The following is a 576,716-nucleotide window of genomic DNA, read 5'->3' on the forward strand; positions in this document are numbered from 1 at the left end:
AGTGAGATCCTAAGTGGACACGTTTCAAGCTCTAAAGAAGAAAGCCCAAGGAATGTCACCTGCAATCAATCAATCTCTTTTTCTTTCTTTTTTTTAAAAATTTTCCTCCAAGGGCAGTGGACGACCCCACAGAGACCACCAGCAGACTGAGGCACCCCGTCTCCGGTCTGCGTTCCTGACTTGCTTCCCTCCCTCTGCTGAATCCAGGGGTTTGCACCTGCAGCACCTTCGGAGCCTTCTTCCTTCCTCTCCTTTACATCTCATTTCATTCCGGCTGCTTTCTCTGGGGCCACGTTCTTACTCGCTGATCCCAGAGCCCGGAGCCACTCTGCGGCTCTGGCCGCTGTCATCGGAGGGCCTGGCATTTGTTTTCTCGCTGCACGGGGCTGCACACTGATACATTTGTACCACAGGAAGCAGAAAACTAGTTTAACATCTCATTTATTTCATAGATGAGAAAGTAATTCCCTGCTGAATGATTGTCCCAAACCAACAATTCAGAGAGGAGGAATTTACAGTGCTGCCAAGGACCGGGCTGCGTTACTGTAGCGCCGTTATATAACGGAGCTGGAACCTTTTTTTTTTCTCTCTCTCTCTCCTGTTAGCCTGAAGAGAAAAGCCATTAAATATGATTAAGGTTAAGAGATTGCTAAAATTACAAACAGCCGCCATTCAATTATTTTGCTCTATAAAATGCAACACAGATTGGAGTTATTTCTCTGAAATGTGTTTTTAGAAAATAACATAACAAAACTAATGTGGTTTGATCTAGCAAATCAGGTTCCAGAAACCACTTCTAATGCAAAGCTAAAAGGTTCATAATTTAACTTAAAGTTTGTAACTTAAAGTCATCAGGTGCTTGCTTTATAGAAAAGCTTTATAACGAGAAAAAAATCAATACCACCCCAACTAATATTCTGAAGTCATCTGCAGCCAGAGAGTCAATCAATTTTATCAACCATTAAAGGGATAGACAGAAAAATTTTTTTAAATTAAAAAAAAAAAGAAGCAGCAAAAACTTGGCCTTAAAGGTGTGTGTATATACACACATACACACGTATATATTACACGCATATACATATATATTTTTTTGGAAGTGAATCTCTCAGATATTTTTTGTCAGTTTTCATAGGACCAACGTTAGGTACTGAAGATGTAAATTTCACAGGAAAAGTGGCAGAAAATAGGAAAGTAACTCCTCTAAGTCTATTCAACCCACATGGCTCCAGAGACTACTTCTGGTGCCAGGGAGAAGCCCACGTACTTACGCTTACTGCCCCCAGACTTACGGTTCACATAGCAGATGACTTAATCTAAGCTTAGAAAGATTAAAAAGCTCAACTGCATTGAAATGAATTTTCTGTCCACTTTGTGTTAAAATAATTGGAAATTCAGAAAAACCTCTATGCAGATATATTAGTGGCTGGAGACTTCTGGTTATTATGGTTAATAAAACACCAGAATTATATTACACTCTGCTCACAGATTCTAGCCCAGAACTCACAGTCCCTCTAGACAGAATATAAGCCATTTATGGGAGTAAACTTTGTACACAAGCTAAACACATAAAGCCATGTATTGGAATTGGACAAAACATTGCAAGCCAAATAAAAGCTAGCTAAATGCCAAATTCCCAAGGGCAGCCAAGGTGAGCTCCTGCTTTTACTAACCACATGTGGATTTTTCTCCTGGCTGTTCCAGCAACTAAGAAACAGCAGCCTACCACATTAGTAGCAGATAAGGAACCCAACAGGTTCTGCATTCTCTGACCATATTTTCAAGCCTAGATTGACTCATTCCCCAAGTCGCAACACACTGGACACACATAGACCTCTGCAAAATAGAACAGAGGCTAGGAGTGTCAGAAAGTTTGTGAGAGAGAAGACATCAGGGAGAAGGAACAAGACCATTTTGTACAGCCTCAAACCACCTATTGGTTACTGTGATGATGTTATCTAAAGCAGAAATAGAAACACATGGTCAGACAAAGGATTTTATTTGGCTTGCGAATGTATGTACATGAAAAGAAAACAGGACTAAATATTTCACATTAAGAGCATTCCTGAGAAATCAGTGACAGGTAACAACTGGGGACATTGTGGGGACACAAAAACTGTTCTCTTTGTCTCCTCTCAGCTCCTCATGCCACCCTTTACCAGAAACCCTCCCTTCTCATCTTGCAAATTTCTTTCATTCAATAACATTTATGGAGCATCTGCAGAATATGCCAATCATTGTGCTAGAAGTTTCATTCCTGCATTCAAAGAGATCTTTATTTAGTGAGGGAGAACTACATATGGACAAATAATTATAAACCAATATAGTGAATGATTGAGAGGCAAAAATGTGCTAGAGGAGCCCAACGAGAGATACACTAATTCCCTGGAGCAGGAGGGACTTTCCTGGAGGAGGGGGCAATTCAAACTGGTCTTGAGAGTGGGATAAGTATTAGTCGAGTAGGGAGATGGAGGGAGGCAAAGAGGGAGGTCCAGGTAGAGGACAGAATGTATACAAAAGGCACAAAGATGTGAATTCAAATGGCATGTCAGTAGCTGGTACATTATTCAGCACAACTACAGTATAGAATTGGAAAGGAAGAAGGTCAGAAGATGAGCCAACAAAGACAGACTGAAGCCAGATTATGAGAGTCCTTGTATGCCACACTAAAGATGATGGAGAGCCATTGAAAGCTTTTCCACGGGGCGGTGGCACAATCAGGTGTATGTCTGAGAAAGACAGCTCTGGGGGTGAGGTGGAGGATCGAAGGCAGTGGGGATGAAGGCAGGGAGAGCGGGTAGGAGGAGAAGAGGCAATAATCCCGGGAAGAAACGGCGAGAGTCTGAGCTAAAGCTGTGGTTGTAGAGGCGATCAGGTGGTGATTGATTTAAGAGAGATTTAGACAGTAGAACCTACAGCACTTGGTGTTGATTGAATGTGAGCAATAATGAAGGGGAGAATTCAAGAATGAACCTGCAGCACAGATAACCAGCAGGTATTTTGGAAATAAGGATCTGAGACTCAGGAGGGAATTTAGGGCCTCCCAGATACTGCCACCTCTGTTCAAGGTCACAGAGAGACAGGACTGTCATATATCCAGAGAAGGACAGCCATGGTTCCTAGATTTGTGGGCTCAAATGACCCTTTGTTCTGGGTCAAAAGTCCCTAACTCCAAGTCAAAGCAGAGATTGCAATGAAATGAAAGAGAAAAAGAAGATGGGAAGCACATCGAGACAGCTATGGGATAGCTGCCCTCTCTGGGCCTCAGTTTCATTTATAAAATGAGGCAGTTATAGGACCCAGAGGAGGTAACACTGAATCAAGGTGCTATTTTAATGAGCTTAGGAGTAAGGCCACTTAAAAGTTGAGACACAGACCAGGGCATCCAGGGCTGGGAGGAAAATCAGAATCAAGGTGATGGGATTAGAAGTGCCCAGATTCCCCAATACATCAAAGCAGGGACACTGCTTTGCCAGGTGAGTTCAAGGCAATCAGACAGAGAAGGCACCAGATCAGAAGTAGGTAGGGGGATGGGTCAGGAGGTATTCAGCACGCTTCACCAAGGAGATATCCTGAGCCCTCCTCCTATGTCTGTCTGTAGATTTGTCCAGAAGTTCTACCCACCTGATACCATGCTCAGTTGCCTAACCAGGGCCATGCACTGACCCCTCATCAATTTCTGCCACATTCTGCCAGCTCAGGGACAGCTGGACCAGGGAAAGAGGTCCCAATTCCTGGGCCCTGCCACACAGGAGCTGCTTGGACTTTCCAGCAACACACCCTCTGCCTGGGCCCTGATAAGGGCTCAGCCATATCTCTACTTGTATTCCGACTCTTGAGCTCCTTCCTTTTCAGCAGGGACCAGCTGACGGGACAAGGTAGGCATGCCACGATCAGTCCCGAAAACCTTGCAGGAGCAGGCTTTCAGGAGGAACATGAAAGAAAGTAGCATGTTCTAGAGGGGTCTGCAGATGAGGCGAATGGAAGAGGTAGCCTGGCCAGAGGGTGCTATGACAACTGCACCTGACCCCAGGGCTCCCTTGGGAGCACAGTAGGCAAATTCCTTAGCCTCTTCTAGGCTTGATGAATATTTGGCAGCAGGGAGACAAACACAGACATGCTGCAACCATAGGTCCATCTGAACTATAGCTGGCCTAAGAGAGAGTTTTTTGTTTGTTTGTTTTTGACTGGTAAGGAGATCATAACCCCTGGCTTGGTGCTATCTGTACCACACTCAGCCAGTGAGCGCACCAGCCATCCCTACATAGGATCCGAACCCGCGGCGCTACCAGCACCACACTCTCCCAAGTGAGCCACGGGGCCGGCCCCTAAGAGAGAGAGTTCTATAAGAAAGTTGTGATTACACCAGTATGGCCAAACAGCCATGCCTAATCCTAAGCCAACCTGAGGCAAGAAGCCAGGAGCAGGACCCACACAGTAAGAAGCAGGTCTCACCGCTCGCCAGGAAGGAAAGAGAGAAAGAAAAGATGCTTTCACATTACCAAGGCTTCTGTTGTGTAATGTTGTGGCAGGCGAGGCTGGGGCTCCTGTATATACTTAATCATGTTCCATTTCCAGCTGACACAACTCAACAGTTTATGACACAGCAGCACTTAATAAGACTCACTATCGACTTAGGAAGGGGGATGATGAAGCTGGGGGAGGGAGAGGTGAGGGAAGACGCTGAACGGAGAGGATGAAAATGATAGGCCTTCTTTTTTTTAAATAGAAAGACTGTTGTCAGTTTAGATTATAGTCTAAACAACCAGGGCAGGCCCTTCGAGGTTAGAAACACCTCCCAAACAGAGCAGAACCTTCTGTACAGAGGTGCTGAGCTGGAAGAAGCCAAATCCTTTCTCAAGAAAATGGCGTCATTGAGGGTATAGGGTCAAGGTGGCATTTATCTTGGCTTCTAAGAGCAAAAGAACCCCATGAAAGCAGAAGTTCCTTTTCACCATTCCTGACTTGGATGGTTGCCCACACTTTTCTCTCCAACCCAACAGTAACTTCACCGAAGGCAAGGAGAGCACCCTCTTCTTATCTTTATAAAACTCTACACCACCAGACGGTTGATGGCCTCACATGGGGCAACCAGTGAATTCTTGTTGATCTGACCGAAAACATCCTTTCTACCCAAGAGGTGGTCTTATCTCCCTTGATGAGACAGAAAATAAAAGTAATTTACACTGCAGTGGAGCCCTAGAGATAAAATCATCAAATTTTCTCATTTCACCCATTGGAAAACTGAACACAAAGGGGTCAAGAAAATTGCAAACAGGGACACAACCCTCAGTGACTCATCTAGACCCAAACTCAGGTCTTCTGATTCTTTGTCCCACCTCTCCTTCAATGACACTTCACTGCCTCTGTGGATTAAGGGCGTGTCTACACCTGATCTTGGAGACCTCTGCTCAACCGTCAGTCCCTCCCTCCCTCCCTTCTACACACTCAAGGCCAGGTGTGTGCGTGTGGTAGCAGGGGGTCAAGAGCATAAAAAGGTGAATCAAATCATATTCCTTCCAGTTTCCCTTTTCCCTCTCTCCTGAGAGGAGAGGGCACACACACATGAAAAATAAACCCCAGCCCAGTATGCTGGGAGTTAGAATATATGTGCATGGTGCTATTTAGCGTAGAGTAGAGGGTAGATCAGGTAAGATAGGGGTGGAGGGATTTGAAAAGGCTTTACCAAAAAAAGGTCCCATGTAAGTTTTCTAATAAAGACTAGATGGCAATCAGGAGAGAAGGAAGGCATTCTAGGCAAAGAGAGCTCAAAGATGCCCTTCCTGAAACTCTCCCACCCTTTGACTTCAGGAGCACATTCTCTCTGAGCTCTTCTCCTGTCTCTCAGACCATTCCTTGAAGTCTCTTTCAAGAGAGATCTCATAGTCATCTCATCGCTGTAAAGCGTCCATAGGATTTGACAGTGAGTTGGCCACTGGACACCATCCCTGGCTCTATAACTAGGTAGTATCTACCTGTTATGCACTCCTGTGGAATCTCATCTCCTATCCTAACACTCACGGCCATTGTAATCTGGCATTTGTTTCCATCATCTACATTAATGCTGCCTGCCCTACTCGATGGGAGTAAGCTCCTGAGGATGGGGACTGCTTGACTGCATCCCCAGCATATGGTGTGTGTGTGTGTGTGTGTGTGCGTGTGTGTGTGGCGGGCACATAGTAGATGCTCAATAAATATTGGCCAACTGAGGCGTGAATGAACAGTGGGAGGGAAACTCATTTTCATGGACTGGAGAGCAAATATAATAAGGAAAAACAGGGGTAACAAATGTTGATCACTTTTTAAAGGCAATGTATGGTGAAAGGAATGAGAGAGAGCACAGTGAGAAAAGAAAATGCAGGATTTAGGGAGGGTTTAGGAGGAGAAAGATTTGTCTATAGATTACGGGGTAGGAACAGTGTCAGGTCAAGACTGAAGCTACAAGGTGGCACACGGTGGGGGTGATACTATTGGACCAGCTTTCAAGAAGGAGGAAATTATGAACACAGGTGAAGCGCTTAGCCTAGAACAGAAGAACAAGTCTGTTCCAAGACAGGGAGAAGCAGGTGCTCCACATAGAAATTAGATACCCCAACCTCCCAAACTGTCCTAACTATTGTGAAGTATATTTTTCAACTTGAATTTACAAATGAGGGGTTATTTATGAAATTTTTTCACCTTTGCTCCCAGAGGAGAAGTGTAAAGAGTGTCCCCCTAGGTGGCTTTGATCCTCCACCCACTGTCTCATGAAACCTGAGGCATATCCACCCCTGCTCTCCAGAAAACACCTGTCTGAAGGTCTCTCTTCTTGCAGGACCCCCCTCTCAACTCTGCAAAGAACCATTTAAGTCCAAACCTCTCCTGTGTCAGCACATCTCTGAAGCTTTTTCCACGCTCTGCCATAGATTACTCTCCCTGGACAAGGTGCTTCAGTGCTGGATGTTTCAATTCTCCTTGGTGTGAATCTGATAAGTTACTTGAAAGAAAAGCTCAGGGCTCTCGGAAGCCAGAGGCTTCTGGGCACTAGAAGCACCTGTCTTGACATCTCAGAATTGGGTGTTGTCTTCTACTTTCCCTCCTCCACTTTTATTATCACAAATACCTGCCTGATTCCAGGAGCTGAATCTGCAGTCAGCAGCCACTGCTCTGCTCAGCGCCTCTATCAGAAAGCCACCCCTCTGCTTGACTAGGGCACCCTCTAAGCCCATACAGCCAGCACCTTTTGCGTGCTCTTGACAAGAAGAGATGAATTCTCTGCTCAAGAGGCTGGGAACCATAGTGATGGCCATAGCTAAGGTACGGGAAAAGAGGGGAGCTGGAAAAGACTCAGGGGAAAGAGACCTTGCAGGAGGGAGCATCGGTCCCTTCTGTGTGGCAGCTCCACCAACAGAAAGTATAACAATCTCATCTCTATCCTTCTCTGAAGACAGAACCACCACGGTGGAAAACCCCTGTGACTGCATGTATATTGTAAGGGGAGTTCACTGATTCTTTTTCTTTGCTAAATGACTGGTTTGAAAACTTGGTTTGTAAATGTTCGTGGAGGGCTGCTATTGCCTTGGAGGACAGCCCCGTGGAATGGATGCCACACAGCCTTTGCAGTCAGACAGTTCAGATCTAAATTCATACTCTGTTCGTAGCTGTGTGACTTTGGGCAAGCTGCTTGGTCTCTCGGCCCCCAGGACTCCTCAGACATGTGATAAGGGTGATGACACCAATCTTGTGGAGCTGTTGAGAGGATTGGAGACAGGGTAGGGGAAGCACCCCACACAGTGCCTGGCACGTGCGTGGTATTCAGTTCACGAGAACTTATTGCTTTGTCTGGGGCCTATGGGAGAGCCCAGAGGAGCAGGCTTCAAGGCCAACACACTTTGTCATTGCCCCCTCTCCGCCTGCCACTCCCTCCCCCAATATGGCTGTGTGTTTAAGAGGGATGATACTCACAGACAGCTGGGGGGTCAGGACGAGGAGCAGCGGCCGAGAACGGTAGAGAAGGGAGAGCACATCCTGGCAGGCAGCTCACCCTTGCTCGCTAACAGGAGAGCGGCAATCAGCTTCTCCTCTCCCCTAACCTGTTTCCATGGTTCCTGCCCAGACTGCCTCTAAAATCTGTCACACTTTTAGCATAATGTGCAGTGAGCACCACAGCAAATAGCTCTGTGTCACTGGCAGGGTCCAGGCTGAGCCCTTCCTCCTGTTCCCGAGGGAGGCTTCTGGCCTGCGGGTCAGGCCAGGCACCTGCAGCACGGATCTCCTTTGAGTGCTCCACTCTGTCCAAATTACCTGTGCCCGCCAGGTCCCTCTCACAGGTGGGCCCATTAACGGCATGGCATGTACAGCCCATCAGCTCTCTAATTACACCCTTCCGTGGAAAGCTGCCTGGTAGATTTCCATGCTTTCTGTTGGGCACCTTGATTCATGCTGTTGTCAAAAAAGTTACCTTGCGGCCTGCCTGTCTGAGGGTAGCTGCCTCCCCCTGTTTTAGCTGGTATTTTATTTGTTTTTTGTTTTTTCCAGATAAACTAGCTTTTGAAGAGAGGACTGAAAAGTGGCAAATAGAAAGGCCATAGAACTTGGATTTAAAGCTCATTTCACCTTTTTTTTTTTTTTTTTTTTTTTTTTGCTGAGCAATCATGAGCATGTCATTTAACCTTTCTGGGTCTGTAGAATGAGGATGCTAGTACCCCTACAGAGACGTTGGGACAATCAGGTGAGACAGTGTATGAGAAAGTCTTTCTTAACTATAAAGTAATAAATAAGTGTTCATTATTCTTGCTGAATTCTGAATAGGAAGACATGAGTTTTGGACCTCAGTATGCAGTTAACTTGCTAAATGACTTTGGGTAAAGCACTTAATGCTATGGTTTGGATATGGCTTGTCTCCTCCAAAACTCATGTTGAAATTAGATTCCCAGTGTGGCAGTGTTGGGAGATGAGCCTAGATGGAAGTGTTTGGGTCATGGGGCAGATCCCTAATGAATAAATTAATGCCCTCTCTCTGGGGTGAGTGAGTTCTCACTCCATACTTCCCTGCTCTGTGAGTTCCTGAGAACAGGTTGTTATAAAGATCCTGGCACCTGCCCCCACCCCCACCATGTGATCTCTTGCACACACCCGCTCCCCTTCTACTTTCTGCCATGAGTGGAGCCACCTGTGGCCCTCGCCAGATGCAGCTGCTCAATCATGGACTTTCCAGCCACCAGAATCATGAACCAGATAAACCTCTTTTCTTTTTAAATCACCCGGTCTCAGGTATTCTGTAACAACAACACAAAACAGACTAAGACACTACACCTCTCTGAGCCTGTTTTCTCATTCATCTATGAAACAAGATTAATAACACACACCTTATTATCTCATAGGATTGCAGAGAAGACCAACTAAGATAAAAGATATGAAATCACTTTGAAAAATATGAAGAATTCCTTCCTGCGCAGTGGTATCACTTAAAACGGCTTGCAAATAAGAATGGGAGAGCCCCGAGCTCTGGCTATTCCACCGGACCCATTCTCTTAGGCACATAGCATTATGTTCAGGACAGGGTGACAGGAGGCAATGCAGGTGAGAGGCCTGGAGAGGACCTCAGTGGGCAGTGCAGGACCCACATGATATAACAAATAAAATGTGCTGAGCACTTGCCGTGTTCCAGACATTGTACTGTGAACTCCATGTACATTCTCATTTAATCCTCACAGTCACACAGGGCAGTACTCATTTAACAGGTGAGAAACTGAGGCTTGAGAGATTAAGAAACACCCCAGAGTACCACACCTAATTAGTGGCAGAGCTGGGACTTCGAACTTAGTTCTATCTGATGCCAAAATCAAATAATAATAACTGCTACAATTTCTTGAGAGCCTACCGTGAGCAATGAGCGCCCCCGTGCTTTGCATGGAACTAACTCGTTTAGTTCTCACCTACGATGCAGGTATTTTATGGTCCCTATTTTACAGATGAGAAAACTGAGGCACAGAGAGTTTAGGTAACTTTCCTAAGGCTTCACATCTGGTAAATCCACCACACCCTTGTGTCAACCTTGAATTATGGGCATCCCTAATGTCCAGAAAGCCTGCCTGGTCAGGGAGGGCAGAAGACAAAAATTCCGGCAGCTCAGATCCTTCACCCCCAAATGGAAACAGGTTCTCACTCAGGACCTCACACTAAAGCTGTGCTGTGCCCCACTCTGCACGGATAAGGATTTGTGCTTAACCAAGATCCATCGTCTACAGAAATAGTTCTTTTATGTATAACTACTATCACCAACTTGTGAGAGATGATTTAGAGTTAACAAAATATTGGGCTGGCCCGTGGCTCACTTGGGAGAGTGTGGTGCTGATAAAACCAAGGCCACGGGTTTGGATCCTACATAGGGATGGTTGGTTAGCTCACTTGGGAGAGCGTGGTGCTGACAGCACCAAGTTAAGGGTTAGGATCTCCTTACCGGTCATCCTTTTTTTTTTTTTTTTTAAAAAAAAAGCATTTTCTTATCCATTACCTCATTTTATTTGAAAATGGCCATATGAACCCTTTGTTGAGAGGGCTACAGGCTAACATAGAATTAGCTCAGGTATGGGATGACTAACATTGATTGAATACCTTGTTATATTCTGTGTCATGTCATCATCCTGCAACAATCATATTATACAGATGAAAAATCTGGGCTCAGAGAGATTGAGCAGCTGACCCAAGGTCACGTGACTAGTAAGACGCAAAGCTAGGACTTGAACTCATCCACTCACTTCCCACTAAACCCTCAGATGTACAACTGAAAGTCTCTCTAGGAGCTCTTAGTACATTCACCCTGAGGAGTGGAGGGATGACAGCCTGGGGACAAAGCACCAGGGACAGGAGCTGGTACCATATGCTAGGGGAGGCTGAGAAATCCTTCCCAGAACATGTGATAGCATTTCTTACAGAGAAGCAAAAAATCATTGCCATGGTCAGGAGGGCAGTGTTCGCCTCCTCTAATGAGCGTGTACCTGTACATGTACACGCACACCACACACACGTGCACATGCAACTGCTCCTCTAAAGCCTGGACAGAGAGAAACTACCCACATGACTCCAAGGGCCCAGCACCCATCAGCTGCCTCACCTGGATATCACCACTGGAGCCATCGATCACCAGCTCAGCCCTCATCCTCCCTGACAGCAGGGCAACACTCTTCACTCACCTTCCAGGGGCCTGTCTCTCTCAATGGACTCTGCTGGACGGATACAGAAAGTGAAATCCACAGCAAGCCCTTATGCTGCTCAAGGATTCCCACCTTCAAAAGAAAACATGTCTTAATGCGAAAAAGAGGGCCTTACAGTTCACCGCCCTAAAGAAAATGTATCAGCCCCCAGCCAGTCGCTATACAATTCGTCTTCTGTCCTCAAGGATGAGCTCAGGCCCGATATCTCAGGAGATCTAGAGAGCTGGGTTCAAGTCGCAACTTTGCTCTTTGCCCTCAAGCAGTTCACTTCTCCTCTCTGGTTTTTTTTTCCCTCCTCTGCAAAATTAAAAGTTTGGACTAAACGCTGTAAGAGTTCCTGCCCATGGTCTCCACCAGAGCGATCCATTTCTCTCTGCCCTACATGAGGTAGAGCAGTCAGTGCTGACTAGGAAAGTCTAGCTCTTCCCTAGAAGCTGGGAACCTGAGACCTTCAGATATTGCAACTGTTATGTGCCAGCTCAGGTAGGAACGTCAGGCACCTGCCACCCTGACTCATGATAAATCCAGCTCCTAGCAAAGTGGCTGGTTCGGGAAAGGTGTTCCATAAAGGTTTGCTGGCTGACTGGACAGAATAGTAAGTGAAAGACCGTCTTTGACTTTCTGCTTTTCTCTTTCCAATATCTTCTGGCCTTTTCCAAGGTGACCATCTTCCAGAATCCATTCAAGACCCCACCTGGCCCCATGGCCCATACCTGGATAATGATTTGCCTGCAGTGCTGTGGCCCTGGCCTTGCCCGTGGCCTGGTCGGTAAACATCCTCTGTGCAATGAGTAACCTTTTATCTGACAGGTAATTAGCTATAGAGAAAGCCAATTAAAACAGAGATCATCTTAATAGAAGGGTGTGAGTGTGTATTTGACTGCAGATGCACAATGAATTACTTTAATTTGCAAAGAAAACTCTTCTAGTCTGAAGAGCTTATTTGGCTGCCAGAAAGAAGGATACTTCCAGAAGATCAGCCCCTCCTCTTCAGGGCAGCTCAGTAGGGGAGAAAGGCTCAGGATGCAAATACTTGATTTGCTTCTTTAAATGACATACTGGTCGAACATCTGTACAGCTGCCTGAGTGTCAGCAGCATCCCTCCTCCTGAGCTGCCCGTAGCAGTGATGGGGCAGCTACCCAAGCAGCCTCTACAGCACCCAGCATACCCTGACTACTGTCACTAGGCGTTTATTTCTGCAAGCAGTGAGCTAAGGAGAGAAAGTGAGCCTAGACAATCTCACCTGGGGATTAGAGGATGCCTGGGGTTTAAATTCTGTGCATTGTGCTGTAAGTGTACCATCTATGCTTTCAGGCTAGACAAGTCCAGTGTCTCTGAGGACTTAGCTAAGAGTCACTTCCTTTGGAAAATCTTCCCTGGCTGCCTAAGCCTGAGGAAGGAATTCAAAGCATTGATCCTACTTTTAGTTATCAGAGGTAGCTAGTGGTGAAACACAAGTCTGGAGTAAAAGTATAGTCATCTTTTGGTATCCATGAGGGATTGATTCCAGAACCCTGTGGACAGCCAAATATATGGATGCTCAAGTCCCTGATATAAAACGCCATAGTATTTGCAAGTAACCTGTGCATATCATCTTGTATAGTTTAAACCATCTCTAGATTACTTATAATACCTAACACAATGTAAATGCTAAATAAGTAGTTATTATACTGTATTGGTTTTTATATGCATTATTTTTTATTGTATTGTTATTTTTGTTATTTTTTCTAATATTTTTGATCTGCATCTGGTTGAATCCATGGATGTGGAACCTACAGATAAGGAGGTATCTGACTTCCAGTCCCTGCTCTATATAACTTCGGGCAAGTTACTTAACCTCTCAGTGCCTGATCATTCTCATCTGTCAAATGGGCTAATGGTACCCTCCTCACAGTCATTAAGAAAATTAAATGAGATACTGCATGTAAAGCAAAGCGTCTGATAATAGTGACTGACACATCGTAGGTGCCTCTCATCCCCATCATCCTCACTTCCTGTTTACTTATCAATACCCCTCTGAGAACTTGCAAGTTCTGAGAAGGCAGGAACCACATGCACGTCTCTATCCTAGCTCCGTAAACATTTGCTTAGTGACAAAAGGAAGCATTGGGCAGCTGTGCCTCTGCATCGGACTCAGAGACAGGCTTCTGGAAGCCCATACGTTGCTTCCTTAGTGCAAATCTCCCTCCCCCCCTCCCTCCAGGGAGAGCTGGCTCCCCCTTCCCATGCAGATTATATTTGATGCAATAAAGCAAAGTGAGGATGAGAAAGAGAAGAGGATAAACAGCTGAGCCTAAGTGGCGGGGAGATCCCAGCCTCCCCTGGTGGGCAAGGGCTCTGGGGAGGGCGACCTCGGCATCAACACCCCTGTGTGGAACCCAGGAGGTGCTGGCGATGTTAAATGCCGATTACCCCTGGGGCATGTGGTTACTGCGCTACGCTACGGTAACTCACCCCCCTGAAGCGCCTGATTGCTTAAGCATCACTTTGCAAAATGTTTATTTTATTTATTTTTTCCCCATGAATGTTTAATCAGGTGCCTTGACGAGGCGCACAGCAGCCCTCCCCAGACAGCAGCCGGAGATGGCGTGATCAGCACTATTTGTCACAGCGGGTGGCTCAGAGGGTGGCCACCATCTCTGTGCTCTCTGTCTCACTGGCCCGAGCCCACACCCCTAGGGCCTCCCACTCCACTGCACCAAGCCCAGGATGTCCAGCTCCCCTGGCTGGCAGAAGGCCTTGAGGATCAGACACATTGACCCCACATACCCCAGTGGGGGGTCCTTGTTTTCCCCCAGTCATTGCCTGGCCTTGCTTGCGCAAAGAGCGGGCAGAGGGTACCAGAGCCAGCCCCCAGCCCAACCCTCTGCTTGGACAATTCTTCCTCTCAGAACCCAGACCAAAGCAGAGGGAAACCAGGGCTTGCCCACTTGAGACTCCTGAAGTGGCTTTTTAATTCCCTTTCTTTCCTGGCCTCCCTTCAATTTTCTTTCTTTATCCAAAGCCATCTGCATGAACAGACACCAAAGGACTCTGTCCTCTCCTCAACTCACCCAGTTATGACAGAATGTGTTCCCCAGGTGACACGTCATTTGACAGCCTTTACATCAGAGGGGTGGGACGTGGGGGTCATCCGCAACTCCTAGCTGAAGGGGAACAGCCAAACCCTCCTCCTGTCCCCTCTCCCATTCCCCGTGCAGTCAGAGCTCTGCCTCAGGCAGCCTCCTGAATCCACCTCCCCCTCGCTTATCCCCAGCCTCCTGGGATTATGGGGAAAGCCATTACTTCAGGATTAAGCTTCAGTTTGATTCTCATCAAAGACTCTGGTCACTGAGTATTTGCTTAACACCAGACCTTTCAGGCCCCATCAAATTTAACAAGGCCTGACAGATTTGGGATTAAACAGAGAAACCCAGACAAATCCATACTTTCATAAGCGCCCCCAGTGACTACAGTGGGACAAGCAGGACAGTAGGGAAACAGAGACCCTGAAGTTAGTTTCTGCATCATGTGGACACAGCAGGGGCTTTGCCTCCCTGGCTGACAGTGCTCACCTCTGTCCAGCTGCCCCTAGATTGGATCTGACCCCTTCCCTCTCTTGAGTGAAGAGGCTCAGCTCAGGCATGTTTAATGCAGCATTGATTCAGGACAGGGAGGGTGTTGGGAGCTCAAGGGGTGGGCAAGGGGGACAGCTGGGAGGACCCACCCCTCTGTGTTCCAGCTGAGTCTGTCCCCACCCTGGCCCTGCACTTCACTCAGAGCTACTCCCATCTCCCCAAGGCCTCCCTCTGTTGGGGGTGGGGGTCTGGAGCTGGTTTGCCCAGATCTTATCCCTACAACTGTAGGTGCCCCCACTCCCCACCCCAATTCCCAACTCTCAGACAGGCCAGACACAGAACAGCAGCAAGCTTTGTGCAGTGGCGCAGCGCAGCCTCCCAAATCAATTTCAGAAATCATTTTGTTACCCGTGTAATTGAAGAGGCAGCATGATGTAGTGGAGAGACTGGAGGCTGCAAAGCAGGTGTCAAATCTGACTTCCTGGCCAGCGATCCTGGGCCAGCTCTAACACCCTCAGTTTCCTCATCTGTAATATGGGAGCTCATAGTAATTACCTTCCCCAGAGAACTGTGAGACAGATGAGAGAAGCCTTGTAAAGTCTCCCAGCACTGTGCTTGGGCAAGTCGGGCAAAGTAGATGCTTTCTTCTTTTCTTCCTTTTGTACTTTTTATGCAATTCGATGAATTTTTAAATAATAATAAAATGCCTCCACCTCTTGCTCCCCATTTAGTATTTCTACCAGAAGCAAGTATGGCTCATCTTTCCCCTTCTGAGCTCTAAAAGGTGCAGAGTTGGACGAAAATCAGACACAATGAACACCAATGAAGCAGCAATTGTTGCATTTCTCTGAGGCCTGGTGCCTGATTTCTCTCAGGCTGTCTGCCCAGTTCCTTTTGGCCCTGCCTGGCTGCTAATTTGCACGACTGCCTTTATGCTCCAAGAGCCTGGCTTAGGCTCAAACTTCATCTTTCGAATGGGGGAGTTGGGGGAGCGGGAGTTAGGTAGGCTTCACTTTGACTGTTAATATTGATACAAAGAAAAACAATAGCTTGTGCTTACTGAAAATTAATTTTGGGGAAATTACTTTGTCATTTGTTTTACTCTTCTTAATTGAAATTTACTTGGTGAAGAGAACACCCCATAAATTAACTCAAATGCAACAGCAAATTAATTAGTATTTAGTTACTAAACATTACTCACAAACCAGACAAATTGTTTTCAGGCTGTCCTCTGCATTTAGAGTCAGTGGGCATGGGTGTGGCTGGCAGGGTGCTAGGGGTTATTTTGGCTAGCGCTCCCCAAACTGTCCCCGCCCAGATCCATTTGTCACCTGCATTTCCAGGTGCTCAGGCCACCCTGACCATGGGTCAAAGCCAGCCCTCTGTATCTTCACAGGAAGGATATTCACTTCCTCCCTGGAAACAATTGGGAAGAAAAGATGTCATCAGGACGCCCAGACTGTACTGGAGGCAGTCTTGCCTGGAGGCTGAAAGATGGACGTGGTGACCTCAGGAGGCCTCTTCTGCCAAAGGGATCTTCGATTCTATGAAACACATGCTTACAGAAACCAGTGCCTAGCACTTTTCATTCTTAAGTTACATGATGGATTCCTGGACCCAAGAAAGAATTTCCCAAAGGAACAAACTGGAATGGTCGAGTTAGTACAAGAAACCAGCTGGGTTGAACTGTTTCCGCAGACAAATCACCTTTTCCTTGCAAAAGGAGACAGGAGGTTCAGAGCATGGTGCTTCAGGACCAAGTCAGGCTGCCTGGATTTGAATCCAAGCTCATCTTGCTGCTCTGTGACCCTGAGCAAGTCACTTAACCTCTCTCAACCTTGGTTTCTTTGGGTACTGATTGTTCCTTACTTCCGGCACTGCTGTGAGGAATAAACAAGACAGAGCCTGTGAAGCCCTGAGAACAGGGCCTGGCACTTGGCAAGGGCTCGGGGGCACCAGCCATCACTGGGCATGTGGCCTCCAGAGCCAGATGCTTGGGCCTGAAGCCCAGCCTGACCATTTACCAGTAACCAGACTTCCCAATGCCTTGGTTTCCTCATCTGCATAGTGGAGCCAAAAAGAGGTTCTTGCTTTGAGAAATAAATGATTTAATACATGGAAAGTATGTAAAATAATAGAATAGTGTCTAGCACACAATACATGCTCGATAAGTGGTTTATTATTATTGTTGTTATTGTTATTATTTTGTCAACATCCTTTTTGACATTGTGACCAAGTCAGGGACATGGAACCAAAAGCTCCAAAGGAGGCCAGTTCTCTGCAGCCATCAGAGGGCGAGCCTAGCTGCTAGTGCCGAGGCCGGCTCTTCCTGAGAAGCACTTATCTCCATGACACACCAGGCCCTGCAAACGAACAAACAAGTCAGCCCAGCCTGGACAGCACGACAGCAGCCACACCACCACTAATGCAGCCTGATTCCCTGCTAGCTATGCAAAGTAGCAGCCCCATAAATTGTCCTCCTTCTTGACAAACAGGAGGAATGGCCTGAAATGGATGCTCATGATAAACGATGATCTATGGCAGGCTTCTCCAGTAAAGCCACTGCACTCCTGCAGACCGGGGCTCCTCGGAGAGTAAGGTGGACGTGGATACAACCCGAGTCCGTGATCAGTAGAAGGGATGTTACAAGAAGGCTGGGCCCAGGCTGACCTGTCCTGTCCTCTCCCTCCAGCCACCATGGTATTCTCCATCCACCAAGTGAGAGCTCCTCCAGAGGTGGTCACTGGCTCTTCCTACAGCCAGGAACCAGGGGCCAGGAGCAGGTGGAGGGAGAGGCGGCAGAGCCCTCTCACCAGACAGGATGTCCCTTCTTCGGTGGCCAGAAGACTGTTAAGGGCAAAGCCAAAAGGCCAGATTGAAGAAGCAGCTTTGCTGGGCACTGTGTTAAAAGCAGGTACTCTGAGCCAGATGGGCTGGTTCAAATCCCCTCTTATCATCTGTGTAGCCCAAAGCAAGTTAGTTAACACCTCTGTGCCTCAGTTTTCCCAGCTGCAAAACAGGGATGATTATAGTGCCTGACTCACAGTGTTGTGAGAATTATAAGAGTTAACACCTATAAGGCACTTGCATAACCCAACACCTGTAATAGAAGCACTATGTAAATATCTTCTATCATTATTAAAAGTCAAATTTCTTGCATAAAATATGTGCCATCTATTCACTTAATATATTTTTATGGCAGACTTATTATGTGGAAGATTTTATATTCAGTGCTGGAAGCATGTGGACAAGCAAGAAACAGCCCTGGCACACAGTGGGAGTACTTACTACATAGTGAGATGCATCTGAGCATATTAACGTAAAGGGTGTTGTCCCCATCAAATCTCACATTGCCCATCATTTATTCCATTCAACAAATATGTGTGTAGTATCTGCAATGTGCCAGGTACTGTGGGAGACGCTGGGGGTGTAACTTAGATAGCTGTGGCCACACAGAATTGGTCCCTACCTTTACAGCGTACAGTCTGATGATAACAATGATAATAACACAGTCTGTAAGAGATACTATGTCTGCCTACTTGGCATCCATTCACCCTGTCTTTGTGATACAGCCCCCATGTGATCCAGTACCATCCATATGGTCTGGTACCTTCCCTCTCCCACACTCATGGGCCTGATTGGTCCAAGGTCCCCTTGTCACTGATTGTTCTAGAAATAGGCATATGAACCAATTCCTACAGAATAAGACAATTGGGAAAAGCTGCCAGAGAGCCTGGGAAAAGCATACTCTCTTCCAAGAGAGGCCCACAGGGAGAGAGTCTCTCTCCTTTCTCAAAACAGCACTAAGCCTAGCTGATGACTGAATCTGCTAAGCCATTTTAAAGCTGAAGATAAAGCTGATGGCCAGGATGGCAGGACAGAGAGACAAAAACCTACACCCCTGGAGTCACCCCTGAGACCCTGAGCCCACCAACCCTGAAGCCTGACCTGCTTTTGAATCTCCTGTTCTATAAGAGAATAAATTTCCCTGTTGTTAAGTCAGTTGGACTCTGGGTTGCTGTTTTTTGTTGCTAAAGTAGCCTGTGGAATCATAGGCTAATAATAATATATATTACTATTCATAGTTAACACTAAAACATGCCTGGCATTTCACATTACTATTCCGCATTCATTATTTCATTTGATCTTCAAACCAACACCATCAGAAAGGTCTTCTTTTCACCCTTATTTTACAGATGAAGAAGTGAAGGCTTGGAGAACTTTGGTGACTTGCACTAGGTTGTTCATTTGGTAAGTGGGCTGTTCAGTCCATCCCAGCGTGGTTGGTTGATTTCACTTTCTGTTTCCTTGCTCCTATTCCAACAAGACTGCCATTGCTCCAGCATTTCTGGAACTTCTTTTCTGGAATGGACTGTAACCCATTTTAATAATAACAATCCCAGAAAGAGCCTTCCTGTTGGTCTCTAAAGGAATCCAGACATGCTGGCTTGAATCTTAAGGTTTTTCTTTCCATAAAGCTCTACTAGATCTCATCAGCAATAAGAGACTTTGGTGTATCAAGAAGGCAGACAAAGACTAAACCAAACATCTCTTGGGCAGTGATCCCCATTGGCTTGGGAGTTCTCTCAGTGGAGAGACAGAGTCCAGTCCACAAGCATTAGTAGGTTAAAGAAGAACAGCAATTGGTTATGCCCTTAGCCATGACATTTGTATTATCTCTCAAAACAGTTCCAGAGTGAGTCAGTGCCAAGTTTAGGAAAGGAGCAACATAAAATAAGAAAAAAGGAGTCACATGAAAGACCTATTAACAAGCGCCAGCTCAAAGAGAAACTGGGGACAAAGTGGGGCAGGAGCTGGGGAGAGTCCTGGGGAAATAGTTGTTCAGATCAGGACTGGATGAAAGATGGACAGGGCAGAAGCCTGCATACACTTGTGGTCAGGGAAGGGCATGTTAAAAGAACAAAGACCAAGGAGGAGCTCAGAGAACAGACCAGAACTTAAGATGGGTTTGATGTCAGGGAATGCTCAAAGAGTGAGAGCCAGGTTCTGCATGCAGAGTGGAGCTCAGACCAGATTCTGGAAAATGAGATGGTCCAGCACAGTGTGCCTTTGTCCACATTTGCTCCTTGCTTTCTTCTGTTTTTTAAAAGAGCTGTGCACATATTCTGAAAGTTTTAAAACAGGGGATATTATAGCTTGCTCCTGAACCTGGGGTGGAAGGAGCTGGGGAAAGGGTGATACTCCAGTGCTGGAATGGAGGACTATCCAGGGAACAAATGACATTCTCCTGGAAAGAGGCACCAGACCCCTACAATAAGATGAAGTAGGGCCACCTGATCAAGAGCTCTGTGGCTGGCAACTGCAGACACCTAGAGACTGGGGAGCAAGGAGATTGGCCCCATCACCTTTAAAAGAAGACTTAAATGGTCCTTAAATGGTCAGCATGACTCAGTAATGGTAGGGAAGAATGCAGAATACAAGGGAAAGAGGGTTGAGAGGGAAGATCCTTTTGTTTTAAGTCTACCTCCCTATATCTTCCCCTCCATGCTGAGGTAGCTTGGGAACTTACACGCATGCCTGTCCCAGAGTCTAATCACCATTCTTTGAGCATGGATTTGGGATTTGCAGAATCCAAAGACTTTTGGAGACAATTACCATGAATAAAGTGAGTGACCAAGATGGGTAATGTCACATATTGGCTGGTAACCACTTTTTTTTGGTAACTGTTGCCATTTTCTATCCAAAAAGACTCTGAGACTCAGAAAGAGTATGTGGTTGCCCCACATCACAGGCCAAGTCTGCTGTTTACATAAGCTCTCTCAGTAGATCTCCACAGCAGCTTAGAGTTGGCATGATAGAGCGGCAAGCACAGGCTTTGAGGCTGAATGGTGGTTCTGTCACTTTCTACATCTGTGAAATAAAGATACCAATACCGCATCTCAAGCATTGGTCTGAGGATATGATAAGATGATGTATGCAAAGGGTCTGGTCCAAAATAGACCATATCAATAGCACTAAAAAAATTAGTTCTGTTAACAATAACATATTACACACATAATGTACAGTCATCCCTCAGTGTCCGTGGGGGATTGGTTCCAGGATTCCCGTGGATACCAAAATCCATGGATGCTCAAGTCCTTTATATAAAGTGGTATAGTGTTTGCATATAATCTGGGCACATCCTCCCTTATACTTTAACTCATCTCTAGATTACTTATAATACCTTATACAATATAAATACTATATGAATAGTTGTTATACTGTATTGTTTAGGAAATAATGACAAGGAAAAAAATCTGTACATCCTGTACATATGCAATCATCCATTTTTGTGTGTGTGTGAATATTTTCCATCTGTGGTTGGGTGAATCCACAGATGCAGAACCCACAGATACCAAGGGTTGACTATACTTGTTAAGAGGGTAGATCTCATGTTAAGTGTTCTTACCACAATAAAATTTTTAAAAATTCGAAAGACAAAAAGAAAAAAAAACACAAAAACACCCCTCCCCCATAAAAGAAACATTAGTTCTTCCCCTTCCTCTACCCCAGAGACTTTCCAGAGCACGGGGTCACATTTTACTCCTCTGTGTAAACAAACTCTCTCAAATGTTTCGGAATTTCTATATTGCAAGCCTCATTGAGTGTTTGACCCTCCGGAATGAATTCTGTGTGAATAACGTTACTGATGTCAATGAAATAAGTCAACATTGTCTTTACTTCTAGTCTTGGCTCATGCTTTTGACGGTCTAAGAGGTGGTGAAATTCTCCATGGCATGCTTGGGCTTTTAGCTTCCAGCTCACAGCAGAAATGGCAACAACAGCAAACATTAACTAGGCCTATTCCATGACAGATGAAATATTATTTGCATCTGCTCTTTTGTAACCTTCACAGCAGGCCTATGCAGTAAACATCATAATTCCCATTTTGTGGAGGAGGAAACTGAGGCTTGCGATGTTGACTTATGCGAGGTTACCTGGCTAGTGGTGGAAGAGACCAGAGTTAATCCAGCTCCCTCTGGTGCTAATGCCTGTGCTCTTCTTCAATACCATCCCAAGTTACCATTTTATTCCAAAATTCTTTGTTGTATCTTTCATCCTTTAAAAAAAAATCAGAAGAAATGCCAAGACTACATTGTTTCTCATCACTCAAAATGCACAGTGCAGGTTTAATAAAAACTTTCCTCCTGTTCCGATTTCACTCCAGAATCAATCTGTCCCTTTATCTAATTTTAACTCTTCAACCATCCTTCTATATGAAGTGCGAAATCTCTGACCTTTTCAATATTTCCACTGGGCCATTGGACAGCTGCTCCATGTATCACTGTGGACAGCTTGACTTTGGTCTCGAAAATGTGGGTGCCTTCGCACAGCCTTGCTTCTGGCATTACTCCATCTGCAAATGCCACTTTTAACTTGCTGGGGTCTCACCTGCAGACCTACACAACCCCATCTAAAATGTGACGGTACGTTTTTGCTCTAAACATCAGCCACTCGCTTTCATGTCAACACAGGATGACACATAGATCTGGTCACTACAGTTATTCTCTGAGATAGAATAATCTACCCTATACCATATTTCAGTTACAATGGAGGATCCTTGTCTTCCACAAACCACTCAAAAATTTCATCTCAGCACTCTAGATTCACATCACATAGTGATACCCAGATCTCTTGATAGAATATTTAGACTCTACTAAAATACAATCTAACAGTTACCCTTTGACCCAGTAATACCACTTCTAATAATCCACCCTAAGAAAATAATTGAAATACAGACAAAGATTTATGTGATGTTCACTGCATATTATATATAATAACCAAAAATTGGAAACCATCTCCATATCAACATAAGGGAATGGTTAAATAGATTATAATGTATAACTACAGTGGATATTATAAAGGCTTTAAAGATCATGTTTACAGAGACGATTCAAAGTTATGGGAAAATGTTCATAATACGGAATTAGATTTTTTATAAAAATAAAACCACTTTTAAATACATGAAGGGTTGCTAAGTGGAGGAGGGTGTTAACTTATTCTGTGCTGCTCTGGGGGAGAGAGAGAAGTAACACTAATAAGAGAAAAATACCTAGTCATATATCTGGGGAGAATATAAAAAGATTTTCTAATGGTTATAGATATCCAAAGTTGTAATAGATCTCCTGGGTAGGTAATGATCTCCCTGATATAGGAGGAATTCAAACTGAGGCCAGGCAACCACTAGATGGGAATATTATAAAAGAGACTCAGGCATCAAATGTGAGATTGTCCTGGAAAACCCTCAAGGACCTTCCTAACCCTGATGTAAGATTGTGCTAGTAGCTTTTGCATTCTAACCATCTGAGCATGGCCAGTGTTGGAGAAGATTGAAAGGAGGTAGTTCATGAAGGATAAAGGCATGGCCAGGGCAGGTAGAAAGTCTGACTAGTTATAAAATTAGCTAAGTGACAGCAGATGGATCCAGTTTAGGTACTGTCCTAGGCCACATTTTATTAAAGCTTGGCTGCCCCTCACTCAGACCATGTGGGTCAGGCTTTGTCCTAATCTTCAAAGCTTCCAAATGAAATTCTTTTCTCTTCCTAAGTGGCCTGTTTTGCATGGGGCAATCCTTATGTCCAGACATCGCTTTTTGTCCACTTGGGCCTGTATTCATCTTTTCAGTATTTGGTGCTATGGTCTTCTTTGAAGAGACTTGCAATACAGAGCTGGGGGGACAGAGTGGGGTGTGACAATCACTGCCCTCCTAGAAGTGCACAGTGGTGTCCCTCATTATTTGCTGTAGATCAGGGTTATTTTATGCATGTTTAGTTTATATAGGGACTTTGGAACATATTAGGCTGTTAGGCAACTTCGGTTTAATGACAGGCCTCTGGGAAAAGATGTAGAAGTTACCTTGGAAATGGCTAAGAAGAAGAGATTTGTGTAGGACAAAGAGGAACCTGAAGAGTTGAGTTTTTAAAAGGTCTAAAGAATATCTAGTACTCAGATGTTGGGCACTAATCTTTCCAATGCCATTGTCTAGCAAAAGGAACCAGAGCTCTTTGAAGAAATGGAGGATTCTAGGGCTGGGTAGGGAACATACAAAATAAGCTTGGAGCATCTTGTAGTGCCAGAAAGTACAGAAGTGCTCAAAAAATAAAAGGATGGATCAGGTCAAAGGGACACAGGAGCCAACCTGTCAGAGCTCCCAGTGGCCAAAGCTGAAAAAAAATTGAACGAAATAAATACTGTAATATTTTATTTTAACACCAAATGTAAAATAAAAATTAATGAGTCCACACTAATATGAATAAATGATTGAATAAATAAATAAAGAGGGGAAAAGAGACAAATCTCCTACGTGAAAGAATTACAATACTTTATGTAGATACTCTGCCCTCAATGAGGGGGTGAGTGTAAGTCCTCACTACTTAAGTGTGGGCTGCAAATAGTGACTTCCTTACAAAGAGTGCACTACGGAAAGGGAGAAGAGTAACTTTACACAGCAGAAACCTGACAAACACGACCTCAGCCAGGTGATCAAGGTTAACATCAACTTGACAAGGCAATAGTGTGTGCTCTTGATAAGATGTACTGAAAGTGGCACTTCAGCTCTGGGGTCTTCCTCCCCAAAGCCCATCACCCCAGTCTCACCATGAGAAAAACATCATACAAATCCTAACTGAGGCACATTCTACAAAATACCAGACCAGTACTCCTCAAAACTGTCAGGGTCATCAAAAACAAGAAAAAATCACAGCCAAGAGGAGCCTAAGGAGACATGATGACAAAATACGATATGGGATCCTGGATGGGATTCTGGAACAACAACAACAAAAACAAGAATATAAACTAAGGAAATCTGAATAAAATGTAAACTTTAGTTAATAATAATGTATCAATATTATTTTGTTAATTATGACAAATGGGCCATACTAACAAAAAATATTAATAATACAAGAAATTGGGATAGGGTATGAGGGACCTCTTCGTACTATCCTCAGATTTTTCTGTGAATCTTAAACTATTTTACAACAAAAAACTTAATTTTTAAAAAAAAGTCTAGGGAAGAAACTAGAGTGGATTTGACCTGGCATTTCTCTGGCCAAATGCTCAGAGAAAGAATCAAATTGGATGAATTTCCAACACTGAAAACCAAGAAGAACAAACCACAGGCCAGGAGAATCAGGGTGCTTCAGGCAGTGCCAGTTTCATCCTGAACCTGGGGTTTTTGCCTGGTTCCTGCCAGAAATACACCTGCTTACTCAGGCCTCAAAGCTAAAAGAGATTGTCTGCCTGGTTGAGAGCAAAGCAAACTGAAGCAAAGATCAGAAGGCTTTGTGTTCAGCAAGACGAAGCTAACCTCTGAAACTCTGCTGCACACTCGCCATTTGAAAACCTGTGTTATTTTCTAAAGTCCCCAACTCCAGGACTCACTCACCCAGAATAAAGTAGTTCTTTCATTTTTAACAAATAGCTGAACAAGTCATGGCTCCTACACCTTCCAGCAGAGAAAATGGGGGTACAGACCAGGAGTCGGGAGCAAGGTTGCAAGCCCACGAGGCATCCTCTGGAGTGACAAATAGCACAACTTCATTTTACAGTCTCGAATGTGTTTTTACTGGAAGTAGAGAAACTGGAAGCCAAAGAGGCTGGTTTGATGGTGTCCCTGGCTTCTGCTATCTGAGAAAGACCAGGCCCAGGAATGAATAAAAGGCTGGGAAGCCAAACACATCCCTTACCCAGCAATCAGAAAATAGAATTTTAAAAGGGCAGAACATTGTTCCCTGTGACTTGGAACACTGCCTGCTTGGCTGCTGGATACTGGGTTCCTGTTGTCCGTGGGTCCAGCCTTGCATCCTCACTCTGTAATCTGCCAGGCTTTGGACTAACTTCTACCCCAGAATCCAGTCCTCCCATATGCTTCTCTGGGGATGGCTGGCTCTTTGAGCCCAGAGGGTGCACTCGAGCAGTGCCTACTGATTTCCCCCACTTGCTCACTTCCCAAGGAAAAGTAGTAGAGAAAAAGTTTGGGGGGTCTTATGATTAAAAAATTGGCTGGGCGATGTTTTATGCATGCATCTGTTATGCTAAAATAACCATCCTTTCTAACCAGGCCCACCTGCTGTCTTTTTCAATTTTAAGTATTTCTAAGTAGCAATCAAATCAGTATAATTTGTTCTTTATCTCGGCAAAACCATTGTGAAAGAAAAATGTGACCATTATGTTACATCAGGGAAAAATACAAGCCCTTTATTTGCAGCCTTCTCTATATTCTATCAGATCTCACAGTTGTCATTATGCCAGTTGTATTTAATGTTGTTCAAATGAACAGAGCTTTCTTTAATCACTACAGCCTTCTTTCCCCTAAATGCTTTTTCCAAGGTTATGGTTTTCAGAGATAAATACATAAATACCAATGTTATGAATACGTTAAGGGTATCCAAGAGACAGCTTTCAGGATTTGTAGCAAGAACCTGCTGTCATTGGAGTTACACAATAGCTGGCTGATGTTTTGAGTACGAAGTGACTGGGTATTAGGAGAAGGCCTGATACCCCACATAGAGGCGTAAGGCTATTTTGAGCTGATCACAATAGACCACTCAGCAAATGCTGACTTTATAAATCTGGTATCAGGATCCTCAGTGCTAATAACCAAAGCCAGCAACTCCACATTCAGAGTCAGGTCTTGGTGATCTGTCCTGCAGGCTTTCAGACCACACCTGCAGGTAGGGTCCTTCATGACCACCTGACACCAAAGACAGACAGTCATGAGGACTGAGGTCAGGCTTTTAGATCTAAAGGGAACCATCTGCTGCAATATACTTTATTAGCAAATTAAGGACAGAGGAGTAAAGAGGTTAAATGACTTGCCCAATCTCCTATGTCCAGTTAGCAGCAGAGCTGGCACTAGAACCCAAGTCTGCTAAAAATATATTTTTGCCTCATTGCCAACTTGAGTACTCTGGCTCTCCAGTAAACATTATATTCTGAGATTATAAGAATCTTACATTTATTCATTCATTCGTTTAGGCAATATTTACTCTTTGCTGAGATGCTGAGCATAATAACTATTATCAATAGGTAATTTTTTGAGTGCCTGCCACCATCCTAAACACTTCATGTAAATTAATTCATTTCTCCCTCACAGTAACCCTAAGGGGTAGGCACTATTATGATCCCCATTTTATAGATGAGGGCAGTAAGTCACAGAGAGGTTAAGTAACTTGCCCAGGGGCACCCATTTGAGGAAACCAAGATTCACACCCAGCCATGTGAGTCCAGAGTCAGCACTCTAAATCACTACAGGGAAAATTTGCCCACATCATTGTGAGTGCTGAATAAATGTTTGTTAAATAAAGCATTGTATCTTGCCCCTGAGACGCTCACAATACAGAGAAGAAACATTTACGTAAACAAATAACAGACATGCAAGATATGATATAATGTGTCAAAAAACCCACACAAAAAAAGTGCTAATGGGAATGCAGAGGAGGTAGGGATGGGTATCATTCAGGGGTTCCAGGGTCAGTACCACAATGCTAGAAAAAGAGCCCTGGGCTGGGGCAGGACATCCAGAGCCCCTCTTGCACAGTCTGGAATCTGGGTGTGTCGCAAGGTGTATTTGCACCTTCTCATGTCTAGTAGGGGAAATGGCTGTAATTTCCAACTCAAAGGGTTATATAAGGATTTAAAGGAGAGCATAGAGGCAAAATAATCATTCGGTGATCATAGTCCCTTATTGATTTTGTTGATTTTACTTATAAATAATGGACTGTGAGCTCCTTGAGGGCAGAGAAAACATCTTATTTGTTGACTGTATAAATCTTTGCTCAGTACTGTGTCTGACATGCAGCAGGCATTGTTGGACCATGGTGGGTGGGAGGCAGAAAGGGAAAGAAAGAAAGGAAGAAGAAAAGGGAGGAGAACGATTAGTCAAGAGGTAAGAAAGGACGCTGTATCAGTCAGGGATCTCCAGAGGAACAAAACCAATAGGATACATACATATAAACAAACATATATACGTGTATTAAGAGATTTACTTTAAGGAATTGGTTCATGCAATAGTGGAGTTGGCAAGTCCCGAATCTGTAGGGCAGGACAGCAGACTGGAAACTCAGACAGGAGTTAATGCTGCATTAAGATTTTAAGAAAATCTTAAGGCAGAATTTTTTTTATTTCTGGGAAATCTCAGTTTTTCCTCTTAGTACCTACAACTGATTGGATGAGGTCTACCCACATTATCAAGGGTAATCTCCTTGACTTAGAGCCAACTGATTGCACGGGGATACTTTAAAAAGTTCATGGAAAAAAATAGAATTAAAAGATAATACAAACCTTTACATAAACTTTTTGAAGTACCCTCATAGACATTAACCACATCTGCAAAATACCTTCACAGCAATGTCTAGATTAGTGTTTGATTAAATAATGGAGTTCTGTAGCCAAGCCACATTTACACATAAAACTAACCATCACAGTGTCATTTAAAGAGAAGAAACTGGTAGAGTGAGACACAGAGGCACAGAAGAGATCCCTAAGTTAGAAATTAGCCTTTACCCTGGGATCTGGCCAGGGGTCTGGGTGACAGGGTGGCTGCCAGCTAGAAGGCATCATAGTCAGCTGGAGACAGTTGTAGGAACACTGACATCTGTGGGGTTCTCTGCTCTTCCATGTGGGGTGTAGCCAAGCAGCTTGTTAAAACTGCAGATTCTGGGTCCCTACTCCAAACCTTCTTAAGCAGAATCTTCAAGGTAGCCCAGCAATAGGAACTGTAAGCTCCCAGGTGACTCTGATGTAACTAAACAACACTGTTGTATAAATCAGAAATTGGGGAACCACAGTGCTTTTTGAGAAGAGAAAGAACTGAGGGTTCTTAAAGACATTGGGCTCAAATTCTGCACCCACCACTCATTAGCTATGTGACCTTGAGGAAATTCCCTTCCCTAAGCCTCAGTTTCCCCATCTAGAAAATGGGCCATTTTGTACTATATCTAGTGTTGCTGTGTAAGTGAAATAATATATGTAAGGGCTCAAGTATTTAAGACAGAGACCAGCACCTTGAAGATATTCCACAAATATGTGTGAGACTGAAATGAGTCATCTTGAGACAGTCAGTACCTGAGGCTCGCATGGAGAGTGTCAGGAGACTGCCCCACCCTGACCCAGACCTCAGCCTGCCCACCATTAGTACAGAGAACATTGGTAATGGCAGTGGATGCAGAGCCCACCTGCACGTTCCTTTGTGTTGCTGCTGGTTCAGTGGTATGACCTGCACCTGGAAGTTCCAGCTCTGCTACAGAATTCAAACATGGCCTTGAAGCTTCCGGAAGATCAATACTTGTAAGGTTGAAGTTTGGATGTGGTTATTGTACTTTGCTGCTGCTGTTTTTGTTGTTTTTATTATACAAAAAATGTCAACAATAAACTTCCTCATACACACCCCCAGAATGTTTTGGTAACATCTGTGGGAACTGTGAGTTTTTCCATGGCCACCAAGGCCTTGGACAACTAAAACAGTTCTAAACAATCCCTTTTTTATATCCCCCAGGTCTCCAATGCCCTCATGGAAAGCAGCAGAGTGGAGGAGAAAAGCATAGGCTTGAGGAACAAAAATCTTAGCCTACCTGGCCTTGCTGTGTCCCAGCTTTGTGACCTCAGGAAAATTGCTTAATCTCTCAGAGCCTCAGTTTTATCATCTGTAAAATGGGAATGATAATATGTGAGTTATCAGTTTGCAGGGATCAAATAGGATAACTTGGCACTTGGTGGTACTGGGGCTCCTCCCTTCTGCTCTGCTTTTCTCAGGCTAGTCAGAGCCCCTCTTTGGGAACTACTCTATACCCACCCACTTCATTTGTCTGGTTGATATCACTTAGGTAGGACAAAACTCTTTGCACTTAAAAGATTTTTCTCACTGAGACTATAAATGATCCAAACGTATTTAAACACGGTATATGTACAAGGTAAAAGAGATACAGCCTTGAAGACCCAAGTTCTTTGGAGTTTACATACCCCAAAAGCAGCCCAACTCCAGCTGAGTCACCTTGGAGAATTCATTCAACTTCTCTGAACCTCATATTCTTCACCTACAAAATGGGGATTGTCCTGGGGGAATGGGACAATAACACATGCACAACAGCAGCACAGCTATACATGTGACTCAGTCATGCCCAGTGACTCTGGCTGTTGAATGTGTGCACCACAGGGACCTTCTCAAAGCCCCCAGCTTTTCCTGCTCTTCTGTCCCCAGCAAACTGGGTTGTGAGTTGGCACCACACTTCTCAGAGGCTGGCTTGGCTATAGGAACCCAGCATCTAGTCAGACAAGGGCTGTCACAGACAGACATCCTGAGGACCCCCAAACTAATGAAAATCCTCAAATAATTAAATCAAAACCAACTGCCGTGAACCAGAAATCCTTGATCGGTTTAAGAATTCAGCCTGCACTCCTTTCTTCTCACCCACTCCCACCACACACTCATATGCCTTTTGATTCTCCATTTTCTCAAGAAAGAGGAAACTCATGAGCTAACAAGTGGGTGTAGGTTTTATTCTGGAATTCATCTTCAAGGCCGGGATACGCTCGACTCAGAATTTTTACCCCTTTTATTCACAGCACTGTGTGGTATTTGGAGAGGGGCACTGAGTCATCAAAGAGACAGATAGCCTACTTTGTTTCTAGCTCGACTTGCTAAGGCAGGAAAATAGATTATACTCTATTTTACAAAGATGTGTGACCGCCCAGGTGAAGACAAAAGGGGTTTTCTCAGCAACACTCAGTTAATCAGAGAATTCAATTCACCACCACAGCCGTTGCTACAAACATTGTGTAATTGAGATGTTATACCGAGTGATTAAACATTGTCTGGGGGTGAAGAGGAGGAGAGAAGTGGGATTCATCTAATTAGATGATTCTCAGGGCTAGGGTGGAATAGTGAAGTCTAATAATAGTCAAGAATGAGAGCCAATGTTCACCGAGCGCCTACCACGGCCCAGGTACAGGGCAGACACTTTGCAGGTTATCACACTGGCTTCTGGCAACAGGTCAATTAGATTTAACACCCATTTTAAAGATAAGCAAACTGAGTCTTGAAAAGGTGACATGATTTGCTAGGGTCACAAAAATGACAGAGTTGTCTGATACCAAATTCCCATATTTTATCCATAGCGATGGCAATATCAAAGCAACATAGTCAATTTAATGCACCTAACATTGAACACGGATATTTTATAACAATGAGAGGTTGTACTGCAGTTCTTCCACAGTTCCTCCTCAGATGTTGTTCCAACTCAAAGAAGGTCAGTTCCAGGGCTGGAGTCCTTTGTCCTAGGCCCTAAGAGAATAAATCTGGACCTGGTGGATTAAAGGAGAGGGAAGCTGAGGAAATCCAGCTCAGGATTATGGAGCACAGGGAGGGGCCCGGGTTCTGGAAAACTGGAGGGAACCCTCCTTCCCTCTAGTTCCCCAGTCTCCTACCACGCCTCCTCCTCCTGCTCTTAGTTTTCTAATATTCATCATTCATCACTCCCCAATTCTAAGAAAACTCCATCAGCAACCTCTGGCAGTAGATGGACATCCAAACTGGCCCTGGAGAAAATATAAGAATATAAATATCTAATAAACATAACAATGTCCAACATGAAAATAATGCCCAACTTTACTAGTAATACTAGGAAATGGGAATAAAAATAAAAATGAGATGCTTTAAAAGGTTTCAAATGGAGAAAGGTTAGGGTTAAAATGCTTTCTAAATAATACGTCTTTCTTTGATTAGAAATGTTAACACAGCATACCCCTCCCAGCATGTGTCAGGATGTGAATAATTCAGATTTCACATTTTAAAATTTTAGGAATAATAGTATTCAGTATTTGTTAGAATATAATAACAACCTACTTTAAATTTGATTTATACTCACATTATATAAACATTATACTAGTATGTAACAGTATAGGATTACATAAATTATAACAGCTCAATCCTATTATTTTACTATCATAAAAATAACAGTGTTTTGCACCAACAAAAACACCAGTACTTTTGTATTTAAAAATAGTACCCGTATTAAAATAGTACCGTGTATTAAAAATGTACGCGTAATGCTGCAGTACCCCAAACCAGTATTGCAATCATAAACTATGTTCTCGTTATTTCCCAGGGGCTGACAAATATTTCTACAGCTTTTTGAGAAGCACTTTTCTTTGCACATCAGCTCATCTGTTCTTCACCTCAGTGGTATGAAACAGGAATAATTTTTTAAATTTAATTTTCGAATTGAAATATAATTGATTATACATATTTATGGGGTACAGAGTTGACTACCAGTATTTGTATATAGTATGTGATGATAGGAATGATTTTATTTTTATACCCATTTTGCAGATAGGAAGACAGAGCCTCAGTGTGACGGGGTTTGGAAGTGTGTGGCCAGGACTCGAACCCAGGTTTGGGGGCTCCGAATCTCACACTTTGACAGTATTTCCTCTGGTGTCTTCCATTGGTGCTTTCTTCCCACATGCGGGTTGAGCCTCTGCTTGTCCTGGCTCTCGTTATCCAACCTGCTCCTTTCCCTCAAACAAAGAACTCTTCCTTTCCTGGTGGAAAGGGAAAACAAGAAAAACAGCCGGCGGCCAGGCGGGCCGTTCACACACATTGCCGCAGCCCTGGCTGGTATTCTCAGCAGCGAGGTCGCTTCCAGCCAAGGCAGAGGGAGGTTTCTGCTGCTGCCACGGCGGAAAGGTTACAGTCATTTTCCTGCGGAAGGGTAGGGTGATCGATAACGTGCACAAATAGTCGTTTTTCACTCGGGGAAACCTCTTGACAAGAACTGGGGAGCAGGAGGAGCAGACACAGCCGGAGGAAGAACATTCTCCCTTTGGGGGCTCGCTTCCCAGCTGCACCCACTTCGAGGGCTGCGCAAGTCCAGAAACACAATGGTCCCATGAGCGACCCCTTAAGGAGCATCGGGCAGAGGCAGGAAGCAGCAGTCGCATTAGCCCCTAGGGATTCTGGCAGGGATCTCAGGGACGAAGACGGAAGGTTTGGAGGAGGTCAGAGGAAGACCAAGGCCAGGTGACAGCGGGCTCATGCAAGCAGCGCTCAGCAGAGCTGCAGAGCAGGGCCTGCCTCACGGACGTGTGACCACTGCGGTCACACAGGACCCCGCCCTCAGAAGGAAGTCCCATGCTTGAGGTTTAAGGGTCTGCAGCCGCCTTCTTGAAATCCTTCATACTTTAATCTTTGAATTTGTGTTTTCTAAGTGAGGTCCAATGGGATAGTGGAGCATGTGCGGGGACCTGGGGGATTGGCTCACCTGTGGTCCTGACAGCCCCACCTCCTGCCCCCCAGGAGGGGTTCTCGGCAGCTGGCTCCCCTGTCCCTGCTCGGTGACTGCCGCCACCCTCCACCCTGATGGGGCATGGCTGCAGGTGCAGAGCGGGGAGCCAGTGTGCCCGCACAACACGCCACAGGTGCCTGTGAAGGTCTGTGCTTGCCCGCAAGCATGTTCCCGAGAGCACACGGAGAATAGCACATAAAAACCACCTTGACACACCCGGAGAGAGAGAAAGGAAAAAGCTTCTTTCCTCCTTTTAGAACAAGAAGCCCCCATTTTCATTTTGCACACATCTCTGGACATTATGTAGCTGACTCTGCTAAAAGGGATGTATGTGAGATGGGGAAATTGAGACCAGATATGTAACATCACCCCCACTGGCCTCTGGCGGCAGAAGTGGAACGTTGCGAAGGATAAAACATTGTATTCTAGAGAACCCCCAACTCTTCTGGCCACACGCGTCCTCCTTCATTCCAGACTTCTGTTTATTTCTGTCTCTCCTTTCCTCCTATCAAAGCCAGATCTCAGCTGATCCCACATGGAAAAAGATGTAATAAGTTATTCATGCAAAGATGTTTCTAATGACTTCAGATATTTACCCCTCTCAGGGAAACTAGAGCATTATAATAAAGGGATTTCAAATACTTTTAAAAGTCAGGATAATAATAACAATAATAAATAGCCATGATTTATTGAATGCTTATATTGCCAGACATAGGTGCATAGGTAATAAACATTCTCTCTAATCCTTGTATCTCTGAAAGGAAGTTAATAGGTAATATTATCTCTATCTTACAGAAGAAGAAACAGGCTCAGAGGCCTCTTGACTACAGTCAAACTATCAGTAAATAATAAAATGGGCCTTGAACTCGTGTTTTTCAGACCCTGGCAGTAGTGTTGGTGCAGCAGAATCAGTATCCTACTGCCCCTGTGCACAGGATGGTACTGGATGTAAGGGGACCAAGTGGGCCTTGATTAAGAGAAATGGCTCTCCCAGGCTTCCAAACCCAGAGGGCTGCGGAGGTCGGCAGGCTGCTGTCCGCATCCTTTCAACCCACTCAGGAAGTGATGGCAGTCTTGGCATTGAACTCTAATGTGGCATCTATTCATCAAAGAAAATGGGACTGCAAAATAAGCAGACCAAGCCATTTACCCTGCTTCTAACTTAAGTCTCTGGTAGCTCAGGTGACTGAGAATTCATACATAAGTTAATTTTAAAATTTTTTTCAAGGACCAACTTTATGCAAGGCACTGTGCTAGGCACTAGTGGTTCAGCATAAATGAGACAGATGTGGTCCCAGGCCCCATCAGATTTACTGTCCTAGTAGGGCTGTGGCTTAAAACGCTTTTAACCAAAAGCCAGATTAAGAAATACATTTTACAAGTCAACCCAGTATACAGGACCAATCCACACACACATAATGGAAATGTGTTTCCACACAAATCATGTAGTAAGGATTTGCAATGTTTTGTGAAAATGTAGTAAGGATTAGCAATGTTTTATGATATAATATATGTATTATGTGTAGTATGTGTTCAATTACGTTCTGTCTCATTATTAAAAATACTGGTCATGAACAACTGAATTGATTTTAAAAGTAACTGATGGATCACCAGAAACTTTGTAGCAGGAAATAAAGTCAAGTAAGTACTAATGTGCTAGGAAGTACTGGGTTTATGGAAGCACATGGGATGAAGAATCTTAACCCACCCAGTGCAATCAGGGAGGGCTTCCTGGAAGAAATGACCTCTAAGCTGAGATCTGAGTCTAAGAAAGGTAAGCAGGAGCCAGATCATGCAGAAATTTTTCAATCCCGTAAAGGGATTTGGACTTTATCCCATGAGCCGTGAGAAGCCACTGAAGTCTGTCAAACAGGTATGGATGGTAGTCTTTGGAACTGTTGACACATATTCCAGTTCTCCTTTTATGAACAAGATAGCAATGCATTTCCCTCTCCCTTTTGAAGTTAGATGTAGCTGTGTGACTTGTTGGGTCCAATGACATGTGAGCTAAAGTGATGTGTATTATTTGCTGTGGAAGCTTTCAGAGCCAATGAACAATTTGCCATATTTATTTCTCCCTGCCACAATGACTGTGAAGATGAAACTCAGCAATCCTAACTAATAGAGCAGAAAGTGACATAATTCATTAAAGTTAGTGGTGAGTGCTAAAAATAATAATAATAAAGCAGAGAAAGGAGATATAAAATTGTCTAATGAAGCCCTTCACTTTGGAGTAAAGAATCAGAGATGAAGGAAGAAGTTAGCCATGCAGGCATCTAGAACGTACCGCCAGTGGGCACAGCAAGTGCAAAGGCCCTGAGGCAGAAGTGTGCCTACCATATTTGAGGAAGAACAAAGCAGCTAGTTTGGTTGGAGTGAGTGGACAATGTTTCCCAGACCCACTATCCACATAGTATTTTCTCAAGGAGCCACAACTTCTGGAACCACTGATCCACAGAACACTCTGTGGGAAACAAGGCCCTGGATTATCTCAGTTTAGAAAAGGGGCGATGAGTGGTGGAGAGACTCTTAGGAGTAGAACATTACTCATCTTTCAGAGAGGTCTAGAGGACCTGCTGGGATCAAGACTCTTGGCGACTTCTGCAAAAGTGGCATTACCTCCTATGGCCAGAGAGGACAGTTTTCAAACCTCCTTCCTCAACTCTCCTGAGAAACAACTTGCTTTAAGCAAACAAATTGTACTGAGTTATGGGATTTTAAATCTTTTCTTGCTAAAAATAAATCTATTGTGGAAAATCCCAAAAGACGAAGCATCCCCAGCCTCAGCGGGTAGAGCTCCCCTCCCTCACATGTGTGGAGCTGGGCTTCCAGCTCTTATCATTAGCGGTAATCTAAGGTCAAGACGGGTTGCTTGTCTGTTCTCAGCTACGTGGGCTGCTTGCTGATTTCTCGGGGCCCTTGAGAGAAAAACACAAATTCTGCTTTGGAACAATGTCTGTGTTTATTTATCAGTAATGATCATCTCCTTAAGATTCTCGAATGTCTGGTTCTCCCTGTAGTCTTAACACCACCACCTCGTCCCTGATCACTCACTATGTCAGCCATCTGGAGGGTCTGGCAAATCAAGGTGATGCTCCCCTCTCTACCAGCCAGGATCAAAGGAAAACAAAACAAACAAACAAAAAAAACTGTCTCCCCATATCTTCTCCAGGGTTTCCAGAAAAAAAAAGAGCTGGAAGCTTTATCTCCCAGAGGCAGTCTGCAGTGACAGTTGGGCACAGACCATCGGTGACCACAACAGTCGTTCAGTCTCTGCTCCTGTGGTCCTCCAACTGAGTGGGTACTCATCATAGTGAGAGCTACCATGTATCTGCTCTATGCCAGGCTCTGAATGAAGGGCCGAGGTTGTTTTGATCTCTCTGCTCCAAAGGCACACACTGATTCCCAGGTGGTCTACTGGTCGCAGCAGGGATCCAGAGCTAAAGTACAGGTGGATCGGAGCAAACCCAATCCCAGCATTGGAAAATGAGCTCCAGCCCCATGCACCACGAAGCATTTTAGCCATTTTATTTTTGTGTGTAACATTAACTGAGCAGCAGCTATGTGCTAAAGACCAAATCATGAAAAAGACGTAGTTTCTGCCCATTAGTACAGGCATGTATAGGTGTGTGTGTGTGTGTGTGTGTGTGTGTGTGTGTGTGTGTGTGTGTGTGTGTATACACACACATATATATATATGCATGTGTGTATATATATATATGCATGTGTGTATATATATATATGAGTAAATAAATGAATGGATGACAAAGTATGATTCATGTCATGTGATATATGCATAAAAAGCTACAGGAAAGAAGAGTGACAGGTAAAGGACTGTGCAATGGAGGGAGAAAGTCAGAAAGAACTAAGAATATTACGTTTGATTGGGCCTTAAAGGATGAGTAGCAGAGGGCATCTCATACAGAGGGAGCAGCCTTGCAAAGGCACGGGGATGTACAAAACTTAGCCCGTGTCACCAGACAGCATGCACCACTTCCCACAGAGCCAATTGCAAAGTTCATAGGAATCAGTTCATTAGCCCATGTGCACTAGCTCTAACCACCTCAGGAAGGGTAGCTACATATTCTATCACTGTTCAATAGGGCCTCTGTCATCACCACACAGTCATGTATATATATCCGATGCCAACTATGTTCAAAGCCTGAGTCAAGCAGAGGGCCTACAAAAGGGTATAATAATAATAAATAACAATAACATCAAAAAGGATTTCTTGAAACCTACTATGTATAGGTACCTACTGAGCTCTTTATGCATATTTTCTAACATTCTCCTAATAACCCTATGGCATGGATATTATTCATTCTATAGATGGAGGAACTGAAGCTTCGACACAGTAATATCTACTGTAAGGAAATCACAAATGAGTTGTAAAGATAGGACATGTGCTTAGAAAAATAAGCAGCAGTTAACAGCAATGACTATCCTGTGTTGAGAGCTTACTATGTAACAGGCATGGTGCCAAGGGCTTTATATGCATTAGGTCATAAAGCTTTACAACATCCCTATGAGGTCAACACTATTATTATTACAATTTTACAGAGAAGGAAACTGAAGCACAGAGAGGTTTAAGGAACTTGCCCCAGATTACACAGTTAGTCCAACTCCAGAGCCCGTATCCCATAAGCTTATATGCTTACCTCCTGCAGTTCACTTCCTCCCACCTGTGCTGCGCTCCGTGGGGTACAGAGAGCAGGCACTAAGGAACTCTATGAGGGAGGACACACTCTATGAGGGAGGACTTCACCGCTGAGAGTGGCTAAGCTGAGCCCCCTAGGAAGGGTAGGCATTAGGTAGGAGAAAGGAGCTGGGGCGGGCCAGGGTAGGGGGCAGACTGGTTCCACTCCAGGCCGGAAGCCTCCAACAGTCTCCACGAGGCTGCCAGAGTATCATCCATTCCCTTTGAGAATTCACGCCATCCAGGGTTTGATTGTCAGTCCTTACTGGAGCACCTGATTTTCTCAGCTCACCAAGAAAAAAGATGTATCTCAGAGGCTATCTAATATTAGTATTTAGCATATATAAACTTGGAATACCAGTTTATTTATTTTTATCAAAAAACCAGATTGTCCCCAGACAGAGTAGTTCTGTTTATTTGACTAGTACATCCTCTCCCCTTGCAGAAAGCCAATTCGTAATCAGAATAACAATAGCTAATATTTCTTAAGTTATTCTGTAGTACACACATGAAGCATTATCTAAATAAAGAAAACAAAGAAGAGTAGATAAATTTAATATGTGAGGACATCACACTAAGATGAACTGAGGGGTCCATCTCCCATGCAAGGATCATCCAGCCAGTGAGATTTAACTACTTAAAATTTAGTGGCTGTGATTCCCGCTTCTATCACACTGGTAGGGCTGGTCATAATATTCCAAGTCTGCCCAAACTCCCTCTCCTTTGTATGGTCACTGCCTTTGTTAAAGGACGCCCCAACCCCCTACTGACCTTAACATATGCATTCTGCTTCTGTACAAATCGCTTGCTAAAATAAATGGGTGAATAAACAAAGTAGCATAACCAAAGCCATTTTAGGCTGCTCCGCCACTTTAGGACATAAGTTTCACTTTCTCAGAAATGGCTTACCTTACAAGAAGTGCTGGAAAGTCCCTATAGGGAATCCAGGGTGGGGAGGGGCTATAGGGCTAACCAGAAAATTCGCTTATGTACCCCTGGCTTGCTTGCATTGGCTAGATTGTGTCAGTCGTAAAAATTCCCACCTAGCTAAAAATAAAAGCTGCGAGAGGTTTCAACTCGGGGCTGCGCACTTCGATTGGCCTGCATAGCCCTGGCTGCCAGAAATAAACTCTTTTCCTATTACCCTGTTCTCGTGGGCAAATTCCTTTTACCCATCAGACGTTGGCCATAGCACCTTGGTGACTCTCTTTTCTTTATGCATTATGGCTGAGCAGCACATGCTTCCTGTAGGTGTGTTAATACATTCAATCAGGTTACTGTCAAGTCATGCCACCCAGGGAACCATGCCACCCAGGGAACCATTCTGTCTCCTGAAGGTGACTTTGCATATCTCTGCTCGGTACAGATCTTAAAGTTTAATTCTCAACAGACAATCCCAGTTTCCTTATCTACAAATTCCTGAGACATGCCTCACTTTAGCCCCCCATAAGGCAACATCAAAAAAAACTGGAGTAGAAGAATTGTGCAGGGGAGTTAACATTGGAGAGGTGGGTTGCCCCATGCAGCACTGAATGTCAGAATCATCCATATCAAAATCATCTCTTAAGTCTATTATTTTGCTGGATATTGAATGAGGGAAATTACAAAGAAAAGTATATGTGTTCATCTGTCTAGTTGTCTTTCTGTCCATCTGCCTATCCTCTATCTGCTCAGTCACCACTTATCTATTTATTTGTCTATCCATTTGCCTATTTATCTAGACACACACACACACACACACACACACACACACACACACACACACACACACACACACGAGTCCCCGCCCTTTATGAACTTCCATCCTAGAGCAGACATTAACTCATTAGCAATGGGATCATAAATTCATTTATTCATTTTTATTCATTCTACACATATTTATCGAGTGCTTTCTATGGGTAAGATACCATTCTCACGAAGGCACCTTCTACTTTAGCAGTGGCTCTTTCTCCTCTCCCAGACTGAGCATCAGATGGAAGAGGCTCAGGAGAGGGAGGCAGAGGAAGCCACCACCCTGGTCAGCGCAGCTCACCACCTCCACTCCAGATATGCTGCTGAAGGGGGAAGAGCACGAAAGACAAAACCATACATTATTTCTACCTCACATCCAAAGCCTGGTTAGGGCTGAGAAAAATGGAATAGATGAGGTTTGAATCTGATTTGGGATTGGAATTTTAAACTTGACTGAACTGTGTTTTCAAATAAATTAAAAACTTTGCCCAAGGTGCCAAGGGGCAGAAAAGGAACGTAGTTGAAAGCAGACATTGGAAAATAAGAAATTGAAACCAAGCCTATTAGACATTTACACGATTTTTTTATTGGTCCAAATCTTCCCAGCCCCACTCACCCCGCTGTAGTTTGATTCTCCATCATCTCTTACCTGGTCCCCTGAGAAGACCTTACAGGTCCATCTTCATCCACTCTTGCCTGATCCAATTCACTTTCCAGACAGCAGTCAGTCTGATTTTTGAAAAACCTCCTGCTTAAAATCCTCCATTTTACTTCCATTGCTATGGATGAAGACAAATCTCAAAAACAGAATTTCTGGTTAAAAGGACCTATTTGGGAACCAGACTCATTGGGCTTAATCCTAGCTCTGCCATTTACCAGTTGTTGACTAGTAAGTTGCTGGCCCTACCTCTGTGCCTTAGTGTCCCCAGTGGAATGGGGATATTAATCACCTGATGGGGTAGTTGTGAGGATCAAATGAGTAGATGTGTGTTAAGCTCTTAGAACAGTGCCTGGCACACAGCAATCACTGTCTGGTGCCCCCTGTTGTTATTGTCTTAGGGAGCTGGAGAGCTGGAGCTGAATTAACAAGACTAGAGAGGGTTGCCAGAGAAGACTGGAGAGATGGGTTCACTCCTATATTCTCACCACCTGGATGGAGCCTGACCCGTAGGAAGTGTTCAGTAAATATTCATTGGATGGACGGATGGATGGATGGATGAAAGAATGAGATAAAATCCCCCTCCTAAACAAAGGTTCTTGGCCCGAGGCCTTGAGTACTGCTTGTACAGGACCCTAATGCCATCTGTGCATCTCCCCTTCCTCAGCTCTAAAGGCTGCATGGTAGGGGCTGCGGTAACTTAGCAACAAGGGCTTCCATAGAGACAAAGCTGCAGACAATAAAATCAGGCACCAGCCCCACCCAGTGCTTGAGTGCAGAGCAAGTGCAAACAGGAGCCTGGACCTCTGCCCTGGGACCCCTGCAGGCCTTAACACTGCCATTGGGAACAGATTATGGCCCACATTCACCTTGGGCTGAGTGTGAGGGGTGTCTTTAGTAGGCAAGGTTGGTTTTCTGGAAGTGTGGAAGCACAGTGTGCTCAGGAAGATCAATGGGCAGGACACCCTTTGGGATGTCTTTCCAGACTAGGGAAACCATGTGGGTAGGGAAGGTCTTTGGTACCCCAGGTTCAACAGTGAGAAAAAAGCTGAAGATGGGGGTATCACAGGGGCATCCCAAAAAACTGTATTCCAGATACTGTGTGGGATTCCAGCCTGGTGCTCAGAGCAGAGCCCAGGATCCTTCACGGAACACAGTTAAACACGCAAGATGACCTCAGAGTGAGGGTGGGAGAGACTTGTTGTGGTGGGTAAGGCAGGACCAGCAAACAAAGACATTGGACTGGAATATGCATAACAAGATGCTCACCCACGGAGGGCGCAGCTCTGGACTGCAAGGGAAGGAGTGTGGATGCCGGCACTGACTCGGCTGCTAATTTGTTGCCGCATCACTGCAGGACTCATTCTTTCCTTTGTAAGAGGAGAGCATGGACTAGATGATCCCCAAGGTCCCCCCCAGAACTACTGGCAATGAATGGATGCCAATTCCCACCCCACCCCCAAAAAGGGATTTACTTCTTGTGTTCTGTAAAATCCCAAGTTCTTTTTGCCAGCTCCATTCTTCCTCTGACCAACCCAATTTTCCCTGTAACTTGTTTGGAAAACACAGGCATTGGCATCTCCAGATCCCCCGCGTCTAAGACCGTTCACCCTGCAACCTGCAAGCTCATAAATGCTGCTCACCAGAGTGAGACATGTTCCAAGTTGCTCCTCCAGAGTCCAGGGTGAGAGTGTGAGGCATCAAGGTGTCCGGGATCTAAAGGACAGTAGACAAGCCCTTTGAACAAAGCACCTGAAGCTACAGTGCATGTCAGAGGTGGGGGAACAGGGAAGCGGGGGTGGGGGGGTGAGGAGGTCAAATGCTAAGGATAGGGCCGGTGGGGCCTTGGCCATTGTGATGGAGACAGGAGATGTCGGGTCTGAAATGTTAGGGCACAGTTCTAGTCAGACCCACCAGCCCAGCTAGTCATGAGTGAAAGCAGAGGGGGAGGGTTTGATGCTGGGTCAAGAGCAAGGGCAGGCTGGGGCAGGGTGAGGGTGTGCTCAAACGTGGAGAGCATGGTTCAACACGGCGGCAGCAGCAGGGCCCAGCAGGCCTGCCTGCTCCCTTGCTGGTGTTAAGGAGCCTGGGCTGGAGAAGAGACCTTCCCAGGGAAATGCCTGCCAAAACGTGGCCACCCATAATGAGGCAATAAACAGGGTAATCACTGGGTAATTACTGACCATCCAAGTGTCTGGGAAGCTGCGGGTGAGAGAATTTGGCCAACACAAGGCCTCACGTCTCGTCTCCTGTGAGCTGGAAGGTCTGCTGGAAATTAGACGGTGTGGATGGGCCAGGGTGAGGCTGCTTTGTGAACATGCACTTCATCTTCTCTTTCCTCCTTCTTCCTTTCCCTCTCCTGGCACAGGTTCAAGGCTGTTGGAAAGGGTCCGAGGCCTGGGTATTGGCTGGGAAACAGAGGCTGCTGCACAATCTCCTGGTGTCTTTGAAGACCAAACCCAACTCCATCCCACCCGCTCCTTCTCACTCCACCCTGCTGCATCCTGCAGAGCCCAGCACCTGAGCTCTCTGATGGAGGCCACTGCTTTTAAACATCCCAAATCCAGGACCAAAGCAGAGCCCAGCCTGAAGAGGCTGATTCAATTGTGTTGCTGCAGGCTACTGACTTGGAGTCAAAATGCAGCTTCTTTGCAAATGCCTTCTTCATCCTTCTGCTTTGAACTCCAAGGGCCTTAACCCCACGTAGCTCTTTCCTTCAGTTAGAGAAGTTTGACTACTTAACCTAGAAAACTATGCAAGTGCTTAAACATGCAGAGTAGAGCTGTTGAAGCCATCAAATAAAATGGGTTTGTTTGCTTTGGCTGAAGGCAGGGTGGAGATTTGGGGGGAATATGAAAATGAACACAATTTTTTTTAGTGTCTTTTATACATCGCATGTCACTTTGTTAGTTTAGGAGCATTAAAAATGTATAACGTAAAGCTTGTTCTGCTCATAAAATGATCCACTTTGGCATATTAAAATTTAAAGTATAGTTTATTCAGGCAGTAATTACACTTCTACTAATTGAATTTACCCTTAAATATTTCAATGTTTTGTAATAAATTGAGCTACAAGATACTGAGCCTCAAGGTATTTGCATTGCATTCAATGGTGTTTGAGAAATAGGCAAAACCTTGAGAACATAAGAAATCACCAGCATTACAGTAATATGGAAAATGTTTTGTTTTCTGGCATTTTCTTGTGCCAATATGGACAAGCATAATACAAGGCACAGTCCTTTACTATTTACTTTTATAAGGCTTCTTTCTGTACATCACCTTATTTGACCTTCACAACAAAAGTCTAAAAGTAAGGATGCGTGCATTTAAAGACAAGGAAAATGGAAGTTAGAGAAGTTGAGTGACTTGTTCAAGGTCACGCAGTAATGACAGAACTCAGGCTTGTCTTCTGACCCCAAACTCACTGTCAGAAAAGATTCCCTAGCCAAATGTCCATCAGCAGATGAATGGATAAACAGAATGTGGTATATACATACAATCAAATATTATTCAGCCTCAAAAAGGAATATAATTCTGACAAATGCTACAACATGGATGAACCTTGAAAATATTGTGCCAGGTGAAATAAGTCAGACACAAAAGGACAAATATTGTATGATTTCCATGAGTTAGAATTCCATGAGCTAGAATAGGCAAATTCACAGAGACAGAAAGTAGAATTGGTTGCCAGGGGTTGAGGGGAGGGAGGGATGGGGCATTATTGTTAATAGGCACAGAGTTTCAGTTTGGGATGATGAAAAAGTGCTAGAAATAGATAATCGTGAATGTCCACAACGTGATAAACATACGTAATGCCATTGAATTACACTTAACAATGGTTACAATGGTAATTTTTTTTAAAAAAAAGATTCCATGAATATAATTTTTGCCCCTAAGGAGTCTGTTTTATCTGCTCAGCTACTCCTTTCAATATTTTCTGCTTTTTCCAAATCCTCCATTTCTTTTTATTCACGCACTTCAGAAACTCTGCATTGCTTACTACAAGATTTTTTTCCGTTACGTACCAGCTTAAACCAATTTTGTGCATTCCGTAGATAGTTGAGGGCAGTGCTCTCATCCCCAGATGGCATGCTACAGTAGAAACAAGTGTCAGGCTATTTTCACCCATGTATACAAATATTTATTAATAAATTGGCCCCAAACAAATAGCCTATGGAGTAAATTCAGTGAAAGTCTGGCTTTCTAAACTTTTAGGCAGTGAGACACCACGTTGCATGGAGATGTAGCAATGTTCTCGTGGTGAGTTAGGAGTCGGTCATAAAATTCTCTGATTAGGGGCTATGAATAGGACTGTTTCAAAATTCAGGGCGCCATTCCAGAAAGCAAATGTCGCCACTGGACTTGCTAAATTTGTATACCTCTCCCATGCAAGGGCAAGAAAGTGTATATGACCCTTCTGGCCAGTATAGAGATCTCAAACTTTGCTTGTTTCACCCAAGATAATCATTCCTAACATCTATTACACTAATTAGCAAAGCCTCTGGTGTTGATAGGAGATAAAAATAGCTGGAGGTCTTGCAGTAGCTGTTTAGGGAATGGATCTTCTACTTGGAGTCTTTCAAATGTTAACTAACCACCCCGAAGTATGTGTTCCTGATTAGCATTCTTCACATGTTAACTAATCGCCCCTTAGAATTTGGATCAAAAGGATATCTCACACTTAGCGTTGCCAGATAAAATATACATAACATTTGGGACATACTTATACAAAGAAATTATTTGTCATTTACATTTAAATAATGTTAAATTTAATAGATAATAATGTTTAAATTTAAAGAGCTAAATTCACATTTAACTCTGTGTACTGTATTTTTATTTGCTAAATTTGGCAACTCTGCTTACAGTCTATACTGTGTTGAAGTATTTTAAAATAAACTACAGACAATATACACATTCTAGAGTAAAAAACAACGTTTTAAGTTAATGTTTCTCTGATTTGATTGTGATCTTTTCCAAGCATGACTCTTGTACTGCAGATTGACAGTTCCGAGCAGATGTAACAATAAGCTACTGTTTTAAAATCCACAGACATGAACGGATGTTCCTGCCACAATCTATGTCCTTCGCTTCCAATGCTTGGACGCCTATCCACTGACATCAAGATCAGAATTTAGCAAGAGCAGACCCACATATGGAGAAAGAAGTTCCTGAATCTCTTTTCTGTCTGTGCGTGTGTGCGTGTGCGTGTGCGTGCGTGTGTGTGTGTGTGTGTGTGTGTGTGTGAAAGAGAGAGAGAGAGAGAGAGAATGGTATTTGCTCTTGGATGCAGAAACGTACCATACTGTTGTATGTGAGAATAATACTGTACTGCTTGTTTCTGGTGGACAGGAATTATAATGATCTGATATTCTAGGTAGTTTCACATTAAAATCTTTTCCTTGCATGGAAGAATTTAGAATTCATTGGTGGAGGGTGGCGGGGGGGAGGGGGAGAGGAATAATAAAGACAGAATAACAGCACCTTATCTGGAATATTTTCTTCATCACTCTAAAATAAAATGAATTCTATTTTCCAGAATTTTTCTAATTTTAATGTTGACTATTGCTCAGGGGGGAAATTCTCAGAGCAAAAATAAAACAACATTGCCCCCCCATTCTCATTCCTTTAGTATTTGAGGAAGGGAAAAGAATGAAAACCTTTTCGTTTCTAGTTGGGTATTAAGCGGGTGCTCCCAAATGCCCCAGAGAAGGTAAATGGTTACAAATAATAATAGAAAATAAAAAGGCTGCATCCCGGACCTGACCCCTGTCTCCCAGAGCCCCCCGGGGAAAGGTCACGGAGCAGGTCAGATCCCCCGCAGCAAGCCCAGGGAGGCCGAGCTCCCGCCGCCGAGCTCCCCGAGCTGCAGCTTAATAAAGCTTAATAAAAGGTGCGATTACCATGGCAACCTCAGAAACACTTTCAAATAGATGGCCAATTATTATTCACTCATTTACTGTTTATTGTAGCGATGCCAATCACAATGAACTCCAGGGGTGCATTAATGGAGATGTGATCTGGGCTTGAGGCCCTCGGGGAATGGCATTGTATTGCCTCATTCATTAGCATAGTGCATCCGAGGTGGGTGGGCACACAGCCACGCCCTCTGGTGCCCTAGGTCCCAGCACACCCGAGAGGAGGGCGCGAGCACGCACGCGCGCACACACAGGGCCCCAGTGCACACCCAGATCCCCAGATGGGCAGATGGACAGAAGCCAGTGCTGAGCCCCAGCAGGAGTTTTAATATTCTTCACCCTTCTCTCTGGACCCTTTCCCCCTGTCAAATCTGATAGACAATTGCACTGCCTCGTTAGACCTCGGCCAAGCTCTGCGGGGAAGGTGTACCAAACTCGTTTCCTCTTCCAGGAGGCCCTCGAATTTGGTTTTGGAGCCTGGGAAGGAAAAATACACCGAGTGCTTCTCCTTTTTAAAAAAAACTCTCAGCCCTACTCCAAGCCCTGCCCCTCGGAATCCCCCTCCAGCTCCTCCCAACCTGGCAACCTAACACCTATTCACTTCATCCCAGAGGAGAGCCACAGGCGGGTGATTTGCTGAGATGCTAATTTGTGTTTTATTCTTAAAGTAATTTTCTCTCCCTCTTCAAGAAGGTGCCAGCCATTTCCTAAAACAGAAGTGACAGAAAGACAGCTTCTGTCCTTGGTTTCTTGGATGGATTATGCCAGGCGTTCCCCAGAGGAGAGGAGGAGGTGGGAGTGCTTACAGGGAAGTTGAGGAATGGAAACTTCTCAAAGCTGGACGGGGGTGGGGATTCGGGAAGCTGGATCTTGAGAGGAAATGGCTCATTGGTATATCTGAGGAGCCTCTGAAGGATTCCCTTCCCATTCCCAAGGCTGCTACAAAAGCAACAGAACCATCCACTCTCTTCAGGTTCATGAAGTCAGTCCAGGAAATGATTATGTCAGTAGGGATCTGTGGGGACCAGTGGGGACCCAAGACCAGAGGACTCTTCAATGCTTGCTCTGTTCACAACCCTGGCCCAAGGGAAAGGGGGTGGATTAGGGAGAGTTCTGCTAACCTGATGGAATGGGACCTCAACGCCCGATTCCATTTAATCTAACAAATAAATAGAGCAATATGATGTTTCTTGTACAGTAGAGTGCATGGTAAAATCCAGATTCACTACACAGACTGGCAGCTTCAGCTGTCAGGGAGACCCCATGCTAAGGTGGCCTGTCCTTCAGGCACCTCATTCATGCCCTGCCCAGCTCATTTCTGGGGTCCTGAGGCTCCAGCCACACCCTGACGCTTGCAGCAGCTCCCACTCAGTGGTGCTAGTCAGACCCAGAGACAGCTGGGGGTGGGAAGGTGTGAGAGTGACTCACTTGTTTTTGCTCATCTCTGCCTCTGCCCATACTCAGGATGTGGGGGCAGTGTTCAAGAAAAAATTATTCTGACATTTGTTAAAACAGTAAAGAAGACTTTATTCAGGACTATTGCAATATGTAGCAAGACTATCACAGTAGGCGAGAGAGATCGGGCTCAACTCAATACAGCAGGCACAGGTGGGGATTTATAGCCAAGCAGCAGAATGAGGGGGATCAGTGGATCAAGGTGTGATATACATACAGACACACATATACACAAGGTATAAGATACATATATATATACACATATATATATATATACATACATATGATATACACACACACACACACACACATTTTCATCCACAGTTCCTGGCAGGACTCTAACCTCCCCCCCCCCCCTTCTGTCTTGGAGCTGGCCATAAAGAAATCCTCTGACCTTCCTTAGCTGAGTTTAGGTCTTAAGACCCCCATTTCAGGAGGGGCCCAGCCCCATCCATGGGAGAAAGGAATGATGCACAGAGAGGCCAAGCAGAATCTGAACAAACAGGTCTTCCTGGGTCCAATCACATTTCTACACGGTTGTCCATGCTTTCTGTAATGAAGCTTCCATAAAAACCCAAGAACACAGGATTCAGGGAGCTACCACGTAGCTGAACACATGGAAATTCCTCGAGGGCAGTGCATTTGGGGAGGGCAGGGAAGCTCCACATCCCTTCCCCATACCTCGCCCTATGTGTCTCTTCCTTTTTATAATGTCCTTTATAATAAACTGGTGAATGTAACTATGTGTTTCTCTGAGTTCTGTGAGCCCCTCAAGCAAATTAATAGAGACTAAAGAGAGAAGTGGGGTTGTGGGAACCTAGATTTATAGCTGGTCAGTCAGAAGTTCCAGAGGCCTACACTTGCATCAAAAGGTGTGAGGCAGTCTAGAGGAATCTGACGCTATCTCCAGGTAGATCGTGTCAGAATTGGATTAGAGGACACCCAGCTGGTGTCCACTACAGAACTGGTTGTTTTTTTGCTTGTTAGTGGGGAGAAATCCTCACACATTTGGTCACAGAAGTCTTCTGTGTTGATGATTGGGCTGTAAGAGAAGAAGAAAAACAGTTTGTGTTTTTTCTCTCACTCTTAAGGATAGGAGAATTCCTGCTAAGCTGACTTAGGATTCTTGCTGAAGGCAGGCCAGGGTGATCAGAGATCAAGGCTGGGGGATTCCCTCCAAACTGGCTTCTGAGAATTCTTGCTAAAAGTAGACTCTGCGAGATGAATAAGGAAGTCCAAGGTCAAGCACAAGAGGGTGCAGAGGAGCCTGACTAAAGTTTGGTCAAGGAGAAGGTCCTTGTCAGCTGCCACCAGAAAGGGGCTCTGGGGGTGGGAGAGCAGAAAGAGAGATTAGTCAGGGAGGGGGAAGTGTTTGTTTTCTTGCAAAATCCTACAGCACTCAATACGCAGCCGGCTGAGAAGATGTGACTCTAAAACTAAGCTCAGAGAAGGATAGAGTCACTATCAGGAGGCTGTTTTCATGCACTGGGTTTAGACTAGACTCAGGACTCCTAGCAGCCATCACTCTAAAGAGTTGAGCCATTTGGGATATCCAAGAGATTTTGCTGCCCTAAGCCTTTCCTCAGTGGTTATGTGCTGGCCAGAGAGAAATTTAAATCCTTTCTTCACTGGTTTTGCTTTCCAGTAACCATAGACAAGGTGCACACCCCCTCTAGAGCTCAATTTCTTTTTCAGGAAGATGAGAGTGATAATGCTCCCACCCTCAGGGGTTTTGTGAGACTCCATCGTAATGGTGTTTATAAGGCCCAGGAGAAGTGCTCAATCAATGTGAGCTCCTCATTCTCAAACCCTTCTGGGAGGACCAGATGAGACAAAGACTCTTTTCCCCATCTCAGAGTCCCAAAGAAGGCCTGCAGTCTCCTGGCAGCACAAAGCCCTGCTCTCTGAATGATCTTGTCCCGCCTGACTTACATCCCATCTGCAGGACTGCACTTATTCCTGCATCAGCACAGGGCTAGCATTAATCCATCTGGACAATTTCTACCTCATAGGAATTCCTAGAAGCTCAATCTACATTCTCCAGTTGCTTCTTTTAATAGTGGTGAGATGCTGGAAGGAGTGGTGCTATGATCCGAATGTTTGTGTCCTCCCAAAATTCATATGTTGAAATCCTAACCCCATGGTATTAAGAAGTTGGGCCCTTGGGAGGTGATTAGGTCATGAGGGTGGAGTTTCCTTGCCCCTTCCACCAGGCAAGGACACAGTGAGAAGTCAGCTCTCTATACCAGGAAGCCCTCAGCAGAGACCAAATTTGCCAGTGCCTTGATCTTGGACTTTCCAGCCTCCAGAACTGTGAGAATACCTAGTTTATGGCACTCTGTCATAGCAGCCCAGATGGACCAAGACAGGCAGGGAGTGACAGGGCAACAGGGACCCCAAGAGGCTGAAAACCTGGCTGTGATCACAGAGTGCTGGTGGTACCAAGACTTTGGGTATGACTCTTGACTCTCAGGCAAAAACTCCTGAAGGCATGTAGTATGGATTGAGTCCCCCCAAACTTAGTCCCCACTGTGACAATGTAAAGAGGGTGGGAAATCCTATTATGGTAATTGAAAGGTGGAGCCTTGAAGAGGTGATTAGATTGTGAGGACTACCTTTGTGAATGGACTAATCCATTCTTGGAATAATGGGCATGGTTTGGGGACTTTAAAAGGAGAGTGCACAAGGAGCTATCTCTCTCTCTGCTCCACAATTTTCTGCCATGTGAGACCCTTGCATTGCTGTAAAGCCACCGCCAAAGAAGACCCTCACCAGATGTGTTCCCTGGACCTGGACTTTGGACTTCCTGGCCTTTGAAACTGTAAGCAGTAAATTATGTTTTCTTATTAATCGTCCAGTTCCAGGCATTTTATTATAAGCAACAAAAATGGACTAATACAGCATGAGATCCAGAAGAGGTTTGAGGGGGCTTGGGTACCCAGTAGTCCCACAAAGAACAGTTCCCAGAAAGCACATGTAGGTGGGGAGTATGTAGGGAGATGTCTCTGGTAGTTTGGCTTGACTTTCACCAACAGCCATAACTTTAACTCAGCTCAACAAACGCTTCTAGAACATTTTTTATGTGTCATGCACTGACTGTACAAGACGCTGGGAATACAAAGATAAATAAGACTCATTCACTGCCTCAAGGAATTTATAGTCCAGGGAGGAATAAGGAATGCAAACAAATAAATTCTAATACTCTATAGGATGGGTGCCATGGTAGCGATCTGAGGCCAGTGCACTGGGAACACAGCATAGAACTATTGATTGTGCCAGGAGGGTCAGGGGTGGTGTCACAGAGGAGGGGAGAGTTCATTGTGCTTTTCAGAGAAGGGAGCAAAAACTGCATGTGCAAGGTACAGTGGTGTGAAAACATACAGCCTACTTTCAGAGTTGTGGCTATAGCTGGGGCCTGGGAACAAACATCGGAAGAAGAGCTGGAGAGGGAAGAAAATATGAGAAGGCCTTTGAAAGGCCACATGGGCTGTTGGAACTTTAGAACAGCTGTCTTGATGGTGACCTGGAGGACGGCTTGGGTTGTGGAAGCATGGGGATGCTCCTGCAGTGGTCCTCGCAAGAGACAAAGCCAGTGTGAAGTAAAACTGAACCTCTGGAGCCAGACAACCTGGGTTTCAATTCTGGTTCCAGTCAAACTAGCTAAATAACTGTGTGATGCTAGGCAGTTTCTTCAGCCTCACTGCTCCCCAGAACCCCTGTCTGTAACATGGGGATACTAGATAATACCCTTCTGTAGTGGTGGTGAATGTTACTGAGATAATGTTATCAGCCACCTAACCCAGTGGTCCTGGCTCACACTGTAGGCATTCAATAAACAAATGTTGCCTTGAGGCAAAGTTATAGGACAGACAATGGGGTGGAGGAAAAGTGAAGCACATAGAATAGTGTCTAGCACGTAGTAAGTACTCAAAACATGTTTGTAGAAAGAATAACAAATGGAATCTGGGAGAAGAGGAAAAAAGAAGTCAATGATGATTCTGAAAGTTCTAGAATGATCTCTGGATGGGCATTGAAGACAGGAGGAGATGCACACTCGGGGAGGGGGTTGATATGGCTGCCTCGGGATCCAACTCCAGCTCTCTGTCTTCCATCACCAATTCTCCCCAGGTCCCGAAGGTGACCTCATCCCTGTCACCACAGCTAGATATTTTCCCTGGGGATGGTGCTACTTCCATTTATGTTTAGTTCTCTATCAAATTTTCTAGAGGAAGGAAAAATGCATATTTACACAGGTGCAATCCTGCAGCTTTGCATAGGTGGGCAGCCATTCTGGTATGTGGTGAGAGGGGGAAATAGGAGTCACTTCCAATAGGGGAAGGGAACAAACACTCATCGCATCACGTACCCTCCATGTGCCAGGCTCTGGGCGCTACTCCATTCAATCCTCATAATAAGTTTGTGGATTTGGTATCATTACTATCGTCCACATTTCACTGAAGAGGAAAATGAGGCCCAGAGAAGCTAAAGGACTAGTACAAGTTCACACAGCTAGTAAGCAGGGAAGTCAGGGTCCAACCAGATCTACCTGGCTTCAAAATCATTGCTTTTTCTACTCCTCCTTCTAAAGAGCCAAAGGGAGAAAAAGGGAAATGATAGTCACACATCTCGATGGGCTTCCTCAAAATCACCTGAAATGTGTCATCCAAAGCAAATCACTTAAACTCTCTGTTTTGCTTATCACAAAAATGAAAATGATAATACTCACTCTGCATAAGTCACAGGGTTTCATGGGGATTTAATGGGATGTGGACGTGAAATGCTTTATAAACTGTTAAGTTCCACCCAAATGTGAGGCTTTGTGGTTAATTATAGATGTGCATGCACACGGCCACACACCCACATTCCCACATCCATAGGCACCCCTTCATTTATACACACGTGCTCTTGCTCCAAAGAGAAATTAGCATAACGATGCAGCCCCCTTGAAATCCCATGCTGGGACCTCCCTGCGCCCTCCATCCTCCCTTTGCCATTACCCACTTAGACTGAGTGGGTTCAGGAAGGTGGAGGAGTGGCTGAAGAGCTTTGAGGAGAAGCAGGTGGGTCTGGAGCACAGACTGCTCGACCCACACCTGCAGTCTCCCTGCTGTTTGGGTTTGTTTGCATTTCCTCGACACACAGGCACCTGGGAGCCATAGAGACAGCTCACCCCGTTAGAGAAAATAGTTGGCAGAGCAGGGCTAACTTTGGATAGGAGGTTCAAATTCTGCAGCTTCCTTTGGGTGCCTGCTACTCATTCATTCATTCTCCCAGTCAGCAAAACTTATTGCGCACCTACTATAAACGCATGGAACTGCACCTTGTGCTGGGAATCCGAAGACCAGTCAACCAGCTCCAGACTCTGAAGTTCACAAAATGAGCAGTCATTTGGGAAAGATAGGCAGCTATGTATGGCTGCAGGGTAGACTGGCTAAGCACCACTAGATGACATGGGACCAAAGAGGTCAAAGGCAGGGCCACAATCAGGAGAGGCCTTGATGCCATGCTGTTGGGCTGGATCACAGACCCTTCAAAACTGTTCTGCAGACTGGGTCACAGACTCCTCATAAGCAAGCTAGGTAATTGGAGAAAGATCCTGGGAGTCGTTGACAAGGTCAACATGCTTTATTTGGATGCGAGCTTGGCCCCCAGCCTCCTCAGCAGCAGCAGCAGCTTATAGCAGATCCAGCAGTTGCAGCAGTGGTGGCCTGGTGGCCTCCCAGGGCGTTCCAGGGGCCCTATGGATCAGAGACATTTGTCCTTTATACTTAAGTCAGATAACCCAGGGACACCTGAGTGTGAGTCAGATAACCAAGGAACACCTGGGCACACATGCACAATTACATCAGAAAATAGCCAAGGAATGCCTGGGTGCACGTGTGCTGTTAACATATTTACATCAAACAGGCTAGGTCATGCTCGGCAAGATTCCAAACATCTGAGGGAGCCTGACCATTTGGCCATTTTCCTTACACATGCCCATGAGTTTGAACTTTATCCCATAGGCAAAGGGAAGCCAACAAATGATATTAAGAAAGGGCATAACATGAGCTAAGTTGACTTATTTTCTTTCTTCCCTTTTTAGTATTTTCCCCTCTGTTTTACTATATTCCTCTTCAAAATTGGTAGCGGTTATATAAGTGTACTAAAACCAGTGAAAGAATATAAAGTTATATTAAAAATTTTTCATAATTCCTCCCACCCCATTTCTATTGCCCCAGTACATGCTATAGCAGTGGTTCTCAAAGTGTGTTCCCTGAAAGCACAGCATCAGCATCCTTTGGGAGCTTGTTAGAAATACAAGTTCTGGTGCCCCACCCTACCCATATAAGTAAGAAACCTTGGGTGGGCCCAGCAATCCGTGACAGCTCTTCAGGTGATTCCAATGCCTGCAAAAGCTAGAAACCGCTGCTTCATACCAGTCAAGATACTGGTCATTTTTCACACCTGGATCCACATTCATCAAGCAAATATGAACGCACTCGTAAACAAGGGTACTTCAGAAAGTTCATGGAAAAACAGAATTGAAAGATAATTCAAAAATGCATCATACCTTTGTTAAGCAACCCGCTAATCTCATGTTGTGATACTCATTCTAGTCAACAAATATAGAACTCATTTTTTAAAATATAGTATAATTTTTCAGTGTATTGGTGTAGTAAAATTTATTCAAACATTTACTGTCAAATATTCAGGTTATTTACAATTATGTCAGCCCCTAAAATAATGTTACAGTAAACAGCTTGTAAGGAAAGTGAAAGTAAATGGTCAGGCTCCCTCAGCTGTTCAGAGTCTCGCTGAATCTGACCTAGCCTGTTAATGTAAATACGTTAACAGCTCACGTGGGCCCAGGTGTTCCTTGGTTACTGTCTGGTGTAATTGCTCATGTGCATCCAGGGGTTCCTCAGTTGTCTGACTTGCACCCAGGTGTTCCTGGGTTTTTGGACTTGAGTATGAAGGACAAATAGTTCTGATCCACAGGGCTCCCCACCCCTGGGATGCCCTGGGGTGAGGGTGGTCACGAGGGGCCGCTACTGCTGCTGGAGACTGTTGCTAAAAGCTGTTGCTGCCAAGGCCCCTGGGATGCCCCAGGAGGCCACCACCACTGCTGCTGGATCTGCTGAAGGCTGCCATAAGCTGCTGTTGCTGCTGAGGAGGCTGGGGACTGAGCTCACATCCAAATGAAGCATGTCAACTCTGACAAAGGCTCCCAGGATCTTTTCCAGTTAACTAGCTCACAACCTGTATGTGAGGGGTCTGTGACCCAGTCTGTACAATGGGGTTGAAGGGCCTGAGCCCTAGCCTGACGTAGCCTAACCCGTGTAATCTTGCATATTGGTGTTTTATTTCCATAGGATAGATTGCCAAAGTGGAAATGCTGAATCAATGTTATGGTATTTCTAATTTTAATAGATGTTGCTATCTTACTTTCCCTTAACATCGTAGCAATATACAGTCCCATCAGCAAAACACAAGATATCTTTTCTGTCACATCCTCCCAGCACTTGATCAGCTCTTCAATTTTACATTTTAGGAAGATCTCGGTGGCAATTCAGTGGAAAACAGATTTGATCCAATGGGGGAGGGGCAAAATCAGGGGCCAAAAACCAGTTGAGGGGCTATTAGCCCAGGTGTGATGATAAAGGCCTGAATTTAAAAAGTGGGATGGAGGTGGGAGGTCAGACCCCATGGTTGGCACTTTCACTAACTGACTGGAGTTGGGTTGTGTTGTCCCCTCCAAAACTCATGTGGAAATTTGATCCCCAACATGGCCGTGTTGGAAACTGATTGAGTCATGGGGATGGATCCTTCATGAATGGATTAATGCTCTCCCTGGGGTGGGGGGAGTAATGAGTGAGTTCTCATGGGAACTGGTTGCTTAAAAGACCCTGGCACCTTATCTCTCCCTCTCTTGCTTCCTCTCACCATGTGATCTGCTCGTACCTGCCAGCTGCCTGCCGCTTTCTGCCATGAGTAGAAGCAGCCTGAAGCCCATGCCAGATGCAGCTGTCCCAGAATCGTAAGCCAGATAAACCTCCCTTCTTTATAAATTACCCAGTCTCAGGTATTTCTGTTATAGCAACACAAACAGACAAATACACTGACTCATTTAATCTACTTGATAATCTGCTTTTCAGATGAGAAACCGGGAGAGTTTGTTGTTGAGATGTTGTGACTTGCCGCATATCCTAGGATTGCTGATTGTTTATCTACAGCTCATTCTAAGGGAATCTGCCTCACCCCCATCCCCATCACCTAAGCAGCACATGGCCCTGCTCTTCCAGCCACAGATGACTGATAAGAGGTAGATATGGGACCTAAGAGGAACTGACCCCTTGAGTGGTAGTGACCTATGGTCTGGGGGGATTTTATTTTTTGGTGGGGTGGTCAGGATCAAGTTCTTTCTAGGGTTTGAGCAAAGACATTCAGAGGAAAACTGCTATTGGTGGCAGTGGGGGTGTACAGTAGAAAGTTTGTGCAAAGACAGGGCTAGGGAAGCTGTGGGCACAAATAAGTTGAAATTACGAGGTGAGTAGAAAGAAATAAGCAGTATGAGGGGACTGGATAGAGACAGATCAGAGCAGGTACACAGAGAAAAGTAAAAATGCTGAGAGAGGAAAACCAGGCTGCCCAAGTGAGACAAGCACACAGGTCCCAAGAGCTCCCATGCAACCAGACTCCCCTTCCCTTCACTTCCCACCAGCCCTGCAACACTGCAGCCGCACACCCATACAGTCCTATGTCCTTGAGAGCCTCTCCCTCCACTGCCTGCATGCTGGAATATCTTTCTAGGGATCTCTGCTCCTCACAACCAAGAGCTCCAGCAAGAACAATGAGGCCATAGAGTTCATGAGTGTTAGAGTTGAGATTTACTCAGTCTAAAGTTCTTTTGACTTCAAACTCAAGTGATCCAAAGAAGAAATAGTATCTTAGTATATCATTGACATTGCTTTTATCTACATTGTGTATTCCTATCTTTTCCCAAGAAGGAAATAGACTGTCAGGGAAATTAATAACTTCTGCAAGCACACACAATTAATACCTGGAGGGAGAAGGCTTGAATCCTAGTCATCTGATTCCATCCCCACCTTTGTCCTACTCCACCCTGCCAAGATGGTCCCCAGACTACAGACCACAGGGACCCATTGCTCTTTCCCACTTCACCCCCCAACCTGAGTCCCTTTTATCACGTGGCTATGATTCCAAAACCTCTTGCTCCATGCTGCAGCTGAGGGATGTGAGTTCTAGCTGAAATGAGGATTTTGACAGACAATCCAAGTGTCCAACTCACACTCCACATCTGGAGCCTGGGATGTGCTTTCGAGAGGGTTAGTTGGAAGACTCCAGCACTCAAGGGGGTCTCCCCCAAAGGAACAATTTGGGGACTAAAATCCCCATACCTTTCTGTTAGGGCTTTTCCTTCAATTAGATATCTGTAAAAACACATCCATTTTAATTTTGGAGTGAGTCATTAGTCTCCACCAAGCAGGAGAATGAATAGGTTTAAAAATTAAAAACAACTAACATTTATTGAATGTTTGTTATGCTTCAGGCATTGTGCTGAATTCTTTACATTAATTCATTTAAAGCTCCCAATAACCCTATGAGGAATATATTATTATCCTCATAGGGTTATTATTATTCCAAAGCCTTGTAGTTTCAGGTATAACCTAACTTTTTAAAATTACATACATAAATGTTAAGCTTGCAAAAGACAGGAAACTTTCCCCAAGCTAAAGTCTCTGTTGTAGATAAAGAATTGTAACACAGCAAAATTGCTGGCTCAAGAACAGACATCCTTGGTGCAGGTTAACCTAAAGTTACTTAATTGTTATGTAAACATACTGAGGAAATTGCTGTAGGAAAAGACAGTATTTGCTAAGAACAAGCTTTTGGATTGACTTAACCTTCTGCAAATTGCATTATGGAATGTCACTTTGTTATTTCACTGATTTTACCAGCTTCTATTGTTAAACTATACTTAGCCATAACTCCATCTATGTTCTTTTTCTGTAACTTTCTGGCCTGGAGAATAAATACTGGGAGAAGACCCCAGTCTGGTGTGATTTTTCCAAGGAGGAATGCCTCTCTCTTGAGGGTTCCTGAAAAATTAACCCCTTCGGGGCTTCTCACAGCTCAGAAGAAGGGCTTTGAGTAATCCTTTTTGTGTCTATGTCACCCAGGGGGAGAGAGGTGACAAAAAGAGTGTAACACTGTATCCCCAGATAAAGCCCAGGAGCAAAATACCCACCTTCTCCCTGGCTTCTCTGCTGGGTTTGTCTGGCTTGAAGACAATAGGATCTCAAAGATCAGGGTTTAGGACTTTCAGAGGTATGAGCTTGAAAGGACATTAGAAATCACTCTGCCTATCACTTTCATGTCCCAGATAATTAAATTGAGGCCTGGAGAGAAGTGACGTGCCAGAGGTTGGGGGATGGGGGGGTGCTGTTTCCCCTGATCACCATCCCAGCCCCTTTGCAAGGTAACCTTGCTGTAGAATTCCTGGTCTTCCCTGGAACTTTGCCTTCTGGCATGGTACTTCCACATGGCTTGGGGACCAGGAGACCTGGGCTCTTGACTTGGATCCACCACCAATTGGCTGTTTAACCTTGGATAAGTCAGCTCTCCTCTCTGGTCTTGAGATTCTTTTCTGAAAAATGTAGGCATTTAGTGATACTGTGATATCTCAAACTTCTTCCAGTTCAATGTGTCCTGAAGAGGAAGAAGATCCTTGGCTCGGGAGCCAGAAAGACCTGGGTTCAAGTTCAAGCCTGTCGCTTACAAGCTGCGTGACTTTGGTTGAGTCATAGGAATCTTAGCACCTCACTTTCCCCAGCTGTGCAGTACAAAGGCTGCTCTGCTTATACCCCAGGCTTGCTCCAAGTGAGATCATACCGGTAAAAACACTTTGAACTTGGTAAAGCCCTATAGACACATAAGGTGAGCTATCAACATCTGTGATTTCTTCTTTCCTCAGCCTCCGCTGAAGCCAGATCTGCCAGGACCTCATACTCCAGCTCTACAGGGAACAGCCTCCAGAAGGATGGCATGCAGCCAGTGTCACCCTGTTGCAGGCCAGGGCCCACTCAAAACTTCTGCTCAAGGCAGGCGTACTCCCAACACAAGAGGTGGCTCTCCTCTTCCCCTCCTCTTCCCAATGTCACCTCTGAAAGTCAGATCTGGTCCCTGAGCTGTACTCACCTCCAAGTTGTACTAGGGACCATAAGGGTTTGCAACAGGAGGTGCCCAGCCTCGTCTACTCTGGAAAACAGTAAAAGTTCACCGCACAACCATCTCACAGTCCATTTTTCAAAGTTTGACGTCAATTTGCGGCCTTAGATTGGTTTTTGTTTCTTCGTACTTTGTTTTCTTTTTAGTGATGAATGGTTATTGTCAAGCTGGCTTAGAAGAAGCGATAGGCAGGAAGTGGGGGCTGGGGCAGAGATAGCACCGTGGTGGGTTTCATGGTTGGGTTATTGTTTATATTTCTTTTCTAAGGAAGAAAATGGAGTGGGAGGTACCTGAGGTCATAACTGGGTCACATGAGATGAATACCAGGGTCACATTGTAGCTGTCTGTCCCCTTCATCCAGGCTGGGAGATGCTAAGCCCTCTGCCCCTTTCTTGTCCCCACAAGTGCCTGCCTGGTCTGGGGGACAGGCAGCATGTCGTGGCTGCAGCGGCTGATGCTGTCAACTGCAGATAAATACAACCAAAACAGACCCAGAAAATTATTTCCTCTTAATGGAAAAATTATCAGGCCCTGAGCAGCCTGATCTAAGGGCTTTTAGAAGTGCACAGAGAAATATACTTGAGCCTTCTCTCCAGCTCCTCTTCTCCCCGCTGGCCCTCTGGGGAGGGCTCTGCAGAAACCACCTCCTCCCAGACTTCTCTGCTGGGGCAGAGGACGCACCACCGGTTTGCCTGGCTTGACGACAATAGGATCTCAAAGATCAGGGTTTAGGACCATAGTAGTTTTCTTAGAGTCATCAGTAGTATGAAATTTAAAGAACATTAGAAATCACCCTGCCTATCACTCGTGTCCCAAATAATTAAATTGAGGCCTGGAGAGAAGTGACTTGCCAGTGGTCCAGGGCCACTCAGCAGCCACACAAGAAACAAGAGCTTTTTACTCCAGATTCCCTTTCCATTATCCAAAACAACCTGACCAGTCCTTGCAGCTCTATGAAGCCTCTGACATCACCCACTCAAGCAAACATAGGCCTGCAGGCTCAGGGGCATTGGATTTCAGGCAGGTAGTTGCCTTATTAAAGATGGCACTTGTGGTACATTATACAATTTGCCCACGATTCATTCTTTCTTCATGCTCTGCCATGGCTCACAGTAGGCAGAGTAAACATCTCCATCCTGTTGACTCTGGGCTTGTCACTTGCTTTGATTAATGCAGTGTTAGTGGATATGCCATGAGCAGAATCTGAAATATGCTTGTGTGACTTGCGTGGTTTGTGTTTCTGTAATCTGCCATGAGGCTCCTGATCCCAGAATTAGTGACACGTGGAGCAAATTTGAACACAATCCCCAGCCTGAAGCAGAGCCACCACCCACATCAACATGCAGACCTGTGAGAAATATAAATGCTTAATGTTGTAAACCTGTAGTTTTGCAGCAGTAGTGTCACAGCAGAAATCTAATACAGGACTCCAACTCTCCCCTCAAGGCAGGGCTTGCCCCAGATTTCTCCTTCTCCTGGTCACTGGGGCCTCCTCAGGGTTACAGAAGAACAAGAAAGAAGGGCCAAAAGACTTTGGAAAGGCTGGAAGTGGCCCTACCCTGTGCAGGAATCTTCATAAGCCCTCACTGTAGCGGCTGAATGTGGTACAGGTCTACCTGCTTCTTTTTCTCCTAGGTGTCTCTATGACAGGATTCCTATTATATGAGGATATTCTAATTGCTCTCTCATACAATCCCAAAATCTTAGTGGCTGAACACAGTGCATGTTCATTTCTCAATCATGTTACAATCCAATATGATGGTGGGGTTGGGAGAAGAGGCTCTGCTCCACACAGTCATTCAGAGACTCAAGATCCATCTATCCAATGTCTTTGTCATCCTCTAGGTTCTCCCCTGGATCCGCTCCATCCAGCCAGCTGCTGAGCAAAAAGAGATAATGTAGAAGACCTCTTAGGGGATTTTGGCACACATCTCTCCCACCCATGTTTCACAGACCCAAACTCAATTAAATGGCCCCATCTAGCTATAAGAAATGGGGGTAATAAATGTAGTCAGTGTGCCAGGACTAAGAGAAGAAACATAGGTATTGGTGAGCAACCAATCTTTGCCACACTGATAATGTATGCTATCTATGTCTACACCAAACTGACTGGTTTCTTTAACAGCTCCCTCCTCTCTACCCAGGGCAGCAGATAACCCTATAAAAATTCCCTGTGGCTAACCTCTCATGGGCTCACGGAATTCCTCCAGGTTTCTCCTTCAGTTGGAACTCTGCCTCTTTTCTAACCTCCAAATTCCTCCTCTGTGCCTAGACTCTTCGAAGGGGCTTGTTGTACAGCTTGCCTGATTCTGGTCTAGTTTCTCCCCAGGAGACTTCTCATTGGACCCACCCTATCTTTCTCCCTTCTCCAGGCACTATAGCCAATCCTAAACTTGGCCAGCCTTCTGAGATACCATACTCTGGCCATTCCAGGAGGAAAAGTTTTCATTTAATCAGAAAATTGGAAGCTATTTTGAATTAGTGATCAGGGGAATGACATTACAATAAAAGTAGAGTTTAACAAGTCATTTAGCTGGATGAATTAGGATGGAACGAAAGGGATTGAGATTGGAGAGATGGAGAACAATTAGGAGACTATTGCCATAAGACAGGAGAGAGATGTTAGGAACCTGAATTAGAACTGAGGTTGTGGATAGGGAGAGAAGGAGACATTCAAGAGGTGATGGTGAAGGCAGAATCTATGCTTGGGGGATGGAGGGAGGGGGGAGGCAGGGCCGCATCCCAGGTTTCCAGCCCTGGGCCATCAGTGCACTTCCAGCATCTCTGATTGCCTTAGCCCACCTGCTGGCCCCCCTCAATTCAGCTCCACCAAGTAGCGAGACTGCCCAGCCCTTCCAATCTACTCGGAAGGAATGTGGAGTTACATTTAATTAAAAGTATCTACACAGAAACGAGATTAATTAAGTCTCTTTTACCCAGGAGCCCTCTCTTTGTGTTCACTTAAATGAGGTTTTAAATGTTGTCTCAATGTTATATCTGGGCAAGATTTCTCCAGACAACACTTCATGTGGTTCCGAGGCTCCCCTGTAGCTGGCTGGAAATTATTTAGTGATGAGAACAATCCAAGGACAGTCTTCTCCCCACTCAGTCAGCTGAGCTCCAGGCAGGTGGGGACCTTGGGCCACAGGAAGTGTGGTTTTATAATGAAGTGGAGCAAAGTTCTCTCAGACAGGAGCTGCCTCCCAAGGCAACCTCCTCATGCAGAACAGGTGGTCTGGGGATGGTCTTTTGAGTCATGGTTATGGAGCACTCACTTGATCAAAGCTGTTCTGAATACAGACATGGCCTGCAGGAGTCAAGTGGCTGAGGCAGCACCACCCACAGGCAAGATTCCTCTTGTAGTCGGCGTTGGTTTGTACAGCCCAACATGGAAGCTGGGAGCCAGGCTGAGAGAGCAGGAAGTACCCAGACCATCTTCTCCATCCTTCTGGCTGCTTACCTTTACCCTAGTATCTTAAAATTAATTTCCCAGAAAAGCTCATGGAGGTAGGCCATTCTCAGAAGGTTCCAGCAGGAACCTAGAGATGAGGAGAGCACTATTGGGACTCACCATCATGCAAGCCAAGCATGAGAACCCACTACAAGGCTGATGACTGGGATGTGTGGAGACAGGACAGGCACAGCCACCATCACTGCCTTTACCTCACCCTTCAACAAGTTATAGCAAATGATTGGCCCTAAGAACAAAGGAGACACATCACATCCCAAGCCTTGAATCTTTGTAACCTAATTATGACAGAGGTGTGTGTGTGTAGTGTCCTACCATTTCTGCCTGTGATGGTTAATTTTAATGTGTCAGTTTGACTGGGCTAAGGGATGCCCAGATAGCTAGTAAAACATTATTTCCAAGTGTGTCTGTCAGGATATTTCTGAAAGAGATTAGCATTTAAATCAGTAGATTGAGTAAAGAAGATCACCTTCACCAATGTGGGTGGGCATAATCCAATCTGTGGAGGGCCTGAAGAGAGCAGAAAGGCCGAGGAAGGGCAAATTTGCTCTCCCTGCTACAGCTGGGACATCCATCTTCTCCAGCCCTTGGACATTGGTGCTCCTGGTTCTCAGGCCTTTGGACACAGACTGAATTATACCACTGGCTTTTCTGGTTCTCCAGCTTGCAGACAGCAAATCAGGGGAATTTTGCCTTTCATAATTGCACGAGCCAGTTCCCATAATAAATGGGAATATATACAGTCATGTGTCACTTAATGACAGGGACACATTCTGAGAAATGCATTGATAGGCAGTTTCATCATTGTGTGAACATCACAGAGTGCACTTACACAAACCTAAATGGCATAACCCTCTGCACCCCTAAGATATATAATGTAGCTGTTATAAATCTTACAGGACCACCATCATACATCCAGTGTGTCATTGACTAAAATGTCATTATGTGGCACATGACTATATTCATATATCTTATTGGCTCTGTTTCTCTGGAGAATCCTGACTAATACACTGCCTCTGGGTTTTAGTATTAAAACACAAAAGTGATCTCCCCTTTGGGGGCCAGAAGTCCCCTTTTGTAGTGAAAAATTTAAGTATTCCATTTTCTGTGCATTTCCTAGACTTGGATCATTATTAATTTAATTTGATAAGCATTTATTGAGCCCCAAGAAGTATGAGGCATTGTGCTAGATGCTAAGGTTATAAGGCCCAATGAGACACAGGCCTCATTCTTGGTCTCAAGAAACTTACAGTCTCTGGAAAAGAAGATGAGCAGCCAGGATGATGGAAGAACAGGAACAGCACTAGGAAAGACTTCTGCCTGGCACGCCATGAGAGCAGAGGAGAGGGGCATAAACTCTGCCTGGGGGTACAGGATCGGGAGGACTTCCCAGAAGAAGTTTACTTTAAGTCTTAAAAGAAGAGTGGGGATGATGCAGAGAAGGAGGTGTCCCAGGGCAAAAGCTACTCCCTGTAGCCAGAGTCACTGAACAGTGTGGTACGCGTGCAAGAACAGGAGGCAGCATGCAGCCACCTGGACTCACACCCAGCTCTGCTGCTTACCAACGAGCCAGCCCTCTGAGCCCGCAGCTTCCTCAACTGGACAGTTATGGAAATCATTCAAGAGGTACTTCAAGGGGTCTGGTGAACAAGTCCTCAGCCTAGCTCACACCAGGCGCTCCAGAAATATGAATCTCCCTCCTTTGCCACCTGTTCTGTCTGATAAAACACATTGTTTGAGTCAGGTGTGTTAGTTCTAAGCAATAGAATCCAACTCTGGTGGATTTAAGCAGAAAATGAATTTATTTAAAAGGTGTTCATTGGTCCCCAGTTATCTGGAAGGTCATTGGCAAAACCGGACTTGGAAAATAGGTGAAAGCAAAGAGAAATTATGCAGCTGGGAGGACAGGCAAAAACTTTATCACACCTGCCCCTCCTCGGATGGCACCGCTGGCTGTGCCGGCCCCATCATGGGAAATCAGTCTCCCTTTTCCCTGCTTCTTTGTCTCCTAGGTGAGTCAGCTTAGGGTGGAAGGGTCAGATTGGCCCAGCCTGGGGCATGTGCCAGCCTTGCTTAGAAAGCAAGTAGCTAGAATTTTCCATTCCTTTAGAGGAAAAGCATGCACTGCCTCCCTCCTATCAAAACTTAAATGGTGGGGGAACTTCCATACATACCAGCAGTCTGGATGCTATAGAGTCTCCCCACCAAGAGAAAGGACAAATGTCCACCAGAATCCTCTAGCACCCTGTGTCCTCTCTTCCACAGCAGGCTCCCCGTGTGCTGCCCACAGGATGACCCAACAGCATCCTGTGGGTCTTTTTCCTCTCCCTGAGCCCCCTCCTCTGCCCTCAACACGGGGGGACTCGCAGGATGGTGGACAAAGCATAGACCCCATGAGGATGGGGATTCTCCAGCCCAGAAGTCCAGCATCCACATCTCTGCTGTCACCGGTCCCTGTTCCCCAGCACACTCCAGAGCCCAGGCCCCCAGGCTCCCATTGATATGGTAAGCACAGAGTGGCCTGTAGCCAAAGATTAATTGGTGGTGGATTGAGAGATTTCTTTTCCATAACAATGGTCTTTTCTGCTTGTACTAATAAGATGCCAATTAGGATATTTACGTTTTGGGTTCCATCTAAAATTTTGCCCACTTTCCCGGAGTTGGGCCAGAGTTAGCCCTCCTAACTGGGCTGTCTATGGAACATCAGAGTGGCCCTGGGCTGGGTGAGACCAAGCCTCTCCCTGGGACACTGGGAAGGCTGCTAGCTCTGGGGGAAAATTCAAATGAAGCCAAGACCCCACCCCATTCCTTCAGTTAGGTTCCAACTCCTTGGTTTGGCTTCAGACAGTGTTTACTACATATGCCAAATGTTGCTTCAGGAGAACAAAAAAGACACAGAGAAAGCAAAACTCTATTAGACACAAGAAATCAATTTTGTTTTAATTTATTTTCACTCACCTCTTTGTTTGTGATCCCCATCCCGTCCTCCTTGAGATCACATCTAACATTATGCTCCCTTTACCCTCCACTGCAAATCACTGCCTAGGGGTCCTGGACATCCTGGCACTTGGTCACTGGTCCTGCCTGGACATGGCCACTTTCATTCTCAAGAGAAGAGGTAAGTGCCTGCCTTGAAGAGTACTTTCACTCCAACCATATGCTTAAAACAAGGTGTCTCGGGGAGTCCCTTAAGGAATACACTCTCTCTGCAGTTAAATCCTCTTCCTGGGCCATCTGCAGAGGAGCCAGAGTTTCTTCCAGCCTATGCTAGATGATGGGCAAACTCAGGAATGAAGGTGCACAACTCATAGGCAAGTACTTCGTCCAACACTGACCTGTTCTACTTGCTAATTGCATCATGCAGGTGCATCCTGCTTCCCCAGCCAGCATGTGAGCACCTTGAGGGCATGGACCCAGCTTCTAATTCTCTCCTAAGCCTCCAGTTCCAAGCACCACAGGGAGGGATTAAGTAATACAAACTTGTTGGCTGAGCTCAGCAACATCCCCACCAACCTGACCATCCTTTGAGGCAGGGGCTCTTCCCCAGGCTAACAGCATGGCGGGGTTTGGAGATGGGAGGCCCCAGTGTGACTTCCCACACACATGGGCTCACTTCTTAGCTCCTGTGTCACCACTTGTATTAGTTTCCTGTGGCTGCTGTGACGAAGGACCACTGACTGGGTGGCTTAAAACAATAGAAATTTATTCTCACAATTCTGGAGGCCTAAAGTTTGAGACCAACATCATGTAGGCTGAAATCAAGGTGTCATCCAGGCTACACTCCTTCTGAGGCTCTAGTGGGGAATCTGTGCCTTGCCTCTTGCAGCTTCTGGTGGCTGCCAGCCTTCCTTGACTTGTGGCTGTAAGATTCCAGTCTTCAAGGCTAGCATGTTCACATCTTCTCTGCTCTGCCTTCAGATTGGCTTCTCTTGAGTGTGTGTGAGTGTGTGTATAATCTTCCTTTGCCTCGCTTCACTAAGAACCCTTGTGATGGCGTTTGGGGCCCACCTGGATAATTCTCCCCATCTCAAGATCCTTAACTCAATCACATCTGCAAAGACCCTTTTTCCAAATAAAGTCACATTCCCAGGCTTCAAAGATTAGGACCTGGTACTTTTGGGGGGCACAGTTCAGCCTACTATACTACCCCTCCCTCCCTCTGCCGATTTTGAGCAAGTGTCCTAGAGAAGCCCCTCTGAGTCTCACTAATCCCTTCTTTGGTACAGGAATGATCTTCCCAATCTGCCAACTTCACAGAGTGGTGGTGAAGACTGAGCAGTAGTATGTATACAGCGAAAGCATTTTCTAAGCCGTAAAGCCACACACAAATGCAAGACGTTATTATTGCACTGGGAGAGTGGCAAGTTCAGCACTTGAGAAAACTATCAGATTTTAAAACATGTGAGGGAAGAGGAAACCAATGTTATTCAAAACCTCATTTACACCCCACTCCAAAGCCTCCCACCCGCCCGGCCTCCACTCTCCCCTGTGGCTGTGGGGTGTGACAGAGGCCTGTCTTGGGGGTGGCTTTGTGGCCTGGAAACAAATCATTCTTCACAGCTTGCTCCCAAGTCCAATAAGCCAGAAGGAATTGGTAGAGAGATTTAACGATATGTATTTCAAGAAAAAGATGAAAATGTGTCTACTTTTAGGAGATGCAGTAAAAACGCATCAGCCCCACAATAAACTTTGCAATGAAGTTGCATAGAGGGGAAACATTATACAGTCAAGGCGATAATGTCTCATTTATAGGGAAATCTTCTCAGAGATCAATCAGAATTGCCCCCCCCATCCCCCATGCCCTTTAGCACAGGCCTTGCAAACTGTGGGGTCTTATCCCTCCAGGTGCCTCCAGCCTGTGAAGGAAGTCTTTTGGTTCAAAGGCCACCTGCCCTTTGCCTCTCTTTGAAGTTCTTATAAAATACTCTGGCTGAAACAGTTTGCAGACCTCACTACACTAGGGAGTGGCCACTATAGCCCCAAAGGCCAAATCCAGACCACCCCTGTTCTTATAAGTAAAGTTTTATTGGAACACAGCCACACTCATTTGATCTATGGCTGCTTTGGTGCTACAACAGGAAAGTTCAGTAGTTACAAGTGAGTCCATATGGCCTGCAAAGTCTAAAACATTTGCTCTCTGGCCTTTTACAGAAAAAGTTTGCAACGCTCAAGTTAAATCATTTGTCTTTAGGCAAAACTGCCCTAAAACTATTAGCAGAATAATAGCTAACTTTTTAGAGCTTTATTGTGCTCCAGGTACTGTACTATACCACCTCCCACCCCCCCATATAGATGTTACTCTACTTAATCCTCAGGAGCAGTCCTATGAAGCAGCATAGATGAGAAAACACTGAGGCTCAGGGAAGTCAAGTAACTTTCTCTAGGTCTCAACAGCCAGGAACCCTTACAATTGAGATTAAACCCATGTCTGTCTAGCTTCACAGCCTCCTTCTCACCACGGCTCTATAGCATTGGTCTTTCATGTGTCTGGGTGGGCAATTCCCCAACTCTCTTCCAGTGTTCAACAGCTTCCAGTTGCTTGGGGTATTATGTCCTATACCCGGTTTCAGCACCTCCTGCATCAGCAGCCTGTATACCGTGTCTACTCTGCTAGAGAATAGAGAAAGGCGAGTCTTCCCTAGCCTGCTTTCTCATCCTTTCCCATCCTCTGTTCACCACCAGGCCCCTTTTTCTCCATCCATCGCTGCTCACTGGCCCACTGGTTTGGCTCCACATTCCTGCACCTCCCTGCGTCCCCACTCCTGGGTGCATTCCTGACTCTGTTCCGAAGCCTCCAGTCTGCTCAGAGAGGGCACCAGTAGAGCTGATGGGGAGTGAGGCATTTGCATTCCACTTTCCTGGGGCTGTTCAGATCTTACCTGCAATTCTTCTGACAAATCCTTATCAGCGATGCCCATGGTGGAGTCTGTGGTGACTTTGTTCATTCTTATTAGCTCCGCACAGATTAGCTCTTCACAGCGCTTGGCTGGTTCATACTGATTCCTGATAAATGTTTTGACTGATTTTCCTGACTTGGGAGTGATTGGGGACTGGGCTGGGGTGCAGGTGGAGGACCGTGAGGAGAGGGGTGCGTGCCAGGGGAAAGAGAGGAAAGCGTAGACAGGATTACATCTGGGCCATGAAATATTCATCACATGCCTGCAAGAGCAGGGTCAACACTGCTTCCCAGGAACAGCTTCTCCACCCAGGCAGCGCTTTGAAATGCACCAGCCCAGGCAGGCTGGGAGCTGCAGCGGTCCCCCCTCGGCCTGAGAGTCTTCTGAGAGAAGGGGGCAGAGAAAGTTAAAAGGAAGGAAGAACAAACCAGCTCACTTGGGCTTTGCTGTCCTCCTTGGTCCCTGCTCTCTCACCTGCTCTCCATGAACAGCTTTTGATGGTGGAATACTGATGTTCCAGGAAGACTGGGCTGTTCCTCTGCCAGGATCCTCCTCTCCCACTTTGCTCCAGGAAGCCTTCCTGAGAACTCCAGCCCACCCTTCCTCTCCTTCCATTTAGACAAGTGCTGATAATCATATTTCGTCACTATTTCCTATATTTCTCTAACTAGATTGGATTCTGTTTAAAGACTTACATTCACCACCATGCCCCCACCTAAGTTCCTAGTACAGGGCTGGGCACATGGTAGAGATGTTCAAAACATCCTTGCTGAATTAAATATGCTCCATTCCCTTGGCAGGGTTTCTGTACCAACGCAGACATCACTAAATAATTTCTATGGTTTCTAAGTTTCCAGTTTTTCCTAACATGAGGCTCCAAGCAGCCACTTCCAATCAAAAGGAATTAACTAGGAGGTAAAAACCTACTTGTCATTCTGGTTCTTTGGTGTCCTGTAAGTTCCTAGAGAGCAAGGGCCATCTTCATATTCTAAGAGCCAGATAAAATGCATGGTATAAAACAGGTGTTCAATATGTATTTGGAGATGACTATTGCCCTGATCAGACACATGAGTACATTCTAAGCCACAAAGGGAACCTACAAAGGGAAGCTATTCCACAGCTTTCTGTAGGCATCTGGTCAAGGCTTACTCTCTAAAAATTCTTTCAGCTGTCTACCTCAAATCCTTTATGCTGCAGAGTGAGTACACTCCTGGGCCTTCCACCCATGGACATAAAAGCCATGTGCTTTGAGAAATGGAGTTCTCCTTTCTCACACCCTTTGCCACTGCCTAGAAATTTGAAGTCCTGTGCTCAGCTGTCTCAATCTTAGAAAAACCCAACTCATGCCAACCATGTGCCCTCTCATCCTAGTCCCCAGCAGATGACCCCCTCCCTGCAACTAGGAGGCCTGGAAACTCTTGGAGGCCAGCTCTTGCTGCAGCCATAGTTTACTCATTAGCCTTTGGCCAGATTTATCTTCTCCCTGGTAGCCTGCAGTGCTTTGATTTGTCCTCCTGTCACCAGGACTAATGTTGATGGTGGCACCCCCCAGGGGCATCGGGCTTTCCAGCCTCCTGCCAGAGGCCTCAAAGAAAATGGATGAGCAACTGACCTGCAAAATAAATGCCAGGCTTCCAGGTTCTGATAAAGATTAAATATTGGAGGAGTCATTTCAAATGAATATATAAACGCAAACAGAAGAAGCTTTTCAGACACCGACAGGGTGAAATACAGGCAAACAAAGAGAGATGTCTTTGGGGAAGTTCAATGGCGGGGAAGTTGGAGGCTCAGAATACAATCTCCCCACAAACACCCCAGTTTCAGGAAAGATTCCAAAACCATCGTCCCTGCCTCCCTGCCCCTTCCCCACTCAGATCGTGAAGAAAAGAGCGTGCTAAGCTCCGAGCCACGAGCCAGCGTGATGCTGAAGTCAGCTCTGCAGCTCTGGCCCGTCCAGCCAAGCGAGAAGCCCCATTACTCAACACCATCTGCCTCTGGCGTTGGGCAGCCAAGAGCCAGGATTACTGGCGGGGATGGGGCTCCGAGGCCCCAGTGGAGACAGAGACTGGGGAAGAGCAAGGTCAAGCACTGCAGAGACAGGACGGGGAGCAGGGAGAGAAGCCAGCGTCAGCAGATGGTGCCAGTGTTCCTTGGGCCTGGGGCAGAACTTGGTTCCTTTTCAGAAACTTTTGTGGACGGAAACCCCATATAACCAGAATTTCATCTCTAGAATCAAAGGATGCTGGAGCTGGAAGGGGAAAAGTGGGGAGCAGAACGCAAGGGAAGAGGAAACCTTGGATTGCCTCTTGCTTCATGGTGGTGTGCAAAGCCCTCTCCATCCAATGTCTCCTGCACCTCTCCTGACAGCCCTGTGAGACGGGACACACTGTCACCCATGCTGCACATGAGGGAGGCTGGGGCTGGGAGACGAGTGAGCACAGGTGGGCTGGAGAGAGAAGGGGAGCTGCATGGACTGAGCCCTTACTCTGCACTGGGCATTGTGCAGACTCTATCACATTTACTCGGCATGACCCGGGGGTACTGTTGACCCCATTTTACAGATTAGGTAACTGGGACTCAGTGAGGTTGAGATATGCTGTATTAAAGCAGGGATCCCCATCGTGTCGGGCTCCAAATTCCATTCTCTTTGTAACAGGGATGATTTGTGGACAGCCTTAAGGAAATGGGGAGATATATTAGGTGTCACTGAGTTTTGGGTGGAGCTTCCCACTTGGTTTGAGCCATAGCAACTGAGCCTTAAATGGGTTTGTAGGGAGGAGGGGGTGAGTAGGTGATCAAATCCCTTCATCCTCTTTCTCCAGCGATGGCAACAGTCCAGCCAGACTCCAGGGCCCTAACGCCTCTGGCCTGAGTTGTCACCAGGTGGTGGGACTATAAGCCCAAAGTTTTTTGTGGGAGAGCTTCTGTCACCATGGTTTCCATGCCTCCTTCACTTTATTGGACACTGGGCTGCAGGCCATCCTGGTTGCACAACTCAGGTGGATGCTGTTCACATGGAGCACAGTCTGCACCAATCCCATGGCTGCCCAGACACAGCCCAGCCCCCAGCCCCATCTCCCTCAAGGGCACTGCTCTTTTACCAGATGCAGTATAAGGGGGAAAGGGTACCTGGTAACAAGGGGTAATGGGGTTACTTCAAGGGCATTCCTGTCTTTGGGGCTCAGGGGAGCCTAAGGTAGGCTAGCAGGGGGTGGGCCCGAGGGCGTTCAGATCAGCAAGTATTGACTGAGTACCCACACAGCACCTCACTCTGTGCTGGCCCCCGAGCACACAGGGATGAGCTGGACAGACCCTGCCTTCAAGAAGCCACCTCCCTGTCTGGCAAGGGAGACAGACGCAGACAGATAATGGCAGCATGGTCTGTGGTGAAAGTAACCTTGTCATCTCTGTAAATCAAACTGCCCTACTCAGCATACTCAGCCATCCATTTTTCTGCCCATTTTCCCAGAGAATCAGTGCTGCTTCTCCTACTTGGAGTCAAAAAAACCAGAGGCTAGTGAGGTTGTAGGACCTGCCCAAGGCTACTCGATTGCTGGTGGCAGAGCTGGGCTTGCTCTGGGAACAGTTGCCCCAAACCCTCTATGGCTCTATCCACTTCACAGGCCATGCCCTCCCTCAGGCACACAGCCAGCCTGCCTGGAGCCTCCTGAGACTCAAGAGCCCTTTTCATGCCCTTGGTGGCCCTAAGGGCTGCAACAGGCCAGGTCACTGCTTTGGCAATCACAGCAGAGAAGTTCTATTGCATTCAGGAAGAATGAAGTGTCCAGACCAATTCCCATCTCCTGGACTGCACTTCCCTTCGTATTACTGTGCAACTCTTTCCTTGAGCACCAGGGCAATTTAGGAAGTGTATTTTGCATCAGTCCAGCAATTTCTGATATGAACTCTCCCCAGACTTTCTCTGGGCCACCTCTCCTGCTCTTACAAGCCCTCTCCTGACTGCACGAGGCACCTGGGGCCAGCCACACTCGACGGTCCCGCTGCAAGACGAAGTCTCTTAGGGTGAAGCCGTTTTGCTCTAATGGCTAGCTGGGGCCATACAATTGTGTTGCTTCAAGTCACTTTTATAGTAGATGCCATCAGGCCCATTTGACATGGGCAGAAACTGAGTCGCATGGTCAGTGCTTGACCTGCCACCCTGGGATGTTGCTGACTGATTTCCACATACAGTTATTCTCTTCCCCACTGTCTTTTCATCTCTGCCCAAAGAAGAAGCAAACTCCCCCTCCATTTTTCTCCATACATCAGCCCAAGGTGATATTCAAAATACTGGACATCTTCTAAGGCGAGGGCACCAACCAAGCAGAACAAATGCCTTAAGGCCCAGCCTGGTCCTGATAAAATCCCTGTTGTGCCAGACGTCCAGGGGTCTCAGAGGAGGGGGAGGGGGGCCAGGGTAGACAGTGGGGAGTACTAAAGGACCTCGGTGCATGAAGTCCATATGTATTGCAATATTTGATAGTGTGCACAGTCCTGCTGCAGCAGTATCAGCCCTACCTGTGAATGCTAATACTCCAGCATTCATTTTCCCTCCCATACATGCTCCTGTTCTCTCCCTCCCTCCCTCCCTCCCTCTCTTTCTCTGTCTCTTCCCCCTTTTCTTTTTCACCCCTTCTCTTTCTTTTCTTTTAATATAAAGATGAAAGAAAGGGGTCATTCCAATAATTCGAGATCCCTTGCACAGGATGAGGACATGCCAGGATTTGCGGACAAACAAAAGGGGAAGTTAGAAGAGGCTGAAAATTACCGTATGCCCAGTAAAAATCAGCCAAGCTGAAGTAGTCCTGACTAGCAAACAGGAACCGCAGCTCCAGGGAAGTGGTACTTAAGGGAATTTGCAATTAAGGGAAACTTGGAGGCTTGCCACAGATTGCTTCCCTTGCCTTTTTTGTTTAAAAAAGAATTACAAAGCAGGGACCTAAATGGAAGATGAAAATAATGTAAGGTGACAGATGCCAGTTTGGCAGGAAACACCAGGAAGACCAAGTTACTTACCTGTAGCATTCGCGCTGCTGCTGTCACATGCTCAGCATTCCATCTCAGTCTGGAAGGCAGAGTCTTGGTGGCTGTCCAGGGACAGCTGTCCAAATTCCTGAGAACCCGGCTCAGCATCCAGGTCCCTTCAGCCCACCCTGGGTAAACATGGGCATCTGCGGCAGGAGCCCCAGCCCCAGCAGTCATGCCCGCTCCAGGAATCCTGCCTGCTATAGCTGCCTGGCAGGGGCTGCGAGGCTGCTACCACCCATGCCAGCCTTTCCAGGGTTTTGGCAGCCCAGTCTGCCAGGAGCCACATAAATCTTTGAAGAAGCATCATTCAGGAGCATTTGACACCAGGTCCTTGGAGGGACAGCTTTGTAGCCAAGGGCGGAGACACTCAAGGGATATAGGGGCCACTTCTGAGGGGCAGCTTTCTGAGTTAGCAATCACTCCACTAGGGATTCCAAGCCTGAGTGGGCATCGGAATCATCTGGGGAGCTTCATACAAATATGGATTCCTACGACCCACCTTTAGATATTCAGAAAAGCCTGGGTGTGATCTGTGGATCTGTGTGTTCTTTTTTCTAAACTCCCCACGTGAGCATGATGTGCAGGCAGGTTTGAGAGTCAGTGGCCCATATGACAGGATTTAGAGGGGTTTTCTCCCCTTTACTGCCTCTGGGCCTCCTTTTCTGGGGTGCCACACTTGGTTAAAAGTGGGATACTGTGATACCTTAATCAGCCTTCTAGCTCCTTTCCACCACAGCGTTTAGTTAAAACTGTATTGCTGGGGAAGGGCTGGGTGTGTATGTGTGTGGTGTGTATACAGTATGTATGTATGTGTGGTGTGTGCACATATGTATATCTGTGATGTGAGTATGTGGTGTGTGCATATACGTGTATATGTGTGTAGTGTGTATGTGTGCTGTGTACATGCACGTGTATGTATGTGGTGTGCATGCATGTGTGTGGTGTGTGTGTGCATGTGGTATGTACATGTGTGTGGCTGTGTGTGATGTATTCATGTGTGTTCGTGGTTCTGTGTATGTTGTATGTGTGTATGTGGTGTGTGCATGCATGTGTGTGGTATGTGCATGCATATGTGTGGCTATATGGATGTGTGTGGTATGTGCATGTGTGATGTGTGGTGTGTGCATGCATGTGTATGTATGTGTGGTGTGTGTGTGGTAGGGCAAGGGAATCACAGGGATGGTTGATTCAGGACCCTGACACAGCTTTTCTCCCATTCCTACAGGGCATCCTGGCCTCTGTGACATGCTTCACTGTCAGTTTGTCAGCCCCGGTTGGTCTCTTGTCTATAACTGCCTCCCTCTGGAACAGACCTAGTATGGATTTCCTCCCCGTATCGATTATCGATACCTCCTTGGTACTGATTTTTGATATCTAATCATAGACAGAGCAACATACAGCACTTTATGATTATGTTTATATATATGTTGTATGTGTTTATGTTTACATACATCATTTCACGTCATCTTTATGGGCAACTCTGTGAGGCAGCTTGCATATCTCAATTTCACAGATGAGGAACAGGTTCAGAAAGGACGAAGGACTTGTCCTAGAGCACATGACTGGTAAGAACAGGGGCTTGATCCCTGACTCTAACTGCTACGTTCTTTCCAAAGACATGCGCAGGCCTTCAGTGGGCAGGGCTCTCCGCAGGCTGGGGGCCCTGGGTTTATCAGGGTAAGGGTTGGCATCTACCCCGAGTAACCGGAGTTAAGATTGTGTGTCCTTTTTCAAGAGGAGTGAGAATCTTAGGACTATTCGGCTCTTGACTTGCTCAGAGGAGAATGTCCTCTCCTCAGGATCTGTAACCCTTAACAATGTTCTCAACTTGATCTATTTGAGACCTGAAACCATGGGTGCACACACACACACAGAGGCCAGACCTCTGGCTCACAGACTTCAGTGCTCTCCCCTCACCATACAAGTCTCCGCAAAGGCAAAGGCAAAGTCTCGGCTCCCCTCCTAGGCAGATGCTCAAAGAGATTCAGGTTGCTGGACTCCCCTTGTCCTGGGAATAGGGTCACTGTCCTGGGCTGATATGGGAGATTGGCTAAAATATGGTACAGCTGGCACCACTGGGTGTTAGGGGTCCTAGATTCTACCCCACCTCTATGACCAGTGAGCTGTGTGACTTTAGAGTAGCTGCTTAAACGCTTTTTGCTTCCATTCTCTCAATTGCAAAACGGTGTGGTCATACTAAGCATCCACTTAGGGGCAACAAAACGAGTCTAATTTCTTGATAGCTCTCTCGAAAATAACAGTGAGTATTTCTTGAGCCAGCTCTCTGTGCTAAGTGCTTTGTGCACAGCATCTCATTTAATGGATATAAGAAGAAACTTTTATTAACCCTAGTTATTACCTGGAACTCAAGTTCAGAAAGGCTAAGTAACTTGCTCAACATCAAACGGCTGTTAAGAGTGAGGGCTCCAGGGGGCCAGGTCTCCCTTAACCTCCTCACCATACTTTTTTTTCTTAGACTGCTTAAGAAAGTCTTTCTTTCTCTTAGAAACAATATTCTACTTCATAGCAATAAAATCATTTTAGGTAAGAAGCAGGAAGCTTGTAACATAATTGAATTCAATACTACTATTCATCCTGGATTACTTCTGAAATACACAACCAGGATGGTACCATACATGACGTTTTGCTATGCTTTTGTCCCACAATCCTTTTCTCCCAGAGCCTGTAGGGGATACATTTTGAGTTTAGTAACATTAGCAGCCATTCAGCCAAAAGAACTCCAGTTTCTCTCCAGGGCATCTTTTCTTCATCTGCTTTGGACGTAGTCTGCTGGGGGGTGGGGGAAGTCACGTGACCCAGGACTGGCCAGTCATTTCCCTGGTTACCGTAGTGGTTTCAGGGATGCTCTTGTAACCTACATGGATCTATCAAGACGCAAAGACATTTTAAAAATTTTTGATGGGCCTGTTGAGAACTGTGTTCTCTCTCTGTGACATTGGACTTGGCCTGGGCACGACATGGGACTAGAGCTGAGGTCAGCCCTCCTGCCACCACCTAAGCCCTGCCCAAGAAAGAAGCTGACTTAGAAGACAGTGTAGCTGACAGGTGGCAATGTCACACATGCCCCTGCATCCAGCCATTCCTGAACATTGAGATCTACCCTCTGGAATTTTTAGTTACATATTACAATAAAATCCACTATTGATGTAAGCCTATTTGAATCTTGTGGTCTGTCACTTGCAATCAGAAGAGTCCCAATTGATCGAAGAAAAAGTAGAGCCGAAGGAGTCAAGAAGACCAGTTATCTGGCTTCAGACACTTCCAAGGTGAAATCTCTATTCTTGGAAAGACAAGAATCTGCTTGGCATTTCTGGGAATTCCTGCTCTTCTGAGCTGAACAAGTGCCTGGACTTCACCTAAGAATAGAGGCTGCTTCTGAGGCCCCCACAACAACTGGGCTGCATAGTATAGAGCATAAGAGTTGGTTGTAGAGAAGAAGCCTTTCTTCCTCCCTCAGATGCGAGACACACCATCGCTGCCCTGGGGAGGGCCACTGCATCTGCAGCAGGGCTATTCCGTCTCCCCAAGCCACTGCTCTGAAAGGCCAAGCACTATGGAACACTCTGGAAAAAAACTTTAAATAAATAAATGTAAATTTATATATTCTATGGGCTGAATTTTACTACCCCCCTAAATTTATATGTCGAACTTCTAATCCCTAGTACCTCAGAATGTGACCTCATTTGGAGATAGGGATCTTAAAGAGGTAAAATGAGGTCATGAGGATAGCTCTAATGCAATATGACTGGTGTTCTTATAAGAAGAGGAAACTTGGACAAGATATATGTACAGAGGGAAGGCAAAGTGAGGACACAGGGAGAAGATGGCCATCTACAAGTTAAGGAGAATGGTGTCAGAAGAAATCAATCCCGCTGACACCTTGATCTCGGATTTCCAGCCTCCAGAAGTGTGAGAAAAATTTATTTTGTTTAACCCACCAGTCTGTGGTACTTTGTTATGACAGCCCTAACAAACAAATACAATATATAAAAATAAATTATATAAAAAGCTACATAAACACAAAATAAACATATACTCTTAAATATGATACATATGTGTGTATGAGGGTGCTTCAAAAAGTTCGTGGAAGGATCTGTATTATCCTTTAATTCTATTTTCCACAACTTTTTGAAGTACCGTCAGATGCATGTATATATGTGTGTGCATAAACACGTATGTATATCCACATCTATCATATTTATCTATACAACTGCATCTCTATCTCTATCTTCGTATATTCTTGCATAGAAACCTCCACTATTCCGTTGTCGCCTAACAGATCTAAATCCTGGCATTTGGGGCCCTACTTTCCTCTTCAGTTCCCACCACTCTAGCACTCTCTGCCCCCAGAGGCTGGGCTTCACCAACACCCGTCTCCTCTCCATTTCCCAAACAGCCACCCTCCTGGCACACGTCCTTCCCGGCTGGAGTGCCCGGTCGTGGCCACACCGCCGAGTGAACGTCCGGTTACCCTGCAAGGCTGTAGAAATTGCACCTTGTCTGTAAAGCTCTCATCGCCGTTCCAAGAGAGGCTGAGTCACCTCCTTCTCTGATCTCTCCCAGCATTTTGTACACACATGTATTAAGACATTTATTCCACTGTGTAGTGATGTTTCGTGTGTGCATTTGTCTCCCTGCAACTGGTTCCTTCTCATGTCTGCGGCGCGGGCACGGGGGCCTGGCACGCTCAGGCAGGATTTCGGTTTGGGTGGGGAGTGCTCAGGCTCCTGGGGCAGCCTCCTCGGAGATGGGGGATGCACTTGCAGGGTCAGCCCACGCGCCGCCCCTCCTGGCTTGTTTTTCCCGGTGCCTCCCGAGGGAGATCCAAGGCACGAGTCGGTGCGCTCCGCCCGCACGGGGGCGCCCAGCCGAGTGGACAAACAACAGCCTCGAGTTCTACGTCGGCGGGGAGAGGATTGCAGGAGCTCTCGACAGCAAATTAGGCATTTAAAGCCAAGCGCAGTGGCTTTCGGAGATTAAGTGCATTATAGATTTGCTAAATCAGAGGCGAGCCAGAGAAAAGGTAGACAGATCACTGCTCCCCTTCAGGCAGCCGGGCGGGCGGGCACCGGGCGCGAATGCGAGGCGCGCGGGCTTAATTCATTTGCAATCAAGGCCACGTTCTTCTCGTCGTAGTCCCAGAAACACCAGTCCTTCCTCGGGTTCCTTTCACAGGCCGCGTTGCCGAGAGAAGGGAGAATTATCCAGAGATAATGGTGCTGATTATGGGACAGCAAGTGGCTGGCAAGCGCCTACGGATGAGGAGCAGGAGAGGGTCCGAGATGCGCGGAGCAGGCGGATGCGCAAGGCCTGGGCCCCGGTCCCCTCGAGCCCTCGCAGGTCCCCGCACACACGATCCCCCCGAATTGCAGCCAGGGGGTCTCGTGTCTCTGCCCTGAACAGGAAGATGGCCCTGGTCCAGGTCAGGAGACACGTTTGGACTGCCTGGAGAGTTATTTTTCTTCATTTCAACTCCGCCCATCTTTTAATCCAAGAAAAAGAACAAAGGATTCCAGAATGCAGAGAATTCAGAGAAGGCTGTGGCCCGGAGCCCACGAGATTACAGGACGTGGAAATATGGGAACCAGATCCAGGGAATCTGAGGACCCTGCACCTGCCACAGACTCACCTTTCCTGAGTTTGGGTAAATCAGTGCCCCTCTGGACTCCATGGTCTGCTCCTCAGAAGCAGGAACCAGACCAAGTGAGCCCGACTAGTCTAAGCTTCACAGCCTGGAGGGGAGAAGGTTAAAGTCCTTATGCTCCTGGAGAAATATTAGAAGGGGACCGGGTGATTCTCAATCTCTTCTGAAAAGGAGACAAAAGAAAATTAACTCAAGGTGTAGCTTGAGGGACTCAGATTAGACTAAAAAAAGAATTATCTCAGAGGGGAGTGGAGGGGAGTTGTTAAAACATGAAATTGGATACAACAGGAGGTTTCAAAACCTCCTTTTCTCTAGAACTTTAAAGAATCACAGTAACTCATTAGTCTGAAATAGATTGTGTGTGTGCCCCCTCCGAGGGTGGATGGACCCCACTGCGCTCTGAGTTTCCTGACCTGACTTAATTATATTTACTATTTATCAAGTCCCTTCTACAGATGGGCCTCACACACATCCGGGCACTCTGGATATGATGTTTAATACGAGACTCAGACCTAGCAGGTGGGTGTTGTAGCCCCATCTTGGGAAGGAAACACCCAGCCCCAGGACTTCAGAGACTGCAACACTGACAGCAGCCACCTGTGATCAAATATTCCTTTTGCTCCTTTTTCAGGCCTGAAGAGTCACTGCCACAAGGCCATGTGCTTCCTGACAGTGTTGTGGTGCAGGCCATTAAGTCCTGAGAGAGAGAAGAGGAGCCATCAGCCTCAGAAAGACAGGGAAGGGGTGGCTCCAGAACCCCCTCATGATCCTGAGAGCTCGAGTACTTCAGTGGTTGCAAGCACCCAGGCCCATGCCCCAGCCACTTGCCTCTTACACAGAGAAGCCCTCCTAACCATGTGGCTTCCAGAGAAAGAAGCCTCACTGCCCCTGCTTCCTCCAACCCACTCATTCCCACAGGAACAGCAGGCTTCTGGATGCCCCCGAGTGCTGAATGGGAACCCCAGGCCAAGGGTTCAGAGGCACAGCTGCAGATGAGCCAGAACTAGGGACTGCACGGGGTGAGTGCCCACCCACCAGCTTTGTGTCCTTGGGCACAGGCAACCTCTTTTATCCTCAGTTTCCCATCTGAAATTGGAAGCAACAACAATACATAGCTCAAAATTAGAAAGGTTAAGTGAGTTAGTGCCTCTAAAGTGGTTGGAACTGTTCCTGCCACAAAGAAAGCACTCTGAAAGTGTTACTGTCATTATTACTATTACTACCTCCACTACCACTACTAAAATGACGACTATGAAAAGGTAGTGGAGGAAGCAGTATAAACGCAGGTGCAGGAGAAACAAGAGGTCTTTTTTCTTTCTTTCTTTCTTTCTTTCTTTTTTTTTCTTTTTTAATGGAATTCCTTAACAGAAGCCTGGCCTGGGCTCTTCTGAGCTGTTAGAACCCAGCCTTGCTTAGGCAAGGGCCTTACTCTCCCTCACAGGCTGTGGAGAGATGGGACTGGGTGGACAAGAGTCACCAACTGGTCCCAGTTTTAGCACTGATATTCCCCTGTTCCAGGAACCCTTTATTCCTGGGCAAACAGGAATGGTCGATCATCTGTATCAGCTCTCACCTCTGCAAAGACAGCAGGAAGCCCCATGTTCAATCACAAATGCAGTTGCTTAGCATCCACTGCATTGGGGTTTGAACACCCTCCTTCCCTCCTTCTCTCCTTTTTTTACACCTTCTCTCCTTCCTACACTCCCCCTCTCTCTCTTCCTTACTTCTCATTTTGTTTATTTAGCTTAGATTCTCCTCTTCCCCTCTCTGCCTTCATGTGCTGATGCAGCAGCACACACACCAGGGCCAGCTATTAAGGGATGGGGTTGGGGGTGGCGGGTCCTGCCAAATTACCAGGCAGGGTCTGGGATCTGGAAGGAGGTCCAGCTCAACTTTGTTGCTTAGTGTATTAGTTTGGCTGCACTAACACATACCATACACTGGGGGGCTTAACCAGCAGACTCCCCTCCCCCCACATAGTTCTGGAGGCTGGGAAGTTCAAGGTCAAGGTGTAGGCAGATTCAGTTCTTGGTGAGGGCCTCTTCCTGGTTGCAAACTGCTGCTTTCTTGCTGTATCTTTACAACACAGAGGGAGCAAGCAGCAAGCTCTTGTCTCTTCATCCCTTTAATGAGGGAACCATCTCATCATGGAACTTGCCCTCATGACTTCATCCAAGCCTGATTACCTCCCAAAGTCCCCACCTCCAATATCATCACATTGGGGATTAGGGTACCAACAAAAGAATTTTGAGGGGACACAAACATTTAATTCATAGTACTTATTAATACAAAAGGCTGTTGCTGCAGTGGTGGGGGTTGGGGAGAAGCAAGAGCAAAACTGTTTCACCACATCCCGACTCCCTCTGGGTGGCCCTGGGGAACTAGCAGCCAGATGCCCTTGGTTCCCTGAGGTGGCTGTGAGAGTGGGATGGAGAAAGGAGAGGAGCCAGGACTCCAAGCCTCCAGCCCTGTGTCCCCTTCTGCCCTACATGGGCTTCGATGGCTGTGAATTTCATAAGGCCTTTTCCAGCAAACTAAGCAGACTGCTCCTCCCTGTTCAGGTGTCTGTGTGCATTTATTTAAGAGAGCGTGGAGGCCAGAGAGCAAGACAGGGGTCTGAATGTGGGAGAGAGCCAACGGGTGTGCACCTGTAGGCGGGCAGGACTGATTGACAAGATCCCAGAACAGATCTTTTGGGTTCAATCAGTCTCCTGAGCCCTGGCAAATAGCTCTGAGAGGCAATTAAGTGAGAGAGGAGGAGGTGAGGGATGGGGTGCTAGGAGAGGGCTCCAATCAGATGGGGCCCAGGGCCCTGGCCATAACCCTTCCCTGCCATTACTGGGGTCACAGATTGGGGTCAGATATTAGAATAGAGAGGGCTGTTACAGCACCCCATCTGGGACCCATGCAGCCTCGATGCCTCTGTGCCAGGACAGCTGTGACCTAGGCTGTAGAGGTGTGGCTTGTGAAGCTATGGTAGGGAAATGGTCCTCTCCAGACACACAGTATGCAATAGAGGGGTCTTGGCTCTTCTTCATGCACCTCTCCTCAGCCTCACCCACCCTCTTGGGGACTTGATGAGTCCCTAGGAAATGGGGAAGTCACAACTGAGCACCTCTCCCCTGCAGTCCTGCTCTGTACTGCAGGTGGGAGTCAGGAAGGATGTTTCTGGGATTGCAAATGGTATCTATCACTGGCTGTGTTCTCTGACCTCTCCGGGAGTTCTTCCACCTTTCACAAGCTGCATGGGTGGAAGGGCTTCTCACCTGCATCAGCCAGAGACAGAGCCCTGGGCAGGAGAATGCTGGGTGCTACTCCGTCTCTGCTCTCTGCAATCCTCTCTCAGCCCAGCAACCTCCCAGGAGACCAATCTGCCTCTCAGACTTCATGTGCAGACCACGTCTCACAAAGAGAATCAGTGGAAGAATGGGCAGTCTCAGTGCTGGACCATCCCCACAGGCAAGAAAGCAATTCCAGCGACCTCCCCAAGGCCACAGGCTGGGAAATCAGTTGCACCACCCGCAGTTTTGAAGGAGTACAAGCCCATCGTGAGTACTCTAAATGCAGAGACTCAATTGCCTGGCATACTGTTTCTTTTCCTTTCCCCATGAAAATGTAAGTTTACTAAGAGCAGGAAGTTTATTTTTTTAAGTTCTGTCTCTGTGGCACTTAAAAGGGTGCTGGGCACGTAGCAGCTCTCAATAAAAATTGAATGAATGAAGGCATAAAGCAGGCAGCATCATTATCCCACCCCACCCCCATTTTGCAGATGATGAAACTGAGGTAGAGATAGGTTAACTCATTCCTAGGGATCCCTTCCAGCCTTCAGCTTTTAGGGAAGGTGTGTTTACCAACAAACTACTACCCGAAAGTTCTTCTATTAGTCTGATTTGCTTCCTTCATGATATGAGTATGGCCCTTTCCACCAGTCTTCACTGAAGATCAGCTGAGAAACACATCCTGTGGAGTCCCCTCTTCAGGTGAGGTGAATGGTTCCAGGAGAGCCTGCCATCTTGCAGGGGACATCCCCACACCCCCTGGGAAGTCTTTGGTTATAACAAGAACTGCCTCCACTACATCTGTCTTTCACTGAGTGGAAGGGGAGGGAGGCTTTAAATTACTTTAGCTATAGATCTCACAATTACTCCCCCTCTCTCTAATTTGGATGTTAATATATTAGCTACAGCTTTGCCTTCTAGGCTAGAAATTGTTTTTCCCCCTGCCCTGAAATTATACATCCAGATAGAGTAGTGTTCATTAAAGTAAGATCAGGAGAGGATAATATGTGAGAGGTACGTAATCTTTTGCAAATGGTTAGTAAATTGGAACTACACCAATTACAATCTTGCTCATCACACAGGGCTGAATTACTCTGCCTGGGACGGGAGTCTCAGCCACAGCTCTGCTCAGCTCACATTTCATAAATATTGTATACACACGATATTCTCAGCCATCTGCTTCACTGGTTGCCGAGCACATTTTCTGACTTTCTGGTTGACTGCAGAGTGGCAGGAGCGGGGCGGCTGTCCTGCCTGCTTGCCTCGAAGCCCAGCTAGGCGGGCCTTCCACCAGGACTCTACTGACATCATATGCCTCAGGCTCCATCCGTGGACATACACCAGGCCTGATGGCATCCCCTTGCTACAGAGATGCTCCCAGTAATGCCTCGCTGCAGCCACAAGGGTCTCCCCCAGCAGGGATCCGGGAATGTGCGGTGGGCCATGCTGGGAGGGATCATTTCTTGAAGTGGCGTGGAGGTGAATAGAGGTGGCTTAGAGAAGGTGCATCACTCCCCGGCCCAGGGTGGTGCAGCAGCTGGCAACGCCTTGAGTCAGCAGTGAGGTTCAGCCTCCGTCTTGCGTAAGCAGATATTCTAAGAACAGGGAGTGTGCACCTCAGTTCTCACGGGCAGTCTGCTCGGCATCAGAGGCTGGGCCTATCTCTTCCACTCACCCCTTTGGGTCTGACCAGAGCTGCTCCTACTGACCACTTTGTTTCCCTAAAATCCCATTTCAGTCAAAGAGGCAGTGAAGCATAGTGATGACGAGCCAGGACCCCGGAGGCAGATGTCTGAGTTTAAAACCTACCCTGCTGTTTACCAGTTGTGTGATCCTGAGCAAATAGTTTAACCACTCTATGTCCAGATTTCCTCATCTGTAAAATGGGTATAATAATAGTAATATCTATCCCATGGGGTCATGGTGAGTTACTACTTGTAGCAGTACCTGGCACACTGCAAAGGCTCAAGAAATGTTAGCTATTATTTTATTGCCAAGGTATTTTGGCTCTCTTCCTGCAGATTCAGTAATCCCCTCAAAAGAACATACCAGAGTACTTGTTCTAGATGTAAACACTGAGCAGGAGGGAACCATGCAACGAGAAAGGGCTGGATCTTTTAAAGAGTTAATCATGTGCTCAGCGCCATATTTTAGTGTTTATTTCATTCCATTCTTACAGTTCTTTGAAATGTATACTATTATGCCCATTTTACACATGAGGAAGGTGAGGCTAAAAGCATTGTGAAAGTAGATTTCCCATTGCTGCTTTGTTTAAAATGTCCAGTTTATCATTTGCTTTAGGACAAAATCCAAAATCCTTAACTTGGCCTATAAAATCCTTCATAATCTGATTCTAGCCCATCTGCTGTTTATGCTTGGTCACTCTGGGCAGTCCTACCTCACTGGCCTGTTCTTCCTACACATTCTGCACTCTTCCACTTCCAGGCCTTTGCACATGCTGTTTCTTCAGCCTGGACATGACCTCCCTGAACTTTTTTGCCTAAATATTTCCTATTCATCCACCAGATGTCAACTAACACTTCACTAGAGAAGGCTTCCTTAAACCACCTCCTCCAACCCCCAATACTAGATAAAGCCCTATTAATCTTTGCTTTCACAGCAACCCCTGTGTCTCCTTCATAGTGCCTCTTACAACTGACAAAAATAATCAACTGTATGTGGGTCTGTTTTAATCAGGAGAGGCTGGGCTATGCAGTGGAAACATAAATGCCAAATCGCCTGTTTTCCTCTCATGCTACATGTCCTATGGGGATGAGCAAAAGCCTCTGCTCCACCTTGTCACTCAGAGATCCAGGACAGTGGAGGCTTCAGCACCTTGTAGCTAGTTTCACCCTGTGTAAAACACAGCCTCCCGGGTGGCTGCAGCAGGGGAAGAGAAGACTGGAGAATCACAAGAAAGCAGGGAAAACACAGCCTCATCCCAGAAGGGATTCCTTCTGCTCAATTTCACATGCAGGTGCTCCTTGACTTATGATGGGGTTATGTCCCAATAAACTCATTGTAAGTAGAAAATATCGTTGTCAATAAACCCATCAAGTCAAAACATAAGTTGAACCACTGTAAGTCTAGGACCTTCTGTACTCTGCCCAACAGCAAGGGCGCAAGTAGATTATTTGATCTGCCACAGGATCTCACTCAGCTTGTTCCTTTGTGTGTTCTCCATGCCTAGCGCACCGGTTGGGAGTTAGTAGAAGCCCCAAAATACCTGTTGAATGAATGTGCGTGTCGGCGTAAGTTGGTCAAGAGCACGCAGCTAGAACACAGTGGTGGATCTGGGTTTTGGACCTTGATCTTCCCATTTTCCAAACCTTTGGCCTACCTTGTTGTCTCCCCCAGTTTATGGAATACTTTTTTCTCTGCATGTAGAGAGCAGAATATCATGCATTTAGGCCCTTAATAGATTTGTCTTTCCTGATGAAGGTGATGAAAGGTGCATGTCCTCCAATCAGCCTTGCAATCAGCCATTCATCACTCACCCAAGACAAGTGGCAATTCACATTCAGCTGACATTTCCTAAGTGCCTACTGTGTGCCAGGCGTGTCATCCTGGCTAGGGCGTACAAAAGCCTGGTGAGGTGAGCACTGTTTCCTGCTTACAGATGAAGACCCTGACACTGGGAGTGAAGCCCAGACCCACATGCAGGTCTGTTGGCTGTAAGTCCAGCACCTTTTCCCCTAGAGCAGTCAGTGGTTCTCACACTAGAGCTGCAACGGACTCACATAGAGGACCTGGACAAAATGCAGATTGGTGGGCCCCACCCCCAGGGATTTCATTCAATAGAAATGTGCAGAGCCTGAGAACCTGTATTTTTAATGTGCTGCCTCGTGCTGCCAGGCTGCAGCTCCAGTGTCCACATTTTCCCTGCAGTGCTGCCTGGTGAGGGTGAGAGGCACTTTCCTTGCTAACTTGGCTCAGGTGTCTCAGCTGGGGGAGGGTGGGGTCAGGAGCATAACTTCTCGGCTGGCTAGTATTAGGTGCTCCTCTGTGAGCCTGCGTGTAATCGAAGTCTGTAAAATGAGAGGGTTGGACTGGAGAGCTCTGGGGTGCTCTGCAGATCTGACATTCTATATTCTGTGACTGGATGAACTAACCAAAGCTACAGATTCCATTTAAGTCTCTTCCTAGGTGGGAAGTGCTATAGACTAAAAATTGTGTAACAGTAAATACCCGGGGAAGTCAAGGAGTTATCGAGTAGCTAGTTTGTTCAGCATATTGTAGGGCTGTGGGGAATCCAAGACAGGTGTGAGATATGACCCTGCTGCTCAGGGCACTAACAGCCTGGTTGTGGAGACAAAATACGCAGAACAAGGAGAGAAAGATGTGTCAGGTTATAACCAAGTGCTAATTGGCATGAGTCTGATTAGGGGCTACTGGCGGGGTCCAGCAAGCCCTAGGGAGGAAGCAAGAGTCCTGGGACCTAGAAGTTTGACAATAACCTGTAACACATTTGTGTAACAGCACAGCATTTTTACCTACGTGATCCCCACCATCTGGTGTGCGGCAGGTATTTGAAGGGTGAAGAAACAGAAAAAGCCTAGATCCACATGTAGGTCTGAGACTTGCCCAAAGTCAACTTCTACTGAGTGAAGAAGCTGGGATTTGAACCCAGGTGTGCTGCTATCAATGCTCTTGTCCTTCAAAAGCTTGGGCAGGAGGCTCAAGGGAGATGGTATGAGCAAAGCCATGCCAGGTACATCCTGCCTAGGCTGTGTAGAGAGTCTTGAGGGAGAAGGATTGGCAGAAGAGGTGGGTGGGTGAGGGGAATGGCAGCTAAATTGGTCTAAGAAGCCATCCTGAGGTCCCTGAGCACGATGGAAATACTGATGATCACGGAATGGCTGCAGGAAGAGTTTTGTCCAGCTGATTGTCATCTCAGCAGGGGTGCTTGTGGGGAGGGACTAGGGCCCGTCTTTGTGTGCATTAGAAAAAAGGCATCCCTTCCTGCAAGAAGATGCAGCTTGGTGTCAGGGCACAAAGCTTGGCTAGAAGGTGGACTGGATCCCTGCCCCCATCCATCTCTTTGATCCAATGTCCTTGTCAAGTGAACAAACTGTATCTGGTGGCCTTGTTTCCCTCCCATGACACACACACACACACACACACACACACACACACACACACACACACACAGTGCACATGAACCAACACCCTCTCTTTGCCCCAGGGAATTCACTTCTGGAGGGGGTGGGCATTGGAAACCTCTGTGACTTTAAGCATCTTCATTCCCTCCTGCCCAGCAGGCTTTCTAGCAGGGCTGGAAGCCGCCAGGAGAATAAAATCATAACATCAGGGAAGTGCAGCCCAGGAGCAGTGAAGCTCTATCTGACTTTTAGGATAAGTAACAAAGGAGATAGGACAGAAGCACCAAGTCAAGGGCAGATGAGACTTTGAGGCTCTCCCCTACCCCATCAAACTGTTAACATGGAATGCAAAGCTCAAGTCTTTATTACTCACCCCCCCCCAAAAAAAGTAGCAGCAGCCGAAGAGTGCAAGGCAGTAGGAGGGGAGAGAGGAGAGAGCCACACGCTGAAATCAATACTGCCCAGGACAAGCATTATCCCATGTGGAACACCTCAAGCCTCTGCCTAGAAAATTTGATTGGATCTTCAGAAAAACCTATTAGTGTGTTGTCAGGACCTTCTGGTGATAACTGACCAGCTCTTGCCAATCGATGCTCTTCACTTGTGGAGCTCCTGATTTTTTAACAGCATAATTGTTTTTTTAATAACGGGCTGGCTCACCCACTCCAGCAAGCGGGGAGTCAAAGTCAGACTCCCAACTTAAAATATAGAGAAACAGAGGACTCCAGCCACTTCTTCCTAATTGCACAATTACTTTATGGAGCACCAGGGATGGAAGACGGTGGTGGGGGTGAGGCTTTTTTCCAACTAAGCGAAGTTGTTAAGAAAAGTCACAGAAGTAATTACACGAGCCAAAATGATTTACTAAATGAAAGCCATTCTTCACAAAACAGCCTTTATTTATGTTTTTTAAAAAGGGGCAAAAATTGGATGATCCCAGGATGGCAAGGACACCATAAAACAATAGTGGAATTAGTCATCAGTTATTACAGCATTTTAATTTTCAACTCAAGAGCGAGCAATGCATTTTATTTGGGATTTTAAATGTACCATAACAACAGCAGTATTTTTGCTCTTTACTGTGCCTTGGATCTGAGATGTCAAAGTACTTTACAAACAAATAACTCGAAACAATTTGGGATTGAGGCTCTTTATAGATAGAGAACAGTGCCCAGCAAGGAAGTGATTTGCCCAAGGTCATGGGCTGAATCACAGGCACAGCTGGAAACACTACTCATGAATACTGGCTCCTGGAGTCTGAGCTCATCACCACCAGCTGACCTCCTCCCACATACCCCAAAACAAAAACTGAAAGCCCGAAAACAGCAGCGGGGCAGAGAAATCACCTGCCCTCCAAAGCCCAGGGTGTCCACACTGACAATTTGCTGTGCAGATTGGAAGCTGGGTGTGCAGGTCAGATATCTCTACAGATTGCTGTTGCTGGACCCAGGAGAATCATTCACTAATGAAAGTTTAAAGTGTTCTATGCATACTTGGGGCAGCTCAGCTTTCCATCCTGAGCCCCCAGGTGTATTTGTTAGATTCTTGCCAAGTGCCAGCCTTCCAGGAGAGGCTGATGGCTCACAAAACAGCTGCACTTTGCCCACCCAGCAGGTCTGCTCCTTTTCTGGGTTGGCGCCCTCCAGAAACTGTTCTATGTGCTCAAGGCTGGGGTGCAAGATTCAGAGGAGAGGAGAGAGAGTGAGAGAGTGAGAGGGAAAGAAGAAAAGAAAAGAAGACAGAGGCAAGTCTGTTTTGAAACATTTGCAGTCCTGGACCTCCTTTTATGGAGGCTTATCCCACACCATGTTGAATACATTACAAATTCCACATTGAATACAATTTATACCTGATTATTTATCTGTTGAGTTTGGCTGCAGTTTGATGGTTGACAATGTTATGGTTTTGTAGATATTTAATTAAACATTTAATAAATTTGATTTTACAGTTTTCTTGTCTTCTCTGTATTTTGGGGCTCATTTTTTCCCCCCAGGTTTCAAATATCTTCACAGGCTCTTGAAATATTTATAGGACATAAACACTGGGCTTATTGACCTTAATGGATAAAATAGGCTAGAGAGATAGAAGGGAGAGATGGTAAAAAACGATGTTGGTCACAAAAGCAAGAAACAAAACAAAACAAAACAAAAAATGTAACAAAGCGCAGAGGCAATTATTCTAAAACTTTAAAATTTGCTGGTTAGAGAGAAGAAACAGAGCAGACCTTACCAGGACATTTCCAGGAAAGAGACGGACAGATGAAAGACCAATCTGACCACAGACGAAAAAAATTCTCTCTTATTATTCAGTAATTTATTGAGCACAGGGCCAGATACTGCTCTTGGATTCAGACATACAGAGCTGGATCAGATACAGTCTCTACTCTCAAGGAATTTACTGTTTTATTGAGGGAGACAGGAAAGTAAACAGAGTTCAGATATGTGATAAGGACACAAATTGAGGTGAGCATGAGGGATTGAGAAAGCACAGAGAAGCAACCTGAGGATGCTGGGAGAAAGGGACACTTCCGGAATATTCAAGGCACAGAGGTGTGAATGGTGGTGACATGTGACTTGCAAATTATAGGGTGGGGGTGAGGAGGGGGTATGTGTGGTAGGGGAATCACAGGGTGAGACTGGAGGCCAAGCTGATAGTAGATTGTGAGGATTTGGATTTATTCTACAGTCAAAGGTCAACCAAGAGTGGTTTCTCAGCAAGGGAGGGAGCCAGTGTACTTGCGTTTAGGCCTGGTGACGGGGCTGGGGGAGAGGGGCAGGGAAGCCATTGAAGAGGCTGTTACATTCCTTTGGTTGAAGGTAAAACTGGACAAGGCAAGTGACATGGAAATGGTGAGTTTGGGTCAAGTTGGAGAAGCATTTAAGGAGCGATGGGCAGGAGTTGGTAACCAGTTCAAAGCAGGAGATGAGGTAGAAGAATGAAGAATGACTCCCGGGTTTCTGGTTTGGGAGATCGATGATGCTATTAACTGAGAAAGGGAATACAAGGGAAGGAGAAGGTTGGGAGGAAACATTTCACTTCCCCAAAGCCTCGTGATCCTAAAGCAGGTGCCATGCTAGGCAGGATGATGTCCCAAAGAGGCCCTTGAAAAGTTGCTGGGAAAACCCAGCAAATCTCTTAAGGGGTGGATAGTATAGAGATATGGAGAGTAACTGGTAGATCATGATACTCTTTTGGGCACCGCTAGCCAAGACAGAAACATGGTTCTAGAGGCCAAACACTAGAAATCTGTTCATCCTGCCTCAGAAGAAAAGGGCTTGAAGTCAATAGAGACAGAAGGGAACATGATGGATGCCTCTAAGGCATGTTGAATGCGGGACTGGGGCTCCTGTTTCAATTCATGGCTGAGGGGAGTATCAGAAGTTAGCTAATAAAAGCTCCCAGCTATACGCAGGAGCCTGTATTCTCCCTGCCTTGCAACACACCCTACGTCACAGCTAGTGTGCTTGCAGGGTTGAGTTGACACACAAATATCTGTCAATCACACCAAATTCATTGGGTTAAACTTCCATCACCCAGAGCTGACCCTTTCCTACCGGAGGAAGTAATGAGCTAGAAATAAGTGCCATCTGAAGCTGAGTCTAAGTAAATCTGTGATCATGGACATTTTAAGCCATAACTTCCTTCGGTTTGGGCTTTTCGAACAGATGGATACTCTAGCATGAAATTGACAAGATTAAAAAGGGAGCGCTGGTTTAATACACATGGCTGGAGAAATAGCGGGGGCCATCCATGGAGCAGGATTCCCAAATCTTGGCCAGATAATTGCCCAGCCTTCACAGTGCCCCAAAGCAAAGCAACTGCATTTCTTTCTTGGTCTTCGATGTTGGCAAAGGGAAGACAAATGAGGGTGCTCCAGTTTGGGGACGGAATGAATGAAACACACATGTCCATAAATAAACCAGGAGCCCTCCAAACATGCTGCTCATTTGTTCACACAAAAGCCGAGCTGGCAGCCCTCTTGCCGAGCTGTGTTCACAGTTGGATCCTTAATGCATTGTGAGCGTTCAATCAAACTTTTAGTGGTGAAACTCGGAGAGCAGAAAGCCAGCTAAGCCCAAATGGTCCCTTTGCTTTTCCATCTTTTGTGGCTGCCTGGCTGTGCTCTTATGGGTTTTGTTGTCAACAAACTCCTGGCTTGCCTTTGAGCACTCCAAATTATTGAAAATGACTACAGCTTAAGACTGGCAGGATGACTGTTAAAAACAGCCCTGGCATTAATCATAGCTTAAGAGCTTTTGGAAAATGATTCTAATTCAGAAGGGGTGGCTTACAAAGAGGCTTGTCGAAAGTGGAATTCTGAAAGGCAAAAAGCCTCCTTGGTATCCACACCTGGCTTCATCTGCAATCCAGCTGGCAGACGTGGGGGGAGGGCACAGCTTACCTTACCCGTCCATCCCATTTGAGACCACGCTGGGTTTTCTGCATGAGTCCCACACCACCCCGACCCTTCATCTGGGGACCTTGAGATGGGAAAGATGTCAGGGAGTGCCCGCAGTTACAAGTCTTCCTGGCAGTCCTTGGAATAAGGAAGAGGTGGCCGGGCGCCTTGTTTTCTGTCAACAGTTGGAATGCCTTAGACCGGTGCTAAAATAAGCTGTGTGCATAGAGGCAGCTGCATGGGCAAACACATGGTCAGCATTTGCAAGGAGCCAGGCAGGGCAACGAGCTAATACTTCTGCCTTTTGCCTGCCTGGCACAACAAAGGAGAATGATTTTTGCCATCAGCATTCTCCCTATCATGGAATCATTGCACAATTTAGTATGATTAATGGTTCCCATTTAGGAGAAGCTGAGAATGAAAACAGTGGGGAAGTGGTGGCACTCGGCTGGAGATGTTTGCGGCTGCAACTAGAGTGAAAGGGAGAGAGACACGGCCGGTGCTTGCCGGCCCGTGCCCTCTACTTTTACTGCCCAGCATGATTGGGGAGACACTGTGGGGCAGAGAGACACATGGCTTTTGACATGCATTTGCAGAAACACTCAGAAAGCTGCAACCTTGTGAGGCACTGTTTGCTGTTTCATTCTTGCAGCCTTCCCAACATTTGTGACTGAAAAGCCACTCCTTTTTGGCCTGCCGTAGGGAATTTCATTCCCAGAGGTTCCTACCTAAGGGCTGGGTCTGAGAGTCAGGGCACAGTGATGAGGCTGGATAGCTGAAGCTAGCGGAACTAACTACACCACTTCTTGGCATTCCTTATGGTCACATGGGGATGCCACACAGGGAAGGGAGGACCCCACCCTTGTGCTGGGATGGTAGTGGTGGCCTCCATCCAACACAGCCGTCTGTCTCTGGAGCACCCAGGCTGGCGGACCTAGTCTCAGCTCTCATCAGCTGGCCTTCCTGGGAGTTCTTCCTCTCCACTCAGTAGCATCATTTTCTTTCCATGGCTGTAGACGCTGCTTCTTTTCAGATCATGCGGCTGCTGCAGGTGAGTGGTGAGACAAAGGGTGCCATAGCCAGAGACGTGTGGGTGCTGATACAAAGAGAATTCAAGAGGGCCTGCATTTTTTAGCAACAGCCTTTGTAACCGAAGCCAGAAAGGGAGAAAATTGGTGATCTTGGCTGGGCCAAATGCGACTCAAGGCCCTTCTCGATGCATTGGTGTCTCTGCAAGGAAATCTATTATTTTCCATAAACTGTCTTAAGCATCTCCCGGGCTACATTTCTGGCTGTGTTAAGAATCAAGCCATCAAGAACAGCTGTGAATGTTATACACTTTCAGCAGCAGCAATGGGCTTTGGCAGGGAAGTAGGAGCAAAAAAACCCAAGTAGGACATTTCAGTTGACAGTAATGGCATTTTCCCTTCCTTGTCCAAACGATAAAAGATTCATGCTCCTAATTGCAACACTATAGCTGCCCTCATCACTTTATTCTGGGAGAGGAGGTTAGAGAAAACAGGCCTAGAGAGAGGGAGAGAAAGAGAAAGAGAGAGAGATGGATAGTAATTTCATCACTAGCTAACAGAGACTGATTAGTGCAGAAGACTCCCTTCCATAGCAATACTTTTTAATCAGGTCTGCTGTGTCTGGGCAAGCAGCTTTTGTGGATTAGCTAGACTCGGGCCTGCCAGCCTCCGTTGCAAGTTTAAACGATGACATACACAACTACAGAGAAAACAAACCAAAAAGAGTAATAAAGTCACACATTTCAATATTCAGCAACCATTAAGGGATTTAAATATTTGCTCGCTATTAAAGGCTTTCATTAGGCTCTTCCAACACCAGCTCTGGAAGACTGAAATATCAATTACAGATCAATTTTCCCCCTAAGTAAACACTAATGCAGGATAAACAGTATTAGAAGATGCAATCGTAACATTGCTGACTTCAGGATGGACTTCCTGCTGGTAACAGCAAGTTTAAACCTGGTGATTAATTAACCTGAGAAGATAGCACTTAAGGAAGATTTAAGGTGGTCACATCTGAGATATGACTGTGAGCCAGTGCACGTTTGGAGAGCAGCTGGTGAAGTCCTGGCCCAGCACATGGGTTGATTTGCCTCTTGTTAGTGGTACTGTTTCCCCAGCTCACCACTTCGAAGGATTGGGAGGGAGTAAATGGGAGTAAACTGTGCATGCGTGTGAGAGAAAAAGCAGTAGACTTGCAGTTCCTTGCTGGGATTCATTCCACAATTAAATATGCAAGGCTCAAGTTGTATTTCCTGGTACTGACCACGAGGGGCAAAGGGCATTTCATTTGGAATGCAAAATAAAACAAATATAGTTTCCTGTGTACCAAAGAGCCTGGAAGCTGAGGACTGGAGGACTTGAAAACAGAGAAGATTCCTGCTTTGAGGTCTCATTTCAGGGGCGCTCACATTATCCTTGGGCCTAACACTCTCTTCCTATCACACGTCATGATGCGGGGGGTGTGGTGGGAAACTGAATCCTGTGGCTACTATCAGAGGCACATTTCAACATTTTGAGATGAACACACATAAGGTGCATGGTTTGAGTTTTTCTAATTTGCCATACTTCATTCTGAAGGCCCCTCACAATATATGATAGCAATGGCAAGGCTTTGCTTAGCCTTAACCAAAAGGTGCTCCCCGTAAAGGGGAAGAGACACTCTGCTCCAGCAGGTCCTTGAGAATGATGGAACCAGTAACACTAAACTCAGGTTCATTGCTTCAAGGCTCATTGCTTCAAGGCCAACCTCAAACTGGGGATGAACTTAACAAATATTAAGGTCTGAAACACAGAATCGGTGGCCCATTCAGACTAAATATAAACAAGTCTCAGGTAACTAGGTGCTTGACTATCCTTCTGTAATCAACCACTACTTGATGACTGCCTACTATGTGCCTGCCAGTGACTTTAATAATTGGCCCACAAGGTCATTTGGATGATGACCGAGAATCCCTTCTTCCTTCTCTAGTACAGTGGGTCAGGACGTCCAAGCGCTTCATTTTGAGAATTCTTCCAAACCCTACATGGGTGGCTGTGAATACAAATTTCACTCTGAAGGAATGTGGCTGCCAGTTCTTCATGTGGAAGGGCTGTGTGTTTGGCATCCTGGCAAAACACAGGATGTGTGTGCGTATGGGTCTGAAGCATAATTTTATAATGACACAGAAATGCTTTCACTGAAGCAGGGTCTGTCTACCTGTAGCACAGTGACTGCGTGGCTGCCTTAAGGTTCTGGATGACAGAATCAAAGGAACATTTCTCCATTGAATAAGTCCAGAGCAGTACAAGAATTACATTTCAAGTAGACAGAGGATAGTGAAAGATTGTACCAATTAACACCTGCATATCACCTCAGGGTTCCGGTGATGTATTTGGAAAATGCAACCAGGCCAAAACATTTGTGAAAACCCTCTGGAGGAAACGACGGCCATTTTCACTCTTGTACCCAATAAAGGACTGGGCAACTTATTAAGCTCTCACTAACCAGGCTGCTTCTGGCGTCTCTCATTTGCATACCCTGCGCTGCAATGTGCAACAAGTTGCCACCTCATGTCTGCCTCAGTTCAGTGAACTTCTGGAGTCCCTTCTCTGTAGGTTACAGTTGAATCTTGACACTCATGCTACAGACAAGGGTGAGAGGGGTGGGGACACTGGACACACTGAGTCCCACAGGGCCTGGAATAACTATACTAAGGAGAAAGGGGCCATTCCACATTCTAAGATGAGGTTCACAAGGGCATGATGTGTCCGTCCACATGCACAGGGGCCCAGAGTTCCCTCCAGGTGGTAACCACTTCTTGGTAGCCATGGGTCATCTCTCTTTCTGATCATTTGCCTCTATCCTGTATTATGACTAACGTGTAATGAACGCTTACTGTGTCTGGCACCTTATTTGCTCAACACTGACTGCTTATCTCATTTCTGTCTCCTAACAACCTTTGAGGTTATGCTACCTTACAGAGCAGGAGACCAAGGCCAGGTAGGTTGGGTAAACTGCCTGAGGTTTCACAGCTAACAAGTGGGGGGGCAGGGATTTGAACCGAGGCAGTGTTGCTCTAGCCTGTGCTCTTGATCTCTATGCTGTATCACCTATATGGGTCTTTTTATACAGAGAAGATGAATTAGTGTTCCCCAGTACTCCTTGCCCTTTGACAGAAGCCAGGAGAGGTCACTGGAATCTCCATTCCCTGACCTGGGCTCTGAGTACAGCCATTAGACTGATCTACCCCCTGCACACATAACTGATTTCACTTAATTCTTCCCATACACATCAGCAGGCTGACTGGGCTATTGCCCTGTCTATCTTTGACTCACCTTCCTTCTCTGCTAAACTATCCTTTAAGATTCAGCTGGAGTCCCAGCTCCTTTATGAAGCTGTATGACTCACCAGACTTCACTGATCTCTCTTCTTCGAGAAATTCCCACAGCACTCCCTGGGCTCCTTACCTATGAGGAGGTGTGGTGTGGCATCCCTGGCTGAGGGTCACTTCATGTCTTCACATGGTATAACTGATGCCCCTGTTAGCTTCCAGAGACCACCTTACACTTCTCTGTATCCCTCACAATGCTGGGCATACAGCGGGTGCTCAGTAACTGCATATTTGATTAACCGATTTTTTTTTTTTCCTACAGCGAAAGGCTAGAGAACGGGCCAGGACAGAAGAGGCCAAAGTGAAATACAGCCTCTGGCTGTTCTGGTGCTTACCTTTTCTTTCACTGCTGAGCATTCCCCATTACCTGACCAAGAGAGAAAAGGGGAACTCAACTGCAGCTGGGTGACTGGTGGGGAGAGGGGACTTTGGGGCTGGTCAAGTATTATCCGCGCAGTTATAAGATCAGCCACCATGAAGTGCAGTCATTGTTCACTTTGGCCTGCAAGGCAAGGACGATGACAACAGACCGAGTCCTGTGGTCCACCTAGGCCTGGAGGTCTCAGCCACCTAAACAGCAAGTGAGAACAATCTGCAGGCGGCTGAACCAGTCTTCCACAGCTCACACCTTCTTTGTGTGAAAGGAGAGAGAAGTTTAAATGAAGAAGGCAGAATGAATCGTTAAGACACGAAATCCCAAAGTAGGAGACAGGTGGAGCAGCCAACACAGGAGAGTTGGTGTGGGTGGTGGGTGAAAGAGGGGGGTGAGGGCAGGAGACAAATCCATGGGAAGGGCCTGTCCCAGCTGGCCCGCCACTGCGTCTTGCGCACCTGCACAAATTGCTGAGTCCACGTGGAGGAGCCCAGACTCAGCCAGGGCACCTGGTTCACCTGTCCGCTGAGAGGATAGAAGAGAACAAGGACAGGAGGGATGAGCAGAGAAGGAGAGAGAACACGGTCCCCAGAACCCAGCCACAGCACTTCCTGGCATTTGCTGCCAGTGTTCTTGGCCCACGCAAAGTCCTAAGGAGGAAGCTGGCACCAGAGACCAGTCTCTTCTCTCACGCTGAGTCGTCCATAAGAAGTCCATAAAGAGATTAAAGGATCACTTTGTAACATTAATTTTTTTTTATTAAGAAGACAGATATTTTATAGTACTTCTTTTTTTTTTCTTTTTCTTTTGTAAAAATGGTATACATGAACCAATACAAAATGCGAATGAGAACATATGGATATGGAGTTTCTTACACTGTAACATTGTCCATGTACACCTTAAAAACAGAACTGGCCTAAAGGGAAAAATAAGACGTCGGTGTGACTAAAGAACAAGCTTATTTGGCATCAATTATACATCCTTCATTATTTTATATTCCTTTAAAAAACACAAAAAACAAGTTTGTTCTTTCTTCACTCTAAAAAAAGTGATCAACCTGTACAAAGTAATACTCAACAATACATTTCAAACAGTGCACTGTATACTTAAAAAATACATAAACCAATATACAACTAAAATCGATAATTTCCTGTTTTTGCTTTGTTTTATTATCATTATTATTTTTTTCCAATGTGTGGGGCCTACGCTTTGCAATCTACCTGAGACGGAAAACACCAATCAAAACACATGAACCTGAGACATGTCGACATAGTAAGCCATAAAGTTACATCAGGAACACTGCACTACTGTACACTTTTCAAAACAGAAAGATGGGAGGTCCCAAAAATGAGATGCCAATTCTGTGAGCAATAGTAGTTTTTTTGTGTTTTGTTTTTTTTCTAAAAAGAACTGAAAAAAACCTTTCAGTTTTCAACAACATGCTAAATGGTTCTCAGCCTTTGATATGGTTGTATTATGGTTAGAATGGGTGCTAAGGGCTCGGAATAGAGCTGCACATTATAAAATTTATTGAAAAAGGGATGTTCGTTGTGGCTTTTTGTCTTGGTTTAAGTGCCTAAGGATAGGAGAGGGGTAAACAAAATGCTGCTCGATAATGGATTTTCTTTTACGTACCAGTCCATTCCCAAAAGGCCCCCATATTGCAATGGTTCTATCAAAGGTTAAAATAAAGACAAGAAAAATAAACACACTTTCAAATAACAAAGAGTTGACACTTTTTCCCCCTTAAATAAATCAGCGTAAGTTTTCCACATAATGTAACAATAGTAAAAATGCACCTTGCAAAATCCAAAATTACTCACTGAAAATGTTATATAATATATATTTATATATATATAGAGATCTATCTTTTTGATGCCATCTTTCCATAGGGACTGTTATCCGGAGTCTGAAGCCTTACCAAAACATATGGTAAGAGTTTAGTTTTTGTCCTTCAGGACTACTTCTAGATTTCCTAGACGTTTCAGTGAAAATCCCCACATTTCTTTAAAAAAAAGGTCAATGGTAACTTGACTCCTCTACCTTTTCCCAAGGCTCCCCGTCTAAGATATGTTCAAGGTAACTTATTTTAGTAGCTATGCACTATGGCTGCCATCATGCGAGGATCAGTAATTTTTTGGCAGATGGTTCTTAAGGCTGAGGAAAGAGGCCAAGGCTAGTGTATGAAAGGTAAAAAGATAAAAACACTCACATTTGAGTTTTGATTAAGTAACTGAAAATCCCTACATGCTGTTTTTCCACCTCTGCTCTGACCTTTCGAGAACTGAGATCGACAGCAGACCAGTGTGAGAACAATACTGGCCCTTCTTTTGTCCCTCCTGCCTTTGTCAAGCCAAATTGGAAGGAATGAAAGTTTCACACGGATTCGGGTTGGAAATCCCAGCATGACAAATACCTGTAATATACAGTACATGCAGGCCACACCCTACTGCCTTCCTAACTATGCACAAAGGAAAAAAAACAAAAAACCCCCGTCCCATTCAGTCATTCGCACAACACACGAAACTTGCTTTTTCCTACAAATTAGTGAGAAGTAAGGCCGATTGGGAAAGGTGGATGGATCCATTTGGAACAGAAATAACCAGAGCAGAACTATCTTTCCCCCCTCCCTACTTCCCCTCCTGTGGCAACTCAAATTTGTCCACTTATATAAAAGCAACAGACCTCACCTGTCAGGGTTGTTTAGGGTATACAAAAAGGAGTCCTCTCTGCCCCAAACTCTTCTGGACAGTGTGGGGTATCTATACTGAGCCATCTACAGATACAGAATTAAAGACAGATTCAATCTCATTGTGACACACCTCACTTGCAGATAACCCTGTACAGTAATGTAGTTCCACAGCAAATAGAACATTTTCTGAATCACAGTCTAATTTTCTAGTCTTTACTGCTCTAAGTATTTGAAACATGGGCAGCAGCAAAGAGGTTTCATTGTTTGTTCACCCAAATCTTTACGACAACAGAGAAGAATGCATTATGGATACACTAAATTCTGAACTATGAAATCTAAACTGTGCTGGTTCTCCTTTTATGAAACTGAATTTTGAACAGAAAGCAGTTACCTTGAAAATAAACAAAAGAAAGTAAAAACAATAACAAAAAAGGGGAGGAAAAAGGTCTAAGGAATCCCAGCAGGCAAATTCCAAAATGGGAGATTTTGGAAAAAAATCCAAAAATTTTGGGGGAAAAATAAATGCTCACAAAGGAAAGTGGGGAAAAAAAGGAAACGCAACAAACAAAAAACAAGGCACAGAATTTTCTGCAGTCTACTGAAACTAAATCCAAGTATCCAAGTTTGACTTGGTAGGAAGAAATAAAAATTAAAAAAAACAAACAAACAAAAGAAGAGGTGTCAAACAGCAGAGTGTACTTTTCAAAGAACATTTGTTTTTACACAGCAAATCCCAAGCCTTCCCAGTCTCGCACCTTTCCACCCATTCATAAAAAAAAAAAAAAAAACAAAAACCACACGAATTTCTCGCAAGTTCCAATATCACTGTCTCTTTATCATCTAAATAGGGCCAGCTGGACACCTCATTGAAACAAAAAGGCTTTTCTAGATGAAGTACTCTTTCTTTTCTTCGGAGTTGTTCTGTCCTCCTTCTGCATTGATTATAGCTGTGTCTGCGTCTGCTGCGTCATCGGCTCCTTTGGCTTCATGAGTGAAGTATGTACCTGAAAGATGAAGGGGTAAAGCACCGTGACTGTCTGATGGCCTCTGTGTAAAGTGGTACAGAGATGGCAACTTGCTTTATGGCCATCATCAGCCGAAGTGGTGTGCAGGCGGCAGAGGGGAAAAAACAATTGGAAGAAGAGAGCGAGGGGGGTGAGACAAATGGGATCCGGGGGTTCCAAAGGCACCACTCCAACTGAACCGCTGCGATATAATTCAGCAAATGAGACATTAGAGCAGTGATTATGACCAGAGGATGTCAGCAGAAGAAGACGTGAGTGGGAGCTAAAAATGCAGAAAGCTGGAGAGCTGCTGACTAACGTATAAACAGTAAACAACAAGGACCAATGACCAGATATGTGCAGGTACGTGGTTAAAGACCAAAGCAAGGAAGAGCAATTAGCCAATAAATGAATTAGGGCCCCTGATGATGCATGTATCACCATCCCCAATCGTTTATTTGAACCACAGTCTCCTGGCTTCATGAGTCATTATTGCCTACCCGTAGGTGAGCCTGTGCGTGAACTTGCATGAGTGTGCTTGATGTTCCTATGCCCTCTGTTTCAGAGTGGGGTTCCAGATTGAGAAGCAACTTCACATTAAAATGGCTGGAATGAGGGCTTGGGATGTGTCTTAATGAGCAAGTGATTCTCTCTCATCATGTAACTCTAGCCGGGACCCAGATTCATGGATTTGCTAATTGGCACAGCCACTTTATAATGACAATAGACAGAACGTTACAAAGTTGGTGACATGCTTATCACCAAATCCCAACACTTTACATGGAGAAAGACAAGGACTGCACCTCAGTATGGTAGGTAGGCAGAGCTTAAACTGCCTGTCATAATCAAATAACCCTCCTCCCATTATATGCTGTATTCCTGAAGATTCTTAAGTTTAAAAAGCCTGAGAAATTTGCTCTATTTCCAGGTTTTCAAAGTGACAAATCTGAGCAAAAGGTGGTCACATGCTTCCCTCCTGTCTCCTTTTGTCTTTTGTAGAGTGATGCACATGCTCTCTCTCCTTGGCCCTCCACAGTGGCTGCTCAGACTCTGCCCTGCTCTCTGGCCTTTCCTTCCTGGCTCTAGCAAGCTAAACACTGAGAGGCTGGGAGATCTCGGCCACACAGACGGCCTTCTGAGTTATGGGTGGAGGGCGACGTACAGACAGCTCTGCAAGTCCCAAACTGTTTTCTGCCTGAGATGGGCACTTCGTATCCTAAAGGCGGTTGTCAAGTATATTGGACCTCCACTGCTGCACTCAAGGGAACTTCCCCAAACCCAAGTACTACAAGCAAGCAGTATGCAATTGCTTAGAAAACTCCGCAAGCTCAGTGCACAGTACTTGAGCAAAGTAACTGAGAAAGACAAGGGCCGACAAAGAAAAGGAAGAATAAATTACCAGGAGGGAAAAAGAGGATCAGAGCAGCATGGGGCAGAGAGGAGGAGCATTAGAAAAGATGATTGCCCATCCAGACTGCACAGCTAAGTGTGATGATTAATGGCAATTTAAATCAATTGCACTGATAATTTTAAAAATACATATTTATGTGGCTTTTAAGGCAAAGAATTTTTTTTAACCTGGGCACATCAAACTAAGGAAGTCTTTCAGCCGTTGGGACCAGCTTACCCAGAGTTCAGGGCCAGGGAATAGGGCTGGTCCACCTGCCTCCCAGAAAACAGCAGGCTGTGGGAATGCTTTTCCCACGTTTATCATTGGGGGGTTCACACCACACCTTGTACACCATCCCCTACTTTATCCTTTTTACTCTATCCCCAATGATGGAGTGTAGAATAACAACTCTATAAAGCTTTATATTTAGAGAAAATCCAAATCAAGGAGTGCTACTCATCAACTCCCAGAGCCCTAATCAGCAGCTGCTAAGATTTCTGTTTTTTTCTCTCCCAATTTCAGGAATCAGATAGGCTGTGGGGCCACACAAATGAAACTGCCTATCTAGAACAACCTTGTAAAGTCCCCAAACACAGGGGCTGTGGGGACATGTTGCTCCTGCCTGTCAAAGCACCTTGCTTACCTTTATGTCTGGCAAAATAGCGCCCCAGAATGATGAGCAAGCACAGCATGGCGAACACCACCACGGCCACGACGCCGCCAATCACGGCATGATCCACTGCCCGGATCGAGCCTTCCTCACCTGCTCGAGAATCTGTTGAGATCAGAAGAGGAATAGGGATGTAGAGCTTATTACAAGACACCAGAAGCCCCGGCGACACTGCCTCCAGGGTCAGAGGGTCACCTTCTTTTTTAATAGAGGAGTCAGAGAGAACAATCGAGATGGATCAAGTTACACTGAGGGAACAGACTGACCTGTCCAATGCTGAATTGATCTGTTCTTCCCCACAAGGCAATTTCATTATAAGTAGCATACATAGGAGTGCTAATGCATGGGTAACAAGCTTAAGAAGGCAGAGAGGGAAGAAACGGAGTCTATCCAGGCCTGACCTAGTCTGAGCCTTCACTTTATCTGTATCCAGTTGCAGATCCTAATTAAGGAGGCCGACCTAACTATTTAAGGGTGCTCCGAATGGCACCTTTAGGCAATAACGGGAACTGTGGAGGTGAAGATAAAGGCCCTTTCTATAGATGCCCAAGGATTTATCCCTGATAGGTATAGGTAGCATATACATGCTTAGGAAAAGTAAGGAGCTCTAAAGCCATAGCCGCCTAGAGATAAAACAAGTATTATAAGACTAAAGACAACTGACATGCTTGCTACATCTAGGATGTATGAGGGAGTAAGCCTCAATTTAAAACCTAAAATCCTATTTCAAAAAAGACAGCAAGGAATAATTGTCCATTGCCATGGACGATTTTTATTTTATTTATTTAACACCTCATGATGCAATTAATTTTCCTTTATAAGCATCACTCCCCCAGGATGTCTTCTTCTGCCTGAGGAATGACATGTTTGGCTGGGGAACAACTCCAGAATGAACCCAGAATGAGCTATGGTAATGCAGAATGGATGTATGGCAGGGTAAACAATTTTAATTTAGGAATGTGGCTACATCACCCCTTGCTGAAATCCTAATGGCACCCGAGATTTATAATGTAGTAAAAAACAATTATTCTCCTGTTGATTAATACATTAACATTTTGGAGTGGAAGCTAAACCATTGTCTTTTTTTTTATTGAGTCAAGTACGACACCTCCATTAAAATGATTTACTAGCTGTACCTTACAATTTAAGCACAGCAGCAACAGAAACGGTAAAAATCTTTTAACTTTACATGATTTGTGAAGTCATATGTGAAGGATTTACCATTTAAATCTTTCAGTACAAGAAGCACATGGCCTATAAATCTGTCCCCTTGCAGTTGCTGGACGCCTAAGAGAAATGCATTTCACCAAGAAGACTGAGAGTGCAAATTCAAGTCAATTTTTAAGAAAGATTTATCTCTGTCTCTCTCCAAAGAACAGAGCAAATCTCTGAAGCCTCCACCTCTAATAATATTTGAAGTTTATCGATCAAGTGTACAGATCCGTGACAGCTAAAGGTAATGGTGCTCTTTTGAGCTGAAACCTGATACAACGCATTCAGCAGGAGGGCATGATTTACACTTTCTATCGATATTTCCAATTCTGCTCTGAGATTAAGTACTGAAGGATGTGGGGAAATAACTCGTGACTGAGGGTTCCATGAAAAGTGCTTTAATTAAAAGAGTTTAAATTTTAAAAAATGGAGTATTTAAAGTGTTTCATTAAGTTACCACTGAAGGACTACAGAAAACCCCCCAAACACAAACCCAAACAGAAATGCCAAATCTGAGGTAGCAGCAGGTTGCCCAGGACAACGGGATGATGGGAGTTTAATTGGAGGATGGAGATGGGTTGGCGGCAGAGCGCACTGCAGCCAATTAGCCCACTCCGTGAGGTGCGAGCCCCTCCAGCAACGTGTCTAATAAGCTCGACTTGAGACGTGGTGGAGAGGAGTCTCCCCCCTCAGCCAACAGTGCTGCCCACCGCAGATGCCGTGGCCTCCATTGTCTGGAAAGGCACTCCAACAAGCAGAACTTGGCCGTGGCAATTTTATCTTTTTCTTTTAGAGACAACAGAGCTTGCGGAAGGGGAGCGCTCCCTGTGGGGTACTGCTGGACATGGGTGTCAGCTGCAGGAGGGTGCTTTACACAATGGAGATGCTCACCCCAACTGTACAAATCCAAAATTGCTCACGGGGGGACAAAAGTTAAAGGAAAAGCCAGGAGGATGTGTTTTCCTTAGGGAGCTGTCAAAATAGGGAATCTTGTGGAAATGAGAATTAACTAATCTCCAATTGCCATGAGCTTCAGACCTATTGAGATTTATGAGTCTTTCAACAAACTCTGTAAGTCTTAGAATTGGGTGAAGAAAACAAAGTGATACTAGATGTTGAGGAGAGGGAAAAGTTAGGTATAAGAGGCAAGAGGCAGAAGAGATCTCATCCTGGGAAGACTGAGAACAGAGAGAAGCTCTGAGAAGCTGTGCCAGGTACGGCTCTAATCCATTTGGGGAAAGGTGTTCTGTTGTTCACTGTTAAAAGACTGCCTCCTCTATGCACAGTCACAAGAACAATCTAGAAGCCTAAGAAGAGAAAGCCAGGATGGGGGGAAGGTAGAGCAGGGAGAGAGAGAGAGAGAGAATCTCTGTGACAAGGAACACACAAAAAAACCTCCCCCAAACAAAAAATCCTCACAGGGCATGTATCTGTAGAACTGAGCCAAAACCATTCATTTGACCTTTTCTCCCCATGAACTTAGTAGAGCTAAATATGCTTGGTGTTGCTATTTTTTACACGCACTTAGCCCAAATTAAATACCTAGGTTCTAGTTATCTTCCCCACCTTCAAGGACATACATATTTTATAGATACTTATTTATAAGGGTAATCTCTCCAGCTCTTCTCATACTCACTTTGATCAGAAAGTTTACTACCACCAGTTAATCACCAAGACAATTTTCCTGCCTTCAATTACTACAGATGGACACAGAGGGTAACTGATATTTAATTTACAGGGAACACTGCCGGTCAGGAGCTCCTCGCTGCCTCTTCCCACCCCCACTCCCACCTCCTGGGTTTACTGTGGGAGCTATTAATAGAGTTGTGCCCATTCTCCAAGCGCCTCTGTCATGGCTTGGCCTCTTAGGAGGAACAGGGCTATTTCCAGACTCCTCTCACGCCTTTCTTGTTTCCATGTGTAGGATGGGTGGGAGAGTTTCTATAGTGCTATTAATTGGCTCAAGGCAGGTGAGGGATGGGGCAAAAGCTGGTTGCCTACTGTGGGTAAGAACTGCCTGCACCTGCAGGCTGATGCCCTGCACGTGATATGAAGCAACCGCTCAAGATGCTACACAGAGAGGCACTGGGCTAACAGAGAAGGATGAAAGCTGGAAACTGAAGGGATATCGACCCCCAGCAGGAACATGGCTCCAACAGTCCATTGGCCTCTTGACCTTTCCTACCCCACTCATGAGGCAAGAACTCTGATCGGTTCCTTGAGAAACTACTTCTAAGTGGAAAGGCTATGGCTTTCACCATCAACCAAAGATCTTGCTCCTTTTAGTGTAGCAGACCCTTTCGTCCAGTTCCCATGAAGTGCCGTCTTTCCTGGGGACATCCTCTCCAGATTTCTGGCTCCCTTTCTGAGTCAGGCAGACAAAGAAACCAAAGGCAGATTCTACAGCTGCCCCCAGCTTCTCAAATGAATAATAAGTGTGGGCATGTAAAGCACTTATACATATGTCTGGTCCTCAGGCAAATGGACATCTCCTTGTTTTGCAAAGTCATGTTTTCTTGTTCCCTAAGAGGCTACAATTGTTCCTCTTAGTAACAGGTATAAGAGTGTTTCTATTCTGGGACTAAGCTCTATACCCAACATCCTGAAAAGTAAAGCCATGTTTCTGCTTGTTGTATGGTTATAGCATAAAGGTTACCCCGGCCTTGAAGAATCAAGCGTGCTCGTGTAACACAGTTGAACTGGAGTTAAGAACCTCATCCAAATAATCTCACACGTGACCACAATTGAATCAGGCCTAGTGGTTGAATACTTGTAATCTGTAGATACACACTGTAAATGCTGGCTGGTGTTCATTTCAACACACACCCTGCCTGCCTGTCCCATCCCATCCTGCAGCTATTTCTATGGCTCTGAGTACGATAGATAAATCATGAACTGTCTAGTATTTGTGAGTTAGCTTTTCTTTTGGCAAAAAGCTGAAACAAACTTGGCTCCAGGTGAGAGTTTACAAGATGCTTGCAGAATGTTAAGTTGCCTACTACTGCTTGGGCCATATCTTCAACCACCCTGGGCTCGCTTTAGCATCTTAGAAATTGCAGGGCAAAAAATCTCAAAGAAACTCCCAAGAGTGATGCCCCAAACTGCTCAGATTTCTCTACTTTGGGCCAGCTGACCTGGCCCAATCCATTCATCAGGGGCAATATGGAGGGAAGTTCTAAAGGCAGTAGTTCCCTAGGGCCTGACAAAAACGGTGATTGTTAGTGGAACTTTAGTCTCCTTTTCCCTCCCTCTAGGGGACTTCTCTTTCTCTAGTTGCTTTCACTCCTCCAGCTACTTGCCAGTTGTTCTTAATGCAGCACTGCCTCTGTTAAACAGGGCTTTTCGAGAGCTCCCAGTTTCTTTAGCTATTTTACCACCTGGCATGGGACGTGTAACACAAACTTCCACACAAATGCCATAGTCATGGATCTGTGATAAGCCTAGAAGGCTCTGCTGCCAAAGCAGGCATCCATGGATATTTGGGGAATGGCCAGTCTACCCTAGACAAGCTGCTGGCAAATGGGGACTTTGGCAGAAGAAGTCACTGAGCAGATAGATCCCCACGGCAACTTCAGCCTGCCCACCCTGAGGGCCAGAGTCTGATGCCTGTCTTTTTGCCAAAAGGACACCAACTTCTCTACCTCTGAAGCGAAGTGTGATACAGTGATTTACAATAAAATATGTGTCATGGGGCACGACAGCCACACTGCACTGGCTTATGCTCACATCTCAAACATCCCTGGCTCAGGCTTTAAGGCACATTTAGCCAATCTAGGGAGATCTGGACACTCCCCTTAAATGCACATATTTATTCTTTTCATAGGTGTCATCTTAAAAATTAATATTTAAAACATGGGGAGATCCTAGTGATATCAGTCATCCTTCTATTTACTGGACAATTCAGATGTTTAACCTTCTGTACTTCCCCCATCCATGGTGAAAAGAGTTAGAACTGCTGACCTTTTCTAACAGTTCTGTCACTTGATTCAGTTTTAGTATTTTTCCTGGGCTGAGGTCTTGCCGGACAAGTCAGTTTAATTAAAAACTCTTAGAATTGGTATCTATAATGGAAATGCTGCCTCCAGCTTCCTAGGACTGTAGGGATTAGTCTTTCTCAGAGAAAGCTTAATGACTATGATGTCACTTGCTACTTCTTGCTAGGAAGAAAGAAAAAGCCTGGCAGTGAATTTTCCAAATCGGGAGCAAAAATAAAATTTGACCTCAAAAACCAACCAAACTAACCAAAATCAAAAACAAAACACACACACACAGATGCACACGCACAATCTAGAAGCATCTGAAAAATGCAGCTACTCACTCGTCACCTATTGTAGCCCCGTCTATGGCAGCAAAAATAAGTGTGCATTTTAAAGAGCACAACTTTATTACTGAAGGGGAACAAACTGAATGGCATGCGCTGACAAAATGCCACATTATTTGCTAATCCTAATATGTTATTCTTCTTTAAGATTTGCTTTTCTCAGCACCAATTCAATTATAGATGCTACAAATCCTTCTGACATTTAATTCCCTCTTGTCAGAGAGTAGTAAATGTATACAGTACATGCACAGCTTTCCCATTAAGATGTTAATATATATTGGAGCACAGTAGCCTCTATGCAGCATAACCTTTCTTTTCTGTCTATGAAAGTGAAAGGGGAGGAATAAGCATAAAGCGAGAAAATCACGAAGATTCCCATATAGCATCCTAGGCGTTCAGTACTATCCATCAGCTGCATTCAGTTCTAGCAATGTAACTGCAGCTATTCTAACATTTCAAACGAACTATGTTAAGCTACTTCAAGGAAAACTGCAGTGATCATCCTCTTCGTGCCACCTGAAGCTCTCTCAGTATGCGTTCATTTAAATTAGAAGTGCTGCACACGAATTGTGGCTGTACTTTGTCACTAGTTGGTGGTCAGGACTCAGGGCTCTCTCAGACTGTTACTGCCTACATTATCTCCCTGAAACAGGCCTGAATGAGGGGCAAGTCAGGAGCGCATCTCCTGCATGGCCTGCTGTAAAGTGCATTGGACTTGCCATCAGATCTAGGACAGAAGTTGGGCCGCACAACTTTTCTCTGTAACTTCATGCAGGCCAATCAGCCCCTCTGAGCCATTGGGCACATTGATATACCTTATAGGGTCACTTTGAGAGGCCTACATGTTGCCGAATGTGAAAGTGTCTACCTGGCTCGGGGCTCAGAGTATCATAGGGATACAATTAAAGTTTGCCAATTTTAAATCTTCTATATTAAAGCCTGAGGAGGGTTTTTCCAGTTATTATCACTGACCCAAGGCAAATAATTATCAGCTGCTTAGGGGTAAGGGCTGTGCTGCATGCTCAGCATTGCTCACACATGGTAAGATGCCCAGTAAATACTCGCTGAGTTGAAGTCAGCAGCTTTCTTTTCATTGGTAGACAGAAATCAACATTGTAACTCTATGGTGGGCAGGCTGTGGGCCTGGTGGCTGAAGGCCATCTAGTTCAAGTTATGATTCAGGTGTGTCATTTCAGTATCGGATATTAAATACTTGTTGTCAGCTAAATGTGAGAACAAGTGGGTTTTTTTTTTTTTTTCAATGTTGACTTTTCTCCCCTTCAAGTTACTAGATTTAGTTAATTTAGCCAACAGTGGAATAACTTGATGCAACACATGTAAATCGTCCCGAGGCACTTAGCATCACCAGAGAGACCGAAAGCCACACTTAGGAGTCCGCTCTACTCATCTCCTAATAATGAGGACTTAGAAGCGTGATCGCCTTTTCCATTTCAGGCAACAGGACGGCACTGAGGATGACACCAGAGTTTTCCTTAAAGGGGCATCCACCTGATAAGGAGTACAGAGCGGCCAAGTATTTCCAAACATACATTTCCCACTAGAATCTCTCTCTGGAGAAAGATGCTTCAGTGGACCTCAGGCATTTGGGGGTGTGAGGAGGATGGATTAATGAATATGGTGAAGTCACCCCAAAGCAGTGTCCAACCTGTAGAACTGGAATTCATGCTTTGTGTTGTGGTCTGCCAACTTTTTTAGTTTGGAGGAAAAGTTCCTATTTGATGGTCTCCTTCCTCCCCATGGTGGAAACAGGAGGATGTTGGATTATGGGAGTGATCAGCAGTACAATGAAGTTCAAACTCACATTGTGGGGAAGTCACAGACAAGCTGGCATGGGCCCACTATGACGTTTTTAGTCTACGGCCTTAAACAAAAAATTTTAAAAGGGAATCTACATGGTTTAATGTTTGCCAACTCATCACGTTCCCATGGCATTTAGGATCATCTCAGGGGGACACAGATCCCATAATTTAGGGGAGTCAGTGGGACAATGACACTGAAAACATCAGAACAGTCTTTTCTGAAGGGCAAAGAGCTTGATTAATGCTGGAAAAAAATCTTTCCAGGTCAGTCAGCACACAGCCTACGCCCGATGGGCTACGGAGACCCTGACTCCTTCCTTCTCACTCCCGGGATGTGCGAGCTGAACTGAAAGGCACCAAGGAGAAGAGGATTCCCAAAGACCCCAAAGTGTGGATTTCACAGGGGAAGGATGACCACTCTGAACCAAAGTTCCTATTTCCTCTAGAGGCGGGGAAACCCATGTTCTTGTTCTTTCTCTTACGTAAATCACTTTACTCTTTTAGCCCCAGTTTCCTCACTTATAAACTAACAGCCCTGCCTTACAATCTCATGGGATTTTCATGAAATCCTCCATGGCTGGCTCACTGTCATCCATTGGGTCTTCCTGTCCTAACAGCCTTCCCTGGTGAGTTTTTCTCCACTAGCCTCTACCTCCTTCCAGCCTCAGTCCCTCACATTCACTTCCTTCAGTTTTATTTTTCATAGCATTTGTCACGGTCCAAAATTAACTTGTGTTTCGAGTCTGTCTCCCATCAGCATGTCATTGTGTGAGAGCGGGGCCTGGCCCGTCAAACCCACGGCGGCTCCAGCTCTGGCTGGGTCTCCTCTGCTCCTGCGTCCCTGGTGTCCAGCCCACAAGGAGCTCAGGCAGTGTTGTAGAATGGGTAAAGACCAAATGAGATAATATATGTGAAAGTATTTTCTAAGCTGTAAAGTGCAAGACAGATACAAGCTAAATCATATCACACTTTAGATTTACGGGCCATATCTTTAATATATATATATATACTATACTATACAGCCCAGCTGGTTTTTGATGTTTTCTTTACTACTGTTATTGTCACTATTAGTCTACAAAGGAAATGAAAGAGCCTATTTGCCAAATCTGGGCCACATTTTATGTGGGGGTCAGGAAGGAAAGAGTTCCCCCTAAATGCTGGCAAGTGACAGTTTCCCACATACATTTCAAACAAGTTGAGCCAGGATATTAGGGTACTTCCAGTAACCAGATGGCCATAGATTCCACCTCTGGACTGATATCTGGCTCCAAAGTCCTTTAAGTGCTTCCATTATCTAAATTTAGATTATATTTTGAGCTCGTGTTTCCTTTGTAATCCATTTAGGGGACTACAGTTGGTTCACCTAGGTTTCTCCTTAATACCTTGGCAAGGGTCATTAAAGCCATTTAGAGTTTGCCCTCCACGCATACTTTTTTGTGGATTGTGAGGGAGATGTTGTTTCCAGGACAAGAGCTGAAGCGTTTTGGAGAATGATGACAATTCTGGAATGTCTCGTTGGTGCCTCTGCTTCAAAAGCAGAAAACCGATGGCTTGCTCCGACTTTGCTGGAGGGCCACTCTTGGGCATGCTGTATATTTCCCACCTCATCTACCAAATAGTTCCCAATGGTCCCTCTATTGCTGAAGAGAGGGAGGCAGTTGGAGACATTTTTAAAAAGTGTTAAAATAAAATAGAAGGATAAATATGCTTAAAGCTATTCTATTCCACATGGGTGGCAATAACCACCAGCTGTCACCAGGAAACAGCAGATGTAATTGATAAAACAATTCAAAACTCTTGTGGATCCATCACCAATAAAGTTAACACCCCAAAAGTAAATGAAAGGTTTCAAAGTAGAACTGGATAAGCTCCCCAGTCCTGCCAATAATTAAATCACTGAACTACATGCAAGCATGATGTTTTTCTGCAGATTCAAAGAGGAGGATCAGTCAGGCGACTTGCTCTGTTGGGTGAGGACAGAGCACCATATGTTGCTTATGAAACCGTCATTAACTGAGGCAGCACTGGTAAGTGGGGAAGAGGGGGCCAAGGGGCAAGAAGAAGACAGACCATCATTTTTCAGTATATAGCACTTATCCGTAATATGGAAAGGATGAAATTTCTACTCTGATGCAGCAGGGAATGGATGATATTATTCATTACCACAGTTTAGCATTAAGTGTGCAACACCTACTCTAATTTATTGATGGACTGTTTAAGACGGGTGTTAACCTGTTTGTCTTGTATTATAATTGAATTCAGTCTCTAGGCTACAGAAATTTGAGAAGTTCATCCTTTCTCAATCAATATGCTCCCCTTCAGTGACCCATTTCAAGACAGCTTCATAAAAAATAATGTATTTTGTTTTAATAAATTTAAACACTATGACAGCTGCTCAATTTTTATTGGTTGTTTTTTTTTTCTTCAGATGTCTTTTTGCTGCCGAGTGCAGCCAAGCTCACAATCAATAGTAATTGATTAATCAGCATCCCCTTTGAACAAAGGTGCTAATCAGTTTTTGATTAGTTCATCAAACCAGATGCAAAGGCAGCCCAGCCCCACCCAACACAGTTCATCAGTGTTCTACATGACTTATGGCTCCTGAGCAGTAGATGACTGCAGTGTTCCTGGAGGGCATGGGGGAAGGGGGCAACACAATTATTAACTTAAGTGAATTATTATGAACACAAACAGTTGTTGGTTTATTGCTCTTGACTTGGGTGATGGATATGACTGCAGCAGGGACCCATCTGATATGATGCAGTGCTGAGACTCGGCGTGTTACTAATTGATGCTGCTGGTGGAAAGGGTGGATGGCTGATTCTTCTAAAGAGGAGAAAGATCAGTTTTGCATATCTGAGTGGTCCTTGTCTGGCTTATATGCCAAGACGGATCTGGGCCAACTCACCCTACAAGCTTTCTTAGGATCCTTGAGAAGATCCAATTGCCAGGGCCACTGTGAGAGTTGTTTTATTTAGGGTCAGTATCAGAACTGAGACTGTGTACCACCAGAAACAAAGCAAAAATTGCTTACTTCCAGCATTACATTTTTTTGGAGCAGAGAGAAAGGCTTATTCATTCTTATTTTAAAAGAAAATCAGGCTAATGTTTTTGAAACTTCTCTTAAACACACCACAAATAAGAGTCAAAAATGAATCACTCCCTAGATGGACTGGCTGTCTTTCCAATCTTGTGTTTTTTTATCTAAATTCATTGGGATTTCGCATTCATTAAACCATCCAACAGTATCAATTGGGTGCTTACTACATGACAGGCATACAACGGTGAACAAAACAAACATGGCCTCCTGAAGCTGCCACTCTGTAGAAAAATCCAACAGCTGAGCTCCAACTGGGACATGCTACATAACAGAAATGTGCTAGGGTTTGACCGAAGCACAGTTAAGGACTGCACATCAACAACCAACTATTCAAGGGAGTTGCAGTGAAAACTCTTCAGGAAGGGGCAGCATGGGACTTTTCTTTCCAATAGATTGGAATAAATGTCCACAGTCCTATGCCTTATTTTCTCCACTGCAATGACAAGGAAGGGGCCCTGCGTACTGATTTATAAATGACTGATCGAAATGTTTAAGAAGCTGTAGCTAGTTTCCAGTGAAGTCCCACAACATCATGGGACTTTATGTAATTGTTTAGCTCTTACTACTTTAAATCTCCTCCCTCCCTCCTTTCTGGGATATGCTTCTTATTCTGGATTAGTAACACCTAAATCCTGGAATCAAGCATGAAACCTACTTTTGCAAGAGCTCAGTGTGCTGTGAAAAAGGTCTGTGGTGGATAATTAGTTTACATCATGGTGTGTGACAAAACAATTGTCCCCCCTTCCTCCCTGCCCTTCTCCACCCCCTTCTTCTAAGATAACTATGACATGGCCTTTCTAGTCTATTCCACAGAAGTAGACAATCAGTATGAGTTTGTTTGGTTTTTTTTTAATGATCTTGTCACATAATCCAACATCTTTAAACTGCTTTGTAATGCAACAAAATTTCTTCTAGGACATAAACATTATTTTAAGCCACCAGACAGAATGGCTTTAGTACAATCCCCAAAATAACTTGACCTCTACTGCATTAATAGCATTGGCCCCAATCTGAAATATAAATATCACTACCACAGGGAAGGGTGTGGGGGTGGGTGGGAAGGAAGAAAGTGTTGACAAAAATTTGTTTTTTAGTAGTCTCAAAATCCTCACTTGCTATTTGATTGCTCAGCAAACCAAATGGCCATTTTGTAGAATTGGACAGACACCCACAGGTTGGACACTGCAGTGCCTTACCTAATGACTAGCCCTTACCTGAGAGGTCCTCACTGTCCAGTTCTTCTGCGGAATTGGGCAACTGAGTAAGGCCTTACAAGTAAAAACAAATCGTTTTTCTTTTCATTCCTCGAGGGACATAAACAAAACACTTAAGAACTGAGGATGAATTTCTTAAAAAACATGAGCCAAATCTCTTGCTATCTCTCTCCTTTTTGGATAGCTTGAATGCATTAATCCATAAGTACATTTCTTCAATCATATAATTTTGTTATTGATACACAATCGAGGCAGAAAGATTCCTCAGTCTCCACTGTTCAAAGCACATGAAACATGAAGGTGAATGTTTAAAATCACTCATTCATAACAGCATGCAAAAAAGTAAATAAATAAATAAAGCTGATTGTTAGCTGTTGATGCTCTGATATATCTCTTAAATACAAATGTATTTAGGTGTTAAATACTGATATATGTAAGTTTTATTTCACATTTTACTGTAGATTGAAATCCTTTGCCAATACTGACAAGCACAGTTCATTATCAATTTATGATGATCTTGGATCACATATTTCAAAATGCCACAACATCGGTTAACTGCAGATTGCAGGTTATTCCTTCATGGGAAAATCTGATTTGCAAAACGTTTTTTTTTTTTTTTTTTTTAAAGAACCTCATAAATCAGTGGTATTCCTGAAAAATGAAACCCTCAAAGCTGAAAAAGCAGTTAGGTCAGGAGGTAGTCAAGTGGGGGCTTGCAATGCCGGTATCCAGTCAACCTCAGTGTTGGCCAACTGCGATGGTTCTCGGCTAGCTCTGATTTGAATTAAAAGAGGTGAAGAAGGAAGTAAACAATGGGAAGCTTGTGCTTTATTTCCAGGCTGATCCTATAACGAAGTTTATTAAACAACACAACATGTGAGACGGTCGAGGTAGCCTTTACTCGTTCTTTGCTGTTCTGTTCAAAAGTCCTGTCTGGTTGTCCCTGAGTCTCTAATTCACACACAGTTTGCTTATACTTCTCTAATGGGATTTGTCATTTTTGCAGATGTTTGTGGGCCTATTAAACTGCAAGGTCTTTGAAGACAGAGGCAAGTCTTGTTTATTTCTATATCTTTCCCTTCTCCTGTATAGCCAAACATAAAGTATATACTCAGCAAGTATTTGCTGAATTAATGGTTTGGGAGTAATGCTTAGTGAACTACCTATCAGAGCATAAAGCAACCAAAACAAATGCTCTGGAAACAAGTAATATAAAACTGATCGTGCTGTTTTAAAAAACCCAAATGAACCAAAACAATCATGTACAAACGGTCACTAAAGCTTGGATTTTGTAGGCTGCTTTATTAAGAAGCCAAATGAATATTGACAGCCAGGCTGACTCTGTGAAAGGAGACTGCACCATCAGCCCTGGGGAGGAAGAATTTCCATCATGACCCTTGGGTGCCACTACTGAGGAGCAGGTGCCGATTAAAAATGGGAGGATTTCGAGTCCACAGGTGCTCCAAACTGTGGTAACTATAGAGAAAGCAGTGAATAGTGCAATAAATTATAGGGACAACTGTGTATGGATGCTATCCATTTATTCTGAAATCTGATTGGCTGAAAGTGTTGCTATCTCTAATTGGCTTTATCCATTGTATAAAGACTGATGAATACAATTATGTGAATAACTGTTATAAATGGGCAACATAAAGTACTTCTTTGTAGTTAATTATAAATTTGCAGTTCTCAGAAGGCTAATCCCTCACTTCTACGTGGCCCAATGAATATCAAAGTGTTCTACATACGTGCTTGGTACCCACTGAACCATATTAAACAAGGATGTTTCAAGTAGGCAGCTTTACCGCTGAAGGCTTGTTTCCATGGGGAGGGCATTAGAAAGCTAATTTAAAAAAATAAAGACAAATATGTTTATGAGATATCATTGATATGCAAAGTTTTCCATTAAAAAGCAACAGACAGTTGATATACACCTCATTAAAGCTGAAACTGTCATTTTTAATGGCATAAACTTTAAAATATACCCAATCATCTGGAATCTACAGCTCAGATTATATTCTAAAGTGGGAAGCCATTTAGGCTAGTGGCGTTAAATTTATTTTTGCCGTACTATCGTTTTGTATGAATCTATAGTGCTCTGCCATAGTTGGATAATTTCTGAATAAATATAATTAGGAAGAGTTTACTGAAGCACTGGGTGTACAAGTGAGGACAAGCAAAATTTACCTCCTAAAATTGCTTTGGCTCAGGTATTTTTCTTTCATGTTAAAAATTGTATACCTCTCATTTTCTCAAAGAAAAAGACAGATGCATTTTATGAAGCAGAGAATATTCTTCAAAAGGAGACTTCGTAATTAACAATAAGTGGGAAATTACTTCTTGGTTCTTCTCTTTACACTTTCATATCATCCATTAAAACCCTTTCTAGTCACTTCTAATTAAAAACATATTCAACAACTTCTTTAAACTTTGCTTAAAAAATGAAAGTTTATTTACTTTTTGTCCATATGGGATTTTTTGGAGCAACTAATAAAGTTCTAAGGTGCAAACACAATCATTTAATATATGTGCATGACAGTTGTCTCTTCTGCAGACACGTCTTTAGCTTTTTCGTGGTGCTACAATGTGATGTAACGTATCCTAATCCTTCTCAGACAGTGCTTGTATAGTTGTGATCTCCTTTTCAATAGTAATTAGTGGCTTCTAAAAGCAGTATGTGGCAATTTTAAACCAGGCTAAGGAAAAACTCAAAAAATTAGAAACAAGAAATCCTAGAGATATTTAAATAAATTCAAGGTCAAGTAAAATTTGAATGCTTATGGGTTCAGTTCATCAGGATATCATTTTTTCAGAAAATTTCATAAACAATGATCAAATAAAACTTCCAGGAAACAAAAACTTAGCCCACTGGCCCTAGTACCATTCCCATAATGAAAAACAAAGTAGGCGATGGTCTCTCTCTTACCTAAGCCGCATACATCTGATCACTTGGCCATATTATGGAAACTGTTACTTCCATCACCAGACATAAGAGTTCAGACGCCCCCGGTAGTTTTAATCTAAAAGCTCAGTCATCCTGTTCTTCCTGCTTTGTCAGCTTTTGTGGAGAGTTTTTCCCTTCTTCCCATTAGCAGAAATTTGGTTCACGCCGTTAAACAGTAGCACATTGTTTCCAAACTGCATATCAAGGCTGAAACACAATCTTCAGGTCCTGCAGCCATTCGTAAACCTCTTTAGCTTTGTTCTTGTGTAGAACATACAATGTCTGCAGAGTCCCTTGACTGAATGACAGCCTCTGAATGCCATTGTTATGTACTCACACAGAGAGATGTACAGAGAGGTACATACACAGAGGGAGGACATAGCGGTTGTAATAATGCGCACTGCTGGCTATTTTTCTTTAAAATGGGCTTAAGAATTTCCCCACAATTGAATATGAAGATAAGAAAATTTCATGTGCTTTCAGAATTCCATTGTGGCTTGCACTACTTATAAAATAGTCAGGGAAAGGGAGATTCATGGGGCAGTTACCTAAGAGCAGTGGTCTAGGGTATGAGCATGGATCTAGCACAGGTCAAACATTTTGAAATCAAAAACTGAAAATGAAAAATTATTCTTCAGAGGGGTTCCAGTTTGAGTCTTACCACGATTACATACTGAATTAAGAAATATTTAAAAACTCATTTGGGATATGAAAATTTATGAGATCATTAGCCTTTACTGAATCAAGAGGTGGAAAAAGCAAGAGGACAGCTAGACTTGAAAATAATAGAAGGGAGAAAGGGGGGGAGGGAGGGAGGGAGGGAGAGGGAGGGGGGAGAGAGAAAGAGAGAGAGAGAAAGAAAGAGAGAGAGAGAGAGAGAGAGAGAGAGAGAGAGAGACCCTCAAACCCAGAGGAAGCCAGCTGACTGCAGTGCAGCAAAAGCACAAGCACTATTCCAGACCATGGGCATGCTGTCACCCGACCCCTCACGTGGGGGAGGAGGTTGGGGAGAGGGAGAGGGGATACACAGGGCAGAAAAAGAACAAGGCACAAGACACAGAGAAGCGCCCACGTCTGAACAAACAAAAACCATCACACGCACTCACACATCAATAATCATAATGACTACACCATCCGTGCGTTAAGTCACTCATGCATTTCTGCCATCAATTTCAGAGCATGTGGTATCATATCAGGATTTGGCAGAGTGTTTGGTTTTTTTTTTTTTTGGTTTTTTTTTTTTTTGCATTGCTCAACATGCACACATAACACAGGATTCTTCCTGTCCAGGCCTTAAGGATGAGCTCCAAAAACCACAAATGCTCAAGATCCTTACTTATTCAAAGAAGATCCCTTATGTGAGCCTAGTCTAAAAATCCCATTCTTACACTTACATTTATTCTTTACCATCAATTAGAGCCTTAAAAACACATTGTGGCTAATTGCTGTCTGCTTTTCTTTTTGGAGAAAATCCATTTGATTTTAAATCATGCCCATGCACTTCTAATCTTCCAATACATGCTTATTCCAATCAGATATTGGTAAGAACAAACGATCAGCATACATAAGCAACTGGTATAAACTTCATACATACTCTAGCAACACAAGCTTGAATAAAATATTTTAATGAGTCTTCAAAGGGAAAGCTTTAAAAAATTATTTTTCTTTTCCCTTTTATGAAAGAAAAGAGAAATATGGAAGGAAATATAGTATGAAAACTTTTAAGACCAGTAAGATGGTCACAGCTGGTTGACCTAATATGTCTTGTCATTTAAGTTGCTAAGTTAGAAAACTACTTAATGTATTTCTAGGCCCAGATTGTCATAATGAACATCTGAAGATTATTCTCAAGTGAACAGAAGTCAAATGGTTGCTGTACTGAAAAAGTTGGGTTTTTAGCCACAATTCACTAGAATAAAATTAGTTTTATATCTTTATCTCTTTGGAAATCTGGTGCCCTTCTTTATAATTTCCACAAGGTTCTATTATCCTTTCTATCCTGACCAATGACATGGAAGATATTTTCCCCCATCAAGTAAAATTTTAAATATTACTTTGGCTTTCATTAAAGCTTTCTGCTGTGGGCAAGAGCATGTGCTGTTCAAAATAGTGGTTGGAGCCCTTTGTAATGATGCTATGAAGATTTTGGACAAGTTGAAGAATGTATTTATGAATGCATTATATAGGGATCAGCTGTGATTATCTATCACTTCTCTACTCCTCTGCTGTTAAGGAGTCCAGTTTAAAGTATGAAAATTATTTATCTATCTATCTCTCTCTCTATATATATCTAAAACAATAAGGCTATTCTTACTTCTTATACTTCCCCCCAAATTTCTTGGTTCTAGGTATATTTCCCATGTACTGCCAGTCGATAACATCTTACTGAGGTATCACTGGCTTGAACATTGTCCCCAAACTAAGACAGTGGTTGCTTCTCACAATACATGAACATCTCCATTTTCTGCCACTGGAATGCTATAAAGTCCTATTCTAAGTGTCTCTTTATTATACCACAAAAAGAGATTATCTTCCCTTTCTCTCCAAAGAGAAAGACCTGGTTAAAAACAGTACCCTAAAATCAGGACTGGCCCCTAAATTAACTTCTCATTTTTCAGATCAGGGGTTAAATTTCCTACTTTGAATACCCTATCCAACTCCAAGACCTACATTCACTAGCATCACCTAAGTACATAAATTTTATTAAAGGGACTTAGAAAATAGAACTCTGGAGACTTAGGATATAAATGATCAATATTTCTTCAAAGAGCTCACAGAATTCAGGAATCTTATGGTGAGATTTGACCCTGTAGTTAATTATAGGAAGCTCAGAACTTAAAAGTATCTTAAAAAGAATAGAACAAAATCTCTTAAACTACATTAAAATAACCTTAAAGCTCTGAGAAAAATCTATAAAAGTCAGGTGGTGCTCAATTAATGATGAAACCTACAAATAACTAAGCTTAATGGAGTGCAGTGCCTGAGATGTAGCAAGCACTATGTGGCATTACCTTAGAAAGTGGAAGTTTTATACCTAATTGATTTCTCATGATTGTCAGTGAACCTGGTCCCTTTAACTTGTTTTATAACTTTTCCAATGACAGAAAAGGGCAGAGTGAACTGAGAGTGGGGTGGGGAGGTATATATTCCTCTGTATCTAAGTTTGTTTTGCTTTCTCAGAATTCCTCATAGGGAAGTTCAGATATGGGGTGATCTGCCAAACATCAGGGCCTGGCCTTCAAGGATGGCTGACACAGGGCAGGCTTTACTTAGAGATTTTTTTTTCCAACTGTAGGTCTCTTTAAGGAAGTCAGTCTGTGCTAGAAGATGTTTCTCTAAAAGTTGAATTAGCACTACAGGGTTGGCTGATCACTTCTTGTCATTTAAGTGACAGATTTCCACCCTCCACAACGTGTGAAGTGATTGAAGTAGGCCCTTTACCAAATAGTTCCCTTGGATTCAATTATTAAAATTCAGCCCATTTTTAAACTAACACATCTTTCTCTAAGCACAATTTTGGCAGGGCTAGATTTGAGCTAAGTAATAAAGTAATATACAGATGAAACAGGATTCTCATTTTCTGATTGGAGAGACATAAAAAAGTTAATAGATCTATCCAAACCCAGTAAGTCATTGGTGAGGTGGGGAAAAGGAGATCATATTTCCTGATAACCCCTTCTGAGCTTCACTCAATTTTTAATCACCTTTTGGTTAAAAACTTCAGCAGCTTTTCACTATTTTGACTATAAGACGGCCACACACCAATGACTTAAAAAAAGTCCCAGTTAATGCTGTTAAAATTGACATATGGCATCATTCTTAGTTTAGAGATGTTTCCCAATGTGAGCACAAACTTGTATGAACTCAGAGATGAAGAGTGAACTGGCAAGGGGTGGTGTGGGTAAATATGATTAGGAACGTGGTCACTAAAGTTCTAACCTTTTTAAAGACCAGTGACCTTTCTCATCGCTGTCTCATGAACTTAAACAGCAATATTCCTCCCTGACCTCCTACTAAGTGACACAAAAGATTCTTCAAAATTTACTGGGAACTACTGCCCATAAATGAAGAAATCAAATGAGCCTTTAATTCAGATGCTACACTTTTTAGGCAAATATTAGTTTTTTGGAAGCCCCACGTATTTCAAGGTTTGGTGGAGTTGTATAAGTAAGGAGGACTCTTATGCAATGAAACTCCTGCCATTCCCGCCAGCCCGTGGTGAGGAGGCCTCATCTCAGACTGCAACCATTGGCTACTGAAACTCACAACAGAAATGACAAGACTCAATATCCTTTCAGCCTTAAGATATTATAGTATATTTATGAGATCAGTCTACTTGAAACACGATTTCCCTTGAAGACTACATTTCTCTTTTTCCCAGGCTTGCCTTGCCTCTCAGCAGCGCTGAGAAAGTAGATAAACAGTAATGTGATACCAACCGTGAACTGCTGGTTCTGTCGTCGCCGTTGTGTCTACAGACGGGAACAGAGGATTGGAGGAAGGGAAGAAACAGGAGGAACGGCATGCAAAAAAAGGGAAAATGGAAAAAAAATGGAACAGATAATATATGAGCAAGCTTTCAAAGAACATCGCGTGACAAGCAATAATAAATGAAAAGCAAAAAGCATTTGAAGTGAGTTGCACTGTTTTAAGACATGCCTTGAGCTCAAAGCTGCGAGCCAGTGAGGAAAACAGTAAATTCTCTGGTTCTGGGGGTCTTGCCAGGACACATGTATTTGCTAGTCAATAGTCAGGGAAACATGCAAAGTGATGAGAAACACCAGTGCAAACTCAGTGGCTGGTAGATGACTCTGAACGCATCAAGGCTCAGGACTGTGACAGAAAAGCTCAGTCAGAAGGCTGGTTAAACAATGGATTCATACATTCAAACATTGCCTTTGTTTTAACCCAACCCATCCGAGCGCTGGGGCCTCTGGACTGCCACTTAGGCATCACTGAATCAATCGCACTGTTAGGATTCTTTTAATGCTTATGCTTAGGTGCCTGTAGATGAATACACAGTTTCCAGTTTCCCATCCAGTGTATTATTTCAGCAGAGTTTAGCTGGAAAGTTCAATTAACTGGGAGGCCATGACAATGAACATGTTCAAGATTTTCACAGATTAGTTTCTGTACACACACACACACATTCTTCACTCTTGCTCCTAATGTTATACTCTAAAAGCAGAAGCCTTTCAGGAAAACACCCAAGTCCACACAGTCTGCCAAATGACACTTCTAAGCATACGGCATTCCAAAAATTTAACTTTCCAGCCATCCCTTTGCTTGCAATTCAGAATCACGTTCACTGTCGTGAGCTGCCAGCAGTCCTGCATTCGTGGTTGGATTAGGAGGTAGCGTGGTTATTTTCTTCATTGCTAGATGAACTTGATGTGGAAGAAAATGTGGTTTATCTCCTTTTTCTTCTATTTCTGATGCTGTTCAGGTTTCCTCCTTCTTCTCCGGGGCTTCTAAACCAGGCCTGCTGTACCTGCTCCTCTTCACAGGAAATTCCTCCGAGGGGCTCAAGGAATTTTCTCTTTATTTTTGGCTAGAGGGGAAGTGGGATAAATAAAACATCTAACAAAACGCAAGATGACATTCTTTTTCCAGAGTCATTTTAACACCACTCTTCTAGCCAACTTCCTTCCAACGTCAACCCATCTGGCCATGCTTTCGTTTTCAGTCCTGCACCTCTCCAGCATGTTCCTTCCATCCCCTTCTGGCCAGAAGAGAACTGTGACACTGAGACACGAGCTAGTCATCTCCACTCAAAAGCTGGTGGCTGAAGTGGGATTCTGGGTTAAAAGTGCAAGTAGTTCCCTGACCTTCATTTTAATGCAGCTATTTAGCTGATAACTGTTTTCATGAGTTCTGGAGACTCTACAAGCCTCTTTTGGACTTGACACAGGCAATGTTTAAATGCACTGGAACGTCAAACTTAACTTTTTTGGGGGATCAAATGAGCCTGGTGCTTCTGATTTATAAATATGACACATGAATTCACACCGGCGTTCCCCTTCAGTTGGCATTCTTTCCTCAGGACCCTATACCATCAAAACTTAGAGCCCTTCTAAAGAGCCAGAATTAACCAGAAGTCTGAGAGGCCAATGCAGCTTAATATAACTGATGGCTGAGTTTCTAAAGAATAAATGAAGGAAAGAAAAACATAAAATACACTGCATAAGAACACAATACTTACTTACAAGTCAAGTCTGTGTGCATAAAATAGCAGTAAAAAACAATATAGAAAATTGTACAGTTGAAACACACTCTACACCAGATTCTCCTGACACAGATAACACATCTCCTTAGTTGAAACATCCAAGCCCAGCATTAGCTGCAATACTTTAAATTTGAGGGGCAAAATCAAATGCACATTTGTTACGGAAACACTTACATGAATGTATTACATTTTGTAAATAGACATTGGCTCCTTTCCAAAAGAAAAGCAATAAACGCTTTGGCTCATTATTTTTGTAGTAGCACTTCTAATATACTTTTTTTCCCACCAGGTAAATAATTAGTATAAAATGAATGAAAGGGGGTGGAGCAAAACCTAAGGATTAGAGTCCTTAAAAATAATATCTGAGTATTAACCAATGACCTCAATTTATTCTCTTCTTACATCACAACATTATGTCAGCCTTAAGATGAAATTAAATCAAGTGAAGCTAGGTGTCAGCTCCCATGTGGGCACCAGAAAACAAATGAAGGAAAGTTCACAGTGCATCTTGCTTCCCCATTCTGGGGATGGGAAGTCCATCAATTGCACCCAAATGGGGAGGAAAAGGGATGCTGAGAAGGAAAAACACATTCTAAAACAGTTAAAAGCAAACATATGTTCAAGTCAAATACCATAGTTCTTGCAGCTGGAAATGGCAAAACCATGATCAGCAATAGAGGAGACTGCAGCAGAAATGCAGGTTCGCTACAAAATTTAGAATAAGATTGAGGGTGTATGTGGAGAGTTACTGACTCCATTTCTCTCAGAGCATCAGGTATGCTATCTAGACAGAGGCTATTTCAAGTGAAGAATTAGGAAAGAATTCTGTAGAAGTGACTTTGTGCTTCCCTGCAGGAGAGCACTATGACAGAATCTAATTCTCCTTCATAATTGCATTATGACTTCATGCAGAAACCACAGACACCCTGGCTCTGTAGTGAGTACAGCTCTGTGAAGTAGGATTTATTAAGGCATCTTAAACAGAAGACTGGAAAAATGTGTGGGCCCATCCTGTGAATCAACTTGTGGGTCATCATATTGTTTGATAACATTCTAAGTGTACAGGCAAATGGCAAATAGTAAATTTCCAATATAAGTTTTAAAGACTGTAATTAGCTTGAAAAATGAGAGTGCCTAATTGCCTTAATAAAGGCTTTTTAAAACTTCATTTTGTTGCTGCCTTAAAAAAAAATAATCTATACGCTAGTCCTGTGAGAAAAATAGGTCACAAAAAGTTGACTTGGACTTACGGTGGTGCTGGCTTATGAAATTAAAAAGGCCTAGCTGAGCTATTGTCTCTATTTTAATTTTAATTACGATGAGGGCAAATTTATTGTACATTTATTTTATATGACCAACAAAAAACAATCTCATGTTCTTGCAAACCCAGTAAGTGTGTATGGTTATAATAGTTACTCTCTAGCTGTTTTACGAGTATAATCAAATAAGGTATCCAAGGAAGGGCCCTGCACTGTTACTTGAAAGATGCATATTTCACTACATATTGACTTCTCTTCTTAGTCTCCCAGACCTACAGTTTATGAGATCCTATCTAGAATAAATGAAACATCACATATTTTATGTTGCAGTATAAGACTTTACAAATGAAAAAGATCTGACAACATGTGAAATTAAAGACTCTAGCTATTTAACCAGGTAGCCAAAAAAAAAAAAAAAAAAAAAAAAAAAATTACTGAAAGGCAGCTGGGCAATATTTAGTTGAAACAGTCATGTGTAAGCTCCACTGTGGCACATTCTAATCCTTTCATATGGATTCTCTCCAACTTAGAATTGTTCATTGAGTGTGACAGACTGGGGGTTTAAAACTAATCCATAAATTGGTCCATGGTCTCAAACACAACGGGTGCCATAAATGAAAATGAAAACCCTAGAACAAAATTAAATTCACAACCTTAAATACTTTTTCTTCCCCAATTTATCTGTGGTGCTCTTGCTTTACAATGCACAGGTTCATTGCAAGACTGCATTTTGGGGTGCGTGTGAGTAGGGTGTACATTAAAAAAATGCACAGTGTAATAATCCAGAGAACCCAATCTACTTGAAAGCAGAGCTTGATTGTGGAGAATTTAAATTCTCCCATTTTGATTGTCATAAGCTTAAATGAAAGTATACTAAGCAGTCCAGACATATTTTAATACATTCTTGCCTGGTGTATTTTCTTAACTAAAGTCAATAAGGAGCAAATGGGTTTTCTTAATTGAATTCCTCATCAGTTTGTGTTATGGAAGTGCTTTAAATCTAGACACTAGGGCAGGCAAAGAATTCCCCTGACAATTTTATTTTCATAGTTGTGCTGTGCTGGCCAATATATATTAACTATAGTTTTTTTCTTTCTTTTTGTTTTTATTCCAATTTATTTGAAATCTATTGAAAGCAAAAATAAACTCCAGAAAATTAAACTTTTAAATTTATTTCCTACTGGTTTCTTGGTTAATTTTCTTTCCATCTGTGTCATGCTTTAATTAAACTCTCATTTCTTAGGGATGAGAGAAGTGGACAGGAACAAAACGAAAGCTTGTGGCCCAAATAGGAGAGCCATAAAAAAGCTCTCTTCCTTTTTAATGTCATCTCCCCTTGAGTGGAGACATTGTATGCCACAGAAGAACAGGAAGGGGAGTTGATTTTTTTTTGTTGTTAAGCAATTTCAAGTTTTGTTAAAAGCTTCTTCAGAATTATTCACTGGTGCTGCTGTGCCCCTGAGATGTTTTCATTTGCAAACCAGATGTTCTGCAAAATAACAGAAATCTGTATAGTGGTTTCATTTAACAAGGAAAACAATTCCTATATCCTGTTGTGTGTGAATGCCTGGTGGAGGGAGGGACAGATAGGGAGAAGGTACAGAGGAGGGCAGGAAAAGAAGTGAGTTTTACAAGGAGGGTTGTGACAGAGAGAGGGAAGAGGCTCTGTAAGTAGCAAATATTCATCTCGTGTCAGATATGGGAGGGCTGGGTCCTTCTATCAACTCCTTTATGGCCCACTACCCAGATAGCACCAAGTATCACTTTCTAATCCTGAGAAACCTGTATCGATGATATTATTTATATGCACTGTTGATAAATCGTTAGTATGGAAATATGTCACGTCCTTATCGCCAAGACTATTTTAAAGATAAAGAGCATACCATTGTGGAAATTATGATAGATGCATTAGAAAAAAAAATCTCATTCACTTCCCGTATCTTATTCTTTTTTTAAAAAATGTGGAATCAGATGACCTTCATCACTATAATATTCTAATTCTCCCATTCCCTCCAAAATCAATATGGGTCAAAAACTGGTGGGCTACAATGCTATTTGTAACAGGTTTACAATGATCAGCAAAATAAAAATATAGACACTCAGGACAGTATTAAAAAAATGGACATATACTTTTTGGAGTACAACTTGGAAAGGTGGCTCATTATGTAAAAGGCCACTCATGGCTATTTACTAGTGCCATAATATTGTTCTTGTCACCAGGCATACTGTCATGTTAGGAACACTTGATAAGTATTCAATAAGTCATGAATGCAAAATAGTATTAATGGAGTAGATGCTAACTCTATAAAAAAGGCAATTTAATAAACAGTCTAGGATGAAAGATGTGTATTTCCTAGAAACAACGGCTTAATCTGCCTTGATCATAAATATACACAAAATGCACACACACTGAAGATAGATGCTTGAAGTAATGTTGGACCTTCATGCTTTATTTCCAAAATGCCCTCTTCTCTTATTCACATTCCACCCATTCTTTGATGGCACAGACCAAAGCCCACTTCTCCTGCGATGCTCTGCTCAATCTTCTATGGCAATTCTGCTGTGCCACTGAACCTCCCCAGATGCATGGTGTCTCCTATCGAGTTACAATGTGAATAACCTAATCTTTCAACTGCATTTTAAGGGGTTCACAGAGCCTTTTGTCTCCATAGGCACTAGCATGGTGCTGTACATATATTATGGGTGCTCAATAATGTTGTTGAATGCAGGCCTAAAAGCAGTCCAACTTATACTCCTTGCCCCATGCAAATATCAATTGCACGAAGTAGGAATCATTAAACTAAGACCCTGGAGTACAGATGGCTCTATGTGGAGCAAAGCTCTTTATTATAATTTAGATGGTCATGCCACAGATTACATCTTAAGCACAGGTGTACTTCGCTCCTTTGTACCTAAGAAACTGAAAACATGTTTTATGGTGTTGAGTTTCCCCACTTTGGCATATTCTACAAATATCATTGAAGGATGAGGTGGGTACAAATATCTGTACCCACTTTCTTTATTTATGTGATATAATCCACATTACACATAAAAAAAGCTTATGATATCAGACTATGAAAGCCAAAATATAACAACGTGGGCCTGGGGGTAGGAATCATTTCCTCCAAGGTATATTGGTTTTTGAGTGCTTAGATACCAACGAGAAAAACCTTGTTGTTTTCTTTTCCAGGAAACACAAAATATTTAATTGGATATGTACTTTAAAAAGGAGAAAAACTCATTTAGAAATGACCTACTTCATTCTTATGAAAGGATTTTTAAACGTGTTTCAGAATTTGGCCCTATAGCTATTCATTTCTTATTCCAAGGTGGTCACAATTTTTAAATTTATGACAGTCACATGTATAGTGTGACCTACAGGTTGAACTCCTCCTGCCCTGAATTTTGTATTTCAGCTGCTAAGGGTGTTTAAAACCAGAGCGATTGTACCCCTTGTCAGGCATCTAACTCAGGACGCAGCCAGGCAGGAACAATACAATATCCACATCAACTAGGGATGAAAACACTAAATGTTTTTCTAAGATGATTATAGGAAAAAGCTTGATCCAACTGGGAGACAGGGGCCAAAGCTATCACCAAACACAGAAACAGGTAATTTTATGTATACCTAATATACATAGTCTACTACAAAGAAATTTGAAAACAAAGCAAAACAAATGCCCCCCTCCTCGGCACCCCTCCCAGTATGGCAATAGCTCTCTCTAGCTTCTGAGAGGCATCTGCATGAAGGACTCTTACCCGGGGTAATGGCTGGCTGTCTTCGTATTTTAACAGAGGATTCTGGGGCTAATTTAAATTACATAGTTTGGTTTTCCATATTACAGCATATATCTTCATGAATGAAACCACATGGACAATTTGACATAATAAAAAGAAAACAAATGGAGTTGAGGCTTGCCAGCAGCAATAGTTGAAACAGATATACATGGTCAGAACATTAACATACATGAAAGATAACAGAGACACTGAGGAATCTCGTGGCAATACATGACAAGGCTCTGAATGGCTCCCAACTTAATTGTATCCCCCAAACTGTTTTTTATTTGAAAAGAAATTCTGATGATATTAATGGCTTAATAGCTGTAAAGCCCATAACAATGTTGATATGGCAAATTGACATTGAATATTCCTTTCAATACTTTAAAGACTGCAAAAATTTCTCCCTAGATAAGGCTACTTACTCTTAGATACGTGTCTTCACACGTGTCACTAGACTTGTTCCACGCAGGGCCCACAGGAGGCAGAAAATGTGCTGTGCCTCCCACCTGTGAGGTCTATGACTGTGGGTGGGCAAAGTAGAGTCAGGCTGGGCTTACAACGCCTCTCTTTGGAGGATCTCCAGGATGAAGCTTTGACATGTTTTGAGGGAGTCAGGTGACACGGAACAGAATAACAGTCTGCCTCCCTAACAAGGGGAGCAATTCGATTATCCTGGTTATAGAAGATAAAAGATAACACTGGAATACTTCCATTCAGAGAAGTCAAAAATCAACTATGACTTTTCAGGTTCAAGGATATTTTTCTATTGCATTTGTACATTTTTCTTGTAGTGAAACTCTGACCTGGGGAAGGGGTTTCAGTTACTGCATTTGACTTGGAGAAAAGAAATAGATGACTATGGGCTTCTTCCTCTTTTTTTCTTTTTTTTTGAAAGCTCAGGCTTTATGTTACTGCCATTGGATTTGGCTGTTGAAGCTTTTAAGGCTAATGGTGGCTGTAATGTACCAAACAGTGTAAGAGGGGAGAGGAGTGGAAATTAATTTAGCTTTCCATTTGTCAGGATTCAATCTGGAAGATTTTTTAGGAACCAATCTAAATCTAGGGGATAGCCTGGACCTTTAAAATGGGACAAAGAATCATTCAGCTCCATAACCTTTAATCTGTTTGGAGAAAGGAGGAAATGTTAAATTCTACAAGTGTACTTTCTGGGCAAGATAAATATATATATAAGACTGCTTGTTAAGACACAGTAAGCCTGTAAGATCACATCCATTAAGGTAACGGATTGTACAATGTTGTTTTAGTAGCAATTTTAGTTTAACTACTCTTGGGTGTGCCAGTGAGAATCTGGGCATTCATTACCACAAATGCATTTTATGTGTAGAGAGGATTCAACTGCTAACATCAAGAGGCTAAAGTGCACCTCTGAGATCATCCCACATTACCTTGAGCTGAGGGGCCAGGAGCAGAGAGAAAGAAGCAAAGACAAGTTCCTATTAAAGGCACCTTTCATGTGGACAGAAATATAGCATTGTTTATTTTTTAAATTTCCTCTTAAATGGAGTCTCTGCAGTCGGGACTGTGATAACAGTGAGTTGTAGCTGTTTGAGGACATACGATTAGTTTTAGTCTGGAGTGAAGGATTAAGAGCTGTGAACTGAAGTGATTCTGCTGAGTTGCTGAGATTGATTGTGAGGGGGGAGGAGTTCAGGGAGTGCTAAGAAAGGTCTTTTAAAAACCCTAAGCTAGTGAGAAGGCCAGCTGCAAATGAAAAGTGTTGTTCCATATTAAAGAGAAATGTGGTGTTTATACACTGAGCGAATCAGGCCTCGACTGCCTTAAATTGTAAACCTGGATAGCTACCTAGATGGAACTTTGTACAATGAGTGGTAATAAGGGCTGGCTCATACCTGGGCAACTTCTGCAAAGACAAAACAGACTGCTGAAGGGTTTTCTTAAAGGGTTAACATAGGTAGGGCAGTGGAGAATTAGGGGATGTAATTTACACTGACATCCAAAAGGCCTTTCACAGGGAACTTTATGAAAACCTAGTAACAAGAGCACAAGTCTGATTCCCTTTACAAACTGGAGAAGAGGTAAGAAATCATAGCATGGTTGCTCTGGAAACCAGAGTTAGGAAGAAGCTCTTCGATATGCTTATGAATGATACAGAAAATGGGAGGAATCAATTCACTATGCTGACAAACTGAGTACATAAGAAGTAGAAGGAACTAACAAAGAGCTAAAACAGAAACACACACAGACAGAGATTTAGGTAGCAGTGTGAATGGAGCCGTTTAGAGTAAGACATAAAAACCAATTGATGGATTTTCAGAAGATTTTAAATTAAGTGCAGGCACTGATGGTTTTGCAACCAAAATTTAGAAAAATCCTCAATAGTGGCTTATTTAAGGGTTCTCTTTGTCCCACTTAATAGGCAGAAAGGCAAAGAAAACTGAGATTAAACAGTGTATTGTTATATTTCATCAATTGATGATGCCTCTCCCTAACTGAACACTTTGAATTTTTGTCATCTCCATCTCATCAACTCCTGTGAAAATTGAAAATGTCTCCAGAAAGTCAACGTAAAGGATAGCTGCCATATCTAGGGTGCTAAAGAGGAGCCAAACATGAAGGGTGGTGAGTAAAATATTCAGTGTTTATGAAGAAGTCCAGTGACATGACTGTATACCAGGGGACATGGTTTAGAAAGACCTTGCAGTCTTGCCAGATAACGGAATAAAGTGGAAAAGCTACTTTTCCTAGATTTTTTCTTCCCCCTCACAGAATCATTACTTTCACATGTTTCTGTGGTAGGTCGCTATAAACAGTGGTTGAGAAAAGGGTGATCTAAGGAAATCCTGCATGTCAAATTGACATGGTGCAGCTGTGAGCTGTCCTACTTCGATAGGCAGAAGAAACTCCAGGTTCCCAGACAAGCAACTTCAAACAATATGAGAGAGCCACCGGGTACCAGGAAGAGGATGGATGGTAGGACATCTCCCTCAGCGCTGGTTAGAAACAAGAGACAGTGAAACTCATTTTGAGTAAGAGTTTCAGACAGTCCACAGAGATGAAGCCACAGAGTGGGAACCACTGTGTCTTCCTCTTCCACCCTCCACCATGTCACTGGGGGTGGTGGGAGGGGCGTGAGTGCTCAGCATGGGAGAGACAGTGACTCCCTCTGATCTGCCACTACCCAGGCAACATGAACAGGTAGTAACACCGTCAGCAGGTATGCTCTGGAGCAGGAAGGATGACTATGCATTTAGTAGCATGGCCCAGATAGGCATGTTAAAGTTAGCTGTGTGTATTTTCCTCCATATGGATTAAGATGAAATTAAGACAAGGACAAGATCCAAAGCCACAATACTTACCATTTCATCAACTGTGGCTAAGCAGAAGCTACCGGCGTGTTCTTTAGTAGCCAGGATGCCATTGTCCCTAGTGTTTTGTTTTGAACGGTTATGCTTAAAAAAGAATTCCCTTATGCATAAGCTGTAAAATATCTGATCTGTTAAGTGCTTAGATGTTAAAGATTTTAAAAGGTCCTTAAGATTCAACTTAAGAACATCGTATCTAATGTCTTCAGAGTTCCACCATAAAGGAACAATTAAATCCCAAGGATTTAAAGGGAACGTTCAGGCCTCTTTTTATACATACCAGAAAGACAATATACATTCAGGACATTTTCAATGGTAATGAAGGTACCATACCTGTGATGGTGGTAAGGATGATGGTGGTGGTGGTGGTGGTGGTGGTTGTTGTGGGAGGAGGGATAGTTGTGGGGGGATCTGGATAAAAAAAAAAAGGAAAATCAAACCCACAATGCTGAACACAACAATGATCAGTAATGACAAAACAAAGGCATGAGGACATTGAGATGTTTGTTTGATGACTTCCTCCTTTAAACCCAAAAGTTCTTTCCCTCCAAAGATTTATGTCTTATAATTACATCCCAAAGCTTCAGTTGTAAGAGCTAAGACAAGAAGAAAAGAGATTTTTTATTAATGAAATGAATTAGGGATAAGGAGATGGGAGGTAAAGAAGGGAGGAAAAACCAAAACATAGGACACTCCTCACCCCAACCAGATTTCAAAGGTGAGGTTAAATCAACTCAGCACCAAGAAGGCACAATGGTTGTCATTTCATTTATCCTTTGAGAGATGGCAGGAAGGCGGAGGAGATGGCACTGCTCTATTTAAAGGGCTGCTATCAGCCAAGGATGAGTGTGCCCTGCACACTTGCTCTCTGTGACTGTTAACTTCATTATTCTCCATCAATATAGCCCAGCAGGAAGCAAAACTACTTCTATACTTGTAATAAACACAAAGAAGAGAGAATGTCACCACTAAATATCAAGTTCCAGGCATGTGAGATTTTGCCGAGATTTTATTTTTTAAAAGTCAATAAATTTTTACAACTTATAAATATTAATAAGTTGCCTTTGCTCATGTTAAAAGCTTGACCTAAGTGGACTACAATGATAAAACTGAAAGAATGTTTTCCATCTTGTAAACAAGAGAACTGAATACAAAGGAGGCTCAACCCTCAAAGCCAGGAACCTGGTGGGGAACCCTCTGTCAGATATTTGATACACTGTATATTCTTCTATCATCTCAAAAATTATTTAGGGATAAGGGAAGGGCAAATATGAAAGAGAAAAAAAAAAAATTCTAAGCCCAAATGATCAAACTGAATGTGTTAAATTGTCAGCAAGACTTTGAACTCAGCAATCATTCTGCTATAATAGAGCATACGACGATTTGAAGGCTTTTGATTTTAAATTTTATCTAAAGCACATCAACTTTTTCTCCCTGACACATCTGGTGTCCTTTTATCTTGAAGTGAGCTCTCAGATTGTCTAATTAATACATCAAAACTTTAATTATATACTGCACCTTTATTGGGTTTGGTACAACTTCCCGAAAGTTATGAAAACATTATTTTGGTGCTTGGTTGCAAGGTTTGCTTAAAATGATTCCCACCATCAATCGATAATCCAAGGTTTTAATTTTCTTCACAAACTGCTTCTTTCACACAAATATACAAATTTGTTAGAGAGGAATCAACAACAAATCGTTCTGTTTTATGGCAGACTCTGCTCCTGTAAGTTGGGGATACACACAGTTTAAACTATTGTTAAAGCAGCCTCACATGAATCCAAAAAGGATTCCATTAAAAAAAAATCTCATTCTCCTCCAAGAAGTAGAAATGATTAAATTAGTAATTTTAAACTTCCTTTGTGAAAGAAGAAGAGGATGAGAAATACTGTAATTCAGGTAGTATGCTCAGTCTGGCTTCTCGGCACTTTTTACGGAGGCCACAGGCGGGGAAGCATTCTGTGACAACTCGTTTGGATGCACCTCCACCTGCTGCAGGGGCCGGTGCAGATACAGGTGGACCGAGTGCACTGACCCCTGAGCCCAGTACTGAAGATATCCCGCTGCCTCCTCTACACAACGGAACTGTATCCAGAGAGACACCTGCCACCCAGCCTGGGGTCAGTTAATGTGGTTTTTCTGTTTTGCTTGAATTACAATATTTACCACTGAAAAAAGACATTTATTCCTGGGAGACTTCCCCTGATAATCCAGTTTCTCTACCTATTTCTAAAAGTATTAGCACTAAGTGTGTGATATGCACAATACAATAAAAGCAGATCTGAAGGTGATTTGAACACATGATTATGAATCAAGGGGTGGGCCAGACCAAGGAAGGCAGACTTCAGAGAAAGGTCACCAGTCTCTCCCATTTTGTGAAAAGCATACACTTTAATTATCTTCATCACTACTGGGGGAGCTGGTAACTGTTGTCCTTCACATCTGGCTCAAGTGACCTGAATGAATTAGATTCCATTCACAGGTAAACCTCCATGCTTAGATCATTTCTGGCAATAAGAGCAATGTGAGGCCACTGTTTAAGAAAATATAGAGTTGGCGCTAATAAGCTACATTTGACACGTAGAGGTTAAAAGAACAAAACCAAGTGGAGCTAAGGCACTAACCAGCTAGATTCTTCAAAGCACAAAAGTTACTTCCAGAGAATTAAACATATTAGGGGCATGTCAACTTTTAGTAGTAGTAGTACAATAAATCAGCTTTGAAAAGAAAATCTACCTACCACTTTCCCAAATTGCTAGAACATTTTATTAATAGACTAGCAATGCCTCAGGTTAGTATTCTAGCCTGCCATTCCAAGTACTGCTACTGGCACAGATTAAGAGAGGTAGGTAGTATATTGTAGATCTATCAAACTCCTAGACAAGGATAGGGGTACTACCTTGGGTTAGGGAGACATGTGTACGTAGCTATGTTTGTCTAAACAGGTGTATCTTGGCTTTCAAATAATGCACTCTGGCCCAGACAGTTAATTCCAAAAGGGCAGTCATATATTGGAGGGAACTGTTCTTTTGGAAAGCAGTGAGAATAACAGGAATTGTAAGAAAGACAAATTTTGGTGTGGACTTTAGAGTGAAAGTGTCATGGCTCTAAAGCATATTTTTTGGACCTCTTGAACTTGGGCAAAGTCATATGACTTTTCTAAGCTTCATTTCATCACCTGTAAAATGAGATGATGATAATGCTTACCTCATGGTATTATTGTGGAGGTTAGATGAGATTACATGAGAAAAAATTGTCAACACTGGGCGTGGAACAAAGTGAACACTCAGTCAATGCCAGCTATACACTACTATCCCAAATTATTCAAATACATCTGTCCATCAAATCTACAAAATGTTTCTCATCTGGAGATGTGGGAATAGTAAGTACAATAAATCAAAACTGTTTCTCCAGATAACTTAGTCTTCTGAGTATAACAGACTGGTGGAAATTTGTCACTGCTTTTTAAAATCTTGTTTGTAAAAAGGACTGGACTGAAAGTCTGTAAACCTGGGCAACAGCAATGTAGGGGACTCCCATGAGGCTCAAATCCTGGTGAGAAGGGAGCAGAAGCTACAGGGACGAACCTGCCTTACACCCCTGCTAAATGGCAGAGGAACAGAGGTGGCTCTGCATGTTGCCAACTGAAAATGGGCATCCTACATGGAAGAGCTGTTTCCTTCACGTGAACTTCCTCAACTACTGGGGGAAATTAATGTTATTATGTGTGGACCACAGACAACATGGGTAGCGTGCCAAAAAAAACATGCTTCAGAAGTCTACAAATAAGGTGATCAGACATAATCTTTTAATTTTGTATTATGCTAAGAAAAGAAAAACCTCAGGTATCGGCTAAGGATTATATTTCAACATCCATGTAGATATGGTGTAAAGCATGCTTCTGTTTGATTAAAAAGAGTACTGCTCCTATTTTCTTCATAAGGAAAGTACCCAGGTTGTAAGACATTATGGTGTAAATATTCCATATGTATAATTTATGTGTCTATGTATACATATTCATATATACAAGCACAGTACTTATACAGTCATGCACTGCATAAGGAGACGTTGTGGTCAATGACAGACTGCATACATGACAGTGGTCTCTTAAGATTGTAATGGCTGTACCATATAGCCTAGGTCTGTAGTAGGCTATACCACCTAGTTTGTTAAAGTATGCTGTACGACAGTCACATCATGATGAAATTGTCTAACAACACATTTCTCTGAATGTGTCCCCATCATTAAACGATGCGTGACTGTACTTGGATTATTTATACTGCTAACATGAAGAGAGAAATGCCCCTGCTCCCATTCAAATAATTAGAACACACTGAAATTTTGACACCTCTGATTATTCATTCTGCATCATGTAAGTTTATGACTATTTTCTTAGTATAAAACCAACCAAGAGACTTCAATTGGACAGAAGAGACTCAATGTGATATCGTAAGACTAGAGCGGGCGTGCACTTAACTGAACAAGGAATATTCACCATACAAAAATCGACAATAAGATATAAATGGAAAATAACTTTAAAATGCCTGGAACATAGTAGATGTTCAATAAATATTTATTGATTAGAGAATGAAATTCTTAATATGCTTTAATAACCCTGTAAAAAGATACTGATTAAGAAAACAGAAAAAAATTTTAAAAATAGCATTCATGTCCAAAGCAGTATAGGTGGTTTATGTAGCTACCAAGGATGTTGTATTTGTTCTGAATATTTAGTAGCTTGCTATATCTTCTGGAATTTAATAGCTTCATGCCGAAAATAGGATAGTTCTGCTCATCAAAGCAGGAGAAAGGCTAGGCCAAGTATCATAGGAAAATACCACTGGGAATAAACTTTCTGAGCTGAAAAGTCACTAATGGGTAAGGCTGAATTTTTCAGTCATTACTTCTAATATAATCTCCATGGCTTGTGCCTGAAGACACAGCTTTTCCTACTCAGCATGACCAGAGACTATGATCTAGTGGGAAATCCCCACGATTAGAGGGAGAGAAGAAAAGTCACTGCCATCCCAGGTGGAGATACTGGGGTCCACCTCAGGCCAGACTTCTTTAAGTTCTTGAAGGAAATCAACTGGTTTTGGTTTTCAACTTAACTGAAAGCTTTGGGAATGAATCACAAGTAGCAGCTACATGTGAACGAGTCTAGCAGAAGAGTGTTTTATCTTCTCACGTACCGTATACATACAGCATATAATCCGAATGAGCTTTCCCCACTATGTTTGAAGCCTCACAGCGGTATGTACCATTATCTGTTTTGTTTAGGTTATTGATGAACAGGTTGGGCCCAGACAGGACGGCGTGCTGAGGCATTTCATCATCGACTCTCACCCAAGTTACCATCACAGGCCTGCCGAGGAAATGGGAGAAAGACAAGTCGAATTATTATTTCCCACTAAGATGTCTACATCAAACTTCTCACCCATGCATTAAATGAATCACATGCAGGGTGACACAATTAAAGAGGGACCTACTGCAGATATTTTAGGTTCCCAGAATTACAACTGTGAAGTCTCCAAAGATCTGTTTGGATTATAATTCATTTTTTAAACATGATCAGGTGTTGAAAAACTTTCAACAGATCACAGGCAGGAGTCTCATTATTTCTAATTCATCTTCAACAAATCAGCAAATAAACCAATGTGCCCTCATTTCTGTGCCCTGCTGTTTGGTTTCACACCAATTCAGACAGGATACAGCTCACCCATTGTTAATCATCTCATTAATTAGGGGAAAAAATCCAAATTATTGGCTAGTGATACATGCATTAATCTGATAGTTACCAACACACCAAGACTTGCTTTGAAACCACTTGTGATATTTAAAGGGATTTTTAATTTCACCAAAAGGAATGAACATTCCCATCTGAATGGCACTTTCGTTTGGCCTCTGCTGTTTTAAAAATCACCTCTGATTTTGGAAAGTTGCAATCACTTCCTGTCCCACTAACCCCTCCCTATAACCTGCCTCTCCCCACCCAAGTTGCCCCCACTCTCTCCGATGCTCCAGTCCACCTTGTCTATCTGTTTCTTGGCAAAACGCCTTTCTTTCCTGGCTCTCCAAGGCCCACACATTGTGAGACCTTTCCCTGGTGTGCACCTGCAGTCCTCCAAGCTCGAGGGGAGGGCTCTCTGGTTAATCACCGCACAGCGCATCTCCACATGGATTCCTTAGGTCATATGGCACTTGCTCATCAGACACAAGTTTGTTTTAGTAATTTAAAGTAACACATTTGTATCTATTAGGAAAGAGCAAATTTCACAAGATGCTCCAGAGCCAAAAATGCACATACACCGAGTATCTTTCAAACTCATTGAATTTAAAACGTCCATTCTTCAAGGCATCTCCCTCAACCTCCTATGAAATCGAGGCCACATCTAGGATTGTGCCTGAAAACTTTTGTTTTAAGGCAGCAGAGACTCAAGTACAAAAGTAAACGTCCTTTCAGTTCCTACTGTTAGCTACCTCTAGGAGCAGTGTCAGGACAAGAGACCCATGCCTAATGATGAATGGATACTCAAGTTAGCCCTGTCAAGTAGCATTCCAATGATCAAATGGGATGTGAAGTTACAATTTTTCTTTAATTACACATGGGTTTGTCATCACAACCCAGTAAATTATTTAAAAATTAGTACTGCATATGTCCTCCTTGTAGGCAATGGCAAATGCGTCCGCCTGGCAATCAGACCTAATGTCCTGCTGCTTGACAGCTGAAACAATCAGTGGGGGTAAGTGCTGAGAATATTCACAACATTTAATGGCAAGTTAAATTACCATTTTTATTGTATGCAATTTCTTGAGAAAATAAATAGGTAATGTGCTAGAAGGGATAGCAGCAGAGTAAAGCATGCTTGCTCACACAGCCACAGAGACCCGTTCCTATTTGAGAGGAACAAAACAAATACCCTCTCTGGCATAAATGTCCTGAAGGAAACATGTAATTTACTGTCCCCAAGGTACATTCAATTGAACACAGTACCTTCTTCAGGGGAAAAAAATACAGAAACAAAATACAGGTTAGCAAGCGTGTACTGTAAATGTGGTTAATGTGGCTGAATATAGGTATTCTAAGTGGTCAGAGGGCTCTGAGAATTTTTTTTTTTCTCCATTGGACTGCTCTGAAGGTAGGGTAAGCTGCTAATAAGGGCATAATTCAAATGGTTGACAAAAAGAAAAAGATCTTTCTGCCAAGCTGGAAGCACTCAAAACCAAATGACTTGGGAACACTAGAGGGAAAGCTAAACAGAACCAAGACCACCTTCTGCCTCCTAAAGGTCATCTTTAAAACTCCAAGTGGTGAGCACAAAAAGAAGGAAATTCTAGCCCATGAAGATATTATGCACAAAAATAAGGAGGGCTGAAATGAAAAGAGAAAACCGACAGCAGCCAAGTCCCCTTTGGCTCTCCGGTCTCTTGTGAAAGATCATCCCTTAGCTATAATAATGAGAATTCTTTCCAAAAAGTTTTGAGGAAGCTTTGTTAAGATGTTGTGAGTTCTTTATATGAAATCTGATGATGTTGGTTAGCAAAAGTCTGTGAGGAGAAAAAAAAAATCATACCACAGGGACAGCAGAGGGAGCTCAATGCTGTTTTTTGTATGGTACCATTAAAAGTTTGTGTGCCTTTAATCCCAACATTGACCTGTTCTTCCATTTCATGATTCGATGGATTTTTTTTTTCCCCTAAGAAACAGTTAAAAACAATCTTTACTCTCTAAGAGAGATGAAAGAAAGACCCCCTCTCCTCAAGGTAAACTGAATAAAATTTAAAGTGGTATCACCACATGGCTTTTTTGCTGTGTTAGTGATGACATAAAACAGTTCCTATAATTCACTTTAGATCATTAATTTTTTTTCAAGCAAACTATTTTATTACAGTTCAGTGTCAAAATTTATCTAAGAATTTGACATATCAGTTTCCAAAGGAATTTTGATTCTGAAATGATAACTTACAAGTCTTTTCTTCTTTTTCTCTTACACAATGGCATATGAGGGCACTTCAAAGAGTTTGTGGAAAAATAGAATTAAAAGATGATATGAATCTTTCCATGAACTTTTTGAAGACCCCTTATATATCCTTTTTAAGTTTCTGAAACTTTCCTTAATAACACATATATTTCTGGGAGTCAAGTATGATACTTTCCTTTGAGGGAAAGAGATGCAAAACTAAAGTTAGGGCAAATTCATTTCCTACAGCTGGCCCTAAACATAGTAGCTTAAGTCTGAAAACCATCTTTCCAGCAGCATAGCATTAACACAGAGGGTAGCAGGTACATCATTAGATTGTGGGCACACTAAAAACTTATTAGGATTATTTTTTGAGTGTGAGAGAAAATACTCCTGACAATCATGTTGATGATAATATAATACAATTAGCTGAGATTTCAATCTTAGCTGGCATTTAATTCTTCTCCCAATCCTGACCATTAAGAACCATAGATATTTATTCCCCCTCTCACTGAATATTCTTTATTTCCTGAAAAATCTTCCATCCTTTACAGCAGGAGACAGGTGACAGGCCAATGAGTTGTGAAAGCACATCTCTGTGTTGTGACATTTATTGCTCATGACCCTCTGTCAACCTTAGCCTTCAGAACTTACTGGGGCTTCCCGATGGCTTCACATGTTAACTCAAGCGCGTCCCCTTCCCGGGTTAGGCCTTGTAGAGGATAAGTCATCTGAATATGCACTTGAGGCTTATCTGTGTGACAACAACACAAAGTAGAATGTTTAGCAAATTATATCATCAGGCAAAATCAGACCTGCATGCTGCCACAAACCCCACACTACCAGCACTTACTCTCTCCCCATCCGCATGCCTTCAGTAACATCCTTCTAATTAGTTAGTAATCCTGGCATTTGCTCAAATTAAATTGACTAATAACTCTAAGGAGTGAACCGCGAATAGATAAGAGATTCATAAGCCAACTGCGCCACATCAAACATTTCCTGTGAAATACATTTTGTTACATTGAAGTTTATCTCCAAACTCACTCAAGCTAAAGGAAACTCATTTGCCTTCATGCTGAGGTGAAGCCACAGATATTTGTGGTGCTCAGAATTGATACATTTTATCATATATCACATATTACTATGTGACAATATGTTGTGACACTGCATATTAATAAGTTTGCCTCTTCTCTGCTCTTATTTTCACATGGGAAAGGCAGAACGTCTGAATTCCACTCAAATGTCTTTAAGAAGAAAGAACCAGGAGGTTTTGGTGGCCCCCAAAGATGCCAACATCACAGTGTAAATATACAAGAAAGGAAACTGATGTTTATTCAAAACCTCCCATCATAGGAACCACCACTGGTGGTGGAATAAGCCCAGTTTTAAACATGAGAACTCTGGTACCCATGGAACAGAGTAGCTTGTCCAAGGTCATAGAGATAACCTAACGAGAGACAACCCCGTGGAATGTATATCAGGATGGATTTCTAATTCAAAACTACATTGCCCGATGGCAATCCATAATTAAAGCCAAGTATAGTTTCCTAATGCAGTAAAAGTACTTAGGCAAATGATGTAAGTATTCCTATTTCCACTAGGTACTGAAAACTGTGTTTGTGAGTGTGTGGGGGTAGTGGTATGACCGATGAATGATGAGAGGTACAAAGAACAGGGAGAGAAATTGAAGAAGTTGGAATTAACATGGATATGCATACAAGTACATTTACAAATAGAACCAGAATGGAATCAGGAGACTTTTTTTCTATGCTGAACCAATAAGCTATTAATCCCTAAATCAGTTTTCTCAGTTAATTCTATGGGCTCTGTAAATGTACATTTTTTGGAAACGTACCCAAGAGTAATAAATGTGAGAGGGCAAGACATGAGTTGGCTGAAAGGTCAAAACAATTACAATAGTTTTACTTTCTCAGACAATCACACCACCTGAACAGCAGCCCCTTGGCCTTTTACAAGCAGTGGTTAGCTCATTAACATCCATCCTGTGGAACAGGGGAGATGATAGAAATATGGCAGGGCTCAACCAACCTCACTCCATACACAGCTAGATAAGCTGCACAACGAGGTCCTCTCAAGGGATCGCTGCTTTCCGCATGTATATTTGTAGTCTAGTTCCTATCACAGATCTTTCTCTCATGTCTCTGAACACCATGTGGTATTCAAAACCTTCTAAGAGAGCCTCCTTGAACACCCACCAGTGTGTACCGCATGCTGCGAATTGGTATTGCTTTCTGAGAAGCTAAGTCACTTGCCAGAGAACGTAAAGTTAACAAGCCCCAAAGCTCCAGCTGACCCTTGCAAGTAACAGTTCTATTCTTGGACTTGTTGGCAATGAAAATGTTTAAGGACAAGATGGTATAGAGGTTTCCGGATACTGATAACTGGGTTGGGAAGGTAGTCATTAAAGACAGGCAGAAATACTTAAGAGAGTAAATGGGATGACCTTGAACTAGCACTGGCTGCTGGGCTGAAGCAAGAGCTCCTGGGCATTCCATTTCAGAGAAAGACCACATCTTAAGCTAAATACAACCACTGAGTAACATATGCAGTCTATTATTTTGGGTGGACACACACACACACACACACACACACACACACACACACACACACACACACACACACACACACACACACACACACACACACACACACACACACACACACACACACACACACACACACACACACACACACACACACACACACACACACACACACACACACACACACACACAGCTAGTTGGTGACGTTTACTTAAAAAAATGCAAAAAAATAATGGGAGAAGGCCCTGACATTGAACACACAGGTCACAAAAGACCAGCTATCTAACAGTTCATACCCTCAACAGCAGCACTTATAGAACTCTTGGTTAGGGAACCTCCTTTATTCTTACCCACGAGCCATTGTGGGTGAACCTAAATTTAAAGCTCAAAATTTGGACTGAAATGTAACATTTGCTTATAGGTTAACCTCTGATCCACAAAAGGGCTACATTTTTCATGCACTGCTGACTTTGGCCCATTAATTAAGGAGAAGTAGAATGCTTGCTGGCCTATGTGGAAGGTTTTTGTTTTTCGTTTTTTTATCTCCTTGATGTAATTTATAAGCAAACAGGGAGGGCATATTTTTCAGCACAGTGCACTAAAGGTTTTACATGCTCAATTCCATTAATAATAGTGTTGAAAAATCTAATCTTTCCTGCCTCTTCTGTACTACTGAGTTTGTTTTAGTTAAATGCCTTTTTATGTTCCTAATGAGCTGTTTACCAGTTGTCAATTACTCACATAAATTAGGAAGAACAAGCTAAGGACTTGCTATACCTGGAATTTATGAAAAAATTATATACTAAGCCACAGAAAATATACTTATAGTTTTAATAACTGATTTTCCCAATTTACTCTTTAGGTTACTAGAGAAACATCTACCACCTACTTATAGAGCTGCCGTAGTTGCCTTAATAACTTCCTGAAAAGATAATAATCTTGTCTGTATTATACCAAAAAAAAAAAAAAAAAAAATGTTCTCCTCTACTGACATATGCAGTATTTATAGGCATATCATCTGACCATGGGTAGCTGAGCTATCTTCACACCCAGCCTAGGAACCAAATAGAAGGTTTATGTGCCAAGGTCCATCCCTGGGTGAACAAATTCTGTTTCCCTTTGTTTGTACCGAAAGAGGAACTGAAGTATTCTCAATAGGTGAAATAGAAACCCTGGGATTCCAGTGGCACCCCTAGAATTTAGGGAACTTAAATTTTCCAGGAAGATCCTTACTGCAATATAACAAAATACCGAACAATCCAGATGGCTGATTGAATAGCCCAGAGCTCATCATTTATATTTTAATTATGTTCATAAATCAAATGTTATAACCCACCAGATCTTTTCTGAAACAGAACCAGACTCCAAGATTTATTTTCAAGTAATGAGGTAAAGCCTAGTACATTTTCTGGTGGATCATTTTACGCTTCGGTTGGTGTTGTAAGGCACAAGGCTAAAAGCCAGATGACACTTTCTACCCAAGTGCAATAACTGTCCAGAAATGTATTGCTCAGAATGGCTTAATGTCATTATAAAATGGAACTGCTATATAAAAATAAGAAAAATAGTTAGGTCTGTGCACTCAACGAACATTACAGTTACAGAGATGGCATCACCAATAGCCAATCAATTAGGCCGAGGGATCTGAGGTTTTCATAAAACACTGTAATTTTTATAAACCTCATAAAAGACATTTAGCAAGACTGCTACAGCACACAAAATCTGATCATTAGTCAAAGTTGCACAGAGGGTTAAATACCAGGAGGCTTTAGGTCACACTACAGTAGAAACCAATTAAAAAAATAATATTAGAAAGACATTCTGACTTGATGAGACTTTCTTTAAATGTACTTTGCTCTCTCTATAAAGGGAAAAAAAGTATAAAAGGAAACTCTTAAAGAGGTTAGAATGGCTTGCTGGCAGATTACAATTGATTTCATGCCAGTCTGACCTTGCACCACACTCTATGATCGTTTCAGAAGATGAAACTCAAGATTCTGTAACCTGTATTTCAATTTCCTATGTAAATGAAAAGGCACAGTCTCCTCTCAAGATCCTAATACGAACATATCAGGTTATCTGAATTTTTTGTTGAAAACAAAAAGGTACTTTGCAGTTTCCTTTTGACTGGGATGTTACCCTTCCTTCCCATGGAGCAGAAAGAAGTTGAGCTGAGACATGGGGATGGCATCCTGATGTCCTGGCAAGAGATGTCTCAGCAGGAGACCTCTTATCCCAGGGCTCCCACCACCTTCCCTTTCTTCCTGAGGATTTCTTATAGCAGGGAACCCAGCCATCAAACATAATCTGACACACTCACTGCAACCAGGCCCAAAGGCTTGAGTGCAAATCTGTTCCTGCAACTGCATTTGGGTCACAGGCTCTTTGTGTTTCTTACGTTTCATTCAATATTCTGAAACACCAGTGAGTGTGGGATTTGATGCCTGTGGATCAAGTGCTAATTGTCTTGAGTCCTACCAGGGAATAGGGCAGCGTGGCACAGGTGATATCAGGATTGCTGGGTAGAGAGTTTGGGTCAGCCCCTGTGTGTTCAAGTGAAGAAGCATTGACTGAAGAGTCTTTGTCAATCATGGAGGATTACTGCAGTTTGGAGTAGAACGACAATGCAAAGATTAACCTGAGATTTGGTGAGTATTAGAAGCTGTTTGAGCTCTAAGCAAGAATCAGCCCCTACAATATGGCTATCTAAATTGTTGGGAGAGAACAGCTTTGTAACTAATGGAGGGCAATGTCTAGCAATACAAGGTGATTGGGACTGGTTAGAGTACAGAGTCACACAGAGCTCTCAGAGGCGTTAAAGAGAACATCTTAACAGCTTTGCTTTCTATTGTCATGATACATTCATGAATAATTTTCACTGCCGTTTATTTTGTTTGTTTCCAAGGTGAAGGACCTCCTGCTGTTAAGTCTGTTGTATGAATCTTGGCACTTAAGCTGCACTTCTTGAGGAGGGCTGAACTACTATGAATCGGATGAGTCAAATCTGGTGGGACTAATGTGGGACCAAAGAGCACGGGCCACATTACCACAGCAGAATGCAAGTAGTTTTGTATATGTTAAAATTACTGTCTACTCAGCAGAATCAAATTTTATTCTGCAATGTTGTCACAGAAAGTTATGTTCCCAATGCTTTTAAAATGGGGTATGTACTCACAGAACACTCTTCTGTATCTCTGAAGAAATCTTCAAAATTTGAAAGCAAGCATTGGGCAAGAAAATCCTTATATCAAATTTTCTGCACAAAAACGTTGTCACTGGGAAAAAAGATTTATTTATTTATTTATTTACTAATATTCCTGGTAACTGGAACAATGCCAGGGCCTGGAACAAGAGTAGACATTCAATATATATTTGCTGAATGAATGAAGGATTGAGTGAATGAGAAAGTGAAGAAATATTGGGGCAAGGACTTATACTCCTAGCTCTACTACTGATTGAAAAAAAAAGAAAAAACAGATCATGAATCCACTTTCGCTTTCATCACAAAAGACGACTGTGTTTTTCTTTTGGAAGGTCAATCCGGCTCCTGAAATTTGAGGTTCAGCCCAGGTTTATGTATTTCCATTTCACTACACATTTAGTTTGCACTTCTGGTGTATTTCAAAGTGGTAACTTAAGGGAAATCATAAAGGATGACTTTTTGTTTTGTTTTATTCTAGTCCTTTTCATGCATATAGATCTTATCCTGACCTTTTCCTTCTTTCTGCCTGTGATTGCCTATCTTTAAATAAAATCTTCATGTATATAATGGTTTGAAACTGTCTCTCTCATTAAAATTTTATAGTGAACATTTTCCCATATCATTCCAAATATTTGGAAAAGATCACATAAAATAGCTGTAAATCTCACTATCTGATTTATGTACCATAATGTATTTAATCATTCCCATATTCTTGCACATTTATAAACATTTCTCATTTTTTAATAAAAGGATGTTTGATCACTCTTCTTAGATTTTTAGCTGCCAGCTTCATAAACATTTAACCTTCCACAGAATCAAAATCTGACCTTGAGTTAAAAACAATCAAGTCAAGAGTGTACATTAGAAGACTAGTTTCACTATGTAAGTATTAGATGTCCACAACCACACAGACACATTTTTTACAAATACATTGGGTCAGTGAGACAAGGGGAAATGGTCCTTAGTAAAACAGACCTCTTTCTGCAGGGCTTGCCTTCAGAAGGCAAGGATAAAGGTAAAGCCCTTTTCCTTTAAGGCTCTTTCAAGTCTTGCTCACAATATACTGTATTTGCCCAAAACTCACTCTTTGTATTTTGAATATTGGTTACTCAGCCTGCTGCCCCTCTAGGGTACTACAGATTGTATCACTAGCAATCCACAGTGCTTACAACACCAGGAACTTGAAAACATCACTACTTTGTGTTAAAATAAAAAATAACAGGTTAAAAAACTAGCTTCAGTCAGGGGTTCTCCATGCCTTGATTATTTCTCATGAGAAATAATAAATACTGAAATAACCTCCCTGAAACTCAATTCATTTCTTTAGAAAAAAATAAAAGGGCAAGTGGGAGAAAGAGCATATTCTGTTAAAAGAGAGACTGGAGATCAGAGAGAAACAGGCAAAATCTGAAAACACCAGCTCTTATGCTGTGAAGAATACAGCGTGAGAACAGAATTGATGGGGGAGAACATGTGATATAGGAGTGCTTGTAGAAAAAAGTCTCATCCTCCACTTCTAACAGGAAAGATTCTCTGACTTCCATGTCTTTTACCTTCCTTCACTGCAGGTCACCATCGATACTAGAAAAACATTTATTTTGGCACAGATAAAGAACAGGTTTTAATCATCTCCTCAATGCCCAATTTTTCCCCAGCTGAGGAATGAAAGAAGAAATCTACCCTTCTCTGGACCTTGGACAAACAGGAATATGGATTTATAAAATACCTGGGTGCATCCAGTCAATAAAACTAATTTTGAAAATGATACCCACGTACACGGTTAACTGTCAGACGATAATCAGCGAGGGGAAGGCATTTGAACACCCATTTCTAGAATCTTTGTCTTCATTCTCCCTTTCAAAATTCATCTGTTACATTTTCTCTTTCTTTTTTACAAATACAACACACACAAAAGCCTTCACAAAATGAGGATTTTTGCAAAACATTTTAAAGAGCAAGGCTATAAGGGGTGAAAGCAAAAGACGCACAGCAGTAATTTGAGAGCTGCGAATTTGCCTCTGTCCAGAGTAAGGCTGTCCTCCCTTTGCACAGCAATCTCAATTCCATACTGAGGGTCACAGCTTTTCTTTGAATCCCCAGCTTATGTCGCTATGTGTTGCCACCTTGATGCTATTAAGACAGTTTTCTTTTAACGCTTTAGACAGTGAACTGTTCTCGTTTAAACAGGCTTTTATTTGACAAGAGTACATTCCCTCTGATGTGAAGCTCTACTAACCATGCTACAATGGTATCACGCTCTGCTATAATCAACCATGTTATAAATTTGGGCAATACCACCTATACAGACATTCGCAAGAAAAAAAATGCACAGAAAGATTTTAGGGTCATATAGCCCAGAACATTCAAAAGCAAAACTGTTCTCCACACAACATCTAAGGAAAGAGATCTTTGAATTCCAGCTTGCGAGCATAATTATTTTCTGTTTTAAACATTTGACTGCGTGCTGCTGCTGTACCCTTGCTGAGTCTCAGAATGAAAGCTAGAAAACTAAGAGCCCTACTGTATGTTCTTCATTCCCAGCAACGTTCCTATGAGAAAACCTTATTAATGAGCTTGCAAACGAGCACCCAACAGGGAAATGTCACAAACAAGAGCGGCTAATGCCCCAGAAAATCAAATAACTGAACACTTGGCTGATTGTGGTGCCTTTCATATTTATAATAAAAAAGGGAGGGGGGGGCAGACTTTAATTCACTGGTTCTGAAGGGGTCAACACCTTGCTGAACAAAACAACTCATTTATTTATGTTCAGAAATCTCCAGATGATAAATTACATTGATGTTAATCACTTCAATGCATACTACACAATTAATATCTGTACTCACCAAAAACTTAAGGATTATTAAAATTATGACAGCATACACATCTGGCTGATTTTTCACATAATTGGGCACAATTTCTCCTGGTACCACAAATAAGGGTCCTAACAAACAAACACTGCAAAATTCTGTGTTCAATTAATTAGGACTTAAATACACAAGACAAAAGCAATTCCAAGTTGTAGTTCAAGCTTTGTCTACTACACGATATGGTAGCACACCATTTTAATGGAGACATGTAATCCTTCCCTTCTTTCTATTGCCCATCCTTTTTATCTCTATCATATTTAAACTTAGATATTTAATGACCTATGACACAGGTTTTCATTATTTCATTTCCTTTTTAATATTATTATTTTTAAAAGGATATAATTTATACAGAATTCAAATCTATTATGTCATTTAATCCTGTTCATATCCTGGTTAACATTCATTCATCTTAGATAGGGTAGAGAGAGATTTCCATAAACCTTCATGGAGCAAAATGGGCCAGGGTTAAATCAAGTGAACATAATACCAATCATATCAGGTTAGCTCCCCCAAGGTAGTCTTATTCATTCTGAGTAGAATCTGAGGTCCATGTATTTCTTGGTGATAAGCTAATGTTTCTCACTGGTAGTATAAGAAATCTTTGGGGCTGGCTGGTTAGCTCAGTTGGCTAGAGCAAGGTATTATAACACCAAGGTCAAGGTCAAGGTCAAGGGTTCGGATCCCTGTACCAGCCAGCCACAAAAAAAAAAAAAAAAAAAGAAAGGAAAGGAAATTTTAAAAAGAATAGCTATACATTTGTTTTCATGTTTATTGAGCATAATACACATAACAGACAAAATTAATAATTTTATAGATATTTTTACATAGGTCCCAGTTAGTTTAAAGCAATAAAGTGACTTGCAGAAAAATTTTAAAGGTAAGAATACAGATGATCCATGAACATGGCAAAACTTGTGAAAGTGGCCCTCAAATAACTGAAGTTAGTTAAACTGTGAGGGGTAAATGGACTCCTTAAATTATAAGCAAAATGTGTTGAATATATGATTTTATTCATCTTTTCTAGATCGACAGCTATCAAAGGATTTATAAAGAGGTCAATAATCCCCAAAAGATTAAGCACTGCTGACTTCAAGGGTTTGAGCCAATTTTAAAATATGGGTGTAAAGTTACTGCTCATAGGGCATCCAGAATAATACAACCTCCATGCAGATTGGCTACTGAACAAATTAATCTGAGGGACTTATGCATTTAAGTATCTCTTCTTTCCTCATGGCCATCAAGATACAGTGCTGCTTGGCTGCAGAGAAAGGCCTGCAATGGGGAAATGGAGTTGAGCCACCAGCACCACTGGCCAACGACGGATAGAATTTTAGCGCCCAGGGACTGAGTACTTCAGGCACTCAGGCTTTGTGTTACTGCATAGCTGCTGGTGTTCAACGAGAGCGAGGCTGGTAGGAAATGACTTAGGTAATTGCAACCGTGTTTGAAGAAGCTACTTAAGGAATTCCTGGAAGACTTCACAAAGTTCTCAATAGTGCTCTGGCAACAGAGGATAGTGCGCTGTCTGGTTACTTTCTTGAGCACAGAGCCCTATTTAAGATTTCAAATCAGACCCTAAATTCCCATTCAGATTAATACAATGTTTTGTAATTCTTAACCTTCCTTTATACAAAAAGATTTTTTTTCCTATGTATTCCAAAAAGTGGAATGTCAGGGATAAAATGTTTGTGTGACTTATGTTGAATAAAAGAACAGAGAGACTCCCACAAAAAGCTGCCATTTTAGAGTTTAAATGATCAACAGATGTATCCTCATTTAGGAAGGCATCAGAGTCACTTTCCTGCAGTTAAGGGATAGCAGTACTTTGTTAGACTGAAGTCAGATAGATTCAGATATGAAGCCTTATTCTCTTTCTTGGAAGAACAAATCTCACTTGCAAATACAGAATGTAGAAGACAAGGCTTATAATAATCATTATCAAGTTATCCAAGGGGTAGGAGGTGTGGTGCTTTATATATTTTGCATTTGGGAGTGAGTGGAATTTTGTTGGTGAGTGGGGCTGTATTCTATTTAAGATATTCTGGGAAACTACTAAAAGAGTTTAGGGGTGGAAAATGGGTGAATATCTACTCAGGACTCACAAAGGAGCTAATGTATTATTAAAGCTAATGGGCCCCTACAAGGAAAGTTAATGGATATTAAGTTTGCTTAAATGAATTACATATTAGCAAAGTCATAAGAAATCTACTATCTGCCAATTTAGATAATATCTGATCATTTCTGTTTTCCCATTATAGGGATATTACACCACAATAATTTTAGTGATATGAAAATTATAAGCATGATGCCCATAATGAAGCTACATAATGAAGTAGATGAAATGAATTAACAAGAAAAACCTGCATTATGTAATGTTAAATTGAGCCAAGCTCACAGAGTAAGAAAAGGTTGAAATGGGATGGTCTCCTAGAAAAAAACTTTTTATAACTTTCTCTGCCCGCTGTTTTTTGCTCAGGCAATTTAAACATATGATAAGGATTGTATGGAGCTGAAGGGTGGCCTGCAAAGATATGTCCATATTTTAGCCCCTGGAACCTGTTAATGGGGCCTAATTTGGAAAAAGCGGTCTTTGCAGATGTAATTAACTTATGGATCTTGAGATGAGACCATTCTGGATTATCTGGGTGGGCCCTACACAGAGTGAAAAGTGTCCTTTCAAGAGACACACAGAGGAGAGAGACACAGGAAAGAGGCAAAGGCCATGTGAAAACAGAGGCAGAGAATGGAGTCGTAAAGCTATGAGCCAAGGAACTCTTGGCAAGGAAGGATACTCCCCTACAGCCTTTGGAGAAAGCACAGTCCTGCTGACACCTTGATTTTGGACTTCTGGCCTCGAGAACGGTAAGAGGGTAAATTTCTGTTGTTTTAAGCCATCTAGTTTGCGGTCCCTTGCTGCGGCAGCCCTAGGAAACTAAAGCACGGATTCACAGAGGGTGACGCTTACTCTTCATCAGACACTCAATCACTGCCATCCCAATCAAACTCTTGGAACATTTTCACTTATGCACACAGAGGCCAAGTGACAGAGCCTTTTGATAAAAAGCAAGAAACTGGCTACTTGGCCACAGCCTTGGTGCAAGAATGGTTTTGTGTAGAAAACATTTTTTTTTTTTTTTCTCTCAAGCAAAAGGGTCCAGAGGAGAAGATGAGGAAAACGTATTGGTTCACAGGGCACAGTAAGGAGACAACCTCACTCACTATGATCTAGCTTTTATTGATGAAGCCATCAAGATTGTGGCACTGATCCCAAAGAGTCTGACTTTTCAAGTCATTGCTATAATTTAAACTATAATGGAAGAGAATGAACAATTTAAAACAAAATGCTGATGTAGAATGGGAATAAGATCCCTTCCATAAAAAAAAAAAAAAAAAATATTCAGTTACTTATGATGGATTAAAAAGGTGGGGAAATTACCTTAGATTTTGAAGTTGGCATAAAAATGATGACAGTTCATATTCAAAAAATTAATTAAGACATATGTTAGAGCAGATTGGAATCATTTCAGTTTTACATTTAGGTTAAATGTAGTATTTTCATATCCTCATTGGCAGTTTGGAATATGGCAGTATTTCAGTAAAACAATTCTTTGATTATTTTTCTACCAAGACAACAAGATAAAAATTGTATCTACACTATATAAAATGTATGCATCCAAAAAATTGCTTCCAAAGAGTTTTTAAGCAACTGCTACTCTGGGCCCTCAGAATAAAATACTTGGGTACTCACACTGTACTTCTAGATACCGCTGGGTCTGCAAGTTTCCAGTGACTGCAGGGTGCTCCACCTGACAGATCACTGGGACCCCATCGTCCTCCTTGTGCACCTTCAGCATCAGCTGACTGGTCACAGTATACATGTCTGACCACTCTTCCACCTCCGATTTGCCTAGAAGACAGAAAATGCATCAAGAAACCAGAGTTGGGTGAAATCTCTATCAATCTGTTTTTATATCCTCCCTCTCTCCCCCAGCCGACCCCCAACATTGCTATTTTAGCAAATATTATGCAAGTCACTTGGGATAAGTTACTCTGTGGATAGACAGCTGACAAAATGATTATTTCCTTTAATATCTTACATTTCAACCTTGCAGAATAGTGTTTAAGATATATTTCAGCCCCAAATAATATACACTAATTTTACTGAAATCTATTACATATGTTTCTCCTATCTCAAAACCTCCCACAAAAAGTCAGCTGAAAGTTGAACCATTTTGACATCTGGCTGGTTGTTCAAGGTATTCAGGAGGAGGAAAAGAAAAGTGCTTTCACCACTACAACCATCTGAACTTGACATATCTAGTAGGCTGTCATGCCATTTAAAAATTCCAGGACAGCATCCAAATCCCCTAAGTAATTCAATCAGCAGTAGAGGTATAAACAACTCCCTTTGCCTACATCCATCATCAACAATTAAGCGGGAAAGTAACTAAATGGATTTACATAATTGAAATTGTAATCGAAATGTTTAAATTCTGAGACTTTTGGAAGACCACAAAAAATGCAGCGGCAGTGGGCTAGAGCAAAGTAAGATATAGGGCTCTGGGCCAGATGGGAGACACGTCCAAGAACACCCAGAAAGGCGGGAAGGAGCCTTCTGGATGGAATGAATAGACCAAGGCAGCCCCTTCCTGAACTCAGAACTCCCAGGAACATGGCAGACCATTAACTTTCTTTTAATGTTTTGTACTCATTGGTATACATTTAATGACTCAATTCACTTAGACAGAAAAGCAGAGGAGAAATGAGAAACTCCTTCCTTTCAAAACCATACCTAGGAAATAGAAGAGTAAAACAGAACAAGCTTTTTGAAACTTAAGCCATTATATATAGATTTATCTGCTTCCAGATATAGATTTCTATATCCCCTTTCTAAAAGGGCTTATTCTTTTCTCCCTCATGCTCTTTATTTATTTAACAAGCACATATACAGCACTGACTTTGGCCCAGGTACTAGCTAAATGCTTTGCGAATATTCACTCATTTCATCTTCATAAGCATCCCTTAAGGTATATAATGTTATTATCCCCATTTTAGAGGACACTGAGGCATATAGCTAGCATTTCTGTCAAATAACTAGAGGAGTTTAGCACCTGAGTCCTTTGTTCAAGGTATTACTTGCAGGGCAATTTGAACAGAAAGAAATTTGAAAGCTGAATGTGCATACATGAGTTACTTAGGGTAACTGATGAAAAATGCCCAAGTAGGGTATAGGTCGTATCCTTTACCTAATGCAACAGTTGAGGTGGCAGGTAATTGAGGGTCTAGGAATCAAACGTGGGATGGCCCAGTACGGAGAGAGACAGTTGGAGCATGACCAAAGGAGCTGCCTATTGCCTATACTGCTATCACAAAATCAGAGACTTTGCCATAGACCAGGTCAGTGAATTGGGCAGGTAAATTGTAAGTTTCACAAGAAAGGTGATCTCTGTAAATTCACCATTAAGATAAAATTCTTACTTAGTCTGCTTAACACATCCACCCTTGTAGGAAAGCATATTATCTACACAGCTGATAGTGCTATAGATATCAGAATGATTTGGAACTCACCATGTGAAAGACTATTACACATTTTAAAACATGTATAACATGAGAATTTGGAATTCTGTCACCACAAAAGACAGGGTAAAAGCAATGAGAATTGAGGGTGCAGACACAGATAGCCTGAGCTCAAGGGATATCCCTAACAATAGTCCTTCCTGGCATGAAGAGTTGTAGTTTACAGGTTTAGTTTTTTCTGGGCATCTGAGTAGAGCAACAGATCTCACCATGCACCCTTAAACTACAGAATGAGGATATAAATTAGAACAATGAAATGCTATTATGCTTTGGCCTCAGATGTATTTAGCAATGGGTTATAAACCATACCTAAATGAATCCTTTTGTTTCAGGGGCACATTTTGCATTGTCTTTAATTTCCACAAAGTCGCACCTGCTAGACTCGAGCGCTGACTACCTCCATAAAGGGCAATCTGCACCTTACCTTTTAGCTCCTTGTTCCCTTTGAACCATCTGATAGTCGTGGCTGGTTTGCTGGCCATGGCAGTGCAGTTGACTTCAATCTCCTCACCTTCCACCGCAGTGTCTTTCTGGATATCAATCATCAGATTACGTGGTGGGACTACAAATTAAACATATGTTCTTTATAAACACAGAATCCATTTCCAGACACATTTTTCTATTCATTGGAAACTAGCACCATTGCTATCAAAAAGGAGACAAATAATGGACATTCCCCATGGGAATTTAAAACAAACTGCCACAGGAGGGGAAAAAGAAGTGCAAAGTCATCAGCAAATAAAGTGAATTATACAAAATCAGTTAATTTAGAATTGCTCTCCTGTTTGGTGGGTGCAGGCTGACCCTGCAATAGCCCTTCTCCAGTTCCATTGATGCTGGCACATTCTGTTGATTTTTAAGCCACATGCTATGATGATGAATAAACTGATTTATTTTCAACAATTACTGAACATTAGGACAAACAAAAAATAAAGAAAACCCCACAAAACACACGTTAAAAAAAATTGCTCTCTTAAATTTATCTTATAAAATGAACAGTCACCCACTCCTAAGATATCACTGACCAAGTTATAATGATAATGATACTATTTATCCATCAGTTATTAGAAAACTGACTAGGAAATGGATATAAAAGAGGAGTATACACTATTGAAAGTATCATCCTTATCTGCGAACCACTGAAAGTAATATTTCTCTTTGAACTCAACCTTTGGATTTCAATCTTTATATGAAATATTCCAAAGTCAACCAACGAGGATCAAAACTTGGGGTCCCTTAAAAGAATTACTCACTGTAAACATACATAGAAACATTATGCCTCAGAAACAGTTTCATTTAATTAATACGATTCACAGAGATCCAAAATATAATCATGACCTCCAGTGGATGGCGTAGTAATAAAATCCTTTCCATATGACGATGTAGTAATATAGGAAATACCAACTAGTTTGCAGCAATTTTCCATGTTCTGAATTCCAATGCTCCAGATTTTGGAAGTTAAAAGTGAGAGAGACTCAAGTGCTTGAAAGTAAATTTGTATATTAGAATGAAAATCACCTTTCTGTAAGCATATTAACTATATGTGATAGAGTGGTCAAAATAAAAGATTTGGGGGCTGAAATGCTGAATATCAAATCAAGAGTACATAGCATGATGGTGATAATGCTGATGAAAGCATGTTTGTATCTTTTATGAAACTGAGTTTACAGTGAAACTTCACATAAGGTGCAACCTACCTCAAGAGTGAGCCTCTTGAAATAGAAATCAGTAAGAATACTGAATTCAGTAGGGTGAATCTAAGAATATGTGTCCTGCCCACCATGAATAAGCAAAGACAGTTCTGAGACTTATGATTAATAAGTTTCTCAACTCAGAAGAGAAACAAGAAATTAAATATGTATAAACATGCCATCCTGATGATCAAGTTGAATAATAAATCTCTGATACTGCTTCAATAAATTATGGGATTAAACCATGTATTTGGGATTTCCAACTGTTCTAGTTCAATGGAAAAATTCTGCCCCTAGGAAGACTTTTACACTGAATTGGAGCAGTTGAAAATTCCTATAAAGAATAATAAAAAAGTAACAGTAAAATGCTTTGTTGCATATATTTCTCAGCATGATAGTGTGTAGTGGTGGGGGGAGGGCAGGGAGTGTAACTATTAAAGCAAAAGCATCACTCTTCTTTGTTCCCTGTGTATGAGGAAAACAATGTATTTGCCCAATTGGATGCGTTGCTAATGTGATAAGGCCCCAATGAGTAGTTAAACATGGCAAAGCACTACCCTGGCTTACATTATAAGAAAAATAAGCAAAAAGAGAGATAATTTAACATCCAGTTTGGAGCTGCACATTTGCCAGCATTTAAGAGTCACAGAAAGGCAGTGACAAAAAGAAATGGGATGACTTCAGCTAACTAGATCCTTAACGCAGGTGATCCATGCTAGATGACAGGTAGGTTACAGATTTTCAGTTCACGTACCTCGATGGTTGACAGAGAACACACAGAGAGACTAGATGTTTAGGACCAACAAATCCTACTGCATTCTGAGTGTAGTATAATAGGAATATTGAAAAAATCCAATTGTTAGATCAAATGTCAGAAAAGAAGACTATCCAAGCCTAAAGAAAATAAGACTTTGTAAATGATGAGGAGCAGTGTAAGAGGAAATAAAAAGAAAATAACAAAGGAGTAAATGTCCTCTTCACAAGTGAAGGAATGGAAGTCAGGCAATAATGATTCCTTCAAAGTCCATGCAAAAATAGACAGAGTAATGAAAATAATTTTTGATGTTGACATACGCGGCGGTTCCCTGTGAGAACTGTGAGAAATGTAACTGACAAAAGGTGAAGTTAAGGAAGGTGGCCTTCTTAGGACAGGATGAAGAGGACAAAGAGATGAAGCTACTGGCAATCCTGGAAATCCCTACGGAATGAGGTAGACCAGGTCCCACTTTATCTGTATTACTTGGGAGAAACACCTAGAAAGCCACTCTGTGAAAACCTAGGAGTCTTCTCGATGGGAACATGTCCAGGAGCTGCTGAAAGGTTCTGCTATGTACTGCTGTCAAGTTTCATGGAATTCAGCCTCAAACACAGTCTCTCAGATAGTTGTTTTCTGTGTTCCTGGGGATCTTTCCCTCATTTTCTTGTTTTCCACGCTGAGCCTGAAGACACTTTCTCTCACCTTACCCCAGGCTTCTCTTAACCTCCACTACCTGTTCATCTTCAATTGTATTTATTGGTGGAAAGTCTTTATTTCCTCCACTTGGTCACAAAGATAATGGTATGTTTTTTCCACATTATCAATAATGTCTGCTAGTTCAAAGTGAGGAAATGACAAGGGGCAGGTATAGATGAGGACAGAAAATTCACCACTGTTTCCTCCAGATTTTGTTTAGGAGCTGAGAGCTTGACTGGCAGGTAGGTCCATACCAGGGTTACTCATTGTTTGGTATTATCCATGTTAATTTCCCCTCTATTACAACAGATATTCTCTAAAGTTCTGTGACCCTTCAGAGTGATTCCTGTACCAATGTTAGTTCCTAGGATTATCTTCCTGAAGAGCTGACATCATCTTTAGCTTTATGGCTAAGGTAAAAGTGTGGAAAACTTCAAACACATTGGAAAATATGCCTAGCATAGAAAAATAAAGAACTTATTTATTGTTGAGATCATCATTCTAAGAAATAGTTGAATAACTTTTTTCCAAATCCATAAATAGGTTTCTCAAAATTGTGACCAGTATTTCTGATCTTTGCTAAGATTAGAAGAAGAAATAGGCAAGTATAGTGGGAGTTGTTTGGTTTACAAATATAAAATGAAATCTGGTAATGTGAGTCATGATGGTTTATTGATAACAGTTATAAAATTGACTCGCTCATTTTTTTTTTTTTAGAGAGAGAAAGCTTTGGAAAATATAAATGAGGTGATTTAAGTCGGTCTTTCTGGAAAAAAGATAGTTAGACAAGAAAATCATAAAGTTTATTTTAGCCTATTCAGTCTACCCTGCTTTCTCTTGAACTTCCTAATGTCTACTCTGATACAAAAGAGGTTAGTAAAGTATAAGAACCCATTTATAAGAAAAATGAATAAAAACTGCTGCTAACCAGAGAATACATTCACACATGGTCCAGTAAACAGACACATTTAGTAAAAACTGCCTGCAGCCATTAATGAATATAACCAAAGCTATTTCTAAGGAGGTTCACATAGATGAAAACCTGAATGAAAATCACATAGAGGGAAATACTAGAAAATAGCAATGAAATGTCAAGGTTCTCCTTAGCTAAACTCAAATCTATAAGAATGTAATTATAAACATTACGCCTACAACATTTTAAAAAAATCAGCAGTATCAAGATGAGTCACATTAATTACAACAAAAGAGGAGTCTTAAAGCTGATCAGTATGTGAAATCTCACTCTAAGACCCTTTAAAATAATTAGGTTCTCCTGTTCCTGGAATCTTAAGAGTGAACACTAATCTTAGAAGGACAGGACTGTAATAATATTAGCTACTATTATCAGTAACTATATTAATCTTAAAGTAGTGTATTATCTTTCTCATTCATCTCCTCCATGAATAGTAGTATAAAGAGAGTCTTATACTATATTCTGGAGGAAAAAACAAACTCATCACGCGTGGAAGGAGTGAATGAATTATCCCGAAAGGCACCCAAATGCATGCATAATATCACAGGAGAGTTTTTGGTTTTTACATGGAGAATATCATAAACATAATAGTAACTATAGAATAGCACAGATAACATTAACAAATAACCATCTCTATATCTTATAATTATGCTGAATTTTTTGCTGAATGCATCAAATAACTAATAGACACATGCACTAAAATAAGCATCTTCAACCTATCAAGAAGTTTGACAGCTGTGTAAGTACATATGGAGTGCTTTTCAGAGAACCAAAGATAGCAAAGAAGATCCTAACAAGTCATTCTCATTCATTATAATATCTGAAAATTCTAAACCTTAGGAGAAAGGTTTAAATATATGAATATCGGGGGAAATTGTCACTTTTTGGAATATGAAAGACTCAAACACTGATGACAACAATTTTATTCTGTCAAGGAAACCTAGAGTAAATTCAATGGAAAGACTATTAAATGAATGCATAATATCTGCAAAAAGAACATCTACTACGTTTTTTACTTGAAAGTATTACATTCAAGTATATTTAAGTTAATGCTTCTATAAAATACAAGCAGGAATCTATTACTTCTAGAATAATCAGACCTCCAAAAGGATTACAGGCATAATGCCTCTCAGAAATCTAGTGCTGGTATGCTGACTCCCAAGCACAGGGTATATCCATAGTCAAACTGGTCCCATGCAGTGTGTCTGAGAACAAATGTATCAGACACCAGAAACTGACAGGCAGGAACTGCTTGCCAATGGCCAGATATACTCCTGAAAACAAAAGATGTGCAACCTTCGGGAAGAAAATCTTGAAACAGCAGCATTCAGGATTTCATTGAAAACAACCAAGACTAGAAGACACAAAGGATGTGAGACAGAATAGTAAGGTCTGTTTCACATTCTAAAATTCTTGATTCTTACTGAGTGCTTTGTAACTGGGGAAAGATGGCTAACCTCTGTTATTATCATTTGTCTTCTGTGAAACTAAGATATCAATACTTAAAGGTATATGTAGTAAAATACTCCAAAAATTCAAGATACCATAAATATACTCCATTTTATTGCTGTTGCTTTCGTAGAAATGCTGTAAATGACAGTAGGTCAATGGGTCGATGGGTGGAAGGTCAATTTGAAATCTATGCAGCTAATGACTTATTTCAATAAGCGGAGTTTTTAAATACATTTACACAAGAAGATGTACCAAGTTTTTCCTCAAATGCATGTGTGTAAACTTGGTACATCTGCAAAACACCAAAATAGTCACCCCAGCAAAATCTTCCATGCTTACCATTTCTGCAGGTCTAACACGGATTAAAAACCACAATAGTGGCAAATATGAATACCTGAAAACCATCTATTATTAAACATAGGCCACATTAGAAATTATAGGGACAGATTTTAAACACGACTTTCTAAAATCAGTATGCTTCGTATCAAGAGCATATACGTAAGCTTTAGGGACATGTTTTAGCTTAATGAATAAAAAAATATTTTCCCTTTTACAGCTGTGTTTAAATAAAGAAATGAAGGAGCAGCTCAATATGTACATCCATAAATACATATATGTGCACACATACCAAGCAAAAATGTCCTTCATATTTATCTTTCCTCTTTAATCTTCATATCATTACACTGAAAAGCTGCAGCCTGCCGCCTCAAATAGACTTTGATTCATCATCTTCCAGAAGGTGTAAATCAGAGATTTTGCCTCACGCTATAGTGTATGTCCTTGAAAATTCAGTTTCAAAAATCCAAAGCAGCTGGTGTTACGCACTGGAGTATATGTTTGTCTGAAAGGTGACTAACTCAGACTGCCTTCAACATAGGAATATCTGCTGACTACGTGAAAATATAAACATGGAAACCTGGCTGCTTGGATTTTGCTGAAAATCACAATCTGGTGATCATAAATAAAGATACTCAACTCACTAGAGGTGTACCTAGCAGCCTGTCAACAGTTCTTTGCTTATTATCAGTTAAGGAGCTCTTAACTCTTTTATGTCCAGTGGTTCCAATTTGTGGCAAAGTATGTGTTCATTGGGTATGATTTTTCACAGCATAATCTAGACTATAAGCAGTAAACAAGGCAATAAGTAAAGCCAAAGGAAAGGAGATAACAATATTAAAACGAGAATGGAACTTCGAAGGAAAAATCATTACATGGATTTCATAACAGAGCTCTGTTACAGGGTACAGATGTGGTAGCCCATCTCCCCCTCTCCTGCACAGAAGGAAAAAATAATACAGGTAGTTAGAACCAATGACATTTCATGTGGTGAGTGATTCATTTGAAGGCTCTAAATTCTCTTGATCTTTGCTTCCTGATGCTTGAGGTTTAAAACCCAAGACCAGGTGGAATCTATAAAGACTGCTGATTGCCATTCCTCAGAGCATTTGGTAAAATAGGCTATTTTTAAAATTCAGCTAGATGGGTGGTGATTCTTCCTAAAACAAGTTTGAACAGTAAAATTCACTATTAACCTTTTCCTTGCTGCTGGCAGCCATCCGGTAGTAAGGGCCATCCCAATTCATTTCCCAAGACAAGCTTCACATGCATTTCTTACCCAGGACTGTGATAGTGGTATAACTTTCCTGTGGGGGATCAGTGTAGAGCTGGCAAAAGTATCTTCCTTCATCAGAAATCGAGACGTTCGTCAACGACACTTTGAGTTCACTGCTAGAAAAATTCAGCAACTGAAACCTGCTGTCCTTCAAAGCTGTGAAACAAAACACAGAGTCAATAATGGCGAGAAAGATGAAGGACAGCCTATTTTCCTTAACTAGGTGAGGAAAAAGTCAGACGACTAGAAAGGCAGCTGCAGAGTAGAGACAAATTATTAAGTCTTTCTGTACCTGTTGGATACTCCTTTGTACTTCTTGAATTACTATTTTGGGCTTCTGCAATAATTGCAGGTAGACAAATCACCCTGTCCAAAGGAAACACATGCACACGGGTGCCTTTGTGAGTGTACGTACGTACGTACGTACACACACACACACACACACACACACACACACACACACACCCTTGGCCTTTGTGAGTGTACGTACGTACACACACACACACACACACACACACACACACACACACCCTTGGCACAATTCCAAGGGCTGTCAGTCGTCGGCATTTATTCATAATAAATTGTTTCAGGTTTTCTATTAGAGCTAGGCAAAAGGAAAATGCAAGGAAAGGGTAGGTCATGAGTCCCCTGATGCAGGGTGACAGGCCCTTCTTAGCCCTGGGGCGCTGGAAATTCAGGAACGAGGGCCTACAGGTTTTTAAAGTGCCTCTAAAAACCTGAGCCCTTAAGAAAATAGTGGTTCCAAATTATGAAGAGAACTAAAAAATCATTAATAATAATTTCAAAAGCAAAATTAAAAGTCACTTTAAAAACTTTATAGCAAAATAATCCAAGTTAATAAAAAATTGATATGGATGCATCTTAACATATTCGATATAACTTGAGGTGGAACTATCAAAATAGATGACCTCAGACCTTAGAGGCCGTAAGCTGGTCCTGCAGTTTTCTAACTGTGTTCAGCTTCACAGTAGGAAACTGATTAGGCATCAAGCAGAAAATCAGAATCACTGCAAAAGCAATGTATGTGTTCTTCTGTATTTCAAATGTTTTCTTTTAAAGTCGTATTAATTTTGGCAAAGGCTAGCTTAGCATATAATGACAAAAATTCACTTTAACAATAAGAAGCTTGCTTCTCTCCTTTTATCCTCCCACATCCTGTTAAATGATCCTTAGGTTTATCAACTCTTTACACAGGTGATGTATGTTCCGAGGTGCTGGGCAGGGAAGGCGACAGGCAGCCGAAAGGAAGACGTTCACTTTGGCTAGTCACCAACATGCTCATGTAACAATCTTTCGAAAGACTTGATTCTTGCTCTTGCCAAGCCCTGACACTCATTTGAACCATGTCTACTATTCACAATTTAGTTTCAATTATTAGCTTTTGTTATATTACATTTAGAAAGATTTCAACAATATGGGTATCTCAACATACCAGAGGCAATTGTGAGAGGAGATTTGGTTTTGTCTTGATAGGCAGAGATTGCCTTGGAAACTTCAGTCTTCAAACCAAACAGATTACCTTTCAGAATGCTATATTTTCCTTGCCTTACCCTGTTTGAGTTGTTTGTGTCAGCCAAGTATTTAGGACTCGATTGCAATTCACCTTGAATTACTACAATCAATTCCTATTGCAAAGTAAGACTGTCGTACTTTTAAGAGGCACCATTCAAGGTTTCTATTAAGTAGAAAGATTATGATTGCCTATCTCTTCTTTAAAGAATTTACTAAACTTTAAGCATCTAAAATTAAGTTTAAAAAAAGGTGGCCTTAGGATCTCTTTACCAAGACAACATGTAGGATAAAAATTTGCCATCTACTACTATAGAGATGGAAACTTACGTCTGAAGTCCCTGAAATAAATGGTCTGCCTGTTGGGATTCAGTAGCTGAATCACAGAGTCATCACTCTTATTGACTTGGCAGCTGATAGTTGCAACTTCTCCTTCTATCACTGTCACGTCCTTTGTAAACAAATTCTGTCCATCACCTTAAAAAAGGGGGAGGGGAGAAAAAGGTCAGAAAAAAATTTCCATCAATTAAAATTTGGTCAGTGGAAACAATTAGAATGAGAAATAAGAAGCATATTAGAATATGAACACAAGTAATGAATGGCATTTGGTATGGCTCTAATACCTTTATCCATAGTCCACAAAACAAGTCTATTAATCTGACATAGATCTAGGGACAAAATACAACATATCCGGAATTGACATGATCTCAAAAACTGTGATGCCAAGGTTTCAGCCTCCAGGATTCTGTACTAGCTGAGTTGTATATTGGGGTACTGGAAAAGTCACAGTACTGGCTTTTGTGAGGAGCTGAAGCTCTCACAAATGGAGTAGGGAAGATACATGCAGTCAACCTTAGCTCACATGCCCTTGAGCTAAAACCTTAGTTCACATGCCCTTGAGCTAAGCTATTTGGTCACCTCACAGAAAACTCAAGAGGCTACTTAATAGAAGTAGGTAGGAGGGTGCAATAAATATTCTCATCTTGTTAGTGGATGTTGACATTCCCAATGTACCAGCAGTTCAGTTATTCATTGTGTGGGAGTGAGGACCTAACAGACTATGACTCCTGGGATCTCCATAAAATCTCAGTAAGACTTACAGTTCAGACTTTGTTACTGTGCTCTCAGAAACTCACACCTTCACGACTCACCCATAGCCCCAGGCAGCCCTGAACCAATGCCCCTTTCTGCAGATCTCTCCCTCTATCTAGTTAGAAAATCTCTTTCAGAACATGTCAAAAAGTCAAGGCTTTCAGATCCACTGATATAGGCTTATTTCCAGATCTGCTCTAGTGTGTTGCTTCTAAGATTAGTGACAGCAGCCAGGCGACCTCATAAATGTCCTAAATGATCCACAGCTCAGGTAGGAGGAAAGGAGAGTTCAATTCAGAAGCAAAGGATGAAGCAATTGTCTAGTGTTCAATTCTGCACCTGGCATAGCAGGGGATATAGAAGTATATGACATTGTCCTAGACTTCACGAAGCTGCAAGGTGGATAAAAACTGATACCTAATCCTTACTTGCAGAACCAAAAGTGTGGTACAGGCAGTAGATGAAATGGCCAATCAGGAAGGGGAGAGAGAGATTGCTTTTTAGCAGTGTGATCTCAGAAAAATTACTTAAAGTCCCTGAGCCAGTTTCCCATCTGCAAAATGGGGATAGTGATTAAAAGCTATATCACAGAGCTGTTGGGGGGATTAAGAAAGATAATAAATATAAAGCATTCTGTACTGTGTCTAGCTTCTCTCAAAACTGAGTAAACAGTAGCTACTGCTATCATCATCATCATCATCATTATCATCATCATCATCATCATTTCTCTAGATGTCAAATCCAAAGATTTATTAAGCCAGTATTATGTGTTGGGAGTAGTGTGGATATAAGAGTGAAGGCTTAAGGTTCTTGCCCTTAAGGAGTGCTCTGTGTAGCTGTTACATATCAACTCAGGGTGGCTTATTCACTCCCTAACAAAACGGTGTCATGTTAAGCAACAAAGGTCAAAGATCTAAAAAAATAAAAATAAAAAGAATGAGACAGTATGAATAGAGACATAATTAGAATAAATGGAGGATTTCCACCTGCTATCGTATTTCTGCTGAAGGATCCTATTTCTGTCAGGACACAGTGGGAAAGTGTGAGAAGGGGTGTCTAAGATGGCTTTAAGACAAATCCACCTAGAAATAGACCAGCCCCTGGCAGAGGATTAGAAGAGAGGAAACCAGAAGGATAAGGAAAAAAATTATTAGAGACACAGATAAACAAAAATTCTTGGTGCTTGAGGAGCAAACCAAAATGAAACTCGACCTTGAGCTCTATGATCCAGGGAATTAACCAGGGTGTGAGCATGTGGGCCCACAGGGCTTGTCGTGAGTAAGAGGGTAAATTTTCCCTAGCTTGATCCAGCAGTGGAAGCTTAGTGGGCTGAACAGTGTTAGAGAATAACAACAAAGAGAAAAAGTGATCAGAAAAAATTGAAAGGATGCTGATTTTTTCCTCAGTAGATTACTGTGACATACACAGTCAGAACCCAGCTGGAAGGAACAGTTTATTCCCAGATTCAAGAAAAGAACAAGGAGAAGGGAATTCCTTCCATCAACCAAGCTTTTCAAGGTGGTTTTGCTGGTCCTGGCAAAAGTGTACACAAAAAGGACAACACCCTTCTATCCCAGGGTAACCCAATGTAGTAAGAAAATTAAGGAAAAATTCAACTGCATGATTCAAGTGCTTTAACTGTCTTAAGTCATGGAACCTGCCTTGAAGAGTCGAGAATACCACATAGAGTCTCACTGGGCTGTAGAACGGATTTTTTCTATCTAAAGGAAGTATTAGCAACGCAAACAAGAATCTTCAACTTACAAAAGGTACATGTGGAAAGGCTGCCTGGTGATAGGCATTAATCCCTTCAACATAAACCAAGGCCTTACAGATCCTGACTACTATCTTGTAGCTACTGGAACTTAAAGCCAGTTGTAAATCCATTATGCTTTAATAGAATAGTTCCCAGGTAAATAGCTATACAGTTTAATTTTAGCTCTTTATTTAAAATCCAAAGGCTAGTATATTCTGATAGTAGTATACTACATTCATATTAAGGCTATAAAACATTCATATAGGAGATGGGAGCAGAATTGACCATGACTTTGTGTTTTAAGCACTGAAAGTAATAAAACAGAATCACAATTTCTTGTTTATTGGTTTTTAGAAAAAGTCTAAACATTCTTAATCATTACTTATAATTAAGTAATGTTAAGACTAGATCATTTTAGTTTGTCATTATTGGGCAAATCATTCAGGTAAAATTTCACCATCTGCAAATTTTTGCCCTTGCTGTGCTCTGGCACATAATGTGCTCTGCAAATCCAAGGTGGCGGTATCATCATCATTACTGTATTATTTTTTGAAATTGCTAAGGCCAATCTAAAATCCAGTGTCTCAGAAAATGCCAGTTCCTAGCTGTGTTAACATGGTTATAATACAAATGCTAAAAAATTAGAAGTGATAATGAAATATTTTGCTGAAAGATATCAAAGTGCCTTGGCTGATGGTGGTGGCCCAAGGATGTCACTGTAAAAATCACCAAGAAATTATACAGGTCAGTTGGACAGCAGTTATATTAAACAGAGCTCCATACTTTGAGGCACGTAAGATGGCTGCAACGGAATAATAATGACCTATTTATTTGAGGCAAAGGGAATGAATGACAGTGATGAAAATATGGTATGTATGTCAGTACTCTTAACTGCCTGAAGCCTTTATGTAAAAATAATTTCTGCTCACATCCTCAAATATTTCTCCCAAACAGAAGGGTGCACTGTGACTTGATAAATTTCCGCTTGAAAGAGATATCACGACAATTACGTTCTTACAAAACACAATTTGATGTGTAGCAAAAATAGGCAACTTTGGTGCCTTTCTTAAAGAATCCATCTTTAAAACCTTTCTGATTTTCTAAAGCTCAATTAGCAGATATACTGTCAAGGCAGAAATAGCACATGTTCTGGGCCAAAAAAAAAAAAAAAAATCAAATAGGTACAATATACTGTAGCCATTAAATAAGACTGTTAACAGCAAGGCAATTTATTTTAAGGACGGAACAATGTCTGGCATGTATAGAAATTTTTGACTGCTAATTGGTATAAATGGGTGAGGTTTAGGACAGAGAATCAAACTGGATTTTAATTTATACCAGCAACTGTATTCCCTATAATGTCCTGATTTGCCCCACAATTTCTAAAAACAAAACTCTGGCATTGGAAAGGTTCACTCACTCACAAACAAGTCTCCTGCAGTAAACTAGAAGATGCTTAGGACATTCATCACAATGAAGAGAAAGCTTATCTAAAAAAAGATAAAATTTATTTTGATGATTAGTAATGACCATTACAGCTGAGGTGGTTGGAGCTGGAGTGAGCTGGAGTAGAGGTGGGGTACAGCTGGCACATAAATCCCCCATTCATTCAATCTTCAATTAACATAACTCATGGATTCTTTCCTAAAACTTCACTTTGTCTGTCCATTTCAGTGGCATTACATGAAATACTAGCATTGACTGGAATCTATTCAATAAACAACACGGCTACCTTGGGGAGGTCGGTGATGGGCCAGTCTCTACGCAAGGACCTGAAACAAGAAATGGGGATGAGAACAAATGTTCAGCCAATGTCAGGCACTGGGCGAGCTGCTGGACACACTGGTCTCTCCCAGACTCCTGGAGTCTCCAATATCTACATTTTAAAGATTAAAAACCTGAGACTCAGAAAGATTGAATAAGGTGCCTGGTACTTCAGCTGAGTGGCCAAGCCGGTGTTTGAACCCAGATCTGTTAATCTCCAGCCCATACAGCTTGCCCTCTTCACCAGCCAGCAGCAGGTTATATTGGTTCTCTCTTGGAAAATTTACTTGACTTTAAAGAGGGTCATTTCCCTATGAGCAACTTCAGATTTTTTTTTATTTCCATAATTTACCCAGAACACAATTACACACTTTAAGATGAGAGAGAAACTGTCCTGAATGTAAAACACCTTGTTTACTACTGCTTCCTTCTTTCAGTGCTCAACACACTGTGCCCCTGGAGAAAGCCTTTATTACCAGTGCATGGCGGGCATTTGCCAGCACTGAAAGCTCTCGCCCCCGCTGCCTGGCTGTTAATAAATAAAGTACTTCGTTTACACTGGGGGAGTCTCTCCAGTCAAGTCTATAATAAAAGGGCAAGTCATAGTTAAAACAGAATTCAGTTTATACTATGGCAACTATGTAAACTCTTACTGACACTGAGAAGCACCAATGACTTAACTGGGAAGACAGTTTGCCCAAAGAAAGAGTAAATACAGTCCCTTGACCTATTCACCTTCAGTAGCAAAATCATATTAAGGCAATTTTTTTTTCTTCTGCTCTATGAAAGACTGAAGACCTGACATTAAATCAGCACAGTCACGTTAACTAAATAGGTAGGAGTCAAACCAGAAATACAGATTGTTTAAAAAAAAAAAAAAAAAAACTGCTGATGATCAATGCAGTTATTACTTTAAAACCCCCACTATAGTTCTTGTAATTCTAACCCTCCAAGAGGTATCCAGGTCTGAAATTTTCAAAGAAGCAAAACCCCTGCATGTTTTTGGAAACCTTATTGTCTATCGTTATGTGAGCCCTCCCTGACTTGAAGCTTCACATGGCTTATCGCCCATACTCATTTCTGTTGGATCCTATGTTTACAACCTGTTCAGGATGTGCCCAACTTGGAATAACAATCTCTATCCCTACCCAAATAAAACCATCACCAGTAGAGAGGCGCTGCAATTCCTGCTAATGTTTCTGAGAGCTAGCACAGAGTTAAGCACATTTCAGGAAAAGAAAACAAAAATTAAGATTCTGTTGAAACCCAGAGGGAAAAATGTTTCTAACTGCATATGTTCCCCCAAGTCAACGTAAACACAGTGTTCACTACAAATCATTAACAAAGCCATTAAGATTTGATTTCTATCTAAGCAATTATTGTCAGCATATTTTGTACATTTCCTTTAAAAGACTCAATCCTATCTTTCAATTCATTAAATTGTTCCCTGCATTTACAGAGTTTTATATCACATCAGAAACCTATTTGAATTAATAAGAATTACAGTAAAAGTAATTTGAAAATAAATTATGTGAAGTTTAAGCCACGAAAGCTTTTGATGAAAGAATTTAGTACCATTTAAATATCACAGTAACATTTTTAGTTATCCAATGTGCAGACAAGAGACAGTGAGAACCACTGCCCAAAAAAGAGGTCCATCAACCGTGGTTGAAGGTTAAGGCTGAGACCTCTTCAACACAAATACAATTCTTTATTTCTAAGAGAGGCAATATTTCAACCTTCGTGAATACTTGCATATTTATTTAAAATCCAAAGCAATCAATCTGTCTGCTGTTTACAAAGCTTCTCTTAACCTTTTTGATCCTCATTCATGTTTTGCTATCCCAAACAGTTAAGGTGAATTTGTTGATTGTCTGCTCCGAGTACTGTCTACTTAATGGTCAAAATAATTATGAATGCAAACCATACAGATCAAAAGCTCAGACATAAAATAAACTAAACCAACTCAGCAAATAACTGAGGGGACAAGAATATGTGACATTGACCCAAAACATTTCATTTGTGTCACCTTCTTTTTTACAGATCCTTATGGAATCAAAGATCAATAAAACCAGAAGGATCCTAGAGATCAGCTCTCTTACTTCAGAGACAGAAGAAGACACTGAGGCCTAGAGAGGAGATATGCCTGAAATCACACAGCAAATGCGAGGCACAGCCAAAAGAAGAGGACAGATTTCCTGACTAAGTAATCAAGGTATTTCTGTTCTTGGCTATTTCTAAATAACATGTATTGATTTGTTTCTAATTACAAAAGCAATATAAGATCCAGGGTTTTTTTGGTTTATTTGAAAGCTTTGTTTTATGTAGTATTTTTATAGCACAGTATCCTATGGCATGCAGATGGTCAGGATCTCATAAGAATCTCCTGCAGTGTAATTACTGTTGTGTCACTTGAGCTTATGGAAGAAAAAAAAAAATTTGAATTTAATCTAATCTCCTTTTATAATCAGTAAAAGGTGAGGCAAATTTTTGAACGACAAGTTAAAGAGTAATCCTCCTCAGTGCTGGTTTCTTCTTCAATTAAAATTGTTGATTTCCCCTGAATACAAAACAAAAAATATCATCTGACACAACATTAAGCTATTCATGAATATTCTGTATACGCATTCTTGTTTAGTTGACTAATGGCAAATTAACGTTCTCTATTTTAGCTTAAACACATACTATAGGTATGTTTGATTAGCATTGAATTCCAAAAGCTGATTACTATGCATGCTTTGATTATGTAATTACATAATAGAGTATAATGGCTCCTTTGGAGTCATTATGATCTATATGGCAAATATGTTTCAGTTTTGCTATAGTTTAAATACACGTTGAGATGACAGCTCATAACAAGGTTCCACTTTTCAGTCTTATCAGCTAAATGGGCATTTTCCTCTTCATCTTAACATCTCCTTGACACCAATTAAGGCCAATTGTGTCGAGCTGCATATACTTTTGAGAAATTCCCTTTGTTTTCTTAGCATTCAAAAAAGACATTAATTTTTAAAGCTGTATTAAGGAAAAGACGTCTTTCTTTTTTGTTGTTGTTGTTTTAAGGCTCAAATTCCATCCTTCATCCGCCCTTTGAAAGGTCTGCAGGGAATCACATCTAGTTCATTAATCACTGTTCAGACAACCACAAGGGGGTTAAAGATGGAATTTCACCTTTAACTCCAAAATGCACATGAAGGGAGAACAGCCAAGAATACTGATGCATATGGTGTTGGCTGGCCACAATGCATTCAGCTCAGAGTCTAACTGAGCATCAAACACACCAAGTTATACAAAGGCCCAGTCGTGCAAATCTCATTTCTTCCAGTGCCTCTTACATTTTGATGTTCCTTTGGGGAGAGGCAGCTACGAAATAGCACAGCAAGATTTCTCCTTCATAGTCCCTAGACTGGGTTTCTGATGGATCTAAGGTCAACACAAGTTACCCATGGGATAGATTTTTGATAATTCCACCCTCTACTTACAAACTGGAAAGTGGTCAGGCTTTAAAATAGGAAAAAAGTTATTGTAAAGAATTATGTAAAGTTTCTCATCCCCATGAAATTTGTTAATCTTAGTTACAAGAAGAGTTATTTCTGCTTTTCTCTCCCAAGAGAATGATCCCTTATACCATGCCAAAGCAAAGGGGATTGGAGTCAACTTTACAGATTAATAAGCATCAAACTATTTTCACCTTTGTATCTATTGGGTTTCAGTATTAAGGCTGAAGAACTGAGGTCAGGCACAGTCCAACTTGTATTTACATACAGGATGGGAATCTCTTTTGTGAAAGGGAACATTGATTAGATGTGTGAAAGTCTTTTCAAGGAAGACTGTGACAAAAGAAAAGTAGTTATAATGTCCGCACCCATGTTATTTCAGTTTCAACCACCACATTAGCTGCCTTCCCTTTAAAAGACTCTGAGCTCAATACAGCTCTTTAATCCAGGCCCGCACTGCTAAAAGGGCCGAGAAGTTATGACACTTAAAGTCTGAGCTGTCTGATCTCATAAAAGGAAAAGGTGCAACCCCTCTATAGAATGCTTATGTGGAGTGACACCCACCCACTAACTTGAAGATCTGAATTAGCTTTTGCATTTAAATTCACTTATCAAAGAAGCTAATGACAATAAAAGAAACAAATGTGAAAATAAACCTGTAAAAGATAATAATAACTATTGAATCCTTTTGCTCTTCACAATGAAAGGTGAAATCTCCAGATTTTTTTTCTCCTCTCACTCCTTTTCATATAGCCAGACAGACTGCATGGCCTTTTCGTTCATCAACAAGATAGCATCTTTTTCTGGAGAGAACATAGTCTAACCCTGAAGAGATACTCCCTCCAGTGGACAGGTTTTAAGAGAATTAAAAGAGAGAGAGAGAGAAAATAAGAGTCCCCAAAGTAGAAAAAGTCACTGTTTTGTTTGCTTGTGAGATGGCATTGAAATCACCTTGTGTAAGAGTCACTTTAAGCCCGCTAAATCTGCTTAGAGGCTCTTGGGAGAAAGGGGGCTCTTAAAAAAATATTAATCAAAAAATAACCACACTCATCCAACTTGGACTTTGGAGAACAACAATCTGAAGGCAGAGGCTTCTTATAAAACTAATTGTGTTGGCAAAGCAAGTAGTTTCTTCTCAATGGATTTGATTCTGTGATGCTCGTTTATGGCAAAAGAAGAATAAAAGAACAGTTTTAGACTGAGCTGCTTCAGTTGCAATTCAAAGCTGGATGGTATTCCAGCATTTCAAAATATGTTGTTCCTTTTTAGACAAGATGGAGCTGTGCCGTAGGCCAACTGTTGATTTTCATCCACCATTTTGCTAATGAACTGATATGATATTATATTCTCTGGGATATATCAAATGACTGCTTTGCAAAGTGAAAACTAGTTGTACAAAATTCTGCTGTCCATGAGCCTGGACTATTGGGGAAGAAAACCACATTTTGAAAGGGATGAATTGTGTAGGTAACAGCCGACAGTGGATGAAGCACAAATTCTCACATGACCTGGTGTGGTGCTGATGGGGCCCAAAGTTAGCTGAAGTCTAGGATAATGGGAACCAACTATTTTAATTCACATGTAAAACTATACATTTCCAAAACCATAAGCTATTCAGAACTAAAACAAAAAGTTTACATGATCAAAACTCAAAATGCGTATTAAAATACTTGAAAACCATACAGAAAGATAGAAATGTTAGGTTCTACTATTCCCATAAAGATTTAAAGAAACTTGGATTTCTCTCTTATTCCAGAAGAGATCTTAGTAGCCAAACCACTTATTATATACACTGTGGCAGCCTCTGGTGAGTTTTCACTCTGTAAGAAAATATAATGTCTTTTCCTAACCAGATGAAAAGAAAAAAATTAAAATTCCAAAGCTATAGGGATGGCTGAGTCTACTGTGGTCACTTCTACTTAACTGATAACTTTTCAATTCCCCTAATTCATAAGCATGTGCAGATCGTTCACAGTACCTGGCATTACTAGCTATTCCTCTACAAAATTCTTTAAAGTGAATTTTCTTAGAACCCCACCTCAAGTCTCAGTAGAAATGGAGAAGGCACATGTATTTCCCTTATTTCTTATGCCCTGCTTTTATTTTAAGCACCCAATTTAATGTCATTTTCCCTTTGATAAGAGGTATGGTGATTAAACATGGGTCACTTTTTGCTTCAACCTTTTAAAAGTTTGGGTTTTTTTTTTTTTTAATTTACATTTGCCTCCAGGGTGTTAAAAGATTAACATTTAGTGCAAGAGATTTAAAATCACAAGGGTATAACACGTAACAATAATTACTACACACAGGGAAGAAAAGGAAAATGGCTGCTATTCTCCACATCTGGAGGCAAGAAAAACAAATTATTTCTTCTCCAAAGTGCTTATTATTATTAATGTTTTTAATATCAAGAAAATGCCCACTATTGTCTTGAGAGGGGCATTGTTTTAGTCATCTGCATAACAATAGCTAATATATTTTAAAATATTTTCTATATTATCTCATTTAAACTTCACAACAATCCAGTACGGTTCAGTATCTTATTATCATCCCAATTATACTGACAAGGAAACTAAGATGTAGCATTTAATAAGGAGTTGGAACCAGTATTTGAAACAAGGACTGTTTAACCCTAGATTTGATGCTATTAACAGTTATGCTATGTTAATAAAGTAGCTGAAAGGACTTTAAGCTTTATGATGTTAAAAGAACAGAGGGGAACTAATGGAAGAATCTATAGTATCTCATTTATATGACTCAGGAATAAAACTAAAGTAACATCCTCAACTTATAAAGGAATTTGAAGCCAAATAGCCAATCCATCAGTAATCAGCATGTCCCAATATGTGTCACGGATAAAAGTAGCTCTATAACAAGAGCCTAAACACCGGGCCTTTAGAATTTAGAGAGGAGATGTCTGTTCTGCTGAATGATCCAGGCTTGAAAGGCAGCGCAACTCTAACTTCAGGCATTTACAGTACCTGCTTCAAGGGCATTCGTTAGTATTGACAGTCTATGTGACTGAAATTTGGCTGTAATAGCAGTCTCTCTCTACATCGCCTCATTCGTTTTTCTTGCCAACAAGAGCCACTGAAAACCTTCCAAATTTCAAGCTTAGAGCTGACAGGACAAGCAAGTAAGGATATCAGTTGGAGCACATCAGATATGGACTCAGAGTGAATGTGAGCTTCAGCTGACATTACTACAGAAACAGAAAATGGGAAAATGGGAGGGGATGGAGGTTTCACATTCTTACTCTAGAAAGTATTCCAAGTGTGTGTAATATGGTTTGTTCAAGAAACAGCTGTAAATCCATGATAATCATCATACTGAATAATGCTGCAACATTCAACTTCCTCATCTTCTACTAGGAAGCCAAGTAAATTTGGACTATTACATGAAACGACAATTTCTTAGCTAGAAAATTGGGTTCTGTGACTAAGGCCCTTATTGGTGAGTTATTCACTCTATCACCTGTCAGTCATAAAGCAAGTGGTGTTTTTTTTTAACCTCTAGGCTCTTGAGTTGCTGGTCCCAGCTGAGTCTGGGAAGAAATACACTAGAATTAGAAAGCTCTTTTAAGCCAGAGTTTGATTAAGGGATTGAATATGGAGAGAATTCAGTGGCCCAGAGAGATTCCAGATTCTACTCTTATGCTTGCTGATTTCCCAATGCAAAGCCTATGTCAGTCAGATACGCAGAGTAACTATCCAAATTGGTGCCATTATAAAAACAACCTGATTAGTATCATCCAAGTGTGGCCTGCTGATTAATATCATTTAAATTAGAGATACGTGATAAGGATGTTACCTGTGAGTTATTTTTCACTGGTAAGGGGGCAGGTACAGAGAAATGGGAAGATCATTAGACTTACAAAACAGGATTTTTGCTGCAGTTCTGAGCTTACTGGTGGTAAAACTGGGAAAAACTCTGAAACTCTGAACCTGTTTCTATATTTTAAAATGGGTAAGTGGTATCTCTCCTACAGAGCTATTATGAGAATCAAGTGAAGAAATGCATATGACAGTATTTTTTACACTCCAAAAATGCTAATAATGGATTATAATCTTCTCCAAACTCTTCATAAGCATCATTACCATCTACGCAGCCTCTGCTTATATTACTAGGACCTTCTTGTGATCTTCCATAATCTGTTGGGTTTTTTCAACCTCAGAGGTTTAGCTGTTATTCTTTTTATTCTAAAGCTAACTAAAAAGCAGAGAGTAAATTAAAACATCTTCATCAAATATTTATGTTAAATTGTAAACTAAAACTGCCGTACGTATAAAAAGTACAAGGTGAATAGCAGATATAGGCAGAGGATTAAACACTTGAAATTGGGTTCAATCTACAGCATTAAACACATGACATATTCTGGCTTTCCTCCCTTTCTGTATAGGCAAATAATTAGTTCAGAGAGTAACCTCCACATTCTAAGGGTGTAAAGGGTGGACAGCACTAGGTTGGTAATGCAATATACCATCCTCCCTGGGAAATGTCAACAATCAACACCTCAGATATCTAGCATCCTGATATTCCACAAAAGCCAGCTTTCCATATAATTGACTCTTCCTCTAAATGCCAAAATTAAAACTAAATGAACTAAAACAAAAATTCCACAAAGCTTGCTGACTTCCCCACTTTCTCTGTCTTGTGCTTCCATACAGAGAGGAACCCATGGGTTACTGAAATATGTCACAATGTTTGGCCCATCTCTAAACAATCTTAGCCTGTTAGGCTTGTATATGTCCTCTGCTGCTTCCCTCCAATGCTGGCTGTCACTGCTCACTGATAATTCCTTCCTTTATTACTAAGGGCAAGAGCTTTCAGAAAGCTACTGGGTGTTGAGACCTTTCCTGCTTACTAATGAGTTCCTGGGTGTGTCTAGGATGTTTGGGGTCTCTAGCAACCTAACCTTTGCTAAGTGGTGTGCTACTGTGGCACGAAGGGGTATAATTTTCCCCCTTCATTTGACACTGGAGGAAAGAAAAATGCACACACAAAATTAAATTAATAATAATACTTGGTTTAGTTTAACAGTTATACTCAGACACTAATAGATATTCTTAGGTAAAAATATAGCCTTGAATGTAGGAAGCAAAGCAATACATAACTAGTGACTGACACCAGTTCGTTATTGACATTAATTTCTTATTACTTGATCGAACCCATCTTTTACTAATCTACTTATTCCAGTGGGAAAACTGGCCATGGAGGAATTCCTACTCATTCTGCAGAAGTGAGCTCAAAGCCATAACTCTCTAGGAGGCTCTGATGACTCCCTAGGTTTCTTGACTTCTGACTCAAAGTGAGTTGTATGGGCCTGAGTCCCTGTTTTTGTTACACGGGTGGTTCTGTGATCACTTGCTTACAGGGCTGTTTCCTTCATTTGTTTCCGATCTGTGTTCAACCCTAGCTCTGCCAGTTATTAGCCAGACCTTGAGAAAGTTACTCAAGCTCTCTAAGCCTCAGGTTTCTAACATGTAAAATGGGCCTAAAAAATACCTCCCTGCTAGGTTATTTTGGGAACCAAATGGGATAATCCACATATTTGTACAGCACGAGGCTTAGCACATAAGTTGTGTGTCAAAAAACACACTTCATATAATTCAAATTAATTTTAGCTCCTTGAAAGCAGTCACACACTATCTTACTCATCTTTGTGTCCCCAAAGCATAATATAGTGCCAGCTTATAGCACAAGTGCTCAAGAAACATTTGTTTAATGAAGTTACTAAATGAAAACTTTCACAGGCCCTAGGCACTCTCATTTTTAGAGATAACTGGTCCATATAACATCAAAACATATTAAGTTGCACCTATATCCCACACTACATATAATTTTAAAATAAAAAATTTAAAGAATTTTTATAAATTTGCTTTTGAAATTCTTTCCAATTGTGCATTTTATTCTGAAGCCAATAATATTCTTTTCCATGTCACAAAGATTTTTACATGGCTCTTGAAAAGAAACAGGACCTAGAATTGTGCCTACAATGCTCAACAGAGAAAATAGCCCTGCTTCAAGAAGTTCTTAATGTTGCAAGGGAGACACAGACACACAGACACACAGACACACAGACACACACAGACACACACAGACACACACAGACACACACACACACACACACACACACACGACAACACAATGTCGTTATACTTGTAAATCACAAGTTATTAATGTAATATGAGAACTCTGGAGGAGGGAGAACTAACTCACAGCAGTAGGGCTATGGATTCTAGGGGTGGGGGAAAGAAAGAGACAGAATTTGAAAGGAGAACCATGCATATTTAGAACAATGTAAAGAGTATTGTGTGCTCTGAAGAGTGACAGGAAGGGACACTTTCTGGAAAGGTCATTGGGGCCTGATATTGAAGGACATCATATGCCAGGCTGGGGAATTTGCACTTTATCTTGTAATTAATAGGGAGCCATTAAGTGATTTCAATCCAGGGAGTGATATGATCACACCTGTATTTTGAAAGGTAGCTTCTACGTGGAGAGGGAGGAGAGAGTGGAGGAGGAAGGCTGGAGTCAAGATGATCAGTTAAGGGACTGCCACAGAGTGCTCAGGAGCTGATAAGAGCTAGGCAAAGGACTATGGAGAGGAGAAAGTGGAACTCAGACTGAAAGGAGAGTGAGCCGGAGCCAAGAATACTTTGAGGTTAGGCACGTGGGCTTTGGCATCAGTCAGTTTTCAACTTAGTAAAGAGGAACTGAGTGTCCCTTGGTCACCTCTACTAAACTCCAGCTAATGTTCAGTGGCCTTCTAGGGAAAGACCAGCAAAGAGCTAACTTCAAAAAGAAGATGGAAGGTAAAGGACAGATATGTTCTTTTTTTTGTGGCCGGTAAGAGGATTGCAACCCTTGGCTTGGTGTCGTCCCCACCACGCTCAGCCAGTGAGCACACCAGCCTTTCCTATATAGGATCCGAACCCGCAGCGGGAGCGCCGCTGCGCTCCCAAGTGCCGCACTCTCTCAAGTGCGCCACGGGGCCGGCCCGACAGATATGTTCTTATCACTTCTGTTGTCCACTACTGAGGCTTTTTATTTTTTTAATTAAAAAAAAAAAAATTTTTGTAGCACTCACTTGTACCAAAAATATAATTAGAAAACATGGTTTCTACCCTCCACCCCCCTCCAACCTTGCTATTCAGTGTGGTTGACCAGAAGTTTTGACAATCCCTGGGAAGTTATTAAAAATGCAGAATCTCAAATTCACATCAGACCTACTCAGTCAGATCTGCATTTAACAAGAGACTCAGATAATTCCTATGCATATTAAAGTTTGAAGAGTTCTGGCCTAAAATACATTACTTCTAAGCACTCCTCTATATTGCGACTAATGGCTTAACTGAGGGAAGTCTTAGAAAGTGTGTTCCTAGACAGTTTGTTTCAAGGAAACTGATGAATCTCGGTGAGTTAGAAGATGAAGAAGATCATCATTCCCCACTACCCAGCAAGGTTAGTTTCCAGGGAGAAACATGTTTGAAAACAGATTTTTTAAAACTCAGGTTTGCATGAAGATTAATTGTTGCGGATCACTGATAAAGTCAATAGGAACTAGAATCTAGCACTCTTCCTCAAGTTGCATACGACTGCTGCGTAAATAAAAAATCCTTTCCCAAAGCAGCTAGCTGACTGTGACCAAAGCAGATAGATTATTCTGCATTTAGCTGCAAAAAACAACGACTAGCCAGCGCTCTCACACTTGCTGGGGTTTGTCAGTTCACATGCTGTAGGACCCTAGCTGAATTTTCTGCTTATTTGATTTTATTGTCACTGTGTGTTTTGTGTTTGTGAGCGTTAAGCCATGGAAGACAAAAACAACAAATAGGGAAATAAAAGAAGTGGTCCAAAATGAGAACTGAAAAGAGTCTGCTGAGGTTTGTTACAAAAGTGATGAAGTTCAATGATATGATTTGAAGGGAGGAAACAACAGAAGCTATACTGCCCATTACAGCAGGCCTTTTCACTCTGTCTAGTACACAAAATTTTCTGCAAAAATATAGGTTAATGGCATAAACAGAAGTTTAAGAGAAATAATAAGAGTCTTAAGCTTGAGGCAGAAAGAAGAAGGTTTGGACGGAGCCTGGTTGAATGCTCAAGGGAAAAACAGGTAAACAACAGTCTCGCTTTTACACAGCCTCTTAATGAACATCCATAGATCAGCCTGGCCTTGTTCTCAGTTGCTGGAGAGAATGTGCCTTGCCAGCCAGATGCAGGCTAACAGCATCTTAGCAGCTGCTCACAGGAGGAAATATCACCTACCTTGAAAGCAAAGAATTCACCTAAGAGTAACAGTAAGAATCTCAGTTTGGGGAGATTCTTTCTCATCACTCTGAAATTTTATATACGTAGTACTTTAACTTGCGTATGAGTTTCCTAATTTTGGGGTTTTTTTTAATTATGGGGAGAGGGAGAAGGCAAAATGGTCATTGCCATGTTCTAGTTTCTGTTCTTCCTGTTCCTTAGCATTTGGCAATTGCTATTGGTTCACACTTCATGCCTCTAACAAATTTGTTCTGGTATGAAAGCTTGCAGCATTTTTTACCCACTAGCGTGCCCAGATGCCTTTACTGCAGTGGGAGCGGATCTCTGAACAGTTTTCTGCTAGGTTACTAAAGTGCAGTTTCAGAGAGAATAATGTTCTGAATTTCGGTCTCTTAAAAAAGTCGTTAGGTTTATGGGCAGTCATGCTTGTCACATTTAGAGTGTGAATTACGTACTTCATGGAAACACAGTAAAACCCCCACAGTTGTGCACAGCCATGACTTCTGTAGAAAAAGCACCAACAATTGAGGAACTTTATTACCACTACTTTTCATGTATAAGATGCCAAAATCAACCCCCCAACATTATAAGGTAGTTTTTCTCTTTTAAAAAGATTTTTTTAAAAAAAAAATAAAGAAAAAGAAAAAAGAAAACCCCTAATGGGCTACTTGCTGTTCTATTCGGTTTTCAGATTTGTCAGTTTCTGAGTGACTACCAGCACCAGGGACTCTTTGTAGCACCTTGTATTTGGGATATAATAAAAACATGAAATGATTAAAAATACTGTGAGTATAACTGCAGAAGGGGCTATATATTCCAGGCCCCGAGGAAGGCGGTTTCTTTGCAGAATCAGACTCCATTTATGTTATTAAACTGTGGCACTATTCACTGTCCAGGCTGGACACTTCCCGACATGTCAAATGCACAAATATGTCCAAAGCACATCTTAGAATCTTAATCTTTAGAATGCTGGTATCTTCTAGCCTTTCAACCAGGGGAGCACAGGAATTAGTATATCCAGTTCTATAATATTGTTTACATGTCAAAAATGTTCATCTGTCAAAAAATGTTTATTTTTACCACTAACTCACCTGTGAATCAAAAAAAATTATGAAAAATGTAGGGCTTGGACACAGAATAAATTATTAGTATAAGTGGTAGGACCAAGTAAAATTGATAATAAAAACAACAATTAAATGCTGCTTCTTCAAACCCTAGCTCTGTGCCAGGCACCATGTGGCCCTATTCCAGGATTTCTCATTCAGCAGGTGTGGGTGGGGTCCAAGAATTTGCATTCTTAGTGAGTTCCCAGGTGATGCTGATGCTGCCCATCCAGGGACCACACACTCAGAATGGGCACACACAGTCTTACTAAAACCTTCACCGTCCATGAAGGCATTATCATGTCTATTTTACAGATGAGGACACCGAGGCTCAGAGAGAGGCTCTACTACTTACTTGCTGTATAAAACAGGGCAAGTTACTTAATTTCGCTGGGCCTCTGAAAGGGTGGCCTTTCCTCATGACCAAATCTCACTGTTTCCATCTAAACTCCCCCTGACTTTATCCGAATGTTAATCCATGTCCCTTTTTTTCTACTGCCCATTACTAATGCCATATCAGCTCAAATTTATGATCTGCCAGCAGTGTTGTGATTAGATGTCATCCCTGTCTTTCTATTACTCTGATATTGATAGATAAAATTCTGTGGTGATGCATCGCCTGCCCTTTCAAAGGTTACTGCCAGCAGATGCTAGGAATCAATACAGTTCTTATCTGTCACAAACCACAAGAAAAGCCTGGTAAACAAGGCTCAATGAAAAGCCTGAGAACAGGTCAAAGAGAGAACTTCAAGATGCACCAAGCCATCAGTTTTATTTCCTGACCTACTCCAGAAACCAGCTTTGCCAGATTTCAACTACCTGGTTAAGATTTGGGTCATATACCATAGGAGTGCTCAGAGCCAGGCCTGGGGACCAATACCACCCCTGGTGACTCTTGTTGTGGACACTGGGAGCTGAGGCCAAGAGGCAGTTAAAACTCTATTTATTAAAATTCTATTTATTATAAAATGGTACCACGATCAATAAGATATTTGAGTTTTTTTGGAGGCAAGTGCTGAAAAATCTAAGGAGACGTGGTAGGTTCATTTATACTTTTTGCTTTTTCCATCCAACATTCAAAGAGGAAGAGTCCTAGTTTTGGAGGAAATGTAGCTAATAAACACTGTCTTTTGTATTTTTATTTTCTAGATGCTTGTAGCTCAAAGCATTAAGAAAATCAAATAGCAGTTATAGGTGTCCTAGAAAGCCTTTTATTTTTTTTAAAGAACATGCAAGTCAACTTTCTAATTTTTTTTTTTTTTATCCCAATGGAAGAATTGCTTTACTTACAGAACAAAGCAGGGCTAGGGTTCCCATCTACCTGTCAGGTGTCTGCTCATTTAAGACTGTGTATAAAGCCCGAGGGGAGCTAGAGGAATGGTTTCTCAAAAGACTGTACAAGTAGAAATCCTGCCATCCAAAGATCTCCTCCTGAGCTCTTCCACATCATCACCTCCCTCTCTCACTCCTGGCTCTAAGCCTTCCCACCTCATTTCACCTTGGTTCCAGCCTCACATTTGCTTGGTCCTGTCCTAAGCTCCGGTGCCTCAGTCACTTAACTTACTTCCCCATCATCTGATCCATCTCCAGGATGATGGCTGTTCCTCACCCTCTTGTTTCAATGTGCTTGGATTGCCCTCGCTGGCTTCATCTCAGGACGGCCTCTAATGATGCATGTCCACAGACTACGACTGCAGAGGCAGGGTTCAGCACTCTAAGAACTGCTCCCTTCCCTGGTATGTAGCCTACGCATATTGTATCAGGCAGCTCCCAAATGTGGCCAGTGCACCTCTACCTTTGTGCCTGCTGGCCTGAGTGGCCTAGGCCAGGCCAAAGCTTTCAGAATAATGATGGGTACAGTTGCCGACAAGACATTAGGTCAAAGGGCCACATGAGAACAACTGACAGTGATGGATGAGGGGATGTGCTTGTTTACCGTGTTGTAATCAATTTTAAGAAAAAGATTTCCAAATGCTTTTAATCGGTATCTTTTAGGAGTTTGCAATGTAGAGTTCACCCACTTGCTACACAGCCAAGTACTCTTCAATGCTTGAGGCTTACAAACTATAAGAGAAGAGCCATAAGATGGGCTCAAAGTAACGAGAGTACATCTATTGTGGACACAATGTTTTTTCTTATAAAACCATCAAAGACCTTATTTAAAAACATACTGAGAAATGGGGCAAAAAAAAAAAAAAAAGTTAATTTGAAAAATTATTTATGCTACACAAGACAACTTAGCCTAGCTTTCCTAAGCTCTGGAAGGATTCTCATTTCAATTAAAGCATTTCTTATTCAATTGTGCATTAGGAATCCTAGGACCTACACCACTTCTTTTAAGAATCAATACCCCTCTCAAAAATTAACACTAAACTGTTTTATTCTACCTACTAATGGTAGAAAAGTAAAACAAAGAAGTCTAAACAAAATTCCACAACTCTGAGATAATTATTACTAATATTTTAGTGTGTCCTTTTTCCATATACAGTGTGTGTATGCATGTGCACACACACATATAATTTCCATAATTTTAATTATTGTATTATAGTCCACTACATAGGTGTACCAGAAGCCATTTACCCCACATAAAAACTTTATAGTACCACCTAGGATCCAAGGCACATTAAAAAATTTATGCTACTCTTACTTTTAAGGTACTTTTAAGGCATTTAGAATCTGAAAGGATGAAGTCAACTTGAAAATTTAAGTCATAAGTATGTCCTTCGTATAGAAAACACTGATTACACTTTAAGTGAAGGATTAAACAGTACGGGTTTACTCATATTACAAAGGATGATCAGGGAGTCTTTTCTGGTCTCCCACAATTGGGCTAAGTGCCTCTCCTTTGTGCTCCCATAAGCACCCCACTTAGCTTATTTCAGCACTTGTTCAAATCTCTACCTGCCGCTAGGCTGTGATACTAATAAAAGCAAGTGATGACCAAATACTTCCTCTGAGCCAGGCATGGTGCACCAGGCTCTGCAAAGCAAGAGTGCATGCTTACCTTCTCCGCCCCTCTATCCTCAGCCTTCGGTACAGTGTCTGGCAACAAATATTTGTTGAATGAATGAATGAACGAACAAATGAATAAATAAATGAGTGAATAGAAGAGGATTAATTTTGAGATTCCTTTACCTAAGTTTCCTATGCCTTTGAGGGTCTTTTTAACATTTTATTTTGAAATACTTAAAGATGTACAGAAAAGTTGCAAAGATAGTACACAAAGTTCTCATAAACCCTCATCCACCCTCTTCTATTGTTAGCATCTTACTTAACCATGGTACAGTGATCAAAACTAAGAAATCAACATTGGTACAATACTACTGCATGACCTTGACAATTTGAAGTCAGCTATTTTGTAGAATGTCCCTCAAGTTGGGTTGGTTTGGTGTTTTCTCATCATTAGATTGAGATTATGGATTTGGGGGAAGAATAACACAGAGGTGAGGTTCCCCTCTACTTGAATCATATCATGGCTTATTATTGGCAAAGTTAACCTTGATCACTTGTTGAAGGTGATGTATGCCAGGTTTCTCCACTGGAAAATTACTACTTTTCCCTTTCCAGACTCTGTTGGAATTGGAGTTACTAAAGTCCAGCCACACTCATGTGTGGAATTAAGCTTTACCTCCTAGAAAGAGTATCAAAGAATTGGCAGATATATGGATATATGAATATGTTAAAACCTCCAGAGTAATTAATAAATATTTTGGGGTAGATACTTGGAGGTTATGCAACCATTCTGTTTCTCCTTAAACTTCACTCATGAATTTCAGCATTCACTGGTGGATCCTGCCTGCAGAAATTACTACTATGGTGTTCAAGTGGTAATTTTTTTTATTTCTCTTACTCCTTCAACTGAAATTCTTCTGTAAGGAAGAGCTTTCTCCCCCCATTTATTTGTTTATTCAGTAATTTATATCAGCATGAATTCATGGATATTTCTTTTGTTCTTTGGTTTATAATCCAATACTATCATTAGTAATATTATTGTTTAAACTGTTCCACTTTTGACCACTGGGAGCTCTTTCTGTTATATCCAGCATAACAGAATTAAGAAGAACTTAAAACTCAGTTATCAGGAACCAATGTAAACAGGCAAACAATGAAAAGGACAAAAGAGAAAATGAGTCAACTGAACATTTTAGAAACAGATTTTAGGGAAAGATAAAGGGAGGAACAGTACATTTTTACAAAATAAGAATAATAATGGCAAAAGAGCTGCTGTAGTACTATGTCTGTACATATCTTTCCTAAACCCAGTGTGACAGTCTACACCCTGACAAAGCAGCTGGGTGGTGCAGGTACTGTCATAAGGGAGGAAGAGGAGAGTCAAATTCTAACAGACTCAGATGCTCCCTGCAGACTGCTGCCTCTACCTGTATGTTTAAATACTACTCAATTAGGATCAACACTCATTTTTTATTAATGCTCTTCTGAGACAATGGCTCTTTTATCTGCGTTTTATCTTTCAGCTACATTAAGACCAAGGACACTCTCGCAGAAGATCTAAAGGAGGAGACCCTGATGAATTGGGAGTTTAAAATACAAATCAACTTCCTTTGTCAGTCTTGACTTGTTTTATTAACATCTGAAGGTTGATTTATAGCAGATTACCAGGCAGGAGAGGACTGTTTGTCCAATCACTTTACTTAACACACACAATTAGAAAAAACAAACATTCAAAATGTTTCCTTTCTATGGGCTAACGGATGACACATTCAGTTCTAAATAGTCACTTCCATCTCTGTCATCTATTGTAGTGACCAAGGACAGATGCACCCTATCTCAAGACCACAGAAAAACATTCTTCGCAAAATGAAAGTTTCAGAGACCTAGTTTTTCCAGGAACACAGTGCAAGCTCCTGCACAGGGATATTTGCAGTAATGATGCAAGCGGTGATCGTGGAATCAGATGGATCTAGGCTCAAATCCTATTTCAACTTGTTTAAACTTTGTTACCTTGAGTAAGTTATTCAACCTACGCCTCTATTATGTCATGTATAAAAACAGAAATATTAAGAACCTTTGCAGAAGACTGAGTTGAGATGAGGATTAAATGAGATCATGCCTACTACCTGACATCATACAGGTTCAATAAACACCAGCTATTCTATGAGGATGATGATTTCTCTTACCATCTTCATTTCCACACCTAAAAATGAGGACAAGGTGGAATGAGGTGGAGTATGAAAGGAGGGTCTATGGTGACCTAGTCACTACCCAGGAATGCCATGGAGGTAGGTGAATGTGGCATTTCTCTGTCCCTTTGGAAGAACATGCACACATGCAAACCACTACATTAGTAATGAAAAGTCAGTTGGCAATACGAAAAATGTAAGGCATTCATTAGACTGTTTGCTCTAGAAGTAAAGTATACCAGACTGCTTCTCACATTCCACATGCCCCTCCCTTTCCTGAATATACTTGTATCGGGAGAACAGTGTTCTACCCATTTTTAAGATCAAGGAATACTAACACCCTCTTACTTTTAGGAATTGAACACCAATATTAAAATTTCACCTTTTCTCATGAGTAATAAAAAAACGTGACTGTAACCTCTAAGAGGGAAGGAACGTGCATGTTCTGTTCCTGGGTCTTTCTCCAGTGCCTAGAACAGAAATTACCCGGCTCTTCATCTTCTGGGCTCTGGCTTCACGTCTCTAAGCTGAGAGCTATGCCAAATCTGTGCACCTTGGCTGGTGCATCCTTGCTGGCCCATTTCCTTTAGCTCCTGCCTTTCATCACTCAGCTATTTAGCTCTGTTGCTGTTGACAAGGAAAAGGATTTCAGTGTGTATTTCTTATATTCTTATACGCTCCAGTGCTCATCCCTCATAAAGTCATGGAAAGATTTCACATCGCCACCACTGAATACACCTATGTGTGCCGTAAGCATGTAAGGGCAAGTGCTACTCTGACTGTTCAGTTTGTCTTAGATGTATTTGAGACCAATAGTTCATCGGATTAATTAGAAAGAATGAGTTACAGTTGGGAGTCATAAAAAAATGATATATACATGCTGTAAACATTTTAATTTAAAACACATATCTATACATTTATTTTAGTTTTACACCAATCTTTGGGTGTAAAGTCCAGGTCTTTTCTTTGAGGTGGTTTGTGAACCAATGAAATTGATTCTTAGTAAGCATATAACTCAACTAGTAGGACAGTGTTTCCCAAACGGTCATCCCTGGACCACAGCCTCACATTATGAGGAAACCTGTTAGAAATGCAAATTATCAGACCCCTTACCAGATCTACTAAATTAGTAACTGTAGGAGTGGGGCCCCACGATCTATTTTAACAAGTCTCCCAGGTGATTCTGAGGCCTCCTGCAGTTTGAGAACCATGGTGCTAAAAGATGACCTAAGCAGGGGTGGAAGGGCAGCCTCTACCTGCTCTCACATCATTCAGTGTACTGGCGGCACCAGCTGGCAGGATTTGCAGAGGGGCTGGACTGTGCCAGCTATTCTTGGGAGTCAGTTACTGTGCTTAAAATAAAGGTAGCATTAGTCAGCTGCTTCTTAATATTAGGCACCTATTCTTTTAGAGTGGCTTTGACAGATGCTGTTCACAGCAGTGCGACGTAACAGTTTTGTACCATAAACCAACATTTACAACTCCCAATTTTTCTAGAATACTACGACTTTCTCAGCTGGGGTCTCTGCTCAGGACTCCCTGTGCTACTCTGCCAATGGCCTCCGTGAGTTCTAGGTCTGCATTATGTCAAACGGTGAAAACCCAGTGGAGGTGGGGGACTCGCAGGCCACCAGCCATGCAGTACTGGGACACAGAGGAGGTTTAATACCTCCCCAGGAAGCAAACCATGATGTACACTGGGTGTTATCTTCTACATGTACCAACTTAATGCTCGCTCTATGCCAACCAACAAACTGCACTCTTTCTTCTACTAGTTAATTTATGGCCACATGAGTAAAAGCATTTCCTGGGTTCTTTTATCATTCATAACTTTGTTCTGTCAGTAATATCTGTCATTCTTTGCAGCTCAGTAAGCTCTTTCAAACCCAAGATATCTATATTTCTAAATGGAATCTGAGATGAATTTTGATAAACATGTATTCTGTACCTTAATAAAAAAGGGATTTTCCCCCTTAACTACCTGCATATATAAATGTTTAAAAAGTTTCTGAAACCTTCCTTTGCATTAGGTGAAAACTCAATGTCAAAATAATATTAAAAATACACAAAACTGTAGGAAATTGTTTTAACCATGATGTGATAAATAATAAATCAGAATACAAGTTACTCTGCGATTATAGTTTTCTCCTTTCTTTAAGCTTCTTGCCTGTTCCACATCAGTGGATCGACAGCCCTTTAGTTTAACAATTATGCACAGAGCAATCTTGTTAGGACTTGATAAAACACTCTCACTGTCTTTGTCCCTGCCATGTAAAGATGCTACAGTAAAAGCTATAATGTACCAAGCTGCCGTGCACTGAGGCAATGTGCCCAAACATGAAAGCCCAAAGCAAAGTTGCAATGGATTTAACATAAGTTTGAGTGCTTGAGGGTGAATGTAGGAGATATAACCCAAATATTACTTTGTTTGTAGGCAATTCTCTATAATTATAGCTCAGACTTGCAGTTTGTTTGGCTGGCGAGTATACTATGTCCCCTTTTGGATGCTAATGTATTTCAGGTGCTGAGCTTTCTCCAAAACCCAAGAGCTTCATTTTTAGCAGGGTATTCTCAGACGAGGCCAGCCAGTATGCTGTCTCCTTGAGGGATATTTACTTACATATTCAGTTCAAATTTACAGTGCCTGGCTTGCGAATGAAATGCCACTTAGGAAGAGAATGCCACACCATTGTGGGAGATAAATCAAACAACCACGTCTTATTTTAGCACACGCTGGAAATCACACATTTCTAAAGCAGTATGTAGGTTATCTGCACAACAGAAACACGTTTCATCCCTTTCAGTACATTTCCCTGGCTACTAAACAAAGTAACCTAAAACTGCTTTCTTCGGCAAAAGTCTCCTCACCGAAGAAACAAATGAACGCCTTTGGTTCCTTTAAAGAATGTGATGGTCATAAGGCAACATGGCTGGGTGGAAAGTTTAACCTCTGAGAAGGACACTTTCAAAAGAAGTAAGATTTAGGAAGATCCAACTTGGAGGTCCAAGTCATATTTATGACACGGTGACTGGGCTGAATTCAAACCTCAAGGGAACGAAAGTGAGGAAATAAGGTTGATCTTGTTAGCAAAAGGATTATTCTGAGAATATATTGTCAACAAACACCAAGCTCAGAGAAGAGAAGAGGTGCTTTCTCACGGCTACTGCCTCCTGCCAACGATGGCACTGGATCATCTTCAGTTAAGTCTTTACTAAGCAAGAATTGTTTTTCCAGTAGTGATGACGGCTTTGCATCAAATCCTTCAACACCCCTGGCCTTGCAGCCGACAGCCCACACATTTGTGAGGCAGCCAGCGTAGGGCAAGAGGCTGGTGCCCAGAGTTATCATCTGTAGATAACCGCTAACAATTCAGAGACATTCTGTGTCCTTAGAAGACATTCTTGATTTTTACACTGGAGCGTCTTTGGTTTGGCCACGGCACTAAACTATTTGCTGACTTAGGGATATGCCTTTGAGAGGTGGAAAAGTTGCTGGACAATGCTGAAGACTTGTTCTCAGATCATCTTTTTCATGTAAAGAAAAAATAATTCCTCACCACCACAACCAGGTCTGTCTCTCTATAAACTCTCTTGAGCTCTCGCCTCAATAAATCTTAAAGATAAGTCTTAAAGTTATCTATTAGTGTTAGGAAAAGGTCTTCAAAAAGACCTCAGACTCTGCGCTCAACACACACACACAAAAAAAAAAAAAAAAAAAAGAAAAGAAAAGAAAAGAAAAAAAAAGCCACAGGTCTCCAAGGAGGAAAGGACCCCTGGCCCCCAGCTCAGTGTTCCGGAAGCACTATTGAGGGTAGCCAGAGCAGGGCCCAGCACAGCCTCCATTTATTGTCTGCAGATTTTCTTCTTTGGTTTCTTGATGAAACTGTCAATCTTCATAATGGTGTTAGCAATCACAGAGATGTGCTGCGAAGAGGCTTTAAAGGCATCTGATAAAGAGAAAACCTGTGCTCTCCTGTTCCTGAGCCCCTCTTTAGAGTCAGTTACCATTGATAAGGTTAGGCATTCTGACTTGTACAGAGTACAAGAAATTTGACTTGGCAAGTCAAACTGCCATCACCTTGAAAGAAAGAGTGGGACGCAATCTTTTTGGTTCTACACGCAGGTAGAACTTGACATCACAGACACTGCCTCTTTCTGGCTGGCTGCACTGACCAGCGGGAGGTAAAAATGTTTGGGTGTCAGACAGGGACCTTTCTCCACACTGCCATGGCTTCTAGACTGGGCTCTCACAAATGCTTATCCCTATACATGAGCATAGCATGGTGCAACTTCAGAGCTCCAGTCTAAGCACTATCTGCATGCTGGCATTAGAGCAAATCCATACTAACCCAGCGGCCCACCCATTGCTCTTATGAAGCTTGATATGGCAGGCTAGTGACCCCAAGTAATCATGAGAGCTCCCCAATTCTCTAAATTCCCCAAACCACCATCAGAAACAAGCCGCAGAGCTGAGAGTGCCTGCTGTTTCTTCCCAGGGCGATTCTACACTAGCAGCTTACCCAAGCCAAGTGGGCAAATTATCAAACTGCAGCACACTTCAGTGCCTGCTTTGTAGGACCTCCATTTCCATTAATCAGGTCTCCTCAACTGCAAACTATTCCAGGGCAAAGTGAGGTGTACGCTCCCAATTAGTTATTCTTGAAAACTAGGAGCTGTACTACACATCAAAAAAGGAAAACTGCTTAGTACATACTCTGTGGGGGCCTCCAAACGGCAGGTGATTCCACACACCATATGTGATTCAACATCTAAAAGTCACCAAGGGGAGTGGAAGAAAGGGCTGGAGCCTCAACTCTGACACCAAACTGCACAAGCCAGGAGATTCAGATTCAGAATTGCAAAGTCGTGTGAGATTTCACATAAAGCAATACCTCTCAAGTCACGTGACTTAAAGCATCTGTTACTAGTCTAGTACGTAGACTAGAGGCACACTGGAGGAACCTTTAGCCCATTTGCGCACATTTGACTTGGGGCACCAAGAAGGAAATCTAGGTCCCTCTGGATTTAATGAGACATTTAAAGAACAGCTTCTCTACTCCAGCGTCTTAGAAAGTTGACTGCACCAAAATAGGTCATTTGTCAAGCAGTTATTTGCTGTATTTTCCTGCTGGAAATTATGCCTTCTGCAAGGAAGGTTTAGGCAACAGAGAGGATTTGTGTGAAAGTTGCAGTCATCAACTCCCACTATTTCCTCCTCTTCAAATACATCCCAAAAGGGACATGCATTTAAGCAGCACAGCAGGTCAGTATGACCAAAATGACAGCACTCTTTCCAATTCATACTTCTAAAAGAGAATAAGCAGACACACAATAACAAAAGCCTTTAGTCTAGATTTCATATCAGACACTTTGATGAATAGTAGCCTAAAGGGCAACATATTTATAAGTTTTAAGTCTCTCCTGCAACACAAACTGTCCTGATTTATCCCTATGATAAAGGCAGTTCTGAGAGCTACTTTACCATATTTATTATTTTACAGAGGGGAAAAAAATGTTGATTCAGCCCTCAATCTGCCACTGGTGGAGTTATAAATGTTGGTAAGAGACCAATGCTGATGTCTATAAATATTAATCTATTTGCCATAAGTTCTGAGCACCCCCCTCCTCTTTTCCTCCAGAACATTTCCCCCTTATTCTTGCTGCATCTACAGGATTTGCTTTATTGGTTAAAAACTTAAAAGGGATGAAAAGGGTAGCCTCTTTGAAGCCCATTACTGACTGGGTAGCTGATGGCCCAGCAAAACTCCAGTTCAGTGTTTATTAAAAAGCAAGCTGTACAGACAAATGTTGATACCTCTTCTGCAAATGGATAAACAGGTATTCTTCTCTGCCTTTATATATTCCCTACTTATTCTTATTTCCATTCCTGATAAAAACTTTGGTATGGAGTACTATCTAAGATTATTAAGCTCCTTTATTTAAAATATCCTTCTTACTTTGACCCTTGAATTAAAGAAAACACAACCACTTTCTCTAAAACCCAGTTCCTCATTTTACGACACAGTTAAAAAATCATTTTGGGGCTACACCTCAAGTCACGGCTTACTTCAGCTACCTGTGAACCATTGGGAGTTTATTCATTAGCAGGTATGAAAAACATCTGAACACAACCACCAGATTGTGTTTGTCTATAGTGTCAAAGTGAACCGTTCATTAGCATTTGTGAGAAACGATCAAGTCACCAAAGGGTATTAAGCCAACCTGGATGAGGGATAGAGGCTCAGGGACTGATGTGTTAACTCAGTCTCCTGGATTAAACACCAGAGACAGGTCCTCAGTACAGCTTTATCTTTACTAGGCTAAGCATTAAGTTAGAAATGGATGCTCTTCCAGGTAGTAAAAAGCCAAGATATATTATTAAAGTCATTGCCAAATAATTAAATTGAAGTTCTGCATATAAGATTTTAGGGTAGGTACAGTCAATTAGTACTCTATACTGCTGTGTAATTTGTACCCATTATAGGAGAACATGGGTTATAATTTTTTCTATTCCAAGAAGCACTCCTTGGAGGTAGAAACTCTCAAGAGAGACTATGACAGAAGAGACTAAGGAGTTTTAGGGCAGTTTTCAGAAGTTTCATTGGTACCATTCTTGGCTAAATTTGAAAAATGCTTGGTGTAAACACTGTATGTGCTGGTTGGATTGGCTGCCAAAGACCCACTGAGACATGGTATTCCATGTGGATATGCATCTTTAATTAGTCTCAATAGGTTTTCTATGTATTCAACATTAATCTATACCACCTGTCCCAGACTAAAACTATGAAAATGATTCTTCCCAACCATTCTTCCACAGAAAATTACTGTTCCTTCTTCCAATAAATTCTGAAGGTCTTAAATGTTAGTTTTCCGTCACTTTTTTTGGCTTATTATAGTTTTTTTTTTTGAACTTGCAAAGACTATTGCTCTTATGATTCTGTTAAAGGCAAAAGCAGTTCATAGATGCATTATTAAAAAATCCTGACCTGAGACACAAGCAAAGCCTCATTCTTGCATTTTAATTGCAGTCAGTGCATTTCTCATTTCTATTAAGCCTCCTAGCCAAAGGATTATATTCAGCTGCAACATTTCTAAAAATTTTGCATCCCAGCTCAAAAATCAGTTAACAGTCTACTCTTGTTTTTATGAGCTTACTCACTATTATGATCAGATACATATATACATATCTATCTATCTATCTATCTATCTATCTATCTATCTATATATTTTTTTTTTTTGCTTATCAAATACCTTACTTGGGTTTCAGATTTGTTCAGGTGTGTATATATAACTGTTGACATATTTCAAAATAAAAGAAAAAAAAACAAATTAACTTAAAAATCAATTAGAACTAAATAGAGCTTAAACCACAACAAGATCATTATAAGTTTAACCTAAAAAAAATCTTATAACTCTCCAGCATTCCATGAAGCTCGAGGTTTCAACAGGATCTAACATTAGCAATTTAAAGAGGACAAACCTCATGATATTCACAAATAATTCAGTAATTGTTTTTCAGAAGTACAGAGGCTCAAAATAAGAATAGTTTGATGACCAGAACGCTTGAGAAGAGACCTATTTCAGTTTAGTTTTATGTCCTGAAGAAAGAAAGCAACATCATGAAGCTTTTACTATGAAAGGCAGACAGAGAACACAGCTTTAACTTCTGCTCATGGGTAAGCAGATCAGAGGCCATCAATTGCAGGGCCGGTAGGGCCAATGCTGGGCAGGAAAGATAAACCTACTATTATAGCAGGCTTGTTTCCTAGAAAGCTGCTCAGTTGTCTACTCAGGAATACATAGTAGATAGTCTAGCAAGATATTAAAAGTTGCATTTCTGACATGAAGGCTAAAGAACAAAACTGTTTTGCTCTATTAAGTTACCTCCTTTATGATGATGGGCATTCCAAAATGTCTAACTAGCCATCTCTATGCTAGATATCAGAATACAAAACAAAACAAAACAAAAAACCCCAGAAAATCAAAAAGCAAAATAGAACTTTGCTTGACCACAACCAGCAAGACCTAAAACACCATCACTGTCTAGTTAAAGTATGTCTATACCACAGTAGCAGTTTATCATTTTGCTATCACATTAAATTCAGAAACCTCTCTTAAATGTTCCTCATTAACTTAACACATTATTCACTTCTGTGCTAAAATTCAAAATAGTTCTTTTAACTAGAAATGAGAAACAAGAAGTCATACTGGATATCAGTTTGATAATTAAATGAGTTCACCAATATTTCAAAGACAGAGGGAAAAAATGAAACCCACTGATCTTTGTTACTAGAAGCATCATGATTTTTATCACACATTTAACCAAAGAACTAGATACCTTAAATGCCAATTACAAAAATAAATTGTGTTTGGTTTTTAATTAATCTTTATCTTTGTGTGAAAAAAAAAAAAATTAGGCCTGGGGGTTTAGATTGTCATTTTACACAAAAGTAAATGGTAAATGCCTTTCTACATGCAAAGCCATTAGATATAATTATGCAATGGGTAAAGTGTGTATCACACTATAAATGTCATTTGGTTTTACAGTTATAAACTCATCAACATTTCTCAAAACATCGCCTGGAGAAAGAATGAGAAGGCTACAGCTCGTGACAAATTCAATGCCATCTTTGAAAATACATGACAAAGAAGTGTCACGTAAACACACACTGACATAGAAGAGTAGTGGTCTTCATACCCATTTAATAGAAGCTCTGTTCTCTCCTGAAAAGTCTGCCAACGATACTACATTTTGGTGGGGTTTCAAGATCTATTTTCCTCCCTGAAAATCATACCTCTTACCCCATGCTTTTAAACATCGACATAAGGCGTGCATAATTCCAGCCAACTTCTGCAGGTAGAAGAGTATGTGAATTCATCTAGATGAGCTTTAGGGTTTGATTTCAATTGCTTATTCAACCACAAATCTTCGTGCTTCTTGGTAATCTCTTAATGGAGTTCTGTTCAAATGCAAACCCAGGAACTATTCCTGCTAGGTTCCCTTTAGACAACAGGGGTTTGTTTCATATTTCTTGCTCTGAATCACAGAATGGCACAGGTGCTTAAGCACGAGCACCAGGCTCCGCTAGCACACTGTGTTAACAGTTCTCCTTCCTGAGTGCCATTTCACTATCCCCATCAATCTGATAGTTATCACCAAGGGAGATTTGTCCCTTGAAAAACAAAATGGCTGGGCTTAAAAAAGTCTACGTCTTCCCTTGTCCCCATTTCAGTTTCATATAACTTGTTAATACAAAATCTTGACAATGGTCCAGGGTAATAATGCCACCGGCAATGTTTCTGTCAGAGCCACTCCTGTCCTTTGTAGTGCAGGACCTAAAAACTGGGGGTGTAAAAGATAGCAGCAGCAACAAAACTGGGAGGGATAGTAATTAGATTTTGAATGTGTGATAGAGAAGGTAGTAGATCCATATGAAGAGATTTTGATTTTGAAGAGTCCTCACGCTATTAATAACAACTCCGTTATTCCTTTTCCTATAGGCTATGTGCTTCAGACATCTATAAAGACCAGCATTTATCAGGCGAGGTGGCTGCCCAGGGACCTAGCCATCACAACCGGAGCACATATCTTATGTCTCTCCGCAGATGGGTCCTGATTTCACCACAAGCGCTCCCCTTTGTCCCTGTCTTGACTCTTCCCACAGGCCCCGGTACCTCTACAAACCCCCTTCCCATGAATTTGCCTCAGGAGCTCTGGATCCCATGGTCCTTTTCAGCTGAGGTAACTGAGGTCTTTCTTCCCTTCAATCAAGATTACGTCTCAACCATTCTTAATGGTCATCCATCATTTCTTTAACCAGCTCAAGAGATAGAAAGTTATCAAGGAAACACTTGGGAAAAGCCAATTCTTTCAATTCCACAAAAACCCTTTCCCACATTGCATTGTTGCCCAGTGCCAGGTCCACTAACAGCATCACACTGGCCCTTCAGCTTTCCGCAATTAGCTGTTGCGGAGATACAACTAATTTGAAATTAACCTCCTCTCTCCCCCACGTCCTTCTCACCCCTTTGCTGCCTGGTTAATTCCAACTCATCTTTTGGATCTCAGCTCAGGTGCCATTTCCTTCAGGAGGACTTACCTGACTCCACCCTCCCTAGACAGTCTCCGGACCCACAAAACCCTTAAATTGCTTTACAACGTCACCTTTGGAAACAGATGCTTTAGAGTTTCCCATCCATGAAACAGAGATAAAAATCTGTGTCAATTACATTTGTGTGGCACATAAGATTGAAGATAAAAAGTGTATACAGTTCTTTGATAGCAAAGGGACATATGAATTCAAGATATTATAATTGTTTGCTCTTTGATCCTACTCTTGTATTTTGCGAGTATCTTATTAAAGAACAGGTGAAGCATAACTATAAATAAAAGGGATTTTTAAAAGGGATTTTAGAGGGGGTTGGAGGGAAGGGAGTAGGAGTGTATTTCAGTTAAAGGTTCATTTTAACTTTTCTAAGAGGACCTAGTGAGCCTTCTTTATAAGGAGACAAATAGGAATGCATTAGGAGATAATGGTGCACTTGCTACTTAAGGTTCTACATTTCCTGTTTTCCACTAACAGAGATGTATTTTTTCATTAAATTCAAGTTGATCCCATTAGCAGCAATTTTCAATTTACCAGTCTTTTCAAATAGCCACACAACATCCAGAAAACACAGAAATGTATCTATTCCATGACTAAGGTTAGCAGAAGCTTAGTTATTACCATTACTTGTATTTAATTTCAAGCTTGCCATATCATAGCTTCAGAAAGAGGGAAGAAAACAAGTTATTTAAAATTGATGTGTTTTATCATTACCCATCATTAAAAAATGATGCTGTTGTACCATTTCAGAAGTAGCAGGCAGTGAATATTTAATGCTGATGCTAGTATTTATTAATTTCCCATTCCTACAGTTCTTTATAGAATGACTATTTTAAATGACTATGATTTATATTTTTCACAGACACTCTGGCATTTAATTTCTACTCACAAAGCATTTGTATTTGTGCTTTAAAAGCTACTCAGTAGCATCTATAAACTGAGGAACTGCTTAAAACAATAGGAACCATCAGGATTAGGAGGGGAAAAAGTCACATGTGTGGGCATTTGTTAAAGAGACAGCATATGGGGAAAGGAAAAGAAGGGGCTGCAGCATGCCACTTACAAATCTCTTGGTAGAATACATTAGACCAATAAAACAGAGCCAAGTCAACAGACAAAAAGCTATGAGGAGACAGATAGAGAAATACATACAAGAACACATGCACACATCCTCACAATGCAAAAGAAAATGTATGTAAAGTCACACATATCCATGGTGATTTGGGGGTGGGTGGGTATCAACATTAGTTTTGTGTTTTCATTACATCATAAACATCTGAAGGGCTAGAACAGTCTTCTGCATTTAAGCTTCTTTATTTTTCATATATCTAGAAACTAACTTAACTGTGTTTTTATTGACAAGTATATTTCTTTGACAATTAGTTACTGATGGGAATACTGCAAAAAGCTCTGTGAGTGCAAATGAGCTATTTCTACCCTATATGCTCCAATCATCTCTATACTAAGCCAGCATTCTGGTTCTCAGCACCTGAAAACTCTCTTGTCCTCATACTGTCATCTGTCCTGTTTCTTCCCTGCACCAAGCATCCTACTAGCTTTGCAGAAGCGGAAAAAAAAAAAAAAAAAAAAAAAGTCGATCCGTGAATAAAGACCACATTTTCTCAACAAGATTGCATCCAGTAAATTGCGAGCCCGAGGGCAAAGTACAGAATGGGGGAGGTTTGTCAGCAAGGAAACAAGTTGGTAGCCAATAGCCAGTCTGAGCAGACAGGAACATATTGCTGACCAACACAATGCCCCACCACAAAGTCTGCCACAGAAACCAGAAACATCTTTGCTACGAAAAGCTTTTTGCTTTGCTTTGTTTTACCTATGAGTAGTATTATGCAACACTGATGCCCTGAAAGCTCACGATCAGCCACCAAGCTCTAATGTTGTTACAGACACTTGATGAAAGCCATGGCCTGACAAAACACACGGGGCTCACAGCTCTCTGAAATGCATGCTGAAGAGTGAAGAGTGAGGTGTACTTTCTTCCTTAATTTAGTAACAACAGAATGTGCAGAATACTGTCATTAACAACACCAACAACAATAACAACAGTTCTACAGTCCACTGATATTACAGTGGCTACTCCACTGAATGTCAAAACTGAAGCAGATCTTAACTAGTAGGGGTGCTACTTACAAACCACCCCACTGCATCCCTTCTGAAGCCAGAGATTAAAGCAATACAATTACAGGAGTCAAATCAGGAAAGGAGCCCTTCTATATTCAATAAAGTTCCTGCTCCAAATAGATTTTACGCATCATCCTCACGCCTGGTTCACATGAAGAAGGCTTCTATTAATGGAGGGAAGACTAAGGGTTGTAATATTTTTATTTTTTGCTCCACAGTCAATCATCTAATGATACAGATCATGCATGTACTATAGACTAAATGCTAAAACTACAAAAGAGAACAAATTGCATTCCCTTTCCTCAAGGACCTTAGGGTTTGGCTGTAGAGACAGGATGGACAAATAAGAAGGAGCAGAAGAATTCAAAGCCACTTGTGCTAAATACTGAGTAAGTGGTACAGGCACTAAGCTCTAGGACTCCTCTCCTATGGCTTGCTAACGTGCAGTATTCATTCACACCATCAGTTTCTTTCACCCCTCGTGTCACACTTAAATGGTGACCATGTATCTCTCTACCCACCCTGTAATTCTCACCCCCTCCCCAATCACATTTTCATCCCCCTGTTCTGTGGATGCCCATCTGTACAACAAATTCCCTCCCCACTGTGCCCTGTGAATCGCTATGAAGCCCTGCCTGATTATGTTGCATAGGAGTGACCTTTTCTGCCTCTTTGAATTCCATGTGCAGTGTTATAACTGGAAAGAACAATAATAATAATAATAATAATAATAATAATAATAATAATGCTTCATGAGCTAAAATGAAAACAAATACAGAAAGCACTTAGAACAGTAACTAGCACAAAGTAAATGTGTGATAAATGTTAGCCGATGTTAATTATTATCGGTCACAGTTTGTTATAATTATATGTGATAGATATAAACAACCTAAAGAAATAGAACTTGTCCTCTAGCAACTCAGGATTTAGTAGGATAGATAAGAAAGGTCTTCCTATAACTAGGACAAAGGACAGGATATGATAAAGATCATATGAATATTTTAGAAAGGAGTAGTATGAATTAAGATGGGTGAAGGAGCTCCTTACTTTGCTATTACTGTGGAGGGTCCTGAATGTCAGGGAAGGAAATAGTCTTTATCCTGCAGATACTGAAAGTAACCGAAGGTAGTTAAAAGTCTAGAAGTATGAATGGAACAGGTTAAAGAGGTATCATGTATCAAACTATATTCCAGGAAGAAGAATTCTACAGAGCTTCATAAGATGGACTAAATGTTGTATGCGTGATAAGGGTGGCAAATAGGGGGACCACAACAGTGAGAAGACTAGCTAAGAGGTTACTGGAGCATTGCCAGGCAAGCCGATGCTGGCCTGGTCCAGGGTGGGAGGAGCAGTGGTCATAAACAGGAAAGATCAGATCCTAGAATTGCAAAGGAAGAGTTTATACAACCTGGTTGGGTTGATCACAAAACGGTGGTGGGAGAAGGGAACTAAGGTAAAATGCCAAGGCTGAGTCTGGAGGGTTAGAACTTATTAGTGAAGATGGGAATCCTGGAGGACGTGGGCAAGGAAGAGATGATACGTTCAACTAGTTGAATGAAGTATATAGCCTTACATTTTCAAAGTCAGCTCAAGGGTAAAGGTGCAAATTTAGGAATTACCCAAATCAAGATGACAGTTGAATTAGACCCTCAGAGACCACTGAAAGGTAGGCAAAGCCCCAGGATCAGGTAAGACAGTCCTTTCCCTAAGAATGTCATCCCCTCCAAGCTCACCTTCTACTAGGCCCTTTGTGAACAGACCCTTTAACAAACTCACAAATCAGAAAACTAGATCCATTCACACTTACTTCTAATTGCAGTATCATTAGATAGATGTTTCAAGGCTGCAAAAATTGATTTCAGGTATAATCAACGCCTACCAATGGATTATCAAGTGAGATCAACCAAATTTAACATTTTTTACCCCTCAAGTCAAATATTTTACAAAGACCACCTAAGAGAAATGTTTCAAGCTGGGAAAGGGAAATAATCCTGTGTTCAGTCCTGATTTTCTCCTGAATATCCAAGATCTACTTTATGATATAGTTGCTTTTCTTCTCTAAATAAAAAACAGTTAAGAACCAAAAGATTTGTACTAGAGATTCTGTATTAGATCATGCTGAGAGAATTTTGTTCTTTCAGTTTACAAGTTATAGGAGAAGATCGAACTCTTCCCTATTCTTCCAAAGAAGAGAAACATTTAAGGGCCAAGGAAACAGTTATGACTCCAGATTTTATTGGCCTGTCCAGTAAGGAAACAATTACACTATGGTGAAAAACATCCAAAACAAAAGCCTTTCAGCAAGGATTGGGGGGAGGGGGGTGAAGAGGGGGCCCAGAGAACCAGCTTAGGAAATACATGTAATTTTTCACACATGCTCCAATATATTAAGCACATATTTTGCCATGGGCACCAAATTCAGTTTAATTAGAACAATATTCCTTCCTACATCTGAAATATTTAGCTCCTACCCAGCTCATCATGCTGCAATGTTCCCCTGTCCCCAAATGAAATTACGGCAAGCCAATACCCTAGGACAAGTGCGTGACTCGCATACTGCACGCCTGTACAAAGCGAGGCCCCTTCTCACAAAAGGACAACAGACTTGGCCGCACTGCATGCTAACATCAAGCCACTGGATTTAATCCAGTTAAATACAAGCCTCAATTAGGAAGACATTTGCTATCCAGTTAAGGATGTGAATCTTGAGTTAATAACCTCTACAGACTATCTTATTTCTGGTTTTAAGAGTTATAAAACAAAAGAAGGAGCAGAGTGTGGTATGTGCAGGGAATGCATTGGGTAGTGGAAATATCCCAAACAAATACACCATCTTTCCTGAGACTGTCAGAAGACCAGAGATGTATTGGTTGCAGCGGGCTACCCTGCTCTTCAGCACCTGGTTTTGGTAGCAGATGTAAACGTGGCTACAAAATGGAATGTCTTTTTCACTAAAATGGAATCTGAGCAGTTTTCTTTCTAGAGGGGTTATAAAAATAAGCTTTTTATTGCTTGCATCTCCAAATTGTTTTATTTGGCATAGAGATGAAAAATGCTGGAATTTGTATATAATGTAGACATCAGATAAGAAAGCAGGAAAAGAAAGGAAACAGGGGATTAATTATCAGTCCTACAGAATGAACTTTACCCTGATAAGGTAATATGGTCCCTGTAGGCACAGAAAATGAAAAAATTATAGAACACCTAATACACAGAAGTTATTCGTATCGTATACAAATCAAAGCAGGCCTTATGCAGCAGCTATGGCTCAGATCTTCACAGATCCATGGTGTCTCCATCATCAGAATTAAATAAGGTGGCTTGCTCTGAATGGGCAGCAACACTGCTGACCAGGCTGGCAGACAGGAGGATGTCAAGAAGGTACATTTTCTATCAAGATGTAGCTTTATCAACGAGTTGACTTATTTACCTAGGAATGTGGTCTCTCAGTGATTAATGATGAGGAATTATACCATGACAAATAACTTATCCTTAATGCGTCCTGCACAAAAACAGCAGCAAAGAACTGCACATCTTCCTAGACAGTTTGTCAATTTCAGCTTCTCAATGGAATAGAAATAAGAGCTCACTAATGACAACTGCAAGGGCCACGGCCCCTCTGGCCTTGACCTAATGTTAGCTATAAATGGATTGGATTTGCAGTAGACTGGGAAAACCCACCCACGTATAGGGCAGAATCTGTTTCCCTCATTATGGAAAAGGGCTACAGAAATAACCAGACGGTATCTTTTTGCCTGAGCCTTCCTAAAGCTGTGGGTTGTGGAACACCCCTGACCATGGTTGTGCCAAGCTGTTCTGAACACACCTAACAAACTTCTCCAGAGCATAGGAGGCAGGCTCTTTTGTAGAACAGGGAAGGCCCAGACACTTCCAATAAAAATAGAATAAACAATGGGAGTATTAATTTAGCCAATATCAAGAGTTTAATTCTAGAGATTTTTTTCCCCCCTTAAAACTTGAGCTTAAAGAGAACACCAAAACAAATGCTATTTTTACATCTTGGAGGGAAATGAATTTTTAAAAGGGGGGGGGGCAAAGAAATTTTCAAAACAATACTCAAATATTCTTTACCAATTTTTTTATTGTAAATTATACATAAATTTATCTCAGTTGTTGGGCTTTTGAAAATCATTGTTATCCAGCTTAAAATTCTAAATGGCCACTGCCAGTTTCATCTGCCAAATAATAAAACTTGTTCTTCAAGGAAATCATTTAGTTCTATGAGAGTTTAAAACGAGTCTGCTCAAAAAGATGGATCTTCAGATCCAGGGCAAATATGCAGTATAAGGTACACCTTAAGTGGAAATACATGAGCTGTCTATAACTACAGCAGTTTTCAATGAAAAAAAGCTTAGTTCCTAATACATAAAAGAATTTACTTTTCAGCTAAACAACTGATGTGCAAAAGGTAAGTTAATAGTCAGAATACTGTATTTAACAGCTAACTGAAGAAAAAGACAAAACACTGTGTCACTGACATTTAATCATGGTGTTAAATAACTGGTTCATTTTTTGGTGTGCTTTTATTTACAACACAATTTAAACGAGCTTTATAAAGTAAAACATGTATCAAAGACATACAAGTCATCCATCTTGGAGTTTTACTGAAATTGGTTAGCTTATCTTTATTTAGTAAATTCCTCCTAGTTTCTTTTCTTCTCATTATTACTACTACTATTATATTATTTCAGAAGACTCAATAAAAATCCAAATTGTTACATAAGTATTGCTGGTTACCATGAACCAAGTACTCTGATGATGTCTTACATGGATTATCTCACGCTATCCTCATAGTACTATCCCTATGGGATAGGTTCAGTGAGTTACCTTATTTTGCAGATAAGAAAACTGAGAGGTTAAGTAAGCTGCCTAAGGAAGCACAGCCAAGTAGGTGCCCAAACCAGTATTCAAACCCAGACTCATCTACCCTACAGCTTGAGCCCTTAACTTCCAGGATACTATCTCATATGTACTTTTTAAAATGTGATGGCCTAGGTACAAAATTATGAGGAAATATAAAGATCAGACCTATTCAAATACAAACCACAATACAAGAGGTATCTTAAGTTTTGAGGACACTAGAGTTAGGAATCTGGGTTAACAACCACGCTGTGTTCCTATTATAACACTAGAAAAGCAGCCTAGAATGCCATGGCTTTGTTACCTCCTTCACTTGTAGAAAAATGTTGGGGGGCTGTAGGGCAGACCAATGGTTCTCCTGGGGTACTGTTACAAGTGACAGATGACCAAGGTGGTTCTCCACAGGGGCTGCATTTTGTTTGGGTTTCTAGCCAATGCACATGCACACACCAATCTCCTTACAAGGTGGAGGTAGCTGAGACCAGAAGGGCTATTAATGAAGGAAGAGTCATGACCTTGGCAGTTATTTACAGGGAAAGAAGAGTCTATAAATGAGGACACATTGATATTAAAATGGAAGGAAAACTAAGTGGGATTAAGAAAGAATCAGGTTTTATAGTAAAATAGGGTCTTCTACAGGGCTTAGAAATTAGTGGCCTTTAACGTACACCCAGGCAAATGGCCCCATGAATCCATCTTTAGCTCTCTGTGGGCTGAATTACACTCCACACAATATACTAAAGACAGCCATGAACAGCTTTTATAGCTTGGATGAATGGCTTTTTAGTTTAGGTTGCATTATGAGAACAAAACAAGTGGTCGTGAATCATAACATTTTATGGGTCTGCTGCTTCATATAGTTTTCTAAAATTAAGCCTCTAAATTATACTCCACCCTCATTAGGAAAACAGTCCCAGAAAGAAGAAAGCATTTCCGAGGCTATGCAAAAGAGGGGATGGTAGATCTGTGCCTGGAAAGCCTGAAGTCTAATTAAATTGATGGGAGCTGAGGAAAGAAGGATAGGGTGATAGAAGAAGACATGCCACTGCCTGGGAACCGAGTGCCAGCAGACACTGATGGTAATCAGTGGGAGTTCACCGCCCATGACCAAACGAGGACCAGAGGCCTGCCCTCTTCAAATTATAGAAGGCCTCCGAAGAAAGGCAGCAAGAAGAAATCATCCCTATGCAAAGCCAAAAGTGGAAGAGAGAAGAGAAGACTTTCTAAGGTTCTAAGCAAGTGTTTACTGAGTATTTTCCATCCACTGAGTGCTGTGCAAGACCCTATTGGGTTTAAAACAGCAGCATAAAAATAAAATAAAGGCCATTACCCTCAAGGTAGTTACCATCCAGCCAGGGAGATAACAGACAAAAAGAGAACAAAGCCAGGCAGCATAAAATTAAATGCCAATCTCCCTGGGAGCTACTAGAGACACTCTGGACATTCAGGGCAAGATGGGATCAGTGCAGAAGACCAGGCAAGGTCTGGGCAAGGCACCTTTCAGAGCTCCCAGAGCACTATGTACACCTACCAAGCTGTGGTGAAGGCCTGACCTTGCTTACATTCCCCACCTTACCGTGAGGTCTTTGAGAGCAGAGGCCATGCCCGTCTTGTTCCGAGTGCTATCTCCAGTGCCCACCACTCAATAAATAGCTCTTGAATTGGACTGAATGCAACGGAAGAGTAAAGAAAAGCTTATAGTGGAGTTGGGTCTTGGTCTAGCTCCTGAAGGACAATGGAATTATCGAGGCTGAAAGAGGCATTTCAGGCAGGGGGACCTGCAAGAACCATGGTGGAGTCTTTCACTGTGTGCACGGAGAGTATGAAGAGAGGTAAAGCAGTCGTGGCTGGATAGATAAGCACTAGTAATTTGCAGACTTTTGCTCCTAGAAATGGGTCAATTATTTCATGGCCGAGAGATGATTCATTATTACAATTTACTAACAGAAATAGATGTGGATTATTTTAATACCACTACTTCCAATGTTGCCAGCTGCCAGAAGAAATAATTCCCATATACAGCAGAAGAGAGGGGACAATAGGCTGGCCAGTCCTTTACTCGAATAATGCTCCCTGCCTCCATTTCTGTTCAATAGATTTTAATGTCAGTTTCACTGCTCCAGTTTACCAATTATTTAAAGGTTATAGTCAGTCAGACAAGGTTTGTTTAAAAAAAAAAGTAAAAACACAGAGGAAGATGGTCTTCAAAAAAGAATAAAGCACATTCATGAAAGTTTAGATCATGTCACCAAGCACAATTCCAAATGCTGTTTCTCCTTTCTCATTTTCTCCTCACCACCACTACAACCCCGGCATCCAATAAATATGGTCACTCTGATGAATTAAAGAAAGAAAGAAAAAAAATTTTTTCTAATGCTTTTAAGGTATGGTTTCGGCTATACATTAAAGTCAAAGATAATGTATTACCTTCTGCCCTAGTATTTTTCTGATTTATTTTTAAAAGAGTTTAGCTCAATAACTAACATTCTCCCATTTTCAATATGTCTAAGTGGTTAACACAGGATTTTCTAAGTTTGATCCTATTAAATGAACTGACCAAAGTCTTTACTTCCTAGTTAAATGGACTCCATCCAAGAATGCCATGGAAGACAAAGAATCCAACTGGTTCAGTGGTTCAATCCAATGAAGCATTCACCCTGAGCCTCTGACAGCTCAATCTCAATGCTTTCTGACAGTATGAAGGATTGCTAATTTCTTACGCTCTCACTGGTGGTTCTTAAATGCTCACCAATGAACCAAATGTTGATCAGTCAATGCCAAGGAATCAGAAACCAAATTGCCAAGCCCCTGATTTACACAGTCCAAAGACTCAGTGAAATACAATTTTGCCTTTCAGGTTTAAAATCAGATAAACACTTCAGAACTTATTAAAAAGTTTTAGTACATGCATTCACAGTAAAAACAATTGTGAATGCAATTTATAATTTAAAGGAGATAAAGTTAATATTATAGCTTCTAATATCTAACATTTGTTGAGTACTTACTCTGTTAGGAACTGTTCTAAGTACATTAGGTGCATTAGCTCATATATCCTCAATAAAAACCCAATGAAGTAGTCTTACCCCCATTTTACAAATGAGGAAACTGAGGCACAAAGCGTTCACTAACTTGTTTAAGGTCGCCCAGCTAGTAAGAGGTGAAATCTAGAACCATTGATATAGGTTTACAAGTATGGTGTCTGTGATACAAGTTGGTGTTGATATGGGGAAAGAAAAAAGCCTTCAAGAAATACGAAGAAAAATTTAACACTTACTGAGTAACTGTCATGTGTTTTCATATATTTCATTGGTTTCAAAAACAAACATAAAGTGGGTATCAGTAGCCTCATTTTGATAGAAGAGTAAGCAGAGAATTAGGTAATTTGTCCAAGAGCACATAGGTAATTGTGGTTGAGCCTGGAGCACACGGACTCTGAGTGACCTCCTCCTCTGGACCACTGCAGCTCTCCAGTCACTTGCTTCCAGCGGGACAGATTGTGGCTCTTACTTGCAATGAAGCCCCACAGCTTAGTGGAGAGCCTGAAACCCTGGCACTCAGTGTCTGCTATTATGTAGTGATGTGACTTAATTTCTGTGAGCTTCAATATTTTTCATCTATAAAATTATCACCGATGTGGTTACTGTGAGTAGAAAAGGAAATAATTTATAAGAAAGCACCATGTACACGCTAAGCCACAGACATATCAATTGTAGGAGCATAAACGACAATACACATAATCAGCCCTAAGTTCTTCAGTTGCTCTTCTAAAGGAGGTGGTATTTTAGATGTGTGTAACTAATTTTTTTTTTAACTAGCAAACTTAAAATTGTTGCTAACCTTAGGCACACTGAAATTTATTTTGCAGTTAGGGCAAATTTATACCATCTACTGTCACTGTAATAAATATTCAATAAGGGGCAATATAATGCTACATTATAGCCTTCCTTTTTTTCCTCAAACCCACCCACACCCACATCTACCGCCTGACCCCTCCCCCCACCCCCACCCAAGAATAAACAAACACAAAAAGGAAATCAAAGAGAATTTCATTTTCTTTAGGCCACTAAACACCTATTAGCCATTTTGTTAAAGCCCAGGGCATTCAGCTTGTACACAAAACTCATTACTATATGCATTTTAAAATGAATCTGAAAGCATGACCTGACAATGGACACAATAAAAAAAAAAAAAAAAAATTCACATTACCATTCTCTCAATAATATATAACAAAACTTAAACCTCAGTAATATTTTAACATTACAATAAATGTCTGCTTCAAACCCAGTCCATGGCTGCTTAGGATTTCTAGTTGAAACAAAACCTAACTGGGTTAAAACACACATTCTGCTAGTTCAATTTGCTGTGTTCTGGATAGCGCCTGTCTTTATAGAACTACCTTTCCCCCCAATTAAGGAACAATTTTGCCAATCAGTTTTCTTGGTGACTGGGTCTCACAAAAGAGAGAGAGAAGGGAAGAAGCAGGGGTGTCAGGAAGGTTGCTGTACCTCCTGTCACATCACTACTGATTAAAGAGGCTCTGAAAGAACAGAAGGAAAGTGCATTTCAAGAACAACAGAACCTTTCAGTGAAAGCACATTCGCCTAATTGAAAAGCGACTTGAAGCTGTTATTTTTATACCCCAAAATGCTGAATCATTCTTCAAACAATTTCACAAAATCAATAAAAGAGAAGTAGTTCTCTCCCGACCCCTTCTCCTAACCATTGCCCGTTTGAAACACTGCCCTTCCTTTTCTCTCCTGTTTAGATTTTGGGCCAAGTATCCAAAGAGAAGCAGGAACACATTGCGTTCTCTCAATTAAGAACGACGTGCTAGGCAAGAAAAGGAGCTTGGGTATCTTGCACCCGAGTTTTTCTTCTGAGGTTTAAACACTGATATTCTGCAGCACTGAAAACAAGGTTGTAGGGGATGGGACTGACACCTGCCTCTGTAGGGATTATTTCATTATTAGTTGCTGTTATTCTATTGAAAGGTAGGGAGGAAGGAAGGGAGGAAGGGAACAAGGGAGGGAAAGGGGAAGAGAAGAAGGGAAGGAGGGAGGGTAGGGGTGAAAGGAGGAAGGGAAAAAGGCAAGCCCGGATGCCTGGTTTAAAGTCAGAAATACAGGGTGGTCCTTTGAGATTCCCATGATCTTGTCCCCACAGACATCCAGGACTGCATCTGCCGAGCACTGTGGTGATGTGTGGGGAGAAGTGTTCAAACACAGTGAATTGTATTTAAACACCGCCACACTAGAGTCAACACGGGCATCTGACAGACAGCACAGGACACGAGCTTTGCCAAACAGTCATTTGGCGAAGGTGAGAGTGGCCTTTAAGGTTAGGCTGCTGAGAACTACTGAATTGCAAATGGCTACAAATCTCAAGTCTCAACCACCTTTACAGAAGAAATAGTGAAACAGATCATCAGAATGGTTAATCTAACCATTCCTTTTGGGATCTATACCATATATCAAGATAGAAATGACTGAATTGACATCTATTTATTGAGACCTACTATATGCCAGGTACTCTTCCAGGTGTAGGGCATATATCCATGAACAAGTCCAAGTCCCCATCTTCATGGAGCTTACAATCCAAAGACGGGAGTCAGAGCATAAATAGACAATAAAATATGTCAAGTGATGATCAGTGCTTTGAAAAATATAACAGGTTAAGGGACGTTGGGACTGTGTGGGAGGCTGCTATTTTATATAGGGTAGTGAGAAAGGGCTGTGTGATGAAATGACGTTTGAGCAGAATCCAGAGGACATAAGAGAGACAGTCAAATGGATATCTGGGAGGAAGAGTGTTTACTTCTAGGCAAATGGAGCAATAAAACAAGGGCCCTACAGGGAGAATGGGCTTGGTGTGTTCCAGAAACAGCAAGAAAGCCAGCATGACCAGGAGTAAAAGAGGACGCCTGAGAGAGAACGGCTCATTTTCTAGAAGTTCACATTCAGCACCAAACAAAACAATATGTCCCTTCCAGAACACCAGGAGAAAAATGACATTTTATAGCAAATATTTCATATCAACTACAGGGTTTTGCTACTTCAAGAATCTTATGATTGCTTATTTTATATAATCAACAATCATTAACCCGTTTCTACAAAACCTGGTTTCTTAAACTCATTTTATGCTAAAGAAGAGTACATGAAAGACAAACAGACAAAAACTACAGTTCAGACACAACTCTCGGTCCTCCCTTCATATGCCTTCCTCCACTTCTCTCCCTCTTCCCCACTTCCTTGGGAAGTCAGGCACAATGTTCCCACGGAATCTCACGCATTCCTTTGTCATGCCACTTATATGCCCTGTCACTGTTTGACCCTTGTCTCCTTCCACTAAATAAAAAAATGTTTTTATTTGCCTCACAACAATGGTCTCTCAATGCCTAAGAGAGGTTTGTGGAATGAATGGATGAAAAATTGGATAGGTGCTCAGGTTCCCCATCCTGTCCTTCCTCTCTAAGTCCACCCTCCGAAGATGGCTAGGACAGCCTAGAGGCAGCCTGACCCCCAGTTGCCTCCTTGCTCCCTGTCCTGTGCCTGTACCATACACCTCACAGCACACCCAGGTTAAGATGAGCAACATGTTGATTATGCTTAAAAATAGCTTTTCAGGCTGACTGTTCTCAGGAAGAATTGAGAAAACCAAAGGAGCTTAAACATTTTTGGAGATGAAAGATAAGAGCTATTTATTTACAGATTTGCCTCTTTAATAATTGTTTACCATTAACAACGGGGGCTGTTCTAGAGTAATGCTGTATAATGGAGCTGTCTGGGATGATGGAAATGTTCTATATCTGCCCTGTCCAATATGGTAGCTACTAAATAAACACGTGTGGCTACTGAGCACGTGAAGTGTGGCTATAGCAACTGAGGAACTGAATTTTTAATTGTATTTAATTTTGCTTAACTTAAATTCAAATAGCCATATGGGGCTAAGTGTCTTCGGTAATGTACAGCATGGCTCTAGAGCCTTCTATAATAGTGTTCTTTCTTACAGACACATCATATTTGATTCGAATGCAAGTTCCATGAGGGCCAGGGCCTTGTTTGTCATGCTCAGAGCCTGGAACAGTGCCTGGGAGGTTCTCAGGGAGTGTTTATGGAACTATGCAGGCACGCTTGAACAGATGGAGGGAGGAATGGGAAAGTGAGGTTACAGTTTGCAGAGGCTGTACTGTCCGTGGATAAACTGGCAGTTTTTATACATGGTAGCTCTGAAACACTGAGACACTTCCGATGGGAATGTTTATCTGCGGGGTCTATATAACACACTACTTACTGTGTTAGTTTTTTTAAACAGAATATTTTTAAATTAGAGAAGAATTTCTGGCATGTGAAAGCTGGCTCTACAGAGCTGATCGTTCTTGCTGTAGACTGCTGCAGGAAGTCTGACAGGATGGAAGTCACTCAGCTAATTCCTTTGCTTTCCCTAAACATTTCAAAGTCAGGCGTGCTGTATGGGAGGAATGAATTTTTTAACCTCATTTGTGATTTTGAGTAGGAAATTAAAACCTGTACACAGGAAAAGAATGAAGACCTGATGTATTTGATCAGGGGTACTTTATGAAGAATTTATTATCAGGTAAGAATATCAAATGAGAACCAGAAACAGCATAGAAGCCGCAATAAAACACCAGCATTTGACAAAATAAAACAGACACTGATGGGCCTGAGCTGTTGATGGCTGAGGGGATAAGGAAAATAAAAGGAGGAAATTAGAACAAATAAGATGGATGATGTAATTACAAACTGAAAACAAGTGGAGAGGAAGAGAAATTTGAGCTTATGGGCTCTGAAAATAAGCTATTTCAACGTTTTTAAATCCAAAGCAAGGCATATCTAGAGTTTACGTACACCATTAAAAAAAAAAATCTATATTTAAATATCCAGACATCAAGTCAGACCCACAGTGGGCTCGGGGTTTGCGTTGACTGGCGTCCTGTCTTCAGCATACCCAAGCACCTCCAAATATAGGCGCGCAGATCGCCTTCAACTGGCTGACGTTAACTATATACTGCTCCCCACTCCTTGTTCTCATCTGATTGCCTTCAAGATAGCGCAGTGGCCAACATGAAAGGATTACTATAGCAACACAGGAAGCTCTTTTATCAGCGTGGAGGAGGCTCCGTGGAGTGGCGCAGGAAATCCAGGGCGTAGAGCAGCAAGGAGTGCTCACTGTCGAACCTGCCTGGAGAGTCTTACCTGGATCCTGGGTCTCCCACAAAATGATTAATGCTTTGGGGGAAAAAAATGTTCTAATTGAACATACAGTAATTCTGAATTTTCTTTTTGTGTGACAGACAAGATATAATCATTGAATTTCTTTCTCCAGAGGCTTTGTAGAAAAAAACCCTTTGTGGAAGCAGTATCTTTGGTGTCTGAAAGATAGTCTTTTTATATGAAACAAATTCTGCATTGGGTTACTAAAAGCATCCACCTGCTTATCAATCTAAAAGCTGCATCTTTAAAGGTCACAAGTGAAGGAAAATCAGATAGACTCATTCTAATTCCTAGCAAACGGGAGCTCATTTCTCACCAATCCACCCCGCAGCGTTCAGTAGCATGACCTTTCACTTACAAAGAGAACAGCAGATTTCTGTCTCTCATGTGCCTGCCTGCCTTCCTCTTCAGGAATTAAATGCAGTTTTGATGTTATCATTACACACTTCCATAATCTTCCATTGAAAGGGCCTAAAAATTAGCATTACTTTGCCAAAAAGTCCAGCCAAATCTCTCACCATCACTTGGGCCTGAAAAGGAATATTAATTAATGCTGCCAAAACACAGTTTAATATAGGGTACTACACAATCACAGAAATCTTATAAAACCTGCGACCCGCAGCAATGAGTGAATAAAAAAATTTTTAATTAATATTTAATTGCATGATGCTCTTTTAAATCTGGCCTGACAAATTCAGTTGGGAAAATAATTCTGAGAGACTGCAGAGCAGCCTTTCTTTGGCATTTCTGAGAATATAGGTGTCTGAGTGACATTAGGAAGTAATCGGTATATAACAAGCATATGCAAAACACTACTGGGAGAATTTCACGTCTAAGAATAATGAAGACAAGGGGCTTGTCTTCTGTTTTTTACCATCCACTGAAACAACAGCTAGAGGGGTCAACGACCTCGTGTGCTGGCAAACACACTTAGTTCTCAACAGTCAATGACAGCCTTGTTCAAGTCTAAGTCAAGAGATTCTGAATACATACATGCACACCAAGATGGGAGTATTAAATGGATCCAAGGCAGTCACATTTACACGAAAATAGCAAGCACTTGTAAACTGTATAATTTCATTTTCAGAAGAAATTCTTTTTTGCTGTTTTATGCAGTAATTTTAAGTAATCTGAATTTAATTTATACTAAGTATATTAAACTCATTAATAATATGCAAGGGGAAATGATTTAAATGGAAAATGAAAAGTGGTCAATTTCATCTCTACATGCCTCAATTTCCCCAACATGAAAGAGGAGAACTACATCACATCCTTATCTGAGGCCAATTTAAATTCTATTTGGAAGCTAGAACAAATCAGATGCTTAGCACATTTTAAATTAGTAATAATTAATAATTCAGAGATGACGAAGTTTCTTCTGAAATAATAATAATCTACATTTGTACAGCACGTTATTGTGTACCAAGTACATTATCACATTTGATCCTCCCAAGAACTTACGTGTTAGGCAGGACAGACATTACAATTCCCATTTGTCGATGAAAATGAAACTAGGGGCAGCAGTTCAGCAAATGACATGCAAAAAAATCACTCAATGGCGGAGCCAGAACTCAAACCTTATCAAACCCTGAAATCCAGGTTTTTTCTACCATCCTGAAATAGGATTAACATTTGTCAAAAATGTTGTTTTCTTTTTGCATATGTTGAATCAATATTGATATTCTAATTTAAGAGACAAGGATGCCCCTTGCTATTTGCATATTGTAATAGCCTTCAGGATAATTATTGGATAGATCTTTTGAAAAAAGAAGCTACATGTTTACACTACTTCACTGCTTTCAGAAAAGTGGGATATATGACATTTACCAAATGCCGCAGCACAATTAGCCATCATTTAAACTACTGTGAGGAATAACATTAAAAGAAATAGAAAACCAAAATTTCCAAAGACTTCTTTACAGCTAAAAGATTAAATATAACTAGTCTGCCCTACAGAGACACCACAAAATCTTTTAAAATCTCAGGGGATCTCATGTCTTATTCCACACGACATGAACAAGAAAAAGCAACTTGTGTTTAAATTTTCTTCTGTCCTATAGTCTCAGCTAATCCAAATCCTTTAATTTGAAGCAAACATACGAAATGTTATATTGTAACATGCTGGAGCCAGTACAGCTGAATGAGACAAGCATGGTAGTTTTTGTCTCATCATCACTTAATAATAATATTACTATTGGCTGTGATTAGTTTTGTCATTATGCTGTTTAAGCTAAGAAACAGCCAGGATTTTGCAGACTTCAATTAGTAATCAACATACTCCAATTCAAGTCCCAATTTCAAGCATAGGAACAGAACAAAAAGCAAACCTTCATACTTCTAAGCTATTAGGTCAATTATTTTTCACAAATAATTCTTTCGGTTCAGACTATAATTTAGAGAGGTAAATAAGAAAATTAAAACAACATATCTTAGGTTATTTCACAAGGACAAATAAGGAATCCCAGTACTGAGAATCAACTATGATTTCCTAGTATCCACTATGGTACAATTTAGAGCACCAGGTGGGGAGCGGATTCGCAGTGGTATGGGTGATAACCGGACAGGGCTCATATGGCTATTGGCAACGAAACATAATCACAGTGAACCTGCCTCTCCAGAAGCAACCTCCAGGTGGCTCCCACAAGGAATCTGGCTGCCCTCTCAAATCATGCATTTTGCAAGAGGAGGCCTCAGCTTGTCCCATGGAGAACATGGCCTCTTCTCCATTAGTGTTTACATGCATGGCCTCCACTTCCTCACCAAACACTCCATCCTTCAGCTCTTACAATTTTATTACAACCAAACTACTAAAACTACTTCTGAAACAACTTCCTCTTAGACACTACAGCCAATAGCCTGTTCTCATCTACCTCAGTCTCTTCTAGTATTTAACACTGTGCTGATCCATTCCCACCTCAAAACTCTCCCTTCAACTTCAGGAGCCCCCATTCTGCTGGCCTTCCTCCTATCTCTGGCTAACTTTTTGGTTTTTGTACCACCACCCCCATTCCTCCTCCGCTTCTTGCCCACCAATATGATTATTCTTCTGAGGGTCCTAATAAGGTAATAGAGAAAGGACTCTCAGGCAATTGTAAAATGTTCAAAAAGCCTAAATAGAAATTGTACTCATGGCAGGGCTCCCAACTCCTACATAGCATTATGTCAGCTCAATGAGACAACAATGCTTATTACTGAATACATGTAGTGTGCTTAGAGAGGTTTTACCAGATGCTACCAATTCAACTATGAATTGTATATGCACTCTGACACATTTCTTCACTCTCATATCCATACTGACAACAGAGTTCTGGACATTTCCACCTGATCATGAGCATGCAACAAGTCCATAACAAAATCTATCACATCAATCCAACTACCAGCCCCTCTACCACAGGTAAGTGTGTCCTCGTCCTCCCACTCACATTAGGGGCCCCCTCTAGTCATCTCACCTCCTCTCATCTGGTATCAGTTGCTCTGCCTTTGTACATTCTATGTCCTTGAGATCTTCATGTGCATTTCCCAACCGTTTCTGCACTGGTTGAAGCTCTCTATGCCCCTTATTGGACTACTGTAACCTTCCAGTCTTCAGTCTCTCTCTTCTGCAATCTATGCTACATCCTTTGATCAAAATAATAGACAGATTATATGTATATATTTCTCCTTCTTAAAAGTCTTCAAAGACTTTTTGCTTTCTACCGAAGAAAATCCAAAGTTCCTAACAAAATATTCAAATCTCTAAAGAATCTACTACAATCCACTTTTTCAGCATGATTTCTCATGATCACTCTCCCCAGGTTTTGGTCAAACTGGTCTACAACATACCACTCTCAGCATGATGTGGGGTTTCCTGATTCCATGTTTTATCTCATGCTGGTCACTCTATCTAGATAACTTCAACTATTATGTTTTTACGTACTGCAAATCTTCCTCAAATTAAGGGTTTCTCCTTTCATAAAGCCAGTTTTTTCTTTTCTTTCTTTCTTTCTTTCTTTCTTTATTTTTGGCGGCTGGTCAGTACAGGGATTGAACTCCGGACCATGCTCTAACTAGCTGGGCTAACTGGTCAGCCCCTCACAAAGCCATTTTTGATTCGCCCAACAGGAAGTAAGTTCTCCCTCCATTGGAGTCCCATACCACATTTTTAGTATTTTCTTATAGAAATCAATATATAATCTTTCTCTTATAATTGTTCTATATGTATCTCATTTCTTTTTAGAGTGGGAAAAGTGTCTCACTTTTGAATCACACACATGGTCCTACACATAATGGGTTTGTCTTAATAAGTATTTGACAAATTAATTAATGAGTAAATCAGTGAATTAAATTCCTGACTTCCTACTGCCAATTTTTTTTTTTTTTTAATTTTAACAAATCAGTGTTTAGCAGATTGCAGCATCTAGGTAGAACAAATTCCCTTTGTATCCAGTAAATACAATGCTTCAAGTATTCCTGAAGCACATGCCCCTCCTCACTATATAGTATTTGGCTTTGAAGAATAAATTAGCACAAGGGCCTCACTGGATATGCAACAGAAAATTAACTTCTCATAAAATGGTTCAGTTCAAGTTTCTTAGAAAGCTCTCAGTTTCACTGTTATGCTTTGTGGGAAATTTTGTGTTAACTATGATCAGAAAGGGTGGAAAGCAGAGCTGCATTGACAGAACTGTCTAGGATCAGAGAGACCTGGATGATGCAATTAAAAGGTGGACAGACAGGTAGACAGATGTTCAGCTGCATGATCAGGAACAAGGTTGTATAAAAAGGCTTCTTTGATCATTAGAGGTACTGCTATAATGAAGCCCTGGATACCTACTCGGTGTTTCTGCCGGCTCTCATCTCCAGCAGGTGTCTTATAGAAAAAATAAGGCAAACACAAACAGATCCACTGCCAGCTAGTCAAAGCTGCTTGGCATTTTTTCTCGTTGATTAAGCCACAAATAAAATCATACATGTTGTGCTTCTGACACAGGCAGAGTACGCAGCTTGTGAATCATTACTGAATACATCTTTCTGAAATATTTCAGCATCCATAACTCTGCTGAGATCAAGAAACTAATATATGTTCAATAGAGTATCCTATGTGATCCAAAATATCCCCAAGGACCAAGAACATGACACAAACTGTAAGCACCAAAATGGATTTAAAAGCCAAACAAACTATGGGATAGTAAATTTGGAAAATACAGGTAAATTGTAAACTAGGAGACAGACACGGAGGGGCTTAAGAATAACTAACTCTTGGTTATTTAGAAGTATGGAGAGCTGCACTAATGTGTATCAACCAAAATGGCACAGCTAAATGTCATTCATATGCCTCTAGATTGCTCTGCATGGTCCCTTAGAAGTAATGTGGGCTTCTTGTTTCATTTCTGCATAGTTTAAAATGACTCCCTGATCACACACAGGCAGACTATGCAGTTTGTGAATTGTTACAGATTCACCACCAACTGACAGGGATGTAGGTGGTAATTAGGGATTCTCTTGGGAATAACAGTTGCTGTGAATAATCCACAAAGTAGAGACTTGACTACAAGTCTCAGCACTGCTACCGACACCCTTCTGCACTGGGCATGCCAATTCATCTCCTTGTTTTGGGTTCCTCATCTGAAACACAGAAACAATTGTAACACTTGTTATTTGTCTGGTAGGAATTTTAGGGGTGTAAATAAGGTGCTATAAGCCATGTGACTCACAGTGGCATCACTTCTTAACAGAATCTGTTCACTGATTCTGGCTCTAAGGTGAAGAAAGCAGGGAGAGAAAGAGGGAAGAGATCCAGTCACTAGATCCTATTTTTATGGCTTGGGGCAGAGGTGAGTGCCCCATAAATCACACTTTCAAAGACAGACGGTCCTCTTTAACAACGGCCTCTCCTTCTCCAGGCATCACTTCATCTCATGAAAGACTTTAGCTCCATAAATTCACAAATCATTGATCCTGTTACAATTGCAATGGCACAGCTCTGAAAGGTCTGTTTATACCTTACCGGCATGGTAGATCTTTGATGAGATGGAAAGGTACAACATTTTAAGTTACAGGTTGGAAAATCAGCTAAGACACCATTGTTTTCCTATTTCCTTCTCCACATTTTACGGTTACAAAGCTGATTCTCAACAAACTTTAATTAGCCACTCAGCATCACGTGGCTTTTGCCAAATACAGAAGAACATCACATGGAGCATGAGCCAAAGGGGAAGAATGGCTGCACTCCCTCTCAGTTACAGTGCTTCTCTCTGCACTAGATCTCCATGAGGAGCCTCTGCACCGCCACTTGAAATCTCAATATTATAGCCCAATCTGTGATGATACCTGAACACTGTCAGGTCAGACTCTCTCAGAATACTAATATCAAGAAGATCACCATGACATCTGCCTACTGTAGGTAACAATGACCAACCATAAAAGTAATCTTAAATTGGGTTCTCTTTTAAGATATCACTAACTCAAATTGCTTTTGTCATGGTTCTTTTCAAAAAAATATTTTCAATTTAGAACTGGAAGGAAACATGAAAGAGTGGGCCTGACTGCCTGTGAAGTTCACTGCCATTGCAGTGCAAAGCGGGCACAGCCTGGAAGACAAATGAAATAAGACAAACGCACTCTCCCTTATGCTCAATTGCAGTATTTAATACAGCTGAACACTGTATTTATTTTTATCTTTGACAGGACAAGAAATGGCCACTGACTTTATCTGCAGATGGGATATTCTCAAAAATAATTTTCCCTGTCCCAAAGGAGAACACATTTTTTTCAGAATTCATCAGCAGCAAAAATTGGTGAACAGTATGTTTGTACGTTTTTTTCCCCCTTCAACCATCGTTAAAGATTAAATATCAGTAGCTCTTAATACATTCTAGAAACAACAGATGAAAGAAAATATGTAAGAATGGCAAGACTAGATACCAACATGTATCATGATAGAAAGCCACTTAAAAAATATTTCTTCTGAGTTAGGTGATATTTATACAGTATATAGAATCTCAAAGTTGGACTGCTTTATTATTTTGAAATTCATTCTTATATTCCTGCAGAGTTCTGCAGTTTGACCTATTTGTCTTAAGGTTGGACTGCATTATACATTCTTAAGAAGCAGAAGCAAGACAGAGATGGCCTTGAAAATCACCATCAACATTGTAATCAGTTTCTTTGATAGAGGTGAGACAGAGCACTGACACCGTAGCCGCCATCTTCCTCTAAAACGGTATTCGCATTCATCTGGAGACGAAGCGGAGGCCTCTGTCTTGAATTTCCAATGTTTAAAAATGAGAGAAATACATTATTTGATTCAATTTTCAGACATTAACAAAGTGCATTCCAAGAATCTAAATCAGAAAAAAAGGAAAGAAAACTTAGTTTGTAGTAATCTTTCTATAAAAGCATCCAATATTCCTTTCTGATTGAAAACTGTGATTTCAGGTTACCTACTCTAAATGTACTACAAAAAGCAAATGCAACAGGTTTTTTAGTTGATCCAGACTAAATTAGGCTACAAACAGGGAAGCAAAACATTTTTTAAAAAAAAAAGAAAAAGAAAAAAACCTTATCTAACCAAATATATAAAACTCTCAGAACTATTAGCTCCTCAGCAATGATAATGAATAACATTCCTAGAGATCTATTGCAAGATAAGAATTTTCAGGGGGCTCTCTTGTCTAGGCAATATTCCTACCCTCTTCATCACAGAAAGTGTTACAAATAGAAGAAGGAAACTCTTTTCCTGTCTTTTAGGCTTTTAATTCTCACATCTGGGGCTGGCCAGTTAGCTCAGTTGGTTAGAGCTCAGTGTCTAGGTCAAGGGTACAGATCCCTGTACTGGCCAGCTGCAAAAAAACAAACAAACAAAAAAAAAACCCTGACATCCTCACTTTAAAAATGGAGCCCATCATCTGTCCCTAGACAGGAATGTTTTTTCTAACAGTAGAGAAGGTCTAAGATGCTGCCTTGAGAAGGAACAAATTAAGGGATCAAAGAATCCAAAATACAACTTCACATTAATATCTGACTCCCTTCCTTTCTTTCATACAAAAACAAGGTGGATTTTATCTCTTCAGCACATATAGGTAGATCACACAAAACGTACTATGTAAATTCTGTCCTGAAGAAGAACTCTTGAAACGAATTGCTGAGGAGTAATATTCCTCAGCTTGTACAAAGGAATGCTCACACCTCTTCTTCACAATGTATGGTGACAACCTAGGTCTGTTATTATTAAGAAGCAAAACTGTAAGAAGGAAAGATGAAAAAAAGAACATGTAGGGCTGCTTTCTCAGAGCTTCACCATGACTGTCACTGATTAGGGTCAACCTGAAGAGGTGAATACATTACTTAAAACTATTAATCATGCATATAGGCTCTGGTCATAAAATCACATTTATCCTAGTGAAGCTCAGTTTCAGGTGGGGCTCTAGGCTGCCAAAGAGAAGGGAAGAAGAAGCTTCCCTAACCATCCAAGAAGTACCAGCCTTGCCCTGAACAAAGCATTTTGCCTTTTTTCCCCAGATAGGACTTTAGCACTTCTTGATAGCTCATAGTTTCTTTTGAACTTCAAGGCATTTACACTGAGTGATAGCAGAAGAATCCCTGGTCTACAGCAAAATTCTTTATTGATATTTAGGATGATATGAGCATCAGCACATTAGTGTGAAAGTGTGGATGAAAGATTCTGGTTATTATTCCTAAAGCTGACTCACCCTCAGAGAAGAGCCCACAGCTACTGAAAAGGGTTTTATTTTTCAAAAGAGAGATTGGATAGTAGGAGTCGGCCATGGCAAATGGAAAAGCTAAGCTTTGGTTTCTGTGTGTGTGATACAGTCTGTAGGGGAGTAAGCATGACAGTAATGAGACCTGGGCGCTGGGAAGGTTGGGCTGAAAAGCATTAATGGTTTCCAGTTGACCCAAGAAGATGTTCAGTTCCATGCTCTTACCAGCCTTACCTGAAGTCAAAACAAAACAAAAAGCTCTCTAGTCTTCTAGAATCTATTTGAGGGTATATCACGAAAATATCTTGTGATCCCATACGATATGCAATATCGCATTTATATAATCCAAAACTGGCAACATAGCCCCAAGCTACTTCTTGTGAGCAGTAACATGGAATAATGCATAACAGTTTGAGTTCTAGACTTAAACAGAACTAGGTTCCAATCTTGGCTTCACTGTTTATTAGATGTGTGACCCTGACTAAGTAATTCAATTTCACTAAGTCTCACTTTCATCAGCAAAAAATAAAAAATAAAAAAGAGACAACAGTATATACCCCATTAACATTATGATGATTAAATAGCAAGCGTGTTCAAAATGTTTATCACATAGCATGAGGGAGGTTTTAGGGTGACTGAATTATTCTGTGTCTTGATAACATATACATTTCTTAAAACTTATAGAACGATACACACACACAAAAGGAAATTTTGCTGTATAACAATTAAAAATGAAATTACAAATATAGGTATATATATAAATTATACTGGATAAAGCATCAGTAAACACACACACACACACACACACACACACACACACACAAACACACAGAGCTTACCACAGTGCCTAGCTCATAATAAGCATTTGAAAATGCTCATTACTGATATAGTTTTGCTGTTGAGGTTGTTGTTGTTAGCAAGCCAGATAGGATATGTGTAACCAGGGTAACAAAAATAAAGGGACAATTGGTTGGCCCATGTAAGGATCTTGATGAAGGTGAATGGAGTGACAGAAAGGAAAACGGTGCCACATCAACATGTCACTGGGTTATAGCTGGAAGCCACGCTATGTGTGTGAGGGAGAACGATGCCATCTCTGTGCCGCTCTCAGGATAGGAAAAAGATACATTACCAGTGGCAATTACAAGATTCCAGAAGAAAAAAAGAAAGAAAAAAAGAGCAGCTATTTCTGCTGCTAGACGTGAAAACAAACCATCTGAGAAAAGTGCTTTGATGAGTAGAGTGTATGCTGCTGGGTGTGTGGGCTGGATTCTACCTCATCCTCCAGCAGGGAGGGGATGAATAACCCCCAGGCTCAGACTCAAATGGGCATGGTGCAAACAAGCCAGCCACGTATATGTTCTATTCTTAATAACCTTAAATTCCGTTCTCCTTTCTATTGCAAAGGTTCAGCATACAAAATTGGAAAGGGGAATATTTTTTAAGGAGGTAAAGAACAGGGGAAACAATTCAATACCAGATTCCAGTAGGCATGTAATCACTATGGTTTTCTATGCTTGCATTTTAAAAAATGATGTTTTTGCTCAAGAGCCAGTAAGCCATTGGCTGCCACAGACCATATAATGTGTTGACACTCCCCGTTGGGCAAGCAGACGACAGGAAAACACTTATCTGGGTTGTGGAAATGCATTCCCTCTCAATATGCAAGTCTATTTTTCTTCCTGCAATAAACTACATTTGTTTGATGGAGTATCTGATAGTTTTATAGTGTTTGTTCACATACTCACTAATTTGCAAGATTGGGTAATTTGCAATGGGTCTCATAGGTCATTAGTGAAAACTAACAGCGTTCTGTAAAAGATAAAGCAAGGAAAACTGGTACTTTGTCATAGCACACAGGTAAACATCATATTTCAGTTTAGGAACTTGGCACCCCTGAATTCATTCTTCCATAGTAGAAAAAGTGAATTTTACTCCCTTTCCCACCTCCTGTGCCCTAGGGGAGATGGGAAACATTAGTGAAAGAGATTCTAAACTACTCTTTAATCTCCAGTTTGTGCTATATTTTGAAAATATACAACTGTGTTATCATCTTGGCACTTGTCCACATTAAACAGCTTACTATTTATATTTGAACCTGAAAAAAAAGGCACAGAGGCCTCCTTCCTACACAATCCCCTAGGCCTTCTTTCTGGCACGAAAAGCACACACATTTTTGCAAAATTACTCAATGTATACAGCTGCGTTCTACAGTTTTCATTAAGAATTCAAGAGACAAAAACTGTTGCCTTCCATAGGAAGGTGACCAAATCTACAGGGATATTATGTACAAATAGTCTGGTTAGAATAATAAATGCCACATGTGCTTTATAATGTTAGACATGTGCGACATGGATTCATTTGTGATCTGAGTCTCAGATTTTTAAAAACGGATCTTCGCCTGCCTTGAGATAAACTTAAGTAAATAAGGTTTGCCATCAACTCTAAATGAAGAATGACAGTTAAATTTTATAATCATCTTCACAGCTTCAGGACTTACTTTATATTTTCTCAGGCTCATGACCCAAAGGTTGCCATAGCAACTAGGAAATCCTACCTTATCAAGTGCTTACATTTACATTCCTTGCAGCAGCTTCCCGTTATGAATTAAATCCATCATGGTCTTCTATTCTCAAAATAAAAAGTTCTTAGGATTATCTTGCAGAAACAAGGATCAAATGCTTTGATAGAAATACACTATGCAAAAGTTAATTCAATGGTGGTTTTCTTCAGGAAGAGATATAACTATGGCATAATAAACAGATTATGTCCAAACTTCCTGGCTTCAAAGAAAACTTAAATAGAGACATTGTGCTAAAAATGACACATCCACTACCTGTGTATTTCATCTCAGAATTATCAAAGAAATAATCTGATTGGATATCATACCTCAAACAGGTATCCAGGCATACAAAGAATTAAAACTGCCTAAGATAAAACCCTGTTGCATACACGTATAAATATTAATAAAATGAATAACAAACAAGTATGTTTAAATTCACAACTCAAATAAAGAAACCAAATGACAAGCTTAGCTTTGATTAATTCCCTATTTTTATATAGTCAGTTTTTATCCTTGTTTTTAGAGTAGTAAAGTTACCTGGCAATATGATATCACTTTCTTCGTGTTTATAGCTGTACAATAATTATGTAAGCCAAAAAAAAAAAAAAAAAAAAAAAACCCTATCAAACCACCCTTCTTTGACAGAGACAAAGAGTGAAGGGATGACTTCTCATAGTCGATACTGCAATCCAAGACTGCATAGACAGTCTCGACTGTGCAAGAAATCTGCAGAGGAGGCGCAGAAGCTCAGATGGTAAAATGAGAACTCATTCGGCTAAGTGAGGACACTGACTTCTGAGACATGCACTGGAATCCAAATTACCCACAGCCCTCAAGTCACATCTTGACAAGTGCTTAGTGGAGATGACGTTGAAATAGAAAAAAATTAGATGCTAGTCTCACCTGGCATGCAACTCCCAGAAGACCAGAAGACCAGAATTCTAAGACTAGAATTCCGCTTATGGGTGCCTTCCAGCTCAGACAAGTCCCTGATTACATACACAGACCTCACCCCAGTTTGCATTATCAGAAAGAACTTTCCTCCCTCACTGGTTTCAACATGTATCTATCCAATTCTGTCTTTGAAATTCCTCTCACCTTCTGTGTTTTCAGTCCTCTGCTTCCTCTAGTCAGTTTTTTGCTTTTTTGTCCTTTTGGTCTCTGCTTCTTACTCCCACTTTGATTCTCAATCTTTTCTCTCTTCTCTAGCTTGGAGAGTCACAGTACAATGAGATAAAGGATAAATAGAGCATTGGCTGGACACAATGGAAGAGGGTTTCTTTAAAGTTCTATTAAAACCTAGTTCCTTCTACCACCACTAGCTCTCTCCCTTTTGTGTTCTCTGCAGCTAATAGGGAACTGGCATCTTGATTAGAGATTTTTTTTTTCGGATGGGAAACAACCCAATTCTAGACCATTCAAAGAAGTGAAGCACCAAGCGCGCCCTCAGTGCTTTCTTAGTGACTCAAGTTAGAGCTGGAAACAAACTGGCCAGACATACATTTTGGGATATTTAGTTCTGATCAAATTCTGCTAGACGTGTAATAAAAGAATATGCAATACAAACTTTCAGGCAATATATAATCTAATTTGATTATATATAATTCCTACACATTTTTCTGTGCATCAAACCACTTTCAGCAATAAGAATTATTTAACTTCAACATTTAATTACAGCATATTTGTGGGAAAAATACACAGACACACATGTATGCATACATACACACAAATACACACGTATCACCTACTAAGATGAATGGTCATCCACCCACTTTTAGCAGTGCACTATTTTAAAGATTCCCATAGTGATTGATGGAATAGAATCTGAGAAAGCATTTATTTGTATACTGAACACAGTACAAGAAAAAAGACCTGTTATATATATACTAGATTTCTGAGTCATTGAGAACTAGGATTATCTAGGATTACTATTAAATTAGGGAGCAAGATTAATTGTCACAGGATTATCTTCCCTAACCAATTTAGAAAATAACCAAAGCTTTAATACAAGGGAAATTTCTGGGAAGCTCTTTGATGAGCTTGCCTCCTCTATACTGTAATGAAATTCACAGACCTGTCAATAGCCAAACATATAGACATGCAGGAGTTGTAATTTGGTTAATGCACTTTTTATTCATTACTGGGCCTCAGTAAAAACCTGGTATCCAACTTATAGATGCATTGTTTAATTACTCATACTTCACTTTTCAAAATGAGAAGTATTTAAGTGGTCCATCAATACTTCACGTAGGGTAGCAACCAGGATCGACTGAGCAAGTGAGTGATGCATGGTCAGGGTCAAAGGGAGCTAGCATCACGCTGTTGCATTAAAACAGTTAAAGAAAGTATTTCAGGCCAATCTAACATACACTACAAGATATTTATAACAAATATTTAAATACTTTCATTTCTACTGATCTGGATTTCCATATTTGGGGGTAAATTTAGTTTCTCACATGGCAGAAATATTTGTTACAGACGTGCCTCCAACCCATTAAAAGTATTTGATGGCCATAACTGGTAAAAACTTCAAGCAGAAGTAAGCATTTATAGTAATGGGAGCTTAAATAATTTTTGACAACATAATTTGCCTTTGCAAAAAGTAACTGAAAAGGTAAAACGCCCCAGGTAGCCAGATCCTGCAAATAAGAAAATATGTTCCTCAAAGGGCCCTACCTTCCATCAGTAGGAATGCCAAAAAAGCAGTTACCCTATTTGCAATGAGACAAGAAGACAAAAACACATACACACAAAAGAAAAAGGTCAGAAGAACATTTGAAAATGGATTTTCAACTATTTAAGGCAGAAAAAATATATATACTGAAGGCCAATTACTACCGTCACCTAATGCCAAGGTTGACACTGATCGTTCCGTTCTGCTTCAGCTCTGTAGGACTAACCAGGTCCTAAGCATCAAGGTTCTTTCTGTCCTAATGCTGCATATCAGCCTTTAAGTCTGTATAAGGTGAGATTTTTAAGTTAATGAGGTCAAACTTTCAAGAAAAATCACTGGAATCTACAGATTTAAAATTTGCAATGAGTATTATCCTTCACAATATGAGAGTACCTCCAAAAAATTGTGGAAAAATAGAATTAAAAAATAGCATGAATCTCTACATGAACTTTCGGAAAACCACTCATAGTAGCCCACAAGGGCCACAAGCTTATTCTAGCGATGCAGCCACTGCCCCAACATATTTTGAATTACTCTGTATACTCTTCCTTTCCACGACAGCCAACGTGTCACACCAATGTCCTCATGTTTTATAGTTATAACTACGATTCCTTTTTAAAAAATCTATAACTGCAGTGTCCACCTCAATAACACGATTCCGAATGACTTTAGGCTCGTTCTGAATAAATCAAATTACCCTAAAGGATAAAGATCTGCTACTGCTGAGCCTATTCAAATAATATCCAAATAAAATTCATAAAGAGAAAAAAGATTTTGCTCAGTGGCAGCCTCAATGAAATAAATCTATGTGACCTTCCAAAATGATTACTGTAAAAGACACATAGAATAATGTACATTTTTTTTAACCTAAAAGAAGGTCTTTCTCCTTAATAGGTGAGACTTTTAAATATCACAACAGAAGGTTTCAATAGGCCAGAGCAAAATATTCTATTGTCAGGTGAAGAAATCCAGCTGTGTTTTCTAGAAATAATTTTTGAAAAACCCATGATTGAAGTTCAGACATAAGAGGGGTTAAGTAATAGCCAGCAGTAAATGCTTCTTATATACAGAAATTTTAATCACTGTTAATTCTAAATCTATCTTTTCACCCACTAAATATACTAGACCACGCAACAATTTCAATTTGGCGCAAAGCTGACCTACGGAACCCCTATGGAAAATAGTAGTATTAGAGTAAAATCTCTCACAAAGTAACCTATTCCATGTTTCTCATTTTGTTTTCTGCTTTTTTTGTAGCAAGGTGTAGGTGTCAGTGGTACCAAAAATGTCTTTGTAGCATGTGTGCATTATTTCTGTTACACATAGCACAAAGGCTAACACATTACCCTTTTACTTTTTGAATAAAATTCATTCATTTAGTCAATCAACAAATATTTATTGAAGTATTGTTAGATATAAATATAGATGATTATTTACTTTTCAACTTTAAATTATCTATATAGACAATGAGCATTTAATTAAGCTACATGTTATACAAAAGGTAGAGATTTGCTTCCACAATCTGGCAAGAAACATTTAAGCAAGGCGTAAACTGTATTCACAATTCATTATTAAATCAAAAATGCTCTACTGAAACCAATAATTTTGGGTTTCAATTTTCTTTTATCTTCTTTATTCTTATGCCAGCTATAAATCATATCACTACCCATTCATTCTTCTTGGACATGGAAACATTTAAGTGAAAGTTCTGTTTATTCTTTCTTCAAACCAGCGGATAAATTTAAATAAAATGTTCTTGGGGTTAAAGGAACATGCCATTTCTTTTAAAGTTGTCAACTCTCTAAAAAAGGTAGAAAAGGAAAACCAAAAGAAACATTGTCAATGCATAATTTTAAACATACAAGATTAGCTTTAACTCATGGGCTTTTCAATATACAACCCAAGAATCCTGTCAAAGTAAAAAAGAAAATAAACGAGTAGGTGAATGGGGGGGAAAGGCACCATGAAATATTAGTGCTTTTAAAAGTTCATTTTCTTTGAGTTAGGCAGTTATGCCAATTCAATCACTCAAAGATGTTTAATAAAGGATTTCAGTCACTCCTTTTTTTCTTGTACTTTTTGTCAATTAGGAAACATGAATCTTGGTTCTTATAAGTTATGCAGAACTGAAATGAACTAAAGTCCAGGAATACCAAGCTTCTCTTAAAGCAAAGCAGCGAGTCTCGCAGCTAGCTCAGTTAGCAAAATGGCCTATGGGGTTGGCCGGGTAGAATGTTAGTTCTGGTTCTACCCTGTGGCAGTGTGACTTGAGGTAAGTCACTCAATCTCTCTGAATCTCCACATGCTCATCTGTAAATGGGGATAAAAACAGTATCTATCTCAAATGACTGTTGCCACTGGGCACTTTCTGTGTGCATGGAATGATGCTAAATTCTAGTAATACTCGAATAATCCCTAGCCTCATACTCATAAATCTAGTCATGGAGGGAAAGTAGACACTAATACAGTGGGTTTGTGAGTGAGTGAGTGTGTGTGTGTGTGTGTGTGTGTGTGTGTGTGGTTGTTTAGAATTTATGATGAGGGGGTTAATGCAGGGTGAAATACTAAAAACTAAAAATACAAACTTTGGTAAATTAAATATTCAAGATACCTTAAGTTTCTCTATGATCTACATGTTTACTTAAAATTCCTTCAAGTGGATAAATAAGGTAGAGGAGAATCACATATGTGCAGTGTGCAAAGGCAAAAAAAAAAAAAAAAAAAAGAAACTTACTAAAAAATAAGGGCCAAAATTATGCCCAAGATATTTCTTAGCAGAAAATACCAGAGAAAAGAGGAATTTCCAATTTATCTGGAATCATCATGAAGCTTATGATAGAATCACAGTTTTTTACTTAAATTATATTGATAAAAATATTCTAAAAGTTTATATAGTACCTGCCCTTTTAAACAGAGTAAAATTAAAGAAGAATTTCACCTTTATTGCTGATTCAGGTCAACAATTGCATCCTGCTAAGTATCATCACTGAATTTCTCATGGTACTTGAGGCTATTTGTATCTAGCAGCATTCTCTCCCTTCCCCCAGCGCCCCATACCTCTCAAACCTCAAATTTTCTAGCTCCAATGTGTGGGCATTGGAGAAAAGATAACTTAGTAAGATTTTATACAAGTTCTATAAGATTGTAAAATTAAGAAAGATTGGGTCTTGGCGAAACCCACATCAGGGGCTTTTCTTTGAGTAATGTGCATAAGCTTTAATGCAAAGACTTTGTGACATCTTTTACGACAGCTCAAGAGGCCTTTCTGGTTTACTCCCTAAATCTCAGCTGTGTTCCAGATAGCTGAGGTTATCTGATATATAACCTCCGGATAAGTGAGGTGGCACTGTACCCTATCACTAAAGAATAGAAGATAAATACCCCATTCAATAAAAGGTTGGAAGGAAAATTCTTAAATACATTTCAGTTTCTGACCTAAAAATACACACTTTAAAATGAAGGAAAAAGAAGGTAACATAAAAGTCTATGGCAGATGCCATATCATTTCACTGTGCTCCGAGCAAGCTTTCAGAACTATCTGATAGTAAGAAATTCTATTTGTTACATGCATTATATGCTGGAAAAACAAACAAGTGTCACTTTACATAGTACAACCAATTCATGATATGACATCCCTATAAAGCAGGCAGAAAGAAGATTTTATCATCTCCTATTTTCCATGACTATGTAGAACTATACCTAACTTTCCCTGAATCCTATACATATTTGATGATTTCTGTGGAAGCAATAACAACAACAAATAAGTAATAGAAATTTTAAAGATTTAATCATCAAGGAAGACCTCTGAGGAAAAGAACAATCTATAATCATCACTATTTTCATGACTAACATTTTTGGGGCATTCAACATGCTACAAGACATTGAGCTAAGCACAAAGTATCTTCTTCAGTCCTCACACAATCCCCATGAGCTAAGTCCCAGTACTGTCCTACTTCTACTGAAAGGTAGACAGGCCTGGAGTGCACAAGGTGCTTGCCTGCAAGATCAGACATGCCTCATGTGAGAAAATCCCCATTTTTCTCACGGAAAGTTTTTGCTGTTACAACTAGGTGAACAAAACAACAGTTTTATCATTTTAGACCAATATATAAGGGGTCTTCAAAATATCCATGGAAAGATTGTCTTTTAATTCTATTTTTCCATGAACTTTTTGTAGTACCCTTGTACATGGTATGTATATTTTCTTGATTTTTAAGAAAAGTAAGATTAAGTAATCAGATGGGCAGAAAAGGGCAACCAAAATATTCCCTATCGACAGAATACATAAATAGCAGCTTGTTCAGACTCTGAGGAGTGTCTTTGGATTAGTTTTCACCTACTGGCAGAGGGATAAGATTTTCTACTTATTTATTCATCTTTTAATTTGTTCATCAACTATTCACTGACTAGGTATATGATGCAAACATGAATAGAACATGTTCCCTTCCTACAAGAAGCTGACAGTCTGGTATGGAAGACAGAAATGTAAACAGAGAATTGTAGAATGACACAGAATTATAGAACGACATGACAGTAGTGACAGCCACAGGAGATGCTAGAATAAGTGAGTAAGGCAAGGTGGCAACTGGTTAACTATCAGAAAAAGAATGATTTGTTTATTGCTCCAATGCCACTTTATTTAAACTCAGGGACTCTATTTTTACATGATTCAATTTAACATGCCCTAGACATTAAACATATTCTTGAGATGTTGAAAACAGACTGATATCACCACTAGATAGGTGTATTTTCTCCACATCACCTTTAGCAAGCAGTTCTACACTGAAGCATTTCATGTTCTGATTACTGGAGGGTAGAATGTTATATAAATATACTGTTGGAATGTACCAACCCATTAATAGTAGCCTCAATATAGCTGAAATCACAGGACTGTGAGCTTATGGTGAATCATACTCAGAAAACACTTCAAAAAATATTGACTCCTACTTTATGCACTATCAATAGCAGAGTGACAAGATATAACAAAACTAAGAGTGTATTTTAAATGAAATTATCTGCTACATAAAATAAAGAGCTTAGAATACACTTGATTTATTTCTTGTCCACCCCCCCCCACCAAACTAAGTGTCTAGTTGTGATGATACTTAAAAACTCAGATAACTGTCATCTAAATCTTACTTTAAAAATAACATTTATTACACAGCAAGAACTCTGGCAATCCCTTTTTTGTGGGAAAGTAACAGAGGAGACTAAAGCCTATCTAAACACAGGTTTAAATGTCTCAAAGATCTTGATATATTTCATCCTAAAGCATCCAGGAGATGGTTGAAAGCATAATTTCTCTAAACAATGTGAGCAGAAAAATCAGACATTGTTTATAAAATCTAATCAAGTAGGGGAAAGTATGCTATAGATGATTTTTAGGATCCTTGGAGGAAATAAACTAGAAAAGCAGAAAGCAATAATATTGGCAACAATTTCTCATGTCAACTCAAGAACTGTCTCTGAACAAAGATCCTGAATGGAAACCTAATTTTACATTAGGCAGTGACCATCTGTATATCCTATACGATAATATTTGCAGACAATAGTGATTATGCCTTCTGGGTTTTCCTGTTTCATGACTAGAATACCATTAGAACATATAATATCTGCCCAAATGAAGAAGAAATTACAATTTTACCAAAATGTCCCTTTCTACCATGCTTTCCAGAGACAGAAAAGTGGAAGGAAATGAAGCAAGCATTCAAATGTTGTACAATAGCATATTTTTGTGGTTCAGATGTATATCATAATTTTAAAGTGTAAAAATGAGCAAAGTACTGAGCCCCTGACATTAACCAGAAAAAAGGTGAGCTAGATGCTCTGCCAGTTATTACAATCATCTTTATAAATAGCTTGGGCACAAAGAAACTAAAGGGGGGAGTGATCATCATAGATACTATTTACTGTCATCTAAAGTCAAGTCTAATTGTGGGACCTTACAAAACCAAGCAGCTGAACAACTAATTGGTTAGGAAAAGCCTGAGGTCCAAGAATCTGCTAACTGTCCACTAAATCTATTTTCCCCTTCTTCCACACAGCCTGGCACAAGACCAACCTGCTCCTCTGCATTTCCTAGCTTTCCTTGCAGCTGGGTTGGCCAGGTGACTAAGTTCCTTTCCATGTGAGCAGAAGTGATGTATGTCATTTCTGGTCTGGTGCCTAAAGAGCAGGCTGCTCCTTCTCTAATTTCTCTTTCTCCCTCCTGGGAGGATGAAATGGTCTGACCTGAGTGACTCTAGAAGCAACATGATGAAGGTCACAGAGCTGCCATTAGCTTAGGTCACTAAATGACTGGGTAGAGCCAAGCTATCCACAGACCTGGAACATCTACCCTAAACTAGTAAGTAAAATAAATAAAGTTTCTAAATATTCAACTCACTGCAAATTTGAAGCTTTCTATACTGACAAATACAGTCCCAGAGAACTGCTGAGAGAGAGATGCAAGATATTAACAATACTGTAGATAATGCTCTCAACTCACTTGTCATGAGTGACCAGTTAATCTTCAAGGTCAAACAAGTGAGTCCACTAGGACACCAGTCCTTCTAGATACCCCTGTACAAACACCAGCATGACCTCATTTGGTTGTGGACTCATAAGTACAGGGAAGGGCAACAGCAGGAGCCCTTCTCAGGATTCTCTACTCAAAGCTCATTGGTAAATACTGTGTAAGACTGCATGGGGTGAAGATGGGTGAAGAATGGCCAGGAACCACTAAATAATTAAGTTAATGAGCTCAGGTCCCTATTATGCATCATAATGCATAGTCACTTTTTCTTCCCATCCCCAGTACATTATTTTTTCTACGAATGTGAAAAGTTTACACACAAAAAATAATTGCCCCTGCTGTTCAACTTCAAAGAACATGCTTCACTATGATTAATACGAGAGAATCTTACTAATTTCTAAGAAACATGAGCAGAATAGACAAGTGAGCCCTCAGAGTCAAAAGTCTATGACTAAGACTACATAGTATGATCACGTGGAAAGTGTTCATTCCCCATTCATTTATGAAAGACTTATTTTAAGCACCTCCCAGGTACTATGCTGGATGACATGAATATGGTAGTACACACAGTACTCATAATTCCTGTGCTCAGGAACTGGAATTCCTGGAGCCAACGTGAATGACAGATAGCACCAGTAGAAGACAAACAGTAACAAAAACACCCACAAGCGATCATCTATAAACCCTGCCAGGAGCAATAAAAACTGCAAAGATGATTCCGTTTCATAGGCAAAGTGACCATACAAAAACAAATAACATCTAAAGCTAAATCAATTTTGACCATGACATATTGGCATCTAGAACAAATGGTCACTTTGAGCGAGAACTTGTTTTGTAAATTAGGGGAGGGAGTTCATGAAATGATAAAGATTCCAACCAAGCAACTGGGATGTAAATTGTGATCAGACTCAGAGTTGACACGTTAAACAATTTAATTTAGGTACAGCTCTCAGCAGCACTGGGCATGTGCATGAGAAACAGATGCCTTCAATCATTTCAAAGTCCATTCCTGTTAGAAATGTCCTTTGTGACACTAAAATCAACTTCCTATGCCTTTAGTAACTGTTCTACCAAAAGAAAAGGGGGGGGGGAGGAGAAAAAAAAAAGGACTCTTTCAGTCTAATGTCATCCCATTGAGTCAAAATTAAACCCAAACCTATTAAACAGCACACGTTTACATGTAATTTTTACAATTGATTGAAAGGTTGGCAATAGGACAAGACAGGACATCACGCATTTTCATTGTGGAGAACGATAAAGTTTTTGACTTGTCTTGAGGAAATGAGAGAAACCCGACAAGAGTTGCTACATGTAAAAGACTCAACTCCTGTTCAAACGAGCCCAGAACGCTGTGTGACTCTTTTACTCAGGAATACCAACTACTTATCTAAACTCAGAAACTGTTTTTCCTCTCTTCTTGCAGATTGTTAAATTCTCATGGCCACCTCTCCTACAATCATGCAATGCATCTTTAAATATACTTTATGAAGAGTGCCTATACAGTTGCCTAGGAAATTCAGTGAAACATCAATCTCATATGTTTAACCAAAAAAAAAACAAAACAAAACAAAACAAAAACCACCCAACAAAACAAAAAAATGTAAAAACACACTGAAGTATGTAAATACTGCAGCATGTTACAGCTCACCTGAAGAAGAAAAAACTTCCTCAGTCCCCCTACCTGGAGGAATACTAATTAAAAACACAATCTGCTTCCCCCCGCCCCCTTTTAGTTTTCTTGACCAATCACAAATCATAAAAGCCCACACTAAAAACAGAATAAACAATAACACAGTGCAATTTTTGTTTGGTTGGAAGGGTATTTTCACTTCTCTCCACTTACTTCCCGATGTTGACTCACGTAAAGAAATACAAGCTCCTCTTGCACCCAGGCATTCTTTGAAGAGTTTCTGGATAGTCACATCTCAGCAGAACCCAAATAATTTTGCCAGCCATGACCAATGCCTGAGAATAATCTCCATCTTCCAAATGGAAGTTGTCATTTATTGGACTAAGATATGTGTAAATATATATACACACACACAAGAGGTCTTCAAAACGCTCAAGGAAAGACCAGTACTATCCTTTATTCAATTTTTCCACAAATTTTTGAAGTACCCTCATATTTTTGGTGCTCAGTATGTGAAGTTTTTCAAGATATTTGGCTTTTAGGATTTCACCCCTACCATTTGGGACCAGCATATCTGATCACAATTAAGTTAGCTAGAAAAATCTCCACTGCAACTTATCTACAGCTAATGAGAAAAGGAGTTCTCGTGAGAGAGCGAATGACTCAGTAGTAAAGGAAGCATTTAAACATCAGGCTTGTTCTCACCTAAGCTTCTTAATATTTTTCATTTTCTCTGTGACAGGTTAAGAGAAAAGGAAGAGACTACAGTGTGGGATAGCTCTAAGGCAGAATTCCAATCCCTTCCATTTGGCACCTCCTCTTTCTAAAGCCCAGAGGAGACACAGGCACTAAACCAGCATTAAGCAAATGCAGGGAATCTTACCCATACATGTGTAGCAGCCATGTACAATCCTTAAAACGTACAGTGTTACCATGATCAGTCATTTTGAGCTAAAACCCAGAAAACTGTTATGCTCCTTTAGTGAGGATATCTGGTCACCTCTAATGCAATGATGCAGCCTTCAACAATCTCTCCATAGAGCCCTGCAGAGAAGATTTAGCATATGGGACAAAGCGAGAAGCCATGCTTAAGTTCCTTGGAAGTGCTCTACTAACATCTATTACAAGGAATAAAACTGACTATACAGCAAGATAAGAGAGACAAAATGTAACATGCTAAACTGACTCCCCTGTCAGCAAAAGTTAATGAGTTGCAGATCACGCGCAACTCAATGTAAAACCACAGTGTGTGCATGTTATGAAATTACTCCACAAAAGATTGCTTAAGCAAATTTACAATGAAAACCAACATCAAAACACCAAGGAAGTGGAATGAATATAAATATGAAGCATACTTAAACACCTAGGACATCTTATTTTAAGAAGGAAAGAAAAAAAAGAAAGAAAGAATCCTTAACCTTCAACTATGACTTTTTCAAACTACAAAGCAAGATCAGATAAGCCTCCAGGTCTTCTTCACAACTACATATATTTTACATAGGCAAGTAAGCCCAACCACAGAAAATTGATCTTTGATTGCCCCTGCTGCCATGCAGACAGCATGCAAAAATCCATCCGTGGGCACTCTTCAGAGGGTCTAACTGAATACACAGCACCTGCAGATGAACAAGAAAAATTTAAATGGGGCCCGTGGGTCTCTAAAGAGCAGTTTTTAACTGGCACATAAGCTAATAAGAGTGGTTATAAACTGTGAACAACCAATGCCCTACCAGGAGGAACATTTATCACACTAACATGCCTGTAACGTGGAGAGGGCTCATCCACACGCTCTCTGCAGCTTCTACTAGAATGTTAATTGTTCATACTGAAGAAAAGGAGACATAAGGAATGGCTTTTACCATCCTGTGTTAAGTTTATTTTTGTTCTTCTGACCAGTTCCCAAGGGGCAGGAGGCTAATGACTGTTCTTCATCATCAACAGCAAAGGATATTTACATCCATCCTGTAACCATGACAGCTGTGTCACTAATTCCCTAACTGCCTCCGCCACATGAACCAATCATCTGGCATGAAGCTGCAAGATGGAGTGCCCTGCAGTCATTATTCACCAAGCACTTTCATTAACAAACTGCCCTTAATTACAGTGGTAATTGCAAAATTATTTCATAGCAGCAATTATTTTTCTCAGCCAATCCAGGCTATTTAAGTAGGACATTGCCTACGAAAATGGCATAAGGCCAAGTAATCTATGACCAAATATATGTTTTAATTGTACTACTAACTTAGGTTCAAAATATTGCATCAGAAGGCTTTGAAATTGTATTATACATCCCATTACACACTACACACACACACACACACACACACACACACACACCAATAAAAGTAAAGTGAACCGTCCCTACTTCATTTCAATTTGAAAGCAAAATGCACTCATAACATTTACATTAAGTACCTAAACTAATGCTGTTGTCTAGAAAAGTAAAAATAATGAGTTTCTGGATCTAAACCTATACTCTGAGAATTGCTGAACAAACCAATCCATCCATTAGAAAGACATCCACTCCCCTCCATCTATTCCTTTTACTTAAGAGTCCTTCCATTCATATTTATATTATCCAGATACTCAGCTATGATAAGGAGGGCTGGTACACCTGTCTATTTGTTGATGTCATAAACAAAAATCACAAAGGAGTTCCCAGAAATCACGCCCTAATATACAAAATTACAGGCTGAAACAGATCTATGTTTAGTTTTCTCATGTTTGAACTTGAAAATTCATAAAAATATACTCTGAAGATGAAACTAGAGTCACAATGTCCTATCTGGAGAACAGTGAGTTTCAGCGAAGTTAGAGTACAAGAAATGTGTGATTTGGAAACTAGGGAGGTGTGGTTGAATCCAGATAAAGCAGTTAATACCACAGATTATATGAAGACATGAATACTATTCTAAGGAGTTTGGATATTATCTGGTAGATAGTGAAGACCTGTGGAAGGCAAGGGATGAAGACAGCTTGAATTCAGATAGTGGCAATAGAAATGGATGGACAGGTTTGAAAAATCCATGACAATTTTGCAGGTAGAATTATGCTTGACGATTGCTGGGTATAGACAGTAATAAAGACGTATTCAAAGATTGCTCTGAGGTTTCTGGGTTGTTAAGAACAGGTTGGTGGTGAGCTAGGGAATGTAATAAGGATCTGTAATACATTTGGACATTTTAAGTTTTAAGTGTCTACAGGACATTAACCTAGAGATATTAAGGAAGTATCAAGAAAGAATAACAATGAACATGCATTGGTACTTACATGCCAGGCACTGTGCTAAATGCATTAGAAGTATTAACTCATTTGACACTCAAAACAACAGGATCTTGAATTAGGTCCCATTTTTACAACAATTTTTAAAGACAAGAAAGGAGAGACTCAGTGAGATTAAACTGCCCAAGGTCACTATGGCAGTGAAAGCTAGCTGCCTAACAAATATCTATTCTTCCTTTCGTCCTTGGAAACAGAACCCCTCTTTTTCGGCTGTCTGTGGTAAAGATAATATTTCCTACCTCCCCCACATCTAGGTCATGAACTGTAAGTAGAAGGGGTGTGTGAGTTGGAAAAGAAACTGGTTCTGCCAAGAGAAGTTCTTCTTTGTATTTTCTCCTGCCTAAGATACAGCCACACTGGCTAACGCTCCATCTTGGACCATGAGATGACCTCCAGGATAAAAGTCACCAACTGAGGATGGCGAAGGAGGCTGAATCCTGAATATTGCACAGAAACACCATATTAGCCCTGGATTGCCCATCTTCTGACTTCTTTTATATGTAAAAAATAATAAACTACTATCGAAATCACTATTTAGGAGGTCTCTCTTAGAGCCAAAAGGAATTCCTAAATGATAGTCATACAGCTAGTAAGTAGCATAGGCATGATTTGAAGGCAAGTCTTTGGTTCCAAATCCTTTGATCCTAACAAAAGGGCTAGATTGCTCAGGAGAGAGATTGAAGCTACAGGTGCAGATTGTCAATTACTGGTTTTATACACATTCTGACAGGCTTTATTACTTCCTCTGATACAAAAATAATGCAAAATATCTAGATTCATTGTAAAAGGGAGGTATTATCATTAGATAACTAGCCATCAGACAATAGAGAATTAATCTATTACCAATTGTAGAAAACTAAAATAAATAATCCTAACAACCCTAAAATTATCAAGCATAATTTTATCTTCCTGTTGAGGTCTTACTTTGGGATCCTGTAGTATGTTTTTACTAAACAGAGCTACAAAAGAATTAGCAAGTTACCTCTATACTGAGTAAATGAGAAAAAATCTAGTTCCTTCTTTTCTAAATTTTAGTTAGATGACAATCTAGCTGTGTAAAGAAATGAAAATGATTTTGCAGTAAAGTATGTTTTGATATAAAATTAATTTGTAATTTCTGTCAAAATCTTTAATAATTTATAGGCCAAAATCATTTATCATTTTGGATTTCCTATGCAGGTAGATGTTTATAGATATTTCCTATATTACACACTGGTGAGGATTAACTAAAAGGTTAATAATCTTTTATTTCTATAAGAAGAATTGCAAAATTAGTGCTTATACCTTCAGTTTTATCTTCAATGCTTAAGTGTCCAGGAGTTGGTGGGAATCTAGTGTCCGGGAGTTGGTGGGAATCCAGAAAAGAAATGCTTCATTTAATTAAATATAAAAATTAGGTCTCTAAAGAGACTATCTGCAAGGATGACGTATTCACGTTTTGTGGTGACAAAACCCTTGAAAATCAAAGCAAAGTGTTTCTTTATGTAATTAAAAAAAAAAATCAATATACAATGCGGGCTTTTCCAAAGAGAAACTGTATTCTCTTGTTAAAATATTATTTTTTAAGTTCATGATTTAACTAGAATTCCAAATCTAGTCTTTGTAGCACATAGATGAGACAAATGGATTATTCCATCTAAAGCAACCATTGCTATATTTTTAAAAATTCACATAGTTCTTGCTTTTAACAATATTATAGCCAGTAAGTGAATGTATTTCATTTTGATGATTTCATATATTGCATTAATGAGAAAAATTGAGGCATATTATCTTAGAATCTAAAATATTGTGCAATTACAAGTTTAATACCAGCTTTCAAGTAATTCAGTTTTTTAAAGATAGTAAAGGGAAAAAAATCTGAGCTAGACAGATAGTCTCTCTCTTAACAATGAGAGAAAGTAATTCTACTTAATTTGGTTTTCTTCATGAAGAGTTGCATGATCGGTGAGAAGTACTGGATTAATTCCAAAGTCTCTCTGCTTATGTATGTTTTTAACATCCTCTGGAGTAAATATGCTAGCGGTAAGCACATAGTACTTGGGGAGAAATGCGTATTGTAGGACACTCTCTAGGCCCTCCATAGTGACTAAAAGCAAACATAATAAAACAATCTGACATAAATTCAGGGCTTCTCCATTTACCGAATTCTCTCTGAGCACTTTAAAATATGCAAATCATATTCCGACACATTCTTAATGTTTGACCCAGATTACACAAAAGAATACTAGGGTAATAAAAATTTTCATATCCTTTATTTGCAAATATTGGAAAGTGAAGATGGGCAGTAAACTACTACAATCACAATGTCGTAGATTCCTTTTCCTAATATCACAGTTCCAATAGCTGTAGCTACTAGAACTTCCTGTGGTATTCAGATCCTGTTGTAAGTTGTCCTCCAAGATCTTGACTACCTTATAACCATGTGTTTGCCTTCCTAGTAATTTTGCAACAGTGGCATGACACTCTAGGCAAAGCATTCCATAGGGTTAGAGTACTGCTGCTTGAGGGAACCAGAGAAATGCAATCATCACCCACAAATGCACCATCTGCTGTATCTTACTGCTTAATTAAACTAAAACTGGTAGGTTCTAAATTCTCACAGCTCATAAAAATAAAGGTCACAACCAGAGTCTTGGCATCACGCATCGCCCACATAACACACAGTTGCTAAAGTATATTTTGCCAACCTATCACTCAAAAGAAAAAAGAAATACACCGTCTAGCTGACGTCAAAGCACAGCATGATTACATCAGACTGACATCAGATCAATGACAGGACAGCTGAGTTGTTAGCCTGAGTGAACAGGACAGAGGTTCCATTCTTGGCCATTTTTCTTTACCTGTCTCCTGCAGCACTTGCTAAAAAATTCTTCCACACATTATAATAAGACTCCTCATGAATTTGTTTGTTCAATTATTCATTCTTCAATCACTTATCAAGGGCTTATGTATGCAAGGCATTGTGTTTAGTACTTTAATGAATCAGATGCAGACTCTTAAATATGTACAGCTGCTAATGACCTCACTGTATGTAGCCTTATTTTATATATATATATATATATATAATAGCCCTATTGAGATATAATTCATATGCCATAAAATTCACCCATTTACAGGGTACAATTCAATGGTCTCTAGCACATCCACAGAGTTGTACAACTATCACCACTATCTAATTTCAGAACACTGTCTTTATCCTGGAAAGAAACTCCACATCCATCAGCAGTCACTCCCAGTTTTCCTCTTCCTCCAGCCCCTGGCAACCACTAATTTACTTTCTGTCTCTATAGCTTTGCCTTTTCTGAAGATTTCATATAAATGGTATCACACAATATATGGCCTTTGGACTTCTGTCACTTAGCATAATGCTTTCAAGGTTCATCTGTGTTATATAGTATGTATTAGACATCATTCCTTTTTATGGCTGCCTAATATTCCATAGTATAAATATACCAAATATTGTTTATCCATTTATCAACTAATGAACATGGGGTTGTTTCTATTATTTTGAGTATTATGGATAATGCTGCTATGAACATTCATGCACACATTTTTCCATGGACATATGTTTTAATTCTCTTCAGTAGACAAGTAGGAGTGGAATTTCTGAGTCATATGGTAACTCTATGTTTAACACTTTGAGAAACTGCCACGTTGTTTCCAAATTGGCTGTACCAGTTTACATTACCACCAGCAATGGATGAGGATTCCAATTTCGCCACATCCTTGCCAACACTTATGATTGTTTGTCTCATTTAATTTTAGCCATCCTCGTGGGTGTGAAGTGGTATCTCACTGCGGTTTTGAGTTGCATCTCTCTAGTGACTAATGATGTTGAACATCTTTTCATGTGCTTATTTGCCATGTGTGTATCTCCTTAGGAGAAATGCACTAAATATTTTGAGCAACTTTTAATCAACCATTTGGTAGAAATATACAAAATTTTATATTTGTAATCTTCCAGCCCCAATGTGTGACATTTCCCATCAAACTACTAATACATTTTCTTACCCTAAGGTTCCTTTTGATATTTAAATGAAAACGTTAACACAAGTGTCTAAAAACAGATGTCTTGAAATTCCATAGCATAATTTAACACGAGAGCGAAGGGAGTGGGTGGGTGAAGTTTCACTTGACTAGACAGCTCTTTATAGCCAATAGTCCACTTCCCAAATCTACTGGAAGTCAACTAATAAGAATTTCTGAAGAAGACAAGTGACTTTAAAGAGGATGGGTTACAGAAAATGCAAGCAGATTAAATGATGACAAGAAGAATGAAACACAAATTCAGTTTCAGAGCAAGGAAATACAAGTAATGTTATTGAGGTAAAGCAACCAGGACTAGACTCACTTGGACTTCAGTAGTGCGGAGGGCTTGAAGATAACTAAGAATTATTTTCTAGGACTCTGGATGAATTACAGTGTCATTTGTGAAGAGGAAGAGGGAGGGGATGGAAAGAGAGGGGAAAAAAACAAAACATAAAAATCTTGAAGAAGGACCAGTTATGTGGCAGTGGCTTTTTTTGCTCTTTTAAGAGAAGAGATATAAAAAAGGAAAAAAAAAAAATAATGCCATCAATCTAATTTGGGTCACAACGGAGTTAGTCTATGACATATAATTTGGGGTTCCAGGGCAGGGGAGGGGATACATACAAAGAACCCAGGGCAGGGGAGGGGAGAGCCACACAAAGAACCCAGCACGATGCACATGGAGTTCAGGAGAGGGTCTGGGTTAGAGATGCTTGTGGGAAAAGAAAGAACTGCAGTCACTGACATGGCAAAGAGAAACCCTACATTGTTCTTAACTCCTTTCAAGCCAAATCATTCTAGTTTCAAACAAAGGGGAACTTAATTCAGTGATATAGCTATGAGATACTGATGAATGAAAATAATTGATCCTCATTATCTCTTCAACATCCTTAATGCACCCGTGGTAAAATCACATGTCTTCCTTTAGCCTTCTCTGAACTGAATCATGCATCTTGAACTTTCTTTGCTGTGTAGCTTTTTTACCTTCCAAACATTTCTCTCCAAATAAGAAATAAAAACAAAACAAATAAACAACATCAACAATAAAAATGATGACTTGGATGCCTCTCTCTCTATGAGAAACAAAAGAAGGTAAAAGTGTTAAGAAGTCAGCAGTACCTCTACATGCTATATGCTCCCGGGCCCCCAATCAATAACTCTATTCTCTCTTGTTGGAGTGTCCGTAGAAAAGGTGCATGACAGCAGAAACAGACAGAGACCTTAGAAAGCAATTAAGGGTGAGGAATCTCCTGCCAAACTGCTAGTACAGACATAACCTTTTTTCCCACAGAGCTTAGCCTCATTTCATGGCCAAGAAGAAGCTTGATAAATACTATATGATGAACAAGTGGTCAAATTCATAAAAACTAAAGATGAGGCATGACCAATAGGAGAACCCCTAGTGCTACGGAGAGAGGCTGAGGGGGTCATTGTGCTTCCTGTTTCCTGTAGGTGGCGCCAAACTCCTTGAAGAGGACGCGGAGAAAGCAAAGTTAAAAGGCTGGTATGGGTGTAGATCGAAGCACTGAAGAATATGCCTGTGAGTTGGCAATTTCTCTTTCAAGGCAGCTTTTCTTCACCGGTATTGGCAAGCTCTGGATTTCAGAAGTGATTCACCTGCACCGTGTTATTTATGAGCTGCTTTCTTCCCCCTGTAAGTGCCCAGCCTCACATTAACAGTATGAACACCTTCACTGCAGAGTTCAACTGTGTCCATCAGGTAAATGGAAGGCTCATTAGAGCATCTATTAAAAGGATCTCCAAAGGTAAAATAGCATTTTAAAGCCATTAGGATCCCTTAAGTTAAGTTCTATAGAAGAAATGTTACAAAACTGCTATTTAAAAGCATCAACCAGAAACAACTCTGTTTCACAACAGCCACACATAACCAACAATAACTTTAGATTACCTTCTCAGAGGGCTCTAACACCCCTGTAAGCTCCTTATCTTTCAGGCCCTGGGGTAACAGTTTCTACATGACCTCCAGGAGCACATCCCAGACGTGCGTCTCCTGGAGGCAGCTCAATAAGGTCCTTGTCAAAAGAAGGGGTGGGAGCAGTGGGGAGGTGGGAGGCTTGGTCAAACTTTGATGAAAGGAGGATGAAGACAAGGCTGTGTCTCCCTCTATGTAGGGCATATGCAGGCAAGTGAGAATTAGATATTTTGTCCCAGAGTTTCACTATCATTCTCTAGATCCAATTTTTGTAACAAACAAACATTTCCTGCCAACCTCCTAAAAATTTTAAACAGCAGCAGCCAAGACTGACTTCCATTCGGCACAATTACATAAGGCCAAGCAGTGCATTGCTCTCATTTTTGAAGCTTTGTTTTAAGCTCCCTCATTAATCTTTCAGTCTTTTCCCATCTCTGCCTGACTATAACTGCCCTGAATTTATCCAAGCCTGCAGTATGCCAGGCTCACTGGTGTCTAAATCACCGAGAGCTGAATACACATTCTACTCATGGGACTCTACACTTGCATCAGAAAGAACCAATCACAGCTTAGGAGAGGTAAACCTCTTTTTAATTGTATTCTATGATACTAACAGGCATTCATTACACATGGACTTTAAAACAAGATTTGCTCTTGGCTGCTCATAATTGTATTTCTACAGCAGTTTAAACCATTGGCACCTGCAATTGCTAGCAGGCCTAAGCTAAGAATTTCTATTATCCCAGTTTCAAGGGTTACATTTAAAATAAAACTCAGAGGGGCAAAACATTACATACACACATATTTACACAAATTAAATACAATGCACAAGTCAATACCTTCTGCACATAAAACTACATTAAACTCAATTAGCCCTAAGCAAAACTACAGGAAGCAGGTTTTCTGTGAACCAAAGGAGCTGTTCTATATAATAAAAAATATAAAAGCAGCTAGATTATAGAGTTCTGCAGAACTGTCAATAAATGCTTTTAAAAAAATCATTATTGATACTGATTTCTAAATTAATCAACCTAAACAAAATTAACCTAAAACAATTCAACCCAAAGAATTTATATACAAATAACCTGACTTCTGGGTTCTAACAAAGAAAGGCTTTTTAAGCATATATATGTCATTCAGGGCTTTCCCAGAATGATATTCCTAACAATGAGCCACAAAAGTCACCAAACTAAAGTACAATGTCCTTCTTGTTATGGTTTCCTACTTGATTATGACCAAAATTAAATTATACAAATATTTCACTAAATATCTTCTCAAACCTTATAAATATTAATATGAACTCCATCTACTATGTGCCCAGCATTTAAAAATCCATTTAAAAATCTTGGAAACTAATTTAAGATTTCCATCTAGAATACAAATTAGCAAGTCCTCTTCCGAGCTCTGTTTTGCTCAGCACCCATATCTGCACATTTAGTGCTGAATGTCAGTTGGTAGCACTTAAAGATGATGAATATTAAAAGCTGCTTCTGCTTGCTAACATATTAGAGCTCAGCGACCATTGAATTTGTCATAAGCTGCATTTTCAGTGGACAAACTATTGCCTTTAAAACACTAAAGCATTCTGTAAATTCCCAAATTGTGAAAAGAGTACACAGAGGGTGAAATTTTACTATTAAATATGTTATCTGAGAGGACTACACAAAATTAAAATCTTCTTTAAAACTTACCTCCTTATAGTACTGCTTGGCTATACTTTCTAAAGTATTTACTTGAGTATGGTATCTGAACAATAAATACTAATAATGCCAACTACTACTAACTGAATATTCATTATGTGCCAGGCACTGAGCTAAGCAGTTGACATGCATACATACACACTATTTTTATATACATGCTATCTTATCTACATGCCACTTCGCATACAATCTTGTTTGCATACATGCATGCTATCTTTTCATATATGATATCCTATCAAATTCTTTACCCCATGAGGTAAGTTCTATTGTTATCCCTGGAAAGGTTAGGTGACTTATTTGAGGTAACAAGCAAGTGAAAGGTAGAACAGGAATTTCAACCTAAGTCTATCTTTCTAGTCCCCTGTATAAACACTACTGGGCAGCCAACTTTCTGGCATATAAAACCTCCTGAAGGGCTGGCTCTTGCTGGATACTATTCACTCTATTGAGTCCAGGAACTTAATACCTATTTATTTTAAGTCTGCATTAAGAAAGCCTTTTCATATACAAACCTTATTTCTTCAAGGATTCATTCATCCAGAAGACTGACCAAAAGTGCACTTTTGATTGGAATACATAAGAGATTATTTTATTTATTTTTTTAACTTAATTAAAAATGGCTTGTTAGGATGACCTATTCACCATGCTGAAGACCAGCTGGTTTACTCTGTCAAATCTCTGCATGACATTTCCAACAGCCTGGCTTGGAAGGCAGGAGAGTGTAGCAACTGGGACTGAGCTCTAGAACCAGAGTTCAAAGTACAGCGCTACCTCCTACCAGCCTCATGTGACCAAGCCTTGCCGTCTTCATTTATAAAATGGAGCCAATGTTATTACCTAGTTCACAGATTACTGAGGAGGTTAAGTAAAATGATGCACATAGAGTGTCAGACCATAGTATGTACTTGATAAATGTCAGCTGTTGTCTTTCTTGGTGGTATCAGGTTTTATCAAAATGTCTTTACTACTTTCTTTGGAATGCTATATGGTTTTTTAATTTGTATCTCTATAAAGGAATGTCTTACACTTAATAAGTATTTTTTTCTACTCAATTTTACGCCATCAGCTCCATAACTCTCCAAATCATTCTAAATTATCCTTCTGTTTCTCTGGGCTTTCAGAGATTCAGATTCTTTTTAAAAACTGTATACTAAGATCATCTTTTTGAGTTGATTTTTCTAGCTGCTTAATCATTTCTGTTGACCTCTGATTTTGACCAGATTGGCCAAATCTTACTGATATGAAGACATCCAGAAGAACAATCTGAATTAACCTTTTGAGAGCCTAAAAATTAGGATTTATTTATGTCCCTTCTGATTTCTGCCTTCCCCAACATTTACCACCGTGTCCATTACCACATGTTAATCTCAACACTTCCTCCATGTCTCACATCATGACAGATGTTTTGTCCAGATTTCAGAGTGAATTTAATAGAGAAACTGCAATTATTCATAAAGTTATTGTTTGTAGATGAAATTACATTTTCCAAGTATATAGCTAGTTAAATTTTACATGTCTTCATTCATTCCTTCAACAAGTATTTCTTTATTGTGTACCATGTGCCGTAGCAGGTGGATCATATGCTTTTACAAAAAGACAAGGCAGTATCTTATGTGCTAAATAAATTCTGTTGTCTGCCTTGGTCACACAGTTGTTTGAAAGGCGTGTTAAGACTTTTAAGAGTCTAATTAATTATATATTATTTGGAGATATTTATTTATCTATCTACTTATTTATTTATATTTCCAAATCCAATCTTTCTTTTGAAAAAAGCACAACTCCCAATGAACTAAAAAGTCCCTATGAAAGTGGTCAATATATTTCACAGAATGTGCTAATGAGATATAAATGTGAGCCTGCAGACAAGAAAAGGAAAGGAATGTGAATTATTCTATTTCTCCATAACTGGGTGGGATTATGGCATTTTATTTGATTCTGTTTTCCATATTGGCTCTTACAGGCATCCTGTTTGTTTATTTCTGTTAGTTATAAAAACTTAACTTTCAAACACTATGTATGTACTCTCGACATAACCCCAAAAGATCACTTCAGTTTCCTTTAAATGAAAGACAAATGTAGCTTTGTCACCTCCCTTATCCTACCTAGCAGTTTTCCAGCAGGGGGGAAAAAAATCATTGGACTATTTTTTAGTGTTGATTTGTAATTAGAAACTCTGACTGGAATGTGGTGTGGTATATCAATACACAAGGTCAGGTTTCTTTTAAATCTGAAAAAATGTCCCTCCCTCCAATAATTACCACAGTTGTTTCATTGGTCCTGCTCTGTCTTGCACAATAAACCCTATCATTTCTGGGTTGGACCTGTGTCTTTCAAGCCTTCTCTACTGCATTCTGGTCATTTTCCTGAAGCCAACCTCTATCACTGACTGGGTTATCTAACTAAACTCTGCTCTTTATTATTTGCAAAAAATATTTCTTTTACCTATCATAGTTTTCATTTCATTATACCTTTTTAAAAATTCTCACTTACTAGATGCAACCTCTTTATGGTGTCTTACTGAGTTTGCAAAGAAGAGCTGTTCTAATGGTGTTTTTCATAAAGCAACTCTGTTTCAGAAAGACTTTGCTGCAGAACCCTACAACTTCTTTGCTTTGGAGTGGAAGAATTTTGTTTTAATTATTCATCTGTAATATGTGGCTTGGATTCTTTTATACATCCTTGAACTTGGTTTGCTGAACTTGGTCTTCAGTGCTTACCACACTTGAGGAATGTTTGAAGTCCTTCCTAACAACTGTTTCATTAGTCTGACAAATCTCCTCAGTGTTTACCATGTGCAAGGCCATATTCTGGGTGTTGGAGATTCAATGAAAATCCACCCCCCACTCCCTAACTCTTCCCTCCCCACCCTCATGGAGCTTACAGTCTAATGCGGGAGACAACAAAAACCCATATTAGTGATTATGTAAAGAGGCATTTGCAGACGCCCTAGTGTTCAGAGTGGAGCCAAAGGATGACTGGTAGCAAGTGCAAATCCTGGTTCTTGACTTCCAAGCACCTAAGGGCATAGAACAACCAAAAACCTAGGTAGGATCCAGCAGTCAGTTCAATGAGACCAGTCGCCACCCCTTCCCTGCATCGCATCAAGAAGCTGAATTAGTCAAGGAAGGAGCAGGTTAGTAGCTATTAACCAAATCAACTAAAACCATCAGCAGCACTGGAGATGGACAAAACAAAAAACAGGACAGTTCAAGGAGAGCAGGATTCCATGCGTAGAAACAGGAAATGGGCAAGTGGGGAGGAGGAATCAGGTTGAGATGGGGGTTGCTGAAGACGGGCACACAATCTGGTTTTAACCACAGGAAAGACTGTAAAAATTCCTTCCCGTAACGAGAATGGGCTCAATGCCTGATACCCATTGTGGTTACTTCTGGGGATTTGTTTCCTTTTCAGACAATTTCATGGGTATTTTAAAGGAAATAAGAAAGACATTGTTCACAGCACTTCCACTCACTCTGCTTATTCCTGGAAGTTAGTGGTTCGATCTCAAATGAAACTTCTCACTAACGTTATGTCCAGTTATTTATGCTCTCTAAACAATGAATGTTTTTAGGCAAAGATTTCCTAGCCTATTCAACTAAACAAAAGAGCCTCCCCCACACAGAGACACACATTTCCATTCCGAAAGCCCTGCAGGCAGATTTGTGAAGCTTGCCATCATATGACTCATTTAATTTTAAATTAAATTAAGGGTCCAAAAGGTAAGCACACTGTTCAGGTTATTCCAACTGATGTCCTAAACTTACAATTTCAACGATTCTCCATCCAATTGATGACTCCTACTGTAATAAAGAATTCACGAACCATGGAAACAGCTGACAAAAATAAAATAAATAAATATCACTCAGAGCTCGAAGTAAGAAAAAGCATTCACACAGTCCAGTTCCTAACTCACAAAGGGTCAACATCTGGGGGAAATTGTTAGCAAGACTTTATCAAGTCTATACCTGCAAGGAAAAAAAATGGGTACAAATGGTGATTTTCTAATAAAAACATACCAAGTTAAAAGGTCACAAATTTTTGGCCACTGTTAGTTGACACGCATACAATTGACATTCACATAGGCAGAGCTAATTGGGATGGCAAAATGTAACTAAAATAAAATACACTCCTTTTTTTCTTCAGCACAGTTCTAAGGCTCCTCTCTCCTTGGGTGGGTGGGTGGGGATGAATCTGATAGACTCCTTTATTCAACACACATTTATTGATCCAGTTGCCCCAGTTTTGTGAGGTTTGCTAACAAGGCCCAGCTACCTGAAAGTAGGAGGGGACAAAAAAATAGATGATAGGGAAAGAACCTGAGTTAGAAATTCTCAAAGAATACTGTGAGGAAGTTTACAGAGCAAGTGTAATCATTACTGAACCATCTGATTATTTCTGGGCTTGGTAAAAAAGCAGGAATTTGAAGGGAGTTGCCAGCCTCCTCCCCACACTGGAAAACAAGGTTAGAACAAGGAATGGACCTGGTGAAGAGAAGACAGGTTCGGGACAAACAGGGGGGATAGGGCAGATTATAAGTTAGAAGTCTGTTTCAAAGAGGAGACTAATAGAGTTTGAAATATTGAAAGTGGAGCAGATCTATTAGGTGTGGCATGTGTGTGCACAGCTGAAGTGGAATGAAGATGAAGGTCACTTTGGCTGAGGGATTTGGAGAAGGAAGAGATCTGGGTATTAGCAAAGCCATCAAAAGGAATGTTCTACATACTGAAGATTCTGTGTTGAATCACTGAGGAAAAGGTGAGATAATCTTGAAGCAACCTTGGTTCCAAAGTGGAAAGGTGAGGTGGAGAAGGGGTAGTGGGGAGGTATTTAAAGTTGGATTGGTACGGTCCTTATGGATGCTTGACAAATTGTCAGTGTGGATATCTAAGAATGGATAACATTACAGAGATTACAGGTGAGTATCCATCGTCAACCTATCCTTTTCCTGATGCCCCCACTGACTTGAAGGTAGATTATAGTGGCACAACTAACTTATGTAAATTTCATGAACTTAAAGTCATTGAAAAATAAAAAGGAATAATCTGATAGTAAATAAAGAAGGTCGAGAAATACATTTAATCCCAACTTCTCAACTCTGGAATAGAGAGAATGGGAAAAAAAAAAAAAAAGTGATGTCCCTTGGCCATTCTTGGGTCTCCCTATGCTTCCCCGCGACCATCACTTCAGCTCACTTGCTTTCACTGTTCCATCCCCAGCACTCTTTGCTCCCACTCTACACACCCTAAACTATGTCATCCTCACCTCACCAGTCCCAGACCAGCACTTCCAGTTGCTTACCGGTCTTTTATCTCTGGATATCCCATCAATTCTTCAAAATCATAACCGCTAAAACTAAGTCTGTAATCTTTCTGCTTCCCCCTGCTTTCATTTACATGGTCAGCCAAGCCAGAAAGTCATCTTCAAAAAGTCCACCTTCCCTTACCTTCCTCCTCCCTCTGACACCAACTGGTAAACAAATCCCAAGGATTTCAACTAGTATGCAAATCCATGCCTTCTTTTCCAATCTGACTTCAGCAAACTTAGGACTATTTTTTCTCACCTGATCTTTCAAATGGCCTCCCAACTAGCTTCTGACTCCTCTAGAACATCCTCCACACTACCACCAGGGCAATCTCTCTAAACAACAATCTGATCCCATCATTTCCTCACTTAAACCTTTAATGACTCTCTGTGCCTACAGGATGAAATGCAAAGCCACTTAATCTGAGTCAAACTCACATATAAAAGAAAAAGAAATGCCTGCCATGCCTACCTCAGAATCACTGGGAGGATCAAATAAAAATGTATGGAGAAGCACTTGCAAAACTATAAAGCATTATCTAGTGGTCCTTAGCTTTTATGAGGTCACAGTCCCTTTGGAGAGTCTGATAAAAGCTCTGGAGTTTTCTCAAAAACACAAACACACACATCCACTTACATGTAAAATTTGGCATCCAATTTCAGAGCATGATAGATGCTCAAAGACAATCCAGATTAAGAACTCTTACTTAGGTATTTGTTACTTTCACGTTGGTATGCTGAATTGCAGTCTGTATCATCTTGATAGCATTTCCAGCCTTGCAAACAAGCCAGCGGCTCTCCTGTGGGCAGTCTGAATATTCATGCAGATGTCTAAAATATTCATCAGCAGGGTCACTGGGCACATAGTGAATATGAGCACAAAATTAGTACAGTAGTTAGCGTACAGACTCAGTCATTTCATTTGAGCACAGCTGTCCCCACACACAACTGTTTGAAAAGAACAGGTTATTTTGAAAACAATCAGCTGAATGGAGTCAAAAAAACTGGCCTGTGGGCCTTCATTCTACCAGATGAAAACCAAGTGAGGTTCCTCCCTTTTCACATAGCTCATCGATGCAAAAACAGACACACTGCAGCTATTCCATAGCATCACCGTTCATTATTCATGAGTCTGGTTCTTGCAGCTGCATCTCTCATGACTTGGCTTAGGCTCTGTTTGTCTATATGTCCTTCCACATGTCTGAGCATATTTACACTGTATAGTTTAGTTCTCAAGAAAGTAGAAGGCAAGGAATAACTCTGCACGTTTGTACAGGACACATCATGCAAAACTGCAGGGATGGAGTACTAAGGCAGCAAGTTCAAATTCTTCACCAGAAAGTGGCCTAAAATCCACATCATAAAATAGTGATCACATTTTCCTTCAGACAAATATCCAAGTTTGTGCGTCCGAGCAATGATTGAACCTTACATCAATCACAGGTAATGACACAGTAGTACCCCCCTTATCAGCAGTTTCGCTTTCTATGGTTACCCACAGTCAACCATGTGTATGTATGTATGGGAAAAAACACAGTATATGTATATAGGGTTCGGTACTATCTGTGGCTGCTGGCATCCACCTGGGATCTTGAAATGTATTTCCCGGGGATAAGGGGAGAACATGGTTCACCACCAAAGTAAAATACCACCACAAACATTTATCAGTATTTTAAACAGTAAATACATGTTCCATATTCTATAACATCACATAAATAGGGACTCTCTGTAGTAGGAAATATACATATTGAAGACAAAAATTAAACATGTTCTTAACAGAAGATTGGCCTAAAACCAATGTCAGCCCTTTAAAATAAGCATTTAATTAACTGTTTTTTGCTTGCCTTTTGAAAATTAATACTTTTGGCACATATATCTTAAGGCATATCCCTTGGAAATCTGAACTTATGTCTTTCTTTTCTCTTGATAAATTTCCAACAAGCACTCATTAGAAATCACTCCAAAGCCTTAAAATTGAGCTTTTCAAAAATACCTGCATTTCCCTATTTTGTCACGAGATGGCAATCTCGTGCACTGGTAAACCACAAAAATCATAAGCAAATCTAATTTTACCACTTTAGAGGTACGGTTCTCAAACTTCATGGTATCAGGACCGTTTTAAACTTTTAAAAAATTACTGAGGACCGCAAAGAGCTTTTGTTTATGTGGGTTACGTCTACTGATTTTTACCACATTAATTACAAATGAAAACTAAAAAAATTTTTAAAGATTTTTAATAATCCACTTAAAGCAATAATAAATCATTACACGTTAACATAAATAACATCTTTGTGAAAATAACATTTTCCAAAGCAAAAAGATTAGCAAGAGGGGATTTTTTCAAATTTCTTTAATGTTTGGCTTTAATACAAGCCACCTGGATTCTCATATTTGTGTCTTCATTCAATCTGTTGTGATATGTTGTGTTGAAATATATGAAAAAAATCCAACCTCATGCAGAAATGTAGTTGGAAAAGGGAAAAGTATTTTAATAGAACTTTTAGATTGTTATGAATATTCTACTTTGATACTATACCAAAACTCAACAAGTGTTTTCTTAATAGTTAAGTTGGATTGTGAAATCTGAAACCATCTCAAAGAACTTTTCATACTCGGTTACATTAAAATCCATTGGTCTATCTTGCTCTTTGAATAGATCTTTTACCCATGCATGACTTTTTAACATCATGCATTGGTCATTTGGAAAATATTAATTCACTGAGTTATGCAGATCTTCCAAATGTTGACACATTTCATTGTTCATTTGAAACACATTCAGTTTCAAAAAAAAATCATATTCATTAGTATCACCACCAATCTCATCAGAAAAGTCTTTAAGTATTAGGAAGCTGTCAAGTTCACAGTGAACAATACAAGTTTTTTAAATTGTCATTTTCACTTGAAAGCTTGAACTTGATTGCTGACAACACACACACTGTCCATTGTTTCCCTTAAAATGACAGGCTCACTTTGTTTACTTTCCAGAAAATGTCTACCTAATACCCAAGTCTAAATAACCATAGTTTGTCTGTATATTGCTCTGTCAAGAAAAAATAGTGTTCCATGAAATGCTCAGCTAGTTTAGCCTGTAATTCAATCTCACCAGCACTCTTCCTCGAGACAATCTTCATATGCAGAAGAAACACTTCATGTATACTTCCCCTCGCTTCACACGAACTATTTTTAAAAACATGTTCTCAGGGTCAAGATGTAATAAAATTAATAATTATTTTCATCAGGGTGATTCTTCTTAATGTGAGCATGTGGAAGTATAGAATGCAGTGACTTCTAGCTCAGTCCAAGACTCTAGCAGTTTTTACCCATCGTTGCTTTTGCATCATCAGTACGACACACAAAAAAGGCAAGTTACATCTTAGTTAAGTGAAAATCTTAATTACATCCTAGTTAAGTTCCATCTTAGTGTTGTGAGAATAGTTTTGATCCTATGATTCCCTGACAGAATCTTGGGAACCCTCAGGGATCAATGAACCACACTTTGAGAACCATGCTTTAGAGTTTATAAAAGACTTTCAAATATATAATTTTAGGTTATGTATCATGACTATGACTATCCCAGTTTTATAAAAAGCAAGGCTCAAGAATATTATTTATTCAAGATCACACACACTAGAAAATGGCCCAGAGGAAATTTAACTTAGGGTTTTGTTTAGTCTGTATTGTTTCCACCATATCATACTGCATAGAAAACTAAAATGGATTTATGTCAGTGTTTGAAAATAAAACTGAATGCCACATTTAGAGGAAAAGAACAAGTAGGAACTCCTACTACGGAAAAATCTCTGTTACTAGAACACTTGGTTAATGAGAACCCTTATTTAATCTCCTGATGAGCTCTTTAATTACACCTACTCCTGGTTTCCACCCTTCATAAAATTTTTAAATATATTAATTGGAACCAAAACAAGAACTCACAAAACGCCAGATTTAAGTTGTTTCCTGATGTATATGTTCACAATTTAATCCTTTTAAAAGGATTACGAGATCTCACAGCCAGAATTAGAAGCACTGTCATTTCACAGTAGTAAGGTTGAAAATAAGTACAAGAGAGTTTTTCCAACTTTTTCTTAAAGAAGTAGAACATTGGTTAACGTTTTATATGGCATCTCAATAAGGAAAAAAATAAAACTGAAATTATTCTATGTGGTTGAAACAGACTGTGTTGGTATTATCAGTAGTAACCATTAATTAAGTACTCATGATATGTTTGAATTTGCAAATTCTCCATATCATTGAATCCTCGCACATTTCAAAAGCACCATCTTCACATTAATATTATTACCATTTCACAGATGGGAAAATTAAGGCTCAGAGTTAATTAACTTGCCCACTAATACAACCAGTAAGAACCTGAGCTGAGTTTGAAATCAAGTCTGTCTAAGCTGGACTGACTCCAAAGATGAAGTTCTTAATTCTTGCCTCTTTTTGAGGGTTTTCAGGGCCAGCAGCTCTGATATGCACCTGCAACCAGATCCTTGATGTTGTCCAGTTAGTTTCCTACTGAGATTTAGCTGGTACAGTCAGTACTTAAAATGTATTAATTTGATGTGCTGTACACATAAAGTCTGACAGTTAACATAAATTTCATTCTTTCCACATAATTGTATATCTTCCTAGTTTACCAACTTGCTATTCAGTTATTTCTCAATGGCAACTCTCTTTTCTTAAAACCAGGTTGCTTGTGGTTTCTTTGAATATACCACAGCTATCTTTCTCTGCCACTTGGCCTGCACCCCTCCTTTCTGTGTACTGAGATCCTGCCTTCTATATTCTTATAAAGCCTTCCCCCAAGACTTAAGGCAGGCATTCTGTCTCCTTACTCTAACCTCGACTCTTTACTAATGTTCTTTCTTAATGCTATTTAACCTTTCACATAGTTTGTGATATCTTCCCAACTAAGTTATATTTTTTCTTTTTTACCCTCTTTGTATTTCCCACAATTTTTATCACAGTACTATATATAACCGAGACGCCCGCAAATGTTGAATTAATACACCATAAAATAGTGATAATAATGTTGTGATAATGGTTTATTAAAAATCCATTTCTTGGGGAACTTATACTAGATAAAAATGTGATGATAGGGTCATACTTATGCTTCTAGTAATAAATCATCTCAGGGATGACCAGAGAAAAACAATTATCATTACTGGACTAAGGCTGAATTTCAAGTCCTTCCAAAGAGGTAGTCTGAGAATAACATAAGCACAAAGCTAGTGGCATACTAGTTGGGCCTAAGTGGATTGTAATATGTTAGGTTGTAAAATACTGGTCTGGAAGACTGGTTCTTCTCAAGAACTAAGTGACTGACTTGGGAGAAAGCTCACACTTCTACAAGTCTTAAGAGGAGGCAGAGAAAGAAGAGGAGAAATCGTTACCACCCTAACAGCTAACACGTGTGTAGTGTTACTATACGCTAGACACTATTTTAAGTACTTGACATATGTTAACTCATTTAATACTCACAAAAACCCTAAGAGGTTGTTAACTGCATTTTATAGATGAGAAAATTAAGTCACAGAAAACTTTAAGTAATTTGCCTAAGGTTAGTTACACAGCTAGTAAGTAGTAGAGCTGGAATAAAATAAACTCATTTAAATTATTTAAATATTTGCCTAACACTAAATTACCTAGTGTTTATGTCTCAAATTTTAGAGAAATTACCATTTGGAGAAAGAATAAAAGAACTACTAATATGTAGGCACACACCACCGCACTCTCTATTTAACCTTGAATTTATTGTCCTTTTAAAGAATATTATAATTCCTTGAACCCAAAATGTTTTCAAGAATCATAGTCATTGAAACCTTTTGAGGGCTCCTAGTGACCAATGACAGATGCTTACACATGGGAACCACACTGTGCAGGAACCATCGTCTGTGCCTGCTTGCATAATTGGTCACAGCATCCCTACTTCGGCCTATGCTGTGGCTCAACTCTCCCTAAATACTGGGCAATTACATATCACACTGCTTTCTCTATGAATATCCAGATTCCTTAAACTTTCTTGGTGTAAAAGTGATGAAAAAAAAAAAGAAGAAGGGGCAGGGTGGGGACAGTGAGTGTTAGATGCTTTGTAAGATCCCATACTTCCTATTTTAAAGAAGTTTGTTCCATGATTTTTACCATCTAAAGATGTTGCATTACAAAAGCAAACAGTTCTAAACATATTTTTATGAACTTTTTCTCATACCTGCTTCATAGAGGCCACCCCCACCCTTGTGCCTCTTCACTAATTTTATATAACACAGAATTCAGTTTTCATTTTAACACGCATTCAATCATTCAATGATGCATGGCCCTACAAGCAGCTATCTAATATCAAAGTATAGGAAATGAAGGAAAGAGCACTAAATTCAAAGTTTAATAACCAGTTGGGCAACTTTCAGCAAGTCTTTTCACCACCAATTAAAAGAATAAGTTTCCTTTCAATCTATAACACAATAAGTGTATCAAAGCTTCTACCAGAGTGCTCAGACATGAAATCTCTTCAATCCGCTACTTTTCAAGCTCAACTGAGATTTATATTATTTTAGTTAAAAAGAGGTAGAAAAAAAAGTACTGATCCCTTTAGGTATTCTGAATTATATGTGTTTCCAATAAGATCACTAAGGTACCTCAGGTCAAACTTAAAATCAGTTTATGCATCAGGTCTGCTCTACTATGCCAGACCAGGGCATCCAAGTTATAAAAATGGGATTCCAAATTACCCAGCTGTCACAAAGCTAGCATTTCATTGTGCATCCTGAATGTGGCTGGCTCACACACAGCTCATCTCAAGTCCTCTCCAATCGTGTCTTTCTTCCTCAATGACTGAAAAAAATTTTTGAGTGTAGGAGTACTACATAAGATTCATATCTGTACATACCTAAAATGTTTACTAAATAAAATTAAAGGTAAAATAATATGTCGGTTTATGGTTGTATTTTTGCTTTTATGGAATTTGGGTGACTTCTGTGATTATCTTTGTTAAATCTCTGATCACAAATGCAAGCTCCATTGTTCCTGTGAGGAGACACAAATCCTTTCATGATGATGTTTTTTATGATGTGTCTTTCTAGGAACACCCTGAAAAATAGCTAGCACTGGCAGAACTAAAGAGAGTTTTTAATGATGAGGCTCATGCAGTTGCTAAAATATATTAGAGTTTTGGGGTGGCACTGCAGAAAGAAAAAAAAGTCAGATCATAATACATGTGGTATAATGGGATCTATTAAAAATCAAATTTCCCATAGGCTGAGAATTAAGCCACAGAACAAAATAAAACTTTCAATCCATGCAAATGGAAGAAAATAATGGTATAAAGTCTCTAAATTATAATATATTTCAAAAATATTAATATGAGTTCCCATGCCTACTTAAGAACTGGTGACATATCATACTTCAAGAAAATTAAATTCATACTAGCTCAAATAGAAAAAGAAAATGTCCAAAGTTACCAGCTCTTAGACTCATGGAAAGATCTGCATATTCTGAACTACTTTTTTAGGTCTGTATGCTCCTAGGTCAGAGACATTATCAGCGTATTCATTCAACAAACATTTCTTGAGTATTTTTCTATGGCCAGCACTAGGTATCTTTTAGCGAGCTGGACAGGCTTACATTCTCATCAACTTAAATGGCTTCCTGCAGAGCTATAATAAAACAAAAATAAATAAAAGTTCGTAAACCATCAGTAATGACAATTAACTAGCTTTAATTAATACAAATTGAAAGCTTTAAATAGCATATTTATTCCACTTGCAAAAAATTAGAGTTAAGTAGAATATAAAACAAACCACAAGAGAACCTCTATATAAACACTGCTCTCCACTGAGGAATGTGAGAACTGGAAAATTCTTTGTTTTGCAATTTTCAGTTTAAGATAACAAAGTTTACAAAGAAGCAATGTGTTTTGCTCAGCAGATAAAACATTAATCTAACTGTTGACCTAGAAATAACATATAAAATTATAAATTTGTCACATGAAAGCTTTAAGGAAACAAGCAACCTAAGTAGCTCAGAGTATTGGTAAATGGTGGATTTGGGAAAACTGTATTTACCGGTATGTGGCAGAGAATAATATAAAGATCTTTTATTTACTGTTTGTGAAGAGAGAATAAGTAGCAGAACTTCTCCTTTATCTTCTGGAGTTCAAGTTTAACACATGCTGAAATGACTGTCAACTCTTATATATGTAACTTAAGTCCCATAGCAACACAAAATTACTAATACAAACTTAGTGAATTGAGTTGCACATTATTATACAAAGTGGATCAGAATACAATTTTCTTCTTTCTTGCCAGCATAAATGCTTTAACATCTAATCCAATGTTCTAGGCTGAAATTTTATGAATTCATAAAAAACATGTAAACCCAATATATAAGATCTCCAGTTACGCCCATCTACAAAGCAAAAATAAATTATGCCAGCCATTTGTCATAACTGTCACTGAAAAATAAGTCACCAAAAAGACTTTAACTTACCTTAAAAATTGTGACTACATTAAAATACCTACACTCACACAGCCTTGCCATCAGGCTATAATGAGAGATTAATTTTTCTTCAGAGAAATCAGATTAAAATAATTATAGGGAACCTAGAAACTGAATTCCAATTTGACGAACTCAAGAGTTGCATGTGTACTCTGGCCTGAATCAGTTCTAAGTAATATACCATGTAGTATCACGTTTCTAAGAGAAACCAGGAAATCCAAAAATTGCCTGTGTCCTGAAGGAGATGGAGGGAAGATAAAGAGATTCTAGGTGGAGAAACAGAGCGAGTGGAGAGAAGATAAGCTCCTTACCAATCTCTGCATCTCCAAAGCCAATGACTAGTATATGCACTTAAAGCCTAAGGCCCCAGCGACAGAAATGGCCATATGACAGGCCTTGCTATGCCAAGAATACCCTTCCCTATCTATCAAAATACTATGTATCATCAATATCCAATTTTGTAATCTCTTGCATGGACCTGTTCCTGATTTCCCTCAGCCAAAATTTATCTTTCCAATTGATGTGCTTTTATAGTACTTTGTCCTTTTTCAAAGACATGTCTCACGTTACATATTTTATCACAGTTAGTTTCATCTCTTAATTCTCACACTAGATTGTAAAGTTGATACAGATAAGGAAATGTTCATTCTTGTATAAGGTACTATGCTTAGGTTGGCGAACTGTGCCTACTGTGTGCTCAATAAGAGTTTGTCATTTTTCAATACACAAAGCTTTATAAAGATTACAGACCTTTTAGAAGGTCAAGAGGAACATAGCAATTCTTCTTCTAATAATTTACCCCAAGGAAACATTCATGAAGACATACAAAGGTTTATGTGCATGGACATTCATTATAGCATTATTCTTAATTATAATGATTATAATGGTAATAATGAAAACAATTATCTTGTATTGTGTCCTTATTTTAAGTCAAGCACTGTGAAAGCACTTTATCTGCATTATCTCACTTAATTCTCATAGCAGCCCTATAGGGTAGATATTATTATCTAAGCTCAGAGAAGTAAAGGTAATTGTCCAAGGTCAAGCAGCTAATAAAAGATGGAGCTAGAAACTGAGCCCAAAAGGTCAACTCCAAAGTCTATGCCCTTACATATATAGAGCTTGCCATGTGCCAAACACTATTCTAAGTACTTTAAACATTCATCCTCATTTAACCCTCACAGTAACGCTATGAGGTAAGTACTGTTACCATCCCCATCTTACTGGGACACAAAGATCAAGAAACTTACCAACAATCTCATAGGTAAGAAGTGGTGGCACCTGGATTTAAACCTAGAGAGGCTAAACTGTGTTTTCCTATTTATAAGAGCAAATGACTAGAAATGGCCTAAATATTCAGAGGCTGGTTTAAAATATCTTATGAACGTATGAAAAAAGTAGCAAAACGTGAATGGCAAAAAGCTGGGGACTGTCAGTATCTCCATTTCTCCAAATTATTTTATCAGATTACGTACATCATTTATCCTTTACTTCTACATGTAAAGCTCAAATCTCTATATATAGAGTCTAGAAAATATAGTATAGAATAAAGAAAAATCAGTTAGGAGAAAAACCACAGGACCTCCAACCCAACCATTCCACCTATTACCTCTGTGATATTAGGCAAAACTTTAACCCCTCTAAGTCTCTTTTTCTTCTCTAACAAAAGGAGTCAAGATAGAGTTTCACTTAGCATCAATATTCTATATAGTCTCAAGACAGCAGAGGAGACTGCTTATGCAAGTCAACACTAAAATTTGGTAATTAATAAACAAGGTAAAGTTTAAGAGTTTAAAATAAACAAAAAGTATCAATGGAGTTTTGGTAATATTTAAGTTGTCCCCATAGAGATCCCTAAACACTCACCTGCTCCAAATGTTCACTATGCTAAATTTACATCTTGGTCTCCTTCTTGCAATGTGACTCAAGATGTAACAATGTCCACATTCAGATTTCAGCACTGATATGGACGAATGAACTTAAGTTGGTCTCCCCTAATTTACCCCCATCCCTCTCTGGCTCCCCATCCCCAACCAAACTGCAAGAGTAAAATCAACTATCCGTTCTATGCGATGCATATCCAGTCCAAATCTTTGGCACTAATCTCAGTCCCAAACTTCAATACCATATCTTTGCTTGTTGGATATTTCTCCTTTCACTGATGTATTTCTAAGTCAGGTCAGCCAGACTTAAGTATCAGTCATCATTTACTCTTCCAACACCTTGATTCTCCACATGCAGTTTGTTGATAATTTCTAATACTGCTCCTATTGCACTGTGGATTAAATTTACACAGAAGAGGTGCCACAATCCCTCATTCTTTCCCCCATGACTGATACAACTAACTGATCACAGACCTCCTCCCTACACTAAGCCCAGTCATAACTTTATAATCCTTCCCATCATGGCACTCCAGGTAGCCACCACTATTGACTGGAGTTGGTATGTGAGATGAGACTCATCCTTCATCCCTGGTCTATACATTTTTCCCATGACTAGTCCTGCCACTCTAATAAAAACCATTTATCATACCATGACTAGACCACTATAACAGCCCTCTAGCGGGACTCTCTGATACAAGTTTCCTGGTCCACCTTTCACATTGTCTCGTTCCTGCTCAGTTATACTCAATGGATCCCCATTACCTGTCTACAAGTGAAATAAAAATATATTCCTCTTTGGATATTCCACAATTTGGCCCGAATCTTGAGTTCCAGGCCCATCTCTCACAGTTCTGCAACATCAGAGGTTTCACACATTCTCCGGTTTTAAAACTCTTTTATCAAAAACAATCTTAGGCAGAATCCCAGTACATTAAACTGACCAAAACAGCACTGTCTGGGTTGAAACAGGCCCAGGCAATCCAGCAGCAGTCAAGGACTTGGCACCTTCATCTCCCCAGCAGGGGCTGAGGCTCTTGTACAGAACCACAGAGGACTGCCATCATGCTGACCAAAGAACCCCAGAGAAGCTGAATTAGATTCTTAACCAGCACTGGTTATAAGCTCTTCTGAGACTACAAAATAAACCAAGGACAGAACTAATCAAAAGAGCCCAAACACTTAAAACCAGAGTCCAGCAATACACACAAACATACCCCTCCTCATACATAAATTTAACATGATTTTCTTCTGCTCTGAAAATGTCATTGCTCAGCAAGGGACAGGACGAGGTTAAGAGAATCTGACAGAAAGAATTGGACGGGGTTGAAAGCTGAAGTCCTGCAAGTTTATCTACACAAGCAGCACAAGTTCTCCTGGCATATTCCCAACTCAGCCCACTGCCCTCCAGCTGCATAATAGCAATAATTTTTTTAAACACCCTCATTCTGTCCTACCACATCTCATAATGTGTGAAACCCAGCTGGATGGTGTATGGGATTTTGTCAAGCTGCCTTTAATCTTCAGCTTTACCTCCACTCCTAACAACTGAGCTGGCAAGTACTTAAGTTGCTGATGTTTACATCCTGCTTGTTTTATTATTCGTTTCCAAGAAGCACTTTGTGTTGATAAAGGCCAGTGGCAGGGTGCCATCTGTGAGAGTTTAACTGTGGTGCTCCTGACCCTACCAGAACCCTCTTGCTTTGCCTCCCAGATGTTCAAGCATTTCTTCACTCGAATTACTTTTGTGTTGCAATTAGATTTTTTTAACTTTACATTTAAAAGGAAAACGTGCATCCATCTGATTTTCTGGAAATACAATAAACTCAAATCATCTTCTTCATTAGGTTTGCAGGATGTCCTTTCTTTTTAGCCCCCATTACACCAAATTATTCAGTACATTATCTGTTGATCACCTCCATTGAAACCAGACAACCTCTGATGGACCCTTCTGCTCATGTAAATCCTATTATCTTAAAAAGTTCCTCTTTCCAGAGAGCTTCAGTTTGCAAGCAAGACACAGAACAGCAGATGCAGTCGCCTTTCAAATATCCACATGTGGTTTAGCATTACCCCTGACAGGCTTTTTAATTCCAAATAGACTTACCTTGACACCCATTACATGGCTTGGCTTCAAAAGAAGAAATTGCAAGTAAATGTCAACGTGACAATAAGCAAAAGAATTAGATTAACCTACTGAAGTAAAAATTTATAATATATTATAAAATCAATTCTAACTTCAGAAACCCATTGTTGAAAGCGATTTCATGAAGCCTCTTCTCTGTGAGGTGGTAAGGGGAGTTGACCAGCATTCTTTTTGGATCTCAACTCTTCCCTGGCTTCTTTGGGATGAAAGTAAGCTGTCAGGGAGAGGTCTAGATTGGGCAAAAGGGACACAGGCTAACCTCTGGGGTTCCCCGGAATCCATCAGACCATATGAGGGCTTGCCCTAGGTCCTAGGATTTTGATCTGTTTGTTGTTAAACTGTTGCAGTTTAGAATAGTGACCATTACTAGCAACAACCATTAGCAACTGTTAGTGCCTGAATTACCCACCTTCAACCCAGATCAGATTATGTATAGACCTACTTAAAAAAGAATAGTGATACCAAACATTGTCAGAAAAAAAAAAAAAAACCTAATGATTCATTATAAAAGTCAAAGAAATAGAAAAAAAAAAAAAAAAAAAAAGTAGGGTACCTAAACAAAGTGTGGATGAACCCACATTCTCAACACAACACCAATAAACTAAGGTGGAGGTACAGGCGAATAAAACAAGCTTCACTGCCAATGCAACTCCTCAGCATAGACTGCTACAAAGAATCTAAATTTCTTTTGCATTCTCAAGTCAAAGGTCAAGAATGAACCACAGTGAGAGTTGGGCTTCCTAAACCAAGGACACCCGGCTTACTGATAATGTTGTCAGTACTAGCCCCACACCTAGCTGCTTCTTGGCATACATCTGACTCCCCTCCTTCACCATTAGACTCACCCATTCAATAACTTACTGAGTCTGACATAAAGCTGGGAGCAGGTGTGTGCAATATGTTGTTTTCATCTCCCCACTTGGAGTTATTAGCACCTCCCATCACTCAATTTGGCAGGTCCATTTTAATATTAGCATCACACACAAGCTGCATCCTTGAGAAGGGAGGCCATTTCAGACTTTTCTGGTGAACTGTTACTTAGATAATAGAACATTTATTTCATGTCATTATAAAATTAAACTTTTACCTCTGGGTCTTTAAAAGGCTAATGGTTCAACTTCCCTTTTTGACATGCAAGAAGATAAGATTCTCCTGACATGAAAACATGAAAGGGCATTGTTAACCACTGCGACAATTCTGCTAGGCTGCTTAGTACTATGGAATATTTTTTTTGATTGTATAAAAACATGTACATTAATATACTTTTAGAAATCACAACCTGTTACTCATGTAAGGAAAAGTTTAATGCCCTCACTTTACTGTCATGCTACAGTAGTTTTACATCTCAGTTATGTACATCCAAAGTAGGTTTCAGAGTCATTCACAATGTCAATAGCATATTATGGCTCAGTTTTAACCAACTGTATTGTCTATTACCCAACTCCAATCTGTATAAAGAGAAAAAAATTTTTGGACAAAGTAATGCATGAAAAATAAGGTGAATATGATACCCTGCTTCCTTTTACACAATTTTATCTATTTTGAGGGAGTTCTTCAGGAATGAATTCAAAAGAACAGATCATTCATTTTTGGAAGTTAATTACATATTATTAAGTTCCAAGTATCATGGGAAATCAGCTCAAGCACTTGAGTTGTACTTCAGAACAGAAAAGACAAACCATACCAAGATTTATTTGTTAAAAATAGGGTAGGTTTTTACTAAAGCCACACATATCTGTTATTTCTAGATAAACTTAAACTACCAGAATAGTTGATATGAGTGAAAAGATTACTATTAAAAGTTTTCTAAGTTTGCTAATAAAGATGGTAAATTACTGGGCTGAAATCTGTCATTTGTTAATCAAATTTAATAGTAATTTCTTCCTGCAGACACATGCAGAAGACAAATTATCAATTTCTGTAAATCATAATTAGTTCAGAGGCACATTCCAATTCTCCTAAAGATTAGCTCAGTGTAGTTTAAATTAAAGGCACTCAGTTATCATACAAATTGTATAAAACCTTAGCCTTTACCGAGGTACTTCAAATCTCAGGTTATGACCACTTGAAGATTTGCAGTAATAATTCAAAATGCTTTTACTTTGTTATATTCACCGATGCCAATTTTCACTAAGTGCACAGGCAAGAGACTGTGTGGAAGAGTGTCAAACGCAGTTCTTGTCTGCCGTGTTTCCCCGTGTAGATGGCTTTGCTGCCACCCAGACACAAGGCCTTTTCCAATCTTAATTTTCCTTAAGAGTGGGTAAGTGCCGTGAGCAAAACTGCTCACCACTGCTCTTGAGGTGCTTATTTAAAAAGAAATAAAACATGATTAATTTCAAGTGCTCTACAATTAAAAATATATGACAGGAGGGTCACCTGGGCAATTTAACTACATGGGAAAGGGTCACAGCCCGCGAAGTTTGAGAAAGCCTGAGCTATAGACTCAGTGCATGTATTTATTGTGACTGGTAGCATATTAGATTATTAAAAGGGACATGCTAATGTGACATTTTACTATTACAAAGGAAACTCAGTTCTAAAATCAGAGCATAAATCAGGCAGATATGCTTCCAGACATGCAATCAACTCTGTCTTCTACTCATCTTCCTTTCTGCATCAAGGGTTATACTCAGTTTCATTCTGTATTTACTTGTTAACTATATGTGTTGCTCCTTTCTAAGTTCAAAGTGAGTAACAAAAATTTAGCTACATCCCAGTAAAACAAATTAAGTTTGGTGCAGATAAAGCAAGACGATTAGGGTGTCAGAAAATTATACTTTAAAAATCAGGACTAGAATATAAACCTATTAGTTTTGAATATTTATCCAGATTATATTTTATGTGCAAAACTCTCTTCAATAAAGCTATCTTCTTTACTGCAGGAAAGTATCTATACCCATAAAATAGTAAGATTGATCTTTGAAAAACAGCAAGACAACCCAACCAATTCTGTTCCCAAAACAATGGCTCGTTCAGGGGTGTAAACTGCAGGCAGCATAAAGTAAATCACTGTCATGAAATAATAATTAGCATTGTAAAAATAACCGCCCCAGCCTCAGCTGACTAATGCACAGTTCCTGTTCAAGCCCATATTTCAAGTCTGAAAGTCACCAAATGAAATTAGCACGTTCATTCCAAAGTCAGATTCTGTTGGTATTTTTGCCTGGATGGAAAGGGAAACCATTTCGTACTCTCTCACTAATCCAAAATAGCAAAAACTTGTCATCTTTGTTTTAAAGGGAAAGCTGTTCAGGGGCTTGACAGAGAAGATCACGATTCAGTTCAACAGCATTCTCCTCCCTACCTCACTATTCTGGGTCCCCCTATCAGCAAAGGGATCAATGATTCACATTTCAGCAGACGGTACATGTCTATAGAACAGTGGGGCAGGCAGTTCATAATAACAAAGCCAATGTCCTGGGCTTGATAACACATGGGCCACCTGTTTCACTGTCTTACTATCTCTAACACTGGCCATACCGTGGGGCAAATGAATGCTATTGGTCAAAAGGGTGACTCAGGAAGTGAGAGAAAATGGTTCAGTGGCTACCCATCACTGGAGAGAAGGGGGAAGCAGGTAGGGAAAGAGGGAAGGAAAGAGCCAAGGAGAAAAGAAGGGCCCCGCAGAAATCCTAAAAGTGCTCCACCTCACTGTCTGAGAGCCCATGACCATTATCTTTTTATTAAAAGCACAATATATTCAAGTCATACATATTTAAACATCAAATAAAAATGCATAGTGATTAAAGAAATGGCTAGCTAGCTTATTCATCCCGATTGTGTCCTATACTAACTTTCAAAAAAATTAACTAAATCTATATAAAAATAAACAATGCTTATGAATTAAACACTATATTTCATGCCTTAAAAGAACTCAGCCCATTAGCAATTAGCATTTTCTTTGTTTTGAATTCATTGAATTTATATCATCCTTCAACACTGTTTAGCTAGAGCAAACAAAAACAAGAAAATCACATTATTCTTTCTAAGCCATATAAAAGTGATCTGGAAAGTCACGTTTAAAATCGCTATCATGGATTAGCTTAAGGCAATTATTTCACTTGCCGCATTCTTTTACGAGAAGTTAAAAAAAAGAAAAATCAAGCTTCTTGCCTAACAAGAAAAATGAAATCCCATTAGTTGTGTCTCCAGTGTATATTAACATTCCTTTTGTTTAGAAAGGTTAATATCCCCCAAATAAAGGAGCATACAGTGCCTGTTAAAATAATTACATCATGACATTTTAGAAAGGTTGGCAGATAGACGTGGTTGCAAGCAAAGAAACAAACAAAGGTAAAAGCGAATACTTTTTAAATTATCCGTGACTTCAAAAAATGGAAAGCCCTGGAAATTCCACCATGTTTGCAATTTTCTGTCAGCTTGTCTGGTCTCTGGTATATTTGGATTTTCTCCCTCTTCTTCAATATCTTTCTGTCATAGAAACTTAGAAAGACGTACCTTCGTGCTCTAAATCAGATGATCTACTATCTGAAAAGGAAACTACAAATCTGACCACAAAGGAATTTCACAACAGATCGGTGGCTGATGGCATGAGGTACCACCCTTAAACCCAAGTTTTTCATGGCCACTCGGAGTCCCAAAGTATAATATTTGGTGTCATTAAAAAAGAATGGTTTTTCTATCCTAGGCAAGCTGATCTAGGGCTCAGCATCAGTAAGACTGAAACTGGTAAACAATTAGTCTTCAGATTCCCCACATAAGAGCTAAAGAAAATCTTTTAAACTTCATGCAAAAAAAATATGGAACACTGACTCTAATGCTTGAGGCAGAAAGAAGAAATTCTCCACATAAGTAAATCAAATTATTATTATTATTGTTATTTTTAAAAATTTTATTCTGGCAGCTGGCTGGTACAGAAATTGAACCCTGGACCTTGGTGTTATCAGCACCAAAAAGTAAAACAAATTATTAATCTTTCAAACCTTTGGATACAGCAAACATTTTTTAATCAAAAATAGGCACAACGGTAATATAGAACCTAATCTAATTCTCAGATTCTCTAGGGTACAGCAGCTCCTCTGGAGTTCTGGAATGGGCTGTGCTATTCCTCCACTGCTCCTAGGGAAACAGTGAATGAAGTAGGCAGGAAAAGATGAGGAGCAAGACAATAGTTTCCCCCACCACCACTTAAACCATAGAAAGATTCCTCCGTTAATGACAGCTCAACCTCTAGACAGCAGGTCAGGGAATCTAATTGAACAAGTACTTTAAGAGGTTTATTAATATTCCCAAAAGTCACAGAATGCTTTACATCAGCAATTTCCAATAACACCAATAACAAATTGTGAATATGCAGTGATGAACAAGCCATTGCCTTAAGAGTCCAAAACAGAATCCAATAAAAACAAATTAAAAGCTCCCAAGTTAGTGTAACAAAATATCCAAAATAGTATAAATCTACAAAAGGGAATTCAGTGCAACAGCTCACCTGACAGTCTCTTAACAAAGCTGTGAGGGAAAGCTAGCCCCAGTGTTATACAAAAGTAGAATACTGATCCTTCGGTAGAGGGCTTTTCAGCATTAATGATGTTCCTAAGTCCCCATCTCCTGCAAGCACAGTGCCCCACGGTTAAGAAGCAATCCCCACATTACTGGATGAATGAACGAATGAACAAGTGAATGATTTATATGCACTAGTCTTCCAAAACAACCTCTAACACATCTAAACTGACATTTTTATTGAACTGTCACAGGTTACGCAGAGTGCTGGCTAAGACAGAAAAAACATTTTCTTTTCCCAGAAGCCAGCTAAGAGCTCATCTCCAGGAAAAAAAATATTAGAGAGTGAGCAAAGTAAATTCCTTTCTCTTCCATATGCTAGGAATGTGTTTCTTAATCAGAAGACAGAAGAATAAAAAGATGATGATGGTAATGATGAAGGCAAGCATAGCGTTTGCTCGGCGCTGGGCACTGTTCTACACATTTTACACTTATTACCCAGCGTAACCCTCACAACTTCCATATGAAATAGTTATTATTATTATTTTCCCCATCCTGTAGTTGAGGGAAGGCAGAGGTATGTTTCACTCAACTAGTGCCTTGCATAGCCAGATTTCAATGCTAGGCAGTGGAGTTCCAGAGTCTATGTTTTTAACCTACACTACACTGTTTATAATAGCACTGTTCAACAGAACTTTCTGTAACGATGGGAATATTTCATATCTGCACTGTCCAATACAGAAACAAGCCACAAGCAGCTTCTGAGCATTTGCAATGTGGCTGGTGCAACTACGGAACTGAAATTTTAATTTTACTTAATTAAATTTAAATAGTCACATGTTGATTTTTTTTTCTATATCCTATGTAGTGGAGCACATGTTGCTATTTAAACTTAAATTTAATTGATTCTATAACATAGACGATTTGTTCAACTAATGGAATGTTAGGTCTGTTACATACAAGTATGTTACCCATTTTGAAATCAACTCGGCAATTTTCTATCTATAAGCTCACATGTCAATGTTGAATAACTATTCAATGGGTCATGTCAAATTATGTCACTGGATAAAGCAATGCCCCCTCCCCCCCCCAAAATACAATGTACTATATGAGCAATAAAACTATCCTGACATGCATAGAGAGCTTTGTAACTTGTAAACCCATTTTGTCCATACATCCCTATGAGCACATGTGTGTAGTGGAGGTTGGGGGAGGGGGTGGTGGCAATAGCAGGTATTCTCTTCCTAAGTCATATTTTTCAAACCATCTTCAGGGTATCTTTCACATAATTCATTCAACAAATATTACTGGACATCTACTATAGACTATGGTGAGGCTAAAAAGATAAGCAAACACCAACTCATACACCATAAATACAATACTGTTTGTCCAATATTTGACATAGAGTACGTACCCAATAAGTGTTGGATGGATGGATGGATGGAGAGATGGACAGACAGATCAGTGAACAAATACTGGGACCTTATTCTCAAGAAGCTTACAATCCAGGAACAGACAGAATACAATTTTATCATCTTCCCTCATAAACCTCCTTCTTCTGGGTTTCCATTATCAGTAGCAACCACTCAAACAAGCCAAAAATTAAGAATGCTCACATCATGTTGATTTTGTCTCTTATGTACTTCTCAAACCATTCCATACACAGGATTCTTACTATCACTGCCCCACTTCGGCCCCATCATTTTTCATTTGGATCTTTATAACAATCGCTGTCCTGTTCTTCCTTCCTCCAACGCTGCATTCTTTAAATCCACCTTCCAAAAATTCCCAGAGTGACATTCCTAAAATGTAAACCTAATCTGGACATACTTCAAGTTAAAATCCTTCAGTGGGTTCTCACTTCTAAAGATAAAATCCAAGCTCCTTAGCATGGTACACCACGGTCACGATAACTTGGCCAGTGACAACCTTGCTAGCCTTATCACTCACTAGTTTCTATCTTGTACTTTTTTTGGAAAATAAACTCTTTATAGTGCCCTGTTTATGTGTTTGTAGACCCTAATTTTCTCAAGGAATGGAAGTCAACCTTTATACTGTCTACCTCCAGCACACTGAGAATAGTATCTCACAGGCAGTAGGCATTAAATGGATGTTTATTGAACTAACTAAAATATAAGAAAATTGATAATGAAGATGAAAGTTATATTTGCCATAACGGATACATGTAACTTATAAACTGCTCTGGGATGACCAGGGAAAGGAATTAAGGGTGAATTGGGAAGACTTTCTAAGGGGCATATGAGCGGGAATTTTAAAAAATGGGTTAATACTGGGCATACTGAAATAGAAAAAGTAAATTTTAAGTAAAGGAAATATCAAAACCATGACCCATTATCAGCTCAGGTCATGTAACAGGAGTATGGAGAATGGAACTTTAATCCCATTTTCTCCAGGCAATTCACCTTTGCCCACTGCCTTCCTAGATACCTCCCAACTCATGGCCAACAAAGGATTTTTTTAGTCTGATGTGATAGCACTGAGGGTCACGAGTGGGCAGGACCACTGAGTGCTAAAGGTTCATTGGGCACCTACTTGTACCATTCTTTTGAATTTCTTGCTTCCTGGCTTCCTGGTAAGCAGAACCAAGCAAGGCCCAGCTTCTTGAGGCAGACTGGTCATTTTGCTTGCACTCGCTTCCATGTAGCTGCATAGGTAGAATCAGACCTGCTCTCAGTAAGCTCTTTTTGCTCCTTCTCTCTTCTCAGCTTCAGTCTTTAGTGTAGTTGGCCAAAAAGAAATCAGATTCTGAGAGTGAGATTTGGAATACACAGAGAAGTTGAAGACATCAGTTGGACTCAAACCTAAGCCCATGATCCAATCCAGCTTTTGCCAGAGCTCTGCCATGGAGTCCAATGTGCTGGTACTCGGAATCTCATTTTGGTCTTTGTTGCATTGGGGATGGAGGATGGTAAGTGGGTGGAGATGATAGGCGGGACAGAGTTTCAGCCTTCCTGGGTCCCTGGATATCTCTTCCCAATTCCTAACAACTAGGAAGAACATTCAATTTGAAAGGATTCAATTTGAAAGGATTATAAGGCATGTGAAGGGAAGGAGTGGAAGGTATGACTGAAAAACTAGGTTATGACCAGACTGACTGCCAACCTAAGTAAATTTTATTTTCTAGATCCACACCAGTGGTGGGTTGTTTGTTTGTTTGTTTTAAATCATAGGCAAGACAGGAAAAGACTTATATCTAACACATAGCAAATAATTAATAAATATTTAATCTGGCAGCAATATCTAAGCTGACCTGGAAGCAGAAGAAACTAAAAAAAAATCAGGGAAAATAGATAAGAGGCTATTACAATAATCTAGTGTGAAGATAGGTTTTTAAAAATTATTCATAAGGGTGAAGTGATTAAAAGATATGGGGAAACAATCATTTACTGAGGACCTACTATGAATCAGTCAATATGCTAGCCATTATTTTAATTAGTTCTCACAATCCTATACATTAATCATGATTATTCATGCTTTCATATTAAGAAACTAAGGCACAAAGAATATGTAACTTCTGCAAGGTCACACAGCTGAGAAAAGACCAAGTGGATGTGCAAGCCTAGATCTGTTCGCAGTAAGGGCCAAGCAACCTCTTTCCACCCACACAACTCTGATTTTCTCAAGATCTGGAAACCAAGTGGACAAAGCAGGACAAGTCATAGGGGCCAAGAAACACTAGGAGGTTGGTGGGCCTTGCTGATGGCACCTTCTAATACATCAGCCAACAATTTCTGAAAGTCCTGATTGAAGCACTGGAGACATAGACGGCAATATGACATAGTCCTTGACTTGAAGGGATTTGCTGGTGGCTGGATAATGACAACATAGGGTGTCTCGACAGCAATAGGGAGGGATATCATGCGAAAAAGCAAGTTTATGTGAATAAGAAATCTCTCTGGAAACTATAGGACTGTAATACTAGAAACTATAGGACTGAAAACTAAAAGTTTTCAAATAATACTGAATTAAGGACAACCACCTCAATCTCCACAGTGTTTTTCCATATCGTTAAAAAGAAGGGCTCTCAACGAATTAGTAATCATTAACTTAATTTAAGATATTATGCACTCATTTTATTCATCACCAATACACTGTGGAGAGGATTTCCCTAAACATCTGTACTGTACCCACCTATGTCAGTTAAAAGAAATCTTGTCTGTGCCCGTTTCCTTTCACAAAGACACTCCTCTACATCCTGAAGGAGTTTAATTTGCTAAAATGATATTAATAGAAATTATCAAACAACACAACTCAGAATCTGCAGCATTTTCAATCCAGAACACAAAGATAAGGAATTAATTCAAAAGTCATTTCAAAAGAAATCAAGTTATAAGCAAACTACCTATAAATCAGAAACTAAATAGATTTAGTTCAACTTCAAATCACTAACACACACACACATGCACAAACTCAGAGAGTGAGTTGATCACAGAATTGTTCCCTTAAACTTTATGCATTTTCTTACTCTTTCTAACGTACATTTATAACTCACTTAGTATAAGAAATTACTAGCCCATTATATAAAAGAAATGAGGGAAGTAAAATCAAGCAACTTGACCTAAATAACCTGTGGTTTAGGTAGAGCTAACAAGCAAATATAAAAGTATTAATAATTCTGATAACATCAAATATCTCCAAAAGCAAAACTCTAGGAGGAAAGGACAAATTCCCTCCACTAATGCCAATGCCATTTATAAATGTTCCTCATCGGCCCTCAGGACCTAACTCAGAGACACAATGTGGCCTTGATAAGTATTTTTTGAGTGAATAAACAAACAAATAGGGGAATGTCAATGAATGATGAATCTAATGAAATCAGTGGTTTAGTCCATTTCCCTAAAGGGGATTTTTTTTTTTTTAAACGGGGGTATAAAACATTCCAAGTATTTTTTTTTAAAGTAGCTCTTACAAGGAAAATGCAGTCCATATAAATCCCAGTGTGACCTCTAATAGTATATGAGAAATAACTGGGAACTACTACTTTAAACTAAACTTAAAACTTTTGTCAGTGTTTGTAAGTTTAATGCACTACCATTAAACACACACATGCACACACAAATACAGGAGCTAAACTGATGTTATAATAGCTTTAAAAAAAAAAAAACTTAGTTGCTGGGGGTGGGGAAGGTATTCCTTTCAGAAATGTAAGCATTCTTTGTACTCTACTATTTTTACAAGGTAGTATAACCAGGAGTGGGGCTGGTGGGGAGGAGTGTATTCCAACCATGTTATAACATTACAATGCAAACATCTTTGTAATCCCTCTCGGGAATTTTAATATTGGCCTACAAAAATCAACTGGCTTTTAGAGGAACCTAACAAATAATACAACTGTGAAGAAAATTTAAATATATACTCTTTTCATCTCCCTCCTGGCACAAAATCTGAAATGTGACAATAGAGAAGAAATGTCCTTCAGGCCTTCCGGGAGCTCCAGCTAGATTTGCTGGCAGAAACCCACACTCCCCGGAAGGTGTTTTCTTCTGTTTTCCCCTCTCCTGTTTCACATTCGGGATTTAGGCAGTATAAACAGAGCCACGGGTAATATGAAAACTTAGCTCTGTTAGTACCTGGGAAAGTAAACCAAAAGAAAACAATTTTCCCTTAACATGACTTTCAGCACTGGTTCATTCATTTATTTTTGAATGTTTACTGAAGTAACTATTGTGCTGAAATTGGGGTTCTAGGAACTGAATTTTTATCCTTGCAAACTTCCGTTACAGCTTCGTAAAAATCCACACAGGCCAAAAAGAAAGGCCAAAGGGTCCAAGTGCAGAGGTTAATACCACAGACTTTAAATCAGACAGCCTTGATTTTAGTGTTCTCTCCAATTATTAGCATGTCTGGGACATGCTCCTTAACTATTCTAATCTTTGCTTCCTTTTCTATAAAATGGGAATAATAAGATTGTCTTTCTTAAAAAGTATGTCATGAAAAATTCATAAAATATTTTTGGCATAGCACCTGGCACATAGCAAATGCACAGTAAATGGTATCTGTCTCTGCTTCACCTAAATAACTTATCTATTTATTCATTCAACCTACTACATGAGTACTTAGTAGATACCTCTCCCAAGTCAGATACTGAGAACACATAAGACAAAAAGAGCCTGTCTTCTTGGAGCTTACAGTCTAGTACAAGAGGCAGATACTAAACAATTAGTTGATTACAAGGTGGTGTCATAACAAATAATATTTCTCCTAATGTCTTTATTGAGGTATAGTTGTCACATCATGAACTCCACATATATAAAACTATACAGTTTAATAAGTTCTGACATATGTACACAGCTGCAAAAACATCACAATCAAGATAATGAACATATTCATCACTTCCAAAAATTCCTTCTACCCATCTGTAATCCCTCCTTTCTATACTACCCCCCCACCACCTCTCAAGTAGTCATTGATCCGTCTTCTCTCACTACAGTTTATTCTGCATTCATTTAGAATTTTATAGAAAGGAATCATACAGTATGTGCTCTTTTTACTGGCTTATTTCTCTCAGCATAATTATTTTGAGATTCATCCATGTTACATCAATAACTTTAAAACACACTGGACAATAAAATGACCTAATCTACTCTACTCTACACAAACCTATATCTTTTCCTTCAAATACCATTTCCCCAGCTAAACTCATTCCTATGAACTCTGGAGAGCATAAATAAATCTAAAGTTAACCACTTTCCCAAGAGTTTTCTTTGCCGATACAACATGCTAAATACTATTTTCCTATCATTCACTGTTTCACATACCCATTGAGTATTTTATACCGACCACTATTTTTATTGTCAGAACATAAATGTTGGGCTTCTCATATCAAGCAAACAAAACCAATGAGTAATCTTGAATCAATCTGAGTAATCTTAAATCAATCATCAAAGCAGACTCTCAGGATAGCTTTGTGTGAGTACATATATATAAATATATATATGTATATATATAATATATATATACATATATATACACACACACACACACACACACACACACTACCATTTTTTAAAATATACTACAAAATGACAGCCACATCTGTGTGGCTTGTCATAAGATGGTAGAAATTTTGGAGAAACTGTTCTACAGATGTTCTAGGATCTAAAATATTGTTCCTATGAAGACTGACAATTTTCCAGCTGAGTGGCCAAGTACACTGCTCAAAGGCATGAGCTTCTGGGAGAAAATCAGTGCAGAGGGCAAGGAGAGCAATTCCCTTTAGAAGATTATTAGGTAATTTCAGGATATAAAAATTGGATTAAAATTCTCCATCACTTCAATACCACATTTCTTATATTTCTAAGTAGTATAATATACCAAGATGAGATGATATCTCTCAAGCACCAAGTACAATAGCTGGCATACAGCAGGTACCTCGATAAAGCATAGCCGTGAGAGTAACATTCCTGACAGAAGACCAGCACAAGGCAAAGATAGGACATAGTCATATTAGAGACTTCGTTAGAAAAATGTGTCCCTTCCTTGATTACAGTGAATCTTACATTTTCAATCAGTCATTCAACAAAATTGCACATCACCTATGCATTCCACACTGAGCTAGTTGGCCAACAAATATTTACCGTCTACTATGTACCTGGCACAACATAAGGCATTTTTAAGGATGCATAAGATAAGTCAGAGGGTCCTAACTCAATAATTGTTAAATGTTCTAAATTAATTTAGTTTAAATGTAAGAGAATGGCACAAGAAAAAAACTCTTACACTTGCTTTGTACTGTTCCATATACAATTTATCTCCTAGTAGGGTTAAGTTTGAGACCCATAAAAATAATAAGGCACGCACTAAAACATGACTTCACATAAGCTTCACGCAACATTCCTCAATTATCCTCACAACAGACTTGATATTTTAATTCCTAGGTGTTCTTCACTCAAACGTATTTTGAGTAACAACCACAATAATGGTTATATCCATTTATTGCGCACCTACTATGTGCCAGGCACTGCTAGGTCACATTCTGCAGTCAACTGGCTGAGAACATTAATCATGTACAGAAGGTCATAAGTGAATCTTTTTATTGCAAAATAAAATAATATGCCTGCTATTCTGACATTTGCTTAAGTCACATATTCTAAAACTAACATTGATATTGTACTTGTTATCAAAAACTCTAAAAGCAGTCAAATCACATAAGCACAACTACAATATTAAGGAGTCACCTAAAAACAACTTGCACTTTTTGCTGACTTTGTGGCTACATCCTAACCCAAAATGTACAGTAAAATTAAATTATATTGCCGATAATAGTTTTTTACGTGCTTAGGCATAAATGAAATGGAGCATTTGCCAAAACCTGCTAACACTGCCTACATGATTATTAATGGTAACAGGGCCTGTACACGAACAGCATAACATTCCAGATGAAATCCTAGAATTAAATGCTGACACCCAAAAGGCATGCAGGTTAAGCGACTGCAGCAGATGAAAATATTTCAAAGCCAGATACATTTCCTGTTGAAAATTCCTTACATTCCATGACTAAATCCTAAAGGCCATAAGCAGCATTGCAATCTCTGATTGTGCTGATGCACGGAAAGGGAACTGTGCTCCTGCGGTCATGCTGTCAGCAGAACCCCTAGACAGAACAGGGTTGTAGTCTTAGGGCAAAATAAAAGTATCTGGAAGGTAATTCACATGTTTTCATAGAAATATTGACAACTGTGACCTTGAGCCCCTTCTAAAGTTCTTAGGCTTTAAAACCTTACTGGGTTCCTGCAGCTTCTCACAAGATACAATTAGAATTTATTTTTTAAAAATTTTAATTGAACAGTAAGATGAAGCTGCCTTGAGACCTTTGCAGTCCTCTGTTCATCACTAACATTTACTGACTACAAAGGTACTAGGCATTCAAAGTACTCAAACTACGTTTTAACCTATCATTTGCATTTTTACTAAGAATCCATAAAACACGCTATAGTGTCTATATGTAATTGAGAATGTTCTACTTCTTGATCTGCTTAGAAAGGGGGTTGAGGTATGGCGGAAGGTTGCTAGAGAATGGAAAACAAAAAAACACCTTGAAGCAAGTAAAACAAGCACTCATACAACATACAACATTGAATCACCATCAATATCTAGTGCTTATTTGTGAAATCTCATTAACAAAGCATCCTTTTTAAACTAGATCTACTGAGAGGTTTGGGGACATGCAAAGCTGGGGACCTGGTGTTTCTCTTGCCAGAGAGAAGTCAGTAGGGTTACGATGAAGTAGTGTCAGTGTTGCAGTTAATTTACAGCCCATAAAGGGAATCAGAATGTATAACTCAGGTTCTACCTATGACTATCTGGCTCTCACTGAAACATTTTAAGAGTCCCAGAGTAGTTTCAGCACTATAGCCTCTAAATATACGGAGTGACCTGTGTCTTGTTGAGGTTGACCCTGAATGGTGTATACAAGCCATTATTTATGATTGCTTCTGGTTCCTCACCATATTTTACCTCTGACTGAGAAGAAAGCAATTCTAAGAACCAAATTTATTTCGAGGAAAATTCACACTGTGTCTTCAGATTGTGCATGTGCCCACACACATGCATGCAAAAAACCTGCCCCCAAATCACACACCCAAACTTTATCCTTCCATATTCTGAACAATTTTAAACTCTGTTGACTGAGTTTGGGTATAAGTAGTTTGTCTCATTTAAATACTGGAGTAATATTATTCAAAAACAAATTCTAACAATGGCTTGTAATAAACTCTTCACTGAGGTTAATGATGCCTACACCTACGGAATACCGATGAGGCAGAACTGCCTAAGAAACACTCAGTGTAAAATAAAATGAAGCCAAGTGCCCAAACACAGTCAGTCTCCTTTGAGAATGAACTAGATTAGCCATTTGGAATGTGGACTCTCAAAAGAATGTACCCTGACATCAGAAAACTGACAGTTCTGTATTTTACCTTTTAAACCTGACAAGCTTTCCTGTTTTCTATGTTATCTTCAAGAGCAAAGACAGCTAAGTACAATTCCCACAGGCCTTAAGAGCACTGAAACATAGTCAACAAAAATAGTTTTAATTAACAGATCAATTTGCAGTTTAGCTGGTAGGAAATTTACTTAAAACTGTTTTAGGGAAAAGCCTAGAGAATAATAATATAAACAGATTATTAGAGAGGCTTTTTTAGTATCTCTATTATACAGTCTTCCATATCCAGGCAGATCTTGGCAGAGACAGATGGCCTAAGCCTCTATTTAACAATGAATGATTAAAAGCAAAGGAAAAGAGGCAAGATACTATTTAATCCTTCTTCACAAATAAACATCAATAAAGCTATGAGGTCATTGAGTGTTTTTATGCTTATAACCCCAAAGGGAATGCTTCTCACTGATTAAACGTGTACCAGTAACATCATTACTTTCTCAAAACCAATGCAGATATCAATTCTATTAGACATCTACCCAGAAAATGTGTTCAGGTGAACTTTTATTGAACAATCAAGCCCCTACTAAGTGCTCAATGACAGAAACACAGAGTAAAGCTGTCATGGTCTGTTAAAAAATCGGAACTTAATGTTTATCTCATTCACTGATTCAAGTCCCTACCAACAGAAAAATCCACAGACTTGCCCAGTCCAGATAAGTCTTCCATTAACAATCAATCATACAAGCCAAGAGGCTCAGGCTCTTTAGCCTCTTGTCACTACACTCAAAAGTTCTTTTGGTCCCAAAGAGTAAATCTGGCACAAGTTGCATGATCAGCAGGATGTGGCATAGCTAGTGCCAAATACCGCAAGTGTTCAAGCACCAGTGACCTTAAATGGAGGTCATTATTGCCATCTCCTACCGTTTTTTGACAGTTGGCTGCTGTTCTCTGAATGTCAAAACCCTCTAAATTCTACTGAACCATTTAACTTGTAGACCAAGGTTGATTAGGAGTGTTCTGGTAATGTCTTTTCAATATTAAAGAAAACAGTTCCTTCTCTTCTTATAAGAAATGTGTTAAGAAGGATTCAAAAACTCTGGACAGTGATAGATTTGTTTGTTTGCCAAGTCCATTTTAGGGTAATTTTCCTTTTTAAGCAGCAATCTGGATGACTAAGTTAAGAATAATGGAAAGAATAAGATGAATGCATGCAAAAGCACACTAGAGAAATTTTAAGATAAACAGAAATTTGTTTCCTTAGATTCAAGGTCCACTGATCATTGCATCAGTTCAACTAGGAAGGCTGAAGAATGTCTTCGCTCCCTAATGGGAAAGGCTAAGATCCTTGGATTATTTTAGTACTTTCATTGGGGCTTGAAACAAATGACTTTAGGATTGCATCTTCTCATAATTTTGAATATATCTGTGACTCCTCCCAGTGAAATTTAAGATAAGTTCATTCTTATTCCAGCAATGAGTTTGTCTTGGTCTCAAAAACCTAAAGTTCTTGAACTATTTCCTTCTATAAACTCTTTCCTAAGGCCAAGTTGTTCTTTCAAATGTGTACCTAACACTCACATTTATGCCCATGCTTAAAGTCTCTTCTATACTTGAAACCCTCCCAATTAACATTTTCTTATATCCTTCTTTCACTCCTTTTTTCCCCCTTTTTAAAGTAAACATTTGCTTAAATTAACTCCTTCCCCATATTCCCAATGGAAACACCTGAACTGGGGCTGGCAGAAGTGCGCATCTATCACAGCCATAAATGTCACCATTTAGAAAGTCCCCATGCATTTTCTATAGCAGGGAAAAATATAAAGCACTAAGAAAAATGGCAAGAAGAAAGCCTTCTATTTAACTTGTTTGGCAGGGGCCAGATCCTCTCTGATATAGTGTATGGGTATTTATGACACTTCTAGAACCCAGTTTTATTACATATTTGGCAACATATAACTCTGTACTGTTGAAAATTTTAGATAGCATCACAAACCAATCAACTTACATAGTACATACATAAGAAATATACAAAGTAGCAAAATAGACTATTCAGAACTTAGAATACCCATCTCAGCATGGACCTCATGTAATAACAGTTTCATTAGTATTCACTTAGCTATATCTGGCTTTTCGTTTGGTAAAGAAAAGGGAGCACAATAATAAAAATTAAATTCTTTATCAGTTTTCAGCTGTAGCTATCTGTAGATGTTTACAGAAAAACTTGACAGGTTTAATTAAACAATGATTTCCATTCCCTCTGTGAAACATGCAAACTGACGCGCAGGGTGTTCTGAATAGTCATGATAGTGGACTTCTGTAGTGCCATGCCCTCACATGTCTAGTTTCATCAGCCGAGCCGCATGTGCACTGCAAGTTCCCAAACCTATTTATTCCAGTTGTGTTTGTTACTGTCATTTCAAAATTGAATTAAGTAGTATATAAACAGATAATACCATGTAAATCAAGGAAATATGAGTGTAAAAGAAAGGGATTTGTTATTTCTATCAAAATTAAGCCGAATGTTTGAATGAACTTCATAAAGATGAGTCATTAAAAAAATATTATTGAATCAGATGTAGGTTAGATAACTGAAAAGTTTTGGGGGAAATTTAGGAAAAGTCTAAAAGAATTCTATACTTAGATTGTTTCACAATATCTTTAAAATACTATACCAATTTGCAGAAACACTGATTGGAAATCACAGAAATTAGCATTGTGGGCATAGTTTATGCAAGAAAGATGACAGAGCATCCCAACTAGGCCTTGACCTAACATCAAATATTGGCAAAGAAAAAAAAATATATATATATATGTATATAGAGAAATATAAATATAAATGTTTAAATAAAAAGTGGTAGGTATACATTTATAATTTTTGTGACTTTTTTGGTTAATCAACTACTAGCATCAATCAACCCCAAGAAGACTTCTACAATAACATTTTAATTAACTCATATATTAACTAAGGTATTCTAAGTGCAGGAAAAAAACCCTTTTCTTAGACCCAAACTTATAAATATTTTCAAAATATCAATCAAAAAATGCTAAAATGCTAAAATGCCAACATGGCTAATCTTGCTTAAACTAAGAATCAATTTTTAGGTCAACACCATTTTAGAACAAGAGCATTTAGAATTTCAGTCTCACTAATATGGGAAGATTTTACCCAAGTGTCCCACAACAGTCACAATTAACATCGGTGCAGCTGTCTACTGATTTGGCATTGTGAGAACACAGAGTAAGTTTTATATATGAGGGCTGCTGCCATTAAATTGCCAGGATTAATCTGTCCACTGTGTGGTAATATTTTCGTCCAGATTAATGGCTCCTTTTTGCCAGGACACATTTATTTCTGTCACTAGGGTCGCATGTTATCATACAGCACTCCACAGATAGCACTGGTATTTTCTATACTCTGATCATACAATGCATGTGCATTTGGAATCATCAGAAGCAAACATCACATTTCTCTGCAGCACAAAAACAGGCGAACAAAAAGACTTGCTAAGCAAATTGCCTGTCTCAGTGGCTCCTTGATAGGAAAAGTCAGGAACCTACTTAAATATTTATTTTTAATTCCTCTGGCTAAGATTCTGACATGCAAAAATACAAAATGCATAGCTCTTTAGTGTCAAGTGATGTCCAAAGCAACAGGCAGTGCATTTTACACATAGGTCATCTGTACCGGATTATGTAAGGCAGTAAAGAGGGTTAGTCATATCCCCTGGGATACCCTGAAAAGTCCCTTTCTAAATGCAAGGAGTTTCTAATTTTTTCCTTTCTTCTACTCATCACATCATGCAAAGAAATAAGATTTTCTGTTACTGAATCTGTGTGATGTAAAAAATGGCACTGGAGTAGAAAGAGAAGAGAAATAGCATATCAAGAACAGATTTACAAAAAATAAACCAGTATATCACAAAAAAGAAAAAAAAAAAAGAATAGATTTGTGTTCCAATTTCACAGAACATGCATTTCTTCCAAATAGGTCAAAGTAATTTACAAAAACAAACAAACAAAAACTTTCTTAAGATATCCAATGAGAATACAGTAGAAATTTTGAAACATACAACTTGACTAACTCAAGGTCACAGTCAATGCAAAAAAAAAAAACAAAACTAAATTGCCTTCACCTCTAAATTAATCTCTCTATGTTATTTCCCTGGGAATTAATGTGAAATGGCCTGAACAAGGTGCTGAGCCCTTTTAAACTATTTTACATGTGGCCACTCCCTCCTTTAAGTAACCCAGCCTCCTGGCAGTTAAAATTTTGTATAGTTAAGACCTTGGAAGGGCTATGCAATGTTACCTACATATGTTGAAAAGAAGAATTTCCAAGACTTATCTTTTGCATGACATTCTAAATATTGCTAAAGATTAAAAGACAGAGAACATGTCTGGCTAGACAATACATTTTCTCTCAGAGAAACATCCAGTGCCCACATGGAATTCGTTTATGCATAGAAATTCCTTTCTATTTACTGCAGTTAACCTATAGAGCATGAACCTATAAATCAAATCAAGAGTTCTCTTTAATATGCTCTTTTTAGTAATCATTTAAGTTTTCTTTTTATTCTAACTATAGGAATAGTGCATACTCATTATAGAAAAATGGAACAAAAGAATAAATAATCAAAGAAAAACCACATGAATCCTGCTGCCCTGAGTCAACCACCATTAACATTTTGTTGTATTTCTTTCCAGGTTTTTTTTTTTCCCTGTGCACTTCTAACACACATATACATGCATAAATTTTGTATATTTTAACATTATTTTAAGGGATTATTCAGTTTTCTTCTGAGTACACTTTCTATAGTTTAGTAAATTTGAATCAATCCTCCTCTGTAAACTCTAAAGATTTCTTACGAAAAAAAACAGTAAGGTCATATCCAAAAGTAGACATTTTACATGTCCAACTATAAGTGAATGCTGAATATAAGAAATTCTCCCATTTTCCGTATGAGATGATCTTCTAAAAAAAAGGTGTTTTTACAACTTGTTTATATTAACTTTAAGATTGAGACTGAAATAGTTAAATGTCTAGATATAATATTTCCTTCATTTAATTGTATATGCTTGTTCAAAATCACACTGTATATTATGGAACATATTTAATTTAGAAAAGTGCTTTGTTTTCTTTCCTCTCACATTTCATTAAGAACTCCCCAGGCACAAAAGAGTCTTTATTATCTATAGAGCCACTTTTTTAGTGATACTTTCCTGAGCAAATCATCTTCCCTTCCAGGTTGTTTGAAGCATAGCACTTTTAAAAATTCTTACGACACAGTTACCACAAATACCAATTTGCTAAACAGCTGGACAGTTTGTCACATGTCCTGCAGGCACATGATTGTGATCTCCATAGCAAAGACACTTGCACTGTTGTATCTGTTCGTAAAAAGGCTGAAATATATACTCTTTTCATCCCCCTCCTGGGACAAAATCTGAAAATGCCCAACACTTGTAGTTTTGAGGTCGTGCCCAAATTACTAAATTGATGTTAATTTTTTTTCCTTCATTTTTTATTCTGATTTCGCCAAGTAACTTCTTTAAGCATCATATGCTAGCATTCATGAAGGTCATTTTGAACCTTCCTAAGAACCTGAATACATATCTTGACTTCTTTTTGAGGAATAATATTCTGAGGGAAAATACTAATATTAGGGGTACATACAGTGACAAGAATACATCGGTAGCCAATATGTTATTTGTGTTTTTGTTTTCCTGTCTATCCCTTTGTTAACATGACTCTAAGACTGAAAACACCACCATGCCAACCACATTTTGGGGTAAATAAATCTGAATAATAATGTTTAGTACAGTACTGTCCAACAGAACTTTCTGCAGGTTCAGGAATGTTCTATCTGTTCTGTCCAATATGGTATCCACTAACCACATGTATCTATTAATCCCTTGAAATATGGCTTGTGCTACTAAGGAACTGAATTTTTAGGTTTAGTTAACTATAAATTGAAACAGCCACTGGTGGTTACCACTTGGTAGTGCAGCTCTAGAGGGGAAGAGGTGCTTTTAGCCCTTATAGCTTCCCAGCGCCTAGCAGAGTGAATAGAACCTTTAAAAAAAGAAAAAAAAAATTGAAGTAATCGATAATTTTTTTAATGAATCCTAAGAAGGGAGGCCTTTCTTCGTTAATAAAGGAGTGAAGGAATCACCATAAGAAGCAGATTATTCTATGCACAGGAAAATTAAAATGCCTCTAACAACCCATCATACTGCAAAGCTGGCACTATAAGAAAGATAATTTCCACAACCCAAGCATATATTTCCTATGGCACCTTCTTTGAAACCTTTGGGCAAATGTGAAAAACATTAAGGAGACTATTACTTTGTTTTTAAACTGTCCTAGCATTCTATGGGAGTGGTTAGTTGGTTATTCAGAGAGTTATATAAACTGTATTGTTTAACTTAACAAATCATAGTCACAATTTTATTTTTCAATTAAAATTTAAAACTAGGAAGAAAAATATCTCTCAGATACTTAGAAAAGGACAGCTAACAAGTTACAGAGTAAATTAAAATATAAAGTGCTGACCCCACATAAAATTCTGAACAAGTTTATAAATTCACACACACACACACACACACACAAACCGGGGGGGGGGGGGAGAAGATATAACAACCACAATTATTTGAAGTTGATACGACAAGCAAACAGAAAGGACATTGTTGGGGGGGAGGGGGGAGGGAGAAGGGAGGGAGGTTTTGGGGATGGGGAGCAATAATCAGCCACAATGTATATCGACAAAATAAAATTAAAAAAAATAAAAAAATTCTGAACAAGTTTAAGAGCATACTGGCATTCCAGAATTTCCAGAACAAAATAAGTATATTTGCAATTTCACACTAAGAAATAAAATTCAACCACCTCTCTCACATGAAATTTCTCTTTTCATTAATAGCCTGACAAATTTCACCTGTCCATGGCATTGATTAGGAAAAAAAAATAGCACTGTGTCTGATCAGGCTTCTGACTAATATTAACTGAAGACGGGGACACAAGCAAAAATCGAGCTATAATACATGATTCTGAAATGCTGCCATGGAAAAGAGACATAGCACTTTTTCCACTCACGTCCATTTTCTTTGCAACAAATCTGTCATTTAAGACTAAGATGTTAAGATATGACTTCTCCTTGCTGAAGCCGTCTCCTTACAAATGCAGATCTCCCAGTAGACTTCATACCCCAATCTCTTCCTTCAAGTTGCTCCTGATTCAGGCAGATAATTTTGCTCTCTTTAATCCAGTGGAACTGAATAAGTTCTTGGAACTTCAAAAAGAATTAGGGGAGCAAAAATTCTGTCTCCAGACAAGCACAGGTAAGGTTCTAGTTTATTGATGGGTAAAGTGTTCCTTACATTATCATGAAGACTTCCAGAGCAGTAAGGAAAAGATCAGAGCAGCTGGATGTATGTTTCCGGGGCTTTATCTACTAACTGCACAAGTTATAAGGAGGACAATTCAAGTTAACAGAACACTGCACTTCAATTATAACTGTGGCTGCTGTTATAGACTGAACGATTGTGTCCTCTTAAAATTCATATTTTAATATCCTAACCCTCAGTGCGATAGTGTTTGGAGATGGGACCTATAGAGATAATTAAGGTTAGTGAGGTCATGAGGGGGGCCCCTCACAATGGAAGTAGTGTCCTTATAAAAAGAGACATAAGAGAGCTTGCTCTCTCTTCCCCTCTTCACTGTGCATGCCCAAAGAAGAGGTCATGTGAGCACACAGTGAGATGGTGGCTGCCTACAAGCCAAGAGAAGAGTCTCAGAATGAAATCAAACTTCCCAGCACCTTGATCTTGGACTTCCCAGCCTCCAGATTGTGAGAAGTAAGCCACCCAGTCTATGGCACCTCATTATGGTAGCCCAGGCAGACCAATACAGCTGCACCTCCAACTTGGGTTTTATAGTTGTTCACTCTGACTCCTATATACCAACCTCTGAAGAAAGAGTCAGAAGCACACACAGTGAATATCTAATGTCACCACAACTCAGCTATTAAGGAATTCAACATTAACTACCATTTAACACACATTTAAAAAAAGAAAAGAAAAGAAAAGAAAAAAAACAAAATAAAAGAAGCAATGGTTCATCATCAACAAACCTGTTTTATAAGAAATGTCAAAGAAAGTTGCCAGGCAGATGGAAAATGTTATCAGATGAAAACGTGGGTCTACATAGAGGAATACAATGCACTCAAAATGCAGTATATACATAAAAAATATAAAAGAATTTTCTATTATTATTTAAAAGATATTTTTATGTAGTTATCTTTTAGAATAATTTAAATAACTGAATAATAATAATACATTGTGGGGTTTATAGCATATGTAAAAGTAAAATACATGTCAAAAGTAGCACAAAGGCTAGGAGAGGAAAATAGAAGTATACTGACATATTATAAGAACCTTATATATACCACACATAAAGTGGTATAATATCATTTGCAGATAAACTTTGATAAGTTAAAAATATACATACGCAATAAGCCCTAAAACAACCATTAATAAAAAAAAAGAAAGAATTATAGCCAACAGAGGAAATAGACTGGAATCATAAACTGTAGTCGATTAATGCAAAAGAAGACAGAAAAAAGAAAAGCAGAACAAAGAACAGACAGAAAAAATAAAGAACAAATAGATGATTTAATTTAATCACATTAAAAGTAAGTGGTCTAAAAACCCAATTAAAAGGCAGAGATTGTCAGATTGGATTTTTTTAAAAAGGCAAGACCCAATTATACACTTAGTACAAGATAATCATTTTAAATATACAGACAAATAGTTAAAAGTAAAAAAGATTCATTGCATCAATACTAAGACATAGTATAAATGCTTCCCTTAATCATATGTCTTTTACTTCTAGTGTCTGATATCTTCATATGGAAAAAACTGTCAATGAATTCACATGATATTGGTTAAGAAGAGTATGGAAAATGCTCATTCAAAGTTTATTTCTGTATTTTTTACAAAATCATCAGTGAAAGTATAATTCATTGTTACAAATATCCCTTAGTAGGTTTGTATAATATATTCTTCACAGAATTCAGTGCCAAGAAAATGCCTGCATTCCAGGTGAATTCATGTGCTTTCTTTAATGAGATAAGTAGTATATAAGCCAAAGTTTTCCCTTTAGGTCTTGGCTAACAGAAAGATCAAAGCTAAATTTAGTGCCAAACTCTAAAATTAAATCCATCCCAGGCACTTAGCAGGAATCTTACTTCCTTGTAATTGGTTTTTGACCTTTCCTAAAATTATTTCACTTGTAATGTTTGAAGTGTTGGAAGCTACTTTGAATCTTTTTTTTTTTTTTTTTAGCATTTTGCTTTATAACAGAAAGAATACCAGGAATCAGATAGGAGTATTTGCTCCACCACTTATAAGATGTGTGACCTAAATCACAGAGATTGAGTAACGCTCTGAAGTTCCTTTTTGCACCATAAATTGAAAATAACAGCAGTCATTTTGCCTCCCTCTCAAGAACGCTGATAAAATACAAAAGTTTGCAAATTTAACACAAAACAAAGCTAAGTTAATATTAAATGAACTTAAAGCATTGTCAAAGTCAGTGAGGTTATATTTTTAACCAAAATCTGATCTTATGATGTAGTTATTTCCAAGTTAATTTTTTTCACCTGTTATCAATACTAAATCAATTAAAAGTTAGATGTATCGATACAGACCTATAGTCTAAGAGAGAAGCAATAAAACGACCGGCTACAGTCAAATTTTAGAACTCTGAATGCAGAAACAAGAACAAGGAAAACACTGGGACTCTCAGGTGAGCATGGATGAAAGAAGGTATAACCCAAACCAGGGCTGGATCCGCACAAGTATTAAAGATGGGCCCCCGAAGGCTTGTGAATTCAGGTATGCACTTGTTACTCCTTTGATTGTCAATTAACATTTCTGCATAAGAGGAAAGAAAGGGAACAAGGGTACAAGGACATAAATCACTCTGATATTTTATCAAATGCAGAGTTGCCCTTAAGCAAATCTACTCCAGTACCAGGCACTCTGCTCAAAGCAATGAGGATTTTATCTCTGGCCTCAGGCAGAGCCTTAGTTGTGAGGTTCACCTGGATTTTAGCATTCCAAGTGGTCAAAGATAACTGAAACCTAGTTTTCACAGAAGTGAAATAACTGTAGCATTTTCTGTCAGATGTTTAGAGCAGTGAGTGAAACAAGATAGAAGAGTTCAGAGGGTACATAGGTGGCTCATCAAGAATATGGTCAATTGAGAAAGAAAAGAGGGATTCTTAGGAGAAAATGGGAGGTACGGTTTAAATATCTGTAACATAAAGTAGTTCATAAAATAGATCGGTGGTTTTCATCCTTTGGTGAGCATCAGAATCACCTGTGGAATTGTTAAAAATAAAGATGCCAAGCTTTACCATACCCAGAGGTATGTCTGATGCATCCCAGTTTGAGAAACTCTAATGTTGATGTCAGGATTTTTGGTATGAACAAATGAAAGTACAAACGCATGACTTTAAGTAAAAACTATGTAGTCTTGAATTTGTATGGGAAGAGTCAAGATGAAGTCAGTATGCATTTTATCCATAAGACAACAACAATGCATGCATTTCCTAGCTCTGCACACTGAAAAGATCTAAAAACAATGACCCACTTAACTGCAATAAGCATCCCCTAATGTCCAGATTATGGTTTCTAAATAGTATTTCCCACTAAAAAGAACAAGTTCCAAGGAGAAATAGCTGATTCCAGGTCTGAGGCAAAAACAAAACAAAACAAAAAAACTTATAAGATGAGCCTGGAACAGAAAGATGTTGAAGATACAGAGGTCATAGTAAAAGGTCTCAGGAACTAACAAGAAGAGGCTCTCACTGGCCAAAAGCAGGATAATTTGAGCATCAGTAAGAATAATGGCAATGAACTGAAGCATATATATGTTTAAAACTATGAACTCAAAATAATACAAAAAGAAACCTCCATATTATCTTTGAAGGGTACTAGAAAACCAGCGAGTTATTTTGAAAATCAGTAAATAAAGGTAAAAAGTCAATCATTTACTTTTTGTATACAATTATGTACTGCAACTTAACTTAAAAGATGAAGGAAAGTTTCTCTCTATGAAGAAGGAATGACAGAATAAGATCATCACCATTTTGCAGACACTATTGAAAGAGTAAATCTAAGCAATGACCTACAAATGTTTACTAACATCACATGCACGCAAAAAGATACAGACATTGTGTGCCCACCTATGAACTATTTTGCCTTTCACATACCTACTCCCCCAAAAGAAAGAGAAAATTAAACTTGAATCTCAAATTATTTCTAATTTTATTTACAGGAAATCAAGAGATAAAGATGTTAAACAACATCACGAAGATGTAATAAGCAAATTTAGGTTGTTGGAAACTCTGTGGGACAAACAGTCCAGTTTCTTAAACAAACTTCAGGGATAAAAAAATGGATGGGAGGAGAGGTATTGGTTAAAAGAAACTTGACATACCTATCAACCAGTTATAAGTCATGGACTTTATTTGGCTCTTGATTCAAACAAAAATTTTGTTTTGTTTTGTTTTTTCCCCCCAAAGTAATATAATATAAGACAATTATAGAATTTGAATAGTGATTGGACATGGCTGATACTAAGGAATTACTGTTTATTTAGGTATGAAAATACAGTTGTGATTATCTTTTTAAAAAGAGTCCCTGTTTCTTTAGAAATTTATACTGAAATCTTTACAGAAGAGTTGATATATTGTCTACAATTTCCTTTCAAATTATCCATGGTAGGGGGAGTGAGTGAGATTATAGATGACATAATATTGACCATGAGTTAACAGTTACTGAAGTAGAGTGATGGGAGCATGAGTGTTCAATACACTATTCCCTCTGCTTTTGTATGTTTGACATTTTCCACAATAGGAAGTTTAAAAATGTCAAAAGCAAAAACTAACAAATAAAAAAATATAAAACTATGGCATTAAAGTTCAAGCCTGGGTTATCTTTGGGGAAGAGGGAAAAGTAGTAATCTTGAGAGGCCATGAGAGAGATTTCTGGGGTGCTGACACAGTTCTATTTCTTGACCTGAGTAATGGTTATTCGGGCATTTATTTTGTGATAATGAATTGAGCTGTACATATATATTTTGCATACCTTCCTGGTGTTTTGTATACCTTCAACCAAAAAATAGTTCAGATTAGTATGCAGAAATCTAGACCACTATTCAGCAACATTGAACACAGGGAATGTATTCCATAAGATTGACATATTTAACACTTTGTAACATATAATTCTTACACAGTGTTTAAGAAATTTATAGACATTGACCAAAAGGAAAAAAACAATGTGTTATGAAAGCTGTAGTCTTTAATCTTACAGGAACTAATCATGAAACATAGACCCACAACAGAATCAGAATATATTAAACATAGAGAGTATGATGATGATAATAATAACAGCAAATACTTATGAAATATCTAGCATGTGCTACTTGGGTTAAAAGGTGGTTATTAATTCTTTTAATTAGTATCTCAAATAAGATACAAATACCCAACTTTTGCTTATAATATTAAATCATATTTGCTGGTACACTGGCCAGTATACATTTATTTACTGGTATATTGTATAGAACAAAGATAAAATTACTGTCCCAATAATTAATAATCAAATAGAAAGATAAAGTTTAACAAATAAACATATAATTTATTCTGAAAAAACCAAAGTGAATTGGGAGGCCATATTGCTCAGTGGTTAAAAGCAAGATCTTTAGTGTCATTCAGTCTTGGATTTGAATCCTGGTTCACCTACATGCTATGAGACAGTAAACAAGTACTTAATCTTTTCATGTCTTAGTTTTCATGTTTGAAAACGGGGTAATAGTATTATCATCCCTGGCTAGTATGAAGATTAAAGGAGACAGAACTCTTAGCTAAAGGTCACCATATAATATTTGCTCATTAAATGTTAATTACTATATATTTATTACTGTTATAATTATGAAAGAATATCCCTCTAAAACATCCCCCTTGGTAGTATTTCAAAATATTCCTCTAAAAAAAACTGGAAAGAGAAAAATTACAAAATTAGAAGATGCTCCTACATGGTTTCTGCAAAAAGTGAGAATTTCAAATAAGAGAGAGAAAAATTAAAAAATAGAGAGAATTCAAAAAAACCAAAAAACAAAAAAAAAAAATAGAGAGAATTATGACACAACACAAACGGATGGCTAAGAATTTAAAAAGCAAGATACCAAAAAGGTAAGATCAAATCATAATTGCTGTAATAGTTTCTAGTTGAAAAAATAAAACTGTTTCTAGACTTAAAAGTTAACACGCCGAAGCAGATTTAGAAGAAAATATTAACAGTCATAAACCACTGGTTGAGAGAACCAGGTCATGTGGTAAAAAAAATCTCACGGGAAACCCACCTGAATCAGAGAGCCAAGAAAAGTACATTCGCTCTTTTCTGAAGCGGGTACCACTTACCTGAATACAAAGAAATAATGCCAGATACTGCAGATCCCATCAGATAATTTCTGAGGACACTGGTGGCCGTGATCTCTCTGAGTCTCTGCAGCTTCTCAAAGCCCATAGGACTTATAAGGTACTTAAAAATATGGTATATTTTGACAACAGCATGTTTTATAAGTCATTTGTCATCACCAAACTTTAGACAAGGTTAATGAAAGTTCTGTCACTTTAATGTCTAGCCAGCTTTAAATTACAAATGTCATGTGCCATGACTAAAGAAAGGGCACTGCAATAATACCATAAACCATCATCTCCAGGGACATACAGGTAATTGCATAGCTCATTAAAAAACTGTTTTAATTATTAATTGACCGTGTCAGAGTTGTCCTTTGAAGTCAATTTTAATTTTTTCCTTGCAAGCATTATGATTTCAAGCTGACCTACAGAACTTTGTGTACCACCTAAAAAACTGGCATGGGTTTTTATGCAACAAATCTGATTTTTTGCAGAAAATCTTTGCAACAAATACTTGGAATTATTTTCTAATACTCGAAATTATTTTCTAATACTTGGAATTATTTTCAAGTCATTTTCAAATAATTTACTTATTGGGAGGAAGGAAATGGCAAAATATATTTTGAGAGGTCTGGTATTTTCCAGTCACCTCACAGAGAGAAACCTCAGAACAAAAACTAAATGAACAAAAAATACCCAGGAGTAAGAGCAAGTACTCAACTTCTTGTTAAACTTCTTTCCATGATGATGCAAAACAATGATGAAAAATGTAGGTGGTCTGATCAGAACTTAGCTAAAGTTATGAATTTGACAGCTAGTCAAATTCCATATTTAATAAATAATTCTACAAGTAAGCTGATTACAATCACCAAAGCTGAATAGACAGCATTCAAAATGAGCAGTAATAACTATAGTAAAAACTCATATACCTAAATCTATCCTTGAGGGCCGAGCCCGTGGCGCACTTGGTAGAGTGCAGCGCTGGGAGCGCTGCGACGCTCCCGCCGCGGGTTTGGATCCTATATAGAACTGGCCGGTGCACTCACTGGCTGAGTGCCGGTCATGAAAAAGGACCAAAAAAAAAAAAAAAAAAAAATCTATCCTTGAGTTCCACTACTTAAGAGAGAAACTAGTATTTTCACATTTTTTCCTGCATGAATCGAGAAAATATCTTATAGACAAGAACATGTTCACTCCTGCAAAACAAGCCAATTGCAAGCTGAGGTGAGAAAGAGACAAACATCCATAATGTCAGAGTTCCCACTGCTTTATTAGCAAATTGAACTTCCACTATAAGAGAAAATAATTTCTCAGAATCTGAATCTGATGAATTCATGCAGTCCTTCATGAAAACCATTTCAAAAAGACACCGCCAACCTTAGGTTTGAATGCTTCACTATACAGTAAATATTCGAGGTGAATATGTCTGGTAGCAAGTTTCTAAATCCAGAACTTTCTTACAACACAGCCTGAAAAGCAACTGACATATGTATTAGATGGTCAGGGTGCAGTAATGAAGCCAACCTCAGCCTATTCCCATCAATATAAACACTGACAAGCAAGTTTGTCTACCAAGTTTTCAGGGCCAACAACTTACAATTCAAACCTGGGATCAATTTATGGACTCTGCTGTTGTTAACGACCACACAGGGAGAGTAACACCAGAAAACTGACAGCAACCTCAGGACTAACAGATCATCTCCCAGAATGTGAAAAAGAGATGTCAATTCTGCTGCATTGTCTGCACTTTGAGAATTAAGCAGCAACTACCAACTGATAACAGAAATTACTCTCGTTGGAGGTTGAACACCTGATTCTCCTTTGCCATATCAAGCAGAGACTGGCAGGTAATACAATGACAGGAAAATTTCATTCCACGCACATTTCCTGCATTATAGAAAATTGAGCAAGCAAGAATACAGAGCAAATCACCTAAGAAATATAAGTAAATACGTACATAAATATATAAACCAGAAAAGAAAAATACAGTAAGAAATGGGACTCCATGGAATAAGTGTTGACAGACTAAGGCTCACAATCCAAATCCAGTTCACTCTCTGCTTTTGTACAGCCCACGAGCTAAAAACAGTTTTACATTTTTAAATAGCTGAAAAAACTTCTTAAGAATAATATATCACATCACATGAAACATAGAGATTCTAATTTGTGTACATAAATAAAGTTTTATTGGAACACAGCCATGCTCATCTATTTACATATTGTCTTTAGCAGCTTTAACACTACAATGGCAGAGTGGAATAGCTGTGAAAGAGACTATATGGCCCAAAGAGCCTAACATATTTACTGTCTTGCCCTTTACAGAAGAAGTCTGACAATCTCTGCTATAGCAAAGTGGGACCTAAATTCCTCACCTTTGATGGCACATTAAGTGAGCTAGCCCCATCTCCATTCCTTCAAGCAATCCTGATATTTAATAATTTAAAGACTTTCCCAAAAGAAGAGATTTCACAATAAATGATAAATATCTCCAGCTAGAGGGTGCAGCATGAGTGTGTCCAAATTGATTTTAAAGTTGTCTCTGATATACACATATAAGTGTAATACAATGTATAATATTCTAATTAAATTGAAGAATAGCTGCACAAACCATGTTTCTATTAGCCAGGTCTTATTTGATTTAGCAGCAGTAATGAATGCTGAATCAGGTTAGGGTTGTTAAGCTTATCTTGTTTTGCCAATCTACCGAAATTAGTATAATAAAACTGAAGATATGTAATATTGAACACATTTAAAAAGAAAACTCGTTTATCTTCCATTAAAATATCCACAATACTGACAATAAACTTATTACTCCTCCCCACAGAAAAGTTACATTGAAGAAAACAGCACATTAAAAAGAAATTCAGTTCAGCATGGGGACCATGGAGTTACATTTTAGAAGACCAAAAATAGCCTAGTTTTCTTGTGATACCAACATTTCGCACATTTGTGGAAAAAAACAACAGGCAAAACACAGAAGCTCAAAATATTCCCTAACTGACAAAACGCTGCACTAGATTTTTGGCTCCCGTAAATCTTGGGGTGGGGAAGGAGTAGTAATTGAGTTTCTTGAAATGAGCAAAACCTTGTGTGGGCATTATTTACCTGTTTGAGCAATTGGAGGAACCATGTGTCAGTACCTCTGATCAACTTCACCTTTTTTTTGAGACTAAAAATGAGATTATGACTCATTTCCTTCTCCAGATTTTATGAGTTTATTGACACAAACACACAGAATATAAACTCCACATTGAAACTATATCAATCATTTTTGTATGTTATAAAATACAGTATCTTTAATAATATTTGCTTTAGGCACCAATTAATTTTATGAGAGAATAATAAAATGGCAATCTCTTCTTCCTTCTACAGTATAGACCATATAATAAAGTCAACAGATATAGAACAGACCAATGGGGTGAAAATAACCTATTTGAAGTCTGCTATGAAGAAGCACTGGTTTTAACCTTCAAACAACATTGATTCCCAGGCCTCAGTAGCCCTTCCAATTCAAAACCAGAGCAGCCAGGCCCTATACTCAGAAAAGAAGACACAGTTCCTCTATTTCCCCATTTCCCATAATTTGGAAGACATAAAGTGAATTTATAAATAAGTCAGGCAGGAAACCAAAAATAATACAATCTGAGGAAAAAAGGAAGTATAAAATGGTTGGCTGGCAGCTGAAGAGAAGTTACCCAAAACTGCACTTACACTAGCTCTGATTTTGAACTCAAACGATTCACATCGCTCACATGCCAGTCCTGATTATTCTCTTAAAAGTGCTACTGTGTGCTATCTTCAAAATATTAAACCATCCATCAATGTAAGTGATCCCATTAAACAATCTCTGGGTATGCCATCCGGCTGAATAAGAATGAAACCCTAATGATTATCTGAAATGGGAACCAAATGATTTCAGGGGAAATATAAAATGTTTTCTGAATTTATCAAAAGGCAAACCATATTTTAAAAACGTCTTTCTATTCTCTAACACTAAAATAAATAAATTGAATAAGCAAACATTAGGCCAATTTGCAAATTTTAAATACCACGAAATGAGTCTTGAAAAACTGTGGTTGCCTAAGCCCTCTTTCGTTTTTTAGTAATGGTTAAAAAGGAGGTAGTGAGACTCCGTAATTAGAGGTAATCAAGCAAAGGTTGGATGATCCTATGTGTATGCCAAGAAGGGGATTCAGGTATTGATTTTGGCTGAGGATGGTGAATTGATCACATAACCTCCGAAGTATAACATGATTTTGGCCACATAAAATGAAAAACAGCTACAGAGAGGCCACCTCTAACTTAAAAAGCTTAATATTTGTTCTAAAATCTTAATTAATGATACTTTTAAAAAATAAAAAAAGAGCATATCCTCTCAAAAATGCTAAGAGGCTCCCTTTCATACAAACCTTGAAAGGAAGGTGGTAATAACAACTTTCATGACCATGAAAAATGCAATTCCAGAGCAAAATGACAAACTATAAATGTCATTCTGGGGCAACTCTGTTATAACCATAGAGGAGTAACAGTGGGACAGTAGACCATTATAGGACTGCACGAGGGTAATCCATTAATCACTGGGAGTCTGCAACATGGAACAAAAACATACAGACTTTGAAATGAGAGGGACCTAGGTTCATATCTCAGCTCTAACCTTTACTAAGATATTTGACCTTGGGAATGTCATTTAACCTTTCTGAGCCTCACTTTTTTTTTATGTGTAAAATGAGGACATCTTCCTCATTGGGTTGTTATGAGGACCAAAGGAGAAATCATATATAAACTATTGAAAACAGTACTTGACACTAAGTACATAAATTTTATTCCCTCCCTTCCACAAGTAAGTAAACAGTCATTAAATTTCAGAATGTGCAAGGTTATGGCTAGGGCACCGATTCTCAAATGTGATACATGAGATAATTTTAAGTGGTATATAAATAAAACTTTATAAATTTTAATTTAAATATGTATCAAAGGGAGATAATACAACCCAACAAACTTGTAATTCCATGGCTAATACTTATTTGGATGAGAAGGAATAAAAAATCAACTTGAAGAAAAAATTATGTAAATAATACTGGTAATACAAAGACATGGGAAAAATTATAAAAGAAGGAAACACTATGTTCTAGAAATATAAAATGCATAAGAAGGGGTCCCTGTCCTCAAAAAGCTTACAGTTTAAGGGTTGTGTGGATCAAGAGTGAGCAAACAAAAGAAATACCCCTGTAAGAGTTCAGAAATATATATGTCATATTCAAGAAGAATGGTGTTCAAAGGCCCTCTCTTCTTGGCTCTTTTAACATGTATCACATGTAAAAGCTCTTTAAAAATAAATGAGTTTAACAATTGTCATGCTGAGTTGCAGCATAAGCTGATTTGGAAGTCCTTGTATAGTGGCATGTCAGGGATTTGAATGTTAAATGTCCTCTTTGAATTATCCAGGAAATCATTATTTTCTCACCTTTATTTCCTTTATAAGAAACTAAGAAAACAAAGGTTTCTGCTGTTTTAACAGCCAAATTACTCACGACACTTGGAGCAAAACAAGGAACAATCTACTTAAAACTATATGATCCAGGAACGCTAAATGGCTTTAGATTTCAGCAAGTATCATCCTTAGAGACTGTACATGTGACAGGAATAAGCTGAATTTGCATTTGAAAATAGAGTAAAACAAATGAAGGGAAAGAAAAAGAAAACGACTTTATATACATATTCCCAAAGAAAACCACAGACTCTTAAATGCACTCACAACAGACAGGCCCTTCTAAAAACTCTGACATATCTTAAAGCAAAACAAAAATTCCTACTATCATCTAATAATTCAAGCAATATATTAGCTTTTGCTCCTTTCATCTCTCTTAAAGTTGCCTTCCTGCGTGATTCTCCTATAACATTTTAACAGTAAACCTGAATCATGTCAAAATTTATCTACACATAGTATTAGTTTAAAAATAAGTAAATAAATAATGAAAAGCTACAGGCAACTGAAGGCACACTGAAAGGGATCTAATGCCCAGGGAACATACAGATCTATAGCAGAAATGTACAAAAGGGGAATATTCAACGCAAAAGAAAATATGAAACAGAATAAGTAAAAAGGTAACTAGCAGTGACATTCTCTGAAATACAGTAAGATACACTTCTATAGTTTGGACCATACAAGGTGAGAGCATGTTAATGGCTAATTAGGATCCCGTATTAGCTAAAAGGCAAGAAGAATAAAGCTTCAAGACCATATCACAAAACCACTCTGTCATACTGACATTCATTCCAACTGTCACTATTGCATCGATTTTCTTAGAAGCTTTTTGATTCAGCTGCCTCTGAACCACAGTTAGAGCAGTGCCCACCTGCATCCATGGCTAAGTATGGCTGTAGAATGGATAGAGGGGGCAGAATCTTAAAATTATCTTTTTTCCCCCACAACTTGCTTAGAAAATATGCACAGTGCAAAAAATTTATAAAAATAGGGTTGAAATTTAATAGAGTTTCTAAGATAAAAATTTTTCAAATAAAAAAAAAATCCTCTGTTTTCTTTTAAAGCATTACTTTAGACCAAACAGTTGATCTTTATTCTGGTTCTTTTGTTTTTGACTTTTTTAGTCAAACCTCCTTAGTTACCTTTCATACCAAGAACCAATGGCAAGGGAACACGTTGGAAGCTCAGTCAATCCCAAGGTTTCCCTAAGAATTCCTGAGGGAAAAAAATGCAACTGATCTTCATCTCTATAAAGAAACACAAATCTCAGGGTCATTGCCACTAAATTGGCAGACCAATGTGATGAGCACTGCCGTCAATATGGCTATTCTACCTTGACTTTTGAATGTCAAAAATAATATGGACAGAATTGACTAAGCAGTCTCCGAGGTACTGCCTTTAAAATTTTTAACTTTATGGCCATTAAATATTGAACAGATAATTGGATTTATCCCCTTCAGTGCTTTATGGATGAACAAAGTACCTACCTTCTCCTGTTTTATTCAAATTAATGGCGCTCTTTGAAAGTGTCTGCCCTGAGTGCACACTATAGCCGACTCATTAAAAGGATGCTTCATCTTCTGCTTACCAACTCTTTTCTCCATTTTGCAGTGAGAGGGCAAAAACCACACTCAAACCCACATTGACAGTTAAGGGCAAATCCATTGAGAGTCACCCTTAAACCTGGAATTTTCCCTCCCTAAACTCAAGTACGCAGTGTGATTTGGCAGTCAATTAGCTGTTACCACAGAAAACCACAGCAGAGAATCCATTTATTCTGTTTTTAATCTAAACATTTAGAAATGCTTCTTTGCAACTGGGTGGCTTACTTCTCCATTCTAAAATCAAGCCTGGAGAACGCAGGGATGCCAGTACCTCTCTGGAGGATCAGCCAAATGAAACCCTGGATTGTGTATTGGAGAGGGAAAAAAACATACACCAATGGAAATGCAGTGCAATTCACACTGGTGATAAGGTATTTCTATCAAGTATGACTAACACCTACAAACGTACAATCTGAAAATAACTCTGGTGGAGGTGTTAGTGGAAAGAGGTTAATAGAAATAATGTTTTCATTTTAAACAATATAAATCCACAACTGGAATTCCATTGGCCCATGACCTCCCCTTACCCAATCCTTGTTCGAGTCATTTGCTAGTGTAATTGAAACCTTCTTTGAGAGTCTTTAAGATTTCATTTCATGTTTTGGAGACAATGCAGCTAAAAGACATTTACCATCCATCTTTCTTAACATTCCTAATCTAAATAGAAGACCCCAATTCAAGACTGTGTTTTTGATGGATCACTCACCTCCCTATACAGTAGAGCTTAAAGAGATCCTATTATTGCTTTCAGAACCCATACAGAAAACATACATTCATATTCATTTTAGTTTTTACACCGAGCTGAATAGTATATATTTATTTTTTAAAATGTGTTCTTAAGGGAATAGATTTTCAATTAAAAAATTCAAAAGAATAAGAAACAACAGACATATTAAATGCAGGTAGCAAAAAAGACTCAACAACATAACATGTTAAAAAATATAAAATTGTGGAAAGAGGATTTACTGCTCCTGAGTAAAATGCTAAATATATACCAAAGCTTTTCCTATGTATGACTCCTTTTAACACAGGTCTCCAACTTTTAATTTCTCTTTTAGTTGAATCAGGCAGTAAAGAAATGCCTCCAGACAGTCAGCTAATGCCATTAATATGACTCTACTAAGAGACATACTTCTGAGGATCATCTCAATTATTCTATTGTACATGCATTCAAAAATATGATTTTTATTTTATATTTGCCTTGGAATGTGTACAAGTTCTATCTAATATGAAGCTGACCAATTCTTAATTGCTTATAGCCAGGAAAATGTGGAAGATAAAAGAAGGAAAAAAAAAAAAAAGAAGAAGAAACCCACCTCAGGTACATATTAAACAAGTGGCTAACTTAATAGAGAAGATTTCACAATCTACCAAAAAAATAAAAAATAAAAATCCCTCCCAGACACAAGTAGATAAAGCCTTTATTTCACCAGTCAAATAGACTGCCCAGACCAGCTAATCAGCTGCACAAATGCAGCCTCCCCTTATATCCATTTCTAGTTTATTTGAATTACAAGAGTCACAACTGGCCAGTATCAAAAATACAAGCAAAGCTTGCTGACAGCCCCTAGACACGAATTCTATAGTGTCTTTGAGGCACAAGCTTCTTTCTTTCTCTGCACTGGCATTTCCTGTATAAGAACAGGATAAAACTGGACACATTCAGATATTAAGATTACATGGGTTACCTCTAACAAAATTACCTGCTAGAGTGAAAGGAATAATTGCAAACTTTGTTGCAGCCCTTAATTCTACAAATCAAGATCTGTCCCGGAACACCACTTCACCTTAAGCTGTCTGGCAGTTCATTAAGTCATTCAGGATTAACTGTTGTGAGCCCATCGTTCTACAACCCCCAACTGTAATTTTTAATATAAGAATATCACATGGGCAAAGTCTGCAAATTCCAAATGTTTAACAAGGAAAGCCTATAAATCTCACCACAACCCGGAGTAGAAGGAACACATGTACATCCCAAGTAGAGCTGGAGTATATGTCAGCCTTTATATTGTTAAATTAAATTAAATTTGGTCTAAAGCTGCCTGCATATATAACGATCTGCAACCTAACAGTATGTAAACAAACTGTAATCTAACTTAAGCATATATTCTTGTAACAAATAGCATAGTCTCAGCCAATCATAGCAGCCAACTTATCAGACCATGCCCATAGAAGGAAAACACTGAGCTGTAACCAGTCATGCTGTTTCTGTATGTCGCTTCTTTTTCTTTTTCTTTCCTTTCCTTCTTTCCTTCTTTCTGTATGTATGTATGTATGTATGTCTTTTTTGTGACCAGTACTCACCCATTCCTATATAGGATCCGAACCCGCGGCAGGAACGTCGCTGCGCTCCCAGCGCCGCACTCTCCCGAGTGCGCCACGGGCTCGGCCCTGTCGCATCTTTTTCTGTCTATAAATACTGCCTGTCCATGTTGCTGGGTGGAGCTCTCTGAATCTCTCCTGGTCCAGGGTGCTGCACGATTCATGAATCTTTTGTTAAAATAAACTTTGCTAAATTTAACTTATCTAAAGTTTTTCTTTTGACAATATTAAATTTATTTTAAGCCTTATTTTAAAAAAATACAAGAATCAAAAGCACACACTTGATATATCCTTCATCAAAAGATGCTTTCAAAGTTAAGCTAGAAGAGTAGGAACCAATAAAATTTATCACCAGTAAGCTAGAGGCAGAGAAAGAAAAAACAAAAGTAAAAAGCCAAAACAGGTAGTAACAGTGTATGGAACCAGGGAACTAAATCAACCAATATATACAAACAAAGAGGCTAAACAAGGGTATGTCATGAAGTACCTGGAATTTTCCTATCTGTGAACCAAGCATTTCTTATGTTCCACTATACAAAAAACTAAGACTGGCTATAAGAATCAAGAGTTGCTCATGTCCTCTTTAAATTCCTTAGAAATATGCTTGATTAAAAAAATAATAATAATAAAAGGATTTAGAAGAATAAAGTAAGGCAATGATTCTAAACTTTAAGAGAATAAACCACATTTTCTTTAAATAAATGACCAACTTCCAGCAGTGATACATATCTCAGTATACCTTTATACAGACTTTTGTACTTGGAAAGCATGTTAGTGTTCTACATAATCAGAAATAAAATTAATACAGAAGGGTGGAAAAAAATTAAAACCTAAAATTGAAAGCAAACTGAAGCAAATGAACACGAATGCACTTCAAATTAATAACATAACCCCTAAGAAAGGAGGCAAAAAAAAGAATGATTCAGGTTGTAATCTCAGAATTTTTCTATATACTGTATTCAAAGAAAGCATGGAGGGAAAATGGCAAACATGTCCTGAACTTTTTTTAGTAAGTTTCTTTTCTGTAGTGGTATGGGTGAATCCATTTTGAACCTATTTTTAGATGTATTATACGACTGAGTAAATGAGCAAATTTTCTAGAAGCCAGGGATTTTATTCTAGAAGATGAAAAATAAAATATAAAAGAAAAATAAAATATAGAATGGAAATAAGCCTCCCCTGTGTAAATGCTCAGTACCTGGAAGTACTAGTGTGAACTCATGATTTCTAAAATACATGTACATGTAGTATTTTTCCTAAGTATCTCCTTAAAAGACCTAGAAGTGAATATACCCCATTAGTAAGTAGCACACCTAGCACCCCAATATTGGTTTTAATGCCATTCTCCTTTAAAGGAACCAGAATTCTTCAGAGAAATGGTTGAATACAGGGCTATGGCAGAGAAGGCAGAGGATGAAACTAGAACATCTCATGCCAGAAAAAACTTAGTGCTCAAAAAATGGTGAGACCATGTCAAAAGGACACAGAAGACAAACTGAAGGGGCTCCCATGGATTAAATCTAGAAGAATTTGAGTACCAAAATAATTTTTTAAAGTAACAAATAATAAACCATTACAAAGGTGAGTCTATGAGTCAATACCATGGATAGATAGATAGACAGATAGACAGACAGGTGGATAGAAAGATAATGGAAGGAAGAAAAGAAAGAAGGGAGGGAGGGTTGGTTGTTCTTTACAGGAGAATGCTGACTACTGACTGGCAAATGTCGATAGAACGCAATAGTTGGAAAATCTTCATAGAAAATATGGGTTCAAGCAAGGATCATCAAGGAATATTAAATCTAAGGAGAAATTTTTGAAGAGGAGCAAGTCATTTGCATGATCTTAAAGTGGCTTATTAGATGTAAGGGAAAAATATAGTAACCACGCAGTGGAAAAATCAGACAATGCCTTAACCAGATAATCAAAATTAATGTCACCAATGAAGGGCAGAAGGACAGCAGGTGCCTCTGGTTGCAATACTCTGAGAAGGATATGTCACTCAAGTGTTGTTCTGGCTGGTGATACACAGCCTTAATCTCATCATGAGGAAACACCAGACAAACCCACATGAGGACCTTTTTATTAAAAACAAACAAAAAAAGCAGGAGGCTGTATTTTTTAAAGTCAATGTTTTAAAAGACAAAGAAAGCTTGAAGAACTGTTCCCCATTAAATTAGATGCAATATGTGATCCTGGACTGGATCTTGTTCTGCAGAAGGAAAAAAATGCTATAAAGGATATTTTTAGATCATTTGACCAAACTGAAATATGGACAGAAGATTAAAGTATCAAGTCAATGTTAAATTTCCTGAAGCTAAAAATTGTACCGCAGTTCCATAAGAAAATCTTATTCTTTGGAAATACACTCTGAAGTTATTTGGAGGCCTTTGCATGACAGATGCATGGAACTTACTCTCAAATGGTTCAGGAAAAAAATGCACAGAGAGAGCAAGAGATGGGAAAGAGAAAAAGAGGATGGAGTATTCAACATACAAACAATCCAACACACAAACAGTAAAGCAAACACAACATGTCAATAAGAGGTGAATCCGTGCAAAGAGAAAGTGGGTATTCTTTGTACTATTCTGCAACTTTTCAGTAAGTTTCAAACTATTTCCAAATGAAAATAATATACACAGTGTTTCCAATTTCCTAACCTTTTTTCTGGAAGTATCACCTAAATGTGGAGAGAGTGTCATGCACAAAGATGTTTGTCACAACGTTGTTTATAAAAGCAAAAAACCTGAAAATAGCACAGGTATTACCCTGCCAGAATAAGGGAGGTGCCACAGGCCTCGACCAAGTCCCCCTCCTACCTACTTCTCCCACCCTATTTCCTCTCCGGTTCCTCCCTCCCTCTTCCCCCCACAACTGCTCCACAACATCCTCTTAGAATGTAAAAAATTAATAATATAAATAAATAAATAAAAATTAAAAAAATAGCACAGGTATAATTTAAAAACTAGAATGGTTTAATGATATTATACTATGGAAATTGTATTTAAATGTATTTAAATTTAGATGTATTTACAAAAGTTTATAATCATTTGAAATACATAATATAATATTAAATGAAAACAAGAGGATTAAAGATGATCACGACTAAGTAAAACAGACAGATAAACAGGGGAAAAAAAATCATACAGAAAGGGCTAGAAAGAAACCCAAGAAAATGTCGACATTGGTCTTTCATCTGCATCCCAGGAGATGGTTTATGGATGGTTTTTCCCTTCTATTTTCTGTATGTTCTAAATATATAATGCTTATGTAATCATGTTATGATTTAAAAAATAAGCTTTATTCATAAAATAAAAACTTCGTAGCAATAAATAGAAATGTTTCACTTAAATTCTTCAGGAATACCTGTTATACGAGTAAATAATACTTACTGTGGATGTGCAGCTATCGAATCTAATCTGAGCTAATTGTAGTCACAAAGACGGGAAACGAAATAGAGAAAGGCGAAGTCCTACTAGGAGCCAGTCTGTAGTGGAATTTAAAGCGGTGACTCCACACATGTATGAGCCACTGATGCCTCCTTTCTCCTTATTCGGAGCCATCAGAAGACGGTGGGGTTACTTTCGACCATCCCATCCCACCTCCCGCCCATCTCACAGGAGGGAAACAAGGGAGGATGCTGACAAGGGCAGAGCACATAACAGTGGCTCCACTGACTCTGAGCTATAACTTGGTGAGCTAGAGAGTCACATTTCTTCCCACTCCTGCTCGGATGCTCAGGAGCATACATTCAAGCTGAAATTCTTCAATTCAGTCCCAGCCAGTAACTTCGCTGTTCTGCAAATGGAATTAGACAAGCCCGAGTATATCAGGAAAAGCCCAGAGAACCTGTGTGGGTTCATTGTGAAATTCACTGAGAGAGAGAGAGAGGGAGGGAGGGAGGGGAGAGAAGTAGAGAGGAACAGAAAGGTGGGAAAGGGAGAGAGGGAAGAAGGATGGAGGGAGAAATACCTGTGATTTTGAAAAGTAGGTGACAATGGTCAGATGTCAATTTACAGTTAATTGAAAGTTTGAAAGGAAAACTGAAACAGCACCACAATTCATTTTCTAATAGGCTCTCACAGTCACTGCCAAAAGGTCAGGCTATTTAAAAAAAAAGGGGGAGGAGGAGGAATATTAAGAGAACTATGTGTGACAAAAGAAAAGAGGAAGTTTCTAGAGTAAACAATTATTACAGCTCAGTTCCTGTTTAAGACATACAGATCTGTAAGCATTTAATTATATTTATTTCTTAATGTACCCCAGTTTGAGTAATATTGAACTTCAACTGAATCTCAAAAACCCAGCCAATGAAATAATTAAAATGCTTTTGCCAACTTGATTTGGATGAAAAAGTCAAACACTTCATTTAAAATTTATGTGAGGCACATTCATAAGAATACACTAATTTCTCATTCAGATTTCAAATTGAATCCATTTAATGACTGCCGATAGCAAAGCAATAGGAATGCACAGAAGAATAGTCACACAATTGACAATTACCCAAAGTTCCTGTCATGTTTTATGAATCAACAATTGTCTCCGAACTTGTGAACGAAATCAGTGTGCATTAGTGTCTAGAATCTTATAACCTGTCTCCACTAAACTATAAAAAATGAGGAGAACTAGACATACAATTTAAAGAATTCATCAATTTGAATGAACAAAAATAAAGCACTTCTCTATGATCTCATGTTCCTTTTCAAGGTAACACAACTCTCAGGGCTGTCTGGCTTTCCAGGATTTCTTCTTCATATTCATGTTCTTTATCAGCAAAACAGTACAATGATCTTTCAGACTTGAGTGATGAATGACAAAACAACATAGTTCCATTCTAAAATATGAATGGCCTTGGAACACAGCTCCAAAAACCAACTGCAATGGTGATGCCAGAAGATAAATAACACCCAGAAACATTATCAAATTCTAAAATTAATCAAGAAAAAAAAGGAGCAGAAATAAAAGGAAGAGGAAGAAAAGGCTAAAAAGAAGAGGAGGAAGATGGGGGTAAATCCAGAAATTTCAACACATAAAGAGTCAAAAGAGAAAACTCACACCTCCTACTGTTCTTCCTGTTTTCCCCTGAAACAAAACATAACACTAAGACTTAGTGCAGGATACATTAAATTATTAATCACTGAGCGGTGAAAAAAATCTCACTCCAGTTTTACTTTTCTTGCCTCTCCACCCTCAACTCACATGACAAACTTCTTGTACAGCTATGCACGGTCTGACATACACAGGCCACAAAGTCAATGCTCTGGCGCTGCAGCTAGCTGAGCCAGATTAAAGACGGAGTTGCTACTGATGCATTCAGACAGGAAGACCTACTTCCAAACCCCTCCAGCAATGTAAATGGAAGATTCCGGACCAAGCTGATTCACGTTGGCTGTCCTACAAAAGAGATAACCTGCATAACACAGAATTAAATCTTTTTTATTAGAAAACAAAATAACAGGCCCACAGTGACAACATCAGCACTGAGAACAGATATTTCTACAAAAGTAAAAAAAATAAGTCCAAATCTTATTCAAATGTCATATTTTCATTATGGTTAATGCTGATCATCCCATTTAAAACTGTAACCCTCTCTCTACTACTCCCAGTCCCTCTTACCCTGCTTTATTTTTCCATAGTTGTTATCACCCTTAAACACTATATAATTTGCTCATTTACTATGTTGTTTATTTCTTACTCTTCCCCCTCTCTCAATATAAGTTCTATAGAGGGTGGGATATTTATGTTTAGTTCACTAATATACCCCAGTGCCTGGCACATAATAGATACTCAATAAGTATCTGTTAAATAAATGAATCATTCATTAAGCTAAATGATTTCTTAAAGCTCTTCTTAGTCAAGCAGAAAAGGAGAAAATTAGGCAGGGAATTTTTAAAGAGTTATAATAGGACAGATAAAGGATTATTATCTTTACTCTAAAAGCCTATTTACATTGATTAAACACCACACACACACATTCTTAAACACTGATTCAGAAACGGGTAAAGAACCTAAACAATTGCTAATAAGAAGAGAAAATGGTTAATAAACATTTGGAGAGGCTGGCCAGTTAGCACAGCTGGTTAGAGCCAGCCTTAGAACACCAAGGTCATGGGTTAGGACTCCCATACTGGCCAGCTGCCCCCGCCCCCCAAAAAAGGAGAAAAATAACCTCACCAATAACAAATAAACACAAAGTAAAAGCAAATTATATTTTTCCTCTGCATAGTTATCAAAGATGTTAAAAACTAAGACTTCCAAACACAATGAGAATACAGTAAGATGGTCATTTCCAGCCAGTAGGAGTGAAATTAAAACCACCATTCCAGAGAGAAATTTAGAAATAAGAATTTAGAGCTAAAAGATGTACATATCTCTGACCCATGCATTTCAATTGTGAAACCTTATTCCAGAGAAATACTTTGAAATATAGATAAAGATCAAATACAACTATGTTCATCAAAATATTATTTGTAATATCAAAATTCTGGAAACAACCTAGAGGATTAATAATGGAAAAATCATTCAGTCAATTATGGTACATCCACAAAATTAACTATTGTATTGTTTTCAAAATGTATGCTTGAAGAGCCTTTATAAAGACAAAAGACTGAGAATAATACAATATTAAGTAAATAAAAGCAAGTGGAATCTAATCTGAACCATGCATGTTAAAATGCATGGAAAGTGAAAAATATTAATATCAAGAGTGGTAGGATTATAGGTGAATTTTATTCCTCAAATGTACTTTTATGGATTTTCTTTTTTTATTAAAATAAACATGTTCTACCTTTATAATCAGAAAAAAAAATTAATGAAAGATTTTATATAAGAGTAAAGAAAGGAAAAATTTCACCGAAGAGTTGAGTTAAAATATACTTTTAAGGGTTGTCATTATTAGCAAGAAGAGGGATAAAGTCATAGAAAAAAAGGACAAATAAAATGTTAGCTGTATCTGAAAAAAAAAAAAGTAAAGGTAGCATTTTTAAGAAATAGAAACCCTTATTCTCTTCTAAATAAAAAACAACAAAAAATTAACCACTGCTCTTAATAACCTTATAGGGTCCTTTCATTCCAAAATTACATTATTAAAACCTTTCTTTTAAATTTTAACATGAAATTTGACAAAGAATCTTTAGATAAGGAATCTGAAAAGTTTTAGTTCATAACCCATATATCTATGACAGAGGAGCAAATCTGAAGAAAAAAAACAAAATACACAAAGGATTTATGGCATTAGCACTGTCCTTACCATGAATATAAACTAAAATTATTGATAATAAATGGACTTTTCACTAAATCAGCCAAATATAGAGTCACTGACCACAGTGATAAATCATTCACTAAGAAATGGCTTAATTTATAAAAATTTTTATGGATAGTCAGAAGAAAAAACTACTCAAGCTCTTAGGGAAGCCCTTTTTCTTAATCTGTACAGGTAGAGTAATCATTTAGATTATTCTAAAACAAATCAAACATTTAAAAGATGATGGCTATGCTTACAGATCTAGATCTACAGAATTAACATCTGCACATGCTCTTTGGAAATCTACAAGGCTGTGTCAACAGAAATGTGAACATCCTTTGCAGTCATCTGACAGCACTGCTTCATGAAATTGCATCAGATCTCTATCTATCTAAACCAAGTTTTAGGGCTTTTCACAGATGCAGTAAAGAAGAATGTGAAGAAAAAGTAAGAAAATTCAAGCAAACGTATTACTTTTCTTTTAAGCTCAAATATATTTCTTAAGGCTAAACATCAGAAGCAAGACGCTTGGATACCAACACTTTCCTTTATAAGCTTTGCTTTGTATCTAGCTCCAGAGGGAAAATCATGTTTACAAGAACCATGAGACAAGTGAAAAGCAATAACCAAGATAAATGAAAAAATGCTGGGTTAAGTTTTAGTCAGAACTTTATTGCAAAGGTACTTTGTTTTATGAGATGAAGAAATCTACTTTTCCTCATCTCCTCTAGCATTACATATTGAAAAACGAAAACATGATTAAACTATTCTTTTAATGTCTTCTCATCATTTATAAAGAGCTTAAGGAAAACAATTTGAATGCAGGCTGAGTACACTATAGAGATAGTGCATAGTACAGAACACAGTGTCAAAAACTAAAGTTCAATTTCCAGTGCTAATCAAGTTTCTAAAACAGGAACTCTGTCCTTTTCCCTGAGAGGTGTGTGATTTTTTGTCTCATAGTCTTAATTCAAAATCTTCTAAAAATTTGAAGCCAATTTTTTTAAAAGAAAAAAGGAGAAAATCAAAGAAACTATCAGAAGTAATTAATGCTCTTGCATTATTCATTCCAGAAGGGAAAATTTAGGGGGTCAGAAATTTTTGATTATTTTAATGGTGTGTATGAGAGAGGAAATGAGATTTGGCATAAAGTAGGAAGGGACAAAGCAGATTTATAAAAATTAAATACTTCTGTGGTATTTAGACTTGCCCTTGATATTTCAATTTTCAGCCATTCCTACACAGAAAGGAGTGGATTGCCAAATTTGTCTGTCTATTAGAATCATCTAGAGATCTTTTAAACATCCCAAAGCCACACTCTCAATTAGATCACAAGCTTTGGGGGTGAAACCAGGAATTAGGGTTTTCTGATACTCCCAAGTTTAGGAGCTGCTGACATAAAGTATAGAAACCAAACAAATTCTTTCACTTCCTTTGAGATTTGCCATAGATATCATCCCAGAGAATTTTTTTTAAAGGAAAAGGGACAAGAAAAATCACTAAACCAATGTATTAATCCATATCTGCTTTTTTAAAGAAAATCATTTACACATATACGCACTGTTGTTTCTGAAGCTGCCTCAACAAAATGCTAAAACAATTATTATGAAGGTACATGGTATATTTTGCAGACGGGAGTTTCTCCTGCACAGCAACACTCCTTTAAGAAGAATGCTGATTTGGGTGAAAGAGCAGAAGAGAAAGAGAGTCTTAACACAAATTCAAAACAAGGTTATGCAGATTCCAAGGTGATTACCACAGCCATTTAGTGACAAACGGGCAGCAATTAGAAAGAGATGTTTGAAGAATGTGATTTTTCTTAGTCTTGCCTACCTTAGTGTTTCTTATAAAAGAAAGGACATTAAAACCCTCAAATAATTTCAAAGATGGAGGAAGGCAAACAAACAAACAAACAAAAAACGCAAACCCTGTAATTTCAATAAAAATAAATAACTCATTGCAGCTAACTTTCTAATTGTGCATGTTATTTGAACATGGCCCAAAAGATTCTACTCATTATATAGCATTTTCTTCCCCTTCGAGCTCTATCTCCTATATCCTTAAAAAAAAAAAAAAAAAGTTTTAAAATACATGCATTCGATTTGTACTATTGGTTAGTGACAATCAGAGTTGATCATGCACACAGCACCACCTGTGTATATAACTTAAATCTGTGGAAATCTTTCATCACTAGGAAAGACTCTAGCTTATTTTTATGCCATCCAAACGGGAGAACGTCCCAGATGCCAGATGATGAAGGGGTCCCTGAGGGACCATAATGTTAACGTGCTTATGAGCACTACAAAATTTGGCTTCAAAGACACCTCTCAACTTGGCAGAGCTTTCACATGTTCCGGGAATAGTAAAGATGTAGTTGCTAACAGTGGAAGCAAAGGGCACAAGGCAGGAAGCATGTCCTTGTGGATACAATCACATTAGATTTAAAATATGACAAATTCCCTAACCAAAAAAAAAAAAAAAAAACAGAAACATGGTGTATCAATTTATGTCCTGCAAACACTCTTGTGCTTCATGACTATAGAATAGGATTAAAAACATAAATCTTGACCACTCTTCAAAGACCTAAGGTGGAGCTACATAACATTTTTTCCTTAGTGCTGGCTTTTGGCATTTTGGTCATTTCGATGACATTTATGATGGACCAACCTTTGACAAAGTATCACTTAACTTTTTTTTTTTTTTTAAGAGCACATAAAGGTAAAGGGAATACTTTTTTGCAGAACAGATATGCTGGAGATTAACTTTAGAGTTGTTCTCTTTCATCCTAAATTTTCTTCTGCCTCGATCCTACAGTGAAGTCACAATACATCTGTGACAGAATAACTCCCATGGCAACAAGCTGACATCATAAACACCAGATTAAGACCGGGCTGCAAAGCCAGAGGAGATGATGGGCTGGGAAGGAAGAGGCTATAATTCAAACAAATCTCTTCCATAATAGCTATGGGAATACTAAACATACTGGCCAAGTAAATTGCTTTTTATATAAGTGTTCTCTTTTTTTGAAGTTTGCCCCAGTGTGAAAGTCTCCCTGTAAGTCAGAACCTTAGCATTATTTTAATGTACCGTTCTGTATTTAATAATCTTATGCTTCAGACGTTAGTCTGTAACCATGGGAATGACAGCAGCACAAATACAGGATTACGGCTATCAAGAGGAGAAAAGAAATTATGAATAAGCCTCGTTATGTTCAATAATTAGCGGCTACATGAAAAAAAAAAAAAAACCATGAATTTTAGGTTGATGCATTTATCTCAGTGTTTGAATACAACTCTGAGTGTGTTATTGCTTTAAAATGAGATTCTACAAACTGCCAAAAAATTCTTGACTAGCAGTTGCTACTTGGTGCTATAATTTAAAAACTCATTCTGTCCATCTCTTTCTTCTCCTATTTTCATCCTTTCCCTGCAGAAGATTGGTTACTAATGGGTAACACACAGCATCCCAAGATGGATTCTGGTATCTCAAGCCAACATGTTGTGGGGGGAAATGTAAAAATAGTGAACATTACGGGTTCCTCTACCTTAGTTAACTGCAAAAGGAAAGCTTCCAGGGAGATGATCTGCCCTCTCCACCATGAGAAGTCTACATATCCAGATGTAGAATGGTCCCACTAAGCACAGGCTCCTCTCCAGTCAAAGAGGAGTTGAAGATGAAGACTGCTTTCAATAAAAGCACAGGCCTTGAGTTCTAGCACTAAATTGATAATTAACCTCAGGCAGGTCTTCCTTCTATGAGTTTCAGTTTCAACATCTTTGAAATGAGCATAATACACATAAAACTCTAACTTAAACCAACTTGCGATCCAAATAAGTAGCCATCTACTAATTTTTTCTTCTCAAGTGACAGTAAGGGACATTGTACTCTATGATGTTTAAATTAATGGCTAAGAAAATGTTCCATACAGTTAAACCTTCCCTTCACAAGCTTACAACTTTACCAATTGTAGGAAAAATTAGCAAAATGGTGGATAAAGATTTTGAGATTACCCAAGACTGCTAAAGTAATACTAACCTAAACCTAAGAATACATCCAAATATAGAAGCAAGTACTACAGCAATGCCATAATATCAAGTCTTCCCTGAATATCTGGCAAAACAGGCACACTGCTAGACTTCTGGCATCCTGCGGAATCCCCCACCCTCTACCAGAGCAGCATTACACATTATACATTTAAATCAGGTATAAGAACGAGATCTAAATCTACTCTTAAACCAGTAAATACTTGACTAAGATAGGCAACTCCTTGGTACTTTAAGACTTCCCAAATCCTCTCTTCCATGAGGTTTCTGCATTCTACAGCAATGGCACAACACATCACTGGAGGAGAGTAATTTTAGAACATGCCATCCAAATTAACTGGTCATGAATAGGCTCTGATTAAAATAGAAAGGGCTTTTTAAAATAATTTTAAATGATTCACTAGAACTACTTTAGAGATATTTTAATCTCTGAATGTACAATAAACTGTAGTCTCCCTTGGCCCTAGCCTCTACTTAGAGAGGGACACTTCTAGGTGGGCCTTCTGCCACTGGGGAAGAGTTATTTGAGCCAAGTAAACTACAATGGCCATGCTGCATTTCCCTTTGCCTTTTCTGATTTATGTCTTTCCAAATTAGCCACAGTTCTCTTCCACTTTCCAAACAAGATTGTGTGGACTTCCCCTTCTCAGTGAATATTGCTCATCTGTGTACTAGGCCAGATAGCTAGATCATTCTGAACACAACAATGTGACAATTATTTAAAGACTCACATGAGATCAAACAATCTCAGCTTACATTCTTTAGCCATTTGTTTAAATTTCATCTTAGATTAAACAAAGGAATATTTTCTCAACATAACATTCTAACATATTCATGGAGATTCAACTAAGGCCACTCGAGAAACAATACCTAAGCTGCACTTAACTAGGTTTTTCTAATGTGACTATGAAATTCTAGGAGATGTTTGCTGCTTTGGGAAGTGCCTTCTTAGACCCACTACAGATTCCTTCACAAACTCCTTTGGCACCTTGTCTCCAAGATTCTCTGAATCTCAGCCAGAGACACTTCAGATAACAGGAGGAAAGCTGGTGTCTCTTTTTCCTACATTTGAGACCTTGCTGTTTCTTTCTGAGTCTCTGGATAAAGAGTTGGAACTGGAAAGAAGAAACAAGGAACAAAAATCTATACATTGGAACACTGTGACAACCATAGATATTCCCTGATTTAATCTTACCAATAATCTGATGAGATAAGTATGATTATACCTACATAATTAATGAGAAAACAGGGGAAGAAAAAGATATACAACTGACCGATCACACAGTTAATTAGTAATGAAAGAGTGGAATTCAAATCCAATGCAACTTCCAAACTCAAGTTCTTTCTGCTATATCCTTACTGAAATCCAGTCTTCTTGAAAGCAGGAACCCTGTCTTTTTATTCTTCTTTGTAATCTCAGAGACAATGTACAAAGAGTTCCTAACAAAACACATATAACAAGTAAAAGAGGCAAAGGGTTCAGGAGAAATTATCCAGTTTCTTTTGTCAAACCAACCCCTTTGCTCATTCCAGGCCACAGAACACAAGAGAACTATAACTTACTACCACAGCATCAGAGATGAGGGACAGAGCCTTAACCATCCATCCATTTTGAAGTTGGTGTATCCAAGCATAAGACTGTCACTTACCTAAAAGAAAGATGAGAGAAAACACCATTATTGTAAATGCACACATTTAGAAACTGTATCTATTAAAATATTAAAATATACTTTGATTTTTATAATCAATGTATCCTTAACACAGAAGTATAAGGAGAGCTACTTTTTCTTTCGTATCTCTCAAATTTTCAAAGCCATCTCTCATTCCTTATTACTGAGTATTTAAGTTCTCTTCTTTTTCTTATCTTAGCCTAGAACAGCCTTTAGCTTTGTGAAATGATAGAACATTTTTAAGAGCTTGATCGATCATCTTTCCAGAAAATTACAGACATTTCTTTCATATAGCTTCAGCAAGTTTATAGTCCCCCTGTAGTCTACCCACTGACCTATATGATGAACATCTGACATACACAAATCTGACATATATATCAGTAGCATATGAAAAGATGCTCAACATCATATGTCATCAGGGAAATACAAATTAAAACAATGATAAGATGCTACCATATACCTATTAGAATGGCCCAAATCCTGAAACTGACAACACCAAATGCTGGTGAGGTGTGGCGAAGCAAGAACTCTCATTCATTGCTTTGGAAGACCATTTGGTGGTTTCTTACAAAACCAAACATACTTTTACCATACAACCCAGCAATCATGCTCTTTGGTATGTACCCCAGCGAGTTGAAAATTTATGTCCACACAAAGACCTGCACATGGATGTTTATAGCATCTTTATTCAAAACTTGAAAGCAACCAAAATGTCCTTCAATTGGTAAATGGATTAACAAACTGTGCTACATACAGACAATGGAATAGTATTCAGAGCTAAAAAGAAATGAGCTATGAGCCATGAAAAGACATGGAGGAATCTTAAATTCATTTCACTAAGTGAAGAAAGCCAATCTGAAAAAGCTACATACTATGTGTTTCCAACTCTATGATATTCTGGAAAAGGCAAATGTATGGAGACAGCAAAAAGATCAGTGGTTGCCAGGAGTTGGGAGGAAAGGAGGGATGAACAGGCAGAGGATTTTTAGAGTAGTGAAAATACTCAGTATGATACTATAATGATGAATATGTGTTATTATACATTTGTCCAAACCCATAGAATGTACACACAAGAGTGAACCCTAATGTAAACTGTGGACTTCGGGCGATAATGATTTATCAGTGTAGATTCATCAATTGCAAGAAATGTACCACTCTGGTGGTGGGGGAGGCTATGCATGTGGACATAGGCAATATATGAAAAATCTCTGTACCTTCTGCTCAATTTTGCTGTGAGCCTAAAAATGTTCTAGAAAAAAAGAAAGTAAAAAAACAAACAAACAAAAAAAACACCCAAAACCCAAACCCTTCCCCCTCTACCAAAAACATGTAACTATTGAAAGAAAACATGGATAATTTCATTATAAACTGAGAGTGGGAAAAGGCAGATCCAGAAATAATAAAAGATTAGTAACTTTGTCTACATAAAAATGTATTTAAAACAAAAAAAAAACCTTGTGCATAGCAAAAAAAAAAAAAAAAATGCCATCAGACAAATGACATAATTGAAAAAAATATTTGCAACTTATCATAGACAAGGACATAATATGACTAACATACAAAGAGCTCCTAAAAATATCTAAAATAAAATTACCAGCATCCCAATAGAAAAAAATAGGCAAAAGACATGAACAAGGAGGGAGTATATAGAAGAATAAGTAACAATGGCTCAAAACATATGAACAGATGCTCAACTTTACTCATAATAAGAGACATATATTCATGTTTCACTGATCAGATCAGCAAACACCCAGAAGTTTGACATCATACTCTATTCGTGAGGCTGAGGGGAAACAGCACCTTTGTATATTGCTGGTGAGAAGTAAAAATGGTACAGAGCCCTACAGAAGGGGATGTGGCAGAATCTAGGAGAGATGTGGAGGTGGATGTATAAATCAGTTTGAAGATAAAATTATAACTTGGTAGAGAAAGATGGATTCTTCAATAAATACTGCTGATGGAACTCCAACTAACACATGTAGCAAGGATGATGGAAGTAGAAAATCATCTGGCAAACAGTACAGGCAAGAACGGGTGCTACAACCACAAAGGGAAAAAACAGTAACTTTATCGTGGAGAAACATGGCAGACACCACCTGAACCAAATGATCAAAGTTAACATCACCAATAATAGGACTAATAGGCATTATAGGCTTCCACATATGATGCACTGAGAACACAAATCACATTCTTGCAAACAAATGCAGAACAAATTTAACCATAATGAAACATCAGAAAAATTAAAAATGAAGGACATTCTTCAAATTATCTGGCCAGTACTCTGTGAAAGTATTAAGGTTATAAAAGATAAAGAAACTGAAAAACAGTCAGAGATTGATTAAGAAGACATGACAAGTGAATGCAATGTGTGACTTGGACCAAATTCTGGAGCAGCAAAAAATTTACTGGGACCACTGGTGAAATTTGAATGAAGTTTGAAAATTAGGTAATAGTTATTGGTTTTCTGATTTTGATAGCCCTACTGTGATTATGTAAGATGGTAACACTTAGAAAACCTGGATGAAAGGTCTGTGGGAATTTTTGGTATTATTTTTGAAACTTTTTTGGTAAAACTGAAATTAAAATTTTTAGACTTCAAATTGTTGTTAAAATTTTTAAAATAAAAGTCATTCTTAAAAAAAAAAAGAAAATGCTTTTCTTAAAAAAAGCAACACTAAGGCAACTAAATATCCACATGGAAAAAAATAAAACTAGATCCTTACTACGGGCCATATATAAAAATTCCTGATGGATTAATCGAAAGTAAAAAGCAAAACTCTCAAACTTTTAGAGGAAAAAAAAAAAAAAGGAGAGAAAGAACATCTGTATGACCTTGGATGTAGGGAAGGCTTTTTAAATGAGACACAAAAAGCACAAACTATAAAGGAAAAAATTGAGTTTGCCTACATTAAAATTAAAAACTTTTGTACAACAAAAGACAGCATAAACAAAGTAAAAAGACAAGCCATAGACTTGAAATGCATATAACCAACAAAGGATTAGTATTCAGAACATAAAGAATTTCTACATATCAAAAAGAAAGGCAAAACAATCCAATAGAAAAACAGACAAAAGATCTGACCAAGTAAGGGACAGAAGAGAAAACCCAAACAGACAAAAAACGTGCAATGATACTCAACCTCACGAGTCAGGGAATGCAGGTTAAAACAAGGAGATATGTTTTCACTACCACTAAATTGACAAGAATTTTATCATCTGGCAATACCAGCGTTGGAGAAGAGGGGAAGCAACAGGAGTTCTCACACAATGCCAGTGGGACCAGCAGTGAGCACAGTAGCCTGAGAGAGGGATAGCTTTATCCAGGAAGCTGAGGATGTCCAAAGCAACTCCACTGCCAGGTATTACTCCAGAGAAATTTCTACATGCATTCAAAAGTAGGAGAAACACGAAGATATGTACAAGAATGTTCATCCTCTCACTGGAGATAACAGTCAAAAACTGGGAGCAACCTAGAAGCCCATCAGCAGGAGAATAACTAAATAAATAGTGGTATATTCACACAGTGAATTCACAAAATTCATACAGCCGTGAAAATAAATGACCCAGGGCAAGAAGCATCAACATGAAGAAATCTCACAAACAAAGGTGAATGTAAAAAAGCAAATTTCAGAATATGGCAGCATGATAGTATTTATATCATAATGTTAAGATTTTATTTAAAACATGCAAAAATACTACACCCTATATAGAGAAACACATGTTTGCAGGAAAACGACTAAAATAGACATGGGACTGATAAACACTAAATTCAGGATTATAGTTTAACCCTAGGAGTGAGGATGGGGAATGATGTGAGGGAGGGGCAAACGTAATAGGGAGCTTGCAAACATGCCAAAGTGTTAAGATGTGACAAAGCTTGGTGTGGTTCTGTGTTTCCTATATTATTTTCTATAAGCTTTTCTATAAATGTACATATATAATTTCAAAAAGAATATGCATCATAAAATATGGGCCTTTACTATTCAATGACTCTTGAACTGGATTTTTCTTAACATTGCTTTTTTTTTTTTCTGTTTTCTCATCAATATATTTCTTTTCTCCTTGACTTTACATAAGTATAAAAACATAAGTGCTATCTTTAGACTCCATATTCTACAAATATGGCTGGCTGCCTTTTTGTTTCTTTAAAAATACCCAAATACTTCCCCCCTTATTATTCATATATTGAGTTGCTTCTTTAAGGATTCAGAAAAACTTTAACTAAATCCCTCTGGATTATGCAAGACCTCAGAATATATTTAAGATGGTAAGATATTTGAAAGATGTTTAATTTAAAAAACAACAAAACCCAGGTCATTTATGATGCTTTTAATGAAGATTAAATAACCAACCAAAGCTCTATTTTCCACAATAAATATCAGCTTATATATTACTATGCAATTTTGTATGTTGAAAAGTGATACATAATTGTGAAATACCCCCACAGGTGAGGAAGCATGATAAAAAACTAATAATCTAGTGTCAGGTATATATACAAGAGAGGCTCTTTCTCATATCACATTAAAACATTATGTGCTATTGCTGCTGAATTTCACCAGGAGTAGCTGGAAGGTCAACACACTCTAGCTTTAGACTTGCTACAAAGGTTGGGTAAAGGCTGAAAAGACCCCACTCACCTATTCGCTACCCTTTTCCAAGACTGAGAGCACTATTGGTTTATAATGTTATTAGTGAGGCCAGGGACCTGAATCCATTTCTCTGACAAATTCATTTCACAAAGGAAAAAAGTTTAGTTCTATGGTCCCCTAACCTTGGCTTATGGTCTTTCAAGCTGAACCACTAGATAAGTTCAAAGCAAATCTGCCATCACTGTAAGGAGAGAGAACCAAAGCACAGGTAGGGAGCGTGGACCAGTAGCATATCAGTGTAGAAATGCTAAAAGCATTAGTTTTCATTAACTGCTGCTGAAATGCACACAACAAGCTGATGTTCTACATTAGGAAGGTTTCAAAAACCCAGCCAAGAGGACAACTTTTATTTCAAACTTAACTTTGAAATGCTGAGCTGTCATCTAAAGACAGAGTTTTAGTTTTTGTATATTGAATACGGGTAAGAAATTTTAAATGCCAAACAAGCCCCTTCATTATCTAATTTCTAAAAAGTGTTTCCTTGCCCTAAAGGGCGGGAAATAACTTGACCGTGAGCTCAGAAACTGAATGACAAGTTTCAGCCCTAAGCAAATTTTCAGCCTAACAGAGCTCTTTTTAAAAAACAAAGCAAAACTGTAAAGGAGTGGTAAATGTTGTTATTGGCAACAGCTTAAACAAAAGCCACACTGTTTCTTATTTTTTACTTGTGAACATTGGGAATGGGAATGAAGGAATAATGTCCCCCTTAAAAAAAAAACAATACTCAAATGTATTACATTTCCTCTGCCTAAAGAAAATGTGTCAATTTTAGTTCCTCAAACAACAATTTTTTTTCCCCAGAGCACAATAGCTCATTTCTTTATACTACAGCTAGCTGGCTGTCCCTGATCAGTTGAAATCCCTGCACAGTTCAAGATCTGGGACTGAAACCAAAAGGAATAAATCAATGAAGGACAGGATTTCAATCCCACTATGCAGGCCAGCACTCTTCTAAAATGAGGAGCAGCCAGAAGCTGTGGGGAACCGTTCACAATTCTGTTGGTCCCAGATCTAAAATCACGTGACATGGGAGGAATATGCCCCTATCCTAATTCTGGGAAATCTCATTTAATCCTCCTTTTACTATGCCCTATGACATCACAAAGGGTCTACATAGCTGCTCATTCTAGCACTTACTCATGATTAACTCTACCACAAGAAAATTAGTTAAAAGACATCCTTCTTACATGGAAGGCTCCTACATAGTCCAAACCCTGAGATAAAAGAAGCTAACACTATTTCATCACACAGAAGCTGGGGGCAGAAGGAGATGTTGGCCAGAAAATACTTATTCCAAAAGAAAAGTTACATTTTGATATTGTTCCAAAAACAGAATATTGGCAGGAACCTCAAGATTTTGTGCTTTCTGCTGCTACTAAAATGAAATAGATTTTATTTCTAATCCGGTAATATGAAACAAACCAAAAGTACAGATTGGCAAATACCAGTTCTAGTAGTACACATCATCAGCCCAAAGAGGTCCAACAAAAAGCCCAGGAAGCTATGAAGTAAAGGAAGAGACGAACAATAAACATTTTTTAAATCCTGATCTAGTGAGAAGGCACAAAGGAATCTACCTGAGCAGAGGACTTCAAAAGCTAGATAAGGGGGGAAGAAGAAAAAGGCTTAAACGAAAAACTCATCAACAAGCCAAAAATATAATAAAACAAAACTGAACCTCAATTTTTGCAAGAACACTGGCGTTTTGGCACTCAAAGTAAGACACTGCAACACCTCTCTATATAATACACAAAGGAAATGTGAAATCCAAGCAGCATATAGTCACTGAAGCAACTGCCAGGTAGCACTAATCCCCAAACAAGGTTTCTTAAGAAATCACATTCTCCACTTTATCCCTTTTTTGTTTTTGATTTTTTTTGTTTGGTTTCCTTTTGTTTTTCTTTTCTTTCATAGTTAAATATTGGCATACCAAAGAAAGAAATCTTGAAAAACAATCTTCATTCATTCACTCAAGGGGCTAAATCTAGTCCTCTTGAAGGCAAGAGGCCTACCAAGATAAAAGGCATTGAAATTATGGGTTTTTAATGAAGCAGTAGCCAACTAAGTAACTGGGGGAAAGTGTACTAAAGGTGCTGACACCTGACCTGATGGCAAAGAATAAAAAGTCAAAATAATCCACAGAGAATGTATGCAGTTTTACTGAGAATGTATGCAGTTTTAAGGAATCCAAGCTCCTTTCTCCTCAACACAATCTTTCTCAGCTAATGTTTCCATATGCTTGGGGGGGAAAAAATCCACTTTCCCTGCTCTCAGATATATAGCATTAGGGCAGGGATAAATTTCAAGCTGGCAAAAGTCCAAATCCAACAGTTGCAGCTGTAGTAGCTGCCTTGTTTACAAAGCAATTCAGGAAGCTTTTAGAGGGCAGAGTGCACCAGACAGAAGGGGGTCTGTAAGCAAAACATGGATGGATCCCAATGCATTAGGAACAGAAAACACATCTGTTCCCAGGTCCCCCTTGGAAACATGCCGCATACAAATCCAAGTCAACCTTTACTGCTCATGGTTTTTCAGGAAAGCATTTCTACTTAAGCACTCAAATCAAAATTATACGCTGGTAGTTATTGGGCCCTTGGGCCATCCCAGACATCCTAACCAAAACACCGAAAACAGCATGCTGCACAATGTTTTGAGTAGACTCAAATCAACTATGACCTAGACTTCTCTGCACATTAACAATGCCATACATACATATGCTTTCTATTACTATTTTAAGATTCTTATAAACAATGCTTCTTAGCTTCTCTCTGATAATGTTTATGTCCAGAACTATTATTTAGGGAAAGGATATATCTCAGAATCAGCCTTGGTTACCCTTGATACTTCTTCATATCCAGATTTCAATTATCTAACTCACTTCTACTCCCTTGTCGTCCTTTATAATGCTGTATTCTTGCCATTTTCTTTTCTTGCCATAGTTTAATTTAGAATTCCTTTCTAGGAAAAAGAAACAGACAGTCAAGAGGTAGAATGGGGAGATGGGGAGAAAGAGTAATAGAACAAACACTGGGAGAAAAAGCAGAGAATACATTATGCCTGTTTACAGAGCTTAAAAATGTGCAATGATGATGAGATGGACAAGAATATGATTGACAGAGGTGGGGGCAAAAAAAGCAAAAAGGTGCTGTTAGATGTTTAGAAAGGAGGGAATTTAGCTTAGAGGGAAAGTAACCAAACACATAAGAGATGGAAGAGTAAAAGGATACTTCACAGGTAAGTTTAACATGAAGCTTAAAGCATAAAATAAACACACAAGTAAAACTTCTGCACTCCAGCATAGAGCACAGTGTTGTTCACGTATTCGGAACCATGATAGCATGCCAAACTTTTCTTCGGTGGTCTCTTTGGGCGGAATATTTGATATAGCTGCTCTCACAACCATAAAAATGATTCTCCCGAGCTCAAATGAAAAAGCATATATACCCTGACGACAAACCACTGCAGATTTACAGTGGGTAAATGTTAAAGCATAAAATCCTAACTGTGTCTCTGTGCACATAGCACCTATACAATAAATCAGTGTAGAGCCCAGCTCTGGCATACCGCTCACTATGTAATTACACACATTAATTACATGTTTAATTGCATATATTAATAACATCTAGTCTATAATCGTAGTGTATTCATGTAAACCTAATCAAGGAAAACTAGAGTATTTGCATAGAACTTGTAATGAAAAATATAACGATTACACTAACAAGATAGGGAGAAGAATGCATATCTGTGACAAACTGTTTGTGTCAAGAAGAATAGAAAGTGATTCTCTTTCCTGAACATTATTTCAGGCCCATTTAACACAATCTGTACCACTCAATGAATGTGCAGTATCCTACACACATCAAATCAGATTTGGATAATGTTCCTCACTTCAGATAAAATTTCATTACTATATTTAGTTATGGAATGATAGGAAAGGCTTAAATTTTTAAACTTAATAAAAACTGGAATATGCTAAGAATTAGGAGAGCCTCACTACAATCTGCCATGTGGTATTTAAACAGCAAGAGCCCTAGCCATTGGTGACCCCATAGAGTCTCTGACTTAATTTCACCCTTAAAATAAACAATTAAGAAAAAGTGCAGTTCTTTGTGGTCAAATAGAGTGGAAATTCTATTTTAGAAGACTTTCACAAAAGTGAAGTTAACCATTGGTCATTTACTGCCTATAATTTCATGTATACTCATGGGCAAACTGGAACTTCCTAAACTGCTGAAGTTTCATTTCTCCACATAGGACCAAAGATGAATAAAAACAAATACAAAGTCAATTAAAACACAGCAAAGGTTTACACATAAATAATAAGACTGAAATTAAGTCTCTTCATTCTAATTCTCTGATTTTTAAGAAGCACTTCTTTACCAGACTAAAACCAAAAATTTTTACAAAAGCCTCGATAATAGACTTCAAGATTTTTTTTAACAATAAGCTTGAAAATATTCTAGTTCATTCCTAGCAATATATGCCTTTTTCTTTTTGCTCAAAATTAAATTAAGTTGATGTGAGAAAGCATATAAACAGCTTCATGAAGCGGACTTCGCAATTAAAAAAAATGAATACTGAATCTGTTTGTATAAACAGCTTTATGAAGCAAACTTCAGTATTTAAAAAAATTATACTGAATCTGCATTTTAAAAGTGATTCATAATCGCATGTCTATATGAGGAAGAACAATGCAGTCTTCCATCCAGAAGACAAATTTTAGCAACAACACTTTGCTTCTCTTTCCCTGAGAGATAATGACTCACAAGCAGGCTGTGCCACTGATGTGCTGACTACCTCACCGAAGTCACAAATGTAACCTAGTTGTCAATCCACCAAGGTCCTTTGATATTACGATATGTACCTTCTGGTTTTCATCCACGGTTCCTGGCTTGTTCTAACCTTCCCCCACCTTTCTGTCTTGGAGCTGGCCATAAAGAAATCCTCTGACCTTCCTTAGCTGAGTTTAGGTCTTAAGACCCCCATTTCAGGAGGGGCCCTGCCCCATACCTGGGAGGAAGGAATGTTACACAGCGAGGCCAAAAAGAACCTGAGCAAACAGGCCTTGCTGGGTTTCCCCACTCAGTCTATTAGTGTTAGATAATACCCTTTTTGTCCAATCACATTTCTACACAGTTGTCCATGCTTCAGTCATGCCTATGTAATGAAGCTTTCATGAAAACCCAACAACACAGGGTTCGGGAAGCTTCTGGATAGCTGAACATGTGGAGGTTCCTGGAGGGTGGTGCGGCTGTGGAGGGCAGGGAAGCTCTGCACCCCTTCCCCCATACCTCGCCCTATGCATCTCTTCATCTGTATCCTTTCTAATGTCCTTTATAATAAATCGTTAATCATAAGTTATGTTTCTCTGAGTTCTGTGAGTCACTCAACAAATTAATTGAACCCAAGGAGGAGGATGTGGGAACCCAATCAGAAGCCCAAGTAAAATAACCTGTTGCTTGCCATTGGCATCAGAATTGGGAAGTGGGGGGCAGTCTGTGGGACTGAGCCCCACTGTGGATCTGACACTATCTCCAGGTAGTGTCCAAGCTGAATGAGAAGACAGCCAGCTGGTGTCTGCTGCAGAACTGCTTAAGTCTGTCTTCTGTGTTGACTGGTGTGGAGTAAGAGTAGAGGAAAACGCACTTTGGCTGTCCATGTTTTTTCCCACTTGCAGGTCATTTGTAGTTTGACATCATTTACCATTAACATAGCCTGAGCCAACTCAAAACCATAGGTGTTTACAAGCATCAAGAGCCCTTACCCATTAAAAATAGCTAATAGATAGCCATGCACTTTAATGGAAGAATGCAATATTTTCCACAAGAAATTATATCATTTGTCTTTTCCAAAATTTTATTCGCACCTCAATTACTGTTCATCTGTCACCATCACTCCTAAAACCCCAAGCAAGTAATCAACTGAAAGATAATTTCTCACTGAACTTCCACTGTATTTACACATGAGAAAAGAAATTTTTAAGTACCAATTCATTCAGCCATTAAATCAGTCCCTTTAAGGTTTCTTGGTAAAGACCTAAAGAAACACCTGGTTTATTTACCCACAGGAGAGGGGTTGGGAATAGAGAGGCATGGGAGGGAAGAGGCGATGTGCATCAGCAACATTTAATACACTTAAATGTTTAGAAGGTCTAAAAATATTTGCTCAAAGGTATTATGAGCTTTTAAATATCATTCAACAACAAACATAGTTTTTTCTTTCAACAAATATCTACAAGATCATTACTTTGCTGACATCAACAAAAAAAGACCTAATGTTCTCATCCCAACTTAAAGCAGTTCTCTTCTGGTTTCCTTCTTCAGCAAAAACACTGTAATATTCATAATGATCTTAAATAATGATTCACCCACAATAACTCCCAAAATTTATTGAGTGCTTGCTATGCGCACCACTCTAGACACTTCACATATATTAACTCATTTAATTCTCAAAACAGCTCTATGAGGAAGATACTGTGTCTCCATTATCTAGACGGGGAAATTGTGGCACAGTGAGGTTACATAACCTGAACATGATCACACAGCTAGTAAATAGTAGAGGTAGGATAGGATCCCAGAGAGTCTGGATCCAGTTCAGTTCTTAACCCATTAGGCTAAAATTGATGCCAAGATGATATCTGCTATCAATCTCATGATATCACACTCAGAAGAAATAATTCCTTATGTAAATGCCACTTAACTTTATATATATATATACACACACACACACACACACAAAGCAGGTAATTATTAATCCATTAAGTAATGCAAATGTTATATTAAAATGAAGTCCTCTTCTAGAACAATTTGCTTATTTTTGTGACCTCAATTATATTTAACCCAATGGACTTTCATTTTCATGAAAGTAGATGATTAGGGAATGGGGAAAAAAAAAAAAAAAAACCCAACACTTCTACAGTGTGAAGGACATCTTTATGATATTTAATTATGCAATATTTTTACTAGTTCAGGGAGTCCTTGCTATCTTAATATTTATCATTTGAGCCCCCATAGTTAATAAGAAGGCAAAAGTCATCATAACACAAAAATAACACACCTACCACTTATAAAATTAATCTCCACCCAATTAACACAGTCTTACATCTAAACATAACATAATATTCTTTGTGGATCTCTGAAAGAGTCTACAATGCAAATACAAAGAAAACAGACCACAATATAAAATCTTATCAAAGATGCAGAATTTCATGAAATCAATGAAAGTGAGGAGACTGCATGAATAACAAGCAAAATTATGAACCAACGAGAATCTTGCAAAGTTAGGCCAACTAACAACCAGAAGGGAAAATCTATAAAGATGAAGACAGGCTAAGCATTTATGTGAAGGGAAGGACCTCATGGCATTCCGTCAGTCAACTTTATCAGAAAAACTGCACCAGAAAACAATCAACACTTGATTCTGTGCTCATTCTAAGAATTAGCACACAGATGCAATTTTAGTTTAAATGTTGTTAGATATAGGATAAAATATTCTTAATTTTAAATTTCACTTTCCACAACAAAACTCAATCAAATCTCTCTATTTACTATGAAATTCTGTACCTGCTTTAAGTAGGTTCACTTAGGTGACCTTTTCTAGGCATCAATTGTCCTTTAATAAGGAGAATATCCTGTACACGATTTGCATTTTAAAAGAAACTACAATTTCAGACTTGGATGAGGGAGAACTAGCATATGTTCTAGTATAGTTATCTAATGAGGGAAAAGTTTTGAGTCTGAAAAATTGGTTACAAATTCCAGTTGAATCACATAGTAGCTGCGGTGACTTTGGGAAAATCTCAACCTCGGACAGTTTTCACACCTGGCTGGTGAAATATTCTCTACCTCATGGTGCTATGCTGAGATAACACATGTGAGAGAGACTTTTAATCTGCAAATGTCTAACCAAATGTTGGTTATTCTTAAATTCATCTCCATTCCTCTCTATAAATGATAATTTGACTAAGCATTCATCATTCATATATAAGGGGGTCTTCAAAAAGTTTATGAAAAGATTGGTATTATTTTTTAATTCCATTTTTTCCATGAACTTTTTGAAGAACCCTAGTATTACATATTGATTATTTGTTGCACCTATTAGATGCTATAGAAGGTAGATAAAAACTAAAAAGAAAGGTATCCTTTAAAGAGCCTGCTTGATTTTCCAAAATTATAACAGAAGACATATGCAAAAAAAAAAAAAAAATTAGCATGCAAAGCAAATAAGTTATATGACATAAGAGCTGCTAAAACAAACAACAATCGAAATTCTAACAAAGGGTTTGATTTCAACTGGGATAATCAGGGTAGGCTTCGTGGAAGAAACTGCATGAAAGAAAAAGCCAAAGAGATCTTAAGGCTGAAAGAACTTATAGCTGCCTCACTATATTTGGTTCATCCTATTCCTGTGTTTGTATAAAAAGAGCCCCCAGAACACAACCAGTGGTGAAAAGCCACATGAGACTTGTGAAGACCTTCAATTCATTATTATCTACTGTACCAGCTTCCATGTCTGGCATGCAATTTAAATACTGTAGTGGCATAGCGCCTTCACTGATAATGCCAAGTCAAGCCATTAATATACAACTCCACTGAAGACACTGACAGAAAATTTTAGCTCCAGGTCATGCGTTTATGAAGAGATAATCAAAGACACATTTTTGTGAAAAGCAGGAATCGTATTCAAAGCTGTGCATCTTTGGCCAATTGTCCGCTGCTTTCTTGTATTAAATCTCCAGAGTGAAAAAATATGAAACAATATATTTCTATTTTTGCCCATCAGAATCGCTAAACCCTGATATGAAGCGAACTGCTCAGATTGTAAACATGGAATGAATAAATCTGCTGGGTAACAGTAAACTCAAGTAGCACAAATCACATCTAGTATTCTTGTAGACTCTCCTTATCAGTATTTAAGCAGCAGAGACAGAACCAACAACCACAGATAAAGAACACCTCGCTATTTAAATTCAGCTGCTGTTCTGGTATCCTAGTATTCTGTCCTACACGAACCTAGATGGCTTATTTTCAGATTCAACATATAGCCACTGTACTAACTTGTTGAGTCTAGTGTCAGAGACTGTAGCCACGGACCCCCCTTCATGCTGGTTAATTGCAAAGACTGCAGACACACAGAGAAAAAAAACTGGCAGATTTTGTACTCATAGTTTAAAAATCCAGAGAAGCAACAAAATGGGACCAGATACTCAAGAAGTAAGATCAGAAAGTGTTCTATATAATATTTTGACTTTTTTGAACTATTCAAATAATTACTGTTTAGACTGAATCATATCAGCCACCGAGCATTCAATTTAATGTGACAGTAGAGATAAAAAGAGGGAAAAAGTTTCTAAAACAATATAGCAAAGGCATTTTCAGTGAATTGAGAGGCTTTTGAGATATCTATCTTAAAAATATACTTATTAATATAAAAAGATTTAAAAGTAATTCAATATGTAAGTGTAGGTGTGTTCATAGAAACACAGGAGAAGACGAAATATTTAAGAAAAAATGTGGTTTCAATACACATTTTCTTTAACCATCCAGGGGAAAATAGATTTCAACTTACTTGAAGACTATCTGTCTGAAGACTACACAGTTTCCCCCCAGAGCTCATTAAAATGTTATATCACCTTGACAGTGAATTCCTGCAAAGTTAAATGCAAATCAAAACATTTTTAATTGAATCATGCATTACATGACTCAGGGAGCTTGCTGTTTATAGGAAAATCGTGGTGAATCTTTACAAAATAATTCATGACTGTGCTAAAGTAACTGTATCATCCCTGTTAGACTTAACTCAGATTTTAACATATCGAGTCTTCTTAAAGCAGAGCATACCTGTAGTGAAAAGATGCTACATTTATACTTATATTATTTACAAATCTGATTACCTCAAATTATGGAATGGATCGGATTCTAATACCACATTCAGAATTGGATAAGAAGTAATGTTGACGAATAACAAAAGAATTCAACTTGACAAAGAAAAAATCGCTCCCTCCTCTCCACCCTTCCCACATTAGAAAAGTCTTTCTTCAACAAAGTAAGATCTTACGAAGACATTAAGAGAAAAACATTTGCCTTACCCCCATTCTGGAATGCAAAGGTCACTCGTAGCTCAATTGTTACTCAATTGTTCCGCTCTGTATATTTTGATAATCCATAGAAGAAAATGAGATGTCTTTAATAGTGCAGGCTGAGGGTATAAGGGGAGTGGAACACTCAGTGGTTAAGATTATGAGCCTTAACGAGAACAGACAGTCTACTAGTCTGCTGCTTCGTGTAATCTATTTACAGTCAAGACAGCTATATTTAGAAGAAGCCTACAACACATGAGAACAGAGAGATAAATATCAAACTACTACCCTTCTAGGCTTCCAAAAAATTCTATTAGCCTCAGGAAAGCATGAGCCATTGGGGGTTTGCTTCAGCTAAGACTCACAGCAGTATCTGAACCAGAAATACTGTTCTATATTACACACCTAAAAAAAAAAAATTCCTACCGCAAATTGCATTCAGTGTAACACTCTAAATTGTTCTGTATTTGAGATCAGGGTTTATACATATTAGTGTCAAAGAGCATATAGCCCAAACCCCAATGTTTATCACTACCTGCAAAATTAAATTAAATATACCATATTAAGGAACCAACCAAATTCTATCTCCATTAAACCTAAACCAAGAGTCAGGCCTTGACAATAGGATTGAAGAGATCAGGGTTTAATTTAAATAGTGACTGCAATAAAACAATTCAAATGTGAGACTTTACAGAAGCCAGTACTTAAAGCACCTCAAGACAAATATTTACATAAACTATACATCATAATCTACTAAAGATAAAAGATTCAGGAACCCATTAAATCATAATTTAGATTACAAATATGGAAGGAAGAAAAGGAGACTGCACTGATAGCTGTGTCCTATAAATGAATGCACAATGAAGATATTTTTGAAGAGACAAGATCAATAAGAGGTGAAAATGTAAATGTATTAGCAAAAATAAAATGGGTCTTTAATTTTGCTAAGGTCTGCTACTGACAGCCTATTATACTTCTCAGAAAGACCCCTTTGAAGTTTTTACACTTAGAATTTCTTTCCCTTTCATTCCATCCTTATACTGTTCACAGTAACACACCTTTTGCTTTTCTCTAGTTCCTAAATAATTTCCAGCCATTTGCCTCTTCCCTCATAGGTTGTCCCTTTGTTTGGATCTCCCTCTCCACGCCCCCTTTTCAGAACTGTGTTTAATCCCTCATACTCTGAAGCACACAGGTCACTTTAAACATTTCTACCTTTTCCGCTTTTTTCCCAATTTCAGTAGAAGGTAAAAGAAAGGTTTGCTGGGGACTCCTTTTGTTACCTCTCTCCTGCTTTTATGAAACACACCATCAACAGACATATTCCTTTTGAATTTTAAAGCTCAAACTCTGCATAATAATTATTACAAACTACAATCATCAGAAATTTCCAGTTTGCAGAAATCTCCCAGTTAATGAAAGCTACGTTTTCAGGTTCATAAAGCCAATACCCCATCTGGTCTTTTAAAGTAGGAAATTAACTGAATCCTCTAGAGAATTAAGAAATCTTTGACCATGAACCTGAAAATGAGCCCCTGAGATTCAATAATCTGATTAGTTAAACTGGGTGAACACGATGACAGAATAGACCTTAAATGGGAAGATCCAGAGCTGGGAACAGATGCCAGAATCAGGAAGTGGCTTACATCAAACCCAAAGTCAGTCGGTTGGCTCTCTATAGAGATTAGTCAAGGGAACACATTTTTGTCCTTAGCCACTTTCATCACCATTGTGCCTAAACCCCGAACGATATTTATCTGCATAATGAGCTGATTTCTTGATCAATGAATTCAGTTTGAGTCTTCCCATGACCTGATCCAGAACCTCACACTCTCCAGTATTACCTTGAGACATTCAAGAGAATATTTCTCAACCAGGTATATATGAGAATTACCTGGGGAACTTTTTTAAAAATGCACGTGCCCAGGGGTTCCAAATCACAACTACAGAATTAGATTCTCCTAAGCAGGTGTATTTCTTAAGCTCCTTAGCTCTTTAGGCTCCTCTGGTTACAAACCAATGACTTAGAATTTAGAACAATGGGGATAATGTAACAAGGAAAGACACGACCATGCAAGAGATCACCACAGAAGCAAGGGGACAAGCAGTGGCAGAAAATTTGGAACTGACTCCCTCCTGATGATTGTGAACTTCTTCCTGCTCCTCAGCTGGTTGAAAGCTGTCAGCCAACCTCTGGTTCCATGGGCAAAAGAAGCATCCAATAGCCCTGGCACTCTTTTGCAATTTTCCACAGGTTTCTCCAGGGGGTATGGACTTTGAAAGTTGCCACTATACTACTAGAGTTGGCATCCCGGGGTGTCACAGGTGTATTGATAATTGACTCAGTCTGTTTTGTTTACAATTTCCTGCCCAACAAATTGCATGTTTCTGCAGATGTCTAACAAATTCAGGACATTTAATTCCTCAGCTGCCACCATCCTGCTGTTTCCACCCTCATCATCCATTGGTTACGATGGTGTCCAAAGACACATTCACCGGCATTAGAAAAGGTCATTAAAAAGCTCTTACAACCATCTGTACCCAGATGGACAGGTCTCCAGCCAAAATGGGAGAGGTTCCTGCTGAAAGAGGCCCAGAGGACCTGATTTCATGTAGTGCCACAGTTGGGTTTTTAATTATTGTTTGTGGGTCCTGAATTATTTACATTTGAGCTGTAAATCTTAATGACCCATGCCGTGTTCTTCTTGGCTTACTGATGGTGAACAAAGCCAACGCAGTTTCCTTTACCTGATTCAATGCTGCTGTAGGATGGGGGCCAAAGAAAAGTGCATCTTCCTAAATCGTCTTACACAGGTTCTTGGAACAAATCATTCTTGCTTGGATTCTTGTCTAGGTCATTTGCCATACACTTATCAGTTAATTCCCTACTGCTTTCACACTCTCGGTTATCCAATGATGCATTTTCTATGCCAATGACTGCTTGTGCAGGGATTTTTTTTTTTAATTCCTTGTTCCTTTACCTCTGCATTGCACACAAAAAAATTTGACTTTGTGTTAAATCAAACTACAGTGATTTTTTTACAGTGTGCCTATAGCATGGTAACAGAATAATTTGGTAGCATCAGCTTCCAAAGCAAAGGGTTTAAAGACCATAATGCACCCTGGCAAAGTCTGGCAAGATCTTCATGACTAAACCAAAAGCACAGAAACAGAGGGTCAAATGCCCTTCCTAAAGCAATCCTGTCTGGAGAAATCAAATCAATCCAGGGTTTGAGCTACCCTTAACCAAATGAATGAGGGAAGAAATGACTCTTTTGTTCACAATTACTCGACAAACTGTAGATCTCTATCCTCCGTCCTAACTTCAAAGCACTAGGAACAGTGACTTCTGCATCGCTGGCCTGCCACATCTGAGCAGAGTGGCTCAGCCACACCTCTTCACAGTAGCTTCCATGCTTCCCTACACTATTCCTGCCTGCCCTTCAGAACTCAAAGCAGACGCACTCACCAGCGGTGCCAAACTGTTAGACTCATCAAGTTTATGAACACTGCACACAAAATGCAAACATTTCCTTCCATTTGGGCAAACATTGGCACAGGAAACTTTCTTTCCAATGTTAACAGCAGGGAGCTTAAATAAAAGTTCAGTTTCTAGAAGGGTGGGGGAGAGAAAAGCTAATTCTAAAAATATGTCATCAGCCACATGCCATTGCCAGAGAAAATTGTACGTTTCCTTCAAGCGCGGTTCACTCAAATGAACGTGACAGCTTCGGAGATCACTTAAAAGAAAGAAAATTTGTTGCGTGAGGCCTGCCAGACACAAAGGGGATCACGTCTCAATAGATAAAACTTGATAGATCCCCATCTTAAATATTTCTGTACAGTGATTATGTGAACTCCAAATTAGTGCTTCGTCGTATACCCACACACAGGCTTATGCCCTAAGGGTGTTCTTCCAGCCCATTCATACATGGGACTCCTTAATAGAATCTGGCAATTAACTTTAAAATCTTGCTACTGTTATTAGTTTCCTAGAAAATAAATTAAAAGACATCTGAGTACACAACTAAAATTACACAGCTAAATTTAAAATAAGCAGCTTTCCTCTGTCCACAGGTGTGTCCAGGCAAGGTAACCAATTTTAACTGGATTACAAATTAGAGGTGTCAGTGTCTTCTCTCAAATCCACCAAATGCTGGAAAATGCCGCTGTCAGGCAGACTATTTCCTAAAAAGGAACTATTCAGGATAATTTTCCATTTAAACATAATACTCAAGTTACTGAAAATACCATAAACATCAGGTGTGAATATGCTCGTTTGACCCAAAGCTGCAGCTCTCAAACATCTGATTAAAAGGAAAAGCAGGCAGGCATTACAGCTCCCCAGAAAGCCACAAAAATAAAAGGCTCTATCTTCAAGAAGATGATCTCCAATTACAACACTATGCTGGTTTGAGGAAATGCCCAATGCAGCAGAGAGCTGCAACATACCAATCAAAAAGCTTTCCCATCTCAACAGGGACAACATGGCGGCTAAGCTAGCAAGTCAGTTGTAGAAGCTGAACACATCTATTTGTTTTCTCATCCTCTTAGCCATAATCTAGATTTCTGGATCTTGGTTTAAATTGAATAGACCCGTTTACGAGTATGACTTTAGAACAGCATGGACAGTTCACTCAGCCCTTCGAAAAGATGAGAGAAAAACTATAAGCCGATCTTTAATATTAAATATTTAATGTATTTTTTAACACATCAGCCCTTTAGATTTAATTCCAGACTTAATGCACCTGTCAGGAAACTGACTGCTGTGGTTTGATTGCAACTCTACATTTTTCTGACACACAGAAACAGAAGATTTTCAAAAGATTCTGTATGCCAGAAAATTCCAAACAAAGTTCAGTTTGTTTTTCAAACATGTACTTGGAAAACATTTTTCTTCTAGAGCAAAACATGAAAATAGGTTACTAAACATACTAAAATATAAACTCAGAAAATGCTTCAAGCTGTTTGCTTTTTTTTTTTTTTAGATGTTTGTGGATTTTTAATACTGCAAAGACAAAAGCTAAGCTTTAATAACAATTTGATAAAACTTAAATATGTTTGGATTTACGTAGCCATCAACTTCCAACCTTCAAGTGAACACATAAGGAGGACAACTGTAACATTAGTTTGATGCTAGAAATCCTACATTTCCTTTAAATGACGAAATTAGAAAACACACATAAATAATGTGGCCATATTTAGAAACCACAGTAGTTTTGTTGTTTGGTTATCATCCCCCACCCCACAACCCCCTGGAAAGAAAATCCTCAAATCTGTGCTATTAACACTCATGTCTATGGATTGTACTTGCTCCTGGATACACTTAAAATACTCATCACTTAACGAGGGAGAATAGAAAAGAACTTCCATTTATACCTAACAAAACTCAGAACTTTATTGTCCTGTTACTACGCATGTTGAAGAAGAAAGGCACCAAGGGGAGGGAGGACACGTAACTTAGATTAATACATTATGAGCATTTCCAGGAGGGAAAACAATTATAAAAATACACAGCAAACTGCTCATTTTTTTAATTTGAAAGAGAATGTATCATCTACCCTCACTATAGTGTTCTTATTCTAGCAAGAGTATGACAGTAACCTCACTCTGAACGTTATCAACTAATATAGATTTAAGTACAGGGGAACTCTCAAAGTACTCATCCTAAATGCAGAACACATACATATTTTACCAAAAGGTTTACTATGCATATTAATCTTTTATGCATTTTATTCCTCCAAGCATGAAAAGAAACAAGTTGAAGTAATAGAGGTTGCCAGGTGTTGGTGGCACCCTTTCCACTGTAATGACAGCCATGACTTAAGGTTTTGTCTCGCTCTACTCTTCCTATGAATTGCAAATCTTCAGGTTGCCACAGCAACTCTATATACTGACGAGTAAGCTTCAGGAAGCATCATGGTCATCGTTTCCATCTTGTTTGCTTTGCCTCTTGGCACTGTGAACTCCCTGTTGTACAGGAGCACCAGGGGATGGTTCCCCTTACAGAGTTATTCTGGTGCACTGTCCGGTCGCAGCGATTAATCATTCCTGCTTCTTGAGCTGACATATCGAGGTGGGGAAACGACATCCTAAATGAGCAGAGCTGATTACCTGGGAAAGCAATTCTTCAAGATAGCACAGCTAACTAATAGCTCCATCTGCTACACATAAACACATTCCAAAGCCCCAGAAGTAATGTCAGAATACAACAAACAGAGTTGAGTCCTGGATGCCAGATTTCTGTGTCATCACAGGTGTTTGATGAGCACAGAAAGTACTTGAACTTTTCTTCATCTCTGGGGTAACTGGGTCTATATCATGTTAGGATCACAGGCTACTGAGACAGGGTACTTTGGTAGGATTCTCAGTTTGACTTTTTGTTTTTAATACATGTGAAATTGACTTCACTGTGTAGCTACACAAACTATACACAAAGAAGTGGTAGAACAGGACTGTAGTAAAACACACTTTTCTGAAACACAGACAAAACAACAACAAAACCCAGTGATACCCTAAGAATGAGAAGCTTTTCTATTCTAATCAAAATATATAGCAGTATATAGGGTAAAAGATTTGCAGCTTGTTTTAAAGCGACCAAATAAAAATGGAACCTTTAAGGATCAGGACAATGCATCAGGGTTCTGTAAATTAAGCAAACTTAAGAAGGCTGTGGTTAGAATTCATCCACAAGCTCAGCAGACAGTTAAATACAATTTGGCTATGAAAAGCAGAGCCTATATCAAGCTATTATCATAAATGAAACTATAAATGGCTCCCTGAATTTTTTTTTAATCTAAATAACTGGCTGCTTCTTAAGTCACCACTACAGATTCTGTCTGCTCTTTTATTATTAATAAATTTTTGATACTGTAAATCAAATTTTAACATCTCAATGCTGGGTGTTTAAGGAGACTGCAAGTTTCTATTTTTCTGACCAAAGTATTTGCATTTTACAGCAGCTGCATTTAACACTTCTTCTGTATCAAATGGGAACAGGCTCCAGTTCTTTCCACATTAGCTGTGATTTTAATAACATGCCAAGCAAAACAGACTAGCGTAATAAGTTTCATTGCACCCACTTCAACAACAGATAAGCACCTCATTTTCATACAGTTTCCACTTGTTGCTAGGTAACCACACCATAACGAGACATCTCCAGGCATTATGCAGAATGCATCCTCTTCACCCAAATTTGATGTGCTTTGAGCATTAAATACTGTTATTTTAACCATACCTATCACTCAAACAGTTTAAGCTTTGGTTTAGATTGTGACATAGGTTTGTGGGATTGTTGCTTCTGAGAGGATTTTGATGTGCAGAGATTCTAAAAGATACATTACAATAATGTACCTCTCTTCTCCAAAGAAAACCCACTGCACGATCCAATGAATTGATAGCTTGACACTTCACAGAAAGATAAAGTAAACCCTCTGAAAAGATGTCCACACTATGCCCTCTTAACAGTAGACAATGTCAATTAAAAACTTCCTTACTGCTTTACGTGACCATGAAGGGGACTTGGGAAGCAGGGGTCTGTGTGGAGTTGAGCTTCACCTGCGTGCTTCAAACAGAAACCCTTTAACAAGGCGCATCTAGGCCAATGCGGGAACCCCATCTGTCAGCCAAACAAACCAGCTTTCTGCTGCAGGAAGGGGAATCTCTGCGGGAACAGATGCAGCCCGACCTAAGACACTGAAGGACTCAGGCGACAAGGAGGCAGGAGGGCTACCTGCAGGAAAGGCAACAGACACTGACATTTTAAAAAGAAAATAAATCTTAGCAGCAGCACTAGGCATCTCCCAAACATGAATTTTCTTTTGAGCTTCAGGAATATTTTACCTTACATGATTAGTGGATGCTAGAAAAATGTTCTATCACCTCAACTTGCTAGAGGGATAAAAAGGTCTCTCTCACAGATGATATAAAATTGAAGACAGTGATCCCCATTAGGACTAGTACGAGACACAGGACCAGATTCTGACCCCCAGCCTCTTGTTGGCCCGCACCTTTCTTACTGGCAGTTTCAATGTCACCCAGAGTATGACTGTTCAATCTCTTCAGAGGCAGGGAGAAGTGGGATTCACAAGGTAGCTCCACCATCCGCCTTTATGTTTTAGCTTGCTGAGTAACACTTTCCCCTTTTATTTTCCCCCATGCTCTAAGAGGCAGGAGTTCAAAGGGTTTTGCCTCCAGGTCTCCCCTTAGGTGCACTTGGTATGGTTGTGTCTCAGGGTATATATGTTAACAAACTTCACTTAATCTGTTCTAAAACTTTATGAAAGTCACAGAAAGGAATGCCACAGGAACACAGGAAGATGTAATACAACCATCTCTAATTCTGTTCCATCTGAGAACACCACTTGGTTTAATTGTATTCACTTAAAAAAAAAAAAAAAACTATTTCCTGATAGAAAGTTTAAAATAATCAGCAGTCAGGAGTAGAAGATAACACCAAAGTTAAAAATACACATACTCTTTGGTCCAGCTATGTCATTTCTTGGTGTGCACCCTAAATGAATTCTCACATGTGTACATGGATATATCTACAAGTATCTTCACTGAAACATGGTTTATGGTAGGAAAAATCTGCAAAAAACCCATATGTCTCTCAAAAGGGGAATGGCTGAATAAACAGAGATATATTTGTGCTATGGAATACAAGGCAGGATGTAAATGAAACAAGCGAAATCTGCATGTAACAACATGGCCAGGCTCCTAGGAAGGACGCTGCTGGTCAAAGACAACAAGTTGTCCAATGATAAGGACAGTGGGATGCCATGTTTACATGAATTTTATGTTTACATCTACATCTAGATAGGTGATAGAGAGAAAAAACAAGCTAGCTAAGATGGATCGGTGTCATCAGTGAGGACATTAGAGTTATCTAAAACATTTTTTAAAGGAAAATATATTATTTATTAATAAATTAAAATTAAAGAAAAAGAAAAATGCATTTATTATAAATTGGAATATAATTAAAGGGGATAATGTCAAGAACTAAAGGTAATATATCTGAGTCTTCCAAATTTTAGCAAAGGGCTAGTAGATGAACCTTCTGAAAGAGTTAATTTTGAAAAGCATCCCAAGACAGGATATAAATATCTATGAAAAAAAAAATCATTCTCAGTGGATTGTGACTTTATGTAAGTTTAAAATACTTAGATATTTATGGGTTCCCTCAGAAAAGAGCCAACTTTACCAGTGTAACTATCCTACTACCACATGGTAGTACATCCATTAAATAAAAAAATAAAACAAAATAATAATTCTTATAATGCATTCAGGATAATTGGCCATGGGAGAAAATATATAAATGGGACTTATCTATATAAAAGTGAATTCATTAAGAATGGCAAGAGTTCTTTCATCTGGTGAATGTTTTTTAAGAGTTTGGAATAGTGCCTAGAAGTCACCAGATTTGTTGCTAGTGAACCCCCATCTGTCATAGCTCGAATCTGAACTATATATAGCTTTTATTCCCCAAATCAATATGTTGTGTATTCATGTAATCTAGTATCCAGTCTAGAAGCCTTGCAATTGTCTATAAGCTCCTCAATTCTTATTTTCACTATCTTTGCCTTGTTATCATTCTTAATATACAACTGACAGAATGTAGAGATGTCATTTTAAAGACTTTACCCACTGAAGTGTAGCTATAGAGGAAAAAAACCCAAAAACTAGTAGTCTGTGTGTGTGTGTGTGTGTGTGTGTGTGTGTGTGTGTGTGTGTGTGTGTGCACATGCTCATATGAGCAAACTAGGATACCTAGAAAGGATAAAATTATACAACATTGTACTATGTTGCAATAAAGAGGATACTCCCTCAAAGGATTTCACAGGAACATAACCTAGACAAGATAGCTTTAGTAATATCTCACCTATGAGGCCAGGTATCTGGTAAGCCCAACTCTCCAGCACATCAGAGAACCTATAGAGAAGCACCTAAGTCACTCAAATGTCATACTCCTACTTAAGTCCTGCTTAAGTCGTGGAGAGGCTGATGGGCTGTCACCATTTACCCCATTAACATACTTTTCACACACTTCTAATAATCTTAGTTATCATGATTTCTAGCCTACAGTAGAATTAAAACAAATTTTTAAAAAGAAAATAAAAAGCTGAGAGCAAAGGAAGAGACAGAAAAAAACAACTTTAAAAAAAATTGTTGGGAACTCAAAAAGCATAACATTCTCCCTGAATGCAGAATGGATAAAACAATCAATCCATATTAATCATTTCTAAGCAAAATAGATCAATTAGTATTCTAAAAGATCCCAATTCATTTGTATTTAAGTACAATTAAAGTCAACATACTATGTTTTTAAAAGGCAGAGAATTGTGTATGACATTTTAGAACAATTTTCTTCAAACAGCATGGGCTAAGGTTGTCTGTTGAGCTCTACTGATATCACCATGAGGTTACTGGAAAAAAAAAAAAAAGGATGATATGATTTTAGGTGGTAATAGTAGTGCCCAGAAGAAGGATGTCCATGAGGAAGGGATTTAGTGTGGCTTGTTCCCTGCTTACTCACCAAAGTCAAGAGTAGTGCCTGGCACTCAACCCTTCCTGAAGGGATGGCGGGATGAATGTTATGAGTGTGAGAGGCTGAAGAACTCTATGAATCAGCAAATTGAAAAGAAAAAAAAAAAATGGAATAGGGTTTCTCCAAACTCTGCAATCCTATAGTTCAAATTATATATATATAAATTTCATACTTAACTGGGTAACCTTTGGAAAAATAACTTGTAAGGAACACCATAACTGAAATGTTATTATGAATAGAAGGTAACCTCAAATAGATTTAAGAGGAGAGGAAACAAGGAGCTGATGTCTTTGACTGCATGACTTATTCATATGACTGCAGCTCCCACATTTTCTTTCTTTCTTTGTCCTTCCCCTCAGTCCTATTTCCCTCCAGCTAATGGGCAGAGACAGCTATCTCATAGAGATCTCTAATGCTGGGTGTTTAGAGAGCCCAACAGTCTTTGTTTACCTAAGATTTAACTCAAAACTTCATTTTTTACTTTGAAAGGCTTTCTTCCTATAATGTGTTTCAAAAATAAATCCCATCAACATTAAATCACATCTTCTTGAATTATAAACCTATCAAGCTTGGAGAATTAGCCTTAAGCTGCTGACATCAAAGCAAGGAGTTCCTGCCTTTAGTGAGAACCACCTAACTGATTTATAGCTCTGTCCCTTGCATATGGTTATGCTAAGTAGGAAACAAAGGGTTATCAAATTTCAGTAATTAATATGAGTAAACATGGGTTGAGCTAACAAAAGCAATTACTGGGAATTTCAGTACTATTATCTCAACATTTCATGCTTTGCCTTTTTCAATGGAAAGCAGAGATTTCAAACGAATGCCTCAGGACCAAAGATTTGGTCATTTCATTCAAAAGTTACCATCCACCTGTATGGCACAGTTGACAGCTAATTTAATACTCTCCTCCAGATAAAATAAATTACTCTGACTTCAGTTTATGAAGAAGAAAAGACTCCCCAGTATTTTAACTCATTTTTGATATGAGAAAAATCATTTAAATGTTCTGAATTAAAATTGGCAGGAAAGGTAGGGGGCAGCAAATGTTTGTTTCTGATGGCATCTTTACATTTTGCTGACATTGCTGGAAATATTTCACTTTGATATTATCTTCTGGCTTGGGCCTGCTTTTTTTGGAGTCATCACTGAGTATTTCTTCTGTCTTAATTACATTAAAAGGAGCAGGAAGGTTATAAACTGTAATTTCCTTTCTCAAAGAAACAAAAAAGTACCAGAAAAATTGGAAAATAGATTGACAACTACTACAAAAATATACAAAATTTAATCTTGAAGAGGTGAAATAAGGATTATTTTTGTGTTATTTAATACGTGAGTATTAAAATGTCACTGAATTTGGTGGACTACAACTATATCATCCTTCTTCCTCACAGCCCATAGCCAATCCATTAGCAAGCTGGTAAATTTAACCTACTAAATACTTTCCACTTCCACCCCCTTCTCTCCACGCCTACACTCACCCTCATCACTACCCTAATACAAGCCACTTCCACCTCTTGTCCAGACAGGAGCCTCAGAACTATCTGTACCTATCTGTATCCACTTGCCCCTCCACATTGCAGCCACGGTAATTTTTTCCAGAAATCAACTAAGACCATGTTGCTCCTCACAACCTGCTTAAAACTCCTCAAAAGCTTCCCATAACTCTTAGAATAAAGCCTCCAATCCTCCACAGCCCACAGGACCCTGAGCAGTGGGACCCCTACCCACCTCTCACTCTCCTCTCTGGCTCAGCATTCTGCTTCCAGACAAAGGCTTTCTTTCAGTTCTTCTGGAAATTGGTTCCCTCTGGAAAGCTCCAGATCACAGTTCAATCAGTACTTCCTCAGCAAAGCCCTCCCTGGCCTTCTTGGCCAGATCAGATGCTCTTGGTGCATGATTTCACTGCACCATAGGTTTCTCCTCTATGACACTTGTATCATTTTATAATTGTTCATTCATAAAACAATTTGGTTAATAAATAATATATTAAATATATTTATTAATTGCTTCTTATCTGTAAGAAACATGAGAACCAAGTCTTCCCCCTTTCCCCACTGCCCAGCACCTAACACATATTTACAAAAACGTCTTGAATTAATGAATGTATGCATTATTATTATCCATTTGGGATCCGCCTTCCTTAGTGGGCTCCAAGGTCAGGAGGTCTGCCTTTTTCCCCCTTGGCATCTCAGCATCTAGCCTAGAGCCTTGCACATGGTAGGCTGTTTATCTATAATTGTTTAATGAACACCTGAAAATGGTAAATAGATGTGTGTTTTGTTGCTGTTGTTGTTTTAAACATAAAAATAGTAGCTCTGCCCATCTCTTGGAACAATTAAGAATTCCAATATTTGTATTGCTCAGGAGAATCAATTGCCCAAACTTCCTGCAATGCTGTAATATGAGAAGGGATTTGTTGAGATGAATAGGTAGCTCTGATAGCCCATGGGTATTACACATCCACCTACTTAAAACTGTTCCCCTTAGACAAATGCAACATGCCCAGCTCACACATAACAAACAAAAATCTGTTCACACAAATTTTTATTTAAACAGGAGTCTATCTGTTCAGAAAGAGAAACAAATGAACTCTTGTGCACTTCTGAGAGTTTGATTTTCTATGCTGGATTCATACAGCACAGTTCCTCAAATGATCAGAGCCTATCTTCCTGGTCAAAACCAGGTTCACAAAAACAACACTAGTATTTAAATAACATTCCAAATCATGGTTACCAGCTTCCAACTTGTCAAGTTCAAGATCCCTTTTAATGGGGTTTGGAAGTCCAATAGGGTTATCCAAATAACACAGCCATATATCTGTTTTGATGTTTTGGGGAGAAAGATACACAGACTTCAAATCATTACACCCACTATGAGACTTCATCTGTTGACTGCTGTACAGTGGCTTTTCTTCTTCTTCTGCAAAGCCATGCAGATAATATTTCAACAATAACCACAGATTTCTCCCTGTGGTATAGACACATACAAAATGCATTAGGAAAAATGCCAATAACTGAAATGCTTTTCTCAGTAGCTCTATTCAAGTGAGTGTCTCACAGGTGCCACAGAAGTGCACAGCTTTCTGAATTTGGTTCCAAAGGGAGCTCAAAGTCAATAAGCCTCCTCAGCTATCATCCAGCATGACTAAATCACTCCAAGGGCAAACCTTTCTGAGTTATGTGACCATTTCTTTCGCAGAGTTTTACCGAAAATGGCATGCCATAAACCAATTTAATTCAAGGTAACCCAAGCTTCTGGATGAAAAGGAGCCCAAGAAATGAAGAGAAGAAAACGCAAACATTTCAAATTACACAGGATCCTCAATCACACACAGAAATGAACAGACCAAGAAGGTTCCCGGGACCTATAAGGTTATCATTCCACATATAATCCTCATTTCCCATTATTAGAATGAATTTACCATTATGTTAGGGTTTCTGCCTTTTAAAGTGGTATAGCTAAGGAAATTCTTTACTGACAAAAAACTACACTGTGCAAACATTTTGGTTGGTTCAATGATGTTCAGAGGACATTCTAGGATGCCTTTTATGTTGTCCTCTTGTGTCATGGACAGGAGGACAAGGGAATTCTCCACTCAGAAAATACTCAATTATTTTAATAGGATTACATTTTAGATTGACAATGTTTAAAATAGCCCCCTGAATTTATTAGCCTGCCAGCACTTCAAATAAGTAATTTTAATGCTAAGATCTTTTAAGTTAAAGTAAATGACTGGCAATGAGTCAAAAACTTTCTTCCAGCTTTCTAAAACATGACACCCTGGCCAACAAATGAGAGTTCATGAGCTCGGTAGTAAAGACCTTCACACTGGGTTCTCCAGTCTATGATTTGCCACATTTTTAAATACATTGAGTTTCTCTGAACTTTTTTTTTATTACTTCTCTCTGGTTTCCAAAAGCATATTTTGACTTGACAGGGCATAGATTGACTGCAAGGTTCAACTGAACAAAGGTATCATATTCTTTAGTCTCTAATGCCTTAATATTATTTCTCCAACCCCTCCCCTTTGCTACAGAAGGACCTGTCACATGCAAGGCACCTAGCTAAGTGCTGTAAGTCAGCCAAGTGATTAGCCTTGCCCTATGCTGACTACCTGCCTAGCAGCGTCAGAGCGCCCAGATTGAAACCCAGGCTCTGCCATTTACCATGTTATCTTCAACAAATTTCTTAACCCTCCAGGGCTGGTTTCTGTATCTACAAAATGGGGATGGAGAGCAAATCTCCTTGTGAGGATTAAGTAAGATGATCTGTGTATGTCACGCACACAGCAAAAACTCAGTCACCAATGGACCTTAGCTGGTTTCACCTCTCCCTTCCCACTCTTCAAATCATTGAATTCCTTACCCCAGCCCCAATTAAAATGGAATGAACTACATTCCTTAAGAGCATTTTTCTGGAAAGTTGAGTTCTGATTAGTGTATCAGTTCTCTGAGGATTATTATGAACATTTCACTTTCTCATATAGTTATTACCAAATCAAATTACAGTATGGTAAAGCTACACGCGTAGGTTAACCAGTATAGGTTGAGTATCTCTAATCCAAAAACCAGAAATCCAAAATGCTCCAAAATCAAAACTTTTTGAGCTCAGACATGACGCTCAAAGGAAACACTCATTAGAGCATTTCAGATTTCAGATTTTCGGATTAGGGATGCTGAACAAATATAATGCAAATATGCCGAAATCTGAAAAAATGCAAAATCTCAAACACTTCTGGTCCCAAGCATTTCAGGTAAGGGATACTCAACCTGTAATGTGGGTTGAGAAGCACCAACAGTAAAAGGTCTGCAATAGAGGTTGGCAACTATGGCCTATGGGCCAAATCCAGCCCAAAAGCAGGCAATGGTTTTTACATTTTTAAATGGTTGACAAAAATCTAATGAATATTTCATGACATATGAAAATCACATAAAATTTAAATTTTCAGTATCCATAATAAAGTTTTATTGGAACAGAGCCACACTCTTTAGTGTATGTACTTCCTATGGCTGTTTTTGTGTTACAGAAACAGAGTTGAGTAGTTTTGACAAGACCATAGGGCTTGCAAGATCTAAAATATTTACTATCTGGCCCTTTACAGAAAATGCTTGCCAATCTCCGGTCTGGACCAATGTTTCCTGGTTTGAAAAGAGCTTAGCACAGGATGGAGAACATTTAAGAAACCTACAACGCCCCCTGAAAAACCATTAATGGTACTACTTGAGTATCTCTACAAAGACACTCTGCAACAGGGCTTAGGCTAGCCTACACCATGGTGAAAGGGGCTTTGAATTTGACAAAGGCAACTATCCACTGTTCTCCTGCATCTTACTCACTAACCCACTCCACCCTATTAAAATATATACATTTTCTAATTATAGAATATATATTCTAATTATATATGATATATATAATTAGAGCATTACTCTAATTAGAGCATATATAACTTATATTATATATGTATTTCTTACAGAAAGCAATGCTTATTTATGTGCAAGTAATGCTCACTTTTTTTTTTAATTCTGAAATTCTTTATAGCTTTCAACTTAGGTAAATATTTTGAGGTTTTTCCAGAAGTGTTCTTGAAAACATAATTCACCTTCTTGAATTCCTTTGTTACTCTGCTCTTAGATAATAATTGTACCTCTCATATTCAACCCCACCCATTTCCTGAATTTTGTTTGGGGCGGGGGGACCCACTGGCATTCTCTTCCTGACTCTCTGCTCTATGTCTCAAGTTCCTTTGTCCTGTACTTTGACTCTTTTGGACTTAAATACAGCTGGGATAATAACAATGGCAACAAATATAATTGGTTAGCTCTGTCATGTGAGTCCAAGACTTAACTTAATCATCAGTAGGCAAGTGAATTTCTCCCTGCCATGATTTGGCAATTTATGCACTTAGTTATCAGGAGACTCAAGGAGGAGAAGGCAACCAGTATAGGTTGAGTATAGGTGCATGCGAATTTATCCTCTGTTGGACCCCAAAGGAATGGTATGAAAGCAATGCTTCTCTGCAAAACAAACTTGATTGTAGCTTTCTGAAAGCCTGGGCTTTTTTGACTTATTAATCATGCAATCCCCACCTGCTTCTAACATAGGGCCTGGAATGCAGTAGTAATGTACTAATTTTTGCTGGAAGAGGCCCTCTTTCAGTAGTCAGTGTGTAAATGGAAAAGCTGCTGCAGAGGGTACCTGAGTCTGACTTGAACTTTGTTCTCTCCACTTTTCTCCTATTAGCTTCAGTGTGAATAGCACTAGCAATAAAGACAGGAAAGAACAATAGAATCCAAGTAATTCTTGTGAATGAAAGGTCTGTTGGAGAAATCTGCCGAGAAGCACCAAGAATTATACTGACTAATATACAACAAAATCCAGTGGAGTAGTAAGTTCTAAAAGAACTTAAACCCTTGGATGAAATGTTTCTTCCCACTTAGAGATAGTTCTACTACAAAAGATAGGTCATATACAAGAACTGCAAGGCCTGCCCCAGAGGTGAGATGGGAACCTCTTATCACATTATCCGGGAACCTCTTATCACATTATTGAATCACAACTCTGAGCTTGTTCAAATCCCTTCTTGGCTGAAAAGGAAAGGCTTTTTATTTTTTCCTTTCCTGTTTTGGGGAGAAGAGGAGGAAGAAGGCTGGGCCCAGACAGACATGACATAAGACCAAGGCCAAATTCTCTCCAGACTTAAGAAACTAACACCATCTTAAATTACACTTCCAAACCACATCTGCCAAAAACTGTCATTGTTTCCATGTGATTTATTCTGGCTATTTCTACAAAAACAAATCAGTATGGGAAGACATTTTCTTGACTAAGGAATGTTGTCCTAATCTTATCCAAAAGACGGTGAGTAACCAGCAGTTTCACACAAGTAGAAGAAAGAATCAGGAAGATAACAAAGCAATGGGCAAGTGAACATCCCTTAAATTGCCTTTCATCACAAAACATTTAACTCCCAAATCCTAATCAGACCAAAATTAAAACTCCAAAGTTGAATTACAGAGAAACTAAAAAAATAACATGTTTCTTGCTGACTTGATTTTCTTGAGAACCATTACTCTACCACAGATTTTATTTATTGCCATAAAAGTGATACCTATACTCAGAAGTTACGGTGTAGACTTTACACCCAACTCAATATCAGGGCAGAGAAAAGGGGAGACTTTGAGGAGGTGTTTCTATTCCCAGTCAAAAGAAGTATGGAATAGAGGAAACAAAACAGGAGAATCTCAGCTAACAATACATAGCTTTAAGGCTCCACATGAAAGAAAACAGAACTACGGGAGCATTGTGAAATGCCTGATTGCTGAGTGAATGTATTTTAGCATACTAGTTGTCATAGCAAGTCAGTGGGATTTGAGAGCACATTTCTGTTTTGACATCTGGCCCATAACAAAATTACTATTGATCTGTTGTGAGCTTCCAGCAAAACAGTATAACCTAGTCTTCAGAACAAAGAATCATCCACTCAATAACAGGCAATAATCATCCTGTATTTGTGCCTTTAGTTCAAAATCACATCTTTGCTGGTGTTCTGCTTGGTCCATTTTGGGATAAGCTTCCTATTCCTGAATAGGGGTGTGCAGACCTTTTTTTTTTTTTTTTTTTTTTTAATGAATCTTACCAGTACAGGATTAGTTCTGCCTTTCGGTAGCCTGGTGGCAGCAGCAGTATAATACTGACATCTACCTTGTACACACACTTCGGTTTGCTGCTGATTCTGGAAACTGACAGGACAAGCATTATTTTCCAACAGATGTTCTACAGGCAGTGGAAGGAAATGATGAAACAACTCAGACAGTCAGAGCTGTTCATAGAGGTTTAGGAGGAGTAAAAAAATAAAAGAAGAAAAACCACCAACCTTGTGTCTAATTTATTTTCAGAGCTCTAGAAAAATTTATAGGCAAATGCCACTCACAAATGACACAGCTTTCATTAAAATGATCATTTAGCATTTTTAACGGGCTCTATTTTTCAATGATACTGATAAACTATTAGAAAACTTTTGGAACGTAAAGTGGTTTGTCCCAAAGAACCAAGCTCCTTTTGTAGCATGGTTTAGCTGGATATTGACTATTTGTTGTGCAGACTGGTAAGTACCCATCTCATTTTAAACCTTAGCCATATGTATCCTCAAATATATCACTACCTCTTTTTTAGAACAAAGCAGTGTTACCTGAGAAGCTATCTGATAGTTTCTTTTGCCTGCATCAGTCAAAAGAAGACAGACAATATAGATCAAATGCATCCGTGCTCTAGACTGCATTGATTTGTTGCATGTGTGGTTAAATCCTATCATGCAGTCTTAAAGGTGAAGCATTATCATCACAGAACCCACTCTGGGAAGGGTGCGGAGAGTCATCAGTGGTCTTCTACCAGCCATGCACAGCAGCCAAAAGGACTTTTCAAACATGTGATCTATGAACCACCCCCCCTCCCCAGGCTTACTTCCAGCAAAGGACTTTTAGTAAAATGATTTTACAAGTAGAGGTTAACCAGGTGTTCATTACCACCAAGGAGAGAACTAGCCCAAAAGATAAAAGGGACGAGAGGAAGGAAAGATAATATTATGGGCATAAGGAAGAACTTCTTGTTCCTAAAGGTTTCATGTCATGGCATTTTAACAAGAGCCTAGGCAGATGGCCATCCAAGATGGGTTAGGAATAGTCTTGACTGCAGGGAGGAGGTAGACTACATGGCCTACTCTTTCCTAGGAACTGTTTTACTATTTCAAACATCTTTGCCTTCTAGTTCCTCTACACTGCCCTTGTTGGCCCATGAATCACTGATTTGCATAGATGAATACACTGAAGCATAGCATATTTCTGTTCATGGCCTCAAAGGATGCGGTCTGTTGACAGACTGCAGCTTAAAAGGACCAATTATTTAACAATGTTTTGCAGAGATGTCCACATGCTGACCTCAGCCATATTAAAGGCATACAATTATTATGCAAAGTCATGAATGCACACTCATTTCAGTTATCTACAAGAAACTGTCAGATAAACTTTAGTGACAAAGTACAGCCAAGTGGTGTTTTGAGAGAGGGAATCCATAACACTCCAGTAGCACAGAAAGTCTTTTAATAATATCTGCACTGAGAACATGAACAATTGCTCATTTTTTCTGGTTTATTTTTTCCCATCAAAACACTGGAGTAGGGTTCAGAATTTCTAAAGTAAATCAGACTTTTAATAAATTCTGTTATGCCTTTGTTATATTCTAATAATTTTTTTAAAAAGTCCGTTCTCTATATTAACAGCTCCATCAATTCAGCCCCACAAGAGGCAGAAACCACAAAGTACAGCAAGCACTTATCCTGAATTTGGCAGGGCAGGCCTGATTTAAAATATTCTACCCCTTTATACTCATAAATCACTGAAATGTCCCAGAAATTCATATTTTTATGTCCAAACTGTATCTTTAAGATTTCCATCCATACTTGGTCTTGGCAAAAAAATTATTTGGCATAATCTTCTCTTTTTTTGGCATTATCTTTTGTGCTCAAATTTTGGTTCAGAATATATAATCACTGTACCAATATGCTACACAGCAAACATTTCATCTCCTGACAGACACTCTCCATATACTTACCACACATGATATACTGCAATTGTTTTATTGCCTGTATTTCCACTAGACTCTGAGCTCCTAGACAGGGAGCCTATCTGTCTTGTCAACCATTACTTCCCAATATCCAGCATTATGCCTGGCATGTGGTAGGTGCTCAATAAATACTTGCTGAAATCTTGAATGAGAAAATGAATCAAATTACAAAGAAAGAAATTATACCCTCACCAGGAAAATCTCAAATAATTAAATAAATGCAATAGTATGCTTTACTACTCCAGAGACATGAACAGTTCCTTCTCGTGTGCTATCCATGGATTAACTAGTACAAGACGACAGCAAAGAGGAGTTTGGAGGAAACACCACTGAGTCCACAGAGGGAGGCGCTAGGTTCAATGGGACCATTTGAATAATGACCCAATGGATCCTGGCTCTTGACGTTTTCCTTTGGCGCTTCTGAGAAAACTGTGTACACTCAGTGGCCCTTTGGCTTTCACTCTTCAAGAACAGGAACCTAAGTTAAGCTTAGTTCAAGATTTTAGGAACGCTGCTCTTAGGAATATAAACATCAAGTTTTTTTACCTTCTGGGAAAAAAAAAAAAAAAAAGGAAAACATATGATAAAGGCCAAGAGAATGAAGTCCTGCCTCCCTGTGCCTGTCCCTGTAGGCTTAGAAAGCATGTATGTGCCGGCTGAGGGTTCCGCCCCTTACACGTAAAGGGTGGGATGTTTTGTACCTTACAGGGAGGATGGAACACACGACTGAAAACGGTGACTTGTACTTCAGTGGCCTTTACGGTTTGACTGTTTGAATATAAAATGGATAAAGTTTATAGAGATATTAAATAGTCCATAAGACAAACACAAAATTTAAAAACAAAACAAAGAATGAGGTTTCATTTCTACTAAGACACTTAATAAGGGTAATTGCAACTCCTACATGGCACGCAAAAACACTGGAAAAAAGATTAAGATTAAGCCCACTGCTCGGGAATTGTATGTGAGTTTCTATCATGACATAAAGATAAGGTGAGGGATTTGAGACTGAAAATTTCTCATTATGCTATTAAACTTGTAAATATAATCAAACTTTATAAAAAATGAGCAAGGTACTGACTCTCATTCACACCGATCACCTGGATGCTGCAGGCTAATATTTTCAGAAAGAAATACAGACTCTGAAATCAATGAAAAGTTGTTCTAAGACAACTTCAGCATCCCTCTCATTATTTTACAATCCCCAAAACCCTAGATCAGGCAACTTGACAGTCCTGAGCGTTTCAATTGATCTTAAGTTCAATGAGCAATGTGTAATCAGGTGTCCTAAAAGTTACATTTATAGGAAAACAAGGAAAGTGTTAGTTCTATTCTAAGCTGGTCAGAACAATTTACATTCAGTGATGTATGTGACTAAGGACTGAGCACTGTACTAGGCACTAATGCACTAATTCTATAATGCACTAAGATCTGATCTCTGCCTTCACAGAATTCAGTCCAGCATGGAGCCAGGTAAACACAAAGGAAACGTAATATGGTATATAAAAAGTACAGGCAGATAGGCATGTGCTAAGCAGGGGAAAAGAGGCCCAGCCAAAGAAGAGAGGGGCCTGGTGCACAACCATCCAGGTCTACCTGGAGATTCAAGGGTCTGGGGAGCCAATGTTAGGAAACGACAGAATAACTGACTTGTAAATCAAATGATTCAATGATTAGGATGACAAGGAAGGTTGAGGGCACAGCATATGCAAAGAGTTATAAAAGCATTTGATTCACAAGGGAACCTAAAATAAGACTGTGTGCAGTCAAGGATGTCACATTAGATGGACAGTGACAAGCAATGATTAGACTCTGGGGAGCAAGGCAAGGGACCAATGAGTGGACAGTACAGGGAATAATAAATACAACCATAAAATATTTTAAAAATCATTCTAATATTACAGCTATCCAAAAATGAAAAGGTCTACTTCAAAGCTTTGCAGATATTGTACCATGCCGAGGCCAATCTCTAAGGTCCCTTCCAACTCCGCAATGCTATGGCTGACCGGTCTCAAATGCCAACACATTACCCCCCACACAAAAGGCACAAAAAAATTCACTTTTATAATGCAGGAGAATAGACAGAAAATCACCATCTCTCCATCAGTGCAGGTACATTAGCCAAAACCAAGAGTTCTTCCTCCCATTGGAAGACCTAATGTAGCCTTAAAAATAGAAACCTAACATGAGCAATGATTTATGACAGATCAGCAATGGCATATACTTATTTCATTGAGTTTACTTCTCCTATAACTAGTAAACAGGAAAAACATCTGCAAACTGCTAGGTTATTTTTGCTATTTGCCAAGCTAGACTAACATAAATATTCCCAATAAAGACCTTGACTAAAAGTAACTCTTCATGCTATAGCGATTCTTACAAAAGGCCATTTGCTTCTTCTGAAATAGGAGTCTTACAGGCATTAATAAGGACATGTGCAGCTGTTTAGTCCACCACCCCAGAGGACAGGATACATGATTTAACACCTTTTACTTAACAAGGTTCCAAGCCAAAAGAATCCTTTCATCAGCATGTTTATAAGCTACTTGCATATTCTAATAGTAACAGTACCAGATGACAGTTTTATAAGTAGATACAAGAGGGTATCATTTCTCCTCTAAGCATATGCCAAGGCATACATCTAAAGAAAATGTTGCCTTATTGTTTATAATATATTCCAGTACCCTATTGAAAATTAAGTTTAACTATTCTGATGCTAAAGTCAAGTAGATACAAACATTCTCTGGCTCTGAACCAAAGGCTCCCATGAATTATTAATTACGTGAATGAAGGGGAAAGGATTTGAATACCAAGAAAAAAAATCCATATGTAGAAAATACACAGCTAATAGACCTCATCCATTAACAAGCTTCTCCAAAAGCCAAACAACCTGATCTTCTGACCATCACCCCCACCACCACTTTACATATTAATTATGCATCAAAAATAACCAGTGACTTTTTTGATAATAAAAGTAATGGCACATTGTACAATCTGAGCACAAAGCCCCAAAGCACTGCAGCTTAGGGAAAAAAGGGTTGGAAGCCAGAAGTCAATGGTTCCAATTGCAGGGGTGCCTCTCTCTTGAGTTCTTAATATCATTAGCAAACTTTGCTCTCAATTTCTTTCACCTGTAAAATTCAAACACTACACATGCAAAATTTTCCTAGATGGAATAACGATGATTACACGCATGGTTGTAAAGGGTTTTAGTGTCCTCGGAAGATACTGGATTTCAATATTGTTGAAGAATTTCTAATTATAAATAACCCCAAAGGGAAATAAGACAGCATTTAATCACTCATTCAAAAAACATTTTTTGCATACCTAGTATGTGCTAAGCATTCTGTTAAGTTTGTGAATACAAAGATAAAAAAACAACCAAATCGAAAGGTAGCCACAGTACCTGTGGGATACTGCAAAAGCAGTATTAAGGGGGAAATTTATTGCATTAAATGCCCACCTCAGAAGAATGGAAAGATGGCAAGTGAACAACCTAACACTTCACCTTAAAGAACTAGAAAAACAAGAACAATCCAAACCTAAAGTTAGCAGACGGAAAGAAATCATTAAGATCAGAGCAGAAGTGAATGAAATTGAAACCCAAAAAACAATACAAAAGATCAATGAATCAAAAAGTTGGTTTTTTGAAAAGATAAATAAAATTGACAAACCATTAGCATGGCTAACAAAAAAAAGAAGAGAGAAGATTCAAATAACAAAAGTTAGAAATGAAAAAGGTGATATTACAACTGATTCATCTGAAATACAAGGAATCATTCAAGACTACTATAAAGAACCATACGCCAACAAATTTGAAAATTTGGAGGAAATGGATAAAATTCTGGACACACACAAGCTCCCAAAACTGAACCGTGAAGACGTAGAAAATTTGAACAGACCAATAACAATAAAGGAGATTGAAGCTGTTATCAGAAGGCTCCCAACAAAGAAAAGCTCAGGACCAGATGGATTCACAGCAGAAATTTACCAAACATTCAAAGAGGAATTGACACCGATTCTTTACAAACTATTCCAAAAGATTGAAATGGACGCAAATCTCCCAAACTCATTCTATGAAGCAAACATCATCCTGATACCAAAACCAGGTAAAGAGATAACCAAAAAAGAAAACTACAGGCTGATATCCTTGATGAATGTAGATGAAAAATCCTCACTAAAATACTAGCAAACAGAATACAGCAAAACATAAGTAAAATTATTCACCACGATCAAGTGGGATTCATCCCAGGGATGCAAGGTTGGTTCAACATACGCAAATCAATAAATGTGATATACCATATTAATAAGTCAAACACAAGGACCATATGATCATCTCTATAGATGCTGAAAAAGCATTAGATAAAGTTCAGCACTCATTCATGACAAAGACCCTCTATAAGTTAGGTATAGAGGGAAAGTATCTCAACATAATTAAAGCCATATATGCCAAACCCACTGCCAATATCATCCTGAATGGGGAAAAGCTGAAAGCTTTTCCTTTAAGAACAGGCACTAGACAAGGATGCCCACTCTCACCACTCCTATTCAACATAGTGTTGGAAGTACTAGCCAGAGCAATCAGAGAAGAGAAGGAAATAAAGGGCATCCAGATTGGAAAAGAAGAAGTCAAACTGTCCCTGTTTGCAGATGACATGATCCTATATATCGAACAGCCTAAAACCTCTACAAAAAAAGTCTTGGAGGTGATAAATGATTTCAGCACAGTAGCAGGATACAAAATCAACACACAAAAATCAGTAGCATTTCTTTTCTCCAATAGTGAACATGCAGAATGAGAAATCAAGAAAGCCTGCCCATTTACAATAGCCACCAAAAAAATAAAATACTTAGGAATTGAGTTAACCGAAGATGTGAAAAATCCCTATAATGAGAACTATAAACCACTGCTGAGAGAAATTAGAGAGGATACAAGAAGATGGAAAGATATCCCATGCTCTTGGCTTGGAAGAATCAACATAGTGAAAATGTCCATACTACCCAAAGTGATATACAAATTCAAATCAATCCCCATCAAAATTCCAAAGACATTTTTCTCAGAAATGGAAAAAACTATCCAGACATTTATATGGAATAACAAAAGACCATGCATAGCCAAAGCAATGCTGAGTAAAAAAAAATAAAGCTGGAGGCATAACACTACCTGACTTTAAGCTATACTACAAAGCTAAAATGACCAAGAAAGTATGGTACTGGCATAAAAATAGACACACTGACCAATGGAATAGAATAGAGAATCCAGAAATCAATCCACACACTTACTGCTATCTGATCTTTGACAAAGGCACCAAGCCTATTCACTGGGGAAGGGACTGCCTCTTCAGCAAGTGGTGCTGGGATAACTGGATATCGATATGCAGGAGAATGAAACTAGATCCATACCTCTCACCGTATACTAAAATCAACTCAAAATGGATTAAGGATTTAAATATACACCCTGAGACAATAAAACTTCTTAAAGAAAACATAGGAGAAACACTTCAGGAAATAGGACTGGACACAGACTTCATGAATACAACCCCAAAAGCATGGGCAACCAAAGGAAAAATAAACAAATGGGATTATATCAAACTAAAAAGCTTCTGCACAGCAAAAGAAACAATTAACAGAGTTAAAAGACAACCAACAGAGTGGGAGAAAATATTTGCAAAATATACATCCAACAAAGGATTAATATCCAGAATATATAAGGAACTCAAACAACTTTACAAGAAAAAAACAAGCAACCCAATTAAAAAATGGGCAAAAGAGCTAAGTAGGCATTTCTCTAAGGAAGATATACAAATGGCCAACAGACATATGAAAAAATGCTCAACATCACTCAGCATCCAGGAAATGCAAATCAAAACCACACTGAGATACCATCTAACCCCAGTTAGGATGGCTAAAATCCAAAAGACTCTGAACAATAAATGCTGCCGAGGTTGCGGAGAAAAAGGAACTCTCATACACTGTTGGTGGGACTGCAAAATGGTGCAGCCTCTATGGAAAATGGTATGGAGGTTCCTTAAACAATTGCAAATAGATCTACCATACGACCCAGCCATCCCACTGCTGGGAATATACCCAGAGGAATGGAAATCATCAAGTCGAAGGTATACCTGTTCCCCAATGTTCATCGCAGCACTCTTTACAATAGCCAAGAGTTGGAACCAGCCCAAATGCCCATCATCAGATGAGTGGATACGGAAAATGTGGTACATCTACACAATGGAATACTACTCAGCTATAAAAACGAATGAAATACTGCCATTTGCAACAACATGGATGGACCTAGAGAGAATTATATTAAGTGAAACAAGTCAGGCACAGAAAGAGAAATACCACATGTTCTCACTTATTGGAGGGAGCTAAAAATTAATATATAAATTCACACACACACATACACACACACACACACAAACCGGGGGGGGGGGGGGGAAGAAGATATAACAACCACAATTACTTGAAGTTGATACGACAAGCAAACAGAGGGAACATTGGTGGGGGGGGAGAGGAGGGAGGGAGGTTTTGGTGATGGGCAACAATAATCAGCCACAATGTATATCGACAAAATAAAATTAAAATTAAATTAAATAAAAAAAAAAAGAAAGGTAGCCACAGTACCAAGATGTCAAATTACTGGGGAATGTGGACATAAAATCAGGTAAATTAAAACATGACATACTAAGTACTACAATAGAAGAATGGACAAAATACTATGAGGGCGGACTTTTTAAGGATACCCAACTTTTTCAGTATCATGTTAAGGCAGGAGACAAGAGGTGGTCGGTTGGGTTTCCTATGTGTACCATATTTCTATTAAATCACGTTCTGAAATCCAGATGAACATAGTATGTACCCAACATTAGGACCATTAACATAACTTTAACTGGAACTAAAGAAACATGGCACCATACAGTTCTAGTAATCAAAAAACATAAAAGATGAAAATGAGTATAGCTTTCAGCCAAAACCAAAGGTAAATCCCAACCAACACTCAGTGATAAAAAGAAAAAAAGAAATTCATTTGGAAAAATGCATTACAGAAGAATCAGTAAAGAGTTAATAAAGCCTTCTGCAAAGTTAAGAGAAAAATATCTCTATAAAAACGTACATGTAATAAGGCTACAGATCATTGGTTAGCTGCCAGAAAAATGATGGAATAGGGTATAGTTTACTTATTTCTTTTTAATGGCTCCAACATTCCACCTGAAAAATTGGTCCCAGAGCTGTATAATTGGGGATAAAAATTAAATGACAGTTTCCATTTGTCATGATGAAAGCTGATCACTTGTGTTTTTTCATTTATCCACGTTGACTAAAGTGGTTCCTAAAGTCTACCAAGCCAATCTTTTTCCTAACAGTGAAAATAATGCTGTTACTGAAATAACAGAAGAAATGGAACAAGCTGTTGGAATCTGAACACACGCTTCATTCAGGTTCCATAGTTCTTGGGTCTCTACATTCACATAGTGGTGGCCAGATAACAACTTTTGGGATCTCATTAATATGATCTTAGAATACTCCCCCGGTCCCATTTTCTTATTTATAAATACTGTGAAATTAAATCGCAATAATATTAGTATAAATATTAGGAGAAAATCAATTCTTCTCTTTTCATCGTGTTGAAACATCAGCTTAAATAGCAAAGATAAGGTCAGTAAGCAGATTGGGGACACTAGAGGGAGAAACTAACCATCACCCCTACATAAGGAAGATGGGAATACATGAAGCTGAAGTTTGTGGTTGTTTTTGGCACATTTGAGGCGGGGAGGATGTGGAAGGGGAGGAGAGGCTGTGAGGCAAAGAAGGGGACAAATAATGACTACAAAAGATGGTGTGTGTCAAAGACAGTTTTAATCTTAAAACATAAAAGGTATACGTGTTTGGCTTTTGCTCATCCTAATCTCAGAAGTTATTTGGAAAAGGGAAAGCAATCCCCCAAAAATGTACTTAAAGGTTTAAAAATAGATTTATGTCAAGCTGCCTAGAAGTTTATATGCCTTCCCTTTCATACTAGACTCGGGCTGATTTGGGTTTGACTGGATTTTCATCGGTGACCTCTGGTAAAGCGCTTTAAAACTAGAGTTGAACAAGCAATATAATGTAGTAGTGAAGTGGTGGCCCTGGACACCGACTGCTGCTCCCCTACTCACCAGCTCATGACCTTGGGCAAGCTATTTAACCTGCTGGTGCCTCAGTTTCTCATCTAGACAATGAAGATAACAAGAGGGTTATAAATATTAAAGGAATTAGAATGTGTAAATTGCATGGAATAATGATTAAACATAGCGAAGTCTTAATAATGTTACTACTATTTCTATATACCATGTACTACTGGTTAAGAAAAAAAAATTAAAGAACCACATTGTTAGAAAATTACTAACAAGAAATTTAGTAGAATTATAAAGACGTACTGCTTTAAGACAGAAGAATATGTGTAATCCAAGATTTAAAAAATAGATAAACTCCAGGGTGATTCGTCATATGAAAAGTATTTACTTTACAGAGACTCAGTTTGGAAAGGACCCCCCTGATGGATATAAGCATTTCAGTTCAAAAGTGTGGTGTCACAGAGTGCCTGTTAGATATCAAGCACTAAGACCAGGCCCCTGCCTGCAAGGGGCTCACAATTTCATGGGTAATAATAATAGCTATCATTTATAGACCACCTACTATGTGCCAGCAAATGTACAAAGTGCTTTACAGACATCATTTCCCTTACTCCTCATCAAAATCCAATGGGCCAGGCATTACTGTTCACATTTCACAAGGTAAAAGGCTAGGACGCAAAAATGAATTACTCATCTATAGGCCTCGTAACTACTCAGTTGTGGTGCTAAGAGTCCAGCCCTTTGGGATCTGACTCCAAAGACACATTCTTACTAGTACACCACACTGCTTTCCATTTATTTGTAATTCATCAACTACTTGCCAGGGACAGGATCAGGCAACTGAAAGCTCACATGTTTGGAAATGCTGCCAAAAGATGTTAAACTAGAAATAGCCACTAAGTGTTTTTAAGATGAGAAGAGCTTTAGAAAGGCCATTCCCCTTTATAGATTAAAGAATGGATAAAAGAACTAAGCCCAGAGAGGTTAAATAACTCACCCAAAGTCAAATGATAAAGTCATTCCAAAATTTATAGCGTGAATCAATATGAAAATAGCATTTCTTTTACAAAAATTTGAGGTATGAATCTATTACCCCAAATTAGATAAACATATGTAGCCTAATAGGACCATAGAGGTTCCACAAGAGCAGGGCTGTACACTCGGTCTCAACCAGGACACAACCAAGAGCAGGGTGTCCTGGAGGGGCAGTCTCAGGAACAGAAGCTGGGGTGAGAAATGGTAATATTTCAAATAAAAAACCAAGAGCCATTATCTTCTGTACCCATCCTCCAGGGAACCCAGGTTGGGACCCCTGGAAGCTGTCAAATGGGCCAACAGTTATGAAGCCTGAACTCAAACTGGTAAGAGCACAGCTAAGATACAGGTAAAAAGAAGATTCAGGGACTCCACTGAAACAGGTACAACTTATTCCTTTGTCCCAAAATCTGATAATCTGTGGTAAAAACACAACACATACTTAACTGCACTGCTCATCTTTAGGACCAGCTGGAAGTAAACTAAACAATGAATAAATAGTGATCTCTGGTATAATACCTAGACAAGAGTACTTGGTGCAATTGTCAGTTTCTGACTTGACTGTTACTATCTATATTTCAAAGAGGCCAGTGGAAAGCACATGGAAAGAAAATGACAAATCTGAGTTTGAAAAGTGAATCTGCCATTTATTAGCAATATAACTCTGAAGAAGTCATTTAATTTCCCTGAGCTTAAATAAATTCCTTCACCTACAATATGGGATAAGTAAACTTCATTACTTTTACTCTCTTTAGGATTTAAAAAAGAAGTAGCATAGACTTCTATGCCAGTCATTAGTTTATGGTCTCTCAGCTTCAATTCACCCTTTTTGCCTGCTCTGAAAATGGACCTGGGCCCTTTAAGCGTTTTTTTGTTATTCCCTGGAACAAGGTTAAGCTTTGTCAGTAGAGGGCGCTGGAGGGGCACTGTAGAAGGAAAGAGGCTTCTCTAGCATCCAGCTTCTGCAGTGCACACAGACTACCCAGTACCTGGGTCCTCCAGAGCAGGGCAGCCAGGAGCACCCAGCAGCAGCAGCTTCCCAGGCATCAGAGTGCCTCCAAAGATATATCTCGTGAAGAGTCTTCCCCAGGATCCTAGAAGGCAGATTTTCCACAGCACCACAGCAACTTCTCTTACACTGTGAGCCACTGTGTCCTCTCCAACATAGCCTGGATCTCAGCCGGGGAAGGGGGCTCTTCCTTGGGTACTCTATCTCAGCACCAGTGTAGTGGCTGCTCCTTATATTGTTTGCTATTCCTATATTCTTAATAATTCTCTTTACTTCTTACGAGCAAATCCCTTGTTATTCCGATCCCTGTTAATGAGTCATTATAGTAAACTTGCCCTGTTCAAATTATTGTGCAGCTTCTCTCTCTCAATTGGACACAGATTAATATAGTTTCATAGACTACTGCCTGGCATATAGTGTTCAAAAAATAGCACACTTCGTAATAATAACTATAAATGATTGAGTTTCTTTCATTCCTATCCTTAAAAGGCAAGTCTTTCCCTTCCTCATTCTGTGTTGACCAGAGTATGAGCCTATTTCTACTATAAAAATCCCCATTTGGTATAAGCAGAGTGTGAATAAGTTAGGCAAAAGATGTCCCAACAGTTTTGGCCAAAAATCTGATTAGGAAAAAAAAGGGGGGGGGGGGGCTGCCTCACAATTAATTGTGCCTTTACTCAGCATGCAGCTTAGAAAATTGCTTCAGCAATGCCACAAAGTACAAAAATGTGTGTGTGTGTGTGTGTGTGTGTGTGTGTGTGTGTGTGTTCAGGATATTCCCGAAATGATCTAAAGAATAAAATTCATTAATATATAAAACTTCAAAAGTTTTTAGTAATAATCATTTCATTTTCTCATTTCTTAACTCATATACTGCAACATTTTGAAAAATCATAGAACACTTGAAACATTACCTAGCCAAGAATAGCTGATGAATGTGTGCACGGGGATAGGTGTGCAGGGAGCACCACTCTCAGGGAAAGAAAGAAAAATAATGAGGTTAGAAGCAATATTACAAAGTCAACATGTATTTCCTCATCGTGTAAATGTACTAGCTTAATTCTTGGGTAAAGGAGTACAAAAATACATTATTCAAGGTGTCATGTATTGTTGGCACATATTGTGAAATAAAATTACTATAAAAATATAGAAGATCTCAAATGTATTAAGTTTCTGTCTTCAAATTCTTTATTTCAAATCCTCAGAATTATTCTTCCTCTGAAAGGAAAACTATCACCTTAGACACAATCCCATGTCATCTATATTTTTACTTCTGTCTAAAAGTCTCACCTAATTATCAATTTAACAAGGAGCAGAGACCAAGGGAGGAAGGATCTCATCATCTTTTATGCAGGTACCTTGTCCAATTTCAAGAGGTAACCCCATCTTAAAACACCCCAAAATAGTATTGTGAGCCACCAGCAGGACCCCAACATAAAGCAAGGCTCCTCATTAAAAGCTGGAATGGAACCTGCCAGGTATGCCTGCAGGGATGCTGAACAATAGCAGTTTATACCCCATGCCTTTTTCGACCTAGATTAAATTACTGACAAAACGGACAGACTACCCAAAACTGTGAGCGATACATTTTGCCAATGAAAATAATGATTGCGCTTGCTATAGCATACATGCTTTCTGCTCAGCTTGTCAGCATTTTCAGTTAAGGGGCTCAATGGTCTTACCAGCCAACTCTTTCCCTGCCAAAACCAATAAGCTACCTTCATTTCTTAAGCCCCCTAAGGGAATTGAATTACTATCCATTTTGCACTTAAGGTCAGTCCTGTGAAACTGTGTTTCCCCCTCAGAGTCATAACCAGAAGCAGCCCCTTCCTAGCATCAGCCTATGTAAAACTCAGACGGAGAAAATTCAGTTCAGTATGTAAGCTTCTTGAAATTTTCTACTGTCAGTTTTTCACATTTGCATTCTTAAAAGTTGCATCTACTGCTTAAGGTGGTAAGGTGGTTTCCTAGCAATGCCATTACTTAATGCTCTCAGTGTTTTATATGAAAACATGTATTTCCCTAAGCCAATGTGTAACAAAGCCATTTTTCAAAACAGCTTAACTTTATAGTTCCAAACATAGTGAGTTCAACCATCTCATTATATATTGTGGTGAAACACACACACACGAAACATACACACACACCCCTAAGTATGCATTTTGTTGAATTTTATTTTTCATTTTACATCAGGGAAAACAGATTATGCCAAATCTCTTTATAGCAAATAAAACCTTTCCAGGAAAAACAAACCTTGTCATTTATTTTTTTCATTCATTCATTCAATTCATTCATTTATGAAATAACTCTCCACTCTAAAAAGCTGTTAAAAACCTTGGACGGAAAGAAAGCTCCTTTCACCCCATGTTGTCTTTTCACCCAACATGGGAATCGGGTGTAGTCACACTAGCAAGTTCAACCACTAAAAATAAGGTCCTTTGCCCTCAGGAAGGGTCCGACAGATGCCGGTTTCAAATGATAACTTTCAGCCTTCAACAGAAGATGCTGACAAGAACACCATTCTTATATAATACTGGTCCCCAAAGGCCCATCGTTCTGTCAATTTCCTTCCACCTGCATCCAAGTTTGGGTTTCCAGGCACAGTCACTCCCGCTTATCTTTGTACCTCCAGGCCTCCCACAATTCTTCACTTCATTCATAGCCTTTATTCCTACTTTTAAACTGTGCCGCTACCCTAGTAATATGGTAGAAGGAAACCTGCTAAATGCATCCTTGATGCTGATGTGATCTTTCCAGTTATTGAATGTTTCATTGAATTTTACACTATACAACTTCAAATGCAGAAAGCAGCCAATTCATTTTGTTAACTGTTGTTCAGTATAGATAGCCAGCTCCATAACTATACACTTTGATTTGGAACATGAGAAAACGTATTTTTCATTACATCCCTTATCCTCCTAATGACATTTCCAAACAGGATTTTAAGAACTGTGAAGCAGAAATAAAATTATGCTCAAGTTCCAAATTGATCTCATGGAATAGAAAATGGCTATCGTTGCCAGTGAGTATTAGCAGGATTCAAAGCTAGCAAGTTTCTAGTTCAGAAACATTTCTCAAATAACGATCATCTTTCAAATGCCCCTCACATTGCCAACCACAACAGAAATTCTTTGAAAGTAACTATGGAGCGATCCTCCCGCCTCCCTCCAGCACCAATTCCTTTATACTATACTTAGACTTTGGCATCAGCTTTGGAGTACATCCTTCCTTTTCAATAATCAATCAGGGGTAACATTTCAGTTATCTGGATTTACACAAAAACCTAGAGGAGCCATGAAATTGCTTCTGTAAAGCATGTTTCGTGGTGACTTTTAAATAGCTTTAAGAATAATTTGGAAATAAAAATACTGCAGTAGCAAGTTTTACGTCTTCTACACACATATGCTAGAGCAATTTCTTTCTCCCAGAGATAGAAGGGAAGGAAATGTCTAAACTTCCTAATAAGCAGCCAATTATGGCCCGCTGTCATCTTGGTCATATTAATTATCTGTCTTCCCTAAGTCATCAAGACCTGAGAGGAGCCTAACAGCCACTTATACCCTATTACAGTTGCTCCACTATGGGAAGGGTTGTAATTTATTTTAGGGTCTTTCTGCATTTACACAGGTATGTAAAAATTCACACAACCCCAGAGTTTTACCACTTGTAGCCATTTGGAGAGGCCACTTGCTCACAGACACAAGCTATCTTCCTTCTCTCTACTGTGCTACTTCTGCTGAGGGCTCACAAAACAGAGGCACAGCATGAAAGGACTGAGATGGTGATTTGCAGCCAAGTCCTAGCCTTCCATGTACTGCATGAAACAAAAATATTATGTAATTATTAGAATAAGAGCAACAACCATTATTATTTATTCAAATATCTCTTACAGATCACTTATAGATGTAGACTACTCACTGGCTTCAGCAATCCCAACAAAAAGACTACTCTTGAAGAAATCATGACCACGGATGTGCAGAAACACTTTTCCTTGCTAATGTAGGAATAAGAGGGGCTTCCTAACTGGGCTAGGCTTCTTTCCTAACTACAGGGAAAAAATCAGAAGAGGCAATGTGTATAAAAAAGGCTGATGCATAAATTAAGATTACACTCTGGAAACCCTTAAAAGCTAATCTCTCAAACAGAGTCCTGGAAGAGACAACAGGAGAGTATCCAGGGCTGGAGGGGAACAGAAATGTTCTCAGAATTTCCTCCGAGTGAGAATGAAGGGCCGGAAGCTGGTGTGACTGATGGATAAGAAATGGAGGGAGAATAATTTAAGAAGTGAACTGTGTTACCTTTCTTAACCATGTTAATTTCTTATTTAAAATTTCGAAGGTTTGGGGGGGAAATCCCCCAAAGACAAGCTGACTTACACAGAAAATAAAGCAAAAATCACTATTTTGATGCTCACTTGTCCAGGTGACCCAAGGTTTGCCCTGATTATATAAACTAGATTTCCATCTCAATCCCCTAGGCCAAAACCTATAAAATCCATCTGAATTACAGCTCACCAACTGCACTTTAACCCAGACACTAAAGGTGAAAGTCAAGTGTTTTACCTACTCAGACAAGCGATTTCTCCCCAGATCAGGAGTATTTTAATGAAATGAGATTTAAGTGAATTGTTGACATAGGCATTAAATGTTGTCATTTAATATCAACACTATGTTTGATTTGTACACAGTTATGAAATGTCATTCGGGCCAGAGAGTTATATTGAGGTTTACCACATTATAGGGATGGATTTCCAGAGGGAAGTGAACTGATCTGTTTCAAAATAAAATGTGTTTACCTTAACACTTGGGGGAAACAGGCAGCCCTGAAACATAGATGGAGAGATAAAAATAAGACCAGCACAAAACTCAACTTGGAAGAATAACAGAATAAAATACGATTTCTAGGCTCTGTGCATATATAATTTTTTACTGTACATTTTTCTTTATTTTAAAAAACTAAATTAAATGCTAAGTTTACAACGGTGAGACATAACACTTCTGGGAAACATCTATCATACTTCAGTCTCTAAAATAATTTCTAAGTGGGGAGGGCAGGAGTGATTGACATGGGGTAGAAGAAATGATTCAGGAGGCAGCCTCACTTTCTCAAACGGAAAAGCCAAACCCATACGCATCTAACACTTTGCATGATAAAATTATATAGTTAATTAGTTAGATTCACCTTATCTAATTAGTCAGTGAGATGAAATTATATTACTCGTCTAGTTAGTCTAGTTGTAATGTAAACACACTGGCCTCACAGAAAAAGAAGTACTCATCATCGGGCATATGCCTTGAGCTGTTTTTTCCCAGAGGTTGTCCTAATTTACACCAAACAACTTACTTTCCAATCACAAATCCAGGTCAAAGAGGTTAACCCTAATAAAATTAAGTATTTCTCCCACACAACACCCTAAAACATGAAATTTAAATTCTATAATTCCTTACTACTAAAACAACTGATTTATGGCTGGCTGGTTAACTCAGTTGGGTAGAGTGCAGCTTTGTAACACCAAGGTCAAGAGTTCAGTTCCCATACAGGCCAACTGCCCCCACATTCCCCCCCCCCAAAAAAATGATTAATTGATTTAGTTAAACAAGCAATGGCACATTCCTGAATGGACTGACTTACAGGATATGTCCTCCTAGATTATAAGGTATTCCACCTACTTCTTATTTCTCTATATCTTAACCTCTTTGACATGAGAATAGGGATAGAAGAAAAGTAGTTTCTTTATTGGTCATTTCTTCCAAAATGTTCTTTTAAAAAGGGGGTAGGGGAGCTTGCCTCTCTAAGGATTTGGAAGCAAAATTGACAACAGGTTCTCTCCTAGAAGAGTCTAAGTCTTCCAGGTTCTAAGCAATTAAAGTTGACTCCAAAGAAAATTTGAAGGAAGCTCCCATAGCAAAAAATAAAACAAAAACAAAGAAAACAAACAACAACAACAAAAAAACAATGCTGTGATGAGCCTTTGTTTACAACAGATCTTAATTCTTTATCCTTCAGTTGAGGAAGCTGTAAGGTCTTTGGCACCTGGCTAAAAATAGCAGAAGTAAAGCAAGTGACAAAGATGAATGGCTCCCAGAGACACAATTCAAAGCAGAGGAATTTAAGAAAAACTTCAGTAGTGTCTGTAAAAGATACTCTCCTGCCAGGTAAATCAAGGTGGAAGTAAATGCCGCCTCTTGGGGCAGAATCACAATTTGCCAGGCAGACATTTCTCTTTCAGTGTTTCATGTTCACTCCTGTACTATATTTTTTAAGTATTTTCAAACCCTAAGAAGCTGGTTTTGCCACTGAGCCAAGAAAAAAAGTTTCACTGTAACCCCATAAAACCTTCATCATATAACCTTCCAAATTCCTTGAAAGCTCCTGGCAAAATGACAGACCAGAAGGCACCCTGAGTTTGAGTAGGAAATGGAATTTAAGATGCAAGCCTCCTATCTCTGATAAAGGTCCAGGCCCGCCCACCCACAGTCAAGGCCCCGCCTCCTCTTTGTGAAGCCAAGAAGTCGTGTCTTCTCAAGAGCTCACTTTAGATCAGTCACCACAAGATAGGGTCAAAACCATTCATTTAGGCAAATTTCATCCTAAAAGATATGTCTCTCACTGCAGCTTACATTGTATATCGGTCCATCTGTCTATCTTAAGCAACTAGTCTTGCACCCTACTATTTTCTGGTATTTTAGAAAGAAACCATCTCTCTGCCTCTCCCAGCTTTCTTACCAGCTCATAAAATAAGAACTTTCACTTTCTTGGAGTACTGGAGGAAGAGTACTGGAAAGACCTTCCTTCCATTCCATGGCGGTAGAGTAACTTCTCTAATAGGTGGGACTGGAAAAAGCCTCAAAGGAGCAGAAGTCAGCTCTTTCTGAACTCTCTTTTTCAGATTCTTTTTATTAATATGGCAAGTGCTTCTTGGATCTTGTCAGCTACTAGCTTGAGGTTTCCTTCCTTTTTTTCAACCAATTGCAAAATCAAAATAGAAACTCAAAAGGCCTCACACACGAAGCTCCAAAAATCATTGACAACCTCCACTGAAAAGTTCAACAGGTATTTCTTTCAAAATCTTCAATGCATTTTGAAAAAAAGAAAAAAAAAAAAGTGTAGAGAAGGGGGCAGGAGTATCTCCAAGAATCAAAGTACTTCAAAGACAAAAAAAACTCAAAAAGAAAATATAGATAAATACGGTAGCAGGTGGAAAGTCCCTATACATAGCTCTAAATAATAATGTACTAAGTACTCCAAATGTGAACGAAGCCCCTGGAATGTTCAATGAGACTCTCGACTGTGGAAAAGGCTCCAGCAGAGTCAAATCCTTTAAGAAAATCTCTGAATATTCCAGGAAAGCTGCACGTGTTCTATGACCAGAGTAGTCAACACTCATACCTGAGTAGCCTCTTCTCTAACTAAATGGAACAACTTTAAAATATCCTCCCTGCAATAAGTGAAAGAAGACAATCCCGTCAAATGATCTTTCTCAGGAGAGGAAAGAACCTATTAATTTGTTGTGTGCCCAGCATGCTGAAGCATTTCACAGATCTCTGGTACATTAGCATTTCTATCCATTCACAGCAACTTCACGTTCAAAGATGAAGTTGACAGTGCATGCACGCTCTGTGTTCTTATTTGGAAATGCCAACAACTGGCAGGATCCAAGAGCAACTCCAGGGTTCAAGTAAGGGCTCTCTGAGAAGTGGAGCCGTGCGTCTGCCATTCATGGTGAACTCCCACAACGGGCATGGGGGGCACAGTTCCTAAAGAGCAAAGAGAATGGAAGTTGTTGCTGGAAGTGGTTAGTTTCTTGTTCGTGCATTTGCTTTTTAAAATAAATGGTGGCAAAGGAGCTATAACCTAAATGGTTTCAGAAAGAATCCAACATGTTGGTATCAAGTATAGTGAAACAAAAATGGGCCCTTAAAGAGAATACCCTCAAAGATGTATTATGTCACTAACGGAGATGAATGGTAACAACCGGGTAGATGGGGCTATTAACTGCACACTCAGCAAATCTCAATTATATAAAAGTATGTAATTTATCCATTCTTTAAGACATTTTTATAATGCCTTTTATAGACATGATACAAAAACAACCTGAATATAGTAAATTTAGGAGGTAATGTTTGGACTCTACAATACTTGGGGAAAAAAACTTCAATTTTTTTTTTTAATTACAGTCTCAATGACAGACATATACAGACTAAAGTATAACCTCAATTTGATTTTATATAATTTTATCTTAAGTCAGATGAGTTCAAGTAAAAATGTTTAAGTGAAAAGAACATTAGAAAAGTCTCATTAAATTATCATTAAAGGCTTAGCACTTGTGTATATAGATAAGACATACGACTAGTTGATGATACAGGAGAAAGCACTGGACAGGAAATGCAAAAACCTGGACTTTAATCCTGGCTCTTCCACCAGCTATGTGATTTGGGGTAAATCACTCAAATCCCTCATAAAATAGAGACGGTAATCCCTGTCTGCCACATAGGGTTTTTGCAAGGATCAAATGAACTAATGTATGTCATGTGTATTATAAACCTCAAAAACACCGTATCAATTTAATATTTCCAATTCTATTAATGCTAAGATTAGACATGCTGGAACATTAACAATTTCCCAAATAATCGAAGGACTTTCATGGTTCCTAACTACCTCTGCCCGTGCTGTTCCCTCTGCTTGAAATGCTTTGCCACTGCTAGACTACCAGCTGGGTAAAGACAGGAACGTCTGTCTTATCCATCTAGGAATTCCTCATAGTTAGCATGGTGCTGGCATACACCTCAGGGCTACCACATACTGAGTGCCTACTAAATGCTAGGTGCTTCTGCATACATTTCCTTAATCCCCTCCACAAGCCTATAAGGTGGGCTTCAGAAGAGGAAACTAATGCTCAGAGAGATGAAGTGACTTCACAAAGGTGATAGAGCCACATAGGTGGCTGTCAGAATCCAAACTCAGGTCGTTAAAATTCCGAAACTGTATTCTTTCCACCTTGCTACTCTCCCTTTCACATTTCAGGCACTCAATAAGTTGAATTTGATAAAGGTGTGCATTTTAACCATAATGTACATAAAAATACATTATTCAAAGTAAGCATTCAGATATAAACTAAAATTTCAAACATAACTTTTAAAATCCATGGGCTTATTCTGAGAAAGAGCCCCCAAGAATGTCCCTGGATTTGCAAATATATCAAAACACAACTGAGAAATTCATTCTTAGCTGGCTGGCACAAAACAAGGGCTGAAAACTCTGAGTGAGGGGTAGAAGAGAAAATTCAGAACCTTTTGTCTTGCTAGAAAAATCCTTAAATAATTCAGCTCCCGTTTATTTAAATAATTAAGCAATTGCAACTTTATTTAAAGAGCACTTACATGAATGTAAATGTCTAGGCTGCCAAGAAAAGTGGAACAGACTTTCAAACCCCCAAACCACCTCTCTGAGCAGAAAACCAGCCTAAGGAGTTTTGCCTGATAGGTAATTGTTTCGTAAAATTAAAAGCCACAGAAAATTGGAGTTTAGAATGGAAAATGTCATCTCAACCGTAACACTAATAAAAACAGCTAATGAATAAGTGCATTCTGGCAAGAATACATAAAAATTGCAAAGCCCGATGTGGACAGTGTAGCATACAGAAGGAATCCATGTGAGTAAACATCAAATGAAGGATTAGCCTTATTTGTGAAGAATCCATTCCAGCAAGAAATTGAAGTAGAGACCTTTTGCATCCAAGAGCAGCAGGACTACCTGTGGCACTCACAGAAAATATTTATGGGTGTGCTCTTCTCTTTCCTCTTGTCAGTCTTGGCTGTGGAAGCAACAGCTGACGTTCCAGGGCTACTAAAGTCTGAGCTCTGATTAATTTTCAAAAGTATAAAGCTTACATGTAGTGAGGAACAACGTAACTTAAATTATAAAGGCTTCAAAACGATAAGCTATGCCTTCCCAGGATGTTCTACAGCAAATAGCAAAAACAGGCGTGGGCTTCAGAATGAAAGGCGACAGGGATTGGGACATAGCTTTGTCAGCCTTGTGATCTTTGAACAAGAAAATGAGGTAATGTCTCCAAGGCTCGGTTTCCTTATCGTGAAAATGGGGATAACAGTAGACACTGGAATAGCCGTAAGAATAAAATGAGACAATGACTGTAAAATGCTTAAGTAGCACAGTGGTAGGCAGGCAGTAGGTATTCATAAATGTTAGCTGTAATTATTATTATTATTGCATTATACCCTGCCCCTGTTCCGTGCATGCATTTCATCTTGCAAGCTAAAAAAAAAAAAAAAAAGTCCCTGGTATCCACCGGAAAGTCCTACACAAGGTCCCTTTTTTCCCTATCCACATTTAGCACTGCTCTCATTTCTAGGGGTTCAGTAACCACATACCACTTCAAGAATACCTCGTATGATTCTCAAAATCTAACGCACACATCAATAACACCCCACCACATATAATTTCTTCTAACGCAACCTCCAGTATCAGACAAAAGGCTAGCTCAGATACGAAACTCAACTGATATTTCTATTTACATATTTCTAAGTTAAGTCATACATCCTCACAAAGGATCTAATAGATTTTTTTAATTAATCAAAGCCCTTCAAAGTTGGAGCAGAGTAGATAGCCTTTTCACTTCATCTTCGCGTATGACGCAGAGCAAGGCTGCACAACTCAGTTAATCACTCATCATGTAAACAAAGAAACCTCTCGACAGCCGAAGAGCAACATGTGCATAGATTCTTGATGCATAAGGGTTTTTTAAACAGGAACAATGCAATCCATTCAGTAGAGAAGAGTACACCGTGCCAATTAAATATGTTGGGTTCCATCATTATAACTGCAAGAATGAATGGAAAGGAGTGTTACTGCTGCACAAGGCACTGCTGTATTCCAGGCCGTGATTTGTCTCTGGTCCGATTCCTTTAGATTCTTCCTCCGGTCAGATTTTACTGAAGATTACTTTCTACTATCAGTGTATTACATTTATTCCCCCATTCAACAAAAGACCTAACTTTCACAAATAACTTTAAGACAGAAAAAAAAAAAAAGTCCATTCCCTTGTTGTACTTTTTAAACATAAAATTTACTGCTGCCATGTCACAATTACATTTTCCCAGGAGAAAACACAAAGCCATGAATAAAATTTCGTTCAGACCTGCCTTTCTCTCCAGGAAAGAAATGCAGAGATCTCCTTCCCCTAAACCCTTTGTTCCCCTGATACTGAGAGAGAGAGAGAGCTCAGAGCAAGGAGGAAGAGGGTCTTATCTCCCCCCTGGTAGTCCAGTCTACTGGAAGCACTGACTAAGTTGTCCACCACTACTGAACCTGAAGAGACTACATTAGAAAGACTTTCACACACAAAGTTAATTCAAAATGGCTTAGTCACTAGTTACAACCATCTCAGAAATCTAAAGAATTTCATTCTGGACCATATGTGCATATGGTTTCTCTTATCCTCACACTTATGCTTCAGTGGGCTCAATAAATTTTAAAAATAAATTACCTCCTAGTACTTCACCATAACACTCAGACTTCCTTGCCTTTCCATAGTCAGGCCAGACTAGTTCTGTGTATTTACATATAATTTGTTTAAGCTTCTATTAAGCTTTCTAATGATTTCCCACAAACAGGATTTAAGTTTTGGAACTGTAGGTGTACTTAGGTGCTTTGGAACCTGCAAAGTAGACTTCTCCAGTTGGCACATAGGCTCACAAAAAAGATTCTGTTACTAGAAAAAGTCTCCTCTCCTATGTCTAGTATCTCAAGCTTCTGAGTCTTATCTCTTAGCAGTAAATGCTGCAGCATAGCCTGTCTACATTAGGGTTAAGGAAGCCACACACCCACCCTTTTAATTTCAGTTGGCTCTCAAAGCAAAACTTTTCCCTTTGGCCATGGGACTAGGTTTGCCATAACTGTAAACAGTTCTTAAGATGAGTCTGAAAGGCCAGGCTTTTCAGGTGTTAGACATGTGTCACACAATACAAAATTTACAAATAGCCCAAAACAATACAACTCAACTACACACAGCTTTACTTGTTTGACACAATTCTCTCCCACAAGTAACCAAGTGTTGTAGGTATACGTCTGAGGGCCTAAAAATCATGCATTAACCTTTCATTACTGGGCTTAAATAATTCTCTCTTGAGATCTCTAAATACATGGTCACGAGTATTTTTTTTAAGGGACAATAAATGGTAAAAGCAGAAATGATCATAATAGCCACAATAATAATGAAGTTATTTACTGAGTAATTAATATGGCCAAGCATCATACTTTCTCTCGCATATCTCTTCTCACTTGTCTCAGCTCTTTTGACGGTACTGCCATAGTTCTGGCCTGAGTTACTGGAGGTACAAGTAACTTTATATTGTCCATGTGCCAGAAAAAAAAAAAAGCATATCACTTATATTGACAACTGGTCACTGGCTCTAGAGTCCCCATTTTTCTTTTACAAAAATCTTTATACAGCCACAACCTGAATTCTTTCATGTACAGATTAATTTATTTCAGATTCTGGGCCTATGAACCCATACTACTTTACATGGCTAAGTAGAAAGGCTCCAAAAACAATTAGACAAAAGATCTTTAGTAGGAAAAGATCTTTAATAACTTCAGGTTAGCCTGCTAACCTGAAGTAGAATTTCAGTGTAGGTGTTCATTAATTCATTCAATAAATATTTATTGCGCTCCTAACATGTCCACAGTACTGTGCTGGGTGGCATACCAAATGAATATATATATATATAACAAAGCTCCAACTCTGTCAGTATTTATAGTCTAGTAGGGTGATAAAATGGAAACACAAGTCTAAACAAAATTGGGTATAATAAATCTCATAAAGAAAAAGAATAGCAGTTAAAATGAAGCAAAGATAGTCAGGGAAGGCTCTTCTTTATATAGGAATATAAAGGGTAAATTATATCTCAAAGCACGGTTATGGGAAAAGGTAAATGTTGAAAAAAATTCTTAGGGATGAGAAACTGCAAATTGCGATGATGGCAAGTTGAGACAACACACTCACACAGGAGAGTAGTTGGTGAACCCAGCAAGCCAAAGAATCTTGCTTTTAAAACACTAAAGCTTTGGAGACAGGTAGTGATTAGAACAGTGTTTAAGGCAGATTAAACTGAAGCACGTGGGATGGTCGGGGCCTGTTATAGACAACAGTCATAAACAAATAAACAGCTGGTTCTGAGCAACAGTACAGGGAAGTCCAGATGCAGAAAATGTTTTATTAGAAAGGTCAAGAGAATGAACCTGGCAGCTACTTGCACACGAAGCCTGGAGAGAGATGAAGACGTCTGCAGAGATTTGGGCCTGGGGACTGCCTAGGAGAATGATGGTGAGCTATGAGAGGAGAAGGGAAATAAACATGGATCAACCGGCTTAAAGGGCTTGCTTTTGGCAGTGGTTGCAGGGGCAGCCTCTCTAACTTGGAGTTTTATCTTTTTGGTGTATTTGTACACTTGTTTGGGAATTGAGCTGGTGAAGAGGTGGAGAAAAGTTCTGTTTCACACAAGAGATCTTTGAGGGGGCAGTGGGACTCCAATTAATAGCAAGAACAGCAGGTAGTTGACAATGCAGTTTAGAAATTAAAAAAAAAAAAAAGAAGAAGTCAGGCCAGAGAGAAAAGCAACACTTGAAGCTGTGGGAGTGAATAAGATCTAGAATACCAAAAAGGTCGTATGGAAAAAGAGAAGAAAATAGACCCTCAGCCACAAAACAGTGGGAAACACATAGCTGGTAGAAGAAGGAAAAAGAGCTAGCTCAAGTGCCACCAAATAAAGCTATCCAAAAAGGTACAGGCAGTGCTGCAGAACAAATGGAGGAATTTTTAAAAGGAAGCAGGAGTTAATGGTGCCAAATACTGTGGGGCGGGCAAAGAAGATAATGCTTAACTAAGGGCCACTGATGCTTGGTGACCTTCAAAAGTATCATTTCAGCACAGTGGAGGCAGCAGCAGTTAAACTGGGAGACCTATCTCAGAAAGCCGACTGCTTCAGCTAGACAAATGCAGCCCAGGGAGAGGCAATAGTTACACAGGCAAGGCACAGTCTTGCATATCACCTGCATAACAGCCTGCAGCTACGTGTGAGCACCTCGGGTTACCCCTTAGTCCTCCCACTCAACAGCAGGACGCTCCTTCTGCTGAACTACCCAATCGAGGTTTGCAGGCCACCTGACCTGAGCTCAGCAAGGGGTACTGACATCATCAGTGGCCTCTGCTGACAAGGGCCACATGTCATCTCATACAGAATTAAAACAGTTAACACCAGAAGCAGAGCCCCACGAACCTATTAAATATTCTACAAGTAATTTATTTTTGATGTGGAGGAAGGGGGAGGGCTGAAAGTAAGGGAAGTTAGAAAACCATCATTATGTTGAAAAGTATCTGAGCATCAACGGGCTAAGGGTTACAATCACAACCGGACTTAATCCTTCTGTCCTGGCACAGCCCAGGAATCTATTTCTCTGACTTTAAAGCAAGGAAGGCTTAAGGAAGGCCCTTCCAGTTCGTGTGTCAGTCAATACGATTAGCACCTACACTATCCTTTTTTAAAGGTTCCCACGTAAGGAAGGCAGTGGGGTAAAGACCCCCTGAAGCCCAGCCATGGATCCCGTGGACTCCAGCTGGGAGGCCTTAGTCTTATGTCATTTATTTTCTCAGCACCTACACACCTCTGACCACAACCCTTGAAACAACAATTCTATCCCTGCCTCAGTTTACTAACATCTCTCCTTGAACAAAAGAACAGCTAGCTCCCAATGTCAACATTTACTAAAACGTATAGTATTTATATTTCCTGGTTTAAGTAATTTCTTAACATGCCATTAGCCTTCTCCGGTTTTAAAAAAATCAATTCAACGGCAAACAATGATGTCACTGTCAGAATTACTTTCCACCTACACACAGCGGCCAACAAAACAACTTCAAAAGAGAATGAGGTATATATATGTACATCCTGTTTCAGAATCATATTATAGGAAACTTAATACAGATCTTCCTTCCTTTCCTTTGCCTTTTCCTTTCCATTTCACTGCCATTGGGTACTCTTTGAAAGGTTATGTTTTCATAATGGAAAAATTCTCACTGACCCAATGGGGTTTCTACTTCCTTGCTCATCAATTAAAATCATAGGCAAATTTCAGCTTGCTTTAGTGAAGTACAGGTAAGTGCTTTAATGCTCTCAACCTGCCAAGGAGATAAGACCACTGAAATAACACATCCATCTGGTCATTTCTCAATCTACACCTGAAGCCTGAAAACAAAAAGCTTTGAGAGAAAAAAAAAAAAAAAAAAAAAGAGCCAAACTTTCTATAGAAATAGGCCCAATCACCATTTGTAAGAAATGCTATATTATCCATAGGCTGATAAGCCTCTGAAATGAATCATCTTCAATTCCGACTTTCCGCAGTCTTGTTTGCTCAAGTCTGCTGATGGGGACTGCAGGCAATCTGCATCTCTTCCTTTTCCCTTTACATTGAATCAATTAGCAATGTTAGATATTTAACACATTAGTCTTATTTCACTGAACAAAACAATTCACAAGCAGCCTAGGTAGTGGCAGTGCAAGATAGGAAACGGACCAGACGTGGAGAAAATTGAATGAAGGGAAAAAGAATGTTTTAGGTGAATGTGTATTTTAAAAAATATAAAAATCTATTCACAATTCACTGAAGATGGATTGCTTGTTTCTTTCCTTCTACTGACAGGTCCTGAATCTTTATAGAGAACATTAAATTAAAGCGCATAATAGGTTTATGTAGCGTAGTGCACACTGGAGACATTAGTCACGTCCCTTAAGCATTTTTCTCATTTTCTAAGCCTGACTTAAGCCCCATTTCCCCATTGATGAGGGAAGTCCATACTAACCCACAAACCACATCTGAAGTCTGGTGTGCCATTTTTTACATTTGTCAACAAAGGCTGTGTCCTGCACTCAAAGCCATTACAGATATTACTTTTCCATCACAGTTTACAGGAAACAGGGAAAACTAATAGAGTCATTCCAGTGGGAAGCTTTTTTTGTTCGTTTTTGGGGTTTTTTTCCCATTCTTTCCCCTTTAAAACATACTGTGGCTTTAGGAGAAAATAAAAAACAAAAAAAACCCAACTCAGTTGTCTTGCAGAACCCTGACTGAATAGCTGAGTAAGACAATTTCTACCCAAGCACACCAGCCAAATTCACATGTAATATAACCAGAAGCTTTGAACCAACAATACTAGATCAATTAAGAATGTTGTTCAGGAGGTCCAGAACATTCTATGCCAGTACCTGTATACTTTATCAATTTCCTAATCTGGTACCATGCTTTTAAGTGATTTCCAGGAGGCACTCCTGTCCACTGAGCATTGAGTTTATAAGGCTACAATGTCGGGCTGAGTCACAAGAATGCTATTTAAAAGAAACACAAACCATACAACCACTTACTAGAGCATTCTAGGCAAATCTGATGCTAACAAGGACCTGAGAAGAACAGGTTGATTGGCACTGAGCTAGGTTTCATTAGCATTATCCAAATTCCTGCATCATATTATTTTTACTGTAAAATAATTAGAGGCATTGATTTCTGCCTGGGAGCACTACTACCTCAGAATACTGTGTGAAGGAAAAAGCCATTTTGATGGTAGTCAAAGAGAAAAATAAGATTACTGCAGCAAGCTTCCCCAATAAAGTACTGCATGAATTTTGGGTAGTCTCATCATCTCCTAGATCCAAAAGGTTCCTCATCATGAACTTTTTAATGGTTCTAGATAGCTGTGTTCTGAGTGACATGAGAGGTTTTTATAAAAACTTAAAATCAGTAGAAATAAGATGCCCAATTAATATGCTGGCACATGAAGCCCACAGCCTTCCCATAGGTATCTGAAAGAGGAAAATAAATTTACTTAGATTATAATAGCTAACATTCACGGAGCCCTTACCCAGTGCCTTGTACTGTGATAAGCATTTTATACGCATAGATACAGATATCCCCACAACTTCATGTGATAGATATTAACCCATTTTACAGATAAGAAAACTAGGCCTCAGACAGATTAAATCACTTACACAAAGTCATATTGTTAGTATGGGAAAAACTGAGCTCTGAATCCTGAAAAGTCTTACTCCAGAATCTGCCTGCTTCACTGTTATGTATACCTCCTGTATTTGCTACCCTTAGTTTTTTTTGTTTTTTCTCAAGTGTTCAATTTTGATCAAACAACCTCTATAACTTTCTACAGGAATGAAGAGTACCAGTGTGAAAAGTTTTAACCTGGGAATTTAGAATGTGTTTGCCTGTGTTTTTCTTGATGTTAAGATGAGCACATTAGCTTTAATTCTAGAATACATGGATACCAAGGAATTTACTGCCTTCCAGTTCAGAGTGGGCAGCAAACATGATTTCCATGTATACAATCCATATGGATTATGGGACTCCAGCAATACAACTACGATATCCAGAGAATGTTCATTTAGCCATACAGATAATTAATAATTGATGTTATTTACTTTCTGGTAAAGGCATTAAGAGCCAAAAAAGCTATGAAGAAGCCGCCATCATTTCCCCTACCCTGTGGCACCCCAAAGCAAAGCACAATGACGTGTAGCACTGTACGTAGGTCGCAACAGTTCCTGGTCTGCCACAGTGAATGAAGGCAGAACTAGTTGACATTTCCTGCTGACTATGATTAGAGCATCTTTTAATGAAGCTCACTTCAAATCATTTTAAATCCATTTGCTCATGTCAACATCAATGTACTCGGCATTATCTACCAATTAGTAAACCGGAAAATATTCTTTAGATAATCTGAAATCTCTGTAAAATATTCAGCATGCCATTCATTTACTATAAACTGCCCTGTAAAAACAAATTAGCAAAACCAGCTGTCACAGGACAACATAAACATCCATTAATACAACCCAACAACTTCAATCTCTGGTGAGGTTTTTCAGGAAAGAAAAAATGTGGTGGAAATATAAATCAACAAGAATTGCAAATACTTGGCACGTGTCTTCAGACCAACATGCTTGCACCAATATTAAGGTGTACATTTACCTTCCCTATGTGTGAGATCAAACTTGGACTGGGAAGAAAAGGGTTAAATGAAACACTCTTTACAATCTTTCCATGAGGATCTTGAGTCTTTGTGCTGCGATAAGTCTAGAATGCCAAAAGAGTTCTCAGATATGTCATGATTCATAAAGATCAGAAATGTCAAAGCATGAAAGCTGACCAAATATGAATATGATTATGAATATGCAAGGGAGCAATCAATTCCATTTCAAGACCCAGATTTTGTGCAACCCACTTAAACACACAGCAGAAAGCACCTCCCAAACTTATAGGAAGCCTGTGAGCACATCACTTACCAGCCAACATTGACTCGTCCTTTCCACAAATCAGCCTGACAAAACTCTATAATTTAAATACGGCAATATTTCAATAGCCGCCTTCCACTTTGGACCCTTTCAGTATTTTTCATTTTAATGCATTGGTTATAAATAAACTGCGGCAGCACCTGTTATGAGGGATTAAAAAACGCTTTTATATTATGAGAGACCGGGTGAGAGCTTGTTCTCTGATGAACACACTCATGATATGCAGAAGATGTCTGTAGTGGAGGAGCAGCATTCTTCAACAATGATTTCGATTTAAGAATCTAAATTAGGCTTCAGCAACTGATGACTACTTCAACCTCCTAAACGATATGGAACACTTCAGAGTGGGTACCTCACGCAAAAGCTGCCAATCACAGAATGGAACACGCTTGAATACGCAAACCCAACTGATTGAAGGTAGAAAGGCTTGAGGGTCCAAGGCTGCTCTTTCCTTAGAAGAGCCATGATCCCAAAATGATGGATGGAAGCACCAGAAGCTGTATAAAAGGTGCCCACCACCAGTTTCACAAAGTGTTTCCTAAATGCTCATGGGGCCACCCAACTATGAAGCAGCTCGATTTCTAGGACATTTCCATTTTGAGATGTGCCGGACATAACAAGGTATAAAGAAATAAACACATTCAAACACAGGTGGCTTGTCACCAAGCCCCTCCTCAAAGGCTCAGCTGAGCATGGAAAAAGAGAGGAGTCATAATAGGGCCCACCTGGACTAAGACCATTGCAATTTTAAAATTTCTCAAAGGAAAAAGAAACCTAAAATACTCTCATCCTTTTAAGAGTGAATGAGTTTACAGGCATACTACAGCATTCTGTTTACAGCAAGCCAAGGCAAAAACATAAGGCCCTTCAAACAAAAGAAAAAAAAAATCAAAGGAAGCTAAAATTTTTTTCAAAATCATAAACCCAGTCACATCTACACAGCCTCCAAAGAGAAGTCATAAATTTGTCGTAAGTTTACACTTGTCTTCTAACATTAATTATCAAGAAAAGCATTTCATCTTGATTAGAACCATCAATAAATTAAAAGTGAATATATTCTATAAGTACGGTCATGTGTTGATTAATGATGGATACATTCTGCTAAATGCATTGTTAGGTGATTTGGTCATTGTGTGAACGTCGCAGAGTGGGCTTACACAAAACTAGATGGTGTAACCTACTACATACCTAGGCCATATGGTATAGCCATTAAAATATTGTGGCACATTGTCATGTATGTGGTTCATCATTGACCTAAACGTCATTATGCAGCACATGACTGTATTTAATTTTATTACCAGGTACTTCACTCAGCCTATGGTTTTCGTACAGAAAGAGACTTAATTAATACAAAAGCATTCTGTCTATGGCATCCATAAGAAAGATAAGGATAAACTTTAAGAATAATTTACAATTTTGCAAATTTTAATTCCCTACTTACTATAAGTTTTTCCATATTTTATAAAACAGATGCATGTTCACTGAAAAAGAAAAACCAATTCAAGTCACACAGAAAATTACAATGAAGAAAGACTGTAAGCACCACAATGTCAGTCTTGTATTCCCAGCTCTACATTATGTGGGATGAGACAAGAGCCCTGGGAAGCAAAAAGCTTGAAGACGGCCAGATTCAGAGCTTTCTCCACAATAATGAATGCTCTCCTGAACAGGTGATTTGCCAAATCCACAAGAAAAGAACAGACAAAACTCCATGAATAGGATATTTGTTTCACTTGTGAAAATCCTAAAAGAAAAACTACACTTTCTAAAGAAGGCAATTAACAACTTGGTTATCATAGAAATGGCTAATGTACCTTATATCTTGGGGGGAGGGGGTGTCTGCGTGGGTGGTGTGTGTATGTTTCTTTCACAAAGGCAAAACAGTCTGCCGGTATGGGGCCGAGGGAACATGCGCTGTAGTTCTTATGTGGGTTTTGAGTTTTTAGAAAGAGAAATCATACAGTTGCTCCAAATTTTCATTTATTCCAGGGTCAGTAAATGAACATAAGTCTACAGGAAAACCCAGACTGGGTCATGATACCTAAGATGCAAAATATACATTCTATCCTAATAGAGGCCAGCTTAAGAATTAAACAGTTCTGTCAAAATAAACTCAGAGATATCAAATGATTTGCCTAAAGTCACACAGAAATGACGTAGCAGGGCCAGGATTGTAACCCAGGTGATCTGTCTCCTGTGCCACACAAATTGTGGAAGGCAGTGCTTTTGAATGACATGAAACTGTAAATTGTCTCTATGTGTTAACCCATCAGGAAGTGGAACTTTTACATAACTGTGTTATTCTCACCTCCCAGGGCTTTTATTTTACCTTCTGGTTCTGTGACCGTGAATAGTCATTAATCTGAGCATCAGTTTTCTAATGAGCAAAATAAAAATATTAACAATGCCTGCTTTGCGTGATACTGTGAGAGATGGTGCAATGCACGTTAAAGTACTTTGTAAACTACAACGTGCCAGACAAATGTTAGTTGATATTACAATGATTAAACTTTTCATAATGTCATCTTCTCTCCTTTTCCATGTTACACCACTGGACAGTTTCATTAATTAGATGTGTTAGGAAAAGAATAAAAACTAAATGAAGAACCAAGTACCAGAGTAGTCTGAAATTGTCTTCAAATAATACTGATTAAACTAGCCATTGACAATGAAACAACATTCTTGGTAGGGCATTGTGTCAAAAAACCCATTTAGCTAGACTAATTTATTCTACTGGAAAAAACCATAAAACCCTTTCAGATACTATTAGAAAGTAAGCTATCATCCATTAAAACTAAAGTTGAATGGAAAAATTTTAAGAAATGCAATAGATTTGTCAAAAAGTCAAGTAATATTTCTTACCATTCATTAACGATTATAAAGCACTAAAACTTGAAGCCCTGTACAAATTACGATGTCTGCACAGAACAGAACCATGAAGTGCCATATACATTAGTCAATACATTTACTAAGTGCCTAGTATGCAGCAAATAGAAGTGCTTCAGTGGAATGACTTTTTCTTTTTTTTAATGCGCTGTCCTAGTAGAGTTAATAACAAAAGTTACCATTTATAGAGCACCTAATGTAGGACAGGGATTGTATAAGGACATTACCTACCAAATCTCACTTAATCCTTTCAATATAATAATCATAAGATGTAGGCAGTATTACCCTAATTTTTCAAATGAGGGAACTAAGGCCTAAAAATGTGAGTCAATCACTGTAAGAAGTAAAGAACCTAGGAGTCAAAACCAGCCCCACTGTCTGCAGGGTGTGCTCCCTTTCCTCATGTCATTAGGGGTGTCTCAGACTTTTAAGACAGTACACCGTCTAACATCAGATGACAGGGAATTAATCATTACCCTGGGTGGCCTAAGACATAGCCAAAAGTTGCCCAAGCACAGACATCTCTATCCTTGAATATTCATGTATATTTGTCTATTCTGTAATATATTTACTGTTTTGCCATTTAAAAAAATATTTTTCCTCCAATCTACTAATAATATTGACATACAAAAAACCTGTACCAAATATATCCTATGGCAATTTGGGGGAACACATGAAACCATCCTACCTGTTGAAAAGAAAGAACACACAGAGGGCAGTCAACTGAAGCCCTCACAGAGTAACATAGTCAAGGAGAAAGGAGCACGATATAATCCGGACGCCTGCTGCTCAGAAGGTAAGCTGAGACTTTCTTAAGGAAGTGAATTTCAGTCTGATATTTTAAAATATGAGGAATTACAAGTGGCTGAGAAAGGGAGAAGTGGATATTCAAAATAAAGCAAACTGACAGACACTAAGAAATGAAAGTGGGCTAAAGAGTCAAAGTAAAAGTACTCAGCATTTGAAACTGGGTGTGTAGACATGAGTTTACATAGGGCAGTGGTTCTCAAACATGGGCATGCATCAGAATAGCCTGAAGGGCTTGTTAAACACAGATGTCTAGGCTCCACCCCCAGAGTTTCTAATTTAGGAGGTCCGAGGTGGTGCATCTCTAACAAGTTCCCAGGTGATGCTGCTGCTGCTGGCCTGGGTGCCACAGGGCTGTGCTTCAGGAGACCAGTGGAGAGAGGGAGCATGCTCACTGGAGTGGATTTGAGGGTTTCAAAGATGAGATGGCAGCTGAGCTATGCCCTAGTTTTCAATCTGCAGAAAGAGGGGAGAAGGAAAACATTCCGGATGGAATGAGTAGCAAGAACAATGGTCATAAAACCAGAAAGATTTGGTTTGGCATGCAAAGGGTTCATGTAGAAGAGCTAATAAGGTGATGGTCCTAAGTGATGGACCTAAAAAAAGGTCGTAAGTGATGGTCCTTGGGACCTAAGGTGACGGTCCTAAATCAAGGGAGGAAGAAGAGGCCAAATGGCCATGGGAGGCACCAAGAGGGGTAAGAAGAGCTAGGTCCAAACCAACCATGTACAAACCATCAGCAGAAATTGGCTATGGATTTGATCATACTAGGGTCAGATACAGAGAGGTTAAAAATGATAATGCATTTCCAAAAAACAAGTCTATCATGTAGAAAATAAAGAGGAAATTGGTAATGGCTACTTATGTGTGAGGGTGAGAAGAAATGGAACACAGTTATAAGTTTCCAGTATCAAAAGGTTATCCTATAGTTAAGTAGATGTCAGAGCCCTTAGAGGGAAAGTTTAGCTGTGGAACATGGATGCAGTTTGGAGTCACTGGCCTTTTGAAGAAATTTGAGTCTATGTGAGTAAGTGGGTTCTCAGAAGGAAAAGCATGTGTAACAACAGAGTGCCTAGGTTGAAGTTACTAGAGAAGCTTCTCAGAAAACGTATGTGTGTGTGTGTGTGTGTGTGTGCATGTGTGTATGCCTAGTTATTAATAGATCAATGTGCAGGCTTAGTGTGTAATAATCAGAAGTTAACTAAATATGACATTCTTCAAAATTCCCCAGTTTGCCAATATTGAAATGTTAATTTATTATTCACTGCCACATTAGCGTCACTCTCTCACCTCTTACCAAGCTCTTTGCATAAGCCATCTGGATGCAAGTCACTCTTAGCCCATCTGTGTTCCCACATTCACAAATCCTAAACATCCTTTCCCTGCCATACATGGAACATATATTTCTGTTGCTCTCTTTAAAATAAAGGAAAATGACATACAGCTACCCTGGATTTAGAAAAGAATGTTATACCTTGTTAAAGATACTGAAAACTAATTATGCCCGATAATTAATAGCCTAGCAAGCAGGAAAAAACTTCAATTTCCCATCTCAGATAACTCAGATCTACCTGTCACATCCACTCTTCCAAAAACATACTGCTTAACATTTCCTTAAAACCAAACATTTCAACCGAGAGCGAAATAACCAAGGTGAATACAGGTGCCAAAGTGACTTCTCAGGATGGCACAGGTTTGAGAGTCACAGAACCCACCTGAGTTTGAGTAAAATAGTTCAATCACTTGCTAGCTAAATGATCTTAGGCAAGGTATTTAATTTAGCTAAGATTCAGTTTCCTTATCAGTTAATCTGAGGTTTAAAAAGTAACTACCTCAACTGGCAAAAAGAAAGACACATCGATCAATTAAACAGAAAGAGTCCAAAAATAGAAACACACAAATATGGCCAATCTATTTCTGCCACAGATGCAAAGTCAAGTGAAAGGAGAGAGGACAGTCTCTTCAACAAATGCTTCTGAAACAACCAAACATTCATATGCAAAAAAGATAAATCTCAATCTATACCCAAAACAAAAGTTAACTCAAACTGAACCATAGACCTAAATGCAAAATGTAAAACAGGACAAAAATCATCATGACTTTGGGTTAGGCAATAAGTTCTTAGTTACCTCATCAAAAGCACAATCCATAAAATACAAAATTGATAAACTGGACTTCATAAAAATTTAAAACTTTCCCTAAGCAAAAGGACACCATTAAGAGAATGAAAAGATAAGCTACAGACTATGAGAAAATATATGCAGATCCTACATCTGACAAAAGGCTTACACCCAGTACTCTCAGTACTCAACAGTAACAGTCCAATTTTTTAAAAATAGTCTAAATATTTAATATACACTTCGCCCAAGATATTCATATGACAAATAAGCACATGAAAAGATGCTCAATATCAGTTTTCATCAGGGAAACACAACTTAAAATTAGGAGACACCACTATATATCTGTTGGATTAGCTAAAGTTAAACACATACACACTGACAATATTAAGTGCTGAGAAGGATGCAGAGCAACTGGAATTCTTATACATTGTGGTAGAAAGTCAAAATGGTAGAGCCACTCTGGAAAATAGTTTGGCAGTTTTTAAAAAGTTAAATGTATACATATCGTATGAGCTGGCAATCTACTCCTAGGCATTTAGCCAAGAGAAATAAAAACTTAGGCTTACAAAAAAACCATACACAAATATTTATAGCCACATTACTCATATTGCCAAAAACTGGAAACAGACTAAATGCCCACCCTTCAGTGGATGAATGGATAGACTATGGACTTCCATACTATGGAATCCTGCTTAGCAATAAAGAGGAATGAACTACAGACACATGCAACAACACTGATGAATTTCAGATGCAATATGTAAGTGAAAGAAGTCAGATTCAAAAGGTTGCATCCAGTATGATTCCATTTATATGACATTCTGGAAAAAGCAAAACTACAAGAATGGAGAACAGATCAGTGGCTAGCAGAGGTTAGTGGTGTGAGGAAGGGTTTGACTATGGAGGGACAGCATAAGGGGATTTGAGCAAGTGAATGAACTGTATATTGCCTGTGGTAGTTGCTGTGGATTGAATGTCCCCCCAAAACTCAATGAAACTTAATCCCCACTGTCATTGTTAAGAGGGTGGGAAATCCTATTATGGTAATTGAAAGATGGGGCCTTGAAGATGTGATTAGATTGTGAGGACTGTGCCTACCCGCATGGACTGATCCATTCCTGGAGCGATGCGCATGGTTCTGATGGCTTTAAAAGGAAAGCAAGTGAGGAGGTTAGTCTCTCTCTTCCTCTGCCATTTTGCCATCTGATACCCTGAGACAGTGTAGTGACCACCAGGAAAAGGCCCTCACCAGATGTGTTCCCTAGACTTTGGACTTCCCAGCCTCCAAAACTGTAAGCAATAAATATTGTTTCTTTACAAATTTCCCAGTTTCAGGTATTACTATTATAAGCAACAGAAACAGACTAATACAATAGTCATACCACCATAAGGTAGTTATATAATTCTATGCATGTGTCAAAATTCACAGAACCGTACCCCCAAAATGTGAATTTTCTTTTATGAAAATTTAAAAACAAATTCTTAAGAGTATAAATTAAACAAAATCATTGCAAAAAAAATGTTCATTCTCATACAATAGTTGTGAGAACTCAATGAGATGATGAATATAATTTGCTCATAGTAAGCACTCAGTAAAATTTTTTATTATGGTATTACCACAGTTTCAGCAATTAATATGCGACTCACATTCAAATCAAATCAATATATTTATCAAGGACCCAATTTTATCCTGGCACAGAGGTGGCTTCTCAGTAAATACAAGACATATACAGTATCTGTACTCTCAAGAGTCTCATGAATGTAACTTATGCTCTGGTTATATAATCTTAAAACTAAGGTTAAATAAAATTATGTTATAAAATTAATTAGGAGCAAAGTCAACACTAAATTATCAAAAATAAAAGATGACCAAGGTCAGATAATCCAAGACCATCTCCATGTGGTTTTTAAGTGTACTGGAGTGATTAGCGATTTGCATGCTTTTTTGGTTTCCCTCAGAGGCAGATTCATCTCACCTTAGAGGCTTAGGCCCAGAGGCTGAGTCCAATATTACAATGAGTTTGCATTCTCTATGCATGCATCAGTAGATGGCAGCAGGAGGGACCAGGAGCATGGTGGGTGGTAGAAGAAAATGTTCCCAGAATTAAACATTCTGTAGTGCACTATGGACTTCCATACTATGGAATCCTGCTTAGCAATAAAGAGGAATGAACTACAGACACATGCAACAACACTGATGAATTTCAGATCCACACTGAGAAAATGCAGACTTTGTTAACATCATTGGATACTCAGACTACTCAACATTGTACACAATAAGAATCACAGTGATAAAGACTTTCTGGTTAAAAACTCACCTGGAAGAAAGATGCTTAGAAATCGACAATTGTTGTAAATATCTCATAATGAGGTAGCTTAAGTTTGGCATCCTACCATGCAAGGGAACAAGCCCCAGGACACATCATAACTGAAAGTTAACAATACACTGACTTCCACAGAAAATGACAGATAACACTCAAGAAATAAATATAACATCCAAGCCCTTTGGTAACTGTATTTACTAAAATCTGCCATTCTTCATTTCAATGATTTTCAAATGGTGGGTTATAAAATAAATTTAATGGGTCCCACCCAGCAGTTTTTTAATGAAATAGACTAGAAATGGATAGGACAGAATAGAGTACAGTAGGGTAGGGTAGGGTAAGGTAGCATAAAGCAGGAAGAATAGGAGAGGATAAATGATGCATAGATTAAGGTGGACAACACACAAAAGATAGTTTTTGGAGTGAAAGGAAAGGGAAAGGAACGAAAATGGGAGAGTACACTAAAGAAACAAATCAAGGTATACTTATTGCAGTAAAGGATAAATACATCATACCAATTAACTGTACATATGGTTGCATGAGTCATGGTAAAAAAAAAAAAAATTGAAAAACAATGTCTTAAATCTTAACTAGGGTAGAGCAACCTTTTATCCAATACCTCTTTAAAAGCATGTTTTCATCCTCTTCCCAAAGACAAGAATCCAGTGGTTATTTCCAAGAAATGGAATTACCTATTCAGCTTTATTTTAAAATAAAATAAAAAATGTAAGACTGTTTTCTAGATTTGCATTAAGTCAACAGATCCATAAATACACCCAGGATGTCACCACTATGACCCAAGGTCTACCTCTATGCAGCTTTATCCTAACAGATATCATCACTGTATTGAAACAGTAAACCTCACAGCAAGGGTCTGAAATAGTGATCTCTGCTCCACTCTGTGTGCTAACAAACTAAGCTTATACATTGAAAATGGCAATAAACGGCTGGCCCATGTGCATTTTCTTCCTAATCCTATTTGCATTGATGAGTCTCTGCAAAAAAGATAAACCAACTGGACTACAGAAGCATTTTCTCCAGATTGCTGCTGCAGCTGGGGTCCAGTCAGAGACTGGAACCAAACACACACAAGCACAAGAAGAGAAACCTATATATTCAGTACGATAGAGTCAGGATCTAGAAAATCTCATCCAGATAAAATCCTGAAGACAACAAATTCCGTTCCTAAATCTCCTGGTATATAGGGGTTACACAATTTCAAAATAAAAGAAATCCAGTACTCAGGCCACCAATAATGCATTAAACAAAAGGAAGGTGCATCCAAGCATATTCGGTAGCAACTAAATAATAGTATAAACAAAACAGGTTACCTTGCAAAGTGATAATCTAAAGAAAAAGATATACTTGGAAAACAACTGACACGTAAGAAAACAAAACAGATGGCAGATATGTAGGAAAGAGTTAAAAATCAGTCAGTATAATGGTACAAGAGACATAAACACTCCTCAAACTCCTTGGTATCTAGACAAAAACAAACAGTAAATTAAAGGTTTCTGTGAAGCCTAATGTATTCATATGCAGCATCCATTTCAACTGACTTCTTATACCCTTTAAAAAGCAGGCTTTGTATCTTTTCTTTTTCTCTAATTACAAAGGTAACCCATATTCATCACTGAAATTTCAAACAATATGCAAATATAACTTAGAAAGTAAAAGTCCGTCACAATCCCACTCTCCAAAGATAACCAGTTAAGTGCTTTGTATTTATTCTTCCAATTTTAAATGAATATGCCATTTAGATAGTATGTGTTATAGGTTAATTATATATAAAATACTTTAAAGTTTTTTTAAGAAAAGTAGGATCATCTACATATACAGTATTCTGCAATGTGCTTTTATTCACCTGCTGATACATCCTGGAAATCTTTTCCTGTCAGTAGACTTAGATCTACCATCACTCTTTTTAAAGGCTACAAAATATCCCATTACATGGAGAGACCATAATTTATTTAACCAGTCCCTTACCGATGGACATTTGGATTACTTCCAATTTTTTGCTATTAAAAACAATGCAGCAGGTACATCCTTCTACCCATATATTCATGCATTTGTAAAACTATTTGTGTAGGCTGAAGTGGGTTTTTGTTAGGGGTTAAAGAATATACTAAAATTTTTTAAAATTATTCACTTAAGTTTGATTCATACTACCACAAGTCTTTGAAAAGGTGGCAATTGCTCTAATTGCTTAATTATTTTGATTTTCATTTTTAATGCTTTTTGAGAACAATTTATTCTACTCACAATTAATTGCATATAAATTAAGTTTAAAAGGTATTGTGTTAACATATTTCTGATTACTTATTAGAAAGTATCCTTTGTCTAAATCCTACCTAAAAATATTCCACTTTTAAGAAATTTCATGTATCCTCAAAATCATTCAAATACTCTTAAGTCCCACTTTAGACTTGGAAGTTCTTCTTAAACTCAAATAGATTCACTGTAATCACAGTTTCCTGCTTGTCTTCCAAAAAAAGAAAAATACACAAGGATCCCCATCACACATACAGCTTCAGAACCCTACTCCCCAAAAAACCTTCCAAATTGTCACTCCTAAATGAGTGCATAAGAAATTCAAATACAAAAAGTCATGACATTCAGAGTCTGATTTCCAGTAAATCACCCAGGACACATTTCATGGCAAACAAAATACTTGCTGAGAAATATAGTTACCAGGGCAACCAAAACTGACCTTCTATGTTTTATTTATCAATCGTATTGCTAAATTATTCTCATTCTTGGAAACAAAGGAGAAAAATGTATTATAAACAATGATAATTAATTAAGGGTCCCCTGTTCCACACTAAATCACTCCTGCCAAATCTGTGTTTATACAACAGACATGCTATTATCTGTCTCTTAGTTTTTGTCTAGGCTAAGGACGTGGATGGCAGATCCCAAAGAGGCATTCACAAGATACCGACATTAAACTTGATAGTCTAGATGGAGAGAGTATTAACATGAGCCTCAATTCTCAACACACAATCAGACATATATGGAAATTTTTTGCTCCTGCATCATCACAACTCCTGGCACCTAGTAGGTATTCTCAAAATATGGAATAAATGAAATTTAGAATGAATAAATGCATGAATGAATAAATCCACCTATCTTTAAAATTAGAAAGTTTATAAGAACAGAAATTCCAAACATTTCACTTTTTAAGATCTACCTTTTTATAAGCCCCAAATAGTATTCTCATTTAATCAAATATCATCTCCACTTAGGAAAAAATACTTAAATCTACTCATTTTTAGCATCCTAGAATATCATAATACCTTCTTGAACCTAGCAAAGAAGTGGGGGAAAAAAACTAGAAGAGAAAGAAAAGGGTGCAAAATTCCCAGTGTCCAGAATAGGAAATTAAGAGCATTTATAATGAGTGGGATTTAATGATAATACTTATCAAAGGGTAGCAGGGGTCCAAAAAAGAGAGCATTAGGGTGCAAGTCAGAAGGCCTGGGGCTTAACCATGGCTTTGAGTTTACTTGACTAAGTCACTTCACCTCTCTGCATCTCAGTTTCTTCACTTAGAAGATGATCTCTAAAATCCCCTTAAGCTCTAAATTTCCATGATATGCTGATCTGCCTTTCCTCTGAAAGGGAAGGAAGATGGCAAAATATCAAGCCAAACTACCAGGGTGTCTATCTAGGAAGAGGGACATTCAGTCTGTCCCTCAGGAGAGGACCATCAGCGACCAAGGGGACTGGGGTCACTACAACGTGAGGTTCCCAGCCTCCAAGGGGGCACTCTCAGAGGGAGGGTATTTAAACCTTCCCAGCTCTCTCTCCAGCTTCCCACTCCCCACAGCTCTATCTCACCGTCTCAGGGACAAGAGGGGCTCCTGCTTTCCCAAGGAGGTCCTCCCTACCATGGGCTCTCAGCCCTGGCTTGTACAATCTTACCTACATCCACCTCCGTTTAAGGCCCCATTACCTCCATCTCAGAAGAAAAAATGGTCTCCTCTCCCTTCCTTTCAAGCAAATGCCTCTCCCTGAGCCTCATCACAGCCCTGGCTGGTCATCGATCAACACTCACTTCTTTATCTGTCTTCTTCCTCTGCACTGCCTCTTATTTTATGACCAACATAAGCCTTCTCAAGTCTCCTTAATTCAAAAAAAATACATATTTTATAATTCCCCTTAGTCCTACATCGCCTTATTTCCACCTCCTTCTCCCTCACCTTACTTTCACCGGCTAAGCCTCTTAAAACACTTGTCTGCACTTCGCCTCCTATTCAGCACGTCCCACGTCCCATTTGCTCCGCCCCTGCCATCTGGTTTCCACACTGGCTGCTGCACTGCTCTTGTTAGGCGGAGCTCCCCTACAAGTGCCTAAGTGCTAGCTCCATGAAGGGCCTCCCCATAGCATTTGACACTGCTGCTCACTCCCCTTCTTAAAACCCTCTCCCCTCCTGGATGCCAAGACAAAAGCCTTTCCTGGTTTTCCTCGAAGTCTCTGACAGCTTCTTCTTCATTCCTTCCACTGGTTCATCTTCTTCTGCATACCTTTAATCGTTGGTGTGCCTTGAGGTCCTGTCCTTAGCTCCTCTCCCTCTTCTTACCCAGTGTACACAATCTTCTTAGGAGATCTCATCCATGACCACGGCTCCAAACAAGCGCTGCAGAGTGCTGCTAAGTATCTCCACCCGGATATGCCACAAACTCAACCTCTCCAGAGTCGAGCATGTCATCTTTAACCCCAACACTATCTACCTTCTAAACTCCCTATCTTGGTTAATGGACCCATCACCCACCTAGGCAGCCAAGCCAAAACCTGACCTTTAACCTAGACTCCTCCTTCTCTTCCCATTCCCTTGATCAGTTACAAAATTCTGCCCTCCTAAACATATCCTGAAATCAACTTCCTCCCAAACTGCATACCATGCACCTTGGTGAAGGCCCCCATAATCTTAGCTGGTCTTCCACAGCTTCTCCCTAATGTTCTCCTACCACTGGTCTCTAATCCTCCTGATCCATTCCACACCCTCCCCACCCCCACCCCCCACCCTCATTGACACTCTCCATGGAATAAAGCCCAAATTCCTCAGTATTACCAAGTTGGTCTTTCATGATTTGACTCCCACGTATCCTCTCCAGCTTCACATTTTGCTACTCCCTCAAAGCCTTTTCCTCCCAGCCCTACCAAACAATTAGCAGCTCCCAGAATGCCCCATGCTTTTAATGTTTCCATATCTTTCCACACATTCTCCCTCTACCTGGAAAAACTCCTCAAATTCCATCTATCTGGCTGCAGGGGTACTTCGAAAAGTTCCTGAAGAAATAGAATTAAAAGATAATATGAATCTTTCCGTGAATTTTCTGAAATATGCACATATGTCCTACCTACCTTTTAAGACCCAACTCAAGGGACCCCTAAAGTCTTTCCTGACTCTAAGTTTCCACACTGAGTTAGGTACTTCTCTTTTATGCTTCCACAGCATTCCCAAACTGTGTCTATTATAGTTCTTAGTACCTACTATTGCTATTTTTACTGTTTCCAGTACAAGAGTCTAAAATATAAGTCTCTCGAAAGAAGAGATCACATATAATTAATTTTTGTAAGCCTAGTACTTACCACAATGTCTAGTACATAGTAGGTGATACACATACACACACAAACCCACACATACTCAAAAGGCATTAGAAGGCTAAGAACAAAATCTACTGCCACAGTAGTTTTAATCCTTGCATAAAAAGTAGACCCCTGGGGCCGAGCCTGTGGCGCACTCGGGAGGGTGCTGCGCTGGGAGCGCGGCAACGCTCCCAGCGGCCGCGGGTTCGGATCCTATATAGGAATGGCCGGTGCACTCACTGGCTGAGTGCCGGTCACGAAAAAAGAAAAAAAAAAAAAAAAAAAAAAAGTAGACCCCTGAAGCATCTCTATATTCACTGTAGCCTAGAGTCCTCTTCAAATGAGCCACAGGGTGATTTCATCTGTCATTGAAAGCAGAGGTGGAAGACCTTATGACCTGTTTCTCTTATAAAACAGTAAATTCTGTTTGGGAAATATTTGCTGTGCAGTACGCATCCTGGAATCCCCTGAAGAGCTGGCTCCTTCAAGGAGCTGACAATCTCACAGAATCAGTGAGATGTAATGTCAAGAAAAAGGTCGCAGTGAGGGTTTGGTATATATGCATTTCTATGCATTAATATTTTTAAATGTATTAAGACAAATGGGACTACACACAATTTTGTTTTCAAATGGAATATTCATTCTCTATGTTAATACGGGAAAATTAACTCATATGTCCTTCTGCTCTCTCTGAGTTTTCTTAGTTATTAGGTTTCAAATCACTGTCATTGGGCAAGCAGGTTCAATAATTATTTCTTATTTTTCTTTCTCCTCCTCTATCATCTTTAAATCCGCAATATCTCAATCCAACTGATGTCAGTAAATCCAGTCTGTCCCAACTTTTCTCTAAAACTCTTAAAACTATTTGAATGAGATGTTGAGCAGCTGTCAGTTATGGATTTGAAAATAAAAAAGAGCCTGAAAATTGTACGTTCAGTATAAAAAGATTAGGTGAAGCAATTCAGAATGTTTAAGAACTTTAAATCAAGTTAAAAGCAGTTACTATGGCCAGACCTCATGAAGCTCCGCTTAAGAGTCGCATTAACCTGGCAGTCAAAACTATTTAAAATGAATAATGTCTTTTTCACATTTCAGTCACTTTCAACATCACCAAAAAAAAAAAAAAAAAAAAAAAAAACAATATGAATTGGCATACGGCAGGCAGTATAGTCATGTAATGGTAACCTTCAAGATTTAGCTTCCTAAGGACAAAGCTAGAGCCATTAATCTATGCACTAGATGAGCTATACCCACCTAAAGCCAAAGGAGTAATTCTTCAAATGAGGAGGGACAATTAAGGTATTACAGAGGCTTTTAGACATGAAAAGCAGGAGAAAAGTAGAGGAAAATTCACAATTCAGATGCCCACCATAGCTGAGTCCAACAATCAGATTAACCTACTGAATTTAGAGTGAATATCAATACAACTCAACCCCCATTCAATCAACTCTCCACCAGTTAATGCTATTGATGAACATGAGAATTTGGCTGTTTTTTTTTTAGTCTAGCACTTTGCTGTCCAATACGGTAGCCAATAGCCACGTGTGACTATTTAAGTCTAAATTAATTAAAATTTAAAAAATTAAAAATTCAGTTCCTTAGTCACACTAGTCACATTGCAAGTACTCAAAAGTCACATGTGAGTAGTGGTTACTATATTGGACAGCAAAGATATATAGTATTTCCATTATCACAGAACATTCTATTGGACAGCACTGAAAAGTCATGGCTAGAAAAAGGATGTTAGACTAGCCAGCCTGAATTCCAAAGTTCCAGAGCTTTACTGTTAAATTGAGCTACTTTCTGATCATCCTACCTATAGAAGACCAGTCATCTCCTACAGGTAAATGCAAAATTTCCACAAAGATGTATCTTTTACATAGAAGAGTTAAGGAAATGCTGACTATAACTCTACACGTTACAGTGTTAGGCCTGAGCTACACTCTCTCTACTCAACAGTAAATCAAAATGCTCCCACACATCAATTAAATTTGTGACCCCCTACTGACTAATATGTGCTAAGGAACCATGCACAGCCTTTCTGGACTTTGCACAGCATGTTTGAAAACCAGGGTGCCAAACATTAATCTACCTAAAGAATAGAAGTCACCATTAAGCTGACCTAGATTCTTCCTGCCATCCTGAAAATGCTCCCTGTGCTAGAACAGGATTTGTTTTTGTTCTCTGGCCGTGGTTGTTAAAGTAGCACACTTCCAGAAAAACAGCTTCCATCTATCCTCCCTCCATGCTTAAGCCTGCCAAAACTGTCATTCATCACATGAAATACAAGGGCAGTTGTGAAGTTCATTAATTTGCTCTTTATTCAACATCACAACCTCAAGAATCTTAATTAAACAACATTTTAAGTAACATGGACAGGCTGTTGAACAGGCTCTCCATAGTTCCCTATATCACAGTAAATACACAAATTGGTGTACCGGTATAATACAATGAGAAATGAATTCAAATCAAAAAACCTGGAATCTGGTTCTGGTGTTGCTATATCCTAGTTGTATGACTGGCTAAATCACTTAAGTCTAATTCATTTGCTTAAATAACCTCTTCCCCAGAGTTCATTCACTTCTAAGATAATACTCTCCCCTTCAATGATCTTCAGCACCTTTGTTAACAGACTTCCATCCCACATCAACCCTGCCCATCTTCCACCTATCACTCCCTCCTTCTTCCACAACATTAACCACTGGTCCTCGACTAGTCCTTCCTGGTGTTCATCAAAGGTTCTTATCTTGTCCCAAGCACACTTTCCTTAAGGTTCTCCCACCATGTTACACCTCTCCAGGATCTCTTGTTCACTCCTGCCTCATCTCCAGCACCTAATAATGTTTGGCACACGTTGGACCTTTCAACAAATGTGTATCTAAAAACTTACTGAATAAAAGCAAAATGTAAAACTTTAGCTATCACCTCTTTTCAGATGACTTTCAAATCTGTATCTCTATTTCTACTCTCAACTTCTCTGCTAAACCCTAGTACATTCCAACCTGCCTTCTAAACATTTCTACCTGGATATTCCAGTGATAGCTCAAGTTTAATGTACCCAAAACCAAGTTACTTGTCTTCCCTTACCAAATAAGCCCCTAACATTTTTATTCCTGTTAATTGCAATTGCCATTCTCTTAGTCACTCAGGTTCAAAATCAAAGCACACCTTCATTTCTAGTCTTTATTTTCCCATTCTCCAGGCAGCCACCAAATCCAGTCAATTCTACTTCCATTGCTCCTTTACTGCCTTAGTTCAAATTTTCATTGTTTTACTTGAACTATTATACCCCTAACCAATCTCTCCATTTTTAATCTAATCTCTCAATTTTGAATCACTGTAAGATTGTGCTTTATTCCTAAAGCACCAATCTGATGTTTTCACTGTTCAAAACCTTTAATATTTCCCAATGACCTCCTGATTTTAATTTAAATCTAGCATTCAAAAATTTCCACAATGTGGCCCCAAGCTATCTGTTGCTAATCCCATCTCTCACTGGCCATTTTAGCTTTGCTGCCTGTAAGCATTTATCCATGTGGTTCTCCTCAACCTGGAATGCCCTTCCTTCTTACCTCTTTCTTGGTGGAAATCTTCCCCATGTTTTCAAGACTTCATTTAAATGGAAAGCCTTTGAGACACCCCACCTCCACACTTGCTCCCTTCTTTATATCTCTCTAATCTGAAATCTCAGCTCCTTATCCAGTTCTCTGCTATGGCCATAGCCACACCTTCCAGAACCCCAAAGAGAATATGAAGAAAAGAAAGGTCAAGCAAATAAGCATTCTTTTTCCTGCATATGGCTTTGGCTTCAGCCCTGTTGTGCTCTCCCAGTAAACTGAGGTTTATTCTCTCCAGGCCAGTTGTTTTGAACTTGAAGGACTCATTCTGTTTAGGCCAGTGGTTTTCAATCCTTTTGGGGAGATTGAATCTTGTGGGAAGATCCAATAAATAAATGTGAAGCTTCTCTTGTTGAAATGTTGAAATGGTAGAGTGCTTTGGGAACTAGCACCAAATAAATGTTATAAGGTGAATTTAACTTTGATCAGTTATTCCATTATAAGCACATTATATATTCATCATTTTTTTTTTTTTAATCTTTCCTTTTCTTGCTCCTTTAGTTCATGAAAAGTTCAGGTCAAAATCTTGAAGGTGATGACCTCATTTTTAAAAATCCTAAAACCTTGCAAAAAATTCTATTAAAACATAGCTCTGTATGCACTCACCTTATGAAAAAAGGATAAAGAGATGTCATGTAGGTAAATTAATATGAAAATGGGAGATCACTTTTGGTTAAAAAAGGTGAAGAAAATTTCTGCTACTACCTTAGTCTGAAATTCTAACTTTCTAGACCTGATTCATGTTACTACATGAATGGAATATAAAGCTCGAGGAATAACTATTCAGGAGGAAAAGAAAACTGAACGGGAGGTTATTGAAAGAATCATCAACTTGTTTTCATGCAAATGACCAGAATAATAAAATAAGCAATCCTGCCAACAGGATCTTGATGCAATTGTTTTTAAATAGGATGCTTGAAGCATTAGCCTCTTAATTCTAGAAGAAATTGATTAATCTTTTCTTCTTCTTAGATAATATACTACACATTAACATACTGATAAAATTTGGATTTCAAAGATATAATTTTTCTTGAATATTGCCATCAAATCATTATTTACTTGATAGTAGGTCATGCTGATAAAGATATATATGCTAAGAGTTATGGTGGAAAGAAAGGATATAATACTTCTAACTTAAAGGATTTATTAAAAAGGCCATCCCTGGAAAAATGTCTACCAAGAAAGGGAATGTGGCACATGGTAGAAATCAAGAAAGACATGTCACTCCTCTCAAAACCTCAACTAATTGCAATAATCCACTCACAATGCCGAAGAAATGCAAGCTGTGTAACCTAAGACAATACAGAGCTATATAGCTACACGGGAAGCATCGATAAAATACTACGATTCTCCATAATTCAGAGCATTTAAAGCACCAAACACAGACTAGGCCGGATGCTTGCCTTAGGCAGGGAAAAGAGAAGTCTGGATGGATGCGACTATGAAGGGAACACTTTAGCAATCAGCCATAAAAAACAAGTTATGATAGGCCCTCCTCCCCCTCCCAATACTGTCAGGAAGTTAGAGTTATTGAGTAGGCATCACGTATGACAGTGAGAAAAAGGGCTCGCCACCCCCTCCTCTCAAAATGCCTCCACAAGGTCACAGATATATCAGTGTTACAAATGCATTTTTAAAATATTACAGCAATAAACTCTGGTTAGAGTGGTTCCACCTCTATATTCACAGGAAAGAACAAACTCCAAACTTCTCCTAAATTAAAAGGTAATGTTAGCAAACACACTCTCCTCCCTCATCCCCTCTCCCTCTCTAACTCTCTCTCTCTCTCCCTGCATACGAAATCTCTCCCATCTTCCACATAAGACTAAAAGGAAACCTTTCTATTTAAAATTAGATCAGTTGTAAGCAATTAACTTTATAAGCTTAACTTTGCCACAGTCTTATTTTTCACCAACTACACAGTCACACGAATAGTGAAAGCACAAAACAGACTGCCTTACCCATCTCATTTTTTTTTAACACAGCAAGAAGTCATTTCTCAGGTTTGATCCGATTGCTGTGATCTATTTTTTGATACTATAGCCACTGACTCCACATATATCTTTATTACCATACAAGGAAAACTGTTACCCTGAGGTTTAAATTTCACTATGTTCACCATGCCTCTTCTGAGAATACATCTCAGTTTTAAGACAAGACTCTCACAAAAGCTGAGGTGAAGGGGAGTAGATGGCCTCAGAGATAAGTTTCTTGTTTGTTGCTTCAACTCTAAAGTGCCGATATGGCCTCAGCAATGACTCAAAGTCCAGCTATCCCAGGTCTGTGAAGTGATTAAATAAATGGAAAGAGATTCCCGTATCTGGGCTGGTGGTCTAAATCTCTCCAATGATTGCCCACCCACCAAGGATGAACAAACACACTAGAAGTCAGTCCTTCAGACTGCGAAAGAGTCAGGAATGTTGACAGCTCTTCATCCATTATGAGAGAACAAACAACTCCTACTAAGAACTACAGCCTTAAAAGCTGATAATGAAACAATGACTAAATTAAATTTCACAAACACTAAGGCCTGCTGTAAATTCTATATCAGTATATCAGCTACCAGAATTCTTAACAAATAAAAAAGGATAGAATACATACACATTGGAAATCAACTTTTATAACAGGAAGATGGTGAGTGAATAAACCTTTGGGGTGATTCATTTTTATACTGGTCTTCCAGACTGAATTAATATCATCACGTTCCCTGTTTACGTTTATAAAGACAGGATTAGAAATGATTTAATTGACAATGAACACCCAATTTCCAATTCATTCATTTCTTCAACAGATGTTTATAGAACATGTGCTACATATAAGACCTGTGCTCTATGCTGTTAAGGTTACAAAGATGAGTAAGAAATAGTCCCTCCTGTAAAGGGGATAGAAGACATGTAACCATGGGCCCATGTCAACATACAATAAGGTAGAAAATGTTAAGTGTCATGGAATGGTTAGAGAAACTATAATGAAAGTTGAAAGGAAAACATTATATTCAGGCTAGGAAATTACAGAAGACTTGAAGAAAAACACTGGACTTGGGCCTTTATGTATGCATAGGATTTAAACACGCCAACATGGAAGGTAGGAGGATGGAACATTTCTGTTGGTGGAAACAAGTTGGACAAATCCAAAATGCATATCCGGTACACAGAGGAGACTTGGACAATTCAGAGAGGGATGTTTGACAAAAAGGAAGAAGGTAAGTCAAGAAAAGCCCTTAGGGAAGTACAGAAGAAGGGCACCAAGAAAAGATACCTAACCAGCCAGAGCAGTCATGGAAGTTTCCTTGAAGAATCGATGCTTGAGCTGGATCTCAAACAACATGTAGGAATCAGCCACATAGATTAGTGCTTCAGGCAGAGGAGGTAGCATATAAAAAGCAGAGAGGCATGAGAGAGCATGGTGTACCTAGAACACATTGACTTTGGGAGTTCTAAAGCAAGAACACAATGTGGAGAGCTGGCAAGAGATAAGCTTGAGAGAAAGACAGAAGCCAGGGGATGAAGGACGCTGCAGGCCATACTGGAACAAAGAGAGATTCATCGTTAAGATGCCAAGAAGACATTTAAAGATTTTAAGTGAGAAAGTGACAGTGTAATGTGTGTTTTAGAAAGATCCATGTAGAAGCAGTATTAAGGATGCATTACAAGGGAAGAGGCTAGAGGTAAATGGATCAATTAAGGCAATGTTATGCCAGTCCAAGTCTACTTTCTTCATCCATAAAATGAAGACAGGCAGGACCTAGTAGCTAACAGAAGGGAAGAGGATATCAAAGGAGAGAGTACTAAGATGACTCCCAGATTTATTTAATTCATTGGGTAGATGTTGGTGCCCTTCATCAGGATAGAAAATTCAGGATAGAGAGAGTGTGGTGAGAACAGATATTAACTTCAGTTCTAGATATCTTGAATTTTAGAAAAATATGGTTAAGTGCTTAAAACTATGAGTTTCGAAGACAGACCTAGTACAAATCTTGGTTCTGACACTTGCGTTTGTGCCTCTTAAACAGAGAACCTATTGCCCTCTCAGCTTCCTCAACTATAAAACGAAGCAACAATGGTAAATACTAGTAGGGTGATAGGATTACATGAGATCATGAATGAAGACACTAAATAAGTTATAGTTGCTATTCTGTCACTCATATTATTTAAGGTAACTGTGGAACACCCAGTTAAGATGTCCAATAGGCAGTTTTAGAACATGGTCTGAGATTTAGACACAGAAAGTATCTCAGCTGTGCACGTTAAAGTAAGTTATACTGCAATTTCTTCAAAAACTAGGAAAAATTGTGGTGTGAGACATAGATTTTTCAACTTATTCTATGAGGAAAAGCATAAAAGATGACCAATTAGAAACAGGGTGAGGCACAGTGATTAAGCATTACAAACACACATTATATTATATGAAAAGGGGCTGTCCTTATTTTCTTGCAAGTAACTTGGTGAATTAAAAGAAAAAAATGTATACAGAATTCTTCCCACTACCCAAATAAAACTATTACTTTAGAAGGAAGAAATGGAAGAGAACTGAAGATAGTAGAAAAATAGGGTTCTAAAGTAAAATAAAACCAAGTGAAGGGAGAAATCATCAAAATAAATGTTAGAATTCAGGATTTGTCAAATAAAGACACATGATATAGGCAGATATAATACAGGCTTGTGTAAAAGTGTAAAAAATAGAACATTACCCATTATTTTTTCCAAAGGAAAAACAGAATATACAAGAAATGAATAAAATTGGCTACTACAGGAAGGTGGGTGGGAACAGGGCAGAAAGTATAGGGAATGGAGTGAGATCGCTATATACAGTTTTGATGTTTGAGCCATGTTAATTATTTACAAAAAAAAAAAAAAAGACAAGGATAGAAAAAGTTTTAACCTGAATATAAACAGAAACAAATGATCCTAACTATATATATATATATATATATATATATATATATATATATATTTGATAACACACACACGCAAAACTAATTTGTGAACTTGTAAACACAATGTTCTGTCTTCTCTCAGCAGGATCTATTTTAAAGACAAAAAGAATGGCAAAAAAAACTTGATCTTGGTAGGTTTGTTGTGTACAATAGTCTTGGTGGTATAATTCCAAAACTATTTTGTATTAATTATAAGACATTGATGTGCCCAGGAACCAGAGATATCACCATGGGAGAAGGAAAATACAAATAAGAAATGAGAGAAGGAAATGCAGAGAAAAAAACCTAGAATTTTAGACTGTAATCAAAAGCACCAGTAAAAACTTATGATTTAAATGAATAAATATAAAAAATCCTAGTTCTACCCACTGGAAAAGTCTAAAAAAACAACAAGTTAATAGCAATAAGCACAACTCTTTGGTACCTAAATACCATTACCCCACTAAACAGAACCAGGACTCCTTGGAGGAATAGTGGATTCAAGGTCTGGGGCAGGGAAAATAGAAGGTAGGCTTGGATATGTTCTTGTGACATAAAGTAAGAAAGTACTTAAAAATTAATGAGGCTATATCAAAGGGATACTGGAGTCTAAAGGGAATCTCACCAGCCAAATTTGACAGTCATGAAATACATCTAAATTTTTATTTTTTAAATCTGTGAGCCCATCGTGATTTTCCAAAATAAAAAAAAAAAGGAAGTGGGGAGAAAAGAGGGGAAAGCAAGCTCTTCTTTATGCAGGAATGCCTCTACCCAATTTAGAGAAATTATAGAATTAGAAAATCACAATTTTGTAGCCGTTGGTGAAATATTTGATTCACACAAGGTTCATCAATGCTGTTAAAACCATGTGATATGTTGTTAGAGAACAAGCTCTTCAGTCTCAAAATAACCCATAGATTACTTATTTATCTATCACAAAGGGACAAAAATAGAGAAATCTGTAAATCCATTTAAACTGACTAAACTTATATCCTTAATCAAGGGATCAAACCGATAACAGAGCAAACCGATATTACATCCCTCTAGATGTGATGCTACAAGAAGGTGACAACATAGCCATGCAGTGTTAATGACAAAGATGTTTAATCTGAACTGAACTATGAGGAAATGATCAAACAATCTGTAGGACTATAGAATATTCTACAAAACAGCGGGCTGGACTCATCCAAACGTCAATGCCATGAAATACACTCCTTAAAATCCCTTAAAAAAAAAAAAAAAAAGAGGCAGAGTAAGGTAATGGTTCTAGATCTAAAATGACGAAAGATTTGAAAACCAAATTCAATGTGTGATATCTGATGGATTCTGCACTGGGGAGGACAAAGTAATACACATAAGGAACATAAGTGGGATGAATAAAGAAATTTGAACATGTACTAGATATTAGATAATATTATTGAATCAATGTTAAATATTAATATAAAAATGGTACTAAGGGTGCAGAGGAAAATGTCCTTATTCTTAGGCATTACATGCTGAAGTATTCAGGGGTGAAGTATCATGACACTTGCAACTTGCTTTCACATAGTTCAGGAAGAAAAAAAAAGATATGGAGTATGTATGTCTACATTATTAAGAGAGACAGAAATAAAGCAAATGGGGAAAATGTTAATTAACAGTTGATAAATCTAGGTACAGTAAACAGAAGAATTCATTGTACTCTTCATTCAACTTTCCTATGGCTTTGAAATTTTTCAAAATAAAGGTGGAGGAAAAACAGACTCCAACCTTCTGGAAGACAAAGATGTGCCTAATGCAGTGTCTGGTACAAAAGTAGATACTCAATTTTAAAATCATTTTTAAATGCTCATTTTTCCACCAAATGCCTTATGGGTTAGCTACAGAAACACCATTTCTTTAGTAAACACAGTATATAAAATGCAGGAGGCTGAGTAAAATAATAAAGCCCTCTCTGTTAAAAGGCCCAGCAATTAGAGATTATAATCACTGTCAGTTTCTCCAAGGTTACTAGATGATTCTATTCACTTTCAGAAAAGATTCGACTCCAGGTGAGATCTTACTGCCACTCTCTTCTTCAGTTTCACTTGACTTAATCCTTTCGACATAGTTTTTTCAGTATTTCCTAGCATGTGAGGGAGACATAACCCCCGCTACTAGATAGTAACTGTTTTAATAAAAGTGATAGATAGACGATAAATACTTCCTATTTAAGCATGTTCATATATATGATCAGATTATCATATGTGTGATTAGATTATCATACATATGATTAGATTTGTTTTTGTCATCCTGCAAGGTAGGTTGATTTTGCTGTTCTTAAGTCATGAGTAAAACACTAGGCTTTCCTGTTCTGTAAGCTAAGCTGGGTATTCTGCTTGCCAACATGGTCCAGAGATGAAGAGATTGGCTTCGGGAAAGGGAAATGAACAGCATCTAACATTCATGTGATTAGTAACAAAACTAAAGGAAAGGAGACAGAGGCCTCTTTACAAAGATGTGTGCTCACAAGATATGCACAAGGAAAAGTGAAATTCAGTGTCATTTAAGCTAATCTCTACTTGAACCTTTTAAGAGATAAAACCATTTGAGCAGTAATTTGGTACTAAATTAACTTGTTTTTTTTTTTCTCCCTATCTTTGAAGTTTTCATTGTTTAAATAAGGATTTCTGCAAGAGAAATGAAGCAATGCTCATTTTTTATTCAGAAAAGAGAATCGAGCTGATGACTTATAACTTCTGGGTGGCTTGGCTTAACACAGGCATATTCAGCAAAGAGCCAAACACCACATTTCTACATACAACCTATACCCCAACACTGTCCTAAAATACTCTAACATCATCATATTTTTATATCACTGTGTTATCATGCTACATAACCTTTTTCTACTAGCAAGAACTGAACTCTGAAGGGGAAGGATGCCAGACAAGGAAAAAAGAAGGGAAGAACTGTGGCAGATAGTACAACCAGATAGACTTTGAAAAGATCCTTAAGATAACAAGTTTAGCAGTTAAGACTGAGAAACAAAGGTTTTATTTTTTGTTTCTTAAGCCAGTGATAATTCGCCCTCTATGTTATCTACCAAAATGCAACCAAATTCATAGGCCCACCACATTTATAAAATTAGGGAGTACTGCTTCCAAAGTCAAACATGATTAAAACACCACCCAATAAAGGCCTGGGTTTTAGAGTGTGTCCTTTTCATTTCTCCAGGTAAGTTTTTCTCACATGCCAGACATGAGCACCAAATACCCCTCTAAGGTGGCATCTCTTGGATCCTCTTCAAAGGAGCCTATCTCATTTATGCCAGTCAGACACTCCACACGAGGCTCTTTGACTTTGACCTGAAGAAGTCCTTTTGCATCTAAAGGATTTCACTTTTTGTCTGAAAGGCTTACTTTGCCAGCTTGTAACTTGTTGTCAGTTACACAATTTTCATGCTGCAGCAAATCTCCATATTCAAACGTGGACAACCAAATAGGCACAATACATTTTGAACATTCTAAAGTTTTTTTAGCTTAGCATAAAGAAACATACTCATGCATACACTTGTAAAGCAGAAAAAGAAACGCCTGGGTTGAAGTATGCATTAGATAAGTACATGCTAGTTAAAATGAAAGATGCAAAGGGAAGGTGTTTACTCTCAGAGTAGGCAAAGAAAAGCAGCCATCCTACACCTACAAACCAAGACAAACAGTTAAAGGAAAAACATATAAGAGAGGAGTTTTAGGGAATGGCAGCCAGCTGACAGCTAATCTGCAATACCACTTTCTTCTTCACTTTCACTGGAGAATCATCAGTCTTCCAGTCCCATCAGGATTGGGCTGAAAAGTAGTAAGAAATGAGGGCAATTAGAGAGGAAGCAAGAGAGCAATTGAGGAAGGAACAACCTAAAAACAAAACAGTGTGGAATTTTAATTTGATGTCAGAAGAACTGCAGATTAGGTCTCTGAAAGGCAAGTGTCACAATCCTGTCCTGAAAAGAATTACAACTGTGGGTAGGTAGACACAGTTCTGATTCATAGAGGCTGGGGTGGGGGAATTGGCTATGAAGCACCTGCTAGTAAAACATGGTTTGGAAAGGACACTGAGGTTTCCATAGAATGTCCTGGAGAAACACTCAGCCCCATTTTATTTCAGTCCAAGAGTAAAAGCGAAAGAAAGGAAAAAAGACTCCATATAGGGGCCTTACAGAACAGCATGACGATGGCATTATTTGCAATAATGGAGACTTGGAGAAAAGTTAATACCTATGGCAGAAAGATGAAAGGTTCCACTTTGGATACGTTAGCTTTTAGGTTAATTCCAGCCAAGTGGAGATATGAACAGACAATGGCATATATGAGGCTGGCGAACCCTTTGTTTTCAAGCAGATTCTTCCCCACCCCCTCAAGGACTGGATAACTTAATTCCAACTTGACACTGCAGTCCAGTGCTGGACAGCTGAAGAGGAATTAGAGCACCTACCTTCCCAAGGAAGTCTGCCAAGGGCAAGACACTTATTCTAGTCATCTGTAAAAGTCCATGTCACTGGAATATCAATTTCAAACACTGAGTAGCATGTAAATGTATATCACAGCACTTTCATTTCAAGCCTATTTAACATTTCTGAAATATCTAGATTAAAATATTGGGTCAAATGACTATATTCCAGTAAAACACCTACCAAAAGAAAAAATTTTTCCCACCCCACATCTCCCTTGAGGTAATCACATCATTGAAGACACCTGTCAGTCATAAGAGGTTTTTGTTTTGTTTGGTGTTGGGGTTTTTTGGTTTTCTTTACCCAGTGCTTGCTTTGTCTCGACCTTAATGCCAAGTTTCTCTTTTGAGTAATAATAAATGTGCCACATCATTTTGGTTGTGCATGTACATAAATACCTACAACTCCCTTTTTCTAACCCTAGTTCAAGGCCAACTGCACCAAAGCTTTTGAGAACCAGCACTGGAAGATCTTCAAAGAGAAACTGCCCATTAACCACAACAGCAGCTGCTGGCTAGAGCCTGCAATTTAAATCTCTGAAAAAGAAAACTGTGGCTTCTGAAATTTAAACAAGGAGGTGCCACTTGTAATTACAAACATTCCAGTGAGTTTTTTCCTTCATTGATGGTTTCCAAACAAAGGCTTTTTATTCGATTTTGGTGGAGCTCCCCACACCGTGAATGTACGCATTCCTTTGTGCTTTTCCTGTACTGTGGCCCGCTCAGAGGAGGAGCCCAGGGGCAGGTTTTCACCTGGCCAGGCCCCTTGGATCTCTCAAAATCATCTCAGGTGTAATTACCTGTTTGGCTGGAAACCAAAAAACCAAATGCTTCAGATTTATAGTCCACATTAAATAAAACATTTGAGAAAGAGCCTCTTTAAAAAAAAATAAAACTCTTGCATTTAATGAAACTTGGAAAATGGAGCCAACCTATTTTCAGAAAAACCAAAGTTCAGAAATTAACACTGAAGCATTCCAACATTTCTAGTTGAAATTTAAAAAGTATATTTTAAATCAATGGGGCAAATATTGAGAAGTAAAAGTAGTAACCTTTTCTCTCTCCACCACCCTTCGCACCATCCCACAAAAACAAGGCCCAAATACTTATAGCTTTTTTTATGAGTATCCCATGCCAAAGAAGGTATTTTGTGATCACTTCAGTTACAGAATACAGACTGAAATGAGCACTTAGCCAGTTAGAAATGGGAAAGGACATTTTTCTTTTAAGTAGTATATTCACAAAATGCAGAGGTATTTATAGCATGGAGGTCTTTAAAGATAAGTATATGAATGGGGTATCTCACAGCCATCAAACTAAAATAAGCCTTTCTTACAGAAGACCTCAGATAGAGGGTATTCATTATGGGAATAACTGAAAATGGCCAATCTTGCCAACGGTGCTTTCCATAGCACACCACAGTTGAGGGATTAGCTACAATTACTGCATATTTATTTACACAACCATATTTACACAACAATAAAACTCATCTTAGCTGATCCAAACAAAACCTTGCTCAAAATAAACCAAACTATACGGAAAGGTCTCTGGCACGGGCAGTAATCAAGCTCTGGTTTCTCTAGTTTCTGCCTTTGTTTTTACCCACTGCAACAACCCTTCATCCTACTTCTTCAGTAAAACAAGGGTAGGGCAAAAATTCTGTACATCCAGTTCAGAATATGTACATTCAGATAATGATACTGTCATTATGGGAGGAGAGGGGGAAGAGGGACTGTATCTCAGAGATTCCTTCTAAAGTACTTACAGAAGAAATGATAAGATGTCCAGAATTTATTTTAAATCATCTGGGAAGAAAAGGAGGCCTGGAGTAGATAGATTAACCAGGGGTGGATAATTATTAAAACTGGGTGATTTGCATGCAGGGTTAAATATGGAATTCTTTCCACTTTTGTATATATTTGAAAATTTCCATAACACAGTGAAAAAAAAGTCATCTTACAAAAATAAAATGTTTTTCTTTAAAAAAAAAAAAAGTTCTCAGCTTTTCCTCAGCTTAATGTAAAGTGGCAAGCACCTGGTAAGAAAATCAAGCTGTTCTGGTTCTTGACCTTCTTTTATTCCTTAGTTAGATGGAACCAGTCATTTTCTGCTAACATTAATCCTTGAAAAGACAGATAAAAATCTTAAAAATCTAAACATGAGACTTCTGAAGCCTGGTTTTCATGTATCTGACTTATTACAGAGACACAAATACGGAGTTCTCCCCTAAGAAGGTGCTTTGGATGACATTTGTGTTATGGCTGCCAAATAAGGTCCAGAGGTTTCAGAATCATTTGTCAACACCCAAGACAACTTTACCAAGAACTGGTCTTTTCTTCCCAGAGGTCAACTCCTCTGATCCATGGGTTTATCACCTAGAGCAACAATTAATCTTGCTGCCTTCAGAATATGAAATATTTTTAGCCAAGATAGTGTCTCCCTATGAGCCATATCTCCGACTGGGCATCCCTGCCAGGAGGTGGAACTGGCTGGACATCAAGGGACCTGTCCCCATCCAGGGTCTGTAGCTAACTTAGCCTCAGTTCAACTGTGAGCAAGATTTCCCTTTCTGGGCTTCAGCTGTCTCACTTCAAAATAACAGGATTTCACGAGATGATTTCTACTCTCTTTCCCCTTTCAAAAATTCCATAATTATATGAATCTCTAAATCCTCAAAAAGTGTTTTTTTAAAAAAGAGCTTTAGTGCTATAAAATGTTACCTTTTCCATTAAATACTCTTTAATGTAAATATGAATATTATACATGGGTGAGTATTCTGGCAAATATATGCATATATACGTATATGTACATATTTGTATCCACACACACACACACACACACACACACACACACACACACTGATTGATACCATTAGGTGCTTATACGGGACTAATTGCTTCCAACTCAAAGCAGCAAATTTTCAATTCTGCAACAGATGTCGCTGTGTGATTTCTCCTTTCTGTGCTGAATTTTCAGTTAAAAATGCCCAGTGAAATGGTCAGTATTATTCTTCCCAAGAAAAATATACAGCATTTGAATCCTTCAGATTTACTTCTTATAAATTTTCTTCATATGCTTGTAAATCATAACACTGAATAGTTTGGCCCAATTTTAAAAATTCCCCCACATAAAAATGGATCTTTTGTTTAAAACGTTTACACACACACACACACACACACACCACCATTTTTAAAATGTAAATTCTAAGTGGCCAATTAGGCATTAAAATGTCACATACAGAAACTCATAGAGAATGAGACAGTTTATATTCATAGCAATATTATCAATTTTTAAAGCCTAAAAAATCATTTAGCAATATAGGCCAAAATTCACTTATGTATGAGACTAAAATGTACCAGGTGTGGGAAAGAATCACTAAAAACTCTGAGAGCACCACTAAGGATAATGAAAATTTTTGATGCTAGTTTTCACAGAAATTCTTTTAAAATAAATAGTAAAGTTAACATTATAATTGCAAGACATCTTACCAATCTGACATTCACTATCAACCACTTCTTGACACATGTCATAGAAATGTGACATTTCTTTCCCTGCAACCCATATATCCTCCAACGACATCAATCTCAACAGGTAGCTAGCACTTCCTTCTGAAATTCAGAGCTCAGAGCAAAGATTTCAAAATCTCCCTTTGAGGCCCAGGAACACGTTACCTTCCGGGATTTTAGAGGGAATGGAGAGAGATGAGCAGGCAGTGGAGTCTGCGACCAACTCCGATAAGGATATGAAGTCAGGAAGTGAAAGAGGAAGCGAAAGTGTCCTGCCTGTTGGTGTCTTCCCTGTCCCACTCCCCTTTACCAGGAGGGCCATTGGGGAAAACTGGATAAAGCATGTACAACATCCATATGAATAAAGCTCTTTGTTCCAGAGAACTGCCTGCTCTTTTATTCCCCCCTTTTTCGTATTTGTTCATTTCAAAAGATTGCTCAATGGGTCTCTTGTTCCTCCAAAATGTCCCAGGCAAATAATGCAAGCTTGTCTCGTCACACAAGCCACTAAATGAAGCCTTGTGCGTCTCCAGTGACACACTGTAAATATAAAGTGGCATTAATGAGGGATATTTTATCAAAGCTATCACAGACAAGTGCAAGTCCCTCCTGCGGCTATTCAATTTGATGCAGGGTAAGGCAACAATAGCAGTGCGGCACTTTTGTAAAGTCCCTGTCCTCGGTATGCAAGCCCCAACAGGCCACGGCAGGCCAAACTCAGCCCCCGGCTTCCTGTCACCACCATAACCACCACCCACCCACCCACCCACCCATCAGTCATCTTCTCTAATCCTGAAAAAGGTAAGAGGGGGGTGATGAACCACTGGTTCACTTGGGATCAAAAACAACACCATGCATGCACCTTAAACGTAACAGGCATGATTAACACCGTGGAGTGAGATTAGGCAATCCCATTTTTGCTGCATTTCATTAACATCCATTACATCCAAACACCACAGGAAGGATGAGAAGAGATTGTCTCGGGTGGATGGATGGCTTCAGTTACAGGGGAAAACAGAGCCAAGGACCCACTGTACAATGGCCCTCCTCTGCCTTACCAATAAGGATGTAAATGAAACAAGCCTAATGGAGTTAGAAGCACCAACAGGTTTCTTTAACCCTGTGAGTGGGAACTGGATGCCTCTGAGAAAGCTTAAACTAAGAGGACTAAGGAAGAAAAGTCCTTCCATGCCCACCTGGAATTTAGCCCTGGCCTATGGGATCTGGGGCTGGGTCAAGACCCCCTCTCATACGACTCACAAAAAACAAGCATTAAAAGAAAAAAAAAAATGTTTAAGAAAGTCATCTCACTTCCTCACTACAAATCAAACCAAATTACTTTCTAATTTGAACACAATCTGATAACCAGCATACAAACAGGGATGTACACAAGAGCAAGAAGCTGCTTCCATGGTAACTGGCAACAGAATTTTCATGTAGCTTTGACATGCACGGTTGAGTTCCAGACCGCTCCTTTCTAAGTCAGCATATATGCCTCGCCGGAAAGGCAACTTCTCACCGCGAGGTAGTTACAAATATAGTAAGAACTGTTGCTACTACCCGGTGCCTTCAATGAGCAGGCTTGACAGGGAAGGCAAAATCTAATCCCACTTTGTTGCCAGGAGGCATCGTACGGCTCCTCTTTTTTTTTTTTTTTTTTTGTCGAAAGGCGGTATCACCGACAAACGCTTTCCCCCGATTTTTTTTTTTTTTCCCCAGCCAATACAAGTCTATTGTTGCCTCTATTATGCGCCAGTTACCGAGCCTTTACTCGCGCTCACGTTTAACTGACACTGGCGCTTTTCACAATGCAGCAGCACCAAGGATCTCTTCCAGGAACATTTTATTGAACCCATCCAGTCAGAGGCATCACCCGAAATGAAGTTGTAACCACACCGGCATCGGCTGAACCCAATTATCTCGTAACTCATAAATTAAGAATTCACGGAGGAAAAGCACATAAACAACATCCGGAGACAGACAGTGGCATGGAAGAAAAAATCCTCAGCGCTGGAACTGAAGCTGCTGCCAGACTTCCACCCTTGTACAGCCCCAATAGATTCCCCAAGCCGAGCTCTTTTGCAAGCCTGTTTTTTTGGGTGGGGGGAGCAACCAACCCGGCACCTCAAAATTCCAAGGTAGCACCCCCAGACATCCCGATTTCCTACAGCGTGTCTCCTGCAGTGTTTACATAACTGTGTGTCCTCTAGCGTGTAAACAAAAGGCACAGCCCAAGCGGAGAGGCGCCCCCCGAGCTGCACGGCGGCCCTAGCGCTGCGCTCGCCCGGGCCGGGGGCTCCGCAGGTGGGGGCTGAGCTCTCGGCGTCCTCCGCCACTTGTTGCTCCCAGGTCCTGCAGCTCACGAGCTGCAAGGAGCGGCTTTGCAGGCGCAGAGCCCTGCTGCATCCCCTCCTGCACCGCCGCCCACCCCCCGCGGCCCGGTGCCACTCGGTGCCGGCGCCCGCAGCGGGCGGCCAGGGAAGCGGGGATGCCGGGCGGCCGCCGGGCGCGGCGAGGTGGCGGGAAGGGAGGCAGGGTGCAGCACGACCGGCCTCTCCGGTGGGGAAGAGCTCTGGCTCCCTTTTGTTAGCAAAAGCAAACACTGCCCTCTTCTTTCCCGACCGCGCCAACGCGCCCGGCACACGGGCAGCACACATCGTGCTCCCGCCGAGTGCTCGGCGTCTTCAGGGAAGGCGCCAGGCGTGCAGAGCCGCCCCTGGGCAAATTCCCAAGACTGCTCTCCACGCAGGGGGTGCCCGGAGGCCCGCAGAGTGCCCGCCTGGCCGCAGAGGCCGCGAACGCCCCCTCCACCACCCTCTGGCCGCCAAAAGGACGGGCAGCTGGGAAATCCGGTGTCCCCACTCGTGGCGAAGGACGCCGCTGGGCGGGCGGGCTGCAGGCTCCCAGCGCCTTCCCGCAGAGGCGGCGACAGCGACCGCTCCCCCGCGAGGCCGGGCCCGGGTAACTTTCCCTGCCTGGAGCCAGGCCAAGGAGACCCGCAGCCGAGAGGAGGAGGCGGAGGGGCTGCGGTCGGCCGGAGGGACACACGAGAGGCGTGCAGTTTGGGGACAGGGAGAAAGGCAGAGCGCGGGGGAGTAGGATTGATCAGACAAGTCTGGGGATGTCCTAGAGACCGGCGAGGAGTCACGCCGGAGGCAGCTGGTAGTCAGCCATGGGGAGGCTTCGAGGGATGGAGAATTGGGGGTGATCGCTGGAGGGGTGGGGGCGAATGGGCAGCCCTGGGAGACGACGGGAGGACCCACAAGTTACGGGCACAACAGCGAGTTTAGAGGGTCCGGAAGGTTTGGAGGTGCCTTCGAGTCATCCCCTTCCCCCACAGTCTCTAGCCCTTGGGCCCCCCATTCTCACTCCACTCCGCACCCCGCGCCAAGCCAGGGAGAAAAGGTGTGGGTGCAGCCATCCCTGAGGGCTCCCATTCATACCAGCCGGGCAGGGGAGAAGGGGGTCACCGATCCCCGCAGCCCCTTCCATCTCAGCCCTGAGTTTCCTCTCCACACTCCCTCCGCTTCGGATTTAGGAAGTGGGGGGAGGTTGTCATGGAAACGTTTCCCCCCTCCGTGGCTACGGCTACTGGGGTGCCTGGGGAAATTTAGGGGCCAACTGGCCGGTGCCCACACCTACCTGTGGGGATCAGTGCCGCGGCGGAGAGGAGCAACAGCAGAAGCCGGAGCCGTAGCCCGGGAGGCGCCGCCGCCGCCGCCACAGCCGCTGCCGCCGCACACTGGGATCCGCTCGGCAGCACAGCACTCGCCATGTCGGGCACCTGCCTCAGACTGACGGCGGTGGCTGCCTCCGGAGTCCGAGCGGACAACTAATGAGATGCTAATGACATGTACTGGAGGCGGAGTCCAGACAAACCAATCACAGAGCCGCGAGCCAAACCGGGCTCTCGGAGCACTCTCTCCCTCCCCCACCCCGCCCCCTCGCGCCGGCGTTAGGCGGCGCGCCCGCGCCACCTAGGGGCGGGGCCAAAGGGAGGGGCGTATGCAAATATGTTTATGTTAAAATTCGTTTTCGCTTCCCCCAGATCAAGGAAAAGTGTTCTCCAGGGCTCCTGGTGTGTGGGGCTCTGCTCCAGCGGGCGGGTCTAGCTTCCTGTACACCTTTATTATATGGGATTTTTATAGCAATCGCTATGTCAGACCGACGACTGGAGAACCGCCCTAGGAAGCTCCTCTGCCCAGTAAACCTAGTGCTTCTGGCCTGGAAACCAGACCTTGCAAATTTCCGTCACTCACCTTGCACCGAAGGAACAGATCTTTGGGAAACGGGGGCTATGCGAGTGGAGAGTGAGAACGCAGGTCCCCGGATTGACAAAACAATCTGGGAGAAGTGCATGCGTGCTTTGCACGTCCGGCGGAGCCGGCGAGCCCGCTCAACAACCTAGCGGTAGACTTGGGGATAGTTGGGAGAAAGGATTCGGGTTCTGGGATTTTTGAGTCCGTGTCTTTGCGGTAGATTCTTGGGAAAGGTGGATCGACGAGGGTATGCTCAGGCTTCCCAGATTGTGTAGGATGTCCTGCCTAATTTTATTATATGTGTGTATCTAGTATATGAATGACATAAATGTAATATTATATATTTAAGATTACACACAACAAAAAATCTGTTCGGTTAAGGCTTCCAGATGGAGAGCGGGGTGGGGGCTATTGTGCTGCAAATGTAGGGTCTGCCACGTTGATCCTACAAGGCTCAAACCCACTCCCTCGTCTTCTCAGAAAGCTGGGGACCAACAGGTGCTCTGAGCTTCCGGTATCCCTGGGAGAGGCTCTCCAGCTGAAGCGACTTGCTTCTCCGGACTCGCTTTCCCTCCCCAAAATTGCCTTTGCTTTCTTTTCAACCAGGCAGCCGGCTCTCTTGTTTGTCTGCTTTTTAATTACTTATTTTCTTCCCCTCCAGAAGCTCTTGTGCGTTCTGACCCTCTGTTGCTCAAGCATCAAATTGAAGGACGAGACATATTAAGTGTAAAGGTTTATAATAATTTAAGTATTCATAGAATGCAGAACAATAAGATGTAGGAAATACAATTTGCATAATAAATATCAATATCACAACAGCTAAAACAAACCATGACAAATTATCTGTGGCTAAATGACCAAGAGATTACTGAATGTAAATTGCTAAGTCTGAGCTGTAGTCTAGAAGACCTGCACCAAATGACTTCCCTAGCCCTCTGTCCTCATCTTGCTAAAAAATAAATAAATAAATAATACATATCAAAAAGGAAGTCAAGATCTGCCAACCCACAAATGAGTTACACTTAGAAACAGCCTTCTATTATCCATTATGCATAAGCTAATTTCGAGACGGTCCTGTCTTCACAGCCCTAGATATTCTGCTCTGTAATTACAGGCCCTGATGCACGAACTGCAGGCAGTCCTCCAGCAGGCAAATAGCAGTCCATGAGGCAGGAAACCATCACCACACATGGTCATCATGATCAGTCTGCAAAGTCCTACCTGTTCTTATCACCTCTGGAAATAAAGCTACCTGGATCAGATCAAATGCAAAGCAGAGTCCTACCAAAAAAATTTGAGGCCATCTGTATGCTAAAAATGATACATAAACTATAAAGTCAGGTTCTATATACCAGGAACCCTAGCACAGAGGCTACCACATAGTAATATTCATATTCACTGTTATTATTACTACTCTTGCATTTATTGACTTCTTATTAAGTATTTTGCATGCATAATCTCATTTAATCTTTGGAACAATCCCCAAGGTACACACTATTATTACATTCCATTTTACATTTTCTAAACATAGTTAGAAAGATTAAGTGATTGCCCTAAGATCACAGTTTCTAAGTTGCAGAGAGAGCCTATGCAATTAGCTGCTATGCTATACTGTGCCTCAATAAATATCTGTTAAGTGAATGGATAAATTTCACATTGCAATGCATGAATAATAAGCAAAGGATAGCTACATTTTTAACATAAGGTGAAAATATGCCAGCAACCCAGAAACATTTTTTAAAATAACAGGATTACATTATACTCTGAAGGAAAAGCATTCCTCATGAGACTGAATCTCCAAGAGAATCTAGTCAGGCCCCCATCCTCCCACACTCGGAACACAGTATGGGGACATTGGAAAATGTGGAGTGTTTTCATCTTCCTTCATTCTCTTGGCACATCAAATGAACACCTACTCAAATTTCCAGTTGGCAAAGAACAACATGGGACATTTCTGTAGGAAATGCTAATGCTGTATGACTTACCTCACTGGAGGAATGCAAATAGCTTTAGAAATTTTCACAAAAATGCCACCTGTGCCATAAGGCTAAGGAACTTGTACGTCCCATTTCCCAAGTAAAGAAACTGAGTCCTGGGACACATTTAGCACTGGGTCTACATGAAAAGAACCAGAGCTGAGAATTTAGGATTAAGCTGTTGCTACTCTATCCACTAGCCACACTCCTCTCCCACCCCCCAGCTCTTTCACACTAGAGATCTTGCCAAGCAATTTAACATATGGAACATGTGAAGAACGCATCAAATTCCCGCAGCCGCTGAATAGAAGTTATGACTACTCTGGCTTTCTCATAGTAAAGCTCGTCATTTTCTGCTTCATGGACTAGAAGTTCTCGCCAGCGACAAGTTCCAACATTTTTTCCCCTTGCTACATGGATTTCACCCATTTTGAAAGCCAGATGGTGTTTTTGCCATTTATAACTGATAATCAATTGTTTTGTGAATTTAATCTTTCAAGAAAGAACTGAAATACTTATCCGAATTACAATCTGGGTGCTACTTGTGTTGGAATAAAATTGCCAGAAGCACCAAGAGCAGAGCCCAGCTCCTCTTTTTTTCTTTCTTTCTTTTTTTTTTTTTTTGGTGAGAAACTTTAAAGAACTAGGGGGAAAGAGACCTTATATTGTCCGCCTTCACTAAAACAGTTGAGAAATATGGATCAACATATATGAAAAACAAGCACTATAGGGAGATTCATGTTTTGGGGAATACATCAGAAGTAATCAATGAAAACTAGTAGCATCTTGCTTTATAAGATGCTAATTATTTGAGTATCCGTGTGTGAAAAGCAACAAAAACAAATTATTAGGGAAAAGAAAACAGTATTTGGAGTCAGCATTTGCCCTGCTACTGGATTATTTAAGTACCCATAGAAAAGGTTTAGTCACTGTTATGGACTGAATGTTTGTGTCCCGCCTTGAATTTATGTATTAAATCTCTAACTCCCAGTGTGATAGTATTTGGAGTTGGGGCCTTTGGGAGGTAATGGGTTTAGATGAGAGACAGAGGGTGTGGTCCCCATGCTGGGATGAACGCCCTTATAAGAAGAGAAAGACACACCAGAGATCTCTCTTTCTGTGAACATACATTGAGGAAAGGCCATGTCAGCATGCAATAAGGCGGCCCTCTGTAAGATGGGAAGAAAACTCAACTATGCTGGCACCCTGATTTTGGACTTCCAGCCTCCAGAACTGTGAGAAAATACATTTCTGTTGTTTAAGCCACCCAGTCTATGGTATTTTGTTGCAGCAGCCCGAGCAGACTAAGACTTCCATTGACTTTCTCAGTTTCCATTGTCAAAAGGTATATTAAAAGTAACATAAATTTTGGCTTTTTTATAGAAAAGTATTCCATAAATTAAAGTATGCTAGCAGTATAGTAGAATATTGGACTGAATAGACTCTTGGTCTTATCTAGTAGACAGCTCTTATATGTTTAGATTGACTAAGAAGCTCACCATTGGAGTATCAGTCTATGAATCTTTATGAAATACAAAGCCAGCTAAATCCATATTCTTAAATGAGTAATTAAACACTTTACCCAACGGTTTATTCTTCTAGAATCATAGAGTTGATGGCTAACTCTTGAAGATCAGTTTGAAGGAAAGGAAGTACTGAAGTAGGTTGCAGAAAATTACACATAAACTGGGTCAAGGAGCAGCCCCAATTCCCATGGAAGGGAAATTTGCCATAGGGAGGCCAGTTATAGTTTGTTCCAGTCAGATATCTAGGAATATATCCAGGTATACGTGGCTGATCTAAATATGTATTCAATAAAAGAAAAAAAATTCATAGAGCACCTCCAATGAAACAGTAACTATTAAATTCTGGGAATACAGAGGTGAGTGAGAAACTACCTACTGTCAAGGAACTCAGAGTATAGTAGGGAAAACAGACCTACACCCCGATTATTATATACAACAAATGTTTTTATAATATGTGTACACAGCTCTACCTGAACAGAAAAGGAAGGTACCTACTCAGTGGGCAAGTATGAATGTCTGTGTATCAGGGAAAATTTTACACAGTAAAATACTCTTGAGCTAAGTCCTGGAAGTTGAGAAAGACTCCAGAGGATAGATAAGTATACTATTGGAGCAGAAGGAAGGTGTGACTAGAGGAAGAGGTCATTTACAAGGCCCAAAAGCTTGGGAGAGCATGGTGTATTACATTGGGGAATTACAATTAGAATGTCTGGATCACAGATTGCTGGAGGACAAGAGGCAAGAGAGGAAGGTGGAAAAATATGTATAGGAATGAAAGGGGGCCTTGATTGACATGCTAAGAAGTTTTGCTAGTTTATTATAGGTAGTGGGAAGCCATTGAACTAGTAGAATTCCATGGCCAGGGGCCGAGCCCGTGGCGCACTCGGGAGAGTGCGGCGCTGGGAGCGCGGTGACGCTCCCGCCACCACGGGTTCGGATTTTATATAGGAATGGCCATTACACTCACTGGCTGAGTGCCGTCACGAAAAAGACAAAAAAAAAAAAAAAAAAAAAAAGAATTCCATGGCCAGATTTACATTCAAGAAAGATTATTCCAGTGGTAGCATGGTAGAAAAGTCTTAAAATGAATTCAGATTTATATTTTCAGCATTGAAATAGATGTTGGTAACATTCATCTGAGACAGGTATTGGGGAATAGAACAGGTTTGTTTGATTGTTTATTATTTGTTTGGGGGATGAGCCCTGGGGAGAAGATAATAATTTCACTGTGGGACAAGTTGGCTTTGAGGTGTCTATAAAATGTTCAGCCAGGCAATGAATCATCTGAAATCGTGGTCTAGATCTCAGGAAAGTGACTGAGCTAGGAGTCAAGAGCATGTAGGCTGAAGTTGAAGTCATGGACTTGGGGGTGGAGAGGGAGAAGGTTTCACCTAGAAAGGGAATATTTCAGGACTTTAAAAAAATAAACCAGGAGTACCACTATGATGAAAACCAATTATTTAAGGAGTGGATGGAGCTTGAGAAGGAGAGACATGTAAATAGGGAAAGAACAAAAAGTGCAAGGAAGCTAAAGAAGGAAGAGACCATGCCAGCTGCTTACAGAGAGGTCAGATGAATATATATCACAAAGATGATCAAATGTTGGCAGTAGAAATATTATCCCTTATGCTGAGGTCTTCTATGTGATCAGCCTCACGGTCAATATAAACAGTTTGATTAAAGTTTGACAAAACAAGGAGAGGGGTATGTACTAATTTTGCTTATCTGACCAGTAGGCAGGAAGATGTGATTTGCTAGTGATTTTCTAATAAGGAGGAAATAGCTTTAGAGTTTTCAATTCGACATTCAATTTCATTGATACTGACAGACAGCCTTGGGTGGGATAGAGGGATTGTTGCAACTGAGGTAACTCAACTAATTATCACATATAGACCTTAGTTTTTATTTTTAAACCAAAATATGATTGGTCATGATGCTGCAAAAGTTTTTTCCCATACTTTAAAAGTTATGTTTTCCTGGTATGATATCATAATTGTCAGATGAAGCTCTATGATAATTCCGTAGCTGTACAGTACAACTTACCAGGCAGCAGGATTTCTGCAAGATCCATTAAAAACAGATATTGATATCTATAGATTTTCATAAAGCTGCAAATATAAAACAGCCACATTATGAATATGAGATTGTATCACTTATGCTGCTAAGAGATGACGATGGTAATGTAATTTTTTGTAATATGGGTTGTAAACAGGACAAGTTCTGAATAGAAATTGTCTTGATACTCTATCTTGCAGTCCCAAACAGGGAAAGTTTTTGGGAGAATGTTCACAAAAGCTCATCACTGGGGTCTTAAGATGGCCCTGTTCAACTTTTTGTGGTTGTCCTTAGAGTTTCAAATGACACTCAAATTTCTCAACTGCATTTTGAATTGGATATTTGACTTTTGTTTCTTCTTCTTTCTGGTTATTCCTGCCTGACTAGTGGGCTACTTAGAAATTTGGGTTTTTCACCAAAGTGCCCATGTTTATTCATTCTTCAAACTGTATCAGCTTAAATCAAACCATGGTCTGACTTATAACAAACACGAATCCCTAAATTTCCACAGGACTGCATGTAGTTTAGCAATGCAACTCACGTTAAAGTCAATGTCTGGCTAAATCCCATGTAACTCTTTGAAAACATAGGGGTTTGTCAAAAGGGTTCCAGAAGAGACATAATCATCCTACTCTTCTGCAAATTTAAGTAGTTTTGTTTTTCTTTTTTAAAAGTTATTTCAGTTCTCTAAGGAGGCCTTTCTAACAGCTAGCAGGAACCCCACGTGGTGCTTTGCATATCTTCTTTTACCTGTCTCCAGACTGTGAAGAACTGAAGTTCAGTTTGTTTAAAGATCGTGTTTTGAAGAAAAGCAAGGCTTAATTCCAGTCTTTTGTGTTCTCTGACAGCATTGTCACTTGCTAAGCTATTTCTCTAAGACTTTTGTTACAGTACTAATATCTCTCTATATATTTTATTTATGTGGCTTGGTCTGTGATGAATAACACATTTATGCAAAAATCTCGATATATCTACAAGATGCCAATACATAGAACGGGCATACTCTTCTACAGTGCAGTTAATAAAGTGCAGTAAATAGCATAAAGTTTCAAAGACAATTAGTACAGTTCGTGACTTCAATTACAAAAAAAAAAAAAAGCCCTTATGATTTCTAATAATTGTTATTTATCTTTCATCTGAAGTGTTCCTCTTGTCTGTGTCAGCTTTGGCCTAGAAATAGCATTGTCAGTGGGGAAAGTATACAGCTGCTCCTCACCACACTAGGATGAGAAAGAGAAATTGAGGATCAGGACCCTAGAGCTAACTACTCTTCTTGGAGAGCTACTCCATGGGACTTTGGATTGATTTTATTCTGCTATGCCATCCACTCATGTCCTCCCACCACAGTCAATTACCTGGCTTCTCAGTTCATATGGCCAACCTGAACAGTACATTTTGCTTGCTAATGCAAAGTAGAAGAAAATCTCATGAAGTCAATTCAAACTGAGAAAAGGTTAGCAATTCCAAGGCAGTAAGGTCTCTGACATATTAGTCTCCTAAAGAGGCACTTTGCAAAGCACAATCATCTGAACACCAGATGCCACCAACTCACTTCATCTGCTTCCATACCTGTTTGATTGTGGAACAAGCCCAAGGGGGGCTCCCAGGTCATTTGCCCAGCCTTCCATCTCCAGCAGTGCCAATAGGTCAATGTCCTGCTCCTAAGGGATCTCCCTAAGAGGCTAAGATTTGATATATGGAGAATCTAGGAACACTGTATTTGATATTTAAATGACTCTGTCCCCTCTTCTCAAATGTACAAGGCATCCATCACACTTATATTCAGGCTAACAATGTTATGCTGGTAAATTACATGTGTTCAGCATCTACTGCAAATAGAATTTCTGGTTTAATTTACAAAATTATCTCTTCTACCCTCTGGGTTTGCATTGTGGCACATCCAGGGGCTTTTGTCCAATTTGTGTTTTGTTGTAAAGCTGAAAAAGAAAAAAGAAAAAGCCCCTTGCCTTCCTTTTCCCCCTCCTTCATCGAATGTACTAATAAAACAAAGTCTTTTGATTGGGAAGAAATCTTTTGACGTCATCACGGTGGCATCACTTCTTCATTTTCTGATTCTTTTCCCAACTGGCAGTGCTTTACAGAGAGCCATATTCTTTCAAAACCAATGATAAAGGGGTATTTGAAATAAATAGAAGAGCCCCTAGTCAGTGAATACCTTGGATTGCCATGGATAGTGACTTTTAAAGCCAGTTCCAAGGAACTCAGCCTTTTTATCTTCAAATGTTCAAAATTAATTTGCCGAGCCATATGGATGGGCTTTCTCCCCTCACTAAAATTGTCTTTAAAATCACTGAAGTTTAGACTATAATTTCTATACAGAAATAGAGGGGTGGTTATTTCTAGTGTTTTCTTCCTTTTTTTCATGATATCATTGATTTATTTATTTTGAATAATTGAGAAAAGAGATATGTTTTGCAGAGGGCAAGAGGGCTGCAGCTAATGCACAACCATCGAGTACACAGCACGAGCTCAATGCAATTATCTGGGGTCTGGGGAGACTCCAACTTGCCCATTTCTGTTTCTCAGAGGCAGGCTAAAAATCACCCAAATGGAACTGGTTTGCTGAATCAGGTTACAATGACCAATTCCATATTCTCATCATTTTCAAAAGATTGCTCCTCTACTCTGAAAGGCATTGCAAATAAACACTCTAAAAAGAAAAGAAAAAACTCACTTTCTCCCTGGAATGACACAATTTTAAGGATAGCTTAGCAGTCTTGTACCCTAGCATTCCCTGCAAAACCCCAAAACTCAGAATCACTGAAAGGACACCCAGAGAACAATTGAGAAGTCACAATAGGAAGATTTCTACTATACCATATCCCCCTATTCACTAATAAACAGTGTTTTTTATTTCAGGGTTTTTATAGAATGCCTTTTTAGGTATCTAAACTCTCATATAAAACATCATTTGCAAACATTTTGCATTTCAGTTAAACTCTCTACTCTTTAAGGAATTATCATTTTTCTGAAGGTTAGTTGCTCATTTTGTTGACTAGTCATCTTGTTCATTAAGAAGAAAAAATCAAAAGGGAGAACAGGAACAAACTGATATTTGTAGAACACTAACTATGTGCCAAAAAATGTGCTAGCCTTAAATGCATAATCTGTTTTTTTTTAGAAACTCTTCCTTTTTTTTTACCCACTGATAGCAATATCATACAAAAGGCCCTTTCTGGCAGAAAAATTTGAAATTGGCTTATTTTGATCCCAAAAAAGTTTAAGGGAATATTATTTGAATTTTTGCTGAGGGGATCCAGATTGTCAAACTACTTTACTGGATAAAAGGAGTAAGACAGATAGAATCTGTATTTAAATGCTATATTACTATTTTTCCTTGGTTAGTTTGAAATGCATTTTGACAAAGGTATACAAATTTTAATCAGAGCTGAGAAGTATGGAATAAGAGAGAGAAGCATCAATATTTCCCTCAAGGTTTAAGATATTTTTTTTCTAATATCTCTGTCCATGAAGCTCAAATGTTGAATGAACCTGGCTTCATCTTCCTTCATGATTGCTTTCCTGGGTGTTTTAAAATTAATCAGTCAAGCAAATATTTATTGACCAATATACTATGTTAGGCACTGAGAAAGATACAAAGCTGTACAAGACATGATCTCTTATCTCAAAGAATTTATAATCGAGTTAAAGAGACAAGATCTGTGAAATGTTAACTAACAGCTCAAGGCTGTATATGACAAGCATTTAATATGTAAAGGAAAAAAAGCTAGGCAAATATATTAAAATCCTGTTAAAGTATTTCTTATTGTACAGATATAACTATGTCAAGAACCAGCTATGTCCCTTATACTAATAAAATCAAAAGATCTTATATAACATAACTGACTATAAATACAACCAGATTTCAAAAAACATGACTGCGCTTACACATCCAAACAATATGCCTATATGTTGCTGCCTCGCTATTCTTATTTTTTAATTTTAATTTTTATTTGATTATGCATATTCACAGGGTACATAGCTGACTGTCACCACCTGTGTCCAAGATGTGACCATCAGATCAATACTATCAGTATAGCTTGTTATTCTGAGTTGTCAACTTAAAAACAAACAAAAGCTGGTTGCTAAATTTGCATATGATTTCCCTTCATGGAAAAAGCTACCTTCTCCTGTTCTACCCTTTTCTCACTTTCTTGCCATTTGAAAACCTCAAGGACACTGTAGCAGGCTGAATGATGGCCCTCACCAAAATATCCAGGTCCTAATCTCTGGAACCTGTTAATGTAACTTTATATGGAAAAGGAGCTTTTTCAGATGTGCTTAAGGTAAGGATCCTGCGATGGGGAGATTATCCAGGTAGGCCCTAAATGAGGAAGGCAGAGGGAAATTTGACATACACACAGGAGAAGGTGATGTGAAGATGGAGCAGAGATTTTAAAATGCTGGCCTCGAAGATTGGAATGATATGGCCACAAACCACGAAATGCCAGCAGCCACTAGAAGCCGAAAGGGGCAAATAACAGATTCTCCCCTAGATCCCCAGGAGGCAGTCCAGCCCTGCTGATGCTTTGATTTTGATCCAGTGATACTGATTTTGAACTTTTGGACTCCACAACTGTGAGAGAATAAATTTCTCTTGTTCTAAGCCACCAAGTTTATGGTGATTTGATACAGCAGCCTCAAAGAAGAAATGCAGACATTAATATTTATTGAGTGTTCTCTATGAGCCCGTTATTTAATTCTTGCAACAATTACTATTATTATTATTATTATTATTATTATTATTAAGATGAAGAAATTGCAGCTCAGATAGGTGAAGTAACTTGCAAAGATCTATCTGACTTCAAAGCCCGTGCTTTTTACATGAGGCCATATTTTCTCTGTGCCTTCCTTTTTCCTTGATTGACTGTTAATCTTGTCAAGTTAGGATTACCCAGGCTGATACGAAGTAAAACCAGCTTCATCGTGTACATATATGGATTTCTATTTTTTTGTGTGCCCCACAGTTTCCTTTCAAATCCATCCTATGATCTCAGATCCTGACTTAGTTTAAAACAAAATAGAACCAAACAAAACAAAACACCATTGCCTGTCACTGTGGAACCTGGCAAAACACCATAGTGTTCTTAAGGTTTTGATTTGGGCCCAAGAGTCACCTGATGAAACAGGCCCTTATAGCTTCACCTCTCCTGGCCCAGGGAAGTTGTATCTCAGCCCCAGATTGAAACCATCCTCCTGTCTATAGCTGCAAAGAGACATATCTGATGTCAGTGTACGCTGCTAGCTAACATTTTGGCAAAAGAGGCTTTCTAAAAGAGAAGAGGGACTGAGGTGGGGAGGGGGGAAGTTAATCTGGTCTCTGTTTCCTCTTCCTCTCTTTGATGGCTGCCCTGGCCTTTGAAGTTGGGTGAATACACAGCCTGGTGGGAGGGGATGCCAGCTGCCCAGGCACCACTGGCAGAAGACTGAAGAGCTTTTGCCTTGCCTGCCCAGCCTGGGAGGTGTGCCCTGTTGCACGCAACTCTTCTTCCCTGGGGTATTCCACGCTGAGAGTTGCCAAACAACAAATCCCAATCGGTATTCTGGTCATGAGGCCTTAAGCAGGATCAGATCTGGACAAGAGTTTTCTGACTCTGGCATTGTCTTCTCAGCTGATATTCTCCTCTCCAGGTCATCATCTGTGACGTCAGAAAAAAATATTGGGAAAGACCCTCTGTCTCCTTCTTGTTGCTTCTTACTGCCTCTTCTCTGTGCTCCTTCCTTTCTGAGTTCTTTTGCAATTTCAGGGGCTGATGTCTCTACCTGTCCTTTTCCTTTTCTGTTAAAATGTCAATGTCTATATGACCTATTCAAGCCACAAGCATTCTTTAAGCATCTTCAGTATACCATGCAATGTGCTAGGGTTTGTGCCATAATAGGGCTTAGTTGGTGCCAAAGACATGAGCCACTGCAGCCGCATGGAAGGGCCAACAAGCAGGAAGCAAAGGACTGTGAGTACAATCCAACCTAGCCTTTGCTTCAGGGAAAACATTGTTCAGAGGATAGCTTCCTACTGAAGCAGATACACCTACATGCCACCAGAAGCATACCAAAGACTGCAAAAAAGACCCCAGGAGACCTTACTGACCAAATGATTGGAAATAACCAAAGCTGGAGATCAGAGAGTGGAGGCAAAACAGAATCTGAGAGAGGAAGCTTTTGAATGGGAGGACGAGATGGAGACTCCAGTGGAGCAAGTAGGTAAGACTCTGTGAGGGGCTGGGGAGCAGGGGCTGTGCTTAGCAAGCCACAAGATTAGGAGCAAAAGATGATTCAAAAGCATGTCTTCTCACAAAGAAGGCAAGCATTAGCCATAAGCAAGCTCAGATGAAAAGTTCTGGGGACTAGTACGGGATTCGATTAAGTACCACCCTTCTTTCCTTAGGGACTGAACCGAAAATCATCTTCTCAAAGAAGCTCTCTTTGCTTAAGGAAACAATATCAGTGTTGCTACTATGTCTACTGAGAATAAATAAAATTTATTGAACAATTACCATGTACACGCCAGGGTTAATGCTAAGCACTGTGTCAAATCTAATACTCTCTGAATAGGGAGATACTATTGTTATCCACATTCCCAGATAAGGAAACTGTGGGTTGGAATACTAAGTTTATCCAAGGTAACCATTAGTAAGTAGTGAACCCAGTTAGAAACCAGATAGAAACTTCACTTAATTCTGAAGTCCATGTTATATGCCAAATATATGGTAAATGATAATAATAACACACACACACAAACACACACACACACACACACACACACACACACACTTACCCTCTTTAACATCATGCCTGTGGAGATGGTTCCCCATCACAGCTCTTCGGTTTTCTCCAAATCCCCTGATGTCATGACATACCTTCAACCAATTTCTTTCTATTACTCTTTCTAGAAATGCTGGGCAGCTCTGCCAGGATGCATTGATGCTTGCTTATCATGCCCTCCATAATATAAACAATATCTATCCATCTGTAATTCTGTGTTTCCTGGACCACTTCTCTGAACACACCTTGGTCCTCTGTGAAGCCTTTTTTTTTTTCACACTCAATATAACACTCATCCTCTCTTGCCCTATGGTAAATTCAGTAGTATTTCATGCACATTTTTTCTTAGTCATTGAGGATCAAAACCATTTGCCAGAATACAAAATAAATGGCAAGAAGAGAAGTCACAAGTTTCTCCCCAGGATGATGGGGAGCTCAGTGTCTGAGTGCATTGCAGGCTGGTGCCTTTATAGCTATGGCTGAGAACGGGAAGTCTGCCATGTTAGCTCGGCAGTACTCAGTGGCTCCCAAACTTGAACATGCATCAGAATTACTCTCTGGGCTGTTAAAACCAAGATTATTGGGCCCTGCCCCCAGAGTCCCTGATTCAGTAGCCTGGGGTGGTGCTCCGGAGTTTGAATTTCTAATCTAACAAGTTCCCAGATGATGCTGGTGAGGCTGACCTGGGTGCCACATTGTGAACATCACTGGTGTCAAGAAATGGATTTACATACCTATTTTAGAACTAAGTAACATTAGAACTCATCTGGGCTGCATGGGACAGTGTTAAATAGGGGAGATATATATTTACATTTATATGTACATATATATGTAAATGTCACAATATATGTGAATATGAATATATGTGTCAAAGCACGTTCAGCCAGATCATTTCCTTTTATCCTCCTAACTTGCCCATGAAGTAGCATTGTAATACAGTGCATCTAAGACAGGGGTCTCTAAGGTCAGAGAGGCCTTAGTTGACTTAACTAATCTTCCACTTACTAGTTGCACTACTTTGGGCAACTTACTTGAAGCTCTCTAAGATTCATTTCCTCATTCCTAAAACCAAAAAATAAAAATGCACACTTCATGGTGGTGGTGTGAGGATTAATGGAGGTGATGCTGGAAAAGCACTTCATACACAGTTGTTAAATATCCCAGGAACACAGGGATATTTGTCCTAGTTCTACAGATGAAGTACTGAAAGGAGAAGGGACTTGCTCGAGGACCCCACCCTGCTGGGAGCAGAACTGAGGCTCCAGTGCCACAAGCTTTTGGTTTCCAGGCCTGGATTCCTGTTTGGATAATTCAGCACATTGCAGATTCTATAGGCAGCTTTGGGGATGGTGGTACCTCAGTTAATGAAGCCTTGGGGAATGGAGCTCTTTTATTCCACATTTTAAAAGCAAACAAAAACCCTTCATAAATCATTTGAAGAAAAGCCGCATGTATTCACAGCTGCCCATGACAAAAATACCTCTGAGCACAGCTTCTATTTGTCACTACCCAGTTGAATGTAAATAGGGCTCATCCTAGGCAAATCTATAAAGATGAACAAAATTCCTCTATTTCACCCAAGTGGCAAATGTCAGGTGTTCTTTCCTGCCTTTCCTTTTCAAAATAAGAAAGTGCCTGCTATCAGTCATTCGCTCTTACTGGCCAATTGACTTTAGTGTGAATGAGTTTCAATATACAATCACATCTGTATTTTAAGTCTTTCAGATTTGATTATGGGAACCAAAACTTATTTTTGATTAACATAAATTTTAGGCATTAGCTGACAGACAGAGAGAAATGAGGGAAGTTAAGAGAATCCTGGGATATCTTCTCTGTTTCCCTGAGATATTAGAAGGATGAACTGGAAACTGTCAAACTCTTGCCTCCAGACCGGTTACTGGGGAGTAGGGTGGGAGAGGATGCTCACAGAATCTTCATGAACACCACCTCCCCAAGTTCCCCAAGTAAACATATAGATAAAATCAAGATGATTACCTTGCAAACAGAATTTCAAGACATGTCTTCAAATGCTGCCCAACCAGATTGACATCCGAACACCCCTTCTTTAAAGAAATTCTGAAATCATCACTGTTTCAGACTCTCATGCTACACTCACCCCTCTCTTTCTTATCTGACGAGAGATTAGGCTTATTCCTCCAGTCTAGCATATGAACTTGGACAAAATGATGTCGCCTTCCTGAGTCTTGGGTTCCCTCATTTGGAAATAGAAATAACATGTGCCTCGTTAAGAACAGGAGATACTATTGACAAGGCTCCTAGGGCAGAGACTGCACCTTTTGGACACCTAATAAATGCTTATCTTTTCATTCCATTTGTCAGTCTGCCATTTGGTCGGTCATTAAAACAAACATTTTCATACATGTACTATGAGCCAGGCACTATGCTGGCCACTGGAGATGCAACTTGGAGCAAGGTATTGTCTAGAGCAGTGGTTCCCAACTCTGGAGGTGCATCACAACCCCTAGAAAGGGGAGCCTCTCCTGAACCCCAGCCCAGACCTTCTGACTCAGAGTGTCTGGAAGGAAACTAAACTGTTTTACTGAAAGCCTCACTCTTGCTTCTGATGCCCAGTCAGTGTTGAGAACTGCTCTGGGGGTTAAATCTCTTCTCTTCCATTCTGCCAATCCTCTGACAACATTCATCTAATTTTTCCCCTTGCTTCCCTTTTTCCCAGGGAGACAGCACAGTTTAGGTTTTCTGGTGCATTCTTTGTTGTCTTAATTACTACTCTGATTAGTATTTAATATTGTTTTGGGCATAATCCTTGTTGTCTCATATCTTGGCACACATTCTCTACTGCCTGTATATTTCCATGTCTGGTAATGATGTGTGTAACTAGAAGTTTGTTGTTGAGATGCATCTTCTTTATTAACAGTGGCTACACCTGTAGACTTAACTGTGCTGTCTGGATTAAAGCTACTCTTTCTAGAGCACTAGTATTCATTCTTGGGCCTTTGCTCTCCATCTTCAGGCTCTTCCTTCAGCTCATATTAATTAAAGTAACAAATTGTGGTAGTTTGGAACTCAAGTTTCCCATTCACATCAAGATAGTTACTGGTTGACAAAAAGATATCTTTGGGTGTCAGAGGCCTTATGATTACTAAGTTCATACCAAGTGCTATAATTACTATGATGATTTATCACTCAAAAAACCCTCAATAGTACAACCAAGTCCTTCAAAGATCCATCCAATTTAGCTCTGAATCAATACCAAATGTTATCCAAAAGTCAAGTTCTGTTGTAAGACACTAGACCCATGACTGATCAATAGACAGACAGATATGCAGGTAATAGGCTGGTCAGTTATAATTCTAAACTGCCAGTTTTTGAAGAAAAAGAAAGAAGAAGAAGAAGAAAAGAAAGAAAGAAAAATGTTAAAATCCCTAGATTGGATGGAATGAGCTGAAGTGTTTTCAAATGGATTTGAGAAACTGAACTGTTCCCAGGCGGAAAGATAAAATGTGAAGCTGCAGTCAGTCTGGCTTTCTGGCTCGCCTAACCTTTTTACTGCCGGATAATGAGGAATCAGCTATAATTTAGACACAGTATTCTTTTCACAGATTATATTGAGGTTGGGGAGAGAAAGGGGAAAGGAGAGAGCCTTGCTTTATAGTCTTGCATCATCTCTCTCCAGCAGACGAGACTAGTGTGCCCTTCCCAAGAGGCACATGAGGGGAGCATTGCCCTCTGTGTGTTGTTGTGACAAATTTCAAGTCAAGAGGGTGCTTGAATTGGATTTATTACAATTGGAAGAAAAGAAATTGTAATCTTTATGAGCCAACGACATGGAGCCCTATAATAAGAGAATGAAGGATCATTTCAAATTTAAAGCAAATTAGATTTCTGGGGTCAAAGCCTTCAGCAGAGACATCGTGCCTTCAGCAGAGACATCGTGCCTTCAGCAGAGACATCGTGCCTTCAGCAGAGACATCGTGCTTTCACTGCTTCTCAGATATTTGACATCGTTCCCCCAACCCCAGGTCTTGCATTAACATTTAAGTGTTTTTTTTAAAAATACACTTAATACTCTTATGGAGTGGAAGTGTGCTAAAATGCCAAATGATGAATGGATGGAAAAGGGGGAATATATAAAAGAATTCGCCACTCTATGTGCTAAGTCAGGGCTTGCCTTCATTTACTCTCGACTTGCAAGGAACCTCACAAGGTCATCTGGCCAAGTACTAAGTCTCTAGGTAGGAGCACATCAAAACCATACAGGAAAAGGCATTTCATTTTCAAAATTTTCGTAGATTATCTAGTTCTTTCAGTTGCTTGTTCTGGTATTCGGTCTCTGAACAAGACCAATAAATTCTGCCTTTCTTACCCAACTCTTGCATTACAATGTAAGACTTTGTCTCTAGTCTGTCCTTTTCATTTATAGCTAGTCTTTCAAAATCACCAACCACCAGCATTCTTCTAATCTGCAATACTGCCTGTAATGAAGCTTCACTTCCAACCAAAGATCTTTCCCATAATATCATTCATATGGAAGTGTATGAATTGACATCTGTCGGTAACACATGCAATACACATCCACCTTGCTATAGTTCAGCTCTTACTGTTCTTCACTCAAAGAGGAGCCAGATCACTTCTCTCCTTCAACTGAAATCTGCCTCTGCATCCCTGTGCCCGTTTTTGTTCACAATTTCAAGATCCTTGGAGGTTCTATCGACTTTTCTACTTTCCATTTCTTATGTCTCTCAAGAAATGAGCAAAGTAATAAGAAGAAGTTTCTAGTTCTAATTCAGCCCTGGAACTGTGATTCACTGAAGACTAAAATAAGAAATTGGAACCCAATTCTGGCTACGGAATTAATAGGTTTGGGAGTCCAGAGATTAAATAAATAGATGACATTTTTCTTCCACAGTTTCAGCATTAGAACAATGGGTGGCTGGAACTTCAAAGCTTTTTCTCTTCCAGCTCTGTCAAATCTGTGAGTATAAACAATATTTGCCTTCTATCCAGTGGTCTCAACACACCTTGTTAATGCATTTCAGTAGTTACCCCCAGTGCAGAGGCAGAAAGTAAGAAATAATAATTAGGAATTGGGCCAAGTTATTCTCAGTGGTGGTATCCAGAATCAGAGTCAAGGCTCTCTTCTCCCCAGACTGTTTACTTTCCAGCCAATTCATCCCCAAAGTACCTCCCTTGTGCCTTTGACTAGCATCTCCCTTGAAACACAAAAGGGCCAAGAAGACCCACAGCTCTGGAATAGTAATTTCTCTGCTCCTAAGAAAGGTATCTTTGGAGATCCTTTGTGCCAAGTGGAGGTTTAGATGATCCAAACATTTAAGTGCATATTGATTGCAGTCAGATACTGTATGTACCCTGACCTGCATCACAAGTCCTGGACTGTATTTCTCTGGAATACTAGCTTTTTATATATTAACCTTCCACCACCTCCCCATGGAACAGAGCACAGGCCAAAATCAAAGGCCCAGACAGGGGTCAAAGTTTTACCTATTAAGCTGTGCAAGAGCTTGACCTTGAAAACCGAGTTTTGCATTAACTTAACATTGCTACAGATTCTTTAAAGAACCTAAATAATTGGACAACTAGTCTGCTTAATTCACTCTTGTTTCATTATTCTTTTTAAAATCAAAACTAAAATAATAAAAGAAAAAGAAGCCAGAAGTTCAGGTCTGTCTTTATCTAAGTTGTGAGGTTATGATTTACTCACATTGTGGGAAGGGCAGGGATCTTTATAGAATGCAAACTCTACAGACATAGGAAAAAAGAAGCTTTCAGAGTAGAGGGGTATAAAAGAGGGTGTTAAGGTATCACAGAATTATAAATCCTTGAGCTTAAAGACATTAAAATATCATCTGGTTTGGCTGCCTGTATTCAGACAAGGAAAGACATTAGAATATTCTTTTATCTTGGGGAAGTTGAGATCTAGATGAGATAACTGGTTAAGTGATTTACCCAAGGTCACAAAGCTAGTAAGTGTCAGAATTGGGGCTCATGAAATTCTGTGCCCTACCTCCAAGTACAGTGCTGGCGGAGGAGAGCTAAATTCATCCACAGAAGGGCTGTAAATGTTCCTTCATCAGAAACAAACTACCTTCAGACCAGATGGCTAGAGTTATAAAATTAATATTAATTTTTTCCAAAAAGCTCTTTTAAAATGGAGAATGAAGCAGCGCAATTGAAAGCTCTGTCCAAGAAACACGAGATGCACATAGGATATGATGCTGTCAAGGACAGGCTGGCAAGAGGCCCTCAGGAAGCTTTGTGGACTTCGAACCAAATTATTATAGTGATTTCAATCAGCAGATGAGATTCTGCAAACAATAACATTTACAAGGTAATCTCCATTCTAAGTAATTGTCATTTCCCGAGAGCTAATTGGAGGGAAAGGGTATCGCCATCCCAGGGAAGATGCACCTGTTTCTGAATATCTCTCATACCTTCAATTAGCTTTTGGTTTAACATGCGCATACAACACATTCTTGTATTTACCTACACACACCAAAACACCCATACGTGTTTATGCACATGTAAACACATAGGGCTCCTCAAAAGGCTGCAAGTTAGTTCATCTGTAGGATGGTAATTATTATATGTGTAAGTTTCAGCCTTGCTCTACCAATAGCAAAGAGCAAAACAGTGCTGGGCAGTGGTGTTCCCGTATCAAAGAACAAAGTTGAAACTCCCATACAATTATGTTTGATCACAGTAGAAGGTGAAATCATTAGATATTAGCAAGGTGCAGTAGAATAAAAATGATGTGTTAGCGGGGGTTCATTACACTGTATTTTCAGAGCCAAGAAGATCAATGTGTTCATGCATCATGAATTAGGCTCCGGCTCTAGACTTCCCTGCTCTCCGGAAACCCAACATGATCTATCACCAGCCATACATCACCGTTTCAGGATTGCACATTAACGAGAAAGCTGCAGTTTCCGCCTGTCAAGCTGACCAGCTGCCTCTTTCTCTGCAGAAGGGGGAATATTTCTGGTTCAGGATTTTACTTTTAAAACAAAAAGGGGATAAGGGTCAGTGTCAGCTGGACAGCCACACGCTCTGATCTTTGTGTTGTCCCAGTGTTGTGATGGACAGTGCTATCCTTTCTGGCCTCTCACCATCCTGGATCCAGGCCTGCAGGAAGTTACCGTTGTGGCTTTAGATGCTAGATAAGGACACAGCTCACGTGACACAACTAGGGTCTTCTGTGGCATGCCCTCCTTACCCCAGGGTTTGCCTAACATCATTGGATATATTTACAAGTCTTAGAGGGAGATCCATATGTTAAATGTCCCCCTTTGCTCTGCCCACTCCCCCTCTATTTCCCTGTCCATAACACGCCTACCCACCCCCCAACCTCTTACCTTAGTAGAGGATTTTTAACAACCAAGAGTTTGCCACTAACACTTTCCTTTCATTTATTTGTAGTCCACCTTACTTCCCCCCTGCCTGACCCCACACCTGCTAGTGAGGCCCCTCTTGCCTGCTGGTGCTCAGATACCCGCAGACAGTTCTGATCGCTGCTTTTAATCGGCGTTTAGCCAGTCTGTCCATATTTAGTTCTTTTAATCTTTCCTCATCATTCAATCCCTCCAACCTCTTCATCATTTTTTTTTCTTTCTTTTTTTTTTTTTTTTTTTTTTTGGTGTGTTGCTCTTTCCTGAGTTTTATCCAATTTGTCTATATCATTCTTCTGGCTGTGACATGCCCACCAGCCCTGAACTCCATCACTGCAGGAAGAATGGCTGTTAGGGCCTTGATCCACCTTTCTCTTCTCCTCTAGCACTTGCTCAGATCTATTCCCCACCAACAGAAGAAGCAGGAGAAGTTTGGGGGTGAATTTTGGCTGGGCAAGACCTGCCCCCTCGCTGCAGCACATTGCTGAAAACACAAGACAATAGAAAGAATGATGTTAGAACAACAGACTGAAGTTTAGTACAAGGGAGAACTTCCCAACAATTATTCCTTGGGGAACAGAAAAGACCTTGACCTCATCTGCCTAAACTCTGGGAGAAGGAGGCTGTCTCAGGAGGTCCTGCTGCTCCCCCATTTCTAGCCAACAGGGGTTACAGGGAGCATCCAGGTTGATGACATGGTGGCTGTGATCACTTCTGGGAAACCAGTCTCTCCCCAGGTAACATATGGCATATGATGAAACTGAGTACCTGGAAAGGAGTTTCCAGTTTCATCCATGAATACGAGTAAGAGCTGGCTTGAGGCCTTGGAGGGCCTCAGTTTGGGGGATTACAACTTTATGAGGAAGCTTGAGCTCATCAGCAGGAGTTGTGCACCATGGAGACATTTCTCATGTGAAGACATTTATTGAAGAAGGCATAGAGCTGAGATGGACAGGTAGCAGGATCCCGGATCCAGGTGGCTTATAACTCAGAAGCATTGGAAGGCAGCTTCTTGGAGTTGGGTTGCAGCTATTTGGAGGAGGGCAGTTTTTGTTTTTTTGTTTTTTTGTTTTTTTTGAATTAGTAAAAGAAAGAGATATACCTTGGTGATAGATTTCCTCCTCATTAGGAGTTTGGAGTCCATTTCTTTATTTCAATCAGGTCTCTTCTCAAATGTCACTTCCTTAGAGAGAACTTCCTTGAAAACACAATCTATAATAGTATTCTACTTGGCTTTCTGTCCACTTCCTTGAACATATACCATGTTTTCTTTGTTTAACACTTTGTTGTCCAATTCCCCCACCAGAGTGTAAACTGACTGAGAGCAGGGATTTCTTCAAAGCACTAACAAGTAGTGCTGGACACTGGACACTGGATACTAGTCCTATGTTTGATTGTGGACTAACTCATTTCTATCCTGGGTTTCTTTTTGTTTTTTTGTTTGTTTTTGTTTTTTGTTTTTCCTCCAGAAGTAAGAAGCATACAGACCCCAGTACAGATTCACAGGACCTGGTGCACACATGGGTGGGCAAGACTTGAGTTAGCCTGGTTCTCTTGGGATCTCTAATCAAAGCCCTGCTGAGTTCAGGGCAGGGAGAATGAGTTGGAAAACCTGCTCTCTCCATATTGTTTCCTTCTTAACAGCTTGAAGTGAGAGAAAAAGAGTGTCAATTGTGGAAAGAAAGAAGTCGGAGGCTCAATCCCCCCTTTGCCTCCCACAGGCTGCCATCAAACCTGTTTATCCTGTTTTGCTTTTCAAAGCCCTGTTCCAGAGAGATCTCTGTCATTGGCTCTTTCCTCCAAGGAAACACAGCTGCTGTGTCTTTAAACTACCACCCTGGTTTTATGAATGGCTTAAAGCTCATTAAGAGAGCAAGAACGAGTTTCTTACTCTCTCGAAAGGAGTATTTCCCTGATCCATGCCTAACTCTGAAGGCTAGTGGACTCCCAACTGGTCCCTACTCCACTAATGCCAGTATCTACTCACATATCCTAAAAACCTAAATCCAGGGATCCCGAAATTTGTGTACTTATTATAAAAATCCACCTTATATATTCCATAGTTGCTCTATCTCTAGCTATACAATTATACTTCTTTGTTTTCTTTTTCATTCTCTACCAACGGGAGGACAGTTCTCTGGATGGCCTTAGGCCCATTCTCCCCCTTTCTCACCTCTAGTTCTCAAGAATAACTGTAGAATGTGTGGGAATGCCACATCCTGAGATAGGGAGAAACTGAGCAGAACTGCCCAGGCTCTGTTCCTGTCCCCCCCCCAAAACATGATACCATTCAGTGCTTTAGCCTGGAATGTCATGTAGCCCCTGGGGTATAAAACCCAGGGTGGGCTGCTTTCTGGGGTTTCTTAGTTACAGTGCAAGTGGAGCACGTGCAGATGAGACCTCCAGGGCAACTTTCCCGAGAGCTGGGGGACCAACTCACAGTGATTCCTAGGCTTCTGTTGTTCCTTGCTGCCTATCTGTTAAGTCATAAATCCTCTTCACATAACGTGTTGCATGTGAGTGTGTTCTGCTCACTGGACTCAGACAATGTGGTAACCAGTGCACAGTGAACACGCTTCACATCAACCATTGGAAACTCCGTGAGAACAGGAAATTTTACTGATAAGTTCATTGCATCTTAGACTCTATGGCGGGTGCATAGGAGATGCTCAATACATCCATGTTTAATGAATGAATAAATAAGTTCTTGTATTAACTGGTTCCTTTGGATCTGCAGCTTTTAACCCCGCATGTGCATCAGAGTCATGTGAGGCACTTTAAAAATACTCCTATGCCTGGACCCCACCCTAGACCATTTAAGTCAGGATCTCTGGGGGTATGGTCTAGGAATCAGTATTTTTTTAAAAGTTCCTCAGGTGATTCTAACATGTAGCAAGGGTTGAGAGCTGCCACTCTAGATGCATCTGTTTTATTTTTTATTTTTTAATTTTTTTTGTAAATGATCTCCTGGTCTTGGAAGGACTATATTTATGTTTCAGAAATAGCAGCTAATGTGATTGTTACATCTTGAGATTCTGTGGCCATGGTTAGTTACTCAGAGTGGGACTGTTAACGAGCCTGAGTCTGGTTGCTCACCACCCAAACAAACAAAAGACTCAAAAGTCAAATGGTGGTGGTAAGGGAAGACTGATTTATTCAGGACCAGTAACCTGAAGGAGGTGGTAGACTAACCCATCTCAAAGGTAAATTTTACTGATGGGTTTTTAAAGAGGGGATTGAGGGTATAGAATGTGGGAAGTAAAAAGCAGGAGGAAGGGGGATGTGAGCTATGGAGGCTACGTGAAAGGAGCCAGGTGCAAGGTCTTGTGAAAGGAGCCAGGTGCAAGGTCTTGTGAAAGGAGCCAGGTGCAAGGTCTTGTGAAAGGATCCAGGTGCAAGGTCTTGTAAGGTTTCATCTGGTTTCTGTACTTTCTCATCCTTGATGTTATCTTAGGGTCCTGCAGGATTTTGCTTCAGGGTGGAATCAGCATAGCTTTACTGATGCCTTCCTTGGTTTCTCAGGGTCTGGTAAGTTTGCAGCTCCAGGGTGACTGGAAAACAATTTTACATTTATGTAAATATCTTCTGCCCCGAAGCCAAGGTTCAAAATATCAAATAACCACGAGAAAAAAGGGAACTCCGAGAAATGCATGCTGAGGAAAAAACTATGTCATTTTTTAGATCCTAACATGGCTTCGGTCCTGCTCACTCCACCAAGGCAAGCGAGATGAGGTGCCACCAGGACCTCCTATTTGGAACATGCGGTGGGGGAGATGACCCATTTGCAAGAATGGCTTAATGTGGTCTTTTTAGTTGCTGCCCTGATATGAAGTTGATAACAGGAAGTCCATGGAAAAGTTGGAAAGTTACCAGCTAGGAGCAAAAAAAAATATGGTAAAAGTGAACTGGAGTGGGGAGGGTGTGTTTAGAAGTTCAGACAGATAGCAGTGGCTCTCTCTGCAAGATATCAGGGTCCCACACAGTGGGATGAAATTTAAGTCAGAACCACTGGACTTGGGTGGTTAGAAAGAGATTTATTCGTACAAAGCAGAGCCTTCCAGGACAACTGGAGATTGGCAATGCTGTTGGAGTAGGAACTCGGGATGGAGATGAAAACAGAGACCTCTATAACAAAATAAGGTGCTGCCAATGAGCCAAGACTCAGAAGCAGTGCTGGAGCCATATAGTTCTGTGGTCAGTATTAGGATATTCAACCGGAGTAACAATGTGAAGAGATACTCAATGTTAAAACCTTGAGATAGTTGAAAGGAGATTCAAGCTACTTAAACAATTGCTGCTATGCCTATTCTGCTCATCAATGACTAGCAGTGTACCTGGCAAATAAAAGTTCTCAGTAAATAAGGAAGGAAGGAGCTGGAACAGGCTTGAATCTGCCTGCAGGTAAGGATCATTAGTAGACCTTGTTTTTTGTTTTAAAACAGCTTTATTGTTATATAATTCATATGCCATATAATTCATCCATTTGAAATATACAGTTCAATGGCTTCTGGTATATTACATTATTAATTTTTAAAATGTGGTAAAATATAAATAACATACAATTTGTCATCTTAGCCATTTTTATGTGTACAGTTCTGTGGCATTAATTACATTCACAATGTCGTACAACCATGACCCTACCCATTTCCAAAAAGTTTTCATCACTCTAGATAGAAACTCTATAACCATTAAGCAATAACTCCCCCTCCCTCCTTTCCCCGAGCCCCTCATACCCTCTAATCTACTTTTCATCTCTATGAATTTGCCTATTCTGGATGTTTATATAAATGGGATCATGCAATATTTGTCATTTTGTGTCTGGCTTATTTCACTTAGCAGACCTAGTTTTGAGGCACCAGAAAGGTGGAGGTATGGCAGGGAGATGACAAGTTGGCATTACATCTTTTCATATTGGGGCAGCAATGATCTTGCTGCTTCTGCTCATAAGGAAGATGAGTTCTGTGATTTTGTTTTATTTTGCTAATGCTCTGAGGGCTAGCATTTTTCCCTACCAACCTCCCCTCTCCCCCTCCCACCTTGGATGAAATTGGATTTTCTCTGCAGAGTTGCTTTTCAAGCTGATAATAGAGTAAGTATCAGGAAGCTGTTGCAGCCTCCTGATTAATACACATCTCCATAATAATTAGCTGAAGGGATCCTTTGAAGTCTTGGGATAGTGTTGAAATCATTCTCTCTCTGAATGAAGGTCCAGGGCTTTCTTTGCATTATCAGCCCAGAGAGAGGGTTATTCTCAGCCCTAATAGTCAGCTCATCTCAGGCTACTCCTCAAAGTTTCTATTGCAAGGACCCCTTCCCTCAACTCTCTCCCTCTTGGTCTCCCCCCTGCTATTTTCTCCTGTCCCCTCAGCACTTTCTATCTCCTAGGACTGCAGCCAAATTCTCTTAGTTCTACTGGGTGCCCAGCTGAGCTGCTGGTGTTCATACTGGGCCCTTTGATGCAGAAGTGTTCTCACAGCAGTTGCCGAGGCTTTAACAGGGAGGAGGGACCGTCATGGGTGGTTGGCATTTGCAGCAGAAGGCCCTTCATGGCAGAAAGTTGCTCCCATTCCTTCAGGCCAAGTAGGTGGGGACACATTCACTGTGCTATGGACTGGGAGCCCAGGTTCATTGTTCCTAGAATCTCAGGACAAGAGAACCAAGGACTTATGCTGGAGAAGAGTATGGATGGGGAGAGGAGAAAGGGAGCCTGTGAGATGGGGTGGGATGGGGAAAGAAAGGAGAATAAAGCAAGGGTTGAGAGATGGTTTTGCCTAAATTTAGATGACACCCACTCATCCCACTGCCCAAATCACATTTGTTGATCAGGCACTTAACTGGAATTCCATAAGAGTTAGTTGGGGGAGAAAAGTTTGATAATCCAGAGATGCTCTCTAAGTAATGTAATATGCGTACACACTCACAGAATAAAACCTTATAGTGTTTTCATTTCTTTAGGGTGCTGGGGGTTTTTGATCTCCCTGCTCTGGGACACAAGAAACTTGGCTGCAGTTTTTAGCCAGGTGTTGGTTCAGGTGTCCATCTTAAATGATACCTGATGGAGTTAACTGTAGACACACAATATACCAAGTGGAATATCATATTGGACATGGGTCTAACTCCAGTTCCCTCCTTGCTAGGGGATTTAAAATTGTAGCCAGGTGAGTCCTGCTTCTATTTGAATTCTTTTTTCATCTTCTTGGTTCTGTATCTTTCACTATATCCCCTGCTGCTATAGACAACCATCTATTTTTGAATGGTTTCTGCTTTTTACACTAATTGTAAAAAATTCTCAGTCTCTGTGGCAGCAATTTCTTAGTTTTCCCTGTAATTACAGAATCTCCATTAACAGTTTCTGTAGCTCTAGCTATTCCTGTTTATATAGCTACTATGAAGGCCCATGCAATAGTGAACCATTGTGTATTCATCCTATGAATTTTCTGTGACATTACCTATAACCCCAAGTACATTGTATATTTACAGACCATGGCTTTGCTCCATCTCTCTGTTCCATGTGCTCCCTGAGCTAATGTGAGGCACTAGGACTTTTACAGTCCCTGACATTTTTTTTTGGGGGGGGCAGTGGGTAGGAAAAAAACAACTCCTCATTTTAGTAATAACCGGAAAAGTTTTTCCCACCATACAGAACTCATTGACTAAATATTGTGCCTTGTGTTACTACATTTCTAGGTGCTTCTCACCGAACAATTTAGTTTTCACGGCCATGGGAACCTGTGAACATTTACGTGCAGCAAGAACACAGAATTAAATGACTGAGTCAGTGGCTCATTTCAGTTAGAGATTTTATTTTTAATGACACAAACTGGGTATCAGAACAAGCAACCCAAAATGTTCCAGAATAGGTCTTGAGAATCTCTCCAGTGGGAGGATCTGAGTTCTTCCAGTGGGAGAACTTCATTCATGGAGAGAAACTGGCATTTTCCACGCTGTCGTGTTCGTCCTCATCTGAATTGAGACTCAGCTTGACATGGATACAGCTTCTTCTCTGGACTTTGCAGAATGAGATTGGTGAAGGTGGGGCTATGTGTTGGTTAGAATAAGTAAGGCTACCTACTATAACATGTAAACCCCCAAATCCCAGCGGCTCAGCACAACAGAAGTTTATCATTCTGTCACATTGTACTTCAATAAGGTTGTTCCTAGTCATGTGGCTTTCTACAGGGCCATTCAGGGACTAAAGCTCTTTCCATCTGGTCATCTACCCCTCTCTAGGTCTTTAGATTCCTCTTCATTCAACTGGAAGAAGGAAAAGGAGATGAGGGATTATAGGGGAGAAGATTTTATGGGCCCGGCCTACAGGTGGAGTACATCTCTTCTGTCCACATTTGTTGTTTGGAACTCAAATGGTGATACCTCACTGTAAGGAAGGCTGGGAAATGTCATCCACCTGTCTGCCTAGAAGGAAAAGGAAATGGGTTTTGGTGAGTATATAGCAGGCTTTCCTGCAGGCTGGGGCGGCCCTTTGACTGCTACTGCTTCCCTCAGGTTTCCCCAGATTTGTGATCTCTTCCTCCCTACCCCCAATCTCTCCAAGGTAAGGAGAGGACAGCAGTGAACATGTCCTTCCTGCCAGTTAAGTCATACCACATTCCTCAGGAAAGGGACAGCACTATTATGTGCCAGGCACTGTGCCAGGGAACGCAGACTGTGAGAAACAGTGTCCCTGGATAGAAGGATTCAAGGAACACCTTGGTGAAAATAAAGACACCTCCTCCTGAAACATGATCCAGGAGGTTTTCTAAGAAGAATCAGTAGGGAAAGAGAGATTATCCAGAACACACTCCCCTTCTTAAAACCCTTCAATCGGTGCTCCCCACCTTGACCCATTCCCACCCCACCACTGACAAAATGATAAATCCAAATTTCTTAAGCTAATTGCTAAGGTCCTTCACGATCATACCTCTGCTTACCTTTCATTTCTCACCGCACTTCCCACTCTCAAACCAGGAGGAAATCTGAGTGTTCGCCTTTTCAGGGTTTGTACTTTCCAAGCACTGAGTCGACCTTGTTTATTAGTATCCCTGTAGTGCCTGGGACAGCGCTGTAACCACAGTAGGTCCTCAGTGAACAGAGGAAACACAGCTAGAGCCTTGCTCTACAATAGCAGTTTCTATTACAGGTTGCGTAGCCCTAATCTGAAAATCTGAAATCCAAAATGTTCCAAAGTTAGAAATTTTTTGAGTGCCAGCGTGATGTTCAAAGGAAATGCTCACTGGAGCATTTCAGATTTTGGATTTTCTTTCTTTCTTTCTTTCTTTTTTTTATTATTAGCATATTCATTATTACAAATCATGATTTTTCTTCAAGATTTTGGATTTTTGAATTAAGAATGCTCAACTTAAGTATAAGGCAAATATTCCAAAATTAAAAAATCCAAAATCTGAAACACTTGTGGTCCCAAGCATTTTGGATAAGGGGGGCAAACCGTGTGTTCCCCCCTGCTCTTCCCACCCCTTTTGTAATTTATACCCCTGAGGGAACTCAGTGAATTTCCATCCCTAACCCTGATTTTCTGTTTTGTTGTTGTTACTTTTAGGTTTTATTTTTGTTTTCCTTGAAACATTTCACTTGAAGGGTGACTTCACCAGCACAGAGTTGCCTGACATGGTGAATTTTTCCTGGGTTCATCGCCCAGGATTCTGAACATATGTACATGCCATACTTGGACCGGCAACGGGGATCCATGAAAAGCCAGTCCTTCCCGATTGGTTAGGGCTTCTCTCCCAGCTGCTCCAGATTCTCACAAACACACCTGGACAGGCCAGACTGAAACCTGAGAGGAAGAAGGCAGTGTGCAGACATGTGGACATGGGAGCCTGATCCGATTTGGGCTTTGCTGCCCTTGTTTAGTGGGAAAGGACATGGATTTGTGTAGAGACCGTACTCCTAGACTTGTTACGCTAGTTGAGGCCTAGGCACCTCCTGGGAAACAGGGAACAAGGTCTTGTTTCATGAAACCTGAGAAGTACTCTGCACAATGACTGCAGAGCCATGGGTCACTTCATTGATTCCTTCATGCACACATTCTACATTCATTTATTCATTCAACAAATGCTTATTCGGTCCTCACTGTTATAAACACGGCAGGTACAGAGGTGAACAAGACAGGAAAAGCCCTTGCCCTTTTCTAATGAGAAAGAGAAAAGCTAAACACACACACACACACACACACACACACACACACACACACACACACACACACACACACACACACACACACACACACAAGACTGACCATATACAAATTGATTTCATAGAGTGAGAAGCACTTTCTCAATCTTTATGGAGGGGCCACATCCTTACTGCAGGTGGAAGTCTTAAGCTTCTCTTGTTAGTCTGAATCAAGCTTCTCCTCTCAGTTGACAAGGTTTCCTCACCCTCTCAAGACACCTAGGGTGCTCTGCAAATCCACACTCACACACCTCCTCCCTCCTACTCCTAGCAAGAAGCAGCTGCTCTCCAAGGCCCATGTCAGCCATTCTTCATCCTTCCTGAACCTATGAGCAAGAAGTTAGGCTATCAAAAACAGCTGGAGCAGAACCGGGCATCATTTGTGTTCCATCTGTCAGGCTTTACCTGGTTCCCAGGCTTGCACCCCACTCCTCCCTGAGCTGAATCTACTTGGCTGCCAGATCTGCAGGCTCAGCTCTGCTCCAGGCTCTAGGATCAATTCTGACTTCAGGCAGGAAGAATTTAAGCTGCTGCAGTCCAACAGTGTTGATTTGCTCTTGTCACCTTGGCTGCTTGCTTATTGTCCCTAATCTTGTGACTCATTCTGACAAGTGGATAGTCTGACATGTACCTCTGTCCCTAAGTCCTTGCCTTGGTTGTTTTCCTGCTACCCAGGCTCTCGGAGTCTGAGGACATTTCTTCCTCAGACAACTGTCCTGGCATGGCCTCCATTCCCCTTCGGGATTATGTCTCTCCCTTTTACCCTGCTACCTGTAAACTGACATCCCCAGGGATGGCTTCCTGCCTGCTGGGACGTCTGAGTGTCACCTGTATTTGACTTATTTCTTACATGCATCTCCGTGCGCATCCATCTAGCAGATGACCCCTAGTATTTCCCACTGAAGCCACATTGCTAACTTCTTGCCTGCTCTCTTGTGGTCTGTTAGTGCGGCTGCCACATTCTGTGTTCCTCCCCCTTGGTTGACCATACTGCTCTCCCTTGGAGCTTGCCTCACCTGAGTAAGTGAGTCTAGGTCTAGATCTCAGAACCCCTGCTGTCTCTCCTGTCCTGATGCAATTAGTCCTTGCCCAGCTGTGTTCTAAGATTCTACCTTCCCCCTGGGACACATTGTCCTGCTTCCATCTTTTAAGTTCCCCCAGCAGTCTTAGTTGAATAATCAAGAAGACCCAGGGCATCAGGTAGCCAGAGTATTGATGGAAGGGCTGATGGAGTCCCCTTAGCTATAGACTGGGGGCGGGGTGGGGGAGCACCATCAAACAACAAAAATCCCTCAACAGAAGGCCAGGGCAGCTATAAGTGAGACATGGAAACCTTGCCAAGTAGGGATCTCAAATCCCTGTGGTCTGAGAACAGATGTCCCATAAACTCATGTGCAGCCTAATTCATGTTGGATGGTTAGTTCTGCCACGGGAAGGTTATCACTCTTGTGCTGGAAGCAAGAGTGTCCAGTGGGAGCGCTTCTCTCTAAAGCTAGCTCCATGCCTGGGAAGGAAGGAAGCACCAAGCCTTAGCTCGAACAGATACTGCTGAAACCTAGCATTTGTGAGCCTCGTCCTAACAGTTCTGACCTATGTTCCTTGTTCCTTCTTTACCTAGTCTGTGCCTGACCCTAGGCTTTGCCTTTTCCAGTTTCTCGTTGTTGTAGCTGAGCCTCCAGCTTTGGTGCCTCAGTTTACCCTAGTTCCAGCTTTCTTCCTGTCCTCCTCCTCCCCCTCCTTCCTGACTTACGGCATTTCATTCATTTATTTATTCAAGGTCTTTACTCCCGAGGAGCTTCAGCAAGGTGTACATAGTCTTGAGGGAAGACCATTACACAAACAGTTATTGTATATGGTTGTGATAAATGTCATGCAGGAAAACTTGGAGATGCTATGGAAAGGTGACCAACTTTTCTCTGGTGGATCTGGGAATGCTTTCTGGGAAGGAACATTGGAGCTGTCCTTTGGAAGCAGGGTGAAGGGGCTCTAGGGGGCTGGGCAGGGGAGACAGGGAGGGCAAGAAGAGTGTTTCAGGTTCAGTGGAGCCACAAAGACAAAGGCCCTGAGGCAGGCAGGAGCATGTCTATGTCTTTCCCCCTGGCGCAGCCTGGCCCACCCTGTCCACACAGGAACCAGCCGCTGACTTCCTTGGCTTGAGAACCTTCCCTCTTGCGCTATAGCATGGAAGCCATGTGGTGCAACCTGGAATTCCTGGGATCTGCCCCATCGTGACTGGGTCTGGGGGGTTGGAGACAGTTGCAGCAAGTGCATCCAGGGGACTCCACACCTTTATTCCCCACAGCAGACCAAAGTGAATAGGGAGTGAGTGTGGCCTCGGGGAGTTTATCCGAGGTCCTGGCACTCCTTACCATTCCCAACCGTGACTCTGGGACGGGGCTTCCCTGCCACAGGCTTCCAGGGGAAGATCTGTGGCTCACGCAGTGCCCATCTCACAGCAAGCATCCACAGGTGCTGGCTGATTTGATTAGATCTGATCGGGGTCAATGTAAATAGGCGCGGGAGGAGAAACAGAAGAGAGAAATCAAAGGCTGATGACTATAAGGGGAGCAGTGATGTAATTCTAACCCGAAAATTATCTGTGAATAGACTGCACAGTTTATTCAAACCTTAGTCTTTCCTAATCTAATTATACGCAAATGCCCCTGTGGTCTTCCTTTCCATCTTGTATACCTGGATAGAGTATTTTGCAGAATCAAGTAGAGCTCCTTGAGGTAAGGGAAAAAAAAAAAAAGGAATTTAGAATCTTTGAGTTGCAAGGCAACAGCATTCGTTTAGTACAAAGTGGTCCCTCGTCCGGTGGAGACCACCCTCTCCAGCATTTCTTATATTACTAGTTAAGTCACAAGCCCTGCCTTCTTCCATCAGTGGTAATCACCAGTTGGTGGAAATGTCTAATATTGGGGCAAAGCTGTAATTTCTCTTGTTGGTCTGAATTCTGCCTTTTGAAACCCTTTGGAATAAATCTGACTCCTTTTCCATGTGATTTCCATTCAAGTGTTTGAAGAAACACTTGGGCATTGGCTTTCCCCAAGATTTAGGACTGTATGTGTTTCCCACTGTGTTGCAGAGCCCTGTCCTACCAGCTCTGCTCTGCCCAGGCTCTGGACCATGAGCAGGAATGCTGAGGGCCCCTGAGTTACAGGCAGCCTCACTGTTGACCCATCATTAGGCCACATCTTCAGGATGACCAAGTCAGCCCTGCAGTCCAGCTGCTGTGACTGGCTCCGTATTCCTTGTCTAGCCGCTCGATTTCTGCTTGGGATCCAGTCTCTTGGACTGGGGCCCTGTCTTACCTCACAAGGCCTCCCTAGGAGTGGAGCCAAACCTCTGACTCTGTGATGAGTCCCTAGCATTGGATGCCAAGTACTTCTGCCTGCCTTCTCCTTGGCCACTCGCCTGCGGCTAGACTCCACTGGTCCTTTCTGGCCCTGCCTTTGACATTAACTTCCTGCATGGCCTTAGATTCCCTGTTTCCAAGCCTGCAGGTGGAATGGGTTTGAGTATACTGGTGGGTATAAAAACTATCCCCATCTTTGAATCACCTGGAGGAAACTTTACAGAGCACCAGTACCCAGGGTGGGGACTAGGATGAGGAATGAAAGGTGCCCCACATGCAAATGTAAGGGGCATCCTTCTCAGGTGCCAACCCTGCACTGTAGGACCCTGAGAGTGACTGTCTCATACCTTGTGCCTTAGAAGCCTGGTTTCCCTCATCCTGGTCCTATCCCTGCCCATACCAAGGCCACACCACCAGAGATTCTTGTCTATTTGATCCAGGAAGATGCCTCAATACTGGTATTTTTAAAAACTATGCAGGGGGTTAATATGTTCAACTAGGGATGAGAATCACTGAACTAGATTGTCTCTTGGGGGTCTCTGACCCAGGTGGGTGATCCAGGACCCTGGAGTCCGCTATCTGTGCTTGGCCTTAGGACTTTCTAATCACTTTGATACCCTCCTCTTTCCTGGCAGGTCTGTCTCATTTCCAGATTCCAGCCAGGCTCAGTCTCGCCCATCCCCCTCCTAACAAGGGCTTTGTTCTGACCACTTATTTTTCAGGCAGAGTCTCCCTTAGAAAACCAAGATTCCCAATCTACCATTCTGTTAGTTCTCCTCTGAACATGGGTCAGTTGCCTGTGCACCTTCTACATGATGTGATTTAAAGAGTTTACCATACTGTAGTGTTTGGTACATTCATGTTTATTTATTCAACAAGCATGTATTATGTCCTGCCCTGTGCTATTTGCTGAGAAGTACAAAGACACATATGATATACTTCATGTCTAGAATAGCTTGTGGTAGATCAGCATTTCCCCAAGTGTGCTCTGATTGTTAATGCATGTTATGCAAAGGCAAAACAAAACAAAATAACATTTCCTGGTAAAATAATTTAGAAAGACTTGAGTTAAAATAAACAGGTTTTATTAAAAGACTTTTCAGAATCTTTATTATGCTAGTATGTACTGTGCATCTCCACAAGAGGAACCCAGTATAAAGCAATCCTCAAATATATTTGACCACCAAACTCCCATTTAACTTGAGATATTCCAGAAGACACTTCAGGAAATGCTGTCATAGATCACAGAATGCTAAATCTGGAATCAATCTTAATTTTAGAAATGGGAACTCTGTTAATATGACCCAAGGTTGTATCAGCTATTCGAGCAGCCATATCACTCTGTTGACTCATCAGGAGATTTAGACCAGCTAAATAGTTTGGGTCTATTTTTTCCACACAACCATCCTTAAGCAGGTCTTTTCCTTTTAGAACTTGGGCTGTAGACAATTTTGGAACCTGAATATAAGACCTATCAAGTATATGTTTATTGATATTGAACCGTAATTAAATACTATTGAGATCTTTTTGATATGAATTTTGTTCTCCAACATTCCAGCTAGGTTTCCCAGTTATGTGTTGTCTACAACTTAAGTAAGCAAGCTCTTTGTCTTCATCCAAGCCTCTGAAGAACATGCTGAATGAGACAGATCTCTGTATCACAACAGTAGAGACTTCCCTTGGAATTGGCATTGATCCTTTAATCAAGACTATTTGAGTTTAGTCTTTCAATGAATCCACCTAGCTGAGCCATCACTGGCCCCACAACCCTTCACCTGGGTCACAGCACAACATGAGAGATTTTGGGAAAAACTTCATGGAAATCCACATTCTCTTGGTCTACCAGTCTGGTAATACTTCCACAGAGAAGAAAAGAAGGCTAATTTCTCATGAGTAAGTCTTTCAAACAGAAGATTATTTCATTTTTTTCATTATAAAAGTAACCCATGCTGATTACAGAAAATGTGGAAAATGTAGGGAAAAAACCATATCAAGAAGAATATTAAAACCACCCAAAATCCAACCATTCAGAGCTAATCTCAGTTAACTTTTGCTGTGTCTCCTTCCAGTCTTTTATTATACACATATATTGATTTATTAAAAAATACTTAAGTGTCTTCTATGTGTCAAGTATTGTTCTAGGTACAGCAGTAAACAAAGGTATCCCCCCCTCCACCCCAAATTCTTGCTTTCATGGAGTTTACATTCTAGTAGAGGTTTATAAATAAATAAATAATATATAAATCTTTATTAAAAGATACTTTAAGATTTTCCTGCTTTTCTCTTCCAACTCGACATTATATCAGAACTGTCTCTGGAATGATTTTGTGTTAAACCCAGGCCAGCTTCCCATGATTTCTGTTTTCTTATTAAATGTTCCCAACCACTTCTTTAATAGCGCAATCTAGAATTTTGTCGGGGGTTGAGATGAAGCTCACCAGCTTACAGTTTCCAGAATGCAACTTTTACCCCTCTTTGAAAATTGGGATGAACATGCCTATCTTCGGTCACTGACACCTCTTTTCTTTTTCACTATTTCTCTAGCATTACAGATTGTAATTCCCTGGTCCTCCCTGTCTGGTAGGCAATTTATCTGGGCTTGAAGACTTGAGCTCATATACGGGTATTCTTTCTCTATCTCCTCCCATCATGGGCTTCAGTGTGTTCCTACCCAAGTTTTTTCTATCCTTCCCAGACTGAAGGCGAGTCTTCTTGGTAGATAAAGTGGAGGTAGAAGGAGTTGTAAATTTCTGCTCTCTCTCTGCTGACTGACTATTAGCAGTGATTCACCTGCCCCAGGTTTTCGCTCCTTCTCTTCTTCTTGTACTGAACTAGGAGAGGGAAGATGATGGGAGGATCTTGAGAAAAAAACCCTTGTAATTTTCACTAGTCTCAATAACTCTCTTTTTAGAAAAAAATCCTGACAGTATTCTTGTGGGGCTGTGTTACCCTTTTGTATCTGCCTACACCCTCATTTTACAAATAAGGAAACTGAGGCATATGTTCAGTAAAGGGCATTGCATAAATCTAATCCAAAACTAGAATTATAGTATTCATCTGAGTCAACCTTGCAGTATCTGAGAGAAAAAAAAAATTGCAAGAAACAGATCAGTAGGAGAGAAAAAGGACCTCAGGAGAAATGTAATTGTGAGCCCCTCTCATGGGGAGAGGACAATGGGTTTCACTGAATGAGCCCCAGATTGTAGCAAGTTTTCGTTGGTTGTAGACATTCCACTGGGACTATTCTGGTCTGTTCTGCTTGGGGGAATGGCAACACCCCACCTCCTTTGCCTTCAGCTTTGGGCTCCAGCATGGGAAGCCAAACATCTGGTTCTTCTTCACACGTGGTCACCCCAGCCCTGTTCTCTCCATTAACTGAAACCCTTCCTCAGGGGAGTAGCTGACAGCTCCCTCTGATTGGCTATTGACAGTCATGCCGGGGCTTCTAAGCAGCTCCTTGTTAACCTTGAAAGATGACGATTTTAGTTTTTTAGAGTCTCTGTCACCACCTGCAGACAGAAACAGATGATTTAGGAAGTGAGCAGGCAAGAATTCTGTGACCTTCAAACAGAGATATCCCTGGAATCAGTGGACACAATCCAACCGCTACATGAATTTTGTCTTTATGTCCTGGCTCTATCCCCACTCCATTGTGTTAGATAAGAGGTTTCATGTTACCCTCTGAAGGGCTGGAATTACTAGGCAAGCTCAGAAGGCATCTACAACACTATTTCTCTGCAAACAGCCTTTGCAAATGCTGTGTGAGTAAGAGACCTGGGTAGGTGCCATTTTGGCATTGAAAGTGCCATCTTTTAGGGCAAAGGCAGTGTGGGTAGGCACATAAAACATAAAAGTCAAGTTAATTTAGTCAATTTAAGTATATAAATAAATAAAGACATATCACTTGCACATTTTCTAAACCAAGGCTAGAAAACATAAAATTCCCTGTAATAAATAATAAAACACAGACTTTAGTTTCATTTTTATAGCCAGGAGAGTCCAAAGAGGCTCAAGGAAAGGAGAAAAGATGGGGAAAAAAAGAAAAGAAAAGAAAGGAGCCTGGAGACGTGTGCAGGAAAGAGGAGAGAGGAAAGGGACTGGCCAAATTGGCACCATTTCTAAGGGTGCTGCCTCCTTGATCTTCTCTCCCTGAGATCATATCCACCTGCAGGTTAATACTTGAAGGGGTTCTTTATAGGGGCACCAACAAGGAGAATCAGTTCAAGACTTATGTGGCTTTATGGAATGAACAGCATGGTTTACTTATAGTTGACTGCTACACCTAATATATCAGTAGGACTCCGGTTCGTCCTGTGCTAGATGGCCCCAGACAGTTTGTCCTGGTACTCTCTGGCTCCCTTCTCTTATCCTGCTGGGTCATCACTGGCCACAAATCCCTCCTGCATCTCCTGCCAGTGTGGTCTGGGCACATCACTTCCTTGCAGCAGAGCTGACAGGCCAACTGCAGAACTGTCGTCTGCCTCCAACCGTTCACTGTAGAGTATGCAGATGTTTCCCTGTATTTCTTCTGCTTTAGCTCTTTCTGCTGTTTGCTAGGACACATATTCATGCAAATGCAGACATTTCGGGTGGTACAATTGTCTTCCGATGTAAACCTGGTCTGTGAACGCCTGCTGCAACAAAATGCCTCTATGGAATGTCGGTGAATGCCTTTCCCAGCTGGTGTAGAAGGGGTTTATCGTCTTCCATGGGTTTAGACAGAAAAAGAGTAACTTCTGGATGAAAAGCTGCCTGGAAGTCTTCCCCCTTCTGTTAGCAGCTCTTTATTCTATGGCTGTGTCCTGTGTCCAACCATCAAATGGCTCTCAGCCACAGCAGCTGTGGCTAAAGTTTGCTTTATTTTAATTAATAATTTCCTTCCTGTTTATATGTAGCCTATGCTTTCATACTTTCCCTTGATTCTTAATCTTGTTTGCTACGCCCCATCATTGGTTCTCCCAGGCCCATCATCCCTCCCATCCCAATAGCATTTGCCCTCAGTGCTAACCCAGACCTCAAGACCTTGGCTTCCTTTACACTTAGAGCCCTCGCCAAATTGCTATAGCCTCCAGTCTCCATCCAAGTTCCATTAATATTCTGAGGCCTAGATTATCCCAATATTACAGGTTCCAGGATTTTAACCAACACCCACCTGGACTATGTTAATCAAGTGAGTTTTTTCCAACAATATCTCTTTCACTTCCTTCCTAGTACCTATGACAAAATCGTAGCAAGCCCAGTACCCCTATTAGCCATAAGTCTTGGGGTTGGGTTAACATCATGGACAAAATCATCATCTTTTCTTCTGTCCCCCTTTTCATCAAAACCCATTGCTGAACATTTACCAACATCATTTACAGCATGTCTCCTTTGAGCTGCTGAGGATGAAGCTATCACTACACAGTAGAGATACATGTGCATGCAATCATAATTATTAATCTTAATCTTTATGGGGTTTTCAGGGCAGGGTGCAAGCCGGGGGAGAAATACATTTCCCAAAACTTAGAGAGGTTTCAGGGGGAATGAAATCATTAGGATTCTATGAGTTTTGGCAAAATAATCTGGTTCCCATGGCCAGTGTAGAAGCCATCTTAGACTAATAGTTGTCAAACGTTTAACGTACAGAAAAATCATCTGGAGATTTTGTTAACGTGCAGGTTCTGATTCAGCAGGTCTGTGGGAAGACCTGAGGACAAGCCTCCATGTGATGCCAATACCACTGGTCCCACCACTCTGTGGATCACGCCTTGAGAATTAAAGAGCTAGGGTTCCTCCCCCACTGGGCTCTAGGCTTGTTCACATACCAGGTTCCTCTTATCTCTCTGAGATTCACTATTTGTAAAATGAAAGTATAGAACTACGTGATCTCTTAGCATCTTACAATACTAAAATGTAATGCTCTATGTAATGTGCTATACCCCGCTCAGCTCAAATGTCACCTCTTCTCTAGAATCTTCCCCAGTTCTCAATGGAAGTTCTCACCCTAAGCTCCCTTCACGCTTCCACTCAATTCAGTTTAGAGCAGTTCAGTTCAATTCAATTCAATTCAGAAGCCTTCATTGAACATTTTCGATGTACCAAGCAGTAAATTTCTTTGAGACTGAGCAATGATGGTACCATTAACAAAAGTAGAAGGTTGAGTTATACAAATGGAAGAGTAGACTTAGGGAGAAGAGAATCAAGTTCATATTTGCCATAATATGTGTCATGTGCCTGTAGTATGTAGGTGGACAGGTAGCATGGTATGGTACCTTCTAGAGCCAGATCAATGTGCTCAACAGTTAGTTCCAGTGTTCACAAGTTGTGTGATCTTGGGCAAGCTAATTATCCTATGCCTCGGTTTCTTCATCTGTAAGATGGGAATAATAATAGCACCCATCTCATGGGACTGTAATGTTGTCAGGAGGGTTAAATAAATTAATATTTGTAAAGCACTTAGAATACTATTGACACACCATATTTTAAATAAATGTTTATTTAACGAATGCATATTCTGAAGGTGTCACTCAAAAAGAGATGTGGATTAGGGCGATGCCAGTATTTAGTTGTGGTCACGGCCTAAGAACAAAAGATATTTTCCAGGGAGAATCTAAGCTACAGATTGAGTAGCAAAGAGGGAGGAAATGAATTCCTTAGGGAGTACCAATATTTAGGGACTACGCAGAGAAAGAGGATGCAATGAAAGAGACTGAGCAGTAGTCTCAGAAGTAAAACAACCCAGGAGAAAGTGAAATCACAAGCCAAATAAATAGAGAATCTCAAGAAAGGGGCAATGGTCAACAATAGCAAATGCTCTAATAAGATCAAATAAATAAAACAAAGCCATTTGTCCAGAAGGCTAAGAAAGCATGTTTCAGGCTACACATAATTCCTATTTATGTCTGTCTTCACCCACTAAGTGATGATGTAAGGGACTGATTTTATTATTCAGGCCTGTAGAATGAGGAGCTAGCACATGTCTGTAGCATAGCAGGACTTTCTCAGTGTTGCTGAAATATTATTTTCGTTGCTAGACTCCCTAATGACTCCGGTTCCTTAGATGTCCTCTTCACCCTGCTTGTCTATTGAATAATGAGACAATAAACAAAGTTGAGAGAATCTCATTTCCTGTCCTGACCTTTCTTCTTGGGGGACTCCAAGGAGAAGGGGAGGCCAATGGTACTGGGCATCCTTTTAACGTGAGCCTGGGTCATCGAGGAATTAAGATGAGGTCATACTAGGTCTGGAGTGGGGGAGTAGCTGGCCGGTGAAAATCTCAGGGGAGATCATCTTCTTGGTGTTCACAGCATCCCAGACAGTGATGGCAGCTCTTCCTTTTAGCCCAATGTGCACTGGCGGGGCCCCATGGCTTGTGTGCTTGGCTGGACCCTCAGCTGGTCTGCCCCCAATAGCTCTCTGATGATAGCTGTCTTCATTCCCAGGAGACAACTGACCACATGTTGATGGTGCTGAGGGAGAAATTCCTCTATCACTGGAGCACGATGCTGATAATACCAAGGTTCAGGGTTCAACCCCTGTACCAGCCAGCTGCCAAAAAAAAAAGAAAAGGAAGAAATTCCTCTATCAGGCAGCAGGTTGGGGCAGCTGACCTTTAAGGCCCCTTCCAGCTTTAAGATTCCAGGAGCCTGGGTGGCCACACAAGACGACCGTGACAGCAGAGCCCAATGTACTCCAGGTGGGATACAGGTGACTGCAGAGTGGGGAAGTCCCTAGCATACAGTTCTATGCTTGCTTTTTAGGCTTCTGCAGGGTTATGGGATAAATTGAGAATGACGGGAGAAGGGATGGTGAGCTGGAGGACTGCAGAGCCCCCTGCTGAGAAACTGTAATTCCTCAGGCCCCAGTGGGCCAGGTAAGAAGGAGGAAGTAAGAGGGGGTGGTGGGCTGCGAAGATGGGGGGAGTTTTGACTCATTCTAGTGTTGACAAATAGGCTGGATTCCTTTAACTCGACTGGACTTTGCCCTTTCAGGAAGTACAGCCAGCGTCAGCACACTGCTAATGGGGCTTTGAGAGGCTCCTTTTGATGAGCACGTCCCAGAAAGCAGGTATTAGCCATTTCTGCTGGGGAGGCAATGAAGGCATTTGCAGCTGAAATCGGCTTTCCTGGCTGCCCTAATAAAGCAGAGACTTTCAAAGCCCCATTAGCAGTGTGCTGACTGCAGCTTTCCATCCGTGCTAGTCCAGCTCAGGAGGGGAGCGCTGGGCACTCATATCCTGCACCCCAATGAACAACTGCCTCTGACCAAAGCCAGGGCTTCTTTTCCAGCCTAGACTGTGAGCTCTGTAGGAGAGAGACCTTGTCTTCCCATCCTTAGAGACTAGCATGGTGCCTGGCACAACATAGATTCCTGATAAATGTTTATGGAATTGAGCATGTTTGGAGGAGGGTCATCGACTAAAAGGAGCTGGAGCACCACATTACAGATAGCTCCTGGCCCTTGGTGGGCACTTAATATAATGTTTATGACATGGATGAATGACAGATAGGGCAAGGAGGGGGTTAGGAAGGAAGGGAAGGGATGGTGTGAGAGAACAGGAAAAGTGGCTCCTCCCTCCACCCCACACCTCCTTAATTTTCTACAAGGAGGAGACTTCATAGACTCCTATGACTCCCCAGAGAGAAGCTGGAAGACCTTACTCTATTTTGGTCCCAAAGGTGGATGGCCTGGGGGAGGGAGAGCCCCTTGTGGTCAGGCTCTTTTACACGTTGTATAGGCTGAGAAATCAGCATAGACAGAAATGATCTCCACTTTCTGTTGAGCCTCTCCTAAGTGCCTTTCCAGATTCACAAAGATGCAAATGATGGCACCAGAATTCAAATCCAGGTCTGTCTTCCAAGCTCACAGTCTTACTCCCCAACTACCTTCCATTTTCCCTCCGACCACAGAGCCCAGCGAGGCTGTCATTCTGAATGTCAGCTGTTTCTGGACAGATGGTCTTTTCCACCTGCCCTACTGATGTGCAGGTGCTCCTCGTCAGGGAGCAATCTAGAGGTGAATCGTTTCAATTTTCCAGCAACTCCTTCCTCTTCCGTGACACAAAGCAAATGTCTGGGGCATTGGTGGATGGAGCAGCACAGCGGCCTTTTTAGCCATCAGTTTCCATTAGACTGGATCATGTTTCTCCAGGTGGATGGGCCTTCCCCACCACAAGCACATGTGGTTTCAGACAAGACCTTCCAAGAAGCTCTGCAAAGGAAAATAAACCCTAAATAAATAAATAAGTGGAATGAAATAGATGAACACATAAATACCCAGCTGGCCCTTGTGTGTTTATGCCGCACATTCTTTCGACTCACACCATGCCTGGTCTCACGGAGGTCCTCTGTAAGCCACCGGTGTGTAAAGGGGGCTCTTTGCCTGGCTGTTCTGCCATTTGAATATTTGCAGTCAAAGTTTAGTCACTGCACATTTTTTGAGAGTCCTCTAATCAGAGAAATTAACTCTCATCAGACACAGAAATTAATCTTTGTTAGTGTTGTTGTCAGTCTAACTTTGCCTTTCTCGGTGCCAGATGTGGAAGGGGATGTCTTACGAGGGTGCTACTGCCAAAGACCTCAGCAGAGACACGCAGGGCTTCACCATGAGAGTGGAGGCAGGCCCCACCTCCCACCTGAGTCAAGGAGTACGTGGGGCCCCAGGAGTTCTTCTCTGGTGTTCAGCATGGAGCTGCGCTATATGCAGGGCTCTCAACATGTTGAGACTTGAATGTGAATAAGATTATGGTGGGAGGGGAGACGAAGTCCTTTGGGAGGGACACCAAAGCAAAATGGCGACAGCCAGGAGTCAGATGACAGGATGCCATTGGGAGAATCTGGTTCACCAGTTTATTAAAAATACAGACCTATCTTTTGAAGCCATCTTTCAATGGGGGTGGGGGGTGGACGGTGAAGGTTGAGATGGGCTCTAAATTGCATTTGTGAAAAGTCTGGAGCCAATGTCAAGGTTCAGAGAATAATAACAACTTCAGTCATAGAGAAACTATAACACTAAGAGAATCAGATTGCTGCATTGTAAATATATGTGATGTTAACACCATCTTCCATAATATATATTTCATATCCTCTCATTTGCTCATGAAAAATATATTATGTAGACTTGGCTGTTATCACACCCATTCACTCTGCAGCACTTGATTTTGTTAGTGTCCTGCTATCAGTATATTTAAGTCGGTAGTCATAGGTGGTTGTCTTCAGCATGCTACAGCAGACTTCCATTTTAAGTTACAACATTCTCTTGCATGCATGTTTCTTTTGCAGGATTAGAAAATTTGGGGGCCTTTGTCTTTGAGTGTGGTGTGGTAAGGAAAGCACTAGCCTAAGAATCAAGAGAAATGACTTCTGCAGTGTGCTACATGGTCTTGGAAAATTCACTTTATCTCTGGTCCTTAGTTTCCCCATCTGTAAAATGTGGGTTTTAGACCAGGTAATCTCTAAGGTCTCTTCTAGCTCTAGTCCTTAGTTTGTCTTTGAACAATTACTGAGAAAAGTATAACAGGGAAATGGCCTTAGATATCTATGGCTGAGAAGAAAGGGATCAGAGTTGCTCTATCCTTTGGGGCACTGTGGGCAGAATTTTAGCCACTTCCTTGGCCACATTTCAGAGCCACAGGAGCATGTCACCTGGATAGGGCTCACTGTTTCACAGTCTCCATTTCTTGGATGATTGCTTTCTCTGCTACTGGGATTGGGAAAAAAAAAAAAAAAAAAAAAGAAAAAGAAAACCTCCAAGACAAGTCACTTTCTCATTGGCCTGTGACATGCTACATGAACCATCTATATTATGGATGCAACCATGGATGCCGCCAACGTTGATTCATATCTTGGTGACCTCATGGATCACTGACAGCCATGCCACCTGGCAGGCTGCCTGGAATTCACCGGGGCCTGTCAGAGGCCCCATCTGCACCTCCATTTTGCAGGTGACCACAGACCTGGCGGCTACCCTTGGGTTTCAAGCCTTTTATTGTCAGTCTAAGGAACAATCACATCCTCAAATCGAAAGTCAGGAATTCTAAGAGGTGCAGCGCTGCTCACAGAACTGAGTGGTGACTTGCAGGAGTACAATGAGATAACGAAGTCTCTTTCAGACATCTTTTCATAATCCAAAGCCCTAGGTAGCCAATAAACAATGCACTGCCAGCTAGGCCGCGTTCTTGCTATCTTGTTGACTGAAGCATTCATTGTGACGCTTCCTGGGCATCCTATTATGAGAGAAAGGGGGACTCTGACCACTTCTGCATATTCTGCATAGTGTGGATTAATCTGCAGGCTGCACGACATCTTTACTTCGTGGTCTTTGTCTCATTGGGTGTCGCAAGGGAGGGTGAGTTGCTCTCTCTGGTTTTGGACACTTGCTTTTTAATCTTTTCTGCTGCCTTTGATTTTTATTTCTGGCTCCAGGGAAGGCGGGTTGTCATGGACAGAGCCTCGTGCCTGGCTTAGCACGCTGTGTTGGAGGAACATAACTCTGAACACTCACCAGTGCCAGGGCCAAGGTTACCAGATCTCCTTTCTTGGCCTTCATGCTGAAATGGTCTCACCTGATCAAACCAGGCACACTGCCACCAAACATCTCCCCTCCCCCAAACACAACCACCTCCACCACCACCACCACCACCATAGTCCTCAAACTCCTCTACAAGTCAAGTTGCAAGAGATTAAGGAAGGATTAAAGCAAGAGGGAGCTAATTAATACAGGTCAATGTCATTTTCTGAGAGCACTAGCACTTAGAGAATATTTGGCACCCGACAAAGTCATCCTTTCCCAGACTTGCAAATTGATCCCTATGCAGGGCCTGTGTCTTAAAAGAAATAATACTACACACTTAAAATATAATAGGCAATGGGACTAAAATAAATTTAAAACAAGCTTTTTCTTTTTGTTTCTTTTCTATGGTTTTATGAGAGTCAGCAAGTAATGCTATAGAGGAAAAAGCAGTGGTTTTGAAAGCAGATTGAGATTTGTCTGAGTTCCCATCATTTCTATGTCCCCGTTTACAAGTCTATAAAGTGGGCATGATAATACCTTCTTGGTTATTGTTGTGAGGTTTAGAGTGTATGCAAAGAGCATGGCACATAGTAGGTGCTCAGTAAATGGAAATTATTTGGGAGCATAACGTCTTCAGAGACAATATGACTCGAGGCTGCTTTTGTTGCCCTTTCTGTCCAGATTTACCAAGAATCAACAATCTAGGTTTATTAACAGATTTGATTTCTGAGTAGCAAAATTGGCTGAATTTGCTTTCTGGGGAGGATGGGGGTCCTGTGCAATTTGTCAGGGAGATGGGTGGCTGCCTTGCAGCCAGTAGGAAATTAACATTTTTTATATTTTCCTAGGTAGAAAGCAATAGTGGTGGCTTGGACTTGCACAGTGAGATTTGTCTGGCTCCAAAGGGAATACTGACCACAATCTCTTATCAAACCCTCTTGGGGCCAGATGTGCTTCAGAATTCAGTATTTTTCTGATTTTAGAAAAGTAATATGGTACAGTTACTGTACATTATGTAATAGGCCCAGCAGAGTGTGGGATAGCAACTTATAAGCAAAAAACATTTAGATTTCTGTAGCAAATATTCATCTTAAGTGGGATAAATGAAATCTACAAAGAAATTCAGGTCAGGTCAGGTTTTTGCTGCCAAATAAGTTACGAAAAATCTTTCAGTATTCAGAATTTTTGGATTTCAGAATTGCACCTATTTGATTTATAATAATGATAGAGATGATGATCAATAATAACAATTGCATTTAGTAAGTGTTTTCCTTATGCCAGGGTCTCTAAGTGCTTTACATATGTTTTCTTATTTGTTCTTTAACAACCTTGCGGAGTGGGTATTATTGTTTCCCTTTTGGTAATGAGGAAAATAAGGCTCAGAGATATTAAAAAACTTGCTCCAGGTCACACTGCCAGTAAATGGCAACCCTCGAATTTGAATCTAGATCCATCTAATTGCAAACCTATGCTGGTGAAAAATAGATTAATGTTGTTTTTCCTGTGTAGTTGAGGTTGTCTCACCCTGGAGTCCAGAGAATTTGTCTTGTGGATGATGGGATATTTGCAAGGCTATTAGCCCTGTGATTTGAGCTAGGCTGGAAGTATCTTAAACTGGCTAGTCGTTGAGAGGTACCAAAGGACATGAGGTCAGTGGGGGGTGGAAGACATAAACCTGGCCATTGCAATAGAGGCAAGCCAGCTGTATTGACACAAGCCCAGCCCAGTCTCCGACCTTGGCCGGATCGCCTACCATTTAAGAAAAGCTTCCTTCAGCTTCAAATGGCCTTACTTGGAACTCAGCTGTCCAGAAAGGGTAAGTGAATTGCCCCAGGCCCGCACCAGGCCTCATCTCTGTGTGTGACCTCTATTGTGTGGGTAGAGTACTACAGAGAAAAAAAAATCCTAATGAGCCTTAATGTGGGAGGAAATGGCCATCCTAAAAATAACGCCAGGCCCTGTGGAGTAATGACATCGTTAGCTAACTCCAGCCTAGAGGGATTCTGAGCACTTTTGACTAGACATTTTATTTTAGCACAAGATGTATCAAGTAGATCTATTATACTTGTCGGCCTGAGCAAGGGTTACAAGGCAGGAATTCAGGGAAAGGCACATGGAAAGGGCCGGGACACTTCCTTTAATCACATTTTACATAATTGGAATAGTTGCTATTTTGGAATCTTTGGCTGGACAGTCTTCATGACCACAACAAAACAGATCTGGGAAGAGGAAAAATTCTATCGTCTGTTGAGGACTTGACATTTTAACTTAATTCTAAGTCTTGGGGAGGAAAAGAGGCCTGGGGAACTGGATTAACCAAGAGAAGAAGATGGAAGTAGATGTTGCGGAGAATTCCTCAGCACTGGCGTTACCCTTCTCTTTAGCTGACACGTTAGCAGGTTTCCTCCTTTCCATGGTCCTTTCCCTAACAGGGGTCTTAGGATCATGCATGGAAATAACAAGTCTTTAGGCTCGCTGTTTAGCCTTCCCTCCTGGCTGTGAGCTCCCTGAGGCCAGCATCGGGCTTACCCATCCCTTCCTCCCCGGGACTTGGCATAGTGCCTGGCATGTATTGAAACCTTTAATAAAAATTTGTTGAATTAGATCAAATGCTTGTGAATTTGTTTTGTGAGTGGTGAGGAATTATTTTACACATCTCTTCACTTGTAAGAGGTTATTATTAATGTACTGAAACCCCAGGAATGGAAGGGGAACAGTCCTCCTTCTCCAAGAGGGCAGAGCAGGGACGTGTGCATTGGACAGAAAGACCTGTATGTTGGTTTCTGTCAAGTGGTCCCAACGACTTAGGCTCTCCTTCATGTAAAGTAATGACAAAAACTCTTAGTATCTCCTGGCTTCACAGAGGGACCAGCAGAGTAAATGACATTAAACCTGATTATGTTGCGGAGACAAATCAGCCTACTATTGAAGCTCAGACCTAGAGGATCTTCCGTTTTCCATTGCATGGTCCTACAGTGAGCACGGCCATGGAATTCTCCTGGGTTCACCTGCCTGGAAGCACGGAAGGTGACATATGACCACTCTTTATGTGGTCTGGCCATGTGTCTGGCTACGTACTTGTCTCTCCCCAGAACAAAATGTCTGTTTCAGCTCCCTCCCTCCGTCCCGGCCTCCCTCCCTTCTCTGCCCTCCTTTCCCACTTGCAGTCCCTCACTCAGCCTTCCCTTCTCTTTGCTCTTGCCCCCTGGGGCCTGTCATAATTAGAAAAGGAGGAAGGAGGGGAGCCATCCTAGCCCACCAGGGCTTTAGAGGGAGTTGGGTCTGCTTGCCGGGGAACTGGAGCTGCAGAGCTTTCAATGTCTTTCTTCTTTTCCAACCAGGGTACCTGCCACCATTGGCAGACCCTGTGCTAAAGTCAAGGACCAAGGCCGGGAACACATGGCTGTGTGTAAATATGTGTACAGCATGAATGAAGGTGTGTGTGCAGGTGTGTGTGTGTATGTAAAGATGCGTAGGAGTGTGGGTATGGATTAATGGTGTGTTGTTCTTCTGATAGGGGAACAACGTAGAAAAAGATTTTTTTTTAAATCTGGAAACTTTAATCCACGTCAATTTTGGGGTAAAAATTCTCTAGAGAATCCCTTTGTACTAACCTCTTTCTGCCCTCACCTTGTTGCTCCCCAGGCCCTCCATTCTACCCTGATAAAAGGAAAGTAGTAGCTGGCATAGATGGCCAGAGCCAACCTAGATCTTTCCTCCCAGCCCCAAACACCAGGTGTTGGCCTGAGATGAGCATGCTGTGCTCAACGTGGTCACACACAGGAGATGGATGCAGGCTTTTCCAGCTTCTGCCGCACCACAGTCTCACTCCCGTGCTGGCATTTTCCTGAGCAATGCTGAGGGGATCATTAATCTGTCTCCTTGCTATTTTTCTGCCCAGCCCAGGGGACGACTCTGGCCTATAAATCAGCCCAGTACAGAGTAGGAAAATCAAAAAAGGGATACAGTAAGGAGGAAAATAGCCACTCAGAAAGGATACAGATCTGATCTGTGAGCCCAGAAAGTGGGGGAAGATAGAAGTGTGATCTTTTGAGGGAATAACACGGAGAGAAAAAATTACACTATCCTGGCAGGGCTAGATCTGGGACAAAGGAGATCTTGAATCTGGTCTTCAAGATGTTATTGTAAGCTCCTTGCTTCAGCTTATCTCTCTGGGCTACAACCAGGCCATCTGTTAAGGTGGGATCTTTCCATGCCCTCACTCAGCTTTGCGCATTTCTGGAAACCAGAGCATGTGCAGAGAAACAAAACAAATTTGTATGTGCAAGTTATTCAAACCCTACATATATGCTCATGCAGATTAATTAATAAAAGGTACTCACGGCGGAGATTTCTAAGCAGCCCTGTAGATGCTGGGGGGCAGTGTGGTCAGCAGGAGGAATGTGGACCTGGAATCAGGCCTGGTATCCGTCCATCCACCCTTGGTCAACATCTCAGTTTCCTCATCCTTTAGGGTCAGTTTGAACTCTAAACCTTTTAATGATGGCACTTGTCATCACAGGGATATGAAGCGCTCACGCTTCTCCCAGTGTCTCTTTCACATCTTGGCAATCATTGGCAGGCACTGTGGCTTGGAGGGAGAAGAGGTTGCCTCAGTGGGGCCATCACTGCAAATCCCAGCTCTAGCTCATTGCTTTCCAGGCTGCATGGGCTTGGTCACTCCTTTCTGGGACAAAGTCTGCTCTAGGGGCTTTTATATCTTGAGAGGCAGCTTGGTGGCTTAAAGAGCTCAGGCTCTACAAACAGATGGACTTGTGTTTAAATCCACTGAGGAACTGTATGGACCCTGGGGAGATCCCAAGCCTGTCTGAGGCCCCATAACCACATCTGTGAAATGGAATCACATACCTGCTGCACTGGTTTCTGTTGAGAATTAGGGAGAGAACATAGAGAGCACATGGCATGGTTCCTGAAGCACAGAGACATTCAGCAAAGGGTTGCTACTACAATCACTACACCATTGGAATTGAAGTCTGGGAGAGAGAGAGGATTCTTGGAAATAAATGCACCCCTTAGGCAGACATCTTACAGACCAAGCTAAGTGTGTGTGCTCATGTTGTGAGTATGCACATGTGTGTGTGCATGGGTGTGGTTGTGCGTATAAGTGTGTGTGAGAGAGAGTATATGTACGTAAGAATGTGTGAGAATATGTGCACATTTGTGTGCATCCATGAGTGTGTACACACATGTGGCTGTGTGTGAACATGTGAGTGTGTCTGTGCATTGGGTGTACATACTTACTGGTTCTCCAAGTAGACTTTGCCTTGTTCACACTTCTCTCTGCCTGGAGTGGGATTTCTCTCCTTCCCTACCCTGAAAACTCCTATTAATTTATAAAGATTCAACTCATATCGTCTTCTCTTCAAAGCCATCCCTGAACTCTTTGGGAAGAGTTGATTATTCTGTCTTCTGTTTTCTTCTGCCTTAACTCTAACTAGGGAAGCAGAAGGGGGAAGGAGTAACTGTATGGGCAGTAGGCTGAGATGTTATGGGTTTGAATCTCAGCTCTTCACCTTGTAGCTGAGTGATCTCAGATGAGTTACCTGACTTTTGGAAGCCTCAGCTTCCTTATCCATAATGTGGAAATAATGGTGCCTTGCTCATAGGGTGGATAGGTTTAAGTAATATAATGCATGTGAGAGCATTTCACACAGCACCTGTACATGATAAGTGCTCAGTCCATGTCAGGAATCATCATTGCTCCTATTATTATATTTGCCATGTAGTATTATAACATTAGAGTGGTTCATTTACGTATTTGTTTTCCCAAATCTTTGAACTCTCTGAAAGCAGGGACTTTTCCTCTAGTGCATACCCAGTAGCCTGACATACAGTAACAGTTTAGCAAATGTAAAGTATTACTTACCTCTCATCTTCTCTGTTTCTCTTCTGTCCCATCTTAGCCTCTCTAGACTCCATCAGAAGGAAAACACGGGGGTTAGAGTACAGCTTCGTCCCCATACAAAAGACATTCTCAATCAACACATAAAGATCCACACTGTGTCTATACTTAGCAGGCATTTGGCTCACATTTATTACATCACCAAGGCTATTTTTTCCTGCAGTTGCCTTCAATGGACTCATTTGAAACACTAGAAAGCCCCTTCTCGCCCATCAATGACTCTCAGCCCAAAACTTCTGGTAGGACAACACTCTACTGTTGCTGCTCCATAGAAAGCTCCCACAGCCCACCAGTCTACTCATTCCCCAAACATGTGACACCAAGCCTAACTGGTCCCAGGGAGAGAAAAGGCCAGCTCACCATGGAGAACTGACCCCCAGACGCTCCAGTACAAAATGCATACAAATAAGCCATTGTATTGGACACAGACTATCTGCCTCCCTAACTCATTACCCTGCCTTTGTTTTCTCCCATCCCTCCTTCTTCCGAAGGGATCTACAGAGGCTCAGGACCACCTTAGTTTCTAAGATAGTGTTGACTGAGGCAGGGGCTTTAGTCCAACCATTTGGTGAGAATTGGAACTAACTTGGGTTCTCTGAGACCCAGCATTCGGTGTGCTTGCGTGAGCCCTGGTAGCCTAGAAGCCTTCTACTCAGAGCATTTCCCGTACTTCTGCTATTATCAGTCCATAGAACAAGACTTCAGAGTTGATGCACCTCTCTAATTTTCTCCCACTCCATAATTTTCTGGGCTCCCTATGTGATATGACTAAGTCCCTTAAAGTTGCAACTGCTGCCCTGATACTCATCAATGGTGGCATATCTGAGAGCCTGTCTGCTTCTTATTTGTCTTCCTTTCTAGGGTTGGTTCCATCTCTGTACCCCTCTGTCCATGGCAAGAGTCTTGCTGTATCTTGAGAGACTGTCTATGCTGTATCCCTTCCCTTTGGCCTCACCTGATCTCTGATGTTTAGAACTCCTCAGACCTGTGTTTGCCTTTGCCCAGTTTTGTGTGGACAGGCATACACCTGCCAGACCCTTTGGGCTCACCTCAAGGTCCCAGCCAGCAAGATTTGTCCAGTTGCTCCCAGAGCATTGGGGACTACATGGAGCAGTGTAAAAGCTGTATCTCCACTGTTCCTTGTAAGGATGGGTTATAATTCTATTCCCGAGCAGGACATCTGGCTGAGTGTGCATGTGTGTCCATGTACATAAGTGTGAAAGACAGACAAAGGGGAATTCAGTTTTGGATGTGTTCAGCGTGAGGTGATTATAGAAGATACCCAAGAGGTTTCCAGTAGATGATTAGATATACAATAGTAGAACTCATGGGAGACATCTGGGTTAGACTCAGACCTGGGAATCATTAACACATGTAAGGTAGTTGAATCCATGAGTCTGCTTAGGAGGATCATGCAGAATTGGAAGTGGGACTGAACACTGAGTCTGGAAGATCCCCAACATTTATGCAATAGGCAATGGAAAAGGAGCTGCCATTTTGATTGAAGTCTGGCTTGAGGAAGTAACCGCTTGAGCTAAAGCCGACCCGTGGAGCTGCCATTTTGAGAAGAAGTGGCTGGAGAAGTGGAGAGAGAACCTGAGAAGAGTGACCTCCGCAAAGCAAAGGCAGAAGGAATTTCAAGAGAGAGGAATGGTAAGTAGGGTAAGGGCTGAAAAGTGCCCATTGCTTTGGTCACAGAACATCACTGGTGACTTTGGGAAGAGCTGTTTCCGTGGTCTTGGGGCAAAAGCCAAACTGGGGAAGGTTGTGGTGTCAATGGGAAGTGGGAAGGTGAGGAAGCCTCAGGAAAGCAGGCTGTGAAGGGAGAGGTAAGTAAAGGTGGCAGCCAGAGAGGACTATAGAATGCGCAGGGGGCGGGGGGGAGGCTGGAGCAGGTTCTCTAGAGGAACGGAACCAACAGGAGACATAGAGATGTAAAAGAGGAGATTTACTATGGGAATTGGCTCACATAACTATGGAGGCCAAGAAGTCCCACAAAATACTGTCTGTAAGCTAGAGATTCAGGAAAGCTGGTGGTGTAATTCAGTCTGAGTCTGAGGCCTGAGTACCAGAAGCTCCAACGTCCAAGGGCAGGGAAGATGGATGTCCCAGCCCAAGAAGAGAGAGCCAATCCACCTTTCCTCTGCCTATTTGCTCTATCCAGAGCTTCAACAGATTGGATAATGCCCACCCTCTCTGGTGAGGGTGAATCTTCTTCATTCAGTCCATGGATTCAAATGCTAATCTCTTTTAGAAATACGCTCACAGACAAACTCAGAAATAATATTTTACCAGCTATCTGGGCATCCCATTAATCCAGTCAAATTGACACAAAATTAACCATCACAGGCAGTTTGATTGCATTGTTTTTAATGGAAGAGACTTGAGTAGCATGTCAGTTTTCGGGGGAAGTATACAAGAGCGTTAAATATATAGGTCAGAGAGGAGACTACTGATGAAGAGAAATCCCTGATGAGGCAGCAGGGAATAGAACACTGAGCACACATGGTAGGTAAGCCATCAACAGGACAGGGACCCCTTTTCGCCTTTTGACTGAATCTAGCAGCCAACCATTAGACAAGGGGAATGACCAGAGGGACATCAGGTGGCAGATCAGTGGCCTATAATCTAACATTTGGCAGAGATAATCTACAGAGACAAATTAGAGTTGCCTGAACTTGAAATATCTAAAATAATAAAACTCTCAAAGTGACATTTCAGGGACTCTGACAAACATACACAGCGACCCATAATGGGACCGGAAGGATTATCAGTGACCCCGAAATGCTGCCACATGGTACCTGCCTAGTAGTACTGACGGAGGATGGAGATCTTGCCTGGAGAACAGGGTCACAGGATAGGTGCTGCTCTCCCGAGGGGGCGCTGGGCAGGGGGGCTTCCCTTTGGGGACTGATTGCAAGGCTCCTCTGATGGGGCCTCTCCTTGCCCGTGACCATTTTTCTTCATTATTTCTGCTATGTCACCCATCATGTTGTCAGTTTCCTCTCAGAAGAGCGATAAATGGCGCCTCTCATGTAGTGTCCTTAGGGGACACCTGTTATTTATTTCAATGATAGGCAAGATGCCATGGCTAATTAAGAAAAATTGTGGGCTGCCCACAGCCCATCCAAAGTTCTTTGTCAGCTCAGCCCCACAGTCCTGCACCCCACATTGGAGCCATTTCCCCCACCGAGAGATTTGGGGGGGCAGGAGAAAAGTAACAATGGGCATCACTCCCTTTCTTCCTGCTAAAGTGCGTGGGGAGTCACTGAGCTAAGCTGGGTACCTCTTCTAAGTTGAGGGCCTCTAAGGCGGGGGTCAGTCAAGGTCTTCCCTTTTGTCCACCCTAAGACACATGGAGACCCAGCCAACAGAGTGTTTCCTCTCTCCTGACCTGGCAGGGAATCACAGGCAGCTTCTCTGGCCAGCCCACATGGACACAATGACCAAGATAACCAAAATATACCTTGCTTGTGCCCGTAGTGCCTGACCCAGCCTAGTCTGAGTTTCTCAGAACAACAGACATTGCTGCCTCCCTCCATATGTGGCCAGTTTTTTCTGAATCCCCCAGAATTCTGGGCTCTGTGAAAGATGGTGGGGAGTTCCTGGGTGTGCGGGTACGGGTGGAGAAGATCTTACCCTCCCATTCAGGAGAGGCATCTCCCGGCCTCTGGGGCCCGAGTGAGAGGGAAGGGACTCAAGACGGAATGGGGGATCAGGTGGGGGCGGGCGGGTATCAGACGTGGTGCAGAGGAATGAGGCTGGGACTGTCTCTGAAGGCTTTCTGAACCAATGGGGAGCTGCCCAACTGGGAGGACCCGAGCAGAGGCAGGACAGGAGAATTGCCCAGATACTTCCTGTGCTCTGGGGACCCTGGGTATCTGGAATTCTTTGCAAAATTTTCTTTTAACTTCTGGTGCCTAGGTTGCCTGTGTGCCTTGTGGCTTCTGCAGAGGGCTGACAAAGGAGGCACAGGGTTGCTGGGACTCCAGAGTGGGGCCAGGGAGGGGGTGTGAGTGGGCCTGGGGCAGTCTGGGCTGGAGGCTGGTGTGAGCCAGCATGAAGGTGCTGGAGCGGTCCATGCCCTGAGTGCAGGCTGGGCACCCGAGCCCAGCACCCGGAGCTGCGGCATCAGGCTCATGGTGCCTTCTCGGTCTGCCGGGTGTGTGGCTCCGGCCCTTCCTGCTGCTCAGGCTATCAGAGTACTGGCCGAGAAGAAATTACATTGTAGTCGGAGATGCGATCACTTCAGAGCAGACGATTTTCTTCACACTGGGACACAGCACAACCTCCCCCTTCTATCTCCTCTTTGATTTCACATTGTATCTGCTTTAACACACAGTCCAGGACAAAAGTCCACTGTGTGTGACTTCCTCCTCCCGCTCGCCCTTTGGTGCCGCTCCCTGCCCCCATCCAGCCCTGACACACTCTCGGCGGAGACTGGCAGACCACAGAGATGTGATCTGGGGTTGGCATTCCAAGGACCCGGCTGCTTCTGGGATTGCAAATGTCTCCGATTAAAACCAGCAGGGCTAATCTGAGCACAAGTTGCTACAATACTGAAGAAAATAACAGTTTGCTGGGTTTCTCTGACTCCCTGCATCCAGGAAAGAAAACATTTACAGGAAAAAAAAAAAAAAAAGAAAGAAAAGGGAAAGGAAAGAGACACACATGGACACCATTCTGCCCAGACCAGGCCAGCTGCCAAGCCCTGCAGCTTTCTGCACACGCATACCTGTGCCTTGCCTTACATCTGCATGGCTTCCTGGATGGATGCCCTGTCTAGAAATCACTGGGGAACCGGAGAAGGATCCTTACATTCTACATCCATCCATGAGATTAAGATTGCCCCACCTGAGTCCAGTTCAGCAAGGGTGCTACTGCTTTGGATGGAGTCCTACAGGTAGGGGAGGAATTCTCGGCAGAAATGGGATAGAAAGGAGCCCCTTATCATTCTTGGATGTTCAAACCTTTTGAAACCTTCAGTCACCATATTTTGTTATTTTTTAGGCAGCATTGTCTCTAAACATTGTCTCTGCCCAGTTCTTGTGAGGCTGGCTGTCAGGCTGAACGGGGTTGGCAGAAAACAAAGGAAAGGGAGTACACTTATGAAAACACAGATACAGAAACCCCATGTCCCTTGAAAACTCTAGGAATCTGAAACTCATCTGGTGGACTTGAGATGGTGACTCTCATCATGAGGAGTTTATGGTACAGAGTGCTGCGGGATGAGTGGCAGACAGCAGCAGAGGCCCTTTTCAGCACCTGCTGAGTCACAGAGTGAGCCCCCAAGCTCCCACGGGCTGCAGAGGCAAACACTTGGTCTGTCTCTGCAATCGTCTGAGCTCCTGGGACTCCAGCTGCCTGTTACAGCCAAGCTCAACTCATCGGACATTCTGACAACAGCCTGCCACACAGGCCCAACCTCCTCCAGAGACCCAGACTACTAAACTGTTTATATGAGGATTTGTGTGTGTAAAACAGCACACAGGTTGGTAATCTAGGTATAAATGTAGAATCCGTTTTGGCAGAGTTTTTCTGAACCTCCATAATTCTGAAAACATTTTTCCAGAATTGCGATTCTCCATCCAGGACCCTCATTAAGAAATTGGTGTTTTATTTATTTATTTATTTATTTATTTAATTTATTTTTTAATGCGACTGGCAAGGGGATCGTAACCCTTGGCTTGGTGTCGCCCACACCGCGCTCAGCCAGTGAGTGAGTGCACCGGCCATCCCTACATAGGATCCAAACCCGCTGCGGGAGTGCCGCTGCGCTCCCAGCGCCACACTCTCCTGAGTGAGCCACGGGGTTGGCCCAGGAAATTGGTATTTTAACACAAAGAATGATTGTGTATTGTAATGATGAATAAGCTAACTATACTGATCTAACTACCACACATTGTACACAATTATTGAAAAATCAATGTCATACCCCACATGAATGTATAATAAATTACCAAAAAAAATTTTAAAAATTTTTAAAAAGAAATCTATATTCTTTTCTCAATACAGTTCATTTCAGAGAGAAGATGATTTTGAACTGGGCCTTAACGTGTGTCTAAGAGTTCACCAGCAGAGAATATCTGTTCTTGCATTTGTTCACAACCATTCATGCCTGATTGTGAATGCCAAGTATGCAGTAGGTGGTTAGATCAGTATAGTTAGCTTATTCATCATTGCAATATGCAAGCATTCTTTGTGTTAAGATACCGATTTCTTAATAAGGGTCCTGGATGGAGAACCCCAACTCAAGAAATGTTTTCAGAACTATGAGGGTTCAGAAAAACTCTACCAAAATGGATTCTACAAAGAAAAGGTCACTGACTTTAAGAAGATACAATTTAATGCAGGAAACAGATGTAGGAATAATTAACTATGATAGAAGGCTGAATGGAATAAGGGCTAAATAGCAGCATTTTAAATAACTTCTACCTTGAGATTCAATCTGCTGCTGTCCAAGTCTAGTCTGACCCACTGGCTACCTGAGAAGTGTGTCTATTGTCTGCAGTTCTTCTGTACTAACTCATTGTAACTCAACCTTTTATTCCTTCCTCTGAATGTCTGCCTTATTCCTCCTGCCATGAATGTGTGGATGTGGACTTCTTTCAACCAAATGACAATAATTATCATTTCTGAATGCCCAGTGCTTCACAAATATCACTGGGCCTTGGAGAAGTCACTGTATTAATAAGTGGGAGAACCTGGATTTATACCCTCCTATGTCTGATCTTTAGTGCTCTTACTATTACATCATCTTGCTTCTGTATAAATTTTGGGGTTGAATTTAACTACCCAAACCCACTTTGGAATGAGATAGGGCATATATAATTTTTTAAAAAAATCTCCTTTAGGGCCGAGCCCGTGGCGCACTTGGTAGAGTGCTGCGCTGGGAGCGCGGCAACGCTCCCACCGCGGGTTCGGATCCTATATAAGAATGACTGGTGCACTCACTGGCTGAGTGCCGGTCACGAAAAAACGACAAAAAAAAAAAAAAAAAAAAAAAAATCTCCTTTAATCCTTATAGCAATCTCATGAGTTAGAGAATGATATATACTTTCTTGGAAATGTAGAGGCTTATCTTATTTAAAATTAAGAGTGATAGTAATGCCGGACAATTCCATAGTGCTTTAAATTTTCCAAAAAGCTTGCACACACATTATAGCATTTCATCCACTTAACCACTTACACAGATGGCACCAACATTAGTTACCCCAAATTTATCATCTATTCAAATAACTCTTATTCATGGCAGGCATTCTTCTAAGTGCTTTACATAAATTAATTCATGAGAATCTATAAGGAGTCATAATTATGATCACCATTTTAAAGATGAGGAAATGGAGACACAGAAGGGTTCAGTAATTTGTTCTGGATCACAGAACCATTAAATGCAAAGCCGGGATTTGAACCCAGGCAATCTCTTAAGTATTATGCTGTATTAAGGAGGACTCATTCAGCTATTTTTTGTCAGGTTTCCTAGCTTTAAGAAGTCAACTTTTTATTCCAGTTCCCAGTTTGCTGAAGATCCAAAGCTTATACATTTGTCTCATCTCTTAGGCATTTCCAGGGGCAAGATGTACTGAAAGTCTTGAGTGGTAAATGGGCAGCTCTAGGCAAAAATAAGATTAGGCATAAAGTTGTATAAGAGGGTGATATTTGGGGGGAACAGTATTCAATAGGACTAGCGGTGAGTGCAAAGGCTAGAATAACATATATGAATATGGTAAGTGACTTCAAACCAGGTTGCACAGTGCCTCACACACAATGCTAAGGAATGATCACATTACACTGAAAGTGACGGGGACCCACTGGAGGATCTTAAGGAGGGGATTGGCATTACGAGATTTGATCCATAGAAAAATTATTCTGTGTCAGCATGGAAGATGAAGCAGAGAGGGAGGAGTCTAGCTATCATTAGGAGGCTTTTGCAATTGTTTCAACAAAAGACAATGAGATCAAGATGTGACATTGCAAATACCACCAAGCTAAGTCAGTGGCAGGGAGATTAGATAAGATGGGACGGACTTGAGGGCTATTTGAGAGTAAATGAACAAGACTTTATAACTGGATTAGAAGAGAAGGAGAGGGAGGAAATGTGCTTATTTCTCAAGTTTTTGTCTTGGCTAACTTGGGAGATGGTGACACTATTAACTAAGTGAATTCAGGTGTAGTGGGATTTAATGGGGGAGGTAATCAGTCTGGTTTTGGTAATTTTAATCATAAAGTGCTTTGGGGAAATCTAGCTATAGATACTTAGAAATAGATGTTTCTATAAATCAGTAAATGAAAGAACATCTTAATAGAATAAAATGAACAAAGAAAACAAAAATACAATTTTCAAAGGAAAAAATACAAAGGACAATAAACTAATTAAGAAATTATAAAATGCTATTGAAATGATGAGAAAAATAAATAGACAAAATTAAGAACAATGTTACTATCTATTCTTGGTAAGAGTTTGGGGAAACTGGTATTCTCATCCATTACTGGTAGGAATATACATTGGAATAATCTTTTCTGAGAGTAATCTGACAATATTTATGAGCACCCTTGAAAATGTTTATATGCTTTAATCCAGCAATTTAGCCACAAGAATACCTATTGCCGTATTATTTGTGATGGTAGAAAATGTTGAAACAAGGCAAACATACAAAAATTAGAAGTTCAAAGGACTTCAGATATAGTCATGTCATGAATGCTGTGACACTATTAAAATGATGTTGCAAAACTATATTTAGTGATTTGGAAAGACTGCAACAAAGAATAATTACCAAGCGATATATAAAGTATGACCAAAATCTTAGGGAAGAAGAATAAATTTTCATACCAAATATTCAATATATTTGCACAGAAAAAGTCCATAAATTTAGATATACATCAAACTATTAGTAGTGATTCTCTCTGAACATTGGAATTTCAGATTTTTGCCTTTTGGATTCTTTTTGTTTACCTATACTTCCAAATCTGAAGTATCGGGTGATTAAGATTACTTTTACCAAACAGATGGATGTGAAGCTGAGGAGGTAATGAGTACTGAAGTCGAAGAGTTGGGAGTCATTGGCTTATAGATGAGAGTGGATGAAAACCAGCAGGAGCTGGTGGAGGTAGAAAGCGAAAACTGAGTCCTGGAGAATAAAGTGCTGTATGGACGTAGTGAAGGGCCTGAGAAGGAAGGGTGGGAGAAATGGGGGAACAAGAGCAGGTAGTGACCTGTGACAAGGATCAAAGGAGAGGATTTCTTGCAGAAAGACCTGATCAGCTGTGTTGTGGGCAACAAAGAGGGCCAGCAGGTTGAAGACAGAAGGTCAGTCATTGGGCATAAGCAGGCCAGAGAGCCCTAGGTGGGTAAAGTTTTAGGAGACTTTAGGAGGCAGAAGCCAGATGACTCTGAGCTGAATTGAATGGTGAAGGCACAGGGAGAAATTGAAAATAGCAAGAGCGACTACTCTTTGAGGGGTCTTGGTGGGTAGCTTTGGAGGGAAGTAGAGCTGAATAATGGGATGGTTTTAACAGAAGGAGCCTTGAGTATGTTTTTAGGTTGAGCTAAAGGAGTTGTCATCAGAGAAGAAATTGTAGAGATGAGGAAAAGGGGATAATTAATAGGACAAGACTTGAGAGAAGTAGGAAAGAAAGGAATAAAGAAAATATGTGAAAAGATTGGCCTGGGGCTGATGGAAAGGTCTGTCCTGGAAGACGGAAGAGTCATCTCTTTTCGTGGGTGGGAGGGAAGGCGTCCTAGGCATTGGGCTGAGTTGCCCACATCCACCCTTCAGGACTGCAAGATTTACCATCTCAGCTACTCGGCAACCCCCCTTCTTTGAAAATGGCCTCAGTTGAAAAGAGTTGTCTCAAGCAAGGCCACAGCCCTTCCTGGGTCATCCAACATTTTTCTCTCAAAAGGGTCCTGCACTTGGTTAAGCTCTGCTGACACTGTCTTGAAATTCTTAATAATTTTGTCTTTGACCTTGTGTTTTGTTAAGTCTGCTGGGACAATGGAGCATGTCTGTGAGCAGAGGATATAGGCACAGGTGCAGTTCCCCATTCCCTGCTACCTCATGTGGATACAGCATTCGGGATTGCTATGCAGCTTCAATAACATGCTTACTTTGTATCTTGCTGAACTCTTATGCATCATGGGCCCTCTGAATTGCGTGCTCGTGCTTCATATCCACATGTGTATAACTGAGAAAGTAGGACACTGGCATCCCTACCAGGCTATGCGTTCCCTTCGATCAGAACTTGCTTTGAATGCAGAAAGACAATGACATTCTAAGAAACACAAATGACCAAGGAACCCTATCATATCTTTCTTACTTGCATTGCTTTCCTGTATTAGCCAACCACTTATGCTGAGAATGACGTCATACAAGGAAAGGGAAAGACAAGGCAACACATAGTTCCTTTTCCTTTCAGTATTTCTTTACTTACCAGTAAGCCAAAGGTAAGGTGTATGTACCAAGAAGTGAAATAAAAACAATTTTGTGCAGCATTCCCACTGTTCTGGTAAAAACAAAATACGAATGCACATATAAGCTATGAGATACTGGTTATTGTGAAATGCCAGTTTTAAATGCAAATATATAATATTAATATATTTATATATTTATAATATTTAATATAAATATATTAATATATTTTATAATATATAATATATAATATTTTTAATTAATATGCATTAATATATTTTTATAATATCTCTATATTTTTATATTTGCATTTAAAACTGGCATCGCACAACTAAAGATGAACAGTAAAATTTATGCTAGTGATTTACAATTTTAACTTTACTTACTCCTCTTTTGTCTTATAAATAATAAAATGTTTTTAAAGAAACAAGCTTTGTATATTAGTACTTTTAAGGGTACTTTTCTTACTGCTTTTTGACCAAGGGGCCCTGAATTTTCATTTTGCAGTGGGCCCAGCAAATTATGTAGCTGGCCTTGGCTGGGGGCCATGGGAAAGTTACTCAACCTTAGTTTCTTCATTCATAAACTGATAAAAAAAAAAAGACTAAGAGAGGTAATATACATAAAGAGCTTTCCATTGTGCCCAGCATAATGATGCTATGTGTTTGCCACTGTTTTTAGAGAAATGGCTCCATGGCTGAATCAGAAGGCCATGAAAGGACCAGAAGGACTGGTAGAGAGAAGGTGGGAAGAGTTGGAGAGACTGGAGGTCTCAAGGAGGGGGGGGGGGGTGGTTCTAAAGGAGCCATGGGTGGAAAGATAAGAAATTGGGTTTAGAGAATGGGCTTTTTGAACTTAAGGGTTTGGCAGTGTAATAGTTCTAGGTGATGACAAGATCTAGGATGTTGCCATGGAAGTGGGTCACTTAAGTGGAATGGAGGTTAAATTTGTTGGAGAAAAGGAAATCAAGAAACTGTGAGTTTAAGTTACTGGATGAGCCATCCACTAGAAGACTGAAGTCATTTGGATGACAACAGAGATTCAGGTAGGAAGATGACTTGTAAGCTGGGTGTGAGAATGACTGAGGTCTGGGCCGGCCCGTGGCTCCCTCGGGAGAGCATGGTGCTGACAACACCAAGTCAAGGTTAAGATCCCCTTACTGGTCATCTTTTTAAAAAAAAAAAAAAAAGAAAGAAAAAAGAGAATGAGGTCAGTAAATGGCTGCAGTGGGACTAGGAAGAGTGTAGCATGGTTGGATGTTCAAGCTCAAAAGTTTCAAAAGAGAAGGAGCAGCTGAACATAGCTATTTGTTCCAATGTGAAGCTTGGCTCCAAAAGGCTGAAAACAGGAGCAGCTAAACTTTAATACAGGAAGGACCAAAAGCATGTTGAGACCTAAAGGCAAGTAGGGGGGAAGCCAGGGACTAATAGGAAAAACACCAAGATGCAATTGGGAGGATAAGATCACAGACACAAATGTGGGTCAGAGATCAAAGGACAGCAAAGCACAGAAAGCAACAGAACCCAAAGTCAGGGAATAAGTACGGAGGATCCAATAATCGGATGACGCCCATCATAATAAGGGAGCCAGTTAAATGCCTGGTTGTCCCTGCCGCAGACATCCTGAAGCATACCCTGGGGGACCGTAGGAGCTGGTGAAAGCCCATTTCACCTTCATCCCCCAGAGGATAACCCCCACTGCCAAGTTCTCTGAAGGCAAGCAGCCAACCTCCTCCCACCATCAATGGGGTAGTGTGCCTGTGATTAAAACATGCCCAGAACATTTCTTGGACTAAATCAAATTAAAACTGGTTTGAGACCACCAAAGTTGCCAATGTCTGCATGTTTCCAGGACATCCCTCACATATAATTTAGAAACACAGGCTCCCCAAGTCTCAGAAGACGGAAGAGAGGCATCCTCAGTCTACTCCTCAGTCTGTGGTGGTCACTCGGCCCTGCTCCTTGTCCAGGCCCACATGGGCAAACTGACACTCTGGAGGTCTCCCAGGCCTTGGTGAGGATGCTCAGGCCTCCTCCTGCTCCTCCTTCCCTTTCCTGAGCATCCGGTCATCCTCTCCAGGATCAGATGCAGGCCCTCGTCCTTGGTCAGTTCTTTTCTCTTTAAACCTTGTACTACTAAGCCACCAAGCTCCTCCCCCATATGACGAGTCCTATTTAATCACTCGATTGTCCCTGACTTTTCACAAAAATAATGGCACCTGGCAACTTCTCCTTTGTGCTATGAAACAGACGTAAATGTTATTAACTGGGGAACACACTTAGACCTCAAGGACACAAAAGTCTGGGGAAGGGATAGAAGGAGGGGTGGGGAGAAGGGAAGGAAATGCTTTTCATGCCTTTGCGTTGAGCCTACTGCAGAGAAAAACAAGACATAGGTAATTCCTGAGTCAGTTATTCTGCTCCATTAAAGTCTCAATAAATTGCTTTGCTATATGCAAATTCTCTGGGATGTGAGCATGGTCTTTGGTGGATTCAGGAATCACCCCGGGAGGGGGGCATAATGAAGACTTGGAACCAGTTAGGTGTCCCAGAGGCCTGCTGTTGTGGCTGGGAGAAAGTTGCAGAGCCTGAGACAGGAGCTGACCAGGCTTAGGCATCTGATCCCCCAGAGGAGCCAAGCTCTCACTGTGCCCAGTGACCTTCCTGCAGTTCCCCAGAAAATGACATTAAACCCAATTGTTCCATGTGTTCAGGCATACAAATGGATATCAGAAAGCATTTGCCTGAGGTTGGAGTGATAAAGAGAATGTATTTCTGAGCCAAATACAATAAGCAAAGTGCACAAGCCTTCTCAGGATTACTTATTAGCCAAGGGAGAAGGGAGTTGGGGAGAGCGATTGGGAAAAGAGACGAGGCTGGGAGTCCTGCAGCCACCGATTCTGAGCAGATCCCGGTCTTTCCTCTCATTTTGGGTAATGAGTTGGAAAAGTTAGAACACTTTTTTTGTTTGTTTGTTTTTAATGGGGAAAACAGCCCTCTTGGTTCTCTCACTCCTGGGTAACACTAACCACACTACCTGAGCTCTTAACTCAGGGTCGGGGTCAGAAAGAAACTGAAATAATAGCAACCGTGGCATTTGCCCAGTAGCCACAACTTTTTTTTTCTTTGCACTTGCCCTGTTTTCACCTCATGGATTTCCAGAAGTTGTAGCAGGTCTATGCTTTTTGTTTACTGTGGCCCTGTGCTTGCGTGAGTGTGTCTTACAACGCTGGCAAGGGGCATTAGTAAAGAAATCAATATTTGTTTCAAATGTGAAATTTACAGGAAGAGCCTGGATGGGGGGGTGGAGAAAGAAGTTGAGGCAGATGACTGGAACACTCAGGAAAGAGGAGGCCTTTTTGGAGAATGGCCAGCCAGCTTTCTCCCGAGGGAGAAAGCCCTCCCAGAAGAAGGGCTGTTCGGGCAGCAGACAGAGGCCTCGCCTAACTGGGAACGGCTGCACAGAGGGCCTTGTGGAGACTGTGTGCAGGGGCCGATGGGCATGAGGCAAAGCTCAGGGTGAGGCTCGTAGGTAGACCGGGTGGGACTACAGGACTTCCTTTGGAGAAATGGTGGGGACGGTCATCCTAAGCCTACCTCCCAAGGGACAAAGTCAGGCTGGTGGCAGGTCAGTCCTGACATCCAAAGCTGGACCTTGAAGACAGTGGAGATTCTTGACCTCAGTCAGGAAGCGGAGCTTTGCTTCAGGAAGATTCCTGTGCCTTGCCATAGAATCTCCTGCAGTGGCTCAGACACAGGGGTGGGTACAGTCCTTGAAGGAGGGACGGAGACAACTAGAGCTAGGTCAGATGATAGAACCTTTGCCATCCTAGTGCGCAAGGATGCAGGGACATTCTGCAGCCCCAGACTTCAGCAGGAAACCAAAGCAGGAGCCCATCATGTGCCTGGGCTGTCATGAATGGGGCCTGCTGAACCTCAGTGAGCATATAGGGGCCCAAGCCCACTAGATACTGAGCTGAGGACAGCAAGATTCAGACCATGCCTTCTGGTACTGATGGAGCTGTCATATGCCCCATGCTGGGGTCAGCTTCTACTCAGAGTGTGAGCCTGCTGATTAAAGGTCCTCAGGGCCTGCAATTGAATGAGACTGAAAACCAGCAGGGACTTACAGACCTAGAGAGAGGGAGGACTGGGGAAGCCAGTAGTCAGTGGCTCTGCCCACGAAGGGAGGTTGGTAGACCAAGCTGCTTTGCAGGTGGAGAAGATTCTGGAGTAAAGCAGCAGCAATCCAGAGCTCTGCTGCTGGCTGATGATAGGAGCCCCAGAAAATAATTTAACCTTGTTATGCCCTAGTTTCCTTATCTTAGGAGAATCATAATTCATGGATATGAATCTTATTTACAATTTAGGTTTATATGAGATACTCCAAAAATTTCTTGAAATCAACTTGAATCCAGTTCTAAGTTCCCACTCGCCTGAAAAAGTTGGAAATTTAGTTTTAGTCATTAATGAAACTTCCCACCCTAGGGATGTGCAAAGGTCCTGGGGTCATGCAAATACTTTTTGACAGCTAGTTGAACAAGACACTGTTCCAGGCACAGAGTATATGAACAAAAGAGACAGAGTCTCTGCTCTCAAGGAGTTTACATTCTGTGGAGGATAGTAGGGAAGGGGTGGGTGGAGGGGCAGGCAATAGGTGTGTAAACAAATGAATCAACCAATATATACGATGACTTCAGGAAGACATAAAGGTGGTTTTGTGGAGCACAATAAATAACATACCTGTTCTCAACCTGTGTTCTGAAGCACTGTAGAGACAGTCATCCTAGTCAGACAGTGGAGGCCCAGACGCCACAGCTAAGTTGGAGGATGCGACCCAGGTGTGCAGCAATGATGGACATCATGGCTCTGCACCCTGGAATTAGGCTGATCTGCACATCTAGTCTCAGGAAGTGACAGTCAACCACAGGCCTCCCCTTGCAAGGACAGAACCCTCACCACTAAGCCTAGTTCTCGGTCCGGTCCACCGTCAGATCAACACTTGTGCTCTCTGCCTGAAGCAGATCCCCAAAAGATAGGGAGGGGCTAAGCCACATAGTCCTGGCAACTTCTGCAGACTTGCCAAGCAGATAAGACACACCTGCCCTGCAGAGGAATGAGCAAAGGCCAAAGGCTGGGGAGAGCCTGGTAGTGTTACTCTGTCTACTGCAAGCTCCTTCACAGGGAAGGAAACCTCGGGAGGGTCCCTCCTAACCCTGTGGGGTAAACAACAGAATGACAGGCTAGAAAGCGAGGGGGGAGTGGCCCATGGGGATTACTTTAGCCAGAGTGGTTAGGAAAGGCTCTCTGAGGAGGTGACATTTGATCAAAGACCCGAAAGTCAGGAAGGAGACATCATGTGAATATTTGGGGAAAGAGCTCTCAAGACAGGGGGACAGTGAGGGTGAAGGCACTAAAGAGGGAGAAAGTTTGGTGTGTTCAAAGAGCAGAAAGAAAGTCACTGCTGCTGGAGTGAGTAACACAGCAGGGAGAGACAGAGGATAAAGTGAGATGGGCAGGGGCTGGGTCCTGTGGGTCCTTTGTGGGTTCAGATGAGGAGATCAGATGCTATTCTCAGGGCACATTGCAGCCCCTGGGGTGTTGTGAGTGGAGCAGAACCCAGAGCTAGGAAAGAGCCACCCTGCTCACGTCTCCTGATGCCCAGTCCTGCGTTCTTTCTGTTGCGGTGTGCTGCCCCTTCCCAGAAGGGGAAGGAAGGATTTGTTACCCCTGCCCTATCTTTCTCAAGCAGTTGTGCTGAAGATTAAAAGATAGAGCCTGTGCCAGCGCTTTGGAAAGTCAGGAGTGCTGTTTACAAACCCCTGTGTAAGTCGTAACCCTCCAGCCCTCTCTTGGCTGCTACAGGCTGTGGCCAGAGGCTGAACTTGGGGCTGAGCAGACCGGGAAGCTGGAAAGGGAGGAGACCAGAGACTCATGAATTGGAAGGAGCCCCAGAGATTACAGAATCCAACTTCCCCGTTTTTAGAAGAGCCCAGTGCAGCCAGGTGAGGCAGCCCAGCCAGGTAGCGGAGGAAGTAGGGTCCACCCAGGACATTAGATTCCTAGACTTCTTTCCATTACGCTATGTTAAGGTAATACCCTTGTTTTCCTAACATAGATTTCATCTTCTTAAAGACAAATCATGACTGAAAAAACAAGCATTCATGTTTGAAGACTTTCTCACAGTCACTGCCTCATTTCTTTTCCCTCTTCTCTCTCTGTCTCCCTCTTTTTCCCCCTTTCTCCCTCTTTTAACCTAAGCATTGAGCCAGTCATGTGATCTTGAGTCTCTCTGATACTCAGTTTCCCCTTCTACACACAGGCCAATCATAATCGCTCTCCCTATGACGCTGGCTGGTTGTGAGAATTAATGACATAACAAATGCAGAGCACTGTGTAAACTGAGGTTTCACTCCGGTAGTAAGGAGCAATGTTTTTATCTTTAGCTGATGGAAGGTAAGATGTCTCCAGGCTGGTGGGCAGCTCCTGCTTGCTGTTAGGATGCACAGCCTCGTCTGCATTTGCTTGCCTAGACTCCCCTCCCCTGCTCCCTACCCTGTAGTTTATCTTCCTGCCTCTGTTTTCTTTTTTCCCCCTCCTCCTTCATCCCCAGGGGAAACCCAGCTCAGACATAGCAGCTGGTAGTCAGCAAAGTGCCTGCTTTTTTTGACCTAATTGTCACAATGGGCTTGCCTGGGGCAGGGAGGTCAGGGCATGGGCAGGAAGTCACACCACTAACCTCCAGGTCCCTGGCGATTGGGCGTTCCCTCTGGCAGGCTCCCAGCATTCTGGCTGGCCCCACCCCACACGGGGTTTTAAATCTATGCAGGCAGGGAGGAGAAAATAAAAATAGAGGAGTTTGTTTACAGCAGGGTTTCTCAACCTACTCAAATTTGGGCTGGATAATTCTTCGTTCTGGGAGTGTTCTGAGCACTGCAGGATGTTTAGCAAGATGGCTGGCCACTAGATGCCAATAGCACCTCCCACAGTTGTGGCAACCCAAAATGTCTCAAGACATTGTCAAATGTCCCTTGGGGGTGGGGGTGATTGCCCCCAGTGAAGAATGCTCTCTGGTCTAGAATGTTACAGATGTAACTGTAATAATGAACACCCGCTCAATTTTTATTTTAATGTTCATCTACAGATCTATTTTTAAACTTTGCTCATAATGTACTCTATGCATGTGTGTGTGTGCATGCATGTGTGCACATGTGAGTGTGTGTGTAATAGTAAATGACTGGAAGAGCTTTCCCTGATTAAACATGGATTTGTTCCAACGTGATTGATACATTCGTTAACAATTTGAACATAATGCAAATTTTGCGTTTGCTTATGCATGGTTTTGTTGTCCAGAAACACTAGGTGAACACGAAAAACTGAACTGAGCTGCATAGGAATAGGCAAGACACACACACACGTGTCAAACATCTTCAGAAAGAGGAAAGGCCTGCAAGCGAGCACATATTTCTTCTGGGCATAAGAGATCACATCTTATAATCAGCCTCCTGCCCTCTTCCTGTCCTTGTCCAGTAGATGGGGACAGAGAGGATGGAGCTGGTCTGGAGAGGGGAGGCTGGGTGGAGTTGAGCATGAGGACCAAGAATCTCTGACTTATTAGGGAACTGGAGTGAAGTGACAAAGGAAACAGAGGAAGTGCACATGGATGACTTGACCCAATGGGTGGGACAGATATGGGAGTCAAGTCAACTTGCAAAGGATTTTCTAACAGTTGGGGCAACACTGTGATGGACAGCTGGAACAGAGTGAGTTTCTCATTCCTAGATGAAGTCAAGAGAGGGCTATGTTGTAAAGGGGAGGACAACAACGGATAGGAGCTTTGACTCAAAGACCCACGTTTTTTGTTTGTTTGTTTTGTTTTGTTATTTCTGACTTTAAGATTCCATAATTTTTATGGAATGATTCTTGTAAAGAATAAAAATTCCAAAAAAGATTCCATAGTTTTGTGAAAGCTGCTGTATGTAGGTAATGCCAGTTTTGGACATTTGGTATAATAGCAGGATTAATGTGGAAGGTCTGACAGGTCCATCAGAAGAGGCAGAGGTTGTGCAGAGGCATGTAGAGGAAAGGTCTCACTGCAGAGTGCTGGTCATAAGATAATGAGGGCCTAAACTTATGTGCTGAGCAAAATGTCAGAAAGAATGGGTGTAAGGAATGCTGAGGACGAGGAACCAGCAGGATTTGGGGATTGATCAGTTTCGGGCACAAGGGTGAAGGTAAAGAAGCAATAGGAAAAAACCCCACAGTTATAAACATGAATGCCTAAAACAATCATCAGCTGTGGGGGAAGAGCATGAGTCTGGTTTTATGCTGTGCTATTTTTGAGATGGTACATCCTGTAATCTGCTTGATGATAGGTTTTATGAAGCAATCATCACTGTACCTCAAGAAGCATATAGCACAGTGCCTGGCATGGAGTGGGCACTGAATGATTTGTTCACTGTGAGTTGCAAGGGTTCTGGTACAAAATATAGGTCCTGATATCTCAGGCAATATATATATGGGATAAACAAGTTCCCGTGCCATTCTGATAGAGACCAGGCTGGGTTGGGGCTACAGAGCAATGGGAAAGGTATTTTATAGTTTGTCAAGATATTAATATCTACAGCTCCTACTATACAAAAATAGCAGTCTCAGGGTCTAGACAGATTGAATGCTGAATGCCAGTGAGGCATCCATGTAGAAATGTCCAGAGGCAGTTGGAGACACTCAACTGGAGCTGAGGAAAGAAGTCAGGGCTGGAACCTGAGATGTAGGAGACATTATACTTCCAGGAAGAGGGTGTGAAGTCTGGAGTCTAGGGCCACACCTGAGCCTTAGGCAGGTCCAGCTAGGAAAGGTGTAAGGGAGTGGGGAGAGGAAAGGCCAGTGGAGAAGGCAGTCCAGTAACCAGAGTGGCATGCTGTTGCAAAGGAGGCCGTGGAGGAGGGACTGCTGTCGAATGCTGCGGAGCATCAGGGAGAGGAGCTCTGCAGACTGTGTTTGACCTGGCACTGAGGCAGGGTTGCAGGTAACATCAGAGAATGCAGTCCTAATGGATGGAAAGAATAGAGTCTGCCACCATGTCAGTGGGCAGAAAGGAGATGGAAACGGGTATAAATTGACAATGTCTGTTGTGAATGAAATTTAGAAGCAGGTGCTCAAAATAAGTGTTTCAGAAAGTAAGGCCTTGAAGAATATAGAAAAGAGTTTTTAAAGATGTCTTAAAGAAGTTTTTATTTTTTATTGAATCATAATTGATTATAGATATTTTGGAAGTTCAGCGTTAATGTATGTTGATCAAATCAATATTATTAGCATATATTATTACAAATTGTACTTATTCTTTATGCCCTTTATCCAATCTCTCCCCATCCCCCTCTCCCTCTCCCCTCCCACCTCTGATAACCCTAGATTTCTTCTGAAAGAGTAATGGTTACTCTGTTGATTTGTTGCCCAGATGATCTGTCCAATGTTGAGAGAGGGGTGTGTCCCGGTCCCCCACTGTTATAGTAGAGTAGATGCTGCTTCTATCACTCTGGAATGGGCTTTGTGGAGAGAGACATCCTCTTCTTTTCTTTGGTCTCTGCTGGTGACTCTCTTTGTGTCAATGCACTTGAGTGGCTGGTGGGCCATCAGCATGGTGGTTGTGGCATCTAGCCACTTTTGTGACAAAGGAGATTGTTTTTGAGTTGGGTACTAAAAAATGAGTGAGACCTGACTGGGCAGAGAGTGGTAGATGGGAATTAACAGGTGTGCACTGCCCTCATGGTAAAATCTGGAAAGCCCCACCTTAGTAAGCTGAGTTTGAATGGTAGAGCAATTTGAACTAATATAGTTCAAGTCAAGGAAGAGGTTCGTAGAGGGGTACCTAGTGCTATTTGCCTCCATGGTCCTCTGAAACTTTGAAGAAGGTTGAATACTCAGTTGCAACTACCAGTTTATGACATGCAAGTTGTTGAAGTGATTGAAAGTTCAGGCTTTATGGTCAGAGAGTCCAACCTCTGAATACCATCACGGTAGGGTGCTAAGAGTGTAGCCTGAGCTCCCTTTCCCGTGAAATGTGCATGATAATACCTCTTTCTAAGCGTTGTTGTGGTTAACAATATAAAGTATATAAAATCAGTTAGCACAAGGGACCATCAGACCACTCAGCTATGCATTATCTTTTGTGAAGGAGAAAACCGAAGTTAATTTTTAACTGAGGTTGCTCTGCCAGTGTGGAGTGGGGTGAGCTCAAACTCGTTCTTCTGATGCTAGTCTGTGCCTTCCCTTGCTTTCCCTTCTCCCATCTCTTCTTCACATTCATTAACTACTTTGTATGAGGTGGACATGACACTGTGCATGCAGGTCTCCTTCTCACCTTCTGCGTTCAGTGTCACGTGGAGAGAGTAGGGTGGAGAGAAGGGTACAAAGATAAATAAGGTATAGATTCTGTCCTTGAAGTGCCCATGGTTCAGGCTGGTGGGGAAGGCACTGTGTAGACAGGTAATTCAAATAAAATATGGTAAATCCAAGAATAGACTATATACAGAATGCCGTGGCAGCCTAGAAGTGAAACTATCCCTGGGGAGGCTGGGAAAGTCTGCATGGAAGAGGTGATGTTTGTCTTGGATCCTGAAAGATAATTGGCATTTGTCAGGTAGAGGTGGGGGAAAAGGCAATCTTGGTGGCAATTACACCATGCAAAGGGCCAGATCCCCATGACAGCAACAACATGGTGTGTACAGGAATGGGAGGTGCTCAGAAGATCAGCATTTAGGGTTCTTATCAAGAAGAGCGGCAGATGAGGCTGAACATAGGGTGAGGACAAATCATCAAGGGACCTTTTAATGGCAGGCTAAGGACCCTGGGTTTTACTTTAGGGTGATGGGAAACCAGCAGAAGTCTTTTGATAGGGTAATGAGCAGATTTAATTTTTCTTTCTCTTTTGGGGGATATCAGTTTTATTGAGATATAATCCACATATTCACTACTCACCTATTTAAAGTATACAATTCAATGGTTGTTAGTACACTTACTGAATTGTTTAAGCATCACCACAATCAATTTTAGAACATTTTCATCACCACCAGAAGAAACCTCATGCCCTTAGCAGTAAGAACACTCCCTCCTTTCTCTCAATCTTTCCCCAGCCCTGGGTAACCACTAATCTCTTTTGTCTCCATAGCTTTGCCTTTTCTGGACATTTCATATGAATGGGACCATATAATAAGTGGCCTTCTGTGACTGCCTTCCTGCACTTAACTTAATGCTTCCAAGGTTTCTGCATGTTGTAACATGCATCAGTGCTACACTCCTTTTTATTGCCAAATAATATTCCATTGTATGGATATACTGCATTCTGCTTATCTATTCATCAAGTAATGAATATTTGATTTGTTTTTACCTTTTGGCTGTTATAAATAAGGTTGCTATTAACATTCATGTAGAAGTTTTAGTGTGGACACTAAATATTTCATTTGTCTTGGGTATATACCTGGGAGTGGAATTGCTGGATCACATGGCACCTCTATGTTTAATCTTTAGAGAAACCAATGGACTGTTTTCGAAAACAGCTGCACCATGCAATGTATAAGGGTTCCAATTTCTTTTTTTTTTTTTTTTTTTTTTGCCTTTTTCGTGACCGGCACTCAACCAGTGAGTGCACCGGCCATTCCTATATAGGATCCGAACCCGCAGCGGTATCGTCGCTGCGCTCCCAGCGCTGCACTCTCCCGAGTGCGCCATGGGCTCGGCCCTAAGGGTTCCAATTTCTTCACGTTCTTGCCAACTCCTGTTCTTATGTGTCACAGTTATTTTTCAGGAGCATCACCAGGGCAGCAGTTTGAGGGGCAGACAGGTGTAGGGACAGACCCATTAGGAGGCCATTGCCATGGCCCACATGAGAGATGCTGGCAGAGTTGTCTGCTACTCTGGAGGATATTATTACTGACTGTATGAACTTCTTGGTGCAATCTTTTCTGAATCTACATATGGGGAGGTGAGCATTCTACTGTGAAGAAGACGTCTCCTCTCTCCTTCCAGGGGTGGCAGCAGGAGCCTTGGGGGTTATTTTGAAGCCAGCAGGAAAGAATTCCATCCAGGAAGAAATATACTTCTGTTGCTTACTGGTAATATTCCCTAGGGTTAAATGGCAGCTGTGAGGATTCCCCTAGCTCAGCTGTGTGGCAGGGGTTAAAGAGCCACGCTTTGTCTTCACAGGGAGGGCCTCGGATAGACAGCTAGCTTTGGGGGGCAGAGAATGAGATGAGATGACAATCATCAATGCTGGAAAGCAGGACGCTAAGTTCCTTCTTATGGAATCAAACTCAATGGATAAAATTCCCTGGGCCGGCCTAGTCGAGACTCCAAACAAGCATCACCTTCGAATATACAAAGCTCAGCGAATAAAGGTAACATCTGATGTGAGTTTGAAGGATATCACTTTTCATTTAAGGCCCTGCTACCTTTCCAGTATTCTCCAAGGCACTGGGTTATCCCAGTCTCTTCTTTGTGCAGTGGCCACATGATGGTTTTCTGTTTTCCTAGGAAGGCCGAGGCTCACGTACAGATTTCTCTCTCCCTACACAGCAGAGATCCAGGAGACTCTGAGCAGCCTCACTCAGTCTCAGCTGAGCATTCATTCATTTAAAGGATATTTATTGATTCCCAACCAGGTGCTGTGCTCTGTGCTAAGTCCTCCAGATGCACTAAACAAGACAAAGCCTTCAGAGAACTTTCAGTCTAGGGAGAATCTCCACAGACGGAGAGAAAGAGGGAGAGACATATACAAGACAGAGAGAGAGGAGGTGTATATGTGGGGATTCAGTCTTTGGTTAGAATGCAGTCACTTGCCCTTGAGTTAGAATTGTTTAGCAAAACAGTACTCCTATCAGCATCAAAGAGCTGTGAGGCTAGAGGGCAGACTTTTCCTCTTCTGAAATGAAATGGAAGGATGCAGGGTGTGTGTGTGTGTGTGTGTGTGTGTGTGTGTGTGTGTGTGTGTGTGTGTGTGTGTGTGTGTGTGTGTGTGTGTGTGTGGGTGTGTGTGTGTGTGTGGGTGTGTGTGTGTGTGTGTGTGTACGGGGGTGTGGGATGAGGGTCCTCCAGACATAAAACCCAGAGGGTCCTAAAGCCTCTTCTCCTCAATTTCCATGTCCCTCAAAACCCCACCATAATATCTAGATGGTTACAGGACAAAGGGAGAGGAAATTGTGGGTCAGCAAAACCCCAAGTTTATAAAAATAAAGCACACAACAGTGCAATAAAGTGTGTAAGACAAAGACTTCCCTTCAGAAGCGGGAGCTAGAAAGTGCAGGGGATCACAAAAAAACAAGGAAGCCATGCTTCTCTCCCAATTATTGTGCACTCTCAGCTGTATTTTTTTGACCTCGCTGATTTCAATCAGCTTTCAGCACATCCAGCCTTCACCTGCTATGAATCAAAACCTGGAGGGCTCTCTGTTCTCCGTGCTCAAAAAAAAAAAAACCCTTTGATAAGGTTGTTATGGATGCAAGGCAGAGCGGGTTGGGCTGGGTGCTTTTCTTAGACCAGCATTACACATTTATGATGCAGACCAATGAAGAAATAAAGGCTCAGGGTGTAGGGTCTGGAGAGGGAGCCGAGTCAGAGGTGCTCATTGGGTAGGGGTTGACTTAGGGGGGTAATTCTTCCTCGTTTGTCTTTCATTATTGAAAGGCTGATGAGGGAGGGACAGGTTCGGGGAGGATGTGATCACATGTCCCATTTGAAGAGCTTAGGACCATGAAGCTCAGTTTAGGACTTCTCTCGTTATCTCTGGGCTCCCTGGTGGACTGACTTTTCCTTGAGGAAGGTGAGTGGACTAGTTATTCTGAGCACTAGAAGTGACTTTGGCAGAACATAATCTCTATGAAGACAGGGTTGTTTAATCTGTTTTGTTCACTGGGGTGCACTGATGTCTAGAAAAGTGCCTGGTACACAGTAGGCGTTCAGTAAGTACTTGTGAAATTAATGAATGCTAGGCACTCTCTTTTTTTAGGGCCACCCTGACATGGGTGCATAGAGTGCAAGATTACCTTTTCTTGGCTTTGGTGAATTTAGGGACTATTCTGGGTTTCAGGCTGCTATAGTGACTAGCTGCTGGGGGTGGGTGGGGAGGATGATAGTGAGTCTGGGAGACAGATGGTGGAGGAGAATCAGGTGGTTCAATTAGCTTGTACTAAGAAATACAGATGCTCATACACATATTACCCACCTCATAACCTTCTACCGTTACCAAGGGAAAGAATGGAACCCTCCCCACTTGCTTTCTCCATGATTAACCCCTCAAGCATATGATTTTTTTTCAACTTCTTTTCTTCTTCAAGGCTACCCATAACATTTATTTATTCCTATTTGGATGCTAACTATTTATGTAACCTTGATTTTAACCTCCTTTGCAAAATGGGGTTCATAAAATTGATGTCATCAAGTGGTTGAGAAAACAAATGAGTGAATGTACTATCAAGTCACAAGCACGTAAGAACAGCTCTGTGTATGCTGTCACCACCACCACGAGTGCTAAGGCTACTACGGCTAAAACCGATCATTGCTCCTAGACACAAATGTGAATCTAGGATCGCCCTTTGTGATTTAGACCTGAGGCCTGAAGAGGAGGACAGAAGGGGCAGATAGACATTGCTCATGATCTGGGCTGGTGTTCTTCCTCTGATAACAGAGAGATTCCCTGCCGATGCTTTCTCATGGCCCAGACTGAACAAGAGCCACTTTAGGATTTCCCTAAATGGTGGTGCCCACAGCCTGTGCTGTTTTCAGTATTCTCCAGTGAAACCACCTTACCTCTCTTTGGAAACTAGGCCTCACCACTTAAGGGCTACACAGGGTCCCTCTGCCACTTTTTGCACATAGCATGGTCATATATTTCAAATTAGACATCGGGTCACATGATCTAGTGAAGGATGTGGTGCTGCTTTCAGGTGGGAAAGTCAGTGCAGGAGCCTTATGGAGAGGCAATAGAAGACATGGCTGACAAGGCAGGCTGTGCCAGGCAGAGGACAGTGTGCAAGTGGCAGGGCTAGGTCACCTGGTCTCACATTCCCACTCAGCCCCTCATTAGCTGTGTGAGGATGGACATGTCATGAAACCTCTCTGTGGGATAGTTTCCTAGCCTAGAAAGCACGGGTAATGATCCATTCAACAAACATTTACTGATCACCCCTGTGTGTCAGGTACAGTTTAATAACAGCATCAACATCATGAGATTGTTGCACGGAAGAGATGAGATAGTCAATGAATTACACTTAGCTAGAGAGCATAGAATGCATGTTAGCTATTGTTATTATTTCATACGGTTTAGATGCCAAAAGTTTTAAACTTCCAGGACCTGTCACTGGTTCTCTTTTGTTAAAGAGAATATTTAGAATTGGAATTATCCAGAAAAACCTAGGCTGTATGGTCAGAGGATCTGTCCACCATGTGCTTTTTCCCTCTTTTTTAGCACCTGAGCACCTGGAAGGTACTTAACAATTACTTGTGGCTTGGGTCTCCCATTGCTCCATCTCTAATATACTCCTAACTCCTCCCCACTGAGTCGTCCTCCCTGCATTGTTAGGTAAAACCTCATTATTGTAACTGCAGCAATGATGACACCTCCCAGTAAGTACGCTGTACTGAAAGCTCACTGCTTTCAAAATGCCTTCAAGACACAGTACCTCATTTGCTCCCATGGCTGGGGGTCCCATGCCTGCTTGGAGTATGGCTGAAGATGATGCTAAGACCCTGCAACCTGACATAACCACGTTCTGTTTCAAGTTTGGAAAAGTTGTCATTTATCCTGTGTCATTACCTCTGACATCTAGGCTCTGCTGAGAAGCATTGTCAAGAATCCTCCCCTCCCCATCTCCCCCATGCCCGTTGTAGACAGAAACATTGTAATAGACTGTGAATGAGTTTGGGGATCAAGCAGACAAGAATTCAATTCCAGGTCTGCCACTTAGGGAAAAGGCCTAGTAGCTTATTGACCTCAGTTTTCTCTAAGAGAAAATAGGGCAACAATATAAATTTCAGAGGGTTGTACGAGGATTACGGAGTATCTACGGGAAGATATGTGGCACACCTCCATGAATATTTCTTTCGTTTCTTCTGCCCACCTCCTCTTCCCTGCAACACTGGCTTCCCTGCACGTCCCTAGTATTCTCTGGGGCTGATCGTTACCCCCTTACTGCCACTAAGCCCAGAGTTGTGGAGTGTGTGTATGTTTGTGTTAGTGGAAGGGGGTGGGGAGAGACAATGTGGAGCCTGGCTCCTTCTCTGATCTGTCCTGTGGGAAGAGCCTAGCTCAGCAGCCCCACGTGGCTCACATAATACCATAAGTAAAACACAAACAAAGCAGAGGTTGTTCTGCTTGTCAGCCTCCGAGACCATATGGAGCTGAGACATGATTGTATTACCTCTGCTATACTGCAGTCTAGCTAAACAGAAAAGCCATAATACACTATTCTAGGGAGGTCCCCAAGCGAGCTTCACACACAGAGCACAAACAGATAAACAAGAGGGTGGCTTTTTTTTTTTTTAAAGGAAGGAGCACCAGAGGAAAACAAGGGAGAGAGAGTAAGAAAAAAATGGAGAAGAAAAAGAAAAAAAAGAGAAAGGGAGACAGTAAGAGAGAGAGCTGTGGTTCAGGGCCGTTTCAGTGGAATTGTATAAATGGAGCTTTGCTGCTGAAAAGGTTTATACCCTTTGGGGGACTTGTGGTTTCACCCATGTAGACGGTAAAATCTGATTGTAAGTTTGGCTTCTCCACGGTATGCCTATGTTCGTGGGGGAGCTGGGAATATCGAAGAGGAGAAGATGCAAAATAGCATTTAGGAATGTTTAAAACAGTTTTAAATCTCCTCATTAATCCCTTCTCTTCTTTGCCCCTCCTTGTGCCCCTCACCCTCATGTTTTCAGTCCAGACAGGTTGATAAAATCCACTTCTTGTGACACTGAGGAGACTCTTCTGTCATCTGTAATATGGTTGGGGCCGAGTGCTCAGGGAGTCCATGTGTGTGTAGGGGTGTGTGTGTGTCTACAGCAAGTGGGGATGGACGGGGTAGAGGGGTACACGGTTCAGATAGAAGCTACATTGCCCCTGTGGTTGGACAGCTATATGTCCACTGGAAGTCCTTTCAGACCTCAGGAAAAACTAGAGAAAATAAATCAATCAGGAAAAAAGACAAAACAAAACAAAAACCCACAGCCACCAGATGCTGCTTGTGAACAAAGCCTTACAGTAGGAAAGAAGGTTTCCCAAAGTGGCAACAAACTCACATGGAAATGTCTGCAGGGTTAAAAAAAATTCCTGTTTGAATTTTTTTTATTCCAGATGTGAAGGGAAATTCCCAACACACTGAGAACTGTTGTCTGTTTTGAAAATGTGTGCAAGAGTAGTGTTCAAAAGCTATGCCACAACCAACAATAACTACTCCATGTAGCAACTGCCTCCTGCTCACACTTTATAGTCACTTTTTAGAATTCGTATGGAAGCCATAGAACATAGTGGTTAAGGGTGTGGGTTTTTGATGTAGGCAAACTTGGGTTCACATCTCAGGTCTGACACCTATCTGCCATGGGGACTTGGGGCATCCAGTGTAAGAAGATGCTAAAAACCAGATCTTGGGGAACAGCCTGCACCTAGCCTCAAGAGTAGAATGCAGAATTCTGCTCAAGAGTAGACAAAATAGAACATTCAGATTGGAATAGGAAGGTGGAGTACCATGAGGGGAAAAGGCTCTGATAGATGATCTGATGGATATAAATGCTTTGAAAGTTATTGCTAGGAAATCAATCGGTTGGTGATGGTGGTGGAGAGAGTAATTGGTTCACATACAACAGCAAAAAAACAAAACAAAACAAAACAAAAATCCATAAAACCCAAACTCAGGCAAATATAAACTCCAGGAAAAACAATGTACGAGAAATGAAACGAAATCATGGTAAACTACGTGGCTCAGCAGTGAACAATACTTACACAGTCATAATAATATCTGTGTAAACACGGATTATTGATTTAACTCTAAATTGGGATATAATTACACTAGAAGGATGGGGAGAGAGAGTAGGAAGAAGGTGGCAGTGTATTAGAGAGCAAAATCCTCAATTTCAATAAAAGAAACTTTGTAGAAAATGTCTAAAACTTACATTTCAAGAAATACCATTATAAATATTTTATTTAAAATATTGAAGGTAAGTACCAGTAGAAACTGCTAAGAGTTGAGAGGGGTTACCTCTGTGGAGGAGATGAGGAGGGGTACAGCTATTATTCGATGTGAATCTTTTAGTACGATTTAACTTTTTAAACTGTGTACACAGTTTACTTTGGTAAAGACAAAAACTAATTTGAAAAGACAGTACATATAAAGTGCTTAGCATGGTGTGTGGCACTTATTAAAGTTCTTAATAAATGTTAGCCATTGTTGTAGAACTGGCATGGACATGAAAAAGTTTATTTTGTCCATCCTCTTGCCTTTAGCCAGGCCAACACCTGAACTCCCCCACAGGGCTGGCTATATTCAGAGTAAATCCAGTGACTCTGCCAGCTTCAACTAGCTGTGTGACCTTGGCATGACACTCTCCCATAGTCTGTAATGACCTCAGCACTGTAGCATGGCAGGGCCAATCCTGGGTACAATTTCCAAATAGCAAAAGTTGCTGTAATAGTCTTTCTGAATAATGGCACTCTAAATATGTCCATGTCTTAATCCCCAGAACTTGTGAATGTCACCTTATATGGCAAAAGGGAATTTGCAGATGTGATGAAATTAAGGATCTTGAGATAGGGAGATTATCTTGGATTATCTTGATGGGCCCTATATAATCACAATAGTCCTTATGAGAGAAAAGCAGAACGAATCAAAATCAGATTGTAGGAAATGTGACATCAGAAGGACGGGATTGGAATGATGAGCTTTGAAGATTGAGGAAGGGGCTACAAGCTCAGGAATACAGGCAGCCACTGGAATCAGAAAATGTCAAGGAAACAGATTCACCATTGGAGCCTCCAGAAGGAATCAGTCCTGTTGACACCTTGACTTCAGCCTGGTGAGACTGACTTCAGATTTGTGACCTCCAGAACTGTAAGAGAATAAGTATGTGTTATCTTAAGCCAATAAATTTGTGGTAATCTGTTACAAAGCCAAAAGAAACCAATAGAGTCCTAAGCCCACAAAGTTTTCCTCCTTTTCTCTTCAGCTTCTACCATCCCAACCAACATAAGCCAAGTCCGATAACCAGGGCCTCCCTGGGAAATGGAAAGTTGTATTTGTATCATGAGTTGTTGTATATCTTTCAAAGAAATTTTACATCTTGAAAAGATTCCAGGAAGAGAGTCTCAAAAGCAGAGGGTTGTTTTTGCTCATATTTGTATTTCTAGTACCTACCATAATGCTTGGTCAATAATTGCTGAAAGTGAATACGTGGCTAGATATATAAAGGAATAGAAACCATAGACTCAAAGAAAGACTCCAATACTGCTCGTTAGTCAAAGATATTTATTTATTTATTTATTTTTAAACACATCTACACTTTTAAAGAAAGAAGTTTATTTATTTATTTAGGTGGCTGGCCAGTACAGGGGCCCGAACCCTTGACCTTGGTGTTACCAGCACCACACTCTTCCAAGTGAGCTAACTGGCCAGCCTAGTCAAAGATATTTAATACTCAACTGTTAAGAAAGTTTTCTTGCTGCCTAATTTAAATCCCCCAAGCTGAATTTTAAGTGCTGTCTTTTTTAACCTGAGTGGATTTAGTGAACATCTGGTCATCAACCAACATCTATTAAGTCACTCTTAGTTTTCTCTTTTTCAGGCTGAATAATCCCTATTTGATGAACTATCCACATTGGTCTCCTCTTTGTCATGGTCATTTTCCCTCCATGGTGGGTTTGGGCTCTCTGACCATAAGAAGGTGCTGTGGGGTGGGGCTGCTATTGTAGTCTAGTTCTCTGACTTTTGTGCACAATTGTTTAGGGACTACGGGCAGAGGGACTCCCCTGTCTTTGTAGTCAACATCATGCTTAGAGAAAGTGAAACAATCTGAGTCAAGCAGTGCATTGGTGGCCTGTTTCTGTAACCTGTGGAGCAACACATTGAATGGTTAAAAGTGTGGATTTTAGCCTCTGATAAACCTGGGTCCAGGCATAACTCTCTCATTTACTGTGTCGCCTTGGGCAGATCACTAAAACTCTAAACTTCAATACCGTAATCTCTAATACAGGATCCTTATAATGTTGTAAAGGTTAAATTAGGTGATATAAATAGCACTATTAATTGTGCCCGGCCCTTAGTGAGTGCTTGCTAAATGTTACCTATTATGATGAAGCAAAAGTTGTTTTTCTCCTTCCATAAATGTTCCTGATTGTCACTAGTGGAGTGGGGTGGGAGACTCAGGTCATCTTAGGCAAGGAGTATCAGAATTCATTCATTCATCCCATGAGCATTTATAAGCAAACGGATAAACTCAACCTTGCAATACTATGTGATAAGGGGTTCTGGAGTGGTTTCAAGAGGAGGAAACATTTGAATGAGTCTTAGAAGTTGAATAGGTGCTCTCTTGGAAGAGACGATGGTATTCCAAAGAGAAGAAACAGAACATAACGTGCACTGAGTGTGAAACAGCTCAATGGGTCCAGGCAGATGTAAGCGAGAAGTCCTAAGAGTTATTTATCATATTTCCAGTTTTCCACTTTCTAAGCATATGGTGGGATTGTCCTTTTTGGCCTCTTTAGGATTGGATTCGACTGTATGACCGTGTGACAATTAGCTAAATTTATTAATGGGTTGGTTGGTTACTGGCTTTTTGATTGGCAGATTTTGTTCCAACATTTTATTATGAAAATGTTCAAATAGCAGAAAAGTTGAAAGAATTGTATAGCAAACACCCACATACTCACCACCTAGATTCTACCATTAACATTTTGCTATATTTATTACGTACCTGTCCATCTAGCCATCCCATATCTTCCATCAATCTATCTTATGTTTCTGGATGCATTTCAAAGTAAACAGCAGTCATTAGTGCCCTTCATCCCTAAGTACTTTAGCATGCAAATAATTGGAGTTCAATATTTGTTTAGGTAGTATTTTTGAAGTAAAATTTACATACCACGAAATACATAAATCTTAAGTGTGTCATTCAATGAGTTTTGATAAATGCCTACACCTGTGTAACCTAAAACCCTATCAAGTTACAGAACGTGACCATCACCCTAGAAAATTTGCTCATGTTCCTCCTGATTAGCCCTACTCCCATCCTCCAGAGAACACCACTGTTCTGATTTTTTCAATTTATGTTAGTTTTGCATGTTATAGAAGTTCATTAAAATGGAATAATACAGTATAACATAAATAATACTCTTTGTGTAAGGCTTCTTTCACAATGTGAGGCATAATGATGAATTTGAGATTCATCTATGCTGATGCATGGATCAATAGTTTCTTCCCTTTTATTGCCGAGTGATATTCCTCTGAATTCATTCTTCCGTTGATGGACACCTGGGCTGTTTCCAGGTTGAGACTATAATCAATAAAGTTGCTGTGAATCTTCTACAAGTCTCTCTGTAAATATACATTTTTATTTCTCTTGGATAGACAACTGGGAGTTGTATTGCTGGGTCATAGAATACGTGTATGTTTTGTTTTAGAAAAAAACAGCACTGCCACCAACAATGCTTGAGAATTACAGTTGCTCTTCATTTTTGCCAACATTTGATGTTGTCAGTCTTTTTAATTTTAGCCATTCTAGCAGATATGTAGGGCATCCCATTGCTGAACATTATTTCCATGTGTTTCTTGGCTAATTGTAAACTTTCCTTGGTGAAGTATCTATTCAAATCTTTTACGCATTTCTTGATTATACTGTTTGTCTTTTCATTATTGAGTTGTACCAGTTATTTATATATCCTGAATACCAGTTCTTTGTCAGATATGTTTTGTAAATATCTTCTCCTAGTCTGTGGCTTGCTTATTTGTTTTCTTAACAGTCTCATTTGGTGAGCAAAAGTTTTCAATTTTGATAAAATCTAATATATATATATATTTTTTTTTTTTTCTGGTTATTGCTTCTACTGTCCTAAGATATATTTATGTACCTCCAAGTCATAAAGCTTCCTTAGGATTTCCTCTAGAAGCTTTACGGTTTTAGCTTTTACATTCAGGTCTGTGATCCATCTCAAATTAATTTCTGTATACGGTATGAGGCGGGGGCCAAGGAAAATGTTTTTTCTATGTAAATATCCAGTTGCTTCAGTAAAAATTGTTTAAAGACTTTTCTTTCTCTCTTGATGGCTTTGCAAGTTTTGTCCAAAATCAAATGACTGTAGATGTGCAGGTCTATTTCTGGGCTCTCTGTTCTGCTTCATTGATTGATGGATTTTTAAAAACAGATTCTTAGAATGTTATGGCTTGAAGGAAACTTAGAAATTCTTAAATCTATCAGTTTATAAACTTTCTTGGATCACAGACCCCTCTAAGAATCTGAGAAATATTTTGAACCATTTCTAAATTGCACGTTGATATAAATGCCTGTGTATAATTTTAGGGAGATCATAGACTCTTGGAACCTTGATCCCAACCCTCATATTTTACAGAAGAGAAAGCTGAGGCCCAGATAAGTGATGAGATTTGTTGCAGGCTGCAGTGTGGTACTCTACTGCTCTGGTCCCCTCAAAAATGATTAAGACACAGTCTCTATTATCCAAGAGCTCACGTTTTAGTGAGGAAGTCAGACATGTTCACAAGTAGTCATCATAGAAGACATTATATGATAAAATCCAAACCAGAAGTAGATTCTGGGTTATCAGAAAAGGCTCCACGGAGAAGGAGGCATCTGAACTGGACCAAAGAGATGTGGAGACAAGATGCCCCAGTCCAAGGTATTCCAGAATGAGCAAAAGCTCTGGAGTAGAAAAGACTAAGCTCCTTAAAGATAAAATCTGGGTCTGGGTCGGTGTGAAACACTGCATATTTGTAACAGCATTTTGATGATCGTAATGATACTGCTCATATTCCTTCTGATGGGAAAAGAGTAAATACTGGAAAGAAACTTCCTGTGGGTTAGTACTTTTTTACACTTTGTCCCTGAAGCTCTCACTGTGATGAATTGAAGACTCTTGTTTCTGGGTGTATTTAGAAAGGCAGACTGAGCCATCCTCAGAGTAAGCAAAGGGAGGAGGAAGCAGTTGAGCAGAGAGAATTCATAAACTGGTGTCTGCTGACCCCGAATTGAAACCTGTCTCTAAAACTCACTCATTGTGTGATCTTGCATAAGTCACGTAGCCTTTCTGACCTCTCGTTTCCTCATTTGTAAAATAGGACAAATCGTAACACTGACCTCACTGGTTGTTGTGATGTGTCAAAGGAATAGCATATGTGCAAGCACGTCACCCTGGGCAGAGAACTGTGCAGAGGGACAGCCGTCATGGTTATGAAGAATCGCCTTAGGCCACAGCCCTAGGACCTGCTAGTGTTGGGCAGTGACTCGGGGAGCAGTTGGTGCTGGGGAAACGATGGCAGCTGCACTTACAGCCAATCCCTGAACAACAGCTTCCCTTCCCAGAGACAAAGAGTAGGGTGGAAACTTCAACTTTACAAACATTGACAGCCTTCATTTTTAACATTTCCCATTCAAGGCTGCTTTTCAAATTTATTTAACTCTAGCTCTACTGCGTCTTTGTGGGGGTCTTGGGAGAGAAGGAATGTTACGGTTTGAATGTCCCAAAACTTACTGAAGTTCCCCCAAACTTTACTCATTTGGATACTCCTTGGACCTTTATCTATTTAGTAATTTATCTGAACTTGACGCACATATAAAACTTACGGTCTACTTTAGCCTCATCCTGAGTAATAATATCTGTGATGTTATATGAGACATATTAATTAGGTTTTTATAATACACACAATGCACGTTAATATAAATATCTACACATTAACTAAAAAATAAAGTCATATGCCATGTGAAATTATTTCACTTACCCCCAAAATATGCGTATCACACGTTAGGGGCTTTGATCTGTGCTTCATGTCTTGGGGAAATTAGAAGTAGATCATGTGGTCCCTGACCTTAAACAACTTGAATCTTTGAATCCCATAAATCTGCAGGAGGAGGAGAGGACAGACTGTGCCAATAGGAGCCGCAGCCTGGGCTGGACACAGTGTCCAGGGGATGTCTGCAGCAGGCCTCATTCCGTGGAAGGCAAGGACAAAAATCATTGGTGACACTTGGGTCAATGGCCTGTCTCCTTGCTCAAGACAAGTGGGGAAGACTCTCTGAAGCCTCAGGAGCAAGGCATTCAATTGGCTAAGCCCTCAGATTTGAAGCTTTGCGATAGACTTTGAAGAGAAGGAGAAAACACACACGCAAGCCACCCAATCACAGGGCCCCTGGGCTCCTTACCCACCCTCCACCCTCTACCTATTCCACTCCTCTCAATTGTCAATTAAAATAAACAGCCTTGCATTCCACGGCCTGGCTTCAATCTATTTTGGCCGGGAGGATACGCACAGATTTGTGGCAGTGCCCGAAAGTCCTTGCTCAACCTTTTTAATATCTGAACAAAGCAATCGAACTGGATAAGATCTAGCGAAGGCAAGATCACTCTTCTGTCCCCGGGATGGAAGCTTATTAGTCTGTGGCCCACATCATCAGAGTTATTGTGCCATGTTAAATTTATTGGTACTATCTCACCTCATTAAATACTTAAATAGACCTGACAGGACAGAAAAACGGGCTTTTTCATTTTTTTTCCCCTATGCAAAGGGAGCTGGTGTTTCCCATGTCCCAGTTCACCTCTGCTACAGCTGTTGGCAAAGAAACAAGAAACTGCAGGGCACTGCAGGAAGCTTCGGGCTGGCTGTCTGGGGACTCCCAGGATCCTCCCAACCCTGGCCTGACTTGTGCTGGAGGAGTGTGTGTGTTTCAGTGGGAACGGGCTGAAGAAGAGACAGAGGCAGCCATGGAGTTCATTCTCTTTGCTGCATTACCCAAATCTGTCTGACTTTACATTTTCTTAGAGGAGCCTTGTCAGTCATTTAGCCAGCACAACTGCCAGAAATAAAGGTCAGGGTGACTGAGGAGAGAGGAAATAAAGGGGGGAGGAAGGGAGAGGCAGGGTGGGAGTGGGTGGGGAGCAAAACATGAGCTCCCAGTCCACCCCCGCAGCAACCGAGGCTTGTGGTCTTTATTTAGCAAATAGTCCTGGTATCCAGGGTTGGATCCTGGCCAAGGCCAGGATTTCCCCAGGTTCTGAGCTGGAGAACTTGGCAGGCTGGTGAAGCCTTGCAGAGAGCCACTAGCCTGAAGGTTTCGAGCAAATTACAAATGATGAGAAGAGGGTGTCAAAGAATGTGGATGTCATTTGTTCGTATCTTTTTCCCCAGCCCCCTCATTGTCATCCTGCACTTCTGGGGGGGGGGACAGAGTAGAAATTCAGGAACTGGAGTAACACAGCAACCTAGAAAATGTTCCTTAAAGGGTTCCACCAAGAGGTTGAAGATTTTTCCTCATTTATCAAGCCAATTTTCTTCTCAGCCAAGGTGATTTGGGACACAGCCTCCCTGCATCCCCTTCCTCTCCTCATATCTCTACCTGCAGAGAAAGTCTCTTTTCTCCAGCTGTTTCCCTCTCCCAGCTCAGGCGCTCGTTTGTACCTTGTTAATAAGACGGGCAAGGGGCCAGGATGCAGCTCCCGGACGCCTTCCGTTCCTAATGTCCTAAATGGCCATGACACTGCACTTAATTTCCATTTTAGTGCAACTGCTGGCGGGACATCAGTGGGCTGAGACCTGGGTCCTGAGACAGTGTCTTCAACAGTGGCCATCAGCCTCTGTAATTAGATGCCTCTGGGAGCCTGCTGTCCTTGTAGGGCCAGAGCCCCATGGACTTCTGTAACTGTCCCCCTGTTCAGAGCACAAGGCTCTTTACAAGCTCTGAGTCTCCCAGCGGTAAGATAAGCTATAATCCCTTGCCCACCCTGGGAGGGAAGGCAGGCCATGACCAGATGGGTTATCTGTGTTATCAGCTGAGGATAGTGTGGGGCACGTAAAACCCCGCGTTTGTGCAGAAAACCTAGATGGTTGACATTTACCAACCGGGGAGAGCTGCTCTTATCTTTTATTGGAATGTTCCATAGTAGACTTATGGATGCTCAGAAGCCATTGGTGGGGGCTTCTGCTGCCTTTGGTGCACCTCAAAAAATGTTAAGTGGGGAGCATTGTGGATGAGCTATGGCGATAATGAGAGGATGCCAATCATGACAAAGTTTGGAGGGAATTGGATGTCCGCCTGTGCATGTACAGGATATAAAGGCCCAGTTTGGTCAGAACTGAATGCTGGTTTGGGGTGTGGCAGGGTGAGGGTGGAGGAGGTGATTAATTACTGTCTGGGAGGCAGTATGTCTTCATTTAGAAGCTGTAGCCTCAATTATCTTTAATTACTTCCCCCGTGGCCTTAAATCAAGGGCTAGTCCAGAATGGGGGTCAGCTGCTGAACTGCGTGTCTCGGGTGGGCTGCAAAGGGTGGATGTGGGGTAGAGAGTCACCTTGGGCCAACATGGATGGTGCTGTTTCAGGTCAGCCCTTCCTGCCAGGACTTGGTGGTAGAACTGATCATCAAAACCTGAATTAATAATACCCCAGATAGATAGAGCATCTTCAGAGGACCCAGTGTCTCTTCTCATCTCTTGATCTTGTTTGTCTTCACTGACACACTAGGGAGGTCAGAAGGAGTGAGTGGGGACTCTCCTGCCCACTTGTGGATGGACAAAAGGAATCTACCCCCATGCATCCATACACCAGGCTGCAGGCCACGCTTCCCTCTGTTGTCTGAGTGTTTTCCTCTAGAACAGGGTGCCCAAACCCACGGATGGGAACCCCCTAAGGTGCTTGTTAAACATACAGATTCCTATGCCAAATGTATGGAATCAAAATTTTCGGGGGTGGGCAAGGCTTTCTGTATTTTAACAGGCTTTCACGTGCCCCTCAGAGGACTGGCTTTTGGAAACCACAGCACCAGGCTTGTTCTTAAGTTCTTCTTTTCTTCTCACGTTCTTCTTTTATTCTCATTAGGGGACCAACTCCTTATCTCCCAAAGCCTCATCATCCCTGTCCCCTCCCCCAAATTCTTCAGGATTTCAAACTTGTCAGGGCTGGAGATGGTATTCTCCAAATCCAGGCCTCATTTATAAGGCCATAGAACAAAAGAGAAACAAATGTTCTGAAACGTGGCGGGCTTTTCTCTAATGTCTGCCTACTTCCCTGTGTGAGGGTGGATGTGGGAGGTGAGACTGTACAGAGCACCACGAAAGGGGGGTGATTCCAGGTTCAGCCATTTAGTCTCCTCTCTCTGAGCCTGAGTTTCCTCATCTGCAAGATAGGGGGATTGAGTGAGGTGATCTGTAAGATCCCTTCCTTCTCTGACATTCTGGGATCCCCTCGTCCTCAGGCCTAACATTTTATCTCCACATGACCTCATGTCAGGGAAGGCGAACATTTCTGCTTCTAGGTAAGGAAAAGGAGTTGGAGCACCCTAAATATCACTCACAATGTCACCTGTTGCCTCCTCGGCATAACAGCAGTCTCTTTGGCCTCTCTCCCATCTCTGCCTCCCACTCCATATCTTTCTGCATCCCCATTAGATCAAGATGGGGTCTCAAAGCAGATCACCCTATTCTCTGCTCCAGTGAAGCCCTTGAAAATGGTCTACTCTCTGCTGTGCAGGATGTCTGGCCCCTTTTCTGCTTTTGTGTAGTTCTTTCTTCCCAGACTGGAGAATTTCTTTTGGCTTCCTACTCCAAACTTGAGTGTCTGATCCCCAGGTGGCTCTTCTCAATTTATTGAATATAAACTATGCTCTGAGACAAATATTGCTTCCCTTCTTGCTCCATATGATTCTATTGTCCCCAGCTCAAAGTGCAGGACATTATCTCAACAGAATCTTTTATATTCAATTTCTCAGCTACTTCAAGTTAATAGAAGAGTTAATTGGCAAGTCACTGTTGTGTATTTTAGGCTGGTTCTCTAGTGCCACTGGAATTTATGAGATATATCTCAGGCAGAAGTCAAGGATGACTCCAGGATCTTTGGCTTTGAACAATAGAGTTGCTATTTACAATTGGCCATTAATTAACATCTGCTGTTGCTTCCTAAAACATGGTCTTTGGGAGAAAAGCTGGAACTCCTGACATGACTACTTTGCATTCAATTGGAGAGGCATCTACTGATGGCTACCATGTTCTCACCGTGGTGCTGGGCACTGGGGGTGCAGGGAGACACCCACAGGAAGAAGATACAGAACTTGCCCCAGAGCAGCTCACCTGAAAGAGTGAGCTTTCCCATCACATCAGTTAGTAGTGGAAGATTGAAGGGTACCTGAAATATGCTGAGCAGGAAAGCACAGTCGAAAGGGCCTTCAAAAGTTGCAGTGCTTGAAAATTTAACCCTGCCCCAGGGCTGACTTAGGCTACAAATATGCAGTGTCTGCTTTGAACTCAGTATATTGGAAAACATTCTCTTCCTTTCTTTAAAATTTTTGTTTTTACTACCTAGCACTTATGCACAAAGGACTCAATAGGGTAAGGGTCTTTCTACTATTTTTATGAGCACATAGTGGATGTAAGCCTTTGATGGTGATAAATTCTGTTTTTTCTTTTTGGAGGATATTGACCTTGTCAGTACACAAAGAAATAGAAGTCTGTCTTCTGGAGTAGGAGGTTAAGAAATATGAGAGCTTATACCAAATTCACTGATTCCCTAATTCATTCTCTGATTCATGTATTGATTATTTGATATAGTGGCTGATAGATTAATGATTAATTCCTTTATTTATTCAATAAACACAGTTGGATTTCCTTATACAAGTTCTCATCCAAGAAAATCAAGCTGAATGTTTTTCTTCCTCTTAGTATCTCTTTTCTTGGTTTTCTTCCAAAACAATTAAGAGAAGGTAGAGCGCAATGAGGGAAAAGATGTTGAATCTGACTCCTCTGGGATGTATACCCTTCCCAATGCCAGTCCCCAGAGAGAGAGGGGCCTTGAAAGTGGACAGAAAGAGAGGGAAGCATCTTCTTGGGATTTGAATTCCTCTCCTTTCCTTTGTCTTCTTCTGCAGTCCTCTTGGTCTTCCCTTGCTTCTTTGTTTCCTGAGTTTTTCAGCCTTGGGGTGGATGGCCTGGTGCAATCAGCCACTTACTTTGCCCTGTGGGTTTCCCAGTCCTGCTATCCTGCCTCCTTCCCCAACAATCCAGGGAGTTGGAAGCATCTGGTGCTTCTGTCTCCTGAGAACCTTTTTAATATTATTTCATTTCTTTTAACCTTTATTAAGTCAAACATTGAGCAGAGAACAGTCTATACTCCCACTAGAGAGATATCCATTTCGATATTAAAAAACAAAACAAAACAAAACCTAAACCCATCCAACCTGAGCCTCAGAGGAGAGAGAGAGGAAAGGGGGAAAAAAAAGAAAGAAAGAAAAGAAATATCCTAGAGATATTTTTACCTTCGAAGATCCATCACTCATTACTGCATATCACAGACACATCTACAATCTCATCTTCTTACAATTCTCCGTGAAATAAGTGTAAATGGAAAATAATACCCCATTTTGAAAGTTCAACAAAATGTCTTTATCCACCAAATGTAGCCCCAGCTGTCTCATTTTCAGAAACAAAGGCTGATTTTAAATAGCAGCTCACCACCCAAATAAACACCGGCAGCTCTCTCCAGCTCCACACGGCAGAGGCTGCCGTGGAACCCCACGGAATTGCCCACCTCCCAGCAACATGGGACGGCCTTCTGCGGAGGCCACATGCCCAGCTCCAGCAGGTCTCAGGGTCCTTCCCTCTGAGGTGGGAGAAATGGTAGAATTCTGTGAACACTTAACACCATCTCTCCCTTGCCATTTAGGGAAAGAGTTGCCTAGGTTACCAGCCCCCTTATGGTACCCCTTCCCACTCCAGAGCATAGCAAGCAGACACCATCCCCCCGAACATGGGATGAGGAGGTGAAGGGACGGCCCCTCCCTCTGGACCAGTGCCTGATTTCCACTTCCATAGACAAATGAGTGTACCCGCAGACTTGGTTCCCCTTGGTAAATGCAAAGGTGCCTAGAAGCACAAGGGGAGGGGGGGGAAATTCCTACTTGAAAGTTTTATCCCCTTTCCCTAACTGGCTCTATGACATTGAGCAAACACCTGAGACTCAGCGTCTCAGTTTCTTCCAAGCTCATATCTCCAATGACTTAGATGTCTCATGGGAATTTCAGACAGTGTGTCCCGTACCAGACTCCTGCTCTTCCCCTTCCTATGGTCTTCACCTAAGTTTAAAGCAATGACTCAAGCTAAACAAAACACCTTGACTCCTTTTTTTTCCTTCCACCCACATCTGATCTAACAGCAAACCTATTGATTCTACCTTCAAATATAGCCAAAAATCTGACCCATTCTCTACCATCACCACCGTAATTACTCACCTTGCCACTGTCATTGCTCCTAACTGCGCTCACCCCAGCCCCAATTCAGCAGCACAGTAGGGTGGGGAAAAGCACAAAGTCTGGAGCCAGATTACCTCCATTCAAAACCTAGCTCTGTCGCTGACCAGCTGTGTGACCTCGGCAAGTACTCATAATCTCTCTGTGCTTTCCTCTCCTCATCTGTAAAATGGAACAATAATCGAACCTACCTCTTGGGGTTGTTGTGAGGATTAAATGAGTTAGCATGCATAAAGAACTTACAGTGCTACCTGGCACACAGTGAGTGCGGTGTAAGCATTAGCTGTTCTTCTTGGTGCTATTCCCAATACAGCACCAGAGTGAACCTGTTAAAATATACATCAGACCATGCCACTCCTCTGTTCAAAACCTTCCAGTACCTCCCTGAGGATAAAACCTTAAGTCCTTTTCGACAAGGCCCTATGTGAGTTGACCTCTGGCACTTTCCCCTTTTTTGATTCTGTTCCAGCCTCACGGGCCTCTTGCCTTTCCTGGCACACACTAGGCGATTCCTATCCCAGGGTCTTTTCACTTGTCATTTCCTCTGCCTGAAACACATTCCCCAGAAAGCCACATGGCTTGTTCCCTTCCTTCCTTCAGGCCATCTCTGACCAACTGAAACCAAATAGTCTTCATTCCTTTTTTTCTGATGTATTTTTCTCCCTAGCATTTATCACCATCTAATATACTATATATTTTACTTATTTACTTATTTTATCATCTGTCTCTTCCCATTAGATTGTAAGCCCCATGAGTGTAGGATTTTCTGTCTGTTTTTTCATTGATACATTCCCTATACTAGAATAGTTCTTGACATGTAACAGACATGCAGTAACTATTTGTTCAATGGATGAATATAAAGATAGTTAAACCTAGTGATCTTGAAGATCTCCACTTTGAGGTTAATATTCTGTGATTGTTTAATGCATCTTCTTATGTGTGGAGCAGAGATGTTTGCAGTTATTCTATCTAACAGAAATTAAATGACATTTTAAGAGCAGCAGGAACACTGTTTGCAGAGCCACTTCTAAAACCCATATCTTGTGACGATGACATCAGTCCTCTTCTCCACTTTGACCCTCTGCTAGTACTGGTGTTGACCCTGACATGTTTGCTAAATGGATGGATCAATGGATGGACAAACTAATTCCCCTCCTCCCTGGAAGGTGGGCAGGAGATGGTACAACCAGGCTGATTTGAGGAGAAGCCTGGAGTCTGTCTTGACAAGCGTGATGCTGACAGAGTCCAGCGTGGCAGGAAGGGTCTGCCACTGCTTATGCTGGGCCATGAATCAACCCGATGATTCAGACACTGGGAGGCCTGTCAGGGGAACCTCAGATGGAATTGATGTATCAAGGTGTCACACTGTCTGAGTTGTTTATTAGAAGTGACACTGAGGGAGATTGACAGGCAGACATTGGACAAATAGGCAGATCACAGGCTCACAGAGAGGCTGGTGACACCTGTTGTGTGAGAGACTCGGAGCGAGCCTCTCAGAGGCCTCCATGAGGTTGGCCAGCAGGCTTGTGGTGACAGGCTACGTGGGGTGTCTTGGGTAAAACAGACGTGATCCAGCCTCAGGCCCTCACGGCCACTGGGCGTGGGGAATGTTCACATTTGTTTTTCCTTCAGCTTTATTTCTTTTTGCTCTTTTGCCTTCTCACAGAGCCAACTGGACTAACCCACCTCGATGCTTGAAGTCTCCTTGAAAGGGGTTTGAAGACTGTACAGAAAGTGTAGGTTGGCCAGAACCCACCCACCATCGGGCCCAGGACATGGGACCATCCACACATTCTCAGAGCAGCACCCCAGCTCTGCCTCCCATCAACACAGTGATGATGGCTATGGTCACTGAGCATTTACTGCAAGTAAAGCCCTTAACATGCCCTAGCTTATTTTGCCTTCACAACAGTGGAATGAAGTAATGATTATGTTCCCCATGTTATAGTTGGAGAAGTGAGCCTCTAAATGTTAAATTACTTGTTTGGGTCAATGGCTAAGCACGGTCAGGGGCTGACTCAGGATTGTAATGCAGGTGGCCATGACTCAGGTCCTCCTTCTTAACCCTCGAGCTTCGCTGTGTGGCAGGTCAGAACCAGGGCTCATCACAATGCTCAGCCAGGTCCCCAAAGCCATTACTCTCCATCACTCCCTACACAGATGCTCTACATAACCCAAACCCACATCCCTTCTCATTCCCATTCTTGTGAATTTCTCAAAGGTCTTTTTGTCTTTGGAAACTTGGAGCCAGGCAGAGTACCTTGCTCACAGTCAGGGTTAAATAAATGTTTGCTGAATAATGAAATGATTTGTTTAGGTCCCACCTCTATGCCTTGTACTTGCTTTCCCCAACCCACATTTGTCTCCATGCCTGTTTTCCAATCCACATCTCTCCCTACTTTCAAAGCCTACTTTAAATCTTCATATTCTTCTGTTGGTTAAGAGTGTGCTTTGGTACAAAATTTAAGGTAGACTTGACAGAATATAATAATTACCTTAGAAACATGTTTATCCTTGGACCTAGTACTTTTATTTCTAAGAATTTATCCTAAAGAAATAATCGTACATGTGCATAAATAGGTAAGTATCACTGAAGCATAGGTGGCATAAAACTAGAAACCCCTCAAATCCCAATAATAGAAGGCTGGTAAAATAAATACATATTCTCTCTTACATTCATGCAATAGAATACTTAGTAGTCATTAAAAATAATGAAGATATATATCTATTGACTCAAGAAATTAAGTGAAATAAGTAGGTTATAAAATAGTACACCCAGAATAATTTGATTTTTATTAAAATAGTATGAATATAAATATATCCATCAAAAAATGTCTGGAAGGACATATATCAACCTGTAGACAGTGGTTATCTTCAGATAGGGATTATGGGTGATTTTTATTTTCTTCTTTCTGCTTATTCATTTTCTAATTTTCTGTAAAGCACTTGTTTCAAAAGAGAGAAAAATGGATATTCAGTAAGAAATATTCCCTGGTTACCTCTTCCCTCCCTTAATCCTTCCTTAATCTGGAGTTCCACTGCCTGGCACTGTTTTAGCACACATGCCATTGGATTGGTTGTAAGGGTCTAGCATTGTTCCCACAGAGGATGCTTTTCACTCCCCTTATGAGCTTCTTGAAGGCTGGGGTCCTCCCTTTTTTTCTTTTTAACTGCAGAATTGAGTACAGGACACTGTACATGGGAGAGCTCACATATTTCTCCCCACCTTCCTGGACCCATCATTTAATCCTGTGAAGTAGAAAATAAAGAGAGTTGAATTCATCTAGCCCTCGGGGAAGATGGGGGATGAAGCCATTTCCCCAGGGCTGGGCAAAGGCTCACATTAGCCCATGAAGCCAAGGGCAATAAATAATCCAGGGACCTCTGAGGTCAGGGCCCTGGCCTCCTCCAGCAGCCACCCGACCCGCATAATGGGCCACAGGCAATTATGATTCATGCAGATGCCTGTTGGGCTCCTGCCAGCTTGATCTGAGGAGGCTCTACAGTTGGAACTGGATAGGGCTGAAAATATGGCCCCCCAGGGACAGCTCGGGCCACACTCTGGGGAAGCCGGGTGGGCCAGAGGCCTGCAGGGGTTTGGTTTTTAAACTCGAGACTGGAGACACATGGCTGCCTTGGCCTTCTCCTGTCTGTGCAGCTGGAGCCCCAGGGAGAAATCTACAGCCATTACCCAACCAGACAGAGCAAAAAGAAATGAGTTTAAAGCACCAGAAGGAGGACTTAGATAATAATAATGTAGTGAGTGGCTGGGGCAGCAACTGTTGCAATAATATTACCTCCCATTTGTACAGGACTTTACTGTGCACAAAATGCTCTCACATATATTACTGTATTTGACCCAACAACCCTGTGAAATAGACAGTCTTTGCCCAGATCTTCAAGTGAGAGAGTTAGAACTCAATCAATTTGGCAAATGTCGCACAGCTAGTAAGGGGCCAGGTCTTCTGACTTTGCTATGCTGAAAGGATATCTACCTGAATGAATGAGAGGACACATAGCTAAAGGATAAAGGAATTTCACAGTTGTTTTTAAGAATAGAGGACTTCTTTGCTTGGAGCAAGTTTGGACAGAGAATCTAGTTGCGGGGTGGGGATCGGATAAAATGATCCCTGAAAGTCCCAAGTTTATACCAGGGCAGCTGGGAAGGCAGAAACACCACCACCATGAACACCGCAGTGTGTGTTTATGCCTTTAACACATAGCCTGGTCGCACAGGGGCAATGGAGACTTTGCTCCTATTTTTAGATGCCCATGGAAAAGGATGATGGGGTCAACAATGGAATTCTCTGCCCAGGCTTCAAACAAGACCCCCATGGTGCAGTGTGTGAGGCCACGAACAGGGGATTTAAGGTACTAGGGTGTGAGGAGGATCAGACTGATACTTGAGAGATCTCAGAAATTAGAAAGAAAAATAAATCTCTGAGTTTGTCCTTGTGAGCTCCACAGGGGGATGGCAGGAGACTCAGCTGGGGAAAGCCAGCCAGGAAAACAGCTGCTCTACCCATTCTCTGACCAAAGAGGATGCATTCCAATGGCCCATTTCTGTGTCAGAAAGGGCTCCTAAAGCAAAGGACTGGGTGGATTTTCTCCTTATTGCACCTTCATTTCCTTCCCAGGGGGGTGGAGAGGAGTCTGCAGGTCTCTCAGCCACCAAAGTTGGTATTCTTACCTCCAATAGAATTATTCCTGCCTGGGGAGGAAGTGGCACAGCATGATGGGCCTGTCCTCCTGGGGAGCCTGCATCATCTTTGCCTCAGGAAAAATGGTGTCTCCCCACCAGCCCTAAGTGCTCAGACAACTTTGTTTCAAGGAGCTTGTATTGTTCAGAGTATAGTCAGGAAAACAGAAACCACTCCAGGCATTTCAACAGAAATGATTTTATACAGGGGATTGGTTAAACATAAGGAAGTAGTTATTACCTACATCTGGGTGAACAAAAGAGAGAACTTGGAATTATTAGCACCTGGAAGCTCCAAGGAGGGACCCTGCAGAGCTGGCACCTCAAAGAGGAGGAGCTGCCTGGCTGCTGCTGCATCTGGAGCTTGAAAGAGGGGCTCTACAGCTCAGAGCTGTGAGGTAGGGTATGACCAGGCTGCTGCTAGTATCTGTCCCAGGAGCCCTAGGAAGGGGCCCTGCAGAGCAGGGACTCGCACTTCCAAGGAGGGGCACTGCCTGGCTGGTGCTGGGACCTCTGAGGGGTGTGTGAGGCTGGTACCAGTAGAGCGAACGAAGCTGGAGATTGGAAACAACTGCTGTGGCGGAGGCACAGAGATCCTATGCTGACATGACATGGCAGAAACAGCAAGCAAATAAGAAGGAGAAAAGCCTTTCTCCCCTCCTCCAGCTTTTGGGTCTCCCTCTAACTCCCCCTATTTGCAGAACCAAACAGGAGCCAGCTGGCAAAGGAGAAATGCAGTTTGCAGTGTTCCAGCACTGGCGTCACAAAGCAGAACATAGACAGGTGGGTTTGGAGCTTGGTAACCGGCACTGAGCCTTACTCCCAGAGGACGTACTAATGGGGAATATTTTCCAGACAGACATAAGGAACCTCAGGAGGAGATCTGGACTTGCTTATACCCCATGTGCTTGGCCAGCTCCTTGAATCACCATGTCAGATCTGCCGGCTCTAAGCTTTCTATGACAGGTCCTAGGGCTTTTATATATAATTGAATTAAAAAAAGAAATCTGGTGGGAGCGGGCACATCTTCATCTTTATTCCTTTTGGGATCATCTTGATTCCTTACCCCCTTGCCCCAGACTGAACAAAGCCTACTTCCAAGCAATAGGAAAAAGGGAGATTCAACTGTCAAACAATAATAGCAAGATATTATCAATGTAGGCCTGTGATTGTGTCATATAAAAAATAAAATACACACTAGTTAATCAAAGCACTACAGACACTTTTAAGTAATCCCACTTTGGCTTTGCATAACTCCATATACTGCCGACAGCACTCTTGTCTACCACCAGAGACCATCATATACATCAAAAATTCTCCTTTAAATTTATTTTCAGTAAAGATTGGTCTTTTGAACTGCAGCAGTGGAGGCTTTAGGGTACAAAATCTCTCTCGCCTTTTTCCCTTTCTTTTTCTGTCTCCCCCGTCTTTCTCTTTGGTGGAGTGGTGACTCTGGGGCGGGGAATGAGAGCAGCTATGGGTTCCACATATCTCGTCGAACCTTCTGTCCTTCGCACGGATCAGTTCCTCTCATCTGCCACTTGATTAAGACATTAAAGCAGGAAGGTGAAGGAAGGTTGAGCTGCGGCAAGAGGGAGTGAGAAACAGTTCCCCTCCATTTACTCCAATTGCTGGGCCCAAGGGTGGTCTTGGGCTACCCCAGCTGGGATGGCACAAACTTAGTGCTTTCTTAGAACCCCAGATTTGGTGGAATGTACAACACTGGGTAGCTAGGAGTGCTAGTGACCATGCCACATCAATCTGGAACCCTTTCTTGCTCCCTTCCCCAATGGGACAGTAAATAGGACAGCCAAGTCATAAGGGGACTGTGGCAGGTCAGTTTATTATGAGAGTACATTGTAGTGGCTAAACCTTAGTCTTAGGTTTGAACTGGAATTTATTACTTAATATCCATGTGACCTGATGTCCCTGTCCTCTGTCCTTCCTGCAATGCCACACTACCTCCACAGTAGCCCACGTTTGCCGACCTGTTTATATTTCCTTCCTCAACCAAGGTTCAATTAACTCATTCTTTTCTTGTCAGTGTTGTCACCTCAGAACCCCAAGTCATCTATTTGAACCTTCTAGATCATGTCCCAGAAAGGAAAGGTGCCAGTTAGGCACTGTCAGATATGAGCTGGGGAGAAGGTAAGAGCTCAGAGCAAGGGACCAGCTGCAGCAGAGAAGATTTCACAGCTTCATCAAGGCCACCATCTTGGGAGTTGGTAGATTCTTTCCAGCATCTGAACTAACTCCCTTCCCTCTTGTCCTGAGATCAGTTGGAACAGAGAGGAGCTGCTGCTGTCAATTACGCTGTATTGTAAGAGACAAATTTCTCACTCAACCTCCTTTGCCCTTGGCTGAATCTTCCAATCCTGAGCTTCCATGGAAGAAAGAGGAGTCCATGGACAGGGATTTTCCTCATCAAATTCTATGGGCAGCAGCCTCAGGTGTGCGTGCTCAGGGCCTGTGAGGGGCCGTTCAAGGAGCATCCCCTCAAGGGGTCTCTAAGTGCTGAGTGAAATTTAAGAAGAGCAAGCTGTCTTCCATCTGCCAGCCCCAGGGGTCAGGTGCTCCCAGATGGTGCGGGATGGATGGGGGCAAAGGGCAAGGGGGAAGTATGTCAGTCGGAACATCAGAAGAGTCTAAACGAGGACTGTTCTGTTTGCTGTCTATGTCTCTCTTTTGATCTCCGGAGAGGAACACACTCTGCAATAAATACTCCAGTCTTATGTAAATAAGCACCAGCCTTCAACTGCCTCTTTAGCTTCCTTCCTGAGTAGATTAAAAAGGCAGGTATATTCCTTAAAAATATGTCACCGCTAGGAACTATAAAGGACATCCATGATATAGGTGATGAGACATTGGGGTGAGTGGCCAAATGGAGCTGGGGTGGGGTGAGGAAGGGGGTACATGCTGCAGAATCAGCTTCCCTGGGGAGGAGGAAGGGTGGCTTCCTAGTAGTCCAGAGGTAGGAGCACGTGAAGCAGTCTGAGTTGGGCTTGGCAGCCAACCAGACTCTGGAAGCCCAGGTCTGAGCTTCTGGAACTTTCTTTTTAACTGTCCCAGCTGCACATTTCTGGAAAGCCGGCACTTGGATGAGGTATCTCCCAACTCAGACATGAGTCACGCCAGCTTATTTTAAGTCCTGACCTCTTCCTGGGAAGGGAAATCAACATGGAAAGCCATGTGCTGTGAAGCAACTGTGGCCCCAGATCAAGAGAAACAGAGGCCCCCTACAGCTTCTGGACAACCTCCTTCCCAGAAGCCCAGTGTGAGCAGGGCCCAGGCAGCTGGGGGTGCGCACAGCCCCTTCCCTTGCACGGCGCCAGCGGCTCCTGTGACCATGGTGACGCCACTGCAGGCTGGGGCAGGGGCAGCAGGGAGAGGAGGCCCCATGTTTCCCTGTTTTTACAGTCCACATGAAATTGTCCCAAGAGGCCATTGCAGTCCTTTGGGATAAATGGACAGGGGGAGTACAGAAGCTCATGTGCACCCAGCCAAATGTATTTAAGTCTTAATAATTCATATCCCCATTTCCATACACAGCCCCACTTAAAAAGGGATCCCAGGGAAACCTAAAAGCTATTCTGATTGCACAGGTTCATCCAACATCTTCATAAAAGGTTCTCAACTGGCCTCTCAGAATCGACGGCCTCAATGCTTATGGAGAAAAACTAATAGTTCCAGCTGGTAGTCACTGAAAAGTCACTTAATATTTCTCAGTGCAAGGAGCTATACTTAATGGGACACAATGTTTTTTCCCTAAGCAGTTGGAAAAAACCCTTGACATCATATTAATAATGTCAAGTTTTATTGGCTCTCTCATTTGACATGATATTAAACTTTTCAGACTCTATCTCGACTGAGGTACAAGGTTGTTAAAATTCAGACAGATTGGAGCACTACAAAAACGTGGTGTGGGAGAAATGCCCGTCCGGGTGTGTGGAGAGAGATGGAAAGGATCGTGACACGGGGCTTCACAGACAAATCCCACTTTGTGGAAAAACTCTGACTACATCACGCCTTCCCTGTACCGTCTTCTTTCTGAGACTGGTGGTGCAGGCATCTCGGGAAAGATGGGGTCCAAAACTCCATGGCATAGGGTGTTCTTTGTGTTCTGCAAGTCCAGTTCTCTGGGCAAAATAAAGTGAAAACATCAAACTTAAAACAGATCAGTCTCTGGTGAAACTCCAGCTCAGTTTTCCTCGGGACAGAAACTCCCTGGGTTCTTAACATTAACAATTATAATAGTAGATAATACCTACCTGGTGCTACCACGTGGCTGACACCATAGTAGGTGCTTTCCCATATTAACCCTTGTTGGCGCCTCAGAACAACCGATTGAGTTAGACGCTATTGTTGCCACCGTTGTCCCCATTTTAAGATGGAAAACTAAGGGAAAGAGGCAGCAGGTGATTTGGCTGAGTCTGATGGCTAATAAGTAGCAGACCTGGGACTCCTATTTAAATAGACCGTAGCTTGAGATCATGTGCTTACTACCCTTCAATACAACGGGAGCCACTCTGGAAATGAAAAACGTCACATCTGCAAAGGCTAGGGCCCCCAGCCTGGCCTTTAGATCTCTGCCTACCCCTGGCACCCCTCCTCCTCTACCATCTTCACTGTGAGGGCCTGGCATGCCAGCAAGTAGGAGGTTTCCAGCAGGCAGTCAGCACTGACTTTGCCTGTCAGGTGCAAAACCATAAATAACATATTTTAAGCAAAGAACACCCCAGCAGCCCAATAATGCATGTCTAAAGCCATTTTGATGTTGGAGAGATACAGTAATACTTTTATGCTTTGTTTAAAGAAATTGTTTGCAGCATATTTGTAGAGAAATCACTCCAAAGAGTTTATTTTGGATGATTGATTTATAGGAATCCAGCTCACATACCCAGAGGAGGACACTTAAATCATATCTCCTTTTCATTTACAATAAGGAACAAAATGATCCTATTTTGACAAGCCTGATCATTTTGGGGGCTGAGCAGGTTCCCTCAGTGGGCTCAGTCTATAGCTCGCAGAACTGATGGAATATTATTACGTCTCATTAAAATCAGCTACAGCTGCTTCTGCCACCTGCCCCAAAGAAAACAAAGCTATTGGCGATTTATCCAGGAGTAGTCAGTCTACCTCATGGTTTTTAAGAAAGGACAACTGGAAATATTTTTAGTTGTTGATTGTCAAAGCTCGTCTTCCTTGGGTTTGAACTCAAGGCATCCCCTTTAAAACAGACCCCCTCCCCGCAAGGGCAGCCACTCACAAGTCTCCCTGTCCTTCCCTCCCCTTGGATGCTGCGGCAGCCTCTGCCCTCTGCCCCACCTCCTCACATCATCCCATCCGTAGGCCTAGTGGGAATCTTAACTGCCCAGGCTTAGTGGTGAGGGAGACATGTGCAATTTGGGCACCTGCCCTCTCGCTAAACCAAACACGTCTGTTTTGTAGCGCTCATTTGTTTCCACATTTGCAGCTGGAGCAGAAGCTGCCTGCATAACATCCCCAGAAGCTGTGGGGCTGTTTCCGTATTTGGGTTCAGCTCCCTGGGCTGGGCTGAGCTTGCCTTCTGCCCTGGGCGGAAGGCCCTGTGTCTTTTCTCTCGCTCCCTGGCAAACTGTGGCAGGCCTCCTTTCCCAGCCCTACACTACTCCCACTTGTTGGGGAGAAGAGAGTTCAGTCTGTGACAACCACACAGTGAGAAGACCAGGAAAGTTCTGCTGGAACAAAACCGCACCAAGTTCTCGGGGTCCGTGGCAGTCTGTGTAAGAGCAGTGCGGCGAAAGATCTTCCTTCTCTCATCTCCCTCTTTCATCTTCCCTAGTCTCCTCCCCTTGACTTATCTTTCTTTTTCTCTCTGCCCCCAGCCCCCCTCCTCTCTCTGTTCACTATCAAGAACAGCCAATTTAGCAGGTGGCCGTACGGCTCCAGCAGAAGTCTCCGGGATCAGTGGCTACAGGGAATGGCACAGACCCAGAGAGAAATCAAAGACGAAATGAGCATTTGGATCTTGTTGAAATTAAAGCTTAGCATCCTGTATGCATTATTCATGTGTGACATTGTCACCCTCTCCTCTACACTCTCCATGGAGCTACACCAGAGCCCCAAATCCTAGTGGCTTTGAAATACTTTGCACGATGACAGTGCTCCACACTCAACTTGCATATGGCCCACACACATGCTCTGGTCTGGTTCAGGTATAGCTACAGACCAGGTGAGCTTGAAACCTCAATCACAGTCTTTGGTAAGACACTTCAAGCAGTGGGTAATGATTCTTATTTGGTGTTTAGCTCTTGATACCTGAACAAAATGTTCAAAATCCTAAGCAAGCAATCGACCTCTATTTGATTGTTTTAAAATGTGGATTATTAACCTTGGGAAAGTCTTTAGATTTCTCTGAGCTTCAATGTTCTATTCCTAAAACTTGGAGTTAATAATGACTTCCTTACAGGGATACTGTGAGGACTGAATTAGTTGATATATGTGAAAGTGCTTTGTAAACTGTAAAATGCGAATTAATATAAAAGCAATTAAGAAAGGTTGAAATGTATTGGGCATTCACAATGTACTGACCATCGTATTATGGGCAGTTGCTCATTTAATGCTCACAAGCATTATTATTTCCCCCTCTCTTACAGATGAGGAAATTCAGGAGGCTTAGAGGGGTTGAGAAAAGTTTAGAGATGGGATTCCATTCAAGGTGTGTCTCTTCCCTTCCACACTGCAGGCAGCCACTCCAGACTGAGGAGCAATTACTGCCTTAGCTTTGCAAACAAACACATATGTTGATTTCCCTTCTCCCCGGAATGCCCCTGGACTGGAGGCAGTTAGATGGCCTGGGCCTCTGCTGCTCCACTAGATCCAGTTTCCCATCAATCTGAATGAGTGGGCCAGTGACTATTTGCAAGGCTGGCTAGGAAGAGTTGGCCCTCAGCTTGGGATTCCTGGAACAGGGGCACTTGGGAGCCTCCCCTGGGCTAATCTTTTGTTCCAACCCATTTTCTCTGGAACTCATCTAAGGGAGCTACCCTTTGGCAGGAGTAAGCTACTGTCTTCAAGAGCCAGCACAGAACTTTGGGAGAGCTAAGTATAGAGAGAAGAGGTCATACATGCAACCCCTTTGATGGAGCCAATGAGAGATCTTTCAGAGGATTACAGTGACACGACACTTAGCCCTCCTCATGGGCACTAGTTTGGAATAATTACACAGGGCAGACTCACTCAGAGGCGGTAAGCTGGCTAAGGCTCTTAGAAGGCAGGCCTGATGACATTGTTATGTATCTGTCCCAGGGCTCAGGACTCGGCAGGGTCGGGTATTAGCTGATTATCTGATTCTGTCAGCAGAGAGCTTTCAGCAAGTCCAGAGAGCCAGCCCCTAGATTTCCTCAGGGCAATGCCAAGCTTAGACACCTGCAGAGGGGTCCTTGTGTGGAGCTCTGCCCTGGGAAGGTGTCTTGGGTACTTACTGTATCCATGTAGGAAGTGGACGCTGCATCTCTGAAATGCCTTCAAGCCTCCTGGAGCCACACAATTCCCGGAGATTCGGCAACTGGAATCTGTGGCTTCTCTCCCTCTTGAACCTGAGCTACAGATTCTCTCTCCTGTGAGAACCTTTAACATAGTCAGTCTACAGATACTGGTCTCAGCTGGGGAAAGGCTTCCCACCTCCAGCCCTGTTGGGAGTGTTGAAGGTCACAGGGTAGGAGGGTGGGACAGGAGGGGGTGAGGAAGAGCCTTTTCTGTGACACAGTGCAAGGTCCAAGGCAGGAAGACATGTAGGTGGATGTAAGCAGCTATTCTTTCCAAATGGGAAAGGCTCAAATGGCAGCAAGAGAGACTAAACTTAGACAGAAAGAACTTACTCGGTAATGAAGGTAAGCCAAGATGCTTCTGATAATCGTGTTATGATAACTAAATTTTATTATTTACTATCTTTACAGTTCTAAAAACTTTCTTATATTATCTCACTTAATCCATCCAATTACTCCATGAAATAGGTATGATCATTAGATTTCCATTTTACTGTGGAGAAAGCTGAGGTTCAGGTAATTTAAATAATTTATCTAAGGTCCACAGCTAGAAAGGGACGAAGCCAGAATTTTGATCCAGGCAATCTGATGCCAGAGCCTGGGCTTCTAACTGCTGCTTTCTGGCTGCCTCCCTAGAAAGAGTTAAGAAATCATGTAGGTAGATCTGTCTGTCCAGGCTGGGTACACCCCTGGGAGACAAAGAGGACTTCAGAGAAAGCCTTCAGGTTGTGTGGATCTGTGAATCTGAAGAGTGGGAGATTCTCAGTGACGGTGGATGTGGCATTGTCACTGATGTGGCTCCTTCCTTTTCTCCCATCCCACACAATTTCACTATGTTCCACCCCTCCCGTGAGCTGGGGGGAGGGTGCAAGTGAGGATGAAGAAGCCTTGTGGGGGCTATGCCCAGCCCAGGATGTCTTTGCCTGCACCTGTTTCGCTCTTGGCAGTTGCCTGGCTCCCCCCTGTTGAGTTAGGTCACCAACTCTCACGTCAGACCAGGAGGTCAGGCACCTTTTCCATGGATCCTCGATGCTGAGTTATCTCACACAAGTGGTACCCACCAGACCCCACAGCTCTGGCCCTTCCGGGTCTCCTTCCTAGCAGAGTGGGTTTTAATCTGGCCCATGAGGCCTTGTCAGTTTCAAGAGTCCCCCTGACCTTTTAATAAACACTTCCTATGTTATCAGAATGATTTCCTAATTCATTCTCTTCTGTCCCTGAAAATCTAAATCCTATTTAAGCTAATGCCCTTCATTTTCATTTATAAAGACAGATACAAAATAATTATTTCCTATCTCCGTAGTTTCCTTATCTCCCATCCTAATAATGCCTTCGGCAGATGAACATTCCTCGTCAGTTTGAAACAGTTTGAGTGTTTGTTTTTTCCATTCTTTAAAGAAGAAAAATAAAATGCTTTCTCGGGCTTTGCCTCTCCCCCTCTCCTGTCTCCTCTGTCAGCCTTTCTGGGCTCCCTTCCTCTTGCACTATCTGCCTTTCTCCCCAGGAAGCCCCTCTCCCCTCTCCCCCGCCTCCTCGGCCCCTCTCCCCTCTCCTCGGCCCCTCTCCCCTCTCCTCGGCCCCTCTCCCCTCTCCTCGGCCCCTCTCCCCTCTCCTCGGCCTCTCTCCTGCTGCCCAGGCCCTGCCCCGCCGTGCCAGCTGCCTGTCATTTTCCTGTTGGTGCGGCAGCCTCTCTGCTCTCTGCAGCTCCCATCTGAGTCCCCTCAGCCTTCGAGCCTGCCTTTAAGCACGCGTCCCGCCAGCTAGTAAAATTGGTTTGGATGAGCAGGCGCAGTCTCAAAAAGAAACATTCTTTGGTTTTCTCTCATGAAAACTAGTGGGCAGAGAATTCACCGTTCTCTTCTCTGGGCGTCTCTTTGAAGTGTTTGATTGCAAGTAGAGGGGATGGAAAGGGGGGAGGGATAGTGGTGGGAATAAAGATTCCAGCTTTAACTAGCAACTCTGAAGCCAGGGTCCCAGACTTTCAGGTAGCCTCTCTGTTCCTTGCCCATCTGGGTCAGGGCAACATTGACTGTTATTTTGGGCTGTTCTGTACTGACTCCAGTCTTTTACCCTCTTCTTTTTTATTTTGGGAAAAAACTTAACACACAATTTAAATCCGGGGTTTGGGAGACAGTCATTAATAAAAGCAGGCTGATTTGAAGGGGACCAGTTCCATTCTCAGCAACAAGGTGTTCATATCCAACAGTTAGTCCTTGCTGAGCACCTGCCATATGCCAGCCACAGAATTGGTCTTATTTACTTTTCACGAGAGCCCTGTGACCTGAGTGCCTCCAACTCAGGTCTTCCTTCCTGCCCCTTGTTCTCCAACATCCAGGCCTTCAAGAGAAAGGATTTCTGTCACTCTCCCAGCTTTAAAGTCTTTGTCAAGGCTGAGAAGGAACTGTGAAGAGCTCTTTTGCAAAGGTCTCTAACAGGTGAACTCTGAGCCCTTTTATCATTGGTAGCAAATGCAGGTTATGAGGCACAGAGAAACAAAACCACGAGAGGAGAATGAAAGCACGGTGCCAGCGGGAGTTCAAGGGCTGATGGATGGGGAATGTGCAATGTGTCCGCATCAAATGCCTTCGTTTTATAGTCAAGGAAGCTGAGGCCCAGGAAGGAGATCGTCTTACTCTTCGCTTGGCTCAGCAGCAGGACTCGCGGATCTAGCCCCAGTCCAGAGAGCTCTCCTTCGTCTTCTGGAGGGAGACATGGAAGCCACCTGGGGGCCGGCCCCAGGAGGCCAGGAAATTGGCACCTCCCTCTTTGAGACCAAGACTTAGTGTAAAGAAGGGGCTGAGGAAGGCCAGCAATGGCCAGAGACTTCAGGACAAATGAGCAGTCATGAGGCTAACATGTATAGACTCCCAAACTCTGAAAGGGTAAGTGCCCCTGAGGCCCCAACTCCTAATAGAGGCGTCCACTTGTGGTCAGTGGATAGGGCTAGCCACTCAGTGCTTTTTTCTGGCTCCCTGGAAGGTCCTGGGGCTGGGGTACCAGTGTGACCTGATCGCTCATATTACTGGGGCTCAGTGACATGCACAGGAACCTTAGAGAGTATCATCAATACGGTCTTTGTGCAGCTCAGGGCAGAGGGCAGGAAAGAAAATGTCATCAAGGAGGTTGTCATAGCTGGAGATTATTCGCACAGTGGTTTTAATTGAACATCCGATTCACAGAATGGAGTACCTGAACCCCAAACCTAGCCAGCTGAGACAGCATCTTCCAGTTGATGTTTAAAAGGCTGCAAGAGGCCTTCCAATCTTCTTAGACTCATTCTCTTCATCCCAGGAAGTATCTCTAAAATATATATACATATATTAAGCCCCAGGTATAGCTGGTTTGGTACGGAGCCGTGAGAGATGGGGCTCCAGGACAAGCATGGTCTAAGAGGTTTGTAAGTGCCAGCGATCAGGCAGATGGTAGATTTCGAAATTATCTAAGCTTAAGTTACTTCACTGGAGGATCAGGACCTTGGAGGAGGCAAATAAAGGGAGAAGGCTTGGGTGATGTGTTTTCCTAGAATAAAAAGAAACACTGTCATTCTCACATTGCTCCAGGGTGAGGGGAGATGTTGCAGAGTACAGAGGAAAGCAAAAAACAGTCTGGCAATGACCAGAACCAGGTTCTGCTCCCACAGCTGCCTCTCAGAGCTTCAATTTCTGGTCCCACAAAACAAGGGTGTGTGACTATCAGTATTTTCCAAACCTCAGTTTATTCACTTACTATTTTCATGAGTTTTATCAGATTTTCAAATATTTTTCTTTCAGTTGGCTTACTTTTAAAATTCATCCTCATTCTGAACATACTATCCATAAAATATGGATTCGGTGTGAAAGTCATACTTTCTCTAATATGTATTAAAATGAACTCAACTATTAATTTCCTTTAAGGCTTATCTGTGTACCACCTAAAATTACCTTTTGTCTTACCCTGTGCAGAACTCTGAGCTGAGTGATCGCAGGCCCCCTCCAGCTCTGTGATGCTGTGATGTACTACACAGGGGAATACCCTCCTTTGCCTTTCTAAATGGAGGAGAAGATTTGCAGAAGCTCTGAGCCCTGCTGGGAAAGAGAAAAAGATCCGCATGTTTCACGGATGCTGAAGCCAGATTCTGAGAGGAGTGACAAAGTCATTGCTAATTGTGGCCAATTACTCTATCGGGTGGCACTGGTAAGAAAATGACTTCAAGTCTAGAGTTGGCTTGGAATGAATTACCATACTGGTAAATAATTTTGACTCAAGTAATTTTTAATGCTAAAATTTGCTGCAAGTACTTAGATGATTAAAAAAGGAAAAAACAATGCCTCTATTAGAGCTTACTAAGGCAGTTTTGTAATTAATAATCCACTAGTCACACCTATAATTTTGGGTATGAAGAAGAAGAAACATTAACTATGTGTTCTTTGTCTTTTTCTTTTTCTGGAGAGTAGAATTATTTTCCTTCAGTCCCTGGGGCCTGGGAACACCTACTGGAAGGTACCTTGGGTTATTCCAAGACATCTCACTTCCTACCCATCCCTTAGTCTAAAGGAACAAAACTCTGTCAAGGTGTAATGTGCACTTTGTATCTCCAGCTCAGCTTTCTATTTCCTTCTTTATCCTTTCCTAGCCATGAGAATGGTTAATTTCTTTTCTTTTCTCTGTGCCTCAGTTTTATAATCTATAAAATGAATATAAAGTGAAATGGACTGAGGACTGCCACGCTTGAGCACTGTAAGCTCTGCTACATCTTTAAGCAAATACTGACATTAAACTGCTTGAAATAATTTAATTACTTTATCATTTTATTTATTCTCATTCATTAAGTATCAACTAAATACTATCATTCAGTCATTCAGCTCATCCATGCATCTATCCATTGATCCACATTTTCAAGAAATACATATCAAGTATCACTTATGTGCTAGATGCTGAAGGAGATAAAAAAGAGGTAAGAGAGAGTTCCTGTCCTTCAAGACCTTACAGGATTTTTTATTAAAATGATTTTGACATATGATGGTTAACTTACAATATGACTTAGCAGGAGCCAATGCTACCATGAATGACGCAGAGAGTAAATATTAGAAGAAGTAACTGTTCTAAGAATTCGGAGGAGAGAGGGATCTTTGTAGGGTGGCGGATTAAAAACAATTGAGCAGGAGGGGAGACTTGAGCAGGGTATTAAAGAATGACTTGCATTTGGGTTGGCAGAGAAGATGATAAAAGGTGAGAACTGGGCATTTTAGATAGAGTATCAGCTCTGCCATCCACTTGCTGTGGGACTTTTGGCAAATCTCTTAACCTCTCTGGTACTCAATGTTTTCCTTTGTAAAATGGGAGTTGAACTGTTTGCTCCAAAATTTCATGGTCCATTGAAAATCTAGACAGGAGCAAGACATGAGTGATTTCAGTACAAAGGGGAAAGACTGAATGACCTTTGAATGACCTTTTCTGATATACCCAGAGTGACTGTTCTGCATCAGAAGGCATGGACTCTGTTTGAACTGAGGGCCATAGCCTGGAGGTTGGATCTGAATTCCCTTTCCCTAGACTGGAAGAAACACAGTCTCACTATCTTGCCAACAACTGCCTGTGGCAAATTCAGTACCCTGCTTGATGTAGCATTTGGAAGAAATTTTTCCATGAAAACAAAAGTTTTTTCTTAATTATTCAGCACACTCATGCGTTTAAAAATACTGTCCATTCTCTAACTAGCTGTCTTTTTAACAAAGCTTCTTGGCTCCCAAGGAGCCTGGCCTCCATTGTCTGAGGCTTCTTCATAAAGAACTCTGGGCCAGGCATAATCCCAGCTGTCTCTGGGCTTAGTGAGAAGCTTCCCCAAGCAGAGTGAGGTGTCGGAATTGCCTCTCCGCAGAGATATGGAGAAGGCACATCTCAGCTCCCTAGGGGCTGGTGCAGGCAGTGTGTGGATGATAGGTAGACAATGGGACAAGGTCATTTCCTCCTAGTGTGGATGGTGAGTTTTAGGGGATCAGAAAAGTCTTTTGATCCAATTCTATTTATCCATTCATCTAACATCCACTCATTTTACCATCTATCCGTACTGTTCTACGTCCTGAGACCCTCACGTACAGAGAAAAATCAGTGTAGGGCAATTTTCAGGGGCAACTGGGAATTTTTCTAATGGCCTAGAGGTGACCTTGCCCCAATTTATTACCTAATTTCTTTGAAGCTTTTGAGTTGCAAGGCATTTAGAGGAGTCGGCTCAACTGATGGAGGTTTTTTTTTTTTTACCTTCGGGAGGAGTCAGACCTCAGCTCCCAGAGGGCAGAACCATGACTTCATGCACAGTTCAGCAGAGCACTAGATCAGCAGAAGTATTTGGATGATGAAAATACTATTTATCGAAAAATAGCAGCCCACTTATATGCCAGAGTTGCAGCATTTAATGCAGTCTCCAACCTACATGTGTCCCCTTAATATTCTAGCCTGCTTCCCTGGCCTTCTTGCTGAAGACTCCAGGAACAGCAACATCAAAAGAAAGAGAAAGTGCCTGAAGTTGGAATCATGAGCCACTCTAGAGTGAAGCCAGAGAGTTGGGGAGAGACTGTCACTCTGCCTGTAATCCTGCCAGAGGGTCTTTCTGCCCCCACTCACCTTTTCTGGGCAGGTGCTTTCTCCCATCAAGGGTGGAGATGTGGTTTGAGGAATGGGGTTTGCAGCCATCTCCAGCACTGGGCCACAGAACATAGTTCAAGCTTACAAATCATTTCATTTCTATAACAGGAACAGAAGACAAAGAGGAAAGTAGCACTAACGAAGAGTTTAGGTAGAATCTGGCAGAACTTCCTGACTACTAAGGTCCCAAAAGAAACCGAGGAGATACTGAGTTAGCCATGACCTTTGGTTTCTTCACCTGTTAAAATGAGATAAGAATCAACTATCTTGAAGGCAGCTGTAATGATAGGATTTAAAGCAATAATGTATATGAGGGCACTAAGCACAGTTGTTGGCACATAATATGCATTTAATACTTGTTGCTTGAATCTCACTTTGACCCCTAGAGAGCAAAGGAAGGCTTCTCAAAGAAGGCAGCCTTAAAGCTGAACCATATAAATACCTAAGAATATTTTGGCCAATAGGCTGCTGCCTCTCAGTGATTCCCAACTCCGTAGACAGTTCATCTTGCAAATGGCTCATCTGATATTGACTTTAAAAACCAAATGTTTACCCTGAGCTCCTTTTGGAAACATAAAAAACCAACTCCAGAGATCACTGCCTTTCTCAGATTCCATGATTTGCCCATGCCAAGAGCCAGGAGGCTCAAGGGCTGTTGGCACTGAGGCCTGGACATCAGCTGTGGTTTCTGAGCAGGGAGGAGAAAATAAAAGCCCAGTATTTTGTCAGTAAGTGACTTAACTCTGTATTGCTAAGATTATTCTTTCCAATTTTCTATTTCTTTATTACATCAAAAGTTAAGAGGGTAGGGCTTCTTCATCCCCAGGAAGGACAAATAGTAAAGGAAGGATGGCATTAGAGCAGTGACGACTTAAAGTGGATGTTGTCATGAACTTGGATACAGAAAAGAAAGGTTTAAAATTGGAAAGGAGAGCCTGAGATCCTTTTTCAGACATCTTCCAAAATGGGAGTCTACCAACAGCTGCAGGAGACTCATAAGATCACCTGGTAAGATTTCTTCCAGATCCAAGTTTCACCAGAGACAAGGCTGTCAAACAGTTGTCATGCTTAACTTAAGAAGCTGCTTAGTGTGTTCGAGGTCAGAGGCAGTCCCTGAAAAGGATATGTTTCATTTCTGCTGCCACTTGGTAAAGGGAGGTACTGGGATGGGAGAAGAATCATTTGACAAGTGGGGTCAGGAAAATGGCCATTGTTGATCCCAGGTGGCTAGAAAGCCTCTCAGTGAAGGGGAACAGAGGTGGAGAAAGATCTAGGGGTGAGGGGCCACTCCATTAGGAGGCTGACAGGGCCAGCTGTCTTCTGGAGTGTCTGGAGGAAGAGACACCAGTGTGATTGGCCTCGGTCTCAGGATGAAGGTGGGATGGGGGTGAAGGACAAGAGCAGCAGGGTGGAAAAAGGAGAGCACAGCAAGAGTGAGAAAGGGGCATCTCCAGCCCAGACACATATTCTGCTTGTAGTGGATACTGCTAGCTTTAGGCAGATAAGCCTTGTGCTGCAACTGTGCCAAATGCAGTTGAGTGGTTGGCTAAAAAAAAAGAAAATTCCACTTATCATTTGCATGTGGTTTTTGCATCTCATTTGCATACTATTCATTTAATGTCAGATGCATGCAACTTCTCAGCTCCTGCTTCTTCCCATCCCCATCCTCTACCAAGCGCCTTCTTTTCTCATCACCTCTCCCACCAACCCATGCTTCCCCCCCCCCTCCAGTGTGTGCTCTTCTTCCTCCAACATAGTACAAAGAGCACAGGCTTTGGTCCTGGGTAGACCTGCACTCTCATCCAGCCTCCTCCACTTCTTTGTCTTTTGAGCTCCAACAAACCTGTTATCTTTCATGTGCTCATCTGTACAATGGGAACAACAATACCTACATCTCAGAGTTGTTGCAAAGAATAAATTAGAGGCAGCAAAAAGCAGATGGCCCTACAGTAGGAACTAGGCAAGATATGCCAGTTCTGGTCCCGGCTCTCTCTTGATGCTGTCCACATCAATTTAGGAAAAACTGCAGCTCTGGAGTCTCAAGTTGGTGGTTTCTTGGAACTTGTGGATAAGTCAGTTGATTCTTCAAGTTGCTCTGTTTCTTGATTATGTGTCCAAGCTGCATTTAGAGCTGGGGAAAGGGAAGGAGGAGTCATGTTAGCACCAGCGTTCCTTTCTGGAGTTGCCAGTGTCCTCTAACTGAGGGCTTTCTCGTTCATCTTCCCCAGCATCTGAAGTGCACGGGTGCCCTCGTTCCTAATCCCCAGGCGGGACTGCTTCCTCTGCAGCCTCTCTCCTGGGCCTCACATCAGCCTGATCCTCAAAGCCTGGGCACGTCCCAAATCCCTGGCTCCTCCAGTACCCCTGATTAGGAGACCTGTCCCAGCCTGCCGAAGAAGGCTGGGCCAGCTTTTGAGAACCCTTCACTTCTTTATTCAAACAGCATCCTGGCTTCTCTCCAGGCATTAGCTTCAGAGTTTATATTTTGGGAGAAGCACAGCAAGGAGAAAACTGTTAGATCTATACTCAGCACTCTGAGAAGTCACCTCTGTGAAACTGTCCTTCCATCTCCTCATCACTTCTTTCAGTAAGGCATTTTTGGTTTTTTTTCCTGAAGTAAGGGCAAGTGGTTGTATTATAACATAGTAATAGCTAACACTTGAGTAGCATTTACTATGTGCTGAGCACTGTTAAAGCATTCTATGTGGAGGGCTGGTCCATGGCTCACTCAGGAGAGTGCGGTGCTGATAACACCAAGGCCACGGGTTCAGATCCTATATAGGGATGGCCAGTGGCTCACTTGGGAGAGTGTGGTGCTGACAACACCAAGGCAAGGGTTGAGATCCCCTTACTGGTCATCTTTTAAAAAAAAATAAAAAAATAAAAAAATAAAGCATTCTATGTGTATTACTTCATTTAATCCTCATGACAACCCCATGGAGTAGATATCACTATTATTCCCATTTTACAAATGAGACAGGGAAGTTAACTAAGCTGTCCAAAGTTCCAAAGGTAGGAAGGGTGGAGCCAGGATTCTAATCTGGGTAGTCAGCTCCAAAATCCACTTTTTTAAACCACTTTTCATAGTGCATCCACACAGGGAAGATGTGTACAGGATGAAAAGTACTTATTCGGAATGGTTTCCAAGTCTGGGATAAGAAGGAGCAGATGTATGTTGTAGTAAGTGGGATTAGATGATACATCAAGTAGAACTTCCTATTTCAAAGAACTCACAGAGGGCTACTTCTATCATATGTATGGGATACCCTGGTACCAAATGATGGCTCTTTTGGGGTTTGCAAAAGCCATGTGTCCCTCTGTGAGGAGGAGAGGTGGTGTCTGTAAGCAAGGAGGTAGAGCTGGAGAGAGGATTAAGGACTTCTGGAAGGTGATCAGAGAATCAATCAATTAATGTCTTCTGGGTTTATGTATAAGGTACTGATACAGTTTGGATGTGTTGTTCCCCCAAAGCTCAAGTCAAAATCTGATCCCCAATATGGCAGTGTTGGGAGCTATTTGGGTCATGGGGGCAGATCCCTCATGAATGGATTAATGCTCTCCCTGGGAGTTGGGAGTCATGAGAGAATTCTCGCTTTATTAGTTCCTGCCAGGGCAGGTTGCTTAAAGGGATGCTGGCATCTTCCCTCTCTCTCTCTTGCTTCCTCTCTCCATGTGATCTGCTTGTACCTGCTGGCTGGCCTGCTGTTTTCCACCACGAGTAGAAACAGCTTGAGGCCCGCACCAGATGCAGCTGTCCCAGAATCATAAGCAAAATAAACCTCTATTCTTAATAAATTACCCAGTCTTAGATATTCTGTTATAGCAACACAAAAATGGACGAATATAGGTACTTAAATAAGAATTTGCTGAGGCTTTCTTCTATGTAGGCCTATGCTAGGCACTGAGGAAGAATGGGCCAAGTCACCTCCTTGGCTCCTTTCCAGGTTCAGAAGACCATAAAGCCTCATAGTTTGGGCAGATATAGGGCAGACTTGACAGCCTGTACTTTTTCCTCTTGTTTCTGCCATGATGTGGCCCAGATCTGAGTCCATGCCTCCTCAGGCCCAAGAGCCTTTACCATTGGCCTGGGTCAGCCCTCACAGTCTCTGGACTTAGTCCATACTTAGATCCAGACTTCCTCCCTGAATGGGGTTGAGCAGAACCATGTCCCTGATAAGCAGGGTGTCTTCCTCCAAGTTCCCTCTAAGGGCTCATCAGAACCTTGTCTAGTTGGTTCCTAGGAGGGTTTAGTGTCAGTTCTTTTTGACCTATCATCTGGCTATGAATTTACAGAAGAGTCATTCATTCACTTAGTTATTGGTTCACTTATTCTCCAAACATTATTAATAGTCTTGTATGTGACAAACCCTACGTTGAAGCCTAGGACTATAGAGATTGGAGAGTTCTATCTTTTCCTGCTCTCAAGGGTCCACTGTCTAGAGGGGTAGACAGACAGCTTCAGAACAGGTTTCATCACCATGTCCCCAGACCCATCCTGGCTTAGAAGGACAACTTAGAAAATCTATCCCTTGATCAGGGATCCTGTATTTTTAGTATGGCTACATTTGCCATCCATCATACCAATTAATTAATTAATTGATTTTTATTTTATACTCTGAGAGTTTGGGTGTTATGAAGACAAAAATGCAAATGTATGCAAATCAACATACAAATTTATTCAAAGACAACATGTAAATGTGTCCCCAGATTTCCTGGGAAAAAATCTGGAGGCCTCAGCGAGTCCCTTAGCAGGCTGCCTGTCCCCAGGCTTGTCCTGTCTTCCCTTTTGTTTGGGTACTTAATCTGTGCTGGGCTCCCCGCCTGGCCTCTCTGAGGTCAGCAATTCAGGTGGGCAGGCAGCAGCCTGGCCATCCACTATCCCGAAACCTCTCAGCTTCCTGAGCCATCAGAAAACTCCCTCACTCCCTGTAATCGGCTTTCACTTGAAACAATCAAGAGATTTCCTACCACTTTTCCTATGACCAGGTCTCATAAAACACCCAGATGCTGAGTTTCGGGTTTGGAGCTCAACTTGACGAAGGGACTTAAAGGAGGAGGGTGGCAATGTCTGCTTGTGGTTATTGAAAAATAAATCTAAATCATTTTATTGACCATCTTCTGTGTGCATAGCCTTGGTTCCTCAGAGAGCTGGGCAACAACGGTGAGGGCTGAGGGAAGTGAGCATTGGGAGGGTTGCAGAAATTCCGTGGCTTTGCAAGGTAAGGCTGCCCAGCAGGTGTCACAGTGATAAACAGCCTGTCTCCTGCTCTGGACAGGAAACCTCATGGAAGCCGCATGGTGGGAGGAGGGGCTGTGAGGGCAGAGGCTGACAGAGAGCACGAGGGGACTGCAGAGTATCGTCAGGTGGTCTGTGGCTCTGCAGAGTCAGAGAGCAAGGGGAGCTGGACAAAGCCAGCTCAGGCTCAGACAGGGTGAAAAGGATGGTGGGAGGGAGGGCTGACCTGAGGGTTGAGCTGGCTACCTGCTCATATAAACACCCCTCGCCGGGAGAACAAGGACAGGGCACTGTGTCCAGGTCTGTCCTTAGGTATATGCAAGTGCACATGCCATCATCTTGCCACCTGTGGCCAGACCCTGGAGAAAACGTGTCAGCTGAAGGCTGCCTGATAGATTTGATTTAGTCTGGATGTGAAAAACTTCCGGAGGGTGGGCGTTGTGAGATACTAGAACAGGTGACTAAGAGAGGATGCAAAATCTCCTTCCCTTGGAGAGTCTTTGAAACAAATTTGCAACCCATTTGTTGTGTGGGAGAGGAGGCACAGTTCTGTCTGGAAGCAGGGGGATGTACTACATGACTTCTGGGAGTCCCCAGAGACCAAGGACAGATACACCCCAGAAGATATATGTGTGGCGTCCACTGCCTGCTCATGTGTGGCCATTTCCAAAGATCCCAAGTTCAATCTCTCTTTCTCTTTCCTTCCCTCCTTCTGATGAGAATCTCAACAGATCAGGGGGTCAAGCCATCCCCTCCAGGAGGAAATAGAGCTGTTTCATCCGGTCACTCTTGCCCTCTGCCTTCTCTTTGTGGATGCAGAGCTTCTCTCTGTCTCTGGGGGAGCTCCCCTCCAGGCCAGCAGAGCTGGGCAGCCTCGTTCCCATTCCGGCCAGAGCCTGGATGGAGCTCAGCCCTCTGGAGGGGCACAGGGCCGCGTTCTGGCAAGCAAGCATGTCAGAGCGGCTCTGGCGTTTCCCTAGAACAATTCAAATTGCTTTTTTTACACCTCACTGCACTATGCCAACCCTGATTCACATTATTTGTGCACTCGCTAAGTGTACATTATCTGATCCGTCACCCTGTAAAACGCTGCAAGAAGAATCCATGGCTCCTGTCTGCTGCTGACTGTGGGTCAGGCACAGAAGTCTCTGTACAAATATTTTTGCAAAATGGGAAGGAAGGAATAAACCCAATGCCACTGACAACAATAGCCCACCATGGCTGTGGGCTGGGAGAGAAAGCCCATGCCTCCTGCTCCAAGAACTCAGACCCTCCTGGAAAAGACAGTTCAACCAGAAAGCCCCAGTACCTCTTCTACCCATGGCCTCCTTTCTGTGTCACATTATTTAACAGGAAGAGACAAGCAGGAGGGGAAGTAAGTCTTTGAACCCAGCTATGCAGATTTCCTTTGACTGCACTGAGGGTCTGGAGAGAGCTGGAGGCAAAGAGGGAAGGGGGCAGGGCTCTAAGAGTAAGCAGGAGAGTCAGTACTCTCCTGTCAATATCTCAGCTTCTGTAGGGGTGAACAGGGCTCTCTGTCCAGCTTGGCCCAAGGCACTCTGAAAATTGATCAAAGACCCTAGAGTCCTTTCATTATGGTTCAGCTGGGAGCTTTGCTACCTGATGGCTCCCTATACTGATCCCTAGAAATAGCTGATCTGTAGAAAGCCCAAGTATTCTAAAGTAATTAGAAAACGGATGGTTCTTGCTTTTGACCAGATATCTTTCTGCCCTTCTGCTTCTCTCTCTAATATATCTGGGTAAATGGGACACTATTTGTTCTTGGAGATCTCACTCTATCTCAAATGATCACTGGAAATTTGGCAATTCATCTCATTGAAGATCAGGGTCTTATTTCTAAATGGGAACACCTAGAATCTTCTGCAGGTTTGGTAAAAGCTGCTGTCCAAATTTGAAAGTGGATCCCTCTCTCTGCAGGAAGAGCTTCAGATTCATCTTCCATTTGAGATGCATGACTTTCTCTGCAAGAATCCAGGTTTCTGCACCATCTCAGCTCTGTGTGCAATCCACTCTGTGCATGTGGAGAACACACAGGGTACATGAGCCTATCCCAGGGTCTGTGGAATGGAGGGGTAGAACAAGAAAAAGACCAGGTCCCTGCCCTGGGGGTTACTTATGATCTGGTTGGATTGACAAATAGCTATCTTTCGCAGCTGTTCCTGATTTGGCTCCAGCCCCAGGGCTCCTGAAGGGCATTTTGCAGCAATGAAGCCCAGGGGTCACCCAGCTGAGAACCACATTTTTGTTCTTTTGGCAGGAGCCGGCAGCTTCCACATGGGAGCTCACATCTCAATGAAAACAAGAAATCTGATGCCTCAGTGACAACTCATTTTCTCAACCTTCATTCTGGGGAAAGGCGACTTTGTGTATCAGCTGCCATATTGTAGCCGCAACCCCTGATGCACCATCAATTAAAAACAGCAATAATTATACATGGGAAAAAAGTCACAGATAATAGGCTTCCATTAGATTAAGTAGTTATATGAATAAAAAAAATAAAACCTATACTTCGGCTAATTAAACCCACTCACCATCTGATTAAGATGTGTTGTGAGACCATGGAAAAGTACCAACCACTAACTGTAAGTAATCCGGCACAGATGGGAATTAATAATATATTCCCTGGCTTAGAGATAATGGATCTCTATAGAGGTTAATCAGAATCATTAATAAGAATTGACAGGATGGACAGTACCAAACAGATGGTGCCTAATGCTGGGGTCAGGGCAGGCCATGCTCCCCATAAAAATGACTTCTCCATTCCAGCTACTGAGATGAGCTGCTGAGGAGGGAGAGATGTACTGACCTCTGGAGATGCTATCAGATTTGAGGTTCTACTGAAGTTCTAGACCTGCTGTCTGGGTTCAAGTGAGCTGTAGAGGAATTGTGGAATTAGGGCCCTGCTGCTCAGCTTTGCAGGGATCTCTACGCCAGACCACAGTGCTTCAAGGGTAGCTAGGAACCAAAGCCCTGGGCCCTGCGGGAAGGCACATGTCCATTATTGAGAGTGGCACTCCCCCAGGGGCATGGCTTAGGTTACCATGGGAACCAGGCCTCTAGGTGGGCATCAGTGCCAGACTGGGACCTGGCTGACATAGCCCAAGGTTGCTGGTTTGCAGGCTGAGAATCAAGGGTGAACCTTGGAAATAACACCTGGGAGAAGCAGCTGTGCAGAGAGAGATGAGCGAGTCTGCTGCGTGGGGATGGAAGGGGGGATCTGGGGGGCAGGAAGCTGGCTGGCCAGAGCTGTCTCAGACAGAGTGCGTCCAATGCCCATTCAGCAGCTACTCTCCAGCCATCTCTGTCCTTTGGAGCAGCTGTGAGGAGAGCACCCAGGTCCTGCCTTCTAATTACCACTAATTAGGTAAATGCTGAGACGTCTCTCTCCTCCTCCCCCCACCAAGGCAACTGAGAGATACACAGAGGTCACAAAGAGACCTTTCCAAATGGAGACAGGCAAGGACCACAGGGCTGAATACCAAGCAGCCACTGCCTGAGGGAAGGGACAAGGGGATGGAGGGCAGTGGGCTTCTGAGAGTGTGGCCATCTTCCAGGGAAGCAGAAGAGGGAGGAAACAGGATGAGGGGGGAGGTGCTGAGGTTTCGGGGCTCAAGCCTTTCCCTAGCCTGGGCTCCTATCTCCTCCCACTTGGAGTAGTGGGGCTGTCTTGTTTAGGAGGGAAGTAATCTGATCAGTCTTCTGAGGGTCTGCTTCTGAGGGTCTTCAAAGAGCCCTTAGCTCAGGATCCTTGGCCTCCTGAACCTCTCACATTTCTGGGTTTGGTTCTTCTCCTGTAGTCTGGTTAGGAGAGGAGGAGCCCAGGCGTGCTCAGGCTTCGAGTAGGGTCAAATGCACCTTGAACACCAAGAGAGAGCCTCGGGGCAAAAACAATAGTGTTTTGTTTTGTTTGCTTCTATTGGGAGCCAATAGAAGCTCATGGATTTTAGGTGTTAGGTAATAAATAGGCTTTAAGAGGGTTATTTTTGTTTGTTTTCATTTTAATTTTTAATACATATCACTTCTTTATCTTCCCTATAGCCTTGTAAAGCTGGAGGTGAAAAGGGAATGGCCATGCCATTTTACAGATGGAAAAACTGAGGCAAGAGTGGGGAAATGGCTGGGTGCCTGTTCATCTCTACTTCAGAGTCAAGACAAAACCCCAAACTGTCTGAAGTTCTAGGCAATCTACCAATAATCCATAATGTTCAGAAACATATTGATTTTAAGTTATGGGGAAAAAGCTTGTCTGTTTTTTAAAATTTATTCGAATAGTACAGAAGGTTTTAAAGTAACAAGCCAAAGTCCCCAAGCCCGCTCTTTCATCTTCTAGATCCCATTACTTATCGTTTGAGAAATTTTCCATGTCCGTACAAGCATGCATGTTTATCTGTATATATTTTCCTCAAATTAAAAAAATAAGTAATACTGTATTACAACTTTATTTTTTATTTGTATATTTTTATTATTCTTTATAGTTTACAAAGTGCTTTAATTCTCATATTAACCTGTCGGGGTAAATGGGATGGGTGTTGTTATCCCCAGTTTTCAGGCAAGGAAACAGGTTCAGAGAGGTGAAGTCATTTGCCTGCTATTATGTAGCTGTTTATTGCTGGAGCCAGAACTCAAACCGGGGTTTTCTGGATTCAGGTCCAGAGCTCTCGCCACATTAACAACCACAGCCATCACAGATACAGGACTTTATAATAACAATAGCAACTCTCCCACAGTACTTACCAAGCGCCAGTGACTTCTCCAAGTGCTTTGTGTCTATTACCTCCCAGAACCCCCACAGCAACTCTAGGAGTCCTCGGAGAACTGGGAGGGCACTCCCAGGAAACTGAGTCACAGAGAGCAGAAATAGCTTGCTCAGAGTCACATTGCTGGGAACTAGAGGCGCTGGTGTTAACCTAAATCTGCCTCCAACATCTCCATGCTTGTGGACACCATGCTGTCGCTCACTCTGTGACAGGTACTGCTAGCGCTTTTTCATATAGTTAGCTCATTCAATTCTCACAACAACCCTGTAACAAGTACTAAGAACACTGGACTGGGGCATCTCCACCAATATCCCAATCTCAGAAGTAAGCCAGCTCCCTACGTTGTTGGGAGACTTCCAGGGCCACATGACTGACCTGGATTCTGAAGAAATCAATCAGTGGTCCCAAAGGAACACCTGAGCAAATCTTAGTTGATAATAATAACAATACTAATAGTAATATCAGCTCTCATTGACTGAGTGCTTACTACATCCCAGGTCTGTGCTAAAGGCTTTATATACATCTCTTTATTTCATCTTTATAACAACCCTGTGATGGAAGGATTGTCATCCTCAAATTACAAGTGGGGAATCCAAGGCTCAGAGACATTTAATGTCATCCCAACATCACACGCTATTAAGTGGAAGAGTCAAGACTAGACTCTGGCGTATCTCATCCCAAAGCCTGACTTTGTTTCTGCCCAGCCTGTATCTTGTTGGGGTACCAGTATCTTCTTTCTTTCCCATTCTATGACCATGGCTTCTTCTATTTCAGAGGAATAATGGTTCCCATCATGGACTCAATCTGCTCCCAACTCTCCTGGAAAAGGAGCCCCCCAGGTTATTTGCATTTATAGGTTAGCTTGACTTGAGATATTACTGAGGTTGGAGCATCTTGCTTCTCCCTTGATCTCTGACAGCATTGGGGATGCATCTCTTGACACTCTGAGTTTGCCCTGTGTTATAGTTAGTTGAATTTTTGTCAGCTGCCTTACTTGGTTGTAGACACCACTGAAAACCCCAAAGCATGTAATCAAAAGCATGCAAATAGTAGGTGCTCAATAAATGAGCCCTCCAGCACCAAATTAACTGGAATTTTTAGAGTCAGACTTTCTCGGCAGGAGATTCATGAGTAAAACCTTCTTCGTGATCAGCCTGCATTTGAGGTTCTATCTCCAAGTACCCTTCCTCTTCATGGCTTGTGCTGGAGAAAAGAGACTGGCTCATGCCAGCCTTGCTCCCTGGTGCTTTTGCACAGGAGGCTCACCTGGTTCCCACCAGCACCTTGGCTGTCCTCTGCAGAGTTGCAGAGGATGTACATGAAGTGCTCCTGGTAAGAATTCAAATTTCAGGCCAAGGAGGCTGTCATCTCTTTGGTTTCCCCGAATTCTCAGGGGCCAAGGGTGTGAGGCATATAAAGCAATATCAGAAATGCAAAGCCTGCAAGTTAATGAACAGCTGTACTTTTGTGCAAGTCAAGGAACAAAATTGTGCCTATGTATATATCTCTCAAACACTGTTCTGTGAGGCGGTGGCCAGATGCAACTTCTTACTGGTTACATGGAGGAGGGGAGGACTAGGATGGCGTGTGATTCCACTGGGGAATGCTCAGTGCTATAGGATGACTTGAGACCTCCCTCATGTTCTTGTAGGGAGGGGAAGACTGCTACACTATTATAGTGGGCTTTTAGGGAATACTAGAAGACTCCCCTCTAGTGTTCTCCACACCACTGCCCTCCAATGCCTTAACCTTCCTGATGCCCCGCAGGCCTAATTAGCAAGCCTTCCCGTCTGCCCCAGTGCAGCCTGGGCACACATCTTTCGGTGCACAGACCCACAGTATTCACTCTTGGGGTTTCCTCAACAGACAAAGTCATGTCCTACTCATCTTTCTGCTCCAGGTGCCTGGCACATAGGAGAGCCTCAGTGAGTTCTGTCAGTGAATAAATGACGTAGACCTGGATTCAAATCCAGTTCTGTTACTGTATTAGTTTGTTTCTGTTGCTTATAACAAAATACATGGAACTAGGTGATTTATAAAGAACAGAGGTTTATTTGGCTTATGATTCTGGGACAGCTGCATCTGGTGCGGGCCTCGGGCTGCTTCTACTCATGGCAGAAAATAGCAGGCAGCCAGTGGGTACAAGCAGATCACATGGCGAGAGGAAGCAAGAGAGAGAGAGAGAGAGAGAGGAGGTGCCAGGGTCTTTTAAGCAACCAGTTCCTGCGGGAACTAATAGAGCGAGAACTCACTCACTACCCCCACCCCAGGGACAGCATTAATCCATTCATGCGGGATCCTCTCTCGTGACTCAGCTTCCAACACTGCCACATTGGGGATCAGGTTTCCACATGGGTTCTGGGAGGACAATACATCCAAACTCCATCAGTTACTAACCAGTGTGACCTTGGGCAACTTCACTGACCTCTCTGAGTCTTAGTTGCATTAGCACTAAAGTCATAACAACAATTCCTACATCACAGGGTTGCCATGGGGAATTAATGAATATTACAAGTATAAATGTTTGTCATGTCCTTCTTCCTGGTCACTCTCTGCAGAAGAAAACACAGGAACTGGCAGCATGGGGCAGACGTCACCTGAATATCCCTGCACCTTTCTCTACCATGATGACTAAGTCCCTAGCACCTTGCTCTGTGAAGTTTTGGCTAGCTTGATGCAGGTGCAGGTTTCTGGAAAAGGCTGCCTTCAGACTCTGGACATGCTCTGTTCCCAATAGTTCTTCACTTACCCTCACTGGCTTTCCCCCTGGTCTCATTCACCCACCCTCAGAACTTTCTCTCTCCATAAAAACTAAGTAGACCCAAAGAGCAAACAGTGCTTACTGTAGCTCTGCAGGCTACCTACATACTCTCTAAGGCCTCAGACACACAGGTAAGCATTTTTTGTTCAATTTTTTAAATTGTGGCATGATACACATACGAAATTTACCATCTTCACCATTTTTTAAGTGCACAGTTAGTACTGTTAAGTACATTCACATTATTGTGCAACCATCACCACCCTCCAACTTCCGAATTCTTTTCATCTTGTAAAACCGAAACCCTACACCCATTAAATACTAATTCCTCATTCCTGCCCCTCTCTCCTCACCACCCCCACCTCGGTCCCTGACAACGTGCATTCTACTTTCTGTCTGTATGAATTTAACTGCTTTAGATCCATCATATAAATGGAATCACACAATATTTATCCTTTTGTATGTGGCTTATTTCACTTAGGATAATATCCTCAAGTTTCATCCATGTTGTAGCGTGTCAGAATTTCCTTTCTTTTAAGGTGGGATAATATTCCATTGTATGCATTTCCATTTGCATTCATCCGTGGGTGGACACATAGGTGAAGTGGTAAAGTTTTAAGCTCCATGCTGGCATAGTTTTCTACTGAAGAGATCTTAGAGTTGCCAATTGTGTTCAGTGGGGGGCTAATGGTAGTCCTGGAGGTGAGGCATTGCATGACTAAGGGGGAATTCCACCCAGCTATGTGCTCGAAAACCCGCAAGCTCAAAAATGCCCACTATGAGTCAAAGTAGCTGAGAAAGTCAGCCCTAGCTTTCAGTTAGAGAAGATACAGGAAACACACTGAATCTGCAACACTGTCAGACTGAACAGTTAGTAGCAACCTGGGACTATGTGAAACTTACATGAGAAAATGAAAGGAGACCTGGAGTTGAGTCAGGACATCTGATTCAGATCCTGTTTCCCCTCAGTCACCAGCTGTGTGACATGTGAAAAATTACTTGACTTCTCTGATCCTGTTTCCTCATCTGCAAAATAGAAATGAGAAGACCACTTTGCTTATTTTTCATTAGAAATTCAGCAATGGTCCAAATAAATGAGATAGTGCAGGTGATTACAATGTGGAGGCACTGCGTCGCCTTGAGCCCCCTTCTCCTGGTGTTGACATTGGTTATGCCCTAGAAGGGATAGATGGGGGTGGCTTGCAGAGGAGAGTAGGGAAGTGTATGAAAGGAAGTGAAGGAGTTGAGTTAGGACTCCAGGAGCACAGACATGGGCTAGATATCTCAAATCTTTTGTGTGGTAGCAGGAATGTACTCTGGGATGTGCTGGTGATGGAGCTGGACTGAGACCCCATAAGGGGTGACAATGATGCCTTCATGTGACTCTGTCCCCTGCCCATGGAAGATTCTGCCTGGGACCTAACTCTGCAGGAAGGTGTAGTTGAGCTCCTTGACAGACGATCTCAGGAACAGAGCTCCAAATCTGAATTCAGAAGAAAGGCCAGAATCTGAGTCCTGGCTCTGCCACTCATGGTCTATGAAACGTCTCAGTGCTGGTTTCCTCATTTGTGAGTGAAATTATACCTGCCTGGTTGATCTGGGGGGTGTTCAATGGGAAAGTGCTTTTTAGAGTGTAAAGAGCTGAAGAAATGCTCATGTCTTGTGTTGCCCTTCCCCATCCAGGCAGCTAAGGGATGGTGCTGTCTTCACAAAAACATTGCAGCTCTTCTCACCCATTCTGGGTCTACGGGCCCGCCCATCCACCCAAGACACTTTGCTGTTTGTCAGCCTCGGCCGCCCAGTCCGCCTGTAAAAGCTAAGAATATGTTATAAAACCGCCGTAAGGTTTTATGAGCCCTCCTTCCCAGGGACTGATCTTGGTGCTATGAATCATACCAGTGTCTGTATGTGGGGCTCAGAGAGCGGGGCCCGGACTGGGAGAGCAGATGGGACGGGGACAGGTAGCTTCTGGGGGGTATTTACAGCAGCAGGATTGTGCAGCCTGAAAAGGACTCCAACCCTGGGTGAACTTGGCTGACTCTCTTGTCACCTTGGTTGGGCCATTCAGTCTGGTCTCAGAGACAGGAATGGAAAAGAAAAGGAGTGGAGTGGGGTGAGAGACAAGATGTAGTGGTACAGTACGAAAGTTTGGAGTCAAAACGACCTCAGCACAGGTCTTTCCTCCTTCATTTTCTAGCTGTGTGACTAGGTCAGGTCACTTAATGTCCACTGTTATCATCTGTAAAATGGGATAGTAATATTACTAAGCTAATAGGGTTGTTCACCTGAGATGATGGGTGTAAAGTTTTTAGCAAGATGTCTGGAACAAAGCAATCAATATTATATTAAGATATAATAATTAACAATTATTTTGAAAATAATTCGAGTTTTGAGTATTATTTTTTGCACACTGATTAGTAAGTAGCAACTGTCCAATAAATATTTTCTGAATGAAAAGTGAGTGAATGAATGAACATATGTACCAAAAAAAAGGAAAAAAATTAGGAAGGAAAAGAAAATCCATCTCAGGAGGTGACAACCTTCTCTCACACTCTCTGGACTCTGTTTTCCTCACCCACTGTATTAGTCCGTTTTTGTTGCTTACCTTACCTCATAGTATTTGCAATTTTAAGTTATGGGATATTGGGAGAAGGGCAAATATCATCTAAGGACTCTACCTTTTTCTTCTTGGAAAGGGATTAATGTGTTTCCGGTTGTACACAGGATAGTGTATCATGTTAGGTGAAACTATTATGTTATTGTACCATTTGAAAGTTAAGTGTGATTTAAGGAGATAGTATGGATACCAAGTTGGCAAGGGGTGGAATTGTGAAGGTTAATTCTAGTTGTCAAGTTGTTTAAAAAAAAAAAAAAAAAAGTTGTTTAGATGAAGGAATGCCAAGAAACCTGGTAAAGCTACTTTTTAGGTATGCCTTTGAGGGTGTTTCCAGCAGAGATTAGTACGAGTGTCTGAGTGGCCTGGGTGGGAAAGACCCACCCTTAATGTGGGTGGGAACCATCCAGTCCGCTGGGGGTCCAGAGAGAACAAAAGACAGAGGAAAGAGGTGAAGCTCTCTCTCGATCTGCTGGAGCTGGGATACACTCTTCTCTCCTGTCTGTGGACATCAGAGCTCGAGCCTCTTCAGCTTCTGGGTTCCAGGACTTACACCAAAGAGATCATCAGCTTCCCTGGTTTTGAGGCCTTTGGGCTTGGACTGAGCCACGCTACTGGCATCCAGTTTATAGATGGCCTATCATGGGACTTTTCTTCATAGTCACATGAGCTAATTCTCCTAATAAATCCCTCTCATATAATTATAACATATCCTATTGATTCTGTCTCTCTGGAGAACCTTGACTAATACAGATTTTGGTACCAGGATTGGGGTTTCTCTCCTGCAACTCTGACCCCACGTTTCCACTTGGCATCGCTCTAGCAAAGGTTGTCTGTAATGACTCCTCCCCTGCAACAGATCTCTTCCTAGGCCCCCAAACTTTTCAGTACATCCTCTGAAATCTCGATGGAGGCTCCCAAGCCTTCCCAGTTCTGGCATTCTGTGAGCCTGCAGATGTAACACCATGTGGATGCCACAAAGACTTCAGGCTTGTATTTTCCAAAGCTGCAGGTCCAGCCACACCTGCAGCCAATTTAGCCATGACTGGGGCAGCCAAAGAAGCTGGGGTGCTGGTGCTAGAAGCAGCTTCCCAAGATAGCCCTGAGCAGTGAGCCTGTTCCCCAAGACCATTCTGTCTCCCTAGGCTTTGGGACCTGAAATGGAAGGGCTGGCCCCAGAGGCTTCTGCAATGCCTTCAGGGCCTTTTTTCCCTTCTCTTGATAATCCTGTTCTTTTGTACTAAGCTTCTTAGCTAATGGTTGCTGGGCTGCACCATTGCATGCTCTCTACTCTCTCTGCTTCCCTTTTAAATTCTGGCTTTACATCATGCCTTTGCCACCATAACTCAGAGTAGGATGTTAAAAGGAACCATACAGCTTCCTTATTGCTTTGCTGCTTAGAAATTTCTTCTGCCAAACATTCTGGCTCACAACTCTTAAGTCCCACCTTCCACAAAGTCCAAGGGCATGGACACAATGCAGCCACGTTCCTTGCTATGGTGTAGCAAGGGTTATCTTTTGTCCATTTCCCAGTAAGTTCCTCATTTCTATCTGAGACCTCATCATCTGGATGGCCTTTACTGTCCACATTTCTATCAGCATTTTGGTCACAACCATTTAACCAATCTCTAAAAGGTTGCAAACATTCTCTCATCTTTTTGTCTTCTTCTAAGTCCCCCAAACTCCTCCAATCTTTGCATAATACCCAGTTCCAAAGCTGCTTCCTACATTTTCAAGTATTTGTTATAAGCAACACTCCACTCTCAGTACCAACTTTCTGTATTAGTCCGTTTTTGTTAGTTATCACAAAGTACAGTGAACTGGGTGATTTATAAAGAAAATGAAACTTATTGCTTACAGTTTCTGAGGCTGGGAAATCCAAAGTCCATTTGCTGGTGGTGACAGTGACCCAGGGGTCTCACATTGCAAGATGGTGGAAGCAGAGAGAGCAGAGACAGAGAAAGACAGACTCTCCTCTTCTTTTAAAGCCCTCAGAACCATGCCTTTGACCACCATTTTTAATTCATTCACTACTGCACGGTCCTACAATCCTATCACCTCTTCAAGGCTTCACTTTTCAATTACCATAATAGGATTTCCCATCCTCTTAACAGTCACAGTGGGGGCTAAGATTCTAATACCTAAAACTTGGGGGACACAGTTCTAGCTTCAGGGAGTTTTAGGGGGACATAATTCAGTCCAGTACACCCACTAATTGAGGGTTTGAGATTGGTTTATCTTCAAGGTCTCTCCCGGCTCTCCTATTTGAAGACTATTGACTCATTACTTAATTCATGCCTTTACCCAATATTTATACTATATGCTCAGCAGTATTCTAGGTATTGTGAACAAAACGTAAAAAAACCTTTCCCTCTAGACACATGCTTTCAAGTGGTGGCAGAGGTAAAACACACAAAAAACATGATAAATTATATACTCAACCAGAAGTCATTAAGTGCTATAGAGAACTAGAAAGCAGGGTGAGGGGGATGGCTAGTGCCAGGAGGAGGGCACTACTGTTTCAAGTAGGGAGGGCAGGGTCTGACATGGTGCCCTTTGAGCAAAGACTTAAAGGAGGTGAAGAAGTGAGTCATGCTGATATCTGAGAAAGTCCAGATAGAGGGAACAGACAGGGCACAGTCCTGTGGCAGGAGCATGTCTAACATGTTAGAAGAACAGCCAGGAATACCCAACCTGATCCGTGGAGAATGCAAAATGCATCCCCTCAGTTGACCCGGGGAGGACCTTGGCTGGTTCATCATCCTGCTTCCCAACCCGTCACCCTTCTCTTCCTGTCCCCATTTTCCCCACTTCCATCCTGGCCAAGGCTCTCTGCCCTGAGAATCAATGGTGTTGAGGAGAAAGTTTCCTTCTAAATGGAATAACATAAATGTTACCGGTTCCTCCGCTTGGTGAAAATGAAACCCCAAACCTTAGGTTGAGCAGCAAGGATTGAGAAGTGGCTGCTAATGATGCATCTTAACCTGGAAGAAAGAAGCAGGTGAGTGAGGAAGGTGGCCAGGGCTGGGTAAAGGCCAGGAAGATGAGCCATCCAGGCTAGGCGAAGTGAAACCTTGTGCAAATCACTTCACTGGACTTCAATCTCCTCCTGTCTGTAATTTCAGCGTTTTAAACCTGGAAATGTCTCATATTCTCCAAGTCTAGCTGGCATGTGTCTATCTATTCCACAAAATTATAAATTTCCAGAAGGATAAGTCTGATTTGTCTTTGTATCCTTAGCATCTGTATCCCAGGAATGGTGTTTGTGAAGAATAAATGGAGGGCTTGAGTCCTAGGTAAAGGAGCTTCCCTACAGCCCGGGGCCTTTGTCAGGGATGCTGTTATCAACAGATAGCCCTAAGCTATGGCTCTTTGCCTGTTCTGGCCTCAGACATCCTGCTTGACTGAGGATTGACCCCTTCCACCCAAGGGACATTCTGTCGAGGGTAGTTGGTGAGAAAAATCAGTTTGTTTACTTTTCATTAGCTTCTCTCAAGTGGGCTGTTTGTAGGGGGACAGGAGGCTGGGAGCTGGTTAGATGGGTGGATAGGCACTCTTAGGCCAATGCATGCCTCTCTTCCTCACTCATCTTCAGTTCAGAGCCCCCAGCCCCCAGTCCTGAGAGTCTCCAGCCTTGCTTTGGTCTCACCTGGATGCCGGCTGCCCAAATGAAGGGAAACTATGCTCCTGCATGCACCTCCACGCTCCTCCAGTGAGCCCTGCTGGCTACACGCAAGGCCCAGTAATTGCCCGGCTATTGATCTGTGGATGGTAATTCTGCAGCAGCCATTGGTGCTCTGCGGGAGAGCGGGTGGTGGGGATGTGATTATGGCACAGTGGCTTAGACTGCCAAGGAGGCTCTAGGAAAGCAGCAATGGCCCTCAACTCTGCACGACACTCCTAAGTTTTGTGGAGATGAAGCCTCTGAACCTCTACCCCTCCCCAGCTGGAGCAGCAGGACGGAGGGGACAAAGTGAGGGGTCTCATCCCTAATCCCCACTGGTTGGCGAGGCGGGAGGGGGGTAAATAGGAAGCTGTGTGGACTCTGCAACCAGGGCCTGCCAGCACCTCTTCCCATCAAGAGGCCGAGGTGTCGCTGGTGACCCGTAAGTGACATTTCAGGCTGGTATGCCAAGTGAAGTGCCTTCCCGTGGGAAAATAGCTCCAGATGACTGGGCCACATCCAAGCGGAAAGAGGGCTTGAGCCATTGACTTTTAAAAAAAATAATGAGTGTACAGAAAATCATGAAACCTAGCTTCAGCACCTTATTTACATGTCATCAGTCCCGTGTAGAGAAATCCCTCCAACCCCAGCTCCCGTCCCCAAGAAAATCTCTGGACCTGGAATCTTAGGTGTTCCCATGAGAAGTTGGGAGACCTCTGGGGAATTCTTTACATTGTCTGAGTCTTGGTTAACTCATCTGAAAATGGGGATACCAACAGAACAGGTGAGAGAATTATGTGAGAATGCAGATGGGAACGCTATATAAACCATAACGCACTAACAAAGGTTAGCTGTTGCTATTGTGTTCACTTTTAGCAGCTACCAACACATAGCATTTCAAATCAAGATGTATAATACAAAGGTTTTTTCTACCTCGACCAGAGAAGCTGACCATAATCTCTGTCCCCCAAAGGTATAAGGGCTTATAAGGGAGCCCAGGTTTGAACAGCACCCCATTCCCCCTAACACAAGGCTTCCCTCATCCCTCCACACCTTCTAGTTCCTGAGTCCTCAGACAAGTGACCTAACCTCTGTAAATCTCACCTACAGACAGGGATAATGCTTCTGCCCTTTTTGCTCTGATTTATATAATTTGCGGGAATACCCATTTTCTGGCACCTTCTCTCCTCCACTCCATTTCTTCCCCCTCTGGTCCTAATTTCCTTCTCTCTGGGGACCTACATTTGGTTGTCTGCACCTGCTCTTTGCCACCCTTCCCCACACATGCCCTTTCTTCATAGCCTTCTGTCCTTCCAGGTTTTGACATGAGAGATCAGTCTCCTTCTCCAAGAGGTGTCCCTGAGAAGTCTTTCAGTGGCTGGGAGGGGAAAAGGATCTCATGTATTTTTGGTACTATAGATAATCAGATAATTGTGCAATTAGCAGTAATTTTATCGCTCCTGTAATTTCCTTCTAACAAGAGCCCCCTTTAAAAAAGAAAAGAAAAAAAGAGCGATTTCTTTTTTCACCCTTGTTGTTGTTTTGTCTGGAGTGTCTGTCATCAGGAATTTGGTCCGACACCCACGCGCTCGGCGAGGTAGCGAGGGGGAGGGGAATGATGCGGGAGGCAGAACTCCTGGGGGAGAGCATCTGCCAAACCAGCAGCTCTCCCCGACCCCCCACCGAGCTCAGATTGTGGGTGGGGACCCTGCGGGAGGAGATTACTCCAAGCTCCAGAGACCATCTCCTGTCTCTACAGCGACTACCCTTGACCGCCCCCCCATCCCCGTGCCCCCAGGCCGCTGGGGAGGGACACTCAGGAGAGACCCTAGAGGCTGGGAGGATGCAACTGGGCTCCCTGAGGGTACTTGGTGAGAGGGAGGCCTTCCTGTTACACGTCGCAGCTGGAGTGCGGGGCGCAGGGCTCCAGGGTTCATGTGCCGGCTCCGTCCCCCCGGCCTAGGACCGCGCTCCACACCGCACTCGAGTCCCCGCCACGTGGGCTGTGGCACAGAGGAGCAAATACCCTTAAGGCTTTGTGCCAGGTAATTACCAAGCAAATTCCCGGCGATTTTCTCTCCTCCCCCCTGGGCAGTGTCTGCTGCGTGTTCCCTGATTCGGGCCCCGGCTGTGCAATCAGCGCCAGGTAACCTGCGGGGACCCGTAATTGCTCTGGAGTTGCCTGGGTCTTTGCAAGGTAAGCACGCGCGGCGCTTCTCCCCGGCCCCGCGTGCGCGTGAGCGCGCCTCGCGCCCGCCCGCCCTCCCTGGGCCGGACGCCCGCGACCCGCGAAAGCCGAGCGCGGCGGGGGACCAGGGGGGGCGAGATCCGATTCCGCGAAGTCAAAGAGCAGCTCTGCGCTAATAGGGCCGGGGTCGCGGAAGCTGGTGCCGAGAGGAAGATGGGGAGACTGGGCGACTTGTGGCAGGAGAGAGGACACTTCGCCATGTCCTAGAGGAATGGGGCCTTGGGGGACATGGGATGCTCCTGTCCCTTTCCTCTGGTGGAGAGGCGCCTCATTGATGAGCCTTGTCGTCATCCTTCAAGTGTAATTTTTTTAAATTGCAAAAATCTTACAGAGCTATTAACCTCAAAAGAGTTTAACATATGGCAGACCGAGTCTCCCTCTTACCCTAATTATAAGGCTTGCAGTAATGGGGCTGTCTTTTAAGTTACAGCTGCTGCGCTTTTGGCTTTCGCTAACATTACATCCTATTAAAGAGCTACATTAAATGCATGCAAATTGCCAGAGCGACCGCGCTCTCCCGACCAATGAGGGGGACGGATTGCAGCCGAGGCGGCGGTATCGGGGTCAGACTCACCCTGCTGCGAGCGCCATATGATCTATCAATCAAACTCCTCTCATTAATTAACTAATTCATTAAATATCTTTATATATGAAGGCCCGGCCAGGCGGAACATTGTGTTGACAGGGACGTCCCGTCAGCACTTAGCCCTGCGCTCCCCTCCCCTCCCGCACAAATCACCGGTGACTAAGAGAGGTCAACTTCCCAGCGTCTGCGGGCACTGCAGCAACCACTGTGCCCGCTCCTGGGGGCGCCCTCCTTGGGCCCCTTCCGCATGACCCCCATCTGTCCGGCCTCCTGCCGGTGCGCCTTGCTCTCTCGGCAGAGTACTGTTCTCATGAGTTGTGTGTGAGGCTGATGCCTCCGTTCCCCTGGCAACCTCTAGAGGGCCGGGACTGGACTGAGTCTTGCTCCTCTCCTGCCCCAGTGCCTAGCACAGGGCTCACCTCATGGCGCATGCTTTGAATGTCTGTGCTCAATTGGAGTGCTTGCTTCTCTCTAGGACTTCCAGCGCCATCAAGGCCTTCCTCTGCAGTGCTCTTCTGGTCGCTCCAGGGATCAAGGAGCTCAGCTATGTGAGCGAATGGTGTCCCTGGAGAGGAAGAGGGTGGCTTATTGGTGGTACTAGAGGAGGGACAGAGATGGGAGGGCAGGAGGAACTTCAGAGGAGGAAGTCCAGAGCTGGCCAGCGATGTAGCCACAATATCCAGACTCTGAAGCAAACTCCTGTGCCAAGGAGGCTGGCATTCTGTGAACAACAGAGAGACGTTTTAGAATGGATGCTGGGTTCCTTTATATATATGTACACACACACACATAATATGTATATGTGTATATATGTGTATGTGTACATATAATTCAATATATACAATATATATCAAACTCCTCTCATTAACTAATTCATTAAATATCTTTATATATGAAGGCCTGGCCAGGAGGAGCATTGCATCGACAGGGAGAATGCTATATGTGTGTGTGTGTGTGTGTGTGTGTTTAATATAATATATGTGTGTGTATATGCATGTATATATATTAAATATGATATTTGTTGAGCAACTGTTATATGTCACCCCTTTCCTGTATATTCTCATTTAATGTTGACAACAACTTTGCCAGGTGTTTGTTTTTACTACTGGGGTATAGGAAAAGACACAGTGGCTCCAAGAGAGTAGCTTACTAGTCCAAGGTCAAGTGACAGAGCCAGAATTCAGATGTGGGCTTTCTAGACTCGAGACCAGTGCTTACTGCTATTTCATCAGAATGTAAAAAAAATGACACTCAGGAGATCAGTGAGTGTGCTGCTTGCCTCAGTCTCCTGCTGCCCACTTCATCCACACGGTTGTCTTTCTCTCTTTGTTTTACAGCAGCAACTGTTGCCACTGCCTTCTTGGCTGGGCCGGTGGGTTTGGGAAGATGTAGCTTGCAGTACACCCCATGATAAAAGGCTGCTGGCTCTTGACTGTGCTTAGAATGGGTTGGAGTGATTTTCCATACAGAGCACCTGGGGTGGACAAAGCTAGCTGTCTCATACCACTAGGTCTGTAGACCTGGGCCCTGAGTAGCTGAATACAGGAATGGGGATGAGATGGGCAGCCTTTAAGCCAGCTTCTGGAGAAGACTCTTATCAGGCTCTGGCCCCTGCTGGAGAGGGTAGTTACTGGTAAGGACTTCAGGTGAAAATGAAGAGAGCTATGCAGCTGTTAGGCTTGGTTCCTGCTGTTTGGCTCATGCAAGTTCCCATTCCACCTAAATGAAATGTGGTGTGCAGGCAAACTTCCAAAGCCTGGGAATTCCTGGGAAAACACATGCCCAGATCCTCTTATGCTCCGTCTCTCTCCCCCTCTCCATCTCACTCACTCTCATGCCCTTCTGAGACATGGGGCTAATGGACTTTGGCCGTTTGCACCTGTGATGTTGGGCACCAACCTCGCCATGGGCTTCTATAGCTTCCTCCAGCCCCCTTGGTTCCCAAGAATAGTTTTGGAATGGGGCATGCTGTGATAATGGGGGTTAATGGTAACCTCGGAATCAATTTTCCCTCCCAGAAGAAAATTCTCCCGGCTTAGGCTGCACACACTGTAATAGTGAAAATGGCTCTAGATTTGAAAAATTGGCACGTTGTAGTCCAACAAGGCAATTTTTGAATTGTTCCATGCAGCTGTGCGCCTCTGGATGCTATGCTGCTTGTGTCCTAAAGCCACAGGATGGAGCGCATTTTCCAGCCCAAAACAGCTCTCAGGTCGTTTTTTCTTCTCCCACCCCAGCCTGAATTCATATTTTTGTTCACCTGCCTAAAACCCTTGGAGCTTTGGCCTCTACCTTAGCACCTGCCAGAGCTGTTGGGCAAAGAGAGTGTGTGGCTCTCTGGAAGACCTCACTCCTACAGGCCTGAGGGCAGAGGGCCCGGGAAAGAAGGTTTCCTGAAGACCCCAAGTCTGTGCACAGGTAGTCAGGAAAGGCCAAAGCAGCTCAGGCACACAAGCAGCTTTTCCTGGTTAGTGTCAAAGCTGGCCTTACCTGGACTGAGTGATGAGAACCCAGAAGAAGAAATGTCTTTGATCATTGTGCAGGATACTTGATTCTGATGTGCTATGTTTGCTCTATTATAAGATGAGAACCACTTTGTCCTGGTTTTATAAACATTAAAATGCAAAACAAGACATCTTAGAATAAAAATATATGATATATATTTCAAGTGATAAAAGCACAGAATGTGAGAACTGCAAGGCAGTTTGTAGATTACTTAGTAAATGTCCTCATTGCACAGATGGGGAAATGGAGGTTGCCCAAGGTCACACATCTGGTTGATGGAAAAGTACTTAATCTCACTACATGGTGCTGCAAGCTTTTTGGGTAATGACCCAAGTGGCCAGGGAAACCCATTGTTTTATTCCTGAGCTCCTGTGGCCATAGCTTTCTTCTTTCATCTTATTTCCCCTTTCATGAGTTCTCTTAATGGTGGGCCTTGTCTGGTGACTCAGGATTGAAATGAGACGTGGAACAAGTGCTGAACTGGTGCCTGACCTGCTCCCTGGCCTCACTGCTGCCCCCTCCAGTCTGGCTTCCACAATGGTTCTGTGATCTCCCTGTCCATGGATCACAGCATCCGCTTACTCCTTGGAGTAAAGTCCAGGCTCGTTTCTATGGTGTTCCATGTGATTCATGACATGACTTGTGCCTATTTCTCCAGCCTCGTGTCTCATGACCTTTGGGCTCCCTCCCTGTGCCACTCCATCCTCAGCCATCTTACCCAGTTGTCCTGGCATACTGACATTTTTAAAAATTTTCTCAAATGCATCTTGCCCTCATTCATCTTTGTATTCTTCATTCCCCTTTGCACACTGGTTCTCTCTGTGTAGAAATCTCTATCTACCTTGTTCTCACCTCCCTTCACCTGGTTAACTTCAACTCATCCTTCAGTCTCAGCTGAGACACCAGCCCCACAGTCTGGATTAGGCACTCTACCAATGGCCTCGTAAAGCACACGTTGCTTTCCCTGTGCTATCTGTCATTTACCAGTGTACTACAATTGCCTATTGACCAGTTTGAATCTCCCATTAGAATGCAAGCTCAGGAGGGCAGGGCTTGTCATGTTCACTGTTTTATGCCTGGCACCCTGAAGGCTGCCTGCCTCATGCTAGGCACATCAAGAACTTTGTAGAAATGATGCTACTACTACTATAACAAATAACCTCTGACATTTATTAAGAGCTTGCCTGTGCCAGTATATATGCTAAAGGCTTAATGGGCAGCATCATCTAATTTGTATTAGTTCTTGTATTCATTGACTGAGATGAGAGACCAGGGTTCCAATCCTGGCTCTGTCACTGCTGACTCTGACTTTCCAGTTACCATGGTTTCCTCATCTTCAGAATGAAGGGGAGAGATGGGGACAGACTGACTTAACTCCTCCATTCTTTTTCCGAGGCAGAGAGGGAATCAGGAGTCAGTCTAAATGGGCCTGGGGGAATCAACCCTCAGGATTCAGAGAACTAGCAGACATAGAGGGTCAACTTTCTAGTCCAGAGCAGGAGGAGAGGGATCTGGCAGAGGCTGGGAAGGGCAGCGGGTTGCTGTCCCATGCTGTGGCAGAGCTGCAAAATAGAGAAGCCCGCTGCTAGCTGAGTCATTAACGCTGGTCTCCTCGCCTTCACCTCAGGCATTGTCTGATTTAAGTGTAATAGCTTGTTTGGTGGATTTTGCCTTCTATAGAAATCCCCCCAAGAGTGAAGTGCTGCATTCAGCCGGGAGAGCACAGGCCTTTGTGCACTGATGGCCGGCCTTGGCTGAATGTGTTTGGAGTTGGTTATCAAAGGGGAGGATAAATTAGAGCACAGGGCTGAAAAGAGAGGAAGAGGGGGCCCTTTCATGAGCGGGGCTGAGCACTTAGGCAGCTGACTTGGGGCTGGGAATCCCCAAGGCCAGCCCTCTCCCCTCTTGGCAAGGGTAGCTACAGGCAGAGCTGGCTGTATACTTGCAGAACCCAAACTCAAAGATCCAACCAGTCCCTTGGGTGGCAGAAGGAGGGGTGGCAAGTGATGTTCATAACAGAAAGGTCTCCAGTGTCTGAAGGAGGGCTGCTGAGTGGATGGTGAACCGAATGATTTCTCTTCCTACCCTTCCTTCCCCACCCTCCTTTCTCTTTCAGCCACTGTAGATATTTTCGCAAGCCTTAAGCCCCCTCTGGATTTATTGGAATCAAGTTGTGATGTTGCTCTAGTCTTGTGGACACCCTTCTCTTCATTGACCCTCCCTTCACCTCCCTCTCTCCAGGCCCCCAGTGCACACTTACAAGCTGGTTCTCAGGCCTGTTTTATGGAGTGCACTGATCAGCCACAAATATGGAGTTCCCAAAATAAGAGATCCTGGGCAATCACCCCTCTCTGTGGACTTGGCTTCTGATGCCCAGATTCGGAGGCCAAGCTGGGCACAGCTGTCAGCTGAATCACAGGCAGGGCTGCCTCAATAATAAGTGATACTGAGTGCCCAGTTGTTCCCTGCAAGAATGCCTTGCTATTTTTTGGTGGGTCTTTTACCCCCCATCATTGTCCCTGGGCTCCCATTGACAGCTTCTTATCATTTAAGACCCAGATCAACCAGCGTCATTCCTCCAGGAACTAGAGACCTGCCTTGTTTGCCTATTAACATCTAACACTTACCAACAAAATCTTCAATTCATGTCATTTTCCAGCTGGAAGGAACCTGAGAGAGACACTAAGCTGTAGACCTATTAGTAAAACTTGTTTGGGGTTGCAGATATTTTAAAGAATTGTCTAAAAGTTATGACTCCTCACCCCAGCAAAACACACATATTCTCATGCACACAAAAGTTTGCCTGCCCGTTCCAGGGAGGATTTGTCTTCTGAATTTATGTATACATACCACCCTGGCCTTACATTTGAATTATCTGGGAGCTTTTAATAAAATTCTGAGGTCTGGGCCTTACACATGGAGACTCATGAAATTTGGCCAAGGTAGTGTCTGGGTATTAGTATTTTTTTCCTAAAACACTCTTAGTGATTCTAATGCAGCCGGGGTTGAGAATCATTACTCCAGGGGCTCTTAGACACTCTCCCCCGACCCCCAGTTGAGACTCCCCAGTGTGGAAAGTCAGTGCCTGGACAGAAGGAGCACAGGAAGGCCTGGGCTGGGGCAGTTGCTAGGAATGGTTAGACACCACGAGCAGATGTGTCATTTTGCCCACTGTTTAAAATCCATTCCTTCTTTTCTCACCCCTTGAGGGGTGCTTTCATGGTGTTCACTTAAAATAATTGAAGCACACCACAGTTGGAAAGGAGCTTGGCCACCTTGATGTGCTCCTGTCATATCAAGGAGCTCAATAAAAATTTAGTTTTGGCGTTCACTCAATGCACCGTCCACATAGAGGTCTTATGTTGCAAACCAGATTTCTCTTTTCATCTGGTCACCCCCAGGGAAATTCTGTATTTGAAATTCAAACAATATTTGGGCAAAAGGAATTTCTTATTATGGGCGGTGGGGAAGGGCAGTGAGAGGAAAGCGCCAAGAAATGATTGAGTGACGTTTCTATTTGCAGGTTTGACTTCTCCACGGTGGCGGCTGTGGTTTGGGGCTGCCAGAGAACTTCAGCTTCCCGGGGTGGACTCAAAATGCCAGGCCCCTGGAAAAAGGCTGTAATTTGAAGGGGGAAAATGTGAGGAGCTAGAAACAGATTTAGAGAGTCAACGTGACCTCGAGCTGATATTGCTGGTAACAGGGAGTATAAGATAGGCAGAGTGTTCTGTGTGTCGCGCAGTTTGCTCTAGGGAGGAGACTGCTCACTTCTAGACCCCCAGATTGAAGGGAACTCCAAGGTCAACTGGATCTACCTTCTTTGGTAGGCGAATCCTTTCTATAACATCCCCACACTGATCAAGCATTTAAATTGATTCATATAAAAAACATTTATTGAGTACCAACAAGGTCTGGCACTTGGCAAGGTGTTTAGGGGACTTCAGAGATTGACAAGACATAATACCTGTCCTTCAGTAACTTCCAGTTTTCTGGAAAACCCAAATTGCTAGTGTCAGGGAGGCAGTGATAAATGCTGTGCTGAGGGGATGATCTTTAATCTTGATTGAGAGCACATGAGGAGCCAGGGACTTTCCTCAAATGACTTCTTTAATTCTTACAACCCTCTTGTAAATCAGTACTGTTATCATCCCCCCCTTTTCACAGATAGTGAAACTGATGCTCAGAGGATGAATTTGCTTTCTCAAGGTGACACAGCCAATGATGAAAGAGTGAGCCTGTTAACCCAGTGTGTCCCAGGACTGTGCTCTTGTCACCAGAACAAACAGCTTTCCTAAGAGGAGTTCAAAAGGGCAAAGACTGGCTTTTGACAAGAAGGGGATTTGGGCAGGTAGTGGCAATGGGGTGACAGAAGGATGTCACGGGAGAAGGAACAGTGGGAACACAGGTACTGGGGCTGGTAGTGCTTGGAGGAGAAAAAGTAGCAGCTTGGGCTGGAGTGTAGGGTTAGAGGATAATGCAGAGCAGGAAGGGGGCTAGAACAGATGTTTGGTGGCATGGAATGCTAAGGAGTTCAGGCTTGTGGTGGGGAGACCCTAAGGGTTTTTGAGGGGAGAGAGTCTAATGTGATCACTGCTACTCTTGACTTAGGATTAGGAGTGGTGATTTTGATTTCTGCCTCTATCATTTCCTAGCTCTGTAACGTTGGGCAAATTACTCACCCTCTCTGTGCCTCTGTTCCCTCATCTGTAAAACAGGAATGATACAGTACTTATCACATGGAATTGTTGTAAGGATCGAGTAAGTCATACTTGTGGAATGCTTAGAATAATGTCTGGCACATAGTAAGCTTTTCATAAATATTGGGTATAATTTTTACCCTTTGTAAATGTAATTCTGCTAATGGTGTATACAGCAAGCGTAAGAGGGGAGAGAGAGAAGGCCTGGGTGTTAGGAGGCTGTTGTAATAGTCTAGGCAAGAGGATCAAAGAGCTTATCCTAGGTTGGCAATGATGCCACCCCCGTAGAGAAGTTATTCTACGTGTAACTCAAAAAGTTCATGGAAAGATTAGTATTATCTTTCAATTCTATTTGTCCATGAACTTTTTTTTTTTTTTTTTTTTTTTTTTTGTCCTTTTTCGTGACCGGCACTCAGCCAGTGAGTGCACCGGCCAGTTCTATATAGGATCCGAACCCGCGGTGGGAGCGTCACAGCGCTCCCAGCGCCGCACTCTACCAAGTGCGCCACGGGCTCGGCCCTGTCCATGAACTTTTTGAAGTACCCTTGTACTTCTGATCGGCAGTGGAGGTGGATTCAGGGGTGTCCCTAGATAACTCTCAGCTGGGAGAACAGCACTGCCAGTTCTCAATAGAGCTCAGAGCACTAGAAGAAGTTGCAGGTGAGTGGGGGAGATGAAAAGTGTAGTTTAAACACATGTTAAACAGCAGAAGCAACACAGAACCTAAAGAGGAGACCCGGGAATGGCAGTCTAGCTTTGCACTGGGCTTGTTTCTGGGAGCTGCTCTGCTTGTTTGCCCTCTCCTGGGTCCCGGGAAGCCCCATCTGCAGGCTTCCCTTGCTGACTGCACCTGCTACTCCCCCGTTCCCTTCCCGAGCCCCTGCATGCCCTTCACAGCTGCTTCCCCAAATGGTCAGGGCATTAGGATCCTGGATCCCCATCAAAGCAGGTGATGTTTCCCATAGTTCCCTTGGGGCAGCTGGGTGTGAGGGATGGGTAGGCAGAACCTCCAGGCTGTGTGGACTAAAAGAGGAGAGGGAAGGATTTGAGGGATGATGATCAGTAGTAGTAGAAAATGGGAGGAGAAAACTGATGCACAACCAGATTTGGAAATTTAAAGGGCTTCCTGTTGCCACAAGAATCCCTTGTAGCCTTCTGAACTCTCCACCTCTGATAGTGTGCATGCAGCATCATGGGGGGTGGTGGGTACAAGCTCGCTGTACTGAGGGACGGCCAGGAGGGATGTTGAGGAAAGCTGGATGGCTGCTGCTGAGTAGGCAGGGTCCTCCTGGCATCCCCCATTCAATGCCATCCTGCCTGCTGGCCACATTGCTGCTGCGGTTGCCATCACTAGCGTAGATTCAAATGGTTCCCTGAGTTACACATCAGAAATTCAGACAAAAGGAGGCTTGCAGCAGAAGGGGTGAGTCTTATAACAAAATTACCAGCCTGCTGTCAGCCAGGCGCTCTGCCTCTGCAGAAAGACTCCAGACAGGTTGCAGCATGTCAGGCGGGGCCTGCCTGGGCTTGGCAGGGGGTCCTGTGGGCAGACAGAGTCAATTATCCAGAAAGGGTTCCACTTAACTTCCTCTGCTGCTCGCAGACCCTGCCCCGGCCTCCGCAGCCTCCCCAGCCTCTGCCAAGGCACCATCAGCCGTGCTGGAGCTGGCTGCCTGCCAACACTGTCTTTGGGCATGTCCTGTGCCACGTGTTCCAGGGGGCCAGCCTCCTGCCCTCGTCAGCTCTAGGCTTCCTGCGCTGGCCCTTGGCCAGTGGATTTCCATTCCTCCCCCTGCAGATGTTGCAGGAGCCTTAGGTGGGAGAGATGTCAACAGGCTGCCTCATCTATCATGTCCACTTGGCAGGTGGTTCCCCTCTCGTGACGTAAGCATCCCACGTGGTCCTAATCCTCAGTCACCTGTCTTAGTATAGTGGCTGGTTATGATTTGGGCTCTGGAGTCAGACAGACATGGGTTTGAACTTGGCTCAGTCATATGCAACTGTGTGACAGGTGTGTCAATTTTGCTTCTTTCAACCTGAGTTTCACCATGGGAGAAATGAGAGTAATTACAGTGTATATTTTGTAGGATTATTTCAAGGATCAAAAAAGATAGTGGGTAAGTACTTGACGTGCCTGCACAGGATAAATGCTCGACAAATATTCTTTCCTTCTTCCTTTCCTCCCCCTCCCTGCCCCCTCCCTCTAGTCTTTCTTTCCTCTCCCTCACCCACCTCCCTGTCTTCATTCATAGTCCTCAATTATTGGGAAGTTTATTGTTTTGGTTCCTCCTCTCTGCTCTAGAGAAAAACCTAGCTTCTAGTCCAGGCTTATCTACCAATTCTTTACATATAGAGTTTAGTCTACAACTTTAAAACATATCATGAAATTAGAGTATATTTCTCCTAGTTGGTTAGTGCACAGGTTAAGTACCTTGGATTATTTTAAGTCCTAAGGGCCACTGGCTTCTATCTGTTTAACCACCGAAGTTTCATATTTCCCAGATATTACCTCTCTATGCACACCCTCAACTAGCCCGGTCATCTCCCAGATGTTTTCTATTGGTCATAAACATCCAAAAGATGCCATTTAGAGCTCTGCAAGGATAATGCTATGGTGGGACACCAGCTTCAACACATGCCCGATGGGTAGAAGGCAGATGGATGCAGTCATGTGGTCATTTAGTCACTCAGCAAGCACCTACTGAAAGCCAACTGTTTACCTGGGAGCTGAGGCTTTAAAGGCAGGTAAGACACAGCCCCACCCCTCGGAGAGTGAGCAGTCTGATGGGAAGGTGGGACAGTAACAGATCATTATAATAGAATGTAATGTAATAGAATGTAATGTAGAATGTAGAATAATATTACTAAAGGAGAGGGATCGGAGAGGCTTCTGAGACTCAGTGGGAAGCCACATGCTACAGGTCAAGTAGGATTTAGTTGAGAGAAGCTGGAAACATGAAAACCTACACTGTCCCTCCATCTCCTTGGGGACGCATGTTACCTAAGGATGGAAAAACTGACGGCTTAGTGGACTTCAGTCTAGCCACCAACAATCTTTCCCAACTTGGACTCTTGAAATCTGTACACAAAACCCTCTGTCCAAGGGACCCATCCCAAGGGCCATGCCGAGACTGAAGCAGAAGGCTATGTCCAGGTGCATCTCAGGAGCCACTGTCCCCACTCCTGTCTCCCTGACTGTGGAGGTAGGTTGGTGAGGTGGGACTGATGGATTCTGTGAGCAGTGACTGCACCCCAGCACTGTACTAATTGTGGTAGACAGAGCTGTTTAAATACCACCAGACAGAATATTATTCCAATTAAAATGAGGCCTTAAATGTCATTATTTGTGTCATTATTAATAGCCCCTAATTGTGTTCTCTAATCATCATGAAATTATGTTAGTATTAATATTCACGTCAAAGCTGCCTAGGGAACTTGGAAGATTTAAAAAAAAAAAAATTATAACACATGTTAGTTCCCCTGAATGGGAAGCAAATGCTGGGTTTAGTGCTTATGCTCAGTCTGGGGATGAAATGGTGGCCTGCAATGGCCAGGGGCCAGGGGAGCCCTCACCTCCTGCTCCCCGAGTGACTGATTCTGGGATCCCCTCCACCTGGCAAGACCCTTCTAGGTGTCAGTAGGACCTGTTCTCACAGATACCCTGCAGGTCTCATGCCAGCTGCTCTCGCTGTGAGGGGATTGGATAGCGTTTGGTATCCTGGGACATGTCACTTTCCCTTTTTCTCTCCTCCAGTATTGAGAGCTGCCTCTGTCTAGACACCATAATAAAAAATGTGTTGCAATCCTGCCTGTCCTCACTCTTCATCTCCTCACAAGTTCCACCTCGGTGTATTTTGGAACCTGCCCAAACTGCCCTCTGTTGCTCTGGGAAGTGGTACGAAAGGAATAACAGGGTTGAGTGTCCCAGAGAAATATATTGTGTAACAGAACATAGGGAGAACTTGCAGAAAATGTACTTAGAGGTTCAGAATTTTAAAGTATGTACAGGGTGTCCATAAAATCTGGGAACAGGTGAATCTTCCTATGTCTTCAAGGATGTCTTGGTATGGTCAGGAATAAAATAACATTATCCTTGTCTCCATACTGTAGGGACAACCTGTTCTTTGCCCAATGCCAACCCTGCCAGGGCTTCTTTGGGGAGAAACGGTGGCTCCCAGTGTTAGGATGGGGCTCCATGTGGATGCTTTCTGTTCTTATCAGAGTCATCAAGAGTGAGAGCCTTGGTCAGGGACGAGCACCTCCCCTCACATCACGTGGGACCCTGGTTCTGCATCCCCCTTAGACTGGCACTGGGTATAAGAGGTAGGGTGGTGACAAGGCAGCAGTGGTGCCAATTAGAGCTTCCCTCCCTGTGGGGATGTGTGGGGTGAGTGCCCTGGGACCCCCAGAGGCGGCAGCCTGCTGCTGACATCATTCACTGCTCCCCTTCATCGTTTCTACTACATTCCTGGAGGCTGCCTGCTCAACGCCTCAGTCACCCGCTAATGGAGTCCACGTGACCGTGATGTGTCAGACAAATCTGGGGCAACCGCCTCACTCTCTTCCCAGAGCCCTTGGAATTCTCTGGAACTGAGAATATTCAAATGCCTTTCTTGGTGAAACAGCAGGCTTCCAACCCCCCAAATATTATGACTTGAGTTAAATATAACCCAGAGCATGAAAATAACGGCACAACATGGGAACAGGGAAGCCATGGAGTGAGCAGCTTGCACATGCACACACACACACACACACACACACAAGTGCGTGTGTGCACAGCGTCTGTCACTCTGGGTGTGGCAGGGCATCTGCAGACCCCACAGCCACACAGGCAGAAAACCCACAAAATCGCACAGAAGTCTCGGTACATACTGGGTTGGTGAGTCGCTACTTCAGCCTGGATGGGACTTACGTTCATGATATAGTATATATAATAATATACATATACTTTCCTAATCAGCCGTGGTATGGCTTAACGGGTGGGAGGAGGAGCTGTCTCGAGTGCGGAGTGGAAGGGGAGACTTGTCTGCTTTCTTAGACATGAAGGAGAGATAGGGTAGGACTGGGATCTCGCGGGCATGTCAGCAATGGCTGGGCATGCTGCTACTTATTTCCCTGCCCAGAGGGTAAGCAACATTGCCCCTCAGTCACTAGATTGCCTTGTAAGATCATCTAGAAGGAGCAGTTGACCTGTGGAGGGGAGGGTGGGCAGATGTGTGTTTGGGACCGTGGTGCAGTTTCCGCAGCCTCTCTGGGCTTGCTTGTGACCACATACACATTATAGTGAAAACTCAGTGGGTCACAGATAAGCAAAAGGTCTTCCGAAAGTCAGACTCTGAATTCCACAGCCAGTGATTACAGTAATTGTTGGCCTAAGGCTGGATTTGAACCAGTGAGCCTAGAATAGAAGAGTGGAATAGCCCCCTTCAGAGCCTTTCCACCAGTTATCCAGCAACACAGCCACATGGCTGCTCCTCTCCTCACAGCTTTGGGCCTGACAGCAAATAGCTCAGGCCATTTCCAAAGAGCAGACACGGTGGCGTCTTCTTTGCAATACAACACCTTGTACATGTAGGAGGCTTCATAGCTTTGGTAACATGCTTTTACTCAGACAACCTTCTTTGATCCTCATAAGGTAAGTGGGGCAGATATAATTATCCCCATTTAACAGATGAGAAAATTGGGTCTCAGGACAGGTATTGGCCAAAGGCTATATGGCTTACAAGTGACAGAAGTGGAGTGGACCCCAAGCCTTCCGACTGGTAATGCCACATTCTGAATAGCCCCCTCTTAGAGGGTACACCACTCTCTGTGTCCCCACCCTGACTCGGAGGCAGCTTGGGAATTCTGGGAAAAGTCAAGGGTCTAGCTAGACCATGAATTCTTATAAAGGCAGCAGCAACACTGTTGCTAAGCTCCCTACCCTTGCCCAAATCTGTTCTTTTTCCAGCCATATCTCAGGCATGCATGAGATGATGTCCAGAGGACACGTGGGAAGGTGTGAGAGGAAGGTGTGAGAGAGATTTTTACCCTCTCTGGGTCTCTGCGTTTGTTCTCAGTGGTTCCTTCCTCAGAGAGTCAGCAGAAACATTCCCCATTCCTCTTGAATCTGAAAGCAGAACCACAAAAGCACCTCTCCCTCATCCTCCCTCCCCAAGCACCAAAGCCTGAGGCACCTTATTTGAGAGAGAGCTTGGGGTGAGGAAGGGGGTTCCTACCTCACTCAACTGCTGATGTGAGGGTTTTAGGAAGAGATGCAAAAAATATCGAGGATACCCACCTGGACTCTCACCTGGGGCTGTCTACCTGCCTCCTGCTTGAGGCAAATAGACGGAGAGCTGTCCTGTTGGGGGCTCAGAAGAATACTTGCTTCCCTCCCTCTATTCCATCCTGAGACCCACTGTCCAGCTTCCCACCTCTGTGCCCCATAAACCTTCCTCCACCCCCGTCTTCTTTTCTACAAAGCCCCTGCTAGAAGTTGACAAAGCTGACTGGTTGCTTAAAGTGCTACAGGTGTTGTTGCTAGGCAACCACCCCACTCTGCAGCTCAGACTCTGTCAGCCCAGATCAAACCCCTGGTAGCACTTAACCCCGTAACTGCTTAACACAAACACTAATTACCCAAGCCCACCAACAGCACATTTATAAGCCATAATCAGGGTTTGGGAGGGTGGATTCTCAGCACCTTGGGTCCTTCAACCAATGTGTCCTACCCCTGAGCCTTGAGTCAGGCTGTCCCAGGGGGGATGACAAAGCCCTTTGCTTGTAAGTGATGGTTCCTCTTTTGCAGCCACACCGGGTGGACACAGAATCATACTGTTGGTCAACCAACCCTGGACTGGATTCTACTGATGTCAACAAGTGCCTTCAGTTGCCTGCTTTCTGTTCTGCAAGGAAGAGGTTGCAGAGCCTGTTCCTGACCTTAACCTTAAACTACTTTTAGGTTAAGATTCTTGACCTAAGATTTTTGAAATTCATTTCTGTGATGTCTGTACTCAGTTGAACTGGAGAGGACCACCCATTTTTGACAATTCTAACACTTAAGTATTATAATACACTCCTGTACTTAAGCTTGTTTCCCCAGATGGAGTAACTCACATTCTTTTAGTTTGATTAGGAATTAAAGGAAGTTCTTGACATGTAGATAGATACTTAGACTATAGATCAAATCCTAGTAGAACTGATCTGTTCTTGAGTTGGCCTCGCCCCTTTCAGACTGTGATCACACTGCTGACTCATAGTAGGTGCTCAACCACTATTGGCAAATGCATGAACACAATCATGTTTCTAATTTCTGCTTCCTAAACCACACAATAGGGTTGATGGGGATGAGAGAGACCAGTAAGTGGCAGAGCAAACTCCCCCACCTCTTCTTCCTACCTTTTTCTCACAAGACTAAATTCTGCCTGTGAACAGATGACAGGAGATTCCCATGTAGTGTGGAACCTTCTTTCTGATTCTAATGGGCAGGTCTAGACCTGCTGGCCACGGAAATGGAGAATGTCATCTATTCCCCAAAGGCACCTTTCCCCACCAGGCTGGGCACATCCCCATGATGCCAAGCACTGTGGGGGGGATTTCAGCGGGTCACTATCACCCTCATTCCCATCTGGAGTAATCAACCCTTCTGCTACTGGCAATTGTCTAATTATTCTAATTATAGCAAAGAAATCTTCCTTTCTTTGAGCATTTAGATTCATTACTTATTTAGCAACAAATATTTCAACCCCAGAGCCCCATTGCAAAGTAGGTATCATGCTCCCTGTGAATGGAATGTGGAAAGTATTGTACTAGTGCTTATGTGCAAATTTTCATTTAACATTTACTACAACTCTAGCATATGGATATAACTAACGCTGTCCTACATGTGAGAAAATGAAATTCAAAGAGTCTAGATAACTTGGTCAAGTTTGCAGAACTTGGAAGTGGCACAGCTGGCATTCTAAAGCCCATCTCCCCCACTACCATACGCTGCCTCCCAGGAGGCTGGAAAACCACAGCTCAGAGAGTTAGATAACTTGCCCGAGATCCTGCTGCAAGTGAGTGGTGGGACAGACTTTTGCATCGGGATCGATCTGACTCTAAAGTCCTTCTTGTATTTTGTCTTCTACATGATGCCACATTTGATCCTCCAGTTTCTGTGCTGGATGGTGCCTCCTTAGAGGCAAAAAAATCCATGTGCTTGCAAGGAGAAGTGAGTATAGAGAGCAGCACAGACTGCATCCTGGACAGACTGTATCTGAAAGTGGCGGTCTCCTGTCCTGTCTTTTTCCCACTTCCTTGAAAGGCCCACACTGGAAGAGGGGTGGGGGGAGAAAGAGAGAGACAGAGAGACAGAGAAACAGAGAGAGAGAGAGACAGAGAGAGACTGGCTTGTTCCCGCAGCCTCCTGGCTCTCTGTTTCCTTCCCGCATCTTGAGTCAGTAATGCCTTGGCTTTGGGCTAAGCCACTCTTGCCAGCTGGTAGCATTGAGAGTTGGGATTGCCAGCTTGGTCACAGGTGACAGGATTGGAGCATCATTATGGCCCTGGCTCCTTCCCAGTAGATCTGATAGGTCATGGGAAGCCCCAGTTGGGAAGCTAAATGAGGGCAAAAGAGACTGCATATTATGGGTCCAAGTGGGGAGAGAGGGATGAAGGGCTCGCCCCTTGAGTTTAACACTTTCATGCACATGGTTTCTCCATAAAGTATTAATAATGTTCCTATAATTGATACTTCAGGGCAATAACCTCTGACAAAATGGCCCTGATTAGCAGATAATTGAGTGTGTTGGATTGTGTCCTGAGAGAGCTGAATGCCAGGCAAGGCCCATTAGCCCATCATAATGACCCCTTTTGTCAGGTATTAGTGTCATTAAGAGCCTGCTCTCTGAAATCAGTCCCTTTATTTAACTCTTTTCCCTAATTATATGGATCATTTTACAAATCAAAGCAAATGTTTGCATACAGCCCCCAGTCATGGTCATGCGATGGAGTGAGGTGATGGAGGAGAAGGCTGCAGATTTCTGAGTGGAGAGTCCTTAGTAAGGAGGACACTACTTGTCACTGGGAGTCATCTGGAGGAGATGGCCACTAGGAAATCCAGCCAGCATTCTATGAGGGTATGGCGCACCCTGTCGGCTTGGGTGCCTGGCAGGAACATCTGGATGGTGGTACTTTGACAAGAGAGCTTGCAGGTCACACATAGGTCAACACTTGAATCCATCTTGGCAAAACATCTGGACTCCTGGACTCAGAAGGGCTGGATTCTTTACATGGAGAGCAATAGGATGGAACAGGTTGACACCTGAGCCCAGCCAGAGGGCACCTGGAAGACATAGAACACCTGAGCTAATCATCTGGGTTATGCTCAGAGCAGACTCACATCTCTGTCAGGAAGCAGAAGCCTTTGGGAGTGGCTGGGGAGGATAAGTAGAACCTGAATTCTCCAGATCTGGGAAGATGTGGCCGCAGTGGACAGATGTCCATGCTCAGCACTGCCAGCTAGATAAGCTGCTAGTGCTCCTGGGACTCTCAGGGACTAAGAGCATGATCAGCCCCCAGGCCACACGCACAGAAGTTGACACAACAGGAAGCTCAAGGGACAGAAAGCTGCTTTCTGACCTGTTCTCCCTGCGCCTTCTCACTCATTAAAAAGTATAGATAGTTTCCCATTTATTTGAATCCAGTCACTGCCTGACACCTTTTCTACCCTTCCTAGCTCTGTACAAAGCTTTTTATCTCAGGGCAGGTTCAGTGTGGGTGAATCAGAAAGAGGTCTCGGTCTCCAGCATGAATTGCTTAGAGACAAAGGACTGATAGCTTTTTGGCAGCTAAGAAAGGTATATTTTTATATATACCAAAGATGAAGGTGAAAGGATATCATCCATTACAGGAAAGGCCCAGAGGTTGCTGAGCTGGGGCTAATTTATTTATTTGGCAAAGTGATAGGTGAATTTCCTAGGAGGAGTTCGGACCTGTTGTGGGTTCTGGAGTGGTGTTTCTGGACCATATCTCCTCTCCCTACCCCATTTCTACACAGTGAATGCTCCCTGAGTTTGCTTTCCCTTGTTTTAATTATAGAAGAGCTTGTGCGCCCATGATTTGCATTGGGCCTGGTGAATTTCCCATCATTGGCCTTGAGTGGAGAGCTGCCAGCCATGCAGAGAAACTGCTGGGGTTTTTGCCGAGGAAGCAGAATTTTGGTGGTGGAGTGTGACATTCTCCTCTCAGAAATAATACCTTTCATTTAAGGTAGAAGAGGAGGTTTGACATCCTGTGAAAATATGATTTTCAGCCCAGTTCTGCTTGGGGTAGACTTTTCCTGAGGGGTCTAGTTGCTGAACCATGGAATAAAAGCCCTTAAGCTGATAAAGGGGGAGTGGTGATCCAAGGGACACTACACAGGACACTGAGAACGGGGCCGGACATGGGAAAATCCTACTTTCTGGCTGCAGCTATCTCTGAGGTCCAGTTCTGCTCAAAGAGTGTGTACCTCACCATTCTGAATACTGGGCACAGAGTGATGTTATGTGTGTTTAGACAAATGAATTGATAAATATTCTATATTATGGCAATTTCTAAGTAGCAACATAGAATTCTATGTTTATCCAATCAATAAACATTTCTTAAATATTTCACTGCCTGGGCCCTGAACCAGGCACTGAGCATAGATAGACAAATGGGGCATGGAACCTGCCCTTGAATAGCCCATGGTTTTCTACATGTGTGGTGTTGGTGGTGGGGTGAGCAAGACCCTTACTTCAATTCATTGCACTGATGCCATAATAGAAATGTAGACTGGGTGTTATGGAAATGCACAAGGGGAAATAACTACCTCCCTCTGCCTGGGAAAGAAGGGGAAGGCTTTCCTAAAGATACAATGCTTAAGGTGAGGTTTGAGAGTTTATCAGGTAGAAGAGTGAACTAAAGCACCGTAACAACAAAGAACAGATACATTTATTAGGGAGTCTAGTATAATAATCATAATACCTAATGTTATGGAGCAATTTCTATAAGCCAGATGATTTGCATAACTCAACTTATTTGGTCCTTACAGCAAACTTGTAAGATAGGTATTTTTGAAATCCCCACTTTACAGGTGAGAAAACTAAGGTTTTGAGGAAATTTATAAAGCTTAAATAATCTGCTAGAGTCACACAATTAAGTGTTGGACAATCAAAATTTGAATTCAGACTTCTGAAGCCAGAGCACAAGTTTTTTTCATCCATTACTCTGCCTCCCTGAGCACTGTACAAATGTTAACTCACTTAATCCTCACACAACCCATAGAAATAAGCAGCCTTATCTTCATTTTTAGGTGAGAAAATTGGGGATCCTATATGGTGATCTACAGTATTAGGAGGTACACTAGGCAGAGGGTGTTTGGGAAACTTTCAGAGGTAACTTGTATGGTTCCCTGCTGATATTCATCCCCACAATCCTGACTGTTCAGAATAATGGCTCAAAGTCTCAAGGTCTTTGTGGTTAAAATGGAACGTCTGGGATGAGAAGTGGGAGGAAGTAAAGTTGGTGGCAGGCAGAATAATGGTCCCCCAAGGAGGTCCATATCCTAATCCCCAGAACCTGTGACTATGTTGCGTTACTTGGCAAAGGGGTTGTAGATGGAATTAAGGTTGCTAATCAGTTGACCTTGAGATGGGAAATTATCCTGGTTTGTCTGGATGGGCCCGGTGAAATCACAAGTGTCCTTATGAGTGGAAGAGGGAGGCAGAAGAGAGAGAAGCAGAGAGGAGACAGTGTGAGAACCACTCGGCCTCATGTTTCTGGCTTTGAAGATGGGAGACAGGGCTGTGAGCCAAAGAATGCAGGTGGCCTCTAGAAGCAGGAAAAGGCAATGAAATAGATTCTCCCTAACAGCTTCCATAAAGGAATGCAGCCCTGCCAACATCTTGATTTTAGCCCAGTAGGACCCTCTTTAGACTTCTTAGCTCCAAAAAGTTTGTGGCAATTGGTTGTAGCAGCGATAGAGCTGGAAAGGAGGATGAGACAGCTTGTGAAAGACTTTGCATATTAAAATAAGGAGTTCAGTTATTAATGAATCAACCCTGCTGAGAGTGTCTGTGACCCAAAGATGCTGCCCACATCCACTCAAGAGCCAGCTTCAGCAAGCCCATTCTGTGCCATCAAGATCTTCACACTCTTTGGAGAACTAGGAAGCAAAAGATCACTGTTATTTGGTCATAACTACATCGACAGGGAGTGAGGGAATGTGGAGATGGTAAGTCAGTTCTGTGGCAGGCTGAATCTGATCATTGAAGGCATATTCTGGGATTAGGAGTTATTTTTTCATTGTCTCATTTATTTAGCAATTACTGACTGGTGATCTATTACATGCCAGATATTGTGTACAGAAGATACAATGGTGAACAAACCATGGTTCCATGAGAGTAAGATATTAAATAAAAAATTCACAAAAATAGGTGTGTAATTATGAATTGTAGTAAGTGCTCTAAAGCAAAAGAGTGGAGTATGATGAGATAGTTCACCAGCAGGCCCTAATTTACATTGGGGGTTTCATGGAAGGTCTCTCTTGGGAAGTGACATTTAGAATGAGACCCATGCTTGAGAAGAACATTGTAGGGTAAAGTGTGAAGAAGAGCACTCCAAGGAAAGGAAGCAGTATGTTTGAAGGCTTGCATATGGTAAGAGCATGACACATTCAGGGAACTCAGAGAAGGCCCATGAAGCTGGAAAGTGTTACATGAAAGAGTGGCAGGATGTTGCTGGGGAGGTAGTAGGCACTAGACTGTGGGGCTTTGTAAGACCCTTTAAGGACTTAACCCTGAGCAATATGAACAGCCATTGCAGGGGAAAGGAGTGGCACGATCTGATTTGATCTTTACAAGGACCAGGCTAGCTGTAGTGTGTGGAATATTCTAGAAGGGCATAAGAGAGGAACGAGGGAGAATGGGAAGGAGGCTGTTGCAGTACTCTAGACAAGAGATGATGGTGGCTTAGATAAGAGTGACAGTGCTGGTGTTAACTGGGTAGATTTAACATTATTTTGAAGATAGACTTATCCAGACTTAGCAATAGGTTGAATATGAGAAGTAAAGGGAGGGGGCAGGAATAATTCCCAGATTTCTGGCAAAAATGACCAAGTGGATGGAGGTATCATTTATTGAAATGAGACAGATTGAGGGAGGAGAGAAATTGTGATGGGGCAGAATTCCAAGGGTTTTGTTTTGAATATGTTATATTTAAGAACCCTTTGAGATACCCTTTTAAAGATGTCAAATAAGTAGTTAGATAGACAAGATTGGTGCTCAGATATAAGGCTGAGGTCTGGGCTAAATATATAAATTTGTGAAATCTTATTATATAGATACTAAAGCCTTAGGAATAAGATGAAGCCTAAGACTGGGTCTGGAGAAACTGCAGCATTTAAAGTTTAGTATTGCATATGCAATATCTCAGTAAGTATTTCATATTTTCTGTCCCTTTTGCAGTTAGGCTGGGGCCATGTGACTGGTTCTAGTCGAAGAAATATAGGTGAAAATGACCATAGGAAAACCATATATGATTTTTCAGGTTCTCTCTCTTCTTCCTGCAGCTACAAGTTGTTAGGGCCTTTATTGCCCAGGTCCCTGAGTGACTGTGTGGAGCAGATTCTCTGCAGATATGTCTTGGACAGATAGCGTGAGATGGAAATAAACTCTTGTTCTATTAAGCTACTGAGATCTTGAGGTTGTTTGCTATTGTAACCTATTCTATTCTATCCTTACTAATACAGGTAAAGAGAAATATAATGTAATGTTTAACAGCATAAACTCAGGACCCAAACTGCCTGTTCAAATCTCGTCTTTTGCAGTTACTAGCTAAGTAAGCAGAGTAAATTTTCTCTATGTGTCTTATTTTTTTTTCATCTGGCAAAATGGGGAAAATGGTAACATCTATGTCATGGGATTGTTTTGAGGATTAATGTGGGTAAAATATAAAGTGCTTCGAGTTGTACAAATGGTAAGGAGTCATTAAGGTTTGCTCAAGAAAGAGGAGGCTGCAAAAAGCACAGCAAGGGAATTGGGAGGAAACCAGGAGAAAGTGACATCATAGGAACAGAGAGAAATGAACGCTTCAGGAAGGAGAGAGGGGTTGATTGGTCAAATGCCATTGAAGAGACAAGTGGGATGAAGACACCAGAGAATGCCCATGAGATTTAGTAACCTGGGGCTCACGGGTGCTCTGAGCAAAAACAGTTTCAGTGGTGTCGGGGGCAGGGCTGTGGAAGACACAGTGATGCGGGTTGAAGTAACAAAATGGAGGAAGCATCTGTGTACAAGTCTTTTGGGCAGCTTGGTTGGGAGGGAGTGAAAACAGATGGGGGGTTGTTAGGGGTGGATATGGGGTCAAGGAAGCTTTTTATTTTAAGATGGGAGAAAACATTTTAAAAAGGAAGGGAAAGCTCAAGTACGGAGGGAAAGCTGAAAATCTGAGAGTGTGAGGACTTAATGAAACAAGTCCTTGGAGTGTTCGGAGCAGCAGAGGTCTGGAACACAGGTAGAGGGACCAGCCCCTACCTCCACTGGGATGGAAGGGAGGGAGGGAGGATGGATGCAGGTGCAGAGAAAGTGGTGGTTTCAGAAGCAGGAAAATGAGGAAAGGCTCTTCTGTGAAGATGAGCCAAAGTGGATGGAAAAGCCTTGCTCCTGCAGTAGTTAGATAGTGGGTGTTAGGCTCTGAGTCAGAAGTGGGAGAGCCACCCTCAGGAGAGAGGCTGAACAGGAGTCCTGCGGCCCACGTGGGGTGCACGTGCATTTGGAGGTGCCTCCACAGATCTGCATCAGAACCTTATCCATGAACTCAAACACGGACTCCTCTCTATCTCTAGAAAGATCTGGAATGTGGTTCTCTAGTAGGAGAGAGTTCAGCTGAGGGCTCATTAGTGGTGTCTGGTTCTCAGTTTATGTTTTCAAACAGGTTCCCACCTTTGCTGTACATAAGCCTTCTTTCCGGCCAAACTATTCTTCTTAACCCTTCACTTGTTGTCAGCACTATGCTCTCCAAGTGAGCTAACCAGCCATCCCTATATAGGGATCTGAACCTGTGGCCTTGGTGTTATCAGCACCACACTGTCTCAAGTGAGCCATAGGCTAGCCCCTGGCCAAACTGTTCTGTTCAATGTCTCTTGAGATTTAGTAGGTCTTTCTGCCCAGATGCCCTGCTTCACGGATTTTACCCACCTGGAATATCCTCTGCACCTCTGTCCTTTCATCTAAATCCAAATCATCCTTCCAAGCTAAACTCAAGCCCCATGACTGTGGTGAAGTCTCTCCATCCCATCTTCCTACAGCGACCTCTCCATTCTCACAGCCCAGGGCATATGCCTCCTGCTAGTGTGAATAACACATTCATGGTTGTTACATCCATGCTGTGTTGTATTCCATGTGAAGATACTTCCAGAAGTTGTGCAGTTCACACCCGAGTAGGCACTGGTGTGTCTCGAGAAAAGTGTAAGTTTCGTCAAGTGAGGACAGGAATCTTAACTTACACATCTTTGATTCTTCTGGGATGTTTTATTTGTAATAGGCACTCACTAAACATTGGTTGATAGATTTGCTATAGTCAGTAGGTGTCAGAAAAGCTAAAAAGAAAAAAAAGAATGCCACAGCTCCACCTGAATTTGTTATCTAACTGGCAACATTTTCCTTAAGCTCTGAGCCTAGATCACAACATCTTCAAATTTGAGAGAGGAGGAACTGTGTTCACACCACCCACTTCCCCTCGCTTCAGAGGAGTGAGCCAGAAAAGAATTCTTGTCTACAGGATCATGGTGACCTTTGGCAGAAAGGCCTTGGATGATGGGAGATGTTATCAGTGCTAATAAAGCCCTTGTACATTGGTCAGGGCTTGCTAATTGCCAGCAAAGAATGATGAAATTGTGGGATTGGGCAGGCAGTTCAAGGCGAAGAAGAAACATGTTTGTTCAGAGTCGGGGTTAAGATGTGGGTCCCTTTGGCTGTCAGGCTGAAATCTCCTCTCTGCTAGTTTCCCACTGGATGCTCCGGGGAGCACGTGTGGGCGTGCAATTTAAAATAACACAGAGTAGCTTGGGTTTGTTTGGCTTCAATGCAGTGCCCTGGAGGTATGTGCTAGGTGTGCCCACCTGAAGCTTGTGCAGGGCCTGGAATCACCTCCAGTTGCCTGAGTAGAGGCAAGGGAGCCTGGGGAGCTTTTCTAACAGCTCAGCCCTAACTTCAGGGACCCTTGAGGCCACCCAGTGCAAGCAACCTTTTAGAAGACGGGCCAGTGCTGGAGACAAAACCAAGTCAGGCAAGAATCCGAATGGCAATTAAGAGGCGTGGCATCCATCACTCCATTCCTTTGCTTCCATTTCTGCTCCTGCCATTGCCTTCCTCCTCCTCCTTCATTATCAAAAGCCACTGTTCTACAGAAGTGGAAGCCCGTTAAAAGATAGATAGACATAGTGCTGGCAAAGGAAGGGGTCCTCAGTGATGAGGAGAAAGAAAGAGAAAGCACAGCGTAGATGCTCCATGACTGCTGAAAGGCACTGAAGAAGGTATGAGGGGCCAGCTGCAACCGCAGAGTGGGCTGGGCAGCTCCTTTAACACGGGACTGCTCTCTGGAAGGAGTTCCTTAAGAAAGGAGCAAAAGGTATTGCTCAGTGGGAGATGCTAGACCATCCTGTCAGTTCTTTCAGAGGAAGCATTTCTTTCTCCAACTGAGACTCCACTTAGAGTGAGAGGGGCCAGCTAGCTGAGGTGACCCGCCCTGTCTGTCCCCAGCTCAGTCCCTTGCTGCTGATGGCTTCATAGCCTGCCTCCCACGTGGCTCCCTTCTCGCCCTGCATGCCCTTGGCTCCCCTGCGCCCCAGCAGGTCAGCGTGCTGTCTCTTACATTTTCATCTGTTTCAGCTAACGGGTGTCCGACAGGCAGGCAGTAGTGGCTCAGCAGGGTCTTTCCCTTACCAGGAAGATTGCGTGTCCACAGCGAAGCTGCCTGTGTTCTGCTCGGAGGGTCCTGAGCATACAAATCAGAGTCTGGGTCTGGGGACAGTGTGATCACACCCTAAGGTGTGGCCGATATGGGACCTGCTCAGATTTGGGATGAGAAAGAAATGGCTTTTAGAATCACAGATGGAAATTGTTTAAGTCTCTGTCCTTCTCGATCCCTTACTTACTCAAAAGGAACAGGAAATTCTGAACTGATCCTTTCTAAGAAGGTGCCCCTGGTGAACTAGCTCCCGGAGTCTGAGAACCAGAGTCTATCTGAAGCTTGGAATTCAAGTTCCCCAACAGGGAGGGGCCTTGAGGTAAGCTGAGAGATTCTCTGGGGGTTCGTACCTGACACTTTTCACTGATTCTCCATCTGTGCCAGTGTAGGAGCCTGAAATGTGTTTTGACAATGGGTATTCTTTGGGTTCTTACTGTAGAGGTTGTTTTGTGGGAACCCTGACTTCACCTCTTTCATTGGCAGCCCCAAGAAAGAAGCAGTCAGCAGAGGAGACTTGAGGGAGAAGGAAAGGAAGGGAAATAGTTGTGTCGAAGTGAGGTCGAGAGTCCCTGCATTCTCCATCCTCCCACAAATGACTTCATTCATTATGGAAAAGGGTGAACTGATAGCAAGTCGTAACGTACAAGAGGGAGAAAGAGCCCTATCCATAACTCTTGGGAACACCCGGGCGTGGTGGATTGCTGGGGGTGGTGTGTAGAGACAGTAGAGACGGAGGACGGGAGAGTATCTAGAAAATGATCTGGCTTACGGAGTGGCTCTGGAGCATCTGTGCTTCTGTTAACCGTGGAACATGCACATCTAATCTCAATTAACTTCTGCCACCATCTCCAATCTCAGCTTCTCTGTTCACATCAGTGACAAGATCTAAGCTGTAGAAATGAGGTGGTGGAGACCCTATGTTACCAGATGGACTCGCCCTGTCAGGGCACTGGAGGTGGTGGAAAAGAGGCAGAAGCAGCAGTTGGGATATTTCCCCAAGCTCTTACCCCAGCCTCCAGTTCTTCCAGTCCAAACTCATCTGGGGAACTGGGTGAATCTTTTTAGCCTTTATTCTTTGACCTTATAGAGGGACTCTATTAATATCTCTGGAAGTAGAACCTTCTTACATGTACTTTGTTTATGCATCAGGAAACCACAGTAGGACTGAATCTTGATATACAAACCTGTGAAAGATAAGCTTGGGTGATGTCCCAGGGCTACTTCTCTGGGCTTCAATTTCTTCTATTGAGCAAAGAAAGAATTTGATTATGTGATCTACAACTGTTCTGTCCAATATGGTAGCCATTACTGACATGTGGCTATTTGAATTTAAATGAATTAAAACGAATTTTTTAAAAAAATTCAGCTTCTTCGTCACACAAGCCACATTTCAAATGCTCAATAACCATACATGGCTAGTGGCTACTGTATGAGACAGGGTAGATATAGAACATTACCATTATTGTAAAAAACTTTATTGGATAGCCCTTATCCATAAGATCTCTTGCAATTCTGTATTGCATTATTCTATAATTTTATTGAGTCCTATAGAATTAGTTCCTTTACCCCCATTCAGCTTCCTCATCCCACCAGCTCCTATCATCTGCCACCATACACACGACATACAACACACATATCAATGCACATACAACACACACACACACACAACACACACACACACATATACATGCACATTGCTGTCTTCCATCAGGGCAGTGTTGTAAAATCTGATAGCTTGGCTTAAAAACAATTGAGAAGAGATATCTGCATCCCCACATTTGCTGCAGCATTATTCACAATAGCCAAGATATGGAAATAGCCTAAGTGTCTTTCAAGGAATGAATGAAGGAAAGGTATAAATACACAATGGAATATTATTCAGCCTTCAAAAGGAAGTCCTGCCATTTGCAACAACACAGGAGAACCTGGAGGACCTTATGCTAAGTGAAATAAGCCAGACACAGAAAGTCAAATACTGCATGATCTCACTTATGAGTGGAATCTGAAAAGTAGAACTCATAGAAACAGAGAGTAGAAGGGTGGTTACTAGAGACTGGGGAGTGAGGAAAAAGAGAAGATCTTGTCAAGGGTACAAAGTTTTAGAGAGCTGATGTACAGCATGGTGAGTCTAGTTAATAGGAGTGTATTCTATACTTGAAACATACTTTGCTAAGAGAGTAGATCTTAAGTATTCTCACCACACTCACACACAAAGGTAGCTATGTAAGGTAATGACCATGTTGATTAGCTTGATTGTGGGAATCATTTCACTCTGCATACATATATCAAAACATCACATTGTGGGCTGGCCCGTGGCTCACTCGGGAGAGTGTGGTGCTGATAACACCAAGGCCACGGGTTCGGATCCCATATAGGGATGGCCGGTTGCTCACTGGGTGAGCGTGGTGCTGACAACACCAAGTCAAGGGTTAAGATCCCCTTACCGGTCATCTTTAAAAAAGAAAAAAGAAAAAAATCACATTGTGCACCTTAAATATACACAATTTTTATTTGTCAATTATACCTCAATAAAGCTGGGGAAAAAGACCAATAGTCTTTGGATGCTTCTCTTGACTTCTCATGAAATGTTAAAGACTTTATACTTCATGTACTTATTCATTGTATACATGTTTCCTGAGTGCCTGCTGTGTGTCAGGCATGGTTCCCAGTGGGAATAGAGAGTGGAGTTTGGGAAGATCCTTTATTACAGATGATTCTTTTGCAGTAGAGGAGGCATCACCACTGTGAGCACCAGCAATGCTCTCAGTGTCCACTTGCTTGTGATGTTGTGCAGAGAGAGCTGTGCAGAAGCAGCCTTGCCCTTCAGGAGCTTGCATTGTACAATACCCTCTGACGTTATGAACACTTGATAGAAACAACAGAGAGACTGAAGAGTTAGTGATTATATAGTGTGACAAATACTTTATTCCAGGCATGCACAGTATGTCATATGGCCCCTCTGGGCCTCAATTTTCCCATGTGAAATGAAGGAGCAGGGCCTGGTGATCTCCAGGGACTCTTGCTTGCTAAGATTCTTTCTTCCATGAATCTAAATGTCTGAAAGCTCTTTGGAGAAAATGGCTTACTATGTGCCAATTTCAGGTTACGGAGGTTTTTCTCTATTTCCCAGCAGTGCTGCCCTTTACTTCTTTTCAATCCTGAGGAGGCCTGGAGGCTCCTTCCTTTCCCTGTGCCCCTTCCCTCAACCCCTACTTTCAGGTTGCACAGCCTCAGCCTAGTTGTTGTCATATTTCCTACTGGATCGGGTGTTTAATTAAAATCATAATTAAAATTGATCTCCTCATTAGCATGCACCTGCTCTGCCTCTCACATCCTTGTGTTCCATTATCCACTGAAGATGTCAGGACTGACAGGCGAGAGCCAGTTCCCAGGCCAGCCCCACCGGATGGATGGATGGATGACCACACCTGGACAGGGAGGACTTTGGTAGAGAAGCTGCATTCGCAGTGTGGAGCAACAATTAGCACCAGGCAGGCTCTCTGGGGAGAGGCTGGGCTGTGTGGTGGCCTTCAGACAGCTGGCTCAATCTAGTGGTCCTCCTGAGAGCGCCACGCCCCCAACCCCGTGCGCGTGCATGCACATATACACAAGCGCAACCCTTGGGTGATCTGGGACAAGCCAACAAACTCCTTGCCCAGGAAAGTATGGAGACCAGGGAGGAGAGGGCCTCTGATTTCCCCACGGGAAGCCTTCCAAGGAGCCTCCCGCAGGGCTGTTTGACGGCCATCACGATTGCCCTGCAAGGGGCGCCAGTGAGAGTCAGGATGGCCGGGCAGCTGGGTAGAGGGCACCGGCCCGCCCTCCTGGCCAGCTTGAGAGATGTGCAGAGAAGCGCAGGCAGGCAGGTGAGTCCTCAGCGCACCTGTGGCTGCTCACCCTCTTCCCTGGAGAAAACCAATAGGGGCAGAAACTAGTGGGTCTTTCAGAGTACAAGAATGTAAGCTCTATCAGGATGGGTTTTTTTGTTTTGTTTTAAAAATTTATTTCTTTAATTGTGGTTAAATCCCCCCCACACACACACATAAAATTTACTATCTTAACTACTTCAGAGTGTATGGCTCAGTAGTGTTAAATATATTCACATCGTTGTGCAACCAATCTCCAGAAATTTTTCATCTTGCAAAATTGAAACTCTATGCACATTAACTCCTCGTTCCCTCCTCTCTTCCGCCCTGGGTAACCACTGTTCTACTTTCTGTTTCTATTAATTTGACTACTCTATATACCTCATATAAGTGGAATCACACAGTATTTGTCTTTTTGCGTCTGGTTTATTTCACTTAGCATAATATGGGTTCATCCATGTTGTAGCATGTGTCAGAGTTTCCCTTTTAAGGCTGCATAATAGTCCAGTGCATGCATGTGCCACGTTTTCTTCAGCCATTCATCAGCTGATGAGCAGCTGGGTTGCTTCTGCCTCTTCACTAGTGTGAATAATGCTGCCATGAACGTGGGTGTGCAATATCACTTTAAGATTCTGTCCTTAATTCTTTTGTATATGTATCCAGAAGTGAGATTTGATGAATCATGTGGTAATTCTATTTTAAATTTTTTGAGGAACTGCCCCACTGTTTTCCATAGCTGTTGCACCACTTTTCAGAACTACCAGCAGAGCACAAGGGTGCCAATTTTCCAATTTCTATACATCCTTGCCGACACTTACTATTGTTATTTTTTTCTCTCTCTCTGTCTCTCTCTATTTCTTTCTAATAATGGACATTTTAATGGGTGTGAGCTGATATTGTGGTTTTGATTTGCATTTCCCTGATGATTAGTGACGTTCAGCATCTTTCAAACTTGCTCCACCTTTTTTTTCAAATCCTGTGCGTGTGTTTTACTAGAAATCTAGGTCAAACTGACCTCACATCTAAGGTTTTAGACTAAGGTGGACATCCTATAGTGAAGGGAAGTTAGGTTTGAGGGTTAGACCTCAGTTTGTATCCCACAGCTCTGCCAGTTACTGGCCCTGGGAGAATTACCTCTCTAAGCTTCAATTTGCAAATATATAAAATGGAAATAATAATGTCTACCTAATAAAGTGGTCACAAGGAAGAAATGAGGTAATAGTCCCTATTATTCCCTTTCTTGCTCGTCTCCCTTGTTACTCTGAAACTCTGATTATAACATCCTACAAATGACAAGAACACTAAGACTTACTTTGTTCCTTACATTAAGCAAATGGTATCTATTGAACACCTTCCCTGTGTAAGATGCCGCACCTGGGAGTGAGGAGACGTGAAGGTATGTAAGGCATGGGCCCTACCTGGAAGCAGGCTGGGCGTGCCAGGTGAACGCAAGGCCAGACCAAGGAGGGGACACCCAGAGCTGAAGCCACCAGGGCTAGCTTCTCAGGAAGGGCAGGGCTTGGATCGGCCAAAAGAGTACCCTGCAGTGGGGAGGGCAAAGCTTGAATGCCAGGCCCCTGGGTTTGAATTTCCTCCTGCCCCATGGGGGCAACTGAGAGGGCTTGAGCAGGGCAGTGCAAGAGGAAGGCCGGGAGGACTAACTGGGCTGCAGGATACGTGGGAATTATCCAAGGAAGCTAAGCCCCCTCGCTGGGAGGAACTTCATCCTCTGGGCTACTTAAATTCCTGCAGCTGGAAGTGGAGTTTGTTTTCTCTTCCAAAGTCTTTGGGGAAGGAGAGAAATGCTAATTACCATCCTGCATTACCCTTCATTGATTTGCGGGAGGGATGCTCTGCCATCACCTGGCCTCCCTTCCTTTCCTGGTGTGCTTCCCTCTGGATGCTCTAACAAGGGCTTAACCAGAGCCAAGTAAGTACCAAGGCAGCCTCAGCTTATAGTACTTCCCCAAAGTTCCTCCTCCCTCTCCTTCCCTCTCCTCTGTCCTCCTCCTCCCCCTCCTTCACCAGTGTCTGTCCTTGGGGGCTCAGGGCAGAGGTCACCCTCCTTGGGGAGATGATCCCTGTGTCCTGCCCAGGTGGGCTCACCTCTGCTCCTCCCTGGGAGCAGCCAGCAGGTGGCCCGGGAAGCTCTGGGAAGCCAGGTCAAAGGCAGAGATGTAGGAGCAGGAGCCGGGGGAGGCAGGTGTCCACCAGGGAGGTGATCAGCTCCACGGCGCCTCTAGTAATAATCTGCAAGGCTAACAAACAGCGGAGAGGAGGAGGCGAGTGCAGGCCCATGTGCTGGCTGTCTCTGTCTTTGTTAAGGTTAGAGGAGGAGGGAGACCTTGTTAATTGCAGACTTATCACCATTACCTCCAGCTCTCATCCAGCCGGCCACAGGAGGCAGAGCCGAGGATTAGTGAGGAGACTGGCAGGGCCGAGGGCTGGTGGGGTGGGGTTTCCTCTGGGCCTTGGAGACCCAACTTGTGAGAAAACCCTGGAATTCAAAAACTCAGTTCATCCATCGATCAGTATTGACTGGCTGCAATGTGTTCTATAAAACATTCAAAGCAGTCCTGAATTCCATTTTTTGAAAGATATGAGATGAGCCAACAAAGATGACTATCCATCTATCCCATCAAAGGATCCCCCCAATACACACTCACACACATATGCTCACACATTCACACAAACTTATATACCCTCATGCACATACATGTATACACACACACAGTCATGTGCACACACATGCATACGTACACATGTACACACTCATACACACTAACGTGCACACACACTCATACACACACATACATACACTCATACACATACACACCTGTGCACACTTGGTTCTGAGCCCTCTCAGATTAGACTCTTTGTAAAGATCCATCGCGTTGAATTAAAATGGACTTGACATAGAGAAGAAGGGTGTGGCTCTTCCCACTCTGCCTTTCCTAGTTCCTTTGCTGCCTGGAAAGGAGAACACAGAGGTGAGGCTGGAAGGCCTGATCTCAGCTTGCAGGTGGGTGATGCTTCTGGGAACTGGCTGGCCCACCATTGGGCAGGGGGTGGCAGCAAAGACAACATCGAGGCCAGGCTGGGAGCCAGGGGCTGGGAGGGTGTGGACAGGACACCACGCCTGGCCTTAAACCGATGCCAAGCTTCCAGAGCATGAAGAGCAAGAGCCCTGGTAAGTGTCACCAGAACACACCCAGACCAAGCCTGTGGACAGCAACCCACACACTGAGTAGGGAGACAAGATGTGGCCATCTAGGTGACTGTACATTCATGCAGGCAAATCTTAAACATGCAGACCTCTGAGGCTAGCCTTTGGCAGAGAATGAGCACATTTTACCCTTATGGATGATAATTTAAAGACCTCAAGGGGGCTCCAGAAAATAAGAAGGTTTGTGCAAGATGCTGGAAAGAAGGTGCTTAGAATGTCCTCCTATTGGGTGGCAGCTTATCTAATGCGGAGATCTCCCAGTTAGCCATATTCACTCTAGCAGTCTCCTACATCAGGGCAGTGCATGGGAACTGCAGTCTCAGCTGGTTCGCCATGGGCCGCACACAGGGCTCCTGCCCTATCTCCTGTACCTGCTCAAATTTCTCCTTAACCCGCTCTTCCTCACTTCTGTAGACTCCAGTGCTGCCTGGAACCCCTTCCCTAGGCTCCCAACCCTAACACCCCCTAAGATCTGATCTGTGGCAGCAGGACCAGGAGTGGTTCCATGAAATAATAATGATAATAATAATGAATAAATGAATTACCATTTATAACATTCTTAATATGTGCCAGGGCCCTGAGCTAAGTGCTTTGTAATGCAGTATTTCATGTAATCCTTTTTACAATCTCATGAAAGAGCATTTAATCATTTTGTAAGACCTGATTTATAAACGAGAAACTGAGGCTTGGAGAAGTCATACAACTTTCCCAAGGTCACTCTGAAACCAAGTTGCTAAGCTGGGCTTCAGACTCTGAAGAGCATTTTTTACCTACACAGAAAACTGGGGAGCAGGCAAGGTGACATTCCCAGGCTTGTCCTTTCTCCTGATTGTCACCAGGGCCCAGGTGCCCAGCCTGTAGCCACCATCCCTCTCACCCTCCTCCAGTCCCTGTCTCCAGCCTGAGATGGCCAGAAGCCTGGGAAAGTGCTTCACCTCAATAGATAGCCGAAGACCCACCATGTTTGCTTGTATGTGGTTTTTGTCTGTTTCTTTTTTTTTGGTAGTTTGATTACAAAACTAATGAAATGAAGCACTAGAGGAAGTCACTTTAATATCTTGTTTCCCCTTGTTGTTGGGAAAAAAAAAAGTTAGACAACCTCAGAAAGTATTGTCAAGGCGTCAGAGTGGAGACACTATTTCTTTCTATGACTGGCCCCCAAAGTGAGAAGCCCCAGGCAGAAGTTTATCTGTGAAGTTCGGCCAACAGGAAGTCCATCTCTCAGGGCTCCATGCCCCTTCCTCTGGGACCTGTGTCCCTCTACTTTCCTCTTTTCCCAGCCTATTGTTTTGCTAGCCCAGCTCCAAGCTGATAACTTGGCTGTATTACTTGGCTTTTGCCATGATACTTTGAAAACTGTCACTACTGCTTATTGAACACTTGGTGCTGTCCTGAGTGCCTTGTCACATTGATTCATTTGCTTCTCACGACAATCTGGTAGGGTATGCATCATTCCCATTTTGCTGTTGAGAAAATGAAGGCACGGCAAGATCCAGTAATTTGTCCAGGGTCACAGCTTGTAAGTACCGAGGCAGGACATGAGCCTCGATAACCTTGAGTCTACAGTTTAAACTCTCATCTCTTGGTACTGGATGCTGGGGACATTGAGAAGGGCTTTTTATTTTTATTTTTTATTTTTCACTTTTATTTTTGGGGCGGCTGGCTTAGGAAACTTTCTACTGTGAATAACACAGCTCTACATGTCAAGTTCCAAAGAGCTGATGTATTAATGAGCATTGCTGTGGTCTGCCTGCTCTTTTGTGTCTCCCACAGAACTTGAACAAAAGACGTGCTCCACGGGTGTTGGGTGGGAGGTTGATTGATTGAATTTTTTAACTGCAGGAAGCTCCACTGGCTTCCACAGCTGCTGAGGTTGGAGAAGGGAAGGAGCGATGGAGGCGTGGTGGTCTATGTGAATGGGCCCCCTTCACGGGCAGCTCAGTCCTGGGGTTGTGCCATGCCTCTTCCTTGGGTGGATTTTTGAGGCAGACGCTGAGGATTCCTGTGAAGTTGGTGAAGCAGATGTGTACTCTTCTCCCTCTCAACTTAGTGGATTCTTCACTCCTCTCCTTCAGCCTAGGGACCTGACAGCCCCCCAGGAGCACGTCTGCAGGATGCGCTGAATTGGCCTTTGCTTTGGAGAAGATAATCCTTAGAGCGAGCTGGCTGCTGCGTTGGCTTTTCTAGGCCTGCCGTGGGTTGGAGCTCATGGATCTCAAGGGCCTAGAGACCGAAAGAGCAAACCAGAGGAGGCGTGACTTCTGTGCCCAGCCTAGGAGGGAGGACGGGTCATGCATAGAGACACACAGGTTAGTTCCAACAGGCTTTGCCATCTGCCTCAGGCTCAAGGTGCCCACACTTGCTGCCACTTGTTCAGATACTAGACCCACTAGATCCCCACTGCAGGGAGACCCTGGGAGGTGGGGAGACGGGGGCGAACTGGGAGGAGGGGAGAAGATGTACTGAACTGAGGGCACTCAGGGAAAGAAAGGATCTATTTTTTTCCGTTTGTTCTCAGCAAACATTTGTCATTTAATTTCTTCCTAATTACACAATTACGTAATTATGTAGTATTAGTAAAATAAAGCCCGAAGACGTTTGAGTAAAGAATTACTTAAGTAAATAATGTCTGACTGAAGTAATTATTTCCTGGGTTTTCTTTTTTAAAGTGGAATTGGATGAAATTAGTTCAGGCATTGTTGCAGAGCCAAGTGGGGGCGGGGGCGGCACAACCAGGGGGCGGATACAAGGCTCCTGTTGCTCCCTGGGGTCCAGCTCCTAGCATCCTGGCTCCTCCTTCACTCTGTCCATGAGGTTCTGATGGCAAATTCCAATTCTGCTATTGGCTAGGTGGCTTGGGAACCGGCTCCTTCTTGAACTTGGCTCCTCAGAGAGGGTAATTCCTGCCTCCAGTGGGCGGAGAGGAGGAGGAAGACTCTGGGCAGAAGAAAATACTCAGCCACCAAAGGCTGTGTCTCTGCAACACCAGACTTACAAAGAGGCAGCTACATGTGAGGCTGCCAGGTCCATTAAGAGGCCACCCACCAGCTGTACCATCAAGTTTCTGGCTGGTGACGTGGTGGCAGTGATGGGGAGGACAGGAAGAAGGACATCAGGGTTGCAAAGATAACTGGAGTCCTTATGTGGGCAGGCCCCAGGGCAGGCTGCAGTCGGCCCTGGGCATTTCCTTCTTGGCCTGGGATGCTGCAGAGAAGGCAGGCTTCTTCAAGGTTGGCACTTAGCTCCCCAAAACCCTGGGTGCGTGGTTGGAGTCTGGGACTGACCTAGTCCTCTGGAACCTGGACCTGTGCAAGAAAGAAAGACCACTCCTCCCCAAGGGGGCTGGCCAGGCCGAGGAGGAAGGAGACTCTTGGCTGGGGGCTCTGGTAATGCTGCCTCCATGCCCTGCCCAGTCTGCCCTTCATAAGACCAGAGTCAGCCCTCAGGCCCAGGAGCCCTCTTCCCCACCCTGCAGTTTGGTGTCTGACTAACTCAGCAGCTTCTTACAGAAGGTGATTCCTGGGGGACCAGGCCGACTTCTGCCCCTTGAATCATTCCCTTTTTCCCCTCTTCCACAGTGCTTGATAATTCTTCATAACAAACCCATCATTCCTTTGATGTGGAATGCTTTTCACTCTCTGAGATTCTCCTCTTACAAGGCAGGTAGCCCTGGATGAGTAAGTCCTTAAGACCTAGCAGCGCTCTCCTTAGGACCGTAGAACCAATATAGTGTATTCTTACTCTGACACTGCTCGGTCCTCGTGGTCTCAGGTTAGCCTTGGGGAAGCCGAGGATACAAGTCACTGGCCCTTAGGAGTCATGGTGGCAGTGGGTGCCGTGGTGGCAGTGGGCATTGGACAAGGTTGCTCATCATGCTCTCCTGCCTGCTCCCAGACTCTGAGAGCTCAGAGGAACAGGAGTGCTGGAGACCAGCTGGAAAATGAAGTAGGTAGACTTCAGTCTCCTCACTGTGGCTGTGGCTTTGGGCCTTTGATTGGCACTCATTGAGCCCAGCATCCTTTG

General features: G+C 41.3%; 1 protein-coding gene across 4 annotated transcripts; it reads right to left on the reverse strand.

Moving 5' to 3' along the window:
• Positions 1–99,702: 99,702 nt before the first annotated feature.
• Positions 99,703–409,663, reverse strand: CADM1 (cell adhesion molecule 1). Of its 4 annotated transcripts, XM_063093826.1 has the most exons (12): positions 409,530–409,663; positions 162,526–162,672; positions 160,669–160,821; positions 153,909–154,046; positions 151,656–151,814; positions 139,923–140,022; positions 136,500–136,672; positions 131,641–131,718; positions 121,138–121,170; positions 113,755–113,808; positions 102,061–102,192; positions 99,703–100,027 (listed from the first exon to the last, which is right to left on the reverse strand). In XM_063093826.1, exons 1-12 carry the CDS (start codon positions 409,660–409,662, stop codon positions 99,909–99,911), a joined length of 1,419 nt encoding a protein of 472 aa, XP_062949896.1. In that variant the 5' UTR covers position 409,663; the 3' UTR covers positions 99,703–99,908. The 4 variants fall into 4 exon arrangements, with proteins under 4 accessions (XP_062949896.1, XP_062949897.1, XP_062949898.1 ...); XM_063093827.1 differs by lacking the exons at positions 113,755–113,808; positions 121,138–121,170; XM_063093829.1 differs by lacking the exons at positions 99,703–100,027; positions 102,061–102,192 and having other exon boundaries at positions 113,771–113,844.
• Positions 409,664–576,716: the final 167,053 nt, after the last annotated feature.

Source organism: Cynocephalus volans, chromosome 4, assembly GCF_027409185.1.
Source record: "Cynocephalus volans isolate mCynVol1 chromosome 4, mCynVol1.pri, whole genome shotgun sequence".
Lineage (NCBI taxonomy): Eukaryota > Metazoa > Chordata > Mammalia > Dermoptera > Cynocephalidae > Cynocephalus > Cynocephalus volans.

Excerpts from the sequence above, each read along its gene's own strand:
- CADM1 (XM_063093826.1), bottom strand. The coding sequence starts at position 409,662 with ATGGCGAGTGCTGTGCTGCCGAGCGGATCCCAGTGTGCGGCGGCAGCG. Across the intron at positions 113,809-121,137 it reads GACAGAACCAGCAGTTCACG|GCCTTACTCAGTTGCCCAAT; the intron begins GTTGGTATCACA and ends TTTACTTGTAAG. Across the intron at positions 102,193-113,754 it reads GGACAGTGAGGACCTCTCAG|ATTCTCGAGCAGGTGAGGAA; the intron begins GTAAGGGCTAGT and ends TGATCTCAACAG.